Source organism: Scyliorhinus torazame, chromosome 6 (assembly GCF_047496885.1).
Source record: "Scyliorhinus torazame isolate Kashiwa2021f chromosome 6, sScyTor2.1, whole genome shotgun sequence".
Lineage (NCBI taxonomy): Eukaryota > Metazoa > Chordata > Chondrichthyes > Carcharhiniformes > Scyliorhinidae > Scyliorhinus > Scyliorhinus torazame.
In genome coordinates this window covers 45,689,485-46,266,200 of record NC_092712.1, presented here as the reverse complement: position 1 = coordinate 46,266,200, position 576,716 = coordinate 45,689,485, and the positions used below count along the sequence as shown (strand labels likewise).

The 576,716-nt window shown below is 48.6% G+C and overlaps 3 protein-coding genes across 15 annotated transcripts in view; 2 read left to right on the top strand and 1 right to left on the bottom strand.

The window, feature by feature from the left end:
• kmt2ca (lysine (K)-specific methyltransferase 2Ca) overlaps positions 1-121,415 on the top strand; it is a 684,766-nt gene extending 563,351 nt beyond the window's left edge. For 4 of the 7 annotated variants that reach the window (XM_072508182.1, XM_072508181.1, XM_072508179.1 and 1 more), the window contains 25 exons: positions 1-207; positions 4,071-4,405; positions 5,875-7,742; positions 14,017-14,128; positions 16,786-16,867; positions 21,316-21,379; positions 40,377-40,609; positions 41,611-43,308; positions 68,338-68,544; positions 71,973-72,137; positions 75,753-75,894; positions 77,012-77,159; positions 77,423-77,607; positions 83,426-83,580; positions 83,895-84,138; positions 85,115-85,257; positions 87,054-87,161; positions 88,607-89,735; positions 90,743-90,879; positions 93,189-93,331; positions 94,346-94,514; positions 95,292-95,408; positions 108,370-108,443; positions 113,270-113,378; positions 119,755-121,415. The exon at positions 1-207 is cut by the window's left edge and continues 2,658 nt beyond it. In XM_072508182.1, the coding sequence (XP_072364283.1) occupies positions 1-207; positions 4,071-4,405; positions 5,875-7,742; positions 14,017-14,128; positions 16,786-16,867; positions 21,316-21,379; positions 40,377-40,609; positions 41,611-43,308; positions 68,338-68,544; positions 71,973-72,137; positions 75,753-75,894; positions 77,012-77,159; positions 77,423-77,607; positions 83,426-83,580; positions 83,895-84,138; positions 85,115-85,257; positions 87,054-87,161; positions 88,607-89,735; positions 90,743-90,879; positions 93,189-93,331; positions 94,346-94,514; positions 95,292-95,408; positions 108,370-108,443; positions 113,270-113,378; positions 119,755-119,847 (8,067 nt within the window). In that variant the 3' untranslated portion in view covers positions 119,848-121,415. Of the gene's footprint in view, positions 208-4,070; positions 4,406-5,874; positions 7,743-14,016; positions 14,129-16,785; positions 16,868-21,315; positions 21,380-40,376; positions 40,610-41,610; positions 43,309-68,337; positions 68,545-71,972; positions 72,138-75,752; positions 75,895-77,011; positions 77,160-77,422; positions 77,608-83,425; positions 83,581-83,894; positions 84,139-85,088; positions 85,258-87,053; positions 87,162-88,606; positions 89,736-90,742; positions 90,880-93,188; positions 93,332-94,345; positions 94,515-95,291; positions 95,409-108,369; positions 108,444-113,269; positions 113,379-119,754 lie in introns of those variants that run through there. The other 3 variants (XM_072508178.1, XM_072508180.1, XM_072508183.1) reach the window with 3 other exon arrangements.
• A 41,665-nt stretch (positions 121,416-163,080) lies between these two features.
• galnt11 (UDP-N-acetyl-alpha-D-galactosamine:polypeptide N-acetylgalactosaminyltransferase 11 (GalNAc-T11)) lies at positions 163,081-538,914 on the bottom strand. Of its 5 annotated transcripts, none has more exons than XM_072508170.1 (13): positions 538,843-538,914; positions 472,215-472,280; positions 303,520-303,872; positions 287,658-287,781; positions 280,601-280,767; positions 272,360-272,485; positions 245,191-245,440; positions 241,073-241,190; positions 213,694-213,846; positions 212,235-212,474; positions 181,262-181,366; positions 176,568-176,705; positions 163,081-163,685 (listed from the first exon to the last, which is right to left on the bottom strand). In XM_072508170.1, the coding sequence occupies exons 3-13, from the start codon at positions 303,800-303,802 to the stop codon at positions 163,554-163,556; spliced, it is 1,836 nt and encodes a 611-aa protein (XP_072364271.1). In that variant the 5' UTR covers positions 303,803-303,872; positions 472,215-472,280; positions 538,843-538,914; the 3' UTR covers positions 163,081-163,553. The 5 variants fall into 5 exon arrangements, with proteins under 5 accessions (XP_072364271.1, XP_072364275.1, XP_072364272.1 ...); XM_072508174.1 differs by having other exon boundaries at positions 212,235-212,459; positions 538,843-538,910; XM_072508171.1 differs by lacking the exon at positions 538,843-538,914 and having other exon boundaries at positions 472,215-472,345.
• LOC140424776 (THAP domain-containing protein 2-like) lies at positions 538,393-564,186 on the top strand. Of its 3 annotated transcripts, none has more exons than XR_011947686.1 (4): positions 538,393-538,534; positions 544,322-544,514; positions 546,138-547,465; positions 559,188-564,186. XR_011947686.1 is itself a non-coding variant. In XM_072508176.1 (3 exons), the coding sequence occupies exons 1-3, from the start codon at positions 538,464-538,466 to the stop codon at positions 546,540-546,542; spliced, it is 669 nt and encodes a 222-aa protein (XP_072364277.1). In that variant the 5' UTR covers positions 538,393-538,463; the 3' UTR covers positions 546,543-548,209. The 3 variants fall into 3 exon arrangements, 1 of the variants encoding a protein (XP_072364277.1); XR_011947687.1 differs by lacking the exon at positions 559,188-564,186 and adding an exon at positions 547,572-548,208; XM_072508176.1 differs by lacking the exon at positions 559,188-564,186 and having other exon boundaries at positions 546,138-548,209.
• The last annotated feature ends 12,530 nt before the right edge of the window (positions 564,187-576,716 follow it).

Sequence of the window (576,716 nt, the reverse complement as noted above, 5' to 3'; positions counted from 1 at the left end):
AGACTTAATCATGTTGTTACTGACCAACAAGGACCTGCATCAGAATCCACGAATTTCAGCACTTCCATAGGATCACCCATGAATTCACATGTGCAACAGTTTCATACCGTACCTCCAACACTAGACCAAGGCCAATCTGTGTTGACATCTGAAGCACAGAATAACATAAGCACAGGTCATATGGATGCGGAAGAAAAGCAAAGACAGGTAAATCTAATTGCCTACTTTGAACTAGTTTTAATAATTTTGTGGTAAATTGGTAGAGATTATATATTAGTCAAAGTGCAGCTGTAAATAACTGCTTCAGTTGGAATGCAGACTGTAAATTGAAATGGAAGAAAATCAGAGTAAAGATTATTTTGCATCTAATTACACTGAAGGGTTCGATTTTTGAAGCCGCCCTAAATTATCGTGGCGAATACAATTGCGCAGACGTGGAAAGGCAATTGTAATGAACTGGCTGGTCCCAAAATGTGCACCACTTTTCACCTCATGGCATGCTCATCATACCTCTCAAAATGTTGCCACATAATTTTTCATTCAAAAGGAAAATAAATATATATTTTATATTCATGCTTGTGCAAAGCCGAGCCATTTCGCAGAAAGCTTTACTCGAAAGTTAGGAGTCCTTGATTCTAGAAATCTGTTTAATTCATAGCAGGAGACTTGCTGCCAAAGCAATTCAGATCAGCACCTTCTACAAGAACCAGCTGAGGAAAATGCCATTAAACAATGAGATTAATAATTAGGCAGAAGAATAAAAGAATCAGAACAAATGTCCGAGAACTACTGGAGTTCGGCCATCCGTTTTCCTTGATTCAGCATAATACCAAGTATTTAGATCAGTAGAGTTGATCAGGATACCAACGTTTTAGATTGATGACCTGTGAGAAAAGTTATTTTAGGTCATCAAACTGAAATATTAACTCTGTTTCTCCCTCAATAGGTGCAGCCAGACCTGCTGAATATTTCCAGCATTTCTTTTGTTTCTATTTCATTTTTTCAACTTGTAGTATTTTAATTTTGGATTAGAAAAATGTGACTTGACTCAATCTCAAGCAAAGCCAGAATTGATGATATGTTGGTCAGTGACAGACCAGCTGCTGCGCCTGTATTTAGCATTCTGTTTAAACCTGAAAAGGTCTTCATAACACCAGTAATAAAAGTGCAGAAGAACCATTTCTCTGGATGAATAATTGGAATGTTGTACTCTGGCCAGGAAGTTGAGAGCAAAGTTAACCGGCACTTGGTAAACCAAGATTATTGGAAGATGCTTTAGAAATTGGGAATTTCTCACATGCCTTAATATTGCAGTATGATTTCCCATTGACTTCCTGTGCTCGCAGAAACCACCAGGATCATATTTCTTAAATAAATGTCCTTGACTTTGGTTATGCTGCTTTGATACTCTCTAATAAAACAAAATTGAACACCAATTTAATATTTGGGAAATGATTCGATACATCATTCGAATCTGTTTTAGGAAATAGGCTTACCTATTTGATTTTGGGCATGATGGTAGATTGATTCATTTTCCATGAGCCATTTCTGTATCATGTTACTTTTATACAGGTTTCTATAAACAGGTTTGTACTTTTAAATGTTCAGCAGTAGGAGAACAGTAAAACATGATCTTAATGCCTGAAATAAGATAAATTGGTAGAGATTATATATTAGTCAAAGTGTAATGAGGCAGGATTGATTAATGATCTCATAGTTCGGGATCCTCTTGGAAGGAGCGACCACAATATGGTGGAATTTAAAATACAGTTGGAGGATGACAAGGTAAAATTGCACTTAAACAAAAGCGATTACAATGGGATGAGAGAAGAACTAGTTAAGGTAGACTGGGAGCAAAGACTTCATGGTGAAGCAGTTGAGGAACAGTGGAGAACCTTCCGAGCGATCTTTCACAGTGTTCAGAAAAGGTTCATACCGACAAAAATGAAAGACGGTAGAAAGGGGAAAAATCGACCGTGGATATCTAAGGAGGTGAGGGAGAGTATCAAATTGAAGGAAAAAACATACAAAGTGGCAAAAATTAGTGGGACACTAGAGGACTGGGAAGTCTTTCGGGGACAACAGAAAGTTACTAAAAAAGCCATAAAGAAGAGTAAGGTAGACTATGAAAGTAAACTGGCTCAGAACATAAAAGCAGATAGTAAAAGCTTCTACAAATATATAAGACAAAAAAGAGTGGCTAAGGTAAATATTGGTCCTTTGGAAGATGAGAAGGGAGATTTAATAATAGGAGACGGGGAAATGGCTGAGGAGCTGAACAGGTTTTTTGGGTCAATCTTCACAGTGGAGGACACAAATAACATGCCAGTGACTGATGGAAATAAGGATATGATAGGTGAGGACCTTGAGATGATTGTAATCACTAAGGAGGCAGTATTGGGCAAGCTAATGGGGCTAAAGGTAGACAAGTCTCCTGGCCCTGATGGGATGCATCCCAGAGTGTTAAGAGAGATGGCTATGGAAATTGTAAACGCACTAGTGATAATTTATCAAAATTCACTAGACTCTGGGGTGGTCCCAGAGGATTGGAAAGTAGCAAACGTGACACCACTGTTTAAAAAAGGAGGTCGGCAGAAAGCGGGTACTTATAGGCCGGTAAGCTTAACTTCGGTGGTAGGGAAAATGCTGGAATCTATCATTAAGGAGGAAATAGCGGGGCACCTGGAGGGAAATTGTCCCATTGGGCAGACGCAGCATGGGTTCACAAAGGGTAGGTCGTGTCTGACTAATTTGGTAGAATTTTATGAGGACGTTACCAGTGCAGTAGATAACGGGGAGCCAATGGATGTGGTATATCTGGATTTCCAGAAAGCTTTTGACAAGGTGCCACACAAAAGATTGCTGCATAAACTAAAGATGCATGGCATTGAGGGTAAAGTGGTAGCATGGGTAGAGGATTGGTTAACTAACAGAAAGCAGAGAGTGGGGATAAATGGGTATTTCTCTGATTGGCAACCTGTAACTAGTGGGGTCCCTCAAGGATCAGTGTTGGGCCCGCAGTTGTTCACAATTTACATAGATGATTTGGAGTTGGGGACCAAGTGCAATGTGTCATAGTTTGCAGACGACACTAAGATGAGTGGTAAAACAAAAAGGGCAGAGGATACCGGAAGTCTGCAGAAGGATTTGGATAGGTTAGGTGAATGGGCTAGGGTCTGGCAGATGGAATTCAATGTTGCCAAGTGTGAGGCTATCCATTTTGGGAGGAATAACAGCAGAATGGATTATTATTTAAACGGTAAGATGTTAAAACATGCTGCTGTGCAGAGGGACCTGGGTGTGCTGGTGCACGAGTCGCAAAATGTTGGTGTGCAGGTGCAACAGGTGATTAAGAAGGCTAATCGTGTTTTGTCTTTCATTGCTAGAGGGATGGAGTTCAAGACTAGTGAGGTTATGCTGCAATTGTATAGGGTGTTGGTGAGGCCGCATCTGGAGTATTGTGTTCAGTTTTGGTCTCCTTACCTGAGAAAGGACATATTGGCACTGGAGGGAGTGCAGAGGAGATTCACTAGGTTGATCCCAGAGTTGAGGGGATTAGATTATGACGAGAGGTTGAGTAGACTGGGACTGTATTCATTGGAGTTTAGAAGGATGCGGGGGGAACTTATTGAGACATATAAAATCATGAAGGGAATAGATAGGATAGATGCGGGCAGGTTGTTTCCACTGGTCGGGGAAAGCAGAACTAGGGGGCATAGCCTCAAAATAAGGAGAGGTAGATTTAGGACGGAGTGTAGGAGGAACTTCTTCACCCAAAGGGTTGTGAATCTCTGGAATTCCTTGCCCAGTGAAGTAGTTGAGGCTCCTTCCTTAAACGTTTTTAAGAAAAAGATAGATGCCTTTCTAAAGAATAAAGGGATTCGGAGATATGGTGTATGGGCCGGAGAGTGGAGCTGAGTCCACAAAGATCAGCCATGATCTCATTAAATGGCGGAGCAGGCACGAGGGGCCAGATGGCCTACTCCTGTTCCTAGTTCTTATGTTCTTAAATTAATTGTTTGTATCCATAGTAAAACTGTATGTAAATGTGAATTCTTTCAATTTTTTAGAGGCTCCGATTACGTGAACTGATTCTTCGTCAGCAGCAGCAGAAGATTGCAGTCCGTCAGGAAAAAGGCCTGCAAGAGCAAGCAATGGCATCTGCAGCAACACCACTTAGGCACTGGCCACAGGAGGATTTAAAACGTCAAAATGAACTGTTTGGCAGACCACCTCCCCCTTACCCTGGTATCGTGAGACTCCCTCGTGTTTCTCAAGCTGGCCAAAGATTTTCAGGCCTTTTCGTAAATGAACCGCGTGGTCGTTTTATAACTGACGGTCAATTTAACAGACCACAATTTTCTGGCGATGTTCCAAGGATGGTTATGAGACCCCAAGGTCCAAGGTAAATATTATAACAAAAACGTGAAACTTTGCAGATTTCAGTCAGATTATCTTTATCTTTTTTTGACATGTTAAATTGATTTAAAAAACTTGGATTTTAAGCTGGCAGCTATGAGACAAACTTTAAAAAGTGTTGGAGTAAATGTGGAGCTTTGAAAATGCCTCAATGTAGCAGCAGGAGTAGACCATTATGATGACGGCTGATCATCAACTCAGTAACCTGTTCCCGCTTTCCTCCCATATCCTTTGATCCCTTTAGCCGCAAAAGCTAGTCTAACTCCTTCTTGAAAACGTACAATGTTTTGACTTAAATGCTTTTTGTGGCAGTGAATTCCACAGGCTCACCACTCTCTGGGTGACAAAATTTCTCCTCATCTCAGTCCTAAATGTTTTACCCCATATCCTTCGACTGTGACCTCTGGTTCTGGATTGCTCACCATCAGAAACTTCCTTCTTGCATCAACCCTGTCTAGTTCGGTTAGAATTTTAGATGTTTCTATTCTATACTCAAGCAATTATAATCCCAACCGACTCAATCTCTCGTTATACGTCAGTCCTGTCATCAGTCTTGTAAATCCTTACTGAACTCCCTCTATAGCAAGAACATCCTTCCTCAGATAAGGTGACCAAAATTGCACACAATATTCCAGGTGTGGTTTCACTAAGGCGTGCAGACTCCCCACAGCCAGTGACCCAAGCGGGAATCGAACCTGGCACTGTGAAGCCATAGTGCTAACCATATGCTACCATGCTGCCCACATATAATCTACCTTCCTGTTTTTGCTACCAAAGTGGATAACCTCTCATTTATCCACAAAATACTGCATCTACCATGCATTTGCCCACTCACTTGTCCAAATAATACTGAAACATCTCTGCATCCTCCTCACAGCTCATCCCCTCCCCATCCAGCTTTGTAATTTGTAAATTTGTAGGTATTACATTTAGTTCCCTCATCTAAATCATTAATATATATTGTGAATAGCTGGGGTCCTAGCAATAATCCCTGCAGTACTGCACTAGTCATTGTCTGCCATTCAGAAAACGACCCGCTGTTGCTACTCTTTGTTTCCTGTCTGGCAACCGATTTTCTGTTCATCTCAATACACTTACCCTCAATCCCACGCGCTTTAATTTTACACGCTAATCTCTTATGTGGGACTTTGTCAAAAGCCTTCTGAAAGTCCAAATAAACTGGCTCCCTCTCGTCAACTCTACTAGTTATATCCTCGAAAAATTCCAGTAGATTTGTCGAGCATGATTTCCCCTTCATAAATCCATGCTAAATCGTCCGATCTTGCCAAGGACTTTCCAAATGCTCTACTATTAAATCTTCTATAATGGATTCTTTTCCCACTGCCAACATCAGGCTGACTGGTCTATAATTACCTGTTTTCTCTCACCTTTTGAAATAGTGGGGTTACATTAGCTACCCTCTAAATTTGCATACTATATCCTTCTTTCTTCTAGGAACACTTTTGCAGGAAATGGGCCGAGACCGTTTGCAAATCAGGAACACTTCCTTGGACAACATCAGATGCAGGCGCATGTTCCCAGCCTTCCACAGCAGCTAAGGAGATCGCTATCCGTGGACTTTACCCGATCTTTAAATATCCCACAGGTGAACAATGGAGTAATTATCCCTCAACATTTTCCTCCTCGAGGTATGCAAATGCAACAGCACAATATTTTGGGTCAACCATTCATAGAACTACGGCATAGGATACCAGAAAATAGGCCACGGCTTCCTTTTGCATCATTGGTGCCTTCTACAAGTGGTTTAGATCCAGGTAGCCAGCAACAAAGACCTGGGGGGATTACTATACCAGGGCAGGGTACTTTCTCTCTAAGTCAAGGACCAAAGCCATTGGATTCTATGTCAAATCAACAGCAAGGCATCCATAACCAAATGGAAAATTGTAATAATTTAGATCATGTTAATCAGCACCACCAGCAGCAGATGCATATAAATCATCCAGCCATGCCCCTTTCACGTTCTTTGAGCAATCCACCTGCCAGTGAGGCTTTTTCATCAACGATATCCTTGTCTACACGTGCATCCATTCAAGGAGACAGTATGGTAGAAAAACTTGATTCTGATGAGCCATCAGTGAAAGATATTGATGTTAAAGACCTTGATGGAGTGAGAGACCTAGAAGTTAAAGACTTGGATGATGAAGATTTGGAAAACTTAAATTTGGATCCAGTAGATGGAAAAGGTGATCCTGATTTAGATAATTTAGACAATATAGAAACAAATGACCCACATTTGGATGATCTCTTAAAATCAGGGGAGTTTGACCTTATTGCTTATACCGACCCTGAACTTGATCTGGCTGACAAAAAGGACATGTTTAATGAAGAATTGGAGCTTAATGATCCGATCGATGATGAATTGGATGAACAGAGCAAAACTGAAGAAGAAACAAAATGTGGCCAGGTAGGCAAAGCAGGAGAACCATCTGATCTCTGCCCTGAGAAAGAAAAAACTACAAAACCAAGCGAAGGAACATTTGAAAGTGGTCCTAAAGATACAATGGATTCTGTAAAATCTGAAACTGGTACCAACAACTGTAATCACAATGCTCCTTACGGTGTGGGTACAGCGGACACTGAGACAGAAGATACGATAACAGATCGTACACCCGCTTGTAACTCTTGCATTGGTGGAGAACTGGAGATGGCAAAGAAAGAGGAAAGAGTTGACTGTAACCAAGAAACTAACGGGGCTAGCCCAGGTTTCAGTGAGTCTCAATCCTCTACCCACACATCTGTTTCTATAGGAAGTAATTCATGTAGTCTAACTAGTTCTACTCCAGTCCTTTCAAGTTTGTTAACTGAGAAGCCAACCAGTTCTGGACTTTCATCGTTGGGTTCACCAACCCAGATTGTGCCATCACCTCAATCACATCCGAATATAGGTATCCCCCAATCTCCTAACATGGCCATCTCCCCAGGGCAAATGTCTGAGAACGCAATAAATCAAAATTTGCAGATAGGGCAACGGTTAAACCGTAGCTTCACACAAGGCCCTTCAGCAAGCCAGACCTTTTTCCAAGTGCAACCACCTAGCCAGAATTACGCAGCAGGCCAACAACCAAATCAAAATGTGGTTATCACAAATCAACCAGGTCCCAGTAATCTATCCAACACACAACAAATCGTACTTCCTCAGACAATGGGTCTTCAGGCTCAGCGGGAGAGACCCCTCCTTTTGGAAGAGCAACCCCTCCTTTTACAGGACCTTTTGGAACAGGAAAGGCAGGAGCAGCAACAACAGCGACAAATGCAGGCTATGATACGTCATCGCTCCACTGATTCCTTCTTCCCTAACATTGGTGAGTTTATCTTGACTATCTTTTGTTGTGATCAAAACCAGAAATTAATGCCATGAATGAAGGATTTAATAATACATTAATGCTTTGAAACATTTAAATATAAACAGTGATCTGATATTTATTTTGCTGCTTTGAGTCAGTGTGAGAAAGAAAATCTTTGTCAAATTATCGGATATTTGTTGGATGAATACCTGTTGCCGACTGGTTTTCTTTTTTTAAATTCATTTACTGGATGTGGGCATCTCTGGTTAGGCCAGCATTTATTGCCCAACCCTAGTTGCCCTTCAGAAGGTGGTGGCGCGTTGCTTTCTGGAACTGCTGCAGTCCCTGAGGTGCAGGTACACGCATAGTGCTGTTAGGAAGACAGTTCCAGGATTTTGTCCCAACAACAGTGAAGGAACGGCGATATATTTCCAAGTCGGGGTGGTGAATGACTTGGAGGGGTGGTGGGGTTCCCAGGTATCTGCTGCTCTTGTCTTTCCAGATGTTAGTGGTCGTGAATTTGGAAGGTGCTGCCTAAAGAACCTTGGCGAGTTACTGTAGTTCATCTTGTAGATGGTACACATGGCTGCCACTGTTCGTTGGTGGTGGAGGGATTGAATGTTTGTGGAAGGGGTAGGAATCAAGGAGGCTGCTTTGTCCTGGATAGTATTGAGCTTCTTGAGAGTTGTTGGAGCTGCACTGATCCAGGCAAGCAGAAAGTATTCCATTACACTCCTGACCTGTGCCTTGTAGATGGTGGATAGGCTTTGAGGGGTCAGGAGGTGAGTTCCTTACGTAGGAATCCTAGCCTTTTGACCTGCTCTGGTAGCTACTGTATTTATAAGGCTAGTTCAGTTTCTGATCAGTGGTACCCCCCCCCCCCCCCCCCAAAGGATATTGATTGTGGGGGGATTCAGCGATGGTAATGCCATTGAATGTCATGGGGCAATGGTTAGATCCTCTCTTGTAGGAAATAGTCATTGCTTGACAGTTGTGTGTCACGAAGGTAACTGCCCAAGCCTGGATATTGTCTAGGTCTTGCTGCATTTGGACATGGACTGCTTCATTATCTGAGGAGTCGCGAACGGTGCTGATCATTGTGCAATTATCTGCGAACATCCCCACTTCTGACCTTATGATGGAAGGAAGGTCATTGATGAAGCAGCTGAAGATGGTTGGGCCTACGACACTACCCTGAGGAACTCTTGCAGTGATGCTCTGGAGCTGAGGCGATTGACCTCAACCACCACGACCATCTTCCTTTGTGCCAGGTATGACTCCAACCAGCGGAGAGTTTTCCCCTGATGCCCATTGACTCCAGTTTTGTTAGGTCTCCTTGATGCCATACTCGGTCAAATGCTGCTTTGATTGGTAAGATTTTAACGTCTGTTATTAAAGATGAGATCGCGAAGCACTTGGAAGTGCATGGTAAAGTAGTACTGAGTCAGCACGGCTTTGTCAAAGTGAGGTCGTGTTTGACAAATTTGTTAGAGTTCTTTGAGGAGGTAACAAGGAAGTTAAGACAAAGGAGAACCAGTGGACGTGATTTATTAAGATTTTCAGAAGGCCTTTGACAAGGTGCCGCATAGGAAACTGTTAAAAAAGTTAAGAGTTCATGGTGTTCAGGGTAAGACCCTGGCATGGATAGAGGATTGGCTGACTGGCAGAAGGCAGAGAGTGGGGATAAAGGCGTCTTTTTCAGGATGGCAGCCTGTGACTAGTGGTGTGCCTCAGTGGTCTGTGTTGGGACCACAACTTTTTACAATATACATTAATGATCTGGAAGAAGGTACTGAAGGCACTGTTGCTAAGTTTGCAGGTGATATAAAGATCTGTAGAGGGACAGGTAGTATTGAGGATGCAAGGGGTCTGCAGAAGGACTTGGACAAGCTAGGAGATTGGGTAAAGAAGTGGAAAATGAAATGCAATGTGGAAAAGTGTGAGGTTATGCACTTTGGAAGGAGGAATTTAGGCATAGACTATTTTCTAAATGGAGAAATGCTTCGGAAAGCAGAAGCACAGAGGGTCTTGGGAGTCCTTGTTCACAATTCTTTTAAGATTAATGTGCAGGTTCAGTCGGCAGTTAAGAAGGCAATGAAATGTTAGCATTCATGTCAAGAGGGCTAGAATACAAGACCAGGGATGTACTTCTGAGGCTGTATAAGGCTCTGGTCAGACCCCATTTGGAGTATTGTGAGTAGTTTTGGGCCCTGTATCTCAGGAAGGATGTGCTGGCCTTGGAGACGGTTCAGAGGAGGTTCACAAGAATGATCCCTAAAATGAAGAACTTGTCGTATGAGGAACGGTTGAGGACTCTGGGTCTGTACTCGTTGGAGTTTAGAAGGATGAGAAGGGACCTTATTGAAACTTACAAGATACTGTGAGGCCTGGATAGAGTGGATGTGGAGAGGATGTTTCCACTTGTAGGAAAAATTAGAACCAGAGGACCCCATCTCAGACTAAAGGGACGATCCTTTAGAACAGAGATGAGGAGGAATTTCGTCAGCCAGAGGGTGGTGAATCTGTGGAACTCTTTGCCGCAGAGGGCTGTGGAGGCCAATTCACTGAGTGTCTTTAAGACAGAGATAGATAGGTTCTTGATTAATAAGGGGATCAAGGGTTATGGGTAGAAGGCAGGAGAATGGGGATGAGAAAATATCAGCCATGATTGAATGGCAGAGCAGACTCGATGGGCCAAGTGGCCTAATTCTGCTCCTATGTCTTATAGTCTTATGTCAAAGGCAGCATTTGTGCATGCAATGAAGTTACTTTCATGTTTTCTTGTTATATTAGTGTTTGGTGGTGTTACTGGGTTATGGTGATTAGGTGGGGTTACTGGGTTGTGGAGATAGGGTGGAGGTGTGGACCTTGGGTAGGATGCTCTTGCCAAGTGCCGGTGCAGACTTGATGGGCCGAATGGCCTCCTTCTGCACTGTAAATTCTATGTAATGTGTAATGTCCCTTGTGAATCTAGCAGTGTTTTTTTAATCAAAGTTGTTGTGAAAATGCAAAGTGATTTAACGTCATGAACCGTACGGAAAATAATCAGAAGGGCCAATTGAATCCTGGCCTTTATACCAAGAGGGTAGAAGTCATACTTCAGTTGTACAGTTTTGGTTAGACCACACCTGGAGTACTATGAGTAGTTCTGTGCCCCACACCTCAGGATAGATCTATTGGCTTTAAAGTTTAAAACTTTAGGGTTTTATTTAATATCCTTAATACTGTGTGGCATTACCTTATGTGATATGTGCATCTGTACCCCCAGTCCCTGCTGTTGCTCTACCTATTTTGTTTTCCAATATTTTTGAGTTTCATTTTCAGTAGTTGGTTTAACATTTTGATGTCCTGAATCAGATCCAACGATGCTACAAGATGGGGAGGCAGTTAATATGGTAGCAAAGTGCAAAACCCATGGAAGCTTTAGATCTGCAATGCCATTAGATCAATGCAGGTTTTCACTTTGAACAATGGCTTTGTATTGTGAAATCTGCCTTCCAGTATTTGGTGCTCATTTGAGGTAAATGTGCCTTAACGCTGCATATACTGGAACTGAAGACCAGCTTTGCTGTGTGCAGCTGAATGCTGACTATGTAGCACATTTACTCACTGAGCAATCAAAAATCATTTGCACGGTCAGCATTGAAGTGTATCGCTACCATGCATGCCATGCTGGGAGAACATTCCATTTTGGAAGTGGAGGGAATTTATGATGCATCAGATACAAATGCTGCTTCTGGCCCCTAAGTCGGGGTGGCATTTACTTTTGATGTTAACACCTAATTATTCTTTTTGGATCCAGTAGACAAGAGCCCTTTGAGATAAAATGAGACTTGTTACTGTATATTGGATTGGATTTGTTTATTGTCACGTGTACCAAGGTACAGTGAAAAGTATTTTTCTGTGAGCAGCTCAACAGATCATTAAATACATGAAAAGAAAAGGAAATAAAAGAAAATACATAATAGGGCAACACAGGTACACAATGTAACTAGATAACACCAGCATCGGATGAAGCATACAGGGGTGTAGTGTTAATCAGGTCAGTCCATAAGAGGGTTGTTTAGGAGTCTGGTAACAGCGGGGAAGTAGCTGTTTTTGAGTCTGTTCGTGCGTGTTCTAAGACTTCTGTATCTCCTGCCCGATGGAAGAAGTTGGAAGAGTGAGTAAGCCAGGTGGGAAGGGTCTTTGATTATGCTGCCCGCTTTCCCCAGGCAGCGTGAGGTGTAGATGGAGTCAATGGATGGAGTCAAGGGACTGGGCTGTGTTCACGACTCTCTGAAGTTTCTTGTGGTCTTGGGCCGAGCTGTTGCCATACCAGGCTGTGATGCAGCCAGGTAGGATGCTTTCTATAGTGCATCTGTAAAAGTTGGTAAGAGTTAATGTGGACATGCCGAATTTCCTTAGTTTCCCGAGGAAGTATAGGCGCTGTTGTGCGTTCTTGGTGGTAGCATCGAAGTGGATGGACCAGGACAGATTTTTGGAGAATTTGAAACTACTAACCATCTCCACCTCAGCCCCGTTGATGCTGACAGGGGTATGTGCAGTACTTTTCTTTCGGAAGTCATTGACCAGCTCTTTAGTTTTGCTAGCATTGAGGATAGATTGTTGTCGCTGCACCACTCCACTAGGTTCTCTATCTCCCTCCTGTATTCTGACTCGTCGTTATTTGAGATCCGGCCCACTATGGTTGTATCGTCAGCAAACTTGTAGATGGAGTTGGAACCACATTTTGCCACGCGGTTGTGTATGTACAGGGAGTATAGTAGGGGGCTAAGTATGCAGCCTTGCGGGGCCCCGGTATTGAGTACCATTGTGGAGGAGGTGTTGTTTATTCATACTGATTGTGGTCTGTGGGTCAGAAAGTCGAGGATCCAGTTGCAGTGAGGAGCCAAGTCCTAGATTTTGGAGCATTGATATGAGCTTGGCTGGGATTATGGTGTTGAAGACGGAGCTGTAGTCAATAAATAGGAGTCTGATGTCGGAGTCCTTCTTGTCGAGATGCTCTAGGTATGAGTGTAGGGCCAGGGAGATGGCATCTGCTGTGGACTGGTTGTGGCAGTATGCAAATTGCAGTGGATCAAGGCGTTCTGGGACTATGAAGGTGATACGCTTCGTGATCAACCTCTCGAAGCACTTCATTGCGACTGAAGTCAGGGTCACCGGATGGTAGTCATTGAGGCACGTTGCCTGGTTTTTCTTTGGCACCAGTACGATGGTGATCTTCTTGAAGCAGGTGGGGACCTCGGAGCGGAGTAGGGACAGATTAAAGATATCCACGAACACATCTGCCAGCTGGTCCGTGCAGGCTCTTCGTGCACGACCAGAGATCCCATCCGGACTGTCGCCTTCTGAGGGTTCACTTTCAGGATAGCCGATCTGACTTCGGAAGCTGTGATGGTGGGTATGGGTGTGTAATGGGCTGCTGGAGCACTCGATAGTGGATCGTTGATTTCCTGCTCGAACTGAGCATAGAATGCATTGAATTCATCGGGGAGGGGTGCGCTGCTGCCAGAGATACTGCTCGGCTTCGCTTTGTAGCCCGTTATGTTGTTCAGGCCTTGCCACAACCACCGAGAGTCTGTAACGCTAGTCTGTGACTCTAGCTTGGTCTGATATTCTCTCTTGGCATCTCGGATAGCATTGCGAAAGTCGTACCTGGGTTTCTTGTATAGGTCAGGGTCGCCTGACTTGAACGCCTCAGACCTGTCCTTCAGTAGGGAGTCAATCGCGCGATTGAGCCATGGTTTCCAGTTGGGGAATGTACGTACTGCTTTCTTTGGCACGCAGGCGTCCACACATTTGCTGATGAAGTCTATGACGGTGGTGTCATACTCATTTAAGTTGGTCGCTGAGTTCTTAATTATGGACTAGTCCACTGTCTCCAAGCAGTCACGTAGGAGCTCTTCTGTTTCCTCGGACCAGCACTGCACGACCTTAGCTGGAATCTCCCGCTTGAGTTTCTGCTTGTATGCCGGGAGAAGGAGCACCGTCTTATGGTCTGATTCCCCAAAGTGCAGTCGGGGGAAGGAACGGTAGGCGCCCTTGATTTTTGAGTAGCAGTGGTCAAGGGTGTTGTCACCCCTGGTGGGACAGGAGATGTGCTGGTGGAATTTTGGCAGTACACTCTTGAGGTTGGCCTTGTTGAAGTCCCCGACCACGATGAACAAGGCCTCTGGGTGTTCTGTTTCGTAGTTGTTTATAACTGTACTTGTACTAATGAACCATAATTGTACTAATGAAAAAATATTTTGGTTGAATTATAACTGAATTCTCTTGCATTCTTTTACAGATTTTGATGCCATTACTGATCCAATAATGAAAGCAAAAATGGTGGCATTGAAGGGAATCAATAGAGTTATGGCCCAAAGTAATTTAGGTATCCCACCGATAGTGATGAACAGGTATAGATTTTGTGTTTTGGAAAATATTTATTTTTATAAGAGTTCTTGGTTCAGCCATTTTACCATCAGCAAGAAAATGTGATGAATTCAGAGAAAATAATTTGAAATTATACACAACAATGAGGGAAAGCAAGTGGAATTTCCCCCTTCCCCAGCATCACTAACTCCTATTTTGTCAAATATTCTGTAACTCTCCTGCCCATTTCTTTTTGGAAAAATGATGCCATTGGCTGTTCTTACATTTGATTCCCCATACATACAATTACTACTTTTTATATTGGTATAAAATAAACCATATTACACTTGAACCCTCTTCATCCTGAATATAACCCTCTTCCCCCAGCACCTTCTGGTCAGCTGCAGTTGTGCATTCACTAAAGTATTCCTTCCTTCCCCCAAAGCTAATGTAATGAAATCCCCAGTTAGTGCTAGCTTTGTTGTATGGCAATTGCCAAGTTCTCCATCTAATTACGTGCATGCCATCCTTCCTGTGACTATTTTCCATCCGCTAACTGCTATCCACCAGTAAGATTCGCACTCCACAAGTTTACAATAGTTAATTTTCCCTGTAAAAAGTTTCCCAAATATCCTCAAAGTTAATTCCATTCTACATACCCCATTTAACTAACCAATCATTTTTTTTTTCTTTCCCACTTGATAATGAAAGAAATCCAGGTACCAGTAATAACATTGTATCATGTACCTTAAACCTCCCATCATATTTATATATTCTGCAGGAAGAGTGCAAGTGATCTAATTGCACACCTCTATCAATGTGAAGTGTGCAAGAATAGTCCATTAACTTTGTATCCCCTCTTCCAAAATCCTCACCGTGCAATGCATGAAAAGTTGAGCAAAGATCCGTCTTCCAAGCTTTGATGGATATAATTATGTTATCAAATCCTACTGAAAATGACCTAAGCCACAACTTCAATCCAAGGTCATTGATATTGCTCTGTGCTTGCTCTCTAAGTGTTGCTGTGTATACAGTGGGATTTTGCAACCCCGCCAGTCGCATATTTTGGGGAGGTGACCTGCCATTGGCTGTCAACGGGTTTTCCGTTGTTCGCACCCTCTGGCACTGCGGTGGGGAGTCACCGTCGGCGGAATCGTAAGATCCAGCTGGCAGGGATGGCTGGAAAATTTCGGCCAATGACTTGTCATTGCCATCCTTTAGCTATGCAAATTGGTGCAGAGTATAACTTTTTGACTGTGGTCCTTCTATTTTCTTTCTCTGCTGTCAAGGGTGATTGTCGTACAGCTTCTATATTATGATTTCTCATAGTGTTATTATTAGAACATGGAAAATTTAACGTATATATAAATTTTCCATAGTATGTCTTGAGTAGGACCCCAAATATTCCAACAAAGAGAGGGATTGGACATTTGAAGGAGAAATTGCCCCAGGGCAGTTCATGTACACCTCCTTATAAGATACGATAACTACAGACCTGGGAGTAGGCCCTCCTTTTCTGGATGCAAACACAAGGCAACATAGTTTAAAGTTACAGATAGTTCAAGCTTTTTCAAGCACACTTGATGATTGGAACCATAATTTGAGGTTCGATCCCGGCCCAGGGTCACTGTCCATGTGGAGTTTGCACATGCTCCCCGTGTCTTTGTGGGTCTCACCCGCACAACCCAAAAAGATGTGCAGGGTAGGATATTGGGGATGGGCATGTTGATATGTGGAATTGTTGGGGTTCGTAAGGAGCGAGGCCCTTCAAAGAGTCAACTCCACTCGTACTCAGCTTGGTCTGATCTAATTCAAGGTGGTGCACAGGGCTCATCTGAACAAGGCAAGGATGAGCGAATTCTTCTCTGGGGCAGAGGACAGGTGGTGGGATGGCTAACCCCATATGTTCTGGTCTCGTCCCAAGTTAGTAAGCTTTTGGGTCTCTTTCTTCAACAGCATATTACTCTCAATGTCGATTTGGAGCCATGTCCACCGGTGGTCATTTTCGGGGTGTCAGACTCGCTGGTGCTCCAGAGGTCTTTGCCCAGTTAATAGCCCGGAGGCGAGTTCTGCTTGGGTGGAGGAATACTACTCCGGGTGCCTCAGCGTGGCTGGGTAATCTCATGTCGTTCTGGAGAAGGTCACGTGCACCATCGGTGGTCGGTAGAAGGGTTCTACCTAAGATGGCAGCCATTCATTTCCTTTTCAAAGAGCTAGTCACCATCATAAGGGTTTAGTTTGGGGTGATTAAATTATTTTGTGCTTTTGCTTGTCTGTCTCATTCTTTGAGATTGTAACTTAGGTTAATTGTTTTATATTACTTTGTTTATAATGAAAAAATTTCAATAAACGTATTTTTTTAAAAATCTGTAGTTATTTAGCTATTTGGTTACAGCAAGGGATCTTTAATTCTCTCCAGCACTTGGTGAAAATTGAGATCCAAGCAGAAAATATACAATTTGGCTATGATTGATTTCTTAAAATCCCTATACTGTCATGATGCAATGCGGGAGTTTCTGTTTTGATGCATCCATGTTTCCACCACGTACTGCAAAATGTTTTCGAGAGTGGATTTTCTTTTATATATGGTGAAACCAGGAAAATTGATTGTATAAGAGGTAAAATGGTAGCAGTTACCTTCCAGTTTCAAGATAAAGTTTCTTGGATTTCAAACTGTAGTCACTCTTTTTGTTTCTTACAGATTTCCATTTGTGGGTCAACCAATGTCTAGTACACCAAGTGGTGACAGTGGACAGAATCCCATTCATCAAGGAGTTAGTCCGGTAATTATCTAATTAAGCAAACTCTGATATCTTTTGGAATTTATGAAGTATATTGTAAATAATGCCAGAGTACCGATTCTCGTCCTTTTTTACCCACTGGAATCGCAGTTAATCACAATATTTGTTCCCTCTAATACCGTCCTCTTAAAGTAACTTTTTCAAACTTAACGACCGTTGCTTTTGTGATTGTCTTAAACTTGCCTTTTTGCTCAAACTTGCCCTTTTTAAGCAGTAGAATTAGTCTTCGTAGCTTATCATAATGTACTGCGGCCTTTAAGACCTCAATCAGTAAATCTCTTGTCCGTCTCAGCTCAGCTGGGGGGAAAAAACTAATTTTCAAGGCTAAACAAAAAGAAAAATATTGCAAATGCTAGAAATCCGAAATAAAACAAAGTGATGGAAATAGTTAACAGGTTTGGTAGCATTTGTGGAGCGAGAAACAGAGTTAACGTTCCAGAACTGTTCAGAAGAAGAGGCGTATTCTGCTCAAAACGTTTTTTTCTGCAATTTCTGTCAGACCTGCTGAGTATATGGAGTACTTTTTAAAAAAAAAATTTTTTTTTAATTTTTTAAAAATTCATTGAAGGGATGTGGGCTTCGCTGGCTAGGCCAACATTCATTGCCCATCCCTAATTGTCCTAATTGCCCATACTTAATTGTCCAGTGGTGACGGGTTGCCTTCTTGAACCGTTGCAGTCTGCATGGTGTAGGTACACCCCAGTGCTGTTAGAAAGTTCCAGGATTTTGACCCAGCAACTGTGAAGGAACTGCAGTAGAGTTCCAAATCAGGATGGTGAGTAGCTTGGAGGGGACTTGCAAGTTGTGGTGTTCCCAGGTATCTGCTACTCTTGTCCTTCTAGATCAGTGTTCTTCAAACTTTTTTTCCGGGGACCCATTTTTACCAACCGGCCGACCTTCGCGACCCACGCTGGCCGACCTTCGCGACCCACGCTGGCCGACCTTCGCGACCCACGCTGGCCGACCTTCGCGACCCACGCTGGCCGACCTTCGCGACCCACGCTGGCCGACCTTCGCGACCCACGCTGGCCGACCTTCGCGACCCACGCTGGCCGACCTCCGCGACCCACGCTGGCCGACCTTCGCGACCCACGCTGGCCGACCTTCGCGACCCACGCTGGCCGACCTTCGCGAAACCACGCTGGCCGACCTTCGCGAAACCACGCTGGCCGACCTTCGCGAACCACGCTGGCCGACCTTCGCGAACCACGCTGGCCGACCTTCGCGAACCACGCTGGCCGACCTTCGCGAACCACGCTGGCCGACCTTCGCGAACCACGCTGGCCGACCTTCGCGAACCACGCTGGCCGACCTTCGCGAACCACGCTGGCCGACCTTCGCGAACCACGCTGGCCGACCTTCGCGAACCACGCTGGCCGACCTTCGCGAACCACGCTGGCCGACCTTCGCGAACCACGCTGGCCGACCTTCGCGAACCACGCTGGCCGACCTTCGCGAACCACGCTGGCCGACCTTCGCGAACCACGCTGGCCGACCTTCGCGAACCACGCTGGCCGACCTTCGCGAACCACGCTGGCCGACCTTCGCGAACCACGCCGGCCGACCTGCGCGACCCAGCGTTTTCTCTTACCCTGTTTGCTGCTGACAAAAATGGAGGAAATGGTTTTGGGTCCCTTTGGCCCTCGTACACGCTCCTCCAATGGAACCTGTTAGATGAAGGTGGAACCTGTTAGATGAAGGTGCAACCTTCCGGTGTCGGGAAGTATGGAGTCTCCATCTGTCCAAAGTTCTGCATTTTTTTTCCTGTAAGATTTTATCAAATAAACCCTCCCAAACTTGATTTAAAAAAAATTAAAAGTAAAATGAATAAAATAAATGAACCAAATAAAAATTAAATGAATAAAATAAATGAATAAAACCCCTCCAATCTTGTAAAACATAAAGCTGCGACCGTTTTTAAAAAAAAAAAGCGGCCGCACTGCGCATGCGTGCCCAATCATCGACACGCATGCGCATCGTTTTGTGCATGCGCGGCGACGATCTGGCACACATGCGCAGGGCGGCCGCATTTTGTTTACATGTTCGCGGTCATTTTGAAGGCCACTTGCAGCCGGCGTTATTAACAGCCGGCTGCTGCGGCTGTCGCGCGCAGGTTTGCGTGATCGGGAGCGCCGCGACGGACGGCTCCGCGACCCTCCCGATACCTGCCCCCGACCCACCCGCGGGTCGTGCCCCCGAGTTTGACTATGCCTGTTTTAAATGGTAGAGGTTAGAACAATGCTGTCTAAGGAGCTATAGTGAATTCCTGCAGTGCACCTTGTGGATGGTACACACCGCTGCAACTGTGCATCAGTGGTGATGGGAATAAATGTTTGTGAAAGGGTTGCTAATCAAGCGGGCTGCTCTGACCTGGATGGTATCAAAACTTCTTGGGTGTTGGAGCTGCACTCATTGAGGTATTCTGTCACACTCCTGAATTATGCTTTGTAGATTGTGAACAGGCTTTGGGAGTCGGGAGGTGGTTTACCCGCCGCAAGATTTCTCATGTCTGACCTGTTTTTGTAGCCACAGTATCTAATCATCAAGTGTGCTCCACTTCAACCTCCACATCAACCTCCACCCACCCTCCCAAAGGAGGTAGATAGTGGGAGATTCAGCAATGGTAATGCCACTGACTGGTTAGATTCTCTCTTGTTAGTGGTGATCATTGCGTGGCATTTGTGTGACATGAATGTTACTTGCCACCTGTCAGCCCAAGCCTGGATATTCTCCAAGTCTTACTGCAGTTGGACATGGACTGCTTCTGCACCGGAGGAGTCGTGAATGGTGCTGAACATTGTGCAGGCATCTTCAAAGATCCCCACTTCTGGCCTTGTGATGGAGGAAGGTCATTAATGAAGCAGCTGAAGATGGTTTGTCCCAGGATACTGCTCTAAGGAACTCCTGCTGTTATGTCCTGGAGCTGTGATGATTGACCTCCAGTGGCAGCATGGTAGCACAGTGGTTAGCACAGCTGCTTCAGAGTTCCAGGTTCGATTCCTGGCTTGGGTCACTGTCTGTGTGGAGTCTACGCATTCTCCTCGTGTCTGCGTGGGTTTCCTCCGGGTGCTCCGGTTTCCTCCCACAGTCCAAAGATGTGCAGGGTTGGTGGATTGGTCTTGCTAAATTGTCCTTAGTGTCCAAAAGATTTGGGTGGGTAAACTGGGTTATGGGGATAGGGCCGATGCAGACTCGACGGGCTGAATGGCCTCCTTCTGCACTGTAACGTCTATGATTCTACGAACCACAACCATTTTCCTTTGTGCTAGGTATTACTCCAACCAGAGGAGGGTTTTCCCGTGGTTCCCATTGACTCTAGTTTTGCTAGGGCTTCTTGATGCCACACTCTGTCAAATGCGGTCTTGATATCAAGGGCAGTCACTCTCACCTCATTCTGGAGTTCAGCTCTTTTGTCCATGTTTGAACCTAGGCTGTGACTAGGTTAGGAGCTGTGTGGCCCTGGCGGAACCCAAACGGAGTATCAGTGAGCAGGTTATTGCTAAGCAAATGTCGCTTGATAGCACTGCTGAAGACCCCTTCGACCACTTTACTGATGATCGAGAACAGACTGATGGGCAGTATTTGGCTTGATTGGATTTTTCCTCTTTCTTGTATACGGGACATACCTGGACAGTTTTCGCCATTGCTGGGTAAATGCCAGAGTTGTAGCTGTACTGGAACAGCTTAGCTAGAAAGAACACGGAAAGTTCCAAAGCTCGCGTCTTCAATACAGTTGCTGGAATATTGCCAGGTCCAATAGCCTTTTCAATGTCCTCTGCCTTCAGCTGTTTCTTGATATCATGTGGAGTGAATCGAATTGGCTGAAAATCCGCATACGTGATGCTGGAGAACGCCGGAGGAATCCGGGATAGATCCACCACTTGGCACTTCTGCCTGAGGATAGTAGAAAATGCTTCAGCATTATCATTTATTCCAACTTTTCAGTCCCTGTTGCATGCCCTTGTGGCCTTGCCATTCTTGCTATCACCTGAGTGAATGTATATTGTTTCCTTTTCATTACTTTTGTACTCTGCCTTTACAAGATTCTAGATATTTTCAGGTACCTGTTAAACTGTGTTCTCACAAGAGGGATGAATGAGGGAGAAGGGAGAGATCCATTTTACAATTGCATTGTGAAATGCTTAAGTTTCTGTTGCAGTGACCTGTTGGATTCATATTGCAGAAACTAGCAACAGAACATTATTGGAAGAGGAACTTGAGCTGGTTTCCAGACTGCCTTTATCTCTGGGGAAAGATATGGTTTCATATCCTGGGAGGAGAATAAAGGCAGAATAATAATTTATATTCCATAAATAAAAATCACTTTGCTATTGTGGGTCAGCAATTATTTGTAAGTGATTTGATTGTTTCATACTGAATGAGAATTCAACAGTTGCTGAAATATTGCTTTCGATTGGATTTATTTTCAGGATGGGAATTTGCCACCTCAAATGTCGCGACCAAATCCTCCATCATTTGGCCCAGATTTCATGAGTAAGTAACAGTAGTTTATTTTCAATTGCATTTGTTTCTCTCCTTATTCAATTATTTTGTCTGCTTAATGGAATACCTCTGTTTCGCTCTTACGAAGCTTACTCGATGGGCCGAAGGCCTAATTCTTACGTCAAAGTGTTTTCCCTGGCAAAATGAAAATTGTTTGAAGGGGATAAGTCAAGAAGAGCTAAATTTTAGCAGAAATCTGCTGTAAACCTAGTTCCTTGCGGTGCTTTATTTCATATTTAGACATTACTGCAAGTGTGACTTGGTGATAACACCGAGTTCAAATCCTCAAGTGCACAGTGCAGATAGAAATGGTGTTTGAGGAAATGTTAAACCAAACCCCGCACTAATCTCCCTGCTCAGATGATGTAAGCGGTCCTTTCGGCGAAGAAAAGAGGACGTTCTCTCTGTTAGTCAACATTCACCCAACACCAAAATCTCCGCAACAGGTGAATGGGTCATTTGGCATATTGCTGTTTGTGAGACTTTGCTGTACTGAAATGGTTACAGTTGCCTACATAACAATGACTTCATAAAATAATAACTTGAAATCACTTCAGAATGTCTTTAGGTTGTGAAAAGTGCTACAACTCCTGCTTTTTAAAACAATTGAAATAATGTTATGGGTTGCAGTATGTAAAATATTAAACCTCTGAAGGACGCATACCTCTTTAACCTATGAATTTATTATTGAGTGCAATTGCTTCTGATTTTGGCATTTGTCTGCTGAGATCAGGCTTGTATTGAGGCGGGGGGGGTGGGGGGGGCACATTTCTGTTTTTTGTGCCACTCAAATGACCAGTGAGCAAATTTGAAAAAGGTGACATTTGGCACAACATTACACATGATTTTCCCCCCAAAATGGAGGCAAGGGAAGAACTTGCTGTGGAATGTCAAAGCAAATAATAATTTAAAGCGTAATTAATAAAAATGACCATTAGAGTGAGAAAGTGTGTGTGTGTGTGAGAGCTCAACTCACTCCCAGTCTCAGGGTGCTCATGTATTACCCTCTTCTGTGAGAGTGGGTGAGAGTTTAAATTGTTGAGGGTGAATGAGAATCCGGAGACTAGGCATGAACCACACACACACACACACTCTCTCTCTTGCTCTCTCTCACACACACTCAACCACACTCTCAAACTACACTCTCTCTCTCACGTGCATGCGCTCTCACATGCGTGCTCTCTCACACATGCACTGTCTCTCTTGCGCACACTCTGTCTCTCCCATGTGCACTCTGTCTCTCGCACGCGCAATCTGCCTCTCTCACGCGCACTCCGCCTCTCCCATGCGCACTCCAACCTCTCCCATGCGCACTCCAACCTCTCCCATGCACGCTCCGCCTCTCCCTCGCGCGCTCCGCCTCTCCCTCGCACGCTCCGCCTCTCCCTCGCGCGCTCCGCCTCTCCCTCGCGCGCTCCGCCTCTCCCACACGCAATCCGCCACTCCCACGCGCAATCCGCCTCTCCCACGCGCACTCCGCCTCTCCCACGCGCACTCCGCCTCTCCCACGCGCACGCCGCCTCTCCCACGTGCACTCCGCCTCTCCCCCCTGCACTTCGCCTCTCCCGCCTGCACTCCGCCTCTCACGCGCGCACTCCGCCTCTCACGCGTGCACTCCGCCTCTCACGCGTGCACTCCGCCTCTCACGTGTGCACTCCGCCTCTCACGCGTGCACTCCGCCTCTCACGCGCGCACTCCGCCTCTCACGCGCGCACTCCGCCTCTCACGCGCGCACTCCCCCTCTCACGCGCACTCCATCTCTCCCACCCGCACTCACTCGTGCGCGCTCTCTACCACGTGCACTTTCCCACGGGCGATTTCTACCACGTGCACTCCCCCGCGCGCGCGCTCTGTCACATGTGGGTTCTCTCGCGCTTGCTCTCATGCGCTCATTATCACATGCGTGCTCTCTCGTGCCACTCTCTCACGCGCGCGCTCTCTCACAAGCACTCAGATGCATTTTCTCACACGCGCTCTTGTCTCACGCGCTCACTCACACGTGCATGCTTTCACACAGGCGTGCATGCTCTCACTCACGCGCACGCTCTCACTATCGTGCGCACGCTCTATTGCGCGCACCCTCTCACTCGCGTGCACGCTCTCACTCTCGCGTGCATGCTCTCACTCGTGTGCACGATCACTCGCACGCACGCTCACTCTCGCGCGCATGCTCTCACTCGCGCAAGCACTCACGCTTGCGCGCATGCTCTCTCTCTCGCGTGCATGTTCTCGTGCACGCTCTCACTCTGTCTCTCCCGCACCTGTTCTCTGCCTCTCTCTCGTATGCTCTGTCTTCCTCGCGCGCGCTGTCTGTCTCTCTCGCACTTGCTCTCTGTCTCTCTCGCACTTGCTCTCTGTCTCTCTCGCACGCGCTCTCTGTCTCGCACGCGCTCTCTGTCTCGCACGCGCTCTCTGTCTCTCGCACGCGCTCTCTGTTTCTCGCGCGCGCTCTCTGTCTCTAGCACACGCTGTCTGTCTCTCTCGCACGCGCTCTCTGTCTCTCGCGCGCGCTCTCTGTCTCTACCACGCGCACTCCGCACTCCGTCTCTCCCACCCGCGTCTGCCTCTCCCACCCGCACTCAATCGTGCATGCTCTCTCTCGTGCGCTCTACCACATGCGCACTTTCACACAGGCGACCTCTATCACATGCGCACTCCCGCACGTGCTCTCTCTCTCATGCGCGTTGTCTCGCGCTTGCTCTCTCTCGCACGCTCATTACTTGCGTGCTCTCTCGCGCCACTCACTATCACGCGCGCACGCTCTCTCAAGCACTGATGCATTTTCTCTCACGCTCTCTGTCTCACGCGCTCTCGTCTTCCACGCTCTCGTCTTCCACGCTTATTCACGTGTGCATGCTCTCACTCAGGCGTGCATGCTCTCACTCGTGCGCACGATCTCACTCTCGAGCGCACGCTCTCACTCTCGAGCGCACGCTCTCATTCTCGAATGCACGCTCTCACCCGCGCGCACGCTGTCACTCATGCACATGCTCACTCGCACGCATGCTCTCACTCTCGCATGCATCCTCTCACTCGCACGCACGCTCTCTAACTCGGCGCACCCTCTCTCTCTCGCGCGCACGCTCCCTCACTCGCACGCACAGTCTCTCACTTCCGCGCACGCTCTATCACTCGCACGCACACTCTCATGCGCGCGCATGCTCGCTCACTAGCACGCACTCACTCGCACGCACGCTCTCACTAGCGCACACACATGTGCATGTTCTCACTCACGTGCATGCTTTCACTCGGGCGCACTCGTGTATGTTCTCGTGCACGCTCTCTCACAGACACTCTCACACATGTACTCTGTCTCTCCCGCACGCGTTCTCTGTCTCGCACGCGCGCTCTGTGTTTCTCGCACGCGCTCTCTGTCTTTCTCGCACGTGCTCTCTGTCTCTCTCGCACTCGCTCTGTCTCTCACGCGCTCTCTCTCTCGCGCTCGCTCTCTCTCTCACTTGCGCGCTCTCTGTCTCTCCCGCGCTCTCTGTCTCTCCCGCGCTCTCTGTCTCTCCCGCGCTCTCTGTCTCTCCCGCGCTCTCTGTCTCTCCCGCGCTCTCTGTCTCTCCCGCGCTCTCTGTCTCTCCCGCGCTCTCTGTCTCTCCCGCGCTCTCTGTCTCTCCCGCGCTCTCTGTCTCTCCCGCGCTCTCTGTCTCTCCCGCGCTCTCTGTCTCTCCCGCGCTCTCTGTCTCTCCCGCGCTCTCTGTCTCTCCCGCGCTCTCTGTCTCTCCCGCGCTCTCTGTCTCTCCCGCGCTCTCTGTCTCTCCCGCGCTCTCTGTCTCTCCCGCGCTCTCTGTCTCTCCCGCGCTCTCTGTCTCTCCCGCGCTCTCTGTCTCTCCCGCGCTCTCTGTCTCTCCCGCGCTCTCTGTCTCTCCCGCGCTCTCTGTCTCTCCCGCGCTCTCTGTCTCTCCCGCGCTCTCTGTCTCTCCCGCGCTCTCTGTCTCTCCCGCGCTCTCTGTCTCTCCCGCGCTCTCTGTCTCTCCCGCGCTCTCTGTCTCTCCCGCGCTCTCTGTCTCTCCCGCGCTCTCTGTCTCTCCCGCGCTCTCTGTCTCTCCCGCGCTCTCTGTCTCTCCCGCGCTCTCTGTCTCTCCCGCGCTCTCTGTCTCTCCCGCGCTCTCTGTCTCTCCCGCGCTCTCTGTCTCTCCCGCGCTCTCTGTCTCTCCCGCGCTCTCTGTCTCTCCCGCGCTCTCTGTCTCTCCCGCGCTCTCTGTCTCTCCCGCGCTCTCTGTCTCTCCCGCGCTCTCTGTCTCTCCCGCGCTCTCTGTCTCTCCCGCGCTCTCTGTCTCTCCCGCGCTCTCTGTCTCTCCCGCGCTCTCTGTCTCTCCCGCGCTCTCTGTCTCTCCCGCGCTCTCTGTCTCTCCCGCGCTCTCTGTCTCTCCCGCGCTCTCTGTCTCTCCCGCGCTCTCTGTCTCTCCCGCGCTCTCCGTCTCTCCCGCGCTCTCCGTCTCGCGCGCGCGCTCTCCGTCTCGCGCACGCGCGCTCTGTCGCGCACGCATGCTCTCTGCCTCTACCGCGCGCGCTCCATCTCTACCACGCGTTCTGTCTCGCACGCGCGCTCTCTGTCTCGCACGCGCGTGTTCTGTCTCTCTCTCACGCGCTCTCGGTCTCTCTCTCACGCGCTCTCTGTCTCTCTCGCACGCGCTCTCTGACTCTCTGTCGCATGCGCACGCTCACGTGCATGCTCTGTCACGCACACGTGCTCTCTGCCTCTACCGCGCGCTCTCTGCCTCTACCGCGCGCTCTCTGCCTCTACCGCGCGCTCTCTGCCTCTACCGCGCGCTCTCTGCCTCTACCGCGCGCTCTCTGCCTCTACCGCGCGCTCTCTGCCTCTACCGCGCGCTCTCTGCCTCTACCGCGCGCTCTCTGCCTCTACCGCGCGCTCTCTGCCTCTACCGCGCGCTCTCTGCCTCTACCGCGCGCTCGCCGCCTCTACCGCGCGCTCGCCGCCTCTACCGCGCGCTCGCCGCCTCTACCGCGCGCTCTCCGCCTCTACCGCGCGCTCTCCGCCTCTACCGCGCGCTCTCCGCCTCTACCGCGCGCTCTCTGCCTCTACCGCACGCTCTCTGCCTCTACCGCCCGCTCGCTGCCTCTACCGCGCGCTCGCCGCCTCTACAACGCCCTCTCCGCCTCTACCGCGCGCTCTCCGCCTCTACCGCGCGCTCTCCGCCTCTACCGCGCGCTCTCCGCCTCTACCGCGCGCTCTCCGCCTCTACCGCGCGCTCTCCGCCTCTACCGCGCGCTCTCCGCCTCTACCGCGCGCTCTCCGCCTCCACCGCGCGCTCTCCGCCTCCACCGCGCGCTCTCCGCCTCCACCGCGCCATCTCCGCCTCCACCGCGCGCTCTCCGCCTCCACCGCGCGCTCTCCGCCTCCACCGCGCGCTCTCCGCCTCCACCGCGCGCTCTCCGCCTCCACCGCGCGCTCTCCGCCTCCACCGCGCGCTCTCCGCCTCCACCGCGCGCTCTCCACCTCGCGCGCGGGCGCTCTCCGTCTCTATCGCGCGCTCTCCGTCTCTACCGCACGCTCTCCGTCTCGCACGCGCGTTCTCTGTCTCGCACGCGCGTTCTCTGTCTCGCACGCGCGTTCTCTGTCTCGCACGCGCGCTCTCTGTCTCGCACGCGCGCTCTCTGTCTCGCACGCGCGCTCTCTGTCTCGCACGCGCGCTCTCTGTCTCGCACGCGGGCTCTCTGTCTCGCACGCGCGCTTTCTGTCTGGCACGCGCGCCCTCTGTCTGGCACGCGCGCCCTCTGTCTGGCACGCGCGCCCTCTGTCTGGCACGCGCGCTCTCTGTCTCGCACGCGCGCTCTCTGTCTCGCACGCGCGCTCACTGTCTCACACGGGCTCTCTCTCTCACACGCGCTCTCTGTCTCTCTCGCACGCGCTCTCTGTCTCTCTCGCACGCGCTCTCTGTCTCTCTCGCACGCGCTCTCTGTCTCTCTCGCACGCGCTCTCTGTCTCTCTCGCACGTGCTCTCTGTCTCTCTGTCGCATGCGCACGCTCACTCACATGCATGCTGTCACTCACGCATGCATGATCTCCCGCGCTCTCTGTCTCTCCCGCGCTCTCTGTCTCTCCCGCGCTCTCTGTCTCTCCCGCGCTCTCTGTCTCTCCCGCGCTCTCTGTCTCTCCCGCGCTCTCTGTCTCTCCCGCGCTCTCTGTCTCTCCCGCGCTCTCTGTCTCGCGCGCGCGCTCTCCGTCTCGCGCACGCGCGCTCTGTCGCGCACGCATGCTCTCTGCCTCTACCGCGCGCGCTCCATCTCTACCACGCGTTCTGTCTCGCACGCGCGTGTTCTGTCTCGCACGCGCGTGTTCTGTCTCGCACGCGCGTGTTCTGTCTCGCACGCGCGTGTTCTGTCTCGCACGCGCGTGTTCTGTCTCGCACGCGCGTGTTCTGTCTCGCACGCGCGTGTTCTGTCTCGCACGCGCGTGTTCTGTCTCGCACGCGCGTGTTCTGTCTCGCACGCGCGTGTTCTGTCTCGCACGCGCTCTCTGTCTCTCCCGCGCTCTCTGTCTCTCCCGCGCTCTCTGTCTCGCGCGCGTGCTCTCCATCTCGCGCGCGCGCTCTCCGTCTCGCGCACGCGCGCTCTGTCGCGCACGCATGCTCTCTGCCTCTACCGCGCGCGCTCCATCTCTACCACGCGTTCTGTCTCGCACGCGCGTGTTCTGTCTCGCACGCGCGTGTTCTGTCTCGCACGCGCGCGTTCTGTCTCGCACGCGCGCGTTCTGTCTCGCACGCGCGCGTTCTGTCTCGCACGCGCGCGTTCTGTCTCGCACGCGCGCTCTCTGTCTCGCACGCGCGCTCTCTGTCTCGCAGACGCGCTCTCGGTCTCTCTCGCACGCGCTCTCTGTCTCTCTCGCACGCGCTCCCTGTCTCTCGCACGCGCTCTCTGACTCTCTGTCGCATGCGCACGCTCACTCACGTGCATGCTCTGTCACGCACACGTGCTCTCTGCCTCTACCGCGTGCTCTCTGCCTCTACCGCGCGTTCTCTGCCTCTACCACGCGCTGTCTGCCTCTACCGCGCGCTCTCTGCCTCTACCGCGCGCTCTCTGCCTCTACCGCGCGCTCTCTGCCTCTACCGCGCGCTCTCTGCCTCTACCGCGCGCTCTCTGCCTCTACCGCGCGCTCTCTGCCTCTACCGCGCGCTCTCTGACTCTACCGCGCGCTCGCCGCCTCTACAACGCCCTCTCCGCCTCTACCGCGCGCTCTCCGCCTCTACCGCGCGCTTTCCGCCTCTACCGCGCGCTCTCCGCCTCTACCGCGCGCTCTCCGCCTCTACCGCGCGCTCTCCGCCTCCACCGCGCGCTCTCCGCCTCCACCGCGCGCTCTGTCTCGCACGCGCGCTCTGTCTCGCACGCGCGCTCTGTCTCGCACGCGCGCTCTGTCTCGCACGCGCGCTCTCTGTCTCTCCCGCGCTCTCTGTCTCTCCCGCGCTCTCTGTCTCTCCCGCGCTCTCTGTCTCTCCCGCGCTCTCTGTCTCTCCCGCGCTCTCTGTCTCTCCCGCGCTCTCTGTCTCTCCCGCGCTCTCTGTCTCTCCCGCGCTCTCTGTCTCTCCCGCGCTCTCTGTCTCTCCCGCGCTCTGTCTCTCCCGCGCTCTCTGTCTCTCCCGCGCTCTCTGTCTCTCCCGCGCTCTCTGTCTCTCCCGCGCTCTCTGTCTCTCCCGCGCTCTCTGTCTCTCCCGCGCTCTCTGTCTCTCCCGCGCTCTCCGTCTCGCGCGCGCGCTCTCCGTCTCGCGCACGCGCGCTCTGTCGCGCACGCATGCTCTCTGCCTCTACCGCGCGCGCTCCATCTCTACCACGCGTTCTGTCTCGCACGCGCGTGTTCTGTCTCGCACGCGCGTGTTCTGTCTCGCACGCGCGTGTTCTGTCTCGCACGCGCGTGTTCTGTCTCGCACGCGCGCTCTCTGTCTCGCAGGCGCGCTCTCGGTCTCTCTCTCACGCGCTCTCGGTCTCTCTCTCACGCGCTCTCTGTCTCTCTCGCACGCGCTCTCTGACTCTCTGTCGCATGCGCACGCTCACGTGCATGCTCTGTCACGCACACGTGCTCTCTGCCTCTACCGCGCGCTCTCTGCCTCTACCGCGCGCTCTCTGCCTCTACCGCGCGCTCTCTGCCTCTACCGCGCGCTCTCTGCCTCTACCGCGCGCTCTCTGCCTCTACCGCGCGCTCTCTGCCTCTACCGCGCGCTCTCTGCCTCTACCGCGCGCTCTCTGCCTCTACCGCGCGCTCTCTGCCTCTACCGCGCGCTCTCTGCCTCTACCGCGCGCTCTCTGTCTCTCCCGCGCTCTCTCTCTCTCCCGCGCTCTCTGTCTCGCGCGCGCGCTCTCCGTCTCGCGCACGCGCGCTCTGTCGCGCACGCATGCTCTCTGCCTCTACCGCGCGCGCTCCATCTCTACCACGCGTTCTGTCTCGCACGCGCGTGTTCTGTCTCGCACGCGCGTGTTCTGTCTCGCACGCGCGCTCTCTGTCTCGCAGACGCACTCTCGGTCTCTCTCGCACGCGCTCTCTGTCTCTCTCGCACGCGCTCCCTGTCTCTCGCACGCACTCTCTGACTCTCTGTCGCATGCGCACGCTCACTCACGTGCATGCTCTGTCACGCACACGTGCTCTCTGCCTCTACCGCGTGCTCTCTGCCTCTACCGCGCGTTCTCTGCCTCTACCACGCGCTGTCTGCCTCTACCGCGCGCTCTCTGCCTCTACCGCGCGCTCTCTGCCTCTACCGCGCGCTCTCTGCCTCTACCGCGCGCTCTCTGACTCTACCGCGCGCTCGCCGCCTCTACAACGCCCTCTCCGCCTCTACCGCGCGCTCTCCGCCTCTACCGCGCGCTTTCCGCCTCTACCGCGCGCTCTCCGCCTCTACCGCGCGCTCTCCGCCTCTACCGCGCGCTCTCCGCCTCCACCGCGCGCTCTCCGCCTCCACCGCGCGCTCTCCGTCTCTACCGCGCGCTCTGTCTCGCACGCGCGCTCTGTCTCGCACGCGCGCTCTGTCTCGCACGCGCGTTCTCTGTCTCGCACGCGCGCTCTCTGTCTCGCACGCGCGCTCTCTGTCTCGCACGCGCGCTCTCTGTCTCGCACGCGCGCTCTCTGTCTCGCACGCGCACTTTCTGTCTCGCACGCGCGCTCTCTGTCTCGCACGCGCGCTCTCTGTCTCGCACTCGCTCTCTGTCTCTCTCGCACGCCCTCTCTGTCTTTCTCGCACGTGCTCTCCGTCTTTCTCGCACGTGCTCTCTGTCTCTCTCGCACTCGCTCTCTCGCGCTCGCTCTCTCTCCCGCGCTCTCTGTCTCTCCCGCGCTCTCTGTCTCTCCCGCGCTCTCTGTCTCTCCCGCGCTCTCCGTCTCGCGCGCGCGCTCTCCGTCTCGCGCACGCGCGCTCTGTCGCGCACGCATGCTCTCTGCCTCTACCGCGCGCGCTCCATCTCTACCACGCGTTCTGTCTCGCACGCGCGTGTTCTGTCTCGCACGCGCGTGTTCTGTCTCGCACGTGCGTGTTCTGTCTCGCACGCGCGTGTTCTGTCTCGCACGCGCGCTCTCTGTCTCGCAGGCGCGCTCTCGGTCTCTCTCTCACGCGCTCTCGGTCTCTCTCTCACGCGCTCTCTGTCTCTCTCGCACGCGCTCTCTGACTCTCTGTCGCATGCGCACGCTCACGTGCATGCTCTGTCACGCACACGTGCTCTCTGCCTCTACCGCGCGCTCTCTGCCTCTACCGCGCGCTCTCTGCCTCTACCGCGCGCTCTCTGCCTCTACCGCGCGCTCTCTGCCTCTACCGCGCGCTCTCTGCCTCTACCGCGCGCTCTCTGCCTCTACCGCGCGCTCTCTGCCTCTACCGCGCGCTCTCTGCCTCTACCGCGCGCTCTCTGTCTCTCCCGCGCTCTCTGTCTCTCCCGCGCTCTCTGTCTCTCCCGCGCTCTCTGTCTCGCGCGCGCGCTCTCCGTCTCGCGCACGCATGCTCTCTGCCTCTACCGCGCGCGCTCCATCTCTACCACGCGTTCTGTCTCGCACGCGCGTGTTCTGTCTCGCACGCGCGTGTTCTGTCTCGCACGCGCGCGTTCTGTCTCGCACGCGCGCTCTCTGTCTCGCAGACGCACTCTCGGTCTCTCTCGCACGCGCTCTCTGTCTCTCTCGCACGCGCTCCCTGTCTCTCGCACGCGCTCTCTGACTCTCTGTCGCATGCGCACGCTCACTCACGTGCATGCTCTGTCACGCACACGTGCTCTCTGCCTCTACCGCGTGCTCTCTGCCTCTACCGCGCGTTCTCTGCCTCTACCACGCGCTGTCTGCCTCTACCGCGCGCTCTCTGCCTCTACCGCGCGCTCTCTGCCTCTACCGCGCGCTCTCTGCCTCTACCGCGCGCTCTCTGACTCTACCGCGCGCTCGCCGCCTCTACAACGCCCTCTCCGCCTCTACCGCGCGCTCTCCGCCTCTACCGCGCGCTTTCCGCCTCTACCGCGCGCTTTCCGCCTCTACCGCGCGCTCTCCGCCTCTACCGCGCGCTCTCCGCCTCTACCGCGCGCTCTCCGCCTCTACCGCGCGCTCTCCGCCTCTACCGCGCGCTCTCCGCCTCCACCGCGCGCTCTCCGCCTCCACCGCGCGCTCTCCGTCTCTACCGCGCGCTCTCCGTCTCTACCGCGCGCTCTGTCTCGCACGCTCGCTCTGTCTCGCACGCGCGCTCTGTCTCGCACGCGCGTTCTCTGTCTCGCACGCGCGCTCTCTGTCTCGCACGCGCGCTCTCTGTCTCGCACGCGCGCTCTCTGTCTCGCACGCGCGCTCTCTGTCTCGCACGCGCACTTTCTGTCTCGCACGCGCGCTCTCTGTCTCGCACGCGCGCTCTCTGTCTCGCACTCGCTCTCTGTCTCTCTCGCACGCCCTCTCTGTCTTTCTCGCACGTGCTCTCCGTCTTTCTCGCACGTGCTCTCTGTCTCTCTCGCACTCGCTCTCTCGCGCTCGCTCTCTCTCCCGCGCTCTCTGTCTCTCCCGCGCTCTCTGTCTCTCCCGCGCTCTCTGTCTCTCCCGCGCTCTCTGTCTCTCCCGCGCTCTCTGTCTCTCCCGCGCTCTCTCTCTCTCCCGCGCTCTCTCTCTCTCCCGCGCTCTCTGTCTCTCCCGCGCTCTCTGTCTCTCCCGCGCTCTCTGTCTCTCCCGCGCTCTCTGTCTCTCCCGCGCTCTCTGTCTCTCCCGCGCTCTCTGTCTCTCCCGCGCTCTCTGTCTCTCCCGCGCTCTCTGTCTCTCCCGCGCTCTCTGCCTCTACCGCGCTCTCTGCCTCTACCGCGCGCTCTCCATCTCTACCGCGCGTTCTGTCTCGCACGCGCGCTCTCTGTCTCTCTCGCACGCGCGCTCTCTGTCTCTCTCGCACGCGCGCTCTCTGTCTCTCTCGCACGCGCGCTCTCTGTCTCTCGCACGCGCGCTCTCTGTCTCTCGCACGCGCTCTCTGACTCTCTGTCGCATGCGCAAGCTCACTCACGTGCATGCTCTGTCTCGCACGCGTGCTCTCTGCCTCTACCGCGTGCTCTCTGCCTCTACCGCGTGCTCTCCGCCTCTACCGCGCGCTCTCCGCCTCCACCGCGCGCTCTCCGTCTCTATCGCGCGCTCTCCGTCTCTACCGCACGCTCTCCGTCTCGCACGCGCGTTCTCTGTCTCGCACGCGCGTTCTCTGTCTCGCACGCGCGTTCTCTGTCTCGCACGCGCGCTCTCTGTCTCGCACGCGCGCTCTCTGTCTCGCACGCGCGCTCTCTGTCTCGCACGCGCGCTCTCTGTCTCGCACGCGGGCTCTCTGTCTCGCACGCGCGCTTTCTGTCTGGCACGCGCGCCCTCTGTCTGGCACGCGCGCCCTCTGTCTGGCACGCGCGCCCTCTGTCTGGCACGCGCGCTCTCTGTCTCGCACGCGCGCTCTCTGTCTCGCACGCGCGCTCACTGTCTCACACGGGCTCTCTCTCTCACACGCGCTCTCTGTCTCTCTCGCACGCGCTCTCTGTCTCTCTCGCACGCGCTCTCTGTCTCTCTCGCACGCGCTCTCTGTCTCTCTCGCACGCGCTCTCTGTCTCTCTCGCACGTGCTCTCTGTCTCTCTGTCGCATGCGCACGCTCACTCACATGCATGCTGTCACTCACGCATGCATGATCTCCCGCGCTCTCTGTCTCTCCCGCGCTCTCTGTCTCTCCCGCGCTCTCTGTCTCTCCCGCGCTCTCTGTCTCTCCCGCGCTCTCTGTCTCTCCCGCGCTCTCTGTCTCTCCCGCGCTCTCTGTCTCTCCCGCGCTCTCTGTCTCGCGCGCGCGCTCTCCGTCTCGCGCACGCGCGCTCTGTCGCGCACGCATGCTCTCTGCCTCTACCGCGCGCGCTCCATCTCTACCACGCGTTCTGTCTCGCACGCGCGTGTTCTGTCTCGCACGCGCGTGTTCTGTCTCGCACGCGCGTGTTCTGTCTCGCACGCGCGTGTTCTGTCTCGCACGCGCGTGTTCTGTCTCGCACGCGCGTGTTCTGTCTCGCACGCGCGTGTTCTGTCTCGCACGCGCGTGTTCTGTCTCGCACGCGCGTGTTCTGTCTCGCACGCGCGTGTTCTGTCTCGCACGCGCTCTCTGTCTCTCCCGCGCTCTCTGTCTCTCCCGCGCTCTCTGTCTCGCGCGCGTGCTCTCCATCTCGCGCGCGCGCTCTCCGTCTCGCGCACGCGCGCTCTGTCGCGCACGCATGCTCTCTGCCTCTACCGCGCGCGCTCCATCTCTACCACGCGTTCTGTCTCGCACGCGCGTGTTCTGTCTCGCACGCGCGTGTTCTGTCTCGCACGCGCGCGTTCTGTCTCGCACGCGCGCGTTCTGTCTCGCACGCGCGCGTTCTGTCTCGCACGCGCGCGTTCTGTCTCGCACGCGCGCTCTCTGTCTCGCACGCGCGCTCTCTGTCTCGCAGACGCGCTCTCGGTCTCTCTCGCACGCGCTCTCTGTCTCTCTCGCACGCGCTCCCTGTCTCTCGCACGCGCTCTCTGACTCTCTGTCGCATGCGCACGCTCACTCACGTGCATGCTCTGTCACGCACACGTGCTCTCTGCCTCTACCGCGTGCTCTCTGCCTCTACCGCGCGTTCTCTGCCTCTACCACGCGCTGTCTGCCTCTACCGCGCGCTCTCTGCCTCTACCGCGCGCTCTCTGCCTCTACCGCGCGCTCTCTGCCTCTACCGCGCGCTCTCTGCCTCTACCGCGCGCTCTCTGCCTCTACCGCGCGCTCTCTGCCTCTACCGCGCGCTCTCTGCCTCTACCGCGCGCTCTCTGACTCTACCGCGCGCTCGCCGCCTCTACAACGCCCTCTCCGCCTCTACCGCGCGCTCTCCGCCTCTACCGCGCGCTTTCCGCCTCTACCGCGCGCTCTCCGCCTCTACCGCGCGCTCTCCGCCTCTACCGCGCGCTCTCCGCCTCCACCGCGCGCTCTCCGCCTCCACCGCGCGCTCTGTCTCGCACGCGCGCTCTGTCTCGCACGCGCGCTCTGTCTCGCACGCGCGCTCTGTCTCGCACGCGCGCTCTCTGTCTCTCCCGCGCTCTCTGTCTCTCCCGCGCTCTCTGTCTCTCCCGCGCTCTCTGTCTCTCCCGCGCTCTCTGTCTCTCCCGCGCTCTCTGTCTCTCCCGCGCTCTCTGTCTCTCCCGCGCTCTCTGTCTCTCCCGCGCTCTGTCTCTCCCGCGCTCTCTGTCTCTCCCGCGCTCTCTGTCTCTCCCGCGCTCTCTGTCTCTCCCGCGCTCTCTGTCTCTCCCGCGCTCTCTGTCTCTCCCGCGCTCTCCGTCTCGCGCGCGCGCTCTCCGTCTCGCGCACGCGCGCTCTGTCGCGCACGCATGCTCTCTGCCTCTACCGCGCGCGCTCCATCTCTACCACGCGTTCTGTCTCGCACGCGCGTGTTCTGTCTCGCACGCGCGTGTTCTGTCTCGCACGCGCGTGTTCTGTCTCGCACGCGCGTGTTCTGTCTCGCACGCGCGCTCTCTGTCTCGCAGGCGCGCTCTCGGTCTCTCTCTCACGCGCTCTCGGTCTCTCTCTCACGCGCTCTCTGTCTCTCTCGCACGCGCTCTCTGACTCTCTGTCGCATGCGCACGCTCACGTGCATGCTCTGTCACGCACACGTGCTCTCTGCCTCTACCGCGCGCTCTCTGCCTCTACCGCGCGCTCTCTGCCTCTACCGCGCGCTCTCTGCCTCTACCGCGCGCTCTCTGCCTCTACCGCGCGCTCTCTGCCTCTACCGCGCGCTCTCTGCCTCTACCGCGCGCTCTCTGCCTCTACCGCGCGCTCTCTGCCTCTACCGCGCGCTCTCTGCCTCTACCGCGCGCTCTCTGTCTCTCCCGCGCTCTCTGTCTCTCCCGCGCTCTCTGTCTCGCGCGCGCGCTCTCCGTCTCGCGCACGCGCGCTCTGTCGCGCACGCATGCTCTCTGCCTCTACCGCGCGCGCTCCATCTCTACCACGCGTTCTGTCTCGCACGCGCGTGTTCTGTCTCGCACGCGCGTGTTCTGTCTCGCACGCGCGCTCTCTGTCTCGCAGACGCACTCTCGGTCTCTCTCGCACGCGCTCTCTGTCTCTCTCGCACGCGCTCCCTGTCTCTCGCACGCGCTCTCTGACTCTCTGTCGCATGCGCACGCTCACTCACGTGCATGCTCTGTCACGCACACGTGCTCTCTGCCTCTACCGCGTGCTCTCTGCCTCTACCGCGCGTTCTCTGCCTCTACCACGCGCTGTCTGCCTCTACCGCGCGCTCTCTGCCTCTACCGCGCGCTCTCTGCCTCTACCGCGCGCTCTCTGCCTCTACCGCGCGCTCTCTGCCTCTACCGCGCGCTCTCTGCCTCTACCGCGCGCTCTCTGACTCTACCGCGCGCTCGCCGCCTCTACAACGCCCTCTCCGCCTCTACCGCGCGCTCTCCGCCTCTACCGCGCGCTTTCCGCCTCTACCGCGCGCTTTCCGCCTCTACCGCGCGCTCTCCGCCTCTACCGCGCGCTCTCCGCCTCTACCGCGCGCTCTCCGCCTCCACCGCGCGCTCTCCGCCTCCACCGCGCGCTCTCCGTCTCTACCGCGCGCTCTGTCTCGCACGCGCGCTCTGTCTCGCACGCGCGCTCTGTCTCGCACGCGCGTTCTCTGTCTCGCACGCGCGCTCTCTGTCTCGCACGCGCGCTCTCTGTCTCGCACGCGCGCTCTCTGTCTCGCACGCGCGCTCTCTGTCTCGCACGCGCACTTTCTGTCTCGCACGCGCGCTCTCTGTCTCGCACGCGCGCTCTCTGTCTCGCACTCGCTCTCTGTCTCTCTCGCACGCCCTCTCTGTCTTTCTCGCACGTGCTCTCCGTCTTTCTCGCACGTGCTCTCTGTCTCTCTCGCACTCGCTCTCTCGCGCTCGCTCTCTCTCCCGCGCTCTCTGTCTCTCCCGCGCTCTCTGTCTCTCCCGCGCTCTCCGTCTCGCGCGCGCGCTCTCCGTCTCGCGCACGCGCGCTCTGTCGCGCACGCATGCTCTCTGCCTCTACCGCGCGCGCTCCATCTCTACCACGCGTTCTGTCTCGCACGCGCGTGTTCTGTCTCGCACGCGCGTGTTCTGTCTCGCACGCGCGTGTTCTGTCTCGCACGCGCGTGTTCTGTCTCGCACGCGCGCTCTCTGTCTCGCAGGCGCGCTCTCGGTCTCTCTCTCACGCGCTCTCGGTCTCTCTCTCACGCGCTCTCTGTCTCTCTCGCACGCGCTCTCTGACTCTCTGTCGCATGCGCACGCTCACGTGCATGCTCTGTCACGCACACGTGCTCTCTGCCTCTACCGCGCGCTCTCTGCCTCTACCGCGCGCTCTCTGCCTCTACCGCGCGCTCTCTGCCTCTACCGCGCGCTCTCTGCCTCTACCGCGCGCTCTCTGCCTCTACCGCGCGCTCTCTGCCTCTACCGCGCGCTCTCTGCCTCTACCGCGCGCTCTCTGCCTCTACCGCGCGCTCTCTGTCTCTCCCGCGCTCTCTGTCTCTCCCGCGCTCTCTGTCTCTCCCGCGCTCTCTGTCTCGCGCGCGCGCTCTCCGTCTCGCGCACGCATGCTCTCTGCCTCTACCGCGCGCGCTCCATCTCTACCACGCGTTCTGTCTCGCACGCGCGTGTTCTGTCTCGCACGCGCGTGTTCTGTCTCGCACGCGCGCGTTCTGTCTCGCACGCGCGCTCTCTGTCTCGCAGACGCACTCTCGGTCTCTCTCGCACGCGCTCTCTGTCTCTCTCGCACGCGCTCCCTGTCTCTCGCACGCGCTCTCTGACTCTCTGTCGCATGCGCACGCTCACTCACGTGCATGCTCTGTCACGCACACGTGCTCTCTGCCTCTACCGCGTGCTCTCTGCCTCTACCGCGCGTTCTCTGCCTCTACCACGCGCTGTCTGCCTCTACCGCGCGCTCTCTGCCTCTACCGCGCGCTCTCTGCCTCTACCGCGTGCTCTCTGCCTCTACCGCGCGTTCTCTGCCTCTACCACGCCCTCTCCGCCTCTACCGCGCGCTCTCCGCCTCTACCGCGCGCTTTCCGCCTCTACCGCGCGCTTTCCGCCTCTACCGCGCGCTCTCCGCCTCTACCGCGCGCTCTCCGCCTCTACCGCGCGCTCTCCGCCTCTACCGCGCGCTCTCCGCCTCCACCGCGCGCTCTCCGCCTCCACCGCGCGCTCTCCGTCTCTACCGCGCGCTCTCCGTCTCTACCGCGCGCTCTGTCTCGCACGCTCGCTCTGTCTCGCACGCGCGCTCTGTCTCGCACGCGCGTTCTCTGTCTCGCACGCGCGCTCTCTGTCTCGCACGCGCGCTCTCTGTCTCGCACGCGCGCTCTCTGTCTCGCACGCGCGCTCTCTGTCTCGCACGCGCACTTTCTGTCTCGCACGCGCGCTCTCTGTCTCGCACGCGCGCTCTCTGTCTCGCACTCGCTCTCTGTCTCTCTCGCACGCCCTCTCTGTCTTTCTCGCACGTGCTCTCCGTCTTTCTCGCACGTGCTCTCTGTCTCTCTCGCACTCGCTCTCTCGCGCTCGCTCTCTCTCCCGCGCTCTCTGTCTCTCCCGCGCTCTCTGTCTCTCCCGCGCTCTCTGTCTCTCCCGCGCTCTCTGTCTCTCCCGCGCTCTCTGTCTCTCCCGCGCTCTCTCTCTCTCCCGCGCTCTCTCTCTCTCCCGCGCTCTCTGTCTCTCCCGCGCTCTCTGTCTCTCCCGCGCTCTCTGTCTCTCCCGCGCTCTCTGTCTCTCCCGCGCTCTCTGTCTCTCCCGCGCTCTCTGTCTCTCCCGCGCTCTCTGTCTCTCCCGCGCTCTCTGTCTCTCCCGCGCTCTCTGCCTCTACCGCGCTCTCTGCCTCTACCGCGCGCTCTCCATCTCTACCGCGCGTTCTGTCTCGCACGCGCGCTCTCTGTCTCTCTCGCACGCGCGCTCTCTGTCTCTCTCGCACGCGCGCTCTCTGTCTCTCTCGCACGCGCGCTCTCTGTCTCTCGCACGCGCGCTCTCTGTCTCTCGCACGCGCTCTCTGACTCTCTGTCGCATGCGCAAGCTCACTCACGTGCATGCTCTGTCTCGCACGCGTGCTCTCTGCCTCTACCGCGTGCTCTCTGCCTCTACCGCGTGCTCTCCGCCTCTACCGCGCGCTCTCCGCCTCCACCGCGCGCTCTCCGTCTCTACCGCGCACTCTCCGTCTCTCCCGCGCGCTCTCCGTCTCTACCACGCGCGCTCTGTCTCGCACGCGCGCGCTCTGTCTCACACGCACGCTCTCTGTCTCGCAAGCCGCTCTCTGTCTCGCACGCGCGCTCTCTGTCTCACACGCGCGCTCTCTGTCTCACACGCGCGCTCTCTGTCTCACACGCGTGCTCTCTGTCTCGTACGCGCGCTCTCTGTCTCGCACGCGCTCTCTCTGTCTCGCACGCGCTCTCTGTCTCTCTCGCACGCGCTCTCTGTCTCTCTCGCACGCGCTCTCTGTCTCTCTCGCACGCGCTCTCTCTCTCGCACGCGCTCTCTGTCTCTCTCGCACGCGCTCTCTGTCTCTCTCGCACGCGCTCTCTGTCTCTCTCGCACGCGCTCTCTGTCTCTCTCGCACGCGCTCTCTGTCTCTCTCGCACGCGCTCTCTGTCTCTCTCGCACGCGCTCTCTGTCTCTCGCATGCGCACGCTCACTCACATGCATGCTGTCACTCACGCATGCATGATCTCTCGCCCACACCCACTCACACATCTGGTCCATGGGCTGTGGGTTGGTCAAACTTGGCCTAGATCACCTTGGTACTCATCACAAGGACAGAGGTTTTGTGTCTTTGCACCTCATTAGACAGGTTATGATTCTATTTGGGCTGATTCTGCAGCAGTTCATCCCAGATGCATTTGGATTGTTAGGAAATCAGCATGTCCAGTTTCATGCAAGCTGTTAAAATTTTGTAACTGACTAGTTCTCAACTTCAATATTGCAGCACAGAGCTGAGAGAAAGCTGCATTGTGGGAGGTGGCATCTTTCAGGTGGAAGTAAAAGATCCCTTGGCACCATTTCACAAAGACGCAGAGGATCTACCGACTTTGCCTTGGCTACTGTTTGCCCCTCAACCAACACCAATATTTATGATCTGACCATAACCACATTGCTGTTTGTATGAGTTTGCTGTGCGCAAATTGGCTGTTGTTTCCTACCTTATAACAGTGACGATACTTCAGAAGTACCTCATTAGGGCAGCACAGTTGCGCAGTGGTTAGCACAGCTGTATGACGGCGCCGAAGTGCCAGGTTCGATCCCGGCTCTGGTTCACTATCCGTGTAGAGTTTGCATATTCTCCCCGTGTTTGCGTGGGTTTCGCCCCCACAACCCAAAGATGTGCAAGGTCGGTGGATTGAACACGCTAAATTGCCCCTTATTTGGATAAAATGAATTGGGTACTCTAAATTTTTTTTAAGTACCTCATTGACTGTAGAGCCCTTTTGAGATTGTGCATGGCATTGTAATATATGCAAGTTTATTTCTTCCCACTAACTAAAATGTCATAAATTAGCATAGAATGGGAAATAAAAATGATTTTTTTAAATATTGTTCATCTCCAGATGATGCACAAAATAAACAGTATGAAGAATGGCTCCAGGAAACACAGCAGCTCCTCCAAATGCAGCAGAAATACCTTGAGGAACAGATTGGGGCTCATCGAAAATCTAAGAAGGCACTCTCCGCTAAACAGCGGACTGCTAAAAAGGCTGGACGAGAGTTTCCAGAGGAAGATGCAGAGCAGCTTAAGCATGTAACTGAGCAACAAAGTATGGTGCAGAAACAATTGGAGCAGGTAATTTCCCATTTCCAGCCCATTATTATATTTGGGGGAGATTTTGAAAGGCCATCAGGCACAGCAAGTGTCAGCAGGTTGTCCCAAGGGGGCAGGCATTGCAGCTCGTCTTGATCCTGTGCTCAGCTTAATGCCCCTTCACACGCAGATCCACCCCTCACCGAGACACTGGACGGAATCAGATTCCTGGCCAACCTTCTCTTCCTTGACTTTTTTCTGAGATGATTGACAGCTCCCACACCATTAGCTCAGCTGAGGTCAACTAAAATAGTCCAGGCCACAACATTCCTGATCAGTAGGATTCAACTAGGATTGGGCAGCATGGTAGCATTGTGGATAGCACAATTGCTTTGCAGCTCCAGGGTCCAAGGTTCGATTCCGGCTTGGGTCACTGTCTGTGCGGAATCTGCACATCCTCCCCGTGTCTGCGTGGGTTTCCTCCGGGTGCTCCGGTTTCCTCCCACAGTCCAAAGATGTGCAGGTTAGGTGGATTGGCCATGATAAATTGCCCTTAGTATCCAAAATTGCCCTTAGTGTTGGTTGGGGTTACTGGGTTATGGGGATAGGGTGGAGGTGTGGGCATGGGTAGGGTGCTCTTTCTAAGAGCCGGTGCAGACCCGATGGGCCGAATGGCCTCCTTCTGCACTGTAAATTCTATGATAATCTATGATGAACTACTCACTGCTTTAACCAGCTGAGCTGTTGGAAGCTCAGACTAGGATTGTGCATGGATAATTTCCAGGCGTTTACCTTCATTTCTCATTTTGTTTTTTTCATCCTTGATATTTCTCAGTCATTTGTCTCATGATATCATTATGATTCAAAAGTTTTTCCTGATATTTCTGATCCTGCTTGTGATATTTTACATTTTCTGCTATCTGTTTATTTAGTCTCTGTGTTATCCATTAAAATTTCTGCTGAATTGTTTCCGAGTAGATAACTAGATTCAAATTTCTACAAGTTTGATCTCAATTTTGATATATAAACTTGTAACTTTTCAGATTCGAAAACAGCAAAAAGAACATTCCGAGCTTATGGAGGAATATCGTATCAAACAGCAGCAACAATGCTCAGTGCCATCACCCACCATGATGCCTACTGGATCAGCCCAGCCTGCCTCAGTCCAAGGCGGGACACCATCCTCAGTAACTCAACAGAGTTTCTCAATAATGCCAAAGCCACAGCCCCAACAACAAATTCAGATGCCTGTTCCGGCCCAGCCAAATGCTACCAGAATGGCAAATACTCCCCAGTGGCAACCTTGCAATCCCAATGCAACTGCGCCTACCCACGTTCCCATGGGTAGTCCAAGGATGCAACATCCGGCACCATCTCAGTTGCCAACGACGAGCACTCCATCTACTCAAGCGGCTACAGTCACAACAAATCAACAGTCCAATGTACCACCGCGAGTTGAATTTGATGACAACAACCCATTCAGTGAGTGTTTTCAGGAGAGGGAACGGAGAGACCGTTTACGGGAACAACAGGAAAGACAAAGAATCCAGCTCATGAAGGAAGTGGAGCGCCACCGGGCCATGCAGAAGCGAATGGAAATGGAGCAGCAGCAAGGCATGGCAGATTTAAACTCACCCACCCTGTCACAAATGCCATATTTTAATTCTGACTTACCATGTGATTTCATGCAGCCTCAAAGGCCTCAGCAGCAGGTGCAGCAGATGGGACTTGTTCCTCCCCAGCAACAGAATCTACTTCCACAATTCATGAACTCGTCACCCCAGACATCTTTCATGAAGTGCAATGACTGTCGACCAGTGGGAGCGCCAGGATGTGGGCCTGAGGGCCATGCTCTCCCAGGTGGATGTCCACCTATCCATCCTATAAATCAGGTACCAACTGGACTTGCCTATCCACAGAATCAGCCAAGGCCTCCCTTTGGACCATGCATGCCGACCGGACCTCGAGCGAATAGTGATGGAGCTCAGTTTGGCCCAGATAGTGGAATGCAACTACCAGGCAATTATCCAGGTCCAGGTCAGTCACTCATTCAACTTTATTCCAATATTATACCAGAGGAAAAGGGGAAGAAGAGGAGAAATAGAAAGAAGAAGAAAGATGATGACAGTGACTCTGTCAAGACGCCATCTACCCCTCATTCTGATATCACTGCACCAACTACACCCTGCAATTCTGACTCTGCTGCCAATCCACCAATGAATCTACCTGGAGACTTTGTGTTTAATCAAGGTGAACATGAGAATGAAGAGCTAAATCAATTGGTTAATAATTCAAATCAGCAGCAACCTCCATCTGAACTTGAACGGCAACTTTCATCCAGTGCCAGTGCATCGCACAGGCTTATGGTACAACAGGCTAGTGTGTCCTCTGAAGCAGATCACAGTCTGTTAAATGAAGGCGCTAGAACTAACACAGTGAAAGTGGAACGGACAGAAACCACACACTGCCATGATATTTCTCAGCCCAAGATGGAAACTCAGAATTCAGTAAAAGTAGAAGGAAAGGTCAGTCTACAACAGCCTGCTGCTTTAACACCGGGTTCAGCTGCAGGAGCAAATGTGTCAGGATCAAAGCAAGAATCAGGGAATGAACTGCTGAAACACCTACTGAAGAATAAAAACCCTCCATTGCCTCCACACCAAAGAGCTGAAGAAAAATCTGAGGATGAATCCTGTATGGAAAGCAAATTAGTAAAGAAACAGAGTCCATTTGAGGGGCAGGTATGGCTGACCATGTATTATTTTATTCTACACAGACAATTCAGTTACACGGCTAGTTCTTTTACACAATGTGGAGAGTTCTCGCTAAGTCTACATTTCAGAAATTCAACTCAATCCAAATTTTTTAAAAATTAGTAGAAAGTATTCTGTAAACAACGCAACAGCACACAGGTAACACTCAGAAATTGTCATTAAACTAAAACATGTTTTTTGTTTGAGGACTTCACTTCCCTCAAAAACGTCACACATTGGTAAATCTGTACATAAACCAAATATCTGCCTTGGAAAAGCAGTGGACTATCTTAGTTACCCAAGATGATAATGAAGATGTGCCTTGCGTAGTATTGAAGCTGTCTTGAAACATTACCACGGATAATTGATGATACTCGCATAGGCTTACCTTAGGCTCACATATTCTGATTTTAACACGATTAAGTTTTCAAATTAACATAGAATCAGGAATCGGTCAGTCGGTCCCTGAAATCTATTCTGCTATTCAGTTAGATAGTGGCTGATATCTATCTCTAACCCCATCTGCTGCAATTAGATCTTTTACATTTTGTTTATACCTGTCAGCTGGCTTTTGTGTTAGAGATGTGAAAAATATCCAAACAGCTCCGAAATCATGCTGTCAACTAATTCGGCCATTTATTGTGGAACTGGATAACTTGTGATATTAAACTTCAAGTAGTACGTCAGCGTGAGGTGCCAAAAGAAATGACAGAATTTAAAAAATAAAAATAAAAGGCAATTAAGGTGAAACAACTTTAGATGAAGGGAGTGTTGAATGTGGAGTTTTTCCAGAACAGCCGGATTGACTGTGGAGAGTTTTGTGCTGCTATGCTTTTCTGTATCAGACAGATGACACAAAGATTGACCGGGTGGTTGACAGTGAAGAAGGTCATGGGTTACAGGAGGGTATAGACGGATTGGTCAGATGGGCAGATCAGTGGCGCAGATGGAATTTAACCATGGCCAATCCACCTAACACGCACATCTCTGGACTGTGGGAGGAAACCGGAGCACCCAGAGAAAACCCACGCAGACACGGGGAGGACATGCAGACTCCACACAGACAATGACGCAAGACCAGAATTGAACCCGGGTATGATCAAGATGTTTACAGGTGACATGCAAATTGGTAGAGTGGTGAATAGTGAGGACGGTACCTGTAGACTGCAGGAGGATATCCAAGGACTGGTCTGGTGGGCAGTGCAGTGGCAAATGGAATTCAACCCAGAAATGTTAAGAGGTAATATACTTGGGGAGGGGTAGCAAGGTACAGGATTACACTATGAATGGGAGGACCCTGGAAAGTACTGAAGATTAGAGGGACCTTGAAGTGCATATCCACAGATCCCTGAAGGTGGCAGGGCAGGTAGATAAGGTGATTAAGAAGGCATATGGGATACTTGTCTTTATTAGTTAAAGCAGAGTACAAGAGCAGGGAGGTTATGCTGGAACTGTAAAGAATGCTGGTTAGGTCACAACTGGATTTCTGCGTGCCGTTCTATAAATCTATTCAATGAATGGTCGAGCAGGCTCAAAGGGCCAAATGACCAAATCCTGCTCTTATTTTCTATATTACAGGGGAAATGGATTAGTAAATATTCCATAGAGATTCCTTTAAGTTGTAATTTACTGCTCATATACACTTAATGGGAACCAGGAGGGTAGGGAGTTGAGGAGGTTCAGAGAGCGCATGGGGGAGCGGGCGGACTGGTGGAGGTTTGGAAGGCTGAGGGCGAAGGAGTTTTTATACTTCTCCCAGATTGATTTTTTTTGAGATGGACTAAGGTACCGCTGGCAGGGGTGGCCGACTCGAGTATTCGGCAATTGTGATTTCAGACCACGCGCCGCATTGGATGGATTTATAGGTGGTTCGGGGAGGCCCAATGGCCGCAGTGGAGGTTAGATGTCTGACTGTTGGCAGATGAGGGAGTGTGCGAGCAAGTGAGGGCTGCCATCCAGGGCTACGTGGAGTTGAATGACACTGAGAGTTCACAGCCACCACGCTGCGGGAGGCACTCAAGGCGGTGGTCAGGGGGGAATTTATTTTAATTTGGGAGCACAGGGAGAGGGTGGAGGGCAAGGCTGGTAGATGAGATTCTGAGGGTGGATCGGAGGTATTGGTGGCTCCAGAGGAGGGGTTGTTAGGGGAGAGACGAGCTCCAGGTGGAGTTTGGATTAGTGTCCATGGGGAAGGCGGTGGGCAGTTGCGGAGAGCCAGAGGGGTAGTGTATGAGTACGGGGAGAAGGCGAGTAGGATGTGTTTGGGTTTGGGCAGACGTTTGTGGATTGGGTCTGGCTGTTTTACAGGGCGCCGGTGGCGAGTGTTTGGGCGAACCAAATGAGTTTGGGGTACATTGGGCTACATCGTGGGACAAGACAGGTGTGCCCACACTCCTCGTTGCTTTTTGCCTTGGCGATTAGAGCCGTTGGCAATGGCGCGTAGGGAGTCGAGGGACTGGAGAGGGATTGAGAGGGGGATGCCGAGCCTAGGGTCTCGCTTTATGCAGCTGATTCGTTATTATATATGTCGGACTCGATGGGCAGCATTGGAGGGATTATGGAGATTTTAGGGGAGCTTGGCCGGTTTTCAGGGTATAAATTGAAAATAGGAAGGAATGAGATGTTCCCGATCAATTTGAGAGGGCAAGAAATTGAAGGTTGGTCTTTGATGGTGGATGGAGGTGGCGTTGTGTCGGTGAACAAGTTTGAGGGCTCTGTTTTTGGCACCTCCGCCATTCTCACCGGCCAGGTACTCGGTGAGCCCAGTGATGGTCACCCTCTAAAGGTTTGGAGGCAGCACAGGCAACATTTAGGGTTGGAGGGCATGTCGCTGTGGGCACCGATATGCAACAACCATAGGTTTGTGCCAGTGGGGCTGGACGTGAGGTTTCGGAGGTGGCAGCAGGTGAGGATTGAGTATTGTAGGAACCTGTTTATAGGGGCAAATTTGTTGGTCTGGAGGTGTTGGAGGAATTGTATGAGTTGTCCAAGGGGAATGGCTTTAGGTACATGCAGGTACCGGATTTTGTGAGGGGAGAGGTGCCGTCCTTCCCGGTGTTGCAGGATAAGCTGGTTTCGGAGGAGTAAATAGGGGAGGGGAAGGTGTCGGATATTTATAAGGAATTGATGGAGAGGGAGGGTGCTCCGGTGGAGCAGTTGTCGGCCGGGACTTGGGCAGAGGCCTTGTGGAGGGTGAACACATCCTCGTCGGGTGCGAAGTTCAGCCTCACTCATTTTAAATGGTGCATAGGACCCACATGATGGTGGCGATGATGAGCAGGTTCTTTGAGGAGTTGGAAGCCAGGTGCAGATGGTATGTGTGGAGGGGGGGCTGCAATTCACGTCCACATATTCTGGCGTGTCCAAGACTGAGGGGGTTCTGGCAGGGGTCCTTGACGTTCTGTCTGAGGGCATGGCTGTGGGGGTAGTGCCGAGTCCGGAGGTGGCGATATTATTTGGTGTGTCGGGAGACCCAGGAGTCCGGGGCGAGTTGGAGATCTGTTGTTTAGTTGGGTTGATGTGTTGTTCTTCTAATATTTTGTGTATATATGTAAAAAAATCTTGAATAAAATATTTTCAAAATAATAATGGGGACAGGGTGGGGGGAATTTTTTGCAAGTAAGGCTAAAGTAGGGATTGCTAAGAGACTGTACATTTAGAGAGCCTCCTATTGGATGTAGGCTATCTCAACCCAGTTTCTCTTGGATGTGGATTGAACATCCCTTTCAAAGAGCTGGCCTTTTAAAAAAAATTTTTTTAATATGTTTATTAAGAGTTTTTTAACAAAATTTTCAACCATACAAACAAACCGCCCCCCGCCCCGTAACAACAAAGAAAGAATGCTCGCATAGCAAGACCTGAACATGGCATGTCAATATGATACAGAACTTTGTACATTGGATTCCTCCCGTACATGTCAGTTTTCTGGATCGTTCATGTGTTTTCTTGCTCAAATGCCCCCCAGAAAAACCGCGCTTAAGGAACTCCTGCTGGTCCGGCCCCCATGCTGCTCGATCTCCGCCCTCCGCCATCTTGTTTTTTCCCCCTCATTTTTGCCGCTGCTCCAGAGCCTCTTTCTCCGACGCTCCACCGCTAGTTTCCGCCAGGAAGGGGGAACCTTACTTCACCTTCCCACACGGGATTAAATCAAAACATTTCCGTTGGGGCTCCTCTGGAGAGCCCAAAAGTCCATTATAGCGGGAGCTGCCAAAATGTGCAGCTTAGCTCCGCTTCACCGCAACCAGAAGTCCAAACAGCTGGCCTTGATATGACAATCATAAGAACATAAGAACTAGGAACAGGAGGAGGCCATCTGGTCCCTTGAGCCTGCTCCACCATTCAATAAGATCATGGCTGATCTTTTTGTGGACTCAGCTCCACTAACCTGCCCGCTCACTGTAATCCTTTATTCCTTTACTGTTCAAAAATCTATCTACCTTTGTCTTAAAAAGAGGTGGCAGTTGTTTTTGAGATTCACGACCTTTTGGGTGAAAAAGTTCCTCCTCAACTCAGTCCTAAATCTGCTCCCCCTTATTTTGAGGCTATGTCCACTAGTTCTAGTTTCACCTGCCAATGGAAACAATCTCCTGCTTCAATACTATCTATTCCCTTCATAATTTTATATATTTCTATAAGATTCCCCCTCATTCTTCTAAATTCCAATATGTATAGTCCCAGTTTACACTCTCCTCACAAGCCAATTCCCTCAACTCTGGAATCAACCAAGTGAATCTCCTCTGCACACCCTCCAGAGTCAGTTCATCCTTTCTCAAGTAAGGAGACCAAAACTGTACACAGTGCTCCAGGTGTGGGCTCACCACCACCCTATACAGCTGCAACATAACCTCCCTGTTTTTAGACTCCATCCCTCTAGCAATGAAGGACAAAATTCCATTTGCCTTCTTAATTACTTGCTGAACCTGCAAACCAACCTTTTGCGATTCATGCGCAAGGACACCCAGGTCCCTCGACACAGCAGGGTGCTGCAATTTTTTACCATTTAAATAATAGTCCATTTTGCTGTTATTCCTACCAAAATGGATGACCTCACATTTATCAACATTGAACTCATCTACCAGACCCTTGCCTGATGTGTTGGGTGCTCTGGATCCGTGGAACACATACAGGCCACCCACACTTAAAATAGTGCAACACTATTTTATTTAGTCAGAAACTGTTGAACATACTTTCACTGTCGGTTAACACGATATTAGATTGAACTAAAGACCTATGCCTTGTCCTAACCAGTCTATGCACTCAGCACATGGTGAAGATCTGTGCTGTAAGCTCTGCCCTACTAGGAGGCTGCAGCTCGAATGAGCGGGAACTCTGATGCCCCGTCTTTATAATGCGTGTGCTCTAACTGGTGATTGGCTGTGGTGTTGTGTGTGTTGATTGGTCCCGATGTCTGTCCATCAGTGTGTGTGTAGCTGCACCATGATATATTGGTGTATATTATGATATTCCCCCTTTTATAAAAGAATGTATATGTGTGGCAATAAATAATGTATGGTGAGAATGTGCCTAACTACGTGTGGGGTGCGAAGACATATTTACAGGACTATGTACATGAGAACTAAGCTATTTACATGGGAAGGTGCCTGGTGCAGAGAAGCAGTATGCAACAAGAATAACGAGATGAATATACAAACCAGGGAAACGATCAAACAAAGCAACAAAACAATTCAGAAAGTCTATAAGTCCACAAAGTTCATAAATCTAGTCTCTGAGGTGGGCGACGGATTCTGGTTGACCGCCTCAAGGGTGGGTCGAGAGCTGCCAGTTCAGGAGCGGGCTGGACTGCGTCAGAGTCAGGGGGGTGCAGAGTGACAGGGATTTCTGCATAGTCCGTGGCACGGTCAGCAGTAGGGCGAGGCGACAGTGGAGGATCACGTAGCGAGCGTGGAACGAGGTGAAGGGCGCGTCGATTGCGGCGCAGAATGGAGCCATCCGGCAGACGAACCAGGAACGAGCGGGGGGCCACCTGTCAAAGGACAACAGCGGTTGCAGACAGCCACCATCCGGAAGATGGATGCGGACGTTGTCATCTGGAGCCAGAGCAGGGAGATCAGCTGCACGGGAGTCATGAGACGCCTTGTGCTGTGCACGAGACAGCTGCATCTGTCAAAGGACCGGAACGTGGTCGAGGTCTCGGACATGAATGGACGGCACTGTCGTCCCCCGGATAAGACCTATGAGCAACTGGGGCTGGCGACAGGCCAGTGGACAGTGGGGCGGAATGATAGGCCAGCAAGGCGAGGTAGAAATCAGACCCAGCATCGGCAGCCTTGCAGAGGAGCCGTTTGACGATATGTACTCCCTTCTCTGCTTTGCCATTGGATTGGGGGTACAAGGGACTGGATGTCACATGGGCAACATTGTACCGCCTGGCAAAGTTGGACCATTCCTGGCTGGTGAAGCAGGGGCCATTGTCCGACATAACCGCGAGCGGGATGCCATGTCGAGCAAAGATTTCTTTACAGGCACGAATGACTGCAGACGAGGTGAGGTCGTGCAACCGTATCACCTCCGGGTAATTCGAAAAGTAGTCCACGATCAGGACATAGTCTGTACCCAGCGTGTGGAACAGGTCGCCGCCCACCTTGGTCCATGGTGACGTGACCAACTCATGGGGCTGCAGGGTCTCACATGGTTGGGCCGGCTGGAAACGCTGACAAGTGGGGCAGTTGAGACTGTGTTGGCTATGTCCTCATTAATGCCGGGCCAGTACACTGCCTCTCGGGCCCGTCGGCGGCACTTTTCTACGCCAAGGTGGCCCTCGTGTAGTTGTTCCAGGACAAGCTGGCGCCTGCTATGCGGGATGACAATGTGGTCCAGCTTTAGAAGAACCCCGTCTACTACCGCCAGATCATCTCTGACATTATAGAACTGAGGGCATTGGCCCTTGAGCCACCCGTCTGTTAGGTGGTGCATGACACGCTGTAGCAAAGGGTCAGTCGTCGTCTCGCGGCGAATTTGGACGAGACGTTCATCCGTGGCAGGTAGATTGGAGGCCGCGAATGCCACATGGGCGTCAACCTGGCAGACAAATCCCGCTGGGTCACATGGAGTGTCGACTGCTCTGGAGAGAGCATCAGCAATGATGAGGTCTTTGCCATGGGTATATACCAACTGGAAGTCATATCGCCGGAGCTTGAGAAGAATACGCTGGAGGCTAGGCGTCGTGTCGTTCAAGTCTTTCTGTATTATATTGACTAGCGGGCGATGGTTGGTCTCGATGGTTAATTGAGGAAGTCCGTAGACATAATCGTGAAACTTAACCACAGCGGTCAGAAGGCCCAAGCACTCCTTTTCTATCTGCGCGTAGCGCTGTTCCGTGGGGGGTCATGGCACGTTGAGGCCTCATCACATTGAAGGAGCACTGCCCCAATGCCGGATTGGCTGGCATCGGTCGAAATTTTGGTCTCCTTTGCTGGATCGGGGCCGTGGTCAGTTTTGTTTTGAGTTCTCTCCATTCGCGCTCGTGGGCAGGTAGCCATTGGAAGTCTGTCGTCTTCCTGACCAGGTACCTGAGAGCCGTGGTATGAGAGGCGAGGTTAGGGATAAATTTCCCTAATAAACTGACCATGCCCAGAAATCGGAGGACCGCCTTCTTGTCCTCTGGTGTTTTCATAGCTGTGATGGCAGCTACCTTGTCCACATCCGGCTGCACACCCAATTGGGAGATGTGGTCCCCGAGGATCTTAAGTTCTGTCTGACCAAAAGATCATTTGGCCCTGTTGAGGCAGAGGCCATGCTCATGTATACGTTTGAATACGCGCAGGAGGCGACTAACATGCTCTTGCGGGGTGGTGGACCAAATGATTATGTCGTCAACATAGACGCGAACACCTTCAATGCCTCCCATCATTTGTTCCACAATCTGAAGCAGATATGATCCCGAACGGCATCCTGTTGTAACAATATCTGCCAAAGGGGGTATTAAATGTGCAAAGTTTCCTGCTGGATTTGTCAAGCTGGATTTGCCAGAATCCTTTTGAGGCGTCGAGTTTGGTGAAGAGCTTGGCGCGAGCCATCTCACATGTGAGCTCTTCGCGCTTGGGAATTGGATAATGCTCCCTCATGATATTGCGATTTAGATCCTTGGGATCAATGCAAATTCTCAATTCGCCGGAAGGCTTTTTTACACATACCATGGAACTGACCCAGTCGGTTGGTTCCGTCACTTTGGCAATCACTCCTTGGTTCTGGAGGTCCTGCAGCTGCTGCTTGAGGCGGTCCTTTTGGGGTGCTGGGACCCTGCGAGGTGCGTGCACCACAGGCGTGGCATTCTGTTTTAATAAGATCTTGTAGGTCTATGGGAGCGTGCCCGCTCGAAGACGTCGTGGTGCTGGTTGATAATGGCGTTGAGTTGCCCCCCGAAGTCAATGTCCTAAAAGGCAGACGTGTCAGCAGGAGAGAGAGAGTGAACTCTCTGAACTAGGTTCAACAGCTTGCATGCCTACGCGCCAAGCAGGGAGGCTTTCGAGGAGCCCACAATTTCAAAGGGAAGGATGGCTTTGCGTGACCTGTGCGTCACTTCAAGTTGGCACGAGCCGCTGGCAGCAATGGCATTGCCATTGTAATCTAATAGCTGGCAAGCTGATGGAAGGATGGCTGGTTTGACACGAAGGCTTTGGAGGTCAGACCGTGCAATGAGATTGGCGGAGGCACCAGTGTCCAGGCTGAATCGTATTTGGGACCGGTTGACCGTCAGGGTGGCACACCACTCATCGTCTGGATCGATACTGTATACCGATAGAGGCTGGATTCTTTGCTTCGGGGACATCCTGTTTTTTGTAATGATACCGACTCAGAAAGGCGCCTTCGGGTCCTCGGTGTCAATGTTGCGTAGTAGATCCGCATCGGACTCTGTGACCGTGGATTGAATGGCCCGGACATTCCTGCGAGGCTGGCTGAAGCGATATGAGTTGGCAGGCTGAGCTGCTCTGCATAAAGCTGCATAGTGGCCAAGTTTGCCACATCTCCGGCATTGTCGGGATTTGGCAGGACTTTGCCGCTTTAAATGGGCGGAGCCACAGTTGCCGCACGTCGTAGCGTCAGTATGTTCGCTGCGCCACCGCGCATGCGCATTACGTACGTAGTGCGCGCCTGCGCATTACGTTCATCGACGTCGCCATCCCCTCGTTTGGTGCGCACAAGCGCGGGAGTCCGCGAAAAGTGCACAAAATGGCCGCCGTCATGCAGACTGAGGCCCTGGAGTTGCTCGATTGCTCGGACCAGTTCCGCCTCGTGGGGACCTGGCTGCGCCGTTTCAGCCGCTTGGATGTGGGAATACCGACTAGTGGCGTTTTCGTGTAGCACGCAGGTCTCGATGGCGGTCGCTAGGGTGAGCTGCTTTACCTTGAGGAGCTGCTGGCGTAGGGGGTCTGACTGAACACCGAAAACGATCTGGTCGCGTATCATGGAGTCGGAGGTGGGCCCGTAGCTACAGGACTGCGCAAGGATGCGGAGGTGGATGAGAAAGGACTGGAAAGGTTCGTCCTTACCCTGCAAATGCTGTTGGAATACATAGCGCTCGAAACTTTCATTCACCTCTATGCTGCAGTGAATGTCAAACTTGAGGAGGACTGTCTTGAACTTTGTTTTATCTTCATCATCCGCAAAGGTGAGAGAATTGAAAATGTGGATGGCATGGTCCCCGGCCGTGGATAGGAAGAGAGCGATCTTCCTGGTGTCCGAGGCATCCTCCCGGTCTGTGGCTTCAAGGTAGAGCTGGAAGCGTTGTTTGAATATCTTCCAGTTGGCCCCTAGGTTACCGGTGATGCGGAGCGGCGGCGGTGGGCTTACGCTGTCCATTCAGGATGACGGTATGCTGGTGGACGGCAGATCACTTGCAGGTAGGTCTAAGAAGTTCTAATATCCCTCAACTCCTGGTATCATGATGTGTTGGGTGCTCTGGATCCGTGGAACACATATAGGCCACCAACACTTAAAATAGTGCAACACTATTTTATTAAGTCAGAAACTGTTGAACATACTTTCACTGTGGGTTAACACGATATTAGATTGAACTAAAGACCTGTGCCTTGTCCTAACCAGTCTATGCACTCAGCACATGGTGAAGATCTGTGCTGCAAGCTGTAAGCTCTGTCCTACTAGGAGGCTGCAGCTCGATTGAGCGGGAACTCTGATGCCCCCTGTCTTTATAGTGCGTGTGCTCTAACTGGTGATTGGCTGCGGTGTTGTGTGTGTTGATTGGTCCCGATGTCTGTCCATCAGTGTGTGTGTGTGTGTATCTGCGCCATGATATACTGGCGTATATTATGACATTGCCCACTCACATAAACTATATGTATCCCTCTATAGTCTTTCAGTGTCCTCTGCACACTTGACTCTCCCACTCATCTTAGTGTCATCTGCAAACTTTGACACATTACACTTGGTCCCCAACTCCAGATCATCTATGTAAATTGTCAACAATTGCGGAAACAACTGCCACCTCTTTTAGTACCCTGGGATGCATTCCATCAGGACAAGGTGACTTGTCCACCATTGGCCCCATTAGCTTGCCCAACACTACGTCCTTAGTGATAATGATTGTTTCTAGGTCCTCACCGCCTCCTTGCCAACAATTATTGAAATGTTATTTGTGTCTTCCACTGTGAAGACCGACACAAAATACCTGGTCAATGCCGCAGATGTTTCCTCATTTCCCATTGTTCAATCCCCCTTCTCATCCTCTAAAGGACGATTGTTTACCTTAGCTACATTTTTTTGTTTTATGTATTTATAGAAACTTTCTATCAGTTTTTATATTCTGAGCTAGTTTACTCTCATAATCTATCTTAATTTTCTTTATAGCTTTTATCGTGGCTTTCTGTTGACCTTTAAAGATTTCCCAATTCTCTAGCTTCCCACTAATTTTTTGCCACTTTGTGTGCCTTTTCTTTCAATTTGATACCCTCCTTTATTTCCTTAGATATCCATGGTTGATTATCCTCTTTTCCTATCGTCCTTCCTTTTCATTGGTATATACTTTTTTGAGCTCTGTGAAAAATCTCTTTGAAAGTCCTCCACTGTTCCTCAATTGTCCCACCACAAAGTCTCCTTTGTTTAAGCACAAGACACTAGTAGTGGAGTTTACCTTCTCACACTTCATCTGTATTTAAAATTCAACCATACTATTAATGCTCCTTCCGAGAAGATCCCTACCTATGAGATCATTAATTATTCCTGTCTCATTGCACAGGACGGATCTAGGATAGCTTGCTCCCTCATAAGTTCCATTACATACTGTTCGAGAAAATTATCTATGAAGCCCTACTCGTGGCTGCCCTGACCAACCTGGTTTGACCAATCGACATGTAGATTAAAATCCCCCATGATAATTGCCGTACCATTTTCACATGCATCAGTTACTTCTTTGTTTATTGCCCGTTATTATTTGGTGGCCTATAGACTATGCCTATCAGTAACCTTTTCTCCTTACTATTTCTAATTTCCATCCAAATGGATTCAACCTTTTTCTCCATAGAACCTATATCATCTCTCACTACCGCCCTGATGTCATCCTTAAATATCAGTTCTACACCATCTCCCTTACCTTCTTGTTCGTCCTTCCAAATAACCTGATACCCCTGGATATTTAACTCGTGACCATCCTGCAACCATGTCTCTGTAATAGCCACTAAATCATACTCATTTGCAATGATTTATGCCGTCAACTCATTTATCTTGTTTTGAATGCTACGAGCATTCAGGTAGAGTGCCCTTCTGCTAGTTTTAATACCTTTTTGAATCCTAACACCTCCATTAATAACATCTCCTGAGTTCTCTTTATCTTTTTTCATAACCTTCGATGTAGTTGAACCCACCTTCCCATGTGCTAACCTGCTGCTTTGCCTCCCATTAACCATTTTACTTCCCATAATGTTACCCTTTCCTTCCCCCCACTTGCTAGTTTAAAGTCCTTGAGACCACCCTATTTATCCTTTTAGCTAGAATACTGGTCCCAGATGGGTTCCAATGGGGACCGCCCCAACTGTACAGACTGATGCCAATGCCCCATGAAATTAAACCCCTCCTTCCTGCACTCCTTTAGCCATATGGTTACTTCCCTAATTTTGTCATCCCGATGCCAATCCCCACCCGCTCCAATATCCTTTCAAGCCGGTCAGATGCCCCTCACCTTGGCACCGAGCAGGCAACACACCATGCGGACTCTCGATCCTGCTTACAAAGCATGCTATCTTTCTCCCAATTATATAATGCCCTGCAACTACAAATTGTCTTTTCGCTCCCCCCGCTTGAATGACCTCCATATGGCCACCTATGATTTTATGGACTCAGAGCAAAAAAGAAACTCCGAATTAGTACCAGATTGGCAGGCTCATTGAGAGAGGTCAGGAAGGTGAAGAAAGCGGAAAATTTAACTGTGGTACGTTGGATAATGGTGTTCTAAGAAATTAGCAGAGCAGCAAAGAACGACCTGGACATGCTACACCCCATCTGATAGTGCTTGTACTTGCACTGATGAGCACAGAATGACCTGCCTGAACAACAGAAGTTAAATATGCAGCCAAATGATGCAGGTTGTTCTTTAAATGTGGCTTAATGCTCCAGTCTCTCTCAGGCAGTCCCTCAGAGTTGGTGATGACCTGCTTAAAAATGAGTTCTCGGGTGACTTGAGGATTCCAATGCATGCAGTCTCTGCCACAGGTGGAGCAGAACGTGATTAGAGGAGCAGGTGGGTGGGTTGCAACATGCATCTTTCTCAGTTGATGATTGGCTTTAGCTTGCTCTTAGCAATGAAACCGGAGGTTTTCAGTTCCTCCTTTTTACAAAGAGGATTTGAGGAGGGTGTCCTTTCAGCATTTCCCCTGTCCTCCCAGGGCTCTCTTGCCATGTTGAAGCTCAGAGTGTAGTGCTTGTTTTGAGAGTCTCGTGTCGGGCGGACGATGTGGCCTACCCAACAGAGCTGATGGAGCGTGGTCAATGCTTCGATGGTGAGGGAGTTGGCCTGAGCGAGAACACTGACAGTGATGCGCCTATCCTGCAAATGGGGGCAGCGCTGGTGGTACATCTCCAGGGTTTTGAGATGCCTGTTGTACACCATCCACGCCTCTGAGCCATATAGGAGGACAGGTATCACTACTGCTCTGATCAAGGACTAATCCCCGCAGGACCCCACAAGCCGTGCCACCTCAAAAAACCTATTTACTGTCAGCTCACCAATTCTCAAGCCATGCAAGTGTCACAAAGTGCATTCATACAGATTGTCCTTTTGGAAAAAGTTGCAGTGTTCCTGCTTTCACAGTCAAGTGGTGGAACTATCCTCGAGTCAATAAATTTCTCCTCATGTCAGTCCTAAATGGCCTACCCCCCTATCCTGAGACCACTTGTTCTAGACTCTTCAACCAGAGGAAACAACATCCCTGCATCCAGTCTGTCCGACCCTGTCAGAATTTTACATGTTTCAATTAGATCCCCTCTCATTCTTCCAAATTCCAGTGAATATAGGCCCAGTTGACCCAATCTCTCTTCATACAATCCTGCATTCCCAGGAATTAGTCCAATGAACCTTTACAGTAATCTATAAGAAAGTACATACTTTCTTAGGTAAGGAAACCAAAACTGCATATGATATTCTTGTGTAGTCTCACCAAGGACCTGTACAGCTGCAGTAAGACCTGTACAGCTGCAGTAAGACATCCTTGCTCCTCATCCTCTTGCAATGAAAGCCAACATACCATTTGCCTTCCTAACACTGCATATTGCTTTCAGCGACTGGTGTACTAGGGTACCCATATCAACATTTCCCAATCTATCACCCTTTAAATAACTCTGCCATTCTGTTTTTGTATCCAAAGTGGATAACTTCATATTCATCCGCGTTATACTGCAACTACCATGCATATGCCCACTCACGCAACTTGTCTACATCACCTTGAAGCCTCACCACTCACATTCCCACCAAGTTTTGTGTTGTCAACAAACTTGGGAATATTACATTTGGTTCCCTGGACAAAATCATTGATGTAAATAGCTGGGGCCCAAGCACTAATCCCTGCAGGACCCCACAGGTCCCCGCCTGCCACTTCAAAAAGCCCATTTATTCCTACTCTGTCTCCTGTCAGCTGTCAAATTCTCAATCCATGCAAGTGCCACAAAGTGCATTCACACAAATTGTACTTTTGAGGAAAGTTGTAGTGTTTCTGCTTTCACAGTCAACTGGTGAAAGAGAGCATAAAATAAATGTTTTCTGTCATTGGAATAATTGTTTGGCAAACATGGGAAAAAATGATTAAAAGTTTTTTATAAACCTTAAAACTGTAATTTTGATCTAATCAGAAGACTAATTAATGACTCAATAAAACCAAATTCCTATTATCTCAGTAATGTGGAATATAATACTACAAAGCATTTACAGCACAGAAATAGTGACACTAATAAAGATTATTATTATCATTAGTCCAACAGATCAATGCCAGAGTTTAAGCCACACACCAGCTGAGTTCAGCTTCAAACATCATTAGGCTTATTCTTAAATGTGAGAGAATTATATTTGAAACTCAATAGCAAAGTTTCAAAATAAAGGGTTTGAATAAGGACACAAACAGCTTCTGTATTATATTTGTTGTCTGTGGTGAAGTCTCCAAATATCAAAGTTGATATTATTTACAGTTTTAAAAAATGTATTTGTGAGAAAGAGAAGCAGTGGTGTGAAGAGAATTAGAAGATAGTTTGCGTCGGTTTTGGGCTCAGGTTCAAATCGATTAACTTTATAGTTCTTTGACTTTCTTTTTTTAAATTAAATATTTTATTGAAAATTTTTGGTCAACCAACACAGTACATTGTGCATCCTTTACACAATATTATAACAACACAAATAACAATGACCTATTTTATAAACAAAAAATGAATAAATAATAAATAACAAAAATGAAAACTAGCCCTAATTGGCAACTGCCTTGTCACAAGTAACACTCCAAAAATATAATTTAACAGTCCAATATATAGTTATCTGTAGCAACGACCTATACATACTATACAGTATATATTAACAACCCAGAGAGTCCTTCTGGTTCCTCCTCTCTCCCCCCCCCCCCCCCCCCGATCCTGGGCTGCTGCTGCTGCCTTCTTTTTTCCATTCCGTCTATCTTTCTGCGAGGTATTCGACGAACGGTTGCCACCGCCTGGTGAACCCTTGAGCCGACCCCCTTAGGACGAACTTAATCCGCTCTAGCTTTATAAACCCCGCCATGTCATTTATCCAGGTCTCCACCCCCGGGGGCTTGGCTTCTTTCCACATTAGCAATATCCTGCGCCGGGCTACTAGGGACGCAAAGGCCAAAACATCGGCCTCTCTCGCCTCCTGCACTCCCGGCTCTTGTGCAACCCCAAATATAGCCAACCCCCAGCTTGGTTCGACCCGGACTCCTACTACTTTTGAAAGCACCTTTGTCACCCCCATCCAAAACCCCTGTAGTGCCGGGCATGACCAAAACATATGGGTATGATTCGCTGGGCTTCTCGAGCACCTCGCACACCTATCCTCCACCCCAAAAAATTTACTGAGCCGTGCTCCAGTCATCTGTGGCCTGTGTAATACCTTAAACTGAATCAGGCTTAGCCTGGCACACGAGGACGACGAGTTTACCCTGCTTAGGGCATCTGCCCACAGCCCCTCCTCGATCTCCTCCCCCAGCTCTTCTTCCCATTTCCCTTTTAGTTCATCTACCATAGTCTCCCCTTCGTCCCTCATTTCCCTATATATATCTGACACCTTACCATCCCCCACCCATGTCTTTGAGATCACTCTGTCCTGCACCTCTTGTGTCGGGAGCTGCGGGAATTCCCTCACCTGTTGCCTCGCAAAAGCCCTCAGTTGCATATACCTGAATGCATTCCCTTGGGGCAACCCATATTTCTCGGTCAGCGCTCCCAGACTCGCGAACTTCCCATCCACAAATCGATCTTTCTGTTGCGTTATTCCTGCTCTTTGCCACATTCCATATCACCCATTCATTCCCCCCGGGGCAAACCTATGATTGTTTCTTATCGGGGACCCCCCCCCCCCCCAAGGCTCGAGTCTTTCCCCTATGCCGTCTCCACTGTCCCCAAATCTTCAGTGTAGCCACCACCACCGGGCTTGTGGTGTAGTTCCTCGGTGAGAACGGCAATGGGGCTGTCACTATAGCCTGTAGGCTAGTCCCCCTACAGGACGCCCTCTCTAATCTCTTCCACGCCGCTCCCTCCTCCTCTCCCATCCACTTACTCACCATTGAAATATTAGCGGCCCAATAATACTCACTTAGGCTCGGTAGTGCCAGCCCCCCCCTATCCCTGCTACGCTGTAAGAATCCCTTCCTCACTCTCGGGGTCTTCCCGGCCCACACAAAACCCATGATGCTCTTTTCAATCCTTTTTAAAAAAAGCCTTCGTGATCACCACCGGGAGGCACTGAAACACAAAGAGGAATCTCGGGAGGACCACCATCTTAACCGCCTGCACCCTCCCTGCCAGTGACAGGGATACCATATCCCATCTCTTGAAATCCTCCTCCATCTGTTCCACCAACCGCGTTAAATTTAACCTATGCAATGTGCCCCAATTCTTAGCTATCTGGATCCCCAGGTAACGAAAGTCCCTTGTTACCTTCCTCAACGGTAGGTCCTCTATTTCTCTACTCTGCTCCCCTGGATGCACCACAAACAACTCACTTTTCCCCATGTTCAATTTATACCCTGAAAAATCCCCAAACTCCCCAAGTATCCGCATTATTTCTGGCATCCCCTCCGCCGGGTCCGCCACGTATAGTAGCAAATCGTCCGCATACAAAGATACCCGGTGTTCTTCTCCTCCCCTAAATACTCCCCTCCACTTCTTGGACCCCTCAACGCTATCGCCAGGGGCTCAATTGCCAGTGCAAACAATAATGGGGACAGAGGGCATCCCTGCCTTGTCCCTCTATGGAGCCGAAAATATGCAGATCCCCGTCCATTCGTGACCACGCTCGCCACTGGGGCCCTATACAACAGCTGCACCCATCTAACATACCCCTCTCCAAAACCAAATCTCCTCAACACCTCCCACAAATAATCCCACTCCACTCTATCAAATGCTTTCTCGGCATCCATCGCCACTACTATCTCCGTTTCTCCCTCTGGTGGGGCCATCATCATTACCCCTAACAACCTCCGTATATTCGTGTTCAGCTGTCTCCCCTTCACAAACCCAGTTTGGTCCTCGTGGACCACCCCCGGGACACATTCCTCTATTCTCATTGCCATTACCTTGGCTAGGATCTTGGCATCTACATTTAGGAGGGAAATAGGTCTATAGGACCCGCATTGTAGCGGGTCCTTTTCCTTCTTTAAGAGAAGCGATATCGTTGCTTCAGACATAGTCGGGGGCAGTTGTCCCCTTTCCTTTGCCGCATTAAAGGTCCTCGTCAGTACCGGGGCGAGCAAGTCCACATATTTTCTATAGAATTCGACTGGGAATCCATCCGGTCCTGGGGCCTTTCCCGCCTGCATGCTCCTAATTCCTTTCACCACTTCTTCTACCTCGATCTGTGCTCCCAGTCCCACCCTTTCCTGCTCTTCCACCTTGGGAAATTCCAGCCGATCCAAGAAGCCCATCATTCTCTCCCTCCCATCCGGGGGTTGAGCTTCATATAATTTTTTATAAAATGTCTTGAACACTCCATTCACTCTCTCCGCTCCCCGCTCCATCTCTCCTTCCTCATCCCTCACTCCCCCTATTTCCCTCGCTGCTCTCCTTTTCCTCAATTGGTGTGCCAGCAACCTGCTCGCCTTCTCCCCATATTCGTACTGTCCACCCTGTGTCTTCCTCCATTGTGCCTCTGCAGTGCCCGTAGTCAGCAAGTCAAATTCTACATGTAGCCTTTGCCTTTCCCTGTACAGTCCCTCCTCCGGTGCTTCCGCATATTGTCTGTCCACCCTCAAAAGTTCTTGCAGCAACCGCTCCCGTTCCTTACTCTCCTGCTTCCCTTTATGTGCCCTTATTGATATCAGCTCCCCTCTAACCACCGCCTTCAACGCCTCCCAGACCCCTCCCACCTGGACCTCCCCATTATCATTGAGTTCCAAGTACTTTTCAATGCACCCCCTCACCCTTAGACACACCCCCTCATCTGCCATTAGTCCCATGTCCATTCTCCAGGGTGGGCGCCCTCCTGTTTCCTCCCCTATCTCCAAGTCCACCCAGTGTGGAGCGTGATCCGAAATGGCTATAGCCGTATACTCCGTTCCCCTCACCTAAGGGATCAATGCCCTACCCAGCACAAAAAAGTCTATTCGCGAGTAGACTTTATGGACATAGGAGAAAAACGAGAACTCCTTACTCCTAGGTCTGCTAAATCTCCACGGGTCTACACCTCCCATCTGCTCCATAAAATCTTTAAGTACCTTGGCTGCTGCCGGCCTCCTTCCAGTCCTGGACTTCGACCTATCCAGCCCTGGTTCCAACACCGTATTAAAATCTCCCCCCATTATTAGCTTTCCCATCTCTAGGTCCGGAATGCGTCCTAGCATCCGCCTCATAAAATTGGCATCATCCCAGTTCGGGGCATATACGTTTACCAAAACCACCGTCTCCCCCTGTAGTTTGCCACTCACCATCACGTATCTGCCCCCGTTATCCGCCACTATAGTCTTTGCCTCGAACATTACCCGCTTCCCCACTAATATAGCCACCCCCCTGTTTTTCGCATCTAGCCCCGAATGGAACACCTGCCCCACCCATCCTTTGCGTAGCCTAACCTGGTCTATCAGTTTCAGGTGCGTTTCCTGTAACATAACCACATCTGCCTTAAGTTTCTTAAGGTGTGCGAGTACCCGTGCCCTCTTTATCGGCCCGTTCAGCCCTCTCACGTTCCACGTGATCAGCCGAGTTGGGGGGCTTCCTACCCCCCCCCCCTTGTCGATTAGCCATCACCTTTTTCCAGCTCCTCACCCGGTTCCCACGCAGCTGTATCTCCCCCAGGCGGTGCCCCCCCGCCCATCCTCTCCCATACCAGCTCTCCCCTCTCCCCAGCAGCAGCAACCCAGTAATTCCCCCTCCCACCCCCCCCCCGTTAGATCCCCCGCTAGCGTAATTACTCCCCCCATGTTGCTCCCAGAAGTCAGCAAACTCTGGCCGACCTCGGCTTCCCCCCGTGACCTCGGCTCGCACCGTGCGACGCCCCCTCCTTCCTGCTTCTCTATTCCCGCCATGATTATCATAGCGCGGGAACCAAGCCCGCGCTTCTCCCTTGGCCCCGCCCCCAATGGCCAACGCCCCATCTCCTCCACCTCCCCCCATCACCACCTGTGGGAGAGAGAAAAGTTACCACATCGCAGGATTAGTACATAAAACTCCTCTTTCCCCCCTTTTTAACCCCCCTCTTTGCCCCCCACATTCGCCCCACCACTTTGTTCAAACGTTCTTTTTAATAACCCGCTCATTCCAGTTTTTCTTCCACAATAAAAGTCCACGCTTCATCCGCCGTCTCAAAGTAGTGGTGCCTCCCTCGATATGTGACCCACAGACTTGCCGGTTGCAGCATTCCAAATTTTATCTTCTTTTTATGAAGCACCGCCTTGGCCCGATTAAAGCTCTCCAGTCTTGATAAACGCGGATCACCGCGTTCTCCCATTTACTGCTCCGAGTTTTCTTCGCCCATCTAAGGACCATTTCTCTATCCTTAAAACGGAGGAATCTCACCACTATGGCTCTGGGAATTTCTCCTGCTCTCGGTCCTCGCGCCATCACTCGGTATGCTCCCTCGACCTCCAACGGACCCGCCGGGGCCTCCGCTCCCATTAACGAGTGCAGCATCGTGCTCACATATGCCCCGACGTCCGCTCCCTCCACACCTTCAGGAAGACCAAGAATCCTCAGGTTGTTCCTCCTAGCGTTGTTTTCCAGTGCCTCCAACCTTTCCACACATCGTTTCTGATGTGCCTCATGCGTCTCCGTCTTCATCACCAGGCCCTGTATGTCGTCCTCATTCTCGGCTGCCTTTGCCTTCACGACCCGAAGCTCCCGCTCCTGGGTCTTTTGTTCCTCCTTTAGCCCTTCGATCGCCTCTAGTATCGGGGCCAACAGCTCTTTCTTCATTTCCTTTTTGATCTCTTCCACACAGCATTTCAAGAACTCTTGTTGTTCAGGGCCCCATGTTAAACTGCCACCTTCCGACGCCATCTTGGTTTTTGCTTGCCTTCCTTGTCGCTGTTCTAAAGGATCCACTGCAATCCGGCCACTTTCTCCTCCTTTTTCCATCCGTATCCAGGGGGGATTCCCTTCTGGTTTACCGCACAGTGTTTTTAGCCGTCAAAATTGCCGTTGGGCCTCCTATAAAGAGCCCAAAAGTCCGTTTCACCGGGAGCTGCCGAAACGTGCGACTCAGCTGGTCATCGCCGCACCCGGAAGTCAGTTTTTTGACTTTCTGGGTGGCTGGAGGTCAAAGAAGATACAAATGATAGTATTCCTCCAGGTATAACAAACAGTAGGCTCAGCTGCACCTTTTAAAGGTTGTTCTGTGTAAAACTTTGTAATATAGTGTGTTATGGGCGAGGCGTTTTCAGAACCCCAAAATGTATCATAGAGTTCAACCAACCTCCCCCTTTAATGTATTTGTTGCTTTTCCTAGCACACGGCTTGTTCCCTAGGTGTGGGATTACAATTATGGACACTTGGGTTTTTAAACACAAAACAATGTTTATTCCATGAACTTAACGTAACATCTTAAATAAACATTGGATCTCTTAACACTCCTTACTTCAAAGATAACTCTGAAAATATTGCAACAATAAATAATTCCTCAAAATGTTCCTTCAAACTTCCAAGAGACTTAACACCTTTAAACAGAATCACATCAGGTTAAAGGCTTTACTATTATGAGTTTAAATCACCCAAATGATCCAGAGATAGTCTTTCATGTCAGAGATCCAGCTCACTGCAAACACAGACACTCCCAAGCTCTTTTCAAACTGCAGCTCTCTGGAAACACACAGACACACACGAGCTGCTTTTCCAAACTGAAACTTCCAAAATGGCTGACCTGACCTCAGCTCCACCCACTCTCTGACATCACTGTTTTCTTAAAGGTACATTGCTTAAACATCCATGTCTTAAAAGGTACTCTCACATGACAATTGTATTTCATTTAGTCTATCATCGCAAAGTAAAATTTATTGAAGTACAGATCTTTTGGTTTGATTTGATTTATTATTGTCACATATATTAGTATACAGTGAAAAGTATTGTTTCTTGCATGCTGTACAAACAATGCATACCGTACATAGGGAAGGAAGGAGAGACTGCAGAATGTAATGTTACAGTTGTAGCAAGGTGTAGAGAAAAGATCAACTTAATACAAGGTAGGTCCATTCAAAAGTCTGATGGCAGCAGGGAAGAAGCTGTTCTTGAGTCGGTTGGTACGTGACCTCAAACTTTGGTATCTTTTTCCTGACGGAAGAAGATGGAAGAGAGTGTGGGGTCCTTAATTATGCTGGCTGCCTTTCTGAGGCAGCGGGAATTATAGATAGAGTCAATGGATGGGAGGCTGGTTTGCGTGATGGACTGGGCTACATTCACGACCTTTTGTAGTTTCCTGCGGTCTTGGGCAGAGCAGGCTCCATACCAAGCTGTGATACAACCAGAAAGAATGCTTTCTATGGTGCATCTGTAGAAGTTGGTGAGGGTCGTAGCTGACATGCCAAATTTCCTCAGTCTTCTGAGAAAGTAGAGTCGTTGGTGGGCTTTCTTAACTATAGTGTCGGCATGGGGGTCCAGGACAGGCTGTTGTGATCTGTACACCTAAAAACTTGACGCTTTCGACCCTTTCTACTTCGTTCCCATTGATGTAGACAGGGGCATGTTCTCCACTACACTTCCTGACAATCTCCTTTTTGTTGACATTGAGGGAGAGATTATTATCGTGGCACCAGTTCACCAGATTCTCGATCTCATTCCTGTACTCTGTCTCGTCATTGTTTGAAATCCCACCCACTACGGTGGTGTCATCAGCAAATTTGAAAATCGAGTTGATGGGGAATTTAGCCACACAGTCAGAGGTGTACAAGGAGTATAGTAGGGGGCTGAGGACACAGCCTTGTGGGGCACCGGTGTTGAGGATAATCGTGGAGGTGTTGTTGCCTATCTTTACTGATTGTGGCCTGTGGGTTAGAAAGTTCAGGATCCAGTCGCAGAGGGAGGAGCCAAGGCCACGGAGTTTGGAGATGAGTTTCGTAGGAATGATGGTGTTGAAGGCTGAGCTGTTTTCGATAAATAGGAGTCTGACATCGGTGTCTTTGTTATCTAGGTGTTCCAGGGTAGAGTGCAGGGCCATGGAGATGGCGTCTGCTGTGGACCTGTTGCAACGGTAGGCAAACTGTAGTGGATCAAGGCAATCCGGGAGGCTGGAGTTGATTCGTGCCATGACTAACCTTTCGAAGCACTTCATGATGATGGATGTCAGAGCCACTGAACGATAGTCATTAAGGCACGCTGCTTGACCTTTTTTTGGTACAGGGATGATGGTCGTCTACTTGAAGCAGATATGGACCTCAGATTGTTGTGAAGAGAGGTTGAAGATGTCTGCAAATACCCCCGCCAGCTGATCCGCACAAGACCCGAGTGCCCGTCCGGGTACTGCATCCGGGCCAGTGGCTTTCCGTGGGTTGACCATTGAGAAGGCTGCTCTGACGTCTGCAGTTGTGATCTCAGATACAAGTTCATCTGCGGCTTCTGGGGTGGAGGGCTCGCTCTCGCTGACCTCTTGCTCAAAGTGGGCATAGAATGCGTTGAGCTCATCAGGAAGGGGTGCGTTGGAGCCGACGATTTTACATGCCTTCACCTTGTAACCCGTTATGCCTTGCAGACCTTGCCATAGACTAGCCTGGGACTCAAGCTTGGCCCAGTACTGTCTTTTGGCATCTTTGACGGGTTTCTTTAGATCATATCTGGCTTTCTTGTAGAGGTCAGGGTCACCTGACTTGAACGCCTCAGACCTAGACTTCAGCAAGCAGTGGATATCCCTGTTCATCCAGGGTTTCCGGTTGGGAAACACGTGGATTTGCTTCTTTGGTACACAGTCTTCTACACACTTACCAATGAAGTCCGTTACTGTAGTGGCCTACTCATTCAGGCTAATCGCAGAGTTCTTAAATACTGACCAGTCAACTGACTCTAAGCAGTCCAGTAGGAGATCATCTGATTCCTCCGACCAACAATGCATGACTTTCTTTGACGGATTCTCCCGCTTCAGTTTTTGCTTATAAGCCGGGAGCAGGAGCACAGCCTTGTGGTCAGATTTGCCAAAGTGTGGGCGGGCGATTGAGAGGTAGGCATGTTTGATTTTGTATAGCAGTGGTCCAGGATGTTTGGGCCTCTGGTGGAACAGGTGGCATGTTGGTGGTAACTTGGTAGTACAATCTTGCGCTTGGTCTGATTGAAGTCCCCAGCTACAATGAACAAGGCCTCGGGATGTTTTGTTTCAAGGCTGTTTGTGGTGGTGAATATTTCGTCCAGTGCGATTTTCACGTTCGCATGGGGTGGGATGTAAACCGCCGTCAGGATAACGGAGCTGAACTCCCGCGGAAGGTAGAAGGGGCAGCATTTCAGCGTCAGGTATTCTAGTTCCGGGGAGCAGAAACACGCCAGTGTTGCTGCATCTAGGCACCAGAAGGCGTTGATTAGGAAGCAGATCCCACCTTGCCTTGCCTGAGGCCACCGTACGGTCCATTCGGTGGATTGAGAAGCCCTCTAATTGTAGGGCACAGTCCGGTGAAGCAGGAGTGAGCCATGGCTCCATGAAACAGAGCACACAGCAGTCCCTTAGTTCATTTTGAAAAGTGAGTCTGGCTTTAAGTTCGTGTAGCTTGTTTTCTAGAAATTGGACATTAGCTAGGGGTAAGCTAGGCAGAGGGGTTTTGGGGCTCTCACTCTCACCTGCAGGCGTGCACGTTTTCCACACTTCCTGGAGTGACTGCTCCTCTTCGAGCCTGGGAGATGGTGAGAGTATGCAGTGTTACAGGAATAGTTGTGTCCAATGAGGCTATTCACTCTGGTCGGCGTGTGGATGGAGGATTTGTTGCCTTGCTTGCGGTTCCTGCGTCGGTAGGTGGGTCTGCGTGGTCGTGCGTTCCGGGTCGTTGTCGGGCTGGGGTTTGTCTTCACAGGTCGGTGGATGTCCAGACCATGCTCCGGCGTGGATGGGGTGAAGGCCGGTAAGTGGATGGCGTCTCTGGGATCGTGGATGAGGCGTTGGTCGGGTCCGTGTGTTGGGGTCTGCAGGGTCCTTTCCAGATCGCGGTCTTCCTTCAGAGGACGGAGGATCTCTAGACCTGCAAGTAAATTTGAAAGAGCAGTATTAGCGATTGTTGGGCTGTCAGAGTTGATTTTTAAGAGTGTGGGGGGAGAGGAAGGAGTGCTTGGGGCCTGCAGGGGGTCGCAGCTCTCCGGGTCAGAGGGGTTGGGAGCTAGTGGGGGGGGGGGAGGGCTGCAGCTGCTGCGATGCTGGTCTGGCCGTTGGAGAGCAGCAGACTAGAGGTCCCAGCTTCTGTGGTGTTTTCCAGGTCTCTGGGAGATTGTAGAGTGAAGGCCCTGGCTTCTAGGGTGTTTTCCTGGTCTCTGGCAGCCGCTGTAGGGAAATTCCCAGGCCTGGGACTGCAGCTCCGGCAGCTGCTCACACGTGGTCGGCTGGTCTGGTCGATTTTAGGTCGTCAATTTCAGGTGTCGCCAGGGTCCTAAAGACCGCTAAATCTGTAAGTAATTGAATTAGAACATTGTTAGAGAGTTTAAAAGAGTTGGAATGAAGTTTTAGAAGCATAGAATGAGAGTAAAAGATAGAATTAGAGGGTATGCTGGGCACAGCTTGCAAGAAGTCGCCTCGCTCCGACGTCATCTAAATGATGAAGATCTTTGCTGAAGGCCTGCGGTAAACACTGCTTGTGATCGAACCTCAGTGCATTTGACATGATAGATTCTTTCATGCTGTAAAACAAAGCAATAAGATAAATTTATGATGTGTGTTTTGGAACGCAGAGTCCGCCAAGTGGATTGAACTTTGATGCAAAGGTCCATCAGCTGCAGAAAAAGGATTCAGAGGAAGAAAAGAAACGGCCAAAAAACAAAAGATCACAGAAAACGGCTGAGAAGACGGTGTCACGCTATAAGAAACGAAAAAAAGATGAGGAGGACAGGCAAGCGATTTACCCCAACACCGACATGCTAATGAACCAGCTGAAGCAGGTGAGCAGTTCTTTGTGACCAATCGTCCAAGTCTTTCCAGATAAAAGATCTTGTGTTGAGAAAGAAACAAAGCACTGACAAATCGATTTATCAATATGTAAAATGGCATTACAGATGGTAAATTAGCCTATTCTCTTTCCCCCTCACCCCCACAGCATGGATGTAAATTTGTTAAGTGAGTGAACAATAACTTGCTTTTATTGTAGCACCTTTTAATGTAATGAAATAACCCAGGGTGCTTCACAGGAGTGTTATCGAACAAAACTTGACACTGAGCCAAAGGAGATAGAGGGACAGATGACCATAAGCTTGGCCAAAGAGATCTATTTAGAAAGCATGAACGTGCATTAAGAGCTGGAGAAATACTTTGGTGACTGAGCTCCTGAAATAACCTTGTGCCATCGTGATTTACTGGCTATTTACTTTTCAATATATTTTCTGTCAGCTATTTTTCATCATGAATATCTGTGCTCGCATACAACTAAAACTGCTTATGTAAACTTACCGGACTGTAATTACATTTCCCTGCCAAAGTAGGTGTCCTAGCATCACCAGAGGCAGGAGAATGTAATTATAGCAAAACAAATTTACTGAGGCAGTTCCATTCCAAGTATGGGCAGAGAAATTCAGAATGGAAAATGTTCATAGGAAATGGCAAGACGGTTTAAATATAATTGTATATAATATCAAATACTGCATAGGATAAGACAAGAATGTTTGGTTTTAAAAAAGAGTCTATAAGTTAATTGTGTACACCAGCCCAATTAACCCCTGCCCTTTTATCCTTGCTTCAGCTAAAAACTGCACTTTCTCATGTCTATGCAGATACAATAAAATGGATCATCAGGCTGTAAATTTAAAAAATCCTATGTTTGTGTGTACTACTTGCCAACTTCCTGGTTGTCAATTAATTTGGGTCCAGCTTCTGTGTTAACATTTAATTTAAACATTTGGGAATTACTAGACAAAAGAAAAATCAACGTCAATCCAAATTGCCTTCTACCATTCTGGTCTTGTGTGATACAAAATAATGGAACTATTGAATAATCGTGGCAATCAATCTTTATCAATTATAGACCCGGATATGAAACAATTTATTGAACCATAGTTAGAAAGGCACTTGTCCCCCTTAATCCATGCTTTACTTGCCACATATGCCTCAAAATACTCATACTGTACCCCCAAAATATTACTAATATTGATACTGTTATGACACCCTGGGTAAGTGCGCAGTCAATTCCAGCCCCACTCGACCCGGAGTCACAACATAAGTGAATTAACCAATAATTCTTAGAAAAATTCCTGAAATCTTTTGCCCTTGGCTGCCCAATAATTACAGTCACCAGGTTTGTACGTTGAAACACAATTACTGTTTATTTATAACAAGGATAATGATGGAATGTGCAGTAAATGCAACTGAATACCAAGCTAACCTACTACCCCCTTTAACTGCCCCACCCTCCACCCACACACATAAGACAGACAACACAAGAAGGGGGGGAAAAGAGGTGAAACTAATAAGGACAAAGATTTAAGAATCCTTGCTACAAATGGTGGTTCGCAGCATGCTTTCTCCACAGTATGCTTGTGGATTAAAGTTTCTGCAATGGTCTTCCTTGCAGTTTAGCAATATTACTCACAACTTCTCTTGGCGAGGCTTCTTGCTTCACATCAAGCTTTGCTTCCAGGCCTCTGCCTTTTCTGGAGAAAAAATTGGTTGGTTCACACCAGCGTTTTATGCAGAGAGTTGGTTCTCACGCTGGCCTTTTGGTGAGAATTAGCTGGATATTTCTGGAGCGAGCTATCAAATTCTGAACCTTTTCTGCACAACCTGTAATGCTTCTGCTGTAAACCGCTTCATCAAGGCTTTTAGCACAAGGGGCTGGTTTAGCACACTGGGCTAAATCACTGGCTTTTAAAGCAGACCAAGGCAGGCCAGCAGCACGGTTCAATTCCCGTACCAGCCTCCAGAAGGCGCTGGAATATGGCAACTAGGGGCTTTCCACAGTAACTTCATTTGAAGCCTACTTGTGACAATAAGCGATTTTCATTTCATTTTCATTTCATTTCATTTCTGCCAGATCAGAGAAACAGTCTTTCTGTAGATAAATGGAGTAGAAAGAGAGTGCGCCTTCCCCCCTAAGCTGCCAAAAGAAAGCTGAAAGCATCTTAGGTCTCTGAACCATTTCAGTGGGATCAGATTCAATCACCGCCTGTTATCAGGCAGAGCACTGCTTTTTGGGCCAATTCATTGGCCACCAGCCACATCAATCAAACTGAGTCATCACTGAGGTCAGCCAATTTCCAATCACCAGTCTAAAGCAGCACAGCCTTCTGGATCCTGCTGTTTGAATTAAAGATATAGGCCATGGCTTCCTTCTGCTTGACTTAAAATGGCAGGCCACCTTAAAGATACATGCTCCTAAATCATCCATGGATCAAAAATAAAACTGGAAAGCAAGTGAATAGGCAGTGAATAAACAAGAACAAGCAGGAAGGACTCTTACAATACTATTTGTGTAATTCCAATCTTGCATTTTGCAATAACAGCGTAGTTGGGGACGCTGGCCATTTGTTGATTTAATGGAGCAAGTTTCTCAAGTGTTTCTCCCAAAACCATTTTGTATCCAGAAAAAACTTTTATTCATTAACTAAGCATGGGCAGTGTCATGGGCATTTTGTCAATATTATCTTGAATTGCTCACAGTTCTTTGTGTGTACAATCATTTGATACCATTGTTGCAATATGAACATACAAATTACTAGCAGGGGTAGGCCATTTGGTGCCTTGAGCCTGCTCTGCCATTCGATAGGATCAAGATCATAGCTGATCTGATTGTGGACCCTACGCTACTTTCCTGCCTACTTCCTATCTGGAAAAATTGAAGTAAATTAATGCAAAGGCTAATGCAACCAACAGAAAAATGTGTGTCCACGCTCAGAAGGGGATAGTCCTAACCTTTACAAAAAATTACAGGTAGCCAAAGTTTAAATTTGATCTGTATGTAGACATACAGATTGTTTCAACAATAGCGCAATGCTTTCATTCAGGGAAACTAGTAAATAATTTGTGATTTATTATTAATAACACAACGAGGGCAGCACGGTGGTGCAGTGGTTAGCACTGTTGTCTCACAGCGCTGAGGTCCCAGGTTCGATCCTGGCTCTGGGTCACTGTTGTGTGGAGTTTGCACATTCTCCCCGTGTTTGCGTGGGTTTCACCCCCACAACCCAAAGATGTGCAGGTTAGGCGGATTGAATACGCTAAATTGCCCCTTAATTGGAAAAAATGAATTTAAATAACACAACAAGGTAATGCACTTATTTTCAGCAAAACCAGTGCAGTAAAAATTACATTGCATAATAGTTGTGTTGTGAAGACATGTCTGGAATATCTTTGTTTGACAATTCAATTTATTTTTCACTAGCAACTGACTCTTCTACCACTGCTGGAACCAACAATCAGTGTGAATTTTGCATACTTCCCTCCCTACGGCAGTGGACAGCTGAATGGTGATAATCTACTAACAGGATCTTTTGGCAGTGCTGTCCTTGACAGTGTTCCAGATTACTACTCTCAGTTGATTTACAAGGTATGTTCTGTAATAGTGAAAAATAAATGATGCCATGTGTTGTCATTATGTCAGGTAGCACCTTTAAGCGCTAAAATCAGCTTAAACACAAGTCTGTTCATTGGCGACAATGGAGCTGGCTGTGTGTAAGAATTCCTGTAATCCCCACTGACTCGCAAATGGATTTGAAATTAACCCTCTTTTTTTGTAGTACGCACGTTTAAAGTTTTCAGTTATACACAATTTATATTTGTAATTGTCATGAACATGCTGATGTTATTTGCGACGGTATGCCATTGTGGAGCATAGGTTCGTGTGTGTGTACAGCTTTGCTTTGGTGTGAGGAGACAAGTGAAACCCCAGTGAGAATAAATAACCTGCTGTCAGATAACAATTATTAAAGACCATTTGTTAAAGTAAAGAAAAGCGACGCTATTCTAACACAATTAAGATAACACAATTAAGATACCTGAATTATTAAACACAATTTCTATAGAACCTACCTCTCGTTGCAAACTATATCTACGATAGCTGAACACTAAGAACACCCCAGTTAGCCAAACAACATCCAAATTGAATAACCAGCTATAGTTACTCCACAGTACAGGGGAGATATATCTGGGAACCGTCTTTTTCCCGGTCCAGCAAAGATATTTTAAAACTGCTGTTACGAATGTTTTCTGTGCTGCCTTAGCTCCAAGACTTAGAAAATTGTTTGCTGTAAGCTTTCAGTGGGATGGCCCCGGGGGGGGGGGGGGGGGGGGGCAGTGGTCAGGGTAACAACAGAACAACAGTATGGGGAATATATGGCCCCGGAGGGAGTTTAAGTATTGTAAGGGTGTTGGGTTTTGGGTACTCTTCTCTGGCTGGAATGGGCTGTGGAGTGTTGTTTATTTCTTCATTCTTTGAATATACACCCTGGGTTGGGTGGGGTGGGTTACCTTTGCTACCGTTAGTGGGGGGGGGGGGGGGGGGGCGGTTGTGGAGAGAGGGGCTGCAGCTTGTTGGATGTGCTTGGACAAGGTTCAGTGAGTCTAGCTTATTTGTTTGGTGGGGAGAGAGGAGGGAGCCGTGTCTCTGAAAAGCTTTTTTGAGGGGTGGGGGGTAATTGGAACTGCGGGGTTATGCTGCATGTACATGACCCTGGTGAGACCACATTTGGAGTATTGTGTTCAGTTCTGATCACCTCACTATAGGAAGGATGTGGAAGCATTGGAAAGGGTGCAAAGGAGATTTACCAGGTTGCTGCCTGGTTTGCAGGATAGGTCTTATGAGGAAAGGTTGAGGGAGATGGGGCTTTTCTCTTTGGAGCAGAGGAGGATGAGAGGCAACTTAATAGAGGTTTATAAGATGATGAGGGAGATAGATAGAGTGGACGTTCAGAGACTATTTCCTCGGGTGGATGTAGCTGTTACAAGGGGGCATAACTATAAAGTTCAGGGTGGGAGATAAAGGAGGGATGTCCGAGGTAGGTTCTTTACTCAGAGAGTGGTTAGGGTGTGGAATGGACTGCCTGCTGTGATAGTGGAGTCAGACACTTTAGGAACTTTCAAGCGGTTATTGGATAGGAACATGGTGCACACCAGAATGACAGGGAGTGGGATAGCTTGATCTTGGTTTCGGACAATGCTCGGCACAACTTCGAGGGCCGAAAGGCCTGTTCTGTGCTGTACTGTCTATGTTCTGTGTCTTACCTTAGGAGCAGGGTTGGTGGCTGTCTAGGGTGGGTCCTGGGCCAGGGCCTTTAGGAATTGGTCACAGTCAGTGTGCTGATGGGGGCCGGGGGTTTTTATGGTTTTGAGGGACTTTTTCAAGGGTGGCGGTTTGTAAACGGTATTTCTTTTGTATGGATTTGTTTATTTTGTCTTGTATAAATTAAAAGCTTTAATAAAAATATATTTTTAAAAAAGAGAGTGAACAGCATGATTCCAAACTAATGAGGACTTAAAATTGTATCCAAGGAAATGATGAAGCATATATTTATTTTCTTTGGGGGGAGGGGGGGGGTGGGGTGGGGGGAGAGACTTGGAGGGTAAGTCTTTAATTGAAGGTTAAATTAAATAAGTCATTTCAAAAAAGTTCAAAGGACTAGAGGATAGAGGTATGCTCGATTTTTTTTTTTTTTTTTTCGCTGTAGCTGTAAAGAATATCAATTAATTGTTTCTTTCAGGACTTAACAGATGGTAGGGAGGAGCTGTGGCTGATGTTGGCTTGTTTGACCAATTAGTCGTTTTAAACTCCAGACTTTGTTCCTAAGCACTAACTACTCGCGTTCATGTAGAATGTAGAAAAATATCACAAGTTACTTCATGGGGAAAACCGGAGCAGGTGCCGCACGGAGTTGAGGAGAAACTACTTCTCCCAAAGGGTTGTGAATCTGTGGAATTTGCTAACCCAGAGTGCAGTGGATGAAGGGACAGTGAGTATGTTTAAGGAGGAGTTAGACAGATTTTAAATTGGTAATGTTTTGAAGGGTAATGGAGAACGAGCAGGATGGTGGCGTTAAGGCCACGAAAAGATCAGCCATGATCGAATGGTGGAGCAGACTCGATGGGCCATATGGCCTAATTCTGCTCCTGTATCTTATGTTGAGAGCTGACTGAAGGTTTGATTTAACAAAATTGTTGTGAAGGTCCTTTTTAAAGACAGGCAGGAAAATTGAGAGGACAGGACCTAAACGGTCAAATATTGAAGACTTTACATTGATACATTTCCTTGTGTGACTTATACATCAATAAATATTCCCTACCGTCATTGATGTTTTCATTATTGTGGCTCCTGACCGTATTTGTTTCCGTACACCTCAGTATTTTCTCTCCGCTTTGCGGTGCATAACCAGAAATAATCAGATACATGCATCCGTAAACTATGAATTGCATTCCCTTCGGAAATAATGCTACAAATACTTTGTGTACAACTGATTTTTAATATCTGTTTTTGCACTGCTTCAAATTTACTTTTCCACCGAATTATTAATTCTGCAACATTGTTCCGGTTTGTGATGTCTGTCTGGTTGTGAAGAGTGAGTTTACTTCTTAGCCCTGAATCTGGAGAGCAGGCTGCAGTTGACCTCCCAGGAATGTTTTCCCTCCATTTCTGTTCTCAATATCGGACAGTAGCAGAGCAGCAATTCACGAAATTGAGGGTAGCTGCTGCCAGATGAAGAATAGTTGGTGCTCTTTGCAAATGTAGGAAAACTGGTGTGACATTGATTTTACTCTTCTACATCACTGACCAAATTAATACAAAGAAAATGGAGGTAAAGGTAGCGCCTTCGCTGCAGCTGTGGTGCCTGTAGTCGAGGTGAATAAACTACAGGTGTCCAACTGCACTGGGGTGCAGTGTTTATTGGTTTGTGTTCATCTGAGGCAAACATTTGTCTAGTGAGCTTATTTGAAAGTAGTTGCTGAGCTTTGAACATTTGAAAGAGATCTGCGTTTATCTGAGGATTCACCTCCGGGTTTCGAATCAAACCTGTTGGACTTTAACCTGGTTTGTAAGACTTCTTACTGTGCTCACCCCAGTCCAACACAGGCATCATGCGTTTATCTAGGCACAAATGGAGGATTGTATAAAGCAGCTTTGTCGTATAAAACAAAACGGCATCAGGTTAATTCACTTTTCTGTTTGGCACAGCAGAGCAATCTTAGCAATCCTCCCACCCCGCCGGCATCCTTGCCTCCTACACCACCGCCTGTGGCTCGCCAGAAGCTGGTGAATGGTTTTGCTACTACTGAGGAGATCTCTGGAAAACCAGGAGTAATTGGACATCACGATGGTAGGACATGTTATTTGCTTCCAAATGTATTCAGCTTGGATATCAGAGTTGTTATGGTGTGCGCATCACATTTGAATTGAAAATCTCATCCACCCATTCCACTAACCTGTCTACGTCCTTTTGAAGATCCTGAGGGGACTTGACAGGGTGGCTGCTCAAAGGATGTTTCCCCTTGTGGGAGAGACCAGAACTAGGGGACACAGTTTAAGGATAAGGGGTCTCCCATTTAAAACAGATGAGAATTTCTTTCTCTGAGTGTCGTGAATCTTTGGAACTCTCCATCCCAGAAAGTGGTGGAGGCAGGGTCATTTAACATGTTCGAGGCAGAGGTAGAAACATCCTTGACTAACAAGGGGGTGAAAGGTTATTGGGGGAGTAGGCAGGAATGTGGAGTTGAGGTTACAATCAGATCAGTCATGAACTTATTAAATGGCAGAGCAGGCTCGAAGGGCCAAATGGCCTACTTCTCTTAATTAGTTTGTTCTACAATATCCTCCTCTCAGTTCACAATAACGTAGTTCCAAGATTTGTGTAATTTGCGAATTTTGAAATTGTGCCCTGTACACCAAGGTCTTGATCATTTAAATAGATGAAAAATAGCAGGTGTCTTAACATTGACCCCTGGAGAACTGCACTATAAACCTTTCTCCATTGCAAGCCATGTTGAAACCAAAGCATTGGCATTTGTTTGGGGATTCAGATAATGGTGAATTGAGTTGTTAATGCAGAACGTCCTAACTTGAGAGACTAAAAAGTGAAAAAAAATGCATTTGCCCAGCTGAAATTTGAAAATTCTGATTTGGAATGTCATTAGTTGACACACAACCCTGCTCCAGATACTGTATCTGAAAACCTGGTAAAATAAGAATATTAACAACTTGCGTTATGAATCCTGAGTTTCCTAAATCTGCATCGTCCAAATTATTTTTTTCAATTAGCATGAACCATTGTATTGGAGAGGGAAATTGAAATGATTCTGCAGTTTCTTTGCATATTGTCTCTTTGAAAATGATGCAGTTCTCTAATCTTTTCCTGCAGCAATCTTATCTGTTAGACACAGTTCTTGAGACCCTACGATTAAGTTCATAGTTACTCAACAAATAATTACTGTTTTCAGTCAACAAGGGTCTTGGACCAAAACAGTACCAGCTGCCTTTTAGGCCTGAAGATGATCTGTTGGCAAGAGCTTTGGCGCATGGACCAAAAACGGTGGATGTTCCTGCTTCCCTTCCAACTCCACCCCACAACAACCATGAGGAGTTGAGGTCTGGCATCGTGTTTCTAAAAATTGATTCTAGTGCAAGCAAAAATTAATAATTTTTTAGTCTGTAATGTAATAGTTAGACCACAATTTGTTCTCCCTGTTTCTGACCCAGCACGGTTAAATTACCTTCTGGATAATGTAGTGTTTGGCATTTGGAGATGAGTTTGGAAAGTCAAAGTTTTGCTGTGCTTTGAAAATTCTGCAGATGCAGCTGTTTGAACTGCCTAGTTCTGTTTCTAATATCTAAATATCTTCTCCTTACAGAGGCCAGGAGCATTGTGGTGATGACGACCGGGACTCCCCAGACAGCTTTGTGGCATCATCATCTCCTGAAAGTGTAGTAGGCATGGAGGTCAGCAGATACCCTGATCTCTCTCTGGTGAAAGAAGAGCCACCAGATCCAGCTCCATCACCAGTCATCCCCATGCTTCCAAGTTCCACTGGCAAAGGTATGGGAAGTAACACTCGTTACAAACATTGATGTATAAAGCTCTTTGGTGATGCTTCAAGACTATTCTATTTCTTGCCCCAACTCCTTCCTTTTATCCCTTCCCCAAACAGTAAAATGCTGATAATCAGTTGGATTAAGTCCCAATTACTATTAAAATTATTTTTTAAATTATTAAAACAATAAAACAGCACCTCAGAAAATTAATTGGATGTTATGTAACCTTGCATGTCATATGTATCTGTTGACCATGTATATCATAGAATGGTTACTGCACTGAAGCAGGCCTTCATGTTCATCCAACACTCTGGAAGAACAACTCGGCTAATCCCATTTCCCGACCTTTACCCTGTAGACCTTCAGTTATTTACTCTAATCCCCTTCTAAAAGACACAATCAAATCTGCCTCTACCACATTCTCGGCTGTGCATTCCAGATTCTAACCATTATTGCATTGGTTCTTCTGCCATTCATATTCGATCGGTGGTGTCCTCTGGTTCTCGACCCTTTTGCCAATGGGGACAGTTCCTCCGACCTACTCTGACCAGACTCCTTATAATTTTGAACAACTCTTATCAAATCCCCTCTCAAGGAGAACAGCCCAGCTATTCCAATCTGTCTTCATAACTGAAGTCTCTCATTCCCGGAATCATTATCGTGAATCTCTACTGCAACCTCTCTAATACCTTTACATCCTTCCTAAAATGTGGTTCCCAGAATTCAGCATAATACTCCAATTAAAACTAAACCAGTGATGTAAGGTTCATCATAACCTCCTTGTTTTTGTACTCTATGGCTCATAAAGCCCACAACCCCATAGTAACAGCTTTCTAAATCTGCCACTCAATAATTTTATACACATGTATCAACTACACTGGTCCCTCTGCTCCTGAACCCTCTTTTGCATTGTATCCTTTATTTATATTGCCTCTCTTCATTCTTCCTACCAGTTCACACTTCTTTGCATTAAGTTCAAACTGCCATTAGTCCACCCATTCCTCCAGCCTGTCTACCTCTTTTTGAAGTCTATTGCTGTCCTCATCAACAGTTTGCAATGCTTCCAAGTTTTGTGCCATCTGTAAATTTTGAAATTATGCCCTGCACACCCAGTCTAGGTCATTAATATAGTTCAAGAGAAGCAAGGGTCCGAGTACCAAACCCAGGGGAACCCCAATGAATACCTTTCTTCAGTGAGAAAAACAACCGTTCACCACTACTCTGTTTCCTGTCACTCAACCAGCTTTGTATCCATGCTGCAATTGTCTCTTATTCTGCGGGCTTTAGCTTTTCTGAAAAACGTGATTATATAACACTTGATCAGATGTTTTCTGGAACTCCACCACGACAGCACAAGTGCCTAGCACTGTGGCTTCACAGCGCCAGGGTCCCAGGTTCGATTCCCTGCTGAGTCACTGTGAGGACTCTGCATGTTCTCCCCGTGTCTGCGTGGGTTTCCTCCCGGTGCTCCAGTTTCCTCCCACAGTCCAAAGACGTGTAGGTTAGATGGATTGGCCATGCTAAATTGCCCTTAGTGTCCAAAAAGGTTAGGTGGGGTTATTGGGTTATGGGGATAGGGTGGAAATGAGGGTTTAAGTGGGCCGATGCAGACTCGATGGGCCGAATGGCCTCCTTCTGCACTCTATGTTCTATGTCAATGTACGCTACATCAACCGTATTACATTCATCGACCATCTCTGTTACCTCATCAAAATAGTCAAGCAAGTTAGTGTCTCAATACAGTTTCAATACTAATAGTCGCCTGATAGTACAGAACTTGAGTATTGCTGAAAAGACACATGCTGTTAAAGCTTTTTGTCTTGCACTCATTAGAACAGTTCACAAGAATGCTCATAGTAAAATGAACAGCAATTTATAGTGCATCAGAAGAAAATGCTGATTTGATGGCAAGCGGACACTGATTGTTACAGACATTGCATGAAGTGTGCACCAGGGAACAGTTAACTGTCAAGTTTTTGGCCAAGTTGAAAATGGGGCGGTCAACTCTGGCCACGGTATTGCCATGGACAATGATGCAGGGAATGACTGTACCCCAAGCTTTTGTTAAGTTGTAAAAGACAATGTGTGGGCATGCCCCTTCTGTCTGCAAAGGACAGAGCCCTGTGTGTGAATAATATGTAGCTTCTACCGAGTCACGCTGCAAGTGTTATAGCTAGAAGCTACATATATTCACACACATGGCGCTGTCCTTTGCAGGAAGAAGGAGCATTGTGCCTTTTCAACTTAACCAAAAGCTTGGGGACACCATTTTCTGGTTCATTCGCTATGGCAATGCTTTGATCCTGGTTTGCATTTGATCAAAAACTTGGCAGTTAACTGTCCCCTGATGCATATTCCATGGCAATGCCTCTACCAATCAGGGTCCACTTGTCAACCAAGAAGCAATGTTGTCTCATGCAGGATAAACTATTGTTCCCTTTATAATTTGTATTCTTACAAAGTGTTCTTAAGTGAAAGAGGAGTTGCTTTGACAGCACGTCTTTTGTCAGCAATATTCAATTTCAATACTCTTGATATTCACAATGTATATTCCTTGTCAGGCATACAGCCCAATGATTTCTACAAATTTTCCAGCCCCTCGTTAGTTGTAGCTGAAAGGATTGGAAAATATGGCCAGTGCTTCTGCAATGTCCACCCTTCCCTCAGTATCCCTGGATGTACCTGAACTGCCCTTGGTAACTTATAAACTTTCAAATACTGCCAGCCTTTCTAATAATTCCTCTTTACTTAATTTTTAGCCCATCCAATGTCTTAACTACCTCTTTCACTATGACCTTAGCAACATCCTCTTCCATGGTAAGACAGATGCAAAGTCAGCATTTAGAATCTCAGCCATGCCCACTTCCTCCATGCATGAATCCTTTTTTTTGGTTCCTAATCGGCCCCACGTCCTCCAGCACCTCCTCCAGCTCCTCCCTGGGCTCGTCCTCCAGCCCCACCTGGTCCGGCTACTGCCTCCACACTGGCATCATCAGCCAGGACCTCAGTGCGTACCCCTTATCCACATCGTCACTCTTGGGTGATCCTCAAAGAAATGGTGATCTCAGAATGTCCCAGGATGTAGCTGTTGTGCATGCTCCCTCGGTAGTTGGCACACACTTGTATGATTCGGAGGCGGTGGCCGCACATGTTGAACATTCAGGGAGTGAAACCCCTTCCTGTTAATAAAGCACTCCCTGATGCCCTGCTGCTCGCAAGGCGACATGCCATCAATTACCCCCTGGACCTGGGCCATCCTGACGATGGCAGAGAATCCTGCAGCCTGGGCATCTTGGTGCACCTGGTCCAGCTCAAAGTTGATCTAGACTGATGCCCGGGCATACAGAGCATCTGTTACCTCACAGATGCACTTGTGGGCTGTAGCTTGGGAAATGCCACACAAGTCTCTGCTGAACCCTGGAATTAACCGGTTACATAGAGGTTCGGGGCTGTAGTGACCTTCACGGCCATGGGTGGGTGTCCTCCTTCTCCACAGGGTGCTAAGTCCGTGCGGGCATGGCACAGGTGCAGTCTTCTCCGGCACATGCTTTACATCATCTCCTCGAAAGAACAATGGAGTCTGGCCGCCTGGGCAGCATGAGCACCATGAGGGCAGCCTCTGCAGGACCGACATAACCATGTGTACATCTGTAAGGAATTGGAGAAGTCACTTGGGGCTAAAGGAGTCGAGGGATATGGGGGGAAGACGAGATCAGGTAACTTGATGATCATCCATGATCATAATGAATGGCGGACCAGGCCCAATGGCCTCCTCCTACTTCTATTTTCTATGTATGTTTCTATGAGAGAGACCGACAATCAGTTAGGGCTTCTACCCCAAGACCCTCAAATCCCCAAAGCCTCCCCCACCCTTATGTGTTCCGCCTTCTTTCAGAGTGCCATCCACTGGGCCAGTTGTGCTGGAAAACCTCGCTCTGCTCATCGCAGCCACAGCAGGAGCCCTTAGACCCCACATCCCTGCTGAGAACATTAGAGAGACCGTGCTCAGGTGCCTTCCCCTGATCCTCACACTTACCCTATGTGGATATCCCCAGTGCTGAAGCCCAACTCTTTGAGTGTTCAATTGCTGGCTGCTGCCTCAGTGGTGCTGACGCTTCTAGAGTTCAAGCACACTGTTCAGGCTTCAAAGTGTGATTGAAATGCAATGCAATAATCATAGGCTGAGACATGGCATGTGTACTTGAGAATATTTTGTTTATTAAACGGTCAACAATACCTTTATATAAAGAGACAACCACCTCCATAACAATCCATAAATCACACTAACCATTAATCAACAAGGAAAAGGCACAACATCAAAAGACACAACATCAAGTGAAGAATTATAATTTCTCCAGACTTGAGTAACTACGCATTGTTACAAAAACAGAAAATGCTGGACAATCTCAGGAGGCCTGATAGCATCTGTGAAGAGAAAAGGGAGCTAACGTTTCGAGTCTGGATGACTCTTTGCAAGGGTGTGGGAATTGTTATATTTGGTTGGCCTTGTAATAAATTTGGCCTTTCAATAAACAAGAAATGCTTCCTGTAGCGTGTCTTTCTATGTTTATCTATCTCTATCCCTTATTTTCTCATGTGTATATACACACAGATGAAATTTTCCTTCCAAATAACAAAATAAAGATTTGTTTTCACTAAATGTGAGCCAACCTTCTCAAAAATCAAGCAGCCTTTGGCAGTGAGAATTTTCACACTTGAAGTTCTGCAGATCACAGAAAGAGGCCATTTGGCCCATTGAGTCTGCACTGGCTCTCTGAAAGAGCATTCTGTTCTAACCCCACACCCCTGCCTTATTCCCATACTCGTGCATATTCTTCCTTTTCAGAGAGCAATCCAATTCCCTTTTGAATACCTCAATCAATCCTGCCTCCATCACCCTCAGGAGGTTCCAGATTCCAACCACCCTCTGCGTGAAAAATATTTCTTCACATCACTTTTACTCCTTTAACCAATTATTTTGAATCTGCTTGCTCAGTTCTTGAATGGGATCAGTTTCTCACTATATGCCCTGTCCATACCCCTCAGGATTTTGAATACCTCATCAAACCTTCTTTTCTCCGAGGAAATCCAATCTATCCTCAAAGCTACAGTTGTTTATCTCTGGAATAATTCTTGTGAATCTCCTCTGTGCTCTCTCCAATGTCTTCACATCCACATCCTTCATCAGGCATGGCACCGGGAACTGGATGCAGTACCCCAGAAGAGGCCCAACTAGTATCTTGTTCAACATGACCTCCTTATTCTTATACTCAATGCCCCTATTAATAAAACCTAAGATATACACTTTGTTAACTGCTGTGTCAACATGCTCTTCAATCTTCAATGACTTGTGTACATATTCACCGAGGTCCCTCTGTTCTTGGATCTGCTAAAGAGTTTCTCCCTTTATTTTATACTGTTTCTCCATACTTCTCCTGCCAATGAATTACCTCATTCCTCTCTGCGTTGAATGTCATCTGCCACTTGTCTGCCCAATCCACCAACATGTCTGTGTCCATTAGAAGCTCAAGAACACCCTTATCACAGTTGACAATGTTTCCAATCTTTATATTATCTTAACATTTTGAAATCATGCCCTGAGCACCACAGTCTAGATCATTAATCTATATCGGGAAGAGCAAGGCTCCCAACACTGACCCATGGGAAACTCCACTATAAACCTTCCTCCAATCTGAGAAACAACCATTTCTCTCTGATTCCTGTCACTCAGCCAATTTCTCCTCCAAATTCCTACTTTCCCACTTATTCCATGAGCTAGAATTTTGCTGACAAAGTAATGTGCATTTCTTTTCTGGCTTCAGGTACAGAAGCTCGACGGAGTGAGGTTAAGATGGAGCCAAACTTTGGAAATATGGGTTCAACTATGTTTTTTGGAAATCAGTTCACGCAGTCCCAAAATGGGCCTAAAATTGGCTTTGTGTCTGTAGCACTTACTCTGTCTCCGACAGCCGCTGAGGTGAGACCTGCCATTTTAATATAACATTTGGTGAACTGTCTTGTGAGAATATTTGTTATTTTTTTTGCACCACTGGTGCACCTCATATGACCCCCAACCTCCCCCAAAATAATTTTCCCTTCTTAACATTAAGCACTAATTATGTTTGTCCATTTATAATACTGAAGCAAAGAGCACATATCCCAATCTCTACCCATGTTGTACCTGATCTTCAGTGACTTTGGAAAGATATCCATTACCAAATATAGGTAAAGACACAGGCTAGTGAACCTATGTGTAATATATGTATGTATATATCATTTTTTTAACTTTAGGATATTAATGGTGTTGTAGCAAGAGTGGCTGACCTCCTGCGCATTAAAGTTCCTAACAGTTACGAGGTCAGCAGTGCACCTGAACCACCTTCAATGCCTTTGATTAATGCTTACAAATTCAACCAAGCCTTGGAAAGCAGGCCCTCATTCATGGCTCAAGGCTTCCATCCTGGTTACACTGGTTCCGTCAAGATAATGAGACCTGTTGGGGCTACAAACTTACCGTACATGATTCCTACCAATGGTAAGTTTGTTTATTTCAATCTATGTCACTCGCACTGTTGGCAACATGTCTGCCATCTGAAAATGTTTTGCCTCTTGTTTTGCTCTGATGTTGGGGGGACCAGTTCATAGAATTGCTGAAATATTGACATCCATACTATGCATTGCCTTTTAAAATAGCGACCAACATTCAGACTTGCAATGGCTGGACCTTATCTTAACAGAAAAGATATACACCGAGGAAGATAGGAAGACAGTTTAAGAGTGTCTGTAACATTGATAGTATCCAGATTAGATAGCATGTACCTTCAAATTCAAATCCATTTGGTAATAAAACTTTCAGCAATAGATTAAAAATTAGTGAGATTTGACAATTGTACAAAGCAGGAATAGTGTATAGCTTCCAAGAATCTTAAATAATCTGGTGACAAAAACATAAAAGTTGTACTTGCAATATTCTGCAATCTGATTTGTCCAGAATTAGTTGTTTCATGTTCTGTTAATTACACGTGGTTTGTCTGAGTTCTGAGACTTGTTCATGAATTGTACAAGACTGCACACCAATGCATCTTAGTCGAAGGGTACTCAAGTGACATGTTAGCAACCCTGTTCTGATTTGGAGAGTGGTGCATTCTAGACCAGGAAGGCTCCTCCTTTAGCTTTCCACAGAATAAGTGATGTTAAACAACTGATTCAAGTCAGTATATCCAGCTGTCTATGTGTGCCTGTCTCTCTGTGCGCCCTCCTCTCTTGTCTGTGTCTGTGTGTGGGTATGCGTGGTGTTGGTCTGCCTGATAAAATGAAGTACACAAGTACCCAATATATCAGTTTTACAATAATCTAATAAACTGATGTTTCTGAAAGGACTGAATACTTATGAACATGACAAGTTGAGAATGTGATTATTAATGCAAGGGAGATGGCTTTTAATTCCGTAGCCTGGCATGTGCTATTTTCTTTTTATCCAATTAGCATTGATCTATCCCCCCCTGTAACAGGCACAGTGGCACTCAAAGCAGATAATCGAGCGGTCATGAACAGCTCTACCAGCTCTAAACCTCAGTGGTGCCGTCATTGTGATGTTGTGGTGCTTGGTAATGGTGTACGAAAGACGGTCACTGATCTTCCATATAACAAGCAGGTATGTTTCTCTGTGGCCAATAATATTCACTGCAAAATTAGCTACACAAATTTCAAATCAGAAAAAATACAGAATTTGAGACACTGATGAGAGTTACTTTATTGATGGTTAAATTTGCTTTTGGGGTGACCCCTTCAAAGGAAATGTACATTAAGTTTATTTTTTTTTTAAATCTGTAGTAATGAGCCAATATATTATCAATGCAGAAGCACAATTTACAGTAATACAATTTTAAAAGTGATTCAATGTTATCTGACCAACATCTAAAAAGAATAATGAAGCACAGGTATTGATATATCAAAGTCTTTTCCTCCCACACTACAAAGTGCAGGATGGGGGAGGTACTGCACATTGCCAGTATTCTAATCCTGTGAATTTTTTTAATACTTCTTCCTTGTTGCTCCCGTTTTAAACTATGTGATTTGTGTTTGATGTAATGCTCCCTTTTAGTGAACGTTGACATCAGAAGATTACTTGTTTTCATGTTTGTCTGCCTCTTGATGTAGATCCGACCAGTTTTGAAAGAAATACCTATCTCCAGTTTGAGTTGTACGATCAACCCAGTTGAAAATTTCCAGTAGGGAATTAGTTAATTTGAAAATCATAGAATTTACAGTGCCGAAAGAGACCATTCGGTCCATCGAGTCTGCACCGGCTCTTGGAAAGAGCACCCTACTTAAGGTCCTACCTCCACCCGATACCCACACTTCCACCCTATCCCCGTCACCCCACCTTGGACATTTGTTTGGAGACTAAAGGCAATTTAGCATGGCCAATCCACCTAACCTGCACATCTTTGGACTGTAGGAGGAAACCGGAGCACCCGGAGGAAACCCACGCAGGCAAGGGGAGAACGTGCAGACTCCACACAGACAGTGACCCAAGCCGGGAATCGATGTAGTCCATCTTACCGTATATTTACCAGACAAAAGCCTGGGATCTGATTGATTAAAGCTAACTTTCAGGCTTCAAGGAATAGTAGAAGCAGCTGCTAACTACACGTAAAACACTAATGACACCCCTTCTAGTGAGAACAGTACTTTGTGTATTAGGCAGAGCTCAAAAAAATTTTAATCCAAAATCAGGTAACATAGGTTCTACTAAATATATCTATTAACCTAGCTCCTGCGAGTTAATTAATTTCCTCTACTTCATTCTGATCTTGTTGTTGAACTGTGGCGCAGTTCTTGAACATTCACACAGATTTTCAGTACTTAAAACAAATTGAGATGTGCAACGTGAATCTTCACTGCCTTTAAAGGCTTGATCCCAGAGAAGTTACTGGTCCCAGTAACGTTAGTTCTAACCTCTAAAGTGTTAGTCTGAGCGTCTTGCTGCTGGCCATAATTAAACAAAAAAAATCCCACAAAAGTTGATGCATTTGAATAAAAAATGTTAATCCTAAATTTGTTTGAACTATTTTCTTTCCCCTAAAAAAAAGTGTCTGTGACATTACTCAAGTGGAGCAAAACGATTCTCTTCCCAGTGAAACACGGGAGCACGGCAAACATTAGCTTTCATAAATGGTGTGATGCTGTCACACGTTTTCTTTCCTGAAAGTCAATTTGTATAGCATACAACAATGTTATAGCTGCAGAGTACTTTATCTCACTTGGAGCATATAAATGTAATAATTCTGCACATCATCAAAGCTGCTTGCTATTTGTGTGCTGATTACTGTTTTGATCGTTTGCTTCAGTTTTGACAGCGAGTCTTCACTCATCTGGTAATTCATAGTCACTTGGGGGTACATTTGTGTCAGAGCACCATCTTAAATCTTTCATTTCCTCCCTTAGGATTCAAGAGACGGAACAAGCAAAACAGAGGCTGATATTGTCTTCTGTAGCAATAATTGCTTTGTGCAATATGCAATGGCCACACAAGCAAAAGCTCCAGAGTCAAAGGTAAATAATCAATGTGGAGTGTTTTTATAATGACGGCAATTTTAAAATTAAACATGCATAAGTGAACACGAGCAGTCAGCAACTTTTGAGTTTTCTCCCTGAATCTCAAATCGGCAATGTGCCTGAAAAATAATTGATTCTGGAAACTAAATGGTTTAAGGTGAATAAATCGTTGGGCTCTGCTGTCATGTGCATCTTGCTATTGAAGAAATCCAGAGAGGAAGAGGCGATGATCAAAATTATTCCACATTGTTCAAATTGCAACAGGGCATTGGACGTTGCTGTTAAACTATAACACCTCTGATCAAGAAAGAGAAACTAGGGAAATTAGTCTAATGCCAGTTGTGAGCAAGTTCTTCAAATCTATAATTTGAGGTTTTTTTGGAGAAGGCTGTGGAGAGGCAGGTTTTGGGGGAAGCTGTGGAGAGAGGGAATTTTTGGAAAGAAGTTCTGGAGAGGAGTTAAATTCTGATCTGCCTGATGCTGAGTCCACAATTCTTCCACAGTAAAATAGATTGAGATCTGTACGTTCCTTTTCTCGTTGTTTAATGGGAAATTGAGTAGTAAGGTGTAAATTGTTAGCTGTTCTTTTCGGGTGTAAAGTTAAAAAGTTTAATATTGTATTCATAAAGTTTTGTTTTAAAAAATACCAAAGCCCTGTTACTTCATAAAATCACTACTGCAGCAAATCATTCTTTCCGCACAGTCTTATAAATAAACTAAAACAGTCCAGTATCCTAGCCACTGTTGGGGCCCGGTCTGGGATCTTAGTAATTGGCATTGGGTGAAGAATGAACTTCCAAAGATGCTTTTAATTCATGCACACTTATTTCTTAAGGAATTCATGTCAAGCAGGACTCAATTTCTTAGTGGGTGAGGAAGCCTTCCAGCACTATACACCGTAAAAGGATTCATGTCAGTTTCATACTTTCTGTTCACAGCCGCTTTGCTTGAAATGATTCATGTGGAGTTTTTAAATACATAACATAATGTGCACGCATGTTAACAGGGAGGGGTACAAATGCACAAAAGCTGGAGGTGGAGGAATGGAACATTTTGGGGGTGGGGGAAGAGTGCTGGGTTGTGTGAGTAGGATCAAGATAATGCCCACTTTTAAATTTGTCACAGTTCTTTTCACTTGATAAGAATTTTAGATTTTATTTTATGAAATGAATTGCACATACCCTATTGTAGATATGTACAACTTAAATATGTAAAATATTGAGGGAGGAAAAGATGTCAAACATTTGACCTAACTCTTTGGTCGCATTCAGAATGCTTAGTCATAAATCTTTACAGGGCAGTGTTAAATGATAATTGGTTTTAAATCTGATATTAAACTCAGTAGTTTGCACCTGCCTTATGGAAAATTAATCGTCGTTCTTTCTAAATCCAGGATGGAATAAAATCTTTAAAATTCACCCTTCTGTTTTTTTGTTTTAAAGCAACAGGAAGCTGCATCTGTCATGGTAGAGCAGCCAGCCAAAGAGGTGACGAGAAACACATTCCATCACTACAACAACAACACCTCCTCCTTAGACGTGCATCGCCTTCCACGGATTCCGGAGAATGCGGTGTCTCCATCTACTCCAACTGTTTATTTCCCTCCGGCCAACCTGCAGGTTCTCAAACATGAGTCCAAGCCAGAAGATCTCAAGGTGACAGTGAAGCTGAAACCTAGGCCAAGGTCTCTGCAAGCGGACTTTGATGGTAATCGTCCAGCAATTAAAAGGTGGAAAGGGATGAAGTGGAAAAAGTGGAGAGTTCAAATAGTCATTCCTAAAGCACATTTGAAGTTAGCATCTGAAGAGGAGATAGATGAACTTCTGAAGAAACTTGGGACATCGCTGAAGCCAGAACCCATGCCTCAAGACTATAGAAGATGTTGTTTATGTCACGAAGAAGGGGATGGAACAACCAACGGAGCAGCAAGGCTCCTGAACCTTGATCTCGATCTCTGGGTCCACTTGAACTGTGCCCTCTGGTCTACAGAGGTTTATGAGACACAAGCTGGCGCCTTGATTAATGTGGAGATGGCTTTACGACGCGGTCTTTCTATGAAATGTGTTTTTTGTCATAAAATGGGCGCTACTGGTACATGTCACCGGATAAGATGCACCAATATTTATCACTTTACCTGTGCCAGTAAAGCCCAGTGTATGTTTTTTAAGGACAAGACCATGCTCTGCTCAATACATAAACCAAAGGGACCCCATGAGCAAGAGTTGACATATTTTGCTGTCTTTAGGAGGGTTTACGTACAACGGGACGAGGTAAAACAAGTTGCCAGCATTGTTCAGCGAGGAGAACGCAACCACACATTTCGTGTTGGGGGGCTGATTTTCCATGCCATCGGACAGCTTCTCCCACAGCAAATGCAATCTTTCCACAGCTCTATAGCACTCTACCCGGTTGGTTATGAAGCAAGCCGCTTTTACTGGAGCACACGCTACTCCAACAAGCGCAGTCGATACCTCTGCTCCATTGAAGAGAAGGATAATGTTCCAGAGTTCGTGGTCCGAGTTATTGAGCAAGGTCACGAAGATCTGGTCTTAACAGGAAGTTCTCCGAAAGGTAAGGGGAAGTATTTTTTACCCCCCTCCTCCTCCTCCTCTCTCTCTCTCTCTCTCTCTCTCTCTTTCCCCCCCCCCCCCCCCAAGTACAGTTTAGCTGTTTTGTACCAGATTCTACTTTAACTATTCAAACTCTTGCAAACTTACCGACAAATTTATAAATTTCTGGATTTCAATATGAAGCAAAATAAGTCTGACCTCACTGAAGTGCATTTGAACTCCTCACAAAATGAATCCACAGTTTGTGAATTTTTGACATTTCACCATTTTCCAACATATAAATTAATTATTTTAATTGCATATCTATCTTTTGTGGCCTGTGACAATGTGAACAGTTTGCTTCAATTATCTGCATTAGTCTTGAGATTACTTCATTTAAGAAAGACTCCATCCTAAGTAGCTTCAGACTGACAGGTGCTTTGACTTAAGCATGGTCATTAAAGACCACTAAGTTCTGGAGGTCTTTGTGGTGTAGCTTCTGATTAAGGGATGCCTTATTTTGTGGAAGACGGACTTCCAACAAGCTACAGATGCCAGTTCTTGAATTAGTTAAGCTACTGACAGGACTGGGGTTTTTTTGACTAAAGAATTGCAGTAAGGTTGAGTCGAATTTGTGCAGTGAATGCAGTCTAAATCATTTGAAAAATAAGTTCATTACTTAAAGGTTGTAAAAACAGATATGAATCTGTTGCCTCAGATGTAACTTCTAAGTATGAATCTAAATGATAAGAGAAGCTTGTTTTAGAGCTACATAATATTCAAGGTTATGGGCCAAATGTTGGCAAATGGGATTAGGTAGGCAGGTCAGGTGTCTTTCATGCATTGGTGCAGACTCGATGGGCCGAAGGGCATGTTATGCACTGTATTTTCTGCGATGGGATTTTGTGATACAAAGCATATTAGTAGGAATAAATGAAGATACTAGGAAGTATATAATTAAATGATAAAATTAAAGAACAATACTGTTTTTGTTTTACACTATGAAAAGCTCAATGTTTTCTCTTTCAGGAGTGTGGCAAAAGCTTCTGGAACCAGTAGCCCGCCTCCGAAGAGAGGCTGACATGCTGAAACTCTTCCCAGACTACCTTAAGGGAGATGACCTCTTTGGCTTGACCGTTTCTGCAGTCACGAGGATAGCGGAATCGGTTTGTGATTTTTACAATGCACTACACATGTTAAAGAGAATCAAAAGCTTTGGGGTGTGCCTCTGCTTCTATAGTAGTAGATTAGACCTCTACTTCAAACATAGGATTTCTTTCCTATAAGAACACTTGCATCGTAAAAAAATCAGTGTTTTGTGGCAGAATGTTAGTTTTTTTCTGGCACTTTAAAGATCTTGAGGACATAATGCGACTGGCATTGTGTATACTACTGAGGGAGTACTGTACTCTCAGATGTGACATTCTTTGAGCAATAATGCAAGGTCCTTTCTTGTCCTTATGGAGTTGTTTGAAGAGGAACTTGAAGTTTCCTAGTGTTCTAGCCAACTTTGTCAGCTACTATCACGAAAAAAAAGAAGCCCTCCATCTCGTTACTGTTCATTGGAATCTTACTGAGTGAAAAGCTGCCAGACATTCCGACATAACACTCACTCCAAAGTAATTCATTGTCCAAGAAGGTCTTTAAAAATGTTCTTATTGATGTAATAAAGAGCTTCAAATGCAAATCTTTACTTATAATTGGGGTCAAGATGACAAAAATAAGTTTGGATGAAGAAAGACCCTTCAGCCATTTTATTCCCATCATTCCAGGATGTAAAATGCTGTCACAGTCTCAGAGAGCCAAGGCTGCATTCACCTTTGAGAGCTGACTGGTGGTGATTTAACCTGAGGGGCACCACACCTCAGGCAAGGGGCAAGGTTGAGAAGGCTGGGCCTTCATGAATAACCTTAGCCAGTACGAGAATTGAACCCACGCTGTTGGTGTCGCTTAGCATCACGAACCAGCCATCCAGCCAACTGGATTATTCCAGGATAATATACCCACAGCATCAGGGGCTGGATTCTCTATTGGCGGGATTCTCTGCTGCGCCAGCAGCGCACCCACGTCCAGGGATTTCCTGACAGCGTGGGACTGCCCACAATGGGAAACCATTGGTCGGCTGGCAGGACAGAGAGTCCCGCTGCCGGTTGGGGGGGTCCAGAAAACTGGCGAGGCAGAGAATCCTACCCCAGATTTAAGTTTTTTAAATCCTTTTGGTTTGATTGATCACCCAATATTTTCAAAAAAATGAAAGCCCAAGAAAGTTACAACAGCATGGCTCCCAGCTAGGAGACAAAGCTTTAAATTTCTTACTCAAAAGATCTCGCTACGGTATACACTACAAATCCTGCTGAATGGTTGAAAATCTCACCCTAGATGTTCTGACCAAACTGTAATTATATAATAAGATGGATGTACTTCCATTATTTTGCACTTTTAAGAATGCCCAATTTAATTGTAGGCTGAGATTACAGATTTACAGACAACCCAAGAGTTGCTTTTGTTCACTATTTGCATTAGAGAGAGATTTGAAGTTGAAGTTGTGAACTACGAAATTTGTATTTGATTAGATTTTGTCAGTTAAGGTAAAGCTTTAATTAAGGGGCATTTTCTTTAGGCCGTGTGTGAACCCAGCGCCCATCCCACCAAATAACTCGATGTGTACATGAACCCCAGGGCCATTCTGACCAAGCAGGCCGAGGTTCAATTCCTGGTTTATATTGAACATGTTTGTTTTTTTGAGGGGTTTTTATATTAGATAACTAAAGTCTTCCACCCTAAAAGAACAAGTCGTCTGAAATGAACAGTTGGGAAGAAACCTCCCATTGTTGGAAGGGTCAAGGATCAGAGGGCACCAATTTCAAGTGATTGGCCAAAAGAAAGAGAGTTGACAAAGAGGTGGCACAATGGTTAGCACTGCTGCCTCACGGCGCCAGGGACCCATGTCAGGGTGACTGCCTTGGGTGACTGTCGATGTGGAGTTTGCACATCCTTCCAGTGTCTGCATGGGTTTTCTCTGGGTTCTCTGGTTTCTCCCGCAGTCCAAAGATGTGCAGGTTAGGTGGGGTTACAGGGTTATGGGGATAGGATACAGGTGTGGGCCTGGATGGGGTGCTCTTTCAGAGGGTCGGTGCAGACTCGATGGGCGAATGGCCTCCTTCTGCGCTGCGGGCATTCTATGGATATGGAAATACATTTCTATGCTATGAGTGGGTCGGACCAACAATGCTCTGCCTGAATGTGGTGGGGTCAGATAGCTTTCAAAATGGAATTGGATAAATATCTAAACACAGAACATTGTCAGGGCTACAGGGAAATGTGGGACTAGCTGAATTGCACTCACAAAGAGCACGCACTGACATAATGAACTGAAAGGCCTCCTGTGTTGTCATCATTCTTTGCTTCTCTGCTGCTTGGGTGGAAATTGGTTGATTTTGTGCAACCTGGTTTTAATTTTATTTTTTTATTGTAGCTACCTGGAGTAGAGAACTGTGAAAACTACACTTTTCGATATGGTCGCAATCCATTGATGGAACTTCCACTTGCAATAAATCCTTCAGGCAGCGCCCGTTCCGAACCCAAGATGAGTACCCATGTCAAGAGGTTTGTGTTAAGGTATTTTTGTTTTCAACTTCACATAGCTGTAGGGTTGCAGGTTGCATTGCTTGCTCCGCTTTCCAATGGCATCCTACTGTTTACTAAGTGGTGCAGCAGTAAAGTGCAGATTATTAATCCATCACTTTTGGGAAATCATCATTTTCAAATATTTACCATCATGGATTATCCAGGTTTCCTGTTCCCTATCGATATGTTACTTAGCCATAAATAGTGCTTTTCCTTTTTTTTTTAGTAAATTTAGAGTACCCGATTCTTTTTTCCCCAATTAAGGGGCAGTTTAGTGTGGACAATTCCCCTCAACCTGCACATCTTTGGGCTATGGGGTCAGACCCACGCAGACACTAGGAGAATGTGAAAACTCCACATGGATAGTGGCCCCGGGGCGGGATCGAACCCGGATCCTCGGCACAGTGAGGCAGCAGAGCTAACCACTGCCACCATGCTGCCCCAATAGTGCCTTCCCAATGTAGAATTGTATAAAGCAGAGAATTAGCTTTTTTTTTGGCTCACTGTGCCTGTGTAACTGCAAGTTCCACACTAAGAGTATAATTCTTGTCCCATTTCCTCTGTAATTTGCTGCTTGTGTTTATCTAAATTCTGCTTTAAGTGTTGTGAATCGGTTTTGAAGAGGGAGGGAAAAGAATTAGGGCTTAAAACGAAAAGTCATGTAATTGAAATGGCTGAAAATATTGGTTATTGTAAACAACCCCTTCTTTCCCTCAACAAATGTCAAACTAACCTCTTTAACTCATTCTTACTGAACTATTGGTTCCTACTGGATTATTGCACCCTTACTGCTTACCATGGTTGCGTGTATGTGTCCTTGCTGGTTGAGTTGCTCAGCTTTGCCCATTGCATGTGCTATATTTCCCTTCACATCTGCTTCCCAAGAAATAAAAATATTTCTGGCTGTTTGCTTTTATTATTCTATTGACCAAAAGGAACTTCAGAATTTTTTTCCCTTCCCTCTGTTTTTTCTCTATCTCTCTGTATCGTGCCAATTCCTGCTAGGCCGCACACACTGAACAGTACCAGTACGTCCAAGTCATTTCAGAGCACAGTTACGGGAGAACTGAATGCACCTTATAGCAAGCAATTCGTCCATTCCAAATCATCTCAGTATCGCAAAATGAAGACCGAATGGAAGATTAACGTGTACCTGGCCCGTTCTCGGATTCAGGTCAGTGTTCTGTTAATGAAAAGTGAAGAGCATTTTATTCCCACGTGTAGAATAGAACAGCTAAGAATGTGTTTTGATTATTGTGCTCCCAATGGTATGGTGCATTGGAATGACAGTGCCTAGAGCCAAAAAAAATGATCAGACAAGGTTTCTGTCATCCTTATCCTGATTGGGAGAAATATCTGTAGGAATTTATCTTGAAGATCTAGTTCAATTTAAATAAAAGCCTTCCCATTATCTGTTGGTAGTTACCAGTGTGACATTAATCATGAATTATTTGTTGGTGTCTTTTTTTAAATGCTTCCAGGTTCTACGCAAGTAATAATTGATAATATCTGGAAAGACCATGGGGTTAAATTAATCTACATTGTACAATGCACTCATACTGAATTGGCTAATTTCTCCCATTTTTTTCTTTTTTGGGAATTCAGTGGATTGTGTTCAATGTAACTCTTCAAAGCCAAGTTTCAAAAATACTGTGGTGTCTTGGTGTACCTTTTTTCTTTCAAGCGGACATTATAGGCAGGATTCTGGGGCCCCACCCGCCCGCGCTGGAGAATCCTGCCCGAGGTCAATGGGCTTTTCCATTGTGCGCGTCTCGCCCGTGGCAATCAGCGGCCGGTGGGACAGATTAATCCAGCCCTATGTGTAGTTTACTCCGTATTACTGTTGTATATTATTGCTGGACCCTGTGACCAAAAATTGTGCTTTCTTATTCTTAGAAATGTGAATTAGATGAGCTGCAAGCATGTTTAACTGCAGTGATCTTTATTTTAGGGCCTTGGTTTGTATGCTGCCCGAGACATTGAGAAACATACCATGGTCATTGAGTACATTGGAACAATCATTCGTAATGAAGTGGCTAACAGACGGGAGAAACTTTATGAATCACAGGTGATCTATGCATTTGCTGTTTGTTAGTTTGGATGTTGTTGCACAGCTCACTTCTCAAGGGGTGAACATGGAATAGAAAACAGCCATATAAATATGTAGTCAGTGTTAGATTTTAACAGGGGATCGCATTTTCTGTTTCCACTGGGTTATTCATGCTTGTTCCTCTATCATAGCAAGATTCTGTTCCAACCCTGCATGTTTTTCACTTCTATACCCCGATCTGAAACTAATTTTAATTGCTTATGTTTCTACAACCTGCAAAGGACTTTATCCTATCCGGATTTGAATTTCCCCCACCATCACCCCCACTCCTCCCACCTCCCCCACCTCAAGTTACAGCTCACACTGGGTTAGAGGTGTCCAAAGCATTATGCTGTAAAAGGTTAAACAACTTCACAATTTTACACTTTGTGGAAGTTTAACTTTTCCAGTAGGACACTCAAGAAAGAAAGACTTAGATTTATATTGCAACTTTTGTGACCTCGGGATACCCCAAAGCATACTTTACAGTTGACGAAGTACTTGTCTTTTTTAAGTGTGGTCACTATTGTAGTGTAGCAAATGGGAGAGAAGCTCTTTTTAAAAAATAAATTTAGAGTACCCAATTCATTTTTCCAATTAAGGGGCAATTTAGCATGGCCAATCCACTTACCCGACACATCTTTGGGTTGTGGGGGCGAAACCCATGCAAACACGGAGAGAAGCTCTTGAGGTATAATTATGAATGGGTAGCATTGACAATAGTGAGCAGAACCAACAGAATTTCCTTCACTCAAAGGCCAAGAACCTTTGGAATTCTCTACCACAAGGTACTTTGGACACTGGCATTGAGTATATTCGAGTCAAAGATCAAGAGATTTTGGGATGCTGGGGAGTCAAGGGATGTGAAAATAGTGTGGGAAGGTATAGCTGAGACAAAGGAGAGGAGCAGAGCATTAGTAATTGGGGACTCGATAGTCAGGGGCACAGATAGGAGATTTTGTGGGAGCGAGAGAGACTCACGTTTGGTATGTTGCCTCCCAGGTGCAAGGGTACGTGATGTCTCGGATCGTGTTTTCCGGGTCCTTAAGGGGGAGGGGGAGCAGCCCCAAGTCGTGGTCCACATTGGCACTAACGACATAGGTAGGAAAGGGGACAAGGATGTCAGGCACGCTTTCAGGGAGCTAGGATGGAAGCTCAGAACTAGAACAAACAGAGTTGTTATCTCTGGATTGTTGCCCGTGCCACGTGAAAATGAGATGAGGAATAGGGAGAGAGAGCAATTAAACACGTGGGTACAGGGATGGTGCAGGCGGGAGGGATTCAGATTTCTGGATAATTGGGGCTCTTTCTGGGGAAGGTGGGACCTCTACAGACAGGATGGTCTACATCTGAACCAGAGGGGCACAAATATCCTGGGGGGGAGATTTGCTAGTGCTCTTTGGGGGGTTTAAACTAATGCAGCAGGGGCATGGGAACCTGGATTGTAGTTTTAGGGTACGAGAGATTGAGAGTATAGAGGTCAGGAGCACAGATTTGACTTCGCAGGAGGGGGCCAGGGTTCAGGTAGGTGGTTTGAAGTGTGCCTACTTCAATGCCAGCAGTATACGAAATAAGGTAGGGGAACTGGCAGCATGGGTTGGTACCTGGGACTTCGATGTTGTGGCCATTTTGGAGACATGGATAGAGCAGGGACAGGAATGGTTGTTGCAGGTTCTGGGGTTTATGTGTTTTAGTAAGCTCAGAGAAGGAGGCAAAAGAGGGGGAGGTGTGGCGCTGCTCGTCAAAAACAGTATTACGGTGGCGTAGATGGGGACTCTTCTTCCGAGGTAGTATGGGCTGAGGTTAGAAACAGGAAAGGAGAGGTCACCCTGTTGGGAGTTTTCTATAGGCCTCCAAATAGTTCGAGGGATGTAGAGGAAAGGATGGCGAAGATGATTCTGGATAAGAGCGAAAGTAACAGGGTAGTTATTATGGGAGACTTTAACTTTCCAAATATTGACTGGAAAAGATAGAGTTCGAGTACATTAGATGGGTCGATTTTTGTACAATGTGTGCAGGAGGGTTTCCTGACATAATATGTTGACAGGCCAACAAGAGGAGAGGCCACATTGGATTTGGTTTTGGGAAATGAACCAGGTCAGGTGTTAGATTTGGAGGTAGGTGAGCACTTTGGGGGACAGTGACCACAATTCGGTGACATAGAACATAGAAAATACAGCACAGAACAGGTCCTTCGGCCCACGATGTTGTGCCGAACCTTTGTCCTAGATTAATCATAGATTATCATTGAATTTACAGTGCAGAAGGAGGCCATTCGGCCCTTTGAGTCTGCACCGGCTCTTGGAAAGAGCACCCTACCCAAACTCAACACCGCCACCCAACACCAAGGGCAATTTAGACATTAAGGGCAATTTATCATTGGCCAATTCACCTAACCCGCACATCTTTGGATTGTGGGAGGAAACCGGAGCACCCGGAGGAAACCCACGCAGACACGGGGAGGACGTGCAGACTCCACACAGACAGTGACCCAAGCCGGAATCAAACCTGGGACCCTGGAGCTGTGAAGCAATTGTGCTATCCACAATGCTACCGTGCTGCCCTTGAGAACAAATAAATCTACACTATATCATTTAACCGTAATCCATGTACCTATCCAATAGCTGCTTGAAGGTCCCTAATGTTTCCGACTCAACTACTTCCACAGTCAGTGCATTCCATGCCCCCACTACTCTCTGGGTAAAGAACCTACCTCTGATATCCCTCCTATATCTTCCACCTTTCACCTTAAATTTATGTCCCCTTGTAATGGTTTGTTCCACCCAGGGAAAAGGTCTCTGACTGTCTACTCTATCTATTCCCCTGATCATCTTATAAACCTCTATCAAGTCGCCCCTCATCCTTCTCCGTTCTAATGAGAAAAGGCCTCGCACCCTCAACCTTTCCTCGTAAGACCTACTCTCCATTCCAGGCAACATCCTGGTAAATCTTCTTTGCACCTTTTCCAAAGCTTCCACATCCTTCCTAAAATGAGGCGACCAGAACTGTACACAGTACTCCAAATGTGGCCTTACCAAAGTTTTGTACAGCTGCATCATCAACTCACGGCTCTTAAATTCAATCCCTCTGTTAATGAACGCGAGCACACCATAGGCCTTCTTCACAGCTCTATCCACTTGAGTGGCAACTTTCAAAGATGTATGAACATAGACCCCAAGATCTCTCTGCTCCTCCACATTGCCAAGAACTCTACCGTTAACCCTGTATTCCGCATTCATATTTGTCCTTCCAAAATGGACAACCTCACACTTTTCAGGGTTAAACTCCACCTGCCACTTCTCAGCCCAGCTCTGCATCCTATCTATGTCTCTTTGCAGCCGACAACAGCCCTCCTTACTATCCACAACTCCACCAATCTTCGTATCGTCTGCAAATTTACTGACCCACCCTTCAATTCCCTCGTCCAAGTCATTAATGAAAACCACAAACAGCAGAGGACCCAGAACTGATCCCTGCGGTACGCCACTGGTAACTGGGATCCAGGCTGAATATTTGCCATCCACCACCACTCTCTGACTTCTATCGGTTAGCCAGTTCATTATCCAACTGGCCAAATTTCCCACTATCCCATGCCTCCTTACTTTCTGCATAAGCCTACCATGGGGAACTTTATCAAATGCCTTACTAAAATCCATGTACACTACATCCACTGCTTTACCTTCATCCACATGCTTGGTCACCTCCTCAAAGAATTCAATAAGATTTGTAAGGCAAGACCTACCCCTCACAAATCCGTGCTGACTATCCCTAATCAAGCAGTGTCTTTCCAGATGCTCAGAAATCCTATCCTTCAGTACCCTTTCCATTACTTTGCCTACCACCGAAGTAAGACTAACTGGCCTGTAATTCCCAGGGTTATCCCTAGTCCCTTTTTTGAACAGGGGCACGACATTCGCCACTCTCCAATCCCCTGGTACCACCCCTGTTGACAGTGAGGACGAAAAGATCATTGCCAACGGCTCTGCAATTTCATCTCTTGCTTCCCATAGAATCCTTGGATATATCCCGTCAGGCCCGGGGGACTTGTCTATCCTCAAGTTTTTCAAAATGCCCAAGACATCTTCCTTCCTAACAAGTATTTCCTCGAGCTTACCAATCTGTTTCACACTGTCCTCTCCAACAATATCGCCCCTCTCATTTGTAAATACAGAAGAAAAGTACTCGTTCAAGACCTCTCCTATCTCTTCAGACTCAATACACAATCTCCCGCTACTGTCCTTGATCGGACCTACCCTCGCTCTAGTCATTCTCATATTTCTCACATATGTGTAAAAGGCCTTGGGATTTTCCTTGATCCTACCCGCCAAAGATTGTTCATGCCCTCTCTTAGCTCTCCTAATCCCTTTCTTCAGTTCCCTCCTGGCTATCTTGTATCCCTCCAATGCCCTGTCTGAACCTTGTTTCCTCAGCCTTACATAAGTCACCTTTTTCCTCTTAACAAGACATTCAACCTCTCTTGTCAACCATGGTTCCCTCACTTGACCATCTCTTCCCTGCCTGACAGGGACATACATATCAAGGACACGTAGCACCTGTTCCTTGAACAAGTTCCACATTTCACTTGTGTCCTTCCTGCCAGCCTATGTTCCCAACTTATGCACTTCAATTCTTGTCTGACAACATCGTATTTACCCTTCCCCGAATTGTAAACCTTGCCCTGTTGCACGTACCTATCCCTCTCCATTACTAAAGTGAAAGTCACAGAATTGTGGTCTCTATCTCCAAAATGCTCCCCCACTAACAAATCTATCACTTGCCCTGGCTCATTACCCAGTACTAAATCCAATATTGCCCCTCCTCTGGTCGGACAATCTACATACTGCGTTAGAAAAGCTTCTTGGACACACTGCACAAACACCACCCCATCCAAACTATTTGATCGAAAGAGTTTCCACTCAATATTTGGGAAGTTAAAGTCGCCCATGACTACTACCCTATGACTTCCGCACCTTTCCAAAATCTGTTTCCCAATCTGTTCCTCCACATCTCTGCTACTATTGGGGGGCCTATAGAAAACTCCTAACAAGGTGACTGCTCCTTTCCTATTTCTGACTTCAACCCATACTACCTCAGTAGGCTGATACTCCTCGAACTGCCTTTCTGCAGCTGTTATACTATCTCTAATTAATAATGCCACCCCCCCAACTCTTTTACCACCCTCCCTAATCTTATTGAAACATCTATAACCAGGGACCTCCAACAACCATTTCTGCCCCTCTTCTATCCAAGTTTCCGTGATAGCCACCACATCGTAGTCCCAAGTACCGATCCATGCCTTAAGTTCACCCACCTTATTCCTGATGCTTCTTGCGTTGAAGTATACACACTTCAACCCCTCTCCGTGCCTGCAAGTACTCTCCTTTGTCAGTGTTCCCTTCCCCACTGCCTCATTACATGCTTTGGCGTCCTGAATATCGGCTACCTTAGTTGCTGGACTACAAATCCAGTTCCCATTCCCCTGCCAAATTAGTTTAAACCCTCCCGAAGAGTACTAGCAAACCTCCCTCCCAGGATATTGGTGCCCCTCTGGTTCAGATGCAACCCGTCCTGCTTGTACAGGTCCCACCTTCCCCAGAATGCGCTCCAATTATCCAAATACCTGAAGCCCTCCCTCCTACACCATTCCTGCAGCCACGTATTCAACTGCACTCTCTCCCTATTCCTAGCCTCGCTATCACGTGGCACAGGCAACAAACCAGAGATGACAACTCTGTCTGTCCTGGCTTTTAACTTCCAGCCTAACTCCCTAAACTTGTTTATTACCTCCACACCCCTTTTCCTACCTATGTCGTTGGTACCAATGTGCACCACGACTTCTGGCTGCTCACCCTCCCCCTTAAGGATCCTGAAGACACGATCCGAGACATCCCTGGCCCTGGCACCCGGGAGGCAACATACCTTCCGGGAGTCTCGCTCGCGACCACAGAATCTCCTATCTATTCCCCTAACCATTGAATCTCCTACAACTATTGCTTTTCTATTCTCCCCCCTTCCCTTCTGAGCCTCAGAGCCAGACTCCGTGCCAGAGACCTGGCCGCTAGGGCCTTCCCCCGGTAGGTCATCCTCCCCAACAGCATCCAAAACGGTATACTTGTTTTGAAGGGGAACGGCCACGAGGGATCCCTGCACTTTCTGCCTGTTTGTTTTTTTCCCCCTGACTGTAACCCAGCTATTCTTGACCTGTACCTTGGGTGTGGTTACCTCCTTGTAACTCTTCTCAATCACCCCCTCTGCCTCCCGGATGATCCGAAGTTCATCCAGCTTCAGCTCCAGTTCCCTAACACGGTCTTTGAGGAGCTGAAGTTGGGTGCACTTCCCGCAGGTATAGTCAGTGGGGACACCGGTGGTATCCCTCACCACCCACATCCTACAGGAGGAGCATGTAACTGGCCTAGCCTCCATCCCCTCTTACCTGACAGAATATAGCTGCCCTGTGGACTAACTAGATCTCCGCCCTCCGACCCTGCTCCCAGTCAGCTACACTTTCTGTAAACTCCTGGCTCTCTTCGCACTCTTTGCGGAAATGTCGGAAACAAAATGAAAGGAGCGCCTTACTCCCTCCTCACCTAACTCCCTCGGTCACCAAACTCTCACTATCGCACTCAAATGCACGTTTACGTTAGTGATGGAAAGGGATAAGTATACCCCGCAGGGCAAGAGTTATAGCTCGGGGAAGGGCAATTATGATGCCATTAGACATGACTTGGGGGGGATAGGTTGGAGAAGTAGGCTGCAAGTGTTGGGCACACTGGATATGTGGAGCTTGTTCAAGGAACTGCTACTGCGTGTTCTTGATAAGTACGTACCGGTCAGGCAGGGAGGAAGGCGTCGAGCGAGGGAACCGTGGTTTACCAAAGAAGTGAAATCTCTTGTTAAGAGGAAGAAGGAGGCCTATGTGAAGATGAGGAGTGAAGTTTCAGTTGGGGCGCTTGATAGTTACAAGGTAGCGAGGAAGGATCTAAAGAGAGAGCTAAGACGAGCAAGGAGGGGACATGAGAAATATTTGGCAGGTAGGATCAAGGAAAACCCAAAAGCTTTCTATAGGTATGTCAGGAATAAAAGAATGACTAGGGTAAGAGTAGGGCCAGTCAAGGACAGGGATGGGAAGTTGTGTGTGGAGTCTGAAGAGATAGGCGAGATACTAAATGAATATTTTTCGTCAGTATTCACTCAGGAAAAAGATAATGTTGTGGAGGAGAATGCTGAGACCCAGGCTATTAGAATAGATGGCATTGAGGTACGTAGGGAAGAGGTGTTGGCAATTCTGGACAGGCTGAAAATAGATAAGTCCCCAGGGCCTGATGGGATTTATCCTAGGATTCTCTGGGAAGCCAGGGAAGAGATTTCTGGGCCTTTGGCTTTGATTTTTATGTCATCATTGGCTACAGGAATAGTGCCAGAGGACTGGAGGATAGCAAATGTGGTCCCTTTGTTCAAGAAGGGGAGCAGAGACAACCCCGGCAACTATAGACGGGTGAGCCTCACGTCTGTTGTGGGTAAAGTCTTGGAGGGGATTATAAGAGACAAGATTTATAATCATCTAGATAGGAGTAATATGATTAGGGATAGTCAGCATGGCTTTGTGAAGGGTAGGTCAGGCCTCACAAACCTTTTCGAGTTCTTTGAGAAGGTGACTGAACAGGTAGACGAGGGTAGAGCAGTTGATGTGGTGTATATGGATTTCAGTAAAGCGTTTTATAAGGTTCCCCACGGTAGGCTATTGTAGAAAATACGGAGGCTGGGGATTGAGGGTGATTTAGAGATGTGGATCAGAAATTGGCTAGCTGAAAGAAGACAGAGGGTGGTGGTTGATGGGAAATGTTCAGAATGGAGTTCAGTTACAAGTGGCGTGCCACAAGGATCTGTTCTGGGGCAGTTGCTGTTTGTCATTTTTATCAATGACCTAGAGGAGGGCGCAGAAGGGTGGGTGAGTAAATTTGCAGACGACACTAAAGTCGGTGGTGTTGTCGACAGTGCGGAAGGATGTAGCAGGTTACAGAGGGACATAGATAAGCTGCAGAGCTGGGCTGAAAGGTGGCAAATGGAGTTTAATGTAGAGAAGTGTGAGGTGATTCACTTTGGAAGGAATAACAGGAATGTGGAATATTTGGCTAAAGTTCTTGGAAGTGTGGATGAGCAGAGGGATCTAGGTGTCCATGTACATAGATCCCTGAAAGTTGCCACCCAGGTTGATAGGGTTGTGAAGAAGGCCTATGGAGTGTTGGCCTTTATTGGTAGAGGGATTGAGTTCCGGAGTCATTTGGAGTATTGCGTACAGTTCTTGTCACCGCATTATAGGAAGGACGTGGAAGCTTTGGAGCGGGTGCAGAGGAGATTTACCAGGATGTTGCCTGGTATGGAGGGAAAATCTTATGAGGAAAGGCTGATGGACTTGAGGTTGTTTTCGTTACAGAGAAGAAGGTTAAGAGGAGACTTAATAGAGGCATACAAAATGATCAGGGGGTTGGATAGGGTGGACAGTGAGAGCCTTCTCCCGCGGATGGAAATGGCTGGCACGAGGGGACATAGCCTTAAACTGAGGGGTAATAGATATAGGACAGAGGTCAGAGGTAGGTTCTTTACGCAAAGAGTGGTGAGGCCGTGGAATGCCCTACCTGCAACAGTAGTGAACTCGCCAACATTGAGGGCATTTATAAGTTTATTGGATAAGCATATGGATGATAATGGCATAGTGTAAGTTAGATGGCTTTTGTTTTTTGACTTCCTATGTCGGTGCAACATCGTGGGCCGAAGGGCCTGTACTGCGCTGTATCGTTCTATGTTCTATGTTCTAAAGGATCTTACTGAATGGCAGAGCAGAATTAAAAGGCTAAATCATCTACTCCAGTTCCTATTTGTTATGTTGTTAAATGTTTTGGTGACACTCCTGCCCAGTTTTCTTATGTAAACAATATCCCAAAGAACAAATATCTCATGTTGGAAATCCCTAAGATAAAAGTGGGAAATGATGGAACAGTTATGATATGAGGAGTAGAATGGATGGGTTTTGCGAGTGACAAATTGTCCAGACCCACACACATTCTCGTCACAGACACTGACTGGGGGCAAATGTAAATTGCTGCCAAATACTGAGAGGTTGCAGTACAGGAATTATGTACATAGCCACCTCCCGCTTACACTGCATTGACAGAGAATTAGATAAGAATGGTCCTGCAGTAAAAATCCAAGCAGTGTAGGTTTACTTTAGCCTTGTTTAGGCTGTGATAATGGTGATTTAATTTTCACCTTTTTCCTGAGTTACGGTTAACAGTTCATTAGTTAGGTTTCAAATTGGGTGATGGTGGATTGTCTCCCAATTGTTTCTCGTATTCTGGAAATTTTGGAATAATTATGTAATTATTTGTTTTAATATTCCCATGAGGCTGCAGCACACAGTTGTGTGGAATATAAGAATTTCCCAGAATGAATTAGGTTATAATACAAGAAGAAAAATGGTTATAGTTGTTGGAAGCCAACCATCTCAACAAGAGAAACTGCAGAGTGTACCATCTACAAGATGCACTGCAGCAACTAGGGAAGCACGGTGGCACAGTGGTTAGCACTGCTGACTCACAGCACGAGGGACCAGGGTTCATTTTCAGCCACAGGCGACTGCCTGTGTGGAGTTTACACTTTCTCCCCGTGTCTGTGTAGGTTTCCTCCGGGTGCTTTGGTTTCCCCGTACAGTCCAAAGATGTGCAAGTTAGGTGGATTGGCCAAGCTAAATTGTTCCTTAGTGTCCAAAAGTATACACTTTAGGCAGGGGTGTGGGCCTAAGTAGCGTACTCTTTCAGAGGGTCGGTGCAAACACGATGAGCTTGAATAGTAGGCTTTTGACTGGTCTCCTGCACCATGGCAGTTCTATGGTTTTAACTCGTCAAACCCCATCTGACAACACCTTCCAAACCTATGATTTCTATCACCAAGAACAAGGGCAGCAGGTATATGGGAACGCCATCATCAATATCCTGGAACTTCCTAAATAACAATACTGTCAGTGTACCTGCCACCTCCTCAGAGCCAATTAGGGATGGGCAATAATGGCTGCCCTCACCAGCAATGCCCACATCCCATGAATGAATAGAAAAAAAGTAATTTTAATGATAGAAAACCTCTTGACGACCGCAAACCAACATGGGACATGTACTCTCCCAGTGCACAAACTTTCCCTTGTAAAGGTTATTAACAAATTAACCTTAGAACCCATTGAATCCCTACAGTGCAGAAGGAGACCATTCGGCCCATCGAATCTGCACCGACCCTCTGAAAGAGTACCCTACCCAGACCCAATCGCCAGTCCTATCCCCGTACCTCCACCTAGCCTGCACATCTTTGGATTGTGGGAGGAAACCGGAGCACCTGGGGGAAACCCACTCAGACATGGGGAGAACGTGCAAACTCCACACAGACAGTGACCCAAGGCCGGAATTGACCCCGGTGACTGGCGCTTTGAGGCAGCAGTGCTAACCACTGTGCTACCGTGTTACCTCGTATGACACAATTCTGTGTGTTCCCAGAAAAATCACAAACTGCATCAGTTGTATCGTAAATATAGTGCCTTATTACATTTTTCAGATATCTCAAAGTACAATGCATATACATCAGTCCATTTATTGCTATGTGATTTGGCCATTTGCCAATCTGTTTCTCATAATCTTAGGGGGGAGCCGGATTTCTATGTTCCTCTTGGAATACTGCACTGGGATATTTAACATCCATGTGAATCACAAGGACAAGCAGGTGACATGATGGCATCTGCACACACTCAGTATGATAATGCAGTGTCAACCTAGATTAAATGGTCATATCCTGTGTCTATGTTCTTAGAAATGAGAAGTGATGGGGAAGAAAGAAGGAAAAGTCAAAACTGAAAATGAGTGCTGTACTTTCACTATTATTGACATTGTCTGTCATCTCTCTCTACAGACAGATTTTAAGAAATCTAACTTCTAAAAACCTTGTATTCCCGACGGAATACTCCTCCAGTTGCCTGTGCTAATTTGATTATTAATTCATCTGTACCAGGCAAGCACATTAAAGTGATTTTTTTGACTTCAGAGAGAGCAGCCATTAGCTGCTTTGTGATTGTCACCAGCTTTATATCACACTGGTTTATACTCCAAGCTAAATACACTGTGGAAATTCTGGCCCCAGTGGGAAACACAGATGGACTCATCATAGTTAAGATGAGCAAATACATTTGCTCCAATTCTTCCAGAGAGCCAGACAGTTATTCCCCTCACAGCATCTGAGTGCCTTTTTCAAAGAGTCCAGTACATTACTGCAGCTGCCTTATCTAGAAGACATTTTGCTAATTTCAGGAGGGACGGCAGTGATACACTTTGTGCCAGCTTACACCAGTGCTCTCTGCCCTATACTGCTGTCTCACGGCACCGAAGACCCCGTGTTCGATCCTGGCCTCGGGTTAGTGTGTGTGGAGTTTGCACATTCTCCCCATGTCTGCGTGGGTCTCACCCCCAGAAACCAAAAGGTCCCCTAGTCGCCACACTCGGCTATTCGAGTACACTGACGGAGAATTCAGAATGTCCAATTCTTCTAACAAACAAGGAGAATGTGCAGACTCCGCACAGACAGTGACCCAAGCCAGGTAACTTCATTGCAGTGTTAACGTAAGCCTACTTGTGACGCTAATAAAGATTATTATTAAATGGAATATAATGTGCAAAAATGTGAAGTTATATATTTTGGTAGGGAAAACAGAAATGCAGACTATTTATTAAGTGATGAAAGATTGGGAAGTGTTGATATCCAGAGGGACCTGGGTGGCTTGGTCCATGAGTCATTGAAAGTTAACATGCAGGTGCAGCACACAATTGGCCTTTATTGTAAGAAGATGAGAGTACCAGAACTGGGGATCAGATTCTGAGGATACGGGGTAGACCATTTAGGACAGAGATGAGGAGAAATTTCTTCACCCAGAGAGTGGTGAGCCTGTGGAATTCGTTACCACAGGAAATAGTTGAGACCAAAACATTGTATGTTTTCAAGAAGCAGTTGGATATAGCACTTCGGGTGAAGGGGATCAAAGGATATGGGGGAAAAGCGGGATTAGGCTATTTAGTTGGATGATCAGCCATCACTTAATAAATAGTCTGCATTCATTATGAATGTCAGAGCGGGCTTGAAAAGCCAATAGCCTCCTCCTGCTCCTATTTTTTCTATGTTTCTAAGCATAGAAATAAAGAATGTTGCAATTGTATCAAACCTTGGTGAAACTGCATCCAGAGTATTGTGTGTAGTTTTAGTCTCTATCTAAGGAAGAATATGCTTGTCATAGAGGGAGTGCATTGAAGGTTCCCCAAACTGATCTTTGGCACAGCACGGTTGTCCTATAAGGAGAGATTAAGGAGACTGGGCTTGTATTCTCTGGAGTTTAGAAAAATGTGAGATGAATTCATTGAAACATAAAATTCTTACAGGGTTCAACAGGGTAGATGCAGGATGGATATTACCCCTGGATGGGATGGGGGTCAAGAGCCAGGGAACACAGTCTCGGAATAAGAGGGAGGCTGGGATGAGGAATTTCCCCACTCTGAAGGTTGGGAATATGTGGAATTCTCCACCCTGAAGGATTGTGGAGGCTCAATCATTGAGCATTTTCCAGACTCAGATTGATAGATCTCTAAATATTAAAAATATCAAATTGAATGGCTCGGGGTGGGGGGGGGGCGGGGGGGGAGCAAATGACCAAGTCCTCCTATTTTCTATGTTTCTGTGTCTTTGACCAAACTTCTGGTCATCTGTCCTAATCTCAGATGGATCAGTGTTAAATTTTGTTTGATAACACTTGTTACTTGTTATACACCTTGGGATTGCATATTGCATTCATTGCATTATGTTAATGCAAATTGTATACAAAACCTCAAGTAGCACATATTCTTTCTTGCCCTGTTCATAGAACCGTGGAGTGTACATGTTTCGCATTGACAGCGACCACGTTATTGATGCAACATTGACGGGAGGTCCTGCAAGGTAGGTGTTTGTGAAAATAAAATTGGAGTGAGTCACTGCCCCCTCCCCATAGGCCTGGCAATCTTGCTCCTGGAACAGGAAATTGCTAACTCCCTCTCACTCACTAATTGCTAACATTCTTCAGAGTATTCAGTGTGCAGTAGTAGTTTGTGAGTGCGCTGAATGCATTTGTGTGAGGTACACATTTTTATTGAAATATAAATGCTGCCCTTTCCTTCACTCCAGCCTTGTAAACATCATGCAGTATTTTACAATAGGCCCATTTATAAAGCAGTAAATCGTGCAACATTCTTGTACCTGCCATACTATAGCCTTGAAGTAAAATTACATGTTGTCTGTAACTGCCTCAAAACTGGAGACAGTACAATATTACTAATGAAAAAGAAATGGAACCTTTTTTGTTTTTAACCTGTTAGGTCAAGTATTATGTGACATTCAAGCATACGGGCAGCACGAAGATTGTAAAACAGGGTTCTTTTATTGCACTAACATCAAATCTTTACAAACATTAATGGAAACACTTAACCTAGAGGAACGGGCTGTGTTAGCAATAGTCCAGATCCTGCAGTTTACCATCGAGAGTTGACTTTAATCAGCTCGGTAGCAGAGTTTAGTTGGTGGAGCTAATGTTGCTAACTGTCTAGGACCATGCAACCTAGATTACCCTGTCTCCCAGATATGAAGTGCATCTTCATTCCTTGTGGCCTCTTGGACTTGGGGTTGCAGTCTAGGTCTTCCGTCTGGACCTTCCACAACGGTTCACCTGCTCCGCTGCCACTTTCCTGTTCTCCAGCTGCCGCCAGAGGCATGGGTCTGCATTCGCTGTGGCCTTGGTTCCTGAACGCTACCACTCGCCCACCAGCTCCTTGCTGCTGTCCTGTTCTCTCTATCTTATTTTCCCTCTCTCTCCCTCCTCGATGTCTCCCACCCCTCCTTCAGTCCTTGCAGGGGCTGAGGCTTTGCCACCTCCTCCAATCCTCTCTCTGGGATCCAGGCTTCAGCCCCGGGCTCTGGGATTCAGGCTTCAGCTCCGCACTCTGGGATTCAGGCTTCAGTCCCGCACTCTGGGATTCAGGCTTCAGTCCCGGGCTCTGGGATTCAGGCTTCAGCCCCGGGCTCTGGGATTCAGGCTTCAGCCCCGCGCTCTGGGATTCAGGCTTCAGCCCCGCGCTCTGGGATTCAGGCTTCAGCCCCGGGCTCTGGGATTCAGGCTTCAGCCCCATGCTCTGGGATTCAGGCTTCAGCCCCGCGCTCTGGGATTCAGGCTTCAGCCCCATGCACTGGGATTCAGGCATCAGCCCCAGGCTCTGGGATTCAGGCTTCAGCCCCGCACTCTGCGATCCAGGCTTCAGCCCCGCACTCTGCGATCCAGGCTTCAGCTCCGCACTCTGGGATCCAGGCATCAGCCCCGGCCTCTGGGATCCAGACTTCAGCCCCGCGCTCTGCGATCCAGGCTACAGCCCCACGCTCTGGGATCCAGACTTCAGCCCCACGCTCTGGGATCCAGGCTACAGCCCCGCACTCTGCCATCCAGGCTACAGCCCCGCGCTCTGCGATCCAGGCTACAGCCCCGCGCTCTGCGTTCCAGGCTACAGCCCCGCGCTCTGTGATCCAGGCTTCAGCCCCGCGCTCTGGGATCCGGGTTTCAGCTCCGCGCTCTGGGATCCAGGCTTCAGCCCCGGGCTCTGGGATCCGGGTTTCAGCTCCGCGCTCTGGGATCCAGGCTTCAGCCCCGGGCTCTGGGATCCGGGTTTCAGCTCCGCGCTCTGTGATCCAGGCTTCAGCCCCGCGCTCTGGGATCCGGGTTTCAGCTCCGCGCTCTGGGATCCAGGCTTCAGCCCTGGGCTCTGCGGTCCAGGCTACAGCCCCGCGCTCTGGGATCCAGGTTTCAGCCCCACGCTCTGGGATCCAGGCTACAGCCCCGCACTCTGCCATCCAGACTTCAGCCCCACGCTCTGGGATCCAGGCTTCAGCCCCGCGCCAGGTTTCAGCTCCGCGCTCTGGGATCCAGGCTTCAGCTCCGCACTCTGGGATCCAGGCTTCAGCTCCGCACTCTGGGATCCAGGCTTCAGCTCCGCACTCTGGGATCCAGGCTTCAGCCCCGCGCTCTGGGATCCAGGCTTCAGCTCCGCACTCTGGGATCCAGGCTTCAGCCCCGCACTCTGGGATCCGGGTTTCAGCTCCGCGCTCTGGGATTCAGGCTTCAGCCCCGTGCTCTGGGATTCAGGCTTCAGCCCCGCGCTCTGGGATCCAGGTTTCAGCTCCACGCTCTGCGATCCAGGCTTCAGCCCCGCGCTCTGGGATCCAGGTTTCAGCTCCGCGCTCTGGGATTCAGGCTTCAGCCCCACGCTCTGCGATCCAGGCTTCAGCCCCACGCTCTGGGTCCAGGCTTCAGCTCTGCGATCCAGACTTCAGCCCCGCACTCTGGAATCCAGACATCAACTCTGGGATCCAGACTTCACCCCCGCCCTCTGCGATCCAGGCTTCAGCCCCGCGCTCTGGGTTCCAGGCTTCAGCCCCGCGCTCTGCGATCCAGGATTCAGCCCCGCGTTCCAGGCTCATCCACCTCCTCTGGGCCGTGCCCCAGGCTGAGCACCGTCCTTCAAGCCGCACCTAAAGCTCATGCCCCAAGGAGGGCCCACAAGGTTGAGGTCCCTGCCTGGCGTCCTCAAGGCCGACAAATTCTTTCTACCAGGGACCTATGGCCTTGCAGGGAATGCCCAACAATGGGTGCGGCTCCAGGATCCAGGCCCATGCTCACATGGGAAGTCAGGAGGTAGAGTTACTGCTCCCCACCTCTTACAAAATACACGGTCATTTCGCCCATCAAAAGTCATCTCAACGTGGAATGTAAAACTACACACTACTCCAGATGAGGTCTCACCAAGATCCTGTAACCTCCAATGCTAATAGCATCCATCTGCATTTTAAAAACCTCCAAATGCTGGAAAATGACCCCAAATGTTTGCTACTCCTTCAGGATTGCAAAGGCATAACCATATTTTGGAAATTCTTTTCACTGTGAATTAAAATGTGTAAATAAGGTAATTTGTAGACTTGACATAATAAACGACCATGAAAGATGGTGATACAACCCACCTGCACTACAGGCCTGCTCTGGAGGTCAGTTTCTCTTTCCTCCTCCAGTTAGAGAGCTGCAGTGTAAAAAATACATTCCCTCAACAGACAGGGTGGCATCAAGCCCGCCGCTCTTAACACTGCCTGGTTCCACTGAAGTATTAGAGAGAATTATGACTACGCTTTGCAAAGGGATCACCTTTCTCCTGTGATTTGTCAGCAATGCGGGCGGGGAAGCTCACAGCCATGATTGAATGGCAGAGCAGACTTGATGGGCCGAATGGCCTAATTCTGCTCCTATATCTTATGGTCTTATGGAAGGGTGGTGTGTGTCTGTTGGTGACTGTGTATGTATGGGGTTTGTGTCTGATTAGATATCCTTCAGGCCAGTTCACTGTCCTCAAATTTAAGCTAATCCTGGTTTAAAGGCAATGAGTGTAATGGCAATTTGCTGCATTGTAGGTGGAAATTTGATTAATACTTAGAACAAGGTCTTGAACTTTACCTTGGAAATCACTTAACATAGATCTCACAATAACTCCTACGGTTGTGCAGTACCCCAGCAGTTAGTGCAGCACTGCTCAGTCTCTGTTGCTAGTTGTTCCTGGATCAATGGGAGTTTGTTTTGTCCGTTTTCCCTATTTCTTCTGCAAAGACTCCAATGAACCTGTCAATGCCTTCCAGCATGTATCCATCTTGTAAGCTGCAGTGACATTATGTCGGAAGGTGTGGCTTGTTGAGCTGCATTGACTAGCCATGGGCATGCAGGACCTTGACTTGCACAGAGCAGATCTGATCTTCAGCTTCTGCAGTGGATAACTCCATCCCAGTGACATTGACAAGTGCCTATCAAAAATCCCCCTAGTGCAAGAATACAAGGTTCTGGTCTGATTGTCACCTCCTTCAGATTTTCCAAAAAAATGAGTTGAAGAAAGAAGCAATGTTCCCTACGTAGCAACACTAAATGGTTAACACCGATTTGGCTTCAAGTCTATTTAGGGATTTGGCTTCCTAATAATCTTTATTGTCACAAGACTTACATTAACACTGCAATGTGAAAAGCCTCTAGTCGCCACACTCCGGCGCCTGTTCGGGTACACTGAGGGAGAATTCAGAATGTCCAATTCACCTAACAAGCACATCTTTCGTGACTTGTGGGAGGAAACCGGAGCACCCGGAGGAAACCCACGCAGAGACGGGGAGAACGTGCAGACTCCACACAGACAGTGATCCAGCCGGGAATCGAACTTGGGACCCTGGCGCTGTGAAGCAATGTTGCTTACCACTGTGCTACCCTGAGATAACTAGCAGAGAATGGTTTTGATCCATCGACCTCTGGGTTATAGGGCACAGCACGTTTCCGCTGCGCCTCTCTGCCAGCGTAGGCATTTGCTAAGCTCCTCCTTCCTGGCTTTGTTCTCCCAACATAAATGTGGACACTGCTTCAGTAAAAGAGCAGTGCTCCAATGGCTTGTCCCAAATTTGGATCGGCCTATTCAGTTGTATAAATCTCCTAGTATGCGGAGAACTGGGTTTCCTTAATTAATCCCATGATTCTATTTAGATTCTACTTAAATTTAGCAAAGATGTCTGGTCCACAGAGCCAGCCAGCTTGAAGCTCCTGCCACAAAATTGTGATAACCTGATTAATATTTTTGTAAGCTGTTATTACTGAGGCAGTTTGCATTTTTCTTTTATATTCATGCAATAGTTTCCAGTAAACTGACGTGCATTGTAATCTCTCTTAGATATATTAATCATTCCTGTGCCCCAAATTGTGTGGCTGAGGTGGTGACGTTTGAGAAAGGACACAAAATAATCATCAGTTCCAACCGAAGGATCCAAAAAGGAGAGGAGGTAGGTCAGATCTTGTAAGCAACATGTGACATTAGGTCTGCTTTACATCCCCCACTGTGCCTAACACTGACTGATGCTTATCTGAAATAAAGTTACAATCAACCAATGCTGCATTTACATTAGCTTCTACAGGTAACTAACATGAAGTTAAACATCATAATTTCCCTTTCACCCTTCCTGACAGCACTGTGGGTGTACCTACACCAAATGGACTTTAGAAGTCGGCTCAGCACCACCTTCTCCAGGGCAATTAGGGTTGGGCAATAAATGCTGGCCCAGCCAGCGATGTCCACCTTCCAAGAAAAAATGTTTAAAATCATTTCAGTTGATTTTGGGGAAGGACCCAGAGAAATAAAAAATAAAAAGGACCGAGTTCTGGGTTACATTGGTATTTGTTCAGCTGTGAGTTGAAACCTCTATTTGGTAAGAGCACAGTAAGACCAGGGTGGGGACTGGTCTTTAGTCCTTTAACCACACCCCATCCAGAGTCCATTCTATCAAGCTGACCCCTAATTTAAACATTAAACTCTAGCTTCGCCTCTTAACCTTTACTCTTACTGGGCATTATCTTGTATTCAAAATATATATGTTCTCTCTGCATCTAAATGAAGCTAACTGAAAAATATTGCTTAGGTGAGAGTGGAGAATAGTTCCTGAAGTGCTTACTTACCATGCCTGACACTCTTTTGTTTCACCTGTTCTATCTTTACTGATGAACAAAATGTTAGTCTCAATATGTATAATCTTGGATTTCACCAGATTAAAAGCGGTCCGTCATTCCTATCCATCACCCTTTGAATGGGCTATGAGCTAGTCTTTTTTAATTCTTTCATGGGCCAGCACTTTTTGACCAACCTTAATTGCCCTTGAGCATTTAAGAGTCAACCACATTGCTGTGGATCTGGAGTTACATGTCCAGACCAGGTGAGGATGGCAGATTTCCTTCAAAGACATTAGTGAACCAGATGGGTCATCATTCAACTTTTAATTACAGATTTTAATACGATTCAAATTTCACCATCTTCCGCGGTGGGATTTGAACCCAGGGGTCCCCAGCGATTTCTGGATTGACAGTCCAGTGACAATACCACTGCGCCACCAGGCTGGGGAATTTAACTTCAGTTCATTAACATCTGGAATAAAATGCTAGAATCAGTAACTGTGACTATGAAACTATTGGATTGTTGTAAAAGTCGATCTGGTTGCTTTAGGGAAGAAAATCTCTCGTCCTTACCCGAATTGCAGATCCACAGCAAAGTGGTTGACTCTTAACAACCTTCTGAAATGGCAGAGAAAGTCACTCCGTTGTATTTGTCACCACCTTCCCAAGGACACTTAGAGATGGATACAACTGAGTGATAAATGTTGTTACTAGCCTTGCCAGTAACACCCCGCGTTATGTGTATTAATAAAATATTCTCTTAATGCTTGTCACATGGCCCTAAACCTGTTGGCTCAAAAATGTTTATCATATTATAAATATTAATTCATGAACAGTGTGAACTACAGGAAACTCCACTTGTTCCTGTCTCTCCAAACATCTTCCATTTATAACCACATTTACTCGCTATTGCTGAGGCAGTTTTCAGTCTGTCCTACTTCCTCCTCCTTAATTTCTTTCTGTATGGAACATTGTCAAATGCCTTTTTGAATTGCAGTAGATTATACTGATGCTGTTACCTTCATCAAAGCAATTCCTGCATTCTTAAAATGCAAAATTAACCAGTCATATTTACAAACTCAGTATTCATGCCATCTAGTTCATTTACTCCTGGCACGTTTTACTCCTTGAAGTACTGGGAATAAAAACAGAAAAATAAAAATGTGAGAATTATTTGAGGTTATTTCCCTTGTTCTTGACTGATGTGTTTTAATGGTTGAAGCATAGGTTCCACAGTACAGAAGAGACACCCGGCATATTCAGTCTCCAGCCTGATGTTGCCAACTTTGTAACATGGGTCACTAGGGTGCTAGGAAACAGAGTAGGGGGTATAAAGACTGGTTTCTGATTGAGATGTAATGAGTTATCTTCCCAAAGGATCTGTACTGGGGCCTTAAGTTTTCACCACATACATTCAGAATGAGGGAATGAACAGTTCCATATCCAAGTTTGCTGATAGCATTAAAGTAGGTGGCACAGTAAGTTGTGTGAATTATGTTATAATTCAGACAGTCAGGCCAGGAGGGGAGAACTGGAGCCTGCCCGTCAACATTTTTATTTATCAATCATATATTACATATCATAATCCAACAATCCGTTTTCAGCTTGGTCCTGTATACACGTGTGCTGCATAGGTGAATTTCCCATCAGTGACCAGCACCTGCCATGGGCACAGTGTAGACAAATCCTCACAAAGTAAAATGGTGTTACTGGTAAATCTAGAGCCCCCGGTTACCCAGAAGCATACAGGCCAAGATAAAGCAGAAAAATAAACATGACAGTCACAAAAGCCTAATGCTGGAGAAAGGCTAGAGGAATATAGAAAGTACAGGGGTGAAATGGAAAGCAAAGAGAATTTATGAAAACATATTGGCAGGTAAAATCAAAGAAAAGTCAAAGATATTTTATTAGTACATCAAGAGCAAGAGAATAACTAAGAAATGGGCAGGGTCTCTTAGAGATGAATTTGGTAACTTGTTCGTTGATACTGAAAATATGGGCAGGGTTCTTTCACTCTGTCTTCACTCAGGAGAGGGATGGTGTCGGCATTCTCATTAAAGAGGAGGCCCTGTTGGCTCAAAAATGTTTATCATATTATAAATATTAATTCATGAACAGTGTGAACTACAGGAAACACGACAGATCAATGTGGAATCCACTTCTTCCTGTCTCTTCAAACATCTTCCATTCATAACCACATTTACTCACCATTGCTAAGGAAGTTTTCAGTCTGTCTTACTTCCTCCTCAGAGCATCAAGGTAGCACAGTGATTAGCACAGTTGCTTCACAACTCCAGGGTCCCAGGTTTGATTCCTGGCTTGGTCATTGTCTGTGCAGAGTCTGCATGTTCTCCCTGTGTCTGCGTGGGTTTGCACCGGGTGCTCCGGTTTCCTCCCACCGTCCAAAGATGTGGGGGTTAGGTGGATTGGCCATGCTAAATTGCCCTTCATGTCCAAAAAGGTTAATTGGGGTTACTGGGTTAAGAGGATAGGGTGGCGGAGACATGGGCTTGAGTGGGGTGCTCTTTCCAAGGGCAGAATGGCCTCCTTCCGCACTGTAAATTCTATGATCTAGGAGTGTGAAATACTAGATACAATAAGCATAGTGGGAGAGGAAGTACTAGAGAGACTGACATCCTTGAAGGCGGATAAATCGCCAGGACTGGATGGATTGTATCATAGGCTGTTAAAGGAAGCCAGAGAGGAAATATGGTATTTCAATCCTCACTAGATACAGGTGAGGTACCAGAAGATTGGAGACCTGTGAACATTGTACCATTGTTTAAAAAAGATGCTAGGGATAGGCCGGTCAGTCTGACTTTGGTGTTGGGTAATTTATCAGAATCAATTCTGAGACACAGGATAAATTGTCACTTAGAAAGGGATGGATTGATCGGGGATAGTCAGCCTATTTTTGTTAGGGGAAGATCATGTTTTATTAACTTAATACAATTTTTTGAGGAAGCAACAAGGAGGAGGGAGTGCACAGGATGTTGTCCAAGTGGATTTTAGTAAGGCATATGACAAGGTCCACATGGCAGGCTGGTCAGCAAATGAGATCCCATGGGATTCAAGGAAATGTGGTGAATTGGCTCAGTGACGAGAAACAAATGGTCAATGGATGTCTTTGCAAATGGAAGGTGGCTTCTAGTGGTGTTCTACAGAGCTCTGATTTGGGGCCCTTGCTGTCTGTTGCATATATTGATAATTGGACTCAAATGTGGGAGGCATTATTGGGAAATTTTCAGATGACGACAAAAATTGACCATGCAGTTGATCGTGAAGAGGATAGCTGTCAACCTCATGATGATATCAATGGATTGGTTGAGGGGTGATCCTAGTGAGGTGTACAAAATTATGAGGGGCCTAGACAGGGCAGGAAAGATTTGTTTCCCCTAGCTGAGGGGTCAGTTACCAGGGGATATAGATTCACGGTAATTGTTAGAATGATTAGTGTGTGTCTGGAATTCACTGCCTAAGTTCGTGGTTGAGCCTGAAATACAGATCTCATTTAAAAGGTACCTGGACCTGCATCTGAAGCACTGGAACCTGCAAGGCCATGGATCAGGTGCTGGAAAATGGGATTAAAAATGATCGGCTAGTTTTTTTTTTTCCCCTCTAGCCGGAGCAGACACGATGGGTTGAATGGCCATTTTCCGTACCATCCCTTTTGTGTGGAATACAACTAAGCAGTTATATAATTAACAAACGGGAGCAGCAAATTGAAAGTTGGCAGACTAAACGAGTAGAAGCAAAACTGAGGTAGCTGGAGTTCAATGTTGGGAAATGTGAGTCATCTGCTTTGGATCTGAGGAAGAAAAATGTGAACATGTTCTGAATATCGACAGGGCAGGAACTTTGGGGGAGTAAAGGAATTTCAGTATTCAAATACAGAAATCACTAAAAGCGAATGTACAGGTGCAACAAGTGATCAAAAAGGGTAACAGTGGCATGTTTTCCATTTATTTCAAGTCCGTTGGAATACAAAAATGGGGATAATAATGCTTTAGTTGTGCAGAGCCTTGGTCAGACCCTGTCTGGAATTCTGTGATGAGCTTTGGGTACTGGCCCTCGGGAACAACATTAACCCTTGAAGGGATACATTGCAAATTCATCAGAATATAGGGTTAAATATGGAGGGCAAGTTTTGAAGCTGGACTTGTGTTCGCTTAAATTTAGATATTTAAGTGGTGATTTAATTGTGTTTTTTAAGATAATAAAGGGAGTGATAGGTTAGATACACACGGATTATTAAAATAATAAAGGGACTTGATATTTGACAATTAAGTCCTCTACAGGGAGAAAGCAGAACAAGAGTGCATAATCTTGAAATTGGAGCTAGGACATTAAAGGGATGAAATCAGGAAGCAGTTTTTCCCACACCTAGAAGCGAATATCCAAAGGGGTGAATGCACTCGGTCTTTTTCCCATGGTTGGGATATCGAGAACTAGAGGGCATCGGTTTAAGTTCAGAGAGGAAAGAATTAATGGGAAGCTGAGCAGCAACTTTTTTTTACACAGAGGGTGGTAGGTATGTGGAATGAGCTGCCGGAGGAAGTAGTTGAGGCAGGAACATTGACAACATTTAAAAAGCATTTGGACAGACACACGGACAGGAAAGGTTTAGAGGGATATGGGGTTAGCAGGCAAATGGGGTTAGCTTAGATGGGCTTTTTGGTTGGCATGAACCAGTTTGGGCTGAAGGGCCTGTCTCCATGTCGTGGATTCTATGAATCTATGACTTTGGATGCTGGCCAGCTGAAATTTTGAAGAGTGAGATGGACAGATATTTACTGGGTAAGGTTATCGGGGAATGTGAATCAAAGCTAGGTGAATGGAGTTACGGTGCAAATCAGCCATTATCTAATCAGCTGGTTGGTTTATTTGTAAGGAACTCCTCTTGATTTCATCCCTTAATGGCCTAGCTCCAATTTCAAGATTATGTCCCCCTGTTCTGCTTTCTCTTTATTAGGCGTTCTCAATTTGAAAGAATTCTGTTAATGTATACGCACTACAGACTTCCTAAAACAAATGGGTTAAGACCAAAAACTACATTTTTCCACCCTAAGTTTATTTAGCTTAATTAATATTTTAAACTTAGGTGTAAAAGTGAACCATTGCCCTAAAGTAATGATAATGACCACAGCAGGTAGTTTTATGCTGACCTGCTTAAAGTACTCTGCATCACCTTGCCATAAGAACTGCAGTTAAAGAAGAAAGCTCACCACCACCTCAAGGTAACTAGAGTCGAGCAATAAATTTGTTCATACCATTGTAACCAATATCTCACAACAAATGGAGAAATTGAGCTGTTCTTCAATCCTGTTAAATGCAGAAAATACTCAGCCATTTCACGGCTGCATTGCTGGTTTTCAAGTAAATAACTAATGTGTGTTTGGTCCTGCTTCTCTTATTACTGATAAAACCATTAACTGTACTGTTAGTTATTATCTGAGGCTTTCAAACTCCCTTTCATTTTATTTCAAACTCCCTGGCTTGAGAAATCTGATGAAGTAAGAGATTTTTTCCTTCTAATTGTAAGCATTATAATGGAATTTGTTGCCAAAGTAAACTTTAGACTCCTTACTTTTCAATTCTAGGTCTGTACTGTGGTCTGGTTCGTAATTGAGGTGGAATGTGTTTTTAAGCCTTTTTTAAGTGTTTGGTAACTGTTTTTTCAATGCAGTCACTGACGAGAAACATTTTCTATTGCAGCTGTCCTATGACTACAAGTTTGATTTTGAAGATGACCAGCACAAGATCCCATGTCACTGTGGAGCTGTAAACTGCCGCAAATGGATGAACTAAGCCCATTCCTTGCAATATTTCTGGGGTTGCTTGTCCCTGGGAAGAGATGCTTAATAGATTTTTTTTTTTTAAATAAGCCTGGAGCTCTCAAATGATTTTCCTCACCTCCAGCAGCAGCACAGAGTTCTGTTAACAAGCATAAACTAAAGACTTGGCGGAGTCGCCAGTCACCCCATCTGTTTGTTTATAATGCAGGTGGAAGCAGATTATTAAATGGTCTAGCACTGGAGTCACTGTCCTGAATCGACTATGAGAAATGATTTTACTAGGAAAAGAACCAACGGCTGACCTGCTTTCAAGTAGGGATAGGCACTTATGAATGTAGGACTGAATTCACCAGCTAGGGGAAGGATCAACAGTGCTGGCCACAGCCTTATTTGTAAGGGGCAGGCCCTCTAGTTTAAAAAAATAAAATAAATAATTAAAAGTAGACACCACTGAACAAGGAATGTACTGAGATGACTTCCTTAGGGATACAGCTAAGGGAAATAACTTGCACTAAAAAAACATTTAAAATACTTGATTCCATGAGTCAGTTTATTGTAGTTTTTTGATTTCTGTATGATAAAAGAGAAACATTTTTGTATTTATTGGATAAGTGAATGAAGCTATTTTTAAAAATAAAAGTAGAGGAAAGCCAAGCTGCTGCTGTTACCTGCAGATTATTAAAAAAACCCTGTTACTTTGTACAAAGTGTAAATAGAGCGAGGAATAAACAGTATAAAAACAAATGACCAAATGCTACCTGACACTGCAGCCGTTTGCTTTTAGTGGAGTCCTCTGAGTCAGGTTACATGGGCATATCCAATTTTAACCAACTGTGAATTAGGTTCCAAACCACATCCAGGTAGTGGCAAAGAGCCCCTTTAGCAAACTTAGATGTAAAGGTAGAGGATTGCTGACGCAATACATTCAGCAAAAATCATGTAAGGGTTGTAGCCTCAAAGATAGTTTTTATTTTTAAGCAAAATTATGAAATGTAATTATGCTAACACTGCAGGATTTTTGACAATAGGGTTTTGGAATAAATGAGAAAATAGGCACAAAAATAATATTTGTATGGATTGTTTTTGTTTACATTTCTTTAAACAAACACTGTTTTGTGTTGGCTTGTAGAGGTTTAAAATACGCATTTTGAACCGGGTTAGCTTTATTTTGTATTTACAGAAAAGAAATAACTGGTACTGACACTTCACAACTATTAAGTTCAAAATGAAGTTTGTGTGCACATTATCAGTAAACTGTTATATTCAATGAAACGGTCATAAAATTGTAATGTATATGGCATGTTGTATTTTTTACCTTGCAGAAGAAATCAAATGTACATAGTTCTTGATAAATAGTTGTATGAATTTGTTTCTTGGATTTTTTTTCTCTTGTACAATAATATTCCAACATCCTACCAGTATTTGTCCTACAGTTTTTTTTCTGTCCTGTACAATAGTATCTAATGTTGGGAAAAAAGAAGCTTTTTTTTGAAGTATAAAGAGTGTTATTGGGTTTTGGAGTTTGTGCAACCAGATTAGATCAGCATTTACAAATAAAATATTTTACATCTATGAATAGAATGGTTTTGTCGTTATGCATAAAACCTGCCTTCTCAAGCTGCCGCTGCAAGTGGAGGGTATTGCTCCTGTTCAATTTGGAATGATTGACTATCTCAAAAACCTGCATAGTTGCCACAAGATTGGTCTGTAAGATGTTATGTTCATTAAGACTGCAATCCGGCGGGTACAATGCAACCCGATTCAGGATGTTGGGAATCTGTTGGGTCGCTGGGTAAAAGGTAAGTGCAGTTTCATGTGGATTAGCATAAAGTAATTCAGTACGGGACCAGGAAAACCACAGAAAGGAAGCATTTATTGAGTGTAATCAGGAAATGGGTTTAAGTGGCGCGTGCTAAACGTGGAAGAGGATATTATGAATAAATTGCAAATTTTGTATGTTCATTTACGGAATGTGGCCAGCATTTGTTGCCCATTCCTAATTAGGAACATCGGAGCAGGAATAGACCATTCAGCCCCTCGGATACAAGATTTCTGAAGGAACTGGGAATCCGTCTGGACCCGGTGCCTTCCCCGACTGCATGGAGTTGATGCTCTCCATGATTTTGTTCTTGTGATGCTCCCAGTCCCTGCCTCTTATCCTCCCCCACAGCTGCTATGTCCAGCCAGTCGAGAAACCGTTTAATCTTCGAGTTCTACTCCGGGGTCCAGGGGTGTACAACTCCCGGTAGAAAGTCGCAAAGGCTTCATTGATCTCGTCTGGCACTGTGACTAGCTTACCGCTCCTGTCCTTCACCTGCGCTATCTCCCTCGCGACTGCCTGCTGTAGCGCAACAATTACTAACTCAAGTCGAGAAGAGATTAAATCAATCGAGGCTTTATTAAGCAAGACTTGTTCCCCAGCAGCTCAGTTACAGAATGCGGCTGTGGGAGAACTCGAGCTCTTATACTCTGCCTTCAGGGCGGAGCCAGCAGGCGGCAGATCCAACCAGGACCCGGGACCTGTCAGCCAATAGCCTCTCGGCTTCACAGGTACTATACTACCCCTAATACATACCACCACGTTCACCCCTTGTTGAAAAAGACCCCGGCGGGGTGGTGGTTCGCATGGTGGTAGGGGTTTACAAGGCTGGTCCCGGAACTGATTTCACACAGTGGCTATACATTTAGCCCAACAGTTAACTATGTACAGGTTGTCAGAATTATTTACAAGTTCGTTTTCATTTTCTTGTTGTGTCATGCGGATTCCACGAGTCGAGCAGGTGCCCTGGTCGTTCTTGTCGATCGCCTCAGCCCCGGTGGTGGTGCAGGTGCGGGCTCGGGCACTGTCGTCTCCGGGAGCGGTGCACTGTTCGTCCCTGTTTCTTTACTCCTGGGCGGGCACGGGAGGAGGACCGATCCACCCGGGAAGGGAGCGGTCGTGGGGTGCGCTGGTGGCAGGGAGGGGGTGCTCAGTATTGGGGGGGGGGGGTGTTTCCGGCGGGCGCCAGGTCCCGCAGGGAGACCGTGTCCTGTCGGCCGTCGGGGTACGCCACGTAGGCGTACTGCGGGTTTGCGTGGAGAAGGTGAACCCTCTCGACCAACGGGTCCGACTTGTGCGCCCGCACATGTTTTTGGAGCAAGCTGGGTCCTGGGGCTGCCAGCCAGGTCGGCAGCGACGTTCCGGAGGAGGACTTCCTAGGGAAGACAAGGAGGCGCTCGTGAGGTGTTTGGTTAGTGGTGGTACACAGCAGCGACCGGATGGAGTGGAAGGCATCCGGGAGGACTTCCTGCCACCGGGAAACTGGGAGATTTCTGGACCGTAGGGCCAGTAGGACAGTCTTCCAGACCGTACCGTTCTCCCTCTCTACCTGACCGTTCCCCCGGGGGTTTCAGCTGGTCGTCCTGCTCGAGGCAATGCCCTTGCTGAGCAGGAACTGACGCAGCTCGTCACTCATGACGGAGGACCCCCCATCGCTATGGATGTACGTGGGGAAACCGAACAGTGTAAAGATGGTGCTGAGGGCTTTAATGACTGGCCGCTGTCATGTCGGGGCAGGGGATGGCGAAGGGGAAACGGGAGTACTCGTCCACCACGTTCAGGAAGTATACGTTGCAGTCAGTGGAAGGGAGGGGGCCTTTGAAATCCAAACTGAGGCGTTCAAAGGGACGGGAAGCCTTTATCAGGTGCGCTCTATCTGGCCTGAAAAAGTGCGGTTTGCACTCTGCGCAGATTTGGCAGTTCCTGGTGGCTGTACGGACCTCCTCAACCGAGTAGGGGAGGTTACAGGACTTCAAGAAATGGTAGATTCGAGTGACCCCCGGGTGGCAGAGGTCCTCGTGGAGGGCTTGGAGATGGTCTACTTGTGCGTTGGCACATGTGCCGCGGTATAGGGCATCGGACGGCTCGTTCAGCTTTCCGGGACGGTACAAGATCTCATAGTTATAGGTGGAGAGCTCAATCCTCCACCTCAAGATCTTGTCATTCGGGATTTTGCCCCGCTGTGCAGTATCGAACATAAAGGCTACCGACCGTTGGTCAGTGAGGAGAGTGAATCTCCTGCCGGCCAGGTAATGCCTCCAATGTCGCACAGCTTCCACTATGGCTTGGGCTTCCTATTCCACTGAGGAGTGGCGGTTTTCTGAGGCGTGGAGGGTCCGGGAGAAAAAGGCCACGGGTCTGCCCGCTTGGTTGAGAGTGGCCGCCAGAGCTACATCGGATGCGTCGCTCTCGACCTGGAAGGGGAGGGACTCGTCGATGGCGCGCATTGTGGCCTTTGCGATATCCGCTTTGATGCGGCTGAAGGCCTGGCGGGCCTCTGTCGACAGCGGGAAGGTAGTGGACTGGATTAACGGGCGGGCCTTGTCTGCGTACTGGGGAACCCACTGGGTGTAATACGAAAAGAAGCCCAGGCAGCGTTTCAGGGCTTTGGAGCAGTGGGGGAGGGAAAATTCCATGAGGGGGCGCATGCGTTCGGGGTCGGAGCCTATCACTCCATTGCGCACTACGTATCCCAGGATGGCCAGACGGTTGGTGATAAAAACGCATTTTCCCTCATTATAGGTGAGGTTCAGGGCGTTAGCGGTCTGGAGGAATTTGCAGTGGGTTGACGTTGTGGTCCTGCTGGTCATGGCCGCAGATGGTTACATTGTCGAGGTATGGGAACGTGGCCCGCAACCCGTGCTGATCAACCATTCGGTCCATCTCCCGTTGGAAGACCGAGACCCCGTTCGTGACGCCGAATGGGACCCTTAAGAAGTGGTAGAGCCGCCCATCTGCCTCGAAGGCCGTGTACTTGCGGTCACTCGGGCGGATGGGGAGCTGGTGGTATGCGGACTTGAGGTCCACGGAGGAAAAGACCTTGTACTGTGCAATCCGATTGACCGTGTCGGATATGTGGGGGAGAGGGTATGCATCGAGCTGCGTGTACCTATTGATGGTCTGACTATAGCCTACGACCATCCTCTGCTTCTCCCCGATCTTCACAACTACCACCTGGGCTCTCCAGGGACTATTGCTGGCCTGGATAATGCCTTCCTTCAGCAGCCGCTGGACTTCAGACCGGATAAATGTTCGGTCCTGGGCGCTGTACCGTCTGCTCCTAGTGGCGACGGGTTTGCAATCCGGGGTGAGGTTCGCAAACGAAGGTGGTTCAACCTTGAGGGTCGCGAGGCTGCAGATAGTGAGTGGAGATATTGGGCCGCCGAATTGGAACATAAGGCTCTGGAGGTTAAACTGGAAATCTAACGCCAAGAGAGTGGGAGCGCAGAGTTGGGGAAGGACATAAAGCCTATAATTCTTAAACTCCCTCCCTTGCACCGTTAGGTTCGCGATGCAGAACCCTTTGATCTCTACTGAATGGGACCCCGCAGCCAGGAAAATCTTTTGGGTACTCGGACGAATAGAGAGAAAACAGTGTCTTACCGTGTCCAGGTGGATAAAACCTTCCGTGCTCCCAGAGTCGATTAGGCGTGGCATCTCGTACCCGTTGACCAGCACCGTTGTCGTTGCCGTTTGGAGCATCCGGGGCCGCGATTGGTCCAGGGTCACCGAAGCCAGTCTAGGTTGCTGTACCGTGGCATTTTCTTCCGACCCCATGGAGCCGTCTATGCTGGGGTCCTTGGCTATCAGCCAAGATGGCGGCGTCCAGGGATCACACGTGGTCGGGAGTGGACAAAATGGCCACCCCCATGGATCGCACGTGGCCGGGGGGGTCACAAGATGGCGGCGCCCATCCTTCCCTCGTGGTGTCGGGGCCCAAAATGGCGGCGCCCGCGGGCAGCACATGGAGCGCTGGGGGGATTGAGTCTGCTGTCCCCGTTCTCCCCCGGAGATTGCGGCGACCTCCTGGGACTGGCACACCGCTGCGTAATGCCCCTTTTTGCTGCAGCTTTTACAATTAGCTGCGCAGGCCGGGCAGCGCTGCCGGGGGTGTTTCGCCTGCCCGCAAAAATAGCAGCGGGGCCCACCGGGATGGTCTGGTGCTCTAGCCGCGCAGGCTTGCGGAGGGGTGGGGGGTGCCGGGGAGTTGGTCGCAATGGGGGTCCACGGAGCCCAAGGGGTTGCCGTGCGGTCGGGGCCGTAGGCGCGGGCATTTTGGGAGGCCACGTCGAGGGAGGCCGCAAGGGCCCGTGCCTCTGTGAGTCCTAATGAGTCTCTTTCTACCAGTCTTTGGCGAATTTGAGAAGAAGTCATACCTGCCACAAAAGCATCCCTGATTAGGAGCTCCGTGTGCTCGTTTGCGCTCACCGACGGGCAGTTGCAGTTCCTTCCCAGAATCCAGAGCGCGCTGTAGAACTCGTCGAGCGATTCTCCGGGGATTTGCCGTCTCGTCGCGAGTTGGTGGCGTGCGTAGACCTGGTTTATGGGCCGAATATAGACAGCTTTCAGCATTGCGAGCGCCGTCGGGAAATCCTCCGCGTCTACGATGAGCGTGTAGATCTCCGGGCTCACCCTGGAATGCAGGACCTGCATTTTCTGATCTTCCGGGAGACGTTCGAAGGTACCCTTCGAAGCATGCTAGCCAGTGTTTAAACACGGCTGCCGAGTTTGCGGCATGGGGGCTGATTCGCAGACACTCCGGGGCGATCCGGAGCTCCATAGTCTTTTAAGCTTGCTTAATAAATTGTAGCGCAACAATTACTCACTCAAGTCGAGGAGAGATGAAATCAATCGAGGCTTTATTAAGCAAGACTTGTTCCCCAGCAGCTCAGTTACAGAATGCGACTGCTGGGAGAACTCGAGCTCTTGTACTCCGCCTTCAGGGCGGAGATCCAACCAGGACCCGGGACCTGTCAGCCAATAGCCTCTCGGCTTCACAGGTACCATACTACCCCTAATACATACCACCACACCTGCTTTATCAGTTGCTGAGTCGGTAGAGGGCTGGCCATGTCTCCACTGTTCATACGAGGTTCCTCCGTGTCTGGCGGAGTTGGTTCACTGCTTTCCCGGTGGAGAGCGGTTCTAATTCTATTTTTAGCTTTTTCCTCACTGCCGGTAGTTCCGCGGTCGGGGCCGTGGAGAGTCACCGATCCACATCCAATATGGAGTCGATTAGCCGTTGGCTAGCCGCCCTCCTTCCTGGTCCGAGTGCCCTGTATACTGTTATTTCCTTCCCCCACCCTCCGCCGATCAGTGCCCCCCAGAACATGGAGGGTGAAAGCTCCCCATTTTGTTTGCAGGTTTCATAATTGTCGATGGCTTGTGACATTGTTTCACAAACCACCTTGTCGGCGAGGAGGGCTGTGTCCAGCTTCCATGGAGGGGCGCTGGGCCCGGCCCGTCTCCAACCTCACATCCACATAGTGTGGTGTATGGTCGGAGATTACTATTGCGGAATATTCTGCTCCGACCACCTTTGAAGCACCATTTTATCCATTACAAAGAAGTTGATTTGGGAATGTACTGTGTGAACTTGGGAGAAGAAGAACAACTCCTCCCTCAGATGGTTGAACCTGCGTGGGGGTCACGTTCTCTCTTTCCCCCCCAATCCCCACCCCCACCCCCCAGATCGTGTAGGTATTCAGAACTGAAATAAAGTCTCATTTAGAAGAGTTCTTGATTGTCCATTACTGCTGTCTTCGCAGCCTGTTTTCTGGATAAACACACACTTCAATAAAGCGTGTTAAAATAATGCTCTTTTTAAATATAAATTTAGAGTACCCAATTCATTTTTTTACAGTGAAGGGACAGTTTAGCACGGCCAATCCACCTAGCTTGCACATTTGTGGGTTGTGGGGGCGAAACCCACGCAAACAAGGGGAGAATGTGCAAACTCCACAGGGACAGTGACCCAGTGCCAGGATCGCACCTTGGCCCTGTGAGGCAGCAGTGCTAGCCACTGCGCCACCGTGCTGCCTACTAAAATCAGGCTTTGTTGCCGTAGGTTACCCAGAGTCTCGTCGGCTACAACATGCCAAACCCCACATTGTTTTTAAATAAAGCCCCTTTGGCCTCATTAAACTCCGCCCGGCACTTGGCCAGGTCAGCTCCAATGGCCTGGTAGACGCAGACTGTATGTCCCTCCCATCTACACGATCAGGTGCTCCTAGCCCAGTTTCGCACCGCTCTTTGTCCTGAAACATATGTAGTTTCACTATTATTGCCTGCAATGGTTCTCCTGATTTGGGCCTTTGCCGGAGCAACCTTTGGACCCGGTCCACCTCTAGAGGTTTGGCGAACCCTTCCCTTCCAACCAGCTACCTGCGCATCATTGTGACCTACTCTGTCAGTTTTCCGCCCTCTGTGCCCTCCGGTATCCCACCAATCCTTATGTTCTGACAGCGGAACATGTTCTCCTGATCATCAACCTTCTCTTTGAGCGATCTCTGGTTGCGACCACCCTTGCCACCTCAGTCTCAAGCGAGACGATACGATTGCTCTGGTCGGTGGCCGCTTTCTCCAGGTCCCGCATTGTTCTTCTTGGGTCTCCAGCCTCTCCGTTCCATCCAACGCCTCTTTAATGGGGACCGGAGCGGTTTCTTGGCTGGTATCATGGCCGACATGAGGTCCTCCTTTATAGAGTCCTCGTGTTTCTGGAGCTCTATTGAAAGGAATTCCGTCAACTGCTCCATTGATGGGTGAGCTGGCGTTGGCAACCCTGCTCGGTCCACCAAGCTCCGCTCCGCGTGTCCCTTCGTTCTGAGGTTGGTGTCTTCCTCTCCCAACTTTTATTATTTTTTCTTCTCTGGCTGGTTCAACGGCATTTCTTGGGGCCACCTTCGCGTGACCACTCAGCTCATGGCCGCCACCAGATGTCGGAAGAAACATTTTTTTTACCCAGAGGGTGGTGACGATTTGGAATGCGCTGCCTGGGAGGGTGGAAGAGGCAGGTTGCCTCACATCCTTTAAAAAGTACCTGGATGAGCACTTGGCACTTCATAACATTCAAGGCTATGGGCCAAGTGCTGGCAAATGGGATTAGGTGGGCAAGTCAGGTGTTTTTCATGTGTTGGTGCAGACTCGATGGGCCAAAGGGCTTCTTCTGCACTATTCTGTGATTCTCTGAAAATCGAGTCGATTGTCTTTTTCTGTTTTAATCCCCAGAGTTGCTGCAGTGTCTGGAAATCTAGGCTCCTTCAGACAGAGGTCTGGTTTCCTCATGAACTTCAAAATCTTGGTTGGTTTGGTAATTTTCATTCCTGTCTGAGATATCAACGACAGGAGTGGAAATACAGTCTCATCACCACACCCAACATTTGAATCCTCGTTCTTTCATATCTTTGCTTTTTACTCTTTCATGGGGTGTGGGTGATGCTGACATAGCCAGAGTTAACCACAAGAGTTAAGAGTTAACCACACTTATGGGTCTGGAGTCGCTTGTAGACTGGACCCGGCAAGGATATTAGTGAACCCGATAGGGTTTTTTTCGCGGTCACCATTACTAAGACCATCTTTTTCAAAGCCAGGTGCTTAATTGAATTTAACACCAGCTGCCGTGTTGGGATTTGAATCTTTGATGCCAGAGCATCAGCCTGGTTCTCTTGATTACTTAGTGACATGGCCACAATCTTCCCCTATACACATACTACTGAATCTCCTGAGTCGATGTTTCATGATTAGTAAGCAAGGTTTACAAGCTGGTCATCGTAAAAACACTAATTCACGTGAAATATCAAAGAGGTGAAATGTTAACCGTTTCTCTCACCACAGACTCCGCCAGACCTGCTGGGTATTTCCAGCACTTTCTGCTTTTGTTTTACAATTAACCTCCATTGTTCCAACTTGTGAAGATAAATTGGACTTTCTTTGTTAAGGGGTTGTACCTGATGGAGTTAGAAACACCATTACTAATGAGTCCTATTTCAACTACAGTCACCGTTAATGAGGCTGATGATGATGCTTCTCTCGTTATAAATAACCTCCTGCAATGTTGAATTTCAATGCTAACTTTGAATCCTACTGGTGCATAAACAGGTGCAAGGCTTTGATGTTTAACTGAGAGGCACAGTGGTTAGCACTGCTGCTTCACAGCTCCAGGTTCCCGGGTTCAATTCCAGCCTCGGGTGACTGTCTGTGTGGAGTTTGCACTTTCTCCCCGTGTCTGCGTGGGTTTCCTCCTGGTGTCCAAAAGGTTAATAATAACTTATTGTCACAAGTAGGCTTCAAATGAGGTGGCTGAAAAGCCCCGAGTCGCCACATTCCGGCGCGCTGTTCGGGAAGGCCGGTACGGGAATTGAACCCGCACTGCCGGCCTTGTTCTGCATTACAAGCCAGCCATTTAGCCCACTGTGCTAAACCAGCCCCAGGTTAGGTGGGGTTACGGGGTAGGGGAGAGGTGTGGGCTTAAGTAGGGTGCTCTTTCCAAGGGCCGATGCAGACTAGATGGGCCGAATGGCCTGCACTGTAAATTCTACGACAGTCCTAACTTCAAACTGGTTCAGAATCGGTAAGTATGTAGTACGTTAAATCAACAAGCAGTGTGGGCCATTCAAATATGTGTAAACCTTGATTCGGGGAATCTTCAGTCAGCACAACATCTGCATCAGAAGCTAGCTTCCTATCTGATTCCTGGGCTGGTTTAGCACAGGGCTAAATAGCTGGCTTTTAAAACAGACCAAGGCAGGCCAGGCAGCATGGTTCAATTCCCGTAACAGCCTCCCCCAACAGGCGCCGGAATGTGGCGACTAGGGGCTTTTCACAGTAACTTTATTTGAAGCCTACTTGTGACAAGCGATTTTCATTTCATTTTTAATTTTCATATGATGCAGCCTCACAAATGGAAAATCAAGCTGGAAGTAAATCAAGATACCTTCCATTGATGTGTTTATTCACCTCAGTGCCCAATAATTAGCTTCTATATCTTCAATAAAAATCAATGGCTTTGGGAGTTGGACAACCTGTTCTCTTACTTTAACTGAAGTGACAGTTTACATTTAATCAATTCCCAATGATGTTCGTGGAGCGAACAATCAACATATTGATAATCCTGTGGAAGCTCCACATGTGGTGATTTTAAAACCACCTGACATTGAGCAATGGCTGTTAATTTCACTTGCAGCTCGGGCTATTCTTCGTTCCCAAGTAAAGTGTCCATTCTTCTGTTCACACTCAGAATGCCTTCAATCGATGGCCTAGTTAATGGGACAGCAGTGGATTCCGAGTCCAAAATCCAGCCTTAACTAAGATTGCATGAGTGCAGGACACTTTTGTGACGATATTTAAACAAGCTCATGACCAATTGATATGTCCAGTGTCTTGCCGTCAGCATGTTGGAATGTCCCTCCTCATTCCAAAGTTCCTGTTTCATTTTACTACCCAGTTTCAACTGCAGTGGGAGTTAGTTGTTCCTTCATTTTAATCACTTCACCCTTTTGAGGTTAAATGTCATTCTCGTTTTCATAGATGCTCATGTTTGCAAATCCTCTATTCTGGACCCTAGGATACTCTCAGAGCAGAGTGACGGTAGTGTTGCCCTGGCTCAGTGGTAACCCCCTTGAGTCAGAGGATTTTTCGGTTCAACCCACATTCTAGAGATTAGAGAGTTGCCTGCAAATGTGGCAAGATTGCTGTGCTGTTGGAGCTCCTGGGCGGGATTCTCCATTGCCCAATGCCGATATTGTAATCAGCGATCGGGCGGAGAATTTGTTTACGCCCGAATAGGGGCAGCAGCTGTTTTAGGATGCTCCGCCCCCACCAAAACGGCACACACCATTGGGACGGCCTCAGGATGTTACCTGAAGGCTATCCCCCAATGTTCCGCCCCCAATGGGCCCGGGTTCCCGACAGCACGAGGAATGTGTGCTCTGTTTTCGGGAACCCGGCGTGGCGACTGGACTGTGCCAACGGCGCCACAGGTGGGTGGGGGGACACTGGCAGGCCGGATCCACGCACAGCCGAAGCCATGTTGTACGGCGTGACCGCTGCAGGTCATTGGTGTATGCATGCGCAGCCATGGACCCAGCAATTTTCCGGCCGTTTATTTTGTGGAGGCCAGGAGTTTTACTCGGCGCGGTTGCTAGCCCCTCACCGGTCGGAACATCGGTGCGGGGGCGGCACCAACTTTATTGTAAAATCAGATACATCCTCCGGACTGTGCCTTAAAATCGGAGACACCCACTCTGTCTTTTGAATTCAGATGTTAAACCAATGCACTGTTCAGATGGACAGAAAGAGATGCACTGGTGCTTTTTGAGGAAGAAAAAGGTCATTCTCTTTGCACCCTTATTGAGATGTCTCCATCAAATAACAGTAGTCAAAGAATCATATATAATGGTTACTCTTCCTGCTCCAGCCCTCTTCAGTCCGGTGTCCTCCAAGGAGCTATCCTTGGCTCCCTCATATTTTCCGTTAACTGAGTGCCATGATCAAAAAAGCAGCATCGGTTTCACGTGGATATTGATTACACTCAGCACAACCTCAACCACTACCTCCAGACCCCATATTGAAATCATCAAACTACTTGTCCGACATAAATATTGAGATGGCCATTGACGTTGGTGCCATTGACAACATGCATTCCCTTCGCCACCAATTCCATCCTTTTCCCTGGCAAGTGTCTGAGGTTGAACGAGACTGTCACAATCTTCATGTCACATTTGAACCTCAGGTGAGCTTCCGATCACACATACACGCCACCACTAAGATCACCTGTTTCCACTTCTGGAATATTGACCAACTTAGCCCCTCCTTCAGCTCATCTGCTGCTGAAACTCGTCGTCATGTTTTTTGTTATCTCTACACTTGACTATTCCAATGCAGTCCTGGCTGACCTCCCACATTGTGTCCTCCAGAAATCTGAGGTCATCCAAAATGTTTCAGCAAACGATGTTCCTCCATCACCCCTGTGCTCACTGACTTACATCGGCTCCCGGTTTAGGGATACCTTGGTGTTAAAATTCTTATCCTTCTGTCTGCCCTCCCCAGTCTCCTCCATCCTCCAAATCCTCTGAGATATCCTGTCTTATCTAAGTCTGGCCCCACAGCCATCCGCAATTTAAACTGTGCTGCATCGGTGGCTATGCTTCAGCGGTTAAGTTGCTAAGCTCTGAAATTCCCCCAAACATTCCTGCCTCTCTCTCCTTTAAGATGACACAGTGGTCAGCCTCACAGCGCCAGGGACCCGGGTTCAAATCTGCCTTGGGTGACTGTGTGGAATTTGCACGTTCTCCCCATGTCTGCGTGGGTTTCCTCCGGGTGCTCCGGTTTCCTCCCACAGTCCAAAGATGTGCAGGTTAGGTGGATTGGCCGTGCTAAATTGCCCCTTAGTGTCTAGGGATTGCGGGGAGAGTGAGCAAGGGTAGACTGCTTATTCGCAGGGTTGGTGCAGACTTGATGGGCCGAATGGCCTCCTGCACTGTAGGGATTCTCTGATTCTATGAAAAGCCCGTCTCTTAGTTTTATTATGTGGTTTAGCGTCAAGTATTTCTTTATAAGACCCCTGTTAAAAGCCTTGGGACACTTTATGATGTTTGAGGTGCTGTAAACAGGTTGGTGTTGAAAGAAGATTGCCTGGTCATTTATCTTGATATCTGTACATGTGTGTAAGTCAGTTGCTCTGTCTATATCTACATTACTACAGTAACAAAATTTAGAATGTACTTTTAGATGTCTGTTCTTTGGGTGACCCTGAGCAAGCTAAAGGTGGCGAATAGATTAAAGTCTGCCTTTCTTTAAAGGGATCATTTAAACGGCGAGGCATCAAGTCTGATATTTGCCCACAGGAAAGGAAGCCCAACAAGATCAGCAAAGCAAGTCACATTGACACGTACTGTACTCTGCACTTGTTAAGAGCGAGGGTTTAACAAAGACCTGGTAATATCTTACCTCTCAGCAGGAGAACGAGGGGTTAAAGCTGTATTTGTGAATGATGGTGCTACTGAATTGCCGTTATGTTAGATTGTTAAAAAAGGACAGATCAGTAATTTCTGTAAATTTGTATGTTATTTTATCAAAGTAATCTGGAATTTCTTTTAAAACATGAACACAATTATGACCACATGTCCATTCTCCCGCAGGTCCTCCAGCCAACAGAGCCGGCTCCCTCTCCTGACTCCGAGGAGAACACCTCGGAGGAGAGCTCCGAGGATAAAATTGTTGTAGTCACAGCACAGCTACCATCCTAACCCTCCACCAGAACAGATACATGCACCTCGGTGGGACATGTTAGTGGACAGGCGTCGGGGGCACGATTTGGTGAGCACCACACTGCTAATGATGCACAGCAGGTGGAGGCAGGAATTTATGATCTGTAAAAACCATGAATGGTTCTTCATGTTCGATCGATCACTGAAATATAATTTGAGTCCTTGGAGGATTTTGGGTGGGAGAGGGGGCAGTGAGAATTTTCATTCACAGCTTCCATTGGGCTTTTGATGCGCCCTTTGAGCCTGCTCCTCCATTCAGTATAAGTCAGTAAGATAATGGCTGATCTGATAGTAATCTCAAATCCATATTCCTGCCTACCCCCGATAATATTCGAAGGGCACCATTCTCTGGCCTCACTGCGCTCTCGCTCAAGCGAAACGAGGCTGGTGAAAAGCAGGAGAGGCCGAAAATGAGAACCATGCCAGGCGGCAAACAGTTTGCGATGCAGCCAGCCCGCTCCCGTAGGCGAATTCGGAATGTTGCTGTAGCGTGCCGAGAAACCAGTTATCACCATTTAAGCCCAATTTCCAGGCGCCATCCCTTATCCAACAGCCGCCTGACATTCAGCAGATCCCCAGCAAGTGCTCACGCTGCGTCGATTATTAATCCCTTTGTAAGACGTGAACCTGGTGGAAGGGCTTCTGTGGGGGGCCAAGGAGGTGAGTAACCATCTTTGCTCAGAGGCAAAAAGCCCGGGGGCGCAGGGCTTGCCACCCCAGTGCTCGGTGGGGGACCCTCACAGGAGTGGCCTGCCATGGGAGGGGGGGGGGGGGGGGGGGAGACAATCGCTCATGGCACCACCATACCAACCCCTGGATCGTGTTTACCCATTCCTGGAGCCACTTGACCCTGCCCGTCTGCCCCAACAACCCATAACCCCCACCGACTGCTGAGGCCTCTGGCTCCAGGGCTGAAGGCTATTGCTGATAGGGAATTGGCAGTCGTGGTTAAGTGAGCACTTCACAGGTGCCAAGTGGATTCCTGTGGGTGGGCGGGTCATGTAGCATGTGGGAGTCAAGGTCTGGCATCCCAATCGCACCTTGATGCCTGGACTTGATCACTGCGGGAGGCAACACCACACACGCAATATCCAAACACTCAGAGAATGGGACACAGCTCCGGGGATATGTCCACGGCCAGAGGGTGGATGAGCGCCATGGGGAGGGGGGATGGGATGCCTGGAGAGATGGGCAAAGGGGCCGGAGGTCAGCCTGCATTGCAGAAGGAAGTATTCAAGGCATCATAATGGTTATGCAAAAAGGTGTTTAATGTGTTGTACAAACCCCACTCCCAATGAGCCCCCCCCCACCCGCACCGGCGATCGTCCTCAGTGAGTGGGACAAGCTCTGCAGTGTCTTGGCCATGCCCAACTGAGAGCAGGACATGTCCCGCAGAACCTCATCAAGGTTGACCTGGTCCTGGGTGACATCCCCCAGCATGTCAGACATTCTGCCGAGACCCACAGCCAAGATCGTCATCAACTGCGCAATGCCTTGGACACCTTCACCGATGTTGTGCACCAGGCTCTCCACTGGGGTCCCCACCCTAGCAGTGTTGGCCTCGGTGCCACACATTGCTGGCGTTATCTCCTGCGCCAGTAGCCTCTGGACTCCTCCAAACAGCTATGGATCTGCTGGAGTGACACTGACATCTCCCCCGAATGTCCCGGCTACACCCCATCATCTCGATCAGCTCCGAGTACCTCTGTACCACAGGCTCAGGGCTAGGGTCCAGCTGGGTCCTGGGATCCAGCAGCCCTCCGACTGCTTTCTCGTCTGGGGTTTCCTGCCTCCACCTGATGTGCATCATCAGCAGTGTGGTGCTCACCAAATTATGCCCCAGAAGCCTGACCACTAACATGTCCCACCGAGGTGCATGTATCTGTTCTGGTGGAGGGTTAGGATGGTAGCTGTGCTGTGACTATAACAATTGCATCCTCGGAGCTCTCCTCCGAGGTGTTCTCCTCGGAGTCAGGAGAGGGAGCCACCCAGGATGGGCCGGCTCTGTTGGCTAGAGGTCCTGTGGGAGAATTGACATGTGGTCAGTGGGAGGGATGGGTCAGTCAGTAAGGCAATAACAACTCACGTTTGACAGGTCCTCCGGGTGGAGCCCGGTGGTTCCTCACCTCTGTGGCGTCGCCAGCCTCCGCGTGGGTGACCAATCTGTCATCGGTCACCCCCCAGGGCCCGCTCCTCAAAGGAGGTCAGGATTCTTAAGTCCGGCACCCCTCCGACAGTCTGGGCATTATTTGCATATATTGTGTTCTACTTTTCAATGTGCTATATTTCACTTCTATACAAGCTGCTTTTGGAGATTGAATAACATTTCGCAATAATTTTTGTCATACATAAAGAATGCAGCCAATGCTAATGTTCAAAAGAACAAAGAAAAGTACAGCACAGGAACAGGCCCTTCAGCCCTCCAAGCCCGTGCCGACCATGCTGCCCGACTAAACTACAATCTTCTACACTTCCTGGGTCCGTATCCGTCTATTCCCATCCTATTCATGTATTTGTCAAGATGCCCCTTAAATGTCACTATCGTCCCTGCTTCCACCACCTCCTCCGGCAGCGAGTTCCAGGCACCCACTACCCTCTGCGTAAAAAACTTGCCTCGTACATCTACTCTAAACCTTGCCCCTCTCACCTTAAACCTATGCCCCCTAGTAATTGACCCCTCTACCCTGGGGAAAAGCCTCTGACATCCACTCTGTCTATGCCCCTCATAATTACACATCAGAAATATGGCAGCCCCTGGGAAATCTAGGAAGGAGACAGCGGCAACATATACAATTCCAATTTGGAAGCAGCCAGTTACATACTTTGAAATTTATCTCAGTGGAGAGTGAAGACCCAAAGTATCTGTAAATGATGTAAAAATTGAATAAGTGCAAAAAACCTGAGTGTTCACAAACATTGAAATTAGGGAGGTGGGTGGTTTAGTGGTAATGTCACTGGAAAATAGCCCAGGCTAGAGCACAGGGGGACTGGTTCAAATCCCACCATGGCAGCGTTAAATTCAGAGTGGCTGTAATAATATTAATAATCACTTATTGTCACAAGTACGCTTCAATGAAGTTACTGTGAAAAGCCCCGAGTCGCCACATTCCAGTGCCTGTTCGGGGGAGGCTGGTACAGAAATTGAATCCACGCTGCTGGCCGCCTTCTGCATTACAAGCCAGCTGTTTAGCCCACTGTGCTAAACCAGCCCCTGGTGAGAGAGTGTGAGGCAAACAGTTTGCCCATTAACTACAATAGATGCACCATTTACAGCGAGAGGTTCAGAGGGGATATCTACATACATAGGAGCAGGAGGAGACCTTGTGGCCCTTCGAGCCTGCTCCGCCATTTATCATGATCATGGCTGATCATCCAACTCAATAGCCCAATCCTGCTTTCTGCCCATAGCCTTTGACCCCAAGTGCTACATCTAGCCACCTCTTGAATATATTCAATGTTTTAGCATCAACTACGTCCTGTGATAATGAATTCCACAGGCTCACCACTCTTTGGTGAAGAAATGTCTCCTCAACTCTCTCCGAAATAGTTTACCCTGGATCCTCAGATTGTGCCCCTGGATCTGGACAGTTCAGAGGGGGTATCTGTCACCACTAACAGTGAGAGATTCAGAGGGGTATCTGTCACCATTAACGACGAGAGGTTCAGAGGGGGTATTTGTCAATATTAACAGTGAGAGGTTCAGAGGGGGTACTGTCACCATTAACAGCAAAACGTTCAGAGGGGTATCTGTCACCATTAACAGTGAGGTTCAGAGGTATTTGTCATCATTAACAGTGAAGAGGTTCAGAGGGGGTATCTGCCATCATTAACAGTGAGAGGTTCAGAGGGGTATCTGCCACCATTAACAGTGAGGGGTTCAGAGGGGGTATCTGCCATCATTAACAGTGAGAGGTTCAGAGGGGTATCTGCCACCATTAACAGTGAGAGGTTCAGAGGGGGTATCTGCCATCATTAACAGTGAGAGGTTCAGAGGGGTATCTGCCACCATTAACAGTGAGAGATTCAGAGGGGTATCTGTCACCATTAACGACGAGAGGTTCAGAGGGGGTATTTGTCAATATTAACAGTGAGAGGTTCAGAGGGGGTACTGTCACCATTAACAGCAAAACGTTCAGAGGGGTATCTGTCACCATTAACAGTGAGGTTCAGAGGTATTTGTCATCGTTAACAGTGAGAGGTTCAGAGGGGTAATCTGCCATCATTAACAGTGAGAGGTTCAGAGGGGTATCTGCCACCATTAACAGTGAGAGGTTCAGAGGGGTATCTGCCATCATTAACAGTGAGAGGTTCAGAGGGGTATCTGCCACCATTAACAGTGAGAGGTTCAGAGGGGGTATCTGCCATCATTAACAGTGAGAGGTTCAGAGGGGTATCTGCCACCATTAACAGTGAGAGGTTCAGAGGGGTATCTGCCACCATTAACAGTGAGGGGTTCAGAGGGGGTATCTGCCATCATTAACAGTGAGAGGTTCAGAGGGGGTATCTGCCATCATTAACAGTGAGAGTTCAGTGAGAGGTTCAGATGCGGTATTTGTCACCATTAACAGTGAGAGGTTCAGATGCGGTATTTGTCACCATTAACAGTGAGAGGTTCAGAGGGGGTATCTGCCACCATTAACAGAGAGAGGTTCAGGGGGGTATCTGTCACCATTAACAGTGAGAGTTCAGTGAGAGGTTCAGGGGGGTTTCTGTCACCATTAACAGTAAGAGTTCAGTGAGAGGTTCAGAGGGGGTATTTGTCACCATTAACAGTGGGAGGTTCAGAGGGGTATCTGCCATCATTAACAGTGAGAGGTTCAGAGGGGGTATCTGCCATCATTAACAGTGGGAGGTTCAGAGGGGGTATCTGTCACTATTAACAGCGAGAGATTCAGAGGGGTATCTGCCATCATTAACAGTGGGAGGTTCAGAGGGGTTTCTGTCACCATTAACAGTGAGAGGTTCAGAGGGGTTTCTGTCACCATTAACAGTGAGAGGTTCAGAGGGGTATCTGCCATCATTAACAGTGGGAGGTTCAGAGGGGTTTCTGTCACCATTAACAGTGAGAGGTTCAGAGGGGTTTCTGTCACCATTAACAGTGAGAGGTTCAGAGGGGGTATCTGCCATCATTAACAGTGGGAGGTTCAGAGGGGTTTCTGTCACCATTAACAGTGAGAGGTTCAGAGGGGTTTCTGTCCCCATTAACAGTGAGAGGTTCAGAGGGGGTATCTGCCATCATTAACAGTGGGAGGTTCAGAGGGGGTATCTGTCACCATTAACAGCGAGAAGTTCAGAGGGGTATCTGTCACCATTAACAGCGAGAGGTTCAGAGGGGGTATCTGTCACCATTAACAGCAAGAGGTTCAGAGGGGTATCTGCCATCATTAACAGTGAGAGGTTCAGAGGGGTATCTGCCACCATTAACAGTGAGAGGTTCAGAGGGGTATCTGCCATCATTAACAGTGAGAGGTTCAGAGGGGTATCTGCCACCATTAACAGTGAGAGGTTCAGAGGGGGTATCTGTCACCATTAACAGCGAGAGGTTCAGAGGGGTACCTGTCACCATTAACAGCGAGAGGTTCAGAGGGGTACCTGTCACCATTAACAGCGAGAGGTTCAGAGGGGTACCTGTCACCATTAACAGTGAGAGGTTCAGAGGGGTATCTGCCATCATTAACAGTAGGAGGTTCAGAGGGGGTATCTGTCACCATTAACAGTGAGAGGTTCAGAGGGGTATCTGCCACCATTAACAGTGAGAGGTTCAGGGGGGTATCTGCCACCATTAACAGTGAGAGGTTCAGATGCGGCATTTGTCACTATTAACAGTGAGAGGTTCAGAGGGGTATCTGCCACCATTAACAGTGAGAGTTCAGTGAGAGGTTCAGGGGGGTATCTGCCATCATTAACAGTGAGAGGTTCAGAGGGGTATCTGTCACCATTAGCAGTGAGAGGTTCAGAGGGGTATCTGTCACTATTAACAGCGAGAGGTTCAGAGGGGGTATCTGCCATCATTAACAGCGAGAGGTTCAGAGGGGTATCTGTCATCATTAACAGTGAGAGGTTCAGAGGGGTATCTGTCATCATTAACAGTGAGGTTCAGAGGGGTATCTGTCACCATTAACAGCGAGAGGTTCAGAGGGGTATCTCCCACCATTAACAGTGAGGTTCAGAGGGGGTATTTGTCATCATTAACAGCAAGAGGTTCAGAGGGGTTTTGTCACCATTAACAGCAAGGGGTTCAGAGGGGGTATCTGCCATCATTAACAGTGAGAGGTTCAGAGGGGTATCTGTCACCATTAACAGTGAGAGGTTCAGAGGGGTATCTGCCATCATTAACAGTGAGAGGTTCAGAGGGGTATCTGCCACCATTAACAGTGAGAGGTTCAGAGGGGTATCTGTCATCATTAACAGTGAGAGGTTCAGAGGGGTATCTGCCACCATTAACAGTGAGAGGTTCAGAGGGGTATCTGCCATCATTAACAGTGAGAGGTTCAGAGGGGTATCTGCCACCATTAACAGTGAGAGGTTCAGAGGGGTATCTGCCATCATTAACAGTGAGAGGTTCAGAGGGGTATCTGTCATCATTAACAGTGAGAGGTTCAGAGGGGTATCTGCCACCATTAACAGTGAGAGGTTCAGAGGGGTATCTGTCACCATTAACAGCGAGAGGTTCAGAGGGGTACCTGTCATCATTAACAGTGAGAGGTTCAGAGGGGTATCTGCCACCATTAACAGTGAGAGGTTCAGAGGGGTATCTGCCATCATTAACAGTGAGAGGTTCAGAGGGGTATCTGCCACCATTAACAGTGAGAGGTTCAGAGGGGGTATCTGTCATCATTAACAGTGAGAGGTTCAGAGGGGTATCTGCCACCATTAACAGTGAGAGGTTCAGAGGGGTATCTGCCATCATTAACAGTGAGAGGTTCAGAGGGGTATCTGCCACCATTAACAGTGAGAGGTTCAGAGGGGTATCTGCCACCATTAACAGTGAAGAGGTTCAGAGGGGGTATCTGTCACCATTAACAGCGAGAGGTTCAGAGGGGTACCTGTCACCATTAACAGCGAGAGGTTCAGAGGGGTATCTGCCACCATTAACAGTGAGAGGTTCAGATGCGGCATTTGTCACCATTAACAGTGAGAGTTCAGTGAGAGGTTCAGGGGGGTATCTGCCATCATTAACAGTGAGAGGTTCAGAGGGGTATCTGTCACCATTATCAGTGAGAGGTTCAGAGGGGTATCTGTCACTATTAACAGCGAGAGGTTCAGAGGGGTATCTGTCATCATTAACAGTGAGGTTCAGAGGGGTATCTGTCACCATTAACAGTGAGAGGTTCAGAGGGGGTATCTGTCATCATTAACAGTGGGAGGTTCAGAGGGGTATCTGTCACCATTAACAGCGAGAGGTTCAGTTGAGGTATTTGTCACCATTAACAGTGAGGTTCAGAGGGGTATCTGTCACTATTAACAGCGAGAGGTTCAGAGAGGTATCTGTCACTATTAACAGCGAGAGGTTCAGAGGGGTATCTGTCATCATTAACAGTGAGAGGTTCAGAGGGGTTTTGTCACCATTAACAGCGAGAGGTTCAGAGGGGGTATCTGCCATCATTAACAGTGAGGTTCAGAGGGGATATCTGTCATCATTAACAGCGAGAGGTTCAGAGGGGTATCTGTCACCATTAACAGCGAGAGGTTCAGAGGGGTATCTGCCACCATTAACAGTGAGGTTCAGAGGGGTATCTTTCACCATTAACAGCGAGAGGTTCAGATGAGGTATTTGTCACCATTAACACTGAGGTTCAGAGGGGTATCTGTCACCATTAACAGCGAGAGGTTCAGAGGGGTATCTGCCACCATTAACAGTGAGAGGTTCAGGGGGTATCTGCCACCATTAACAGTGAGAGGTTCAGATGAGGTATTTGTCACCATTAACAGTGAGAGGTTCAGAGGGGTATCTGCCACCATTAACAGCAAGTGGTTCAGAGGGCTATCTGCCACCATTAACAGTGAGAGTTCAGTGAGAGGTTCAGATGAGGTATTTGTCACCATTAACAGTGAGAGGTTCAGAGGAGTATCTGCCACCATTAACAGTGAGAGGTTCAGGGGGGTATCTGCCATCATTAACAGTAAGAGTTCAGTGAGAGGTTCAGATGAGGTATTTGTCACCATTAACAGTGAGGTTCAGAGGGGGTATTTGTCACCATTAATAGTGAGGTTCAGAGGGGGTATCTGTCACCATTAACAGTGAGAGGTTCAGAGGGGGTATCTGCCATCATTAACAGCGAGAGGTTCAGAGGAGGTATCTGTCACCATTAACAGTGAGAGGTTCAGAGGGGGTATCTGTCATCATTAACAGTGAGGGGTTCAGAGGGGGTATCTGCCATCATTAACAGTGAGAGGTTCAGAGGGGGTATCTGCCATCATTAACAGTGAGAGGTTCAGGGGGGTATCTGTCACCATTAACAGTGAGAGTTCAGTGAGAGGTTCAGATGAGGTATTTGTCACCATTAACAGTGAGAGGTTCAGAGGGGTATCTGCCACCATTAACAGTGAGAGGTTCAGGGGGGTATCTGCCATCATTAACAGTAAGAGTTCAGTGAGAGGTTCAGATGAGGTATTTGTCACCATTAACAGTGAGGTTCAGAGGGGGTATTTGTCACCATTAATAGTGAGGTTCAGAGGGGGTATCTGTCACCATTAACAGTGAGAGGTTCAGAGGGGGTATCTGCCATCATTAACAGCGAGAGGTTCAGAGGAGGTATCTGTCACCATTAACAGTGAGAGGTTCAGAGGGGGTATCTGTCATCATTAACAGTGAGGGGTTCAGAGGGGGTATCTGCCATCATTAACAGCGAGAGGTTCAGAGGGGGTATCTGTCACCATTAACAGTGAGAGGTTCAGAGGGGTATCTGTCACCATTAACAGCGAGAGGTTCAGAGGGGTATCTGTCATCATTAACAGCGAGAGGTTCAGAGGGGTATCTGTCACCATTAACAGTTAGGCGTTCAGAGGGGGTATCTGTCACCATTAACAGTGAGAGGTTCAGAGGGGGTATCTGTCACCATTAACAGCGAGAGCTTCAGATGGAGTATTTGTCAACATTAACAGTGAGAGGTTCAGAGGGGGTATTTGTCATCATTAACAGCAAGAGGTTCAGAGGAGTTTCTGTCACCATTAACAGTGAGAGGTTCAGAGGGGTTTCTGGCACCATTAACAGTGAGAGGTTCAGAGGGGTTTCTGTCACCATTAACAGTGAGAGGTTCAGAGGGCTATCTGTCACCATTAACAGTGAGAGGTTCAGAGGGGTTTTGTCACCATTAACAGTGAGAGGTTCAGAGGGGGTATCTGCCATCATTAACAGTGAGAGGTTCAGAGGGGTTTCTGGCACCATTAACAGTGAGAGGTTCAGAGGGGTTTCTGTCACCATTAACAGTGAGAGGTTCAGAGGGGTTTCTGGCACCATTAACAGTGAGAGGTTCAGATGGGTTTCTGGCGCCATTAACAGTGAGAGGTTCAGAGGGGTTTCTGTCACCATTAACAGTGAGAGGTTGGGACTTCCGGGTGCGGCGATGACCAGCTGAGTCGCACGTTTCGGCACCTCCCGGTGAAACGGACTTTTGGGCTCTTGATAGGAGCCCCAACGGCAATTTTGACGGCTAAAAACACTGTGCGGTAAACCAGAAGGGAATCCCCCCTGGATACGGATGAAAAAAGGAGGAGAAAGTGGCCGGATTGCAGTGGATCCTTTAGAACAGCGGCAAGGAAGGCAAGCAAAAACCAAGATGGCGTCGGAAGGTGGCAGTTTAACATGGGGCCCTGAACAACAAGAGTTCTTGAAATGCTGTGTGGAAGAGCTCCAAAAGGAAATTAAGAAAGAGCTGTTGGCCCCGATACTACAGGCGATCGAAGGGCTAAAGGAGGAACAAAAGACCCAGGAGCGGGAGCTTCGGGTCGTGAAGGCAAAGGCAGCCGAGAATGAGGACGACATACAGGGCCTGGTGGTGAAGACGGAGATGCATGAGGCACATCAGAAACGATGTGTGGAAAGGTTGGAGGCACTGGAGAACAACGCAAGGAGGAACAACTTGAGGATTCTTGGTCTTCCTAAAGGTGAGGAGGGAGCGGACGTCGGGGCATATGTGAGCACGATGCTGCACTCGTTAATGGGAGCGGAGGCCCCGGTGGGTCCGTTGGAGGTGGAGGGAGCATACCGAGTGATGGCGTGAGGACCGAGAGCAGGAGAAATTCCCAGAGCCATAGTGGTGAGATTCCTCCGTTTTAAGGATAGAGAAATGGTCCTTAGATGGGCAAAGAAAACTCGGAGCAGTAAATGGGAGAACGCGGTGATCCGCGTTTATCAAGACTGGAGTGCGGAGGTGGCGAGAAGGAGGATGAGCTTTAATCGGGCCAAGGCGGTGCTTCATAAAAAGAAGATAAAATTTGGAATGCTGCAACCGGCAAGACTGTGGGTCACATATCGAGGGAGACACCACTACTTTGAGACAGCAGATGAAGCGTGGACTTTTATTGTGGAAGAAAAACTGGAATGAGCGGGTTATTAAAAAGAACGTTTGAACAAACTTGTGGGGCGAATGTGGGGGGCGAAGAGGGGGGAAAGAGGAGTTTTATGTACTAATCCTGCGATGTGGTAACTTTTCTCTCTTCCACAGGTGGTGATGGGGGGAGGAGGGGAGGTGGAGGAGATGGGGCGGTGGCCATTGGGGGCGGGGCCAAGGGAGAAGCGCGGGCTTGGTTCCCGCGCTATGATAATCATGGCGGGAATAGAGAAGCAGGAAGGAGGGGGCGTCGCACGGTGCGAGCCGAGGTCACGGGGGGAAGCCGAGGTCGGCCAGAGTTTGCTGACTTCTGGGAGCAACATGGGGGGAGTAATTACGCTAGCGTGGGGGGGGGGAATTACTGTGTTGCTGCTGCTGGGGAGAGGGGAGGAGCTGGTATGGGAGGGGATGGGTGGGGGGGCACCGCCTGGGGGAGATACAGCTGCGTGGGAACCGGGTGAGGAGCTGGAAAAAGGGGATGGCTAATCGACAAGGGGGGGGGGGGTAGGAAGCCCCCAACCCGGCTTATCACGTGGAACGTGAGAGGGCTGAACGGGCCGATAAAGAGGGCACGGGTACTCGCACACCTTAAGAAACTTAAGGCAGATGTGGTTATGTTACAGGAAACGCACCTGAAACTGATAGACCAGGTTAGGCTACGCAAAGGATGGGTGGGGCAGGTGTTCCATTCGGGGCTAGATGCGAAAAACAGAGGGGTGGCTATATTAGTGGGGAAGCGGGTAATGTTCGAGGCAAAGACTATAGTGGCGGATAACGGGGGTAGATACGTGATGGTGAGTGGCAAACTACAGGGGGAGACGGTGGTTTTGGTAAACGTATATGCCCCGAACTGGGATGATGCCAATTTTATGAGGCGGATGCTAGGACGCATTCCGGACCTAGAGATGGGAAAGCTGATATTGGGGGGAGATTTTAATACGGTGTTGGAACCAGGGCTGGATAGGTCGAAGTCCAGGACTGGAAGGAGGCCGGCAGCAGCCAAGCTACTTAAAGATTTTATGGAGCAGATGGGAGGTGTAGACCCGTGGAGATTTAGCAGACCTAGGAGTAAGGAGTTCTCGTTTCTCTCCTATGTCCATAAAGTCTACTCGCGAATAGACTTTTTTGTGCTGGGAAGGGCGTTGATCCCGAAGGTGAGGGGAACGGAGTATACGGCCATAGCCATTTCGGATCACACTCCACACTGGGTAGACTTGGAGATAGGGGAGGAAACAGGAGGGCGCCCACCCTGGAGAATGGACATGGGACTAATGGCAGATGAGGGGGTGTGTCTAAGGGTGAGGGGGTGCATTGAAAAGTACTTGGAACTCAATGATAATGGGGAGGTCCAGGTGGGAGTGGTCTGGGAGGCGCTGAAGGCGGTGGTTAGAGGGGAGCTGATATCAATAAGGGCACATAAAGGGAAGCAGGAGAGTAAGGAACGGGAGCGGTTGCTGCAAGAACTTTTGAGGGTGGACAGACAATATGCGGAAGCACCGGAGGAGGGACTGTACAGGGAAAGGCAAAGGCTACATGTAGAATTTGACTTGCTGACTACGGGCACTGCAGAGGCACAATGGAGGAAGGCACAGGGTGGACAGTACGAATATGGGGAGAAGGCGAGCAGGTTGCTGGCACACCAATTGAGGAAAAGGGGAGCAGCGAGGGAAATAGGGGGAGTGAGGGATGAGGAAGGAGAGATGGAGCGGGGAGCGGAGAGAGTGAATGGAGTGTTCAAGACATTTTATAAAAAATTATATGAAGCTCAACCCCCGGATGGGAGGGAGAGAATGATGGGCTTTTTGGATCGGCTGGAATTTCCCAAGGTGGAAGAGCAGGAAAGGGTGGGACTGGGAGCACAGATCGAGGTAGAAGAAGTGGTGAAAGGAATTAGGAGCGTGCAGGCGGGAAAGGCCCCGGGACCGGATGGATTCCCAGTCGAATTCTATAGAAAATATGTGGACTTGCTCGCCCTGGTATTGACGAGGACCTTTAATGAGGCAAAGGAAAGGGGACAACTGCCCCCGACTATGTCTGAAGCAACGATATCGCTTCTCTTAAAGAAGGAAAAGGACCCGCTACAATGCGGGTCCTATAGACCTATTTCCCTCCTAAATGTAGATGCCAAGATCCTGGCCAAGGTAATGGCAATGAGAATAGAGGAATGTGTCCCGGGGGTGGTCCACGAGGACCAAACTGGGTTTGTGAAGGGGAGACAGCTGAACACTAATATACGGAGGCTGTTAGGGGTAATGATGATGCCCCCACCAGAGGGGGAAACGGAGATAGTAGTGGCGATGGATGCCGAGAAAGCATTTGATAAGAGTGGAGTGGGATTGTTTGTGGGAGGTGTTGAGGAGATTTGGTTTTGGAGAGGGGTATGTTAGATGGGTGCAGCTGTTGCATAGGGCCCCGATGGCGAGCGTGGTCACGAATGGACGGGGATCTGCATATTTTCGGCTCCATAGAGGGACAAGGCAGGGATGCCCTCTGTCCCCATTATTGTTTGCACTGGCGATTGAGCCCCTGGCGATAGCGTTGAGGGGTTCCAAGAAGTGGAGGGGAGTACTTAGAGGAGAAGAACACCGGGTATCTTTGTATGCGGACGATTTGTTACTATATGTGGCAGACCTGGAGGAGGGGATGCCAGAAATAATGCGGATACTTGGGGAGTTTGGGGATTTTTCAGGGTATAAATTGAACATGGGGAAAAGTGAGTTGTTTGTGGTGCATCCAGGGGAGCAGAGTAGAGAAATAGAGGACCTACCGTTGAGGAAGGTAACAAGGGACTTTCGTTACCTGGGGATCCAGATAGCCAAGAATTGGGGCACATTGCATAGGTTAAATTTAACGCGGTTGGTGGAACAAATGGAGGAGGATTTCAAGAGATGGGATATGGTATCCCTGTCACTGGCAGGGAGGGTGCAGGCGGTTAAGATGGTGGTCCTCCCGAGATTCCTCTTTGTGTTTCAGTGCCTCCCGGTGGTGATCACGAAGGCTTTTTTTTAAAGGATTGAAAAGAGCATCATGGGTTTTGTGTGGGCTGGGAAGACCCCAAGAGTGAGGAAGGGATTCTTACAGCGTAGCAGGGATAGGGGGGGAGCTGGCACTACCGAGCCTAAATGAGTATTATTGGGCCGCTAATATTTCAATGGTGAGTAAGTGGATGGGAGAGGAGGAGGGAGCGGCGTGGAAGAGATTAGAGAGGGCGTCCTGTAGGGGGACTAGCCTACACGCTATGGTGACAGCCCCATTGCCGTTCTCACCGAGGAACTACACCACAAGCCCGGTGGTGGTGGCTATACTGAAGATTTGGGGACAGTGGAGACGGCATAGGGGAAAGACTGGAGCCTTGGGGGGGGGGGGTCCCCGATAAGAAACAACCATAGGTTTGCCCCGGGGGGAATGGATGGGGGATATGGAATGTGGCAAAGAGCAGGAATAACGCAACTGAAAGATCTGTTTGTGGATGGGAAGTTCGCGAGTCTGGGAGCGCTGACCGAGAAATATGGGTTGCCCCAAGGGAATGCATTCAGGTATATGCAACTGAGGGCTTTTGCGAGGCAACAGGTGAGGGAATTCCCGCAGCTCCCGACACAAGAGGTGCAGGACAGAGTGATCTCAAAGACATGGGTGGGGGATGGTAAGGTGTCAGATATATATAGGGAAATGAGGGACGAAGGGGAGACTATGGTAGATGAACTAAAAGGGAAATGGGAAGAAGAGCTGGGGGAGGAAATCGAGGAGGGGCTGTGGGCAGATGCCCTAAGCAGGGTAAACTCGTCGTCCTCGTGTGCCAGGCTAAGCCTGATTCAGTTTAAGGTATTACACAGGGCGCATATGACTGGAGCACGGCTCAGTAAATTTTTTGGGGTGGCAGATAGGTGTGCGAGGTGCTCGAGAAGCCCAGCGAATCATACCCATATGTTTTGGTCATGCCCGGCACTACAGGGGTTTTGGATGGGGGTGACAAAGGTGCTTTCAAAAGTAGTGGGGGTCCGGGTCGAACCAAGCCGGGGGTTGGCTATATTTGGGGTTGCACAAGAGCCGGGAGTGCAGGAGGCGAGAGAGGCCGATGTTTTGGCCTTTGCGTCCCTAGTAGCCCGGCGCAGGATATTGCTAATGTGGAAAGAAGCCAAGCCCCCGGGGGTGGAGACCTAGATAAATGACATGGCAGGGTTTATAAAGCTAGAGCGGATTAAGTTCGTTCTAAGGGGCTCGGCTCAAGGGTTCACCAGGCGGTGGCAACCGTTCGTCGAATACCTCGCAGAAAGATAGATGGAATGGAAAAAAGAAGGCAGCAGCAGCCCAGGATTGGGGGGGGGGGGGGGGGGGGTGGAGGCGGAACCAGAAGGACTCTCAGGGTTGTTAATATATACTGTATAATATGTATAGGTTGTTGCTACAGATAATTATATATTGGACTGTTAAATTATATTTTTGGAGAGTGTTGCTTGTAATAAGGCAGTTGCCAATTCGGGTTAGTTTTCATTTTTGTTATTTATTATTTATTCATTTTCTGTTCATAAAATAGGTCATTGTTATTTGTGTTGTTATAATATTGTGTAAAGGATGCACAATGTACTGTGTTGGTTGACCAAAAATTTTCAATAAAATATTTTATTAAAAAAAACAGTGAGAGGTTCAGAGGGGTTTCTGTCACCATTAACAGTGAGAGGTTCAGGGGGGTTTCTGTCACCATTAACAGTGAGAGGTTCAGAGGGGGTGTCTGTCACCATTAACAGTGAGAGGTTCAAAGGGGGTATCTGTCATTAACAGTGAGAGGTTCAGAGGAGGTACCACAAGGAAGGAAGAACAATGATGATAGGCGATCTGATCATTCGTAAAATGGACAGGAAATAATGTTGCCTCACCAGTATCAGGGGCAAAGATGTCACTAAGCGGCTGCAGAGAATCTTGTGGGTAGAGGGTGAGGAGCCAGCAGTCATGGTCCACATTTGTACCAATGGCATAATTAAAAGGAATGTGGTCTTACAGTCAGATTGAGGGATCTAAGTAGGAAATAAGCAAGCCAGACCTCAAAACTGGTCATTTCCGTATTACTCCCAGTAGCACACGCACGTGAGACAGATGAATGTGTGGCTGGAAAGATGGTGCAGGAGTGTGGGTTTTAAATTCTTGGGGCATTGGGACTGGCTCTGGGAGATGAGGACCAGTACAGGCTGGATGGGTTGCACCTGAATAGAGCCAGGATTGTGATGTCTCTGGCAATTTGCTAATGGGGAGGGTTCAAACCATCTTGGCAGGGGTATAGGAATTAGGAGATAATATGAGAGATGAATATCAAGTGCACAAAATACTGGGGGTGATAGATTGAACTAAAATAAAGAATAATGAGTTAATAGATGGAGTCAGAGTAAAGGAGCAAATAATAAAGTCTAAATTGGAATGGATTTGTTTATTATCACCGAGGTACAGTGAAAAGTATTTTTCTGCGAGCAACTCAACAGATCATTAAGTACATGAGAAGAAAAGGGAATAAAAGAAAATACATAATAGGGCAACACAACATATACAATGTAACTACATAAGCACTGGCATTGGATGAAGCATACAGGGTGTAGTGTTAATAAAATCAGTCCATAAGAGGGTCATTTAGGAGTCTGGTGACAGTGGGGAAGAAGCTGTTTTTGAGTCTGTTCGTGCGTGTTCTCAGACTTCTGTATCTCCTGCCCGATGGAAGAAGTTGGAAGAGTGAGTAAGCCGGGTGGGAGGGATCTTTGATTATACTGCCCGCTTTCCCCAGGCAGCGGGAGGTGTAGATGGAGTCAATGGATGGGAGGCAGGTTTGTGTGATGGACAGGGCGGTGTTCACGACTCTCTGAAGTTTCTTGCGGTCCTGGGCCGAGCAGTTGCCATACCAGGCTGTGATGCAGCCCGATAGGATGCTTTCTATGGTGCATCTGTAAAAGTTGGTAAGAGTCAACGTGGACATGCCGAATTTCCTTAATCAAGGTTACTGTCCATGTATGCGAATGCACGAAAATAAAAAAAATAAGATAGTGGCGATAACCGAGACCTGGCTCAAAGAAGGGCAGAACTGGGTGTTAAACAGCCCTGGAAAGAAGGTGTTCAGGGAACATGGGAAAGGAAGGTAAGGGGGAGAGGCAGCGGCATCGATTAAAGAGAATATTGCAGTGCTTGAGAAAGAGTTAAAGGACAGAATCTATTTGGCTGGAGCCAAGGAAGAATAAAGGTGCAATTAAATTTCTTGGTGTAGTCTATAGACCGTCAACAACTGAGAAGGATGTAGAGGAACAAATCTGCATTACAGATGAGCAAAAATAATATTCTAGTTATAATACAGGACTTTGATTACCTTAATTTGTCATAATATCCACATCAGCATATCATGGTGCAATCACACACACACTGATGAACCCAGTTAGTTGTAACCGTTGTTTAGACAATGAAACAGAGTTTTACCGTGTTGGATCATTTGTGCATCAGAACACCCAACACGACATGATACCAGTAGTGGAAGCTAACCAGCGACTGTGAGACCTACCTGCACCCTTTGAGAAATCCGCCATCCTGCTCCATGGAAAACATCAGCCCGCCGCAGCCGCTCCGAATCGCTGGAAATCCTGGCGTAAACTGGAAGCTGTATAAACAGCGCTTCCAGCTCTTCCCAGAAGCCACAGACAGGGAGAATGCATCGGACACCAGGAAGATCGCCGCCCTCCTCTCCACGGCGGGGCAACACACCATCCACATCTATAACTCCCTGGCATTCGCGGAAGGCGAGGACAAAACAAAATATAAGACGGTGCTTCTCAAGTTCGACGAACACTTCAGCGTGGAAGTCAATGAGAGCTTCGAGAGGTACCTCTCCAGCAGCGCCTGCAGGGTAAGGATGAGCCTTTCCAATCTTACTTGATACACCTCCGGATCCTCGCACAGTCCTGCGGCTGTGAGGCCACCTCCGACTTCATGATACGGGATCAGATAGTTTTTGGGGTCAACTCGGACAGCCTACGCCAGCAGCTCCTTAAAATAAAGCGCCTCACCCTAGCGACTGCCATCGAGACCTGCGTCTTCCATGAGAACGCGACCAGCCGGTACTCCCAAATCCAGGCGGCTGAAACGGCACGGCACGGGTCCTACGAGGCGGAGCGGGTCCAGTCGATCGAGTTCCTCCCGGCCCGCAGCCCGGACGAGGGCGGCCATTTTGTGCGCTTTCCAAGGCCTCCCGCGCTTGTACGCGCCAAAAGAGGGGACGTTGATGCAGAGGGACGTGATGCGCAGGCACGCTCTATGCAGGACCGTACCGCGCATGCGCGGTGGCGCAACGAATGCCATGACGTCACGACGTGCGGCAACTGTGGCTCCGCCCACTTAAAGCGGCAATGTCCGGCCAAAGCGCGACAATGCCTCCGCTGTGGCAGGATGGGCCACTACGCTGCCTACTGTCGAGCGGCTCAACCTGCCAACTCCCAACAATTCCGCCAGCCTCGCAGGGACGTGCGGGCAATTCAGCCCCCCTACACTGAGTCATATCCAGACAGTATGCAGACCAGCGATACCGAAGACAGGGAGCCCTTCCGCGTTGCGATAATCCACAAGAACCGGATGTCCCCAAGTCGGAACCACCAGCTGCTGCCAGTGCACAGCATTGATCTGGGCGATGAGTGGTGTGCCACCCTAACTGTCAACCGATCACAGATCACATTTCGCCTGGACACTGGTGCCTCCGCCAATCTCCTTGCATGGTCAGCCTTCCAGACCTTGAAGGTTAAACCACCGATTCTGCCATCCCACTGTCAGCTGGTTGACTACAATGGAAACGTGATGTCGGCCACGGGGTCCTGCCAGCTCGAGGTTACACACAACTCACACAAAGCCACATTATCATTTGAAATCGTTGGATCCTCGAAGGACGCTCTGTTAGGCGCACAGGCGTGCAAGATCCTCCACCTCGTTCAGCGGGTACACACTCTTGTCTCCAGAAGGCACATCCGATTTCCCAGATGCAGACTTTAGGGCGCAGCTCCACTCACTCCTCGCGCACAACCAGGAGATTTTCGAGGGCATGGGCACACTGCCCGACACGTACAAAATACGGCTCAAACCGGACGCCACCCCGGTCATTCACGCACCTCGTAGGGTCCCAGCACCACTCAAGGACCGCCTCAAGCAGCAGCTGCAGGACCTGCAGGACCAAGGAGTGCTTTCCCGGGTCACGGAGCTAGCGCCATGGGTCAGCTCCATGGTGTGCGTCAAGAAGACCTCCGGCGAGCTCCGGATCTGTATCGACCCGAAAGATTTGAATCACAACATTATGAGGGAACACTACCCCATACCCAAACGAGAAGAAATCACGAGCGAAATGGCTCGGGCAAAAATATTTACCAAGCTTGATGCCTCAAAGGGCTTTTGGCAGATACAATTGGATCAGTCCAGCAGGAAGCTGTGCACTTTCAACACTCCATTTTTCAGATACTGCTACAATAGGATGCCATTCGGCATCATCTCGGCCTCCCAGGTGTTCCATTGCATCATGGAACAGATGATGGAGGGCATCGAAGGGGTACGCGTCTATGTAGACGACGTTATCATCTGGTCCACCACAGGAGCACATCAGTCGTCTCCAGCGTGTCTTTGCACGGATACGAGATCAGGGTCTGCGCCTCAACCGAGCCAAGTGCTCTTTTGGCCAGACTGAGCTCAAGTTTTTGGGGGACCACATCTCCCGGTCGGGTGTGCGGCCGGATGCCGACAAAGTGGCAGCCATCGCAGCCATGCAGCAGCCGTCAGACAAGAAGGTAGTGCTGCGCTTTCTCGGGATGGTCAACTTCCTGGGGAAGTTCATTCCTAACCTTGCTTCGCACATGACTGCTCTTCGCCACCTGGTCAAAAAGACAACGGAATTCCAGTGGCTGTCCGCACACCAGAGTGAATGGGAGGAGCTCAAGGTCAAGCTCACCACCGCCCCGGTACTGGTGTTTTTCGATACCACACGGGAAACAAAGATCTCAACTGACGCCAGCCAGTCCGGCATTGGGGCGGTACTCCTGCAACGGGACGACACCGCATATTGGGCCCCGGTCGCCTATGCGTTGCGGGCCATGACCCCCACAGAACAGCGCTATGCGCAGATTGAGAAGGAGTGCCCAGGCCTGTTGACTGGCATCGACAAGTTTCACGATTATGTATATGGTCTTCCGCAGTTCACTGTGGAGACCGACCATCGCCCCCTGGTCGGCATCATTCAGAAGGACCTCAACAATATGACCCCTCGCCTCCAGCCATTCTGCTCAAGCTCCGGAGGTACGACTTCCAACTTGTCTACACCCCGGGGAAGGTTCTCATCATCGCAGATGCTCTGTCCAGGGCGGTCAACACACCGCCCGACTTGGAGGGGTTCGTTTGTCAGGTCGACGCACAAGTAGCCTTCACATCGACCAATCTGCTGGCCACTGATGCCCGTCTGGCCCACATTCGCCGTGAGACTGCGGCTGACCCCTTCTACAGCGTGTGATGCGCCACATGACGGAAGGGTGGCTCAAGGGGCAGTGCCCACAATTTTACAATGTCCGGGACAACTTGGCAGTCATTGATGGTGTCCTCTTGAAGTTGGACCGGATCGTGATCCCACACAGCATGTCCTCGAACAACTGCACAAAGGCCATCTCGGAGTTGAAAAGTGCAGGCGGAGGGTCCGAGAGGCTGTGTACTGGCCGGGCATCAGCGACGACATCGCCAACATGGTGCTCAACTGCCCCACCTGCCAAAGGTTTCAGCCGGCGCATCCCCCTGAGACCCTTCAGCCCCATGAGTTGGTCACGTCCCCCTGGGCGAAGGTGGGCGTGGACCTCTTTCATGCGCTTGGCATGGACTACATTATTCGGATTGACTACTTCTTAAATTATCCGGAGGTCATCCGCCTGCACAACATGACGTCATCAGCTGTCATCCGGGCATGTAAAGAAACCTTTGCTCGCCATGGAATTCCGCTCATCGTTATGTCTGACAACGGGCCTTGCTTTGTGAGCCAAGAATGGTCTTCCTTTGCCACTTCATACAACTTCACACACGTGACGTCCAGTCCCTTGCATCCTCAGTCGAATGGGAAGGCGGAAAAGGGCGAGCACATTGTGAAGCGCTCCTCTGCAAGACTGCTGATGCCGGATATGACTCTATTTAGCCCTGCTGGCCTATCGCTCGGCCCCACTGTCCACGGGCCTCTCGCCAGCCCAGCTGTTGATGGGTCGCACCCTCAGGACCACTGTGCCGTCCATTCATGTTCTTGACCTCGACCATGCTCCAGTATTGCGAAGGATGCAACAACAGCGTGCTCAGCAGGTGGCACATGACGCTCGGGCGACTGTTCTTCCTGCCCTGGCGCCTAGAGACAACGTCCGCATACACCTACCGGAGGGTGGCTGGTCGGCAACCGCCGAGGTTCTCCGCCACGTGGCTCCCCGCTCATTCCTGGTTCGCATGCCTGATGGCTCCATTCGCCGCCGTAATCGGCGGGCCCTTCGTCTGGTTCCACGCTCGCTACGAGATCATGCACCGGTGCCACGCCCTCCTGTTGTCCCTGATGTCGACTTTGTTGAGCTTCCTGCCACTCTGCCTCTTCCTCTCTCGCCCGTGGCCAGGCCCATTCTTCAGCCGGTGACCCACCCTTGAGACGGTCAACCCAAATTCGTCGCCCACCTGAGAGACTTGACTTATGAGCCTGTTAGCACATTGGACTCACTGAATTGTTTTACAGTACTGTTAACGAGTTCCTTTTCTTGTCGTTCATTGTTCCATACGTTTTCTCTCGTCGTTTGCTGATTGCATTTGTTCTGTTATTGGTACAATCTCGTTGTTCTGTTGTACCTGACACCTTCCTCTGTATATAGTTCAGCTTCATGTACATGTTGTAAATATTGCACACACATACTCAGATGCACTCAGTACACATTTCTATTTATTAGCATGTAGGCACATATCGTTGTGAAAAGGGGGGATGTCATGATATCCACATCAGCATATCATGGTGCAATCACACACACACTGATGGACAGGCAGTTGGACCAACCAGCGCACACATAACATCGCAGCCAATCACCAGTGAGAGCACATGCACTATAAAACAGGGAACACCACAGTTCCCGCTCATTCTACCAGGAGATAGCTCAGAGCACAGAGCTCACAGCGTGCCACTCAGACATAGACCATGTGCTGAGTGCCTCACTATGATAGTGATAGGGCTGGGTCCACAGGTTAGCTGGTGAAGCACGTACCCAAGCCAACAGTTAGTTGTAACCGTTGTTTAGACAATAAAACAGAGTTGTACCATCTACAGCCGTGTTGGATCATTTGTGCATCAGAACACCCAACACGACATAATTGAGACTGGGCTAGGAGTAGTGTAAAGAGCAGAGAGGGATAGGAGTTTCTCGAGTGTGCTCAGGAGAACTTTCATCAGCAATATTCTTCCAGTTCAATGAGAAAGAAGGCACTGGTTCTTGGGAATGAGATGAGCCAAGTCAATTAAGTGTCAACAGGAGAACATTTAGGGGGCCCGTGATCATTGCATGATAAGGTTTCGGTCGATAAGGAAAATGGCAAAGAACAAACCAGAGTAAGAATAATTAACTGGGGGAATGCAACTAATGGAGTAAGGATGGACCTCAGCCAAAAATGTTAGAGTCAAAGATTGGCAGAAACACTGGTAATTGAACACTGTGTTACCTTCAAAGAAGAGCTGACTCAAGCACAGTCAAGGTAAATTTATTTCCTTAAAGGGAAAAGGTTGGGCAATCAAAGTCAGAGCCTATGTATAACACAGGAACTAGAAAGTAAAGTAAAGAAAAAGTGCGCTTAAGGGGGATGCCAAGTAGAAATTACAATTGAGAACAATGCTGAATGTAGAAGGTTCAGAGGGGAGGTGAAAAAGCAAATAAGAGACGGAAAGAGTGGGTATAAGATGAGACTGGCAGCTAACATAAAAGGGAATCCCAAAGTCTTCCATATGCACTTAAACAGTAAACGGGTGGTAAAAGGAGTGGGGTTTATTAAGGACCAAAAATATATTGACTCATGGAGGCAGAGTGACATATTAAATGAATACTTTGCATCTGTCTTTACCAAGGCCATGCTGAAAGAGGAGACACTAAAAGGGTTAAAAATTGACCTGGAGGAGGAAATCGGATAGGATGTTTGTACTTAAAATGGATAAGGCACCACGGTCAGGTGCACACACGACTGTGTGGCATACGTTTGCTCCAACTCCAACTACAAGTTTGCTGTCGACATGACTGTGGGTCGGATCTCGAACAATGAAGAGTCAGAATACAGGAGGGAGATAGAGAATCTAGTGGAGTGGTGTAACAACAAGTCTTTCCCTCAACGTCAGCAAAACTACGGAGCTGGTCACTGACTTCAAGAAGTGAAGTATCATACACACCCCTGTCTGCTTTAGTGGTGCCGAGGAGGGAGATGGGTTGAAAGCTTCAAATTCCTAGGTGTGCACATCACCAAAAATCTGTCCTGGTCCACCCACGTCGACGTACCACCAAGAAAACACAACAGCGCCTCTACTTCCTCAGGAAACTAAGGAAATTTGGCATGTCCAGATTGACTCTTACCACAGAAAGCTCCTTTTGAAGGCTGAGCTGTAGTTGATAAATAGGAGTCTGACATAGGTGTCTTTGTTATCTAGGTGTTCCAGTGTTGAGTGCAGGGCCATGTCCGAGGTATGTCCGAGCGGGGGGAGGGGGAGGGAACAATAGGAGGTAAGATGTCTGGCGCCGGGGGGGGGAAGTCACCAAGCCAGCTGGGCGGGCGGGCTCACGGAAGCGCAGTGGGGAGTGAGCAGGTGTTTTGTTTGTTGAACGGGGTTGCATTTATTGTGCTGTTAACCTGGGGGGGGGGGGGTTGCTCTGCTGACAGGGGAGGGTCTGTTGCTTAGAGACAAATGGGAGGTCGGGGACAGAGGCTACCTGCGGGCGGGCAGGAGGGAGCGCGGGGCGCGAGCTGGAGGCTGGCCTAAGAAGGGGAATGGTTGATCGGCGGGGGTGAAGGGAGGAGGGGGGGGGGAGAAGGAGCCTCCCAACCAGGCACCCTTGAGGAGATTGTAGGCGCACGTGGTAATGCTATAGGAAACATACCTGAGGGTAACTGATCAGACCAGACTGTGGAAGGGATGGGCCGGGCAGGTATTTCACTCGGGGCGGGACGCTAAGACTAGAGGGGTCACGATCCTGATTAATGAGCGAGTGGTAGTTGAGGCGGAGAGAATAGTTGCGGATGTGGGGGGTAGATATATCATGGTTTGCAGTAAGTTGCCAGGGTTGCCGGTGGTGCTTGTGAATGTCTACTCACCAAACTGGGAATGATGTGGAGTTTGTAAGGCGGATGTTAGGGAAGATCCCGGATCTGGATTCACACAAGCTGATCATGGGGGAGGGACTTTAATACGGTCATTGACCCAAGGCTGGACCGGTCGAATTCAAGGACAGGCAGGGTGCCGGCCATGGCGAATGAACTAAAGGGGTTCATAGAGCAGATGGGTGGGGCAGAGCCATGGAGATTTGGACGGCCAAGAGCGAAGGAGTTCTCCTTCTCACATGTACATAAAGTATACTCCCGGATCGACTTTTTTATTTTGAACAGGGCCTTACTGGCGGGGGTGGTTGACACCAAGTATTCGACGGTTGCTGTCTCGGACCATGCCCCTCATTGGATGGACCTACAGGTGAGCAAGGAGGGTGGTCAACGCCCGCAATGGAGATTAGATGTAGGACTGTTAGCGGACGAGGGGATGCGTGGGCGGGTGAGGAAATCCATCCAGAGCTACCTGGAGATTAACAATACGGGAGAGGTTTCAGCAGCAATGGTGTGGGACGCACTGAAGGCAGTGGTCAGAAGGGAGCTGATCTTGATTCAGGCCCATAGGGAGAAGGAAGAGAGGGCAGAGACGGATAGGTTGGTCGGGGAAATACTTCAGGTAGACAAGAAGGTATGCGGAGGCGCCGGAGGTAGGATTACTGAAGGAACGACGGAGGCTACAGCTGGAATTTGGCTTGTTATCTACGGGGAAGGCGGTGGAGCAGTTGAGGAAGGCGATATATGAGCATGGAGAGAAGGCCAGTAGAATGCTTGCGCACCAGCTCAGGAAAAGGGAGGCAGCTAGGGAGAGTGAAGGACAGAGGAGGGAACACAATCTTGGACCCAGCAGGGAGTTTAAGGAGTTTTACAGCATGCTATATGAGTCGGAACCCCCAGCTGGAGTGGGAGGAATGAGGCAATTTCTGGGAGGGCAGGAGTTCCCGAAGGTGAACGATCGGTTGGTAGAAGGGCCGGGAGCCCCGATCGGCATTGATGAAATAGCAGAGGGGCTGGAGGCCATTCAGTCGGGCAAGGCCCCGGGATCAGATGGTTATCCAGTGGAATTTTATAAAAAGTTCTCTGAGATGCTTGGCCCATAGTTAGTGAGGACGTTTAACGAGGCAAGGGAGCGTGGTGTTCTTCCCCCGACAATGTCACAGGCCTCGATCTCACTGATCCTGAAGCGGGAGAAGGATCCTGAGCTATGCTGGTCTTACAGGCCGATCTCCCTGTTGAATGTTGATGCCAAACTGTTAGCTAACATCTTGTCCTCAAGGATAGAAGACTATATCCCGGAGGTGAGAGGGGAAGACCACACAGGGTTCGTTAAGGGTAGGCAGCTAACGGCCAACGTTAGAAGGTTCTTGAATGTAATCATGATGCCCCCGGAGGGTAAGGAGGTGGAGGTAGTTTTCGCAACGGACGCAGAGAAGGCCTTTGACCGGGTGGAATGGAACTATCGGTGGGAGGTGTTGAGGCGGTTCGGGTTTGGTCGGGGTTTCATCGACTGGGTCAGGCTGCTGTACCTGACACCAGAGGCGAATGTTCGAACGAACCGTCTGACATCGGGCTATTTTAGATTGCACCGGGGGACTAGGCAGGGTTGTCCCCTCCATGGCTGTTCACTCTGGCCATTGAGCCACTGGTTATGGCGTTAAGAGCTTCCAGGGGCTGGTCCGGGGTGGGGTGGAACACAGGGTATCGTTAAACGCCGATGGCCTGTTCCTGTATATTTCCGACCCGTTAGAGGGGATGGGAGAGAGCATGAGGATTTTAGGGGAATTTGGCCATTTTCAGGATACAAATTGAACATGGGTAAAAGCGAGATCTTTGCGATCCAGGCAAGGGGGCAGGAGAAGAGACTGGGAGAGCTGCCGTTCAGAGTGGTGGGAGGTAGCTTCCGTTATTTAGGGATCCAGGTGGTGCGAGACTGGGGGCTGTTACATAAACTAAACTTGACCCGGTTAGTGGAACAAATGAAAGAGGACTTCCAAAGGTGGGATATGCTCCCGTTATCACTAGCGGGGAGGGTACAGACAGTGAAAATGTCGGTCCTCCCGAAATTCCTGTTCATTTTTCAGTGCCTCCTCACCTTTATCCCAAAGGCCTTTTTCAAGCGGGTAAATAAGGTGATCTCCGGTTTTGTTTGGACGGGTAAAACCCCACCAGTGAAGGTGATGCTGGAGCATGGCCGGAGGGAGGGTGGGCTGGCGCTGCCGAACTTTAGCAACTATTACTGGGTGGCAAATATAGCCATGTTTCTGAAGTGGGTAGTAGTGGGGGAAGGGTCGGTGTGGGAGCGAGTAGAGGCAGCATCTTCTAAGGACACAGGTTTAGGGGCGTTGATCATGGCACCTCTGCCGTTCTCACCGGCCCGGTACCTCACAAGCCCGGTGGTAGTGGCGACCCTGAGAGTCTGGGGGCAGTGGAGGAAACATGTGAGAGCGGAGGCAGCACCAGTTTGGGCTCCAATCTGTAGCAATCATCGGTTTGCCCCAGGGAGACTAGATGGAGGGTTTCGGGGATGGCAGAGAGCAGGGATCAGGAGGAGGGGAAATTTGTTTATAGATGGGAGCTTTCCCGGTTTGAGGGAGTTAGAGGAGAAGTTTGAGTTGATGGGAGGGAATGGTTTTAGATATCTGCAGATTCGGGACTTCTTGCAAAGGCAGGTTCCAACATTCCCGCGGGGGATACAAGATAGGGTAATTTCTAGAATATGGGTGGGAGAGGGGAAGGTCTCAGATATCTATAAAGAAATCATGGAGTCAGAAGAAACGCAGACAGAGGAGCTAAAGCACAAATGGGAGAATGCATTAGGGGGAATGATAGAGGCTGGTCTCTGAGCGGATGCACTAAGCAATGTCAACACGTCCACATCATGCGCTCAGCCTGATACAATTTAAGGTCGTTCACCGGGCACACATGATGGTGGCCCGGATGAGCAAGTTTTTGGGGATAGAAGACAGGTGTGCGGGAGGGCCAGCGAACCATGTCCACATGTTTTGGGCTTGTTCAAAGCTTAGGGAATTCTGGCAGGGGTTTGCAGATGTCTTGTCCACAGTGTTAAAAACAAGGGTGGCACCGAGTCCAGAGGTGGCAATTTTCGGAGTCCCGGAGGACCCGGGAGTCCCGGCGAGAGAGGCCGACGTCTTGGCCTAGATTACTGTTCAAGAAAGGTGGGACCTGTGAGGGAGGTACAGGGTCTTTGCACTATGTTTATAATTGTTTGTATATGGTTTACTGTTACTGTTATAAAATCACAAATGCCTTAATAAAATATTTTACAAAAAAAAGCCTAGACCTTGGTGTACAGGGCATAATTTTAAAGTTTGCAGATGATACAAAACTTTGAAGCATATGAACTGTGAGGATAGTGTATAACTTCAAAAGGAAATAGACAAGTTGTTGGGAGTGGGCAGACAGGTGGCAGATGAAGTTCAATGCGGAGAAATGTGAAGTGATTCAGTGTGGTTCTAGAAACATGGCAAAACATTTCGGCCTCAGCTTGAGGATTGCTTCAGTTCTGGATGCCACTCTTTAAGAACGATATGACAGCACTGGAGATAGTGCAGAAATGGTTCATGAGAATGGTTCCAGAGATGGGGAACTTCAGTTTTGAAGATAGACTGGAGAGTTGGACTGTTTCCTTGGAGAACTGGAGATTTGATAGAGGGATTGAAAATGATGAGGGGGTTGGACAGAGTGGATAAGGCGGAACTGTTTCCACTCGTGAAAACATCGAGAACGAGAGGGCACAAATTATAAGTAATTGGCGAAAGAAGCAAAAGAAATAAAGAAAAAAACATTTCAAGCAGTGAGTGGTTAAGTTCTGGAATGCTCTGCCTGAGAGTGTTGTGGAGGCAGGTTCAAATGAAGCATTCAGAAGGGAAATGACCATTAACTGAACGGAAGGAAGAATGTGCAGAGTTATGGGGAGAAGGTGGGAGTGGGAAAATGGCGCAAGTGAACTTTCATTCAGAGCGCCAGTACAGACACAATGGACCAAATGCACTGTAACAATTCTGTGATCTAGATGGCTCATCATCTTTCCAATGAATGTTTGTGCAAGTACATTATTGGAATAAGAATAGGTTATTTTGATGAGAATCTATCAAGAGACATGCTCACTGATGACGGTAGCCATGGGAGTAAGTGATTTACTGAAGTCAAAGCCATCAAAAGCAGAGGAGAGGGTGCAATTGGGCAGATTGATCATTGTCAAATTATTGTGGAAAATGGACTTAGGGACGCTTCAAAGTTTTGTTGTAAGTGGCTTTAGGTTGAGCTGATTCTGCTGCTCAATACAGAGGACTGGAGTTTAGAACAGGGATACGTGACAGAGATAGCCCTGTCTCAATTGAGACAACGGGGTGAAGTGATATGCAGTGGCATGAATATGTTTGGGACAGTTTGTTTGAGAGAGTGGTTAAGGGAGAAGAGGTGGACAGTGAAATCATAGAAAGAGGTCAAGAAAGGGTGAAATGGAGACTGAAATCATTGAGGATGCAGAGGCTGGGAGGAAAGCAGTGACGAGCTTGGCATGTGGCTTGAATCGGTAGTAGAGTGCAATGGTTTTTAAGGAGAGGTGGGATGGGTAGAATAGGGCACATTGCTGACATAAGGCAAAGGTAACCAGAAGTGTAGGGGAGCAGACTACGGTAAGGACCATGCCACGGCAGCAAGGGAGGCTTTGATAAGGTTCTCAGAGTCATCACCTGCGAGTCAAGCTACCATCAAAGGGCATGATATCAATGCAATAATTTCCACCACGATCATGGATGACAAGGGTCTTGTTCGCAAGCGAACAGACATTCTGAAGGGAAATACGTGGCGGTACAGTGATTGTTGATCTGCAGGAGAATCCAATGTGCTAGCAGTGGGACCAGTGAGTGGGACAAAATAATTTTCTGATTCAAAAGAAACCGATTAAGCAGTTATTAAAAAACAGCTCTAGCTGCCTTTTGTTAAAATAATTCATCATGTTGTACACGTGTATCAGCATGTTCAATAACAATGAAATGAATAAGATCTCACCATCAGTTTCAAGTACAACAAGGCTCTTCCTTTCTCTTTTAAGAATTACCATTTTAAATAGATCTGAAGAACTTAAATAACTACCTTAGAAATTGAGACAATAATTGCTTATGATAACTTAATGATTTTAACTTAGATATATGTTATCAGAGTATACACACAAATAGTTTAAACTTTTCATTGGTACCAGCCTAGAAAGCTTCCAACAAGCATCTGTAGATGAACAATTTCATATAATTTTTTTTTTAATGTATTGCGTAATAGATAGCATCAACAATGTAACAGTACATAATAAAACCTTCAACATTAAGTGGCTCTACTCAAACATGATTCACATAATCTACTGTAAAATCCTTCATGATTATTTTAAAAACTAGCAATGCTTGACATGCACAGAAACTAATGCAAATTTGCCAAGTGTCGAAAAACAATCATTGGATGGATCAAGACAAATCATAAATAATAATTAAAATACTTTTGTTTTTACAATTTCAAACCGCTGGAATAAAATCTGAGGCTAAAATAGAAAAATATTTTGTGGTAAAATTACTATTTTAAATCATTATTAGGATTGAGGTAAGGACCCTGATACCAGATTCCTGTTTTTTTTAATTTAAAAGTGTAATTGTCAGTTTTCCTGCTCCTGAGAAAAGGAAGATTTGAATCTTCATAAAACCCTTTTGAAGGCTCCCTCCTAGGATCAGCTCTCTATTTGCCACTGCTGTGCCGCAGAGCCATCACAAATTGCTATGGCAATATATCCTTTGATGTCAGCAGGATCTACCACTTGAAGGCACTGCCCAGCTGACACTTGATAGATGCGGTTATTTTTCTGTGGAAATAAAAAACAATTAACAATTAAAAGTCATTTTCTCAAATGCATTTCAATACCAAACTGTGTCAGATAACCAAGAAAATAATAGGGCTGTTTTGTTACCGCATTACATAGAAATACAGTCCTTTCTGCATTGTGGGTAGAATCTTTAGTAACCGGGTAACATCAGGGAACCATCTAAAGATCTAATGGAAGTCACAAAATTCTTAGACAGCTTGACAAGGTCGATGCTGAGAGGATGTTCCCCCTGGCTTGGGTCATAGTCTGAACTAGGGGTCACAGTCTCAGGTTAAGAGGTTGGCCATTTCACACCAAGTTGAAAATAAATTTTATTTGCTCAGAGGTGAACAATTGGAACCTATATATGGAACCAGAGGAAATGGGTGAGATACTAAATGAATAGTTTGCCTCAGGATTCACCAAACAGAAGGACTCGGTTGATGAGGAGTATAGGGTAGAGTGTGTAAATATTCTGAGTCACGTTGATATAAATAAATAGGCGGTGTTGGGCATTGAGGAGGTAACAAGGAAGTTAGACAAAGGAGAACCAGTGGATGTATTTATTTAGATTTCCAGAAGGCCTTTGACAAGGTGCCGCATAGGAGACTGTTAAATAAGTTAAGCGCCCATGGTGTTAAGGGTACGATCCAGGCATGGATAGAGGATTGGCTGACTGGCAGAAAGCAGAGAGTGGGTATAAAGGGGTCTATTCAGGATGGCAGCCGGTGACTAGTGGTGTGCCTCAGGCGTCTGTGCTGGGACCACAACTTTTCACAATATACATTAATGATCTGGAAGAAGGAACTGAAGGCACTGTTGCTCAGTTTGCAGATGATCAGTCCGGTGGAATTTGCATATTCTCCCCGTGTTTGCGTGGGTTTTACCCCCACAACCCAAAAGATGTGCAGGTTAGGTGAATTGGCTACGCTAAATTGCCCCTTAATTGGAAAATATGAATTGGATTTGGACAAGCTAGGAGAGTGGGCAATGAAGTGGCAAATGAAATACAATGTGGAAAAGTGTGAGGTTATGCACTTTGGAAGGAGGAATTTAGGCATAGGCTGTTTTCGAAATGGGGAAATGTTTAGGAAATCAGAAGCACAAAGGGACTTGGGAGTCCTTGTTCACGATTCTCTTACGGTTAACATGCAGGTTCAGTCGGCAGTTAAGAAGGCAAGTTCAATGTTAGCATTCATGTCAAGAGGGCTAGAAGACAAGACCAGGGATGTACTTCTGAGGCTGTATAAGGCTCTGGTCAGGCCCCATTTGGAGGATTGCGAGCAGTTTTGGGCCCCATATCTAAGGAAGGATGTGCTGGCCTTGGAACGGGTCCAGAGGAGGTTCACAAGAATGAGGGTCCAGAGGAGGTTCACAAGAATGACCCCTGGAATGAAGAACCTGTTGTATGAGGAATGGTTGAAGACTGTGGGCCTGTACTCGTTAAAGTTTAGAAGGATGAGGGGGGATCTTATTGAAACTTACAGAATACTGCGAGGCTTAGATAGAGTGGACTTGGAGAGGATGTTTCCACTTGTAGGAAAAACTAGAACCAAAGGACACCATCTCAGACTAAAAGGACGATCCTTTAAAACAGAGATGAGGAGGAATGTCTTCAGCCAGAGGCTGGTGAATCTGTGGAACTCTTTGCCGCAGAAGGCTGCGGAGGCCAAATCACTGAGTGTCTTTAATACAGAGATAGATAGGTTCTTGATTAATAAGGGGAATCAGGGGTTTTGGGGAGAAGGCAGGAGAATGCGGATGAGAAAATATCAGCCATGATTGAATGGCGGAGCAGACTTGATGGGCCGAGTGGCCTAATTCTGCTCCTATGTCTTATGAACATAGAACATACAGCACAGAACAGGCCCTTCGGCCCACGATGTTGTGCCAAACCTTTGTCCTAGATTAATCATAGATTATCATTGAATTTACAGTGCAGAAGGAGGCCACCCGGCCCCCGAGTCCGCACCGGCTCCTGGAAAGAGCACCCTACCCAAACCCAACACCTCCACCCAACACCAAGGGCAATTTGGACATTAAGGGCAATTTATCATTGGCCAATTCACCTAACCCGTACATCTTTGGACTGTGGGAGGAAACCGGAGCACCCGGAGGAAACCCACGCAGACACGGGGAGGACGTGCAGACTCCGCACAGATAGTGACCCAAGCCGGAATCGAACCTGGGACCCTGGAGCTGTGAAGCAATTGTGCTATCCACAATGCTACCGTGCTGCCCTTGAGAACAAATAAATCTACACTATATCATTTTACCTTAATCCATGTACCTATCCAATAGCTGCTTGAAGGTCCCTAATGTTTCCGACTCAACTACTTCCACAGGCAGTGCATTCCATGCCCCCACTACTCTCTGGGTAAAGAACCTACCTCTGATATCCCTCCTATATCTTCCACCTTTCACCTTAAATTTATGTCCCCTTGTAATGGTTTGTTCCACCCGGGGAAAAAGTCTCTGACTGTCTACTCTATCTGTTCCCCTGATCATCTTATAAACCTCTATCAAGTCGCCCCTCATCCTTCTCCGTTCTAATGAGAAAAGGCCTAGCACCCTCAACCTTTCCTCGTAAGACCTACTCTCCATTCCAGGCAACATCCCGGTAAATCTTCTTTGCACCTTTTCCAAAGCTTCCACATCCTTCCTAAAATGAGGCGACCAGAACTGTACACAGTACTCCAAATGTGGCCTTACCAAAGTTTTGTACAGCTGCATCATCACCTCACGGCTCTTAAATTCAATCCCTCTGTTAATGAACGCGAGCACACCATAGGCCTTCTTCACAGCTCTATCCACTTGAGTGGCAACTTTCAAAGATGTATGAACATAGACCCCAAGGTCTCTCTGCTCCTCCACAATGCCAAGAACTCTACCGTTAACCCTGTATTCCACATTCATATTTGTCCTTCCAAAATGGACAACCTCACACTTTTCAGGGTTAAACTCCATCTGCCACTTCTCAGCCCAGCTCTGCATCCTATCTATGTCTCTTTGCAGCCGACAACAGCCCTCCTTACTATCCACAACTCCACCAATCTTCGTATCGTCTGCAAATTTACTGACCCACCCTTCAACTCCCTCATCCAAGTCATTAATGAAAATCACAAACAGCAGAGGACCCAGAACTGATCCCTGCGGTACGCCACTGGTAACTGGGATCCAGGCTGAATATTTGCCATCCACCACCACTCTCTGACTTCTATCGGTTAGCCAGTTCGTTATCCAACTGGCCAAATTTCCCACTATCCCATGCCTCCTTACTTTCTGCATAAGCCTACCATGGGGAACTTTATCAAATGCCTTACTAAAATCCATGTACACTACATCCACTGCTTTACCTTCATCCACATGCTTGGTCACCTCCTCAAAGAATTCAATAAGATTTGTAAGGCAAGACCTACCCCTCACAAATCTGTGCTGACTATCCCTAATCAAGCAGTGTCTTTCCAGATGCTCAGAAATCCTATCCTTCAGTACCCTTTCCATGACTTTGCCTACCACCGAAGTAAGACTAACTGGCCTGTAATTCCCAGGGTTATCCCTAGTCCCTTTTTTGAACAGGGGCACGACATTCGCCACTCTCCAATCCCCTGGTACCACCCCTGTTGACAGTGAGGACGAAAAGATCATTGCCAACGGCTCTGCAATTTCATCTCTTGCTTCCCATAGAATCCTTGGATATATCCCGTCAGGCCCGGGGGACTTGTCTATCCTCAAGTTTTTCAAAATGCCCAACACATCTTCCTTCCTAACAAGTATTTCCTCGAGCTTACCAATCTGTTTCACGCTGTCCTCTCCAACAATATCGCCCCTCTCATTTGTAAATACAGAAGAAAAATACTCGTTCAAGACCTCTCCTATCTCTTCATACTCAGTACACAATCTCCCGCTACTGTCCTTGATCGGACCTACCCTCGCTCTAGTCATTCTCATATTTCTCACATATGTGTAAAAGGCCTTGGGGTTTTCCTTGATCCTACCCGCCAAAGATTATTCATGCCCTCTCTTAGCTCTCCTAATCCCTTTCTTCAGTTCCCTCCTGGCTATCTTGTATCCCTCCAATGCCCTGTTTGAACCTTGTTTCCTCAGCCTTACATTAGTCACCTTTTTCCTCTTAACAAGACATTCAACCTCTCTTGTCAACCATGGTTCCCTCACTCGGCCATCTCTTCCCTGCCTGACAGGGACATACATATCAAGGACACGTAGCACCTGTTCCTTGAACAAGTTCCACATTTCACTTGTGTCCTTCCCTGCCAGCCTATGTTCCCAACTTATGCACTTCAATTCTTGTCTGACAACATCGTATTTACCCTTCCCCCAATTGTAAACCTTGCCCTGTTGCACGTACCTATCCCTCTCCATTACTAAAGTGAAAGTCACAGAATTGTGGTCACTATCTCCAAAATGCTCACCCACTAACAAATCTATCACTTGCCCTGGCTCATTACCCAGTACTAAATCCAATATTGCCCCTCCTCTGGTCGGACAATCTACATACTGCGTTAGAAAAGCTTCCTGGACACACTGCACAAACACCACCCCATCCAAACTATTTGATCTAAAGAGTTTCCACTCAATATTTGGGAAGTTAAAGTCGCCCATGACTACTACCCTATGACTTCTGCACCTTTCCAAAATCTGTTTCCCAATCTGTTCCTCCACATCTCTGCTACTATTGGGGGGCCTATAGAAAACTCCTAACAAGGTGACTGCTCCTTTCCTATTTCTGACTTCAACCCATACTACCTCAGTCAGCTGATACTCCTCGAACTGCCTTTCTGCAGCTGTTATACTATCTCTAATTAATAATGCCACACCCCCACCTCTTTTACCACCCTCCCTAATCTTATTGAAACATCTATAACCAGGGACCTCCAACAACCATTTCTGCCCCTCTTCTATCCAAGTTTCCGTGATGGCCACCACATCGTAGTCCCAAGTACCGATCCATGCCTTAAGTTCACCCACCTTATTCCTGCTGCTTCTTGCGTTGAGGTATACACACTTCAACCCATCTCCGTGCCTGCAAGTACTCTCCTTTGTCAGTGTTCCCTTCCCCACTGCCTCATTACACGCTTTGGCGTCCTGAATATCGGCTACCATAGTTGCTGGACTACAAATCCGGTTCCCATTCCCCTGCCAAATTAGTTTAAACCCCCCCGAAGAGTACTTGAAAACCTCCCTCCCAAGATATTGGTGCCCCTCTGGTTCAGATGCAACCCGTCCTGCTTGTACAGGTCCCACCTTCCCCAGAATGCGTTCCAATTATCCAAATACCTGAAGCCCTCCCTCCTACACCATTCCTGCAGCCACGTGTTCAACTGCACTCTCTCCCTATTCCTAGCCTCGCTATCACGTGGCACTGGCAACAAACCAGAGACGACAACTCTGTCTGTCCTGGCTTTCAACTTCCAGCCTAACTCCCTAAACTTGTTTATTACCTCCACACCCCTTTTCCTACCTATGTCGTTGGTACCAATGTGCACCACGACTTCTGGCTGCTCACCCTCCCCCTTAAGGATCCTGAAGACACAATCCGAGACATCCCTGGCCCTGGCACCCGGGAGGCAACATACCTTCCGGGAGTCTCGCTCGCGACCACAGAATCTCCTATCTATTCCCCTAACCATTGAATCTCCTACAACTATTGCTTTTCTATTCTCCCCCCTTCCCTTCTGAGCCCCAGAGCCAGACTCAGTGCCAGAGACCTGGCCGCTAGGGCCTTCCCCCGGTAGGTCATCCCCCCCAACAGCATCCAAAACGGTATACTTGTTTTGAAGGGGAATGGCCACGAGGGATCCCTGCACTTTCTGCCTGTTTGTTTTTTTCCCCCTGACTGTAACCCAGCTATTCTTGTCCTGTACCTTGGGTGTGGTTACCTCCTTGTAACTCTTCTCAATCACCCCTCTGCCTCCCGGATGATCCGAAGTTCATCCAGCTTCAGCTCCAGTTCCCTAACACGGTCTTTGAGGAGCTGAAGTTGGGTGCACTTCCCGCAGGTATAGTCAGTGGGGACACCGGTGGTATCCCTCACCGCCCACATCCTACAGGAGGAGCATGTAACTGGCCTAGCCTCCATCCCCTCTTACCTGACAGAATATAGCTACCCTGTGGACATAACTAGATCTCCGCCCTCCGACCCTGCTCCCAGTCAGCTACACTTTCTGTAAACTCCTGGCTCTCTTCGCACTCTTTGCGGAAATGTCGGAAACAAAATGAAAGGAGCGCCTTACTCCCTCCTCACCTAACTCCCTCGGTCACCAAACTCTCACTATCGCACTCAAATGCACCAAATTCAGCACTCCCTCGGTCACCAAACTCTCACTATAGCACTCAAATGCACCAAATTCAGCACTCAGTGCAAACAAAGTCTGCACTGTAGGGGATCACTTTTATACTGTGAATCTTATTAAATGGTCTTATTAAAATAGATAAGTACCCAGGGCCTGATAGGATCTAACGCAGAATAATGAGGGAGGCAAGGGAGGAAATTGCTGGGGCCTTGACAGTAATCTTTGTATCCTCTTTGGCTACAGGTGAAGTTCCAGAGTACTGGAGAGTAGCCAACGTTGTTCCATTGTTTAAGAAGGGCAGCAGGGATAATCCAGGAAATTATAAGCCAGTGAGCCTTACGTCAGTGGTAGGGAAATTATTGGAAAAGATTCTTAGAGATAGGAGAGACTCACATTTGGAAACAAATGGATTTATTAGTGATGGACAGTATGATTTTGTGAAGGGGAGGTCGTGCCTCACTTTTGAATCGAGTTTTTCGAGGAAGTGACAAGATGATAGATGAGGGAAAGGCTGTAGATGTTGTATACATGGACTTCAGTAAAGCTTTGACAAGGTACCTCATGGTAGACTGGTACAAAAGGTGAAGTCACATGGGATCAGAGGAGAGCTGGCAAGTTGGATACAGAACTGGCTTGAGCACAGAAGACAGAGGGTAGCAGTGGAAAGGTGCTTTTCTAAATGGAAGGCTGTGACTAGCGGCATTCCACAGGGATCAGTTCTGGGGCCTTTGTTGTTCGTGGTGTATATAAATGATTTGGAAGAAAATGTAGCTGGTCTAATTAGTAAATTAGCAGACGACACAAAAATTGATGGAGTTGCGGATAGTGAAGAGGATTGTCAGAGGATACAGCTGGATATAAACTGATTGGAGTCTTGGGCAGAGAAATGGCAGATGGAGTTTAATCTGGAAAAGTGTGAGGTAATGCACTTTGGAAGGTCCAATGCATGTAGGAATTACACAATAAATGGTAGATTTTGTGTGAGTACTGACAGGCAGAGAGATCTGGGCGTGCATGTCCACAATCACTGAAAGTGGCAACGCATGTGGATATGGTTGTCAAGAAGGCATATGGCATTATGGCCTTCATCGGTCGGGTCACTGAATATAAAAATTGGCAAGTCATGTTACAGTTGTACAGGACCTTAGTTAGGCCTCATTTGGAATATTGTGTACAATTCTGGTCGCCACACTACCAGAAGGATGTAGATGCTTTGGAGAAGGTACAGAAGCGGGTTAGTAGAATGTCGCCTGGTACGGAGGGGATTAGCTATGAGAAAAGGTTAGATAAACTTGGTCTATTCTCACTGGAACGACGGAGGTTGAGAGGTGACCTGATAGAGGTCTACAAGATTATGAGTGGCATGGACAGAGTGGATAGTCAGATGCTATTTCCTAGGGTTGGAGAGTCAAGTCCTAGGAGACAGAGGTTTTTGCACTGAGTGCTGAATTTGGTGCATTTGAGTGCTATAGTGAGAGTTTGGTGACTGAGGGAGTATAAGGCTTCATTTTTATCTAAAGTCTAGTCTTTCTTTTATTTAGTTAATTAACTTAAAAGTTGCTGTTTGGTTTAGAAGAAGGTGAATTTTCAATCAGCTTTAAACAAAGCTTCTACTTGTAGGCACTTGCAGCTGGAGCTTGTTAATTAGTTAATTGGATTAGGGCAGTTTTCAGAGGCTAGATTCACAGTATAAAAGTGATCCCCGACAGTGCAGACTTTGTTTGCATTGAGTGCTGAATTTGGTGCATCTGAGTGCTATAGTGAGAGTTTAGTGACTGAGGGAGTGCTGATTTTGGTGCATTTGAGTGCTATAGTGAAAATTTGGTGACTGAGGGAGTGCTGAATTTGGTGCATTTGAGTGCTATAGTGAGAGTTTGGTGACTGAGGGAGTTAGGTGAGGAGGGAGTAAGGTGCTCCTTTCATTTTGTTTCCTACATTTCAGCAAAGACTGAGAAGAGAGCCAGGAGTTTACAGAGAGTGCAGCTGACTGGGAGCAGAGTCGGAGGGCGGAGATCCAGTTGGTGCACAGGGCAGCTATATTCTGTAAGGTAAGAGGGGATGGAGGCTAGGCCAGTTGCATGCTCCTCCTGTAGGATGTGAGTGGTGAGGGATACCACCGGTGTCCCCGCTGACTATACCTGCGGGAAGTGCACCCAACTCCAGCTCCTCAAAGACCGTGTTAGGGAACTGGAGCTGAAGATGGATGAACTTCGGATCATCCGGGAGGCAGAGGGGGTGATAGAAAAGAGTTACAGGGAGGTAACCACACCCAAGGTACAGGACAAAAATAGCTGGGTTACAGTCAGGGGAAAAAAAACAGGCAGACAGTGCAGGGATCTCTCGTGGCCGTTCCCCTTCAAAACAAGTATACCGTTTTGGATGCTGTTGGGGGGGATGACCTACCAGGGCAAGGCCCTAGCGGCCAGGTCTCTGGCACTGAGTCTGGCTCTGGGGCTCAGAAGGGAAGGGGGGAGAGTAGAAAAGCAATAGTTGTAGGAGATTCAATGGTTAGGGGAATAGATAGGAGATTCTGTGGTCGCGAGCGAGACTCCCGGAAGTTACGTTGCCTCCCGGGTGCCAGGGCCAGGGATGTCTCGGATCGTGTCTTCAGGATCCTTAAGGGGGAGGGGGAGCAGCCAGAAGTCGTGGTGCACATTGGTACCAACAACGTAGGTAGGAAAAGGGGTGTGGAGGTAATAAATGAGTTTAGGGAGTTAGGCTGCAAGTTAAAAGCCAGGACAGACAGAGTTGTCATCTCTGGTTTGTTGCCGGTGCCACGTGATAGCGAGGCTAGGAATAGGGAGAGAGTGCAGCTGAACACGTGGCTGCAGGAATGGTGTAGGAGGGAGGGCTTCAGGTATTTGGATAATTGGAGCGCATTCTGGGGAAGGTGGGACCTGTACAAGCAGGACGGGTTGCATCTGAACCAGAGGGGCACCAATATCTTGGGAGGGAGGTTTTCAAGTACTCTTCGGGAGGGTTTAAACTAATTTGGCAGGGGAGTGGGAACCGGATTTGTAGTCCAGCAACTATGGTAGCCGATATTCAGGACGCCAAAGCGTGTAATGAGGCAGTGGGGAAGGGAACACTGACAAAGGAGAGTACTTGCAGGCACGGAGATGGATTGAAGTGTGTATACCTCAACGCAAGAAGCAGCAGGAATAAGGTGGGTGAACTTAAGGCATGGATCGGTACTTGGGACTACGATGTGGTGGCCATCACGGAAACTTGGATAGAAGAGGGGCAGGAATGGTTGTTGGAGGTCCCTGGTTATAGATGTTTCAATAAGATTAGGGAGGGTGGTAAAAGAGGTGGGGGGGGGGGGGGTGGCATTGTTAATTAGAGATAGTATAACAGCTGCAGAAAGGCAGTTCGAGGAGTATCACCCTATTGAGGTAGTATGGGTTGAAGTCAGAAATAGGAAAGCAGCAGTCACCTTGTTAGGAGTTTTCTATAGGCCCCCCAATAGTAGCAGAGATGTGGAGGACCAGATTGGGAAACAGATTTTGGAAAGGTGCAGAAGTCACAGGGTAGTAGTCATGGGTGAATTTAACTTCCCAAACATTGAGTGGAAACTCTTTAGATCAAATAGTTTGGATGGGGTGGTGTTTGTGCAGTGTGTCCAGGAAGCTTTTCTAACACAGTATGTAGATTGTCCGACCAGAGGAGGGGCAATATTGGATTTAGTACTTGGTAATGAACCAGGGCAAGTGAAAGATTTGTTAGTGGGTGAGCATTTTGGAGATAGTGACCACAATTCTGTGACTTTCACTTTAGTAATGGAGAGAGATAGGTGCGTGCAACAGGGCAAGGTTTACAATTGGGGGGAGGGGAAATACTATGTTGTCAGACAAGAATTGAAGTGCATAGGTTGGGAACATAGGCTGTCAGGGAGGGATACAAGTGAAATGTGGAACTTGTTCAAGGAACAGGTACTACGTGTCCTTGATACGTATGTCCCTGTCAGGCAGGGAAGTGATGATCGAGTGAGGGAACCATGGTTGACAAGAGAGGTTGAATGTCTTGTTACGAGGAAAAAGGAGACTTATGTAAGGCTGAGGAAACAAGGTTCAGAAAGAGCGTTGGAGGGATACAAGATAGCCAGGAGGGAACTGAAGAAAGGGATTAGGAGAGCTAAGAGAGGGCATGAACAATCTTTGGCGGGTAAGATCAAGGAAAACCCCAAGGCCTTTTACACATGTGAGAAATATGAGAATGACTAGAGCGAGGGTAGGTCCGATCAAGGACAGTAGCGGGAGATTGTGTATGGAGTCTGAAGAGATAGGAGAAGTCTTGAACGAGTACTTTTCTTCTGTATTTACAAATGAGAGGGGCCATATTGTTGGAGAGGACAGTGTGAAACAGACTGGTAAGCTCGAGGAAATACTTGTTAGGAAGGAAGATGTGTTGGGCATTTTGAAAAACTTGAGGATAGACAAGTCCCCCGGGCCTGACGGGATATATCCAAGGATTCTATGGGAAGCAAGAGAGGAAATTGTAGAGCCGTTGGCAATGATCTTTTCGTCCTCACTGTCAACAGGGGTGGTACCAGGGGATTGGAGAGTGGCGAATGACTGTTCAAAAAAGGGAATAGGGATAACCCTGGGAATTACAGGCCAGTTAGTCTTACTTCGGTGGTAGGCAAAGTCATGGAAAGGGTACTGAAGGATAGGATTTCTGAGCATCTGGAAAGACACTGCTTGATTAGGGATAGTCAGCACGGATTTGTGAGGGGTAGGTCTTGCCTTACAAGTCTTATTGAATTCTTTGAGGAGGTGACCAAGTATGTGGATGAAGGTAAAGCAGTGGATGTAGTGTACATGGATTTTAGTAAGGCATTTGATAAGGTTCCCCATGGTAGACTTCTGCAGAAAGTAAGGAGGCATGGGATAGTGGGACATTTGGCTAGTTGGGTAACGAACTGGCTAACCGATAGAAGTCAGAGAGTGGTGGTAGAGGGCAGATATTCAGCCTGGATCCCAGTTACCAGTGGCGTACCGCAGGGATCAGTTCTGGGTCCTCTGCTGTTTGTGATTTTCATCAATGACTTGGATGAGGGAGTTGAAGGGTGGGTCAGTAAATTTACAGACGATACGAAGATTGGTGGAGTTGTGGATAGTGAGGAGGGCTGTTGTCGGATGCAAAGAGACATAGATAGGATGCAGAGCTGGGCTGAGAAGTGGCAGATGGAGTTTAACCCTGAAAAGTGTGAGGTTGTCCATTTTGGAAGGACAAATAGGAATGCGGAATACAGGGTTAACGGTAGAGTTCTTGGCAATGTGGAGGAGCAGACAGATCTTAGGGTCTATGTTCATACATCTTTGAAAGTTGCCACTCAAGTGGATAGAGCTGTAAAGAAGGCCTATGGTGTGCTCGCGTTCATTAACAGAGGGATTGAATTTAAGAGCCATGAGGTGATGATGCAGCTGTACAAAACTTTGGTAAGGCCACATTTGGAGTACTGTGTACAGTTCTGGTCGCCTCATTTTAGGAAGGATGTGGAAGCTTTGGAAAAGGTGCAAAGGAGATTTACCAAGATGTTGCCTGGAATGGAGAGCAGGTCTTACGAGGAAAGGTTGAGGGTGCTAGGCCTTTTCTCATTAGAACGGAGAAGGATGAGGGGCGACTTGATAGAGGTTTATAAGATGATCAGGGGAATAGATAGAGTAGACAGTCAGAGACTTTTTCCCCAGGTGGAACAAACCATTACAAGGGGACATAAATTTAAGGTGAATGGTGGAAGATATAGGGGGGATGTCAGAGGTAGGTTCTTTACCCAGAGAGTAGTGGGGGCATGGAATGCACTGCCTGTGGAAGTAGTTGAGTCGGAAACATTAGGGACCTTCAAGCAGCTATTGGATAGGTACATGGATTACGGTAAAATGATATAGTGTAGATTTATTTGTTCTTAAGGGCAGCATGGTAGCATTGTGGATAGCACAATTGCTTCACAGCTCCAGGGTCCCAGGTTCGATTCCGGCTTGGGTCGCTGTCTGTGTGGAGTGTGCACATCCTCCCCGTGTCTGCGTGGGTTTCCTCCGGGTGCTCCGGTTTCCTCACACAGTCCAAAGATGTGCAGGTTGGGTGGATTGGCCATGATAAACTGCCCTTAGTGTCCAAATTTACCCTTAGTGTTGGGTGGAGGTGTTGACTACGGGTAGGGTGCTCTTTCCAAGAGCCGGTGCAGACTCAATGGGCCGAATGGCCTTCTTCTGCACTGTAAATTCAATGATAATCTATGATTAATCTAGGACAAAGGTTCGGCACAACAGCGTGGGCCGAAGGGCCTATTCTGTGCTGTATTTTTCTATGTTCTATATGTTTAAAGTGCGTGGGGGAAAGTTTAGAACTGATGTGCGAGACACGTTTTTTACACATAGGGTGGTAAGTACATGGAACGCGCTGCGTGGAGATGGTGGGAGTAGGTACAATGGTGGCATTTAAGGGACATCTAGATGGTCAGTCGGATGGCCAGTTTGTTAATGCATTCAGCTTTTCTCTGGAATGGTATTCTAGCAGGCGTCATAATTGGCATACTGTGGACAACTTCAAAGCAACATAATCTTACCCCCAAAGTCCACTGTTGCGATCCCCCTGACCCGTGGCATTTCATGAGACGTGGAGAATCTGACAAGCGAGTCTCTGCCATGTCCAAGCAGAGCAGGTTGGCCAGAACCAGTTCATGTTCTTCATCATAAACCCAAATCTGGAAATATCACCCAAAGTGACAGCAGAAAATGCAAAGTGAACACACAGTATCTCCTTGTCAAGAGGAAACTAAATGAAATGTCTGACTTGTAACTAAAATCTTTAAAAGTACTTCTGCATTAGAACACATTATATATACACAAATTTACATTATGCTGGAGAATAGCACCAAATTTAGCACCGGGGGTTTGTTCTTTAGAATTATTTTTTCTCATTTTGTTCCCACTAAATCAGTTGTTTCCTCGTATAGTCTCTCACCTGGGAGGGCAGACAGGGTGGGACAGTAACCTATTACCTGGTTACCATTTGGGCAGCATGGTCGCACAAGTGGATAGCACTGTGGCTTCACAGCGCCGGGGTCCCAGGTTTGATTCAGTGACCGCTGGTCAGGTTAGGAGGGGTTTGGGTTATGGGTTAAGGTAGAAGTGAGGGCTTAAGTGGATCGGTGCAGACTTGATGGGCCAAATGGCCTCCTTCTGTACTGTGCGTTCTACGTTCTATGTTTTAACACTCATATTAATGCACACAGGGGATCTTCTTGCTCAAGGTGAGCAGGTTCAACCGCAATGCTCACTTTATCTCCAGCAACGTCAGTCGTTTAGCTCCAGCACTGGGAAACTGACCTCGGTACATCCCTTAAGAACATGAGGAATGTGAGCAGGAGCAGACCATACGGCCCCTGGTGACTGCTTGGTCAATCAATACAATATTGGTTGATCTCATACCTCAACTCCACTCTCCCTGCATACTTCCCATATCCCTCGATTCCCTGAGAGGCCAAATATTTGTCGATGTCAACCTTAAACAGATTAAACATTGGAGGATCCACAACCTTCTGGAGGTGGAAAATCCCCAAAATTCACAACCTTTTGATTGATGGAATTTCTCCCCATCTCAATCCTCAATGACTGTCCGCTTATTTTGAGATTGTGCTCCCCATGTTCTAGATTCCCCAGTTAGGGAAACAACCTCTCAGTCAAGCCCCTTCAGAACTGGAGCCGCATTTCTGCCCAATCCAAAGCTGAAGACATTCAAGCAGAGTTATTATAACTTCTCCTTATACAAGCAGGAACATTATTTATTTATCATTTTGATGGCAGTTGTGGCTCAGTTGGTCGCACTCTCGCCTGAGTCACGATGTTTTGGGCTCAAGTACCACTCCAGGGCTTGAGCTCAAAAATCAAGACTGACACTCCAGTGCAGTACTGAGGGAGTGCTGCACCGTCGCAGGTGCTGTCTTTTAGGTCATCCGTTAAACCAAGGCCTCACCTGCCTGATTTAAAAGATCCCATTCTACTGTGAAGAAGAGCAGAGGAGTTCTTCCTGGTGTCCTGTCCGATATTCATCCCTCCATCAACATGACAAAAATCAGATTATCTGGGCCAGAGCGGGTAAATGGAGTTGAAATCAGCCATGATTGAATGGTGGAGTAGACTCGATGGGCCGAATGGCCTTACTTCCGCTCCTATGTCTTATGGTCTTATTATCGCACTGCTGTTTGGAAGAGTTTGTCAAGACCTGATTAGCTGACCTGTTTCGGAAATGACCATGCTTGTCGAGGAGAGAAGAAAATCTGTATTTCCGATCAATAAATAATTAATCAGGCTTGATTTCAGCAACGGAGGCAGACTCCAGAACTTCCTAAACGTTCAGTCCCTTAATTATGGATAACTGACAGGAGCAGAGATGGAAACCATTGTCAGTAGCTAATGTGTGAGTGAATGAGCGCAGAGGCACTGCTGCAATCAGTTAAACCTACCTTCTTACCTGAACATCAAAAGGAAATAATAGAAGCTGCACACTCAGATTGACATACCCTGCCCTTGAAGTGAAATGGAAGATGTAAAAGGGATGGGGGAGTAACATTGCTGGTTAAGGAGAATATTACAGCTGTACTGTGGGAGGACATCTCGGAGGGCTCATAAAATGACGCAATCTGGGCAGAGAGGTCAGGAACAGGAAGGGAGCAATCACAATGTTGGGTTTATTAAAGACCCCCCAACTGCCAGCGAGAGATAGAGGAGCAGATAGGCAGAGAGATTTTGAATTAGATGCAAAAGTACCAGGGTTGTTGTGGGAGGGGAATTTAAGTTCCCCTATATTGACTGGGACTCACTTACTGCTAGGGGCTTGGATGGGGCAGAGTTTGTAAGCTGTATCCAGGAAGGCTTCTTGATGCAATATGTAGATAGTCCAACTCGGGAAGGGGCAGTACTGGATCTGGTATTGGGGAATGAGCCTGGACAGGTGGTTTGAGGTTCCAGTATGGGGAACATTGTGGGAGTAGTGACCCCAATTTCGTACATTTTAGGGTACTTTTGGCTAGGAATGAGGGAAGGTGCGAAACTGGGGAAAGGCAAATTGCAATAACATTCGACAGGAATTGAAGAATTTAGATTGGGCGCGGCTGTTGAAGGTAAATCAACATCGGACATGTGGGAGTCTTTCAAGTGACAGTTGATTAGGTTTCAGGAAAGGCACATTCCTGAGAGAACGAAGGATAAGTATGGGAAGTTTCGAGAGTTTTGGATAACAGGGATATTGTGAACTTCGTCAAAACGAAAAAGGAGGCTTTTGTATGGTCCAGAAGGGTGTGGCAGTCAAAACCCTTGAGGAGTATAAAGAAAGTAGGAAGGTACTTAAGCGAGAAATTAAGAGCACTAGGAGGGGTCATGAAAAGTCCTTGGCAAGTAAGATTAAGGTGAATCCCAAAGCATTTTATTCATATGTAAAACGCACGAGGGTGGCCAGGGAAAGGATTGGACCACTGAGGGACAATGGGAGGAATCTATGTGTTGAGCCAGAAGAAATGGGTGAGGTATGAAATGAGTACTTTGCATCAGTGTTCACCAAAGAAAAGGACTTTGTGGAAGATGATTCTTGGGTAGGGTGTGTGGATAGTCTGGTCATGTTGGCATCAAAAAGGAGGTGGTATTGGGTGTTTTAAAAGACATTAAGGTACATAGGTCTCCTGGGCCGGTTGGGATTTACCCCAGAATACTGAGGGAAGCAAGGGAGGAAATTGCTGGGGCCTTGACTGACATCTTTGTATTCCTCATTGGCTACAGGTGAGGTACTAGAGGACTGGAGAATCGCTAATGTGGTATCGCTGTTTAAGAAAGGTAGCAGGGATAATCCAGGAATCTATAGGCCGGTGAGCCTCACGTCGTTGGTAGGTAAATTATTGGAGAGAATTCTCAGGGATAGGAGTTATACCCATTTGGAGAGGCTGAATAGACTCGGACTGTTTTCATTCGAACGAAGGAGGTTGAGGGGCGACCTTATAGAGGTCTACAAGATTATGAGAGGCATGGATAGAGTGGATGGGCAGGCACTCTTTCCCAGGGTGGAGGGGTCAGTCACTAGGGGGCATAGGTTTAAGGTCCGTGGCGCAAAACCTAGAGGAGATGTGCAAGGCAGGTTTTTTGCGCACAGGGTGGTGAGTGCCTGGAACGCGCTGCCAGGGGAGGTTGTGGAAGCAGATATATTAACTTCATTCAAAAAGCATCTCAACAAATACATGGAAAGGATGGGTATAGAGGGATATGGCACAATGAAGTGCTGAGGGATTTGTCCAAGGGTGATATCATGACCAGTACAGGCTTGGAGGGCCGAAGGGCCTGCACCTGTGTTGTTTGGTTCTTTGTAAGTGAGACAAAGGAGCGATGTCCTCTGAAGAAAGCTCACCAGCACAGGTTCGACTGAACTGAAAGTCGGCATAAGCTGCTCTCCCCTTTGCGGGGGGAGAGCTGACTGGTGGTGATTTAGCCCTGAGGGTCACCACACCTCAGGTGAGGGACAAGGTTGAGGTGACCTTCATTGTAACCTCAGCCGGTCCGGGAATTGAACCCGTGCTGTTGGTGTTCATCTGCATCACAAACCAGCCGCCCAGCCAATTGAGCTAACCAAATTTCCCTCCCTGCATTACAATAGTGACTTTGCTTCAAAAATTATTTAATTGGCTGTTCTTATGGAATCATAGAATGATACAGCACACAAGGAGGCCAATCAGCCCATTGAACCTGCGTTGGAGGGTTTACTTCAGAGGACATCTCTCCTTTGTCTCACTTCTTCCATTTCACTTCAAGGGCCGGGCATGTAAATCCGAGTGTGCAGCTTCTATTATTTCCTTTTGGTGTTCCGGTAAGATAGGCCTTTAACTGGTTGCAGCAGTGCTTCTGCGCTCATTCACTCACACATTAGCTACTGGCAATGGTTTCCATCCCTGCTCCTGCTCCTGTTTCCATCCCTGCTCCTGTTTCCATCCCTGCACATGCTCCTGTCAATTATCCATAGTTAAGGGACTGAACTTTTTGGAGGCTCCAGAGCCTGCCTCAGTTGCTCAGCCTGTTGAATTATTTGTGAATCGGAAAAACAGATTTTCTTCTCATCCCGACAAGCATGGTCATTTCCGATATTCCCCAAATGAAGGTTTCATTTGCTGAAAAAAAAGTCGTAAATTAAGTTGATCCACGGAGGATTTCAATGGAGGGAATTTACCCCGACTCAGGAAAGGAAAATCAGGAATTTGGGTGGAATTCAAAAGCTGCTCACCTGATCTGGATCTGATAAGTCACATTCTTTGACCACTACTATTCCTGCTTTCTGGCTGGGATGGTTCTGGGCACTGATGCATTTGGCTGTCTGTAAATGCCGTATCTGCAGAGAAATAGAATCAGGTTGGTTAAATCATAAAGTGATTTTTCAATATGACTGTTTTATTACTCAGATTCTATTCAATGCTTCTCTTAGTCATAGAATTATGCAGAACTTCCAAGGTCCTGAATAATCTAGCAACGTAGGAATCACTGCTGCTCAGTAAACCGTGACCTTTAGTCTCAGCTTTGAGATCCTGATCCTCAAATACTCTTTTCCTTGGTCACTTGAAGGCGGAGTTGGCACATTGGAGGCAATGATGGATTTCATCGCCAATGTTTGCCTCACTTGAGAGTGCCACAGGGGCCTCCTCCTGTCTTACGGCAATATAACCGTATCAGTATATCCTTCTGTTCCCCTCCCTCTCGTGTAGTTATTTAGATGCCTCTTAAATGCATTTATGATCTTCTTCGGCAGTCCCACAGGATCGAGGATGAGTTGCTTCCATTCCTGTTTGATGGGTTCTGAAATTTCTGGTAGGTCCATTGCGTGATGCACAGACTCTGCCACATGCAGGATAGGTGGTGCTTGAGAGGTTGGGTAGATGGGTGTGTGAAGGCTTGCACACTTCGACTCAGAACGTTCTTAATGAAGTTCCGACCCGAATGTGTCTTCTCCATTTTAGTTGGCCACAAACCAGGGTCTCCCATGAGTCATAGAGAATGTTTGACCTCTTCAGGGATGCTTTGAGGACATCCGTCATGCATTTCCACTGTCCTCCTACGACTCTCCAGCTGTGACTGAGTTCCAAGCAGAGCAGTTGTTTACGGAGTCTTGTGCCAGCCATACAAACTTTATGTCCTGCCAGCAGAGCTGGTTTTGTGCCTTGCTGCTGGACAAGTTATACTGAGAGAGGATGCTGCTGTTGGAGCTCCTCTCTTGCGACCGGATTTGGAGGTATTTGTCCCATGAGTTCAGGTGCCTGCTGCAGGTCAGCCAAGTCCCCGAAGCATAAAAGAGCACCGGATCACTGCTGCTTGATAAACCATGATCTTAGTCCTAGGTTTGAGATCCTGGTCCTTTGATACACTTTTCCTCAGTTTAACAAAGGCTTGGTTGGTACATCGGAGGTGGAAATGAGTTCCATTGCCAACGTCTGCCTTCCTGGGGCTACGTGAAATGCTGAGTTGAGGCTACAATTTGATGAGCCATGATCTTATTGAATGGCAGAGCATGCTCAAGGTCCCATATGGCCCACTCTTCCTGTGTATGTTCATAGGCTTCCAAAATGCGGAAAATGGTCCACGTTTTCCGGGATCCTGCCAATGAACTTAATTGACAGGGAAAGACATTTTGCTGTGGGAGCTGGTTGAAAGAGGACATTAGTTTTCCAGGTCTTTAGTGATAGGTCCATTTTGTCATAAGCTTCAGAGAAAGAGTCAACAATGACCTGGAGCTCTTTATTTTTGATTCATTTACAGGATGTGGGCACCGCTGGTTAGGCCAGCAATTATTGCCCATCCCTAGTTGCCCTTCAGAAGGTGGTGGTGAGTTGCCTTCTTGAACTGCTGCAATCCTTGAGGTGTAGGTATACCCACTATGCTGTTAGGGAGAGAGTTCAAGGATGTTGCCCCAGTGACAGGGAAGGAGCGGCAATATATTTCCAAGTCAGGATGGTGAGTGACTTGGAGGGGAACTTGGACTTGGAACTTGTGACCTGAAGAGTTTCCAAGTGATCAAACAGAGCGTTGATGTGATGAGACAGCCTTGCTTGACCCCAGTCTGAACTTGAATTGGGTCCGTGGTGGATCCGTTGGTCAGAATCACGGCTTGCAAGTCACGGTGGAGCAGGCCAAGGATGGTGAAAACTTTTTGGAGTGGTTGAAAAGAGGTGGATGCTCCATAATCCGTCACGGTTGACATTGTCAAAAGCCTTTGTGTGGCCAAAGAAGGCCTCACGAGTTGGTACTGTTCCCAGCATTTCTCTTGTAGTTGCTGTGCAGTGAAGATCATGTCCATTGTGCCCCTTGTGGGTGGAATCCACATGGGACTCTGGGAGGAGCTCTTCAGCCACAGGGAAAAAGTGATTCAGGAGGACATTTGTAATGGCCTTTCCTATGACTGACCGACAACAGGGAACTTCCTCTGTATACTGCAGTTAGACTTGTCACCATTCTTGAAGATGGTCCCGATTATGCCATCTCTGAGATCTTCAGTTGTACATCTGAAGATGTGAGACACACATCTGGAGTACTATGTACAGTATTGGTCTCCTTATTCAAAGAAAGATGCAAATGCATTGGATGCTGTTCAAAGAAGATGTACCAGACTAATATTTTGAATGGGCAGTTTGTCTTCTGAGTAAAGTTTGGACAGGTTAGACTAGATTGGAGTTTAGAAGAGTAAGAGATGACCAGATTGAAACATATAATCTCCTGAGGGGACTTGACAGAGTGGATGTGGAGAGGATGTTTCCTCTTGTGGGAGGAAACTGTTTAAAAATAAGGGTCGCCCACTGAAGACAGAGATGAGGAAGAGGTTTTTCTCTCAGAGGGCCATGAGTTTTTGGAATTCTCTTCCGTAAAAGGCAGTGGAAGCAAAGTCTTTGAATAATTTTTAAGGCAGAGGTAGATAGATTCTTGGTAAGAAAGGGGGTGAAAGATTATCAGATTAGGCAAGAATCTAGAGTTGAGGTCACAATCAGATTTGCCATGACCTTATTGACCGGCGGAACAGGCTCCAGTGGCCAAGTGATCTACTCTTGCGCCTGGTTCATATGTTCTCACCGTGATAGTGCTGATTTCAGTTAGTGAGGATCACGGCTGTATGTTATCGAGGAATAGGCAGAGGATGGCAAAAAATTTCTGAGCGCAGCCAAATTTGAGGAGAATATTATTTATCACAACTTCTACATATGGTGGCAAATTCCACATGCTAACTTTTGGATTCCGCATTAATCACTATCTTATAATTGTGTTCACTACTTTTGGACTCCTCTGCAAGTGGAAACATCTCCCTGTTTACCCTATCAAAACCTTTCAGCTTATTAAAAAAATATATTAAATCACTGATGAATGAACAGAAGCAGTCCCTGAGCAAAATCTGGAGGACATCATTACTCACATCCAGCATAAGAAATTGCCTTTATCGCCTACTTTTCCTTTGTTCTAGTCAGTTTTAAATTCAATTTATCATCCTCCCTCTAATTTCATACGTTTTAAGTTTCTGCAATAGTCTCCTGTGCGGTACCTTGTCAAAGGCTTTTGAATAGTCTACTTACATCACATCCACTCCACCCACCATATCTAGCACCATGGAACTCTTAGGAGCTGTACAAATTAGTATGTATTGCCTCTCCTTATCCCTCCTTCCTAAATGTATCACCTCACCCTCCTCTGTACTAAATTCCATCTGCTGTTCTGTTTATCCTGCTAGTTTATCTATGCCCTATTGCAGTCAATTAGTATCATCCTCACTGTTTGCCACTCCTTCAAGTTTGATATCATTGGCAAAGTTTGAACACTTTTCAATCTTCCAACACATACCCACTCTCAGTATAACTCAGAAATTATTTGCTATTTCTCCCTTGATTCCTCCAAATGTGTTCCAAGACTTTTCCTCCTTCAATTCAAACAACTTCTTATACTTTTACTTTTATTTATCATATCTCTCATCTTACCTTTAACTAATTCAGGATTTATGTCCTTCTCATTTGTAAGGTATATGCCAATTCCGATAAAGCACATTGATTTAAAGCACACGGTAGCAGAGTGGTTAGCACTGTTGCTTCACAACGCCAGGTTTGATTCCCAGCTTGGGTCACCATATATGCGGAGTCTACATGATCGCCCCAGGTCTGCGTGGGTTTCCTCTGGATGCTCCGGTTTCCTCCCACAAGTTCCAAAAGACGTTAGGTGAATTGGACATTCTGAATTCTCCCTCAGTGTACCCGAACAGGCGCCGGAGTGTGGCGACTAGGGAATTTTCACAGTAACTTCATTGCAGTCTTTATTAATGTAAGCCTACTTGTGACACTAATAAAGATTATTATTATTTTGAAACCTCACAGAGGTCATATTATGCGTCTCATCTTCCCGTCTGGTGACGCACGAAACAGGAATTGACCCAGGACATGCTGGCACAGATATGCTATCACTTTCATGAGATGTTGGTTCAGACTGTCCTGGGAGCTCATCCAGAATAACCTGACCTCAGAAAGTTCATTGTACACCATTAGCCACCAGCTGAGTTGGTTTTCAGATATGCTGATCGTTTTAAACTAGAGTTGAGCATCTCAACTTTCTCTCCAAGTCTAAGGTGAAATTCAGAACTTGTCAGAAACCACACTTTAAGGAAACGTTTACACTTTTGAATGCCCAAGGTGCTTTTCCTCAACAACCACTATTGTTTTACACTACAGCTTATTGTGGCGAAAAATAGTGACACCGCCAGTCCCAGGCAGAATGAAGATAATTGTGTGTTCCCCTGTCGATCATGACTGCATTTCTCTGAGTGGCAAGGATTGATTTTAACCATTTAATTTGTATTACCCAAAGCTCTTTCAATAACAGCACATTTGGCTGGAGAAATAATTAATGTGTTCTCAGACTATCCTCCACTCACTGCATTTGGTAGGAGAAATAATCAATCTGCGTAACTATCCTCCACTCACAGTATATTTTGGAGAAATGGTCCATTTGTATTTTGCAACTATCTTCCACTTGAAGGAATCACTTCTTATTCGGAGAAGTTGCTGTTGTTTCAATCGCGAGTTCCTGACTTTAAAGTTGTTTCCTGTCATGTGATGGTTAAATAGGCTCTGTTATCTGAGTAAATAGACTTTGCGGTGACGTAAACTGGACTCTTTTCTGTGAGTGTTGCCAAAGTCCCGTCCCACCTCCATAACTATGGTCAACATAGTGCAACTCATTGGCTGACAAGATGGTGTCAAACAACAGTCTGTATCATTTCCAAACAAGGTTGGCCGTTACGAGTTTTGGTTAGATTCCAGGACACCCAAAGACAACTGTAGATATTAATTTTCTTGATGCATCTCACATTTAATTAAAAAATGTCACAAATTGTTGCCAATGAAATAATAATCTTAATAAAGACAGAATAAAAGTTATTTTTCTGACCCGCAGCCAGAAATTGACAAGCATCTGATTGACCCCTGGAGTTTTAAGCAGCTATAATTAATTGGGCTGGAGGATTTAAATTACTTTACCAGAGAGAGCAATCAGCCTCAAACGTTCTTGGTTAGCAGGTAAGCATCATAACAACAACTTGGATTTGTGAGCATTGCCACGGGAGATCTGGAAGTTCATTTAAAATGTGTCAGATTTTTACAGTCTTCTTCCCACACCGTGAAATGTCAAACAAATGCCGTGGGGGCCCTGTAAAAGAGCCCAAAAGTCCATTCCAAGTGGGAGCTACCGGATATGCGACCTAGCTCTGCATAGCCGCACCCGGAGGTCTAAAATGTGTCAGATTTTTAAACAACGGGCAGGATTTTCCGAGCCTCCCTGCCGAAATCGCACTTGTCGCGGGGGTGGATAATGAGGCGTCAGACCCGCAATCGGGTCAGACACCTTCCCGCGATTCTCCGTGGACGGGTGAATCGCCGCCAGTCGCGCACCCGCACCAGGCGCCGGTCGGGGGCCATTGAAAGACGCCCCTGTGGCGATTCTCCACCGACAACTGGCCGAGTACCCGCCAGCGTGGTTCACTCATAGTTCCACCCGGTGGGAGTTCGGACCCAGTCCGCGGCCACCCTAATGGGGGACGGGGGGATCCGTCATGGGGGGGGCTCCAGGACGGCCAGGCTCGCGATCGGGGTCCACCGATCGGCGGGCGCGCATAATCTGGGGGGGGGCCTATATTTACCGGGCCGGCCCGCTGTGTGGGTCTGTCATGTTGCGCGGGGCCGCCGCATACATGCGCGGACCCGCGACCGGACGTGCAGGGCCCCGTTTCGGCAGCCGGAGCTGTGAGGACTACTCCGGGGCCCTGCTAGAACCCTTCAAAACGGAGAATCACTCTGGACTTTTTCCAAGAAAGTCCTGAGTGATTTGCGCCCGTTTTCTCGTGGGCGTGGAAACATAGCCCCATTATCAGAGAATTCCAAAGATTTTAATCCAAATGATATCAACGCCTTTATTCAAATATCAAACAAATCAATTTCATACGGATGCTTAATAGTAATATGGAAACATAACGTTGGCAGGGAGGGACCAAGTGGTGAAAATTAATATTCTGCCGAGGTTCTTGTTTATCTTTCAGGCTCTCCCGATCTTTATACCAAAGGCCTTTTTTCAATCATCTCGGACTTTGTATGGGCGGAGAAGGTGGGGAGGGTGGGGAGGACCCTGCTACAGAGGCAGCAAGGGTGGCTGGCGTTGCCGAACTTGCTTCATTATTATTGGGTGGCGAATGTGGACACGATGCAGCGGTTGTGGGAAGGAGAAGGGGTAGAGTGGGTTAGGATGGAGGAGGAATCTTGTAAGGGGTCTAGTTTGAGGGCCTTGGTGACGGCAGCATTGCCAATGGCTCCGAGTAGGTATTCATGGAGCCCAGTAGTGCAGTCCACGGTGAAGATATGGAATCAGCTGAGGAGGCATTTTAGGGTGGAAGGGATGTCGGTGCTACTGCCGCTGTGCGAGAATCATGGGTTTGAGCTGGGGGAGATGGATAGTGTATATAGGAGGTGGAGGGAAGTGGGGCTGGCCAAGGTGAGGGATTTGTATTTGGAGTAAAGGTTCACCAGTCTGGAGGAGCTAAGGAAGAGGGTAGAGCTGCCGAGGGGTAGTGAGTTCAGGTGTCTGCAGGTTAGGGACTTTGCACAAAAGGTCTGGAGGGGGTTCCTTTGGTTGCCGGGATACACCCTGCTGGAGCGATTGCTGCTTCCGGAAGTGAAAGGGGAGGGAAGAATTGGGGGTATATACAAGTAGCTGGGGGAGTAGGGAGGTGAGCGGGTGGTGAAAATCAAGGAGAAATGGGAAGCGGAGTTGGGAATGGAGATCAATTGGGGAGTATGGAGTGAGGCACTGTGAAGGGTAAACGGGACATCCTCTTGTGCAAGGATGAGCCTGATAGAGTTTAAGGTGGTGCACAGGGTGCATATGACTCAGGCAAGAATGAGTGAGTTCTTTCAGGGGGTAGCAGATGAGTGTGAGAGGAGTGGGTGGGGGCCAGCGAATCACGCGCACATGTTTTGGGGTTGCGAAAAATTGGGAAGTTTCTGGGCAGGAGGTGGACCCGGACCCTTTGGTGGTGATATTTGGGGTTTCAGAGAAGCCGGAGCTCATGGAGAGGTGGAAGGCCGATGTCGTGGCCTTCACCTCTCTGATTGCATGGCGATGAATTTTGCTGGCGTGGCGGTCGGCATCGCAGCCAGGCATAGCAGCATGGTTGGGTGACCTGTACGACTTCCTGAGGTTAGAGAAGATAAAGTATGAGTTAAGGGGCACAGCAGGGGAGTTTGAGAAAAGGTGGGGGTTGTTTGTGTGCGTGTTTGAGGAGCTATTCATTGCAGGGGGGGTGGGTGATGGGGTGAAAAAGGAGGAAAATCTGTATAGACTGTATATTTAATTGTTGGGAAGTATGTTTCCCAGGCTGTTTGCTTGCTGTAACCTGCTTTGATGCAAGTTTGTGATAAAATACGTTTCAAGAAAAATAATAATATGGAAAGTGCAAAATCTATTTGAGTGCAAAATATGCAAATTTAAGAAAAATCTTTCTCTCCATTTTGTCAACCCTTCTCTTCACTTTTCACAACAGACAATTTTTGATACAGATGTTTGGTCCTAAACATGGGGTTGGCATTAACCGAACAGCTGTCTTACACACGGGAACCAGAATACACCGACAGAATGATGCAGCCATAACGCGAAACGATTTACATACATTTGAGTGCTGGATAAGACGTCAGAGCAGAAGTAGGTCACTCGGCCCATCAAGTCTGCTCCGCCATTCAATGAGATCATGACTGATCTGATGTGATAATCCTCAACTCCACTTTCCCGCCTTATCCCCATAATCTTGGATTCCTTTACTGATTAAAAATGTCCATCTCAGCCTTGAACATACTTAATGACGCAGTCTCTACAGCTCACAAGGAAAGAATTCCACAGATTCACTACCCTGAGTGAAGAAATTCCTCCTCATCTCTTGTCTTAAATTGGCAATCCCTTACTCTGCGATTATGCCGCATGGTCGTATAGTCTTCCACAAGGGGAAACAACCTCTCAGCATCTACCCTGTCAAGCCCCCTGAGAATCCTACATGTCTCAATAAGGTTGTTTCTCATTCGTCTAAACTCCAATGAATGCAGGCCCAACCTACTCAACCTTTCCTCTTAAGAAAATCCCTCCCTACCCAAGATCAATCTAGTGAACCTTCTCTGGACTACCTCCAATGCCAGTATATATTTTCTTAGATAAGGGGACCAAAACTGATTAAGGAGAAGCGAATGATTACTCAGGGGGTAGAGGAGCAAATATTTCAATTGAGCTAAAAGTTCCTTACTTTTCTGCACAACAGTGTCGCAATTTCATCTCTCAAGGGCTCTAAATTAATTGGAATCACGATGCAGCAAATTAACCATTTTTCAGTTATATTAATTCATGGAAAGCACATGTCCATAAGGCTTATTCTCGAATCGACTTTTTCATTTTGAGTAGGGCGCTGATAGCGAGAGTAGAGGATACCGAGTATTCGGCAATACCCATTTCAGACCACGCTCCGCATTGGGTGGACTTGGAGATGGGGAGGAGAGGGACCAGCGCCCGCAGTGGCGCTTGGAGGTGGGGCTGTTGGCGGACGAGGTGGTGAGCGAGCGGGTCCGAGGAAGTATAGATAGGTACTTGGAGACCAACGACAACGGGGAGGTCCCAGTGGGGATGGTATGGGAGGCACTGAAGGCAGTGGTGAGTGGAGAGCTGATCTCCATCAGGGCCCACAAGGAGCGGAGGGAGCAGGGGGAGAGAGAGAGGCTGGTGGGGGAGATGGTGAGGGTAGACAGGAGGTATGCGGAAGAACCTGAGGAAGGATTGTTGAGGAAGAGGCGCAGCCTCCAGGCCGAATTCGACCTGGTGACCACCAAGAAGGCGGAGGTGCAGTGGAGGAAGGCCCAGGGGGCGGTCTACGAGTATGGGGAAAAGGCAAGCCGGATGCTGGCGCATCAGCTTCGGAAGCGGGACGCAGCTAGGGAGATCGGGGGAGTTAAGGACAGATGAGGGAGCGTGGTGCGGAGTGGGGTTGGCATCAATGGGGTCTTCAGGGACTTCTACGAGGAATTGTACCGATCCGAGCCCCCACGGGAGGAGGGAGGGATGAGCCGTTTCCTGGACCAATTGAGGTTTCCAAAGGTGGAAGAGGGACTGGTGGCGGGACTGAGGGCCCCGATTGGGCTGGAGGAGCTGATCAAAGGGATAGGAAGCATGCAGGCGGGGAAGGCACTGGGGCCGGACGGTTTCCCGGTCGAGTTCTATAAAAAATATATGGACCTGTTGGGCCCGTTGTTAGTTAGGACCTTCAATGAGGCAAGGGAGGGGGGGGGGGGGGGGCTTTACCCCCGACGATGTCCCGGGCACTGATCTCCTTGATCCTGAAGCGGGACAAGGATCTCCTGCAATGTGGGTCTTACAGACCGATTTCCTTGCTAAATGTAGATGCCAAGGTGCTGGCGAAGGTCTTAGCCACGAGGATTGAGGATTGTGTGCCGCAGACCATCCATGAAGACCAGACGGGGTTTGTGAAGGGGAGACAGTTGAACGCGAATGTGCGGAGGCTTTTGAACGTTATCATGATGCCGGCGAGGGAGGGGGAGGCGGAGATAATGGTGGCGATGGACGCTGAGAAAGCCTTTGATAGGGTAGAGTGGGGGTACCTGTGGGAGGTGCTGAAGAGGTTTGGGTTTGGGGAGGGGTTTGTCAGGTGGGTTAGGCTGTTGTATGAGGTCCCGATGGCGAGTGTGGCCACAAATAGGAGGAGGTCCGAGTACATTCGGTTGCACCGAGGGACGAGACAGGGGTGTCCCCTGTCCCCCCTGCTCTTCGCACTGGCGATTGAACCCCTGGCTATGGCACTGAGAGTCGAGGAACTGGAGGGGGTTGGTGCGGGGTGGGGAGGAGCATAGGGTGTCGCTTTATGCGGACGACCTGCTGCTGTATGTGGCGGACCCGGTGGGAGGAATGCCAGAGGTAATGAGGATCCTTAGGGAATTCGGGGACTTTTCGGGGTACAAGCTCAATATGGGGAAGTGCGAGCTGTTTGTAGTTCAGCTAGGGGACCAGGAGAGGGGGATTGGCGAGCTCCCACTAAAAAGGGCGGAGAGGAGTTTCAGATATTTGGGGGTCCAGGTGGCCAGGAGCTGGGGGGCCCTGCATAGGCTTAACTTTACAAGGCTGGTGGAGCAAATGGAGGAGGAGTTCAAGAGGTGGGACGTGTTGCCGCTGTCCCTGGCGTGTAGGGTGCAGTCAGTCAAAATGACGGTGCTCCCAAGGTTTATGTTCCTGTTCCAGTGCCTCCCCGTGTTTATCCCAAAGGCTTTTTTCAGGCGGGTTAACAGGAGTATAATGGGGTTTGTGTGGGCGCGAGGGACTCCGAGGGTGAGAAGGGTGTTCCTGGAGCAGAGTAGAGATAGGGGGGGGCTGGCGCTGCCCAACCTCTGTGGGTACTACTGGGCCGCCAATGCAACAATGGTGCGCAAGTGGGTGATGGAGGGGGAGGGGGCTGCATGGAAGAGGCTGGAGACGGCGTCCTGTGTGGGTACGAGTCTGGGGGCGCTGGCAACGGCACCGCTGCTGCTCCCTCCAAGGAGGTATACCACGAGCCCAGTGGTGGTGGCGGCCCTCAAAATATGGGGGCAGTGGAGGCGGCATACGGGGGAAGTTAGGGCCTCGGCGTGGACCCCATTTCGGGGGAACCACCGGTTCGCTCCAGGAAGAACAGGTGGAGGGCTTTCGGGGTGGCACAGGGCAGGCATATGAAGGTTGGGGGACCTGTTTGTGGACGGGAGGTTCGCGAGCTTGGGTGAGCTGGAGGAGTAGTACGGGCTCCCCCCAGGGAACACCTTCAGGTACTTACAGGTAAGGGCGTTTGCCAGACGGCAGGTGGTGGAATTCCCACGGCTACTGCCACACACAGTACAGGACAGGGTGCTCTTGGGGGGGGGTGGGTGGGAGTGGGGAAGATCTCGGAAACTTACCAGGTGATGCAGGAGGAGGAGGAGGCCTCAGTGGTGGAGTTGAAAGTTAAGTGGGAGGAGGAGTTGGGAGAGGAGATTGAAGAGGGGACATGGGCAGATGCCCTAGGAAGGGTGAACTCTTCCTCTTCATGCGCGAGGCTCAGCCTCATACAGTTTAAGGTGCAGCACAGGGCACACATGACCGGGACAAGGATGAGCAGGTTCTTTGGGGGTGAGGACAGGTGTGTTAGGTGCTCAGGGAGCCCAGCAAATCACACCCATATGTTCTGGGCATGCCCAGCGCTGGAGGAATTTTGGAAGGGCGTAGCGAGGACGGTGTCGAGGGTGGTAGGATCCAGGGTCAAACCGGGCTGGGGGCTCGCAATATTTGGGGTGGCAGAGGAGCCGGGAGTGCAGGAGGCGAAAGAGGCCGGAATTCTGGCCTTTGCGTCCCTGGTAGCCCGGCGAAGGATTCTCCTTCAGTGGAAAGATACGAGGCCCCCAAGCGTGGAATCCTGGATCAGCAATATGGCAGGGTTCATTAAATTGGAGAGGGTGAAATTCGCCTTGAGAGGGTCGGTACAAGGGTTCTTTAGGCGGTGGCAACCGTTCTTAGACTTTCTGGCAGAACGATAGACATTGGTCAATGGCAGCAGCAGCTCGGGGGGTGGGGGGGGTTTACTTTATTTTTGTTTATGTTATTTACACTGGAAGGGTCTGAGGGGGTGTATACACCTGTTGTGTTAAGTCGGGGTGTTAATGTTAATTTATTATTTAGGTACAGGGGGGGGGGAGGGGTTTGGGGGGTTGTTTTTTTGAGATTGTGTTTTGTACTTAACCCTGTTGTGTTCTTTTTTCTTTCTCATTTTGTTATTGATATTTTATGAAAACCTTTAATAAAAATTATTTTTTTTAAAAAAAATTAATTCATGGAAAGGAAAGTTGGTGGGGGAAAACATGATTGCCACGGAATAGTGGACGTTAAAGAAATAATTTTCATAGCTTTTCACTTGTCACAGAGGGAACTGCAACCTCTTATACAATGCACAGCACCTTTATCTCTACGAAATTGCTGGCTGTGATTTTGAATACTTCTCCCAGTTTAAACCCATTTACGCAGTGCACTGACACAACACACTGCAGAGTGGTAAGATATAGGCCTTGTGCTTGTCCAGGAGTTTTGGACATCAGGGTAACTGACCAGTAGTGTTACTCCTCAAGAATATGACAGGAGATTGAATAAACCAGGGCTGTACAGCTAGAGAGGGTGGGAAATTGAGCCGGTGCGTAGCCCAGGATTGCACAGCTCCCAACGCTATCCAGGCCTCTCACCAGGTCGCTTTGGCTCTGCACTCTGGGCAGCTTTGGGAGGCATTCTTGCTTTTCTGTGGGTGTCTTTTGCCCTTTAGACAATGCCTAAGTGCGTGTACTGGCTGAATGATGTAGAGGTTTCTGGCAATGCAATGTTTCCATCTTCATGCAGTCCCTCTGGCAGGAGAGGGAGGGGCAAGCAGGAGGAGGAAGGATGAAACACAGCTACTGAAGAAAAATAGGACATGTGTTTGTTAGAATCCTTAGCCTCCAAACAACAATTATTATTTATGCTTTTAATGTTGTAAAGTGTGCCAAGGTCCTTCATAAGATGTTATCAGACACAATTGAACACCGAACTATATAAAACCATTGAATGCCGATAAATCCCTAGGGCCTGATAATCTACATCCCAGGGTTGTAAAGGAGGTGGCTGTGGAAATAGTGGATTCAGTGGTTGCCATCCTTCAAAATTCTGTAGATCCGGAACAGTCCTGGCAGTTTGGCGGGTGGCAAATGTAACCCGGCTATTTAAAAGAGAGTGGGGAGAAATCAGAGAATTACGGACCAATTAGTCTAACATCAGTAGTAGGGAAAATGCTAGAGTCTATCCTCTTAGTTGAAGGGTCAGTCACGAGAGGACACAAGTTTAAGGTAAGGGGCAGGAAGTTTAGGTAGAATTTGAGGAAAAACATTTTTACCCAGAGGGTGGTGACAGTCTGGAATGCACTGCCTGGGATGGTGGTTCAGGCAAGTTGCCTCGTATCCTTTAAAAAGTACCCGAATGAGTACTTGGCACGTCACAACATATGGGCCAAGGGCTGGCAAATGGGATTAGGTGGGCAGGTCAGGTGTTTTTCATGCGTCGGTGCAGACTCGATGGGCCGAAGGTCCTCTTCTGTGCTGTATTATTCTGTGATTCTGTAATCAAGTGGGTAGCTTTATTGTGGATGGTGTTGAGCTTCTCCAGCGCTGTTGGAGCTGCACTTATCCTGGCAAGTTGAGTGTATTCCATCACACTACTGCAACAAGACATACAACTAACTGCCAAGGCTAGCACAGAATTGGTTGTTTCAGTCAATGCTACTGTAGTCTTGTGCTTTATACTTTGGTTCCTTCCAGACTGCTACAGGTGATGCAACAAATTTTATTTATACATAGTGCAACATTCTATGATGCTTTACAGCTTTATAACAAGAAATTTGACACTGAGCCTCATGAGGAAACATTAGGGCAGACAACCAGGGAGCATAATATTCTTTATTATTGTCACAAGTAGGTTTACATTAACACTGCAATGAAGTTATTGTGAAAAGCCTCTAGTCGCCACACTCCGGCGCCTGTTCAGGTACACCAACGGAGAATTCAGAATGTTCAAATTACCTAACAGCACATCTTTCGGAACTTGTGAGAGGACACCGGAGCACCCGAAGGAAACCCACGCAGACACAGGGAGAATGTGCAGACTCCGCACAGACAGTGACCCAAGCCTGGAATCAAACCCGGGTCCCTGGCGCTGTGAAGCAACCGTGCTAACCACTGAGCTACCGTGCCGCCATTACCACACAGAAGGATGCTGATGTCCATCGAGGCTCAAAGGGGTCAGTTTTAGAAGAGTGCCTTAAAGGAGAAAAGAGCAGTAAGGAATGGAGATGTTGGAGGGAATTCAAAAACTTAGGGCCTCGGAGGCTGATGGCAAGGCTACCAATGGCGAGGAACCAAAGTCCAGAATTCTGAGGAGGCCAGAATTAGAGGATATCTTGGAGGGTTGGGGGTCTGGAATAGATTACAGAAAATGGGAGAGGCAAGACCATGGAGGGATTTAAAAGGAGGATGGAGATTTGAAAACATAGATGAGAATTTTAAAATAAAGGCACTGCTTAATCAGGAGCCAGTGCATATCTGCAAGGCCAAGGACGATGGATGAAAGGAATATTAATAATTATGTCAGCGTGGAGTTCAATCTTATATTAGTGGGTGACTGATACCATGTTTGCCAAAGTAAGCGCTTTTATATTTTCCAGCAGGTTAGGACTTTGGAAGATTACATGCCTCCTCGCCATGAGTCCAGGGTGGTATTGACTGCACCCCATTGGCCACTTCAAATGAGCTGCTCTTTTCATTAGTCACAAGGTCTTCTTCCATCCCATTAACATGCAAGTAGTATATGATTTATCAGCCAGTGAATCAGGTAGGTCTATGCTTACCTTCCTGGTAGCTATAGGAATCCTTCACTTGGTTTGTTCCACTCAGCTCCTAATCTCATTACAGCCGTGGTCCAAACATGGAAATAACAGCTGAGTTCCAAAGGTGAGGTGACTGCATTTGACCAAGTGCGGCATCAAGGGGCTCGAGCAAAACTGAAGTGAATGGGAATCAGGGAATACTCCCCACTCCCAGAGAGTCGTATCTGACACAAAGGAAGATGATTGTAGTTTTTGGAGGTCAATCATCTCAGCCCTGGGACTGCAGGATTCCTCAGGTCAGGCCATCTTCACTGCTTCTAATCTTCCCTCCATCATAAGGCAGAAGTGGGGATGTTCGCTGATGATTGTACAATGATCAGGACCATTCGTGACTCATCAGATACTGAAGCAGTCCATGTCCAAATTTTACAAGACCTGGGCAACATTCAGGTTTGGTCTGATAAGTAGCAAATAACATTTACACCACACAATTGCCAGGCACCGACAATATTTAACGAGACTCTAACCATCTCCCCAAGACATTCAATGGCATTACCACCATTGAAACCCTCACTATCAATATCCTGGGGATTAACGTTGACCAGAACGTGAACTGCATCGGCCAAATAAATACTGTGGCTGTAAGGATAGGTCAGAGGTTCAGAATACTGCAGTGAATAACTCACCTCCTGACTCCCCAAAATCTGTCCACAAGTCAGGATTGTGATGGAATACTCTCCACTTGCCTTGATAAATACAGCTCCAAAAGTACTCGAGGACAAAGCAGCCCCACTTGATTGGCACCACATCCACCACTTTAGACATTCACTCCCTCCACCACTGAGGCACAGTTGCAGCAGTGTGTACCATCTGCAAGATGCTATATAGCAACTCACCAAGGTTACTTCAACAACACCTTACAAACCCACGACTTCTACCAGTTAGGAAAACAAGGGCAGCAGATGCATGCGATTAGCACCACCTGCAAGTTCCACATCAAGCCAAACACGATCCTGATTTAGAGCTATATTGTCGTCCGTTCCGTGTTGCTGGGTCAAAATCCTGGAACAGCATTGTGGATGTAACTACACCACATGGAATGCAACGGTTCAAGAAGACGGCTCAATACCACCTTATCACGGCCAATTAGAGATGGGCAATAAAGGCTGACCTAGTCAGCCACATCCTGTGAAAGAACTAAAAAAATATACAGCAATCTGAAACCCTGGTAGCTAGGGGACAATTCGGTCATGACTCCTCCCAGGAACCTATGCTCAGTGGCTGAATTGAGCATCATTCAAGTCCATCTGAGCCTTTATGGAGCTGACTGTCGGGATTCCTCAAAGAATGAAACTGCTGTCTGGAAAGTTTGGTTTCCTCCTCCAATACAGCCCAAACTGCGTGTCACCATATTGTAATGATTTGCTGTATTCTGCACAAATTTGCTTTGCAACGGAGACCATACATGGACGAGAGGAAGGACACTGATAACTTAGACAATGATGAGGAAGCAACAAGAGCATAAGAACGTAAGAAACAGGAGGAACAGGAATAACCCGACAATCCTTCGAACCCATTCCATTCAAGATCGTGGCTGATCACCTACCTCAACTCTACTTTCTCGCCTGAACCGAACATTTGCCTGCAGCCAGAGCATTTCGGCCACAGTTCACTGAAGAGTTCATCACCGTAACAATCCGTACACTGCTAAATTAACAGTCATGTCCAATACCTCTCCCAGTCCATTCGCCCTCAAATAAATAACATCCAGCCCAAGACCAATATTGATATTCACGTCACCTAACTTTGCAGGGTCACCAGCTGCTGCTGGGATGCTTTCTGCGCACATTTCAGAATAGTTCATCGTTTTACTGCTAAATACAAATGCCTAACATTAATTACCACCTTGGTGAGAGCCCCTAATGTTTTCTTATCCCACCCCCCAATTACTGTGTGCAATTCTGGCCGCCACCTTATAGAACATAGAACATAGAAAATACAGCACAGAACAGGCCCTTCGGCCCACGATGTTGTGCCGAACCTTTGTCCTAGATTAATCATAGATTATCATTGAATTTACAGTGCAGAAGGAGGCCATTCGGCCCTTTGAGTCTGCACCAGCTCTTGGAAAGAGCACCCTACCCAAACTCAACACCTCCACCCAACACCAAGGGCAATTTGGACATTAAGGGCAATTTATCATTGGCCAATTCACCTAACCCGCACATCTTTGGACTGTGGGAGGAAACCGGAGCACCCGGAGGAAACCCACGCAGACACGGGGAGGATGTGCAGACTCCGCACAGACAATGACCCAAGCCGGAATCGAACCTGGGACCATGGATCTGTGAAGCAATTGTGCTATCCACAATGTTACCGTGCTGCCCTTAAGAACAAATAAATCTACACTATATCATTTTCCCGTAATCCATGTACCTATCCAACAGCTGCTTGAAGGTCCCTAATGTTTCCGACTCAACTACTTCCACAGGCAGTGCATTCCATGCCCCCACTACTCTCTGGGTAAAGAACCTACCTCTGATATCCCTCCTATATCTTCCACCTTTCACCTTAAATTTATGTCCCCTTGTAATGGTGTGTTCCACCTGGGGAAAAAGTCTCTGACTGTCTACTCTATCTATTCCCCTGATCATCTTATAAACCTCTATCAAGTCGCCCCTCATCCTTCTCCGCTCTAATGAGAAAAGCCCTAGCACCCTCAACCTTTCCTCGTAAGACCTACTCTCCATTCCAGGCAACATCCTGGTAAATCTTCTTTGCACCTTTTCCAGAGCTTCCACATCCTTCCTAAAATGAGGCGACCAGAACTGTACACAGTACTCCAAATGTGGCCTTACCAAAGTTTTGTACAGCTGCATCATTACCTCATGGCTCTTAAATTCAATCCCTCTGTTAATGAACGCGAGCACACCATAGGCCTTCACAGCTCTATCCACTTGAGTGGCAACTTTCAAAGATGTATGAACATAGACCCCAAGGTCTCTCTGCTCCTCCACAATGCCAAGAACTCTACCGTTAACCCTGTATTCCGCATTCATATTTGTCCTTCCAAAATGGACAACCTCACACTTTTCAGGGTTAAACTCCATCTGCCACTTCTCAGCCCAGCTCTGCATCCTATCTATGTCTCTTTGCAGCCGACAACAGCCCTCCTTACTATCCACAACTCCACCAATCTTCGTATCGTCTGCAAATTTACTGACCCACCCTTCAACTCCCTCATCCAAGTCATGAATGAAAATCACAAACAGCAGAGGACCCAGAACTGATCCCTGTGGTACACCACTGGTAACTGGGATCCAGGCTGAATATCACCACCACTCTCTGACTTCTATCGGTTAGCCAGTTCGTTATCCAACTGGCCAAATTTCCCACTATCCCATGCCTCCTTACTTTGTGCAGAAGCCTACCATGGGGAACTTTATCAAATGCCTTACTAAAATCCATGTACACTACATCCACTGCTTTACCTTCATCCACATGCTTGGTCACCTCCTCAAAGAATTCAATAAGATTTGTAAGGCAAGACCTACCCCTCACAAATCCGTGCTGACTATCCCTAATCAAGCAGTGTCTTTCCAGATGCTCAGAAATCCTATCCTTCAGTACCCTTTCCATTACTTTGCCTACCACCGAAGTAAGACTAACTGGCCTGTAATTCCCAGGGTTACCCCTAGTTCCTTTTTTGAACAGGGGCACGACATTCGCCACTCTCCAATCCCCTGGTACCACCCCTGTTGACAGTGAGGACGAAAAGATAATTGCCAACGGCTCTGCAATTTCATCTCTTGCTTCCCATAGAATCCTTGGATATATCCCGTCAGGCCCGGGGGACTTGTCTATCCTCAAGTTTTTCAAAATGCCCAACACATCTTCCTTCCTAACAAGTATTTCCTCGAGCTTACCAATCTGTTTCACACTGTCCTCTCCAACAATATCGCCCCTCTCATTTGTAAATACAGAAGAAAAGTACTCATTCAAGACCTCTCCTATCTCTTCAGACTCAATACACAATCTCCCGCTACTGTCCTTGATCGGACCTACCCTCGCTCTAGTCATTCTCATATTTCTCACATATGTGTAAAAGGCCTTGGGGTTTTCCTTGATCCTACCCGCCAAAGATTGTTCATGCCCTCTCTTAGCTCTCCTAATCCCTTTCTTCAGTTCCCTCCTGGCTATCTTGTATCCCTCCAATGCCCTGTCTGAACCTTGTTTCCTCAGCCTTACATAAGTCACCTTTTTCCTCTTAACAAGACATTCAACCTCTCTTGTCAACCATGGTTCCCTCACTCGACCATCTCTTCCCTGCCTGACAGGGACATACATATCAAGGACACGTAGCACCTGTTCCTTGAACAAGTTCCACATTTCACTTGTGTCCTTCCCTGCCAGCCTATGTTCCCAACTTATGCACTTCAATTCTTGTCTGACAACATCGTATTTACCCTTCCCCCAATTGTAAACCTTGCCCTGTTGCACGTACCTATCCCTCTCCATTACTAAAGTGAAAGTCACAGAATTGTGGTCACTATCTCCAAAATGCTCCCTCACTAACAAATCTATCATTTGCCCTGGTTCATTACCCAGTACTAAATCCAATATTGCCCCTCCTCTGGTTGGACAATCTACATACTGTGTTAGAAAAGCTTCCTGGACACACTGCACAAACACCACCCCATCCAAACTATTTGATCTAAAGAGTTTCCACTCAATATTTGGGAAGTTAAAGTCGCCCATGACTACTACCCTATGACTTCTGCACCTTTCCAAAATCTGTTTCCCAATCTGTTCCTCCACATCTCTGCTACTATTGGGGGGCCTATAGAAAACTCCTAACAAGGTGACTGCTCCTTTCCTATTTCTGACTTCAACCCATACTACCTCAATAGGGTGATACTCCTCAAAATGCCTTTCTGCAGCTGTTATACTATCTCTAATTAATAATGCCACCCCCCCCCCCCCCACCCCTTTTACCACCCTCCCTAATCTTATTGAAACATCTATAACCAGGGACCTCCAACAACCATTTCTGCCCCTCTTCTATCCAAGTTTCCGTGATGGCCACCACATCGTAGTCCCAAGTACCGATCCATGCCTTAAGTTCACCCACCTTATTCCTGATGCTTCTTGCGTTGAAGTATACACACTTCAACCTATCTCCGTGCCTGCAAATACTCTCCTTTGCCAGTGTTCCCTTCCCCACTGCCTCATTACAAGCTTTGGCGTCCTGAATATCGGCTACCTTAGTTGCTGGACTACAAATCCGGTTCCCATTCCCCTGCCAAATTAGTTTAAACCCTCCCGAAGAGTACTAGCAAACCTCCCTCCCAGGATATTGGTGCCCCTCTGGTTCAGATGCAATCCGTCCTGCTTGTACAGGTCCCACCTTCCCCAGAATGCGCTCCAATTATCCAAATACCTGAAGCCCTCCCTCCTACACCATTCCTGCAGCCACGTGTTCAACTGCACTCTCTCCCTATTCCTAGCCTCGCTATCACGTGGCACCGGCAACAAACCAGAGATGACAACTCTGTCTGTCCTGGCTTTCAACTTCCAGCCTAACTCCCTAAACTTGTTTATTACCTCCACACCCCTTTTCCTACCTATGTCGTTGGTACCAATGTGCACCACGACTTCTGGCTGCTCCCCCTCCCCCTTAAGGATCCTGAAGACACGATCCGAGACATCCCTGGCCCTGGCACCCGGGAGGCAACATACCTTCCGGGAGTCTCGCTCGCGACCACAGAATCTCCTATCTATTCCCCTAACCATTGAATCTCCTACAACTATTGCTTTTCTATTCTCCCCCCTTCCCTTCTGAGCCCCAGAGCCAGACTCCGTGCCAGAGACCTGGCCGCTAGGGCCTTCCCCCGGTAGGTCATCCCCCCAAACAGCATCCAAAACGGTATACTTGTTTTGAAGGGGAACGGCCACGAGGGATCCCTGCACTGTCTGCCTGTTTGTTTTTTTCCCCCTGACTGTAACCCAGCTATTCTTGTCCTGTACCTTGGGTGTGGTTACCTCCCTGTAACTCTGCTCAATCACCCCCTCTGCCTCCCGGATGATCCGAAGTTCATCCAGCTTCAGCTCCAGTTCCCTAACACGGTCTTTGAGGAGCTGAAGTTGGGTGCACTTCCCGCAGGTATAGTCAGTGGGGACACCGGTGGTATCCCTCACCACCCACATCCTACAGGAGGAGCATGTAACTGGCCTAGCCTCCATCCCCTCTTACCTTACAGAATATAGCTGCTGTGTGGACTAACTAGATCTCCGCCCTCCGACTCTGCTCCCAGTCAGCTACACTTATAGAACATAGAACATAGAACAATACAGCGCAGTACAGGCCCTTCGGCCCACGATGTTGCACCGAAACAAAAGCCATCTAACCTACACTATGCCATTATCATCCATATGTTTATCCAATAAACTTTTAAATGCCCTCAATGTTGGCGAGTTCACTACTGTAGCAGGTAGGGCATTCCACGGCCTCACTACTCTTTGCGTAAAGAATCTACCTCTGACCTCTGTCCTATATCTATTACCCCTCAGTTTAAAGTTATGTCCCCTCGTGCCAGCCATATCCATCCGCGGGAGAAGGCTCTCACTGTCCACCCTATCCAACCCCCTGATCATTTTGTATGCCTCTATTAAGTCTCCTCTTAGCCTTCTTCTCTCCAACGAAAACAACCTCAAGTCCGTCAGCCTTTCCTCATAAGATTTTCCCTCCATACCAGGCAACATCCTGGTAAATCTCCTCTGCACCCGCTCCAAAGCCTCCACGTCCTTCCTATAATGCGGTGACCAGAACTGTACGCAATACTCCAAATGCGGCCGGACCAGAGTTCTGTACAGCTGCAACATGACCTCTCGACTCCGGAACTCAATCCCTCTACCAATAAAGGCCAACACTCCATAGGCCTTCTTCACAACCCTATCAACCTGGGTGGCAACTTTCAGGGATCTATGTACATGGACACCTAGATCCCTCTGCTCAGCCACACTTTCAAGAACTTTACCATTAGCCAAATATTCCGCATTCCTGTTATTCCTTCCAAAGTGAATCACCTCACACTTCTCTACATTAAACTCCATTTGCCACCTCTCAGCCCAGCTCTGCAGCTTATCTATATCCCTCTGTAACCTGCTACATCCTTCCACACTATCGACAACACCACCGACTTTAGTATCATCTGCAAATTTACTCACCCACCCTTCTGTGCCTTCCTCTAGGTCATTGATAAAAATGACAAACAGCAACGGCCCCAGAACAGATCCTTGTGGTACTCCACTTGTGACTGTACTCCATTCTGAACATTTCCCATCAACCACCACCCTCTGTCTTCTTTCAGCTAGCCAATTTCTGATCCACATCTCTAAATCACCCTCAATCCCCAGCCTCCGTATTTTTTGCAATAGCCTACCGTGGGGAACCTTATCAAACGCTTTGCTGAAATCCATATACACCACATCAACTGCTCTACCCTCGTCTACCTGTTCAGTCACCTTCTCAAAGAACTCAATAAGGTTTGTGAGGCATGACCTACCCTTCACAAAGCCATGCTGACTATCCCTGATCATATCATTCCTATCTAGATGATTATAAATCTTGTCCCTTATAATCCCCTCCAAGACTTTACCCACTACAGACGTGAGGCTCACCGGTCTATAGTTGCCGGGGTTGTCTCTGCTCCCCTTTTTGAACAAAGGGACCACATTTGCTGTCCTCCAGTCCTCTGGCACTATTCCTGTAGCCAATGATGACATAAAAATCAAAGCCAAAGGTCCAGCAATCTCTTCCCTGGCCTCCCATAGAATCCTAGGATAAATCCCATCAGGTCCCGGGGACTTATCTATTTTCAGCCTGTCCAGAATTGCCAACACCTCTTCCCTACGTACCTCAATGCCATCTATTCTATTAGCCTGGGACTCAGCATTCTCCTCCACAACATTATCTTTTTCCTGAGTGAATACTGACGAAAAATATTCATTTAGTATCTCGCCTATCTCTTCAGACTCCACACACAATTTCCCATCCCTGTCCTTGACTGGTCCTACTCTTTCCCTAGTCATTCGCTTATTCCTGACATACCTATAGAAAGCTTTTGGGTTTTCCTTGATCCTTCCTGCCAAATACTTCTCATGTCCCCTCCTTGCTCGTCTTAGCTCTCTCTTTAGATCCTTCCTCGCTACCTTGTGACTATCCATCGCCCCAACCGAAACTTCACACTTCATCTTCACATAGGCCTCCTTCTTCCTCTTAACAAGAGATTCCACTTCCCTGGTAAACCACGGTTCCCTCGCTCGACGCCTTCCTCCCTGTCTGACCGGTACATACTTATCAAGAACACGCAGTAGCTGATCCTTGAACAAGCCCCACTTATCCAGTGTGCCCAACACTTGCAGCCTACTTCTCCACCTTATCCCCCCCAAGTCACGTCTAATGGCATCATAATTGCCCTTCCCCCAGCTATAACTCTTGCCCTGCGGTGTATACTTATCCCTTTCCATCATTAACGTAAACGTCACCGAATTGTGGTCACTGTCCCCAAAGTGCTCTCCTACCTCCAAATCCAACACCTGGCCTGGTTCATTACCCAAAACCAAATCCAACGTAGCCTCGCCTCTTGTTGGCCTGTCAACATATTGTTTCAGGAAACCCTCCTGCACACACTGTACAAAAAACGACCCATCTATTGTACTCGAACTATATCTTTTCCAGTCAATATTTGGAAAGTTAAAGTCTCCCATAATAACTACCCTGTTACTTTCGCTCATATCCAGAATCATCTTCGCCATCCTTTCCTCTACATCCCTAGAACTATTAGGAGGCCTATAAAAAACTCCCAACAGGGTGACCTCTCCTTTCCTGTTTCTAACTTCAGCCAATACTACCTCGGAAGAAGAGTCCCCATCTAGCATCCTCTCCGCCACCGTAATACTGCTCTTGACTAGCAGCGCCACACCTCCCCCTCTTTTGCCTCCTTCTCTGAGCTTACTAAAACACCTAAACCCCGGAACCTGCAACATCCATTCCTGTCCCTGCTCTATCCATGTCTCCGAAATGGCCACAACATCGAAGTCCCAGGTACCAACCCACGCTGCCAGTTCCCCTACCTTGTTTCGTATACTCCTGGCATTGAAGTAGACACACTTCAAACCACCTACCTGAACGCTGGCCCCCTCCTGCGACGTCAAATCTGTGCTCCTGACCTCTATACTCTCATTCTCCCTTACCCTAAAACTACAATCCAGGTTCCCATGCCCCTGCTGCATTAGTTTAAACCCCCCCAAAGAGCACTAACAAATCTCCCCCCCAGGATATTTGTGCCCCTCAGGTTCAGATGTAGACCATCCTGTCTGTAGAGGTCCCACCTTCCCCAGAAAGAGCCCCAGTTATCCAAAAATCTGAAACCCTCCCGCCTGCACCATCCCTGTAGCCACGTGTTTAAATGCTCTCTCTCCCTATTCCTCATCTCACTATCACGTGGCACGGGCAACAACCCAGAGATAACAACTCTGTTTGTTCTAGTTCTGAGCTTCCATCCTAGCTCCCTGAAAGCCTGCCTGACATCCTTGTCCCCTTTCCTACCTATGTCGTTGGTGCCAATGTGGACCACGACTTGGGGCTGCTCCCCCTCCCCCCTAAGGACCCGGAAAACACGATCCGAGACATCACGTACCCTTGCACCTGGGAGGCAACATACCAAACGTGAGTCTCTCACGCTCCCACAAAATCTCCTATCTGTGCCCCTGACTATAGAGTCCCCAATTACTAATGCTCTGCTCCTCTCCCCCCTTCCCTTCTGAGCAACAGGGACAGACTCCGTGCCAGAGGCCCGTACCCCATGGCTTACCCCTGGTAAGTCGTCCCCCCCACAAGTATCCAAAGCGGTATACTTGTTTCTCAGGGGAACGACCGCAGGGGATCCCTGCACTGACTGTTTTTTCCCAGTCCCTCTTACAGTTACCCACCTATCTCCAATCTTTGGTGTAACTAATTCCCTGAAGCTGCTATCTATGACCCCTTCTGCCTCCCGAATGATCCGAAGTTCTTCCAACTCCAGCTCCAGTTCCCTAACTCGGTCTTGGAGGAGCTGGAGATGGCAGCACTTCCTGCAGGTAAAATCAGCAGGGACACTAACTGCATCCCGCACCTCAAACATCCTGCAGGAGGAACATTGTACTCCCTTCCCTGCCATTCCTCCAACTTTCTACCAAGATCTAGCTAACAACTAAATTAAATTTTTATAAAAAATAATAATAATATAATAAAAATATGGTACTTACCTCAGACCAATGGGTTTTATTATTAGGTTAGAGGAGGAGGGCGGGTGGGAGACACTACACGTGTAGTGTCTCGGGTTTCCTCTCCACCAGAATTTATTGGTGAGGGTCTTCCCAGACGTCCGCGGGTCGACTTCCTGATCCCGCCTAAAAAACTAATTTAAAGAAAAGAGAAAAAGTCTCAGCTCCTGCTGAAACTGACTCACCATTCACCAGCTGCTCTCACGCCGCCGAAATCGACTGGCCTGCCCCTGCAAAGAGAAGTGCTTTTAAAGGTTGACTTACCTCCCAGCACCCTCCTTCCGCAATGCTCCCGCTGAAACTGACTAACCAGCTGCTCTCACGCCACCGAAATCGACTGGCCTGCCCCTGCAAAGAGAAGTGCTTTTAAAGGTTGACTTACCTCCCAGCACCCTCCTTCCGCAATGCTCCCGCTGAAACTGACTAACCAGCTGCTCTCACGCCGCCGAAATCGACTGGCCTGCCCCTGCAAAGAGAAGTGCTTTTAAAGGTTGACTTACCTCCCAGCACCCTCCTTCCGCAATGCTCCCGCTGAAACTGACTAACCAGCTGCTCTCACGCCGCCGAAATCGACTGGCCTGCCCCTGCAAAGAGAAGTGCTTTTAAAGGTTGACTTACCTCCCAGCACCCTCCTTCCGCAATGCTCCCGCTGAAACTGACTAACCAGCTGCTCTCACGCCACCGAAATCGACTGGCCTGCCCCTGCAAAGAGAAGTGCTTTTAAAGGTTGACTTACCTCCCAGCACCCTCCTTCCGCAATGCTCCCGCTGAAACTGACTAACCAGCTGCTCTCACGCCGCCGAAATCGACTGGCCTGCCCCTGCAAAGAGAAGTGCTTTTAAAGGTTGACTTACCTCCCAGCACCCTCCTTCCGCAATGCTCCCGCTGAAACTGACTAACCAGCTGCTCTCACGCCACCGAAATCGACTGGCCTGCCCCTGCAAAGAGAAGTGCTTTTAAAGGTTGACTTACCTCCCAGCACCCTCCTTCCGCAATGCTCCCGCTGAAACTGACTAACCAGCTGCTCTCACGCCGCCGAAATCGACTGGCCTGCCCCTGCAAAGAGAAGTGCTTTTAAAGGTTGACTTACCTCCCAGCACCCTCCTTCCGCAATGCTCCCGCTGAAACTGACTAACCAGCTGCTCTCACGCCACCGAAATCGACTGGCCTGCCCCTGCAAAGAGAAGTGCTTTTAAAGGTTGACTTACCTCCCAGCACCCTCCTTCCGCAATGCTCCCGCTGAAACTGACTAACCAGCTGCTCTCACGCCACCGAAATCGACTGGCCTGCCCCTGCAAAGAGAAGTGCTTTTAAAGGTTGACTTACCTCCCAGCACCCTCCTTCCGCAATGCTCCCGCTGAAACTGACTAACCAGCTGCTCTCACGCCGCCGAAATCGACTGGCCTGCCCCTGCAAAGAGAAGTGCTTTTAAAGGTTGACTTACCTCCCAGCACCCTCCTTCCGCAATGCTCCCGCTGAAACTGACTAACCAGCTGCTCTCACGCCACCGAAATCGACTGGCCTGCCCCTGCAAAGAGAAGTGCTTTTAAAGGTTGACTTACCTCCCAGCACCCTCCTTCCGCAATGCTCCCGCTGAAACTGACTAACCAGCTGCTCTCACGCCACCGAAATCGACTGGCCTGCCCCTGCAAAGAGAAGTGCTTTTAAAGGTTGACTTACCTCCCAGCACCCTCCTTCCGCAATGCTCCCGCTGAAACTGACTAACCAGCTGCTCTCACGCCGCCGAAATCGACTGGCCTGCCCCTGCAAAGAGAAGTGCTTTTAAAGGTTGACTTACCTCCCAGCACCCTCCTTCCGCAATGCTCCCGCTGAAACTGACTAACCAGCTGCTCTCACGCCGCCGAAATCGACTTCCTGTAAACCCCTGGCTCTCTTCGCACTCTTCGCGGAAATGTCGGAAACAAATGAAAGGAGCACCTTACTCCCTCCTCACCTAACTCCCTCGGTCACCAAACTCTCACTATCGCACTCAAAAAGCACCAAATTCAGCACTCCCTCGGTCACCAAACTCTCACTATCGCACTCAAAAAGCACCAAATTCAGCACTCCCTCAGTCACCAAACTCTCACTATCGCACTCAAAGAGCACCAAATTCAGCACTCAGTGCAAACAAAGTCTGCACTGTAGGGGATCACTTTTATACTGTGAATCTAGCCTCTGAAAAACTGGCCTAATCCAATTAACTAATTAACAAGCTCCAGCTGCAAGTGCCTCGAAGTAGAAGCCTGTTTAAAGCTGATTGAAAATTCACCTTCTTCTAAACCAAACAGCAACTTTTAAGTTAATTAACTAAATAAAAGAAAGACTAAACTTGAGATAAAAATGAAGCCTTATACTCCCTCGGTCACCAAACTCTCACTATCGCACTCAAAAAGCACCAAATTCAGCACTCAGTGCAAACAAAGGATAGAATTGCATTAGAGGGGGTGCAGAGCAGATGCAATAGAATTTTGCCTGGGATGGAACATTTTAAGTTATAAACAGCGGTTGGATGGGCTTGGGTTGTTTTCTCTGGAGCAGGGGGGACCGAGGGGTGACCTGATTGAGGTGTACTGGGTTGAGGGGCATGGACAAGGTGGATGGGGAGCGGCTTGTCCTGTTGGTTGAAGGGTCAGTTACAAGGGGATACAAGTTCAAAGTGAGGGTTAGGAGGTTTAGGGGGGATTTGAGGAAAATCTTTTTTACCCAGAGAGTGGTGACGTCTGGAATGCACTGCCTGGGAGGGTGGTAGAGGCGGGTTGCCTCGCATCCTTTAAAAATTACCTGGATGAGTACTTGGCACACCATAACACTCAAGGCTATGGGCCAAGTGCTGGCAAGTGGGATTAGGTGGACAGGTCAAGGCCTTTCATGCGTCAGCTTAGACTCGATGGGTCGAAGTGCCTCTTCTGCACTGCAGTATACTGTGATTCTGCTCCGATGAGGTCCTTGTCCAGTGCCTGTAGCATAAATGGGTGGAAGGCTCATTTGGCCTTGTCAAATCTTGAGACATGATGGTTGATATAGCTCGGAGCCTGATTCGAAGAGGTCCCATCTTCATATTGCATCAACCCAGTATTTGGGAGTGCAATCTGGCATATCTGCCTTTCTAGCATCAGGTGGACAATGATTGAGGAGGTCACAGGTATCCTTACGTACTGTTGTCCAGAGAGATGGCAGCATACCTATTGCTTTATGTCCTGAAAAGCAGCATTCTCACCAATCTGCAGGATAACAGACTGTAGAAAATATTGATTCAGGATTCTTTGTCAGGGCGGTACGGTGGCGTGGTGGTTAGCACTGCTGCCTCACGGCAGCAAGGAACTGGTTCAAGTTGGGAATGGAGATCAATTGGGGAGTATGGAGTGAGGCACTGCGAAGGGTAAACGGGACCTCCTCTTGTGCAAGGATGTGCCTGATACAGTTTAAGGTGGTGCACAGGGTGCATATGACTCGGGCGAGAATGAGTGGGTTCTTTCAGGGGTTAGCAGATGAGTGTGAGAGATGTGGGCGGGGGCCAGCGAATCATGCGCACATGTTTTGGGGTTATGAAAAATGGGAAGAGTGTTCGCGGTCTTAGCCAGGATAGTGGAGGAGGGAGTGGACCCAGACCCTTTGGTGGCGATATTTGGGGTTTCAGAGAAGCCGGAGCACATGGAGAGGAGGAAGGCTGATGTCATGGCCTTCACCTCTCTGATTGCACGGCGATGAATTTTGCTGGAGTGGTGGTCGGCATTGCCACCGGGGGTAGCAGCATGGTTGGATGACCTGTATGACTTCCTGAGGTTAGAGAAGATAAAGTATGAGTTAAGGAGCTCAGCAGGGGAGTTTGAGAAAAGGTGGGGGATGTTTGTGACCGTGTTTGAGGAGCTGTTCGTCGCGGGGGGGGTGAAAAAGGAGAAAAATCTGTACAAACTGTATAGTTGATTGTTGGGACGAATGTTTCCCGGAGTGTTTAAATGCTGTAACCGACTTTGATACAAGTTTGAATAAAATGCGTATTAAAAAGAAAAAGCACTGCTGCCTCACGGCAACGAGGACCTGGTTCGACCTCGGCCCCGGGTCACTGTCCTTGTGGAGTTTTCACATTACCCCGTGTCTGCTAGGGTCTCATCCCCACAACACAAAGATGTGCAGAGTAGGTGAATTGGCCACGCAAATCGCCCCTTAACTGGGAAATAAAGAATTGGGTACTCTAAATTTATTTTTAAAATTCAAAAAATATAAAAAAGGATTGTTTGTTGGCCTGAAATCTGCATTTCCAGGTTTCCAAAAGGAAAGTGGCCTACTACTTATCACTTTCCTCGGGTATATGCATTGTTTCATTTTGCATTGTTTTTTACATTCACAGGAAAGTTGCGAATGGCGAGATTGGCTGAAATTTTGGTGCAAGTATCAGGTTGCACAGTTTGAGGAAATTTCAGATCAAGAATTGAAAATCCAATCATTTACAGGTTAATATACGGCATATTATTGCACTGCAAAAACGGCAAGAAATGACTGAGATTTCTGACTTCATCTGGGCGGGGAAGGTGCCGAGGGTGGGGAGGACCCTGCTACAGAGGCAGAGTCAGCAGGGGGGAGTTGGCGTTGCCGAACTTGTTTCTTTATTATTGGACGGCAAATGTGGACAAGGTGTGGCGGTAGTGGGAAGGAGAAGGGGTAGAGTGGGTTAGGATGGAGGAGGAATCTTGCAGTGTTGCCAATGGCTCAAATAGGTATTCAGGGTGCCCAGTGGTGCAGTCCACAGTGAAGATATGGAATCAGTTGAGGAGGCATTTTAGGGTGGAAGAGATGTCGGTGCTAACGCCGCTGTGCGAGATTCATGGGTTTGAGCCGGGGGGGGATGGATAGTGTATACAGGAGGTGGAGGGAAGTGGGGCTGTTCAAGATGAGGGATCTGTATTTGGAGGAAGGGTTCGCCAAACTGGAGGAGCTAAGGGAGAGGGTAGAGCTCCCGAGGGGTAGTGAGTTTAGGTATCTGCAGGTTAGGGACTTTGTGCGAAAGGTCTGGAAGGGTTTCCCTAGGTTGCAGGGATAAATCCTGCTGGAGGCTCAGCTGCTTCCGGATGTGGAAGGGGAGGGAAGAATTGGGGATATATACAAGTGGCTGGGGGAGCAGGGAGGCAAGCAGGTGGTGAAGATCAAGGAGAAATGGGAAATGGAGTTGGGAGGGGAGATCAATTGGGGAGTATGGAGTGAGGCACTGTGCACAGGGTGCACATGATTCGGGCGAGAATGTGTGGGTTCTTTCAGAGGGAGCAGATGAGCGTGAGAGGTGTGGGCGGGGGCCAGCGAATCATGCGCACATGGTTTGGGGTTGCGAAAAATTGGGAAGATTCTGGGTGGGAGTGTTCGCGGTCCTAGCCAGGATAGTGGAGGAGGAGGTTGGCCCGGACCCGTTGGTGGCGATATTTGGGGTTTCAGAGAAGCCGGAGCACAGGGAGAGGAGGAAGGCCGATGTCTTGGCCTTCGCCTCTCTGATTGGACGGCGGCAAATTTTGCTGGAGTGGCGGTCAGCATCGCCACCAGGGGTAGCAGCATGGTTGGGTGAGCCTGTACGACTTCCTGCGATTAGAGAAGATAAAGTATGAGTTAATGGGCTCTTCAGGGGGGTTTGAGGAAAGGTGGGGGGATGTTTGTGACCGTGTTTGAGGGGCTATTCGTCCGGGGGGGGGGGGGGGGGGGGTGGCAAAGGGGAAAAATCTGTACAGGCTATATAGTTGATTATTGGGAATGTTTCCCGGGGTGTTTATTTGCTGTAACCTGTTTTGATACATGTTTGTAATAAAATGCATTAAAAAAAAAGAAATTGACTGAGATATACATTACAAACATTTACAAGAATTACTTTGTAAAACTGTAACTACAGATTCCTAGAAAATCTCAGGTAGTTTGGCACCTCGTCACTGAAGCTTACCCGTCCACGTTCGAGAACCTTTGGTCGTTTCACAGCTTTGTTAACCAACAACGGCTGTTGCACTCTGGCTCTTTCATTTGGTCCAATAATCTGCATCTCTGGGTACACATTGTCCAGATACCATTTGAATGATTTACAATTGAGTCTTTTTCGCAACTGAACTCGTTCGCTGATATCACCATAACTCTGGACTCTGAGCTCAGGCCTCAGGGCAAAGTATTGTTCCTGGAATTTAAAAAGCTTCCCACAGTTAACATTGGAGATAATGAGATTTTGTTTTAAGCCTCAGAAATTGAAAAACCCTGGCATTGATGGATGAGAAGTACTAAACATTTCCGGAGAAAGTAATAACAATTTTTTATGGGACTGACTTTAAATAGTAACCGTTCTGTGAGAAAAAGACGTAAACTTTAGATCGCAGGATAGCAATTAAGGCTGTAATGATTGTTTACAATGAAAGCATGGATATACAACATTCTTCCTGTTCTATCCAGGTTTTGTCTTGCTTACAACAATAATGTAAAACTCACCAAACAATCAAACAATGCTATTTGGTGCCAATTTAAGAGATTTTGGTTAAAGGAAAACCCCTTTTTCACTCATATATTGTGCCCATTCGCAACCATCAATGAAGTTGGTAGTGGAATTGATGGCAAACTGTGGTTTTGCATCTCTAAGATTTGGCATCAAACCTAGTCCAAAGGGCAGCACGGTGGCGCAGTGGGTTAGCCCTGCAGCCTCACGGCGCTGAGGGCCCAGGTTCGATTCCGGCTCTGGGTCACTGTCCGTGTGGAGTTTGCACATTCTCCCCGTGTTTGCGTGGGTTTCGCCCCCACAACCCAAAGATGTGCAGGCTAGGTGGATTGGCCACGCTAAAAAATTAATTGGGTACTCTAAATTTTTTTTTTTAAACCTAGTCCAGAACATACCGTAATAAATCAGGTTTGCAGCTTTAGCCTGAGCTATATTGTCCATTGAGGTGGTGTTTTTTACATAATTGAAGCTATAAGAAACAAATGGTGAGAATCCCATAAATGTTTCCGTCGTGCAACTTGCCAAAAAAGCTAATTATCGGTATAGTGGACAACCAACACATTCACTTAGCATACAAGCTTCACAAGTTTCAGTCACAGGAGATATGAACTGGCTCATGCCTCAATGCTTTGAATGCATATAATGAGAGGTGGGAGACTAACCAAATTTAGGATTGACCTAGGAGGACATGGCCAGGTGGAGGGAGAAGTCAAAGGAACAAAACAAAATCTAATTTTAAGCTCCCTTGAATACAAAACGACAACACAGCCAGCTAACTTTTCGGCAATTGTAATTGTATTGCAAACTCCTTTGCTACTTCCAGATAAACCAAAGCATGATATCTTGTCAGTTAAAAATATATCCCAATGAATGAATTATTTTCAGTTGTTGGATGGGCTGTAATTTGAGTAAGTGACAAATATACTTTATACTCATCCATCCAGACGTGTGTCAGGCGAAGGGAATTGTGCGCCATAGTATCCTGTCCTCCGGGAGAGCCATACGGTCGGCGTTTACGAAAAATATGCCCAACCCGGGAACATGGAATTATTTGCAGCCGGCCACCGCACATCCAAATCTGAATCAAAAATGCACAAAAGCAGAACGTTACCTGAACTGTACTCACAGCAACAAAAAAAAAAGGTAACTTTCAAAATCAAAATTCCAGAACCTAGAAATATTTTAAAAATGTTATCAAAGATAAAATAATCTTTTAAAACCGTCCCTGGACTCCAGAGGAGCTTGAAGTGGCACTGCCTAAATGTATATAATTCAGTTCTCCAAGTGACTAAGTGACAAGCTGCAGTGGCCCAATTCTGGCCAATAATGAATTGCAATTTCTCACATTGAGAGTTCCTGATCTCAGGAAATCCATCGAGAGCAGCTGCAAGGTGGAGGTCAAGTGCTTCCTTACAGAGACGGTGTTGCTAACTTTTGGTTGGTTCAATTGGCTCTATTTTATAACCTTTGCTCTAGAGTCGCCAGGTATCTTTATGATACCGCCACGAGGTTCAAGTTCAAGTAATGATCAACTCAACACACCAATTAGTAAGATTCAAATCAAAACACATTTATTATACACAGTAAATCGCTACTCATGCATAAACTCTAATATCTAGGCTATTTCTATCACTAACAGGCCAAACTTAGCTTCGGACTGGCCCACCAGGTCAGGGGAACAAATGGCCTTTCGTTCGGGTTCTGAGTCTGCAGGATTCAAAGGCTGGTATGGACTGGTAGCTAGGAACGCCTGTCTCGTAGCGAGCGTTGACTTGAGACTTACTTGCTTGGAGGCCGCTGGACAGTTCACTCTCAGGGGTTGCGTCACGTTGCTGAGTGACCCTGTCAAGAAGGACGATTTGAACTTGGGGGCTTTACTTTATAGTCCCCAGGGGCTTCCCACCCTTCGGGGCGGACTCCGTACCTGGTTTCAAGTGATTGGACTTCGTTCCAATCGCTTGGTTCGATTTCTCCAATACTGGAGCTGTTCCCTGATCATTGGGCGGTCTTTAAGTGTCCATTAACCTTTTGTGTTGGCTCCTGCTGGCGCCGAGGAGTCTGGCTTGGCCTTGTTTACCTCAAAATGTTTTGATTGTTCCCCGGGATCGCTAATTACTATGTAGATGGCTCCTACATTACTATGCAGATGGCTGCTTGTATCGATGCTGTCTGGGTTTCTGCAGAGTCTAATACACAGTAAACTTGCACCTGCTAGTTTTTGCCTGTGATGGCTGAATTTCCCTTCAGCCTTTGCGGTTTTCCATTTTAAGTCAGGAAGTGGCCAACTCAGGTGGCTACACACCCGCCTTGTGATCCTAACGCGAAGCGTGAAGAATCACATTACTGCGTTGTCTTCATTCCCTGACCCGGCGAGCACTCTTCTATGGCCTCTACACTGACCATAACTATGCAAGAAAAATTTTAACTAACATTCTAAGTGGCGCTATGTCAAACCAGGGACATGCATTACAAAATAAGAAAAACGGTACCTCTAACTGTCCTTAATAAACTACACTCACTCAAACATTCAATCATACTAACTTCCTTAATGATACAAACAAAATCATAGCAGCATTATTCACATTTGTCCTGGCTTGGCAGTCAAGCTCAGGATTGTACAATCGCTCATGAAACACATTTCTTTATTCACAAAAAATGAACGCAAATGAATGTTCTTTATTATAGATCGCGGGGGTCAGGGGTCTGGTCATAACCGAAAATAGGGGATCTTATCCTATATACCGGGGTGCGAGCGCGGTCGGCTCTCCTTCGCCATTTCCTCAGACGAATAGTCTGCACGATGCAGCAGAGTATCGCCAATACTAGTAGGGATTCTATTAAGTAGGACAGGGAGTACCAGGTTATAAACCTGTCACACCAAGATGGTGTGGTGTCGCTTGTGACTGGGCTCTGGGTGCTATGGGGAAGTGAATCATTAACGGCTGGGAGGTTGGGGTCAGGGGGTTCGCATTCGCGCGCAACCAAATGTCATTAGGGTGATGAGCAACACGGAGGATGTTCTCATGGTTCTTTTTCTTTCTCTTCTCTTCGTTTCGTCTCTTTTCCTGGAGCGTCTGGAGTTCTGTGGGATCAAGCATAGTGTCTGTTACTATCTTGGTTTAATATCTCTGTTAGTATGTAAGTCCTTCAGTGCCAATTCTCCCTTTACAATTTATCACCATGTGTGACTCTCATTTTTTTTTTAAACCGAATATTCCGGACAAGACACACTTAAGAATACTGAAACAGTGCGAGCCGCCTCGCAGGCTGTGCGATTTACCATCCAAATGTTTGAGGATGTAAATAGCATAGGGATGGCAACCTAAGGGTCGCCTGAAACAAAACAAAACTTTTTGAACAAAAATTGCCGAAATGAGGTGCCGATGGGCCGCGACGGGTAAGATTTGGATGGAATCCCCGGGTAGGACGACGACCAATGCCGCGTGTGCTCTACCCAATCGAAGCTGACCAGAGGGGGGGGTTCCCAGGCAGGGCGGGACCCAATGCCGTTTCTCCACTGCCTGAGCAACCGATAAGAACGGGCAAAAATGTAGTCATCGTGGGGGGTTGCCGTATTGGTTCTACCTTCAAACCAGAAGGGCAGTTATGAACAGGGGTTTGGCAAGCTCTCAGAGGTTTCTGATGAGCGTGCTGACAAGTTCTCAGGGGTTTCGGCCGAAAAATAAGGTGTGGGGCCGTGGAAAAAATTTCCGATCTTACAAACAACACTGAACAATACCACTACAAACAACATTAAACATGCTGTAGGTTCCATCAGAAAGGACATCGTTTTCTCCCAAGCGGTTCTTTTTAAAACATCATCTGGACACCTCAGTTATCGGTTGCGAACAGGGTCGCAAAGGGGTTCTCGTTTTGGGAGTCAGACTCAAAGTCGTCAGCTTCTCCCGGATGCCAAACTCTCGAATGTATAAGGGCGGATAGGGCTGCATGGTGCGATTTGGGATCTATCTCGTCATTCCGGACGAGTCTGAATGAATTATCTCAGTGCCAAAAGGGTGTGTCCAATTCTGTTGGAATGGAGTCGGGGTCGTCATTGTAGGTCGGTGTTGGGGTTTGTTTAGGAAAGTGAGCATGAAGGGATCACTCGAATCGTGGTCAGATTCGCTGGGTGTGGGGCCTGATGTATGGGGATAGTAGGGTGGCGTGCTGTGGCTATTGTCTGTGTCGCTGCTGCTGCAGTCTGTGGGCGGTCCAGGCGGAGTGTATAGTTCGGGGGTGGAGTCGGGGCTGAGCTGGACGTGTTGGGGTAGGGGAGGGATACGTTGGCTGTGGGCGGGGCGTTGTCTGCTGCGTCGAGCATGACATGGTGTGTGTGGTTCGACTGTGGTCCATGTGCCTTAAGCTGGTTAATATGGAACCACGCAGTCTTTAGAACATAGAACGATACAGCGCCGTACAGGCCCTTCGGCCCACGATGTTGCACCGAAACAAAAGCCATCTAACCTACACTATGCCATTATCATCCATATGTTTATCCAATAAACTTTTAAATGCCCTCAATGTTGGCGAGTTCACTACTGTAGCAGGTAGGGCATTCCACGGCCTCACTACTCTTTGCGTAAAGAACCTACCTCTGACCTCTGTCCTATATCTATTACCCCAAGACACACTCTCGAATGTATAAGGGCGGATTGATTGGGGAACATTATTTTGTACACGGAGGGGCTTACTTTGTCCGCAATGGAGTACGGACCCGAATATTTAGGTGACAGGAATGTGCTGGGGTTGTATATGGAGAGCATGACTTGATGTCCAACACTGAACTCAGTCGCATGTACTGTCTTATCGAAACAGGCCTTGCGCTGTTTCTTTCGTGTGCCTAATGATACCGCGGCTGCTAGCTGAGCCGTTTTAACATTCTCTACCAGTTGTTCTACTGATTTCTCGTGTGTGAGGGCCGTCACTTCGGGGCTGGTCAAATCTAATCCCAATAAAAATTCTGTGTCTTTCATGGAGCGTCCGGTCATGAGGGTGTGTGGGGTGTAACCTGTAGATGTTGAAACCGTATTTCGCAAAAATATCAGCGCAAAAGGGAGAGCTGAATCCCAAGTGGTGTTATTTTGCTGGACCATTTTTCGGAGGGTTAATTTTAGGGTCCGATTCATGCACTCCATGATAACACTTGACTGGGGGTGGTATGCAATGTGGAATTTTTGGGTAATGCCAAATATCGTGAGGACGTTCTTCATGACACGTCCCGTAAAATGGGAACCTTGGTCGGATTCAATGCTGCGGGGGGAGTCCCCATCTCGTAAAGATGTGGTGGGTTAAGATCTTGGCTGTGGTCTTTGCCGTGTTCGTTCTGGATGGGAATGCCTCTACCCATTTTGTAAACGTGTCCATCACAATGAGTACATACTTATAACCATTTCTGCAAGGGGGCAATGATCCTATAAAATCAATCTGGAGGTTAGTCCAGGGATCGTTAACGGGGCAGGTGTGACTAAGTTGAGCTTTCTTGACGTATCTGTCTGGATTGTTCTGGGCACAGATAAGGCAATTCTCAACGTAGTGCGTTACGTCTTCTTTTAAACTTGGCCACCAACAGAGCTGCCTGAGGTGGGCTGTAGTGGGATCAATTCCCTGATGTCCATGACTGTCATGGAACAAACAAATGAGCTGATTCCTGTCTTGTTCAGGAACCACATAAAGGGAGTCTTTTAACACCACACCGTCATGTGTGCTCAGAGCATTTTTAAGTCTATCGTAGGGTGCTGGGAATCTTCCTTTTAAAATCTCCCTGAGATTGCTGTCCTGCTTCTGGGCCTGCACTAAATCCTCGATGTTAGTCTGCGAGACCTGAACTGCATTCACTGGTGCGCTCTCGGGGGGTGTCCAAAAATATCGTGCCTGGAACCTGAAGCCAGTGAGTCGGCTTTTGCATTTCCAGGGGGGGAGGAACGATGGTGACTACGAACTTTAACTATTCCAAAAGTCCTGCCCTGTGCTTTTTCTAAAATGTGACGGAGCAATGGGGCTGAGGGGAGGGGTTTTCCGTCTGCGGAAACAAAACCTTTTGCTTTCCCCAGGGGTAGGAATTCTGTACGGCTGTTGCAGACATAGAGACTGTCCGAGTATATGTCTGCTGGGCTGGGGAAGGAATCTGGGTGTTCTACAATGTACGCCACGGCTGCTAGTTCTGCTGCCTGCGCACCTAAGTGTCCTGGAAGTTTTATTGCAATTTCTTCTAGGGCGGTCCTCGACATAAATGCCGCAACCTGTTATGCGCTTCCCTTCTAATATTGTGGAAGATCCATCCACATATATTCTTATGGGTTCACACGTGTCTGTGTGCTGGGGGCTCTGGGGTGAACTACCTATCTTTCTGGGGGGTGTTTTCGCAATAAAGGGGCATGTGTTGTGGTGCGGTGAGATGATTTCATATTCATGGGGGGTGCCTGGGTACTGTAGGTTATCTGCTAAGAAAGTGTGGGTCTTGGTCCTTTTAACAGTGGTGTCCCATCCCTGCAAAAGAAGGGTCCATCTGGCTGCTCTTATTTGACTGACTGTCAAATAAGTCGTCCGTCCAGTAAACATTGGGTGGGGGTGTGTTCCGTCAGGATTGTGATGGGGTTCAGTCCGGTTATGTATGAAAAATATTGTACTGCCCAAAAAACTGCAAGCAGGTGCCTTTCACAGGCCGAAAATCCCTGCTCCACAGCATCTAATACTCTGGAGGCATAAGCCACGGGCCTTAACTGTTCATGCCGTTCCTGGAGGAGCACAGCCGAAAGGGTGCGGTCTGTGCTTGCTATCTCTATCGTATAGGGGGAAAGCGGGTCTGGAACTTGTAGTGCCGGGGCTGCTATGAGGGCTCTTTTCAACGCATCCACAGCATCCGTATGTTGCGGAAGCCATTCCCAGGGGGCTCCTTTCTTTAGGAGGTCTGAGAGGGGTGCTGCCTTGCTGGTGAAACCATCAATGTGGTTTCGGCAGTAGCCAACCAGTCCTAAAAACAACCGGAGAGCTGAAACATTCTGGGGAAGGGGCCATTTGGCAATCGAGTCAATCCTTTTATGCTCGATCTCGCGTTTACCATGTGTGATAATTGTACCCAAATATATCACCTTGTTTTCCAAAATCTGGGCCTTTTTGGGGTCTACTTTACAACCAATTTCTTCTAGGAGTTCCAGGAGTTCGGCCAGAAGCTCGATGTGCTCTGCCTTGGTGTCTGTCTGCAGTAATAGGTCGTCCACATACTGGACCAGACATTCGGGGCGAGAAAATTTTGACAGACCATTTGCCAACTGTCGGTGGAAAATGGAGGGAGAGTTGTGGAATCCTTGTGGAAGGCATGTCCACGTGTACTGCTGATTTTTAAAAGTGACGGCAAATTTGTATTGGCACGCTTTTGCCAATGGAATGGACCAGAATCCATTACTGACGTCCAAAACCGTAAAGTGTCGTGAGTTGAGTCCCTGTTTGAGCATGGTCTCGGGACTTGTGGCTTCCGTGGGGGCTGCTGCGGGGGTGATTTTGTTGAGTTCCCGGTAATCGATGATCAGTCGCCATGATCCATCGGGCTTTCTCACTGGCCAAATCAGGGCATTATTAGTGGAGGCTACTGATCTGAGTATGCCCTGCTCTAATAAGCTGTCGATAATTTTTGCGATTTCTCCCTCTGCCTCTTTGGGAAATCCGTATTGCTTTTGGGGTCTAGGGTCAGGTCCTATGGTTTGAACAGAACCAGTCATCCGGCCACAGTCGTGTTTGTGGGTCGCGAATGCTCTCCTGTTCTTTTGTAAAACTGCCCTAACCTGCTTGTCTGTGCTAATTGTGGTCGTCAAACCAAAATTTGCCTACTGCACTAATCTTGTTGGCGTATTCTCCTACTGTGAGCGTTGCGGGGGCTCTTGCAGATTTTGCCATTCTCCAGACACATTGATTGACTGGATCAAAGGATAGGTTGTGGGAATTCATAAAATCTATGCCTAAAATGTGTTCTGCTGTGTGGGGTAGATCGACTAAAACTATGGGGTGCTTGGTGGTGATGTTGCCGATTTGAATGGGTACAGGGGCTGCGATGTGTCCCTGCTGTGAGTGGCCTGTAAAGCCGCTGAGGGTGATGGTGGCTGTAGTGGGCCACGTGTGTTTCTCGAATATGGTGGAGGAATTTATTGTGGTGCGGGACCCTCCTGTGTCCCAGAGAAACTCGATGGGTTGTCCCCGTATCTTTGCTGCAACTACTGGTCGGCCGGACCTATCCCAAAGGGTGTCGCAGACCCAACTGGGGGAGCCCGAACACCGTCAGTCCATTCCGTTCAGGTCCGTCTGATCTGAACGGGTGCTGACGCTATGTATTGGCTCTGTCCTAGTCTTATTCAGAGTGCCTGCCTGCTGGGCTCTCTGTGGCTTTCGTGGGGCATTGCATTCTCGTGTCCTAACTGTCCACAGTTGTAACACTCCTGTGGCTTTTGTGGGGGGCTGTTCCTGCCTTCATTTACCCATGCGGGGTTCTGGTGTGCCTTAACTGTGTGTATGTCTGTTCCGCCTGCTGTTCTTCGGGATTTTTGTTCGTGGGTTTGTTTTCAACAGATTGCTCCCAGGTGCGGGACAATCTTTTTACAACCTATTTCTCATTGTGAGCCTCCTCTGAGGGATCATAAGTGGCACAAGCTTTTTGTCCTGTTTCTGTGGCATGGGAGATAAGGGTGCGGGTCCATTTGGCCATGTTGTCTGGGGACAAATGGGCGCGGTCTAAGTCTCCGAAAACTGCTGCGAAATGGATCCACAAGCGTCCAGCAAACGCTGTGGGGTGCTCGGTTTTCTTTTGCCTGCACTTATTGAGGCCATCTACGGGGTTACCCCTGTTATACCCGATCGCGTCTAGGATCGTGGTATGCATTTCTGCAAGGGTGCCTCCTCCTACATTCTGTGGGTCGGGAAGGGCTGCTACGACCGAAGGGTCTAAACTCAAAACTGTGAGCTTTACTTGCTCTCACTCATTCAGGCCGTACATGGTAGCCTGCTGCTTTGCTCTGGCAAAGAAGTAGTGGAGGTCTGAGGTGGGGAGGAACGGTTGATTTTATCGTACGCGTCCCGTAATTGGGTCACTGTTAAGGGGGTGGTGTACAGAAATTCCGTGTCGTCCGATGTGGCTGTGCGGTGGGTGGTGACTGGGTTCATTAGAGCCTGAACTATCTGCTCTGTGGGGGGTTGGGGCGCTTTTCTCTTCTGGGGCTTTCCCTGCGCACATGTTCCCTGAACATATCTCTGCGCTGTCTCACTCAATTCTTCCCAATCAGGGCCGTCTTCCTCATTTAACTGTGATCCAAAGGTTTCCTGGAATCCTTTTTGAACTGAAAGCAGAGTTTGCAGTTCTGCAATCTGCTTCCGGCACTTTACGTGGTCTAATGAGCTTTGTCTTTGCTCCGTGGTGGCAGCATGGAGTGCTCTTAACGCTGCCTTCAGGTCACTATACTGCCTCTGCAATGCCTCTACCTGCTTCTCTGTTTCCTCTCGTACCAGGACTGCACGTTGCGTGTCCTGATAGGCCTTTTCGTTCTGGGATTGGAAGCTGCTTAGGTGCGCCAGACAAGACTGGTGTGCCCACTTGGCATCATCCACCTCTTCATCCTTTGCTAACTTCCTCCTTAACTCTACATTCTCTTTCTCTTCCTCACTGACATCGACCTTGCTCATTCGATGTATGCCTTCTATCTCTTTCCGGAGCATCCTAACGACCTCCTCTGTGCCTCGCAATTGTGCCAAACAGGACATGATTGCCATCGGCTTGCGAGCTTTTCCCAAGCTTTTCTTATGGATTTCGCTCAGGTTCTCCCACCAAGTATGTCCTATACTCCCGGGTCCTGTTTCCTCATTGTTACAGAATTCGCTCCAAAGGGGCCATCCTTTCCCTTTGAGGTACTTTCTGATTTCCTCTTCCCAAACGGGACACTGTCCTCCTCTGCTGCTGGTCGCTGCGACCACAAATTCCTCAGGGTTCATGAGGCGTTGCATTGCCTGCATTGCCATCTTTCCTCTCTAAATACTTCTCTTAAAATTTGGAACAAGGGGTATTAAGGCGGTGCTGTAATTACGGGTACGGCTTTCGCTATTTTCCGAAATACAAACTCCCGACAGTTTTGTCGCAACAAAAAATCTATCAGTTTACCTTATAGCCCTGTTAGTTACGCATGCATTAACACACTTCCGAATTATGAGGATTGATCAGAACTGCTTGAACACTTGTGGTTTTTCTGTTCCCAATTGGATTTCTAATTCAAATTTTGGGTTATCCCGGAGTGGTTAAGCCACTTCTAGATCGGGTCCCGTCAGGATGTCGCCAGTAATATGTTGCTAACTTTTGGTTGGTTCAATTGGCTCTGTTTTATAACCTTTGCTCTAGAGTCGCCAGGTATCTTTCTGATACCGCCACGAGGTTCAAGTTCAAGTAATGATCAATAACTCAACACACCAATTAGTAAGATTCAAATCAAAACACATTTATTATACACAGTAAATCGCTACTCATGCATAAACTCTACTTTCTAGGCTATTTCTATCACTAACATGCCTATACTTAGCTTCGGACTGGCCCACCAGGTCAGGGGAACAAATGGCCTTTCGTTCGGGTTCTGAGTCTGCAGGATTCAAAGGCTGGTATGGACTGGTAGCTAGGAACGCCTGTCTCGTAGCGAGCGTTGACTTGAGACTGACTTGCTTGGAGGCCGCTGGACAGTTCACTCTCAGGGGTTGCGTCACGTTGCTGAGTGACCCTGTCAAGAAGGACGATTTGAACTTGGGGGCTTTACTTTATAGTCCCCAGGGGCTTCCCGCCCTTCGGGGCGGACCCCGTACCTGGTTTCAAGTGATTGGACTTTGTTCCAATCGCTTGGTTCGATTTCTCCAATACTGGAGCTGTTCCCTGATCGTTGGGCAGTCTTTAAGTGTCCGTTAACCTCTTTTGTGTTGGCTTCTGCTGGCGCCGAGGAGTCTGGCTTGGCCTTGTTTACCTCAAAATGTTTCGATTGCTCCCGGGGATCGCTCATTACTATGTAGATGGCTCCTACATTACTATGCAGATGGCTGCTTGTATCGATGCTGTCTGGGTTTCTGCAGAGTCTAATACACAGTAAACTTGCACCTGCTAGTTTTTGCCTGTGTTGGCTGAATTTCCCTTCAGCCCTTGCGGTTCTCCATTTTAAGTCGGGAAGTGGCCAACTCAGGTGGCAACAACGGATAGGAAACTCTGACTGCAGCAGTGTCAGGCAATCTTAAAAGCATCTCGGACAACCCAGTTAAGGCGTGACACTGAGAGAAACCTGGATGTTTTTATTCAAGTTGTCTCACATGGATTCCACACCATGGCAGTCTGTCCTTGAGTGTATCCTGCTACCCCTACCTCATTAAGTCCTCCATTAAACTGAACATGAATATGTCCTTCCAGATAGGAGACCTGACATCTCTTATGATTCAGTTCATTCCACAATATAGCCACACAATTCAAGATAGAAACGGCAGTCTTTTACGAAAGAAAAAGACTTGCATTTCTATAGCGCTCTTCATGACCTCATGACATTCCAAAGTTTTTTATACCCAATGAAATACTTTTGAAATGTAGTCACTGTTATAAAAACAGGAAACACGGCAGTCAATATGCACACAGCAAGCTCCCACTATCAGCAAAGCCATAAATAGCCAGATAATCTTGTCTTATTGTTGTTGATTGAGGGGCATATTTTGGTCAGGTACGGGGAGGATTCATCTGCTCTTTTTCGAAACAGTGCCATGGGATCATTTGAGTCCAACTGAGGAGGCAGGCAGGGCCTCGGTTTAAAGTCTGAATACATCAAGGGGGCTGCCAGCACCCAATGAGGAAAGCAGCAAGAATGGGGAGGAAGTCAGCAAAGAATAAAAATAACTGAGGCAACTTACGTTGACTTGATGTCATTTTAAACTGTTCTGACTGGCTACAGCAAACAGGCCGCACTTAATTAAAATTTCACATAGACTGTTCCAAAATAATTAGTTACCCTTAAAAATGTGACTTTGTAAAAATGGTGCTCTAATATATTTTAACATACAATTACTGTTGTTTTAATGATGCAACTATGCTCTTGAAAATCTTTCATGAGTAAAAATATAGACCTAGTTTATCTTACTGTCAGCTGAGTAATAAAATGAGAGTGAAGTGCAATCTGAGCAGCACTTATGAATCCAGCAATGAGACACATAATATAATCAAAAACAGTGCAAAGAACTGGGTATTACATAATGCAACTCACACTTGACATTTTTAGTACCTCAATTACTTTGGTACTACAATTTTTAATTAAAAAGAGAAATGAAATGTTTGCCCATATTATTGCAGATTTTATATATACAACTGTTTATTGCTAGTTACTTTGGTACACAGAGTAACAGTCATCTTATCAAGCTATATACATCTTAGTCCTTCCATCAAATTCCCTGTTGTTGTACTTTACCTTGACTATGTTGCAAATATGTGAATTGTTCCACATTCAATTTAAAAGTTCCGATGAGATGGCCCAACTGAGAGATTAAAGTCAGGCGACACGGTGACACAGTGGTGAGCACTGCTGCCTCACAGCGCCAGAGACCTGGGTTTGATTCTGACCTCAGGTAACTGTCCGTGTGGCTTTGCACACTCTCCCCGTGTCTGCGTGGGTTTCCTCCAGGTGCTCCAGTTTCCTCACAAAGTCCAAAGAGGTGCAGATTTGGTGGATTGGCCGTGATAAATTGCCCTTAGGTGGAGGTAGGGGGATAGGGTGGAGGTTTGGGGCCAGGTAGGGAGCTCTTTCAGAGGGTCGGTACAAACTCAAAGGGCCAAATGGCCTCCACCTGCACTGATCCAAAATGATTGTTTGTCACAGTTGATTGAATAATTGATTGGAAATTGTTTTGCACTTGCAGTTCGGTTTATACAATTCTGTTGAGCTGCAAATCTAGTGTTCTCTTTATTTTTGCGCAGCCTGCTTATCGCATTGCGCCGTCTCTTTAAGGTTGCTGTGCAGCTGCGCACATCCATGTCTTAGTGGAAACAGTGGTTATGGGCGGCCTGTTTGTTGCACTGTACGGTATATTCTGGACTGCAGTTCAGGCATGCAACCACGCAGCTAAGAGGGAACACTACCAATTATACATTTACGTTCTGGACTTAAATCTTCTCTTTGTTTTATTGAATTGAAACTAATTGCATAACAATAACTGAGTTCAATTTTGTAGCACCTTTAACATAGTAAAATGTCCCAAGCACTTCACAGAAACATTTCAGACAGAATCTAACACCGAGCCATAGAAAGAGCTATCAGGACAAGTGGCCGAAAGCTTAGTTAAAAAGGTAGATTTTAAGGAGCGCTTTAAAGGAGGAGGGAGATGTAGAGAGCTCAGGAGGATTAGAAAGGGATTAACAGTCTCTAAATTCAGGAAACCCATCTACTGGCATATCTGACCACTTCCTAGGCAATTTGGATAATGTATAGAAACCTTAGAGGGCTTGATAGGGTAGATGCTGAGAGTCTGCTTCTCCTGGATGGAGAGCTTAGAATTAGGGATCATAGTCTCAGGATAAGGGGTCGGCCATCTGCTGATTTTTTTCACTGGTTGTGTTGGACATTGGCAGGCATCTTAATGTTTTCAGGTGCAACTTCAAACTGAGATTAGGATCAAGATAAGCAGAGATTTATTCACTCAGCGGGTTCTGTACCTTTGGAAATCTCTGCCCGAGAAAGTGGTGAATGCTTAGTCCTTGAATACTTTCACGATTGAGATTGTTAAGCTTTTGGATACTAAGAAAACCCAGGGATTTGGGAATAGGGCGGGAATGTGGAGTTGATGTAGAAGATCAATTATCTTATGCAATTGTGGCGCAGGCTCGAGGGGCCACATGGCCTACTTGTGTTCCCATTTCACATGTTCTTTATTAATAATGATCTTTATTGTCACAAATAGGCTTACATTAACACTGCAATGAAGTTACTGTGAAATGCCCCAAGTCACCACATTCCAACGCCTGTTCGGGTACACTGAAGGAGAATTCAGAATGTCCAAATTACCTAACAGCATAAAAGCAAAGTACTGCGGATGCTGGAATCTGAGCATCTGAAAGCTTTGACAAAGAGTCATCGGACTTGAAACGTTAGCTCTTTTCTCTCCCTACAGATGCTGTCAGACCTGCTGAGATTTTCCAGCATTTTCTCTTTCGTTATCTAACAGCACGTCTTTCGGGACTTGTGGGAGGAAACCGGAGCACCCAGAGGAAACCCAGGCAGACACAGGAGAATGTGCAGACTCCACACAGACAGTGAACCAAGCCAGAATCGAACCTGGGACCCTGAAGCTGTGAAGCAACAGTGCTAATCACTGTGCTACCGTGCCGCCCACGGTAAGAAGCGTATTCTTAAAAATTAACTCATTGTTTACTGCTGTCTGGGAAAGGAACAAATTACTGTTTCTGAATGGGTTAAAAGTAGAATGCTAAAAAATAGATATGGGTGTTTGAAAGTTTATGTCCGGCTTGTAAAGTTCCCAATGAAGGGATCTATTTTGGAATACAGGAAAGCATCCCAAGAATAGTAGAAAATCAAGAGAGGAACATCATAAAGTAATCTCATTCGCTGGAGAAAAAGTACTGGGAAAACTAATGGAGCTAAAGACTGACACGTCCCCTGGACCTGATGGGTTTTAAAGGTAAAATCTGCACAGATAGTTGATGCCTTGGTCGTGATCTTCCAAAATTCCCTAGATTCTTGAAAGATCCAAACAGATTGAAAAACTGCAAATGTAATAGCTCTGTTCAAGGCCAGTTAGTCTGTCATTAGGAAAATGCTAGAGTCCATTATTAAGGAGGTAGCCGCAGGATATTTAGAAAATCATAATACAATCAGGAAGTGTCAGCTTGGCTTTGTGAAGGGGAAGTCGCGTTTGAAACATTTATTAGAGTTATTTGAGGATGTAGTAAGCAGGATGGCTAAAGGAGAACCATTAGATGTAGTAGTGTATTTGGATTTACAAAAGGTATTTGAGAAGATGCCATGTAAAAGGTTATTGCACAATGTAAGAGCGTTGGAAGTGATAAATGAGATAGGAGGTTGACTAATTTACAGGAAATAAAGAGTTGGGATTAATGAGTCATCTTCATCTTGGCAAGCTGCAACAAGTGGAGTGCTGCGTGGATACAAAGGAACATAGGAATTAAGAGCAGAAGTAGGCAATTCAGCCCTTCGAGCCTGCTCCGCCATTCAATCAGATCATGGCTGGACTTCCGGTGGCGACTATGAGGGAGTAAGTCGCACATTTGGTGGCTCTCGATCCGGTCGGACCTTTGGACTTTTTTCCCTGACTTTTTTGTACTTTTGAGCGCTGGATCGGAAGGCATAGGCACTCAGGCACTGACTCCAGATATAGGTGTATGGAATTAAGAAGCAGAAAGAATCGCAAACAGTTGAAGAAGAGGGCAAACAAGGGCAGTGTAGAAGCTGCTGCTGAGGACAATATGGCCGATGTCCGGACCCCGCTGCAGACAGCCCACCCAACAACGGAGCATCTGCTGAAGGTCATCCAAGAGGGCTTCACCATGCTGAAACGGGACAGTTTAGACCCGATCCAGAAATCAATCGAGCGCCTGGAGCTCAGGCTGGATGTCCAGGATCGGATGATCCAGAAGCTGGAGAAAGTGCTGGAGGAGCACCAAATGGTGGTGGAGATGGGGAGGCTGAAAGACCAACAAAAAAGGCTTTTGGAAAAGGTGGAGGATCTGGAAAATAGGTCCCGTCGGCAGAATTTGAGAATCGTTGGTCTCCCGGAGGGGGCTGAGGGAGAGGTTGCCGCCGTGTCTGTGGCAGATATGTTCCAGAAGCAGTTGGGGAATGATGTCGTCCCTCGCCCATTGGAGGTGGATAGGGCGCACAGAGTGCTGGCGAGGCAGCCGCGAGCGGAGGCCCCCCCCGAGCGATGGTGGTCAGGTTCCACAGGTTCCTGGACAAGGAGCGGGTGCTACAGTGGGCCAAGCGCACGCGGAGCTGCAATTGGAACAATAGTGTCTTGCGCATCTACCAGGACCAGAGCGTGGAGGTGGCCAGAAGGAGGGCAGGCTACAGGCAAGTCAAAGAGATACTATTTAAGAAGCAGGTGAAGTTTGGGCTGCAATACCCGGCGTGCCTTTGGGTCACGCACGAGGGACGGCACCATTACTTTGAGGAGCCCGAGGACGCGATGGACTTCGCCAAGAGAGAAGGGCTGGTGCTGAACTGAGGACTTTTTGGACTTATGTTAAAAAGTTACTAAGCAATGTTAAAACATTTTTCTTGTTTCGTGTTCTTTTTTCTTCTGTATTCGAGTTTTTGTTGGAAAAGCTGGGGGCTTTTTGTATCCTGATTGGGGTGGTTGGAAGTGCCTATTACTTATTTTGTATTATTTGATTTGCACTAGCGTTGGGGTTTTCTTTGTTTCTTGTTTTTTTTTTCAGAGCAATTGCTCGAGGATGGCTGGTTTGGGGAAGTGGTTTTGATGGGCGGGGGGATGGGTCAGAGGGAACAATAGGTGGGTGACTTGTTGGCGCCGGAGTCGAGAGTTACCAGGCTAGCCGGGTGAGCTGGTCTACGGAAGCCAGGCGGGGGTATATAGCTAGTTTAAGGCAGGAGTTAGGTTACAGGGCGCTGTTGCCAGGGTGGGGAAGGGGGGTAGTTGATCTGCTGACGAGGGAGGGACTTGGGTTTGGTAACATGGAGGCGGTCGGAGGTGGGGGCTGCCAGGAGGCGGGCCAGGGGAAGCGCGACACAGGGCCTAGGGGCGGCCCCAAGAAAGGAGATGGCTGATCGGCGAGGGGGGCACGGTGCTCCTCAACCAGGCTGATCACCTTGAACGTTAGAGGATTAAACGGGCCGGTAAAGAGGACATGTGTGTTCGCGCATCTGAGGGCGCTGAAGGCGGACGTAATAATGCTTCAGGAGACTCATCTGAAAGTAGCTGACCAGGTCAGATTAAGGGAGGGCTGGATTAGCCAGGTCTTCCACTTGGGGCTGGACACAAAAACCAGGGAGGTCGCGATTTTGGTTAACAAACGGGTGCAATTTGAGGTGGGTAGCACAATCTCAGATGAGGGAGGCAGATTTGCTTTGGTGAGTGGCAAGTTCGAGGTGATGAGGGTAGTTTTGGTCAATGTATAGGCTCCAAATTGGGATGATGTGGATTTTATTACGAGACTGCTTGTGAAGATACCTGACCTGGACTCGCACAGGCTTATTATGGGAGGTGATTTTAACACAGTCCTTGAACCCGGCCTACACCGGTCGTGTTCAAAAACGGGTAAGATGCAGGCAATGGCAAAAGAACTGAGGGGGTTCATGGAGCAAATGGGGGGGCCAGATCCATGGAGGGCTAGTCGGCCGACGGGGAAGGAGTTTTCGTTCTATTCACATGTTCATAATGTATATTCCCGAATTGATTTTTTCATCATGAGCAGGGATTTGCTGGCGGGGCTGACAGACATAGAATATTCGGCGATCGCTATTTTGGACCATGCTCCACACTGGGTTGATCTGCAGGTCTGCAAGGAAAGTTTTCAGCGCCTTCAATGGAGGCTAGAGGTCGGTTTGTTGGCGGACGAGGCGGCGTGTGAGAGGGTGAGGAAATGTAGGCAAAACTACCTGCAGGTCAATGATACAGGGGAAGTCTCAGCTGCGGTGCTCTGGGAGGCGCTGTAGGCAGTGGTGAGAGGGGAGCTGATCTCGATTCGAGCACATAGGGACAGGATGGACAGGGCAGAAACGGACCGACTGGTGAAGGAGATTTTACAGATAGACAGAGAAATGCGGAGACCCCGAGGGTAGAGCTTTTAAGGGAACGACGAAGGCTACAGACTGAGTTTGGGGTGTTGTCCACAGGTATGGCTGGCACAGCAACTGAGGAAGAGGGAGGCGGCTAGGGAAATAGGGAAGGTAGTCGACAGGGGGGGGGGAAACTTGGTAGGAGATCCGGCAGGGCTGAACAAGGTGTTCAGGGAATTCTATAGTCAGCTTTACACCTCGGAACCCCCTGCGGGGCCGGAGGGGATGAGGCGCTTTCTGGATGGACTGACCGTCCCAAAAGTGGGTAGGGGGTTGGTAGACAGGCTGGGGGCCCCGATTAGGACCGAAGAAATATTGGGGGGCTTGAGGGCCATGCAATCGGGGCCCTCAAGCCCCAGGGCCGGATGGGTATCCGGTGGAGCTTTATAAAAGGTTCTCTGAGATAGTGGGGCCGATGCTAGTTAGGGTTTATAATGAGGCAAGAGACAGAGGGGTTTTACCCCCGACGATGTCACAGGCCACCATCTCCCTGATATTGAAACGGGACAAAGACCCGGAGGCATGTGGGTCCTATAGGCCGATCTCTCTGCTCAATGTAGATGCAAAAATACTAGCCAAGCTCTTGGCTGCTAGGATTGAGGACTGTGGGCAGGACGTTATTATGGAAGATCAAACCAGGTTCGTCAAGGGCAGGCAATTGGTGGCCAACCTAAGGAGGCTGCTGAATGTGATCAGGATGCCCCCGGAGAGTAGGGAGGTAGAGGTAGTTGTGGCAATGGATGCCGAGAAGGCTTTCGACCGGGTTGAGTGGGACTATTTATGGGAGGTGCTGGGACGATTTGGGTTCGGGGAGGGCTTTATCAACTGGGTCAGGCTGTTGTACCAGGCTCCGGAGGCTAGTGTAAGGACGAATAAGACGATGTCTGACTATTTTAGACTGTACCGAGGGACAAGGCAGGGGTGCGCCCTCTCCCCACTGCTGTTTGCGCTAGCAATAGAGCCGCTGGCAATTGCCCTGAGAGCTTCTAGGGGTTGGAAGGGGCTGGTAGGGGGGGGTTGAACACAGAGTTTCATTGTACGCCAACGACCTGCTCTTGTACATCACGGATCCAGTGGCTGGGATGGATGAAATCATGGGAATCCTGAGGGAATTCGGCCGGTTCTCGGGGTATAAACTGATCATGGCAAAAAGTAGTTGTTTGTAGTCCAGGCGAGGGACCAGGAGGGACGGCTTCGGGGGCTGCCGTTTAGGTTAGTAGGGGACAGTTTTAGATACTTAGGGATACAGGTGGCGCAGGACTGGGGCCGGTTGCACAAGTTGAACTTATCTCGGTTGGTGGAACAAATGAGGGTCGAGTTCCGGAGGTGGGATGCGCTGCCACTGACGCGAGCGGTGAGAGTGCAGACGGTTAAAATGACGATCCTCCCGAGATTCCTGTTCGTATTCCAATGTCTCCCCATTTTCATTCCGCAGTCCTTTTTTAAGAAGGTCAATAAAATGATTATGGGATTTGTGTGGGCGGGAAAGTCCCCGCGGGTGAGAAGATTGATGCTCGAGAGGAACCGAGGGGAAGGGGGGCTGGCCAATTACTACTGGGCGGCCAACATAGCTATGATAAGGGAGTGGATGGTGGGTGCAGGGTCGGTTTGGGGGCGGGTGGAGGCCGCTTTGTGCAGGGGCACCAGTCTGGCAGCCCTGGTTACGGCACCCCTGCCGCTCCCGCCGGCACGGTACTCCACCAGCCCTATAGTGGTGGCGACTTTGCGGATCTGGGGCCAATGAAGAAGGCATGTGGGGGAAGTGAGGGCATCAGTTTGGCCCCCAATTTGCGTCAATCACCGGTTTGTCCCGAGGAATATGGACGGTAGGTTCCGAACATGGCGGAGGGCTGGGATTGAAAGGAAGGAGGATCTGTTCTTGGAAGGGAGCTTCCCGAGCATGAGGGCGCTAGAGGAGAAATTTGGGCTGACGAGAGAGAATGATTTTAGGTACTTGCAAGTGCAGACTTCCTACGCAGACAGATTCCACCCTTCCCACGCCTGCCACTTAGGGGGATCCAGGACAGGGTAGTGTCCAGTGGATGGGTGCGGGGGGGGGGGGGGGGGGGGGGAGGGGAGGGTCTCAGATATATACAAAGAACTTATGGGGGCAGAGGAGACGCAGACCAAGGAGCTGCAGACCGAGGAGCTGAAGCTTAAGTGGGAAGAGGAGCTCGGAGGTGAGATAGAAGAGGGCTTATGGGCGGAGGTGTTGAGTAGGGTAAACGCGACCGCAACATGCGCTAGGCTCAGTCTGATTCAATTCAAGGTTGTCCACCGGGCCCACATGACAGTGGCCCGGATGAGTAAATTCTTTGGACTGGAGGACAGGTGCGCCAGATGTGCGGGAGGATCAGCGAACCATGTCCACATGTTCTGGGCATGTTCGAAACTCAGAGGGTACTGGCAGGGATTCGTGGACGTTATGTCCCGTGTACTGAAAACAAGGGTGGTGATGAGTCCAGAGGTGGCAATTTTGGGGGTTTCGGAGGACCCGGGAGTCCAGGAGGAGAGAGAGGCTGACGTTTTGGCCTTTGCTTCCCTGGTAGCACGGTGACATAATCTGCTGGCAAGGAGGGACTCAAAGGCCCCGAAGTCGGAGGCCTGGCTATCGGATATGGTGAGCTTTCTCGGTCTGGAGAAAATTAAGTTCGCTCTGAGAGGGTCACTGTCTGGGTTCGTCTGGAGGTGGCAACCATTTATCGACTTCTTCGCGGAAAATTAATCGTCAGTAGCGGGGGGGGCTAGGGCAACGTAGATTAGGGGGGCAGTTAGGCGGGTCCTTGTAGGTGGGGAGCTGGTTTTTGCACTATGTTGATTGTTCTTTGCACACTGTTTTGTATTGTTGTTGTTTACTAGACCAAAATACTTCAATAAAATTGTTTATCAAAAAACAAAATCAGATCATGGCTGATCACTTTCTGGTCTCAAGTCCACCTCGCTGCCTGTTCCCCATCCATTTTTTTCTTTTTAAAATCAGAAATATATCTTTCTCCCTCTTGAAATCATTTCATGATTCAGATTCCACTGCAGTATGGGGCAGCGAGTTCCACAAATTCACCACCCTCGAGAAATAGTTCCTCCTCATCTCAGTTTTAAATTTACCACCTCTCAACCTATATTCTGTGACCTTTTGTTCTAGATTGCTCCACAAGGACGAACATTTGGTCTACGTTTACTTTATCGATCCCTCTTAGTATTCTATATACCTCGATCAGATCCCCTCTCATTCTTCTAAACTCCAGTGAGTATAAACTCCAGCGAGTATAAGCCCAAACTCCTCATACGTTAACCCTTTCACCCCCGGAATCAATCTGGTGAACCTCATCTGAACTGGCTCAAATGCCTCCACATCCTTCCTCAAATAAGGAGACCAAAACTGGACACAATAGACCAAATGTGGTCTCATCAACAATACATTTGCAACAACACCTCTCTACTTGTTTAATCCAGTCCTTTTGCAGTAAACACTATCAATAGTAATGACCTGGACAAAGAGACAGACTGTATTACAGCTATATTTGCTGGTGATGCAATGATAGGTAGGAAAACAAGTTGTGAGGAGGTTACAAAGAGTCTGCAAAGGGATATAGATAGTTTCAGTGGTTGAACTAAAAATTGGCAGATGAGTATAATGTGAGAAAATTAGAGGTAATTTACTTTAGTAGGAGGAATAGAAAAGCATTAAATTACTTAAATAGAGAGAGATGCAGAATGCTGGGGTGGGATTTGGGTCTCAAGAGGTTAGCATGCAGGTACAGCAAGTAATTAAGAAGACAAACGAATGTTGGCTTTTATTGCAAGGGGGATGGAGCATAAAAGTAGGAAAGTCTTGCTACAACTATACACGTGAGACTGACCAGGCGCACTGTGTACAATTTTGGTCTCCTTACCTGGAAGCAATTCAGAGAAAGTTCACTCGGCTTATTCCTGGGATGAAGGAGTTGACTTACAAGGAAAGATAGAACAGATCTTGAAACAATATGTTAAGTAGTCCAACGAGGGAAGAGGCCTTACTGGACCTGGAGACAGAGAGTTGGGGGAAATGGGTCTTTTTCGGAATGGCAAGATGCAACTAGTGGGGTGTCACAGGATTCGGTCCTTGGGCCTCAGCTATTTACAATCTATATTAACGACTTGGATACAGGGATAGAAGGTTCTATAGCCAAATTTGCAGATGACACAAAAATAAGTCAGCAAGTTGCAATGAGGAAATAAGAACCTTACAAATGGTTATAGAGAGGTTAGGAGAGTGGGCCAAAATGTGGCAAATGGAGTTGAAGTGTGAGATCATGCACTTTGTTCGATAAAATGGAAGGCAACTTATTATCTAAATGGAGAAAAACTTCAGGGTGTTCCGATGGAGAGGGATCTGGATGTCCTCGTGTATGAGCCACAGAAAACTAGCAGCATGGTGCAGCATGTAATAAGGAAAGCAAATGGAATATTGGTGTTTATAGCAAAAGGATTGAGTATAAAGGTAAGGAAGTGTTGTTGCAACTGTACAAGGCATTGGTGAGACCGCACCTGGAGTATTGGTCCCCTTATTTGAAAAAGATGTAGTGGCATTGCAGACAGTTCAGAGGAGGTTCACTAGATTGATTCCAGAGATGAGGAGAGATTGAACAGTTTAGGCTTGTACTCTCTCGGGTTTAGAAGAATGAGAGGAGATCAACTGAGGTATACAAGATGCTAAAAGGTATGGATAAAGTAGACATGGAGCACTTGCTTCCTCTTATGGGGCATTCTAAAATGAGAGGTCATAATCTTAGAATAAGAGGCAGCAAATATAAAACAAATTTGAGGAGAAACTACTTCTCCCAAAGGGTTGTGAATCTGTGGAATTCTCTACCTCAGAGTGCGATGGATGCTGGGATAGTGAGTACATTTAAGGGAGGAGTTAGACAGATTTTTAATTGCTAATGGGTTGAAGGGTTATGGAGAATGGGCAGACAGGGAGTTAAGGCCGTGATGGTATCAGCTACGATCACATTGAGGGTGTTGGGCTCGGGAGGCTAAATTGCCTACTCCCGCTCCTAGTTCATGTGTTCTAGGGAGGAGATGCTCTGGCTGATTTTGCAATCCAGCTCTTGGTCTGGAACACAGTAGGTAACAGACGAGGAACATATCAGCCATGATCGAATGGTGGAGCAGACTCGGTGGCCCGAATGGCCTAATTCTGCTTATATCTGGTATTTGGGAATGAGCCCGGCCAGGTGGTCGAAATTTCAGTAATGGAGCATTTCAGGAATAGTGACCATAATTCCTGAAGTTTTACGGTACTTGTGGATAAGTAGTCCTCGGGTGAAGGTGCCAAATTAGGGGAAGACTAATTCCAACAATATTAGGCAGGAACTGAAGAATTTAGAGTGCGGGTGGCTGTTTGAGGGCAAGTCAACATCTGACATGTGGGAGTCTCTCAAATGTCAGTTGATTAGATTTCAGGACCAGCATGTTCCTGTGAGAATGAAGGATAAGTATGGCAAGTTTTGGGAACCTTGAATGACGAGGGATATTGTGAGCCTAGTCAAAAAAAAAAGGAAGCATTTGTAAGTTCTAGAAGGCTGAGAATAGACAAAGCCCTTGAAGAATATAAATAAAGTAGGAAGGAACTTAAGCAAGGAGTCAGGAGGCTAAAAGGGGTCATGAAAAGTCCTTGGCAAACAGGATTAAGGAGAATCCCAAGGCATTTTGTACGTACATAAAGAGAAAGAGGGTAGCCAGAGAAAGGGCTGGCCCACTCAAGTACAGAGGAGGGAATCTATTCGTGGAGCCAGAGGAAATGGGCGAGGTACTTTGCATCAGAATTCACCAAAGAGAAGGACTTGGTGGATGCTGAATCTAGGGATGTCTCCTTCATTTACCGTGCTCTACCGCTACATCTAGTTGTATCCCCAGGAGGCACATCAGAGGTGGAGGCAACCTGCTGCTTCTCAGTCCTGTGGTCTTTGATGCCCTTGGCAGGTGTCCTCTGGGGGGCCTGGAGCCAACGTGTCCCAGCCAACTTACTGGCATCGCTGTGCCACCCTGCTCTACCTGTTGACGTTGAGATGTGCTGGTGCCAGGAGAGGAGGGGATTTGGGTGAGTTGGAAACTGTCGCCGTCTCCCTGGTGGCGGGCACTGGGTTGGCCTCCAGTACTTCCTCCTCCCGCATGGTGCCCGGAGGTCCTTGGGAGTCTCCATGGGATGGAGGGGCAGCTGAGTGAGCTCCAGAGCCTCTGCGTCATCTGGCTCTGCTGGTCCTGGCGCCTCCCCATTGTCTGCACCATGGTATTGAAGCCCTCGGCGATACTCCTCTGTGACTGGGGCATGCTCTGAAGATCCTCGGCGATGTCCACCTGTCTCTGGGAGACATCCCTTAGCGACTGGGATATGATCTTGAGACCCGCAGCATTGTCAACTCTGACTGAACCACACCTTGACCACCACCACTCATGACACTGACCTCGTGCTGCAGGTTTTCCACTGTGGTCGCCACCCTAGCAGTGTTGACCTCGGTGCCAAGCATTGCTGGCGCTTTCTCCTGCGCCCGTAGCCTTTGGGACTCCTCTAAACGGTTATGCACTTGCCGGAGTGTCGCTGACATCCCCCCCCCTGAATCTCATGGCTATGCCCTAGAGTCTGCATCAGCTCCGGGATAACCTTGCTCAGAGGCTCAGCATCTGACTGGGACTCAGGTCTCCGACTGCTGACTCCCTTGGATGCATCAACAACTAGGTGGTGCTCGCAGATTGTGCCCCAGAAGCCTGTCCACTAATGTCACCATTGAGGTGTGTGTCTCTGCACTGGTGAAGGGTGGGGATGACAGCTGTGAGGGCTCGATGGTGATCTCCTTGGTGCTCCCATCCAAGATGTTCTCTTAGGTGACAGGGGCAGGGCGACCCTTGATAGCCCAGCCCCATCAGGCAGAAATCCTGCGAGAGAATTGTTATGGGCCAGGCTTTAGAAAACACCAAAGTATATCATGGAGTTCACCTGACCTATAACTGTTTCTTGATTTTGGTTACGATGAGCACAAGACCTGCCTTTCAGGTGTTATTCAACAGAGTTCTTAGGCACTTTTAATCAAAAAAACTGGCTTTATTCTAAGAAATTAGTTAATATTTGTATAAACAGACACAGCAAGAACTTTTAGCAATTACAAACATACAGAACCCACACAGCTACAGTAATCTATGTATAACCCTTAATGAATTCCCCCTTAACTGTTCCGATTCAATAACAAAATCCAAGTAATATCATAAACCCCTTTTCAAAGGTGTGGCCCAGCACACGGCATTCTTACTGGTATAAGGCGTGTTATTGATACTCTGTTCCCCTTTTCAAACAGCAGATTTGAATTACTTCCGGAAAGCAGTTATCTCTTTTAAGTTGTCAAGCAGTCTGGAAACAGCTTTTAAAATGAAGATAGAGAAACCCTTCTTTCAACCTGTGCAGTTCAAACCAGTCCAAACGCAAAGCGAAAGTAAAAACTCACAGAGCCACAACCCAGCTCCACCCACACAATGACATCACTGAAGCCATGTGGTAAGACAAAAACATTTCTTAAAGGGACATTCCCATGACAGAATGGACATGTGATCAGTGAGAGGGAAGAATAATTCTGCCTGTCACAAACAAATCAGTTGAGGGGTTGTGCTGGTGAGTGCCAGGGTGTGCTGGGGCACAAGTGCGCTGATGTGTGGGAAGGAAGGGGGGGTATGTTGGTGCCAGTTGCCAACTTGTGAGGGGAGTGGTTGAAGTAAGGGGCTGGCAGGTGGGTCTGATGCCACGGGATCGGTGTTAACTTGCCCTTAGGGCCCCGTGGAGGTCATTGGTCTTCTTCCGACATTGTACAGCGGTCCCCGGTCCTGCTGCCCGAACTGACAGCCGCTGCCACTACTGCCCAGGTGACATTGACGGCCCTACAACTGGTCTTCCAGCCCCACTTGGGGAACAGGGTATCCCGTTTCCACGGTGTCCAGCATGCATGGCCAGGTCGGCATCCCTGAAGTGTGGAGCAGGTCTACGTGGTGTCTGGGAGTTAGTTTGGAGGGCGCATTAATGAGCAGCTCGCCTTTGTTAGCGGGGAGATGCCGGGTGTGTTTCCAACGAGTCAATTGGAGGGATAGCCAATTCTGCCATAAAGCACGTGGGGTACCATTTCCAGCATTAAGTGCCATTAAATAGGGGCCGCGGTCTCACCAGCACTGCTGTCAGGAAGCACCCAAGGAGTCGCGCCTGCGTGACACTTCGAACCTTTCGCGTTAAATCGCGCCCGAGCTGTCTAGAACTTTGACCCTTTGGGTTTCAATTCCTCCACATTTCCACCTCATTATTACTTTTAAAAGTTCCCCCCCCAAAGTCCTGATATTGATCCTTTTTTTGGCCCCACATGTAAATCTCTATTTTCCTCTTCCACTGGTCATTTTTTCCCCTTATTTCTGCCCTTTAAATGATTATAGAATAGAATCAGAGAATCAAATTTCTACAATACTGTACAGAAGGAGACCATTCGGCTCATCGGCCCTTGGAAAGAGTACCCTGCCGAGGTCCACGCCCCAACCCTACCCCGTAACCCCACCTAACATTTTGGACACTAAGGGGTCATTTAACATAGCTAATCCACCTAACCTGCATATCTTTGGACTGTGGGAGGAAACTGGAGCACCCGGAGGAAACACATGTTGCAGATGTTTTGAAGTTGAAGTTTTTCCCCAGGGGATCAGGAGATACTTATTACATGGACCAAATTGACTATTTCTGTGCTATATATCCTAAACAGTGCATTTAGGTGTTTATGCTCCACTCGTGTCTCCTCCCAACTTTCCTTGTCTAAATCTATGATCGTAACACTCTCTTCCTTTCTCCCTCATATGATTGGCTAGTTTCCCCTTCAATGCATCTATCTATACAATTCACTTCAACCACTCTGTGTGCTAGAAAGTTACACATCCACAACCATAAACTGTTTGAAACTTGCAGTGAGTTCCTGAACAATCATTTTAAACATCTACTAGCTACAAGGGAAAAATTGTGGCTATTTTCATCAGAACAGAGAGGATTGCCGGGTGATTCGATAGAAGTGTTTAAAATCATAAAACGTAGGGAGGAATAGATAGAAGCAAACTGCTCCCAGTGATTGAGGACTCTCGGGTGTGAGGACAGGTATATAAAATGACATTTAAGAGGTTTAGGATAGAGAACAGGAGAAATCTTTCTTACACTATGGAACGCACTCTCAGAGTTAATGACTGATACTATGGAACGCACTCTCAGAATTAATGACTGAAGCAGAGACCATGGGTGGAATTTAGTACCCTCCTCTGTGGTGCGTTGGCGGGGGGCGCTGGAGGATGGCAAATGGGGACCCCGTGGCTTTCCTGCCTCCACTCTGGTTAAGTCCGGGGATGGACAGCTCGTGGATGCCTTTCTGCCCCGCCACTAATTGGGGCCCTTATGTGGGCAATTGATGCCCACTTAAGGGCTGCATCATGCCACCACTGGTATTAACCCAGCAGTCACAAGAAACAACCCTGTGTGAGTTTGCCTGCTGGCTCCCGGGAGGAGCAGGCATCCCTCATTCAAAGGCACTTAATGCCTGATCAAGGGGCCCAGCATGGAGAAGGGTAGGTTTCACTGAAATCCACCTCCAGCCCTTTCTTTCCTCCCATGTGACAATAACCGTGACTTCCCTCCAAGTCAACTGTGGCCTGGGATCCAACAACAATGCTAGGCCTTAGGTTTTTGTACTGGCAGCAGCTAGAGACTTTGCCATACAACAGAGATGCCAGCTTCTGATTGGTCAGCAGCTCTCAGTGGGTGGGTCCTCCACACCCTGGGGTCTTGATCCAGGTAGGCATGCCACTGTCCAGTAAATAGCCTGAGGATGTGGAGTTCTTGTGGGTCAGTAGCGGTGTCCCTACCTCTGAGCTAGAAGTTCTGGGATTGGGTACCACTCTGGCACCTGATGGCCACGTAAGTGCATTCATAACATGGCCAACCAGGGTGATTATCAGGTGGTAGGAGCGGGCGGGTTGCCTGGTCAGCCAGAACTCAGTGGTAGCTGCAGCGTAATAGTCTCTCCATGTTAAAATACTCCACATTCAGGTTCCTGCACTCCATGGCAAGTGTTCTCCTCACTTCAAAGGACTACCAATCATCAAACAAGTGTCTGAGTGGCACTTAATTCAGCAGGCCTACACTAAAACACTAAAAGAGGCAATGTGGGTCTCTTACCACTTTCCAGTTGTTGGAGGGAGGAGGTTGCAGGATTGGGGGGGGGGGGGGGGTTGTCCAGTCACCCCCATTAAATACCGCACCAGGTTAACTAGGTAGCTGAATGAAAGATGAATCAGAAGACGATAAATGGAAACGTTTCACATCTGTGACTCATTCCCTGTATCCTGTGAACATGGACTGACAGCCTGTTTCCATATTGTAATTTCTATTTAATTCTGTGTCGGTTCGTTTCTAATTGAAAGGGGTAATTCATACAACTCAAACAACATTACCCTAAACGAAAGTTCCAGATTTTCTCCTCCCCAAACATCCATACCACTGTCGTACTGCCCAAGATCGTTAAAGTAATTTCTGTTCATTGCAAATAGTCCCCCTGCCATTGTAGGTGACCTGATGAGAGGACAGAAGAATAAAAGAAGAAACACTTGTTAGTGCAACAATAAACCACTGCTGCAGATCTGAGCAAAATCATTTAGGTGTTTCATACATTGCGTCTCCTCATAAGGCAAAATTAATGATATGATTTGAAACATGATTCCCTCCCATTCTCAAGGTTATGAGGAGTTATGGAATTCACAATTTTAAAATAAAGAGAACCAAAACCATAAATTTGACAAAACATGAGGTGTTTTTACTTTGTGTTAACCTACGGCTGTTAAATCCAGTTGCGTTGTGTTATCAATCAAGGACCTGCCTTCTCAATGCCGGGCCCCTTTGATCAGGCATCGAGTGTCTTTGAATGAGGGATGCTTGCCCCTCACTGGAGCCCGCAGGCAACCCTGCGCGGGGTTGTTTTTGTGACTGCTGGGTTAATAAAACTATTTTGGTCCAATGTATTTTCAGTTATATTCTGGGGAGAGAAAACGTGCGCCTTGACAGGGATGGAGAACTGCAGCAGGATAAACTGATGGGAAAGAAGAAGGAGGAGAGGACCAACATATTCCAGGGAGTAGGAAAAAAGAGAGTACTAGGCATTTAATCATACAATTGTAGCATATGCATAAGAGGAATTATATCAATGGTTTACAGGTGAAAACAAATTATGGGGCATGGTGGACTGAGGCAAAGAATTGTAAGACTTTACAAGTGGACAGAGTGACAGAGAAGTAGGAGTTGCAGTTCAACAATTTAGTAAACCATGAAGAGCGTCCATACCGAGTTCTAGAAAGAAATAAAGTTTTATTACAATAACTATAATTGACACGGCACAAAAGATCCCAGTCAGGTCTCTCCTCTGTACCCAAATTGGCTGCCGTTATACAAAAGTTTAGCTATATACGGCTTAGGGTTCCCTACCCCGTTTAACGGGGGAGCTTGTATTCAGCGAGATTCACGGGGAGTTTAATCATTTACACTTCGGAAGTCCCGTGCAGGTTATGACAAGGAAGAAATTAAAGTGGTACAATTTGAGAACAAAACTGTAGAAACTCTAGTCTAAATTGTAAATCTTTTTAACATAGTAAAGGAACACGTAAATTCAGGGGTATGAGTGCATAGACTTTGGGGATGAGAGGAGCAATATCTTAAGATAGCTGGAAAAAGACCCGGGGTTGTACGAGAAATATTTTTACACAGTGTGTTACTATGACCTGGAATGTATTTCCTTACAGAACGGGAGAAGCAGAATCAATATTAATTTTCAAAATGGAATTGGATATACTTAAAAAAGAAAGCTTTGTAGGCCTTTGGGGGGAAAAGAGCAGGAACGAGTGGGACTAATTGGACAACTCTTTCAAAGAGCTGGCACAGGCATGATTGGCCAACTGTCCTTATGTGGTGTAAGACTCGACAGGGAACTCAAAGAATGCTATCAGAATTCTTGGTTTTACGCTTAAAGACACTGAATATAAAGGCCTGGAAATGATGTTGAATTTGACAAAGACTTTTGGAAGTACAGTTGAATGTTGTCTGGGTACCTATTATAGTTAAATTTATTAAAGTAACAATTATTTTTCCAATTAAGGGGCAATTTAGCATGGCCAATCCACCTATCCTGCATGTCTTTGGGTTGTGCGGGTGAAACCTACGCAGACACGGGGAGAACATGCAAACTCCACAAGGCCAGTGACCCAGGGCTGGGATTCAAACCCGGATCCTCAGCGCCATAGGCAGCAGTGCTAACCACTGTGCCACCATGCTGCCCACTATTATAGTAATTTAGCTCAGCTGCCCGGACAGTTGGCTCATGATGCAGAATGAAGCCAGCAACGCGGGTTCAATCCCCGTACTGGATGTGGTTATTCTCAACCTTGCCCCTCGCCTGGGATGTGGTGATCCTCAGATTAAATTACCACCAGTCAGCTCTCCGCACTCAAAAGGGGAAAGCAGCCTATGGTCATCTGGGACCACGGCGACTTTATGTTACTTTCATAGGAAGAATAAAACGATGCAGAAAAGTTCAATGTAACAATATTAAGAAGAAATGACGATAGTAATAAAGAAAGGCCTGAGAGAATAGATATGTTTAACTGGAACAGAGAGCATAAAGGAGGACTGAACTGGAAAATTGAAATTTCTGAGATTTTAAGTAGTGAAAGATTACTTAAACTGGCCCGTGAATTGTTAACAAGAACTTATTTGCTGAAGTTTATCACTGAAAGAATGAATGGCATCTTAAAAGTAGTGAGTAGATTATCAAATGCTTTATCATAAGTGGTGTTGGACCAGATGTACAAAGATCAAAAGAGAACAGGGGGAAATATTTGACCTGGAAGAGCAGGATCTTAAAATCACATTGTCATAGACCTCAAATGATGAGGACAAAGAAAGGTACAGCGCAGGAACAGGCCCTTCAGCTCTCCAAGCCTACACCGACCATGCTGCTCGTCTAACCTAAAACCTTCTACACTTCCAGGTCCATATCCTTCTTCCCATCCTATTAATGTATTTGTCAAGATGCCCCTTAAACATCACTATCGCCCCTGCTTCCACTGCCTCCCCCGGCAGCGAGTTCCAGGCACCCACTACCCTCTGTGTAAAAAAACTTCCCTCACACATCTCCTCTAAACTTTGCTCCTCGCACCTTAAACCTATGCCCCCTAGTAATTACCTCTTCTACCCTGGGAAAAAGCTTCTGACTATCCACTCTGTCCATTCTAACAGGTTGCCCTCAACCTCTGGTCGTTCCAGGGAGAACAAACCAAGTTTATCCAACCTCTCCTCATAGCTAATGCCCTCCATAATCAGGCAACATCCTGGTAAACCTCTGCGTACCCTCTCCAAAGCCTCCACATCATCCTGGTAGTGTGGCGACCAGAATTGAACACATTGCAAGTGTGGCCTAACTAAGTTTCTATACAGCTGCAGCATGACTTGTCAATTTTTAAACTCAATGCTCCTGCCGATGAAGGCAAGCATGCCGTCTGCCTTCTTGACTTCCTTCTCCACCTGCGTTGCCACTTTCAGTGACCTGTGGACATGTACACCCAGATCCCTCTGCCTGCCAATACACTTAAGGGTTCTGCCATTTACTGTATATTTCCCACCTGTATTAGACCTTCCAAAATGCATTACCTCACATTTGTCGATATTAATCTCCATCTGCCGTCTCTCCGCCCAAGTCTTCAACTGATCTATATCCTGCTGTATCCTCTGACAGTCATCACTATCCGCAATTTGACCAATCTTTGTGTAGTCTGCAAACTTACCAACCAGACCAGTTACATTTTCCTTCAAATCATTTATATATACTACAAACAGCAAAGGTCCCAGCACTGATCCCTGCGGAACGCCACTAGTCACAGTCCTCCATTCAGAAAAGCACCCTTCCATTGCTGCTCTCTGCTTTCTATGACTGAGCCAGTTCTGTATCCATCTTTCCCGCTCACCCCTGATCCCGTGTGACTTCACCTTCTCTACCAGTCTGCCATGAGGGTCCTTGTCAAAGGCCTTATTGAAGTCCATATAGACAACATCCACTGCCCTACCTTCATCAATCATCTTCGTCATTCCTCGAAAAATTCTATATTGTTAGTGAGACATGACCTCCCCTTCACAAAACCATGCTGCCTATCGCTATTACGTCCACTTACTTCCAAATGGGAGTAAATCCTGTCTCGAAGAATCCTTTCCAATAATTTCCCTACCACTGACATAAAGCTCACTCACCGGCCTGTAATTTCCAGGATTATCCTTGCTACCAGTCTTGAACAAAGGAATAACATTAGCTATTTTCCAGTTCTCTGGGACCTCCCCTGTAGCCAGTGAGGATACATAGATTCCTGTCAAGGCCCCATGCAATTTCCCCCCCTTGCCTCCCTCAGTATTGTGGGGTAGATCCCATCAGGCCGTGGGGACGTATCTACCTTAGCAGGTCAGCTAATTGCTGCTTGAGCGAAGCAAAATTATATCTCTTGCATATTGAAGTTTTAAGAAAATATTGGGTTACTACTTGATTGCTGCAGTCGGTCCTTCTGGTCCATTCAGCATTGAGGCAGGCACTGGATCCCACTTGAAATGCAGACCCCAGTTAAATCCACCCCTCACAATTGGGGAAGAACTGTAGATTAGTGTGTCAGCATTGATGATGTCAATCACTGGGCACACCACTGTCTTGCGATCCTGCTTAATTGGAGCCAAAAGCGGTTGAAGCCACATCTCATTCACCTCACAGTGACTGTCAAGAAACACCAGTACATCTCCTGTGGAAGAGAAATGATAAAAATTAGGTTAGAGAACTGATCTCTCCTATTAAGATACTCTGGTTTTAACACCAAAGGTATGCCTCACTTGCTAATTTAGTAACCAAAACGTTTTAAGTTATTGGAACTTCATTAAAAAGACACCAGTTCGGTCACAAATTAATCTTTGGAAGAGTAGATGGAGTTAGTTTACAGAGATAAATGTGGGTCATGCAGATTCCTGTGGCACCGTAGGCTGGCAGGACATAAAAAGAGAACATTGAGGGTAATTTTCAACTTTGCTGCCTGGGCAATAATCTGTAGGAGAGGGTAGTCGAACTCAGTTAACATTCTTCACAATAATGGGAAGCAAACCGGGTGGGTTATGCAACAGGGTGATTCCCATTTGCCCAGTTACCACTGAGGCACCAAAGTTGGAAAGGACCCTAGTATCCTAGTTACATATACAATTGTGAAGCTGAGGTTTGCACAGATACAAGGAATGAAGAGTGAGTCTGTAACATCTTCATACATTTGCATACCAGGAAACTGTTTCATCAGATATCTGCTGGAGGATCTCCCAATATGATCACTGTTGAAATAAACAGTTTCTCACCTGACCGCTACCTTTATGTTGTTTCTGACTGCATTATTTCTCTACTTCCTTTTACATTGCTCAGAACGTTTCTTTTTTGTGCATCTCTCGGTCTCTTGATCTTCCCCACTCATAGTAGGGCTCACAAGACCATCTCTACCTGTCATCCCACGTTACATCACTCCTGCATCTCTAACCCCTTTGGTTCATCACTTCCTCCTACTCCCCACCCCACCCCACCATTTCTCTAACTGTCACACTATCCCATCTCTCAAATTGACAATCTTCTTTCCTCCCTCTGTGACTGATCTCCTTGGTCCGTTTGACACACCAGTGCTTCACTGTGACTAACCCAATGTATAACTCTTCTTGGATGAGCGCAGGATCACCATGCCCCCAAACATTTCCAGCCTGGTATGTTAAGATTATCTAGTCATTATTAGCCTGTTGCTTTTGTGACCTTACTATGCACAAATTGGCTGCTAACCTGCTCAACCTTTCTTAGATTACAACAGTAGGTCCACTTCAAAAAGACTTAATTGGTTGTAAGCACTCTGGCATATCCCGAGGTCTTGAAAGATGAATTATTTCTTAAGGATCTTGCTTTAAAATGCTTAGAGTACTAAATCATTTAGAGAATTCTAAGGGCTTTAAGGAATGGTGAATGAGAGTTAGCAGGCAAATTAAAGCAAGGCCAACCCACTGAAAGCAGGATAGTAGAGTCTGAACACAAAGGCACAGTTGGCCATTGGACATTGTCCATGAGTAGAAATGGCGAGGGTAGTAGGTTGTGCGTCTTAAGAGCAATATCCAAGATCTGCCAAACCCAGAACAGCAGGATGTGCAACTGATGGCTGTGGCCTCCAATGCCAGCAGAGCAAACAAAAATGTAATTCTAGCTTAAAATATGAAAAGCGCCACGCAAGAACTTGCACAGACATTCCGAAGAAGAGATGGGAGATAGAACACCAAGGGGCAGCTTCACTGCCTAGTATTGAGAGGACTGAAAAGATAGCGTACATACCCCAATGTCGCCTGCAAAACTTAATACCCAGGCCTCCATCTACAGCTAACGGGGCGTGATCTAAAATTGGGATTCAGATAATATGAAGCAACAAATGTATTTTATGTGCAAGAATTTTAATGCATTGTAATTATATGGATGTGATATACAATGTAAATGGTGCTCCATATTCTACAATAGTCTGAATAAACTAAAAGCATGAGGAATGTGTCTAAGATTCCAGTGCAGCAAAAAAAAACAATAAAGTTGTATATTTATCCATGCTCCAAATCTTCTCACCAAGAAACTTTAACTCACAATTTAATATAAGGAACAAACAAAAGAAAGAATGTGCATTTGTCCAGCATTAGTAACCACATAACGGTGCCCCAAAATGCTTCTTAACCAATGATAAACTATAGTCAATGTTTTAATATGGGGGAAACACAACAGCCAACGTGCACACATCAAACTCCCACAAATAATAATGATAAATGACAAGATAATATGTTTTTTCAGCTCCTCTTCAAATAGTTTCACTCTACCCTAGAGGACAGTTTACATGCTTCTTCTGAAAGGCGGGAGTAGAATACTCCCTCAATACTACACTGAAGTGCAGCCTGGATTGAATGTGCAAGTCTCGGTAATGGCCTTTTGACTCCAAGGTGAGTATGCCACTACTGAGCCAAGTCTGACCGGTACCGATGACACCCTAAAATAGATAATTTTGTAGGATCATAAGAAACAGGAGCATGGGGTAGGCCATTCAGCCCATCGATTCTGCTCCATCATTCGATAAGATCCTGGCTGATCTGATTGTGGTCGTAACTCCACTTTCCTGCCAGTTTCCAATAACCCTTGATTCCCTTGTCAAACAAAAATCCCATGTCAATCAAAAATCTGTCCAACTCAGTCCAATCGCCCACCCTCCACTGCTCTCTGTGGACAATAAGTCCAAGGACTCCCAACCTGAGGGTCTCATCTCCATCTTAAATGGGATATCTCTTATTTTTGAACTATGCCCCGTAATTCAAGATTCCCCCATAAGAGGAATCCATCTTATCAGCATCTACCCTGTCAAGCCCCCTCAGAATTGTATATGTTTCAAAAAGATCATCTTTCATTCTTCCAAACTCTAATGATTTTGATTTGATTTGATTTATTGTCACATGTACTGAAGTACAGTGAAAAGTATTTTTCTGCGGCCGAGGGAATGTACACAGTGCTTACATAGGAAACTAAAAGAATGGGGAAGAAGCTGTTCCTATGTCTGGATGTGCGGGTCTTCAGACTTCTGAACCTCCTGCCTGATGGAAGAGTCTGGAGGAAGGCAATGCCTGGGTGGGAGGGGTCTCTGCTGTCTGCCTTCCTGAGGCAGCGGGAGGTGTACACACAATGAGTATAATGTCAATCTGCCCAACCTTTTTTCAAAAGACACACCCTTCTTGCTAGAAATCAAACTAGTGAACCTGCTCTGAAAATTCCAAAGCAAGTATATTCCTCCTTCAGGAAGGAGATCAAGGCAGTGCACTAAAATAAAGATTATTATAAAAGGTGTGGTCTTACCAATGGGCTGTACAGCTGCTGGAAGACTTCCCCACTTCTATACTCTATCCTCCTTGCAATAAAGGCCAACATTGCATTTGTTTTCCTAATTACTTGCTGTATCTACATGCTAACTTTCTGTGATTCATGTACAAGAACACCAAGATCCCTCTAAACTGCAACATTCTGTTTTTGATTTTTTATTAAGGAGCAATTTAGCATGGCCCATCCACCTACCCTGAACACCTTTGGGTTGTGGGGGCGAGACCCACGCAGACACGGGGCGAATGTCTCTCTCTATTTAAATAATATTATGCTGTTCTATTTTTAGTGACCAACCTCACATTTTCCAATTATACTTATCTGCAATTGTTTGCCCACTCACTCAATTTATCAATGGTCCGTTGCAGACTCCTTATATTCTCCTCGTAACTTGCTTTCCTACTTCTCTGTACAGAAAATTTGGCTCCAATATGTTTTGCCCCTTCATCCAGGTCATTAATATGGATTGTAAAAGAGGCCCAAGCACTAATCCCTGTGGCACTCCACCAGTTACAGTTTGCCAAATTGAACATGACCCATTTAACGCAACTTTTGGTTTCTTGTTCATTAGCCAATCCTCTTTCCATGCTAATACATCACACCAAAACAATTAGTTCTTAACTTGTACAGCACCTTTTATGTCGCATCTAATCAAATGCTTTTGGAAAATCCAAATACATCTACAGGTGTATCTACTGGTTCCCCTCAACCACCCTGCTGGTTATATCCTCAAATCCTTAAAGAACTCAGATAAATTTGTTAAACACTATTTTCCTTTCACAAAACTACGTTAACTCTACCTGATTGTACTATGATTTTCTAAATGTCCTGGTACAACCTCCTTAATAATTTATATGGCTACAATATATTTCGACGTCCACAACAAATGTGCTACGAAGAAATTGTGGGGCATAAAATCCAAGGATAACTATTTTTTACAATAGTCACTGTCTTGGGAAAAACAGATGTTAAGATTGAATTAGCTGGTATCGATACGATGAAGCTTTCACATCGTGCTCCCACATTCTTTTTTCTTTGATTTTCAATTAAGGGGCAATTTTGCATGGCACATACCCTACACATCTTTGGGTTGTGGGGGACACGGGGAGAATATGCAAACTCCACACGGACCCTGACCTGGGGCCGCAATCAAACCTGGGTCCTTGGTGCCGTTTGGCAGCAGTGCCAACCACTGTGCTACCCTGCCACCCTGTCCTCACACATTACTGATGGCAAATTAAAAAACAGATTCATTAGAGTCAGAACTAAATCACCTGTGCTCTCTTTGCTTTAGTCCCACTAAACTGCTGACCACCCGACTTCCCTTCCTAATCCCCATGCTAGCTGATTGAGAATTTTGTCAAAAAGAAAAAAGATGCATACGTGAGGTACAGACAACCAAAAACAGATCAAGCACTTGAGGAATACAAAGGAAGTAGAAAAGAGCTCAAGCAGGAGGGCAAAAAGAGGTCACAAAATATCCTTGGCAGATAGGATTAAGGAGAATTCCTGGGGCGGCACGGTGGCACAGTGGATAGCACTGCTGCCTCACGGAGCCAAGGTCCCAGGTTCGATCCCGGCTCTGGGTCACTGTCCGTGTGAAGTTTGCACATTCTTCCCCGTGTTTGCGTGGGTTTCGCCCCTACAATCCAAAGATGTGCAGGCTAGGTGGATTGGCCATGCTAAATTACCCCTTAATTGGAAAAAATGAATTGGGTACTCTAAATTTATAAACATAACATAAGAACATAAGAACTAGGAGCAGGAGTAGGACATCTGGCCCCTCGAGCCTGCTCCACCATTCAATGAGATCATGGCTGATCTTTTGTGGACTCAGCTCCACTTTCCGGCCCGAACACCATAACCCTTAATCCTTTTATTCTTCAAAAAACTATCTATCTTTATCTTAAAAACATTTAATGAAGGAGCCTCTACTGCTTCACTGGGCAAGGAATTCCATAGATTCACAACCCTTTGAGTGAAGAAGTTCCTCCTAAACTCAGTCCTAAATCTACTTCCCCTTATTTTGAGGCTATGCCCCCTAGTTCTGCTTTCACCCGCCAGTAGAAACAACCTGCCCGCATCTATCCTATCTATTCCCTTCATCATTTTATATGTTTCTATAAGATCCCCCCTCATCCTTCTAAATTCCAACGAGTACAGTCCCAGTCTACTCAACCTCTCCTCATAATCCAACCCCTACAGCTCTGGGATTAACCTAGTGAATCTCCTCTGCACACCCTCCAGTGATTCCCAAGGCATAAAGGAGATTCCCAAGGCATTTTATACATATATTAGGAACAAGAGGGTTGCTAGAGAAAGAGTTGGCCCACTCAAGGACAAAGGAAGGAAATTATGTATAGAACCAGAGGAAGTAGGTGAGGTCCTTAATGAGTAATTTGCATTGGTATTCACAAAGGAGACGGGCACGTTGATTGGTGGTGTCTCAGAGGGGTGTGTAAACACTTTAGAACAGGTCGTTATTATGAGGGAGGAAGTGTTAGGTGTGTTAAAAAGCATTAAGGTAGACAAATGCCCAGGGCCAGATGGCATCTATCCCAAATTACTGAGGGAGACAAGAGATTAAATCACTGGGCCTCTAATAGAAATCCTTGTGTCCTCGTTGGCCACAGGTGAGATCCCAGAGGGTTGGAGGACAGCCAATGTTGTACCGTTATTTAAGAAGGGCTGCAAGGACAATCCAGGTAATTATAGGCCAGTGAGCTTCACGTCAGTGATCGTGAGATTGTTGGAAAAGATTCTCAGAGATAGGATCTATGCACATTTGGAAGTGAATGGTCTTATTAGTGACAAACAGTAGGGTTTTGTATGAGGGAGGTCAAGTCTCACAAATTTAATTGAATTTTTTGAGGAGGTGACAAAAATAATTGACGAGGGAAGGGCTGTGGATGTTGTCTGCATGGACTTTAGTAAAGCATTTGATAAGGTCCCTCATGGCAGGCTGGTGCAAAAGATTAAATCACATGGCGTCAGGGGTGAACTAACTGGATGGATTCAGAACTGGCTTGGCCATAGAAGACAGAGGGTAGCAGTGGAAGGGTGTTTTTCCCGAATGGAGATCTCTAACTAGTGGTGTTACGCAGGGATCAGTACTGGGACCTCTGCTCTTTGCAATATATATATATAAATGACTTGGAAGAAAACGTAGCGGGTCTAATTAGCAAGTTTGGGGATGGTACTAAGATTGCAGGAGTTGCAGATAGTGATGAAGATTGTCAGAGAATACAACAGGATATAGATAGGCTGCAAAATTGGGCAGAGAAATGGCAGATGGAATTTAACGCGGACAAATGCGAGGTGATGCATTTTGGTAGATCCAATTCAGGTGGGAGCTATAAAATAAATGACAGAACCATCAGGAGCATAGAGACACAGAGAGATCTGGGCATGCAGGTTCACACATCCTTAAAAGTGGCAGCACAGGTGGAAATTGTGGTAAAGAAAGCATAGGGTATTAGCTATGAGGAGAGATTGAATAAACTGGGATTGTTCTCCCTAGAGAGACGGAGACTGAGCGGCGACCTGATAGAAGTTTATAAAATTATTAGGGGTATAGAACATAGAACATTACAGCACAGAACAGGCCCTTCGGCCCTCGATGTTGTGCCGAGCATTATCCAAACCAAAGATCATGCTATCCCACTCCCTGTCATTCTGGTGTGCTCCATGTGCCTATCCAATAACCGCTTGAAAGTTCCTAAAGTGTCCGACTCCACTATCACAGCAGGCAATCCATTCCACACCCTAACCACTCTCTGAGTAAAGAACCTACCTCGGACATCCCTCCTATATCTCCCACCCTGAACCTTATAGTTATGCCTCCTTGTAACAGCTACATCCACCCGAGGAAATAGTCTCTGAACGTCCACTCTATCTTTCCCACTCATCATCTTATAAACCTCTATTAAGTCGCCTCTCATCCTCCTCCGCTCCAAAGAGAAAAGCCCTCGCTCCCTCAACCTTTCGTCATGAGACCTATCCTGCAAACCAGGCAGCATCCAGGTAAATCTCCTTTGCACCCTTTCCAGTGCTTTCACATCCTTCCTATAGTGAGGTGACCAGAACTGCACACAATACTCCAAATGTGGTCTCACCAGGGTCATGTACAGTTGCAGCATAACCCCGCTGCTCTTAAACTCAAGCCCCCTGTTAATAAACGCTAACACACTATAGGCCTTCTTCACAGCTCTATCCACTTGAGTGGCAACCTTCAGAGATCTGTGGACATGAACCCCAAGATCTCTCTGTTCCTCCACATTCCTCAGAACCCTGCCGTTGACCCTGTAATCTGCATCCTATCAATGTCTATTTGCAGCCTACAACAGCCCTCCACCTCATCCACTACTCCACCAATCTTGGTGTCATCAGCAAATTTACTGACCAACTCTTCAGCCCCCTCCTCCAAGTCATTGATAAAAATCACAAATAGCAGAGGACCCAGCACTGATCCCTGTGGTACACTGCTGGTAACTGGTCTCCAGTCTGAAAATGTTCCATCCACCACCACCCTCTGTCTTCTATGTGATAGCCAGTTACTTATTCAATTGGCCAAATTTCCCTCTATCCCACACCTCCTTACTTTCTTCATAATCTGACCATGGGGAACCTTATCAAACGCCTTACTAAAATCCATGTATACGACATCAACTGCTCTACCTTCATCTACACACTTAGTTACCTCCTCAAAGAATTCAATCAAATTTGTGAGGCAAGACTTACCCTTCACGAATCCGTGTTGACTATCCCGGATTAAGCTGCATCTTTCCAAATGGTCATAAATCCTATCCTTCAGGACCTTTTCCATTAACTTACCGACCACCGGCCTCTAATTACCAGGGTCATTCCTATTCCCTTTCTTGAACAGAGGAACAACATTCACCACTCTCCAGTCCTCTGGCACTATCCCCGTGGACAGTGAGGACCCAAAGATCAAAGACAAAGGCTCTGCAATCTCATCCCTTGCCTCCCAAAGAATCCTTGGATATATCCCATCTGGCCCAGGGGACCTGTCGACCATAAGGTTTTTCAAAATTGCGAATACATCCTTCCTCAGAACATCTACCTCCTCCAGCCTACCCGCCTGAATCACACTCTCATCCTCTAAAACATGGCCCCTCTCCTTGGTGAACACTGAAGAAAAGTATTCATTCAACGCCTCTCCTATTTCTTCTGACTCCATGCACAAGTTCCCACTACTGTTCTTGACCGGCCCTAACCTCACCCTGGTCATTCTTTTATTTCATACATAAGAGTAAAAAGCCTTGGGGTTTTCCTTGATCCGACCCACCAAGGACTTCTCATGCCCCCTCCCAGCTCTCCTAAGCCCTTTTTTTTAGCTCATTCCTTGCTAACTTGTAACCCTCAAGCAACCCAACTGAACCTTGTTTTCTCATCCTTACAAACGCTTCCTTTTTCCTCTTGACATGACATTCAACCTCTTTTCTGAACCATGGTTCCCTCACACGGCCATTTCCTCCCTGCCTGACAGAGACATACCTATCAAGGACACGCAGTATTTGTTCCTTGAACAAGCTCCACGTTTCATTTGTGCCTTTCCCTGACAGTTTCTATTCCCATCTTATGCTCCCTAATTCTTGCCTAATCGCATCATAATTACCCCTCTCCCAATTATAAACCTTGCCCTGCCGTATGGCCCTCTCCCTCTCCATTGCAATAGTGAAAGACACCGAATTGTGGTCACTATCTCCAAAGTGCTCTTGGTTAGGGTTATAGTTAGGGTGAACAGTTGGAGGCTTTTTCCCAGGGCGGAAATGACAATTGCAAGGGGACACAAGTTCAAGCTGAGTGGAAAGATTCAGTGGAGATGTGCGGGTGAAGTTTATTTACACAGAGGGTGGCGGTGGCCTGGAATGCACTGCCAAGTGAAGTGGTTGAGGCAGGTACATTAGCGACCTTTAAGACTTATCTGTCCCAGGGGTGATGGGGAGGATCAGACAGGCTTCGTTAAGGGCAGACAACTGAACACCAATGTACGGAGGCTCCTAAACATTATTATGATGCCCTCAGAAGGAGGAGAGGCAGAAGTAGTGGCTGCGATGGATGCAGGGAAAGTCTTTGACCGGGTGGAATGGGAGTACCTGTGGGAAACGTTAAGAAGGTTTGGATTCGGTGAAGGATTCATGGGGTGGGTCAAACTACTTTATCAGGCCCCCGTAGCAAGTGTATGCACGAACCGGGTGAGGTCGGAGTACTTTAGGCTTCGCCGAGGGACGAGGCAGGGGTGCCCCCTCTCCCCGTTACTATTTGCCCTTGCAATAGGGCCGTTGGCCATAGCGCTGAGGGCTTCAAAGAACTGGCAGGGGTTGGTTCGGGGGGGAGGAGCATCGGGTCTCGCTCTACGCGGATGATCTGCTCTTGTATATTTTGGACCCACGAGAGGGGATGGGGGAGGTCATGCAGATTCTGAGGGACTTCGATAACTTTTCGGGGTACAAACCAAACGAGGGGAAAAGCGAGATGTTCGTGATCCAAACTAAAGGGCAGGAGAAGAGACTGGGAGAGTGTGGTAGTATGTATTGGGGGTCATGTGGGACTGGAAGCCCTAATGTCATTGGCTGACAGATCCCGGGTCCTGGTTGGCCGTTGACCTCAAGCTCCGCCCTGAAGGCGAAGTAGAAGAAGCCGGTGTCTTCCCCCGCAGGCCAGTTTACTATCGAGCTGCTGGGGAACAGACACGCTTAATAAAGCCTCAGCGACTTCACTATATTCGTCTCATGGAGTCTTTGTGCGCTACAATTTATTAAGCGTGTCTAAAAAGGACTATGGAGCTCAGGATCATTCCAGAATGCCTGAATATCAGCCCCCACGCAGTGAATGCGGCAGCAGCCTTCAAACACTGGCAGACTTGCTTTGAGGCCTACATCAGGACGACCACCGGCCGAGTCTCAGACGAACAAAAACTGCAGGTCCTGCACTCGAGGGTGAGCACGGAGATTTTCACCCTCATTGAAGACACCGACGATTTCCAGACGGCGTTCACAGCACTGAGAAGTCTCTACATTCGCCCAGTTAACCAAATCTATGCTCGCTACCAGCTCGCGACAAGACGGCAAGCTCCCGGAGAATCGATGGACGAGTTCTACGCCGCGCTGCTGATTTTGGGACGAGCCTGCAGCTGCCCGTCGGTGAATGCAAACGAACACACGGACATGTTAATGCGCGACGCTTTTGTGGCAGGTATGCAATCCTCCCAAATCCGCCAAAGACTTCTAGAAAAAGAGTCGCTAGGACTCTGAGGCACGGGCCCTAGCAGCCTCCCTAGACGTGGCCGCGCGTAATACCCGCACCTACGGCCCCGACCGCGCGGCAGGCCATTGGGCCCCGTACGTACCCGTCGCAGCAAACCCCCTACCCCCCCCCGGACACCCCACAGGCTTGCGCAGTCCAAACGGCGAGTCGCACCGGGGGCGCCCAGTTATTTCTGCGGCCAGGCGAAACACCACCGACAGCGCTGTCCGGCCGGCGCAGCCATCTGCAAAAGCTGCGGGAAAAAGGGCCATTATGCGGTGGTGTGCCGATCCCGCGAGGTCGCCGCCGTCCCGGGGCCACAGGGAGCCCTACAAGCAGTCTATGCGTCCCAACCCCCCCAGCACGCCATGTGCGACCCGCAGGCGCAGCCGCTCTGGGTCCCGACCACCACGGTCCCGGGAGAACTGGGAGCCCTGCACGCCGCCTACGCTCCCCAACCCCCCTCCCCGCAGCCCATGTACGACCCGCCGCCGGTGCTACCGCTTTGGGTCCCGGCCAACACTCTCCACGGAGAGGAGGGGGTTTTTCGCGTCCCTAACGCCACCCTCATCCCCGTCCCGCGCCCCACGCCTGACCCGCCGGCGCCACCTACTTGGACCCCGACCACCGCTGCCCCCGGTGAGGGAGCTCCTCGCGCTCGCGGCCCCACGCCTGACCCGCCGGCGCCACCGACTTGGGCCCCGACCACCGCTGTCCCCAGGGAGGGAGCTCCGCGCGGTCCTAGCGCTCGCGGTCCTAGCGCTCGCGGTGAGGGAGCTCCGCGCGGTCCTAGCGCTCGCGGTCCTAGCGCTCACCAGACCCCCCAGCACACCATGTGCGACCCGCAGACGCCGCCATTTTGGGTCCCGACCACCACGAGGGGAGGAGGGGCGCCGCCATCTTGGACCGCCCCTGGCCTGTACGACGCATGGGGGCGGCCATTTTGTCCACCCCCGCCGCCATCTTGTGACCCCCCAGCCACGTGCGATGTATGGGGGCGGCCATTTTGTCCATCCCCGACGCCATCTTGGAGGGCAACAACGGACCCCACCCCACTACTACAACCACGGCTCGCTTCGGTTACGCTCGATCAGGCTCGGCCCCGGACACTCCAGACGACGACGACAACGGTCCTAATTAACGGCCACGAGACGCCATGCCTAGTCGACTCCGGGAGCACGGAAAGCTTTATACACCCCGACACGGTAAGACGCTGTTCCTTGACCACCTATCCCAGCGCACAAAAGATTTGCCTAGCTGCAGGATCCCACTCCGTACAGATCCAGGGATTCTGCATAGTTACCCTAACGGTGCAGGGGAGGGAGTTCAAAAACTACAAACTTAACGTCCTTCCCCAACTCTGTGCCCCCACCTTGCTGGGATTAGATTTCCAATGTAATCTACAGAGCCTTACGTTTAAATTCGGCAGCCCCATACCCCCACTCACTATCTGCGGCCTCGCTACCCTCAAGGTGCAACCCCCGTCCTTGTTTGCGAACCTCACCCCGGATTGCAAACCCGTCGCCACTAGGAGCAGACGGTACAGCGCCCAGGACCGGACCTTCATTCGGTCCGAAGTCCAGCGGCTACTAAAGGAGGGCATAATCCAGGCCAGCAATAGTCCCTGGAGAGCGTAGGTGGTAGTAGTGAAGACAGAGGAGAAACAAAGGATGGTCATTGACTATAGCCAGACCATCAACAGGTACACACAACTAGACGCGTACCCTCTCCCCCGCATATCCGACATGGTCAATCGGATTGCCCAGTATAAAGTCTTCTCCACCGTGGACCTCAGGTCCGCCTACCATCAGCTCCCCATCCGCCCAAGTGACCGCAAGTACACAGCCTTCGAGGCAGACGGGCGATTATACCACTTCCTAAGGGTCCCTTTTGGCGTCACAAACGGGGTCTCGGTCTTCCAACGGGAGATGGACCGGATGGTTGATCAACATGGGTTACGGGCCACGTTCCCGTATCTCGACAATGTAACCATCTGCGGCCACGATCAGCAGGACCACGACGCCAACCTCCAAAAATTCCTCCAGACCGCCAAAGCCTTGAACCTCACGTACAACGAGGACAAGTGCGTTTTTAGCACTGACCGGCTAGCCATTCTGGGCTACATAGTACGCAATGGGATAATAGGCCCCGACCCCGAACGTATGCGCGCACTCATGGAATTTCCCCTCCCGCACTGCCCAAAAGTCCTGAAACGCTGCTTGGGGTTCTTTTCGTACTACGCCCAGTGGGTCCCCCAGTACGCAAACAAGGCCCGCCCCCTAATACAGACCACGACCTTCCCTCTGTCAACAGAGGCTTGCCAGGCCTTCAGCCGCATCAAAGCGGACATCGCAAAGGCCACGATGCGCGCCATCGACGAGTCCCTCCCCTTCCAGGTCGAGAGCGACGCCTCCGACGTAGCTCTAGCGGCCACCCTTAACCAAGCAGGCAGACCCGTGGCCTTTTTCTCCCGAACCCTCCACGCCTCAGAAATCCGCCACTCCTCAGTGGAAAAGGAAGCCCAAGCCATAGTGGAAGCTGTGCGACATTGGAGGCATTACCTGGCCGGCAGGAGATTCACTCTCCTCACTGACCAACGGTCAGTAGCTTTCATGTTCGATAATGCACAGCGGGGCAAAATTAAAAATGACAAGATCTTAAGGTGGAGGATCGAGCTCTCCACCTTCAACTATGAGATCTTGTACCGGCCCGGAAAGCTGAACGAGCCGTCCGATGCCCTATCCCGCGGCACATGTGCCAACGCACAAATTGACCGCCTCCAAACCCTCCACGAGGACCTTGGCCACCCGGGGGTCACTCGGTTTTACCACTTCATCAAGTCCCGCAATCTCCCATACTCTTTAGAAGAGGTCCGTACAGTCACAAGGGACTGCCACATCTGCGCGGAATGCAAGCCGCATTTTTTCAGGCCAGATGGAGCGCACCTGATTAAGGCTTCCCGCCCCTTTGAACGCCTCAGTCTCGATTTCAAAGGGCCCCTCCCCTCCACCAACCGCAACGCATATTTTCTTAATGTAGTGGACGAATACTCCCGCTTCCCTTTTGCCATTCCCTGCTCCGACATGACCGCGGCCACAGTCATTAAAGCCCTGAACAGCATCTTCACACTGTTCGGTTACCCCGCATACGTCCACAGCGACAGGGGGTCCTCTTTCATGAGTGACGAGCTGCGCCAGTTCCTGCTCAGCAAGGGCATAGCCTCAAGCAGGACGACCAGCTACAACCCCCGGGGGAACGGGCAAATAGAAAGGGAAAACGGCACGGTCTGGAAGGCCGTCCTACTGGCCCTACGGTCCAGGGATCTCCCAGTTTCACGGTGGCAGGAGGTCCTCCCGGATGCTCTCCATTCCATCCGGTCGTTATTATGTACAAGCACTAATCAAACGCCCCACGAGCGTCTCCTTGTCTTCCCTAGGAGGTCCTCCTCTGGAACGTTGCTGCCGACCTGGCTGGCGGCCCCAGGACCCATCCTGCTCCGAAAGCATGTGCGGGCACATAAGGCGGACCCGTTGGTTGAAAGGGTTCACCTCCTCCACGCAAACCCCCAGTGCGCCTACGTGGAGTACCCCGACGGCCGACAGGACACGGTCTCCCTGCGGGATCTGGCGCCCGCCGGCACCACGCACACCCCCCCGACACCATCAACCCAACCGCCCCCCTTCCTGCCACCGCCGCACCCCGCGACCGCCCCCTTCCCAGGAGGATCAGTCCCCCTCCCCATTGCACCGACAGCTGAAACCGTATGGCTCCTGGAGGCGACAACACTGGTACAAGCACCACCACCACCGTCGGGGCCGAGGCGATCGACACGGACGACCAGACCGCCCGACCGACTCGTGGCGTCGATGTAAAACAAAGATGGACTGTTCAAAGAACATTTTGGTTTTTTCCTATACCGTCTGTAAATAGTTGCAACAGGACGAAACTGTCCAATACTGTACTACCATGTGAATGTTCTATCCTCCCAGGACCAGCTCTGTAAACCCTTACCACCATACGAAGCATCACCCCGCCGGGTTCATTTTTGACAAGGGGTGAATGTGGTAGTATGTATTGGGGGTCATGTGGGACTGGAAGCCCTAATGTCATTGGCTGACAGATCCCGGGTCCTGGTTGGCCGTTGACCTCAAGCTCCGCCCTGAAGGCGAAGTATAAGAAGCCGGTGTCTTCCCCCGCAGGCCAGTTTACTATCGAGCTGCTGGGGAACAGACACGCTTAATAAAGCCTCATCGACTTCACTATATTCGTCTCATGGAGTCTTTGTGCGCTACAGAGAGCTTCCGCTTAAGATGGTAGAGAAGAGCTTCCGGTACCTAGGCATACAGGTGGATCGAAACTGGGATGCCCTGCATAAGCTTAACTTATCCCGGCTAGTAGAGCAGATGGAGAGGGACTTTAAAAAGGTGGGACATGCTCCCGCTTTCTCTAGCGGAGACGGTGCAGACCGTTAAGATGACGGTCCTCCCCAGATTTTTGTTTGTCTTCCAGTGCCTTCCCATCTTCATCCCGAAGACCATTTTTAAGGGGGTGAACAAGATCATTTCGGGATTTGTATGGGCATATAAGACCCTGCGAGTAAAGAGACTGTTTCTAGAGCGCAGTCGGGGGGGGGGGGGGCACCTTTGCCGTTCTCGCCGGTGCGCTACTCCTCAAGACCGGTGGTGGCGGCGGCACTAAGGATCTGGGGTCAGTGGAGAAGGCACAGGAAGGTGGAAGGAGCCTCAGTGTGGACCCCGATACGCAACAATCACAGATTTGTTCCAGGCAAGATAGATGGAGTGTTTCAAAGCTGGCATAGGGCAGGTATTAAAAGGATGGGGGACATGTTCATAGACGGGACTTTTCCCAGCTTGAAGGCGCTGGAGGAGAAATTTAATCTGCCATCTGGAAATGCCGTCAGATACCTTCAGGTACGCGCCTTTCTAAAAAAACAGGTGGTGGCATTTCCATTGCTACCCCCACGTAGGATACAGGATAGGGTGGTCTCTGGCACCTGGGTAGGGGAGGGGAAGGTGTTGGACATCTACCAAGAACTACAGGAGGCGGAGGAAGCCCCAGTGGTGGAACTTAAGGGCAAGTGGGAGGAGGAGCTAGGCGGGGAGCGGGGATGCGGGACTGTGGGCTGATGCCCTAAGCAGGGTTAATTCCTCCTCATCATGTGCCAGGCTTAGATTAATTCCGTTTAAGGTGGTCCATTGGGCACACATGACGGTAACGAGAATGAGAAAGTTTTTTGGGGTTGAGGATAGATGTGCGAGATGTGCGGGAAGCCCAGCGAATCATGTCCGTATGTTCTGGGCATGTCCGGCTCTCAAAGGATTCTGGCAGGGATTCGCTAAGGCAATGTCCAAGATCCAAAAGCTGAGTCCAGAGATAGCGATCTTTGGTGTGTCAGACGATCCGGGAGTTCAGGAAGCGAAAGAGGCTGAAGGTTTGGATTTTGCCTCCCTGGTAGTCCGGAGCCGGATCCTTTTAATGTGGAGAGACCCGAAACTCCCGAGTGTGGAGACCCGGGTTGATGGCATGGCTGGGTTTCTCAGTCTTGAGAAGGTCCATGATGGGGTTCTCTCGGAGGTTGCAGTCGTTCCTCGACTTTCTAGGAGAGCATTAAAATGTCAGCAGCAGCAATCCGGGGGGGGGGGGGGGGGGGGGGGATGTTTACATGTTTACCTACTGCATATTCTTTTTTTAAAATATAATGTTAACGTTCACCTTGTTTTGTTAAATGTTGTTAACGGTTATGTAAAAATTTTGTTTCGATAAAACCCTGAATAAAAATAATTTTTAAAAAAAGACTTATCTGGATAGGCACATGAAGAGACGGGGTATACAAGGATACAGGCAGTTGGTCTAGATAGGACATGTGATCAGCGCAGGCTTGGAGGGCCGAAGGACCTGTTCCAATGCTGTATTGTTCTTTGATATTAACAGTTCATTCTTTGCTTATTTTTCCACCTCACTTTTGTGGTAGTATGCATTAGGGGTCATGTGGGACTGTGAAGCCGTGATGTCATTGGCTGACAGATCCCGGGTCCTGGTTGGCTGTTGATCTCTAGCTCCGCCCTAGAAGGCGGAGTATAAGAACCAGGAGTTCTCCCCCGCAGGCCAGTCTGTTGCTGAACTGCGGGGAACAAGTCACGCTTAATAAAGCCTCATCGACTTCATCTCTATTCGTCTCTCGTGAGTCTTTGTGCGCTACAATTTATTAAGCGTGACTTGTTCCCCGCAGTTCAGCAACAGTTTTTAAACACTGGCAGACTTGTTTCGAAGCCTACCTCAGAACGGCCCCCGGCCGGGTCACAGAAGACCAGAAACTACAGGTCCTGCACTCGAGGGTAAGCCCGGAAATTTACCCTCTCATAGAAGACGCAGAGGATTTCCAGACGGCGTTCGCAGCACTAAAAAGCATCTATGTTCGCCCAGTGAACCAGATCTACGCACGCTACCAACTCGCAATGAGACGGCAAAGTCCCGGAGAATCGCTAGACGAATTCTACGCCGCGCTGCTAATTTTGGGACGGGCCTGCAGCTGCCCGCCGGTAAACGCGATTGAACACACGGACATGTTAATTCGCGATGCTTTTGTGGCAGGTATGAACTCTCCCCAAATCCGCCAAAGACTTTTAGAAAAAGAGTCGCTAGGACTCTCAGAGGCACGGGCCCTTGCAGCCTCCCTAGATGTGGCCGCGCGAAACGCCCGCGCCTACGGCCCCGACCGCGCGGCAGCCCCTTGGGCTCCGTGGACTCCCGTCGCGACAAACCCCCCCCCCCCACAGGCTTGCGCGGTTCAGACGCCAAGTCGCCCCGGGGGGGCCCGCTGCTATTTCTGCAGCCAGGCGAAACACCCCCGGCAGCGCTGCCGGGCCCGCGCAGCAATTTGCAAGAGCTGCGGGAAAAAGGGCCATTTCGCGGCTGTGTGCCGGTCCCGGGGGGTCGCCGCTGTCCCCGGAGAAGAAGGAGTCCTGCGCGTTTCAAACGCTCCCCAACTCCCCCAGCGCCCCATGTGCGACCCGCAGGCACAGCCATTTTGGGTCCCGGCCACCACGAGGGGAGGGGCGCCGCCATCTTGGGACCCCCCAGCCATGTGCGATGCATGGGGGTGGTCATTTTGTTCACCCCCGCCGCCATCTTGGACGGCAACAATGGACCCCAGCATCGACGGCTCCACGGGGTTCGAGGAAGACGCTGAAGCACTACGACCACGTCTGGCCTCAATGACGCTGGACCAAGCACGGCCCCGGACGCTCCAGACGACGACAACAATGGTGCTGATCAACGGGCACGAGACACCATGCCTGGTCGACTCCGGGAGCACAGAAAGCTTCATCCACCCCGACACGGTAAGACGCTGTTTTTTGACCATCCGTCCCAGTGCGCAAAAGATTTCCCTAGCTGCAGGATCCCACTCCGTACAGATCAAAGGCTTCTGCATAGTGACCCTAACGACGCAAGGGAGGGAGTTTAAAAACTACAGGCTCTACGTCCTTCCCCAACTCTGCGCGCCCACATTACTGGGATTAGACTTCCAGTGCAATCTGCAGAGCCTAACTTTCCAATTCGGCGGCCCAATACCCCCACTCACTATCTGCGGCCGCGCAACCCTCAAGGTTGAGCCCACATCCTTGTTTGCAAACCTCACCCCGGATTGCAAACCCGTCGCCACTAGGAGCAGACGGTACAGCGCCCAGGACCGGACCTTCATTCGGTCCGAAGTCCAGCGGCTACTGAAGGAAGGCATAATCCAGGCCAGCAATAGTCCCTGGAGAGCACAGGTGGTAGTAGTAAAGACAGGGGAGAAGCAAAGGATGGTCATAGACTATAGCCAGACCATCAACAGGTACACACAGCTAGATGCGTACCCTCTCCCCCGCATATCCGACATGGTCAATCGGATTGCCCAATATAAGGTCTTCTCCACCGTGGACCTCAAGTCCGCCTACCATCAGCTCCCCATCCGCCCAAGTGACCGCACGTACACAGCCTTCGAGGCAGACGGGCGATTATACCACTTCCTAAGGGTCCCATTTGGCGTCACAAACGGGGTCTCGGTCTTCCAACGAGAGATGGACCGAATGGTTGATCAACACGGGTTGCAGGCCACGTTCCCGTATCTCGACAACGTAACCATCTGCGGCCACGATCAGCAGGACCACGACGCCAACCTCCAAAAATTGCTCCAGACCGCTAAAGCCTTGAACCTCACATACAACGAGGACAAGTGCGTTTTTAGCACAAACCGGCTAGCCATCTTGGGATATGTAGTGCGCAATGGGATAATAGGCCTCGACCCCGAACGTACGCGCCCCCTCGTGGAATTTCCCCTCCCTCACTGCTCCAAAGCCCTAAAACGCTGCCTGGGGTTCTTTTCATATTACGCCCAGTGGGTCCCCCAGTACGCAGACAAGGCCCGCCCCCTAATACAGACCACGGCCTTCCCCCTGTCGACAGAGGCTTGCCAGGCCTTCAGCCGCGTCAAAGCGGATATCGCAAAGGCCACGATGCGCGCCATCGACGAGTCCCTCCCCTTCCAGGTCGAGAGCGACACCTCCGATGTAGCTCTAGCGGCCACCCTTAACCAAGCGGGCAGACCCGTGGCCTTTTTCTCCCGAACCCTCCACGCCTCAGAAATCCGCCACTCCTCAGTGGAAAAGGAAGCCCAAGCCATAGTGGAAGCTGTGCGACATTGGAGGCATTACCTGGCCGGCAGGAGATTCACTCTCCTCACTGACCAGCGGTCAGTAGCCTTCATGTTCGATAATGCACAGCGGGGCAAAATTAAAAATGACAAGATCTTAAGGTGGAGGATCGAGCTCTCCACCTTCAACTATGAGATCTTGTACCGTCCCGGAAAGCTGAACGAGCCGTCCGATGCCCTATCCCGCGGCACATGTGCCAACACACAAAATTAACCGTCTCCAAACCCTCCACGAGGACCTCTGCCACCCGGGGGTCACTCGGTTCTACCATTTTATAAAGTCCCGCAACCTCCCCTACTTCGTGGAGGAGGTCCATACAGTCACAAGGAACTGCCACATCTGCGCAGAGTGCAAACCGCATTTTTTCAGGCCGGATAGTGCGCACCTGATCAAGGCCTCCCGTCCCTTTGAACGCCTCAGTCTGGATTTCAAAGGGCCCCTCCCCTCCACCGACTGCAACACATACTTCCTGAACGTGGTGGACGAGTACTCCAGTTTCCCCTTCGCCATCCCCTGCCCTGACATGACAGCAGCCACAGTCATTAAAGCCCTTAACACCATATTCACAATGTTCGGTTGCCCCGCATACGTCCATAGCGACAGGGGGTCCTCCGTCATGAGTGACGAGCTGCGCCAGTTCCTGCTCAGCAAGGGTATAGCCTCGAGCAGGATGACCAGCTACAACCCCCGGGGGAACGGGCAAGTAGAGAGGGAGAACGGCACGGTCTGGAAGACCGTCCTACTGGCTCTACGGTCCAGGGATCTCCCAGTTTCACGGTGGCAGGAGGTCCTCCCGGACGCTCTCCACTCCATCCGGTCGCTGCTGTGTACCACCACTAACCAAACGCCTCATGAGCGCCTCCTTGTCTTCCCCAGGAAGTCCTCCTTTAGAACGTCACTGCCGACCTGGCTGGCGGCCCCAGGACCTATCTTGCTCCGGAAACATGTGTGGGCGCACAAGTCGGACCCGTTGGTCGAGAGGGTTCACCTCCTCCACGCGAACCCACAGTACGCCTACGTGGAGTACCCCGACAGCCGACAGGACACGGTCTCCCTGACTGTGGTAAACCGCTCATCCTTCTCAAGCTATTTGCAGTATTTGGCATGGGTTACCACGCTATCCCTCTCCATTTTCAGCTGACTAAAACTGCCCTAATTTGGTACCATTCTTATTTATCCAGTGGTAAATAAAGAATCTCCTTCTACTACTGCTCCTACATAGATACACAGAAGATAGGAGCAGGAGGAGGCCATTCGGCCCTTCGAGCCTGCTCCGCCATTCATCACGATCATGGCTGATCTTTCAACTCAATAGCCTAATCCTGCTTTCTTCCCATTGCCTTTGATCCCATTCTCCCCAAGTGCTATATGCAGCCGACTCTTGAATATCTTCAAAGTTTTAGCATCAACTACATAGGACATAGAACATTACAGCGCAGTACAGGCCCTTCGGCCCTCGATGTTGCGCCGACCTGTAAAACCACTCTAAAGCCCATCTACACTATTCCCTTATCGTCCAAAGTCTATCCAATGACCATTTGAATGCCCTTAGTGTTGGCGAGTCCACTACTGTTGCAGGCAGGGCATTCAACGCCCTTACTACTCTCTGAGTAAAGAACCTACCTCTGACATCTGTCTTATATCTATCTCCCCTCAATTTAAAGCTATGTCCCCTCGTGCTAGACATCACCATCCGAGGAAAAAGGCTCTCACTGTCCACCCTATCCAATCCTCTGATCATCTTGTATGCCTCAATTAAGTCACCTCTTAACCTTCTTCTCTCTCACGAAAACAGCCTCAAGTCCCTCAGCCTTTCCTCATAAGATCGTCCCTCCATACCATGCAACATTCTGGTAAATCTCCTCTGCACCCTTTCCAATGCTTCCACATCCTTCCTATAATGCGGCGACCAGAATTGCACGCAATACTCCAAATGCGGCCGCACCAGAGTTTTGTACAGCTGCAACATGACCTCATGGCTCCGAAACTCAATCCCTCTACCAATAAAAGCTAACACACCGTACGCCTTCTTAACAACTCTCTCAACCTGGGTGGCAACTTTCAGGGATCTATGTACATGGACACCGAGATCTCTGCTTATCCACACTGCCAAGAATCTCACCATTTGCCCAGTATTCTGTCTTCCTGTTATTCCTTCCAAAATGAATCACCTCACACTTTTCTGCATTAAACTCCATTTGCCACCTCTCAGCCCAGCGCTGCAGCTTATCTATGTCCCTCTGTAACTTCTAACATCCTTCCGCACTGTCCATAACTCCACCGACTTTAGTATCATCTGCAAATTTACTCAGCCATCCTTCTACGCCCTCCTCCAGGTCATTTATAAAAATGACAAACAGCAGTGGCCCCAAAACAGATCCTTGTGGTACACCACTAGTAACTGGACTCCAGTCTGAACACTTCCCATCAACCACCACCCATTGTCTTCTTCCAGCTCGTCAATTTCTGATCCAAACTGCTTCCTGTGGTAACGAATTCCACAGGCTCACCACTTTTTGTGTGAAGATGTGTCTCCTTATTTCTGTCCGAAATGGTTTACCCTGAATCCTCAGGCTGTGACCTCTGGTTCTGGACACACCCATCACTGGTAACATCTTCCCTGCATCTACCCTTCTAGTCCTGTTAGAATTTTATAAGTCTCTATGAGATCCCCCCTCATTCTTCTGAACTCCAGCGAGAACAATCCCAACCTAGTTAATCTCTCCTCATATGACAGTCCCGCCAAACCTGGAATCAGTCTGGTAAACCTTCGCTGCACTCCCTCGAGAGCAAGGACATCCTTCCTCAGAGAAGGAGACCAAAACTGCACACAATACTCCAAGTGTGGCCTCACCAAGGCACTGTACAATTGCAGCAACACGTCCCTGCTTCTGTACTCAAATCCTCTTGCAATGAAGGCCAACATACCATTAGCCTTCTTTACCGCCTGCTGCACCTGCATGCTTACCTTCAGCGAATGGTGCACAAGGACACCCAGGTCCCGCTGCATACTCCTCTCTCCCAATTTACAACCATTCAGGTAGTAATCTGCCTTCCTGTTTTTGCTTCCAAAATGAATAACCTCACACTTATCCAAATTATACTGCATCTGCCATTAGTTTGCCCACTCGCCCAACCTGTCCAGATATTGCTGTAGGAGCCCTGCATCCTCGTAACAATTCACCCTCCCACCCAATTTGGTATCATCTGCAAACTTTGAGATGTTACATTTTGTTCCCTCATCCAAATCATTAATATATATTGTGAATAGCTGGGGTCCCAGCACCGATCCCTGTGGTACCCCACTGGTTACTGCCTGCCAATTTGTAAAGGACCCATTAATCCCTACTCTTTGTTTCCTCTCTGCCAACCAGTTTTCTATCCACCTCAATACATTTCCCCCAATCCCATGCGCTTTACTTTTGCACAATAATCTCTTATGCGGGACTTTGTCAAACGCCTTCTGAAAGTCCAAATATACCACATCGACTGGCTCCCCTTTGTCGACAGTACTGGTTACCTCTTCAAAGAATTCCAATAGATTTGTCAAGCATGACTTTCCCTTTATAAATCCATGCTGACTCTGACTGATCCTGCCACTGCTATCTAAATGTACCGCTATAGAGTCCTTGACAATGGATTCAAGCATTTTCCCCACGACCGATGTTCGGCTTACTGGTCTATAATTCCCTGCTTTCTCTCTACCTCCCTTTTTGAATATCGGAGTGATGTGAGCACTGTCCCTCCAATCTGCAGGGACAGTTCCAGAGTCTATAGAATCCCGGAAGGTGACCACCAATGCATCCACTATTTCCAGAGCCACCTCCTTAAGCACTCTGGGATGCAGATTCTCAGGCCCTGGGGATTTATCCACCTTCAATCCCATCAGTTTTCCCAGCACCATTTCTCTACTAATGTTCATCTCCCTCAGTTCTTCCCACTCACTAAACCTTTCATTCTCCAACATTTCTGGGATCTGATTTGCGTCCTCATTTGTGAAGACAGAACCAATGTATGTATTTAATTGCTCAGCCATTTCTTCGTCCCTTATTATGCATTCCCCTGTTTCTGTCTGCAGTGGGCCTACATTTCTATTTACCAATCTCTTTCTCTTCACATATCTGTAGAAACTCTTAGCGCCAGTCTTTATGTTCCCTGCAAGCTTCCTTTTGTACTGTACTTTCCCCTTCTTAATCAATCCCTTCGTCCTCCTTTGCTGAATTCTAAACTGTCCCCAATCCTCAGACCTATTATTTTTCTTGGCCAATCTGTATGCTTCTTCCTTGGAAAGCCATGGATTGATCCTCTTACTTACCCACTTTGCTTTTGTGCCAGACAGGAATGAACAGTTGCTGTAGTTCCTCCATGCGTTCCTTGAATGTTTGCCATTGCCTATCCACTGTCATCCCTTTAAATAACTCTCCCCAATCTATCAAGGGCCAACTTACGCCTCATATCCTCATAATTCCCTTTATTAAGATTCAGCACCCTAGTCTCCGAATCAACTACTTCACTCTCCATCTTGATTAAAAATTCTATCATGTTATGGTCGCTCATCCCCAGGGGGTCTTGTACAGCCAGATTGGCAATAATTCCCTTCTCATTACACAGTACCCAGTCTAAGATGGCCTGCTCTCTAGTTGTTTCCTCCACATATTGGTCAAGAAAACCATCCAGTATACATTCCAGGAATTCCTCCTCTACAGCATTGTGGCTAATTTGATTTGCCCAATCAATGTAAAGATTAAAATCATCCATGATCACCGATATTCCCTGGTTACATGCATCACTAATTTCTTGTTTAATGCCATTCCCAACCTCACCACTGCAGCTTGGGGATCTATATATGACACCCACTAATGTTTTTTGTCCCTTCGTATTTCTCAACACTACCCATACAGATTCCACATTGTCAGAGCTAATATCCTTTCTCACTATTGTGTTAATTTCCTCTTAAACCAGCAGTGCCACGCCACCACCTTTTCTTTTATGCCTGTCCTTCCTAAATACTGAGAACCCTGGGACATTCAGTTCCCATCCCTGGTCACCCTGCAGCCATGTCTCCATAATCCCAATTATATCATACCTATTTATATCTATCTGCGCGATTAGTTCATCCACTTTATTACAAATGCTCCATGCATTAAGGCACAGAGCCTTTAAGTTTGTCTTTTTCACAATGCTTGTCTTGCTCCCAATATTTTTCTCTACTGCCCTGTTTGAATTTTGTCCTTGGTTTCTCCACCTATCATTTTCTTATTCACTTTTCTACCTTTTGCTTTTGTCCTTGCTCCCTCTTTCTCTGACTCCTTGCGTAGGTTCCCATCCCCCTGGCATTTTAGTTTAAACCCTCCCCAACCACTCTAGCAAATAGCCCCCCTAAGACATCAGTTCCAGTCCTGCCCAGGTGTAACCCGTCCAGTTTGTACAGGCCCCACCTCCCCCAGAACCGGTCTCAATGAACCAGGAATCTGAAACCCTCCCCCTGATACCATCTCTTCAGCCATATATTCATCCTATATATCCTGTCATTTCTACTCTGACCAGCACGTGGCACCGATAGTAATCCTGAGATTTGAGGTCCGATTTCTTAACTTCCTTCCTAGCTCCCTGTATTCTGCCTTTAGGACCTCATCCCTTTTTTTACCTATGTCGTTTGTACCGATGTGTACCACGACCACTGGCTGTTCACCAGAAGGCACCTGCATTGTTTACTCTGGCGTTTCCCAAGCAATTATTCTTGGATTCCTCCTATTACCCATCCGCTTGTGTCACTCAGCAGCATCGCCTGAAAACACATCAGGTTTCACATATACACTTATGACACCCAGTTCTACCTCACTGCCACCTCTTTCGAGCCATCCAGTAACTCTGATTTGTCACACAGCATGTCTGACAACCAGTTTTGGTGGAGAAGAAATTTCCTCCAATTGCCTACCAGGAAGACGGAAGCCAATTGGCTTCAGTCTTCGCCAAAGTCTCTGTTCCATAACTCCACCTGACAACTGTCTGATGCTAAATCAGAATTCTCGCAACTCTGCTATGCTATTTGAAGCTAAGCTTCTGACTCTAAACCTTCTTCGTCACTAAGGCCCTATACACAGGATTACCCCGTTTTGTTTTTATTAAAGTCAATTTGACATTCGTGTCATGCTAAACAGAAGATCAACTATAAAAGACATGGAATACAAGACCAGGGATGTACTTCTGAGGCTGTATAAGGCTCTGGTCAGACCCCATTTGGAGTACTGTGAGCAGTTTTGGACCCCGTATCTAATGAAGAATGTGCTGCCTTGGAAAGGGTCCAGAGGACATTCAGAAGAATGATCCCTGGATTGAAGAACTTGTCGTACGAGGAACGGTTACAAAGATAATTGATGCAGGTAGGGCAGTGGATGTTGTCTATATGGATTTCAGTAAGGCCTTTGACAAGGTCCCTCATGGCAGACTGGTACAAAAGGTGAAGTCACACGGGATCAGGGGTGAGCTGGCAAGATGGATACAGAACTGGCTAGGTCATAGAAGGCAGAGAGCAGCAATGGAAGGGTGCTTTTCTGATTGGAGTGCTGTGACTAGTGGTGTTCTGCAGGGATCATTGCTGGGATCTTTGCTGTTCATAGTATATATAAATGATTTGGAGGAAAATGTAACTGGTCTGACTTGGAGTACAGTGTTCAATTCTGGTCGCCACACTACCAGAAGGATGTGGAGGCTTTAGAGAGGGGGGACAAGAGATTTACCAGGATGTTGCCTGGTATGGAGGGCATTAGCTATTAGGAGAGATTGAATACACTCGGTTTGTTCTCACTGGAACGACGGAGGTTGAAGGGCGACCTGATAGAGGTTTACAAAATTATGAGGGGCATAGACAGAGTGGATAGTCAGAGGCTTTTTCCCATGGTAGAGGGGTCAATTACTAGGGGGCATAGGTTTAAGGTGCGAGGTTTAGAGGAGATGTATGAGGAAAGTTTTTTTACACAGAGGGTAGTGGGTGCCTGGAACTCGCTGCCGGAGGAGGTGGTGGAAGTAGGGACGATAGTGACGTTTAAGGGGCATCTTGACAAGTACATGAATAGGATGGAAATAGAGGGATACAGACCACGGAAGTGGAGAAGATTTTAGTTTAGACGGGCAGCATGGTCGGCACAGGCTTGGAGGGCCGAAGGGCCTGTTCCTGTGCTGTACTTTTCTTTGTTCTTTGTTCTTTGGCTGAGGAATCTGGGTCTGTACTCGTTGGAGTTTAGAAGGATGAGGGGGGATCTTATTGAAAATACAGGATACTGCGAGGTCTGGAAAGAGTGGACGTGGAGAGGATGTTTTCACTTGTAGGAAAAACTAGAACCAGAGGACACCATCTCAGACTGAAGGGACAATCCTTTAAAACAGAGATGAGGAGGAATTTTTTCAACCAGAGGGTGGTGAATCTGTGGAACTCTTTGCCGCAGAAGTCTGTGGAGACCAAAACACTGAGTGTCTTTAAGTCAGAGATAGATAGGAGATCAGGGGTATGGGGAAAAGGCAGGAGAATGGCGATGAGAAAGTATCAACCTTGATTGAATGGCAGAGCAGACTCGATGGGCCGAGTGGCCTAGTTCTGCTCCTATGTCTTATGGAAGAATTTGAGTGATTATAAGACACAATGGATTTGATTCTCAAGTCAAATCTTCTCTTACACCTTGGTGAGACCTTAATATTTCGAATAACAAATGTGATAAATTAATGAAACTTTACAATTACGTTTTTAACATTTAAGAAGTTAAATTTGTTACCTGTTGCATGGGACGCTCCAATCATCCTACCTCGTATCAATCCCTCCCGCACAGAGTTTCTAACAAGTCTCACTTTTCGAGGGAGGCTTTTCTGAATATAGTCCTCCAGCTCACCTTTTAGATTAGCTGACAAAACAAATGAGAAAGCAGAGGCCATTTGCAAAGAAACATGATGAAGGAACAGTGCTGAAATGATAGATGCTGATCAATATGCTAATCAAGCCCTGCATTTTGCCCCATTGGCGTAGATGTTAACCATCAGGCAACAGGCCACTCAACCATTCAGGCTAGGTGGCCCACTCCATTTTGAGGGCTGGATTGGGTTTGTGGTACCCGATTATAATCTTAAAATGACAATTTTCGAAGAGTGAGAGGGGAACTCCTAGAAACGTACAAAATTCTAACAGTATTAGACAGGGTAGAATCAGAAAGAATGTTCCCGATGGTGGGGGTGGCCAGAACTAGGGGTCATAGTTTGAGGATAAGGGATAAAACTTTTAGGGCTGAGGTGAGGAAAAATGTCTTCACCCAGAGAGTGATGAATCCGTGGAATTCACTACCACAGAAAGTAGTTGAGGCCAAAATATTGTGTAATTTCAATAAGGAATTACACATAGAATTTACAGTGCAGAAGGAGGCCATTTGGCCCATCGAGTCTGCACCGGCCCTTGGCAAGGGCACCCTACCCAAGCCCACACATCCACCCTATCCCCATAACCCAATAACCCACCCAACTTTTTTTGGACACTAAGGGTAATTTAGCAAGCCCAATCCACCTAATCTGCACATCTTTGGACTGCGGGAGGAAACCGGAGCACCCGGAGGAAACCCTCGCACACACGGAGAGAACGTGCAAACTCCGCACAGACAGTGACCCAAGCTGGGAATCGAACCTAGGACCCTAGAGTTGTGAAGCAACTGTGCTAACCACTATGCTATCGTGCTGCCCAAATAGCTCTTGGGGCTAAAGGGGTCAATGGATATGAGGGGAAGACGGGATCAGAGTATTGAACTTGGTAATCAGTCAATGTTCCCTTTAGCCCTGATTACTTGGTAATCAGCCATGATCATAATGAATGGCGGAGCAGAACGACCCTCCGGGCCCTGGACACGGCAGTACTCCCATCCTCCTTGGCGAAATACGCATCGAGCCCAGTGGTAAGGGCCACACTGAAAACGTGGGGCCAGCTTAGACAACATTTCAGGCTAACCGGAATGTCCCCATGACCCCCATCTGTGGCAACCACAGATTTCCACCAGCAATGCTATACGCAACATTTTAAAAATAGAGCCACGACAGGGGAATATTGACAGTTAGGGACTTCTACGTAGGGCACAGACTAGCGACGCTGAACGAACTATAATAATAATTGTTTATTGTTACAAGTAGGCTTCAATGAAGTTACTGTGAGATGGCCCCAGTCGCCACATTCCGGCGCCTGTTCTGGGAGGCTGGTACGGGAATTCAACCCGCGCTGGTGGCCTTGTTCTGCATTACAAGCCAGCTGTTTAGCCCACTGTGCAAAACTAGCCCCTAACTGACGGAGGAATGGGAATTGCCAACAGGACAGGAAATGAGACACTTACAAATAAAATATTTCCTCCGCAAAGAGACAATAGGATACCCCAGGGCCCCGGAGATTACACGAGTAGAGGACCTGATGACCACGGACAGTAAGGAGGGGGGACTCGGTGGGAAAATATACGGACAGCTACTGGACAGAGTCCCAACACCACTGGATGAGAGCAGACAGAAATGGGAGGACGGAAGGAGCGGCCGCAGCAAAGACGCTCCCGCACATCCACAAAATTGCAGCTCTTTTCAGGTGAGTTTAAATTAAAGAAACTCACCGGGAAAACCCCTGAAAGGAGCCGCAATTTTGTGGATGTGCGGGAGCGTCTTTGCTGCGGCCGCTCCTTCCGTCCTCCCATTTCTGTCTGCTCTCGTCCAGTGGTGTTGGGACTCTGTCGGACAGCTGTCCGTATATTTTCCCACCGAGTCCCCCCTCCTTACTGTCTGTGGTCATCAGGTCCTCTACTAGTGTAACTGTAATCAGTTACGCCTCGGACCAGAGCGACAGGATGGTAACTCAGGAAACCGAGGTGAAAAGGCTGGTAACGACCCAGGGGAGCCTAAGAGGGAAAGTGGAGGATCAGGAAAATAGGTCCAGGTGGCAGAATGTTAAAATAGTGGGTCTGCCAGAGGGGATGGAGGGCAGAGACCCAACAGGCTATGTCACCCAAATGCTGGGCAAACTAGTGGGAAGAGAGAAATTTCCAAATCCCCCAGAAATCGACAGGGCGCACAGGTCGCTCCGACCCAGGCCCAAAGCCGGGGAGCAGCCCATAGCGATTATCGTGAAGCTGCACAGGTTCAAAGACAGCGAAAAAAATCCTGAACTGGGCCCGGCAGATGAAATCGAGCACGTGGGAAGGGAAGACCATAGGGGTGTACCAGGACATTGGGGCGGACCTGGCCAAAAGAAGGGCTGAATTCAACAGGGCCAAATCAGCACTCCACAAAAGTAATGTGAAATTTGGGATGCTATTCCCGGCCAAACTCTGGGTAACATTTTAGGGGAAGGAGCTGTTTTTTAACACCCAAGCGGCAGCGGAGGAGTTCGTTAAAGCGAACAAACTGGGGGAGGGACAGCCGCAATGGCCATCATGAAAGCGACGGGGATGGAAAAGAAAGGAAGAGCAGAGAGCAAACCGCAAACAGAGACAATACGATCACGAACTGTATACACGTGTTTGGTGCACTGTGCGGGACTATGCTAACTCGTTCCCGGGCTCGTTTCATCTCTCAATGCAATGGGTGGGAGCGAAGCAAGGTGAATGAGGGTGAAAAAGACGGACAGGAGGGCGAGACAAGGGCTAGCAAAAGGAAGGTAAAACAGATCCACAGCAGGGCAAGTACTGGGATGGGGGCCACCGTGCTAGCGAGGAGGGCTAACACGGGAGGCCAGGAAGAAAGGGTCGCGGCGTGTTTCTCAGGGGATAGGGAACGACTGGCACAAAGAGAAGGGGGGGGGACAGGGCAGAGGGGGGGGGGAAGAACACAGGGGGTGGACAGAGGAACGGGGACTAAGGGGGGGGGGGGGAGAGGAGTCGGAGGGAGAGTGCAGAACAAAAGAGAAGCAAAGAGAAGGGTGAAGTAGATAAGCAGCACGAACACAGGCCTCGGCGGGCATGGAGCAGGGCGCGGAACCAAGATGGCACCACAAACAGCCACTCGGGAGGGCTGCAGGGCGGAGGGAGATCCTGGAGTGCAGGGGCGCAGCCACATGGCGTACACACAGCTGGCGGCCATGTTGGGTGCCCCCTGGACAAAAGGAAACCCCGGAGTCCTGGGGTACGACCTCATGGCGAGAGGGGCGACCGTGGCCATTTTAGACTGCCCCCTAACGAAGGGAAACCCCGGAGTGCAGGGGTGCGTCCACCAGGTAGGTTTGGGTGATCCCGCAGGACCGGGGGGGCAGAAACCCCCCACCAGGATTGTTACCTGGAACATAAGGGGACTCAACGGCCCGGTGAAAAGATCCAGAGTCTTTACCCACCTAAGGTGCCTAAAAGCAGACATAATCTACCTGAGGGAGTAGGACCGACTGCTGGTAAGAAAGGGCTGGGTGGGACAGACATACTACTCATGCTACGTGATGAGGGCTAGGGGGGTAGCAATATTAATTAGCAAGAGGACGAGGTTTACGGAAACCAAGACAGTTACGGACCCAGGGGGACGGTACGTCATGGTCAGCGGTGTCCTGGAAGGGGCACCGGTCGTACTGGTGAATGTGTAAGCTCCCAACTGGGACGACACAGAATTCATAAAGAAGACCATGGCAGAAATCCCCGACCTTGACACACACCGACTGATCATGGGGGCGACTTTAACTGCGTGCTGGACCAACTGACCGACCGATCAAACCCCAGAGCAGGAAAAAAGACTGGCATGGCCAAGGAACCAGGAGCATTTATGGAGCAGAAGGGGGCGGTGGACCCATGGAGGTTCCTGCACCCAGGAGAGAAGGAATTTTCATACTTCTCACAAGTACACAAGGTATGCACCCATATCGACTTCTTTGCAGTGGGGAAATCGGTGCTGCCAGGGATCACGCGAACGGAGTACTCTGCGATCGTTATCTCCGACCACGCTCCACACTATATGGATGTGAGGTTGGAGGCAGGCTGGTACCAGCGCTCCATATGGAGGCTGGACACGGATCTCCTGGCCGACAAGGCCTCCTGTCAGAGAACATCGCGGGCCATAGGAGGCTACGTTAGTAACAACCAAAACGTGGACTCTCACCCTCCACGTTCTGGGAGGCACTGAAGGCCGTGATTAGAGGAGAGATCATAGCCTACAAGGCAAGCTGAGATAGGGAAGATAGGGTGCCAGGCAACAACTGATGGACTCCATCCTGGAAGTCGACAGAAAATACTCCGAGGCCCCGACCGTAGAGCTGCTGGCTGAGAGAAAAAAGCTGCAAATGGACTTTAACCTGCTATCCACTAGGAAAGCAGTATACCAACTCCGCCAGACACGGGGGACCTTCTACGAACACGGAGACAAGGCTGACCGCCTATTGGCTCACCAGCTGAGAAACCAGGCAGCCACAAGGGAAATAGCGCAGGTAAAGGATAGCAGAAGCAGACTGGTAACAGAGCCAAAGGAGGCTAATCGGGCATTTGAGACCTTCTACCGGGGACTGTACACCTCCGAGCCCCCCAACGGGGGCGCGGGGATGAAACAGTTCCTAGACGGACTGGAACTGCCAGTTGTGGGATAAGACAGACGAAGGAAGCTGGAAGTACCAATAGACTTGGGAGAAATCATGGAGAGCATCAGCTCCATGCAGGCGGGGAAGGAACCGTGACCCGACGGGTTTCCGGCGGACTTCTACAAAACATTTGCACCCATACTTAAGGGACATGTTCGCGGACTCACTGGCAAGGGGCACCCTGCCCCCCACGCTAGCGCAGGCCATAATTTCACTGATACCCAAAAAAGATGAAGACCTGACGGAATGTGGATCATACAGACCCATTTCACTGCTGAACGTGGATGCGAAAATACTCGCAAAAGTCCTGGCCAAAAGGCTGGAGGGCTGTGTACCAGAGGTGGTCGCAGAGGACCAAACGGGCTTTGTCAAGGGTAGGCAGCTCACAGCAAACATCAGGCGGCTGCTGAACGTAATAATGACCCCCTCTGGGGAGAGAACACCAGAGGTGATCGTCTCCCTGGACGCAGACAAGGCCTTCGACAGAGTCGAATGGAAATACCTCCTCAAGGTACTGAAACGGTTTGGGCTAGGAGCGGGGTTCACCGCCTGGGTGAGGCTCCTGTACAACGCTCCCAAAGCGAGCGTCCAAACTAACACCACCAGCTCTAAATACTTCCAGCTGCAGAGAGGAACAAGACAGGGCTGCCCCCTGTCCTCACTCTTGCTCGTGCTAACGATTGAACCCCTGGCGATTGAACCCCGGGCGATAGCCCTGCGGGATGCGAAAAGCAAAAAGCTGGAAGGGAATCCGGAGAGGAGCCAGAGAGCACAGAGTCTCACTCTATGCAGATGACCTGCTCCTCTATGTCTCAAAGCCACAGGAGGGACTGAAGGCAATACTGCAAATACTGAAAGAGTTTGGAACCTTCTCGGGCTACAAACGTAACCTGGACGAAAGCGAGGCATTCCCAGTGAACCCAAATGGGGGAGCGCGAGAGCTGGAGGGGCTCCCGTTCAAAACAGCCCAGAACAGATTCCACTACCTGGGGATCCAGATAGCCAGAGACTGGACACAGATCCACAGGTGGAACCTGACCAGCCTGGTGGAGGAAGTAAGAAGAGACCTTCGAGGTGGGGCTCACTCCCACTCTCTCTGGCAGGAAGAGTGCAGACGATCAAGATGAACGTACTGCCAAGGTTCCTCTTCCTGTTTAGATCCATCCCGATCTTCATCCCCAAAGCCTTTTTCCAAAACGTAGACAGTCTAATCATGGCGTTTGTGTGGGGGGGGTAAGAACCCGAGAATTCCCAAACAGACACTGCAAAGAAGGAAAACCAAAGGGGGCTTGGCCTTACCAAGCTTACAATACTACCACTGGGCAGCAACGGCAGAAAGAGTGAGGGGATGGGTACAAGAACCTGACACAGATTGGGTACAAGTAGATGAGGCATCCTGTAAAGGAACGACCCTCCGGGCCCTGGCTACAGCAGCACTCCCATCCTCCTCAACAAGGTACACGAGCCCAGTGGTAGCGGCCACGCTATGTGGGAAAATAAACGGACAGCTACTGGACAGAGCCCGGACTCCACTGAACGAGACCAGACAAAAATGGGAGGACAAACTGGGGACAGAGGTAGGATGGGGACTCTGGAGCAAAGAATCACACACCGGAGAATCCTGCTCGGCTGGCACCAACCCCAGATGCAGACTGGCTCGCTGACCACTTGGAATTTCTCCACCTGGAGAAGATTAAGTACGCCACCCGAGGGTCAGAGGAAGGCTTCCTGGATACTTGGGGGCAGTTTGTCGGTCTGTTCCAAAACCTGTTCGAGGCCAGCAACAAGGAGTAACCTAATAAGATTTTTTTTTTTTAAAACACCAAGATAGATGAGGTACCAAAAGACTGCACAACCCGGCGGGAGGGGGGCACAAAGGGGAAGGGGGAGGAACCATAGACCGATCCAGAGGGCAATGAAATGCACGTAGGGTCAGTTAAATGAAGGCCAAACTAAACCTCTCTGTATAATAAAGGAAATTAGCACGGGTGAGAAAAATGTGTTGTGTATATGTACACAACTGGTTATAAATATGGGAAATGCCAATATAAAGATTTTTTTTTAAAAAGAAAGAAACGTGAGGACGAACTGGGGACAGAAGTGGGGTGGGGACTCTGGAACGAAGCACTGAGCAGGGCCAACTCCACCTCCTCCTGCGCAAGGCTCAGCCTAGTGCAGCTCAAAGTGGTGCACAGAGCGCACCTGACCAGGACCCGAATGAGCAGGTTCTTCCCGGAGGTGGAGGACAAATGTGAACGGTGCCAGAGGGGCCCGGCCAACCACACCTACGTGTTCTGGGCATGTCCCAAACCTGCTGGGTTCCGGACAGCCTTCTCCGAGGCAATGTCCAAGGTTGTGGGGGTGAGGGTGAAGCCATGCCCAAATGTGGCAATCTCTGGAGTATCAGAGCAGTCAGAGTTATACATGGGGAAGGGGGCTGATGCCCTAGTTTTCGCTTCCCTAACCGCACGCCGGAGAGTCCTGCTCGGCTGGCGATCGGCAGCACAACCCACTGCTGCAGACGGGCTCGCTGACCTTTTGGAATTTCTCCAACTGGGAAAGATAAAATACACCGTCCGAGGGTCAGAGGAAGGCTTCCTTACTGCATGGGGGCAATTTGTCGGTCTGCTCCAAAACCTGTTTGAGGCCAGCAACAACCAATAGAGGGAGAACTGGAAGGAGCAGAGAGGGGAAGAAAAAAGACAAGGAGCAACGCCAGGGACGCACAACCCAGGGGGGAGGGGAGGGAGCAGAGAATCGGAGACGGGCAAAGAGGGACAACACGGGGGGAGGAGGGGATGACAAATCACCCCCCCCCCATTCATCCACCAAAAAAAGGGGGAAACCCCCCCCCCATATCGACCAGGGAGGATAACAAGGGGGGGTGGGAGGGGGAAGACGGGGCGGAGTTAGGGAAAGCAGGGGTTTGGGGTGCAGGGGGGGGAGGGGGGAGAGGACACGCCGAACTAGACGGCAGCAATCTATAAATAAAGTAAAGTAAAATAAAAGCCTTTTTGCGTTACGCTGTACAATAAATAAACACTAACGTCAACGTACATGATATTGAAAATGCCAATAAAAATATTTTTTTTTTTTAAATGAATGCCGGAGCATGCTAAAGGGCTGAATGGCCTCCTCGTGCATCATTTTTCTATGATTCTATATAATCAGAGATCCATGTGCATTATATGACTGTGATTTGCATTTTAAGGGAGACCGAACATCAGACTCCAGGTGTTTGAAGCGGGGGTGGTGGAATGATTGCACAGGCGTTAGGACTTGGAAATGGATCACTTTTGAGTTGCTGGGCCCATCTTTGTCAGCCAGAAGGTCTGAAAACCTAGCCAACTATATTTGTTCACTTACGCCCTGATTTAAGAAGGATTGTACGGAATTAAACAGCCACCAACATGCAGGAAAGGATGAAAAGAGGTGAAAAGTTTCAGGAAGGTTGACTCACTGAAATCACTATTGTCATCCACAAGGATAATTTCATGCAGCACGTCTACTGGTGAACGACTTAGCACACTCTGTACTGTCCGCAGCAGGGCCGATAAAGCTTCATTATAAAAACAGATAATAATGCTGGCAGAGGGTAAATTGATTGGGTAGCTCTTTTCTTTGCACCTGACATCAAAAAAGAGTCAATTAGGATTGAACACAAAAGAAAGAATGCAGGAACTTTGGAAGCAAAATCGTCTTTGATGAATAATATTTTGCAATTATTTTTTGTTTCGTTTGACAAATGCTGCATTAGGAGGCTGTAATTTGCATCAAATAAGTTATTGTGTTGTAGTACTATCCTTTTCCATGTGACATTTAAAGTAATATGCAGTTGTTGTTCCTCTTAGTGACAGGGACAATGCTCGCTTTATAAAATTTAATTAGATTAGTAGATCTCTTGTGGTGCTCCTCATGGTAAATTAATGGTCTCTCTCTTGCTTCTGTCATTTCCATGTTTTATCCGTCTGTCTTCTTTCCTTTCATCTTTCTTTTCTTTATATTGTTTCTTTCGAGTGTCTAGTGTCAAGTGGCATCATAGGGATGGACATTGTGAAGACTGTATTTCCCATGTTTTCTTGGATCATTCACTTCCCCTTTCTCATCCACCGCCCATTACCACACATCCCCACCCCAGTTTCACTCAGTTCCAAAGGTTCCACTTTCCCAATGCGTTTCCCACCATTCTGATCAACCTTCGTGAAGCCATTCTTCTGGTTTCACGGACTGTGTCTCCTTCCCATTCTGTCTTCCACAGTCCTTCTTGTTTTTCCTTACTACCCTTTCCTTTTTTCTCTTTCACTTGAGTCTTAAAATTCATGACCCCTGCCTCATGTGATGCTTAGTTTTGTCCAAAGTTATCATATTGACTTGTCCCAGCTAAATATGTCACCTTCCTTCAACTTCTTCTCTCACTGACCCTACAGCCTCAACTCCATTCTTACTCCTCCCCATTCCCTTTAAAATCACACCCCTTTCCTATCTCTTTCTCGGATAGATAATCTCCCACATTCACTCTGATGACTAATCTTTACGGGTTTACAAAATCAGTCTGGACCACTCCCTTCTGCTACTATGACAACTAAGCAATCAGTTTTGGAAACCCACGCTGTGCTTTCAAAGTGCTATGAACGTTGGAATAAGCAATTACAGTGCTTTAGAAACCAGTGTGTGGTGGGACACCATGGAGAATGGGGAAGTCGACAGAGAGTGACAGTGGCCTGGATTACTTCCCAAATCAGTGAAGGGGGAAAATGAGTGCAAGGTGACAGCATAGGAAAGGGATGAACTCAGTATGCTGGCGGGAAATGGACTAGAAAGCGGATGAAGTGGGCAGGGAAGGCCATGGCCTCGGAGAGCAGGAAGCAGAACATTGGAGAAAGGGAAAGATACAATCAACAAGTGCTTATATTTACATAGCACTTTGAACATCACAAAACATCCCAAGGCAATTCACATTATAAAGCAATGCATGACACCGAATCACACACTAATAATAATAATCATTATTATTATCACAAGTAGGCTTACATTAACGCTGCAATGAGGTTACTGTGAAAATCCCCTAGTCGCCATACTCCGGCGCCTGTTCAGGTACACTGAGGGAGAATAACAAGTAATTACATAAGGTAATTGCAAAAGGTAATATAAGGTAAGATATTACATAAGGTAATATCAGGAGAGATGACCAGATGTTTTGTCAAAGAGGCAGGTTTTAAAGGAGGACAGTGAGATAGCGAGGCAGAGGAAAGGTGCAGGGTGGGGTTCCAGAGCTTGGAGCCCAGTGTTATGATCCCAGCTGATGTTATAACTGAGCAGGAAAATCCCAGTACGGAGCCGTGGTACACAGGACTAACTTTTAAAAAAAAATAAAACATGGAGGAACAGAGTCACAGGACCACAAATTAGTTTTAACAACAAGATAAACAACAGGGATAATCTACCTGAAAAGGAACGGAGACCCTTAGTGCATGCAATTAACCGGGTGTTTCCCAGCACTTGGAGCGCCGAGAAACACCAGGCCAATGAGCAGCCATTAGGGTAGATCAGGGGCATCAGCGGGGAACAGGCGGCCGAGGTCACACTTAGTCCTGTTTTCTGCACTAAGGAGTTGCGCTCGCCGGGACTCCTCAATGCAGGGAGAGATCCCTGAGGCTCCCGCGCCACCTGCCGCTGCTAGTCCGGGGGGCCTGCTCTGGTCTCGACCAGGGTCTGCATGCTCGCAGCCATGGAGCACAGGGAGTGGACCACCTCCGTATGCGCCTGCGCTACATCACCCACTGACTGTGCCAGCAGCTTCTGGGTTTGCGTCATATCAGCCAGTGACTGCGCCATCTCCCTCTGGAACTGGGCCACCTCCCTCTGCATCTGTGCCACGGCAGCCAGCGCCTGGATAATGCCACCAACGTTTCCAGTCATGGTCTGCTGTGACTGGGCCATGCTCAGGAGCGCCGCTGCAATTTTCAGGTGCCTCTGGCACATGGTCGACAACCCTGTAATGGCCATGGCCGCCGCCTGCACAGAATGCCCCGGGCCTTGGACATGCTGATCCATAGACAAAACCATCGTCCCAAATGCCTCCACCGCGGACGCCACCCGTGCAGTGTTGGCCTGGGTTCCAGCATGGTCAGCACCACCTCCTGCTAGTGCACATGGTTGGACTCCTCCATCAGCACCTGCAGGTACTGGATGCTCGCTGCAACCCCTCATGCAGTCCCTAGTGTCCGAGCTTCCCTCGTCATTGCTCGGCTCACGGGGGGACTCCGGCTGTGGCACAGGCTCGGGGCAGGGGACACCCTCACGGGGGGGCTCCAACTTTGGCACAGGCTCGGGGCAGGGGGCGTCGGATGGACCTGCCCCATCTCCAGCAGCTCCTGCAAAACACAAGACAAGACGCATGCGGGCCGGGGGGTGGCAGGGGTGAGCCTTTGGGTGGGCGGTGATGAGGGTGGGGTGGTGTGGGGGTGGTGGGGGGTGAGGCTGGTGCAGGAGTGGTGTTGGGGGGGGGTTGACACATGTGTCATGGGGAAATGCAACTAGGCCAAACCCCACCCTGGCGACCTCCCATTCCCCCTGGCCGACAATCACATCCATAGCCCTCTGCTCTGCCATGTTTAGGGGCCGCAGGTCTGGCGGTCCGCCTCCTGGCTTCTCCCGCTCCTGGCGGTTGTGGGTGGCCTTCTCTTTGGAGGGATGGGTTGGTTTAAATAGAAAATGACAGTTAGACAGTCCGATGCCTACAGCCCTGGGAATGAGTAGCTGGTGGCTTCAGTGGCCAGGGCACCCAGCAATGCCAGCCGGTATAGGTGCCGGCATTTGGGCGTTCGGACGCCCTCCAGGTGGGGGATGGTGGCTGGTAAGGTTACGAGTGTGTGGGACTGGGGTTGGTGCCAGGAGCGCAGTGATGCCTACTCACTCTGGCTACCCTGGGGAGGTGGTGCAGTTTTGTTTGGCACTACTGGCCGTTCCGGACACTGTTGCCCACAGCGCTGACCGCCTCTGCCACCTGCGCCCAGGCATGGCGAACGGTGATGGTTGGCAGCCTCCTTCCAGGGCCGGGGTACAGGGTCATCGCCTTTCCTCCATGGTGTTCAGAAGGGTTTCGAGTTCTGCGTCTGCGAAATGTGGGGCTGCACGTCTTGCTGCCACTTGTTGGCTGGGGTGGTGTGTGTGGGGAGTGAGTGTGTATCTGCGAATGCAGCTTGTCAGCCTCCTGAGTGTCAATCACGAAACTGGCGAATCCGGCACCGTTTTCACATTGGAATTGATTGTGGTCCACGTGGTGCACCCGGTGCTAGCTCCTCAACAGTATGAGCCATCCTTGAACTGAGCGAGAAGGTTTGCTTCAGCAGTCGGGTTTCTGACATTCTAAGCACATGGCCGGCCCAGCGGAGTTGTTTTCAGGTGATCATGGCCTTGATACTGGTGCTCTTGGCTCCTTCAAGGATATTGGTGTTATTATACCTGTCCTCCAGCTGATGTGGAGACTCCCTCTCCGATAGTGTTGATGGTACCTCTCCAGGACTTGGAGATGGTGTCTGTACATAAATGCCACAACCGTCAAAGGCTCTCGATTCACACACCCAAAGGAGGCACCTGGAGAATGTTTGCAATGCTGGATTGGATCTCCACATCAGTGTAAACCTTAATGCGAGGTGGCTCCCCGTGATGGGGGAAAGATCCACTTATGGTGGGGTTTCTCCGTTGATCTTGATGGGAGGGAGACGAGATCTTGCCCTGGGAGGTATAAAAGACTTGAGTTTTCTTGAGGTTGAGGTTGAGGCTGAGACCAATTATTTGATGACGGTTGAAAGGCCAGTTTCCCAGCCAGGTTGCAGATAGAAAAGGCTATTTTTAAGGCACCTTTTCTAGTCCTTTCTCCATCCGGGGTAAGCAGAGGGGATCCTGAAGAGGGTTGCTTAGTCGTGAAGAAAGCTGCCGAAATGTTCTCCTGTTCCTATTCCAAGAGCGAGACATCTGAATCAAACTCCATCACCTAAGTGCTAGTATGGGTAACCATTCCAGGAATTTAAGACTCAGGGCAGCATTGGTCTTGGGATCAATGGAGTGTTCAAGCCTCTCCACGATGGCAAAGTGGCAATCCAAGGAAAGGTTGTGTTATATACAGTAAGGTGTATCTCACATTGTGTGGTATCAATCCTAGAAATAGCAGCCCTGGAATCTTTTTCAATTCCTATAACTGTGAACAAAGACCAAGCTAATGTAAAATAAAAGCATAAAAGCAAAAAGTTAGGGGAAAACTCAGCATGTCTGTGGAGAGAGAGATAATTCATTATGAATTTTTTTTTACAGATTTTAAATACCTGTTTCTGCACAATGTCATTTGTATCTATATTGCACCAAGCCAAATGCTCCAATGGGCATTCACAGTTGGGGGTCAGACTTGAGCAAAAGGTCTACAGAAGGTGGCTGAAGGTACTGTCATTTAAGGAGGATTTTGAAGATGAGGGAGTGAGAATTAATAATAATAATCGCTTATTGTCACAAGTAGGCTTCAATGAAGTTACTGTGAAAAGCCCCTAGTCACCACATTCCGGCACCTGTTCAGAGAGGCCGGTACGGGAATTGAACCCGCGGTGCTGGCCTTGTTCTGCATTACAAGCCAGCTGTTTAGTCCACTGTGCTAAACCAGCCCCTACAAAGAACAAAGAATACAGCATAGGAACAGGGCCGTCGGCCCTCCAAGCCTGCGCCGATCACATGTCCTATCTAGACTAACCGCCTGTATCCTTCTATACCCAATCTGTTCATGTGCCTATCCAGATAAGTCTTAAAGATCGCTAACGTATCTGCCTCAACTACCTCACTTGGCAGTGCATTCCAGGCCACCACCACCCTCTGTGTAAAAAACTTCCCCCACACATCTCCTCTGAACCTATGCCCCCTCACCTTGAACCTGCGCCCCCTAGTAATTGTCATTTGCACCCTGGGAAAAAACCTCCAACAGTTCACCCTATCTATACCCCTAATAATTTTAGAAACTTCTATCAGGTCACCCCTCAGCCTCCGTCTCTCTAGGGAGAACAATCCCAGTTTATTCAATCTCTCCTCATAGCTAATACCCTTCATACCAGGCAACATCCTGGTAAACATTTTCTGTACTCTCTCCAAAGCCTCCATGGCCTTTTGGTAGTGCGGTGACCAGAAATGGACACAGTATTTCAAATGTGGCCTAACCAATGTTCTATATAACTGTAACATAATTTGCGAGCTTTTATACTCGACACCCCATCCTATGAAGGCAAGCATACCATATGCTTTCTTTACCACCATTTCCACCTGTGCTGCCACTTTTTAAGGATCTGTGGACCTGCACACCCAGATCTCTGTGTCTATGCTCCTGATGGTTCTGCCAGATCTCAGTGTCCATGCTCCTGATGGTTCTGCCATTTATCTTATAGCTCCCACCTGAATTGGATCTACCAAAATGCATCACCTCGCATTTGTCCGCGTTAAATTCCATCTGCCATTTCTCTGCCCAATTTTACAGCCTAACTATACCCTGCTGCATTCTCTGACAATCGTCATCACTATCCTCAACTCCTGTAACCTTAGTATCATCCCCAAACTTGCTCAGACCCACTACGTTTCTTCCAAGTCAGTTATAAAAATTACAAACAGCAGAGGTCCCAGTACTGATACCTGCAGAACACCACTAGTTACAGACCTCCATTCGGAAAAACACCCTTCCACTTCTACCCCGTCTTCTATGGCCAAGCCATTTCTGAATCCATCCAGCTAGTTCACCCCTGATCCCATGTGATTTAATCTTTTTGCACCAACTTGCCATGGGGGATCATATCAAATGTTTTGCTAAAGTCCATGTAGACAACATTCACAGCCCTTCCCTCATCAATTATTTTTGTCACCTCCTCAAAAAATTCAAATAAATTAGTGAGGCATGACCTCCCTCGTAGAAAACCATGCTGTCTGTTGCTAATAAGACCTTTCAATTCCAAATGTGCACAGATCCTATCTCTGAGAATCTTTTCCAACAGTTTCACTATCACTGACGTCAAGCTCGCTGGCCTATAATTAATTACTCGGATTATCCTTGCTACACTTCTTAAATAACGGTACAACATTGGCTATCTTCCAAGGGAAGGGATGGCTGAAAACCCTAGCAGAGGGAAAAGAGATGTTTAATAAACAGCAGGAAGAGTTTGAGATGCAGGCTTGCAACCTCAAGGAAGTTATAAAGATGGAAAACTCTGATGAGGGGTTTGAAGTTGATGCCAGCGCAGGTCAACAAAGATTAGAGTGGTAAAGCGAGGAGGAATGTGTATGGTATACCATGCGAGCGCAAGGCTTAGATATGTATTAATGCAGGATGGAGATCAAGAGGCCTGCAAGGAGCACTTTATTAAAATCAAATCTGACAACAATGAAGATGTGGTAACATCTTTGGAATGCAGTCCTAATACACACTGATCGGTGCAAGTGGAAATGTGCAGTGCATCTTTAAATCAGATGATAAATGAAATTTAGGAACTTGCTTTGGATCCCTGGTATCAGGAACATCTCTGCTGGAGCCCAAACGGTTACTGATAAGCACATTGAAAGCGTGTTTCTGGTATCCGGCATTCCGAATTTGTTGATCTACTTCATTGAAAATCATACCTGAAAGAAAAATACTTTCACTGAGATAAGTATATTAGGACATTTACATTAACACATTAGCATGTTTTTACAGGAAACAAATTTCAAAGTCAGAAGATCTACTAAACAGTGCATTTATTTTTGATCAGGTGCCTTTATTAAAATTTCTCTTCATTTTTCTCTCCCAAGATGAGCATTTCTACTGACCAGCTCCTGAGTCTTCAGTGTGGCTTCTCTCTTCCAACTGCTGCTTTGATAATTGATTTCAGAAGTAGAAGACATTGGCTGAAACTGAGAGTTACTCACAATTCCAGGGATTATTTTATTTCTAGACAGCGGAGGAGGCAGAGTCATTTGTGAAGGCTGAAGGACTGAACTGATTTTTGGACTTTGTTTTTCTTCATGGCGTGATTGGGAGGGGAGGGTTTTGGAATATGGTGATTAAATGTTGGGATTTGTTTCCCTTTGTTTAGGGGTCTGTTTTGCTGGGATGTTTGGAGGGACTGAGTGTGGGGGGGTCTTCACATTGATGTTTTTTGGTATTGGACCTGTGGGGGGAGGGGGGGTCTGGCAGGTGCCACCTCGCAAGCTAATGCAGGTTGGCTAGTGAATGGGAGCAAGTGGGGGAGGGGCCATGGGAACCTGTGTGGACAGGTTTTAATGGGCTTGGGAGGTGTGAATGGTGGGGGGATGCAGGGTGAAGTGGTTTTCAGAGGAAGGGTGCTTCTGGGAAGGGGTGGAGGGGTGAGCGGTAGTTGGCTGACAGCGATCAGGGGTAGGATTGGGTCCGCTCGCTGGTCAGGGCCAGTGATCATGACTGACACCATGCCGGGTGCGGGGGGGGGACACGACTCCCAGTCTGTCTAGTAACGTGGTGTGTGCGTGGGTTGGACAGGCCAGTGAAGCGAGCGAGAGTCTTGCATTCGAAGAGCTTGAGAGCTGACGTGGTGCTGCTGCAGGAGACCCATCCTTCACCCTCAGATGGGTCTCCTGCAGCAGCACCACGTTACGGTTAAGGTTGCGTGGGTGTGGTAGTCACCACTAACTGTATATTAGGTGTAGTATGGTAAGGCTCCTGTGCTAGAGGTACAGGGGTAAATCCCTGCCTGCTGGCTCCGCCCAGTAGGGGGCGTACAAATGTGTGTGCTCACCAGAGCTGCTCCCAGAATGAGGCCACACATCTTTGCTCAATAAAGCCTTGATTATTCACTATTCTCGTCTTTGTAGTAATTAATAGTGCATCAATTTATTGAGCGCCAGCGGATTGCAATCCGACGGGCGCCAGCGGATTGCAAACCCGTCGCCACCAGGAGTAGACGGTACAGTGCCCAGGACAGGACCTTCATCAGGTCGGAGGTCCAGCGGCCTCTGAGGGAAGGCATCATTGTGGCTAGAAACTGCCCCTGGAAAGCCCAAGTGGTAGTAGTAAAGACTGGGGAGAAACACAGGATGGTCATTGACTACAGTCAGACCATCAATCGGTACACGCAGCTCGACGCGTACCCCTTCCCACGCATATCTGATATGGTTGCACAGTACCGGGTCTTTTCCACAGTGGACCTGAAATCTGCCTACCACCAGCTCCCCAACCGCAAGGAGGACCGCCAATACACTGCGTTCGAAGAAGATGGCCGCCTCTATCATTTCCTTAGGGTTCCCTTCGGCGTCACTCACGGGGTCTCAGTCTTCCAACGTAAGATGGACCGCATGGTTGACCTGTACGGACTGCGAGCCACCTTCCCGTACCTAGACAACGTCACCATCTGCGGCCACGATCAGCAGGGCCACGGCGCTAACCTTCGCAAATTTCTCCACATTGCCAAACTCCTTAATCTCACGTACAATAAGAAGTGCGTGTTCCGCATCAACCGCTTGGCCATCCTTGGCTATGTTGTGGAAAATGAAGTTCTAGGGCCCGACCCGACCGCATGCGCCCCCTCATGGAACTCCCCCTCCGACACTACCCCAAGGCCCTGAAACGATGCCTGGGGTTTTTCCCCTATTATGACCAGGGGGTCCCTAACTATGCGGACAAGGCCCGCCCACTCATTCACTCCACAGTTTTTCCCGACGGCTGAGGCCCGCCAGGCCTTTAACCGCATCAAGGCGGACATCGCCAAGGCCACGATGCACGCGGTCGACGAGTCCCTCCCCTTCCAGGTCGAGAGCGATGCATCGGACGTAGCTCTGGCCGCCACCCTCAACCAGGCGGGCAGGCCCATGGCCTTCTTCTCCCGCACCCTCCATGCCTCCGAAATTCGGCACTCCTCTATCGAAAAGGAGGCCCAAGCCATTGTGGAAGCTGTGCGGCATTGGAGGCATTACCTGGCCGGCAGGAGATTCACTCTCCTCACTGACCAACGGCCAGTTGCCTTCATATTCAATAATACACAGCGGGGCAAGATCAAAAACGATAAGATTTTGAGGTGGAGGATTGAGCTCTCCACCTGTAATTACGAGATTTTGTATCGCCCCAGGAAGCTCAACGAGCCCCCTGATGCCCTATCCCGAGGTACATGTGCCAGCGCACAAGTGGACCGATTCCGGGCCCTACACGCTGGTCTCTGTCACCCGGGGGTCACCCGGTTCTTCCACTTCATAAAGGCCCGCAACCTGCCCTACTCCATTGCGGAGGCCAGGGCTGTCACCAGAAACTGCCAGGTCTGCGCAGAGTGCAAACCGCACTTCTACCGGCCAGACCGCGCGCACATGGTGAAGGCCTCCCGTCCCTTTGAGCGCTTCATCATGGACTTCAAAGGGCCCCTTCCCTCCACCAACCGAAACACGTACTTCCTGAACGTGGTCGATGAGTACACCCGATTTCCATTCGCCATCCCATGCCCCGATATGACTTCTGCCATGGTCATTAAAGCACGCAACAGCACCTTCGCCCTGTTTGGTTTCCCCGCTTACGTCCACAGCGACCGGGGATACTCCTTTATGAGTGATGAGCTGCGTCAGTTCCTGCTCAGCGAAGGCATTGCCTCGAGCAGGACGACCAGCTACAACCCCCGGGGAAACGGGCAGGTGGAGAGGGAGAATGGGGCAGTCTGGAAGGCCGTCCTGCTGGCCCTACGGTCTAAACATCTCCCGGTCTCCCGCTGGCAGGATGTCCTCCCCCACGTGCTCCAGTCCATCCGATCACTCCTCTGCACTGCAACTAACGAAACCCTTCATGAACGTCTCCTTGTTTTCCCCAGGAGGTCCACCTCCGGGGTTTCGCTCCCAACATGGCAGGCAGCTCCTGGACCCGTCCTCCTTCGCAAACACGTGCGGACCCATACGGCAGACCCGTTGGTCGAAAGAGTACAACTACTGCACGCGAACCCGCAGTACGCCTACGTGGCGCACCATGATAGGCGCCAGGACACAGTCTCCCTCCGGGACCTGTCACCCGCTGGATCCCCACCCACGTCCCACCACCCGACATACACACCCTCCGGTTGCCCCGGTGGCACTCCCCCTCCCCCCAGCGCACCTCACCACAGCCCCCGCCCCAGGAGGATCCGTCCTCCCACTGGTTCCACTCGGGGGCGATGAAGACGAGGACAACACGCTCCCGGAGTCACAGGTGACCAAGGCGGCGCCCGCATCACCACTGGGACCGAGGCGATCACAGCGGAGGATCAAGGCACCCAACCGACTGAACTTGTAAATTTGGCCTGAACTTCTAAATTTTGCCTGACCTTGTTAATTTTCCACCACCCCCGCCGGACTCTTTTTTTAACAGGGGGTGAATGTGGTAGTCATCACTAACTGTATATTAGATGTAGTACGGTAAGGCTACTGTACTAGAGGTACATGGGTAAATCCCTGCCTGCTGGCTCCGCCCAGTAGGCTACCATTCTGGTAGCAGCTACAGAAGGCCACACATCTTTGCTCAATAAACTTTCGATTATTCACTACTCGTTTTTGTAGTAATTGATAGTGCATCAGTGAGTCAGGTGTTTCACTCGGGCTTTGATAGCAGGGCCCAGGGGGCAGCGAAACTGGTGAGTAAGAGAGTGAGGTTTCAGGTGGAGATGCTGGTGGCTGACCAAGGGGGAATGCACGTTGTGTTGACGGATGCTTTGGAGGGAAGGATGGTGGTGTTGGTTGGCGTGTATGCCCTGAATTGGGACGATGTGGGTTTATGAAGAGGATACCATACCGAATTTGTATATTTTCACCGGTGTATTAGGTGTATTCAAGGATCGACTTCCTCATTATGGTGAAGTCTGGGATGAGGGAAGCGGATTACTCAGCGATTTTTATCTTGGACCATGCTCCACATTTGGTGGATGTGGTCATGGAGAAGGGGCTGGCACAGAGGCCAGCGTGGAGGTTGGATGTGGGGCTACTGGCGGATCCATATTTTTGTGTAAAGATTGGAAAGGTGATTGATGACTACATGGGGTTTAACAGGGACGGGGTGGTCTCGCTGTCAGCGGTGTGGGAGGCACTGAAGGCGGTAGCAAAGGGCAAGATCATCTCATTTAAGGCTCAATTTCTCAGGGAGGCAAGAGAGGAGCAGCCGCGGTTGGTGGAGGAATTCTGGAGGTTGATGGGAAGTATGCAGAGGATCCCACTCCAGAAGTCCTGGTGAGGAGGAAGGAATTGCAGGCACGGTTTGACCTTCTGTCCACAGGGAAGGCGGTTCAGCAGTTCAGGAGGGCGAAGGGGGTAGTGTATGAATATGGGAGAAGGCCAGTCATTTGCTGGTGGGCCAATTCCACCGGCGGGCTGCTGCACAAGAGATTGTTCGGGCCCGGAATGGGGCAGGGGAGTTGATGGTGGCAGGTGAACAAGGCATTTAAGGAGCTTTATAAAAAGTTGTATAGGTTGGAGCCCCCAGGGGACGAGTCGGATATGAATTTTTTTTTGGGGGGGGGGAGGTTTGGAGTAACCGAGGGTAGGAGAGCAAGAGAGGGCAGGGCTGGAAGAGCCAGTGGGGATGGAGGAGGTTCAGGCAGCGATACGGAATATGCAAACGGGCACAGCACGTTGGTTTCACAGTAGAGTTTTATAAAAGGTTTCTGGATAGACTGGCGCTGCTGTTGGTGGGAACGTTGAAAGGTGCTGTGGCTAAGGGGGGTACCCCCAGGTACGATGGGACAGGCATCCATCTCGTTGTTGTTAAAAAAGGATAAGGACCGGCAGAGTGTGGGTCGTAATAATAATAATAATCTTCATTAGTCTACACGTAGGTTTACATTAACACTGCAATAAAGTTACTGTGAAAATCCCCCAGTCACCACACTCCGGTGCCTTTCGGGTACACTGAGGGAAAATTCAGAATGTCCAATCCCACTGAGCTACTGTGGCGTCCACTGATCTACCGTGCAGTCCACTGAGCTACCGTGCTGCCCACTGAGCTACCGTGCCGCCCACTGAGCTACCGTGCCGCCCACTGAGCTACCGTGCCGCCCACTGAGCTACCGTGATGTCCACTGAGCTACCGTGATGTCCACTGAGCTACCGTGCGGCCCACTGAGCTTCCGTGCCGTCCACTGAGCTTCCGTGCCGTCCACTGAGCTTCCGTGCCGCCCACTGAGCTACCGTGCTGCCCACTGAGCTACCCTGCTGCCCACTGAGCTACCGTGCTGCCCACTGAGCTACCGTGCAGCCCACTGAGCTACCGTGCCGCCCACTGAGCTACCGTGCCGCCCACTGAGCTACCGTGCCGCCCACTGAACTACCGTGCTGTCCACTGAGCTACCGTGCGGCCCACTGTGCTACCGTGCTGTCCACTGAGCTACCCTGCTGTCCACTGAGCTACCGTGCTGCCCACTGAGCTACCGTGCGGTCCACTAAGCTACCGTGCCGTCCACTGAGCTACCGTGCCGCCCACTGAGCTACCGTGCTGTCCACTGAGCTACCGTGCTGCCCACTGAGCTACCCTGCTGCCCACTGAGCTACCGTGCTGCCCACTGAGCGACCGTGCTGCCCACTGAGCTACCGTGCTGCCCACTGAGCTACCGTGCTGCCTACTGAGCTACCGTGCCGCCCACTGAGCTACCGTGCCGCCCACTGAGCTACCGTGCCGCCCACTGAGCTACCGTGCCGCCCACTGAGCTACCACGCCGTCCACTGAGCTACCGTGCTGTCCACTGAGCTACCCTGCTGTCCACTGAGCTACCGTGCTGCCCACTGAGCTACCGTGCCGCCCATTGAGCTACCGTGCTGCCCATTGAGCTACTGTGCCGCCCACTGAGCTACCGTGCCACCCACTGAGCTACCGTGCCGCCCACTGAGCTACCGTGCTGCCCACTGAGCTACCGTGCTGCCCACTGAGCTACCGTGCTGTCCACTGAGCTACCGTGCTGTCCACTGAGCTACCGTGCTGCCCATTGAGCTACAGTGTGCTGCCCACTGAGCTACCGTGCTGCCCACTGAGCTACCGTGCTGCCCACTGAGCTACCGTGCTGCCCACTGAGCTACCGTGCTGTCCACTGAGCTACCGTTCCGCCCACTGAGCTACCGTGCTGCCCACTGAGTTACTGTGCCATCCACTGAGCTACCGTGCAGCCCACTGAGCTACCGTGCCGTCCACTGAGCTAACGTGCTGCCCACTGAGCTACCGTGCTGCCCACTGAGCTACCGTGCTGCCCATTGAACTACCGTGACGCCCACTGAGCTACCGTGCCGCCCATTGAGCTACCGTGCCGCCCACTGAGCTACCGTGCCGCCCACTGAGCTACCGTGCTGCCCACTGAGCTACCGTGCTGCCCACTGAGCTACCGTGCTGCCCACTGAGCTACCGTGCTGCCCACTGAGCTACCGTGCTGCCCACTGAGCTACCGTTCCGCCCACTGAGCTACAGTGCTGCCCACTGAGCTACCGTGCTGCCCACTGAGTTACCGTGCCATCCACTGAGCTACCGTGCAGCCCACTGAGCTACCGTGCCGTCCACTGAGCTACCGTGCCGTCCAATGCGCTACCGTGCCGTCCAATGCGCTACCGTGCTTTCCACTGAGCTACCGTGCTGCCCATTGAACTACCGTGCTGCCCACTGAGCTACCGTGCTGCCCATTGAACTACCATGCCGCCCACTGAGCTACCGTGCTGCCCATTGAACTACCGTGCTGTCCACTGAGCTACCGTGCTGTCCACTGAGCTACCGTGCTGCCCATTGAACTACCGTGCTGCCCACTGAGCTTCCGTGCCGCCCACTGAGCTACCGTGCTGCCCATTGAACTACCATGCCGCCCACTGAGCTACTGTGCTGCCCATTGAACTACCGTGCTGTCCACTGAGCTACCGTGCTGCCCACTGAGCTACCGTGCTGTCCACTGAGCTACCGTGCTGCCCACTGAACTACAGTGTGCTGCCCACTGAGCTACCGTGCTGCCCACTGAGCTACCGTGCTGCCCACTGAGCTACCGTGCTGTCCACTGAGCTACCGTGCTGCCCATTGAACTACAGTGTGCTGCCCACTGAGCTACCGTGCTGCCCACTGAGCTACCGTGCTGCCCACTGAGCTACCGTGCTGCCCATTGAGCTACCGTGCAGCCCACTGAGCTACCGTGCCGCCCACTGAGCAATCGCGCCGCCCACTGAGCTACCGTGCTGTCCACTGAGCTACCGTGCCGCCCACTGAGCTACCGTGCTTTCCATTGAACTACCGTGCCGTCCACTGAGCAATCGCGCCGTCCACTGAGCTACCGTGCCGTCCACTGAGCTACCGTGCTGCCCACTGAGCTACCGTGCTGCCCATTGAGCTTCCGTGCCGCCCACTGAGCTACCATGCTGCCCATTGAACTACCGTGCCGCCCACTGAGCTACCGTACCGCCCATTGAGCTACCGTGCCGCCCACTGAGCTACCGTGCCGCCCACTGAGCTACCGTGCTGCCCACTGAGCTACCGTGCTGATCACTGAGCTACCGTGCTGCCTACTGAGCTACCGTGCTGTCCACTGAGCTACCGTTCCGCCCACTGAGCTACAGTGCTGCCCGCTGAGTTACCGTGCAGCCCACTGAGCTACCGTGCCGTCCACTGAGCTACCGTGCCGTCCACTGAGCTACCGTGCCGTCCAATGCGCTACCGTGCCGTCCAATGCGCTACCGTGCTTTCCACTGAGCTACCGTGCTGCCCATTGAACTACCGTGCTGCCCACTGAGCTTCCGTGCCGCCCACTGAGCTACCGTGCTGCCCATTGAACTACCGTTCTGTCCACTGAGCTACCGTGCTGCCCACTGAGCTGCCGTGCTGTCCACTGAGCTACCGTGCTGTCCACTGAGCTACCGTGCTGCCCATTGAACTATCATGCCGCCCACTGAGCTACCGTGCTGCCCATTGAACTACCGTGCTGGCCACTGAGCTACCGTGCTGCCCACTGAGCTACCGTGCTGTCCACTGAGCTACCGTGCTGCCCATTGAACTACAGTGTGCTGCCCACTCAGCTACCGTGCTGCCCACTGAGCTACCGTGCTGCCCACTGAGCTACCGTGCTGCCCATTGAGCTACCGTGCAGCCCACTGAGCTACCGTGCCGCCCACTGAGCTACCGTGCTGTCCACTGAGCTACCGTGTTGCCCATTGAACTACCGTGCCGCCCACTGAGCTACCGTGCTTTCCATTGAACTACCGTGCCGTCCACTGAGCTACCGTGCTGCCCACTGAGCTACCGTGCTGCCCACTGAGCTTCCGTGCCGCCCACTGAGCTACCGTGCTGCCCATTGAACTACCATGCCACCCACTGAGCTACCGTGCTGCCCATTGAACTACCGTGCTGTCCACGGAACTACCGTGCCGTCCACTGAGCTACCGTGTTGCCCACTGAGCAATCGCGCCGCCCACTGAGCTACCGTGCCATCCACTGAGCTACCGTGCTGCCCACTGAGCAATCGCGCCACCCACTGAGCTACCGTGCTGCCCATTGAACAACCGTGCTGTCCACTGAGCTACCATGGTGCCCACTGAGCTACCGTGCTGCCCATTGAACTACCGTGCTGTCCACGGAACTACCGTGCCGTCCACTGAGCTACCGTGTTGCCCACTGAGCAATCGCGCCGCCCACTGAGCTACCGTGCTGTCCACTGAGCTACCGTGCCGTCCACTGAGCTACCGTGCTGCCCATTGAACAACCGTGCTGTCCACTGAGCTACCATGGTGCCCACTGAGCTACCGTGCTGCCCACTGAGCTACCGTGCTGTCCACTGAGCTACCGTGCCGCCCACTGAGCTACCGTGCTGCCCACTGAGCTACCGTGCTGCCCACTGAGCGTCCGTGCCGCCCACTGAGCTTCCGTGCTGCCCATTGAACTACCATACCGCCCACTGAGCTACCGTGCTGCCCATTGAACTACCGTGCTGTCCACTGAGCTACCGTGCTGCCCACTGAGTTACCGTGCTGCCCACTGAGCTTCCGTGCCGCCCACTGAGCTTCCGTGCCGCCCATTGAACTACCGTGCCGCCCACTGAGCTACCGTGCTGTCCACTGAGCTACCATGGTGCCCACTGAGCTACCGTGCTGCCCACTGAGCTACCGTGCTGCCCACTGAGCTACCGTGCTGCCCACTGAGCTACCGTGCCACCCACTGAGCTACCGTGCTGCCCACTGAGCTACCGTGCGGCCCATTGAACTACCGTGCCGTCCAATGAGCAATCGCGCCGCCCACTGAGCTACCGTGCCGCCCACTGAGCTACCGTGCCATCCACTGAGCTACCGTGCTGCCCACTGAGCAATCGCGCCACCCACTGAGCTACCGTGCTGCCCATTGAACAACCGTGCTGTCCACTGAGCTACCATGGTGCCCACTGAGCTACCGTGCTGCCCATTGAACTACCGTGCTGTCCACGGAACTACCGTGCCGTCCACTGAGCTACCGTGTTGCCCACTGAGCAATCGCGCCGCCCACTGAGCTACCGTGCTGTCCACTGAGCTACCGTGCCGTCCACTGAGCTACCGTGCTGCCCATTGAACAACCGTGCTGTCCACTGAGCTACCATGGTGCCCACTGAGCTACCGTGCTGCCCACTGAGCTACCGTGCTGTCCACTGAGCTACCGTGCCGCCCACTGAGCTACCGTGCTGCCCACTGAGCTACCGTGCTGCCCACTGAGCGTCCGTGCCGCCCACTGAGCTTCCGTGCTGCCCATTGAACTACCATACCGCCCACTGAGCTACCGTGCTGCCCATTGAACTACCGTGCTGTCCACTGAGCTACCGTGCTGCCCACTGAGTTACCGTGCTGCCCACTGAGCTTCCGTGCCGCCCACTGAGCTTCCGTGCCGCCCATTGAACTACCGTGCCGCCCACTGAGCTACCGTGCTGTCCACTGAGCTACCATGGTGCCCACTGAGCTACCGTGCTGCCCACTGAGCTACCGTGCTGCCCACTGAGCTACCGTGCTGCCCACTGAGCTACCGTGCCACCCACTGAGCTACCGTGCTGCCCACTGAGCTACCGTGCGGCCCATTGAACTACCGTGCCGTCCAATGAGCAATCGCGCCGCCCACTGAGCTACCGTGCCGCCCACTGAGCTACCGTGCCGTCCACTGAGCTACCCTGTTGCCCACTGAGCTACCGTGCCGTCCACTGAGCTACCGTGCTGTCCACTGAGCTACCGTGCTGCCCACTGAGCTACCGTGCTGCCCACTGAGCTACCGTGCTGCCCACTGAGCTACCGTGCCGTCCACTGAGCTACCGTGTTGCCCACTGAGCAATCGCGCCACCCACTGAGCTACCGTGCTGCCCACTGAGCTACCGTGCCGCCCACTGAGCTACCGTGCCGCCCACTGAGCTACCGTGCTGCCCACTGAGCTACCGTGCCGCCCACTGAGCTACCGTGCCGCCCACTGAGCTACCGTGCTGCCCACTGAGCTACCGTGCCGTCCACTGAGCTACCGTGCCGTCCACTGAGCTACCGTGCTGCCCACTGAGCTACCGTGCTGCCACTGAGCTACCGTGCTGCCACTGAGCTACCGTGCTGCCCACTGAGCTACCGTGCTGCCCACTGAGCTACCGTGCTGCCACTGAGCTACCGTGCTGCCCACTGAGTTACCGTGCTGTCCACTGAGCTACCGTGCTGCCCACTGAGCTACCGTGCTGTCCACTGAGCTACCATGGTGCCCACTGAGCTACCGTGCTGCCCACTGAGCTACTGTGCCGTCCACTGAGCTACCGTGCCGCCCACTGAGCTACCGTGCTGCCCACTGAGCTACCGTGCTGCCCACTGAGCGTCCGTGCCGCCCACTGAGCTTCCGTGCTGCCCATTGAACTACCATACCGCCCACTGAGCTACCGTGCTGCCCATTGAACTACCGTGCTGTCCACTGAGCTACCGTGCTGCCCACTGAGCTACCATGCTGCCCACTAAGCTTCCGTGCCGCCCACTGAGCTACCGTGCCGCCCATTGAACTACCGTGCCGCCCACTGAGCTACCGTGCTGTCCACTGAGCTACCATGGTGCCCACTGAGCTACCGTGCTGCCCACTGAGCTACCGTGCTGCCCACTGAGCTACCGTGCCGCCCACTGAGCTACCGTGCTGCCCACTGAGCTACCGTGCGGCCCATTGAGCTACCGTGCCGTCCAATGAGCAATCGCGCCGCCCACTGAGCTACCGTGCCGCCCACTGAGCTACCGTGCTGCACATTGAACTACCGTGCCGTCCACTGAGCTACCCTGTTGCCCACTGAGCTACCGTGCCGTCCACTGAGCTACCATGCTGTCCACTGAGCTACCGTGCTGCCCACTGAACTACCGTGCTGCCCACTGAGCTACCGTGCTGCCCACTGAGCTACCGTGCCGTCCACTGAGCTACCGTGTTGCCCACTGAGCAATCGCGCCACCCACTGAGCTACCGTGCTGCCCACTGAGCTACCGTGCCGCCCACTGAGCTACCGTGCCGCCCACTGCGCTACCGTGCTGCCCACTGAGCTACCGTGCCGCCCACTGAGCTACCGTGCCGCCCACTGAGCTACCGTGCCGCCCACTGAGCTACCGTGCTGCCCACTGAGCTACCGTGCTGCCCACTGAGCTACCGTGCCGTCCACTGAGCTACCGTGCTGCCACTGAGCTACCGTGCTGCCCACTGAGCTACCGTGCTGTCCACTGAGCTACCGTGCTGCCCACTGAGCTACCGTGCCGCCCACAGAGCTACCGTGCTGCCCACTGAGCTACCGTGCCGTCCACTGAGCTACCGTGCCGTCCCCTGAGCTACCGTGCTGCCCCCTGAGCTACCGTGCTGCCCCCTGAGCTACTGTGCTGCCCACTGTGCTACCGGGCTGCCACTGAGCTACCGTGCCGCCCACTGAGCTACCGTGCCGCCCACTGAGCTACCGGGCTGCCCACTGAGCTACTGTGCTGCCCACTGAGCTACCGTGCTGCCCACTGAGCTACTGTGCTGCCCACTGAGCTAACGTGCCGCCCACTGAGCTACCGTGCCGCCCATTGAGCTACCGTGCCGCCCTTGTTTCTTATTTCTGGAAGGCCAGTTCGCGGCATGGGAGGAGTTGATGGGAGAAGTTTGGGATTCCGCAGGGGGGGATGGGGGGGGCATCTCGGCGGTTTATGGGAAGATGGTCGATGAGGATAGGGTGTCGGAGGGGATCAAGGCAGAGTGGGAGGAGGAGCTGGGCATAGTGCTGGAGGAAGGGTTGTGGCAGGAGGTGAACACCTCAACCTCGTGCGCCCCTCCCCACCATTTTTGTGAACAGTGTGGGAGGGGTCCGGCCAATCATGTACATATCTTCTGGTCCTGCCCAAAGTTGGAGAAATTTTGGGGGTCTATTTTCAGCACCATGTCGCTGATCTTGCACTTGGATTTGGAGCCCTGTCCCGAGAGGGGCATCTTTGGGGTGTTGGAATGCCGGAGCTGCAGGCAGGAGCGGAGGCAGATGCTTAGCCTTTGCCTTGCCGATTGCTCGCAGGCGGGTCCAGTTGGGGTTTTTTTTTTGTTGTTTTGCTTTGTTGGGTTGTATGTTTAACATGTTCAAAAAAATCAAATAAAAATATATTTTTTGAAAACTATGAGAGTCTGGGTTCTCCGCACCCCGACATCGAAATCGCGGCCGGCAACGGGGCGGACAATCCAGTTTGACGCTGAAATCGGTCCGGCGCCGGTTCACCGATTCTCCAGGCACCGAAACGCAGCGTCACCGGGGAGTACAACGCGCCGCATGGGGCCATTGCCAGAGGCCCGCTCCGACATCCTCCGCCCCTGACCGGCCGAAGTCCAACAGCGTAGAACTAACCTGATCCAGCCGGGTTAGTCGCGTGGCGGCTGCGGACCAGTCTGCGGCCGCCCTGGTCAGGCGGATCGGAGGTCGGGGGGGGCCTTATATGCGGCCGGGGAATTATTGTGCGTTTTTGAGGGTCGGGCGCGCAGCCGATCGGGGGTGGGGCTCCTTTGTGAGTCTACCTCCACGGTCCAGGTCCGCCATGGAGCACGGCGCGGCCGCAGGAGTAGCCATGTGCATTTGCGATCTCTGACCCGGAAGTGCGGGGGCCCATATCTGCAACAAAAGCTGTGAGATTTACTCCGGGTCCCTGCTAGCCCCCTGCAGGGTTGGGAATTTGTGTCCCTTTAATGCAGGATATTTAGGAGTAAAACTCCACCGTTTTGACGCCAGCGCGGGGACATGGTCCTAAAAACGGAGAATCCAGCCCATGGGTTTTCAAAGTAAATACCCCCTGATATTGAGAAAAGGGCAAAACGTGCAGAACTCTAGTGGGAGCCAACTCATGCATGTCTTCCCCCTATACAACGTCACCAGAAGTCCATTTATTATCTCTAATTATGATACACAGAATATGACAGATGTAATGCAGAGCTGGACTTCGTGTCTATTCAATCAATAAGAAAGACTCACGTTTATGAAGCACTTTTCATGACCACCTGACATCTCAAAGCACTTTACAACTAATTAAGTACTTTTTGTAGTGCAGTCACTGTTATACTGTAGGGAACGCGACTGGCAATTTGCACACAGCTGGCTGCACAAACAGCAATGTGATAATGACCAGTTAACGTTTTTGAGATATTAACTGAGGCAGGACTCTGGAGATAATGCTCCCGTTCTTCTACAAATAGTGCCCTGGGATCTTATGTCCACTTGAGAGTGCAAACAGGGCTTTGGATTAACTTCTCATTTTAAAGACGCCACTTCCAACAGTGCAGCACTCCCTCTGAACTGTACTGCAGTGTCAGCCTTGATTTCTGTGTTCAGGCCCTGGGATGGGACTTGAATCTTGTGACTCAGAGGCGAGAATGCTACCAAAAGAGCCGCAGCGGTCATGGAATTAGCAGAAAATCTATTGCAGATTAAATAGCATAAGGCTCTTTATAGAAAAGTAAGCTCTCTACCATATCAAAATATTATTTTATCAACATTTTTTATCTAGTACATGTTTTCCCTATAATCTGTAGATCTTACTGTTGTAATTACAAACCTGCCTAACTAATCTTGACAGAAAGCAGTTTTTGAAAGTACATTTGCGGATGAATGAATATACCATTTTAAAAGGATTACTTATTATAACACAGCTGAAAACCTTAAAATAAGTCATCCCTGGAAAACTACAAAATTTTAACCCTGCAACAACTGGACTGTTCAAATGTTTACAGTAATATCAACAAGCTTCATCTTCCTCAGCAATTCGCCAAAAACAAAATGTCATCTCAAACTTTAGTTTCCAGAGGAGGAACTTTATTTTCCCTCAGCCTCGTGACTCTTAGTCGTTCAAAGTTGTCTAAGAACTGTATTTCACATAACGTGACTTGCACCATGACATTTTATTTCAAGGTGGGAAATCAGGATCTTTGAATGTTACTGAGTGTGTATGAAATTCGGTGTTTCTGGGAGTTAACAAATTTATTTGAACCTTTCCATTAAATACATCCATAAAGGGCTGCAAAGGCGTCACATTATTTCTGTTAAGTTTGCAGGGCTATCATTTTAGGTGGAATGTTTGCTAATCATTCGAAATGTGATCTTCAAAGGCAAAAGACAATGGGATAAGAATGAATCAAAGCCCGTCGCGGGGTCCATCTCCTTGCCCGCCAGAAGTAGTGTGCGGCCGAATTGGAAGCACAAGGCCATCGGGCATTTAGTCCCCAACTGCACTGTCAGGTGAGTTGGAGGTGGACAGGGCAGCTCGACACATGAGAAAAATCACTTTCGGGATGCTAACAACTACCCTCAAGTCTCAGGATGGGGTTGGGAGGTGGATCAGACATGGGGGGAGGGGGAAACCACCAAGATTGTGAAGTCAAGAGGATTGGGGAAGCAGTCCTGATCCTCCTGGCTCCACAGAGAGGCTTTCCCTGAAAAACGTACTCCTTGTTGATTTGTACTTGGAAGCACTTTATAAATACTTTAATTTAGAAAGTTGACGGTAAAGTCGCCATGGTCCTAGCTACTGACAGAGAGGCTGAAGCTACTTTCCCCTTTGAGGGGGAAAGCTGACTGGTGGTGATTTAACCTGAGGATCACCATACCTCAGGCGAGGGGCAAGGTTGAGAAGGCGGGCTTTCATGAATAACCTCACGGGTACGGGCTTTGAATCCGCGTTGCTAGTCTTGCTTTGAATCACGAACCAGCTGTCTAGCCGAGTGAGTTAAACCATATCGGGTGAGGTTATTCATGAAGGCCCCGCATTCTCAACCTTGGCCCTTGCCTGAGGTGTGGTGATCCTCAGGTTAAATTACCACCAGTCAGCTCTCCCCCTCACAGGGGAAAGCAGCCTATGGTTATCTGGGACTACGGTGACTTTACCCTTCAGAAAAGTAACAAACCAAATACTACAATTCCAACCAAGTGGTAACAGGCAACTCACCTAGTTCTGAAGACAGTGCCAATTTGTTCTCAGACATTTTAGGCATGTGTTTCATAAACTGGTCGCTTGCGCTGCCAAGGTGCTGGGATTCAAGCAGTCGTTTGGGGTCTTTAGTAAGTCGGGGTTGGAATCTCCACTGTACCCGCTGGCTCCCCGGGTAGGGTGCATTGCTGAAAGTGTAGCCTTCGTTGTTCAAGTTGAAATAGATGAACAGGAGTAGTGACCAGGTCGCGGATGTGAAGAGGCACCCATAGCAGAAGTAGCGTAGCGTGACACTGCCCATGGTATCCCTAGCATTGTTAGAGGCCCATTTTCATTCCTCTGAACCAACACACAAAGCCAAGCCGATTCGCCTGATGGAGAAGAGAACAGTTAGTAGCTCCCCATACATCAACCACTGCAGGAAAATTATTTTGGGACTAATCATCTGACATTACAAAAACAATAAATTCCAATACAAAAGATGAAGCACCGTCAATATGAAAATAAGGATAGTACCTGCTTAAAATAGGAAGTAAAAGTAAAGTTGCCATAGTCCCAGATGCTTTCCCCTTTGAGGGGGAGAGCTGACTGGCGGTGGTTTAACCTGAGGGTCACCACACCTCAGGCGAGGGGCAAGGTTGAGAAGGCGGGCCTTCGTGAATAACCACAGCCAGCACGGGAATTGAACCCACGCTGTTGGCCTCACTCTGCACCATGAACCATCTGTCCAGCCAACTGAACTAAACCGGCCCCCTGACAATACATTATTGTAAATAATGTAAAATACATTATCAATAACAACTTGGATTTATACAGCATCATTAACAGAGTGAAGTTCTTAAATTAACACTGTAGAATGATATGTGGGTGTGGCAAAAGCAATTTGAATACATTTATACTGAGAACAAAATTGTGAATATCAAAAGCCTTGTTAATGATCCTATCTTGCCGCAACAATCTAACCTTTATGTCTGAGTGTGGAGAGCTCAATCCACGCAGAACACCCCATTCGAGTACCGAGATGGTTACTGAACAAAGTTCATTGGAAAGAGGATTAGCGTAGAAAGGATCAATTATTAACAGCATTTTCTGATGAAAATGGCAATTATTCAACTTCAGGCATCTATAACACATGGACTCAGATATAGCACAGGTTTTTCTCCACTCACCACCTCCAAGCTCGGTGGAAACAATGGGAAAATCAGGCAGTGAAACTCACCATCCCCATTTAGCACTGGTTTAGCACGTGGGCTAAATAGCTGGCTTGTTAAGCAGGCCAAGGCCAGCAGCGCAGATTCAATTCCCGTACCATCCTCCCCGAACAGGCGCCAGAATTCGGCGACTAGGGCTTTTCACAGTAACTTCATTTGAAGCCTACTTGTGACAATAAGCGATTTTCATTCCTGCTGCAAGCTCCATTTTTAACCCATTTCCCCTGAGACAAAGGTTACCAGCTAGCACCCTTGCCCCATAATCCCACAGCCTCACTACCCCAGTCCCCCAGCCTGTGCAAATGATGCCAGGGGAGGCAGGGTTTGGTAACCTGTCCACCATTGATTACACTGACTTTGGGGTAACTTCCAGGACAGGAGTGCTGCATTGCTTTGTCTCTTGTGCCAGGTCCTGCATTGGTAAGGAGCCCAAGAAATTGCACCAAGTCACAGTGAGCAGACGTTACACCCTAATCCTAGCCTATTCATTGATCTGTTCACTAGTTCAAAGAGGCAAGTCATAGCACACCTTTAGTATTGAAATGAGGCATACTGTTTTACACAATCCTGTTGCTATATTATGCAAGATAGAACTGAAAGCAAGCAAACAGAGGAAATTGCATTCTATATTTGTAACCCTACATATCTCTGGTTTTGACTCCATCAGCCTCAGGAAGATGTGCAGCTTGACTGAACTCCGTAATCTTCCTCCACCTGCTCTTACCAAACTCACATTCTTTTATTTATATGTTGCATGTGAAACAGTGAAAGCAGCATGCAACAGGGCTAAGTGATTTAGGAGACCGGGTTTGTAGTCCCTAAAATTTCCAAGAATGAGAGGTGACTTTATTGAAACTTAAGTTTTTACTGAGCATGACCATATAGGTGCAGATGTTTCCCCTGGTTGGTGAGCCTAAAACCAGGGGACACAATCTCAGGATAATGAATAGGCCATTTAAGGCAGAGACTAGGAGGAATGTCTTCACTCAGAGGGTGGAGAATCTTTGGAATTCTCTACCCCAGTCTTCCAAACTTTTTTCCCCAGGACCCACTTTTACCAATCGGCGGACCTTCGGGACCCACGCTGGCCGACATATGTGATCCATGCCACCCGACCTTAGTGACCCATGCCGGCCGATCTTCACGACACATTATTATTGCTTACCATTAATGCCGCAGTTGAGCCTGCTTGGTCTTCACGATCTCACTTGCTTTGTCATTCAATGTTACATATATGCTAAGAACTTCAGATGACAATTTAAGTTCTTGCTGAATCCCTTGACATAAATCAAGAGGTTTGTCCTCGAACTTGCCATGCTTAGTCCTCAAATGCCTTTGAAGATTTGAAGGTTTTAAACTTTAATTTACCAGTACTTCCTTGCATACTGCATACATGGACTTTGCATCCTGATTTGCATTGGCACAATTAAAGCCATACCTCAAGAAATTATCTTTCTATTGCTTTGTTCCTGATTTCAATTTCATTTTCTTTTTAAAATATGTTTTATTGAAATTTTTTCGATCAAAATTTTTTCCCCTTACAGAACAAACATAACAGAAAAGAAAGTTTAACAATAAACAAATGGCTAATCAACATGGTAATCTAATCATTTAACATAAACTAAAACTTCCACCCCCCCCCCCACCCTCCCCCCTGGGTTGCTGCTGCTGGTCATCTATCTTCCCTCTAACGTTCCTCTAGGTAGTCGAGGAATGGCTGCCACCGCCTGGTGAACCCTTGAGCCGATCCTCTCAGGGCAAACTTTATCCGCTCCAGTTTTATGAACCCCGCCATATCGTTTACCCAGGCCTCCAGTCCGGGGGGTTTCGCCTCCTTCCACAGGAGTAGAATCCTACGCCGGGCTACTAGGGACGCAAAGGCCACAACGTCGGCCTCTCTCGCCTCCTGCACTCCTGGCTCATCCGCAACTCCAAATAGAGCTAGCCCCCAGCCTGGTTTGACCTGGGCCTTCACCACCTTCGAAATCACTCCCGAGACTCCCTTCCAATACCCCTCCAGTGCCGGACATGACCAAAACATATGTGCGTGGTTTGCCGGGCTTCCGCCGCACTTCCCACACTTGTCCTCCACTCCAAAGAACCTGCTCAGTCTTGCTCCCGTTATGTGTGCTCTATGTAGCACCTTGAATTGAATCAGGCTAAGCCTGGCGCATGAGGAAGAGGAATTTACCCTGCTTAGGGCATCAGCCCACATACTCTCCTCTATCTCCTCCCCTAGCTCTTCTTCCCACTTTCCTTTTAGTTTGCCCATCAACTCCTCCCCCTCTTCCCTCATCTCTCGGTATATCTCTGACACCTTGCCCTCTCCGACCCACACCCCCGAAAGCACTCTGTCCTGAATCCCCTGTACCGGGAGCAGCGGAAATTCCCTCACCTGTTGTCTAGTGAACGCACTCACCTGCATATATTTAAGGAAGTTTCCCCGGGGCAACTTATACTTTTCCTCCAATGCTCCCAAGCTCGCAAACGTCCCATCTATAAATAAATCTCCCACCCTCCTAATTCCCAACTGGTGCCAGCTCTGAAATCCTCCATCCATTCTTCCTGGGGCAAACCTATGGTTGTTCCATTGTCCCCAGATATTCAATGTTGCCGCCACCACCGGTTTCGTGGTAAACCTTTTTGGTGAGAACGGTAGCCGCGCCGTCACCAGCGCCTCTCAGCTCGTCCCTTGACAGGACTTTCTCTCCAGTCTTTTCCACGCCGCTCCCTCTCCCTCCATCATCCATTTACGAATCATCGCCACATTGGCGGCCCAATAGTAGTCACCCAAATTCGGTAGCGCCAATCCTCCTCTGTCCCTGCTACGTTGTAGGAACCCCCTCCTTACCCTCGGGACTTTCCCTGCCCACACGAAGCTCGTGATGCTCCTGTTTATTTTTTTGAAAAAGGTCTTAGTGATTAGTATAGGGAGACATTGAAATACAAATAAGAACCTCGGGAGGACCATCATCTTAATTGCCTGCACTCTGCCCGCCAACGACAGAGGCTGCATGTCCCACCTCTTGAAGTCCTCCTCCATTTGTTCTACCAATCGTGTCAGATTAAGTCTGTGCAAGGTTCCCCAGCTCCTAGCGATCTGAATCCCCAGGTATCGGAAGTTTCTTTCCACTTTCCTTAGAGGCAGGCCTTCTATCTCTCTACTCTGGTCCCCTGGGTGTATCACAAATAGTTCACTCTTCCCCATGTTAAGCCTATATCCCGAGAAATCTCCGAACTCCCTCAACATCCGCATAACCTCTATCACCCCCCCGCTGGGTCCGACACATACAACAGTAGGTCATCCGCGTATAGCGAGACTCGGTGTTCTTCTCCCCCTCTAATCACCCCTCTCCATTTCCTGGAGTCTCTCAACGCCATGGCCAGAGGTTCAATTGCCAACGCGAACAACAGTGGAGACAGCGGGCATCCCGGTCTTGTTCCCCTATATAATCGGAAACACTCCGATCTTTGCCGACCCGTGACTACACTTGCCGTTGGGGCCCCATAAAGAAGTTTGACCCAGCTAATAAACCCGTTCCCGAACCCAAACCTCCTTAACACCTCCCATAAATACTCCCACTCCACCCTATCAAATGCCTTCTCTGCATCCATTGCCGCCACTATCTCTGCCTCCCCCTCCACTGGGGGCATCATTATCACCCCTAATAGTCGTCGCACGTTAACATTCAGTTGTCTCCCTTTTACGAACCCTGTCTGGTCTTCGTGCACCACCCCCGGGACACAGTCCTCTATCCTCGATGCCAGTAGCTTTGCCAGCAATTTGGCGTCCACATTCAATAATGAAATAGGTCTATAGGACCCGCACTGCAACGGATCTTTATCCCTCTTCAAAATTAGCGATATCGTCGCCTCCGACATTGTCGGGGGTAAAGTCCCTCCTTCCCTGGCCTCATTGAACGTCCTCACCAACAACGGGGCCAACAAGTCCACATATTTTCTATAAAATTCCACCGGGAACCCGTCTGGTCCCGGAGCCTTCCCTGCTTGCATGTTCCCCAGCCCCTTAATAACCTCGTCCACCCCAATCAGTGCCCCCAGGCCTTCCACCTCCTGCTCCTCCACCCTCGGGAACCTCAATTGATCCAGGAACTGCCGCATCCCCTCCTCTCCCTCTGGGGGTTGGGACCTATACAGTCCCTCATAAAAGGTCTTGAACACCTCATTTATCTTCCCTGCTCTTCGCACCGTGGCTCCCTTTTCGTCTCTAATTCCCCCTATCTCCCTCGCCGCTGTCCTCTTTCGCAACTGATGAGCCAGCAGGCGACTAGCCTTTTCCCCATATTCATACCTCCTCCCCGGTGCCTTCCTCCACAGCACCTCCGCCTTTCTGGTGGTCAGGAGGTCAAACTCCGTCTGGAGTCGTCTCCTCTCCCTGTACAGTCCCTCCTCCGGGGTCTCCTCAAATTCCCTATCCACCCTTAAAATCTCCCCCAGTAATCTTTCCCTTTCCTTGGCCTCTGTTTTCCCTTTGTGGGCCCCGCTGGAGATCAGCTCTCCTCTGACCACCGCTTTTAGTGCTTCCCATACCACTCCCACACGGACCTCCCCGTCGTCATTGACCTCCAGGTATCTCTCAATACACCCCCGCACTCTTCCACACACTCCCTCGTCCGCCATCAATCCCACATCTAATCGCCAGAGTGCTCTCTGCTCCCTTTCCTCTCCTAGTTCCAGGTCCACCCAGTGTGGGGCATGGTCCGAAACCGCTATGGCTGAATACTCAGCTTCTTCCACCCTTGAGATCAACGACCTTCCCAAAACAATAAAATCTATCCGGGAGTACACTTTATGGACATGGGAGAAGAAGGAGAACTCCCTGGTCCTCGGTCTTAGAAATCGCCATGGATCCACTCCCCCCATTTGGTCCATAAACCCCTTGAGCACCTTGGCCGCTGCCGGCCTTCTTCCGGTCCTTGAGCTGGATCTATCTAGCCCCGGGTCCAGCACCGTATTAAAGTCCCCTCCTAAAATCAAGTTTCCTACCTCCAGGTCCGGTATACGACCCAGCATCCGTCTCATAAATCCCGCATCGTCCCAATTCGGGGCATATACATTAACCAACACGACCTCCATTCCCTCCAGCCTGCCACTCACCATTACATATCTACCTCCGCTATCTGCTACGATGTTCTTTGCTTCAAATGCTACCCGTTTCCCCACCAATATGGCCACCCCTCTATTCTTTGCATCTAGTCCTGAGTGGAACACCTGTCCCACCCATCCTTTCCTTAACCTAACTTGGTCCGCCACCTTCAGGTGCGTCTCTTGGAGCATAGCCACGTCTGCCCTTAGTCCTTTCAAATGTGCGAGCACTCGGGCCCTTTTAATCGGTCCGTTCAGGCCTCTCACCTTCCACGTGATCAGCCTCACTAGGGGGCTACCTGCCCCCCTCCAGTGTCGACTAGCCATCATCTTCTCTAGGCCAGTCCCATATCCCGCCTCCGCGCTCCCACTCGCTCCCCAGGCGTCGCATTCCATCCCCGTCCACCCACTCTTTAGCCATTTCCTTTTTGATTTCCGCAGCAGCAACCCAGTTGTCCCCCCCCCCCCCCCCGCTAGATCCCTTTCTAGCGTGATTTCTCCCCCCATATTACTTCCGCAAGTCAGCTGACTTCAACTGACCCCGGCTACTCCTGCTCACTCCTTGACCCCCCCCCCCCCCCGTGTGGGGAACTCCCATCCACCTTGCGCCTGTCTTCCCGCCATAATCTTTCTGGCGCGGGAACATCCCTTTATCTGACCCGCCTCTTGTGGCGCAGCTCCCTTTCCTCTCCCCCTCCCATTCCTCATTCTCCGCCTATATCCCTTCTTTCCCCCCTCACCGGCGCCCACATTTCCTAGTGTCTCCCTCCATCCCAATTTACTTCTCTATTTACATCAACCATAACAATAACATTCCCTACAGTATCAATCCCTCAGTTCCGATCCAAATTTCTCCTCTTTAATAAAGATCCATGCTTCTTCCGCCGTATCGAAATAATGGTGTCTCTCCTGGTACGTGACCCATAGTCGTGCCGGCTGCAGCATCCCGAACTTCACCCTCTTTTTGTGTAACACCTCCTTGGCTCGGTTAAAACTCGCCCTCCTTCTCGCCACCTCCGCACTCCAATCCTGGTACACTCGTACCACTGCATTCTCCCATCTGCTACTCCGCACCTTTTTAGCCCATCTCAGGACCTCTTCTCTATCTTTAAAGCGGTGAAATCGCACGATTGTCGCCCTGGGTGGTTCTCCCGCTTTTGGTCTTCTCGCCGGGATCCGATGTGCCCACTCCACCTCCAAGGGGCCCGCTGGGGCCTCAGCATCCATCAATGAGCTTAGCATCGTACTTACATAAGCTCCACAGTCCGCTCCTTCCACTCCCTCAGGGAGACCCAGTATCCAAAGGTTCTTCCTTCGCGCTCTGTTTTCTAGGGCCTCGATCCTTTCAATACACTTTTTATGGAGTGCCTCGTGCGTCTGTGTTTTGACCGCCAGGCCCAGGATCTCGTCCTCATTATCCGTCACCTTCTGCTCCACCACGTGGAGCTCTGTCTCCTGGGTCCTTTGTGCCTCCTGGAGCCCCTCAATTGCCTGTAGCATCGGGGTCAGCACCTCCCTCTTTAGTAGCTCCACACACCGTCTCAAAAATTCATCTTGCTCGGGCCCCCATGTCGGCTGAGCTTTCTCCGCCGCCATCTTGTGTCTTCTCCCTTTCTGTCCCTTTCGTCGACGATTCCTCGCACTGCAGCCGCCACCGCCGATATTTTCCTCCTTCGTTGGGGCGGGGGGGGACGACTCTCTACTCACTCACCCCACACCGGGTTGCGTCGCCCAAAAATTTCCCGTTGGGGCTCTTAAAAGAGCCCGAAGGTCCGTCGGAGCTGGAGCCGCCGAAACGTGCGGCTAGCAAGGCATCGCCGCAACCGGAAGTTCTGATTTCAATTTCTTCTTAATTGTTTGTTCACCAGAGGCCCTGGAGCTCACACCAGCACTGCTTTATCCTGTCATGGACTCTCCTGCAAAGCTCTCTCCAGCATATTCAATTGTGAGATCCTGGTCTGTTTGTGTCTCTGGCGCTCTCTTCTTTATTACAAAATAATCAATCTTCAGTTCTTCGCACAGTCCTGTTGCTTGCTTGCTGGCAGCTACAAAATGGAGGAATCTCTCCTCCATGATTTTGCGCCCGAAGAACAGACGTCAGAGCACTTGGCATCAGTGGTCTTCTCTATGCCACTGCCTCTGGCAGAAAGACCCATCGTTCATATTTAAAGACCGGTCATGGCTGGCATTCTTTTTTTAAATTTGAAACTTTATTTCCAATACCCGATTTTTCCAAGTTTATGACTTTTTAACTACTGAAAATTAAAACAATTTCAATTGAACATTGTACTCTTACATTTAGACACATACTTTGTTTCAAATGTAGTCCCATTTCATTAGAAATTTAAACAAGTATAGAAAAAAGTACAATCTTGTTTTTACTTTACAAACTATGACTTTAGACGAGATGAAGTAACTTGTCAAACACATACAATGTCAAATATTTCTTCCTGGTTCCACTGCATTGCACCATCCAAACATCCAAGTCATCGCCTTCTCCATTCTCACCAAAAGCACTTTCCAGAGATTGGCAACATAAAGTAGGTTTCTTGCAGTGTTCACATGTGTTAGCCATATTGACTGGCCTCATTTGCTCGGTATTCCTCGCCAACAAACCTGGCCTGGCTTCCCTCTCAGTGTCCAGTATTCGCATCCACCCTAGTCACAGACAGCTTGATCACGGAGTCGCAGGTCGCATAGTGACAATCGATGGTGGGGCACGAGCCAATCAGCACACAAAGCACGAGCACCAGAGCTGAGCTCCAAGCTGACGCCACCACTGATAGCGTCGCACACCCATGTGGACGCCCGACAACCCCTGTCCCCAACGCCGCCAGTGGCCAGCACACAGCCCCCTCAAACGGCGCAACCAATCGCGCCTGCCCACGGCCATTGGGGACTTCTTCCCGCAATCGGGAACGATGTACCCAATCACACCGCGACTCTCCTGACACCAGCCTACGGGTCGCAAACCCTGAGTCTGAAAAACACTGCTTCTCTTCCAAGGGACTTTAGAAGCTCAGTCATTGAAAATGTTCAAGACAGAAATCGATGGATTTCTGGAGACCAATGACATCAAGAGATATGGAGATAGTGCAGGATAAGTGGCACTGCGGTACATGATCAACCATGATCAAATTGAATGGTGGCACAGGTTTGATGGGCTGAATGGCCTACTCCTGGTCCTTCCATAAAATGAATGGATTAAATCAAAGCACAGCAGTAGTGCCACATCCAATCGTGAATGGTGTTGGCAATTAAACAACTAACTGCAGAGGGAGACTCCACAAATATCCCCATCCAGGTACAACCTCCGTAAAGCAAACCGAGATGCCAAGAGTGAATATCAGACCAAGCTTGCGCCACAGACCAGCGTTACAGACTCTCGGCGGTTGTGGCAAGGCCTAAACAACATAACGGGCTACAAACTGAAGCTGAGCAGTATCTCCGGCAGCAGCGCACCCCTCCTCGATGAACTCAATGCATTCTATGCTCGGTTCGAGCAGGAAACCAACATTCTGCTGTCGGGTGCCCCAGCAGCCCATAACACACCCATACCCACCATCACAGCTTCCGAAGTCAGATCGGCCTCCCTGAAAGTGAACCCTCGGAAGGAGACGTGTCCAGACGGGATCCCTAGTCGTGCACTCAGAACCTGCGCGGACCAGCTGGCAGATGTGTTCGCGGACATCTTTAACCTGTCCCTACTCCACTCCGAGGTCTCCACCTACTTCAAGAAGACCACCATCATACCGGTGCCAAAGAAAAACCAGGCAACGTGCCTCAATGACTACCGTCCGGTGGCCCTGGCTTCAGTTGCAACGAAGTGCTTTGAGAAGTTGGTAAGGAAGTGCTTTGAGAAGTTGGTCATGAAGCGCATCACCTCCATACTCCCAGCACGCCTTGACCCACTGCAATTCGCATACGCCGCAACCGGTCCACAGCAGACGCAATCTCCCTGGCCCTACACTCATCCCTAGAGCATCTCGACAACAAGGACTCCTACATCAGACTCCTATTTATTGACTACAACTCCGCCTTCAACACCATAATCCCAGCCAAGCTCATATCAAAGCTCCAGAACCTAGGACTTGGCTCCTCACTCTGCAACTGGATCCTCGACTTTCTGACCCACAGACCACAATCAGTAAGAATAAACCACAACACGGCCTCCATAATAGTCCTCAATACCGGGGCCCCGCAACGCTGCATACTTAGCCCCCTACTATACTCCCTGTACACACACGACTGCGTGGCAAAATTTGGTTCCAACTCCATCTACAAGTTTGCTGACGATACGCCCATAGTAGGCCGGATCTCGAATAACGACGAATCAGAATACAGGAGGGAGATAGAGAACCTAGTGGAGTGGTGCAGCGATAACAATCTATCCCTCAATACCAGCAAAACTAAAGAGCTGGTCATTGACTTCAGGAAGCAAAGTATTGTACACACCCTTGTCAGCATCAGCGGGGCCGAGGTGGAGATGGTTAGCAGCTTCAAATTCCTTGGGGTATACATCTCCAAAAATCTGTCCTGGTTCACCCACGTTAACGCTACCACCAAGAAGCGCAACAGCGCCTATACTTCCTCAGGAAACTAAGGAAATTCGGCATGTCCACAGTAACTCTTACCAATGTTTACAGATGCACCATAGAAAGGAACAGGAAAGAGTAGGGAACAGGGAGTTCTTTGCAATTGATACATTTAGTATTCAGAGTGCTGTGAGCCAGGAAGCAGGCTAGACACAGATAAGATGTTGAAGAAACAACAGTGAGAGACAGAGGCAGCCAACCTCAGGAAACAGCTCAGGTAGAGATGAAGTGCTGAAGGCAAAAGCCAGTTTGTGCAAAAGATATTTTTCTTCACTGAACTGAAGACCATTCCCAAGTCCTGGTCACGTGGTAGTCACTGGCTAGGCTTAAGCTATTGATTAATGGTTGTTGTTTGAGAAACAGAAGGGTCTCAGTAGAGTTTAGGTTTACGGGGGAAATAGATGCTTTTGGGTTTCCAGTCTTTGACGGACTAAGTGCTCACTGTTAATGTGCCGAAGTATAGGATTGTTGTTTGTAGTATTTCATTACCTTTCTTTGACTTTAAAAAATACCTTTATTGTTGTTTAATGAAAGAGAGGTTTGAGTTTTCACTGTTCCAGCAGACGTTTCTCACCAATATCCAAAAGTAAATACACCACACGAAACCAGTGTTTCAGGTTGGAGCGCTCTCACACATAATTTCAGCGGGGTTTCTTAACAAATATCGGGCCTGCACTTGTTCCTACTCTCTATGTTCTCACAATGCACAGACTGCAGCAGTTTAAGAATGCACCTCAGCACCACCTTCTCAAGGGCAATTAGGGATGGGCAATAAATCTGACCTAGCCATCAATGCCCACATCCCATGAACTTCTACTAAAAAATGTTTCTGCCTGTAAGAAGCACAAAGGGAAGTCAATTTTGCTGTTGATCCTCTCATCAACTGATGAATCCATGTTTGGAAATCCTGCAGCAGGATTTGTGCAGAGTATTTGTTAAATATCGTAAATAATAAAAACACCCAAGTAAATTGACAGAGCAAAATCCTCCCGAGGTATTCACAGCTCCCTTCATGAGGACGACAACCACAAAGGGTAAAGTTAGTCCATAGTTTACTAGCACTGCCCTTGGTCACTGTGGCCAATGCAAAGCTAACCAGAATCACACGATACCGATAAGATTGGCCATTGGGTAATCTTGGGCCCTCCAGTTCCCCCTGTGGTAGCATCCAATGTCTCTTAAATTATTTCAGGTTTTTTACTACTCAAGTCACGGAGTCAAGACCATGTGTTCATCATTTCCTGAGTGAAGAACACCATGCTATCAGTCTTAAATGCGCCTTTTATTATTTTAAATCTGTACCATCTGGTCTTCTTATTATTTGTGATTTGCCAGATTTTAATCCTGATCACACTTTTATACACCTCTTTAAGATGACCTCTTAAATGGTTTTATCTCTGACTACCCAAGAAGTGGCAATAAAACTTTAAATATATACATCTGAGCTTTAGACACATTGGATTAAAAGCTAATCAGTTAATACACTCACAATATCAACTCACAAGAATGCACCTCAGCATATGGGTTTTGCACTGAGTGCTGAATTTGGTGCTTTTTGAGTGCGATAGTGAGAGTTTGGTGACCGAGGGAGTATAAGGCTTCATTTTTATCTAAAGTTTAGTCTTTCTTTTATTTAGTTAATTAATTTAAAAGTTGCTGTTTGGTTTAGAAGAAGGTGAATTTTCAATCAGCTTTAAACAGACTTCTACTTGTAGGCACTTGCAGCTGGAGCTTGTTAATTAGTTAATTGGATTAGGCCAGTTTTTCAGAGGCTAGATTCACAGTATAAAAGTGATCCCCTACAGTGCAGACTTTGTTTGCACTGAGTGCTGAATTTGGTGCTTTTTGAGTGCGACAGTGAGAGTTTGGTGACCGAGGGAGTGCTGAATTTGGTGCTTTTTGAGAGCGATAGTGAGAGTTTGGTGACCGAGGGAGTGCTGAATTTGGTGCTTTTTGAGAGCGATAGTGAGAGTTTGGTGACCGAGGGAGTGCTGAATTTGGTGCTTTTTGAGTGCGATAGTGAGAGTTTGGTGACCGAGGGAGTTAGGTGAGGAGGGAGTAAGGTGCTCCTTTCATTTTGTTTCCGACATTTCCGCAAAGAGTGCGAAGAGAGCCAGGAGTTTACAGGAAGTGTAGCTGACTGGGAGCAGAGTCGGAGGGCAGAGATCTAGTTAGTCCACACGGCAGCTATATTCTGTAAGGTAAGAGGGGATGGAAGCTAGGCCAGTTACATGCTCCTCCTGTAGGATGTGGGTGGTGAGGGATACCACCGGTGTCCCCACTGACTATACCTGCGGGAAGTGCACCCAACTTCAGCTCCTCAAAGACCGTGTTAGGGAACTGGAGATGAAGCTGGATGAACTTCGGATCATCCGGGATGCAGAGGGGGTGATTGAGAAGAGTTACAGGGAGGTAACCACACCCAAGGTACAGGACAAGAATAGCTGGGTTACAGTCAGGGGGGAAAAAACAAACAGGCAGACAGTGCAGGGATCCCTCGTGGCCGTTCCCCTTCAAATCAAGTATACCGTTTTGGATGCTGTTGGGGGGGATGACCTACCGGGGGAAGGCCCTAGCGGCCAGGTCTCTGGCACTGAGTCTGGCTCTGGGGCTCAGAAGGGAAGGGGGGAGAATAGAAAAGCAATAGTTGTAGGAGATTCAATGGTTAGGGGAATAGATAGGAGATTCTGTGGTCGCGAGCGAGACTCCGGAAGGTATGTTGCCTCCCGGGTGCCAGGGCCAGGGATGTCTCGGATCGTGTCTTCAGGATCCTTAAGGGGGAGGGGGAGCAGCCAGAAGTCGTGGTGCACATTGGTACCAACGACATAGGTAGGAAAAGGGGTGTGGAGGTAATAAACAAGTTTAGGGAGTTAGGCTGGAAGTTGAAAGCCAGGACAGACAGAGTTGTCATCTCTGGTTTGTTGCCGGTGCCACGTGATAGCGAGGCTAGGAATAGGGAGAGAGTGCAGTTGAACACGTGGCTGCAGGAATGGTGTAGGAGGGAGAGCTTCAGGTATTTGGATAATTGGAGCACATTCTGGGGAAGGTGGGACCTGTACAAGCAGGACGGGTTGCATCTGAACCAGAGGGGCACCAATATCCTGGGAGGGAGGTTTTCTAGTACTCTTCGGGAGGGTTTAAACTAATTTGGCAGGGGAATGGGAACCGGATTTGTAGTCCAGCAACTAAGGTAGCCGATATTCAGGACGCCAAAGCGTGTAATGAGGCAGTGGGGAAGGGAACACTGACAAAGGAGAGTACTTGCAGGCACGGAGATGGGTTGAAGTGTGTATACTTCAACGCTAGAAGCATCAGGAATAAGGTGGGTGAACTTAAGGCATGGATCGGTACTTTGGACTACGATGTGGTGGCCATCACAGAAACTTGGATAGAAGATGGGCAGAAATGGTTGTTGGAGGTCCCTGGTTATAGATGTTTCAATAAGATTAGGGAGGGTGGTAAAAGAGGTGGGGGGGTGGCATTATTAATTAGAGATAGTATAACAGCTGCAGAAAGGCAGTTCGAGGAGTATCACCCTATTGAGGTAGTATGGGTTGAAGTCAGAAATAGGAAAGGAGCAGTCACCTTGTTAGGAGTTTTCTATAGGCCCCCCAATAGTAACAGATGTGGAGGAACAGATTGGGAAACAGATTTTGGAAAGGTGCAGAAGTCATAGGGTAGTAGTCATGGGCGACTTTAACTTCCCAAATATTGAGTGGAAACTCTTTAGATCAAATAGTTTGGATGGGGTGGTGTTTGTGCAGTGTGTCCAGGAAGCTTTTCTAACACCGTATGTAGATTGTCCGACCAGAGGAGGGGCAATATTGGATTTAGTACTGGGTAATGAACCAGGGCAAGTGATAGATTTGTTAGTGGGGGAGCATTTTGGAGATAGTGACCACAATTCTGTGACTTTCACTTTAGTAATGGAGAGGGATAGGTACGTGCAACAGGGCAAGGTTTACAATTGGGGGAAGGGTAAATACGATGTTGTCAGACAAGAATTGAAGTGCATAAGTTGGGAACATAGGCTGGCAGGGAAGGACACAAGTGAAATGTGGAACTTGTTCAAGGAACAGGTGCTACATGTCCTTGATATGTATGTCCCTGTCAGGCAGGGAAAAGATGGTCGAGTGAGGGAACCATGGTTGACAAGAGAGGTTGAATGTCTTGTTAAGAGGAAAAAGGTGACTTAGGTAAGGCTGAGGAAACAAGGTTCAGACAGGGCATTGGAGGGATACAAGATAGCCAGGAGGGAACTGAAGAAAGGGATTAGGAGAGCTAAGAGAGAGCATGAACAATCTTTGGCGGGTAGGAAATACTTGTTAGGAAGGAAGATGTGTTGGGCATTTTGAAAAACTTGAGGATAGACAAGTCCCCCGGGCCTGACGGGATATATCCAAGGATTCTATGGGAAGCAAGAGATGAAATTGCAGAGCCGTTGGCAATGATCTTTTCGTCCTCACTGTCAACAGGGGTGGTACCAGGGGATTGGAGAGTGGCGAATGTCGTGCCCCTGTTCAAAAAAGGGACTAGGGATAACCCTGGGAATTACAGGCCGTTAGTCTTACTTCGGTGGTAGGCAAAGTAATGGAAAGGGTACTGAAGGATAGGATTTCTGAGCATCTGGAAAGACACTGCTTGATTAGGGATAGTCAGCACGGATTTGTGAGGGGTAGGTCTTACCTTACAAATCTTATTGAATTCTTTGAGGAGGTGACCAAGCATGTGGATGAAGGTAAAGCAGTGGATGTAGTGTACATGGATTTTAGTAAGGCATTTGATAAAGTTCCCCATGGTAGGCTTATGCAGAAAGTAAGGAGACATGGGAAATATGGCCAGTTGGATAACGAACTGGCTAACCGATAGAAGTCAGAGAGTGGTGGTGGATGGCAAATATTCAGCCTGAATCCCAGTTACCAGTGGCGTACCGCAGGGATCAGTTCTGGGTCCTCTGCTGTTTGTGATTTTCATTAATGACTTGGATGAGGGAGTTGAAGGGTGGGTCAGTAAATTTGCAGACGATACGAAGATTGGTGGAGTTGTGGATAGTAAGGAGGGCTGTTGTCGGCTGCAAAGAGACATAGATAGGATGCAGAGCTGGGCTGAGAAGTGGCAGATGGAGTTTAACCCTGAAAAGTGTGAGGTTGTCCATTTTGGAAGGACAAATATGAATGCGGAATACAGGGTTAACGGTAGAGTTCTTGGCAATGTGGAGGAGCAGAGAGATCTTGGGGTCTATGTTCATACATCTTTGAAAGTTGCCACTCAAGTGGATAGAGCTGTGAAGAAGGCCTATGGTGTGCTCGCGTTCATTAACAGAGGGATTGAATTTAAGAGCCGTGAGGTGATGATGCAGCTGTACAAAACTTTGGTAAGGCCACATTTGGAGTACTGTGTACAGTTCTGGTCGCCTCATTTTAGGAAGGATGTGGAAGCTCTGGAAAAGGTGCAAAGAAGATTTACCAGGATGTTGCCTGGAATGGAGAGTAAGTCTTACGAGGAAAGGTTGAGGGTGCTAGGCCTTTTCTCATTAGAACGGAGAAGGATGAGGGGCGACTTGATAGAGGTTTATAAGATGATCAGGGGAATAGATAGAGTAGACAGTCAGAGACTTTTTCCCCGGGTGGAACAAACCATTACAAGGGGACATAAATTTAAGGTGAAAGGTGGAAGATATAGGAGGGATATCAGAGGTAGGTTCTTTACCCAGAGAGTAGTGGGGGCATGGAATGCACTGCCTGTGGAAGTAGTTGAGTCGGAAACATTAGGGACCTTCAAGCAGCTATTGGACAGGTACATGGATTACGGTAAAATGATATAGTGTAGATTTATTTGTTCTTAAGGGCAGCACGGTAGCATTGTGGATAGCACAACGCTTCACAGCTCCATGGTCCCAGGTTCGATTCCGGCTTGGTCATTGTCTGTGCGGAGTCTGCACGTCCTCCCCGTGTCTGCGTGGGTTTCCTCCGGGTGCTCCGGTTTCCTCCCACAGTCCAAAGATGTGCGGGTTAGGTGAATTGGCCAATGATAAATTGCCCTTAATGTCCAAATTGCCCTTGGTGTTGGGTGGAGGTGTTGAGTTTGGGTAGGGTGCTCTTTCCAAGAGCCGGTGCAGACTCAAAGGGCCGAATGGCCTCCTTCTGCACTGTAAATTCAATGATAATCTATGATTAATCTAGGACAAAGGTTCGGCACAACATCGTGGGCCGAAGGGCCTGTTCTGTGCTGTATTTTCTATGTTCTAACAGTTTTTTATTCTGAATATTAAATAAATGTTATGCTGTCAATTGCAGCTTAATGCTGATGTTGAGTTTCTAGGTCTAGATGACAGTCTTATTGTGCAGTGGTAGCACCCCTGCTACTGAGCCGGAAACTCTGGGTTCAAGTCCCACTTCAGGACATGGGGCGAAATTCTCCGGTATCGGCGCGATGTCCGCCGACTGGCGCCCAAAACGGTGCAAATCAATCGGGCATCGCACCGACCCACATCTTTGGGGGCCGAGCCCCAACCTTAAGGGGCTAGGCCGGCGCCGGACGAATTTCCGCCCCGCCAACTGGCGGAAAAGGCCTTTGGTGCCCCACCAGCTGGCGCGGAAATGACATCTCCGGGCGGCGCATGCGTGGGAGCGTTAGCGGCCGCTGACTGCATTCCCGCGCATGCGCAGTGGTGGGAGTCTCTTCCGCCTCCGCCATGGTGGAGGCCGTGGAGAAGGCAGAAGGGAAAGAGTGTCCCCACGGCACAGGCCCGCCCGCGGATCGGTGAGCCCCGATCGCGGGCCAGGCCACCGTGGGGGCACCCCCCGGGGCCAGATCGCCCCGCGCCGCCCCCAGGACCCCGGAGCCCGCCTGCGCCGCCATATCCCGCCGGTAAGATAGGTGGTTTAATCTACGCCGGCGGGACAGGCATTTTAGCAGCGGGGGGTGGGGGGGGGTGCGCGAACCGGCGGGGCGCGATTCCCGCCCCCGCCGAATATCCGGTGCCGGAGAATTCGGCAACTGGCGGGGGCGGGATTCACGCCAGCCCCCGCCGATTCTCCGACCCGGCGGGGGGTCGGAGAATCTCGCTCATGAAGGCCAAGGAACGGACAAACATTTTGAGTATCCACATGTAAATCCTTCGTAACGCCAATGGCAGGCTGGAAGAGCAGGAGGGATTCCTTGGCAACCACGTGATGGAAAGAAATTGGAGTCTCTCCCATCACTATCCAAAGCACCATGCCTACAACACGCATGTGAAACTGCATGTGGCCACAACTCGGACACATTGGGGGCAGGGAACCAGTTTGCTGGATAGCCTGTGTGGATCAGGTGGTGCCATCAGCATGAGGCTTGAGCCGGCTGGAGTGGATTCGGGGCCTACCTCCTTGCCTTACCCATGGTCAGAGAACTGAAGAAGTTGCTTCAGGTCCACAGTTGCTGGTTATTCAAGACCTCTGGGGTAAAAGGTGGAGAGTAGAGAATTTCAGATTACAAACAAAAGATTTCAACCCTAACCTTTTCAATGATTAAGGAATGCTTTGAGAAATTCCATCAAAAGGTTTATCATAGCCGGCAGTCAAAGAAAACCGCAGGCATTTTCTAGAGTTTTCAAATGCCGGGGGGGACTTCACAGGGGTGAATTTCATTGAAGCTTTTCCCATTCTGATGCAGAAACTTTGGGAGACCCAGTTATCTGTGCAACCAATATTCCTGCTAACTATACAGCAGCACAGTGGGTAAAGCCATGAGGAAATTCATCCATGATTCTCAGTAGAACCAAACAAAATACTCGGAAATACTTATAATCATACAGCTGGAAGGAGGTCATGCTGTCTACTGTGCCTGTGGCAACTCTTTTAAAGAGCTCAGAGATTGGTCCCAATCCTCACCCGCCCTTTCCCCATTGCCTTCCAAATTCTTTGTTTGACAGCGAACTGTCCAATTCCATTACTACTGAATCTCCTTCCATCACCCACCAGACAATGCATTCCTGATCTTGCTGCATTAAAGAAATTCTCTTCAACTCGCCTCAGGTTACTTTGCCAACTACCTTAAACCTGTGACATGTGGTTCATGACCCTCCTTCCAGGGGGAAAAGTTCCTCCTTATTCATTAAACCAAAACTCTTCATAATTCTGAACATTAAATCTCCCCTTGAACTCCTCTGTTCTTAAGGAGAACAATCTTTCCTCTCACTTAAGTCCCTCATGTACTATTCTTCTCAGTCCAGCTGCCCAAAGATCCTGCAAGCCAAAGATAAATGCAAATTCTTGTTAACATTTAATTTCATATTTATTACACTGACGGTTCCTGTTTCTCATCATTACCAGTTAAATGTGGAGTAATTAAAAATAATGCATGATGATTGAGGCTAATTTAGGTAATATGGATGCCAACTGTGCTCTGCCTGGAAACAAATTGCCTGACAACTGTTTGGGATTAGTGATGGTTACTTTAATCAAATTTCTGCTTATTCAGGTTAATGCCACGTGAAAGACATCGGAGGCCAAATTTACATCTGGGCGCTGTAGCCACCTAAAATGGCTGATTCCCTATTAATTTGGCCAAAACCCGATATAAAATGGCTAACCGAAAAGGCTGATGGGAAAAGCAGCCAACAGGACACAAACGGACAGCTGCAGACAGAATACGTATTCGACTCTGGGGAAGTCGGCCCAGATCGATACCTATGACCATTAGCAGCACATCAACACACACATCTGCAGTTTAATCGGCTATCCCCGGGAACAACTGCAACGTATTAGCAATTGAATGCCGGGCCAGACCTCTCGGCGCCTGCAGTGGCCGAAACAAAGACAGGTGAATGACCACCCCCCGATCGAGGAATCGCCCCATTATTGGAGCATATCGAACCCAGTGATTGGGAACAAGTCCAATCACTTGGAACTCAGGGTCAAGGGCCGCCCCGAGAGGCGGGAAGCCCCTGGGCCCTATAAAGTGAGGGGCCAAGTTCAGATCGCTCTCTCTCCCTTCTTCTCCTGCTCGCAACCTTCGCAAGAACATCGACCAGAAACTGTAAGTTTGACTCCAGCGATCGCTACCCGATAGAGACTCCTAGCCATCGACCCGTATCAGCCTTTTGAATCCCGCAGGCCAGATCCAATTCGATAAACCATTAGTTTCCCTGACCTGATGGGCCATCCCCAAAAGTTAAGTATTGGCCAGTAGTGGTAGGTTTTGATATAGATAGTAGGATTATTGTGTAAGTATCTATTGCTGTACATAATAAATGACTGTTGATTTCAATCTTACTAAGCGGTGTGCTGACTTATTAATCATAACTCAAGCTTGAACCACGTGGCGGTATCAGAAAGATACCTGGCGACTCGTGAGCAAAGGTGACATAATCAGAGCTAATAAAACTAAGGCTAATAAGAGCAACATAATTGGCGGCTCTGGTGGGACCCGACATAGAAGTGGAAAACCACTCCCGGCGAACCCCAGAAATTTGAATAGAATCCAATTGGAAACAAAAACAAAAAAACCACAAGTGTTCAAGCGGTTCTGGTTAATAATTCACAATCCGGAAGTGTGTGTATGCATGCGTAACTAACAGGGTTATAAGGTAAAACTGATAGATTTTGTTGCGTCAAAACTGTCGGAAGTCGGTATTTTCGGAAATTAACGCAAGCCGTACCTGCATCTACGACACCACCTTAGCCCCCTGTTCCAAATTTGAACGTAGCAAGCAGATAAGAGAGATGGCCATGCAGGCAATGCAACGCCTCATGAACCCCGAAGAATTTGCACCGATCAGCAGCATTAAAGTGGGACAGTGTGCCATTTGGGAAGTGGAAATTTCTACAGGGCAAAGGATGGCCCGTGTGGAGCGGTTTCTGTAATAATGACGACTCAGGTCCCGGGAGTATAGGGCATACTTGGTGGGAGAACATGAGTGAAATTCATAAGAAAAGCTTAGCAAAAGCGCACAAGCCGATGGCAATCGTGTCCTGTATGGCACAATTGCGAGGCACAGAGGAGGTCGTCAGGACGCTCCGAAAAGAAATAGAAGGCATACATCGAATGAGTAAAATCGATGTATGCGAGATGGAAAAAGAGAACCTGGAATTGAAAAGGCAGTTAGAAGCCAAGGACGAAGAGGTGGCTGACGCCAAACGGGGTCACCAGTCTTGTCTGGCGCATTTAAGCAGTTTTCAATCCCAGTATGAGAAGGCTTATCAGGACACGCAGCGTGCAGTCCTGGTTAAGAAAGAGACAGAGAAGCAGGTGGAGACGCTACAGAAGCAATGTAATGATCTCAAGGCAGCTTTGAGAGCGCTCCACGCTGCAACCACGGAACAAAGGCAGAGTACCTTAGACCACGCGAAGTGCCAAAAGCAAATTGCAGACCTGCAATCAATGCTTTCTGTCCAAAAGGGATTCCAAGACACCTTTGGGAAAGTTTAGAACAGGAAGACGGCCCTGATTGGGAAGAACTGCAGGAGACAGCGCAGAGATATGTTCAGGGAACATGTGCGCAGGGAAAGCCCCAAAGGAGGAAAGCAAACCCACCCCCCACACAGCAGGTAATACAGGCTCCCATGAACCCTGTAACAACCCACCGCACAGCCACAGCAGACGAAGCGGAAGTCTTATATTCCACACGTCTTACAGTGACCCAAGGACTCGTGTGCTAAAATCACATCGTTCCTCCCCGCTTCAGACCCACACCATTTCTTTGCCACCGTCAAACACCAGGCGACCTTGTACGGCCTGGATGAGAAAGAGCAGGTGAAGCTCACGGTCCTCAGCTTAGACCCATCGGTCGCAGCAGCCCTTCCCAACCCACAGAATGTAGGAGGAGGCACCCTTGCAGAAATGCATACCGCGATCCTGGATGCGATCGGGTATAACCGGGGCAACCCCGTAGATGGCCTAAATAAGTGCAGACAGAAAAAGTCTGAACACCCCACAGCGTTCGCAGGACGCTTGTGGGTTCACTTTGAAGCCGTTTTCGGAAACGTGGACCGTACCCATTTGACCGCAGACAATATGGCCAAATGGACCCGCACCCTTATCTCCCATGCCACGGAAGCAGGACAGAATGCCTGTAGTAATTATGACCCCCTCGGAGGAGGCTCATAATGAGAAGTGGGTGGTCAAAAGATTGTCCCGCGTTTGGGAACAGTTGCCTCACAGTAAACCCGCAGCTAGAACTCACGAGGAAAAACAAGCCGCCGCAGACGTGCAGGCAGTAAGAACCACTCTTCACAACCCCGCCTGGGTAAACGAGGAAAAGAGCAGCCCCCCAGCAAAACTGCAAGAATGCTACAATTGCAGACAATTGGGACATTTTGCCAAAGAATGCAAGGCCCCTAAAAAGCCACAGAGAGCCCAACAGACAGGCACACTCAATAAGAAAAAGGCAGAGCCCATACATAGCGTTAGCGCCCAGTCCGATCAGACAGACTTGACCGGAACGGACTGATGGTGTACAGGCTCCCCCAGTTGGGTCTGCGATACCCTTTGGGATAGGTCAGGACGACCCGTAGTCACAGCAAAGGTTAGGGGACAGCCAATCGAGCTTCTGTGGGACACAGGAGGGTCCCGCACCACCTTAAATTCCTCCACCCTTGGTAAGGACACGTGGCCCACCACAGCCACTATCACCCTCAGCGACTTCACAGGCCACTCACAGCAGGGACACATCACAACCCCTGTACCCATCCAAATCAGAACCATTAACACAAAACACCCCGTAGTTTTAGTCGACCTGCCCCCAACAGCAGAGCACATTTTGGGGATCGACTTCATGAATTCTCACCACCTCTCTTTCGATCCAGTCAATCAGTGTGTCTGGAAGATGGCGAAATCCGCTAGAGGCCCCGCAATGCTCAATATAGGGGATTATATGAACTAAATTAGCGCAGTAGGCGAGTTTTGGTTCAACCCCACCACACTCAGCACGGACCGACAGGTTAGGGCAGTCCTGCAAAAAACAGGGCAGCATTCGCAACCCACAAACACGACTGTGGACGGATGACTGGTTCCGGACAAATAACAGGACCGGACATGCCCCTGCCTGACATAGCGCCCTCAAGAATTGTTTAGGTAAATTTTGTGCATAGCTAGGGTCAGAGTAGTGGCCATGTAGGAGGTATCCCCCCCCCCGGTCAGGGAACGGAAAGGACAAACTTTATGTGATCCTTCACGCTTCGCGTTAGGATCACAAGGAGGGTTTGCAGCCACCTAAAATGGCTGATTCCCGATTTATTTGGCCAAAACCCGATATAAAATGGCTAACCGAAAAGGCTGATGGGAAAAGCAGCCAACAGGACACAAACGGACAGCTGCAGACAGAATACGTATTCGACTCTGGGGCAGTCGGCCCAGATCGATACCTATGACCATTAGCAGCACATCAACACACACATCTGCAGTTTAATCGGCTATCCCCGGGAACAATTGCAACATATTAGCAATTGAATGCCCGGGCCAGACCTCTCGGCGCCTGCAGTGGCCGAAACAAAGACAGGTGAACGACCACCCCCCGATCGAGGAATCGCCCCATTATTGGAGCATATCGAACCCAGTGATTAGGAACAAGTCCAATCACTTGGGACTCAGGGTCAAGGGCCGCCCCGAGAGGCGGGAAGCCCCTGGGCCCTATAAATTGAGGGGCCAAGTTCAGATCTCTCTCTCTCGCTCCCTTCTTCTCCTGCTCGCAACCTTCGCAAGAACATCGACCAGAAACTGTAAGTTTGACTCCAGCGATCGCTGCCCGATAGAGACTCCTAGCCATCGACCCGTATCAGCCTTTTGAATCCCACAGGCCAGATCCAATTCGATAAACCATTCGTTTCCCTGACCTGGTGGGCCATCCCCAAAAGTTAAGTATTGGCCAGTAGTGGTAGGTTTTGATATCGATAGTAGGATTATTGTGTAAGTATCTATTGCTGTACATAATAAATGACCGTTGATTTCAATCTTACTAAGCGGTGTGCTGACTTATTAAACATAACTCGAGCTTGAACCACGTGGCGGTATCAGAAAGATACCTGGCGACTCGTGAGCAAAGGTGACATAATCAGAGCTAATAAAACTAAGGCTAATAAGAGCAACATAATTGGCGACTCTGGTGGGACCCGACATAGAAGTGGAAAACCACTCCAGGCGAACCCCAGAAATTTGAATAGAATCCAATTGGAAACAAAAACAAAAAAACCACAAGTGTTCAAGCGGTTCTGGGTAATAATTCACAATCCGGAAGTGTGTGTATGCATGCGTAACTAACAGGGTTATAAGGTAAAACTGATAGATTTTGTTGCGTCAAAACTGTCGGAAGTCGGTATTTTCGGAAATTAACGCAAGCCGTACCTGCATCTACGACACCACCTTAGCCCCCTGTTCCAAATTTGAACGTAGCAAGCAGATAAGAGAGATGGCCATGCAGGCAATGCAACGCCTCATGAACCCCGAAGAATTTGCACCGATCAGCAGCATTAAAGTGGGACAGTGTCCCATTTGGGAAGTGGAAATTTCTACAGGGCAAAGGATGGCCCGTGTGGAGCGGTTTCTGTAATAATGACGACTCAGGTCCCGGGAGTATAGGGCATACTTGGTGGGAGAATCTCAGCGCAGAGGCATATTTCCGTGTACGAATGTCCGCACTTTGATTTTTTTGGGGGGGAAGAAATCCAATTTTCCTCCACAGTGCTGATCCTGTGGCATTTTCCTGTTTTTTCCTGCGGGTCAGGAATGCCTAGAGTCCAGAATCTGCCCATGTTGAGGACCTGTTCCCCATTTTAAATGGGAGACACAAATCTGATTTCTTCCCACGCATCGTCTGTTGGTATGGGATTGTGGAAATCCACTAAAAGTGCACCAGGCTGGAGAGTTTGTGATGAAAATGGAAAGTCAGCTAAGGAGTCGGGCACATTCTGAAAGGTAAGCGTAAAGTGTTTAAATGTCACGATTAACTATTGGATTGCAATGTAGATTGTAACTGCATTTTATTGTAATGGGGAGTTAGATGGCGGCACAATGCTAATGTCTAGCAATCCAAATGTCCTCCAGATTCAACTGCCCTCAGGAATGTTCAAGGTCAATTAGGGATGGTCAACAAGTGCTGGCCCTTGCCAATGACCCCCACATCCCATGAAAGAATTAGAAAAAAAATGTTTATGCAGTGATCCATCATAAGGATCTATCTCCAGACCCTGTGAAGGTGCCAATATGGATGCCTCAGTTCCCCTTTCTTCAAGATCAGCACATTACTGACTGACTCTCCCTTCAAGGTGGCCAGCATTTGCATGATGACCAGAAGAGGCTCAGCGGTCTTGGTTGCACTTGGCAGAGGAGAGTGCATCGAATGCTTGCACACAGTGGGATTGCCTCCCCTGCTGCAGGATAAAGGGAAAGACGCAATGTTAAATAATAATTGACTAACTCAAGGGTATGAGCAGCATTACAAGCACTAGTGGTACAGAGAACCGCCAACATAGAACATTACAGTGCAGTACAGGCCCTTCGGCCCTCGATGTTGCACCGACCTGTGAAACCACTCTAAAGCCCATCTACACTATTCCCTTATCATCCATATGTCTATCCAATGACCATTTGAATGCCCTTAGTGTTGGCGAGCTCCACCACTGTTGCAGGCAGGGCATTCCACGACCTTACAACTCTCTGAGTAAAGAACCTACCTCTGGCATCTGTCTTATATCTATCTCCCCTCAATTTAAAGCTATGTCCCCTCGTGCTAGACATCACCACCGAGGAAGAAGGCTCTCACTGTCCACCCTATCCAATCCTCTGATCATCTTGTATGCCTCAATTAAGTCACCTCTTAACCTTCTTCTCTCTAACAAAAACAGCCTCAGCATTTCCTCATAAGATCTTCCCTCCATACCAGGCAACATTCTGGTGAATCTCCTCTGCAACCTTTCCAATGCTTCCACATCCTTCCTATAATGCGGCGACCAGAATTGCACGCAATACTCCAAATGCGGCCGCACCAGAGTTTTGTACAGCTGCAACATGGCCTCATGGCTCCGAAACTCAATCCATCTACCAATAAAAGCTAACACAGCGTACGCCTTCTTAACAACCCTCTCAACCTGGGTGGCAACTTTCAGGGATCTATGTACATGGACACCGAGATCTCTCTGCTCATCCACACTGCCAAGAATCCTACCATTAGCTCAGTACTCTGTCTTCCTGTTATTCCTTCCAAAATGAATCACCTCACACTTTTCTGCATTAAACTCCATTTGCCACCTCTCATCCCAGCGCTGCAGCTTATCTATGTCCCTCTGTAACTTGTAACATCCTTCCGCACTGACCACAACTCCGACTTTAGTGTCATCTGCAAATTTACTCACCCTCCTTCTACGCCCTCCTCCAGGTCATTTATAAAAATGACAAACAGCAGTGGCCCCAAAACAGATCCTTGTGGTACACTACTAGTAACTGGACTCCAGTCTGAACATTTCCCATTAACCACCACCCTTTGTCTTCTTCCAGCTAGCCAATGTCTGATCCAAACTGCTAAATCACCCTGAATCACATGCCTCCGTATTTTCTGCAGTAGCCTACCGTGGTGAACCTTATCAAACGCTTTACTGAAATCCATATACACCACATCAACTGCTTTACCCTCATCCACCTGTTTGGTCACCTTCTCAAAGAACTCAATAAGGTTTGTGAGGCACGACCTACCCTTCACAAAACCGTGTTGACTATGTACTGCATGTTCTATGTTCTATGTTCTAATCAAATTATTCCTTTCCAGGTGATTATACATCCTATCTCTTATAAACCTTTCCAAGATTTTGCCCACAACAGAAGTAAGGCTCACTGGTCTATAGTTACCGGGGTTGTCTCTACTCCCTTTCTTGAACAAGGGGACAACATTTGCTATTCTCCAGTCTTCTGGCACTATTCCTGTAGACAAAGATGACTTAAAGATCAAAGCCAAAGGCTCAGCAATCTCCTCCCTAGATTCCCAGAGAATCCTAGGATAAATCCCATCCGGCCCAGGGGACTTATCTATTTTCACACTTTCCAGAATTGCTAACACCTCCTCCTTATGAACCTCAAGCCCGTCTAGTCTAGTAGCCTGAATCTCAGTATTCTCCTCGACAACATCTTCTTTTTCCTGTGTGAATACTGAAGAAAAATATTCATTTCACACCTCTCCTATCTCCTCGGACTCCAAGCACAACTTCCCACCACCAAGGACTATTGGAAGCAATGTCTCCTCTTTCAGGCAGTGGAATCTCTATTGGAGTAAACAAGAAAGGTAACACTATTACTAATCATATACTGATTGCACCCAATCAATGCAAAGATGCAGTGAACAGAGCTGATCAAGTGCAGTTATGCATTTGTAGAGCAGTTAACTACAAGTTCCAATAGGTTATTACAATCCTGTGTAACAATTTACAGTATAATAATGATGGACAGTCTGTCTGGACTGTTGAGATTGGTCAGTTTGTTGCTGGATTTACCGGATGGTGGGGTGGGGATGGCTGGATACACTCAGTACCCAAATGTCACAATTAAGATTTAAAATATCTCATGATCAAACTGTCATCCCACAAGGGCAGAAGAAGAGTTTTGCAGAACAACTTCACCAAATATAAAGCACCCATACTCAATGACCGAGTCTCCAAAGCCTTCTGGGTAGAGAATTCCAAAGATTCGCTACCCTCTGAATGATGAAATTCCTCCTCATATCAGTGCTAAATGGCCTAGCCCTTATTCTGAGACTGTGTCGCCTGGTTTTAGACCCACCCCTGCCATGCAACCAAGAGAAATCTGCTTCCTGCATCTACCCTGCTGAGCCATGAAATAATTTATATGTTTCAATGAGATCACCTCTCATTCTTCTAAATTCTAAAAAATACAGGGGTCTCTACAATCTCTCCTCTCAGGATAATTCCCCCATCCCAGGGATCAGTCTGGTGAACCTTGGTTGCACTCCCTCCATGGTCACTCTATCCTCCTTTTGGTAAGAATACCAAATCTGAACACAATACACCAAGGTTCTCTATAATTGCAGCAAGACCTTTTACTCCTGCACTCACATCCTCTTGCAATAAAGGTCAACATGGCATTTATCTTCCTAATTGCTTGTAGCATCTGCATGTTAGCTTTCAGTGACTTGTGAACAAGGACATCTGGGTCCATTTGGGCATCAAAACTTGCCAATCTCTCACAATTTAAGAAATACTCTGCATTTATAATTAACCTTTTGCCACATTATATTCCATCTTCTCTGTTCTTGCCCACTCACTTTTCTTATCTAAATCTCCAGGAAGCCTCTTTGCATCCTCCTCACAGCTCACATTCTCACCTAGTTCTGTGTCATCAGCAAACTTGGAAATATTATATTTGGTCCCCAAATCTTAATCATTTAGATAGATTATGAACAATTGTAGCTCAAGCACTGATACTCGTGACATCCACTAGTCGCAGCCAGCCTCATTTATTCCTACTCTCTGATTTCTGTCCGCTCACCAATTCTCAAACCATGCCAGTATGTTACTCACAATCCCATGTGTTTTAATTTTGCTCTTGTGTGAGACCTTATCAAAAACCTTGTGAAAATTCAAATACACCACATCCACTGGTTCCCCTATATCTATGCTACAAGTAACATCCTCAAAAAACAGGTTTATCAAACATGATTTCCCTTTCATATGTTGAATCGGCCCAATCATATCATTATTTTCTAAGTGTCAAGTTGTCAGATCCTTCAGAATAGATTCCAGCACTTTCCCTACTATCAACGTCAGGCTAATAGGTCTGCAGTTCCCAGTTTTCTCTCTCCCTCCTTTCTTAAATAGTAAGACGGCTTACAACACCAGGTTAAAGTCCAACAGGTTTGTTTCGATGTCACTAGCTTTCAGAGCGCTGCTCCTTCCTCAGGTGAATGAAGAGGTATGTTCCAGAAACATATATATAGACAGATTCAAAGATGCCAGACAATGCTTGGAATGTGAGCATTAGCAGGTGATTAAGTCTTCTTAAATAGTGGGGTTACATTGCTGCCTTCCAATCTGCAGGGACTGTTCCAGAATTTCTGCAATTTTAGAAGATGATCACCAATGCATCCACTATCTCCACAGCCACCTCTTTCAACACTGGGATATAAATCATGCGAAGACAGACACAGAGTACTTGTTTCGTTTCTTTGCCATTTCCTTACTCCCCATGATAAATTCTCCTTGCTTGTAATGGACCCATATTTGTATTTGCTAATCTTTTCATGTTTACATACCTATCGAAGCATTTACAGTCTGTTTTCATGTTTCTTACTAGTTCACTTACATATTCTATTTTCTCTTTCTTATCAGTTTCATGGTGTTCCTTTGCTAAATTCTAAAATGCTTCCAATCCTCAGGCTTACTAAAATAAATAAATCTAAAAATGCTGGAAACACTCAACAGGTCTGACAGCATCTGTGGAGAGAGAAACAGAGTTAACGTATCGCGTCCATATGGTTCTTCTTCAGGGCTGAAGAGAGTAGAAATGCAATGGATTTTACCATGTTGAAGAAGGGATGGAACAGATGGAGCAAAATAGAAGGTCAGGGACAGCTGGGAGCTCAGGAGAGATTTGATAAATATACGATGGACAGTGTTAAAGACTAAAGGAGGTGCTGATAATGATATAAAGATTATGGAATTTGTTAATAGCAGAACTAGGGTCAAAAATCTGCTTTGTAACTTTTTAAATCTTCAGAGAGGGGTCTTGCCCTGTTGCAGCAGCAGAGGCTACAAGGGAGAGAGCTGATTGGTATGTAGTGAGCAAGGTATTTACTACTTTTATCACGTATAGTTTGAACGTTTTTTTTGTGGTTCACAGTTTGTACGGGCTATATTCGATAGTAACGAGGATCAGGACAGAAGGGTCCTGGAGAATTGGATAGAATCTGATCTCATGCATCTTCCAAAGGTTTAATTTAAAGGGTTAAATCATGGCAGGAGAGCTGAAAGCCGTGATTTGCTCCTCATGCTCCATGTGGGGAGCCGGGAACATTTCCAGTGCCCGGGGCACATGTGTGCAGGAAGTGTTTCCAGCTGCAGCTCCTGGAAGCCTGGGTTTCAGAGGTGAAGCGGCGGCTGTGGACACTGTAGAGCATCCGTGTGGCGGAAAGTATCGTGGAATAGCACATATAGACAAGTGGTCACACCACAGGCTCAGATTCCATAGGAGGAAGGGAATGGATGACTTCCAGGCAAAGCAAGAGGGTGAAGCAGATAGTGCAGGATTCCCCTTTGGACATTCCCCTGCAAAACAGATATCTTGCTTTGGATACAGTTGAGGGGAATGACCTCGCAGAGGAAAGCAGCAACAGCCAAATTTGTTGTACCACAGTTGGTTCTGCTGCAGAGGGTTGGAGTTAGAAAGTGTGGGAATGCAATAGTTAGATGGGATTCAATTGTAAGGGGAATAGATAAGCATTTCTGTGGCCAGAAACGAGACTCCAGGATGCTTTTGTTGCTTCCCTGGTGCAGAGTCAAGGATGTCTCAGAGTGGTTACAGGACGTTCTGGAGGGGGCGGGTCAACAGCCAGTGGTCGTGATATACATTGGTACAAATGACATAGGTATAAAAGGGATTAGGTCCTAAAAGCAGAATATAGGGAGTTATGAACAAAGTAGAGAAGGAGGACCTCAAAGGCTGTGATCTCAGGATTCTTACGGAAACATGGCTGCAGGCTGACCAGGGATGGGAACTGAAGATTATGGGGTATTCAGTATTTAGGAAGGGCAGACAAAAAAGGAAAAGACAGTGGCTTTGCCTGGCTGGTTAAAGTGGAAATTAACCCAAGAGGGAGGAAAGGTCTGACAATGTTGGATCTGTATGGGTAGAGCTGAGAAACAGCAAGGAGCAAAAAACGTTAGTGGGGGCTTTTCATCTAGATGGAGAGTGATGTAGTTGCTTCTGAGACTAAGGTCCTGAATCTAAATAAAGGAAAGTGGAATGATATGATGTGCGAGTTGGCCATGACGGATTGGGAAACATTACTTAAAGGGATGATGGTGGATAGGCAATAGCAAACATTCTAGGAGGGCATAGGCGAACTGCAACCATTGTTCATTCCTGTCTGGCGCAAAAGTAAAACAAGAAACGTGGTCAATCCATGGCTTACAAGGTGAATTAGAAATAGCATTAGATCCAAAGAAGAAGCATACAGTTGACCAAGATAAACAGACCTGAGGATTGTGAGCAGTTTAAAATTAAGCAACGGAGGACCAAGGAATTGATTCAGAAGGGGTAAGCTTGCAGGGAACATCAAAACTGACTGTAAAAGTTTTTATCGGTATGTGAAGAGAATTGGTGAAGACAAACGTCTTACAGTCAGAAACAGGGGAATTAATAATGGGAAACAAAGAAGGGGCTGACCAACTAAATATATACTTTGGTTCTGTCTTCACAAATGAGGACACAAATAACACACCAGAAATGTTGGAGAATACAAGGTTTAGTGAGAGGGAGTAACTAAAGGAGATTAATATTAGTAGAGAAATTGTATTGGGGAAATTGATGGGTTTGAACCCCGATAAATCCCCAAGGACTGATAATCTACATCCCAGAGTACTTAAGGAAGTGGCCCTAGAAATAGTGGCTGCATTGGTGGTCATCTTCCAAGAATTTATAGACTCTGGAACAGTTCGTGCAGATTGTAGGATAGCTATTGTAGCCCCACTATTTAAAAAGGGAGGTAGAGAGAAAACGGAAATATAGGCCAGTCAGCCTGACGTCAGTAGTGGGGAAAATTCTAGAATCCATGATCAAAGATTTTATAGCAGAGCACTTGGAAAACAGTGGCAGGACCGGTCAGAGTCAGCATGGATTTGTGAAGGGGAAATCATGCTTGACAAATCTACTGGAATTCTTTGAGAAGTAGAGTTGATGAAGGGGAGCCAGTGGATCTGGTTTATTTGGACTTCCAGAAGGCTTTCGACAAAGTCCCCACATAAAAGATTAATGTGTAAAGTAAAAGCCAATGAGATGAGGGATAGTGTATTGAAATTACAATTTATTGCAGTGTTAATGTAAGCCTACTTTGACACTAATAAAGATTATTAGATGGATAGAAAACTGGTTGGCAGACAGGAAACAAAAAGAGGAGGAATAAATTGATCTTTTCCAAAATGGCAGGCAGTGACTAGTGGAGTACCGCAGGGATCGGTGTTGGGACTCCAGTTATTCACAATATATATTAATGATTTAGATGAGGGAACAAAATGCAATACCTCCAGATTTGCAGATAACACAAAGCTGGGTGGGAGGCTGAACTGTGAGTAGCATGCAGAGATGCTTCAGTGTGATTTCACAGCATAACAGAAAAATACAGTGCAGAAAAGGCCCTTTGGCCCACTGAGTCTGCACCACCGCATGAAAGGCACCTGATCTGCCTCGCCTAATCCCATTTGCCAGCACGTGGCTATGCCAGCACTTGGCCCATGGCCTTGAATATTAAGAAGTACCAAGTGCTCATCCAGGTACTTTTTAAAGGATGTGAGCCAACCCGCCTCTACTACCCTCCCAGGCAGTGCATTGAAGGCCGTCACCACCCTCTGGGTAAATACACTTTTTCCTCAATCCCCCCGAACCTCCCGTGCCTCACTTTGAACTCATGTCCCCTCGTAACCGACCCTTCAACCAAGGGGGACAGCTGATCCATATCCACCCTGTCCATATCCCTCATAATCATGTACACCCCGGTCAGGCCGTCCCTCAGACTTCTCTGCTCCAGTGAAAACAACCAAAACCTATCCAACCTCAGCACGGTAGCACAGTGGATAGCACTGTTGCTTCACAGCTCCAGGGTCCCAGGTTCAATTCCCGGCTTGGGTCACTGTCTGTGTGGAGTCTGTACATTCTCCCCGTGTGTGCGTGGGTTTCCTCCGTGTGCTCCGATTTCCTACCACAGTCCAAAGATGTGCAGGTTAGGTGGATTGACTATTCTAAATTGCCCTTAGTGTCCAAAAAGGTTAGGTGGAGTGTTATGGGCCAGGGTTTAGAGAACCCCAAAGTGTATCATGGAGTTCACCTGACCCACAACTTTTAATAGATTGTGGTATGGGGAGCACACGGCCCACTCAGCAGAAATGGAAAAGTATTTTTTAAAGCAAAACAATGTTTATTCTATGAACTCATGTTAACCTTTTTAAAACATACAGTGAACATCTTAGCAACCATTAATTCAAATACAACCCCCAAAGAATGCAACACTAAGTAATTGTTAAGCTGTCCTTTCAACATGCAGAAGACATTAAAAAAAAACTTTCAGCAGAAGCACATCAGGTTAAAGTCACTACTAAGAGCAGTTATTAGTTTTAAATCACCAAAGGATCGATTTACATTCTTTAGAATGCAGAGACTCTAATACACCTTCTGGCTGTGACTGCAGTTATCCAGCTCTGAAAACGAAACTAAAACACACCCTGCAGCAAACAGCCTAAAACGAAACTAAAAAGCTGACTGACAGCACAGCTGCACCCACTCTCTGACAGCACTGCAGTAATAAACACCCATTTCTTAAAGGTACTCTCACATGACAGCTCCCCCCAAGAAAAAAAAAATAAACACCCATTTCTTAAAGGTACTCTCATTACAGATACTTATAGACACACCCATTTATAAACACCCACTTCTTAAAGGTACTCTCACATGACACCTCCCCCCAAGAATAAAAAACAATCAACTTTGAGATGGTTTCATTTTTCACCTTTTCACCATCCTTTAAGAAATGCACACAGTAAATATACTTTATTGTTTAAAATAAACAACACACAGGTATAATAATATAGTCCATTTTTTGTTGTTCTTCTTCCTCCAACTGAAATTGCTTCCGTTCATCACATTCGTGAGAAAGCATCGGCTATCACGTTTTCTCGTCCTGCCACATGTACTATTTTTAAATGAAATGGCTGTAACAATAAACTCCAGCGAAACAGCCTTGCACTGTTATTCCGAAATCGCTCCAAAAACGTCAACGGATTATGATCAGTATATATATAACTGTGTCAGACGGATTGCTGGTCACATAAATGTGAAAATGTTGCAAAGCCAGCACCAAACTAAAAGTCTCCTTCTCAATCGTGGAATACATTTTTTGGTAAGAATTCAATTTCTTTGAAAAATAACCAATAGGCCGCTCTAGCCCTTCGTCATCATCTTGTAGAAGTACCGCATCTACACCCACATCACTCGTATCAACCGCCACTTTGAATGGTTTCGTATAATTTGGGATGGCTAACACAGGAGCCGTGGTTAACACAGCCTTCAGGCCATCAAATGCCTGTTGACACTCCGCTGTCCACTGGAATTTGTTACGCTTCTTGAGCAAGTCTGTCAGCGGAACGAACGCACTGCTAAAATTCGGTACAAATTTCCGGTAAAATCCACCCATACCAAGAAATCACATTATTTCCCGTTGTGTCGAGGGTATCGAAAACTCTCCCATAACTTTTGTTTTTACATCCCGTGGGACCATTCGACCCTGTCCGATTGTATGGCCAAGGAAAGTGACTTGGGCCTTTCCAAATATCACCAAACCCGCCTCCTGAAGTCGATCGAATAACTCCATCAGATGTTTCAAATGTTCTGTCCATGTCTGGCTGAAAATTACCAGATCGTCGATGTATACTGCACAATTGAGCAATGCTGAAACAACTTTGTTAGTTAACGGTTGAAATGTGGCTGGTGCGTTTTTCATGCCAAATGGCATAACTTTGAATTGATATATACCATCTGGAGTCACGAAAGTTAAAATCTCCTTCATCCTTCCGGATAAAGGTATCTGCCAGTAACCTTTAAGTAAATCCAGTTTGGAAATAAAAGCTGATTGTCCCACTTTCTCAATGCAATCCTCTAAACGTGGGATAGGATAAGAGTCCGTTCTTGTAACTGCATTAACCTTTCTATAGTCCACACACAACCGTTGGGTACCGTCTGGTTTTGGTACCATCACTATGGATGAGCTCCATTGGCTGCAACCCACTTCAATTGTGCCATTTTTAAGCATACTCTCAAACCCTTTGTTGACCTGTGCCAATTTTAAAGGGTTAAATCGATACGGATGTTTGATCGGAACAGCCTTTCCCACATCTACATCATGTGGAGCCATTTTAGTACTTCCCAATTTATCTCTACAAACTATGTGATATCAATAACTCTTTCAGGTCAGTCCGTTTTTCCTCTGGAAGGTAACTCAACAATTTATCCCAATTTTTAAGAACATCCTCGTTTACCAATTTAATTTGAGGTATGTGAAATTCACAGTCATCTGGATTTGGTTCATCACTTTGAATTAGAATCATTAAAACCTCCTCCTTTTTCTCTCCTTCCCTTTCAAAGTACCTTTTAAGCATATTCACATGACACACTCAGTGAGTCTTCCTTCTATCTGGTGTTTTTATCACATAATTCACCTCACTTAATTTCCTGTCAATCTGATACGGTCCACAAAACCTAGCTTTTAAAGGTTCCCCTACCACTGGTAACAATACTGAAACTTTATCTCCACAAGCAAAACTATGAACTTTGGATTTCTTGTCCGCTACCCGTTTCATCACATTTTGTGCTACTTTCAAATGTTGTCTAGCCAATTCACCTGCTCTATTTAATCGTTCCCTAAAATTTGACACGTAATCCAATAATGCAATTTCCGATTTCGCACTCACCAATTTTTTCTTAATCAATTTAAGTGGTCCTCTTACCTCATGACCAAAAATTAGCTCAATAGGACTGAATTTGGTTGACTCATTAGATGCATCCCTAATTGCAAACAGTACGAATGGAATTCCTTTATCCCAATCCTCTGGATAATCTTGACAATAAGCCCCCAACGTTGTCTTTAATGTCTGATGCCACCTTTCCAACACTCCCTGCAATTCTGGATGGTACGCAGTTGATTTAAATTGTTTTATTCCTAAGCTATCCATAAATTCTTTGAATAACCTTTAGGTAAAATTTGATCCTTGATCCGATTATTTTTCTGTGGGTAGTCCATATCTAGTAAAGAATTTAAGTAACTCCTCCATATCTTTTTAGCTGTAATATTACGTACTGGAATGGCTTCTGGAAACCTAGTTGACACATCCATTATAGTCAAAAGATATTGATTCGCACTTTTTGTTTTAGGAAGCGGTCCTACGCAATCAATTAGGACCCTTGTAAAAGGCTCCTCAAATGCTGGAATGGGTATTAAGGGCGTTGGTTTTAACACTGCTTGGGGTTTCCCTATCACTTGACATGTGTGACATGATTGACAAAATTTAACTACATCTTTATGTAGTCCAGGCCAATAAAAAAAATTTGGATTTTAGCTTGAGTTTTCCTTATTCCCAAATGACCTCCCACTGGTACCTCATGTGCAACTTGCAACATCTCCTCTCTATACCCTACCGGCAATACTACTTGATGAACTGCTGCCCACTTTTTATCCGCCTGCATATGTAAAGGTCTCCATTTTCTCATCAAGACATCACTTTTACGGTAATAACATTCTGATATACACTCAAATTCCTCTTCTGTGTATGCTTTCTGATGCATCTGGTTTATTTCTACATCTTTCTGTTGTAACTCCGCCAATTTTTCTGAACTAAAAATATCCGCCTCATCCTCCACCTGTTCTTGTTCTTTTTCAACCATCTGATCAAAAATCATTTCTGATAATTGCACTTCATCTTCACTGTTTGATTTCTCCTCTTGTCTTAACCTGTGACTTTGCGACCTTGTTACCACACAATCCGGAAAAATCCCAGGTTATTTGTCCTTCAACACTTCAGTTGTCTGATTTTCCACTGGCTTATCAACCACAGTAGGCATCACTCCCACCTGCGATCCAGCTCTATCATTACCCAAGATAAACTGTATTCCTTGACAAGATACTTTCTCTATTACTCCTACTACCATTTCACCACTCTTCACTGGACTTTCCAACCTTACCTTATATAATGGAACACTACTCCTTTCACCCTGAATTCCACATATTACCACCTTTTCTGGCAACATTCTTCCCAGACTACATAATTCCTCATCTCTTACCATTAAAGATTGACTAGCTCCCGTATCTCTTAAAATTGTGACTTCTTTACCTGCTCCTCCTGATACACATGAGTAAACTTTATCCACACAAGTAAATTCTTTAAAGAGATCTGGCACCTTCTTATCAATCATCTCTTGATCAGGCTGTACAATCTTTTGCACCTCCTTCGCTTCACTTGGGCTTTCCTTTACCACTTTAACAAACCCCCACACATCAGTGCTTTTCTTCAACCACCAACACTGTGACTTTACATGGCCTAGTTTATTACAGTGAAAACATTTGAAATTTGTAATTTATTTTCCACCCTCCTGGATTTCTGTTTTAATCTGAGGTACACTCTCCTTATTATCTCCCATCAGATCACCTTTACCTTTACCACTTGAGTATTTCAATTCTATCCCTCACAGCCTGAAACTGATGTCGGAAACCAAGCTTTGATTTATGAACTAATTCATAATCATCTGCCATTTCTGCTGCTAATCTCACAGTTTTAACCCTCTGCTCTTCCACATGAATTCTCACTACATCAGGAATTGAATTTTTAAACTCCTCCAAAAGCATAATTTCTCTGAGAGCTTCATACGTTTGGTCTATTTTCAAAGCCCTTATCCACCTATCAAAAGTACTCTGTTTCAGCCTTTCAAACACCATGTATGTTTGACCAAATTTTTTCCTTAAATTTCTAACCCTTTGTCTGTAGGCTTCAGGCACTAGTTCATATGCACCTAAGATGGATTTTTTCACCTCCACCTACGTCCCAGATACCTCCTCCGGTAGTGATGCAAACACTTCACTAACCCTACCTACCAGCTTTGTTTGAATCAGTAATACCCACATGTCCTGTGGCAATTTCATTTGTTTAGCCATCTTCTCAAATGAAATGAAAAAGGCTTCTACCTCCTTCTCGTCAAACCTAGGCAATGCATGGACATATTTAAATAGAGCCCCACCAATCCTTCGACTATGACGCCCTTTCTCACTATCCTCCAACTGTACGTTTCCCTTTACGTCTGCCAATTTTAACTGACTGTCATGTTTCATGGCCATTTTCTGAAGTTCAAACTCTCTCTCTTTATCTTTTTCCATGATCTGTATCTCCCTTTCTCTTTCTTTTTGTTCTGCTGGGGCTATTCTTTCTGTTTTCCTTTCTTCTCTCTCTTTTTCCTCTCTCTCTCTTTCTCTTTCTTTTTCCTTTCTCTCTCTTTCATATTCAAGCTGCTTTAATTCTTTCTCATGTTCCATTTGTTTAATTTTGAACCGAATTTTTACCATTTCCAATGAGTCAAACTGTATCTCAGGCAACTTTAAATGCTTAGCCACCGCCATAATTGCCTCATCTTTTTGCAGTTTGTCAGGTAATGTTAACTGCAATGTTTTTGTGAAATCTAACAGTCTGCTTTTATCTCTGTCCGTAAGGTACTGCGTGTGACCGTCTCCACCCCCAAAAACTTCAGAGCCTCTGAAAGAGCCATTGTCCACAACACACTCCCCACTCAAACTAAAATACCACACCTGAAAAGCAACCACAATATGCTCACCCATCATTGTCTTTAACTTCACTAAGCCAATCCAATAGATAGACTTTTATCCCAGACGAGCCCCCAATTTGTTATGGGGCAGGGTTTAGAGAACCCCAAAGTGTATCATGGAGTTCACCTGACCCACAACTTTTAATAGATTGTGGTATGGGGAGCACACGGCCCACTCTGCAGGTGTGGTACAGCAGAAATGGAAAAGTATTTTTTAAAGCAAAACAATGTTTACTCTATGAACTTAAGTTAACCTTTTTAAAACACACAGTGAACATCTTAGCAATCATTCATTCAAATACAACCCCCAAAGAATACAACACTAAGTAATTGTTAAGCTGTCCTTTCAACATCCAGAAGACAAAGAACAAAGAAAAGTACAGCACAGGAACAGGCCCCTCGGCCCTCCAAGCCTGTGCAGTCCATGCTGCCCGTCTAAACTAAAGTCTTCTACACTTCCTGGGTCCGTATTCCTCTATTCCCATCCTATTCATGTATTTGTCAAGATGCCCCTTAAATGTCACTATCGGCCCTGCTTCCACCACCTCTTCCGGCTGCGAGTTCCAGGCACCCACTACCCTCTGTGTAAAAAAACTTGCCTCGTACATCTCCTCTAAACCTTGCCCCTCACACCTTAAACCTATGCCCCCTAATAATTGACCCCTCTACCCTGGGAAAAAGCCTCTGACTATCTACTCTGTCTATGACTGTGACTGTGTGGAGTTTGCACATTCTCCCGGTGTCTGCGTGAACACTATACTCCAAGTGTGGCCTAACTAAGGTTCTATACAGCTGCAACATGACCTGCCAATTCTTAAACTCAATGCCCCGGCCAATGAAGGCAAGCATGCCGTATGCCTTCTTGACTACCTTCTCCACCTGTGTTGCCCCTTTCAGTGACCTGTGGACCTGTACACCTAGAGCTCTCTGACTGTCAATACTCTTGAGGGTTCTACCATCCACTGTATATTCCCTACCTGCATTAGACCTTCCAAAATGCATTACCTCACATTCATCCGGATTAAACTCCATCTGCCATCTCTCCACCCAAGTCTCCAAACGATCTAAATCCTGCTGTATCCTCTGACGGTCCTCATCGCTATCCGCAATTCCACCAACCTTTGTGTTATATGCAAACTTACTGATCAGACCAGTTACATTTTCCTCCAAATCATTTATATATACTACGAACAGCAAAAGTACCAGCACTGATCTCTGCGGAACACCACTAGTCACAGCACTCCAATCAGAAAAGCACCCTTCCATTGCTGCTCTCTGCCTTCTATGACCTAGCCAGTTCTGTATCCATCTTGCAAGCTCACTCCTGATCCCATGTGACTTCACCTTTTGTGCCAGTCTGCCATGAGTGACCTTGTCAAAGGCCTTACTGAAGTCCATACAGACAACATCCACTGCCCTACCTGCATCAATCATCTTTGTGACCTCTTCGAAAAACTCTATCAAGTTCTAATGTAGTTTCCCAATCTACCACAGGCAATTTTACCCTCATATCTTCATAGTTTCCTTAGTTTATGTTTAAAAATCTTGAACAACTCACTTTCAAACTTATGCTGTTCTAGAAAGCCACCTTGTATAGATTCCAGGAATTCACCCTCCACATCACACAGATGGAAGCCCCCCCCCCCCTCAACCCCCGATTACTGTATTACCCTTCTTACAAGCACTTCTAATTAGAACAAAGAGTAAAGCAAAATACAGCACAGGAACAGGTCCTTCAGCCCTCCAAGCCTCTGCCGATCACAATGCCCTAACTAAAGAACACATGCCCTAACTTGGTCCCTTTCCCTCTATTTCCTCGCTATTCATGTATCCATCCAGAAGCCTCTTAAATGTTGCTAATTGCCTGCTTCCACCACATCCAGCAGCACAGTGGTTAGCACTGTTGCTTCACAGATCCAGGGTCCCAGGTTCCCGGCTTGGGTCACTGTCTGTGTGGAGTCTGCACGTCGTCCATGTGTCTGCGTGGGTTTCCTCCGGGTGCTCCGGTTTCCTCCCACAAATCCGAAAGAAGTGCTGTTAGGTAATTTGGACATTCTGAATTCTCCCTCTGTGTACCCGAACAGGTGCCGGAATGTGGTGACTCGGGGCTTTTCATAGTAACTTGTGTTAATGTAAGACTACTTGTGACAATAAAGATTATTATAATATTATTATTAACATCTGGTAACGTGTTTCAGGCACCCATCACTCTCTGTGTGAAAAACATACCTCGCACATCTCCCTTAAACTTTTCCCCTCTCACCTTGAACCTGTGCCCCCTTGTAATTGACACTTCCACCCTGTCTCAGCCTCTCATAATTTTGTGACCTCTATCAGATCCCCATCAGCCTCCATCGTTCTAGTGAAAACAATTCTAGTTTATTCAACCTCTCCTCATAGCCAACACCCTCGAGACCAGGCAACATGCTGGTGAATCTTCTTTGCACTCTCTCCGAAGCTTTCAAGTCCTTCTGATAATGTGGTGACCAGAACTGCATGCAATACTCCAAATGTGGCCTAACCAAGGTTTTATATAGCTGCAACATGACTTTCCAAGCCCTGTACTCAATGGCCCGGCTGATGAAGGCAAGCAAGCCATATGCCTTCTCAATCACCTTGGCCACCTGTGTTGCCACATTTAGGGCACTGTGGACCTGCACGCCCAGATCCCTCTGTATGTTATTGTTCCGAAAGGTTCTGCCATTTACAGTATAATTCATGCCTAAATTTCATCCTCCAAAATGCATGACCTCGCATTTGTCCGGATTAAACTCCATCTGCCATTTCTGTGCTCGTCTCCAATCTATCTATATCCTGTTGCATCCTCTGACAATCCTCAGTACTATCACCAACTCCGCCAATCTTCGTGTCATCCGCACACTTACTAATCAGACCCCACCCACATTTTCATCCAGATCATTTATATATACTACAAACAGAGGTCTAAGTACTGATCCCTACGGAACACCACTAGCTACAGATCTCCATTCTGAAAAACACCCTTCCACCGCCACTCTCTGTCTTCTATAACCAAGCCAGTTTTGTATCCATCTAGCCAGCCCACCCCGAATTATAATAAATAATAATAATAATAATCACTTATTGGCACAAGTAGGCTTCGATGAAGTTACTGTGAAAAGCCCCTCGCCGCCACATTCTGCACCTGTTCGGGGAGGCTGGTACGGGAATTGAATCCGCGCTGCTGGCATTGTTCTGCATTACAAGCCAGCTGGTTAGCCCACTGTGCTGAACAATTCCATGTGATTTTAGTTTTTGTACCAGCCTGCCATGTGGGACCTTCTCAATCGCCTTACCAAAGTCCAAAACTACATCCACAACCCTTCCCTCATCAATTTCCTTTGTCACCTCTTCAAAAAACTCGATCAAGTTGGTGAGACATGACATTCCCCGTACAAAACCATGCTGCCTGTCACTAACGAGTCAATTTTCCTCCAAATGTGCATATATTGTGTCCCTCAGTATCTTTTCCAAAAGATTCCCCACCACTGATGTCAGGCTCACCGGTCTATAATTTGCTGGATTGTCCCTGCTTCCTTTCTTAAATAAGGTAATAACATTGGCTTCTCCAGTCCTCTGGAACCTTGCCTGTGGTCAAAGAGGATGTGAAGATATCTGTTAAGTCCCCAGCTATTTCTCCCCTTACCTCCCGCAGTAACCTGGGGTAGATCCCGCCCGGCCCCGGGGACTTGTCTACCTTAGTGCAACACTCAACATTTCCTCCTTTGATATATTGACTTTCTCAAGAGAGTTCACACACCTATCCCTGACCTCAACATCCATCATGTCCTTCTCCCTGGTGAATGCCTTTAGAAAGTACTCATTAAAGATTTCACCCTCTTCCTGTATAATTTCCTAATTTATATTATGACCTATAGGCTGTTTGGTGGCCTATAAACAACTCCCACCAATGTTTGCTGCCTCTTGCTGTTAATTAGCTCCACCCAAACATATTCTACATCTTGATCTTCCAATCTACAATCCTCGCTCGCTGATGTCCTGATCTCATCCTTTATCAACAGCATTACTCCACCTCCTATTCACCTCGCTTTTCGAACTGATGAATACTCTTGAATGTTCAGCTCCCTACCTTGGTCACCATGCAGCCCATCGAGTCTGCACTGGCCATTAGAAAGAGCACCCTGACTTCCGGGTGCGGCGATGACCAGCTAAGTCGCACGTTTCGGCAGCTCCCGGTGGAACGGACTTTTTGGCTCTTAATAAGAGCCCCAACGGCAATTTTAACGGCTAAAAGCACTGTGCGGTAAACCAGAAGGGAATCCCCCCTGGATACGGATGGAAAAAGGAGAGGAAAGTGGCCGGATTGCGGTGGATCCTTTAGAGCAGCGGCAAGGAAGGCAAGCAAAAACCAAGATGGCGTCGGAAGGTGGCAGTTTAATATGGGGCCCTGAACAACACGAGTTTTTGAAACGCTGCGTGGAAGAGCTTAAAAAGGAGATGAAGAAGGAGCTGTTGGCCCCGATATTACAGGCGATTGAAGGGCTAAAAGATGGGCAAAAGACCCAGGAGCGGGAGCTTCGGGTCGTGAAGGCAAAGGCTGCCGAGAACGAGGACGATATACAGGGCCTGGTGGTGAAGACGGAGATGCACGAGGCACACCATAAACGATGTGTGGAAAGACTGGAGGTGCTGGAGAATAATGCGAGGAGGAAGAATTTAAGGATTCTCGGTCTTCCTGAAGGTGCAGAAGGGGCGGACGTCGGGGCATATGTGAGCACGATGCTGCACTCGTTAATGGGAGCGGAGGCCCCGACGGGTCCGTTGGAGGTGGAGAGAGCATACCGAGTGATGGCGCGAGGACCGAGAGCAGGAGAAATTCCCAGAGCCATAGTGGTGAGATTCCTCCGTTTTAAGGACAGAGAGATGGTCCTCAGATGGGCAAAGAAAACTCGGAGCAGTAGGTGGGAGAACGCGGTGATCCGCGTATATCAAGACTGGAGTGCGGAGGTGGCGAGAAGGAGGGCGAGCTTTAATCGGGCCAAGGCGGTGCTTCATAAAAAGAAGATTAAATTTGGAATGCTGCAGCCGGCAAGACTGTGGGTCACATATCAAGGGAAGCACCACTACTTTGAAACGGCGGATGAGGTGTGGACATTTATTGTTGAAGAGAAATTGGAATAAGCGGGTTATTAAAAAAGAATGTTTGAGACAAAGTGGTGGGGCAAATATGGGGGGCGAAGAGGGGGGAAAAAGGGGGGAGAGATGATTTTTATGTTGTTAATCCTGCGACCCGGTAACTTTTCTCTCTTCCACAGGTTGTGGGGGAGGGAGGAAGGGAGGTGGAGGAGCTGGGGGCGTTGGCCATTGGGGGCGGGGCCAAAAGGGAAGCGCGGGCTTTGTTCCCGCGCTATGATAATTATGGCGGGAATAGGGAAGCAGGAAGGAGGGGGCGTCGCACGGTGCGAGCCGAGGTCACGGGGGGAAGCCGAGGTCGGCCAGTGGTTGCTGACTTCTGGGAGCAACATGGGGGGTGTAACTACGCTAGTGGGGGATCTAGCGGGGGGGTGGGAGGGGGGATTTACTGGGTTGCTGCTGCTGGGGAGAAGGGGGAGCTGGTATGGGGTGGGGTGGGCGGGGCGGGAGGGCACCGCCTGGGGGGGACACAGCTGCGTGGGAACCGGGTGAGGAGCTGGATAAAAGGGGATGGCAAATCGACAAGGGGGGGGGGGTAAAGAGCCCCCCAACCCGGCTGATCACGTGGAATGTGAGAGGGCTGAACGTGCCGATAAAGAGGGCACGGGTACTCGCACACCTTAAGAAACTTAAGGCAGATGTGGTTATGTTACAGGAGACGCATCTGAAACTGATAGACCAGGTTAGACTACGCAAAGGATGGGTGGGGCAGGTGTTTCATTCGGGGCTAGATGCGAAAAACAGGGGGGTGGCTATACTAGTGGGGAAGCGGGTAATGTTTGAGGCAAAGACCATAGTGGCGGACAGTGGGGGCAGATACGTGATGGTGAGTGGCAAATTACAGGGGGAGGCGGTGGTCTTAGTGAACGTATATGCCCCGAACTGGGATGATGCCAACTTTATGAGGCGCATGTTAGGACGTATCCCGGACCTAGAGGTGGGGAAGTTGGTAATGGGTGGAGATTTTAACACGGTGCTGGAACCAGGGCTGGACAGATCGAGGTCGAGGACTGGAAGGAGGCCGGCAGCAGCCAAGGTGCTTAAAGACTTTATGGAGCAGATGGGAGGAGTAGACCCATGGAGATTTAGCAGACCTAGGAGTAAGGAGTTTTCGTTTTTCTCCTATGTCCACAAAGTTTATTCGCGAAGAGACTTTTTTGTTTTGGGAAGGGCGTTGATCCCGAAGGTGAGGGGGACGGAGTATACGGCTATAGCTATTTCGGATCACGCTCCACACTGGGTGGACTTGGAGATAGGGGAGGAAAAAGAACGGCGTCCACCCTGGAGAATGGACATGGGACGAATGGCGGATGAGGGGGTGTGTCTAAGGGTGAGGGGGTGTATTGAAAAGTACTTGGAACTCAATGATAATGGGGAGGTCCAGGTGGGAGTGGTCTGGGAGGCGCTGAAGGCAGTGGTTAGAGGGGAGCTGATATCAATCAGGGCACATAAAGGAAAGCAGGAGAGTAGGGAACGGGAGCGGTTGCTGCAAGAACTTCTGAGGGTGGACAGGCAATATGCGGAGGCACCGGAGGAGGGACTGTACAGGGAAAGGCAAAGGCTACACGTAGAATTTGATTTGCTGACAACGGGTACTGCAGAGGCACAGTGGAGGAAGGCACAGGGTGTACAGTACGAATATGGGGAGAAGGCGAGCAGGTTGCTGGCCCACCAATTGAGGAAAAGGGGAGCAGCGAGGGAAATAGGGGGAGTGAGGGATGAGGAGGGAGAGATGGAGCGGGGAACGGAGAGAGTGAATGGAGTGTTCAAGGCATTCTATGAAAGATTATATGAAGCTCAGCCCCCGGATGGGAAGGAGAGAATTATGTGTTTTCTGGACCAGCTGGAATTTCCTAAGGTGGAGGAGCAGGAGAGGGTGGGACTGGGAACACAGATCGAAATGGAGGAAGTAGTGAAAGGAATTAGGAGCATGCAGGCGGGGAAGGCCCCGGGACCGGATGGATTCCCAGTTGAATTTTACAGGAAATATGTGGACTTGCTCGCCCCGCTACTGATGAGAACCTTTAATGAGGCGAGGGAAAGGGGACAGCTGCCCCCGACTATGTCAGAGGCAACAATATCGCTTCTCCTAAAGAAGGAAAAAGACCCGCTGCAATGCGGGTCCTATAGGCCTATTTCCCTCCTGAACGTGGACGCTAAGATTCTGGCCAAGGTAATGGCAATGAGGATAGAGGATTGTGATCCGGGGGTGGTCCATGAGGACCAAACTGGGTTTGTGAAGGGGAGACAGCTGAATACGAATATACGGAGGCTGCTAGGGGTAATGATGATGCCCCCACCAGAGGGGGAAGCGGAGATAGTGGTGGCGATGGATGCCGAGAAAGCATTTGATAGAGTGGAGTGGGATTATTTGTGTGAGGTGTTGAGGAGATTTGGCTTTGGAGATGAGTATATTAGATGGGTACAGCTGCTGTATAGGGCCCCGATGGCGAGCGTGGTCACGAATGGACGGGGGTCTGCATATTTTCGGCTCCATAGAGGGACGAGGCAGGGATGTCCTCTGTCCCCATTATTGTTTGCACTGGCGATTGAGCCCCTGGCAATAGCATTGAGGGGTTCCAGGAAGTGGAGGGGAGTACTCAGGGGAGGAGAAGAACACCGGGTATCTCTGTATGCGGACGATTTGTTGTTGTATGTGGCGGACCCGGCGGAGGGGATGCCAGAGATAATGCGGATACTTGGGGAGTTTGGAGAATTTTCAGGATATAAACTGAACATGGGGAAAAGTGAGTTGTTTGTGGTGCATCCGGGGGAGCAGAGCAGAGAAATAGAGGACTTACCGCTGAGGAAGGTAACAAGGGACTTTCGCTACTTGGGGATCCAGATAGCCAAGAATTGGGGTGCATTGCATAGGTTAAATTTAACGCGGTTGGTGGAACAGATGGAGGAGGACTTCAAGAGATGGGACATGGTATCCCTGTCACTGGCAGGGAGGGTGCAGGCGGTTAAAATGGTGGTCCTCCCGAGATTCCTCTTTGTGTTTCAGTGCCTCCCGGTGGTGATCACGAAGGCTTTTTTCAAAAGGATTGAGAAGAGTATCATGAGTTTTGTGTGGGCCGGGAAGACCCCGAAAGTGAGGAAGGGATTTTTGCAGCGTAGTAGGGATAGGGGGGAGCTGGCACTACCGAGCCTAAGTGAGTACTACTGGGCCGCCAATATCTCAATGGTATGTAAGTGGATGGGAGAAGAGGAGGGAGCGGCGTGTGAGAGAGATTGGAGAGGGCGTCCTGCAGGGGGACTAGCCTACAAGCTATGGTGACGGCGCCGTTGCCGTTCTCACCGAAGAAATACACCACAAGCCCGGTGGTGGTGGCTACTCTGAAAATTTGGGGGCAGTGGAGACGGCATAGGGGAAAGACGGGAGCCTCGGTGTGGTCCCAGATAAGAAATAACCATAGGTTTGCTCCGGGGAGAATGGATGGGGGATTTGGAACATGGCAAAGAGCAGGAGTAACACAATTGAGAGATCTGTTTGTAGATGGGACTTTTGCAAGTCTGGGAGCGCTGACCGAAAAATAAGGGTTGCCCCAAGGGAATGCATTCCGGTATATGCAACTGAGGGCTTTTGCGAGGCAACAGGTGAGGGAATTCCCGCAGCTCCCGACGCAGGAGGTGCAGGACAGAGTGATCTCAAAGACATGGGTGGGGGACGGTAAGGTATCAGACATATATAGGGAAATGAGGGACGAGGGGGAGGTTATGGTAGATGAGCTGAAAGGGAAATGGGAAGAAGAGCTGGGGGAGGAGATTGAGGAGGGGCTGTAGGCTGATGCCCTAAGTAGGGTAAACTCATCGTCCTCGTGTGCCAGGCTAAGCCTGATACAATTTAAGGTGTTACACAGGGCGCATATGACTGGAGCACGGCTCAGTAAATTTTTTGGAGTAGAGGATAGGTGTGCGAGATGCTCGAGAAGCCCAGCGAATCACACCCACATGTTCTGGTCATGTCCGGCACTACAGGGGTTTTGGGTGGGGGTGACAAAGGTGCTTTCGAAGATGGTGGGGGTCCAGGTCGAACCAAGCTGGGGGTTGGCTATATTCGGGGTTGCAGAAGAGCCGGGAGTGCAGGAGGCGAAAGAGGCTGATGTTTTGGCCTTTGCGTCCCTAGTAGCCCGGCGCAGGATACTGTTGATGTGGAAGGAAGCCAAGCCTCCGGGTGTGGAGACCTGGATAAATGACATGGCAGGGTTTCTAAAGCTGGAACGGATTAAGTTCGTCCTAAGGGGATCGGCTCAAGGGTTCACCAGGCGGTGGCAACCGTTCGTCGAATACCTCACAGAAAGATAGAGGGAATGGAAAAGAAGAAGACAGCAGCAGCAACCCAGGGGGGACGGGGAGGGGGGGGGACGGGGACCAGAAGGACTCTCAGGGATGTTAGTGTATAAATATAATATGTATAGGTTGTTGTTATAGGTAATTGTATACTGGACTGCTGAATTGTATTTTTGGAGAGTATTTATTTGGGACAAGGCAGTTGCCATTTAGTTTTGTTTTTTAATTTTGATGTTGTTTATATATTATTTATTTCTTGTTTAAAAAACTGGCCATTGTTATTTATATTGTTATATTACTGTGTAAAAGATACACAATGTACTGTTATGGTTGGCCAAAAATTTTGAATAAAATATATATTTTTTAAAAAGAGCACCCTACCCAACCCCACACCTCCACCCTATCCCCGTAACCCAGTAACCTCACCCAACCTTTTTGAACAGTAAGGGCAATTTAGCATGGCAATCCACCTAACCTGCGCATCTTTGGACTGTGGGAGGAAACCGGAGCACCCGGAAGAAACCCACGCAGACACGGGGAGAACGTGCAGACTCCGCACAGACAGTGACCCAAGCGGATTTGATTTGATTTATTATTGTCACATGTATTAGTATACAGTGAAAAGTATTGTTTTTTGCATGCTGTACAAACAATGCATACTGTACTTAGGGAAAGAAGGAGGGACTGCAGAATATAATGTTATAATTATGGCAAGGTGTAGAGAAAAAAAACATAGAACATAGAAAATACAGCACAGAACAGGCCCTTCGGCCCACGATGTTGTGCCGAACCTTTGTCCTAGATTAATCATAGATTATCATTGAATTTACAGTGCAGAAGGAGGCCATTCGGCCCTTTGGGTCTGCACCAGCTCCTGGAAAGAGCACCCTACCCAAACTCAACACCTCCACCCAACACCAAGGGCAATTTTGGACATTAAGGGCAATTTATCATTGGCCAATTCACCTAACCTGCACATCTTTGGACCGTGGGAGGAAACCGGAGCACCCGGAGGAAACCCACGCAGACACTGGGAGGACGCGCAGACTCCGCACAGACAATGACCCAAGCCGGAATCGAACCTGGGACCATGGAGCTGTGAAGCGTTGTGCTATCCACAATGCTACCGTGCTGCCTTTAAGAACAAATAAATCTACACTATATCATTTTACCGTAATCCATGTACCTGTCCAATAGCTGCTTGAAGGTCCCTAATGTTTCCGACTCAACTACTTCCACAGGCAGTGCATTCCATGCCCCCACTACTCTCTGGGTAAAGAACCTACCTCTGATATCCCTCCTATATCTTCCACCTTTCACCTTAAATTTATGTCCCCTTGTAATGGTTTGTTCCACCCGGGGAAAAAGTCTCTGACTGTCTACTCTATCTATTCCCCTGATCATCTTATAAACCTCTATCAAGTCGCCCCTCATCCTTCTCCGTTCTAATGAGAAAAGGCCTAGCACCCTCAACCTTTCCTCGTAAGACCTACTCTCCATTCCAGGCAACATCCTGGTAAATCTTCTTTGCACCTTTTCCAAAGCTTCCACATCCTTCCTAAAATGAGGCGACCAGAACTGTACGCAGTACTCCAAATGTGGCCTTACCAAAGTTTTGTACAGCTGCGTCATCACCTCACGGCTCTTAAATTCAATCCCTCTGTTAATGAACGCGAGCACACCATAGGCCTTCTTCACAGCTCTATCCACTTGAGTGGCAACTTTCAAAGATGTATGAACATAGACCCCAAGATCTCTCTGCTCCTCCACATTGCCAAGAACTCTACCGTTAACCCTGTATTCCGCATTCATATTTGTCCTTCCAAAATGGACAACCTCACACTTTTCTGGATTAAACTCCATCTGCCACTTCTCAGCCCAGCTCTGCATCCTATCTATGTCTCTTTGCAGCCGACAACAGCCCTCCTCACTATCCACAACTCCACCAATCTTCGTATCGTCTGCAAATTTACTGACCCACCCTTCAACTCCCTCATCCAAGTCATTAATGAAAATCACGGTTTTCATTAATACCAACTTAAGATCAACTTAATACGAGGTAGGTCCGTTCAAAAGTCTGATAGCAGCAGGGAAGAAGCTTTCTTGAGTCGGTTGGTACGTGACCTCAAACTTTGGTATCTTTTTCCTGACGGAAGAAGGTGGAAGAGAGTATATCCGGGATGTGTGGGGGCCTTAATTATGCTGGCTGCCTTTCCAAGGCAGTGGGAATTATAGATAGAGTCAATGGATGGGAGGCTGGTTTGCGTGATGGACTGGGCTACATTCATGACCTTTTGTAGTTTCCTGAAGTCTTGGGCAGAGCAGGCTCCATACCAAGCTGTGATACAACCAGAAAGAATGCTTTCTATGGTGCATCTGTGGAAGTTGGTGAGAGTCGTAGCTGACATGCCAAATTTCCTTAGTCTTCTGAGAAGCTGGGAATCGAACCTGTGACCCTGGAGCTGTGAAGCAACTGTGCTAACCACTATGCTATTGTGCTGCCCCAGCCTTCTAGGTGAAAAAGATTTTACTCATCTCCCCTCTAATCTTTCTACCAATCACTTGAAATCTATGCCCCCTAGCCCCTGACATCTTTGCTAAAGTAAATAGGCCGTTCCCATCAGTCCTATCCAGGCCAGATGAGGGACCATTTTGTCTGTGGACTCCGGGATGTCGACACCCAGAGGAAACTCCTTTCAGTGGCCCACTTAACCCTCCAAAGGGTAGTAGACATCGCCATTTCCCAGGAGAGCATGGAGTGCAAGAGTTGGAGGACTAGGTGGTCCAGAACCTTGGTCGCCAAAGTGACCACCGACTGGCCACAGCAGGCTCAAAAGACAAGAGCTTCCGTGAAACGGGACCGACTGCTGGGCCCAAGGCCTTCGCTATGGTGCATCCGGGTGCAACAGGGATGCCTCACCTGAACCGGAGCACCAAGATGGCGGCCGCAGGCTGGGCACCGTGTCCAGGGCCGGGACACCAGGCAGGCCCGTGAAGACGCCGTTCCCTGCCAAACCCAGAGGGATTACTGACCTGAAACCCCCCCCCCGCAAGAGGCCAGGCATATTATGTCAAAGACCAGGAGGGCTCATACTAACGGTTACATTGCACTGCAGCCCTCAGGGTTGCACCCATCCAGATTGCATTGAAGGTGGACAGATGCCCCATTGACATGGATCTCGACACAGGTGGGGCAGTCTTGGTGATCAAGGGATTTCTTGACAAATACATTAATAGGATGGGAATAGAGGAATATGGTCCCCGGAAGGGTTGGGGTTTTTAGTTCAGACGGGCAGCATCGTCGGTGCAGGCTTGGAGGGCCGAAGGGCCTGTTCCTGTGCTGTCATTTTCTTTGTTCTGTGATCAGCTGCCGGACATTCGCCATGATCCGGACCAGTCTCCGGACCTTGGACCTTTGGGACATGGATGCCCGGTTGCCTATATACCTGCACATCTTGGCACCCGAAGGAAACCCACGCAAACACGGGGAGAACATGCAGACTCCGCACAGACAGTACCCAAACCAGGAATCGAACCTGGGACCCTGGAGCTGTGGAGCAACTGTGCTAACCACTGGGCTACTTCTACTTAAAAAAGCCAGAGAAGTCCAAAATGCTGCTCAATGTCCACCTTGCTAATGACACGAAGTACACTGCAGCTCCAGGAACCCAGGTCCTCAGCACTAGTGGCTATCACAGGAACTATTAGCATCAGCCAAGGTCAAAGAAGATAGGAATCATCCTTTAAGCTGCTACTTCTATGGAGCACACCCAAAATGTTAAAACACCACAGGATTTAACAGTAACAGGGCAGCACGGTAGCACAGTGATTAGCACCGCGTGAAGCGCTGCAGTGCCATGCTGGCCCCCTGTGCGGCGCAGGATCGCTGCTCCTAGGGGCCAGATGACGCCATTGTAAAACGCTCCAGCGTTTACGCCGGTGTCAACACTTCGCCCCATTATCGGAGAATCCCGTCCCCTATCTTCAAATAAGTAATGTTTCTATATCGCATTACTAAATAAGTGCTAACCACTGCGCCACCCAGAAAAATGCAGCGTAGTGGTCATTTTAAGAACAGTAGGCAGAGTTGTGCTTAGCATGTGGGGTTACCTCCTGGACAGCCATAGGAGTTGCATGCAGTACTATCAAGCAGCACTTACTCAGGAATAACCTTCTCATTAACGCTCAACTAAATTCTGCCAGGGACACACAACTCCTGAACTCATTTCTGCCTTGATCCAAACATGGACGAATGAACTGAATTCAAGAGGTGAGGTGACAGTGGCAGTCCCTGAAATGAAGGCAGCATCTGACTGCATGGCATCAAGGAGCCCTAGCAACTGGAGTCAATGGGAATCAGGTTGACTCCACTGACTGGAGTCAAACCTAGCGCAAAGGAAGATGTTGCAATGGCAATCTCCAACAAGAGAATCCACCCATCTCCCCATGACATTTAATTACATTAGCATTGCTGAATTCTCCACTATCAATAACCAGGGGTTAACATTGACCAGAAGCCGAACTGGACCTACCATATAAATACTGTGGCTACTAGAGCAGGTCAGAGGCTCAGGATTCTGCGGAGAAAAACTCACCTCCTGCCCACCAAAAGCCTGCCCACTATCTACATGGCGGAAGTCAGGAGTGTGATTAAAAAAAATGTCCACTTGCTTGGATGAGTCCATCTTCAACAGTACTCAAGAAGCTCAATACCATCCAGAACAAAGTAGTCTGCTTGATTGGCACCCCTTCCACAAACATTCAGGCCTTCCACCACTAAGCACAGTGGCAGCAGTGTGTACGATCAATAAGATGCACTGAAGCAACTACCAAGGTTCCTTTGACAGCACCTTCCACAGAAATGTTACAGTGCAGAAAGAGGCCATTCAGCACATCATGCCTTTGCCAGAACCCGTGGCCTCTACTACCTGGAACACTAGCAACTGCAAGTTTCCCCCAAAGCCACACACCATCCCAACTTGAAACTATATCATTGTTCCTGGAACTCCATTCCTAACAGCACTCTGGGTGTCCCTAGACCACATGGGCTGCACTGGTTTAAGAAGGTGGTTCATCACCATCATCTAAGAGTAATTAAGGGCAGGCAATAAATGTTGGGTTAACAAATGGCACCCACATTCTGCAAAAGAATTTTTAAAATACACTGCCCTGCATGTATTTGTCCTGAGACAGTGGATGCATTCTCTTAGGTGTCTAATATCACAGCCTGTGATAAATCTGAAGTGATAGTCTCAGAATTAGAGCCAGCCCTTTCAGGAGATAAATTAGGAAACACTTCCACATGCAAGGGTGGAAGAAGTTTGAAATACTCTTCTGCAAGTGCCAAATGATGCAAGATCAACTGTTAACATGAAATCTAAGATTGATAGAATTCAGTTATCCAAATGTATCATGCGACATGGGGAAAAAATGGGTATATGGAGTTGGATCGTGATCACCCATGATCTCGCTGAATGACTGAGCAAGCATGAAGGGATAATTGGCGCAATCCAGTTCCACGGTTTCAATTCCAGTGTAACAGATTTGGCAGATCAGGAAACAAGAGCTTAAACAATACAAAAGTAGGAACAGAACGAATATTAGGAGGTTCTTCCTTTTCCAGAGAACAGTGAGCCTCTGGAGTACGTTGCCAGTTGGTGTGATGGGTGCCAATTCCCTGCTCATCTTCAATGAGTTGAATCCATTTTGACCGCGCCAGAGGTCACAATATACAGATGACAAATATCTGCATAGATAATTCTCGATCCATTGTGGCTGGTTTAGCACAGGGCTAAATCGCTGGCTTTTAAAGCAGACCAAGGCAGGCCAGCAGCACGGTTCAATTCCTGTACCAGCCACCCCAGACAGGCGCCGGAGTGTGGCGACTAGGGTCTTTTCACTGTAACTTCATTTGAAGCCTACTTGTGACAATAAGCAATTTTCATTTTCATTTCATGTGATCTCCAGGACTAGTTTCAATTACCTGATAGAAATTTGCTGGGTTACTTATTCCATGGGTTTTTTCTATTGTTGCCTTGTTCAAGAGATTCCATGGGTATAGTGGGATGAGGGAAATAGGAATAATTGTTGCCAAGATGCATGAATAATCATGGTGTGGGACAAGCTTGATGGACTTCCTGTCAATTTTATATATTTCTTTAAAATGAAATGTGTAATTCTCCGTGTTGAAGCATGGAATGTTTTGCACTGGGAACAGTTGAGGCAGAGACCAGTGCTACATTGCAAAGAGAACTGAATACTTAAATCAGAGAAAAATTCAAGCATACAGAGAGATACCATAGTAGTACAATCAATTCTGGTGTTAGGAATGTTAACAAAAGTAACAGGAATTTAAGATGAAAATAAAATAACAGGCAAGTAACAAGACTAGTAGGCATCTAGAGGAATAATGAGATGCGATTTGCCCAATAACAAGATTAGCAGGAGTCTAGAGACATTGACATGTGAATGGCCATATCAGAAACATTATTTACCAGAGATCAGCAGGGCTATACAAATGCTAACTTCTAACGGCAAGGAATTTGAGAGAGGGGGACAGCAGAAGGTACATAGGGGAATATCGAAGAGACTAAATGGTATAACTGTGAGCACCCTCATTGTGGAGGAGGCTACTTCTCCATCCAACAGTCAGACAGGCTAGTTCCACCTACGATCCGAGACACGGAGGCCTGTTCCATCTAACATGGAACGGTATGTTAGCTTTTATTGGTAGAGGGATTGAGTTTCGGAGCCATGAGGTCATGTTGCAGCTGTACAAAACTCTGGTGCGGCCGCATTTGGAGTATTGCGTGCAATTCTGGTCGCTGCATTATAGGAAGAATGTGGAAGCATTGGAAAGGGTGCAAAGGAGATTTACCAGAATGTTGCCTGGTATGGAGGGAAGATCTTATGAGGGAAGGCTGAGGGACTTGAGGTTGTTTTCGTTAGAGAGGAGAAGGTTAAGAGGTGATTTAATTGAGACATACAAGATGATCAGAGGATTAGATAGGGTGGACAGTGAGAGCCTTTTTCCTCGGATGGTGATGTCTAGCACGAGGGGACATAGCTTTAAATTGGGGGGAGATAGATATAGGACAGAGGTCATAGGTAGGTTCTTTACTCAGAGAGTAGTACGGGCATGGAATGCCCTGCCTGCAACAGTAGTGGACTCGCCAACACTAAGGGCATTCAAATGGTCATTGGATAGACATATGGACGATAAGGGAATAGTGTAGCTGGGCTTTAGAGTGGTTTCACAGGTCGGCGCAACATCGAGGGCCGAAGGGCCTGTACTGCGCTGTAATGTTCTATGTTCTATGTTCTAACATTTAGAGCCACGGCATATTGTAGCCATTGACTTTAAAAGACGCAGATTTGAGCCTTTGCTGAATCATTAACACATGTGTTTTCAGACTTTGTCACCTAAATTGTATTATGTCATAACTATTAACTGGATTTGACCTATAGAGTTACTAACATTAGATGTTGCTTGGGGAAAGGGGCGTCTCAATGAGTATACATCACTACAAACCGGTGTTTCAGATTATCCTTTGGGGTTTGAGACACTCGCAGATAACATCAGCAGGGGTCTTAATATTGGACCGCTCTCTCAGTCCAGGTCGGGAAAGAGACCGGCAGTAGCCATGGCCCTGTGGGAGTTCATGGATCAGATGGGGGGCTTCGATCCGTGGAGATTCGCGCGGCCAAGGGCGAAGCAGTTCTCCTTTTTCTCCCGCGTCCACAAAGTCTACTCGCGGATTGACTTTTTTGTGTTGAGCAGGGCGTTAATCCCGTGGGTGGAGGGGGTCGAGTATTCGGCCATTGCGGTCTCGGACCATGACCCGCACTGGGAGGACTTGCAACTGGGAGCGGAGGGAGGGCAGCGCCCTCTCTGGAGACTGATGTGGGGCTGCTGGCGGATGAAGAGGTGTGGGGCGGATAAGGAGGGGCATTCAAAACTATGTGAAAACAAATGACACAGGGGAGGTTTGGGAGGCTATGAAGGCGGTTATTAAAGGGGAGTTAATTTCTATTAGGTCCCACAGAGAGAAGAGGGAGAGGGCAGAGAGGGAGAGGCTGGTGGGAGAGATACTTAGAGTAGACAGGAAGTACGCGGAGACTCCCGAGGGGGGGCTGCTAAAGGAGCGCCGGAGATTGCAGGCGGAGTTCGATTTGCTGACCACTGGGAAGGCGGAGGCACAGCTGAGGAAGGTGAAAGGGGCAGTCTACGAGTATGGGGAGAAAGCAAGTAGGATGCTGGCGCACCAACTTCGCAGGAGAGAGGCAGCCAGGTAGATCGGGGGAGTGAGGGATAAGGAAGGTAATACGGTGTTGGGCCCAGAGAAGATCAATGAAGTCTTCAAGGAGTGTTATTGTAAGCTGTACGAGTCAGAACCCCCGAGGGGAGGGGAAGGGATGAAGCAATTTATGGATCAATTGAGGTTCCCAAAGGTGGACGAAGATCTGGTGGAGGGACTGGGGACCCCCCATTGAGTTGGAGGAGATAGTTAAGGACCCAGAACGTATGCAGTCGGGCAAGGCCCTGGGTCCGGATGACTTCTCTGTAGAATTTTATAAGAAATTCTCGGAGCTAATGAGCCCACTCCTGCTAAGAACCTTTAACGAGGCAAAGGAGAGGAATCTTCCCCCCGACAATGTCGCAGGCATTGATCTCGCTCATTTTGAAGAGGGAGAAGGATCCGCCTCAATGTGGGTCCTACAGGCCGATATCGCTCCTGAATGTGGATGCTAAACTGCTGGCAAACATTTTGGCTACCAGAATAGAGTATTGCGTCCCGGGAGTGATTGAGGAGGACCAGACGGGTTTCGTCAAGGCAATTGAACACAAATGTGAGGAGGCTCCTGAATATTATTATGATGCACTCGGAAGGAGGGGACGCAGAAGTAGTGGCTGCAATGGATGCAGAGAAAGCCTTTGACAGGGTGGACTGGGAGTACCTTTGGGAAGTGTTAGGTAGGTTTGAATTCGGTGAGGGATTCATAGGGTGGGTCAACTGTATCAGGCCCCCGTAGCAAGTGTATCCACGAACCGGCTGAGGTCGGAGTATTCTGATTGCACCGAGGGACGAGGCATGGGCGCCCCCTATCCCCGCTACTATTTGCCCTGGCAATTGAGCCGCTGGCCATAGTGCTGAGGACTTCAAGGAACTGGAGGGGGCGGGTCCGGAGTGGGGAGGACGATCTACTATTGTATATTTCTGACCCGCTAGAGGGGATGGGGGAGATCAAGCGGATCCTAAGGGACTTTGGGAGCTTCTCGGGGTACAAGTTGAACGTGGGGAAAAGTGAACTGTTTGTAATCCATGCTAGGGGTCAGGAGGAGAGACTGGGAGAGCTTACGCTCAAGAGGGTGGAGAGGAGCTTTCGTTACCTGGGTATACAGGTGGCTAGGAACTGGGATGCCCTACACAGGCTCAATTTATCTTAGCTTGTAGAGCAGATGGAGGGAGAAAGGTGGGACATGCTCCCGCTTTCCCTGGCGGGAAGGGTGCAGACTGTGAAGATGACGGTTTTCCCCAGATTCCTGTTCGTTTTTCACTGCCTTCCCATCTTCATCCCCAAATCCTTCTTCAAGCGGGTGAACAGGATTATCACGGGATTTGTGTGGGCAAACAAGACCCTGCGAGTTAAAAGACTGTTTTTGGAGCGTAGCCGGGGCGAGGGGGTGGGGGGACTTCTGTAGCTACTATTGGGCGACTAATGTGGCTATGATTAGGAAGTGGGTAATGGAGGAGGGGTCGGCGTGGGGGCGGCTAGAGGCGGCGTCATGCAAAGGCACCAGCCTAGGGGCACTAGTAACGGCACCGCTGACGTTCTCGCCGGCACGATATACCACAAGCCCAGTGGTGACAGCGGCACTGAGGGTCTGGGGTCAGTGGAGAAGGCACAGGAAGGAGGAGGGGGCCTCAGTTTGGACCCCGATACGGAACAACCATAGATTTGCTACGGGCAAGATAGTCGGGGAGTTTCAAGGCTGGCATAGGGCAGGCATTAGAAGGATGGGAGACCTGTTTATAGATGGGACTTTCCCTAGCTTGAAGGCACTGGAGGAGAAGTTCAGTCATTCCCCGGGAAATGCCTTCAGATACGTCCAAGTCCGCGACTTTCTCAAAAAGCAGGTGGGGACATTTCCGTTGCTACCCCCTCGAAGGATACAGGACAGGGTGGTGTCTGGCACCTGGGTAGGAGAGGGGAAGGTGTTGGACATTTACCAAGAGCTGCAGGAGGCGGTGTAAGCCTCAGTGGAGGAACTGAAGGGCAAGTGGGAGGAGGAGCTAGGTGAGGAGCTAGATGAGGGCCTGTGGGCTGATGCCCTGGGCAGGGTGAATTCTTCCGCATCATGTGCCAGGCTCAGCTTAATTCAGTTTAAGGTGGTACACCAGGCTCACATGACGACGGCGAGAATGAGCAAGTTCTTTGGGATGGAGGACAGGTGCGCGAGGTGTTCAGGGAGTCCGACGAACCATGTCCATATGTTCTGGGCATGCCCAAGCTCAAAGAATTCTGGCAGGGCTTTGCGAGGGCTATGTCCAGGATTTTGGACACGCGGGTGAAGCCGAGTGCAACAACAGCTCAGGTGGGGGAACTGTCTATTTTTTTTTAATGTTTTTATTCTCCATTTTCACATTTTCCTTCAAAATTTGCACCCCACCCACAAACAGTAAACGGTAACAAATACAAAATCAATCCCCTTAACAATACCAACGATCCCATCCTCCCACCACCCCAAACAACGGCCCACCTGTCAATATATGCATCCAATAAAACAAACCGTCCCACGGTGGAAACAAAAAACAAAAGAGAAAAAGAAAAAGGAGTCCGGGACCGCCCATGGTCACCATTAACCTATTGAGTCCACTCCCCCCCCTACACTCAATGCCATCCAACCTCTGAAAGAGTACCGTACATGATACCCAAGAGTTGTACACACCGACCCCCCCCCCCCCCCTGCAGTCTCCAACTCCTCCCGTCCACTGCCTCTTGTAAAACTCCTCCCACCAACCTCGGTTCCTTCCCCCCCAACTTTCCACCCCGGCTAGACCACTCGGACCCTGTTCTGCCAGGCTCCGATGGCCGCAGCCCCTCCTCCCCCCCCCCACCTCACTCCTGTTCACTGGCCGGCTTAAACCGGCCAGCGTGGAGGCCCCCGCCCGGGTCCCTTTCCCCCTTGCCCGGCCTGAGGAAAGCCCAGAAATCCCCTTTTAGCACACAAGCCCCGCATATCCACCTACACCCCAAAGAGCCCTCATTTCGAGTGAAAGTCCCATCACTTCCCTTGTCCAAATATATACAACATTGGCTCCTTTAGCCCCTACTCCCGCACGCAGTGAAACAAAAGAAGAAAATACAGTCAGTCATGAGGTCACATCGGCACATGGCCATTTCTCAATTTCTCAGTTCTGCCACAGTCCTTCTGACTTCACAAACTCCTCCGCTGCTTCCGCCGTTCCAAAATAAAAGTCCCTGAGCTGGATATACAATGCCGCACTGCACCTTGCTAATGTACAGTGCCCTCTTCACCCGGTTGAAGGCAGCCCGCCTCCTCGCCAGCTCCACCGTAAAGTCCTGCTGTACAAGTATATCAGCCCCAGCCCACTGCACCACCCGCTTCTGCTTGGCCCAGCTCAGGACCTTCTTCTTCACACTGTACCTACGGAAGCACAGAGTCACTACCCTTGGCGGCTCACTCGCCATTGGTACAGGCCTCCACGACCGATTAACCCGATCCAGTTCATATCGGGAGGGATCCTCCCCCTCCCCCAATAGTTTCACCAGCATCGCTGGGGCAGCACGGTAGCACTGTGGATAGCACAATTGCTTCACAGCTCCAGAGTCCCAGGTTCGATTCCGGCTTGGGTCACTGTCTGTGCGGAGTCTGCACATCCTCCCCGTGTGTACGTGGGTTTCCTCCGGGTGCTCCGGTTTCCTCCCACAGTCCAAAGATGTGCAGGTTAGGTGGATTTGCCATGATAAATTGCCCTTAGTGTCCAAAATTGCCCTTAGTGTTGGGTGGGGTTGCTGGGTTCTGGGGATGGGGTGGAGGTGCTGACCTTGGGTAAGGTGCTCTTTCCAAGAGCCGGTGCAGACTCGATGGGCCGAATGGCCTCCTTCTGCACTGTAAATTCTATGATATGTATCGCGGCAAAATACTCAATCGGCGTCGGTCCTTCAACTCCTTCGGGCAGCCCCACAATCCTCAAATTCTGTCACCTGGATCTGTTTTCCAGGTCTTCCATTTTTCCTCGCAGATCCTTGTTAATTTCCATCACCGTCCGCATCTCCTTCCCCATCAAGGCAAGTTGATCACCGTGCTGCAATAACGTCTCCTCCACTTCCTTCAGCGCCTCCCCTTGCTCTCGCACCTCCGCCACTGCGCTCGCCATCGCTGTCATTACCGTGGAAATCGCCTCCTCCACCAGCGCACTCAAAACCTCTCTCATCTCCTTCCTCATTGTCTCCATGTATCTTGTAAACTGCCTTTCGAATTCTGCAGCCATCACCTTAGTTATTTCTTCGGCCGTAAGCAATGCGGCCTCCCCTGGTGCTCCAGCCTCCATTTTCCTTGTTGACCCCGCGGTGACCTTTCCACTTCAGCTGTTTTCTTTACGGACAATTTTTTGCTCACCCTTGACATTTTTCTTCACTGTGCCTTCATTGTTTCTTCCTGCTTTTGCTGCCTCCGTGGACCCTGGGACCGGGCTTAAAGCCCCGAAAATGCCGTTCCCGAACGGGAGCCCTCCATTGTGCGGCCGCCTCCCGCCCGCCGTCCCTGGAAATGGGAACTGTCTATTTAATGTAAATTTTCTTTTTATATAATGATAACACAGCCACCTAGTTTTGTTAAATATTTTTCGTTTATTTTTCTGTTATTAGTTTTGTAAAAATTCTGTTTGAAAAAAGCTTTAATAAAAACAATTTTATAATTTTGTTCCACTCTGCAGACAGATCCAATGAGTCAAATGCCTCATTTTGGGCTGTTAATACCTACAGTTCTAAAGATTTGTTAGTGTTGCAATTTTTGATTTGGTTTTAACAGTGTTTAACACATTTCTGGTGTGAAAATAACAATCAACCATTCTTTCTGGTTGGCAGGTATGAGTTTGCTACGTTTAGTTATTTTAACTCCTTATGCTGCAGGTCCCAATCCAATCCGGTTTTATTACCACTTGCAGGTTTCAAAGTAATACATGTAATCTTAAACATTGAGAGAATTTGTAAAATAAAATGGGTATTTAAACTTGAATGATATATTATAATTGCAAATATGCAGGTAATGTTTTCTGACATTGCTGCGTGGACCAGAATGTGCAATAATTGGACCAGTTTGCCTGCATAATAACATTCATCACGCTTCAAATGTAATTCATTAGGTAAAGCACTTTGAGATATTTCGATGTGAAAGGGGCTTATAACGTCCTTTCTAAATTAGAAGAAAGGATGAACGCCAAAGTCAATGCTGCAGCTCATCACCATAGCTGAAATTTGTACGGGAGAATATAACATAAATCAGGAAGTGATTAGGTGACACCAAACTTGATATGAAAAGCACGACATTGTAAGAGGAAGGTAAAATTGAGTGAAATAAGCTTGAAAGAGTTGCAGAATTAATTAGGAGGCTGAGCTGTAAGTCCTGACTTTAAAACTGTGATGAAGGAGGAAGAGAAATGAGGATGGTGCACTCGGAGCGCAGGAAGAACAAGAGAGAAATGCTCAGTGGGCCATAGATCATAGAAGTGTTAATTAAAAAATGTGACAAGGTTGGTATAGGGAAGCAGGGTTGAGAAAGAGCAAGAAATATTGCACCACGTTTCAAGAAAAGAGGGAGAGAGAAAACAGTGAACCACAGGCCAGTTCGCCTATCATCAGTGGTTGGTGAAATGCTGGCATCTATGGGCGGCATAGAAGCACAGTGGTTAGCACTATTGCTTTACAGCACCAGGGTCCCAGGTTTGATTCCCGGCGTGGGCCATTGTCTGTGTGGAAGCTGCACGTTCTCCCTGTGTCTGCGTGGGTTTCCTCCGGATCCTCCAGTTTCCTCCTGAAAGACGTGCTGTTAGGTGAATTGGACATTCTAAATTCGCCCTCAGCGAACCCGAACAGGCGCCGGATTGTGGCGACTAGGGGTTTTTCACAATAACTTCATTGCAGTGTTAATGTAAGCCTACTTGTGACAATAAAGATTATTATTATTTAAAAAGTCATAACAATGCATTTAGAAAAGCATGATATAATTAGAGCAAGCCAACATGGTTTAACGAAGGAGAAATCCTGTTTGCCAAATTTATTAGAGTTTTCTGAGGAGTTAACTAGTAGGGTAGATAAAGGGGAACCAGCAGATGTAGTACACCTGGATTTCCAAAAAGCATTTGATAGGCAAGATAAGGGCTCATGGAGTTGAGGGTAATGTTTTAGCATGAGTAGTGGACTGGTTAACGGATAGAAAGCAGAGAGTGGGCACAAACAGGGATTTCTCAAGTTGGCGGGCAGTGAATAGTGGAGTGCCACAGGAATCACTGCCGGGGCCTCAGCTATTTACAATCTATAGTAATGACTTAGGTGAAGAAACAGAGAGTAATGTATCAAAGTTAGTTGACGGGAAGGTAAGCTGTGGGGAGGTCACAGAGTGGCTGCAAAGAGATATAGGCATTTTAGTGAGTGGACAGCATGATGGCAGGTGCATTCTAATGTAAAATGGAATTATTAACTTTGGTGGTAAGAATAGAAAAGAACATTTTTTTAAAGGTGTGAAACTTGAGTGTTGATGTTCTAAAAAGATGTGGGTGTGCTTGTGCAAGGAACGCAAAAAGTTAGCATGCAAGTGTAGCAAGTAATTAGAAAGGCAAATGGAATATTGGCCTTTATTGCAAGGGGACTGGGGTACAAGAATAAAGAAGTCTTGCTACAATTGTACAGGGCTTTTGTGAGACCTGGGGCGAGATTCTCTGACCCCCCGCCGGGTCGGAGAATCGCCGGGGGCTGGCGTGAATCCCGCCCCCGCCGGTTGCCGAATTCTCCGGCACCGGAGATTCGGCGGGGGCGGGAATCGCGCTGCGCCGGTTGCCGGCCCCCCCCCCGCGATTCTCCGGCCCAGATGGGCCGAAGTCCCGCTGCTAGAATGCCTGTCCCGCCGGCGTGGATTAAACACCTCTCTTACCGGTGGGACAAGGCGGCGCGGGCGGGCTACGGGGTCCTGGGGGGGGGGGGCGCGGGGCGATCTGGCCCTGGGGGGTGCCCCCACGGTGGCCTGGCCCGCGATCGGGGCCCACCGATCCGCGGGCTGGCCTGTGCCGTGGGGGCACTCTTTTCCTTCCGCCTTCGTCACGGTCTCCACCATGGCGGAGGCGGAAGAGACTCCCTCCACAGCGCATGCGTGGGGATACCGTGAGTGGCCGCTAACGCTCCCGCGCATGTGCCACCTGGAGATGTCATTTCCGCGCCAGCTGGCGGGGCACCAAAGGCCTTTTCCGCCAGCTGGCGGGGCGGAAATCAGTCCGGCGCGGGCCTAGCCCCTCAAGGTTACGGCTCGGCCCCCCCAAGATGCGGAGGATTCCGCACCTTTGGGGCGGCGCGATGCCGGACTGATTAGCGCCGTTTTTGGCGCTGGTCGGCGGACATTGCGCCGATACTGGAGAATTTTGCCCCATATGTGGAATACCGTGCAGTAAGAAAGGATATACTTGCATTGGAGGTGGTACTGGAATGGTTTACTAGATTGTTTACTGAGATGAGAGGCTGAGCAATTTGGGCTTATATTCTACAGAGTTTAGAAGAATAAGAGGCAATCTCATTAAGATCACCAATGTTCTTGATTGGGTAGATACTGAGAGATTGTTTCCATTGGCTGGTGAGTTTAAAACAAGAGGGCACAGTGTCAGGATAATGGTTCAATTATTTAGGATTTGCACAAGGAGAAATTATTATTCTTTGGAATTCTCTACCCCAGAGGGCTGTGTATGCTCCATCGTTGAATATATTCGTGGCTCGGATAGACAGATTTTTGGGTGTCATAAGAAATTAAGGGATATTTAGGCTGTAAAATGGAGTTGAAACCCAAGATTAGCCATGATCATATTGAATGGCCAAGAAGGCTGAACGGGCTGTATGGTCAACTTCTTGCTCCTATTTCCTGTGATCTTGAAGAAAGAAGGAAAAAGGAGGTTATGTAAAAAAAAAGAAAGCACTCAAGAATAAAAAGACAGAAACGGTTCAACATAAAAGAGTGTGTTATCGACCAGATTTTTCCCTTGTATGCTGCCCAGAAATGTAACATGGGTTGTAAGACCTTTCATAGCAATGGAAGAAATAATGACATTTGAATGAAGTTGGGTCTTTTTGAGTTTTAATGAAGTGTTATTGAGAAAAGAAATTGTGATGGGGCACATGGGAAATGTTTGTGTTTGCAGCACCTTGGTGTAGAAGGTGATAGAAAGTATTGTTATGGGAGAGAATGATGGGCTTCTTGGATCGGCTGGAATTTCCCAAGGTGGAAGAGCAGGAAAGGGTGGGACTGGGAGCACAGATCGAGGTAGAAGAAGTGGTGAAAGGAATTAGGAGCATGCAGGCGGGAAAGGCCCCGGGACCGGATGGATTCCCAGTCGAATTCTATAGAAAATATGTGGACTTGCTCGCCCCGGTACTGACGAGGACCTTTAATGAGGCAAAGGAAAGGGGACAACTGCCCCCGACTATGTCTGAAGCAACGATATCGCTTCTCTTAAAGAAGGAAAAGGACCCGCTACAATGCGGGTCCTATAGACCTATTTCCCTCCTAAATGTAGATGCCAAGGTCCTGGCCAAGGCAATGGCAATGAGAATAGAGGAATGTGTCCCGGGGGTGGTCCACGAGGACCAAACTGGGTTTGTGAAGGGGAGACAGCTGAACACGAATATACGGAGGTTGTTAGGGGTAATGATGATGGCCCCACCAGAGGGAGAAACGGAGATAGTAGTGGCGATGGATGCCGAGAAAGCATTTGATAGAGTGGAGTGGGATTATTTGTGGGAGGTGTTGAGGAGATTTGGTTTTGGAGAGGGGTATGTTAGATGGGTACAGCTGTTGTATAGGGCCCCAGTGGCGAGCGTGGTCACGAATGGACGGGGATCTGCATATTTTCGGCTCCATAGAGGGACAAGGCAGGGATGCCCTCTGTCCCCATTATTGTTTGCACTGGCGATTGAGCCCCTGGCGATAGCGTTGAGGGGTTCCAAGAAGTGGAGGGGAGTACTTAGGGGAGGAGAAGAGCACCGGGTATCTTTGTATGCGGACGATTTGCTACTATACGTGGCGGACCCGGCGGAGGGGATGCCAGAAATAATGCGGATACTTGGGGAGTTTGGGGATTTTTCAGGGTATAAATTGAACATGGGGAAAAGTGAGTTGTTTGTGGTGCATCCAGGGGAGCAGAGTAGAGAAATAGAGGACCTACCGTTGAGGAAGGTAACAAGGGACTTTCGTTACCTGGGGATCCAGATAGCTGAGAATTGGGGCACATTGCATAGGTTAAATTTAACGCGGTTGGTGGAACAGATGGAGGAGGATTTCAAGAGATGGGATATGGTATCCCTGTCAATGGCAGGGAGGGTGCAGGCGGTTAAGATGGTGGTCCTCCCGAGATTCCTCTTTGTGTTTCAGTGCCTCCCGGTGGTGATCACGAAGGCTTTTTTTAAAAGGATTGAAAAGAGCATCATGGGTTTTGTGTGGGCCGGGAAGACCCCGAGAGTGAGGAAGGGATTCTTACAGCGTAGCAGGGATAGGGGGGGGCTGGCACTACCGAGCCTAAGTGAGTATTATTGGGCCGCTAATATTTCAATGGTGAGTAAGTGGATGGGAGAGGAGGAGGGAGCGGCGTGGAAGAGATTAGAGAGGGCGTCCTGTAGGGGGACTAGCCTACAGGCTATGGTGACAGCCCCATTGCCGTTCTCACCGAGGAACTACACCACAAGCCCGGTGGTGGTGGCTACACTGAGGATTTGGGGACAGTGGAGACGGCATAGGGGAAAGACTGGAGCCTTGGGGGGGTCCCCGATAAGAAACAACCATAGGTTTGCCCCGGGGGGAATGGATGGGGGATATGGAATGTGGCAAAGAGCAGGAATAACGCAACTGAAAGATCTGTTTGTGGATGGGAAGTTCGCGAGTCTGGGAGCGCTGACCGAGAAATATGGGTTGCCCCAAGGGAATGCATTCAGGTATATGCAACTGAGGGCTTTTGCGAGGCAACAGGTGAGGGAATTCCCGCAGCTCCCGACACAAGAGGTGCAGGACAGAGTGATCTCAAAGACATGGGTGGGGGATGGTAAGGTGTCAGATATATATAGGGAAATGAGGGACGAAGGGGAGACTATGGTAGATGAACTAAAAGGGAAATGGGAAGAAGAGCTGGGGGAGGAGATCGAGGAGGGGCTGTGGGCAGATGCCCTAAGCAGGGTAAACTCGTCGTCCTCGTGTGCCAGGCTAAGCCTGATTCAGTTTAAGGTATTACACAGGGGACATATGACTGGAGCACGGCTCAGTAAATTTTTTGGGGTGGAGGATAGGTGTGCGAGGTGCTCGAGAAGCCCAGCGAATCATACCCATTTGTTTTGGTCATGCCCGGCACTACAGAGGTTTTGGATGGGGGTGACAAAGGTGCTTTCAAAAGTAGTAGGAGTCCGGGTCGAACCAAGCTGGGGGTTGGCTATATTTGGGGTTGCACAAGAGCCGGGAGTGCAGGAGGCGAGAGAGGCCGATGTTTTGGCCTTTGCGTCCCTAGTAGCCCGGCGCAGGATATTGCTAATGTGGAAAGAAGCCAAGCCCCCGGGGGTGGAGACCTGGATAAATGACATGGCGGGGTTTATAAAGCTAGAGCGGATTAAGTTCGTCCTAAGGGGGTCGGCTCAAGGGTTCACCAGGCGGTGGCAACCGTTCGTCGAATACCTCGCAGAAAGATAGACGGAATGGGAAAAAGAAGGCAGGAGCAGCAGCCCAGGATCGGGGGGGGGGGGGGGGGGGGGGGAACCAGAAGGACTCTCAGGGTTGTTAATATATACTGTATAGTATGTATAGGTCGTTGCTACAGATAATTATATATTGGACTGTTAAATTATATTTTTGGAGAGTGTTACTTGTGACAAGGCAGTTGCCAATTAGGGCTAGTTTTCATTTTTGTTATTTATTATTTATTCATTTTTTTTTTGTTTATAAAATAGGTCATTGTTATTTGTGTTGTTATAATATTGTGTAAAGGATGCACAATGTACTGTGTTGGTTGACCAAAAATTTTCAATAAAATATTTAATTAAAAAAAAGAAAGTATTGTTATAAATACAACAAACCAAGCCACCCTCTCCAGAGGATTGGAGAGCATCACAAAGAACAAAGAACATTACAGCACTGGAACAGGCCCACCAAACCTGCACTTATCCAGATCCCTTATTTATACCTACTGCTCATTGCCCAAACGATCTGTATCCCTCCATTCTCCGCCTGTTCATATGTCTATCAAGACACATCTTAAATGAGACTGTCGTGCCTGCCATCTCCACCTACACTGGCAATGCGTTACAGGCACCCACCACCCTCTGCGTGAAAAACTTCCCCTGCACATCTCCCCAAAACTCTCACCTGTGCTCCATTGTAATTGAGTCTTCCACCCTCGGAAAAAGCTTCTGACTATTCACCCTGTCTATAACTCTCGTAATTTTTAGACCTTAATCAGGTCTTCCCTCAGCCTCCGTCTTTACAACGAAAACAATCAGAGCTTATTCAACCTCTCCTCATTGCTAAAACCCATCATACCCCCTCCAAACCAGGCAATATCCTGGTAAACCTTCTTTGCACTCTCTCCAAAGCACCCCATGTCCTTTTGGTAGTGTGGCGACTAGAACTACATGCAATATTCCAAATGTGGCCTAACTACGGTTTTATACAATTGTAACATAACCGGCCAACTCTTGTACTCAATGCCCCAGCCGATGATGGAAAGAATACCTTCTTGACCACCTTATCCACCTGAATTGCCACTTTCATGGATCTATGGATCTGAACGCCCAGATCCCTCTTTAGGTCAATGCTCCTGTGGGTTCTGCCATTTATTGTATAATTCACACCTGAATTTGATCTAACAAAATGCATCACCTCGCATGTCTGGATTGAACTCCATCTGCCATTTCTTCTCCAATCTATCTATAGTCTGCTGTATTCGTTGACATTCCCCTTCACGATCTGCAACACCACCTGTCTTAGTGACATCTGCAAACTTGCTAATCAGGCCATCTACATTTCCCTCCAGATCATTTATAAATATTACAAACAACAGTGGCCCCAGCACTGATCCCTGTGGAACACCACTAATTACAGGTCTCCCTTCTGAAAACCTCCCTTCCAAGTGACAGAATGTTTGGGAAAATGCTGAAAAGTGGTACACAGGAAGACAGAAACAGATTTATTTTAGATCCAAGCAGGAAATGGTAATCAACCACCGCGAAAAAGAAAACAAGGTAATGGACAAAGAAGACAATATTAAATCATTTTGTTAAATAACCGTGTAAAATTCATGGGGAAACAATTTTACCCTGTATGAAAGTGGATTATTATAATGACAATGTTTCATTAAGTTCTGCAAAAAGTAAATAAAATATTTTTAAAGCTAGTGAAATAAAGCAGTGGTTGTGCTCATTTCTATATACACAAAAATTAAACAAAAAAAACATTTTGCTTTGAAGAAGTGAGAAAAAAATTCTAAGACTATTTACGTAACTTACAAACAAATGCCCCTCAAAGGATTCTCCACTTGGGTCACACTCTAGATGCATTGGCATTTCAGCCACAATGGAACTGGATGTTGGCCCAGCAATCTTTTTAGACTTCCCTTCAGAGGTCTTGAAGCCACTCCAAAGAGCTGTGAGAAGAGCTTGGAGTTTTCTTTGCTAGTGTGGTGAATCTATTAACTGTGAGCCAACCTGCTCTACTAAATTGTACCCACCCAAACGGCATAACACAATACCATGTCATCAAATCACTGCACAAAGGGTGAAACCACATTATGGAATTTCAAAGGCATTTTTTAAACCAGCTTAAGTGTGGAGCTAGTTCCTTCTCCTATATCCACAATGGATGTTTAGTAGTGCCGATTAAGAGATTTGTGGCGTACTGTGGGTGGTGTCATTTACAGTCATTCTGAATGAACTTTACAGTCTGATTTGAGCAATAGGCATGTCAGATGAAGAAACCTACAACAGGTTCTTACAGTTTGTGGCACATCCAATGAATTGCATCAGAGAGAAGGAAAGAAGAAAGAACTTTCATTCAATAGTGGCTTTCACAACTTCAGGACAGGACAGAAAATAAAGTACTTTTGGTGTAATCAGTGCTCTAATGAGGGACATGGTAGCCAATTGGCCATAGTAAGGTTCCACAGACAGGAATGAAATAAATGACCAGATCAACTGTTTTAAGAGTGTAACGGAATATTGAGGGACAAATATTGGTCATTACAACTAGGGGAACTCCCCCTTTCATCTTCCAGTGGTTCCATGGGATCTTTCACATCCTTTTAAGGCAAGTGGCCTCATTTTAACTGAACGTCATGTCATGTGTGTCGTGCCCAAAGTCAGTTTCTTGGCTGGCTAAAGTAGCCAAGTTGGCTAGATGGCTGGCTTGTGGTTCAGAATAACTCCCACAGTGCAGGTTTGATTCTTGTTCTCGCTGAGGTGGCCTCGAGACCTGTCTCCTAGTCCTGCCCCTGAGAATGGGAGAGAATGACAACCACTGACAAATACTGCCAACGAAACAGCTCAAGATAAAGAATCAAACAGCCAAGGATCTGACTTCAGTTGAAAGATGGTGCCTTAACCAGTGCAGCATCAAAATATCAGCTTTGATGATGAGTTTAAGTCTCTGGAGTGGGACTGAAGGTGTCAACCTCTGACTCAGGTGAAAATGCTACCACTCATCGAGGATTGACTCATCTTCAGAGGTCTTAGCATGCTAACCAAGTATCTCATGATCATGGTCATTCTCCCATTCGTCCTCCTAAATGACAATGTCTTGCGATTAATGTCAAGAGGGTATGGATGTGGCAGAATTACCCATGGAATTGGAAAATACCACCATTCCTTCAATTCCAAATACACCATCATTCCTTCACTGTCTTTGGGTCAAAATCCTGGAACTCCCAACCTAACAACATTGAGGAAGTACATTCAACACAGATTATTTTGGTTCAAGAAGCCAGCTCAAAACCATATATTTAGGGGATGGGAAATAAATGCTGGTCTTGTCAGAAACACCCATAGCCTGTGAATTAATAAAAATAATCTTTTGCTTTGATTTCAATAGGCATAATCAGATCGAGCTTGCTTTCTATCTGAATGATATTGGAACCAGCATTACCGAGTCAAAAACCACACAGCATTGAAGTCCTCCTTAATTTGTACATAGAACATAGAATTTACAATGCAGAAGGAGGCCATTTGGCCCATCGAGTCTGCACCGATCCTTGGAAAGACCATCCCACTTAAGCCCACTCATCCACCCTATTCCCGGAACCTCTCCTAATTTTTTTGAAATGTTTGTAACCACAAACATTTACAACATTGAGTGAAAAGTTACATTTGCTTCAAAACATTTATTAAATACAGAGAAGCGAATACACAATTGCAACATAAACTATTTGGACAGAAAGGCTAAATTGTATGAAGCATTTTCTACCATGCCCACATAAATAGGAAGGCAGAAAATATTGAGGTAGAGATTCTTCCTGTTGCTACATTTCCTTTAATTTCTCTTGTAATAATGCTCTTTTTGTTAAGTGATGCAACTTTCAAAAATCTAAAATGGTGCAACATGATATTGGAACTGGATGGTGTTCGAGATTAACAGTTTAGAAGCAAGTGCTGAGCCTGGGAAAAGGGAGAAGGGTAGGCAATTGCAAGTCCAGCTACCAAAGTATGCACACAGCAAGGTCCCACAGATGGAAGTGAGATAAGCGAGCATTCAGTCTGATTTTGCTGATGTTGGCCGAGGGATAAATATCGACCAGGAGAACTTCAAAATGCAAATACATTAAAAGACACAGACCTCAAACAGTTAAAATTTTAGGGTTCACATAAAATGATGCAACTGTTGGCTCTAGCAAGTAGTCTGGAGGAATTTCTTTGTACAATGGGTTCAACAACAGCCAATGAAAACCCATCTCCTACAGTAGCACCCCCTGCTGAGAACAGTGAGACCTCATTCCACATGTAACTGGCACATTTGAGCACAAGCCACTGCAGGGACATTAACCTTGGCAACCCAGGTACAATGCTAATTGGATGGCTTACGTGAAAATAAATTTAAAGAAAAGCACAAATAAACTGAAAATGCTTGATATTCGAAGAGGTCACTCAACATGCTTTTTAAAAAAAAGATAATGACCTTCGATTTGCTTTCAGTATGTCCTGAATAGGTACAATGTTTGACACAACCTCCGCGTAGCAACTCAAGACTTTTCCGTTAACTAGTTCAAACATTTTCTGTTCAGCAATGCAAATGTGCAAATTAGAAATTAAATTGATATTCAAATTAGTCAATCACGCAGTGGATACAGTGTTTTGCAAGATGCGGATGATAAATGTAATGGCACAGTACGTTTAAAACCAGGGATTTTCTTAAAATAACTGATCTGTAGATTCCTGTTTGAAAACTTCCCTTTTACCTCTCCATGCAAGCTCGTATAGGGTCTATTGTTGGGGCTGCATTGGAACGATTGCTTCCAGATTTATTGTTTGCCTTCAACAGAGATTACATAGGGTTTTCCTCCTGAATATGTTCTGCTATTTCTACAATACGACACTGAGCAATTATGGAGTTACTGAATTAACTGCAACATCAAATTACTTTTCTTTACAATAATTACAGTAATAATCACGTCCTGACAATCACTTTTGCAAAACGTAATTTCAAAGGAATGACAGATATAGCAGTAGGATCTTCGTAAAATATTTCATGGCAAAATCTCTGCTATTCAAGAGATTTGTCCTTGGCTCTGAATTGAAACATGCAATACTGGTCCTCACTTAGGAGTGTTTTTAAAACAGATACTTTTTTCCCGACAGGCATAATAACTCATAGTGATTTTTTCAATGTTTGTAATTGGAGTCCGAAATTATTGGTCTACACATATAAATCTGGATGTAAAATCACCTTGCGATTTTCTCATTCAGAGGATGGGAATTTTTATCTAGCTATTACAAATGCTCTTGCATTTTTGTGCATCACTTTATAATGCGCAGGAGTGCACATTTAAACCCGGAACTGACTGCAATCTCAGGAAACCTCACATCTTTTGGATTGTGGTGATCCAATGGCACACGAGTAAAACCTGATATTTTAATCATAAAGCTATTCCAATACCAACAAGTATTACCTTGAACTACCGTTAAAAAAAAGGAAATTCTAGCTTTAAACAAAATAGGAACAAAACAAATAGACATTTTACTTATGTTCAGCCAGCTGCAACTTTGCTTCTCAATTGTTATTATCAGGCTCGTTTTTTTTCGAATTATTCTACACAGGATGTCAAGATCTACCAGGGAAGAGTGGAGGTTTCTGAATTGTACCTGGCATCAAAGACTTAAGTAAGTGGAGCCACTAGAGAGGCTATTGCTTTTCTCCATATGACAGAAAAGACTAAGGGGAACATTGGGTGTTCAAAATTATGAAGGGTTTTGATGGAGCAGATTGGGAGAAACTGTTTCCACTGGCAATAGGTTGTTCTGATCTGTGATGCTAGCCTTAAGTGTGGTGGAAGCAAATTTGATAATACCTTGGAAAAAGGAATTGGATAAAGACTTGAAAGTGAAAAATTTGCAGGACTAGAAGAAAATGCAGGCATGTGGGAGCAACTGGGCAACTTTTTCAAATAACAAGCACTGGAAACTCCTGGCTTCTTTCTGTGCTATAGCAGTGGGCAGAACTTAGATCCTGGTTTGGGAATCCCACCCACAGGTTGGAATCCTAATGTTGCTTCTCTGCAGGAGGCCCAAAGCTATTTAAGTACTATCAGGCACTTAACTGGCCAGAGTTGGTCTCCCATGCAATCAAGGCTTCAGTAGGATGGAAGTCTCACCTCAATAATTTTTGGTCAATCAGAGGCTGACAGCTCTCCATTGCCCGCAGCGCTACCAGGAGCAGTGGCTGCTACCAGTAATGCAATGCTCCGAGGACTTCACCAGGGATCATCACTCAGTCCCTGGAGACACACAAGTGGGGGAAAATGTAGTTCACCAGTGAGGTGTCCATTGGCGAAGGGAGGGGCAGGAGGTGGGGTACAATAGACTCAGACATTCAGTGCCTCCACCCCCATCCCGATGCCAGGTTCCTAACCTGGCACCGAATGTCTGCCAATGAGGGAAACCCCCACCCTCCTCATCCCAGAAGGCCGCTGGCCAAACCAGAAAAGAGCCACAGGGGACACATGCAAGTCCCATTAAATATTTGAGCCACCATTAAATCCTGGTGAACTCAGGGATAATTGGTTTTAAGTGGTTCAATCAGATGCTGGTAGCCGCCAGCAGGCTGGATTCCCATGTTAGGCCCTTGCCGTCCATTCTAAGTGAGGGACAGTTTTCCTGGTGCCGAGATTTGGACATGGGTACTCTCGCCAGATTCCCCCAGTCTGCCCTCCATGATAGGCGCTCTGGCTCGCATCATTAAATTCCAATCCAGTAGAGCTCTTCTCTGACCTAAAACATGAAATCTTTAATTTTCATTGTCTGCCTCCCCCCACTTACTAACTGTTTTGGAAATGTTCCTATTTGATTGGTCAGTGATAGGGCCATATCTAATGTTTGGCAATAGCTGGCATATTTGATTTGTTAGTGATGAGGCAATATCTAATGTTTGGCAATATTTGGCATAGACTAGAGGAAACAACTGCTGACTGACAAGTACAAGGAATTCAGGAAAAGATGGTTCGGATAAAAAACTGACCCACTGTTCACCAACTGGAAGATTTTGTCCAATTACTAAGAATTCTACGACAATAATTTGCCCTTGGTTTTGTTACAATGAGTTACCCTGTCCTTACTTTTGTAGTTTTGTTGGTTAGACAATGTACAGTATGTTCTTCTAATGTGATGTCTATGTTTTCTGAAGAATTGTTTACATGTCTGCATACTTCCAGCAGCACACCAGCAATGAGGACAAGAACTTAGTTTAGTCCTGTCACTAAATGCATAATTATGTATAGGCTGGTGGATATAAGTTGTGCCTTCTGTACCAGAACTGTTCCAGCACTCAACGAGCCACTTCAGGATCCCATGTGCACATGGAAACAGCCACGTGACATATGGTGCTTTATCATAATTAATACTTTTTACCGTATAAACATGCGTGATGTAGAGATGGATAGAGCTATATGTTTCATGTAATACGCTATAAAATTCCACAAAGAGGCATAGGATAAAGATGGAGTGAGAACTCTTGATGAATGAATAAGGCAAACTTGCATTTATAAAGCACCTTTGGATAAATTACTCTGCTACTACATATAACACCTGTCAGCATATCCTTCTCTTCCTGTCTCCCTCCCATCGTTTCCCCTTGAATACATCTATGTTGATCACCTCAATTACCCCTTGTGGTTGATGCACTATCAATTACCACAAAGACGAGAGTAGTGGAATAATCGAGGCTTTATTGAGCAAAGATGTTGTGCCTCCTGTAGCTGCCACCAGAATGGCTGCAGCACCGGCGAGCACACACATTTATACGCTGCCTACTGGGCGGAGCCAGCAGGCAGGGATTTACCCATGTACCTCTAGTATATGTGTCTTACCGTAATACATTTAATACAGCTAGTGGTGACTACCACATTCACCCCGTGTTAAAAAAAGAGTCCGGCGGGGGTTTTTACAAGTTCAGTCTGTCAGGGACCTTGATCCTCCTCTGTGATCGCCTCAGACCTGGTGGTGATGTGGGCGCCGACTTGGTCACCTGTGACTCAGGGAGCATGTTGTCCTCGTCTTCGTCACCCCTGAGTGGAACCAGTGGGAGGACGGTTCCTCCTGGGGCGGGGGCTGCGGTGAGGTTCGCTGGGGGGAGGGGGAGTGGCGCAGGGATGAATGAGGCAACCAGAGGGAGCAGTGGGGGGGGGGTGTCGTGTCGGGGGCCGTGGGTGGGGATCCAGCAGGTGCCAGGTCCCGGAGGGAGACTGTGTCCTGGCGCCCATCGGGGTGCGCCATGTACGCGTACTGCGGGTTCTCGTGTAGGAGGTGGACGCTTTCGACCAAAGGGTCCGACTTATGGGTCCGCACATGCTTCCGAAGGAGGACTGGTCCAGGAGCTGTCAGCCATGTTCGGAGCGAGACCCCGGAGGTGGACGTCCGGGGGAAGGCAAAGAGACGTTCATGGGGGGGTTTCATTAGTCGCGGTGCAGAGGAGCGATAAGATGGAGTGGAGCGCGCCGGGGAGGACCACCTGCCATCGGGACATTTTTAGACCGCAGGGCCAGCAGGACGGCCTTCCAGACCGTCCCGTTCTCCCTCTCCACCTGCCCGTTTCCCCGGGGGTTGTAACTGGTCGTCCTGCTCGAGACAATGCCCTTGCTGAGCAGGAACTGACGCAGCTCATCACTCATAAAGGAGGATTCCCGATCGTTGTGGACATAGGTGGCGAAACCGAACAGAGTGAAGATGCTGTGCAGGACTTTAATGACCGTGGCAGAAGTCATATCGGGGCATGGGATAGCGAAATGGAACCGTGAGTACTCATCGAAAGTACGTGTTGCGGTCGGTGGAGGGGAGGGGCCCTTTGTGAGTCCAGGCTGAGACACTCAAGGGGGCGGGAGGCCTTCATCAGGTGTGCTCGATCTGGCCGGTAGAAGTGCGGCTTGCACTCTGCACAGACCTGGCAGTCTCTGGTGACAGTCCTGACCTCCTCAATGGAGTAGGGCAGGTTGCGGGCCTTGATGAAATGGAAGAACAGGGTGACCCACGGGTGGCAGTGGCCATCGTGGAGAGCCCGGAGTCGGTCCACTTGTATGCTGGCACATGTACCGCGGGATAGGGCGTCATGGGGCTCATGAGTTTCCCGGGGCGATACAAAATCTCGTAATTATAGGTGGAGAGCTCGATCCTCCACCTCAAGATCTTATCGTTTTTGATCGTGCTCCGCTGTGTATTTTTGAACATGAAGGCAACCGACCGTTGGTCAGTGAGGAGAGTGAATCTCCTGCCAGCCAGGTAATGCCTCCAATGCCGCACAGCTTCCACAATGGTTTGGGCCTCCTTTTCGACAGAGGAGTGCCGAATTTCGGAGGCATGGAGGGTGCGGGAAAAGAAGGCCACGGGTCTGCCCGCCTGGTTGAGGGTGGCGGCCAGAGCTATGTCCGATGCATCGCTCTCAACCTGGAAGGGGAGGGACTCGTCGACTGCATGCATCGTGGCCTTGGCGATGTCTGCCTTGATGCGGTTGAAGGCCTGGCGGGCCTCAGCCGTCAGGAGAAAAACTGTGGACTGAATGAGTGGGCGAGTCTTGTCCGCATAGTTAAGGACCCACTGAGCAAAGTAGGAGAAAAACCCCAGGCATCGTTTCTGGGCGCTGGGGCAGTGGGGGAGGGGGAGTTCCATGAGGGGGCGCATGCGATCGGGGTCGGGCCCCAGAACTCCATTTTCCACGACATAGCCAAGGGTGGCTAAGCGGTTGGTGTGGAACACGCATTTCTCCTTATTGTATGTGAGATTAAGGAGCTTGGCGGTCTGGAGAAATTTTAGGAGGTTAGCAACGTAGTCCTGCTGATCGTGGCCGCAGATGGTGATGTTGTCTGGGTACGGAAAGGTGGCCCGCAGTCCGTACCGGTCAATCATTCGGTCCATCTCACATTGGAAGACCGAGACCCCATTAGTGACGCCGAAGGGAACCCTAAGGAAGTGATAGAAGCAGCCATCTGCTTCGAACGCAGTGTATTGACTTGTCCTCCGATCGGATGGGGAGCTGGTGGTAGGCGGACTTCAGGTCCACTGTGGAAAAGACCTGGGGCGTCATTCTCCGACCCCCCGCCGGGTCGGAGAATGGCCATTGGCCTCCGTGAATCCCGCCACCGCCGAAGTCTCCGGTACCAGAGATTGGGCGGGAGCGGGAATCGGGCCGCGCCGGTTGGCGGGACCCCACGCTGGATTCTCCGGCCCGGATGGGCCGAAGTCCCGCCCAGAAATTGCCTGTCCCGCCGGCGTAAATCAAACCTGGTATTTACCGGCGGGACCAGGCGGCATGGGCGCGCTCCGGGGTCCTGGGGGGTGCCCCCACGGTGGCCTGGCCCGCGATCGGGGCCCACCGATCCGCGGGCGGGCCTGTGCCGTGGGGGCACTCTTTCCCTTCCGCCTCTGCCACGGCCTCCACCATGGCGGAGGCGAAAGAGACTCTCCCCACTGCACATGCGCGGGAAACTGACAGCGGCCGCTGACGCTCCCGCGCATGCGCCGGGAAACTGACAGCGGCCGCTGACGCTCCTGCGCATGCGCCACATTTCCGCGCCAGCTGGCGGGGCAACAAACGCCATTTCCGCCAGCTGGCGGGGCGGAAATCCCTCCGGCGTCGGCCTAGCCCCTCAATGTTGGGGCTAGGCCGCCAAAGGTGCGGAGCATTCCGCACCTTTGGCCCGGCGCGATGCCCGTCTGATTGGCGCCGTTTTTGGCGCCAGTCAGCGGACATCGCGCCGTTGGGGGAGAATTTCGCCCCTCATACTGTGCAATCTGATTGACCATGTCAGATATGCGTGGAGGGGGGGTACGGGTCGAGCTGCGTGTACTGATTGATGGTCTGACTGTAGTCAATGACCATCCTGTGCTTCTCCCCAGTCTTTACTACTGCCACTTGGGCTCTCCAGGGGCTGTTGCTGGCCTCAATGATGCTTTCCCACAGGAGCCGTTGGACCTCCGACCTGATGAAGGTCCTGTCCTGGGCAATGTACCGTCTGCTCCTGGTGGCGACGGGTTTGCAATCCGGGGTGAGGTTCTCAAACAAGGAAGGTGGATCGACCTTAAGGGTCGTGAGGCCGCATACGGTGAGGGAGGGGTAGGGGTCTGCCGAATTTTAAGGATAAGCTTTGGAGGTGGCACTGGAAGTCCAGGCCAAGTAACAGGGCAGCGCAGAGGTGGGGAGGACGTAGTGCCGGAAGTTGCTAAACTCTACGCCTTGGACGGTGAGGATCGCGGTGCAGTACCCCCGGATTTCCACGGAATGGGATTCGGAGGCCAGGGAGATTTTCTGGGTAATGGGGTGTACCGCGAGGGAGCAGCGCCTTATCATCGTGGGGTGGATGAAGTTCTCTGTGCTCCCGAAGTCAAAAAGGCAGGACGTCTTGTGCCCATCGGTTTTCACCATTGTCGTTGCGGTCTCGAGGTTGCGGGGCCAGGACTGGTCCAGGGTGATCAAGGCGAGCTGCGGCAGATGCTGGGAGGCCCCGGGCTAGTCCGCAGTGGTGGAGGTAGCAGCAGACGATGAATGGCCAGACGAGCTTCCAGACGAGCAGGGGTCCTGATGCACCGTCCAAAATGGCGCCAAAGATGGTGGCGCCCACGGGGCGCACATGGCGGGGGCATTAAAGATGGTGGCGCCCACCGGCCACACGTGGCCTGTGGGGAAGAAGATGGCAGCGCCCACAGGCCGCATGTGGCTTGCGAGGAGGAAAATGGTGCCGCCCCTGGGTCGCATGTGGGGGGTGTAGGAACACTGGGCCAAGAAACAGCGGCAACCGACCAGGCCTGGCACACAGAAACAAAGTGTCCCTTGTTTCCGCATCCGTTGCAGGTTGCTCTCCGCGCCGGGCAGCGCTGCCGGTGGTGTTTGTTCTGCCCACAAAAATAGCATTTGGGCCCCCTGGGGTTGGCTGGCTGCCACACGGCGCAGGCTTGCGGTGAGCTGGAGTCGGTAGCTGGTGGGGCCCACGATGCCCATGAGGGTGCCGTGCGGTCAGGGACGTACGACTGGACGTTACGGGAGGCCACTGTTAACGAGTTCGCGAGCTGCCTGGTTCCCGCAAGATCAAGTGTACCCCCTTCCAATAGGCGTGGCGGACGAACGCAGACCTCATGCCCGTAACGAAGGCGTCTCGGATTAAAGTTCTGTGTGCTGGACTGCCAAAACTGCCTGGCAGTCACAGTTCCTCCCCAGGATGTGCAGGGCACACCAGAAATCATCTAGGGATTCACTGGGGAGTTGCTGTCTCCTGGATAGGAGGTGCCTGGCATATAGTTGATTGACTGGCCAAATGTAATGTCCCTTCAGGAGCTCCATTGCTTCGGAGTAAGTGGGCGCATCCCGGATGAGAGAAAAAATGTCAGGGCTCACCTGTGAATAAAGGATTTGGAGCTTCTGCGCATCCGAGGGTTCCTCAGTGGATGTTCGGAAGTAGGTTTCGAAGCAGGCTAGCCAGTGTTCAAAAGCGGACATAGCTTTGGCTGCTTGAGGGCTCAGCTGCAGGCGATCAGGCTTGATGTGAAGATCCATCGTTTTAAAAATCTTTGCTCAATAAATTGATGCAGTATCAATTACCACAAAGACGAGAGTACTGGAATAATCAAAGCTTTATAGAGCAAAGATGTTGTGCCTCCTGTAGCTGCTACCAGAATGGCTGCAGCACCGGCGAGCACACACATTTATATGCCGCCTACTGGGCGGAGCCAGCAGGCAGGGATTTACCCAGGTACCTCTAGTATATGTGTCTTACCGTAATACATATAATACAGCTAGTGGTGACTACCACAGTGGTAACACATTCTAATCATTCTCAGAATAAAGAAATGCTGTCCACATTTCTTATTGGATTTATTAGTGCCTATCATACATTCATGGCCCCTAATGTCATCTCCCAATTTACTGAGCAAATGGAAATAAAAATCATGTACTTATGAACCTAGTTCACTAGGTATTTTTAATGGGAAAGGAGAAATGTTTCCAGTGGTTTAAAAAAATGTTATTAGTATGTGGGTGACATTGGCAAGGATATATTTATTTCCTGCCTCCAGTTCAGCCAAGAGAATTAAAAGTAAATCACATAATGTGGTTGGAAACCATTGTAAGTCAGACCAAGGCCAGGCACATTTCCTTCCCCAAAGGCACATTAGTGAACCTGCTGGGTGGTTAGGAACATAGGACTTAGGAGCAGGAATGGCCCATCCAACCACCCGAGCCTGCTCCGCCATACAATAAAATCATGGCTGACCTGGTTGTGGTCTGCACGCACCCCCCACCTCGCCACTGCTCTCTGAGGTCACAACTCAGCAACTTTCACAATCATTTTCCGCACAGCTATAAAACATAAATTCTTTCATTTTCATTGTCTGCCTCCCTCCACTAACACTTTTGGAAATGTTCCTATTTGATTGGTCAATAACATGGCGCTATCTGATGTTTGGCAATCTTTAGTACATTTTCCTGGCCTAGAGAAAGTGCTGACTGACTAGTACAAGGAACTCAAGAAAAGATAGCTAGGTGAAAAAAAACTGTTCACGAACTAGGAGCTTATCCAATGACCAAGGATTGCAATCAATTCCATTTCAGAACTCACCATGGTATGTTTTTTTTAATTAATTTACGGGATTTGGGCATCACGGGCGAGGCCAGCATTTATTGTCCATCCTTAGTTGCCTTTGAGAACATAAAACATAGAATCCCCACAGTGCAGAACAAGGCCGTTTGGCCTAGTAGGTCTGTACCACCCCTCTAAAAGAGCATCCCACCTGGGTACACTCCCCCACCGTGTCCCCGTAACCCCATATAACCTGCAGAACTTTGGACAGTGGGAGGACACCGGAGCACCTGGAGGAGTCCCACCTAGACACAGGGCGAACATGCAAACTCCACACAGTCACTCAAGGCCAGAATCGAACCCGTGTCCCTGGCGCTGTGAGGCAGCAGTGCTAGTCACAGTGTCATCCTTTGATCTGCTTCTAATAGCCACAGTATTTATATAACACGTCCAGTTCAATTCCTGGTCAGTGGTAACCCCCAGGATGTTGTTGATAGTGGGGGATTCTGCGATAATGTCACTGAATGTTAAGGAGTAATTTTAGATCCTTTTTCATTGGAGATGGTAATTGTCTGGCATGAATGTTACTTTTCACTTGCAGCCCAAGCCTCAATATTGTTGAGGTCTTGCTGCCTTTAGACATGGCCTGCTTCACTATCTGAGGAGTAGCGGAATAGTGAATATTGTGCAATCACATCTCCACTTGGGTTGGATTGGATTAGATTTGTTTATTGTCACGTGTACTGAGGTACAGTGAAAAGTATTTTTCTGCGAGCAGCTGAACATATCATTAAGTACATGGGAAGAAAAGAGAAGAAAATACATAATAGGGCAACACAAGGTATACAATGTAACTACATAAGCACCGGCATCGGATGAAGCATATAGGATGTAGTGTTAATGAGGTCAGTCCATAAGAGGGTCATTTAGGAGTCTGGTAACAGCGGGGAAGAAGCTGTTTTTGCGTCTGTTCGTGCGTGTTCTCAAACTTCTGTATCTCCTGCCCGATGGAAGAAGTTGGAAGAGTGAGTAAGCCGGGTGGGAGGGGTCTTTGATTATGCTGTCCGCTTTCCCCAGGCAGAGGGAGGTGTAGATGGAGTCAATGGATGGGAGGCAGGTTTATGTGATGGACTGGGTGGTGTTCACGATTCTCTGAAGTTTCTTGCGGTCCTGGGCCGAGCAGTTGCCATACCAGGCTGTGATGCAGCCAGATAGGATGCTTCCTATGGTGCATCTGTAAAAATTGGTATGGGTTAATGTGGACATGCTGAATTTCCTTCGTTTCCTGAGGAAGTATAGGTGCTGTTGTGCTTTCTTGGTGGTAGCATTGACTGGGTGGACCAGGACAGATTTTTGGAGATGTGCACCCCTAGGAATTTGAAACTGCTAACCATCTCCACCTCTGACCCTATTATGGAAGGAAGGACAGTGATGAAGCAGCTGGGTGGAGGACACTACCCTGAGGAACACTGCAGTGATGTCCCAAGGCTGAGATGATTCACCTCCAACCACCTTAAACATGTTCTTTGTGTCAGGTTTGACTACAGCCAAAATAGAATCATAGAATCGTCACAGTGCAGAAGGAGGCCATTCGGCCCATCGGGTCTGCACCGACCCTCCGAAAGAGCACACTAACCCAGGCCCAATCCCCCATCCTATCCCCACACATACACCCCACACCTAGGGACAATTTAGCATATCCAATCCACCTAACCTGCACATCTTTGGACTGTGGAAGGAAATCAGAGCACCCGAAGGGATCCCACTCAAACACGGGAAGAATGTGTAAATTCCAAAAACTGTCGCCAGAGGTCGGAAACAAACCCGGGTCCCTGGTGCTGTGAGGCCACAGTGCTAACCACTGTGCCACCGTGCCACCGAATCAGTGGAGGGTTTTACCCAGGATTCTCACTGATTCCAGTTTTGCCAGGGCTCTTTGATGCCATACTCTGCTGCCTTGATGTCAATGGCAGTCACTTTCACCTCTGACATTCAGCTCTATTCATGTTTGAACCAAGGCTTTAATGAGGTCAGGAGCTGAGTGACCCTGGCAGAACCCAAACTGAGTGTCAGTGAGCAGGTCATTGCTGAATAAGTGCCGCTTGATTGCGCTGCTGATGACCTTTTCCATCACTTTACTGATGATCGCGAGCAGACCGATGGGGTGGTAATTGGCCAGGTTGGATATGTCCTGTTTCTTGTGTACAGGACAGAGATGGGCAATTTTCTACATTGCCGGGTAGATGTCAGTGTTATAGCCGTACTGGAACAGCTTGGCTGCGGAATTGCTCAGCTCTGTCTATTACTTGCTGCTTAGGCTGCTTAGCAAACAAATAGTCCTGTGCTGTAGCTTCAACAGGTTGACGCCTCATCTTTACGTTTGCCTGGTGTTGCTCCTGGGATGCCCTCCTACACTTCTCATTGAACAAGCGTTGATCCTCTGGCTTGTTACTAATGGAACGGTGGGGAATATGCCAGGCCATGAGGTTACAGATTGTGGTTGAGTACAATTCTGCTGCTCCTGATAGCTCACAACACCTAATGGATGCCCAGTCTTGAGCTGCAAGATCAGTTCGAAGTCTATCCCATTTAGGACAGTGGTGGTGCCACACAACACGATGGAGGGTATCCTCAATGTGGAGATGGGACTTTGTCTCCCTAAGGTCTGTGCAGTGGTCACACCTACAAATCCTGTTATGGACAAATGCATCTCCGGCAGGCTGGTTGGTGAGGATGAGGTCTAGTGTGTTTTCCCTTTTGTTCATTCCCTCACCACCTGATATGCAGTATCAGTCTAGCAGAAATGTCCTTTAGGACCTGGTCAGCTCAGTCTGCAGTGGTATTACCGAGCCACTCTTGGTAAGGAACATTGCAAACCCCCACCCAAACTACATTCTGCACCCTTGCCATCCTCAGTGCTTCCTTCAAGTATTGTTCAGCATGGAGGATTCATGATTCATCAGCTGAGGGGGTACGGTCCATGATAATCAGCAGGAGGATTCCTTGCCCATGTTTGGCCTGGTGCCATGCAACTTCATAGGGTCCAGAGTCAATGTTCAGGACTCCCAGGGTAACTGCGTTTCGACTGTATACCACTGTGCTGCTCACTCTGCTGGGTTCTGACCTGTCAGTTGGACAGGACATACCTAGGAATGGTGATAGTGATATCTGGGACTATAAGGTATTATTCCGAGAGTATGACTCTATTGGATTTGTTTATTGTCACGTGTACCGAAGTACAGTGAAAAGTATTGTTCTGCGTGCAGCTAAGACAGATCATTCCGTACATGAAAAGAAAGTACATAATAGGGCAAACATAAAATACACAATGTATGCGTCCCTAGTAGCCCGGCGCAGGATCCTACTCATGTGGAAGGAGGCGAAACCCCCCGGACTGGAGGCCTGGGTAAATGATATGGCGGGGTTCATTAAACTGGAGCAGATAAAGTTTGCCCTGAGAGGATCGGCTCAAGGGTTCACCAGGCAGTGGCAGCCATTTCTCGACTACCTAGGGGAACGTTAGAGGGAAGACAGATGACCAGCAGCAGCAACCCAGGGGGAGGGGGGGGGGGGAGGGGGGTTTTAGTTTAAGTTTAGGTCAAAGATAAAGGGGTTTTGTTACTTGTGTATTGTTTAAAATTTCTGTATTGTTATTGTTGCGTTTGCTTTGTAAGAGGGGAAAAATTGTTGTTTGGGAAAAAATTTTCAATAAAACATTTATAAAAAAAAAAAAATAAATAAAATACACAATGTAAATAGACACAGGCATCGAGTGAAGCATACAGTATTGTAGTACTACTCGGTAGAGAAGATGTGTGAAGAGATCAGATCAATCCAAAAGAGGTACATTTAGGAGGTGGTAACAGTGGGGAAGAAGCTGTTTTTGAGTCTGTTCCTGCGTGTTCTCAGGCTTTTGCATCTCCTGCCTGATGGAAGAAGTTGGGAGAGTGAATAAGCCGGGTGGGAGGGGTCTTTATTATGCTGCCTGCTTTCCCAAGCCAGCAGGAGGTGTAGACAGAGTCAATGGATGGGAGGCGGGTTGTGTGATGGACTGGGAATGTTCACGGCTTTCAGTAGTTTCTTACAATCTTGGGCCGAGTAGTTGCCATACCAGGCTGTGATGCAGCCAGATGGTATGCTTTCTATGGTGTACCTGTAAAAGTTGGTAAGAGTCAATGTGCACATGCCAAATTTCCTTAGTTTCCAGAGGAAGTATAGGCACTGTTGTGCTTTCTTGGTGGTAGCGTCAACATGGGTGAACCAGGTCAGATTGTTGGTGATGTGCATCCCTAGGGATTTGAAGCTGTCAACCTTCTCCATCTCGGCCCCGTTGACACTTCGCTTCCTGAGGTCGATGACCAGCTCTTTACTTTTGCTGACACTGAGCGAGAGATTGTTTGGCGTTACACCAATGCACTGGGTTCTTTATCTCCCTCCTGTATTCTGACTAAGTCAGGCTGTTGCTTGACGAGTCTGTGACACAGATCTCCTAATTCTGGCACAAGCCCCCAGATGTTAGTAAGGAGGACTCTGCAGGATCTGGGCGTGTCATTGCTGTTTCCGGTGCCTAGTACCAGGTAGTCTGTCAGCTTTCATTCCATTTTGTTTTCTTTGTAGTGGTTGAATACAACTGAATGGTTTGCTAGGCCATTTCAGAGGGCAGTTAAGAGCCAACCACATTGCTGTGGGTCTCGAGTCACGTGTAGGCAAGAGCAGGTAAGGACAGTAGATTTCCTACTGACAGTACATCAGTGAATCAGATGGGTTTTTACAATAATCAACAATGGACTTTGAATTCTAGATCTTTGTCATGGTGGGATTCGAACCCGGGCCCCCAGAGCATTACCCTGGTGTTGTAGACAGAGACTCCACGAGAGGCCAGGCGAACAGGGTACAATTCACTTTATTTCACACTAGTCAAAATAATCACTCCTCTCCACTCCACACTTCCCCGAACTGCTTCTAGGTCGGGGTTTATATCTTGTCGGGACCTCCTCCAATTGGGAGGAAGCTCTGACTCCTACTCACCTGAGTACTCATACTCTGAGGTGTAGATGGAGAACAGGATGCTATACAAGTTTTGTTCCAGAAAGGGGTCATAACACCTGGGTCTCTAGATTGTTAGACCAGCAACAATAACACTGCATCATCGCCTCCTCAGAGGGGAGGCAATGGCATTGTGATACTGTCACTAGGCTAGTAACCCAGAGACCCAGGATCATGCTCTGGGAACCTAGGTCCGAATTTCACCATAGCAGATGGTGAAATTTGAATTCAATGAAAAAAAATCTGGAATTAAAAGTGGAAAGATGACCATAAAACCAATGTCGATTGTCTTAAACATCCACCTTGTTCACTAACGTCCTTTAGGGAAGAAATCGGACGTCCTTGCCTGGTTTGGCCTACATGTGACTCTTAAATGCCCTCAGGGATGGGCAATAAATGCTGCCCAGCCAATGGGGCCCACGTCCCATGAACTAATAAAAAAAACCTTAGGTTGCTCGACCAGTACCATAACCACTAGGCAGATGACATTATTTTCCAGTCATTTCATTGAAAAAGTGTTGAATTCACAGAAGCAATGAAGTGTAAGGAACAAAAGAGTTATTTACAGGAAGGACGAGGACATTATATACACCGGTCTCAAAAGGGACTACCCATTTCCAGCCCACACTCGGGCCAGGTTATGTTCCAGTTTGCCCTCCCGCTGTTGAGGGAGTTCCATGAGACTGATGGGGAGCCTAATCAGTCTGGCCCCATGGGTCTCGTGTAGGTCACAACAAAAACAAACTTCCATTTATATTGTACATTGCACGTCCCGCAAGAGTTTTACTGCGAGGCCCAAATACAATTGCTGCTGAGGAGTTAATCTGCCTTCGTGGTGTTGTTTAAAGAATAAGTGTTGGCTAAGACATCGGGAAAACTCCCCTGCTCGTTTTCAAATATTGTGATGGGATCTTTTGTGACCATCTGATTCAGCACACAGGGTCTCGATTTAATGCTGTTTCGAGGCCAGTTCAGCAGCACTCCTTCAACACTGTACTTTGTTGTTAGTCTGTATTAGGTAAAGTCTGGTTTAAAACAAAATAATCTATTGTCTTCAAAGAATCATGTGAATCAATGTCAAGTGTGTTGTGATATTGTGAATTATTTTAAGCCATCCAGTCATCCATAGTGTTATATGTGATTTAAAAAAGGTTCTTTTCCAGCATAGGGGTAAATCAATTTGGGAAAGTTCTGCAGTATATAACAATTTAAAACAGTGAAACTTTTAAACTAATATAGCGCCTGTCCCTTCTTTGCTTATCTTTGTCATTAAACTGTCACATGAAAGTATTTCAATGGTTTCAAAAATGATTAAGCAAAAAAAAATGCAGTCATTAAGCTGAGTTATTATACTTTTTAATAAGCCAATGATCTGTGAAATTGAAATACAAAAGCAAAGAACAAGTCAAGATTATTAACACAGCGTGTAATTTAAAAATATATTACCAGCTGGAGCTCTCAACATTTCATTGCACTGCTAGTTCAATATACCTGAAAGTAGTTTTTGTTGCAGAAAGAGAAAAAACATAGTTACTAGCAAGACAGCAAAAATATTGCTAATGGATCATCTCAAAGTATACATTCTGCAGGATCCTTGAGGTTTTTAATGGTTTTCTGCAGTTTTAGCATTTAACGGAGACTGATCAAAAACTGATTTCACTTATGAGCTTGAGTGGCAACCATTTTGTCACTTTCTGGGCAACATTTGCAGAGATGATTAGGGCAGCACGGTAGCATTGTGGATAGCACAATTGCTTCACAGCTCCAAGGTCCCAGGTTCGATTCCGGCTTGGGTCACTCTCTGTGCGGAGTCTGCACATCCTCCCCGTGTGTGCGTGGGTTTCCTCTGGGTGCTCCGGTTTCCTCCCACAGTCCAAAGATGTGCAGGTTAGGTGGATTGGCCATTCTAAATTGCCCTTAGTGTCCAAAATTGCCCTTCATGTTGGGTGGGGTTACTGGGTTATGGGGATAGGGTGGAGGTATGGATCTTGGGTAGGGTGCTCTTTCCAAGAGCCGGTGCAGACTCGATGGGCCGAATGGCCTCCTTCTGCACTGTAAAATTCTATGAAACCAGTTAATGGGACATTATCTTACTTCAAATGATGGAAGTCAAATAGAAGTTGAGGGTTTTTGTTGTTTCTTTACAGAGATGCTGGAATTACAGCATTTTCTGTGTTTATTTTGTATGGGTTTCAATGCTACGTAAAAACTGTTTCCAGTGGTAGCAGAATCGGTAACCAAAAGACAGACTGAAGGAGAAACATACAAACAAGGAGCAGGAGAAAGCCATTCACCCCCTCGGGTCTGCTGTGCCAAGATCGTGGCTGAGCTGATAGTAAATTCAAATCAGCATCCCACCTACCTCCGACAACCTTTCGCCTTCTCGCTTACCAAGAATCTATCCACCTCTGCCTTAAAACATATTCAAAGAGGTGCTATGCGGAGCTAAGTCGCACATTCGGCGGCTCCCGCAAAAACGGACTTTTGGGCTCTTTTCAGCGCCCCCAACGGCATTTTTTCGACGTTTCCCGGTGTGGGAAGGAGATTACAACAATTCCCCGATAGTATATGGCTTTTAACAGGAGCGGGGCGACTAAAAAGGTGGTGGTGGACCCGAAGAAGGTGCGAGGGAAGAACAACAAAATGGCGGCGGGCGGAGACCAGGCAGCGTGGGTGGAGTGGGAGCCGGAGCAACAGTAAAGTGTCCAGCGTTGCTTCAGAGAGATTAAAGCGGACTTGCTTGAGCCGATGAAGGCTTCTATTGATAAGGGGCTGGAGACACAGACGGCCCAGGGGGTGGCGATCCGCGAGGCCCGACAAAAGATTTCCGACGAGGACGAGATCTTAGGCCTGGCGGTAAAGGTGGAGGCGCACGAGGCACTCCACAAGAAATGGCAGGAGCGGTTCGAGGAGATGGAGAATCGGTCGAGGCGGAAGAATCTGCGGATTCTAGGCCTCCCGGGGGGCTGGAGGGGCCGGACGTGGGGGCCTATGTGGTCAACATGTTGAACTCGCTGATGGGAGCGGGTTCCTTCCAGGGGCACCTGGAGCTGGAAGGGGCCCATAGAGTGCTGGCGAGGAGGCCGAAGGCTAACGAGCCTCAGTGGGCGGTGCTGGTGCGGTTTCATCGGTTCGCTGATCGGGAGTGTGTGCTCAGGTGGGCCAAGAAGGAGAGGAGCAGCAGGTGGGAGAACGCGGAGGTTCGGATATATCAGGACTGGAGTGCGGAGGTGGTGAAGAGGAGGGCCAGGTACAATCGAGCGAAGGCGGTGCTGCACAGGAAGGGGGTGAAGTTTGGCATGTTGCAGCCGGCGCGACTGTGGGTCGCCTACAAGGGCCAGCACCATTATTTTGAGTCTCCGGAGGAGGCATGGGCCTTTGTTCAGGCCGAGAGGTTGGACACAGATTGAGGGTCGGGATGGGTTTGGGGACTGTGGTTGATATGTTACTTTTTGAGGGGGGGTCCTTTGCTCTTGGTTTCTTTTTGTTTGTGTTTTTCTCTTTCTGGTCGGTGAGGGTGGTTAGGGCGGGTTGGGCACTGTTTTGGTTGGGTTGGTCAGGGGGGCTCTTGGAGGGGGGCAAGCAAATGGAACAGGTGTGGATGGCCGGCGGTGAGATGGGGCCCCACGGGGGGGTGGGGGGTGGGGGGGGGGGGGCGAGTCAGGGGTGAAGGGACTGGGCCTGTAAAAGGAGCTGCATCAAAGGTGGCGGGGCCGGGTAGGTGGAAAGCGTGGGCTTTTTCCCACGCTGAAGACTGGAGGGGGCGGGGGCGGGGAAGCAAGGGTTGTTACCCGCGCTTAGGATGGAAGGGGGGGCGGAGCCTGTGGATGGGGAATGGAAAAGGAGGGTGTGTCACACAATGCACAATGGGAGGGGTCGAAGGAGAGGCGGGAGTGGCCAGGGTCAGCAGGAGTCAGCTGACTTGCGAAAGTGCAATGGGGGGGGGGGAGAGGAATCGAGTTGCTGCTGCTATAGTCAAGGGGGAGCTGGAGCGAGTGAGGGGGGGTCGAGACGGGGGTCTGCCGCCGTGGGGAACGGGCCGGGCGTGGGGCGCGGGCGCGTGGCTGGCCGAGGAGGGGTTATGGCTAGTCGGCGGGGGAGGGGGGCGGGTAGCCCCCTGATCCAGCTGAGAACCTGGAATGCAAGGGGACTGAACGGGCCGGTCAAGCGGGCCCGCGTGTTCGCGCACTTGAAGGGGCTGAAGGCGGGTGTGGTTATGCTCCAGGAGACACACCTGAAGGTGGCAAGACCAGGTAAGATTGAGGAAAGGGTGGGTAGGTCAGGTGTTTCATTCGGGGCTGGATGCCAAAAACCGAGGGGTGGTGATCTTGGTGGGGAAGAAGGTGTCATTCGAGGCGTTGAGCACTGTGGCAGACACTGGCGGTAGGTACGTAATGGTAAGTGGTAAGCTGCAGGGAGAGAGGGTGGTACTGGTCAATGTGTATGCCCTGAACTGGGACGATGCGGGTTTTATGTGGCGCATGTTGGGTCGGATCCCAGACTTGGAAGTGGGGGGGCTTGATAATGGGGGGAGACTTTAACACGGTGCTGGATCTGGCACTGGATCGCTCCAGGTCTAGGACGGGTAGGAAGCCGGCGGCGGCTAGAGTGCTGAGGGGGTTTATGGACCAGATGGGAGGGGTGGACCCTTGGAGATTTGCAAGGCTAGGGAATTTTCATTCTTCTCACATGTCCATAAGGCTTATTCCCGAATCAACTTTTTTATTTTGAGCAGGGCGCTGATAGCGAGAGTAGAGGATGCCGAGTATTCGGCGATAGCCATTTCGGATTGGGTGGACTTAGAGTGGGGGAGGAGAGGGACCAGCGCCTGTTGTTGCGCTTGGAGGTGGGGCTGCTGGCGGACGAGGAGGTGAGCGAGCAGGTCCGAGGAAGTATGGAGAGGTACCTGGAGGCCAACGATAATGGGGAGGTCCGAGTGGGGATGGTATGGGAGTGGGGACCGCTGAAGGCGGTGGTTAGGGGAGAGCTGATCTCCATTAGGGCCCACAAGGAGAGGAGGGAGCGGGGGGAGAGGGAGAGGCTGGTGGGGGAGATGGTGAGGGTAGACAGGAGGTATGCGGAGGTGCCCGAGGAAGGATTGTTGAGGAAGAGGCGCAGCCTCCAGGCCGAATTCGACCTAGTGACCACCAAGAAGGCGGAGGTGCAGTGGAGGAAAGCCCAGGGGGCGAGTTACGAGTATGGGGAAAAGGCAAGCCGGATGCTGGCACATCAGCTTCGGAAGCAGGACGCAGCTAGGGAGATCGGGGGAGTTAAGGACAGGGGAGGGAGTGTGGTGCGGAGTGGTGTTGGCATCAATGGGGTCTTCAGGGACTTTTATGAGGAATTGTACCGGTCCGAACCCCCACAGGAAGAGGGAGGGATGGGCCGCTTCCTGGACCAATTGAGGTTTCCGAAGGTGGAGGAGGGACTGGTGGCGGGATTGGGGGCCCCGATTAGGCTGGAGAAGCTGACCAAAGGGATAGGGAGCATGCAGGCAGGGGAGGCACCGGGGCCGGACGGATTCTCGGTCGAATTCTATAACAAATATATGGACCTGTTGGGCCCGTTGCTAGTTAGGACCTTCAATGAGGCAAGGGAGGGGGGGCCTTGCCCCCGACGATGTCTCGGGCACTGATCTCCTTGAACGTGAAGCGGGACAAGGATTCCCTGCAGTGTGGGTCTTAAAGACCAATTTCATTGCTAAATGTAGATACCAAGGTGCTGGCGAAGGTCTTAGCCACGAGGATTGAGGATTGTGTGCCGCAGATCATCCACGAAGACCAGACGGGGTTCGTGAAGGGGACGCAGTTGAACGCGAATGTGCAGAGGCTTTTGAACGCTATCATGATGCCGGCGAGGGAGGGGGAGGCGGAGATAGTGGTGGCGATGGACGCTGAGAAAGCCTTCGATAGGGTAGAGTGGGGGTACCTGTGGGAGGTGCTGAAGAGGTTTGGGTTTGGGAGGGGTTTGTCAGGTGGGTTAGGCTGGTATTATGAGGTCCCGATGGCAAGTGTGGCCACAAACAGGAGAAGGTCCGAGTACGTTCAGTTGCACCGAGGGACGAGGCAGGGGTGTCCCCTGTCCCCCCTGCTCTTCCCACTGGCGATTGAACCCCTGGCTATGGCACTGAGGGAGTCAAGGAACTGGAGGGGGTTGGTGCGGGTTGGTGGGGAGGATAGGGTGTCGCTCTATGCGGACGACTTGCTGCTATATGTGGCAGATCCGGTGGGGGGAATGCCAGAGGTAATGAGGATCCTTAGGGAATTCGGGGATTTTTAGGGGTACAAGCTCAACATGGGGAAGAGCGAGCTGTTCGTGGTTCACCCAGGGGACGAGGAGAGGGGGATTGGCGAGCTCCCACTAAAAAGGGCGGAGAGGCGCTTCAGGTATTTGTGGGTCCATGTGGCCAGGAGCTGGGGGGCCCTGCATAGGCTTAATTTCACAAGGCTGGTGGAGCAAATGGAGGAGGAGTTCAAGAGGTGGGACGCGTTGCCGCTGTCCTTGGTGGGTAGGGTGCAGTCAGTCAAAATGACGATGCTCCCAAGGTTTTTGTTCCTGTTCCAGTGCCTCCCCGTGTTTATCCCGAAGGCCTTCTTTAGGCGGGTCAACAGGAGTATAATGGGGTTTGTGTGGGCGCGAGGGACTCCGAGGGTGAGAAGGGTGTTCCTGGAGCGGAGTAGAGATGGGGGGGGCGGGGGGGGGCCTGGCGCTGCCCAACCTCTGTGGGTACTACTGGGCCGCCAATGCGCCAATGGTGCGTAAGTGGGTGATGGAGGGGGAGGGGGCTGCATGGAAGAGGCTGGAGACGGCGTCTTGTGTGGGTATGAGTCTGGGGGTGCTGGCAACGGCGCCGCTGCTGCTCCCTCCAATGAGGTATACCACGAGCCCGGCAGTGGAGGCTACCCTCAAAATCTGGGGGCAGTGGAGGCGGCACAGGGGGTAAGTTGGGGCCTCGGTGTGGACCCCAATACGCGGGAACCACCTGTTCGTCCCGGGGGAACAGATGGAGGGTTTTCGGGATGTCACAGGGCAGGGATACGAACGTTGGGGGACCTGTTTGTTGACGGGAAGTTCGCGAGCTTGGGTGAGCTGGAGGAGAAGTACCTTCAGGTACTTACAGGTAAGGGCGTTTACCAGGCGGCAGGTGGTGGAATTCCCGCGGCTGCTGCCATACACAGTACAGGACAGGGTGCTCTCGGGGGGGGTGGGTGGGAGTTGGGAAGATCTCGGAAACTTACCAGGTGATGCAGGAGGAGGAGGAGGCCTCGGTGGTGGAGGTGAAAGATAAGTGGGAGGAGGAGTTGGGAGAGGAGATTGAGGAAGGGACGTGGGCAGATGTCCCAGGGAGGGTGAACTCTTCCTCATCGTGCGCGAGGCTCAGCCTCATACAGTTTAAGGTGCTGCACAGGGCACACATGACCGGGACAAGGATGAGCCGGTTTTTTGGGGGTGAGGACAGGTGTGTTAGGTGCTCAGGGAGCCCAGCAAATCACACCCATATGTTCTGGCCGTGCCCAGCGCAGGAGGAATTTTGGAAGGGCGTAGCGAGGACAGTGTCGAGGGCGGTAAGATCCAGGGTCAAACCGGGCTGGGGGCTCGCAATATTTGGGGTCGCAGAGGAGCCGGGAGTGCAGGAGGCGAAAGATGCCGGTATTCTGGCGTCCCTGGTAGCCCGGCGAAGGATTCTTCTTCAGTGGAAGGATGCGAGGCCCCCAAGCGTGGAATCCTGGATCAACGATATGGCGGGGTTTATTAAGTTGGAGTGGGTGAAATTCGCCTTGAGAGGGTCGGCACAAGGGTTCTTTAGGCGGTGGCAACCGTTCTTAGACTTCCTGTCAGAACGGTAGACATTGGTCAATGGCAGCAGCAACTCGGCGGGGGCGGGGGGGTTTACTCTGTTTTTGTTTTTGTTATTTACGCTGGAGGGTCTGAGGGGGTGTATATACCTGTTGTGTTAAGTCAGGGTGTTAATGTTAATTTAGTATTTATGTACAGGGGGGAGGGGGGTATGGAGGGTTGCTTTTCTAGACTGTGCTTTGTACATAATCCTGTTGGGTTCCTTTTTCATTTTGTTATTGATATTGTATGAAAACCTTAATAAAAATTTTTTTTTTTATAAACATATTCAAAGACTCTGCTTTCACCACCTTAAAAGAGTTCCAATGATTCACAGAAAAAAAAATTGCCTCATCTCCAATTTAAATGGGCGACCCGTATTTTGAAACAGAGACCCCAATTCTTGGTTATCCCACAGGAGGAAATAACCTCTCCACCTCCACCCTGTCAAGGCCTTCAGGATCTCATGGGCGCCATCTGACCAAAACAAAAGAGTCCATTCTGGGTGGGATTAGCTTGCAGCAGCAGGAACGATCCCGCTATCTAATGGCATTCTGTTTGTTTTTCAGGCCACAACAGGGACGCCCCGCCGAGGCTGCAATTAGCTGCATTTCCCACACTGAGAAGCTCCGCTTTCACCCCGATCTCGCAATTCCCTGACACGAACCCCAGACTCCCAACTCACCTGTGGGGTGGGGGGTCCTCGAGCCCCCGCACCCCACCTCCGCAGACAGGACACCCCTGGGCCCAATCTCCAGCATGGGTAAAATGCCATCCAGGCACCTTGGCACTGCTATCCTGGCACCCCTGTTGTGCCTGGCAGTGCTTCCTGGGCACCCTGGCAGTGCCAGGCTGACACTCAGGTGGCAGTGCCAGAGTGCCAGGCTGGCAGTGCCAAGGTGCCCAGGTGGCATCCGCAGTGCCAGGGCCCCATCCGACCCAGATACCAGGTACCCAGGGGCCCCCACCCCCACTGAAGTGCCGTTCCACCGGCCCCCGTTTGTGGGGACCAGTGCTGAACGGCACCTGGTTGAGGTTTCCTCGGCAAGGCCGGTAGATCCCTGGCGCTGTAAGCTCAAACTCTGCAAGTCTTAGCGGGATCCAGATCGCAATGTCTCGCGAGGCATAACAACTGTCAGGAATCCCGGGAGAGATCTACCAGTAATTCCAGCGGGATGCCGCCAGTAAATCATGCGCCATATGTTTCAATCAAGTAATCAATCAAGATCCACAGAAAGGGGGTGAAGTTCGGGCTGTTATAACCGGCGAGGCTGTGGGTTACATATCAGGACCGGCACCACTATTTTGACACACCGGACGAGGCGTGGACTTTCATCAAGAATGAGAAGCTGGACTCGAGTTAATGGACTGCAGTATGTTGTGAGGGTTGTTGGTGGGGGGAGGGTGTTATGTTGGGGTTTTCCCCGTGTTTTCTTATGTTTTTGGGGCCCCTTTGCCCTGGGCCCTCGAGGCTTTGGGCGAGGTCACAGTTGGGAAGTGCTGCGTCACAGGAGGTGGGGTTGGCCCAGACAGGGAGCACGGTTTACCCGCGAAATGGTGGGGGTGGCACCTGAAGCTGGGGGTTTGATGGCACAGTACTTTGTTTTGTTTTTCTTTCTCTGTTCACGCGGGGTGTAGGGGGGGGGGGGGACACTCTTCCTACCCCACTTAGGGGGGGGGGGGGGGGTTGGTTGGAGATTTGTAAGGGGAACCCACAGTGGGATTGGAGGTGGAGGCGGGAGCGGCCGAGGTCAGCATGAGTGCAATGGGGGGGGGGGTAGGGGGGTTAAGTGGATGCTTGACTGGGGGGAGGGGGGGGGTGCTGGGATGCTGCTGTGCTAACTGAGGGGGAATCGATGTTAAAGGGGAGAGTCGGGACGTGGAGCCTCTGCCTGGGGGGCTGGCGGGTGCGGGAGGCGCGGGCATGTGGCTGGCCTAAAAAAGATGGCTGATCACGTGGAACGTGAGAGGCCTGAATGGGCTGGTCAAGAAACATGGGGCTGTTTAGCACAGGGCTAAATCGCTGGCTTTGAAAGCAGACCAAGGCAGGCTAGCAGCACGGTTCAATTCCCGTAACAGCCTCCCCGAACAGGTGCCGGAATGTGGCGACTAGGTGCTTTTCACAGTAACTTCATTTGAAGCCTACTTGTGACAATAAGTGATTTTCATTTCATTTCATTTTCAAGAGGGCCAGTGTGTTTTCGCACTTAATAAGGGGCTAAAGGCAGATGTAGCCATGCTACAAGAAACGCACCTGAAGATCGCGGATCAAACCAGGCTGAGGCTGAGGAAAGGATGGGTGGGGCAGGTTTTCCACTCAATTTTGGTGAGCAAGCGGGTAGCATTTGAGGCGGCGGGTATCGTGGCGGATGAAGGGGGTCAATATGTAATGGTGAGTGGCAGGCTGCAGGGGGCCCGGGTGGTGCTAGTGAATGTGTATGCTCCGAACTGGGATGATGCAGGGTTGATGAAGCGGATGTTGAGTAGGAATCCGGATCTGGAGTCATGCAGTTTGGTAATGGGGGGAGAGGACTTTAACACGGTCCTGGACCCGGCACTGGATCGGTCTAGGTCGGGATCAGGTAAGAGGCCGGCAGCGGCCAAGGTCCTGAGGGGGTTCATGGACCAGATTTGGGGGGGGGGGAGTTGATCCGTGGAAATTTGCCAGGCCAAGGGCGAAGGAGTCTTTCTTCTTCTCCCATGTGCACAAGGCGTACTCGCGGATTGACTTTTTCGTGGTAAGTAGGGCGCTAATCCCGAGAGTGGAGGGGGTGGAGTATTCGGCCATTGCGATCTCGGACCATGCCCTTCACTGGGTGGAGTTGGGGCTGGGGGAGGAGAGAGGCCAACGCCCTCTGTGGAGAATGGATGTGGGACTACTGGCGGACGAGGAGGTCTGTGGGCGGGTTCGGAGGTGTATCCAAAGCTATGTGGAGACCAATGATAATGGGGAGGTTTCGGTGAGTGTGGGAGGCGCTGAAGGCAGTTGTCAGAGGGGAGCTAATTTCAGTCAGGGCCCACACAGAGAGGAGGGATAGGATGGCGAGGGAGAGATTGGTGGGGGAGATACTTAAGGTGGACAGGAGGTATGCGGAATCCCCCGAGGAGGGGTTGTTGAAGGAGCGCCGGAGCCTGCAGGCGGAGTCTGACTTGCTTACCATGGATAAGGCTGAGGCTCAGTTGAGGAAGGAACAGGGAGCAGTGTACGAGTATGGGGAGAAGGCAAGTAGGATGCTGGCGTATCAGCTGCGGAAGAGAGAGGCGGCCAGGGAGATTGGGGGAATTAGAGATGGGGGAGTAACACGGTGCTGAGCTCGTCAAGGATTAACGAGGTCTTCAAGGACATTTATGGCAAATTGTACGAGTCGGAACCCCCGGGGGATGGGAGGTGATGAAGCAGTTCCTGGACCAACTGAGGTTTCCACAGGTGGAGGAGGGGCGAGTAGAGAGATTGGGGGCCCCGATTGAGATGGAGGAACTGGTTAAGGGGTATGCAGGCGGGCAAGGCCCCGGGACCGGATGGGTATCCCGTAGAGTTTTATAGGAAATTCCCGGAGCTGCTGGGTCCGCTGTTTTTGAGGACTTTCAATGAGGCTGAGGAAAAGGGAACCCTTTCCCAGACGATGTCGCAGGCTCTGATCTCGCTTGCCCTCAAGCGAGATAAGGACCCGTTGCAATGTGACTCCTATAGGCCAATTTAGCTCCTTATTGTGGATACCAAGATTTTGGCCACTAGGATCGAAGACTGTTTCCCGGGAGTGATCAATGAGGATCAGACGGGGTTTGTGAAGGGCAGGCAGTTGAATACGAATGTGCGGAGGCTCCTGAATGTGATCATGATGCCCTCGGAAGGGGGGATGCAGAAATGGTAGCGGCAATGGACGCGGAGAAAGCCTTCGATCGGGTGGAGTGGGAGTACCTGTGGGAAGTGTTAGGCAGATTTGGGTTTGGAGAGGAATTTATAGGGTGGGTCAAATTGTTGTATCAGGCCCCGGTTGCGAGTGTGTCGACGACTGGCTGCGGTCGGGGTACTTTAGAGTACATCGAGGGACGAGGCAGGGGTGCCCCCTGTCCCCCCTGCTGTTTGCCCTGGCGATCGAGCCGCTGGCCATGGCGTTGAGGGAGTCCAGAAACTGGAGGGGGTTGGTTCGGGGGGGGGAGCATCGTGTTTAACTGTATGCGGATGACCTGCTCCTGTACATTGCGGATCCGGTGGAGGGGATGGGGGAGGTCATGCACATTCTTAGGGATTTTGGAGACTTTTCGGGGTATAAGTTGAATGTTGGAAAAAGCGAGCTTTTTGTGATACATGCGAGGGGCCAGGAAAAGAGACTGGGAGATCTACCGCTTAAGATGGTGGAGAGGAGCTTTCGCTACTTGGGCATTTAGGTGGCTAAGAGCTGGGGGGTCCTGCACAAACTCAATTTAGCACGGCTGGTGGATCAGATGGAGGAGGACTTTAAGAGGTGGGACATGTGGGCAAACAGGACCACGCGTGTTAAGAGACAGTTCTTGGCACGCAGTCGGGAGGAGGGGTGTTGGCACTGCCTGACTTTTTCAGCTATTACTGGGCAGCGAGTATATCCATGATTCAGAAATGGGTAATGGAGGGAGAGGGATGGCGTGGAAACGGTTGGAAGCGGCGTCTTGTAAAGATACTAGCTTGGGGGCACTGATAACGGCACCGTTGCCTCTTCCGCCGACGCAGTATACCACGAGCCCGGTCGTGGCGGCAACATTGAGGATCTGGGGGCAGTGGAGACGGCACAGGGGGAGGATCTGGGGGCAGTGGAGACGGCACAGGGGGTGGGGGAGGCAAGGGCTTCAGTCTGGGCCCCGATACGGAACAATAACAGGTTCGTTCCTAAGTTGGCACAGGGCGGGTATCAAAAGGATGGGGGACTTGTTCATTGATGGGACTTTTGCTAGAGAAATTTGGGCTACCCCCGGGGAATACCTTTAGGTACATGCAGGTTCGGGTGTTCGTGAAAAAGCAGGTGGGGGAATTCCCGCTGCAGCCTTCCCGGAGGATACAGGACAGGGTGGCCTCGGGCGTGTGGGTAGGGCGTGGCAAGATATCGGAAATATATCAGGAGCTGCAGGGGGCGGAGAAGGCCTTGGTGGAGGAGCTGAAGGGCAAGTGGGAGGAGGAGCAGGATGAGGGCCTGTGGGCTGACGCCCTGGGCATGGTCAATTCCTCCACATCTTGCGCCAGGCTTAGCCTGATTCAGTTTAAGATGGTGCACCGAGCGCATATGACAGTGGCGAGAATGAGTAAGTTCTTTGAGGTGGAGGACAGGTGTGTGAGGTGCTCAGGGAGCCCAGCAAATCATGTCCATATGTTCTGGGCATGCCTGGCACTTACTGGATTTTGGAAAGGCTTATCAAAGGCTATGTCCAAGGTCTTGGATACTCGGGTAAAGCCGAGCTGGGGGATAGCGATGTTTGGGGTATCAGACGATCCGGGAGTGCAGGAGTCGAAAGAGGCCGGAGTTCTAGCCTTTGCCTCCTTGGTAGCCCGGAGAAGGTTCTTGTTAATGTGGAGGGTCGCAAAACCCCCCAGCGTAGAGGCTTGGGTCAGTGACATGGCGGGATTTCTCAGGTTGGAGAGGATAAAGTTTGCCTTGCGAGGGTCCTTGCAGGGGTTCTGCAGGCGGTGGCAACCGTTCCTTGACTTTCTCGCGCAACGTTAGGTGGAGGTCAGCAGCAGCGGCAAACCAGGGGTTGGGGGGGGTGGTTTGGGCGGTGGATGGATTTTGTTTGTAAAGGGCAGATACCCCACCTTGATTTGTTAAATTGTTAAATGGCTAAGTTGTTTTCTGTTTTATTGCTATGTTTTCTTTTCGTTGTTTTTCTTTTTGTAGTGGTTTGTAAAAATTATTGAAAAGTTTTGAATAAAAAACAATTTTTAAAAAAGGTGTTAGGTCTCTTGGAAGTTTGAAGGAACATTTTAAGGAATTATTTACTGTTGCAATATTTTCTGAATTATTTTTGAAGTAAGGGGTGTTAAGAGATCCAATGTTTATTTAAGATGTTAAGCTGAGTTCATGGAATAAACAGTGTTTTGTGTTTAAAAACCCACGTGTCCATAATTGTAATCCCACACCTAGGGAAAAAGCCGTGTGAAAGGAAAAGCAACAAATCCATTAAAGGGAGAAGTTGTTGAACTCCATGATACGGTTCTGAAAACGCCTCACCCATAACAATTGGGGGCTCGAGGGGGATAAAAGTCTATCTATTGGATTGGCTTTTGTGAACTTAAAGACAGTGAAGGATTGTTGCTTTTCCGCTGTGGTATTTTAGTTTAAGTGGGGAGAGTGTTGTGAACAATGGCTCTTTCAGAGGCTCAGAAGTTCTTGGGGGTGGAGAATGTCACATGTAGTACTTTACGGGCAGAAACGAAACGCAGACTGTTAGATTTGGCAAAAACATTGCAGTTAACCTTACCTGATAAAATGCAAAAGAGGAGGCAATTATGGCGGTGGTTAAGCATTTAAAGTTGCCTGAGATGGAGTTTGACTCATTTGAAATGGCAAATATTCAGTTGCAAATTAAACAAATGGAACATGAGAAAGAATTAAAGCAGCTGGAATACAAGAGTGAGAGAGAGGAAAAAGAAAGAGAGAGAGAGGAAAAAGAAAGAGAGAGAGAGGAAAAAGAAAGAGAAAGAGAGAGAGAGGAAAGAGAAAAGGAGGGAGGAAAGGAGAAAAGAAAGAATAGCCCTAGCTGAACAAAAAGAAAAAGAAAGGGAGATACAGATCAGGGAAAAAAATAAAGAGAGGGAGTTTGAACTTCAGAAAATGGCCATGAAAAATGACAATCAGTTAAAATTGGCAGACGTAAATGGAAACGTACAGTTGGACGATAGTGATGAGGATAGTGAGAAAGAGCGTCATAGACGAAGGCTTGGTGGGCATCTATTTAAATATGTCCAAGCATTGCCAAGGTTTGACGAGAAGGAAGTGGAAGCCTTTTTCATTTCATTTGAGAAGGTAGCTATGGTAGCATTGTGGATAGCGCAATTGCTTCACAGCTCCAGGGTCCCAGGTTCGAATCCGGCTTGGGTCACTGTCTGTGCGGAGTCTGCACATTCTCCCAGTGTGTGCGTGGGTTTCCTCCGGGTGCTCCGGTTTCCTCCCACAGCCCAAAGATGTGCAGGTTAGGTGGATTGGCCATGATAAATTGCCCTTAGTGTCCAAAATTGCCCTTAGTGTTGAGTGGCGTTACTGGGTTATGGGGATAGAGTGGAGGTGTTGACCTTGGGTAGGGTGCTCTTTCCAAGAGCCGGTGCAGACTCGATGGGCCAAATGGCCTCCTTCTGCACTGTAAATTCTATGATAAATGAAATGGCCACAGGACGTGTGGGTGTTACTGATTCAAACAAAGCTGGTAGGTAGAGCTAGTGAAGTATTTGCATCACTACCGGAGGAGGTATCTGGAATGTATGAGGAGGTGAAGAAATCCATCTTAAGTGCATATGAACCAGTGCCTGAAGCTTACAGACAAAGGTTTAGAAATTTCAGGAAAGAATTTGGTCAAACATACATGGAGTTTGAAAGGCTCAAACAGAGTAATTTTGATAGGTGGATAAGGGCTTTGAAAATAGACCAAATGTATGAAGCTCTCAGAGAAATTATACTTTTGGAGGAGTTTAAAAATTCAATTCTGATGTAGTGAGAGTTAAAACTGCGAGATTAGCAGCGGAAATGGCAGATGATTATGAATTAGTTCATAAATCAAAAATTGGTTTCTGACATCAGCTTCAGCCGGTGAGGGATAGAAACTGGGGACATGAGAAATACTCAAGTGGTAAAGGTGATCTGATGGGGGACAATAAAGAGAGTGTACCTCAGATTAAAAAATAAATCCAGGAGGGTGGAAAAGAAATGAAAAGTTTCAAATGTTTTCACTGTAATAAACTAGGCCATGTAAAGTCAGTGTTGGTGGTTGAAGAAAAGCACTGGGAAGGCTGATGTGGCAAAACAGGATAAGACAGTGGGGTTTGTTAGAGTGGGAAAGGAAAGCCCAAGGGATGCGAAAGAGGTGCAAACGATTGTACAGCCTGTTCAAGAAGTAATTGTTAAGAAGGTGCCAGATGTCTTGAAAGAATTTACTTGTGGGGTAAGTCAAAGGTTAAGACAAGAGGAGAAATCAAAAAGTGAAGATGAAGTTGAAGTGCAATTATCAGAAACGATTTTTGATCAGATGGTTGAAAAAGAACAAAAACAGGCGGAGGATGAGGCGGATATTTTTAGTTCAGGAAAAGTGGCGGAGTTACAACAGAAAGATGTAGAAATAAAACGGATATATCAGAAAGCATATACGGAAGAGGAATCTGAGAGTATACCAGAGTGTTATTACCGAAAAAATGATGTCTTGATGAGAAAATGGAGACCTGTACACATGCAGGCGGATGAAAAGTGGGCAGAGGTTCATCAAGTAGTATTGCCGGTAGGGTATAGAAAGGAGGTGTTGCGAGTTGCACATGAGGTACCAGTGGGAGGTCATTTAGGAATAAGGAAAACTCAAGCTAAAATCCAGAAACATTTTTATTGGCCTGGACTACATAAAGATGTAGTTAAATTTTGTCAAACATGTCACACATGTCAAGTGATAGGGAAACCTCAAGCAGTTATAAAACCAGCACCCTTAATACCATTCCAGCATTTGAGGAACCTTTTACAAGGGTCCGAATCGATTTTGTAGGACCGCTTCCTAAAACAAAAAGTGGGAATCAATATCTTTTGACTGTAATGGATGTGTCTACTAGGTTTCCAGAGGCCATTCCAGTACATAATATTACAGCTAAAAGGATTGTGGAGGAGTTACTTAAATTCTTTACTAGATATGGACTACCCACAGAAATTCAATCAGCTCAAGGAACAAATTTTACTTCAAAGTTATTCAAAGAAGTTATGGATAGCTTAGGAATAAAACAATTTAAATCAACTGCGTACCATCCAGAATCGCAGGGAGCGTTAGAAAGGTGGCATCAGATATTAAAGACAATGTTGAGGGCATATTGTCAAGATTATCCAGAGGATTGGGATAAAGGAATTCCATTCGTATTGTTTGCAATTAGGGATGCACCTAATGAGTCTACCAAATTTAGTCCTTTTGAACTAATTTTTGGTCATGAGGTAAGAGGACCACTTAAATTGATTACGGAAAGTTTGATGGGTGAGAAATCGGATTACGTGTCAAATTTTAGGGAACGATTAAATAGAGCAGGTGAATTGGCTAGACAACATTTGAAAGTTGCACAAAATGTGATGAAACGGGTAGCGGACAAGAAATCCAAAGTTCGTAGTTTTGCCAGTGGGGATAAAGTTTTAGTGTTGTTACCAGTGGTAGGGGAGCCTTTAAAAGCTAGGTTTTGTGGACCGTATCAGATTGAAAGGAAACTAAGTGAGGTGAATAATGTGGTAAAAACACCAGATAGAAGGAAGACTCACCGAGTGTGTCATGTGAATATGCTTAAAAGGTACTTTGAAAGGAAAGGAGAGAAAAAGGAGGTTTTAATGATTCCAACTCAAAGTGACGAACCAAATCCAGATGACTGTGAATTTGACATACCTCAAATTAAATTGTAAAATGAGCATGTTCTTAAAAATTGGGATGAATTGTTAAGTTACCTTCCAGAGGAAAAACGAACTGACCTGAAAGAGTTATTGATATCACATGGGCAAGTTTGTAGAGATAAATTGGGAAGTACTAAAATGGCTATACATGATGTAGATGTGGGAAATGCTGTTCCTATCAAACAACATCCATATAGACTTAATCCTTTAAAATTGGCACAGGTTAACAGAGAGATTGAGAGTATGCTGAAGAATGGCATAATTGAAGTGGGTTGCAGCTAATGGAGTTCACCCATAGTGATGGTACCTAGACCAGACGGTACCCAATGGTTGTGTGTGGACTATAGAAAGGTGAATCCAGTTACAAGAACGGACTCTTATCCTGTCCCACCATTGAAGGATTGCATGGAGAAAGTGGGACAATCTGCTTTTATTTTCCACTTCCGGATATGGAAAGAACGTTTAAAACATCGTATGGAGTTCTTCGATCGACTTCAGGAGGCGGGTTTGGTGATGAATCTAGCTGAAAGTGAATTTGGAGAAGCCCAAATCACTTTCCTTGCGGAGTTTCCGATATCCTCAAGACAAAGGGAAATAATGCGATTTCTTAGCATGAATGAATTTGATCGAACCTTTGTGCAAAAGTTTTGTGGCATGATTACTCCACTGATGGACTTGCTAAAGAAACCTAAAAAATTTCAAGGGACAGCGGACTTTCAACAGGCATTTGACTGCCTGAAAGCTGTGATCACCAATGCTCCTGTATTGGAGAATTGCAAGGGACTCTGTGGTCAGATTGAACTAAAGTATCTGATTCTAAAGAGAAATGCTGAGGAGTAGATGAATGGATGGATCGTGCAGAGACTTTGTTCAAAGAGACTGGAAGAAGAAGAACAAAGAAAAATGGACTATATTATTATACCTGTTTGCGTGTGTTGTTTTCTTTAAATGAAGATGTATATTTACTGTGTGCATTTCTTAGTGGATGGTGCAAAAGTGAAAAATGAAACCATCTTGAAGTTAATGGGTTTTTTTTTCTTGGGGGGAGGTGTCATGCAAGAGTGCCTTTAAGAAATGAATGTGTAAGCCATGTACCTTTAAGAAAACAGTGATGTCAGAGAGTGGGTGGAGCTCAGCTCAGGTCAGCCATTTTGCAGGTTTTTAGTTTCAGTTTTAAAAGCAGTGCCTGTGTGTTTCCAGAGAGCTGCAAGTTTTGCAGTTTGGTCTTGCTGAGAGCAGCTAAAAAGTGCCTGGCTGGTTTTGCTGAGAGCAGTTTAAAAGTAGAAAGCCAGTTTGCGACAGTCTCTGCCATTCTACAGAAAATATATATATCCTTCAACCTGATGTGATACTGTTTAAAGGTGTTAAGGGGTGTTAAGAGATCCAATGTTTATTTAAGATGTTAAGTTGAGTTCATGGAATAAACAGTGTTTTGTGTTTAAAAACCCACGTGTCCATAATTGTAATCCCACACCTAGGGAAAAAGCCGTGTGAAAGGAAAAGCAACAAATCCATTAAAGGGAGAGGTTGTTGAACTCCATGATACATTTTGGGTTTCTGAAAACACCTCGTCCATAACAATAGATTGGAGAGTTAGGCAGAGAAATGGCAGATGGAGTTCAATCCAGGCAAATGCGAGGTGATGCATTTTGGAAGATCTAATTCAAGAGTGGACTATACGGTCAATGGAAGAGTCCTGGAGAAATTGATGTACAGAGATATCTGGGAGTTCACGTCCATTGGACCCTGAAGGTGGCAACGCAGGTCGATAAGAGTGGTCAAGAAGGCATACAGCATGCTTGCCTTCATTGGACGGGGTATTGAGTACAAGAGTCAGCAGGTCATGTTACAGTTGTATAGGACTTTGGTTAGGCCACATTTGGAATACGGCGTGCAGTTCTGGTCGCCACATTACCAGAAGGATGTGGATGCTTTAGAGAGGGTGCAGAGGAGGTTCACCAGGATGTTGCCTGGTATGGAGGGTGCTAGCTATGAAGAAAGGTTGAGTAGATTAGGATTGTTTTTGTTGGAAAGACGGAGGTTGAGGGGGGACCTGATTGAGGTCTACAAAATTATGAGAGGTATGGATAGGGTGGATAGCAACAAGCACTTTCCAAGAGTGGGGGTGTCAATTACAAGGGGTCACGATTTCAAGGTGAGAGGGGGAAAGTTTAAGGGAGATGTGCGTGGAAAGTTTTTTACGCAGAGGGTGGTGGGTGCCTGGAACGCTTTGCCAGCGGAGGTGGTAGAGGCAAGCGCGATAGCATCATTTAAGAAGCATCTAGACAGATATATGAACAGGCGGGGAACAGAGGGAAGTAGATCCTTGGAAAATAAAAGACAGGTTTAGATAAAGGATCTTGATCGGCGCAGGCTGGGAGGGCCAAAGGGCCTTTTCCTGTGCTGTAATTTTCTTTGTTCTTTGTTCTACTATAGGGCAATCTCCCAAGAGAATAGTGTGCTTGGCTATAGGTGGCCCCAGGGCTCAATGCTGCCTGTACTACCTCCAAGACTTGGGAGCAGATGTGGAAGGAAATGATACATTTCAAGGAAGCTGCCAAGACAGCACAATAGAATGACTTACCAGGCTCACCATCAAATGTCATATGCAATTCAGTATTGCTGAGTAAACTATTGCACATTTACTTTTGGGCCATGTCCAGCCTTCATAGGATTTACAACTCTTTCATTGCTAACATGTAGATGATACACATTACTGCTGCAAAGTTCAAAAGCTCTGATGAACTAATATCATCACAGGCATTCAAACACGAAAACACAATAATGTAACCCATCTACATTATGCCTCGTTGCAGTGTGAGCCTTTGGCTTTGTGAGAGCACTTCCATCTCTGCGTCAGACAGTGCCAGCAAGCAAGGCTGGAGTTCCAGTTCCAAGTTTGGTCTCATCATTCAGGGATAGTCATATTGGGGCAGAGATAGCACCTCCATTCTCTCTCTCATTGTACCAGTTGTGGGGGTCCGTGGAAAACCTATCTGCTGATATAAATGTTAGTTAGAGCTATTGAAGGAACATTTATGTTGCCCTGTCAGACTGTTGTCATGATACGCAAACATGCAGCTAATGAACACATAGAATAGGACATGACCAATGAGCAGTCAGGACACTCAGGGGTGGTGTCACACTATAAAAGGGATGAGGCACTCACACCCCGCCTCTTTCCACAGACCAACATCTACAGAGTGAGACCGGGTGCATCCTCAGCATCACGCCCCAGCACGTGACTGAGAGCAAGGCTGGTTCAGTTAAACTGAGTTACCACATTTAGATTAGCAGAGAGTCGAACTCATTGAGAACTGTGCTAATAAAACATATTGAACTCGACTTCCGGTTGCGGCGATGCACTGCTAAGCCGCACGTTTCGGCAGCTCTCGTTCTGATGGACTTTTGGGCTCTTTTCGGGAGCCCCAACGGAAATTTTTTCGGACCAAACCCAGTGTGGGTGACGAAGGAAGGAGTCCCCCCGGGTGTGTATGGAAAGGACCGGTGGTAGTGGCCAGATTGCAAAGGATCCTTTGGAGCAGCGGCAGAAAAGAGAAGGAAGAAGCAAGGTGGCAACAGATGGAGCCCAGACGACATGGGGCCCGGACCAGCAGGAATTCCTCCGATGGTGTGTGGAGGAATTAAAGAAGGAGGTGCTGGCGCCCATGTTATTGGCAATCGAAGGGCTAAAAGAAACACAAAAGGCCCAGGTGATAGAGCTCCGTGGGGTGAAGGCAAAGGCATCCGAAAATGAGGATGAGATTCTGGGCCTAGCGGTAAAAATGGAGACGCACGAGGCGCTACATAAGAGGTGTATAGAAAGGCTCGAAGTCCTGGAGAACAGCTCGAGGAGAAAGAACCTCCGGATTCTGGGTCTCCCCGAAGGAGTGGAGGGAGCTGACATTGGGGCTTATGTGAGCACGATGCTCCATTCGCTAATGGGAGCTGAGGCCCCCTCGGGCCCCCTGGAGGTGGAAGGGGCTCACCGGGTCCTTGTGAGGAGACCAAAGGCTGGAGAACCACCAAGGGCGATAGTGGTGAGATTTCACCGCTTCACCGACAGAGAGGCTGTTTTGAGCTGGGCCAAGAAGGTACAGAGTAGCAGGTGGGAGAATGCGGTGATACGAGTGTATCAGGACTGGAGCGCGGAGGTGGCGAGAAGGAGGGCGAGCTTTAATCGGGCCAAGGCGGTGCTTCACAAGAAGAAAATAAAGTTTGGGATGCTGCAGCCGGCGCGATTGTGCGTCACGCACCAAGGCAAACATTACTACTTTGAAACATCGGATGAGGCATGGACCTTCATCCAAGAAGAGAAACTGGACCAGAACTGAGGGACTGATGCTGCGGGGGAGACGACGATGTCGATGCATAGAAATGTAAATTGGGGAATGGGAGGTTCACAGTATCGAGACGATAGACGGGGTTTTTTCTTCTCTTGACGGGGGGACACTGAGAAATGTGGACGCTGGTGGAAAAAGGGACTGAGGGGGGGGATGGGGAATGGGGGAGCTGCGCCATAGGGGGCGGGGCCGATTCAGGAAAGCGCGGGTTTTTCCCGCGCTAGGGAGATGATGGCGGGAAGATAGGCGCAAGAAGGATGAGAGTTCCACACACGGGGGGGGGGTCAAGGAGAGAACGGGGGAAGCCGGGGTCAGTTGGAGTCAGCTGACTTTCGGAAGCATCATAGGGGGAGTAACCATGCTAGATGGGGATCTAGGGGGGGGCGGGGGGGGGGGGGGGATCAACTGGGTTGCTGCTGCTGGGAGCGAGAGGGAGCTGGCAAGGGAAGAGGTGGTCGGGACGGGAGGGCGCCGCCTGGGGGATGGGTGGGTGCGCGGGACCCGGACGGGGGACTGGCCTAGAATAGGGGATGGCTAATCGGCGGGGGAGGGCCCAATCCGGCTGATCACGGGGAATGTGAGAGGCCTAAATGGGCCGATTAAGAGGGCCCGAGTGTTCGCGCACTTAAAAGGACTGAAGGCAGATGTGGTCATGCTTCAGGAGACGCATCTGAAGGTAGCGGATCAGGTTAGGTTAAGGAAAGGATGGGTGGGACAGGTGTTCCACTCAGGGTTGGACGCGGAAAATAGAGGGGTGGCGATATTGGTGGGGAAACGGGTGTCGTTCGAGGCTAGGAATATAGTGGTGGACAACGGGGGTAGATATGTGATGGTGAGTGGTAGACTGCAGGGAAAGGAGGTCGTGCTGGTAAATGTATATGCCCCGAACTGGGATGACGCGGGATTTATGAAGCGGATGCTGGGACGTATCCCGGACCTGGAGGTGGGAAGCCTGGTAATGGGGGGGGATTTCAATACTGTGCTGGATCCAGGGTTAGATCGGTCTAGATCCAGGACCGGAAGAAGGCCGGCAGCGGCCAAGGTGCTTAGGGGGTTCATGGAGCAAATGGGGGGAGTGGATCCGTGAAGATTTGCTAGGCCGTTGGCCAAAGAGTTCTCCTTTTTCTCCCATGTTTATAAGGTATACTCCCAAATAGATTTAATTGTTTTGAGCAGGGCACTGTTTCGAAGGTGGCAGGAACGGAGTATTCGGCCATAGCAGTTTCAGACCATGCCCCGCACTGGGTGGATCTGGAACTAGGAGAGGAGAGGGAACAGCGCCCACTCTGGCGACTAGATGTGGGACTATTGGCGGATGAGGGGGTCTGTGGAAGGGTGTGGGGATGTATTGAGAGGTACCTGGAGGCCAATGATGATGGTGAGATCCAGGTGGGTGTAGTATGGGAAGCGCTGAAGGCGGTGGTTAGGGGAGAGTTGATCTCCATTAGGGCTTACAAGGAGAAAAAAGAGGGCAAAGAAAGGGAGAGATTAATGGGGGAGATTTTGAGGGTGGATAAAAGATATGCGGAGGCCCCAGACGAAGGACTATATAGAGAGAGGCGAAGACTTCAGACGGAGTTTGACCTGCTGACCACAGGGAAGGCAGAGGCACAGTGGAGGAAGGCACAGGGGATGTGATACGAATATGGGGAAAAGGCGAGCCGGCTGCTGACCCACCAGCTTCGCAAGAGGATAGCGGCGAGGGAAATTGGGGGAGTCAGGGATGAAACGGGAACTACGGAGCGGAGAGCAGGGAAGGTAAATGAGGTGTTTAAGACCTTTTATGAGAGGCTATATAGGTCCCAACCCCCGGGGGGAAAAGAGGGAATGCAACAGTTTCTGGACCAACTAAGGCTCCCGAGGGTGGAGGAGCAGGAGGTGGCAGGTCTGGGGGCGCCAATTGAGGTGGATGAGGTGACTAAAGGGCTGGGGAACATGCAGGCAGGGAAGGCCCCGGGACCAGACGGTGGAATTTTACAGGAAATATGTGGACTTGTTGGCCTCGCTGCTGGCGAGAACCTTTAACGAGGCCAGAGAAGGGGGGGACTCTATCCCCGACAATGTCGGAGGCGACGATATCACTAATCCTGAAGCGGGATAAAGATCCGCTGCAATGCAGGAATTAGGAGATTGAGAGACTTGTTTATTGACGGGGAGTTTGCGAGCCTGGGAGCGCTGGAAGAAAAGTATGCCCCCGGGGAATATCTTCAGATATATGCAAGTGAGGGCATTTACGAGGCAACAGGTGAGGGAATTTCCGCTGCTCCCGACACAGGGATCCAGGATAGAGTGATTTCGGGTGTATGGGTCGGGGAGGGCAAAGTGTCCGAAATATATCAGGAGATGAGAGACGAGAGAGAGGCGCTGGTAGAGGAGCTGAAAGGAAAATGGGAAGAAGAGCTGGGGGAGGAGGGGCTGTGGGCTGATGCCCTAAGTAGGGTAAATTCCTCTTCCTCGTGTGCCAGGCTTAGCCTGATACAATTCAAGGTTCTACACAGAGCACACATGACGGGAGCAAGACTGAGCAGGTTCTTCGGAGTGGAGGACAAGTGCGGGAGGTGCTTGGGAAGCCGGGCGAACCACACACATATGTTCTGGTCGTGTCCGGCACTGGATGAGTACTGGAGGGGAGTGGCAAAGATGGTGGTGAAGGTCCGGGTCAAGCCAGGCTGGGGGTTAGCTATATTTGGGGTAGCGGAAGAGCCGGGAGTGCAGGAGGCGAAAGAGGCCGATATTCTGGCCTTTGCGTCCCTGATAGCCCGGCGAAGGATCTTACTCATGTGGAAGGAAGCGAAACCCCCCGGCGTGGAGGCCTGGATAAACGATATGGCAGGGTTCATAAAACTGGAACGAATGAAGTTTGCGTTGAGAGGATCGGCTCAGGGGTTCTCCAGGCGGTGGCAACCGTTCCTTGACTATCTCGCGGAACGTTAAGGGAAAATAGATCGTCAGCAGCAGCCCAGCGGGGGGGGGGGGGGGGGGGGGGAGGGAAGGGAAGGGAGGGGGGGAGCACTATTTTTTGTTACTTTGTTAGTTCACTACTTTATTTAAATAATGTCATTTATTAGCTATTGTGTTATATTTTTATGTTGATTTGTAAAGTGGAAAAATTGTGTTTGAAAACTTTAATAAAATATATATATTTTTTAAAACATATTGAACTCACTTCAAAGTCTGGCGTATCTTTTACTCAAAACTGCATCAAGTGGCAGCTTGTGTTATTCCAAATTACATATCACAACATGATACCAGGAGTCTGTTCAATCTAGTTAGTTCAACTCAGCAAGATCTGTGACGACCAGCGAATCTATAGCGGCACAATGGAAAAGATTCCGACGCGTTCCCAGCTCAGGACCTCCGGCAAACTCAGTGCCAACTGGCTGACGTTCAAGCAGAAATTTCAGCTTTACGTCGAAGCATCAGACCTCAACGGTGCGTCTGATGCACGGAAGATAGCTCTTTTCCTCACCACAGCAGGTGATCATGCCTTGGAAATACTCAACTCCTTTCACTTCGCCGAAGACCAGGACAAGACAAAGTTTCAGACCATACTGGACAAGTTTGACAGCCATTGTGAGGCAGACACCAATGAAATCTTCGGGCGCTACATATTCAAGCAGCGATTGCAAGATGAAGACAAATCCTTCAACTCATATTTAACTAACCTTCGACTGCTAAGCGCAATCCTGCAACTTCGGTGATATCACTGACTCCATGATCAGAGACCAAATCGTTTTTGGAGTTCACTCTGATCCTCTGAGAGAGCAGTTACTGAAGCTCAAGCATATGACCCTGCCAGTCGCGATTGAACATGCACTGTGCATGAGCACGCTAAAAATCGCTATTCCCAGTACAAAACGGCAGAAAATGATAAATTAGCCTCCTTCGAGGTGGAGTGTGTGCAGGCCATCTCCCAGATGCAGCGCCTCAGCATTATCAAAAGCGGCCATTTTGAGCGCTCTTCCCGGGGCCCGACGCATGCACGATGCGAACGGGATAACGAAGCGGCCGAAACCCGCACTGCGCAGGTGCAGATGTCTGAGATCCGCACTACGCATGTGCAACGACGCACGGAGCATCAGGACGCCGATGTCATGACGTGTTCGAACTGTGGCACCGCCCATTTAAAGAAACACTGCCCTGCAAGAGGCAGACGCTGTTTAAACTACGGGAAGCCAGGCCACTGTGCAGCCCTGTGCAGATCTGCACCTCAGTCACGAGCCAGCGCTCCCAATTCCGACGACGACGCATCCGGAGTGTGCAACAACGCCTACAGGATTCTGATCCCGGCAGTGCAACGGATCCAGATGCTGAATGCCTGGACAACGCCTACCGTGTGGGCATTATTACAAAGTGTGAATATGCCACATCAGACACATCGCAAGTCCAATCGAATCTAGCTGTGGATTCCGAGGATGAATGGCGAGCAGTAATGAAGATCAACCACTGCCCCATCCAGTTCAAGCTGGACACAGGTGCCTCTGCCAACCTCCTCTCACAGGCAGACTTCAGACACATTAAGAAGCCCCCCACGGTCCTTCCAGCTGCCTGCAAGCTCCTGGATTACAACGGGAATGCCATCACGGCACTGGGATCCTGCCATCTGCACGTATCCAACCAACACACACAAGCACGGTTACGCTTTGAAATTGTTAAGCCGGACAGGGCATCCCTACTAGGTGTGCACGCCTGCAAGCAGCTGAAAGTCATTCAAAGGGTTTACACCATGACATCCTCCCATGTGGATCTTCAGGCCGGCGTCGACGGCATCCTCACCCAGTATCCAAATGTGTTCGACGGGATGAGCACGCTGCCGTATTGATACAAGATTCTGTTATGGCCTGATGCCAAGCCAGTGGTCCACGCACCATGACGAGGCCCTGCTCCACTGAGAGAGCGCCTGAAGGCACAGCTCAAGGATCTTGAGCAAAAAGGCATCATATCCAAGGTCACCGAACCGACTGACTGGGTCATCTCGATGGTGTGCGTAAAGAAGCCTTCGGGGGACCTGCGCATCTGCATTGATCCCAAGGATCTCAATAAGAATATCATGCGGGAACACTACCCCATCCCGAAGCAGGAGGAACTCATGAGTGAGATGGCACACGCGCGCTTATTCACCAAATTGGATGCATCACAGGGATTTCGGCAAATCCAGCTGGATGAGTCCAGCAGAAGGCTCTGCACCTTCAACACGCCTTTTGGCAGATACTGCTTCAATCGTATGCCATTTGGCACCATTTCGGCATCGGAGATATTCCATCGCATCATGGAGCAGATGATGGGAGGCATTGAAGGGGTTCGTGTGTACATGGACGACATCATCATATGGTCCATGACCCCTGAAGAACATGTGTCCCGTCTCCAGAAGGTATTCCGCCGTGTACTTGCCAATGGCCTAAAGTTAAACAGGTTCAAATGTTGTTTTGGCACATCGACGCTCAAGTTCCTAGGCGACCAGATCTCATAGCATGGTGTGCGCACGGACACAGACAAAATCAAGGCCATCGAGGCGATGAAGGTCCCCGAGGACAAAAAGGCGGTGCTGCGCTTCTTGGGTACGGTCAATTTTCAGGGCAAGTTCATTCCAAACATGGCCACTCACACCACGGCCCTACGCAACTTGGTGAAAAAGTCAACTGCCTTTGAGTGGAAGGCGGCACACCAGACAGAGTGGCTGGAGCTGAAAGCCAAGCTCACCACTGCACCAGTCCTGGCATTCTTCGACCTGGACTGGGAGACAAAGATATCCACACATCCAAAGATACGAGCCAGGATGGCATCGGTGCGGTGTTGCTTCAACGAGATGACACATCAGCCGGGGCACCAGTAGCCGACGCATCAAGCCCACTGAAACCAGATATGCACAGATTGAGAAGGAGTGCTTGGGTCTTCTCACCAGCATTCTCAAATGTCATGATTATGTCTGTGGCCTGCCGACATTCACTGTCGAGATGGCTCATAGGCTTCTGGTCCACATCATCCACAAGGACCTGAACGACATGACACCTCGGTTGCAGAGAATCCTGCTTAAACTTAGGAGGTATGACTTCAACTTGGTGTACACACCTGGCAAGGAGCTCATCATCGCAGATGCATTGTCCCGCTCCGTCACCTCGCCCAGTGAGCCGCTGGAGATCATCCAGCACATCGAAGCACAGCTGCAGCTGTCTGCTACCACTCTCCCAGCGACAGATGAGAAGGTAGTTCTCAGCCGTGATGAGACAGCCAAGGACCCCCTCTTGCAGCGCATCATCCACAACCTCACCAATGGCGGGCAGTGCCCACAATTTTACAATGTGAAGGACGACCTGACGGTGATTGATGTTATCCTCCTCAAGCTGGACAGGATTGTCATTCCGCTCAGTCTCCAGAGCTTGGTGCTGCGCCAGATTCATGAGGGACACCTGGGCGTCGAGAAGTGCAGATGCCAGGCCAGTAGACAGCTTGCCGGGCTCTGCATCAGCCAGGACATCACGAACATGGTCCTGAACTGTGCTACCTGTCAGTGGTTCCAGCCAGCGCAGAGCAAGGAGATGCTCCAACAGCATGACATAGTGACCTCTCCGTGGTCCAAGGTTGGCATCGACCTCTTTCATGCGAATGGTCGCATCTACGTATTGATCATCGACTATTTCTCGAATTACCCTGAGGTGCTGAAGCTCCCGGACCTCACCTCTCGGACCGCCATCAAAGCCTGTAAAGAGACGTTCTCAAGGCATGGCATCCCAATCACCGTCATGAGCGACAATGGCCCGTGCTTTAACAGTCGAGAATGGTCCACGTTTGCAAGGTCATACAATTTCCAGCATGTCACCTCCAGTCCGCACTATCCGCAGTCCAATGGAAAAGTCGAGAAAGGGGTGCACATTGTGAAACAGCTCATCTGCAAGGCTGCGGACTCTGTTTCCGACATACACCTTGCACGGCTTGCGTACAGGGCGACTCCATTGTCCACTGGCATGTCACCGGCTCAACTCCTGATGAACAGGGACTTGCGGACGACGCTTCCAGCCATACACCTGCCCAACCTGGATCACCTCCCGGTGCTGCAGAAGATGCAGCAGCTCAGAGACCATCCAAAGCAGGGCTATGATGCCCATGCCACCGATCTGGCCGTGCTATCCCCAGCAGACACTGTCAGGATCTAGATACCGGATGGTGGGTGGTCTGCCCCGGCTGTCGTTGTTCGACAGGCCGTGCCCCGCTCTTATGTTGTACGTATGGCTGATGGCTCCATTGTGCGAAGGAATCGACGGGCACTGCGCAAAGTTGCCTGCCCGCAACCACTTTCTCCTCCATTTCCATATGTTGAATTGCTACCTCCTGATACCTCGCACAACGAGGCCACCAGTCAGGCTTCCATCCCGCCTGTCAAGGCGCCGTTGTCCCCTCCGCCACATCTCCGGCGGTCGACCAGGATCAGACGCAAGCCTCAGAGACTGGACTTGTGAGCATTTGTTTTGTTTGCTCTGTTCTGTTGTCCTCCGTCAGTCACGTTAGACAGAGTCATTCACATGTAAATACATTCACATACACCAACAAAATATTTTAAAAAGGGGAGGTGACATGATATGCAAACATGCAGCTAATGAACACATAGAATAGGACACGACCAATGTGCAGTCACGACACTCAGGGATGGTGTCTCATTATAAAAGGGATGAGGCACTAACACTCCGCCTCTTTCCACAGACCAACAGCTACAGAGTGAGACCGGGTGTATCCTCAGCATCACACCCCAGCACGTGGCTTAGAGCAAGGCTGGTTCAGTTAAACTGAGTTACTACATTTAGATTAGCAGAGAGTCGAACTCATTGAGAACTGTGCTAATAGTTCAATAAAACACACTGAACTCATTTCAAAGTCTGGAGCATCTTTTACTCAAAACTGCATCAAGTGGCAGCTTGTGTTATTCCAAATTACATAACACAACAACTGTCAGGCCAGCAAATTCACAAATTGCTTCATCACCATTCTCCAAGAGACTTGCGTAAATATGAAACAATAATTAGGGGCTAAGCTTCAGCGCTCAGTGCTCCTTGTTTACTGAACAGTGTTCATTTAACTAAAATGTCAAAATAATACCTCTGCTTTCATGACAAGCCATCTAGAAGGAAGGAAAGCATGAAATCCGAAATCACAAACACATGACCTGGAAGAGGCCACCCTAGCCTATAAGAACTATATTCCAACATAAGATACTTGAAGAGCTGTGTTTTCCTGCCAGGAACTTTGCCTTCCTCCAATTCTGGCCTCTTCTACAAACCCCCAACTTTCTTGCCCACAACACTGACGTGGCTTCAGTTGTCCAAGTCCCAAGCTGTGAAGCATCTTTGGACGTTCTGCTGTGTTAACTGGACAATGTAAACATGTTGTTGTTCACCCTGGAGGTTAAATTTCAAACTGGCCCTTTTTGTGTTCAAGTAGATGCAGGAAATCTGAGTTCTCCTGACAAACATCTATCTCTCAACTAATACCACCACCAACAGATTAACTGGTCACATCTCATTGCTGGTTGTGGAACCATATTGTGCGCAAACTGGCTGCTAAGTCAGCCGACGTAACAACAGTGATTACAGTTCAAGAAAATACACTGGATGTGAAGCCCAGAGGACATGAAAGACACTGCACCATGACGATGATCGCTCTTGCATAGTGCATAAGTGCGTAACATGTTGGGAATCCTCAGGCAATACAGAAGAATTATTGATCAGCTCAAATGTAAGATTAAAAACAGCAAATTGCGATAAATAGCTATTTCTCAGACTGAAGAATGGTAGACAGTGTTCTTCCCCAAGGATCAGTTTTTAAAAAAATGTTTAAATAAATTTAGAGGACCCAATTATTATTTTTTCAATTAAGGGGCAATTTAGCACGACCAATCCACCTACCCTGCACATCTTTGCTTTGTGGGGGTGATACCTATGCAGATACGTGGAGAATGTGAAAATTCCACACAGACAGTGACCCGGGGCTGGGATAGAACCCGGGTCCTCAGCGCCGTAGACAGCAGTCCTAACCATTACGCCACCGTCCCTTTCCCCAAGGATCAGTGCCTTTTTTGATATTGAAATACAGAGTAAAATTTCAAAATTTGCCAATGATACCAAAAATGGAGGAATAGCCAACGATACATCAGAGGCAGCCACAGGGGCTGCTGAATGCTGAGGTGGGCTATTTAAAAGGACCACCTCAGTTCTATGAGACTTCGTCCAAGTTATTTCCTCAAACTTTAGGCTATCTAGCCCTCACCCCTTCACACCCCATCACTTTCCCACCCATTTAATCTCCATAACCCTCCAAGCCAACCTAATGCAAACTCATGCCCCCCACCTTTTGCCCTTACACAGTTCATGCCAACTTACTCAGTACCAAACATGGACAGACTTCGTGAGCTATGTTCAAATGAAATAAATGTTGAAATATCTATTGCAGCCTTCATTATATTAAAACACATTCCTAAGTCATGAAAACCCATTATAATGTTAAATCCACTCAAGTGTTTAAACCTCTTATAAAAGCAAACAGACTTGTATTCATAAATCCACATCAAAGACAGCTAATCCTTTAATAACGTATTTAAGCTGTCAATCAAACTATGAATTTAGGACCCTAACTGAGATAATTGTAGATTGCGGAAAGCAGCCAAGCATTTATAATGACATAAAGATGGGGCAGCACGGTAGCATAGTGGTTAACACAATTGCTTCACAGCTCCAGGGTCCCTGCATCGATTCCCGGCTTGGGTCACTGTCTGTGCGGAGTCTGCACGTTCTCCCCATGTGTGCATGGGTTTCCTGCGGGTGCTCCGGTTTCCTCCCACAGTCCAAAGATGTGCAGGTTAGGTGGATTGGCCATGCTAAATTGCCTTTAGTGTCCAAAATTGCCCTTTGTGTTAGGTGGGATTCCTGGGTTATGGGGATAGGGTGGAGGTGTGGGCTTGGGTAGGGTGCTCTTTCCAAGAGCTGGTGCAGACTCGATGGGCCGAATGGCCTCCTTGTGCACTGTAAATTCAATGATTCAATGATAACTCTTGGGAAAATGACAACAAACTATTCTAACTTCTAAAACATGTTTTTTTCAACACTGTGACACAAGCAGCCTTTTTATTTTTAAAGGGCTGGGTTTTTAATAACTTCATAGATTAATGGTTCAACAGATCGTATCCACCTTTCATAGATATTTATGTCAATCGTAAAAACTCATAACTCCAACACTGCAGGTTATAGCCTTTGCTTCAGTGAAAATGGGTGTTTGAACACAAGAGCAAGTTAAAATGGTCCTGCTAAGTTTGGATTTCTCTCATGTGTGATTCACGTCCCGCGCCCGCCCCCCCCCCTTTTCCGCTAACAGTGAAAATGGGGTGGGACTTCAGAACCTGGGGCGAAATTCTCTGTAATCGGCACGATGTCCGCCAACCGGCGCCAAAAACGGCGCAAATCAGTCCGGCATCGCACCGCCCCAAAGGTGCGGAATCCTCCGCATCTTGAGCGGCCGAGCCCTAACCTTGAGGGGCTAGGCCCGCGCCGGACTAATTTCCGCCCCGCCAGCTGGCGGGAAAGGCCTTTGGTGCCCCGCCAGCTGGCGCGGAAATGACATTGCCGGGCGGCGCATGCGCGGGAGCGTCGTCCCACCGGCGAGAATCAAACCACCTCTCTTACCGGCGGGACAAGGCGGTGCGGGCGGGCTCTGGGGTCCTGGGGGGGTCGCGGGGCGATCTGGCCCGCGATCGGGGTCCACCGATCTTTTCCTTCCGCCTTCACCATGGTCTCCACTATGGCGGAGGCGGAAAAGACCCCCTCCACTGCGCATGCGCGGGGATGCCGTGAGCGGCCGCTGACGCTCCCGCGCATGCGCCACAAGGCAAAGTCATTTCCGCGCCAGCTGGCGGGGCACCAAAGGCCTTTCCCGCCAGCTGGCGGGGCGGAAATCAGTCTGGCGCGGGCCTAGCCCCTCAAGGTGAGGGCTCGGCCCCTCAAGGTGCGGAGAATTCCGCACCTTTGGGGCGGCGTGATGCCGGACTGATTCACGCCGTTTTTGGCGCCTGTCGACGGACATCGCGCCGATTGCGGAGAATCCCGCCCCTGGTCCTGGGGGGATTTGATAGAGTGGCAACGCGGAGGATGTTTCATCTTGTGGGGGAGACTAAAACTAGAAGGCATAGCTTAAAAATAAGAGGTCAAAGACGGAATGCGGCGCGGTGGTTAGCACTGGGATTGCGGCGCTGAGGACCCGGGTTCGAATCCCAGCCCTGGGTCATTGTCCATGTGGAGTTTGCACATTCTCCCCATGTTTGCGTGGGCTTCACCCCCGCAACCCAAAGATGTGCTGGTTAGGTGGATTGGCCACGCTAAATTTCCCCTTAATTGGAATAGAAAAATAATTGGCTGCACTAAATTTATAAAAAAGAAATGAGGTCTCCCTTTTAATAATACATAATCTTTATTATTGTCACAAGTAGGCTTACATTAACACTGCAATGAAGTTACTGTGAAAATCCCCAAGTCACCACACTCCGGGGCTTGTTGGGGTACACTGAGGGAGAATTCAAAATGTCCAATTCACGTAACAAGCATGTCTTTCGGGACTTGCGGTAAGAAACCGGAGCACCCGGAGGAAACCCATGCAGTACCAGAGCAGCACAATAGCACAGTGGCAAGCAGTTGCTTCACAGCTCCAGGATCCCAGGTTCGATTCCCGGCTTGGGTCACTATCTGTGCGGAGTCTGCACGTTCTCCCCTGTCTGCGTGGGTTTCCTCCAGGTGCTCCGGTTTCCTCCCAGTCCAAAAATGTGCAGGTTAGGTGGATTGGCCATTCTAAATTGCCCTTAGTATCCAAAAAAGGTTAGGTGGGGTTACTGGGTTACAGAGATAGGTTGACAATGTGGGTTTAAATGGGGTGCTCTTGGCCAGTGCAGACTCAATGGGCTGAATGGCCTCCTTGTGCACTGTATATTCTATGATATGATTCTATATGCAAACTCAACACAGTCACCCAAGGCCTGTATTGAACCCGGTCCCTGGTGCTGTGAGGCAACAGTGCCAACCACTGTGTCACCATATCATCCCATCAAATGAGAGCAAATTACCCCTTTTTAGTTTTATATATTAAGTGAAGGGAAATATATAGATATATTATGACTTAAACAGTGTATTACCCATTCAGATAGTTTATGGAAAAGTAGCTTATTAGTTCAAAGCTTGCATCACAATTTAGTAAAAGTGTTTATCCAGTCCATCATTTGTACATAAAACATTTTAGCTGCTGGTGTGCAGAGCAATGATTTTCTGTTACAACCCTTGGGTCTCATTATCGTTACCCAAACATGGCTCACCCTGATTTGTAACAGGAAGGGCTGTCTACCCCAAGCTACTAAACAGTATAATAACGTAACATGCAAGGTGCTTTTTACATTGTACAAGGCTGCTATTACCAGGCACCAAAGCCGGAGTCATACTTAGCCAGCTACAAGTTAAATATAAAGTGACCAGGACTTACTATGACCAGTGGTCCAGAAGACCCACTAAACCAGTGTTTTTCAGACTTTTATTCCGGTGACCCATTTTTACAAAATAGCCACCTCTCGCGATCCACTATGGATTCTCCATAGTTACTTTTTAAAACATCACGTTCATTGTTGGCACTCCTGTATTATTAAACATTAAAAATTGTAAATGAAAATATATTTTCTATTTTTTGTTGCTATTTGGAGATCTAAATAACTTGTAATACGAATTTCTGCACAGATCAGTGTGCAAGACTTTTGATCGCAGACTCCTGAGGTGTTTAAAGGGGAATGAGGAAATTCTTGGAAACACGCCTGGATTTTGGGCTGATGGGGAAGGAAGGAGATGATGATTGCAAAGTCAGTCTCACTGAGAGAGCAACTGATCTCAGAAAGTGAGCAGAGAGTGGCTCCCCATTTTAAATGTGCATCAAATGTCTTATGCACACACAGCACAACTTTAAACATAGATCTGATTGACTAGGTTAAGAGTAACTGAAACTCAACAGACATCAACAAGATTGACTGTCGCAGAAATTGAACCAACACTGACGACGTTAATAGTAACAGAAGTTCAAGATTCATTGACAATGTTAACAGTGGCAGACATTAAACATGCTTCGGATTCAGAACGTTAACCCTGAAGTCGGTTTCATTATGTGATCATTGACTCTGTGCTTCCTATGAGCTGTACTTGAACGGATGCATTTCCCCCCTGACTGGGATGGATGGAGTTCCCAAACCCATGCCCATCACCCCAGAACTGAGGTCAGAATGGGGCAAACATAAATCAGCTTTGTGACAATGGACCAATTGAAAAGTGTATTCCTCAAATCTACATAAGAAAAAAAACCAAATTATTGATGCTTAATTGTAAAGGACTTTTAAGACATTCAGAAGTCTTCCATATAGCGGGCGGCACGGTGGCCGCAGTGGTTAGCATTGCTGCCTGCGGCGCTGAGGACCCAGGTTCGATCCCAGTCCCGGGTGGCTGTCTGTGCGGAGTTTGCACTTTCTCCCCGTGTTTCACCCCCACAACCCAAAGATGTGCAGGTTAGATGGATTAGCCACACTACATTGCCCCTTAATTGAAAAAAAATAATTTGGTACTCTTAAGTTATAATCAAAGAAATCTTCCATACAGAATCATAAAATAGTTACAGCACAGAAGAAGGCTATTCAGCCGTGTCTGTGCTGGTCCTCTGAAGGAGCAAATAAGCTTGTGGCTCTCCCTTTTTCCCGTGGCTCTGCAAATCATTCCTTATCGGATCCCATTCAATTTTGAAAGCTTCAATTGGCCCTGTCTCCACCACACTCTCAGGCAGTGCATTCCAGATCCTTTTTACACATTGTGTGAAAAAGATTTTCCTCATGTCACCACTGATTACCTTCAATCAGTGCCAGCTGTTTCTCGATCCTTCCACCAAAATTTCTCCCTATCTACTCTGTACAGACCCCTCATGATTTTGAATACGTCTATCAAATGTCCTCCAAAACCTCTCTTTTCCAAGGAGAGCAGTCCCAACATCTCCAGTCTTTCCACATAACTGAAGATCTTCATCTCTGGGGCCATTCTCGTGAACCTTTTGGGTATCCTCTCTAATGCCTTCACCTCCTTCCTAAAGAACTGGACACAATGGGTGAAATTGTCCAGTATCGGCGCAATGTCCGCCGACCGGCGCCAGAAACGGCGCTAATCAGTCCGGCATCGCGCCGCCCCAAAGGTGCGGAATCCTCCGCATCTTGGAGGGCAAAGCCATAACCTTGAGGGGCTAGGCCCGTGCCGGACTGATTTCCACCCCGCCAGCTGGCGGAAAAGGCCTTTGGTGCCCCGCCAGCTGGCGCGGAAATGACATTGCCGGGCGGCGCATGCGCGGGAGAGTTAGCGGCCACTCACGGCATCCCCACGCATGCGCTGTGGAGGGAGTCTCTTCTGCCTCCGCCATGGTGGAGACCGTGGCGAAGGCGGAAGGAAAAGAGTGCCCCCACGGCACAGGCCCGCCCGCGGATCGGTGGGCCCCGATCGCGGGCCAGGCCACTGTGGGGGCACCCCCTGGGGCCAGATCGCCCCGCGACCCCCCCCCCCCCCCAGGATCCCGGAGCCCACCCACGCCGCCTTGCCCCGCCGGTAAGAGAGGTGGTTTAATCCACGCCATCGGGACAGGCATTCTAGCAGAGGGACTTCGGCCCATTCGGGCCGGAGAATCGCGGGGGGGGGGGGGGGGCGCGCCAACCGGCGCGGCACAATTCCCGCCCCCGCCTAACCTCCGGTGCCGGAGAATTCAGCAACCGGCGGGAGCGGGATTCACGCCAGCCCCCGGCGATTCTCCGACCCGGCGGGGTGTCGGAGAATCTCGTCCAATATTCCAACTGCAGCAGAACCAGTATTTTTATACACCTCGATCCCATGCTTTTGTACGCTGTGCCCATATTGATAATACCTAGGATGCAGTATGCTTTATTAACCACTCTGCGCATGAATACCTAGGTCCTTCTGCTCCTCCTTTAGAATTGTACCATTTATTTTCTATTGTCTGTCTGCATTCTTCAGAACAAAATTAATCACCATTTGTCTCCTCCCCCACCAATTCCAACAACCTGTCATTCCCCTTCTGAAGTTCTTCACTTCCTTCTTCATGATTCACAATACTTTGTATCATCAACAAATTTTAAAATTGTGCCCGGCACACTAAGGCCTAGGTCAATAATATTTGTTAGGGACTGCAGGGGTGCCCAACATCAATCCTTGGGGAATTCCTCTATCCAAGAAAACTGTTTGCATGCCAATTTCATATCTATGTTGCTACTGTCCCTTTCATTCCATTAACTCTAACTTTGTTCACAAGTCTGTCGTGCGGCACTTTATTAAAAATCTTTTGGAAGTCCATGTAAACCATATCACTAGCATCACCCATATCAAGTCTTGTTTTCACATCAAAAACTCATGCAAGTTAGGGTAAAACATAATTTGTGCTTAACAAATCTGTGCTGATTTCCCTGAATTAGTTTCCCAAGTGACAATTCATTTCATCCCAAATTATCGTTTTTAAAATCTTTCCATCACTGAGGTGAAATGCAAGTCTTTTTTCAAACTGGGCTGTCAGCTTCCAGGCTCAAGCTTCAGAGGCAGACTTGGCTGAGAGAGTCTAACAATGGAGGAGAAGATGAATTCCTGAAAGCAGGCCGAGGTTTATTCAGAACGGAATTCAAAAACACAAGACCAAATTCATGCCCTGTACATTGCTGTTTCTATTTCCTTTCAGGATTCTCACCCAGATGCCCTGACTAGTTTCTATAAAGAAACCATTTCACTTACAGTCTGAAATCTGTCTCTTTCACTGTTTGTTCTTTTTAGAGAAAACACATTTCTGGTCAACATCAACTTATGAACAAAATTCCTGGCATTTAATTTGGTAGATATGAGATTTCAAAATGGTGAGATGAAAATGTTTGTTGCATAGGCTCAGCCTGCAATTTTGTAGTTGCCTTGTAAGGGGCAGAACTATCATGTACCTCCATACAAAGATAATATTGGTCAGACGACAAAGACCCTTCCACCCCATACTGTGAGTTCCCACTCCTCCTTCTCCAGTAGAAGCCAGCAGATGAGCGGAGCCAGTAAGCAAGGAAGTGGAGGCATTTAAAAATATTTTCAGATCTGCCTCCTTTCTCAGTACCCATGGTCACAGTTAAATGAGGGTCACATTTTGTCCCCCGCCCACCACCCCCACTATTAGGCACGTTTGTAAGAGGCGAGGGTGCAGGGTGGCAATCTGGCCACCCTACCACAGTCCTTCAATAAAGTCTGAAGTGCAAAGGTTTGCGGGCGGCCTTCTCATAATTGAGGCTAATTGAGGGCATCTTCCTGATATTGCTGGTGTTTGGGGAGGCAGTGGCATAGTGATATTATCATAGGATTAGTAATCCAGAGACCCAAAGCAATGCTCTGGGGTTCCAGGTTCAAATCCCACCACTGCAGATGGTGAAATTTGAATTCAATAAAACTCAGCAATAAAAAGCCCAAAGATGACCATGAAACCATTTTTGATTGTGGTAAAAACCCACCCAGTTCACTGATGTCCTTGTGGTACTAAAAACAGGCCGAGAAGATACACATCGGTCAGGAACGGAAACTGTCTCATGAGACCCTGCTGGAATCGATACGGCCATCTGCAAAAGCACCCAAGTCAAAGCATAAAGCTGTTATTGCGATATTGACTTTGTGATTACCCACTCAAAGACTATGGATATGTAACAAACGTCCAGGCACAGGTGATCAACTTTGCAGCAGGACGAAGAATAGACAAAAGAAGCCTTCAGACTCCATAATAAGCTGATGGCTGGTCAGACAAGGGGAGTTTCAGAGGACAATGGGTCTTGATTGAATCACCATGGATAAACAGGAGTATCTCGTCTTTCCCATTAATCAGTTGGGGTCTGGCTAGGACAATGGCCAGTGGTGGGCGTATACCTATAACACAACCCTAGCTTCCCAGTATAAAGAAAGGAACATCAAACAGATCTGGAGCGATAACCTGGGAGTTCCCCAGACACAACCATTGCAAGAATAAAGGACCCTGGGTTTCAAAGCCCAACGAAGACATCCACATCAATACGGGTAAAACCCAAAGCTCAGCTGTGACTCAGTCATATTTTCTTGAGTCATGGAATTGTGAATAAAATTGCATTAAACTGAGAACCTGTTTTGTCCTTTGTTCATCTCGTAAATAAAGACAACTGGGTAAGACTTTTGAGTAAGTAAATTGGTCGAAAGTATCAGAAGTTTTAAAGGTACAACATCCTTTAGGGAAGGAAACCTGCTATCCTTACCTGGGGCAGAATTCAATGGAAAATTTCTACGTTCATTTGTGGCGGTTTTTTCAGGGAGTTTCCCACTGGCTCTGCCAGCAAGTTCCCCACCGCTATTCAATGACACTTTGTCACTTTTGTGGGCCCTGGGGAGTTTCTCACCAGTTTAGCCCACACTTAGGGCAGGAATTTCTGGTTGCGCCAGCCCAGAAGGCCGGTAAATCCTGGGTAAATTCGCTAAAGCCGGTTTAAAAGACTTCGGCAGGCGCCGTTTGGCCACACCCCTTTTAAGCATGATTCTGACTTTGACACTCACAGGACTTGGGTAGATCCCACGAGGTGTGAAAGCTGCCGGGAAACCTGTGGGAGGCCTCTCCCGGGATCTACCGGCCGCACCGCGATCGAGCGAGAGTGCAATGCGGCCGGTGGATCGTGCCCCTGGTCTGGTCTGGTCTACATGATCCACAGCAATGTTACTGACTCTTAACAGTCCCCTCAACGACAATTAGGATGGCCAATAAATGCTGGCTCAGCCAATGATACCCACGTCCCATGAACAATTAAAACAAATTCAACGAATGGCAGTCACCACCCAGTAAGTCGACAATCAACGTATAGGCACTCTGTGTCCAATCCAGAGAATGATTGCCACCCCCCCCCGCCCCCCTCCATCCTCTTTGAAGCCCCTTACCCCCTCACTATCTTCCTGCGACACCCAACTCATCCATACTCACTTCTCAGTAGCACTACCAGTACAAGAGAGGTGTTGGCCTCTCCTGGGCCGCAAGCTCTCGAGGGAGGAATTTCTGTCTCAGGGTCCTAAATTCCATGCTGGTCAATTAACTGCCTGATTGGAATTCAATAGCAATAAGTAATAAGTTAGGTGACATTAAGTTGAGTCCACCAAGGTGAACCACTAGCGTGGGAAAGCAAAAGGTGTGTTCATTATTATGTGAAGACAAGTTTTGCCGACTGAATTCACTTGATTCAATCTTACCTCCGCAGCACCTACATTCTTTGAAAGGTTGCTATGAATATTAATTACGTTTCTCACAGGCAGGGCTCGCCATTTGAGAGGGTGGGAAACTGTGCAGGGTAGTTGATCAACATGGATCTGAGGCTGCACCCGAAAGGGGAGGGGCAGAGTGATTGGAAAATGAAATTAAGCTAGTTTTCTACAGCAGGCAAATTGCAGTAACACTCATAGCAGCAGGATGAGAAAACATTGGACGCCTTTTATATTTCAAAACACACAGGAGGCTGCAGAAAAAAAGGCAGCTGGAAATATCATCCTCTTAAACTATGCATCCTCAACCTGTGCACAAACAGGTGTAAAGTAGGCCAATTGTTGGCTAAGTTGACAACGGCACAGGGGATCCTGACAACATCATTTGACCTCTTTCCCTGCACATTAATGTGGCTTCTGTCTGATCTGGCAAGAAAGCCGGTGCCTAAATCAAGGACTATCCAAAATCAGTACAGGTTCAGGTCCAGCAGTTTGGTGGAATGTTTGCACTCTCCTCCCCACCTTGTTTTCATCCCATTAGCTAAAAACAGGGCAGGGATGAAATGAAAAGCAATCTCAATCACCGCTTGTAACTGAACCCACTGTTTTTCAGCAGAGGGAGCTTGAAATTTGAGTATTTCTCTACCCCATAGAGCTGTGGAGGATCAGTCACTGAATATATGCAAAACAGAGACTGATAGATTCCTAACTATTAAAGATATCAAGCGCAGGAAAATGGCATTGAGGTAGAAGATCAGCAGGAATCTAGTTGAATGGGGGAGCAGGCTCGAGGGGCCAAATGGCCTACTCCTGCTCCGACACTGTGTTCCTGTTCCTATTAAACAAGGAGCATCTTAAATGTACTTGTCCTTGGCTCAATTTAAAGACGTTGCCTTTTTAATACGCACAAAAAAAATTAAACAGCAACAGGACCACAAAGCAGCAGAAGTGCTCTGTTCCTGTGCAATTTAAATAATCTCATCTCTCAGCATGTATAATCAGTGCAGTTATCTGAAATACCAGTCAAAATTAGCTTTTGCCATCACTAAATCAACAGACAGCGACACCAGTGAAAATAACCCCTTTAAATCAAGAGGAAAGTGACAGTGGAGAAAATTACACAGCACACCAGCCATCACTGGATTAATTAAACTGACCAAAAACTTGTGCCGACAGCTTTCAAGCAAGGACTGTTAGGTAAATTATGTTTGTATTTTTTAAATTACACTTGTCACGCACTGTAAAACTCAAGATATAAAGAGACAGAATTCCATTTTCCTTGAAAACCTGGGTTATAACTCAAAAGAATGAAAAAGATCTTATTCAATCCATCTTTGTGAAAAGGGACCTATATAACCCTAATTATCATAAAATACAGCGTATAAGTCGCAGCACTTTTTAAATGTGCTTCAGGAAATTAAATTAATGCTGCAGATCCATTAGACAGTTGACAACTGAAAATGCACCACACTGCACTATCATGTGATCCATCAATTTTACAGAGTCGACAGATGGGCTTACACTTAATTTTATACTCATATGTAAATTGTGGATGAGTAACACTAGGACTAACTGATTGAACCTGACTGCCCGTTTCCATGCTGTGATTTCTATTGCTCAGATAAGCATAATGGCACATAAATGGTGCACATTGTTATTAATGCACAAATTGGGCAGCGTCTTGGATACCCCAAAGAATTGCGAATCACCACCGTTGCCGGCTGATTTGTGCCTCTCTGCCCTTAGCTTCACAAAAACAGTGTCTCAGTCTTAACCTTCTCATGACTTTTCCTGAAGTCACTGCATTACGGCTGGCACGGTAGCATAGTGGTTAGCACAGTTGCTTCACAGCTCCAGGGTCCCAGGTTCGATTCCGGCTTGGGTCACTGTCTGTGCGGAGTCTGCACTTTCTCCCTGTGTCTGCATTGGTTTCCTCCGGGTACTCAGGTTTCCTCCCACAAGTCCCGAAAGATGTGCTTGTTAGGTGAATTGGACATTCGGAATTCTCCCTCGGTGTACCCGAACAGGTGCCGGAATGTGGCGACTAGGGAATTTTCACAGTAACTTAATTGCAGTGTTAATGTAAGTCTACTTGTGACAATAAAGATTATTGTTATTTGCTCATTAATTACACATTAAACTCACAGAAATGTAAATCAGATAACTAATAGGACAAATACCCTTTCAACAAGATGATAATTATCAATGACTGCGAATCAAAAATTCCTGACCAGGCTGAACAATAAACAAGTAGAATCTGATTATTATAGTTTGCATTGAGAATTGGTTTGAGATTCTTAAATAAAGATATTAAATCTTTTCATTTTTTTCTTACAATTCTTTTCTCCTTTTTTCTTCTCTTCCTTCATCCAGTCTTTATTTCCCTTTCTGTGTCTGAGTTGACATCACATTTACCCTCTTTCTGAGACCTCGCTGTTCATTTCTCAATCCTGAAGTCTCACTGCAGGTATAAGGTTTGTTCCATGATACACCAAGATGCCAGATGTTCTATTGCAAATCATCATTATGAGGTTGTACCTCCAGCAACTTTTTTTTTTATCATAGAATTTACAGTGCAGAAGGAGGCCATTCGGCCCATCGGGTCTGCACCGGCTCTTGGAAAGAGCACCCTTGCCCAAGGTCAACATCTCCACCCTATCCCCATAACCCAGTAACCCCACCCAACACTACGGGCAATTTTGGACACTAAGGGCAATTTATCATGGCCAATCCACCTAACCTGCACATCTTTGGACTGTGGGAGGAAACCGGAGCACCCGGAGGAAACCCACGCACACACGGGGAGGATGTGCAGACTCCGCACAGACAGTGACCCAAGCCGGAATCGAACCTGGGACCCTGGAGCTGTGAAGCAATTGTGCTATCCACAATGCTACCGTGCTGCCCCAAAAACATGTGGGCAAAAAGCATTAAAATCTAATGTTGCACAAGTCCAGCTAAAAGAGCACATTGAGAGGTCTCTTCTCCAGCAAAACCTTCTAAAAAATCACTCAATGCTAATATCAGTCATCATTAATAATGTGCCAGCTGCCCAAAGTTAGTTTTAAACTATAACACGCACTGCTTCAAATGTAAGCTGGTATATAGATTATTTTCGGATATCTAGAATTTGATTCCTGACTGGAGCACAGTGAACTGTTCTTCAGCGCACAGTTACTGCGACAGAAGAAAACTTTTTCTAGTAAAGGGAAGTTTCCTGAATGAATGCCCTGGTCATTCTCATCGCCTGACTAAAGAGCAAAGCAGCAGGCAAAAATCCTTGCTGGATCTTGTTGCTGCCCCTCCTGCCAGTTTGACCAAACCGAAGTATTGATAGCATCTGTGTAAATGTTAGCTGACCAATAGCTGACATATAAACATGGCATTAAAGGTGCAAAAATAAAACAACATACCAGTTTTTAAATGGAAACACATTGGTCAGCAGAGATGCATCAGTGAAAAAGCAGTAGACAATTTCTCATTCCAATATGGTTACTTCCAAACCTTACTAGTTGATGGAAGGCCCCAGAGAGCTGAAGTTCCTACCTCAATGGAATCTGGAAATTGTGTGCAATCTTACATCTACAGAAAGCTATATGCCTTATCATTTTGACACAGAGCTGCATCGGCCTTGAAGGAAATTCAGAATTGTTTTACTCGCCTTTGCAGTCGAGAGTATTTGTGAAGCCCAACATCTAAGATCAGCAACAGAAAATATCCAAAAATATAACATTAAAAGTATGTTTAAGAAAATACTTAATGTTTTAATGCTTTTTGTCCAACGGTGCAATAATTCTGGGGGCCAGAAATCATCTAACTCAGCAAATGTATCTGTGCTGAAAGCCTACTCGAACATCTTTTACAAATCCACTAGGGCAGCTGAATAAAACCCGGCAGTTATTGCTAATCGTTTCCTGTGGATATAATTTGAGCACTGTAAACATATCCACCATTGTTGGCTGTCAGCAACATGCCCACAACTGCAATGAATACAGCCACCACCATGGACACCATTCATATTTACCTAGGGCTACCACCCATATCAGGGAAATGGCATTAACATGTGCCACTACTATAGATGTCAATTGCACATGGAGCCACTTATATTGTATTAAATGTGTTGATTATTGCGAGCAGTCAAATGAGTAACTAATTTAAAATGTTATGCTGATTTCAGGCAAAGTTATGTCTACAAGTAGTTTCAGTCGGTTAATGTTACAACAGTGTTAATTTTGTGATTATTTTGGATTTGGGTTTATTGTCACGTGTACCGAGGTGCAGTGAAAAGTATTGTTCTGCATACAGTCCAGACAGATCATTCCATACATGAAAAACATAGGACATACGATAGATATACAATACCACAGGGTGAGGCATACAGAGTGTAGTACTATTCAGTAGAAAAGATGCATGGAGAGATCAGTTCAGTCCATAAGAGGGTCATTCAAGAATCTGGCAACAGAGGGGAAGAAGCTGTTTTGAATCTGTTAGTGCGTGTTCTCAGACCTTTGTAGCTCCTGCTCGATGGAAGAGGTTGAAGGACAGAATAATCCAGGTGGGAGGGGTCTTTGATTATGCTGCCCGCTATCCCAAGGCAACGGGAGGTGTAGACAAAGTCAATGGATGGAAGGCGGGCTCACGTGATGGACTGGTTGTGTTCATGACTCTGTAGTTTCTTATGGTCTTGGGCCGAGCAGTTTCCATACGAAGCAGTGATGCAGCCAGATAGGATTCTTTCTATGGTACATCTATAGAAATTGGTAAGAGTCAATGTGGACATGCCAAATTTCCTTAGTTTCCTGAGGAAGTATGGGTACTGTTGTGCTTTCTTGGTCGTAGCGTTATGGGCTGGGCTGTGTTCATGACTCTCTGTAGTTTCTTACGGTCTTGGTCCGAGCAGTTGCCATACCAGGCTGTGATGCAGCCCGATAGGATGCTTTTATGGTGCATCTGTAAAAGTTGGTAAGGGTCAATGTGGAGCTTTAGTCTATTTGGTCTGTTTAGGTCACCTTTGCTCATGAGTCGCCAGGTATCTTTATGATACCGCCACGTGGTTCAAGTTCAGGTTATGATTAATAACACAGCACACCGCTTAGTAAGGATTAAAACAACGGTCATTTATTGTATACAACAAGCAATATTAATACCCTAATACTACTATTTATATAATAAACCTATCACTACTGGCCAATACTTAACTTAGGAAGAGCCCACCAGGTCAGGGAAACGAATGGCTTGTCCAATCAAATCTGGCCCGCAGGATTCAAAAGGCTGCTACAGGTTGGTCTCTACCGGATAGCGATCGTTGGATTCAAACTTACGATACACGGTGGCTGGTCTTGCGAAGGTCTCGAGCAGGCGAAGATGAGAGAGAGAGATCTGAACTTGGACCTTTACTTTTATAGGGCCCACGGGCTTCCCGCCTCCCGGGGCGGCCCTTGACCCTGAGTCCCAACTGATTGGATTCTGTCCCCAGTCTCTGGGGTCGATGTCTCCAATGGTGAGGCGATTCCTCGATCGGGGGGTGGTCGCTCACCTGTCTTTGTTTCGGCCACTGCAGGCGCCGACAGGTCTGGCCCGGTATTCAATTGCTAATATGTTGCAATTGTTCCCGGGGATAGCCGATTTAGCTGTGGATGTCTGAGTAGATTAGGTGTAAACAGTCCTGAATGAAACTGCGGATACCTGGGTTGATGGGCTGTTGATAGCCCTGAGTATCGATCTGGGCTACGTTCCCCGAGCTGAAGCTGCAAACCTGTCTGCAGCTGCCTGCTTGTGTCTTTTTGGCTGCTTTTCCCAGCAGTCTTTCGGGTTAGCCGTTTTAAACTGGGTTTTGGCCAGATTAATCGGAACGCAGCCATTTTACATGGCTACAACATGTCGAATTTCCTTAGTTTCCTGAGGAAGTATAGGCGCTGTTCTGCTTCTCACTTGAATGAGCCATTGGTAATGAGATTTTGTATTTCTTGAAATATGCAATTTACTTTGCTTTCTGTTCACATTAACACCAGCACTCCCATTCTTCACCATCGCCTCCCAAGCCTGCAACCTCTACCATCCAGAACAGGCTTGTCCAAGTGGTGCCCACGAGCCGGATTCTAGACTCAACCCTTCTGGACTCAGCACGCCAAACATTTTGGATGTACAACTGACTATTGACTTAAATTGAAAAATGCTGTAAAGTTTCTCATACAAGCACAGGCGGGTTCCTCTCTGCACTTGTTGCTGGTAGGCTCACAGGGTTGGTGGCCCAGAGCAAGTGTAGGGCCCACAGGAGTGTGTCTCTTTCTAGTCATGCCTCACAAGCCTCATTGAATTCTTTGAGGATGTGACAAGACACATTGATGAAGGTCGGGCAGTGGATGTGGTGTATATGGATTTCAGTAAGGCATTTGATAAGGTTCCCCATGGTAGGCTCATTCAGAAAGTTATGGGGCATGGGATACAGGGAAATCTGGCTGTCTGGATACAGAATTGGCTGGCCGAAAGAAGACCTCTGCTCTTTGTGGTTTTTATAAATGACTTGGATGAGGAAGTGTCAGGGTGGGATAGTAAGTTTGCCGATGACACGAAGGTTGGTGGAGCTGTAGATAGTGTCGAGGGCTGTTGCGGGTTATAACAAGACATTGACAGGATGCAGAGCTGGGCTGAGAAGTGGCAGATGGAGTTCAACCTAGATAAATGTGAAGCGATTAATTTTGGAAGGTCAAATTTGTTTGCTGAATACAGTGTTAAAGGCAGGATTCTTGGAAGTGTGGAGCAACAGAGGGATCTTGGGGTCCACGTACATAGATCCCTCAAAGTTGCCACCCAGATTGATGGGGTTGTTAAGAAGGAGTATGGTGTGAGGCTTTCATTAACAGGGGGATTGAGTTTAAGAGCCACGAGGTGTTGCTGCAGCTTCACAAAACCCTGGTTAGACCACACTTGGAATATTTGTCCAGTTCTGGTCGCCTCATTATAGGAAGGATGTGGATGCTTTGGAGAGGGTGCAGAGGAGATTTACCAGGATGCTGCCTGGACTGGAGGGCATGTCTTATAAAGAAAGGTTGAGGGAGCTAGGCCTTTTCTCACTGGAGCGAAGAAGGAAGAGAGTTAACTTGATAGAGGTGTTCAAGGTGATGAGAAGCATGGATAGAGTGGATAACCAGAGACTTTTCCCCAGGGCGGAAATGGCTGTCACAAGGAGACATAATTTTAAGGTGATTGGAAGAAGGTATAGGGGAGATGTCAGAGGTCGGTTCTTTACACAGAGAGTGGTGGATGTGTGGAATGCACTGCCAGCAGAGGTGGTGGAGTCAGTCATTAGGGACATTTAAGCCACTCTTGGACATGCACATGGACAGCAGTGGATTGTGTAGGTAAGGTTGATCTTAGATTAGGATAAATGGTCGGCACAACATCGTGGGCCGAAGGGCCTGTACTGTTCTATGTTCTATGTTTTTCTTACAGTGTCAACTCACAAAGTTCGGGAGATAATCCACACTGGTGGGGGAATATCATCCTTTCAAGTCAGCTCATCAGTAGAAAAGAAGCTCCTTATACACAGGATAGAGGGTTAGCCAGAGCAGTAATGGATAGCGAGGCAGGAAGAAATAGTTTTCTTAGTCATCTAGCTTTTCACTGAACTCCACCCTTCAATCAATCTGCATCATTAGCAGACACTCATTTGCAACAGCTTACCACTGCCTGCTACTAAGCACTTTCCTTGTCATCTTTTGACATCCTGTTCTTTTGTCAGTACAGGACAACACTCCAATTGTTGCTCACGCTCACTTTTGCAAGCACCAACTCCAAAACTGGCACCAAGTGGCATGTAGGTAGTGATTTAAAAGAGTCACTCCCCAGCTGTTCTTTGAGTATATTGTCATGGGATCTTTCACGTTCACCCATGACGACAGTAGGAATAATAAGTGGAATTTAAGAAAATATGATCATTTAATACCCAAAGTTATTTAAATACTGTATTTAAAATTCAAGGGGATAAGTTTCAGTTGCAATAGTGGTAGAAAACTGGTGTTTTTTGTGCTCACCCCAGCCCAATCCAACCAATGTTCTGGGAAGAGGAGTACATTCTGGGGGAATCTAAGGGATGTTCTGATTGTGACTATATTCAAGAGAGGAGACAAGTCCATCAATTGCTGTAACTGCAGAAGAGTCTCCCTGCTGTCATCCACAGAGATGATCATTGTAAGGATCCTGCTCAATTCCCAAAGATCAAAGAGCTCCTTTCAGTGTGTAGTTTTCACCCATCGAGAGGGACTACAGACATGGTCTTCACTGTGCTTCAAATCCAAGAAAAAGGCAAGGAACAGCGCCAACAGTTGCATGCTGCATATGGCTGTTTTCATGAAAGCCTTACCGTGTAGGTTTATGGGGCATCCTCCTCAAATATGTCACCATCCTCTGTCTGCTCCACAAGACATGCACGTTGTGGCTCTCACCAACAGAACCACCACTCACTGGGGTCAAACAAAGCTGTGTCATCGCACCAACCATCTTTTTCCATTTTCCTTGCTGAAATACGGCACCTCATCTCCAGCAGATTACCCACAGGCGTGGAGATAATCCATAGAACAGACGGGAAACTGTTTGCGGTCTCATTCAGAAAGGCACCGCACATATTGAGAGACATCATCAGGAATGCGCAGAACTGAAGTCGAAGTGTTGGAGAGAGTGCACTAACCTCCAAACACCTCAGCTACCCACCCTTCAAGTGCCACCTTTCCACAGATTTAATTGTCTCTTAAGAGTTTGAATTGGAGCTCTTCAGCACATTGGCCTGTTAGCCAAACACAGTTTTGTTCAATTCACCCCTTCAATCAGTCAGCTATTGTCCAGTACACCCTTTCAATCAGTCAGCCTCTCAACAGTCATGTAACCAGGCACCAATCGGTTACGAGAGCCACTTCTGCTGTATCATCTTTGATTGTTTCAGTCACAAAAATGGCCAGCCACATTCTACCAAACTCTCAACGGCATATAGCTGTCATCATTCCTCATACTCCATTAAGTACAGTGAGAAATAGGACTTATTTCATAATGTGAGGAATGCATAGTTCATAATTTACAAGTTTTAGAATATAACTTGTGGTTTAAGTTTAACTGCAGAGAACTAAGGGATAACCTAATTTAAAGCTGGCAAACATCTAATGTGAATGCAACTCAAACAAGCCTGAGTTAATCACAATTCAAAGAATGGGTCATGTTTATCGAAAGGCTGGGACATGTTGACTTAAAAGGTCAGAGTAGATGGGAAAGAGTCATAAAACAGCGGGTGGAGAAACTTGAGCCATGGATGATATATCTGTGCACCTTTTGGTGGAGACAGTGGGCGGGATTCTCTGACCCCCCGCTGGGTCGGAGAATCGCCGGGGGCTGGCGTGAATCCCGCCCCCGCCGGTTGCCGAATTCTCCGGCACCGGATATTCGGCGGGGGTGGGAATCGTGCCGCGCCGGTTGGCGGGCCCCAGCCGGCGATTCTCCGGCCCCCGATGGGCCGAAGTCCCGCTGCTGGAATGCCAGTCCCGCCGGCGAGAATCAAACCACCTCTCTTACCGGCGGGACAAGGCGGCGCGGGCGGGCTCCGGGGTCCTGGGGGGGGGGGGGGGGCGTGGGGCGATCTGGCCCCGGGGGGTGCCCCCACGGTGGCCTGGCCTGCAATCGGGGGCCCACCGATCCGCGGGTGGGCCTGTGCCGTGGGGGCACTCTTTTCCTTCCGCCTTCGCCATGGTCTCCACTATGGCGGAGGCGGAAGAGACCCCCTCCACTGCGCATGCGCGGGGATGCAGAGAGCGGCCGCTGACGCTCCTGCGCATGCGCCGCAAGGCAAAGTCAGTTTCGCGCCAGCTGGCGGGGCGGAAATCAGTCCGGCGCGGGCCTAGCCCCTCAAGGTGAGGGCTCGGCCCCTCAGGGTGCGGAGGATTCCGCACCTTTGGGGCGGCGCGATGCCAGACTGATTCACGCCGTTTTTGGCGCCGGTCGGCGGACATCGCGCCGATTGCAGAGAATCCCGCCCATGATGTCTCTCCTTGAGCTAAGTAAAGTCCAGAGAAATGTTTTTCTTTTAGGACAGTAAGAAGTCTTACAACACCACGTTAAAGTCCAACAGGTTTGTTTCGATATCACTAGCTTTCGGAGAGCTGCTCCTTCCTCAGGTGAATGAAGAGGTATGTTCCAGAAACACATATATAGACAAATTCTATATTGGCGAGACCATGCAGACGCTGCGACAACGAATGAACGGACATCGCGCGACAATCACCAGGCAGGAATGTTCCCTTCCAGTCGGGGAACACTTCAGCAGTCAAGGGCATTCAGCCTCTGATCTCCGGGTAAGCGTTCTCCAAGGCGTCCTTCAGGACGCGCGACAATGCAGAATCACCGAGCAGAAACTTATAGCCAAGTTCCGCACACATGAGTGCGGCCTCAACCTGGACCTGGGATTCATGTCGCATTACATTCATCCCCCACCATCTGGCCTGCGAAATCCTACCAACTGTCCTGGCTTGACACAATTCACACCTCTTTAACCTGGGGTTACCCCCATCTCTGGATCTGTAAAGATTTAATCACCTGCTAATGCTCGCATTCCAAGCATTGTCTGGCATCTTTGAATTTGTCTATATATATGTTTCTGGAACATACCTCTTCATTCACCTGAGGAAGGAGCAGCGCTCCGAAAGCTAGTGATATCGAAACAAACCTGTTGGACTTTAACCTGGTGTTGTAAGACTTCTTACTGTGCTCACCCCAATCCAACGATCTCCACATCATTTCTTTTAGGAGTTCAAGCTAAATTACTTTTAAAACATTCAATAAACCCCGAAGTGTTGTAGAATCAATTTCTTTCTTCAGATCTGTGGTAACTTAAGACCACAAAGGAGGTAGTCAAATGTGTTGTTTAAAAGGAGGGATTTCTTTATACAAGTAAATAACAAAGTTTAACAATAACAGTAACTCAGCGGAACAGTAGCAACAGTAATAATTATGAAAACAGGAGCACTTGCAAAACAGATCTTGCTTGCAGGTCACCCTCTTGCAGACTCATAAGCCCACACATGCTCAGAACCCTCAACAGATGCCAATGAAACAATTACATAGGAGAAGGGCTTATAAGAGCACTCCTCATAATTACACTCTGTAAAACTTCTCCCCCTTAAATTTCAATCTCCCATCAGGACAGAAATACAACAAAAGTCTGTCAAGACTTTGGCGATTGGGTTGCAACCTACACAATATCACCGGTGAAACGTGAAATGGTTGAACTGGAATCGTGGGTGAAGAAGTAGATTGAGAACTGAACATGAACATTCACCTTACCCTCCTCCATCAGAGCCATCCAGCAAACCTGGAAACACAGGAACCGCTTCCTGGTGAACGCCCACAGCAGCATTACCTTCTGTCAGGTTATCTGTAATGGCTGAAGACTCTGAAACCGTTCCGGACTCTGAGTTATAAAGCAAATTAATATGGTCTTGGTGTCTGTGAACAAACTTTCCGTGTTGCAGTCTCACTACCCAAGATACTGGACCATTTTGGTTTAAAATTATTCCCGGTTACCACCTCTGGTTACTACCAAAGTTCCTATTGTAAACCTGATCATCCAATTTGAACTGCCTCTTTTTGGCACGGTGGTGGTGTCCCTTCTTCTGCTTCTCGTCTCCTGCTCACTTTTGCGTTGAAATCTGGATGGGGTGGCACAGTGGTTAGCACTGATGCCTCACAGCGACAGGGACCAGGGTTCAAATCCAGCCTTGGTCACTGTCTGTGTGCAGTTTGTACGTTCTCCCCGTGTCTGCGTGGGTTTCTTCCGGGTGCTCCAGTTTCCTCCCACAGATGTACATGTTAGGTGGATTGGCCATGCTAAATTGCCCCTTAGGATGTGAAGGTTAGGTTATGGGTTTTCAGGAATAGGGTGGGACATGGATCGGTGCAGCCTCGATGGGCCGAATTGCCTCTTTCTGCACTGTAGGAATTCTAAGATGAGACTTCAGCCTTATAGCTAACAATAATTCCGCTGGAGAGAGCTCGATTGTGGATTGTGACATGATACGATACTGGAATAAAAATAAAACTCTTGAGAGCTTTGTACTCAAAATAATCACCTGACATACAATTCCTCCTTCGGAGTTTGAACAGCTCGCTCCGCCAAACCTTTAGAAGCCAGATGAAACGGAGTAGTATGCACATGGCATATACCATTCTTTTGCATGAATTTTTGAAACAGTTCACCTGTAAACATAGTAGCAATATCCAAAACAAGCCAATCTGGTAGACCATGAGTTGCAAGAAATTTGACGTAGCTTCTCAACTGTCACAGGAGTTATAACATTACTCAGGATATGCTTCCAACCATTTCAAGTGTGCATCTACGACCACCAAATAATAATAATAATCTATTATTATTGTCACAAGTAGGCTTACATTAACACGGCAATGAAATTACTGTGAAAAACCCCTGTGGTTCATGAAAGGTCCCGCAAAATCCACATGCAGTTTGGACCACGGCCTATCAGGCCACTCCTAAGGATGAAATGATGCTGGTGGCACTATCTTCTGATTCATCAGGATTTCACCTTGTTCTCCAAGTTCAGATTGATATTAGACCACCAAACATAAGGCCTGGCTAGACTTTTCATTCTAGTAGAACCTGGATGAGCCTCATGAATTTCATCCATGACTCGTGAACAACAAGGGGGCAAAACGATCACTCTTGACCCCCACAGTATGCATCCATCCTGCACACTTAGCTAATCTCTATATGTCACATATGGTTTCAACTCATCATTCTCTATGATAGTTGGCCACCCTTGCATCAGAAACCTTTTAACTTGCGACAGAATAGGATCTCTGTCTGTACATTGCTTAATCTGCTTTGCACTTAAGTTACTCGAGGGAGATATGAGGAAATTGAGTCCAGAAATGGGATTGAAGATTTAGCAGGCAACTTAGGGGTTAAGCAAACTGAAGAAAAAGCTGCTAACATGGAGTCAGAGGGATATGTCCACACCTGGCCTGAGTTACATTGTCTCATTCAGATTTAAACTCGTTAGTGGGAATACACTGGATGCTCCTGTTCAGCAAAGGTGATTCACTCAAAATCCGTTGTCTTTCGGGGCACTCCTGGTCAAGTCTGCACGCCCCAGGAGAGAACCTTTGATTGAGGGGCTGGGTGGAGATCAGTGAGAGAGAGAAAGAATCCTGTTTTGAACAGGTGGTGGCGAAGGATTTGAAAAGCCAACAAGAGAGATCATGAACAAAATAGGCTTTCAAAAAGGTTCTAAAGGAACTTGGCTGATAGCTTTAAAATATCGTTGTAAATACAAGTGACATCTTTGCCTGCCTCTGTAAGTGGAATGCGAGCTCTATGTTCATTTGAAGTGATGTTTAATGGGAACTGGGTGTTAAGGTGAAGAAACTACATGTAATCTTTTATTGTTAGGGTTGAAGTTTAAAAGTTTAAATATTGTTTTTCTTTTGTTTTAATAAAGTTTGTCTCTAAAATAACCAAGCCCTATTTCTTATGACATCACCATTTGAACGAATTGACCTTTCCGCACCGCATTAAAATTTTAAAATTATGGTTCTGGTCCAGTCTCTTAGCCATTGTTTAGAGCTGACCAGGCTTCTGAAACACTTACTGAAGAATGTGAAAGTCTCTCGAGTAAGAAAGTTGTGTCAGGTGAACACAATACCTTGGATGGCAAATCGGGTAGAAGGAGATGACTCAACGAGTCCGCATTTGCACTATCTTCCCCTGCTCAGTACACAATGTAAACGAGTAGTGCTGTATTCTTGCTGAGGAAGGAATACATTTTGACTCACTAAAAAAACTCATCAACAGCTTGTGGTCGGTGGTACATGTGGTGAACGAACAATCCAGGTACTGATGGAATATTTTCACTGCAAAAACGATAACCAGATCCTCTTTATCCACTGTGAAAGTCCCTTTTCAGCCTTTGTCAGCATGCTAGATTCAAATGGACCTGTCCTCCATTATATGAGAAAGTACCACCTCCACACTGTAACTGAGGTATCACACAACAGGATAAGTTCCCTGTCTGATTAAAATGGACCAGCAGATTAGCCAATTGCAGAAGAGCTTTCACATCCCTGAAAGTTTTCTTCTGTACAGACACCCACTTCCATTTGGTTTCTTTATGCAGAAGTAGATAGAGTGGAGCCAAAACTGTAGACAGGTCTGTCAAACTTTTTCTATGATATTTTACTGAGCCCAAAAATTACTTGAGCCCCGCAGCCAATTTAAGGCTCGAATTTTCCCCTCCACAGGAGATAACACTTGCGCAAAGATATTCTGTGGCCTAGACATTCTACACTTTGTGCCTGGAAAATGCACTTGCTCCTCTTCAGACATGGTCCCGCCTCTGAAAACCTCTTTAAAACATGATCCAAATTGCGGAGGTGCTCCTCTTCAGTCTTCCCGGTAATTAAGATGTCATCCAAGAAGATTGCAAACTCAGGAATGCCTTCTAACAGGTTGTCCATCGTCCTTCGAAAGATCTCCACACTGGAGGATATGCCAAAAAACAAACGATTGTACTTGAACAACCCTTTTCTTTTTAAAAAGTAATTTTATTCCAAATTTTGAACAATTTTACAATTTACAACAAACACAAAACCCCCCTAACACACTAGGCCCCCACCGACCCTACCCCCACCCCTCTCTCAGCAGTCAACAGTAATCAACTCTCCAAAATGCAAAATGAACAACCCCAACGATTGAACAACCCATCACTCGGCCGCCTTAAAGCAAACTTCACTTTCTCCAGGGACAAAAACACCTGCAGGTCCGCCCCACCACGCCGAGGCACAGGTTGGAGAGTCTGACCTCCACCCCAACAAGACCCACCGGCGAGCAATTAGCGATGCGAAGGCTAATATATCTGCCTGCCCCCACACGCGCCTGCAGCTCCGGCCGGTCCGACACTCCGAATATGGCTTCTAGGGGACCGGGCAACACATCCATATACAGAACCCCCGAAAATGTGCCGAAAACCATCTTCCAAAACCTTTCCATCTTCGGGCAGACCCAAAACATACGTAAATGGTTCGCAGGGACCCTGCCACATCGCTCACAGACATCCTCCACCCACTCGAACAGTCGGCTCATCCTAGATTTTGTAAGGTGCACCCTATACACTATATTCAGCTGTTTCAGCCCCAGCCTCAAACACAAAGTCGAGGGGTGGGATTCTCCAAGCCTCCGCGCTGAAATCGCGATTGGTGCGTGGACGGAGAATGGGCGTTGACGCCAAAATCCGGCGCGATGCCGCTCCCGCGATTCTCCAGCCACGAATCGCACATAGTCTACACGGCGCAGGTAGGTGGCTATTGACAGAGGCCCCCGCGGCAATTCTCCGAGGACAACTGGCCGAGTTCCTGATGGCGTGGTTCTAACCACGTCGTGCCTGTCGGGAACGGCCGGTGGCGGGTGCGGACGCCCTGATGGGAGGTCGGGGGGGGGGGGGGAAGTCTCACAGGTGGCCGGGCAAGCGATTGGGCGGCACCGATCCACAGACATGCGTGATCTCGGGGGGGGGGGGGATCTACATTCCTGGTGCCGGCATGTCACATGGGGCAGCCGCCACAGGTCGCGGCTGTGCGCATGCGTGGATTCCCAACCGGAAGTGCAGGGCCCCGTATCCGCAGCGAGAAGCACCCCCTGCAAATTGGAGAATCACTCTGGACTTTCTTAAGGAAAGTCCAGAGTGAAACGCCCGTGTTTTGACACTGACGTGGGGACATAGCCCCATTATTGTAAAATCCCGCCTGAGGCGTATACCCTCCGCAGCACCTCACAACACAATTCCTCCTCCAGCGCCGCCCCCAGCTCTTCCGCCCACTTCGTTTGAACCCTCTCCATGGATTGGATTGGATTTGTTTGTTTATTGTCACGTGTACGGAGGTACATTGAAAAGTATTTTTCTGCGAGCAGCTCAAACAGGTCATTTGGTACATGAAAAGAAAAGAAAAATAAAATACATAATAGGGCAACACAAGGTGCGCAATGTAAATACATAGACACCGGCATCATGTGAAGCATACAGGAGTGTAGTATTAATCAGGTCAGTCCATAAGAGGGTCATTTAGGAGTCTGGTCACAGCGGGGAGGAAGCTGTTTTTGAGTCTGTTTGTGCGTTTTCTCAGATTTTTGTATCTCCTGCCCGATGGAAGAAGTTGGAAGAGTGAGTAAGCCGGGTGGGAGGCGTCTTTGATTATGCTGCCCGCTTTCCCCAGTCAGCGGGAGGTCCCATCCTCCTCCAAAATACTCTCATAAATCGTCGACGTTGAATGCTGTCCTCATTAATGCCGCAGACCAGCCTATCTCAGAGCACATCTTCTGAAATCGTTCCAAACTCAGAGTGCTGAAAACTGCCACAAAGTTAGCAACCAACTGATCTGCTTTTCGAAAATGGCTATGAAATTTGAATCTTTGAACAATCAACGAGGGCTCCAGCTAATAGTGATTCTGGACCAGAGCAATTAAATCTGCAAATGGAATCTCCCATGGCTTCTGTGGCGTGGCCAGATTCCTCATCAACATACAAGTCTTACGCCACACAAACGGTAGGAGAATCAAGCTCATTTTTGCCTTATCTTCTATTCCATTTGGCTCCTCACTCTGCAACTGGATCCTCGACTTCCTGACCCATAGACCACAGTAAGTAAGGATAAACAACAACACCACCTCCACAATAGTCCTCAATGCCGGAGCCCCACAAGGCTGCGTACTTAGCCCCCTACTATACTCCCTATACACACACGACTACATGGCAAAACTTGGTTCCAACTCCATCTACACGTTTGCTGACAACACGACCGTAGTGGGCCGCATCTCGAACAACGAGGAGGCAGAATACAGGAGGGAGATAGAGAACTTAGTGGAGTGGTGTAACAACAATAATCTCTCCCTCAATGTCAGCAAAACTAAAGAGCTGGTCATTGACTTTGGGAAGCAAAATATCGTACACACTCCTGTCTGCATCAACGGGGCCGAGGTGGAGATGGTTGCCAGCTTCAAATTCCTAGGTGCGCACATCACCAAAAATCTGACCTGGTCCTCTCATGTCGACGTACCACCAAGAAAACACAACAGCGCCTACTTAGTAGTACTACACTCCTGTATGCTTTATCTGATGCCTGGTCTATGTATTTGCATTGTGTATTTTATGTTTGCCCTATGTATTTTTTTTTCATGTACGGGATGATCAGTTTTAGCTGCACGCAGAATAATACTTTTCACTGTACCTTGGAAATTGGCCGTTGGCCGCCGTGAATCCCGCCCCCGCCGGTTGCCGAAGTCTCCGAAGGGAGAAAAGTCGGCGGGGCGTTAATGTCGCCGCTGCCGCGGAGAATGTCACGGGTCTGCGCAAGGCAGCCGATTTTCGGCCTGCCGATATTCTCCCTTCCGGATGGGCCGAAGTCCCGTCGACATGATGACCGTTCACGTCGACGTGAATCAAACCTACTTTTCATCGGCGTGACCCTGTGCTCCAGGTTCATGCCGACCAGCGTGGAGGTGAGTGACGGCCTGGGGGGTTGGCTCTGGGCAGGCGATGGTGTGGCCGCAGTCTGAATGCCTGAGGAGAGGTGTGTCTCGGCTTGTGTGTGTGTGTGTGTGCGGCGGGGGGGGGGGGTGGTTAGAATAGGCTGGGCTCCGGGGGAGTGCCGGGAGGGGGCCCGTGCCGGGGTGGAGGTTGGGGGGGGTCCGTGCCGGGGAGGGGGATGAGGGGTCCGTTCCGGGGTGGAGGTTGGGGGGGGGGTCCGTGCCGGGGAGGGGGATTGGGGGGGTCCGTGCTGGGGAGGGGGATGGGGGGGTCCGTGCCGGGGTGGAGGTTGGGGGGGGGGGGTCCGTGCCGGGGTGGAGGTTGGGGGGGGGTCCCTGCTGGGGAGGGGGATGGGGGGGTCCGTGCAGGGGTGGAGGTTGGGGGGGGTCCGTGCCGGGGTGGAGGTTGGGGGGGGGGGGGGGGGTCCGTGCCGGGGAGGGGGATGGGGGGGTCCACGCCGGGGTGGAGGTTGGGGGGGGGTCCGTGCTGGGGAGGGGGATGGGGGGGTCCGTGCCGGGGTGGAGGTTGGGGGGGGGGTCCGTGCCGGGGTGGAAGTTGGGGGGGGGTCCCTGCTGGGGAGGGGGATGAGGGGGTCCGTGCCGAGGTGGAGGTTGGGGGGGGGTCCGTGCCGGGGTGGAGGTTGGGGGGGGTCCGTGTCGGGGAGGGGAATGGGGGGGGTCCGTGCCGGGGTGGAGGTTGGGGGGGGGGGTCCGTGCCGGGGGGGCGGGGGGTCCGTGCTGGGGAGGGGGATGGGGGGGTCCGTGCCGGGGTGGAGGTTGGGGGGGGTGTCCGTGCCGGGGTGGAGGTTGGGGGGGGGGGGGTCCCTGCTGGGGAGGGGGATGGGAGGGCAAGTGAGTTGGTCCACCTGGCCAGGTGCCAGCCTCCAACAGTTGGACCCATGCGGTCCATGCCACCTGGCTGGGGGGAGGAGGGGATACGGGCAATGATGACATGTCGTCGTTCCCCTCCCCCCACCCGGCCGTCATGTTTTCAGATCATCCAGCGATGTTGGCCGCCGTGGCGGCAGCCGCTCATGTCTATGTTGCCCTGGATGAGGAGGAGGAGGAGGAGGAGCGTGCCGGAGAGGCGGCGCAGGCTGCTGCAGAGGGGCAGGCGGCAGCCGCCCAGGCTGGAGGGACACCCGACCGACAGGACGAGGAGGGGGAGGAGGACGTTGCTGCCCCACGGCAACGGAGGCACCCGAGGGCGCCCCGTGTGTACCGGCCCAGGCAGTCATACCAGGACCTCACGGACCGGGAATGCAGGAGGAGACTCCGGATGGGCCGGGAAACCGTGGCACACATCTGCCACCTGCTGGCACACCTGTCACCCCGTGGCACTGGCGGGGGACAGCCTCTCCCCGTGTCCGTCAAGGTTACGGTGGCCCTGAACTTTTATGCAACGGGGTCATTCCAGGCACCGAGTGGGGACTTGTCCGGCATATCGCAGACATCGGTGCACCGGTGCATCCGGGCAGTGACAGATGCCCGATATGCCATGGCGCACCGCTACATCCGCTTCCCCGTGGACCGGGCCAGCCAAGATGCCCGGGCCGTCGGCTTTTCTGCCATGGCCGGGTTCCCCATGGTCCAGGGCGCGATCGATGGGATGCACGTCGCCGTGCGGCCACCTGCAGATAACAGGGCCGTGTTCACTAATAGGAAGGGGACCTATTCGATGAACGTACAGGTGGTCTGCGACCACCGCATGATGATCCTGCACGTCTGCGCCCGTCACCCAGGCAGTGTACACGACTCATTCGTGTTGTTGCGGTCATCCATCCCCGGCATGTACGAGGGACGCCATCCCCGGCTGAGGGGCTGGTTGCTGGGCGACAGGGGCTACCCATTGCGATCGTGGCTGGTGACGCCTATACGGAGGCCACGCAATGAGGCGGAGAACCGCTACAATGATGCCCATGTAGCGACAAGGGGAGTGATAGAGAGGTGCTTTGGCGTGCTAAAGATGCGTTTCAGGTGCCTGGACCTCTCTGGGGGCGCCCTCCAGTATCGGTCAGATAGGGTCGGCCGCATCATTGTGGTGTGCTGCGTCCTGCACAACATAGCCCAGCAGAGGGGCGATGTGCCGCAGGCAGAGGAGGGCGGAGTGGAGGAGCAGCAGGAAGAGGCGCAGTCCTCCCCAGATGAGGGGGATGGGGGTAATGGTCAGGGCAGACGGGGTAGACACAGGCGGGTGGCTGTCCACCGTTACCGGCTGGCCCAGCGGGCACGGGACAGACTGATAGACGCCCGCTTCACTGACTAGATGGGCGTGGGAATCGGGTAGTATGGCCACAGACCGCACACCATGGCAACAGCCGACCACCCACACCCCCCACCCATCCAGCACCCTCACCCCCCTCCCCAACCCCACCCACCCCACCCGCATGCACACCCCCCCCCCCCCCCCCATTGCCGATCCACCTGCGGCACAACGGGCCGGGCTCACACAGTTGCGGGTGGACGCGTGTCTAACGCAGGCCATGGAGGATGATGACAACCCTCCCTGCGGTGAGCTCCTGGCTCTACATCGTTGGACTATGTCTGACCCATGGCCACAGTACCACCATCCACCCGGACCATCCCTGCATGCGGCTGTGACACTGCAGCGCACGGTCCCGTCCTCTGCCCGGGGGATGTTGATGGCGGCCCAGGGGGTAGGGGGCAGACTCACCTGGGGCTGAGGTAAGACCACCCCTCACACACACACTTGCGCTCAACGTACATGATACCCCCGCACGCTTTGGACAGAGCACAAAGGCAGCTTCTGTAGGTGTAACATTGACTTTAATAACCAAAGGAGTTCATGCACGTGCCCTAGCCCCTAAAACTCATCTGTGCCCTGCAACCGTGCCAACTTACTCAGTGTCTAATTGTTTGGCCTTACGGGCCCTTTGACTATGTCTACGTGCTTCCCCAGACGGTACAGCAGAACTGGAGGTGGACTCCTGTGATTCCTGCCCTCTGACACTGGATCCCTTTGGCGGCCGTTTCCTGGGGCGTCCTGGCCTAGATGGGCCAGGCTGCGGCCCGGGCGACTGGGATGGCGAGCTGCCAGCCTGACCTGCCCGTTGCCCACCCGATGCACCTGGGACGGAAGGGGGGGAGTCCGAGGTGTCACGGTGTACCGGGACCTCCCCTACAGAGGGAGCCGGGACGGACCACACCACCTCCTCCTCCCTCGCGGTGCCCGATGGCCCCCAGGCCTCTACATGGGTGGGGGATGCGAACGGACTGGCCATCCGACGCCCCCCCGACATCTGGCGCTGCCAGTCCTGGATTCCCGTGCTGGTATCGACAGGGGTCTGCAGATTTGCAGCCATGGAGCCCAGGGGGTTGGCAAACCCTGTCTGTGACAGTGCGACGCCGGCTCGCACATGGCCACTGGCGCCGATGCCCTCAGCGATAGCCTGCAGAGACTGGGCCATGGCCTGCTGAGACTGGGCCATGGCCTGCAGAGACTGGGCCATGGCCTGCTGAGACTGGGCTATGGCGTTGAGCGCCTCTGCCATCTGGCGCTGGCACTGGCTCATGGCCTCCTGTGAGAGGGCAGCCATTTCCTGGGCCACAGACGCCGCCTGCACGGAAAGCCCCAGGCCTCGCAAACCGGTCCCCATGTCTGACACCGTCGCACCCATTGCCTCCACCGCGGACGCCACCCGTGCGGTGTCGGCCTGGGTGGCACGCATGACCGGCACCACTCCCAGCTCCTGGACGCGGGTGGACTCCTCCACCTGCGACCGCAGCCGCCGCAAGCCGCCCGTCACCCTCTTCGCTTGTCTCCGGGTCGGTGGTTGCATCGGATCTATGTGTGGGTGTGGTAACTCCAGGAACCCGGGATCCATCTGGGCGGCAGATGTTCGCTTGGGCTGGGCTGCCCTCCGACTGCCCGGCCCCTCTGCTGCTCCTACCTCCACCTGCTGTACCGGGACGGCTGTGTTGTGCGCACCAGTGAGTGTACCAGACGCCTCATCACTAAAGTGCCCAACCGAGGTGAGTGTTTCTGCGATGGTGGAGGGTGTTGGTGACAGCAGTGGCGTTGTGTCGTGCTCTTCGTCCCACTCTGAGTCCATGGCACTTTGGGGTGGGGGTTCGTCTCCACCCATCCACTCTGAGTCACTGTCCGGTATTTCGTCTTCCTGGGTAGTGCTGTCCCGGGTACTGCTGTCCCGGGTAGTGGTGTCCTGGGTAGTGGTGTCCTGGGTAGTGGTGTCCTGGGTAGTGGTGTCTTGGGTAGTGGTGTCCTGGCTCGGATGTGACGGGGGCCTGTGGCTGCCCCCCTCATCGCTGGGTGGTCGCTCCCGCACGTGACGGGGGTGTCGTCTCCCTGTTGCTCCAGGTCTCTCCGTCTCCCGTGGTGTGCGAGGGGCATCCTGCGGGCGTCGCATGCTGGAGGGTGCGGGTCTCTCCATCTCCCGTGGTCTCCGAGGGGCATCCTGCGGGCGTCGCATGCTGGAGGGTCCGGGTCTCTCCGTCTCCCGTGGCCTCCGAGGGGCATCCTGCGGGCGGTCTGCATCTGCGGGGATGGGTGCCTGGACGTTTGGTCCTGCGATACACAATGAAGCATGCATGGTTAGACATCAGGCAGTGATCAGGTGATACAGGGGAGGGGGATATAGGGGAGGGGGGATATGGGGACGGGCTGTCGGTGGCTCACTTGCTACTACGCCCCCGACATCTGCATCAGCAACCTCCCGGTCCTCAGGTCCGCCAGCCAGTTCCAGGGCCCTTTCCTCGTGTTCGGTCAGTGGCCTCTCATCAGCGGGGCCTCCTCCAGTCCTCACATGCTCCCTATTGTTGTGTGCGCGCTTCTCCTGTGGGGGGGGGGGGGGTGGCAGGGGTAAAAGGCAACACTGTTAGGCAGGTATATGAATGCACGCCATCGGTTGCGCGTGCATTGCAGAGGTTAAAGTTAGGGCTGGATTCACTTGGGGATATGGGGGAGGGGGGGATATGGGGGAGGTAGGATATGGGGAGGGGGATATGGGGGAGGGGGGATATGGGGGAGGGGGGATATGGGGAGGGGGGATATGGGGGAGGGGGGGATATGGGGAGGGGGGATATGGGGGAGGGGGGATATGGGGATGGGGGGATATGGGGGAGGGGGGATATGGGGAGGGGGGATATGGGGAGGGGGGATATGGGGGAGGGGGGATATGGGGGAGGGGGGATATGGGGGAGGGGGGATATGGGGGAGGGGGGATATGGGGGAGGGGGGGATATGGGGGAGGGGGATATGGGGGAGGGGGGATATGGGGGAGGGGGGATATGGGGGAGGGGGGATATGGGGGAGGCTCACCCTGCCTGCTCTGACGAGGTTGTTCACCTTCTTGTGGCACTGGGTGCCTGTCCGTGGTGTCAGGGCCACAGCGGTGACGGCCTCTGCCACTTCCCTCCACAGACGCCGGCTGTGGCGTGGGGCAACTCTGCGGCCGTGCCCGGGATACAGGGCGTCCCTCCTCTGCTCCACCGCGTCCAGGAGCGCCTCCACATCGCGCGACTCGAACCTCGGGGCTGAGCGGCGGCCAGCCATCCAGTCGGGTGTTGCGGTTGGGTGTTCCGGTCGGGTGGGGGGGAGCAGCGTAGCCTTATGAGCCGTCACGTCGTGCGGCGCGTATGATGCTGCACGGCGTGAACCACTGCGCAAGCACGGATCCCGTTACGTCGCTGCTAGCCCATTTCGGGCCGGAGACTATCGACCCATTTTTCCGACGTGACGCAAGTCGGATTTGCGCCGTTTTTTGCGCCGATCGGCGGACTTTCCGCCGATAACGGAGAATTTCGCCCCTTATCCCTGAACCCTTGCCTTTTCCAATGCATCCCCATTCACGTTTTCACGGTGGCACTGCTGCCTCACAACGGCAGGGACCTGGGTTCAATAATAATAATAATTAATAATCTTTATTGTCACAAGTAGGCTGACATCAACACTGCAAGAAGTTACTGTGAAAAGCTCCTAGTCGCCACATTCCGGCGCCTGTTCGGGTGCACAAAGGGAGAATTCAGATTGTCCAATTCACCTAACAAGCATGTCTTTTGGGACTTGTGAGAGGAGACTAAAACTAGGGGGCATAGCTCAAAAATAAGAGGTCTCCCTTTTAATAATATATAATCTTTATTATCACAAGTAGGCTTACATTAACACTGCAATGAAGTTACTGTGAAAAGCCCCTAGTCGCACCACTCCGGCGCCTGTTCGGGTACACAAAGGGAGAATTCAGATTGTCCAATTCACCTAACAAGCACGTCTTTCGGGACTTGTGGGAGGAAACCAGAGCACCCGGAGGAAACCCACGCACAGGGAGAACATGCAGATTCCGCACAGACAGTGACCCAAGCCAAGAATCGAACCTGGGACCATGGTGCTGTGAAGCAACAGTGCTACCACTGTGCTACCGTGCCGCCCACAATTCCGACCTTTGTGGAGTTTGCACGTTCTCTCCATGTCTGTGTGGGTTTCCTCCGTGTTCTCCAGTTTCCTCCCACAGTCCTAAGATGTACAGGTTAGGTAGAGTGCTCTTTCAGAGAGTCTGTGCAGACATGATCGGCCGAATGGTCTCCTTCTGCACTGCACGATTCTCTCTCTCTGAAATATTCCTAAAGGCCATCAATGCACATTGCTATGTCCATCTATCACATACTCACATAATAAGCGATTTTTATACTCTATTTAAATTCTTCCAGTTGTGATCTCCTGGGAACATTAAAATAGTGTCTGGGCCATTGGCCCAGAAGACGTATGTTTGAAAGAACAAAGAATAATACAGCAACATGAACATGCCCTTCGGCCCTCCAAGCCTGTACCGGTCATGATACCAATCTTTGCCAAAACCCTCAGCACTTCCTCTGTAAGGAAAATTTGTACTTACTTTAAAATGTTTGGGGCATCTGTCATTCATAGAAACATAGAATTGCTACACTGCAGAAGGAGACAATTCAGCCCATCAAGTCTGCACAGACCCTCTGAAAGATCACCCTATCTAGAGCCATTCCCTCACCCTAGCCCCGTAACCCCATCTAACGTGTACATCCCTGGACACGAAGGGACAAATTTTATCATAGCCAATCCACCTAGCCTGCACACCTTTGGACTGTGGGAGGAAATCAGAGCAGCCGGAGGAAACCCACGCAGACACAGGGAGAAAGTGCAAACTCCGCACAAACAGTGACCCAATGCTGGAATTGAACCTGGGTCCCTGGTGTTGTGAGGCAGCAGTGCGAACCACTGCCACCATGCCGTGAAATTTTTTTTTCAAAGGATTTTTAAGACGAAAGAGAGCTGGATTCCTGAACGATTAGAAAGACATTTAGGACTGCTGCTGCAGTTTCATTTCAAAGAGATCGAATGCCCAGAATCGGCCAAACTATGAGGCAGTAAAGGCGATCATAGTAGATTCATGTTACGATGACTGACTGAAGCTGAGAGTTGAGGCAGTTCTGGAATGAAGATTGTACAGATGGACCCTTGTTTATGTGGAAGCTGCTGCCTGCGGGGGAATGGGTAAGTCCTTGAAGGAACAGGGTGGGATTTCTGTTTGGGGAAGAGATTGGAAGAACTCGGTGTCTGAAATTGGTGACGTACATACAAAGTGGATTGCCTAGAAACTGTGAACGATCCTTGTTGTACCTGTTATTCCATGTGTAATTTATAGTTCATAACGATTATGAATTGCCTGTTAATTTGATTTACATTGATTCTGATTCGCATTAAAGTTACAAGAAGAGAAACTTGTCCTTCAATTTCTTCATTTGGTTCATGGATCCCCCCCCAGGGATTGTAGCAACAGTGCCAACCATGGTCACAACATCCTTTCTGCTTCGTGCACCTTCTCACATTGTTTGATATGGCTGACCATACTATGAGGAGAAATTTCTTCACTCAGGGTTGTGAAACCCTGAGGTTGATAGATAATCATTGTTTTTTTTTAAAACAAACATTTTATTAAGGCATTTATGGTTTTATAACAACAGAAGATAAAAATACAAATGTAAACATAATTCAGTGCGTTAACATCCCTCTCCATCTCTCACTGCTCCCGCCTAAGCTAAATCAAACTAACCTCACTCTGCCTACCCCCCTACTCTCTAACCCCGCCTCCTTATTGAATCTGTTAACAGTTTAGTTTCCCCCGAAGAAGTCGATAAACGGCTGCCACCTCCAAACGAACCCTAACATTGATCCTCTCAGGGCGAACTTAATTTTCTCAAGCCTGAGAAACCCAGCCATGCCGCTAACCCATACCCTTGATTTTGGGGGCTCCGAGTCCCTCCACGCAAATAAGATTCGTCTCCGGGCTACCAAGGAGGGAAAGGCCAAAACGTCGGCCTCTCTCACCCCCTGGACTCCCAGATCTTCCAACACTCCAAAAATCGCCACCACTGGACTCGGTGCCACCCTCATTTTTAGCACCGTGGGCATGACATCCGCAAATCCCTGCCAGAATCCCCTAAGCTTTGGACATGCCCAAAACATGTGGACATAAGAACATAAGAACTAGGAACAGGAGTAGGCCATCTGGCCCCTCGAGCCAGCTCCGCCATTTAATGAGATCATGGCTGATCTTTGTGGACTCAGCTCCACTCTCCGGCCCGTACACCATATCCCCGAATCCCTTTATTCTTTAGAAAGGCATCTATCTTTTTCTTAAAAACGCTTAAAGAAGGAGCCTCAACTGCTTCACTGGGCAAGGAATTCCAGAGATTCACAACTCTTTGGGTGAAGAAGTTCCTCCTACACTCCGTCCTAAATCTACCTACCCTTATTTTGAGGCTATGCCCCCTAGTTCTGCTTTCCCCGACCAATGGAAACAACCTGCCCGCATCTATCCTATCTATTCCCTTCATAATTTTATATGTCTCAATAAGATCCCCCCGCATCCTTCTAAACTCCAATGAGTACAGTCCCAGTCTACTCAACCTCTCGTCATAATCTAATCCCCTCAACTCTGGGATCAACCTAGTGAATCTCCTCTGCACTCCCTCCAGTGCCAATATGTGCTTTCTCAGGTAAGGAGACCAAAACTGAACACAATACTACAGATGTGGCCTCACCAACACCCTATACAATTGCAGCATAACCTCCCTAGTCTTGAACTCCATCCCTCTAGCAATGAAAGACAAAACTCGATTAGCCTTCTTAATCACCTGTTGCACCTGCACACCAACTTTTTGCGACTCGTGCACCAGTCCCAGGTTCCTCTGCACAGCAGCATGTTTTAACATCTTACCGTTTAAATAATAATCCATTCTGCTGTTATTCCTGATGATTTGCGGGCCCTCCTGCGCACCTCACACACCTGTCCTCCACCCCAAAAAATCTGCTCACCCGGGCCACTGTCATGTGTGCACGGTGAACCACCTTGAACTGTATCTGGCTGAGCCTGGCACATGATGAGGACGCGTTGACTCTGTTCAGAGCATCCTCCCACAGACCAGCCTCTAACTTCTTTCCCAACTCATCTCCCCATTTACCTTTATCTCACCTATCTGGGTTTCCTCCCACTCCATAAGTTCTTTATAGATTTCCGATACCGTCCTCTCCCCCACTCCCATTCTAGAGACGACGTTGTCCTGTGTCCCCTTTGGCGGTAGAAAGGTTGAAACCTGCCTTCGCACAAAATCCCTCACTTGCAGATAACAAAATCATTCCCTCCCGGCAATTCAAACTCCTCTTCCAGATCCTCCAAACAGGGAAATCGCCCTTCAATAAATAGATCTCCCAGCCTCTCAATCTCCGCTCTCTGCCACCTCCGAAACCCCACATCCAACCTCCCGGGGGCAAACCGGTGATTACCACAAATTGGCGCCCACACCAACGCTCCCTCCACTCCCATATGCTTCCGCCACTGTCCCCAAACTCTCAGGTCCGCCACTACCAGCAGGCTTGTGGAGTGTCAGACCAGCAAGAACGGCAGAGGAGCCGTTACCAATGCCCCCAAACGTGTGCTCTTACATGAGGCTGCCTCTACCCGCTGCAACACCGGCCCCTCCCCCACTACCCACTTCCTGATCATGACTATATTTGCCGCCCAGTAATAGTTCCTAAAGTTCGGCAGTGCCAACCCTCCCCACCACCCCCGTCGGCTCCACTCAACCCCCCCCCCCCCCCCCCGTCAGCTTCACTCCAGCAGCACTTTCCTTACTCGCGGGGTTTTACCCACCCACACAATCCCAGAGATCACCACATTCACCCGCTTAAAAAAGGCCTTTGGTATAAATATAGGGAGGCACTAGAAAACAAACAAAAATCTTGGGAGAACCATCATCTTTACAGTCTGTAACCTCCCCACCAGTGACAACGGGAGCATGTCCCACCTCCGAAAGTCCTCCATTTGCTCAACCAACCGGGCCAAATTTAATTTATGTAGCTGCTCCCATACCCGTGCCACCTGTATACTGAAGTAACAAAAACTCCCTCCCACCACTTTAAACGGCATCTCCTCCAGTCTCCTCTCCTGCCCCCTCGCCTGGGATCACAAAAAACCTCGCTCTTACCCATGTTTAATTTGTACCCCGAGAACCGGCCAAATTCCCCTAAGATCGGCATAGTCTCTCCCATCCCCCCTAACGGGTCAGAAGTATACAGGAGTAGGTTGTCTGCATATAGCGAGACCCTGTGTTCCACACCCCTCCCCCCCCGCCCACTCGGACTAGCCCATTTCAGTCCTTTGGTGCTCTCAGCGCCATCGCCAATGGCTCTATGGCCAAGGCAAACAACAGTGGGGAGAGGGGGCATCCCTGCCTTGTCCCCCCCGGTGCAGTCTAAAGTAGTCCGAACTGACCGGGATCATTCGCACATTCGCCACCAGTGCCTGGTACAGCAACCAAACCCAGTCAGCAAAGCGCTGCCCAAACCCAAACCATCCCAGGACCTCCCACAGATAATACCACTCCACCCGGTCAAAGGCCTTCTCCGCGTCCATAGCGACCACTACCTCCACCTCCCTCCCTTTGGAGGGCATCATGATTACATTCAAGAGCCTTCTAACGTTGGCCATTAACTGCCTCCCTTTGACAAATCCCGTCTGGTCTTCCCCTATCACAGTCCTCTATCCTTGAGGTCGGAATTTTGGCCAGCAATTTGACATCTACATTTAGTAGGGAGATTGGTCTGTATGATCCGTATTGTTCTGGGTCCTTCTCCCGCTTCAGGTTCAATGAGAACGAGGCCGGTGACATTGTTAGGGGAAGATCATCCCGCTCCCTAGCCTCATTAAATGCCCTCACCAGCAGCGGAACCAGCATTCCAAAAACCTTCTTGTAAAATTCCACTGGGTAGCCGTCCGATCCAGGGGCCTTACCCGACTGCATGGCCTCCAATCCCTGTATTACTTCTACAATCCCGATCGCGGCTCCCAACCCCTCCACCAACCCTTCCGCCACCTTCAGAAACTTCAAACCCTCCAAAAACTGCCTCATCCCCTCCACCGCAGCTGGGGCCTCCGACTCATACAGCCGACTGTAAAACTCCTTAAACACTCCGTTCACCCCCGCTGGGTCCAAGACCTTGTTCCCCCCCCCCCACTCTGTCCTTCACTCTTCCTATCTCCCTGGCCGCCTCCCTTTTCCTAAGCTGGTGTGCTGGCATCCTACTGGCCTTCTCACCATACTCATATATCGCCCTTCTCGCCTTCCTCAACTGCCCCACCGCCTTCCCTGTAGCTATCATCTGCAGCTTCTGCCGCTCCTTCAACAGCCTCGCCTCCGGGGCTTCCGAGTACCTTCTGTCCACCTGGAGTATCTCCCTAACCAGCCTATCCATCTCCACCCGCTCTACCTTCTCCCTATGAGCCCATATCAAAATCAGCTCCCCCCTAACTCCTGCCATCAGCATTGCCCATACCAAAACCTCCCTGTGTCATTTAGCTCCAAATAATTCTGGATGGCCTCCCTCACCTGCCTACACACTTCCTCATCCGCTAACAGTCCTACATCCAATCTCCATTGCAGGCGCTGACCCCCCCTTCCTTGCTCACCAGTAAATCCACCCAGTGTGGGGCACGGATTTGTGGACACAACGATCGCCAAGTACTCACCGTCTACCACGCCAGCCAGCAAAGCCCTGTTCAAAATGAAAAAATCAATCCGGGAGTACACTTTGTGGACATGAGAGAAAAACAAAAACTCCTTCGTTCTTGGCCGTCCGAACCTCCACGGATCTATCCCTTCTATCTGCTCCATAAACCCTTCTTATCAGCAGCTGGCACTCTCCCTGTCCTTCAACTCAACCGATCCAACCTCGGATCAACGACCGTATTAAAGACCCCCCCCCCCCCCCATGATCAACCTATGCGAGTCCGGGTCCGGAATCGTGCTGAACACCCGCCTCATAATCTCCAGGTACTCTGGTCTTTGCTTAGCAAAGCTCTCCTGGAGGAAGTTCACCAGCTGCTCCGTTGACCACTGGGCCGGCAATCCCAGTCCCTGAGCCTCCGCCATATTTTTCTGTGCTGCAGACTCCACTCCCTTCTTTGACCAACAATCTCTCCTTTTCAGACCACTTCTGGTCCACAAATCCATACACTGATGGAGAATTCTTCTCCTCTACCTCACCAATCTCCTATTTTGCCGATCAAATCCTCCATAAGTCGGGGGAAAAGGTCTCAAAGGTCCATCACGAGCGGCAGCTACCAAATAAGCGACCACTCACTCCATGGCCGCCATCAGAAGTCCCGATAGCTGCTCATTGTTAAGTATATTCAAAGCTGAGGCGGACATATTTTTTAAAATCTCCTCAGCAATTAAGGGATATGGGTATTGGGTGGGAAAGTGGAGATGAGTCAGAAGATCAGCAATAATTGTATTGAATGACAGAGAAGGCGCGGGGGCCACATAGTCTACTCATAGAACATAGAACATAGAAAATACAGCACAGAACAGGCCCTTCGGCCCACGATGTTGTGCCGAACCTTTGTCCTAGATTAATCATAGATTATCATTGAATCTACAGTGCAGAAGGAGGCCATTCGGCCCCCTGAGTCTGCACCAGCTCTTGGAAAGAGCACCCTACCCAAACTCAACACCTCCACCCAACACCAAGGGCAATTTGGACATTAAGGGCAATTTATCATTGGCCAATTCACCTAACCCGCACATCTTTGGACTGTGGGAGGAAACCGGAGCACCCGGAGGAAACCCACGCAGACACGGGGAGGACGTGCAGACTCCGCACAGACAATGACCCAAGCCGGAATCGAACCTGGGACCATGGATCTGTGAAGCAATTGTGCTATCCACAATGCTACCGTGCTGCCCTTAAGAACAAATAAATCTACACTATATCATTTTCCCGTAATCCATGTACCTATCCAACAGCTGCTTGAAGGTCACTAATGTTTCCGACTCAACTACTTCCACAGGCAGTGCATTCCATGCCCCCACTACTCTCTGGGTAAAGAACCTACCTCTGATATCCCTCCTATATCTTCCACCTTTCACCTTAAATTTATGTCCCCTTGTAATGGTGTGTTCCACCTGGGGAAAAAGTCTCTGACTGTCTACTCTATCTATTCCCCTGATCATCTTATAAACCTCTATCAAGTCGCCCCTCATCCTTCTCCGCTCTAATGAGAAAAGGCCTAGCACCCTCAACCTTTCCTCGTAAGACCTACTCTCCATTCCAGGCAACATCCTGGTAAATCTTCTTTGCACCTTTTCCAGAGCTTCCACATCCTTCCTAAAATGAGGCGACCAGAACTGTACACAGTACTCCAAATGTGGCCTTACCAAAGTTTTGTACAGCTGCATCATCACCTCACGGCTCTTAAATTCAATCCCTCTGTTAATGAACGCGAGCACACCATAGGCCTTCTTCACAGCTCTATCCACTTGAGTGGCAACTTTCAAAGATGTATGAACATAGACCCCAAGGTCTCTCTGCTCCTCCACAATGCCAAGAACTCTACCGTTAACCCTGTATTCCGCATTCATATTTGTCCTTCCAAAATGGACAACCTCACACTTTTCAGGGTTAAACTCCATCTGCCACTTCTCAGCCCAGCTCTGCATCCTATCTATGTCTCTTTGCAGCCGACAACAGCCCTCCTTACTATCCACAACTCCACCAATCTTCGTATCATCTGCAAATTTACTGACCCACCCTTCAACTCCCTCATCCAAGTCATTAATGAAAATCACAAACAGCAGAGGACCCAGAACTGATCCCTGCGGTACACCACTGGTAACTGGGATCCAGGCTGAATATTTGCCATCCACCACCACTCTCTGACTTCTATCGGTTAGCCAGTTCGTTATCCAACTGGCCAAATTTCCCACTATCCCATGCCTCCTTACTTTGTGCAGAAGCCTACCATGGGGAACTTTATCAAATGCCTTACTAAAATCCATGTGCACTACATCCACTGCTTTACCTTCATCCACATGCTTGGTCACCTCCTCAAAGAATTCAATAAGATTTGTAAGGCAAGACCTACCCCTCACAAATCCGTGCTGACTATCCCTAATCAAGCAGTGTCTTTCCAGATGCTCAGAAATCCTATCCTTCAGTACCCTTTCCATTACTTTGCCTACCACCGAAGTAAGACTAACTGGCCTGTAATTCCCAGGGTTATCCCTAGTTCCTTTTTTGAACAGGGGCACGACATTCGCCACTCTCCAATCCCCTGGTACCACCCCTGTTGACAGTGAGGACGAAAAGATAATTGCCAACGGCTCTGCAATTTCATCTCTTGCTTCCCATAGAATCCTTGGATATATCCCGTCAGGCCCGGGGGACTTGTCTATCCTCAAGTTTTTCAAAATGCCCAACACATCTTCCTTCCTAACAAGTATTTCCTCGAGCTTACCAATCTGTTTCACACTGTCCTCTCCAACAATATCGCCTCTCTCATTTGTAAATACAGAAGAAAAGTACTCATTCAAGACCTCGCCTATCTCTTCAGACTCAATGCACAATCTCCCGCTACTGTCCTTGATCGGACCTACCCTCGCTCTAGTCATTCTCATATTTCTCACATATGTGTAAAAGGCCTTGGGGTTTTCCTTGATCCTACCCGCCAAAGATTGTTCATGCCCTCTCTTAGCTCTCCTAATCCCTTTCTTCAGTTCCCTCCTGGCTATCTTGTATCCCTCCAATGCCCTGTCTGAACCTTGTTTCCTCAGCCTTACATAAGTCACCTTTTTCCTCTTAACAAGACATTCAACCTCTCTTGTCAACCATGGTTCCCTCACTCGACCATCTCTTCCCTGCCTGACAGGGACATACATATCAAGGACACGTAGCACCTGTTCCTTGAACAAGTTCCACATTTCACTTGTGTCCTTCCCTGCCAGCCTATGTTCCCAACTTATGCACTTCAATTCTTGTGTGACAACATCGTATTTACCCTTCCCCCAATTGTAAACCTTGCCCTGTTGCACGTACCTATCCCTCTCCATTACTAAAGTGAAAGTCACAGAATTGTGGTCACTATCTCCAAAATGCTCCCCCACTAACAAATCTATTACTTGCCCTGGTTTATTACCCAGTACTAAATCCAATATTGCCCCTCCTCTGGTTGGACAATCTACATACTGTGTTAGAAAAGCTTCCTGGACACACTGCACAAACACCACCCCATCCAAACTATTTGATCTAAAGAGTTTCCACTCAATATTTGGGAAGTTAAAGTCGCCCATGACTACTACCCTATGACTTCTGCACCTTTCCAAAATCTGTTTCCCAATCTGTTCCTCCACATCTCTGCTACTATTGGGGGGCCTATAGAAAACTCCTAACAAGGTGACTGCTCCTTTCCTATTTCTGACTTCAACCCATACTACCTCAATAGGGTGATACTCCTCGAACTGCCTTTCTGCAGCTGTTATACTATCTCTAATTAATAATGCCACCCCCCCACCTCTTTTACCACCCTCCCTAATCTTATTGAAACATCTATAACCAGGGACCTCCAACAACCATTTCTGCCCCTCTTCTATCCAAGTTTCCGTGATGGCCACCACATCGTAGTCCCAAGTACTGATCCATGCCTTAAGTTCACCCACCTTATTCCTGATGCTTCTTGCGTTGAAGTATACACACTTCAACCCATCTCCGTGCCTGCAAATACTCTCCTTTGTCAGTGTTCCCTTCCCCACTGCCTCATTACATGCTTTGGCGTCCTGAATATCGGCTACCTTAGTTGCTGGACTACAAATCCGGTTCCCATTCCCCTGCCAAATTAGTTTAAACCCTCCCGAAGAGTACTAGCAAACCTCCCTCCCAGGATATTGGTGGCCCTCTGGTTCAGATGCAACCCGTCCTGCTTGTACAGGTCCCACCTTCCCCAGAATGCGCTCCAATTATCCAAATACCTGAAGCCCTCCCTCCTACACCATTCCTGCAGCCACGTGTTCAACTGCACTCTCTCCCTATTCCTAGCCTCGCTATCACGTGGCACCGGCAACAAACCAGAGATGACAACTCTGTCTGTCCTGGCTTTCAACTTCCAGCCTAACTCCCTAAACTTGTTTATTACCTCCACACCCCTTTTCCTACCTATGTCGTTGGTACCAATGTGCACCACGACTTCTGGCTGCTCCCCCTCCCCCTTAAGGATCCTGAAGACACGATCCGAGACATCCCTGGCCCTGGCACCCGGGAGGCAACATACCTTCCGGGAGTCTCGCTCGCGACCACAGAATCTCCTATCTATTCCCCTAACCATTGAATCTCCTACAACTATTGCTTTTCTATTCTCCCCCCTTCCCTTCTGAGCCCCAGAGCCAGACTCAGTGCCAGAGACCTGGCCGCTAGGGCCTTCCCCCGGTAGGTCATCCCCCCCAACAGCATCCAAAACGGTATACTTGTTTTGAAGGGGAACGGCCACGAGGGATCCCTGCACTGTCTGCCTGTTTGTTTTTTTCCCTGCTCCTGTTTCTTATCTTTTTATGTCACCCCATCTAAAAGTTTCAAAATTTTGTGAGACAATTATCTTAATTTTACTATTTTCTTAATATAGTGAAAATTTTGAACCATTTCAATATAATATTTTAGAAGATTAATGAAAGCAGAGGCTTAATAGTATAAGACACAATAAAAACAGAGACCAAACAATAAGACACTGGACCCAAGGACACTATAAGTAAATGATTTGTAAGTATTGTGCAGCTTGATTCAAGTTCAAGGTCTACCATCAAATTAAATCAATAAAATTCTTCAACATTCTGAAATGAGACAAAGCAATGAAATAAAAAAAGATAACACTTATTGCACACAGATAACACAGAAAGCCTGATGGCCAGATCAACTATACCTGTACATAATCATTGTACATGGATGGTACACTAGTACATCATTTTTTCAAAGGCGTTATTCCCACTTTGTAACAATTTCTATTAATTGATAAAAGTTTAGAATAAAGTTGAGAGATATCTAGGGTGGGTGATGAAACCCAGTTTCTCACCCAGGGTCAGTATCCTTACTCCATTTGGTTCAAAGTGAAGCTCATCCTCATTGGCAACTATCACTGGAGCCTCAAATCCAATCTCACCAGGTTAACACATTATCGTATACCACCTCTGGCCTCTGTGTTCAGAAGCAACTTAAGAGGGATCAGATGAAAGGTTCCTTTCTCTTCTTCCCCAACTTTCCACCCCAGCTAGACTCATCGGAACCTGTTCTGCCAGGCTCCGATGGCCGCAGCCCCTCCCCCCACCTCACTCCCATTCACTGGCCGGCTTAAACCAGCCAGCGTGGAGGCCCCCGCCCGGGTCTCTTTCCCCCTTGCCCGGTCCCAGGAAAACCAAGAAATCCCCTTTAGCACACAAACCCCGCATACACCCAAGCCCCAAAGAACCATCATTGCAAGTGAAAGTCCCATCTCTTTCCTTGTCCAAATATATACAACGTTGGCTCATTTAGCACATACACCAATACGCAGTGAAAAAATACAGTTCCGTGAGGCTACATCGGTACATGACCATTTCTCAATTCAGCCACAGTCCTTCTGCCTTCGCAAACTCCTCCGCTGCTTCCGCCGTCCCAAAATAAAAGTCACCCTCAACTTCGCTGGGTATACTATGCCGCACTGCACCTTACTGACGTACAGTGCCTTCTTCACCCGGCTGAAGGCAGCCCGCCTCCTCGCCAGCTCCACCGTAAAGTCCTGATATATGCATATACCAGCTCCAGCCCACTGCACCACCCGCTTATGCTTTGCCCAGCACAGGACCTTCTCCTTCACACTGTACCTACGAAAACACAGTCACTGCTCTTGGCGGCTGTAGCCACCTGAGTTGGCCACTTACCGACTTAAAATTGAGAACTGCAAAGGCTGAAGGGAAATTCAGCCAACACAGGCAAAGACTAGCAAATACAGAAATCATGGGCGGGGTTCTCCACCCCCACGCCGAAGTGGCCGCGCCGTCGTGAACGCCGTCGAGGTTCACGACGGCGCGGAACGGCCCCGGTCCCGACCGATTCAGACCCTGACAATGGGCCAGTATCGGGGCCGCGTCATCTACCCGCGCCAGGCCTTGTCGCCCGCGTAAAAGCGGCGCCGCATAGATGATGCGGCCGGCGCCGCATAACGGACGTCATCCGTGCATGCGCGGGTTGGCCGGCGCCAACCCGTGCATGCGTGGTTGCCGTCCTGTCCAAATCCGCCCCGCAAAAAGAAGATGGGGGACGGATCTTGCGGGGCCGCGGAAGGAAGGAGGTCCTCCTTCAGAGAGGACGGCCCGACGATCGGTGGGCACCGATCGCGGGCCACCCCACATTGCAGGTGAAGCCCGGTGCAGGATCCCCCCTCGCCCCCCCACAGGCCGCCCCCCCAGCGTTCACACACAGCCCACGACTGCAGCGACCAGGTGTGGACGGCGCCGGGGGGAACCCGCCGTTTTGGCCTGGCCGCTCGGCCCACCCGGGCCTGAGAACAGCGGGGGTGCCGGAGAATCGCCATTTTGGGTGTCTCCGGCGATTCTCCGGCCTGCGGCCCGCGAAACTCGACCAAGCCGTTCCCGCCGCTTGGGAGAATCGCAGGAGGGCGTCGGACCGGCGTCCCCGGAAATTTTGGCGGCCCAGGCGATTCTCCCACCAGCGTGGGAGTGGAGAATCGCGCCCCATGTGTATTGAGACCTGTAAGGAACCAGACAGCGCTGAAACCAGCAGCCATCTGCATAGTAATACAGCAGCCATCTACATAGTAATGTGCGATTCCCAGGCACAATGGCAACAGTTAAGGTAAACAAAGCCAAGCCAGACTCCTCGGCGCCAGCAGGAGCCAAGACAAAGGAAGGCCAACGGACACTTAGGGACCGCCCAGCGATCAGAGAACTGCTCCAGCATTGGAGAAATCGATCCACGTGATCGGAAAGTAGTCCAATCACTTGGAACCAGGTACGGGGTCCGCCCCGAAGGGCGGGAAGCCCCTGGGGACTATAAAGTAAAGCCCCCAAGTTCAAATCGTCCTTCTTTGGCAGGGTCACTCAGCAACTTGAACCAACCCTTGACAGTGACCTGCCTCGTTGCCATCAACCAAGTAAGTCTCAAGTCAACGCTCGCTACGAGATAGGCACTCCTAGCTACCAGTCTATACCAGCTTTTGAATCCTGCAGACTCAGAGCCTGAATGAAAGGCCATTCGTTCCCCTGACCTGGTGGTCCAGTCCAAAGCTAAGTATATGCCTTTTAGTGATAGGAATAGCATAGAAAGTAGAGTTTATGCATGAGTAGTGATTTACTGTGTATAATAAATGTGTTTTGATTTGAATCTGACTAATTGGTGTGTTGAGTTATTGATCATTACTTGAACTTGAACCTCGTGGCGGTATCATAAAGATACCTGGCGACTCTAGAGCAAAGGTTAAACAAACAAAGCAAATTACGATTTAAGAGCCAACCAAAATTTAGCAACACGGCTCACTCTCCTTTGGTACAGGCCTCCACGGCCGATGAGCCAGATCCAGTTCATATCGGGAGGGATCATCCCCCTTCCCCAATAGCTTCGCCAACATCGTGGCAAAATACTCAGTCGGCCTCGGGCCTTCCACTCCTTCGGGCAGACCCACAATCCTCAGATTCTGTCGCCTGGATCTGTTTTCCAAGTCCTCCATTTTGACTCGCAGACCCCTGTTGATCTCTATCACCTTCTGCATCTCCTTCCCCATCGAGGTAAGTTGATCACTGTGCTGCAATAATGTCTCTTCCACTTCCTTCAGCGCCTCACCCTGCTCCCGCACCTCCGCCACTGCGCTCAATACCGCCGCCCTCACCGGGGCAATCGCCTCCTCCACCAGCACTTTCAATACCGCCCCCATCTCCTTCTTCATCGCCTCCGTGTGTTTTGTGAACTGCCTTTTGAGTTCCATGGCCATCACCTTAGTCATTTCTTCAGCAGGGGGCAATGCGGCCTCCCCTGGTGCCCCAGCCTCCATTTTTCTTGCCGTCCCCGCGGTGACCTTTCCACTCCAAGACGGACTTTCAGCCGCTTTTATCACGGCCGTTTTTTAACTTATTTTCGACATTTCCCTTCACTGTGCCTGCTCCCTGCTTTCGCCACCTCCATTGTCCTCCAATGTGCGGCTGCCTCCTGCCCGCCGTCACCAGAAGTCCCTCTCTTCAAATGTAAGCTAATAGGAATTCAGGACCGGCACGTTCCTGAAAGGATAAGTATGCCAAGTTTCGGGAACCTTGGATAACGACAGATATTGTGTCATCTTTCATTTCCTCACCCTACAGTATAAATATCTCCCACTTTCCTTTTAGCCTTGACAAAGGGTCATCTGGACTCTTTTCCCTTAGCTCTTTTCCCTTCTTACAGATGCTGCCAGACCTGTTGAGATTTTCCAGCATTTTCTCCTTTGGTGAGAGATATTGTGAGTCGAGTCAAAAAGATAAAAGGAAGCATTTGTCAAGGCTAGGAGGCTGGGAACACACAAAGCAAGTGTGGAATCCAAAGTAAGTAGAAAGAAACTTAAGCAAGGAGTCAGGAGGGCTAAAAGGGGTCACAAAAAGTCATTGGCCAGCAGGATTAAGGAAAATCACCAGGCTTTTTATACATATATAAAGAGCAAGAGGGCCACCAGGGAGAGGGTTGCCCACTCAAGGACAGGGGAGGGAATCTATGAGTGGAACCAGAAGAAATGGCGAGGAATTAAATGAATACTTTGCGTCAGTATTCACTAAAGAGAAGGACTTGGTGAATGATGAAAGGCAGAGGGGCAATTCATTTTTGGAGAAGCTTTGGGAGATCAGAATTCTGATCTGCCTGATCCTGAGTCCACAATTCTCTCACAGTAGGATAGTTATATAACAGTAATAATCTGTAAAGCAGAGCAGTCTTGTCTGGGGACCAGGAAGAAGCTAAAACATGTCACGTGAACCAACTTTTTGAAGACATTCAGCCAGAGTCCAAAAGGGTTCTAATCAGAGCCAAATCTGTTTTATAAAGCAAGCATTAATTTATGCCATGCTAATTTTGATAGATTGAGAGCTGTATGTTTATTTTCTGATTGTTTAATGGGAAATTGTGTAGTCGTGTTAAGGGGTCATTTTCTTTTCGGGTGTGAAGTTAAAAAGTTTAATATTGTATTCAGAATAAAGTTTTGTTTTAGAAATATCAAAACCCTATTTTTTCAAACGATCACTCCTGGAGAAAATCATTCTTTCCACACAGTCTTACAAATAATTTAATAAAAAATAGATTTAGGGTACCTAATTAATTTTTTCCAATTAAGGGCAATTGAGCGTGACCAATCCACCTACCCTGCACATCTTTGAGTTGTGGGGGCGAAACCCACGCAAACATGGGGAGAATGTGCAAACTCCACACGGACAGTGACCCAGGGCCGGGATCGAACCTGGGAACTCGGCGCCTTGAGGCAGCAGTGCTATCCACTGTGCCAACAGTCTTACAAATAAATTCAAATATTTGGGTTTCGGTGCAGTATCTACGCCACAGTTGGGGTCTGGTCTGAGATATTTTCCACGCTATTCTTTCTACAATCCTTTAGAAGCTCCTCTTCCGAGAATTGACCAACCATTTTTATTACTTTATGACCACTATATTTATATAAACTTACTATTTTGTCACTTACGATCTCCCAATTGTATATATTCCTTTTGAAATACAAGTTAGCTTCAAGTCACTTCCTTTATCTTCCGAATGCAAATTTCCATTCATGCTCCATCTTAGCTCTATTCATATCCACTTCATGCGACTTGCGTTCACATCTTCTTTATGGATATTTTACCCTTTGTAGGCTATTGTCTCCAATTCAATTAAACCAGTCACACCCATACAAGCTTGTTTCCTAGTATATGGCAATGTGACATTGCAAAAAATAAATAATAAGACTCTCATTTCCTTCACGAGACTTACTTCAAAGTATACAGATTATTTGATTTGAGTAAGACAGGCTGATCAATGCTTTTCCAAAATGACCAATTTAACGAAATGTCACCAAAAGACATTTGTGAACCAGATGGGTCTTTATGACAATCAACAGTCTTACAAATTTGGGCAGCACGGTAACACAAGTGGATAGCACTGTGGCTTCACAGCGCCGGGGTCCCAGGTTCGATTCCCTGCTGGGTCACTGTCTGTGCGGAGTCTGCACGTTCTCCCCATGTCTGCGTGGGTCCAAAGATGTGTAGGTTAGGTGGATTGGCCATGAAAAATTGCCCTTAGTAACTGGGATACGGGGATGGGGTGGAAGTGAGGGCTTAAGTGGGCCGGTGCAGACTCGATAAGCCGAATGGCCTCCTTCTGCACTGTATGTTCTATGTTCTAACAGTAGATCACCATTACAGAGAATAACTTCTGATTCCAGATTTATTAATTACATTTAAATTCCACAAGCTGTTGTGGGATTTGAACCACTGTCCCCAGTGCATTAACCCGAACCTCAGGATGATTAGTTCAGTGTCATTGCCGCTATGCCACCGCCTTCCTCTAATTTGTGGTTAAAACATTAGAAAATATATATATTTTTTTAATAAATGTTTTTTTATTGGGTTTTTGAACAAAATATATTTACCGTTATGTACACAGAATAAGATAGAAGAGAAGGGCACACACAAACATACCCAAAAAAAGTAATAATTAAAAAAAAAATAACTGGTAAGGTATTATGCACCAGCTCAACAGCAGCAACTCTGTACAATTGGCAATATTATTTACAATACATAAGTAGGCATCTGTTTGGGGGGGGGGGCTGGGGAGGTGCCAGAGAAACAATTACAGAGGGCAATACTCGAATGGGTCTGATGTTGGTGTTGTCACTTGCTTCTACGGTCGTATTTAGCTGCCATTGTCGTCTCGCGCTTCAGCCGTTCGTCCCGTCTTTTGCCTGGATTCTCCTTGCTCTCTGTTCCTGGAGATGCCAAGTTTGTTATCGTTTCCCGTGCCCTCCTTCTGGCTATCATTCCCCTGCCTCCCTCCCACTTCCCTGGTTCTCCTCTATTGTTCCCTGTCTCTTCACTCTTCTCCCCCCACCTCCCCCCCTTCTGCCCTCTCCCCTCCCTCCTGTGGTTCGCCTTTCTTTCCTCTTAGGTTTAGCTGTCGTCGTCCTCTCTCCCGGTCTTTCTCTCCCTCTTGTGCCTTGGCTACTCTCCCCTGTTTCTTGGCTACCTGGCTAATCTTCTGCTTGTTTGTTGGCCACAAACAGGTCCCGGAACAATTGGGTGAATGGCTCCCGCGTTCTGTGGAAGCCGTCGTCTGACCCTCGGATGGCGAATTTGATTTTCTCCATTTGGAGAGATTCTGAGAGGTCGGACAGCCAGTCTGCAGCTTTGGGTGTTGCTGCTGACCGCCAGCCGAACAGGATTCTATGGCGGGCGATCAGGGAGGCAAAGGCAAGGGCGTCCACCCTCCTCCCCAGGAATAGATCTGGCTGGTCTGATACCCCGAAGACCGCCGAAGTCCACCCTCATCCCCACCACTTTGGACATTGCCTCGAAGAAGGCTGTCCAGTACCCCGCAAGTCTGGGCAAGTCCAGAACATTTTGGGCGTGATTAGCCGGGCCTCCTTGGCACCGTTCACATCTATCCTCCACCTCTGGGAAGAACCTACTCATATGGGTTCTTGTTAAGTGGGCTCTATGTATCACTTTTAGTTGCTTCAGGCTAAGCCTTGCGCATGTGGAGGTGGAGTTGACCCTTTGCAGTGCTTCGCTCCAGAGTCCCGACCCTATATCAATCCCCAGGACCTCTTCCCATTTCTTTCTTGTTGCGTCCAGTACGGTGTCGGACCTTTCTACCAGTCGGTCATACATGTTGCTATAGTTCCCTTTATCTAGGATGCTTGCGTCCAGTAACTCTTCCAGTAATGTCTGTCGTGGCGGTTGTGGGTACGTCCTTGTCTCCTTTCGTAGGAAGTTTTTGAGTTGCAGGTACCTTAGCTCGTTCCCCCTGGCTAGGTGGAATTTCTCTGTCAGTTCATCCAGTGTTGCGATCCTGCCGTCCATGTACAGGTCCCTGACTGTCAGTGTCCCTCCGTCCTGTCCCCATTTTTTGAAGGTGGCATCAGTCAGCGCTGGTGTGAACCTAAGGTTGTTGCAGATGGGAGCTTTGTCTGACATTTTGGTCAGTCCAAATTGCTGCCGTAGTTGGTTCCAGGACTGGAGGGTGGCTATCACCACCAGGCTGCTGGAGTGTTTTTTGGGTGGGGATGGGAGTGCCGCCATGGCGAGGGCCCGGAGGGTGGACCCCATGCAGGAGGCCTCTTCCGCACGCACCCACTCGGCTTCTGGCTCCTTGATCCATCCCCTTATTCGCTCGGCCATCGCCAGCCATTGGTAGAATTGTAGGTTTGGGAGGGCTAGCCCCCCCTGGATTTTGTTTTTTGTAGGACCTTCTTTGGGATCCTAGCATTCTTCCCCCTATACGAATGCCATGATTAGTTTGTCTAAGAAAATATTTTCTTAAAGCATTTTGGCTTTTGTAACAGGACCAGGGTCAAATGAGTATACCATATTTGGGATTAGAATAGTTAGGTAGTTGTTTCTGACCGGCACAGACGCAATGAGCCTAAGGGCCTTTTCTTATGCTGTATACTTCTATGGGCTGGATTCTCCGGTCCCCCAGCCGGGTGTTTCCCAACAGTTCACTGTTTGCTGGCAGCAGGAATCTCTACTCCCGTCGCTTGTCAATGGAATTCCTCATTGAAGCCACCCCACGCCGCCGCAAAACCCACTGGCAAGTGCGCTTACAGCGGAAGAAGTGAATCCAGACGACCGGGGAATACCAGCCTATGACTCACTTCCAAGTGCTATGCACCCTTATGACTCACTTCCAAATGCTATTACATATAGGAAAATAAATAGCTACAATCCAAGTTATACTTGAACAAAAGTGCAATTTGTATACATCACACACGAAGGTATTTAGCATTTTTTTTTGCCTTTGCTGGAAGATGGAACAATATACCCGATAGTTATCACACTGCAATATCACACTGTCATAACTGACTTAGATCTTCCTGACAAGATTAACTAGCAGTAAATTTGTCTAGTACAATGAATAATCTTTAGAATAGCAAAAGTGGATGTATTTTAAGACAAAGAACAAAACGGAAAAAACTCTAATACATGTTATAGAAAATTATAAAAAATAGGAATCAATTCAGATCATCACATTTACCTCGGCTTCATATTGCATTGTTTCATTCTCTCAAAAAACACCAAGCAAACTGGCTGCTTTTTTCATCTGAAGAAAGAAACAAGTGATAATGAGATCATATGATCCAAGAATGGTCAGGAATCTTTCAAGGTGCGATGAGGAGCATACACCTGTTTGCTGCACAATTCAACATTTTGTGTTAATATATTTTGAGGAGGACAGCGTTTTAATGTGCTAAGCGCAATTAGTCTGTTAAAAGCAAACGAGTTAATTGTTTGGCATGGCACCTAAAGAATGCAAATTTCATCCTGCAAAATATCAACCAGGCACCTTTACCTGTTAAAACTTTACTCAATTTTTAAATGTTATTTTAATCATTAATATTCCAAGGAACATCACAGAGATGCAAGGGGAAAAAACGAATAACAAGTAAACTACAAAGAGGTATGACTAAAGCTTGATCAAGAAGGTGGATATTAAGGGGTCTTAAAGCAAGTGATTTTCCATAGATTCCACCTTGCAGTGGTGGAGAGGTTTTAGAATTCCATTGATCACGAAAGCGATGCCATCAGGAGGCTTAAACCCTTGGCAGGGTCACCCATGACAGTAAAGTTGGAGGGGAGGAACCAGACAAAGTGCAATCCAAAGCAAGTCCTCAACGGCGGATCAGGTGGAAAATACTCATATGATATGATATCTCGAACAACGATGAGTCAGGGTACAGGAGGGAGATAGAGAACCTAGCGGAGTGGTGTAACGACAACAATCTCTCCCTCAGTGCCAGCAAAACTAAAGAGCTGGTCATTGACTTCAAGAAGCAAAGTATCGTACATACCTGTCTGCATCAATGGTGCCGGTAGAGGTGGTTGACAGTTTCAAATTCCTAGGTGTACAAGTCACCAACAATCTGTCCTAGCCCACCCACGTCAACACTACAACAAAGAAAGCACAACAGCGTATATACTTTCTCAGGAAAGTAAGGAAATGGGCACCACGGTGGCGCAGTCGTTAGCATTGCTGCCTCACGGCGTTGAGGTCCCAGGTTTGATCCCAGCGCCGTGTTCCTGTCCATGTGGAGTTTGCACATTCTCCTGATGTTTGCGTGGGTTTCGCCCCCACAACCCAAAGATGTGTAGGGTAGGTGGATTAACCCTAACCCTAAATTGCCCCTTAATTGGAAAAAATGAATTGGATACACTAAATTTATTTTTTAAAAAGGAAAGTAAGGAAATTTGGCATGTCCACATTGACTCTAACCAACTTTTACAGATGCACAATAGAAAGCATCCTATCTGGCTGCATCACAATCAGCAACTGCTCCGCCCAAGACCGTAAGAAACTACAGAGAGTCGTGAACACAGCCTAGTCCATCACGCAAACCCGCCTCCCATCCATTGACTCTGTCTACACCTCCTGCTGCCTTGGGAAAGCGGGCAACATAATCAAAGACCCCTCCCACCCGGTTTACCCACTCTTCCAACTTCTTCCATCGGGCAGGAGATACAAAAGTCTGAGAACACGCACTAACAGATTCAAAAACAGCTTCTTCCATGCTGTTACCAGACCCCTAAATGATCCTCTTATGGACTGATCTGATCTCTTCACACATCTTCACAACTGTGTAGTACTGAACTTCTGTATGCTTCACCCGATGCCTGTGTCTATGTATTTACATTGTGTACTTATGTATGCCCTATGTTTTTTTTTCATGTATGGAATGATCTGTCTGGACTGTACACCGAACAATACTTTTAATTGTAACTCGGTACACATGACAATAAACAAATCCAATCCAATCAAAGGCTACGATAGCAGATGAAGGCCTCAGGGGAAGATCCCCAGTTGTCACGGTTCCCTCGTCACTGGAACTGGATCTGCCTTCTGTCAGAAGCAGGCAGTGGCGTAGTGGTATTGTCACTGGACTAGACACCCAAGGGCTCTGGCAGCCCGGGTTCGAATCCTGCCACAGCGGGAAAATGGAGAGTCCCGCCCAACATTATCATCCTCCCCGTGTGTGTGTGGGTTTCCTCCGGGTGCTCCGGTTTCCTCCCACAGTCCAAAGATGTGCAGGTTAGGTGGATTGGCCATGATAAATTGCCCTTAGTGTCCAAAAATTGCCCTTAGTGTTGGGTGGGTTGACTGGGTTATGGGGATAGGGTGGAGGTAGGGTAGGGTGCTCTTTCCAAAAAGCCGGTGCAGACTCGATGGGCCGAATGGCCTCCTTCTGCACTGTAAATTCTATGATAAGGGCATGCATCTGCTAATGTGCAATGGCATTCCCACGTGAAAAGCTGTCCCACACAAGGGGAAATCAGAGATAACCAGCACACACCCCACACAAACAAGCCCTGCAGCAATCAGCGAAAGGTGACAGTGACATGACCATGAGCTCCAGAAGTCCCTAGCTTCGGACCAGCATGTAGGCGGTGGAGTTTGATTCAGTCATTGAGCTCTTGGAATAACAACAGGAGAGATTTCTTCACAACTAACTGAGCAGCCCTCTTCAGGGTCTGCTCGACTCACCCCATGTGGAAAAAGAGCTAGAAAAGGTGACCTGAAAATAGCCTGTTCCATCTCCAACCTGGCTGGAAGACCACACCCAAGGACTCCCATACAAACCTTGGAACAACAGACATGATTTTCAATAGAGTCATAGAGTCACAGGTCTACAGCATGGAAACAGGCCCTTCAGCCCAACTTGCCCATGCCGCCCAGTTTTTACCACGAAGCTAGTCCCAATTGCCCGCATTGGCCCATATCCCTCTGTACCCATATAACTGTCTCAATGTTTTTTAAAAGACAAAATTGTACCCACCTCTACTACTGCCTCTGGCCGCTCGTCCCAGACACTCACCACCCTGAGTGCGAAAAAAGTGCTCCTCTGGACCCTTTTGTATTTCTCCCCTCTCACCTGAAACCTATGCCCTCTAGTTTTAGACTCCCCTACCTTTGGGAAAAGCACTTATCATTATTTCTTTGAGTGTGTACTGGCCACATGCAATACACATGTCTGGGTACATTATGCTCTCTACATATTCCACATAATAAATAGTTTGAATAGTTACTAAACTTGGGCGAGATTCTCCGACCCCCCGCCGGGTCGGAGAATCGCCGGGGGCTGGCGTGAATCCCGCCCCTGCCAGTTGCCGAAGTCTCCGGCACCGGATATTCGGCGGGGGCGGGAATCGCGCCGCGCCGGTTGGCGGGCCCCCCCGCTCGATTCTCCAGCCCGGATGGGCCGAAGTCCCGGCGCTAAAATGCCTGTCTCGCCGGCTTAAATTAAACCACCTACCTTACCGGCGGGACAAGGCGGCGCGGGCGGGCTCCGGGGTCCTGGGGGGGGGCGCGGGGCGATCTGGCCCCGGGGGGTGCCCCCACGGTGGCCTGGCCCACGATCGGGGCCCACCGATCCGCGGGCGGGCCTGTGCCGTGGGGGCACTCTTTCCCTTCCGCCTCCGCCACGGTCTCCACCATGGCGGAGGCAGAAGAGACTCCCTCCACTGCGTATGCGCGGGAATGCCATCAGCGGCCGCTGACGCTCCCGTGCATGCGCCGCCCGGAGATGTCATTTCCGCGCCAGCTGGCGGGGCACCAAAGGCCTTTTCCGCCAGCTGGCGGGGCGGAAATTCGTCCGGCACCGGCCTAGCCCCTCAAGGTTGGGGCTCAGCCCCCAAAGATGCGGAGCATTCCGCACCTTTGGGGCGGCGCGATGCCCGTCTGATTTGCGCCGTTTTGGGCGCCAGTCGGCGGACATCGCGCCGTTTCCGGAGAATTTCGCCCCTGGTTTGCCACCCATCCTTGAATTACTACAGTTTCCCACTTGTGGGGAAGAGCAAAACTGGCGACCTTAAATAGAAGATAGTTACCAAGAAATCCACTGAGGAATTCGAAAGAAATTTATTTACCCAATGAATGTTGGGAATGTGGATCACATTACCACAGGGAGAGGTTGAAGCAAATAATACAGATACATTTAAGGAGAGACCAGATAGGAGGGAAAAGGGAAGAGAGATGTATAGTGATAAGAGGGAGGATGGAAAGAGACTCAAGTGGAGTATTAATGCCAGCAAGATTGTCCCTGTTTCTTGGCAGTATATTCTGTGCAATTCGATGAAACAGTTACATTTATACTGCTAATGCCTGCTTGCCCTTCTTTCCCTCACCCTTTGGGGCAGGCTCTTCTTGCTCAGATTTTGATCGACAGGAAGGTGCTTTTGTTCTTGAGCATTGTTCCAAGGACAATGGGGCCATCAGACACCATACAAGCAGCTGGAAAAATATAATGATAATAATATTTTAAAAGACAAAATTGGGAACCGGATTTGTAGTCCAGCAACTAAGGTAGCCGATATTCAGGATGCCAAAGCGTGTAATGAGGCAGTGGGGCAGGGAACACTGACAAAGGAGAGTACTTGTAGGCACGGAGATGGGTTGAAGTGTGTAGACAGGAATAAGGTGGGTGAACTTAAGGCATGGATCGGTACTTGGGACTACGATGTGGTGGCCATCACGGAAACTTGGATAGAAGAGGGGCAGAAATGGTTGTTGGAGGTCCCTGGTTATAGATGTTTCAATAAGATTAGGGAGGGTGGTAAAAGAGGTGGGGGGGGGGGGGTGGCAGTTAATTAGAGATAGTATAACAGCTGCAGAAAGGCAGTTCGAGGAATATCACACTACTGAGGTTGTATGGATTGAAGTCAGAAATAGGAAAGGAGCAGTCACCTTGTTTGGAATTTTCTATAGGCCCTCCAATAGTAGCAGAGATGTGGAGGAACAGATTGGGAAACAGTTTTTGGAAAGGTGCAGAAGTCACAGGGTAGTAGTCATGGGTGACTTTAACTTCCCAAATGTTGAGTGGAAACTCTTTAGATCAAATAGCTTGGATGGGGTGGTGTTTGTGCAGTGTGTCCAGGAAGCTTTTCTAACACAGTATGTAGATTGTCCGACCAGAGGAGGGGCAATATTGGATTTAGTACTTGGTAATGAACCAGGGCAAGTGATAGATTTGTTAGTGGGGGAGCATTTTGGAGATAGTGACCACAATTCTGTGGCTTTTACTTTAGTAATGGAGAGGGATAGGTGTGTGCAACAGGGCAAGATTTACAATTGGGGGAAGGGAAAATACGATGTTGTCAGACAAGAATTGAAGTGCATAAGTTGGGAACATAGGCTGTCAGGGAAGGACACAAGTGAAATGTGGAACTTGTTCAAGGAACAGGTACTACGTGTCCTTGATATGTATGTCCCTGTCAGGCAGGGAAGAGATGGTCGAGTGAGGGAACCATGGTTGACAAGAGAGGTTTAATGTCTTGTTAAGAGGAAAAAGGAGACTTAGGTAAGGCTGAGGAAACAAGGTTCAGACAGGGCATTGGAGGGATACAAGATAGCCAGGAGGGAACTGAAGAAAGGGATTAGGAGAGCTAAGAGAGAGCATGAACAATCTTTGGCGGGTAGGATCAAGGAAAACCCCAAGGCCTTTTACACATATGTGAGAAATATGAGAATGACTAGAGCGAGGCTAGGTCCGATCAAGGACAGTAGCGGGAGATTGTGTATTGAGTCTGAAGAGATAGGAGAGGTCTTGAACGAGTACTTTTCTTCTGTATTTACAAATGAGAGGGTCGATATTGTTGGAGAGGACAGTGTGAAACAGATTGGTAAGCTCGAGGAAATACTTGTTAGGAAGGAAGATGTGTTGGGCATTTTGAAAAACTTGAGGATAGACAAGTCCCCCGGGCCTGACGGGATATCTCCAAGGATTCTATGGGAAGCAAGAGATGAAATTGCAGAGCCGTTGGCAATGATCTTTTCGTCCTCAATGTCAACAGGGGGGGTACCAGGGGATTGGAGAGTGGCGAATGTCGTGCCCCTATTCAAAAAAGGGACTAGGGATAACCCTGGGAATTACAGGCCAGTTAGTCTTACTTCGGTGGTAGGCAAAGTAATGGAAAGGGTACTGAAGGATAGGATTTCTGAGCATCTGGAATGACACTGCTTGATTAGGGATAGTCAGCACGGATTTGTGAGGGGTAGGTCTTGCCTTACAAGTCTTATTGAATTCTTTGAGGAGGTGACCAAGCATGTGGATGAAGGTAAAGCAGTGGATGTAGTGTACATGGAGTTTAGTAAGGCATTTGATAAGGTTCCCCATTATAGGCTTCTGCAGAAAGTAAGGAGGCATGGGATAGTGGGAAATTTGGCCAGTTGGATAACGAACTGGCTAACCAATAGAAGTCAGAGAGTGGTGGTGGATGGCAAATATTCAGCCTGGATCCCAGTTACCAGTGGGGTACCACAGGGATCAGTTCTGGGTCCTCTGCTGTTTGTGATTTTCAATAATGACTTGGATGAGGGAGTTGAAGGGTGGGTCAGTAAATTTGCAGACGATACGAAGATTGGTGGAATTGTGGATAGTAAGGAGGGCTGTTGTCGGCTGCAAAAAGACATAGATAGGATGCAGAGCTGGGCTGAGAAGTGGCAGATGGAGTTTAACCCTGAAAAGTGTGAGGTTGTCCATTTTGGAAGGACAAATATGAATGCGGAATACAGGGTTAACGGTAGAGTTCTTGGCAATGTGGAGGAGCAGAGAGATCTTAGGGTCTATGTTCATACATCTTTGAAAGTTGCCACTCAAGTGGATAGAGCTGTGAAGAAGACCTATGGTGTGCTCGCGTTCATCAACAGAGGGATTGAATTTAAGAGCCGTGAGGTGATGATGCAGCTGTACAAAACTTTGGTAAGGCCACATTTGGAGTACTGTGTACAGTTCTGGTCGCCTCATTTTAGGAAGGATGTGGAAGCTTTGGAAAAGGTGCAAAGGAGATTTACCAGGATGTTGCCTGGAATGGAGAGTAGGTCTTACGAGGAAAGGTTGAGGGTGCTCGGCCTTTTCTCATTAGAACGGAGAAGGATGATAGAGGTTTATAAGATGATCAGGGGAATAGATAGAGTAGACAGTCAGAGACTTTTTCCCCGGGTGGAACAAACCATTACAAGGGGACATAAATTTAAGGTGAAAGGTGGAAGATATAGGAGGGATATCAGAGGTAGGTTCTTTACCCAGAGAATAGTGGGGGCATGGAATGCACTGCCTGTGGAAGTAGTTGAGTCGGAAACATTAGGGACCTTCAAGCAGCTATTGGATAGGTGCATGGATTACGGTAAAATGATATAGTGTAGATTTATTTGTTCTTAAGGGCAGCACGGTAGCATTGTGGATAGCACAATTGCTTCACAGCTCCTGGGTCCCAGGTTTGATTCCGGCTTGGACCACTGTCTGTGCGGAGTCTGCACATCCTCCCCGTGTCTGCGTGGGTTTCCTCCGGGTGCTCCGGTTTCCTCCCACAGTCCAAAGATGTGCAGGTTAGGTGGATTGGCCATGATAAATTGCCCTTAGTGTCCAAAATTGCCCTTGGTGTTGGGTGGAGGTGTTGAGTTTGGGTAGGGTGCTCTTTCCAAGAGTCGGTGCAGATTCAAAGGGCTGAATGGCCTCCTTCTGCACTGTAAATTCAATGATAATCTATGATTAATCTAGGACAAAGGTTCGGCACAACATCGTGGGCCGAAGGGCTGTTCTGTGCTGTATTTTCTATGTTCTATGTCCTATAATAATCTTTTACTGTCACAAGTATGAAGTTACTGTGAAAAGCCCCTAGTCGCCACATTCCGGTGCCTGTTCAGGTAAGCTGGTACGGGAATTGAACCCGCGCTGCTGGCCTGGTTCTGCATAACAAACCAGCTGTCTAGCCCACTGAGCTAAACCAGCCCTACTCGACAACTTCAAGAGAAATGCCAGGAGCAACATCAACCACTCTACATTGCCTTCATCGATCTGACCACGACTTCTGACTCAAGTCAATCGGGAAGTGCTTTGGAAGATCTGTCAAAGGTCGGCTGTCCAGAAAGATTCATTAACAACATCCTACACGACAAGATGTCGGTGACAGCCCTCACCAGCGGACATAAAGCAGAAACTTTTGAGGTCAAGACTGGAGTCAAGCAGGAATGTGTCATCACCTTCACTCTTTTCTCTATCTTCATCGTCACCATCCTTCCACCTTGACAAGAACAAGATTCCCAGTGGAATGGACATTGTCCACAAGATGGATGGAAAATAGTTCAACCTCAACCAGCTGAAATCCAAGAGTAAAACAGCACGATCATCGCTCATGGACCTTCAGTATGCGGGTGACAACGCCATCTCCACTCTCTCAGAAGAGAATCTCCAAGCCATTCTTGAATCATTTGCAGAAGCACACCAAAGAATCAGTCTCAGCCTTCACCTCAAGTCCTTTACCAACCCGTCCCAGGGCAAAATCAGGTTTCTCCCTCCATCAAGATGAACAGTGAAACCCTCCCAAATGTGGAACATTGCCCTTATCTGGGAAGCCACCTCTCATCTAAAGCTGACATTGATGCGGAGATCCAACATCGCATATAATCCGTGAGCGCCACCTATAGACACATAAGGACGAGAATCTTCAATGACTGCGACATCCATGCTGGTATCAAGATCCAAGTGTACAAGGCAGTGGTCCTCCCAACTCTTCTGTACGGCCCAGAAACTTGGGACTACGTTCAGACGCCACCTCAAGGCCCTGGAGAGGTCCAATCAACCCTGTCTGAGATTCTCCACAACACATTGTATTCTCCACAACAGCTGGAAGGAAAGACATACCAACATCAGCATCCTTGAAGGAGCCAAGAGCACCAGCATCGAGGCCATGATCATCCGAAACCAACTACCCTGGGCCAGCCACCTGCTGAGGGTGCCAGAGTCCCTCCTGATTGCCAAAGCAAATTTTCTTCATCCAACTCAAGAAAGGATCCCGAACAAAACGAGGAAAAAAGCACTTCAAAGACAACCTGAAGGCTTACCTCAAAAAATACAACATAGATGTCAATCCCTGAGAGACCCTTGCTCAGAAGAGGAAGGAACCTCCTGATTAAAGGGACATAATTCTTGAAGAGCACCCAACAGGAGTACGTCCGGAAATGAAGCCTGACAAAGGAATACCAGTGATCTCAAGTCCGAGGACCTATCCCACCTCCCAGAAACACCTACCAAGTGTGCAGTCAGAGATGCAGCTCTAGGATCGGACTCATTAGCCACGCAAGGACCCACAGAACATCAGTTTAGTGACACAGAGTTTCTTAGGTGGACAATCATACCCGTTAGTGAGTGATCGTCGAAGAAGTAGAAGAAGAAAGCAAGAGAGGAAGATGAAGAGGTTGAGAGGTTTAAAAAGGAAATTTTAAGGCTAGGAGCTTAGATGGCTGCAGATATAATAATTAATAGTGGGGTGCACAAGATGCCAGAGTCAGAAGAACAGAAAATTCAGAAGGGCTGCTTGTAAGGCTGGAAGTGGACTCCATGGTCCCTCTGTACTTCCTAGCATCCTCCTGTCGATTGTGGGAGGTGGGATACAGAACTGGCTAGGTCATAGAAGGCAGAGAGTAGCAGTGGAAGGGTGCTTTTCTGATTGGAGGGCTGTGACTAGTAGTGTTAGTTAGTTAGAACATACAGTGCAGAAGGGTTCAGTGCTGGGACCTTGGCTGTTCGTAGTATATATAAATGATTTGGAGAAAAATGTAACTGGTCTGATTAGTAAGTTTGCGGAAGACACATAGGTTGGTGGAATTGCGGATAGCGATGAGGACTGTCAGAGGATACAGCTGGATTTAGATCGTCTGGAGACTTGGGCGGAGAGATGGCAGATGGAGTTTAATCCGGACAAATGTGAGGAAATGCATTTCGGAAGGTCTAATACAGGTAGGGAATATACAGTGAATGGTAAAACCCTCAAGAGTATTGACAGTCAGAGAGATCTAGGTGTACAGGTCCACAGGTCATTGAAAGGGGCAACACAGGTGGAGAAGGTAGTCAAGAAGGCATACGGCATGCTTGCCTTCATTGGCCGGGGCATTGAGTATAAAAATTGGCAAGTCATGTTGCAGCTGTACAGAACCTTAGTTATGCCACACTTGAAGTATAGTGTTCAATTCTGGTCGCCACACTACTAGAATGATGTGGAGGCTTTAGAGAGGGTGCAGAGAAGAGATTTACCAGCATGTTGCCTGATGTGGAGGGCATTAGCTATGAGGAGAGGTTGAATAAACTTGGTTTGTTCTCACTGGGACGACGGAGGTTGAGGGGCGACCTGAAAGAGTCAACAAAATTATGAGGGGCATAGAGTGGATAGTCAGAGACTTTTTCCCAGGGTAGAGGGGTCAATTACTAGGGGGCATAGGTTTAAGGTGCGAGGGGCAAGATTTAGAGGAGACGTACGAGGCAAGTCTTTTTACACAGAGGGTAGCAGGTGCCTGGAACTCGCTGCTGGAGGAGGTGGTGGAAGCAAGGACGATAGTGACATTTTCGGGGCATCTTGACAAATACATGAATAGGATGGGAATCGAGGGATACGGACGCCGGATGTGTGGAAGATTTTAGTTTAGATGAGCAGCATTGTCGGCACAGGCTTGGAGGGCCGAAGGGCCTCTTCCTGGGCTGTACTTTTCTTTGTTCTTGTCTGTACGCCCTCCCAAAATGATTCACCTCACAATTTCAAGTTAAATTCTATTTGCCACTATTCTGCCTATCTGCCAGCCTGTCTATACCATCCTGTAATCTACGGCTTTCCTCCTCACTATTTACCACGCCACTAATTATCATGTCATCTGCAAACTTACTGGCCATACCTCTGTAGCCACCTGAGTTGGCCAAGTCCCGATTTAAAATGGCGAACGGCAAAGGCTGAAGGTGCAAGTTTGCTGTGTATTTAATTCTGCAAAAACCCAGACAGCATCGATACTAGCAGTCATCTGCATAATAATGTAGCAACCATCTACATACTAATAAGCAACCACCGGGAACAATAGCAACATTTGGGACAAACAAAACTAAGCCAGACTCCCCGGCGCCAGCAGGAGCCAACACAAAAGAGGTTAACGGACACCTCAAGACCGCCCATCGATCAGGGCACCGCTCCAGTATTGGAGAAATTGAACCAAGCGATTGGAACAAAGTCCAATCACCTAGAACCAGGTACACGGTCCGCCCCGAAAGGCGGGAAGCCCCCAAGTTCAAATCGTTCTTCTTGACCGGGTCACCCAGCAACGCGAACCAACATCGACCGTGACCGGTTCAACTGCCGCCGAGAGATCGTAAGTCTTAAGTCAACGCTCGCTACAAGATAGGCGCTCCTAGCTATCAATCCGTACCAACTTCGAATCCCGCAGACTCAGAACCCGAGCGAAAGACCATTTGTTCCCCTGACCTGGTGGGCCAGTCCGAAGTTAAGTACAGGCCTGTTAGTTGTAGAAGTCTACAACCGAATGGCCTCCTTCTGCACTGTAAATTCTATGATTATTATCATAGGAGTGAAACAGAATAAGGGCAATGTTATGCTTCTTCTTCTTGGGCAGTCCCTCAGGGTCAAAGATGACTTGCTTACACCCTGGGGAGGTGGGTTCTGCAGTGGCTGAATAGTCCAATCCTGAATTCGCCATCTCTGCCACACGTTTGGCAGCTGGTGATTTCCGAGGTAAGTGGCTGGGCGCTCTGGATTCTGTCCTCTCTTTCTGCTGCTTACGCTTGGCCTCCGCGTGCTCTACGCTGTGACGCTCGAGATGATTGGCGCCTTCGCGGATACTTCTTCTCTAGTTTGTGCGTTCAAAGGCAGGCGATTCCCACGTGTCGATGGGGATGTTGTATTTATTTAGGGGTGCTTTCAGAGTGTCCTTGTAGCGTTTCCTCTGCCCTCCTAGTGATCGCTTGCCATTGCGGAGCTCAGAGAGAGTACTTGTCTAGGGAGTATTGTGTCAGGCATGTGGACAACGTGGCCGGCCCATCACAGCTGGTCGAGTGTGGCCAGTGCTTCGATACTGGGACAGCAGGAACAAAAAGTTGGTTGAGGGTGACAAGGTTGACTTTGTCAGTAACTGCAGACAGGATAAAAATAATCACCATAATCACAGTGGATTCAATTTGCTTCTTTGGTCAGGTCTAATCTATCTCTTGCACAGATAAATAGCGAGAAGGTCAATTGTGGAGCTCAGCTCATCCAAAGGAACCATTAATTCATTTCTTGATCATGAGGGACTTCTAAAAACAGATTTAAATCCTCAGTGGTTAATGGTAAAACAAATGTTCTGCCTAATATGAGGCAGAAAACAAATGTCACTTTTTTCTTACTGTAAAGTCAAGACTGTAAGGGCGGCACGGTAGCACAGTGGTTAGCACTGCTTCTACACAGCGCCAGGGACTCAGGTTCGATTCTCGGCTTAGGTCATTGTGCGGATTCTGCACGTTCTCTCCGGTTTCCTCCCACAAGTCCTGAAAGACGAGCTTGTTGGGTGAATTGAACATTCTGAATTCTCCTTCAGTGTACCTGAACAGGCGTCGGAGTGTGGCAACTAGGGACTTTTCATAATAACTTCATTGCAGTGTTAATGTAAGCCTACTTGTGATACTGATAAAGATTATTATAGATGTGACACACCGCATCCATAATGTCAAGTTGTGTGATGAACATGCATAAGACGATAATTTTGTAATCAACAATAATGGTACATTGCATACATTGATTCCAAAAGTTATTCGTATCATCTGCTGCAAATATATCAATATTAATAGTCAGTTGGTAGTACAGAACTCATTTCATTTGATGAAAAAGGCATCGTGTCCATGTTTTTCATCTTGCACGCATCAGGGATATCGCAAGAATACCAATGTCAGGGAAACAAATTTATACTGTATGAGAATGGGGAGCTGATTTGTTGGGAAGTGGGCTCTGATTGGTAGAGGTGTTACCATGGAAAATGTACCAGTTCATAACGACTAACAATTAATTGCCAAGACTGTTTGAAATTTAATCCAGGCAGCTTGACTCCAATTGGTCAAAGCATTGACCTGTGGCATGAACCAGGAAATCGCCATCAATTATTTTGTTTAGCTGAAACAGGCACAATGTGTGTACATGTTCTTTTTGTCCTCAAAGAACAGTGCCCTGTGTATCAATATATGTAGCTTTTAGTACACGGACATGTGTCACACTGCGAGCCCGACTGACAATCTTAAATTGGTCATCAGCATAACTTTAAGCACACTGAGGATTATTTAGCAAATGTTGTCCAATCGCGAATGTTGGACACTGTGTTTTGCAAGCACGGGCTGGTTGGTTACAGTTTGTACTTTGTCCAGTGCGAACAGCAGATGGGACATACTGTTTGATTTGATCCATCAGTCTTGGGACGTACAGCCTACATACCTAGCATCACACTGGCACTGAAATTCATATATCACATTATTCATTTGTGTGATAGGCAAAACATCTTTTTGGCTTGAGGGTAGAATGTTAGTGGTGAATACCACTCATGTTGCTACTGCATAGTACAGGTAAAGGCATAGCAGCAGTGTGAAACAGCTGGCTTCACCTATTGCTCAAATATTTGGAATACCTTGCCCTTCCAAGGTAATCTGAGATAGAATGGTCACTTTCCAGGAATGAAAGTGACAGCCTTAGGCCCACTTATAACTTTGCATGATATACAGCAGAAAATGATCTGATCAGGGTAGCCATTATCCCACAGGATGTCCTTGATGCACCCTATTTCAGCACATCATAATGGGCTCCATGCAGCACTCAAATTCACCATCAAAATGGGGCAGTCAAACAAACTCTTATTCCCAGAGAAATCTGCCAGGTTGCTCTACCACGATCTACCGCAAGCCTACCTTTACTGGTCAATACAGGTATTGGGATTCTGACAGTTCTGGACATCCGATGCGGCATAGAACAAAGTAGTCGCACATGTGGGGATCCCCGGAGATCGCAGTTTCAGCTCTTTTCGCCTAACCGGCGATGGAAAAAGGAGTCAAAACCTTTTAAAGTCGATGGATTGAGTGTCCCATAGTAAGGGGGCGCGCAATCTGTTCCGAATTTAACAACAGAAGAAGAACGAAACTGCTTCAAAAGTGGAACCTTCAAGTGTCTTGGTGGAGAAGAAATGGCGGAGATGATTGCAGTGCCAGGGGCCACCCCATTAACCGTTGAAATTTTAGCTGTGGAACTACAGAAACTGCATCAAGAAGTCTCGGGAGACCATGAGAAGGGGATCGAGGCGGCGATTTCCGATTCAAGGGGTCCTAGCTAAGGTGGACGAGGTGGTGAAGGAGCAGGGTGCGGAGCTGCAAGAGGTGGGGGTGCTCTGTCAAGGCAGAGCGACCAGATCGTGTCTCTGGAGATGGATGTGGCAATGAAGGTGGCCAACAACAAGCGTTTGAGGACTAAGATGGACCACCTGGAAAATCGGTCGAGAAGGCAGAATTTGAGAGTAGTTGGGTTGCCAGAGGAGCTGGAGGGCCTGAACCCGACAAAGTTTATGGTGCAGTTGTTCTGGAAGATGGTGGGGGAGGGAGAAGTGGCAGACACTCCCAAGCTGGATCGAGCCCACAGGTTGTTGAGGCAGAAGCCCCGTGCTGGAGAGCCACCTCATGCGATTATAGTGCACTTCCACAACTACCAGGATAAAGAAAGAGTTTTGCAGTGGGCGAAGGAGTACCCGAATAGCAGATGGGAAGGCCACGAGGTGAAAATCTGTCAGGATATTGGAGCGGAGCTAGCCAGGAGGCGTGCAGCTTTCAATATGGCCACGGCAGCACTGTATTGCAGCAAAGTTTGGTGTGACGTGGTTTACCCTGCATGCCTCCAGGTGACCTACGTAAACAAGGATCACCACTTTGAGACTCCAGGGGAAGCCAAGGCGTCATCCAAAGAAATGGACTTGGACTGGCATTGAAATGATTGTAGTGTATTTTGTACGGGTTGAGGGGTGTTTGCTCGAAGGTGGGTAGGGGTTGTTTGGGTTTTCTGTCTGTCGTTTTTTTATTATCAATGGTTGAAGGGGTGTTGATGAGGCTGTTTTGTAATTTTACATGTTAAAGTTATATTTTGGCGGTTGGTGGGATGGGTGTTGCTTATTGTTCATGTTACTTTCTTTTTGAATTAATAAAGTCGGATTGGGGGTTGGTTTGGTGTTTCGGAATTTTGGTTCTCTGCGCTAGCTTAATGTTAGTCAACGGAAGTGAAGGGATGTGGCGATCTGCATCTCGTAATGTGGGCACTTTGTTAGATATGAGCTTGGGGGTTGTGGTTATTGGGTGGTTGGGGTTTGGTGGGGGGGCAGTATACGGGGACTTGGTTGGGGTTTGCTTGGTTGTTTGGGTGTGGAGTTGGGGGGTGGTGGGAAGGGGGCGGGGTGTGTTAGTCTTCTGACGGTGGCTGGAGACTTTTCTTTGTCGTGTTGTGTTGGCGGATCTGGAGGCCATCTTAGGTGGGCTTAGTGTCGGCCCTACTTGAAGGGTTAATGGACGGCCTCACGAGATGGGAATGGCTGACTTTGGTAAGGGGGAGGGTAGACCACCCACCATCCGGCGGAATGTGAGGGGGGGTTGAGTGGCTTGGTAAAGATATCAAGGATGTTTGCGCACCTGAAGACTTTGAAAGCTGATATGGTCCTGTTGCAGGGGACCATTTGCAAGTTAGAGATAAGATAAGGTTGTGGAAGGATTGGGTGGGGCAAGTGTTTCACTCAGGGTTTGATAGTAGGGCTCAAGGGGCAGCGATCCTGATTAATTGGAAGGTAGCCGTTTCGGTGGTGAAGATTTTGATGGATCCTAATGGGAGGTACGTGGTGGTTAGTGAGTTGTTAGCAGGTGCACCGGTGGCGCTGGTCAATGTATGTGCCCCAAATTGGGATACATATCTTTTATTAATAAGTTGTTGTCTTGATCCTGGATTTGGACTAGTTAATCGTGAGAGGGGACTTTAACTGTGTATTGGATCCCCGTCTGGATAAGTCGAGGCTTCAGGCATTGAAGCCTTCTGGGAAAGAAAAGGCACCTTTGGCCTTTATGGAGCAGATGGAGGGAGCAGACCTTTGGCGATTTCTACTCCCAGGGAGACGGATTTTTCTTTTTTCCTCAGGTTCACTAGAATTGACTTATTTGTGGTAGGTAGGTCCCTGCTGCCGGGTGTTGTGGGGGTGGGGTACTCGGTGATAGTGATTTCTGATCACACTCCACATTACATGGATGTGGTTGTTGGGTCAGCCCCGCTCAGCGCCCCCCCCGTGGAGGCTTGATACTTCGTTGCTGGTGGATAAGGGCTTCTGCGAGAGTTTCCTCCCCTATTGAGGGGTATCTGAGGAGTGAGGAGATTTCACCCTCCACGTTGTGGGAGGGGTTGAAGGTGGTTGTCAGAGGGGAGATTAGAGGGGGCAGCACGGTAGCATTGTGGATAGCACAATTGCTTCACAGCTCCAGGGTCCCAGGTTCGATTCCGGCTTGGGTCACTGTCTGTGCGGAGTCTGCACATCCTCCCCGTGTGTGCGTGGGTTTCCTCCGGGTGCTCCGGTTTCCTCCCACAGTCCAAAGATGTGCAGGTTAGGTGGATTGGCCATGATAAATTGCACTTAGTGTCCAAAAACGCCCTTAGTGTTGGGTGGGGTTACTGGGTTATGGGGATAGGGTGGAGATGTTGCCCTTGGGAAGGGTGCTCTTTCCAAGAGCCGGTGCAGACTCGATGGGCCGAATGGCCTCCTTCTGCACTGTAAATTCTATGATCTCTTTTAAGACACACAAGGAGAAGAGCAAGAGGGTAGAGAGGCAGAGTTTGCCATCTTGGAGGTGGACCGTCAATATTAAGTCAATCAAACACCAGAGTTTCTGGCTGGTAAGAAGAAGCTGCAGTTGGAATTTGGGCTGCTGTCAACGGATAGGGCGGTGAGCCTGCTGCAATGTTCGAGTCGGCTTTTTATGATCATGGGGAAAAGGCTAGTCGTTTATTGGCACACTAGTTGAGGCAACATGCGGCATCTCGGTAAATTGTTCAGATGAGGGAAGCGAGGGGTAGAGTGGTTTCCACCAAGGCCAGAGGTAATGAGGCATTTGAGGCATTTTATCGGGACCTTTATGAGCTGGACCCCCGGGAGGATGGATTCTCAATGTTGGAGTTTTTGGATGGTTTGGCTATACCGGTGGTGGGACAGGAGAAAAGGGAGAGACTGGAGGCCCCTCTAACTTTGGAAGAGGTTCTGAGGGGATGGGTTTGATACAGTCGGGGAAGGCGCCAGACGGGTTCCCAGTTGAATTGTTTGCCAGGTTGCTGGCCCCAATGCTGCTTGAGATGTTTGAGGATTCTATGGCTCGGGGAACGTTACCGGCCACATTGGCGTAGACGTCGATCTCCTTGATCTTAAAGAAGGTTGAGGATCCGATGCAGTATGGGTCGTACCATCCTATTTTATTATTGAAAGCGGAAGCAAAGTTGTTGGTGAAGGTCTTGGCTAGGCGATGGAACCCTGCCTCCCAGGAATCATATTAATGGAGCAGATGGGGTTTGTTAAGGGAGGACAGTTGTCGGCCAATATTCTAAGGTCACTTAATACAGTTTTCTTACCCTCTCCAGCGCCTGAGTCAGAGGTACTTACCCTATTAGATGTGGGAAAGACATCTGAAAGGGTGGAATATTCAGTCAATCAGACACCGGAGTTTCTGGCTGTTTCAGATTTTGGGGAGGTTTGGCTTTGGGCCTAGATTTATATCGTGAATCTAGTCCCTATATAGGGCCCCCACGGCGAGCGACGGTTGGATGGACGAATAAATAAATAAATAGTTGAAATACTTCCAACTGAGGAGAGATTATCATAGATTATCATAGAATTTACAGTGCAGAAGGAGGCCATTCGGCCCATCGGGTCTGCACCGGCTCTTGGAAAGAGCACCCCACCCAAGGTCAACACCTCCACCCCATCCCCACAACCCAGCAACCCCACCCAACACTAAGGGCAATTTTGGACACTGAGGGCAATTTATCATAGCCAATCCACCAAACCTGCATATCTTTGGACTGTGGGAGGAAACCGGAGCACCCAGAGGAAACCCACGCACACACGGGGAGGATGTGCAGACTCCGCACAGACAGTGACCCAAGCCGGAATCGAACCTGGGACCTGGGAACCTGGGACCCTGGAGCTGTGAAGCAATTGTGCTATCCACAATGCTACCGTGCTGCCCCTATGATATGAGACAGGGGTGTCCACTCTCCCCGCTATTGTTTGCCTTGGCAATTGAGCCTCTGGCCATGGCATTCAGGTCATCCACAAAGTGGAGGGGGATAAAGAGAGGGGGAAAGGAGCATAGGGTGTCATTGTATGTGGACAATGTGTGCTGTTTGTGACAAATCCTCTCTCCAGTGCAGAGGAGATAATGAAGCTGCTTGAGAGGTTTCTTTTCAGGGTATAAATTGAACTTGGATAAAAAACATTGCTTTCTGGTGGATCTCCCAGGGAGGGGACTCAATCTGAGAAAATTGCCATTTCTTTGGCCAGGTCCAGCTTTCGTTATCTGGGAGTCCAGGTGGCCATTGATTGGGCCTCGCTACAGAAGTTAAATTTCGGGGACCTAGTTAAGGCAGTGAAGGCTGACCTAAAGAAGTGGGATAACGTCCCGCTGACTTTGGTGGGGAGGGTTCAGTTAGTCAAAATTAATATCCTTCTAAGATATCTATTTTTGTTTCAGTGCTTTCCAGTTTTTCTTGACATATTTTGTCTGCGAGTGTCAATAAGATGCTCTTCTCTTTTATTTGGATGGGCAGGACCCCTCTGGTCCTTAGAAGTTTTTTTCAAAAGAATAGGCTGTCAGGGGGCCTAGCGTTGCCCAACCTGTTGTACCACAATTGGGTGGCGAATAATGAAAACGTGCAGGGGTGGTGAAGAAGGACGGAGTCCATGTGGAGGCGGATGGAGAGAAATGACTGTAAGGGCACCAATTTCATAGAATTTACAGTGCAGAAGGAGGCCATTCGGCCCATCGAGTCTGCACCGGCTCTTGGAAAGAGCACCCTACCCAAGGTCAACACCTCCACCCTATCCCCACAACCCAGCAACCCCACCCAACACTAAGGGCAATTTTGGACACTAAGGGCAATTTATCACGGCCAATCCACCTAACTTGCACATCTTTGGACTGTGGGAGGAAACCGGAGCACCCGGAGGAAACCCACGCACACACGGGGAGGACATGCAGACTCCGCACAGACAGTGACCCAAGCCGGAATCGAACCTGGGACCCTGGAGCTGTGAAGCAATTGTGCTATCCACAATGCTACCGTGCTGCCCTATTTGATAGCATGTTCCCCTTCCATTTCCCTGCTAAAATGGACTGCCAATCCAATGGTGGTGGCTACCTTGAGAATATGGAGATGGTTTAGGCGGCATTTTAAACTGGATGTAATGTCGATGTTGGCCCGAATTTGTGAAAACTATCGTTTTGTGCCGGTGGTTTTGGGTTCGTCCTTTGGAGCTTGGAGGGTGAGGGGTGGGGTGAGGCACGATCAATTTGGGTGGAGACGAAGTTGAATTCAAACTGAGGCTTTATTAGTATCTGAAGTGTGGCCTCCTACAGCAGCTGACGAAATGGCTGTTAGCTGAAGGCCACGCACATTTATAACCCGGCTCCTGGGCGGAGCTAGCATGCAGGGGCCCAGGTGAACCTGTAGTGCAGGTTCTACCGTACAACCCTTAATATAGGATCACAGTGGTTTACCACATTCACCCCCTGTTAAAATTGAGTCCAGCGGGGGTGGTGGATAACTATATACAATTCGCAATCTTTAATATTTACAGAACAGTGAAAAAAAAATGTCTCTGGTCATCCGGCGGGCCGGTCAGAGGTTCAGCCGGTCCGGCGCCTTGATCATCCTCTGGGATCAACGAAGTGGAGCTGGCGATGTTGGTGCTGTCATGGTCGAAGTTGATTCCGGGAGCGTGCCAAAATCCTCTTCATCAACGGGGGTGGGCAGAGGGAGGACGGACGGTCCTGGGGGGGTGGCGGGGGAGGGGAGGGTGGCGCCGGGGGCGGTGTGGGGGCGGAACCTGCTGGTGCCAGGTCCCTGAGGGAGACGGTATCCTGGCAGCCGTCGGGGAACGCCACGTAGGCGTACTGTGGTTTTGCGTGGAGCAGGTGCACCCTTTCCACCAACGGGTCCGCCTTGTGGAGCCGCACATGTTTACGGAGAAGCACGGTTCCTGGAGCTGTGAGCCAAGTTGGGAGTGATACCCCGGATGTGGACTTCCTGGGGAAGGCAAAAAGGCGTTCATGCGGTGTACTGTTAGTAGCAGTGCAAAGTAATGAGCGAATGGAATGCAATGCAGCAGGGAGGACCTCTTGCCAGCAGGAGGCCGGGAGATGTCTGGACCGTAGGGCCAGCTGGACGGCCCTCCATACCGTCCCATTCTCCCTTTCTACCTGTCCGTTTCCCCGGGGGTTGTAGCTCGTCGTTCTGCTGGAGGCGATACCCCTGCTGAGCAGGAACTGGCGTAGCTCATCACACATGAATGAGGATCCCCTGTCACTGTGGATGTAGGCGGGGAAGCGGAACAGAGTGAAGATAGAATTAAAGGCTTTAATGACGGTGGCAGACGTCATGTCGGGGCATGGGATGGCAAAGGGAAAACGGGAGTATTCATCGATCACACTGAGGAAATACGTGTGTCGGTCGGAGGAGGGGAGAGGGCCTTTGAAATCCACGCTGAGGCGTTCAAAGAGGCGGGAGGCCTTCACCAGGTGCGCACGGTCCGGCCGGTAGAAGTGCGGTTTGCACTCTGCACAGACCTGGCAGTCCTTGGTGATCGTCCTTACTTCCTCGACGGAGTAGGGCAAATTTTGTGCCTTAATGAAGTGGTACAACCGAGTGACCCCTGGGTGACAAAGGCTGTCGTGCAGGTTCCGGAGTCGGTCTACCTGTGCACTGGCACATGTACCTCGGGATAGGGCGTCTGGGGGCTCGTTGAGTTTACCAGGGCGATACTTAATCTCGTAGTTATAGGTGGAGAGCTCGATTCTCCGCCGCAAGATTTTGTCATTTTTGATCTTGCCCCGCTGCGTGTTGTTGAACATGAAGGCTACCGACCATTGGTCAGAGTGAATCTCCTGTCGGCCAGGTAATGCCTCCAATGTCACACCACAGCCTCAACTATAGCCTGGGCCTCCTTTTCGACGGATGAGTGCCGAATTTCGGAGGCATGGAGAGTGTGGGAAAAGAATGCCACGGGCCTGCTTGCCTGGTTGAGGGTGGCGGCAAGGGCGACGTCCGATGCGTCGTTTTCTACTTGGAAAGGAAGTGTTTCGTCGACAGCGTGCATTGTGGCCTTGGCAATATCAGCTCTGATCCGGGCGAAGGCCTGTTGGGCCTCTGCCGTCACGGGGAAATGAGTGGACTGTATGAGTGGGCGGGCCTTGTCCGCATAGTTTGGGACCCACTGAGCGTAATACGAGAAGAACCCCAGGCAGCGTTTGAGGGCCTTGGGGCAGTGGAGGAGGGGAAGCTCCATGAGGGGGCGCATGCGGTCGGGATCGGGCCCCAGAACTCCGTTCTGGACCACGTAGCCGAGGATGGCTAAGCGGTTTGTACGGAACACACACTTCTCCTTGTTGAACGTGAGGTTGAGGAGAGTGGCGGTGCGGAGAAATTTAGCGAGGTTGGCGTCGTGGTCCTGCTGATCATGGCCGCAGATGGTCACATTGTCTAGGTACGGAAACGTGGCCCGCAAGCCGTACCGGTTGACCATTCGGTCCATATCCCTTTGGAAGACCGAAACCCCATTGGTGACGCCGAAGGGGACCCTAAGGAAGTGATGCCGCCGGCCATCTGCCTCGAAGGCGGTTTATGGCCGGTCCGATTTACGGATGGGGAGCTGGTGGTAAGCGGATTTCAGGTCCACCGTTGAGAAGACCCGGTACTGTGCAATCTGGATAACCATGTCAGATATGCTTGGGAGGGGGTACGCGTTGACTGCGTGTACCTGTTGATGGTCTGGCTGTAGTCCACGACCATTCGATTTTTCTCCCCAGACTTAACCACTACCACTTGAGCTCTCGAGGAGCTGTTGTTGGCCTCGATGACTCCCCTCTGAAGCAACCGCTGGACCTCGGACCTGATGAAGGCCTTATCCTGGGTGCTGTACCGTCTGCTCCTGGTGGCGACGGGTTTGCAATCTGGAGTTAGATTGGCAAAGAGGGAAGGAGGATCGACCTTTAGGGTGGCGAGGCCGCACACAGTGAGGGGTAGTATGGGTCCGCCGAATTTAAAGGTCAGGCTCTGGAGGTTGCACTGAAAATCCAGGCCAAGGATAATTGCAGCGCAGAGGTTAGGGAGGGCGTGGAGGCGAAAACCGTGGAACTCTACGCCTTGGACTGTGAGCGTGACCGTGCAGTACCCCCGGATCCGGAGGCCAGGGAGATACTTTAAATGGTAGGGTGTACCTTAAGGGAGCAGCGCCTTACCGTATTTGGATGTACAAAGCTCTCGGTGCTCCCGGAGTCCAGTAGGCAGGAGGTCCCGTGGCCATTGACTTTCACTCTAGTCGATACGTTGGTCAGAGTGTGTGGTCTGGACTGGTCGATTACCATGGATGCGAGTCGTGGTTGATTGTCGGGTAGTGAGGCGGCCGCTGCGTCGGGGTCCTGAAACGCCGTTGGTCTCCGTGTGCTGCGGGATGGACAAGATGGCGGCGCCTGGAGGACCTGGGGGTCACAAAATGGCGGCGCCCATAGAACGCACGTTGCGGGGGTGGAGCAAGATGGAGGCGCCCATGAACGCACGTGTGGTGAGGGGGATAAGATGCTCGCACATGGCCTGGGGAGGATAGCGCCACCCAGTGTCCGTGGGGGGGGGGGGGGGTGACCGCTGCCACTGAGCGGGCCTGGCACACCGCTGCGTAGTGGCCCTTCTTCCTGCAGGCCTTACAAAGGGCAGCGCGGGCCGGGCAGCGTTGGCGGGGGGTGTCTTTGTTGGCCGCAAAAATAGCATCAGGGCCCCCCGGAGATCACCGGCTGGCATGTAGCGCAGGCGTAGTGGGTGGGTAGCGCCCCCGCTGGGGCGGCTTCCTGTGGGTCCCATTAAGCGTAGGAGGAGTGGGCCGCGCGGTTGGGGTAGTAGGACTGTACATTTCGCAGGGCGACCGTCATGGAAAACGCTAGTGTTTTAGTCTCTGCGAGGTTGCGCGTGGCCCCTTCTAGGAGCCGCTGCCTGATAACATCGGACCCAATCCCAGTTACAAAAGCGTCCCTCATAAGGCGATCCGAGTGCTCCTTCGCTGTAACGTCCTGGCAGTCACAGTCCCGAACTAGTGGGATCAGGGCCGTCCAGAAGTCCTCGATTGACTCACCAGGTAGTTGAGTACGCGTTGCGAGTGCTTGTCTGGCGAAGAGCGTGTTCGTCTTCTGCTCATAACTCTCTGAGTCAAGTCATAGCGTCAGCGTAATTGGGCGCACCCTGGATCAGCCGGAAGATTTTAGAGTTGAGTCTGGAGTACAAGATTTGAATCTTCTGAGCCTCTGGAACAGGGGTCGGCGCCGTGTTGATATACGCTTCAAAACAAGCTAGCCAGTGCTGAAAGTCCTTTCTGGCGTCGCTTGCGTGTGGATCCAGCTGCAGTCGATCTGGTTTATTCCGGAGGTCCATCTTCTGAATCAGATACTAATAAATTGAGACACGATCAATTTGGCTGGAGACGATGTTGAATTCAAACTGAGGCTTTATTAGTATCTGAAGTGTGGCCTCAGCCTGGATCCCAGTTACCAGTGGCGTACGGCAGGGATCCTCTGCTGTTTGTGATTTTCATTAATCACTTGGATGAGGGAGTTAAAGGGTGGGTTAGTAAATTTGCAGACGATACGAAGATTGGTGGAGTTGTGGATAGTGAGGAGGGTTGTTGTCGGCTGCAAAGAGACATAGATAGGATGCAGAGCTGGACTGAGAAGTGGCAGATGGAGTTTAACCCTGAAAAGTGTGAGGTTGTCCATTTTGGAAGGACAAATATGAATGCGGAATACAGGGTTAACGGTAGAGTTCTTGGCAATGTGGAGAAGCAGAGAGATCTTGGGGTCTATCTTCATACATCTTAGAAAGTTGCCACTCAAGTGGATAGAGCTGTGAAGAAGGCCTATGGTGTGCTAGCGTTCATTAACAGAGGGATTGAATTTAAGAGCCATGAGGTGATGATGCAGCTGTACAAAACTTTGGTAAGGCCACATTTGGAGTACTGTGTACAGTTCTGGTCGCCTCGTTTTAGGAAGGATGTGGAAGCTTTGGAAAAGGTGCAAAGGAGATTTACCAGGATGTTGCCTGGAATGGAGAGTAGGTCTTATGAGGAAAGGTTGAGGGTGCTCGGCCTTTTCTCATTAGAACGGAGAAGGATGAGGGGCGACTTGATAGAGGTTTATAAGATGATCAGGGGAATAGATAGAGTAGACAGTCAGAGACTTTTCCCCAGGTGGAACAAACCATTACAAGGGGACATAAATTTAAGGTGAATGGTGGAAGATATAGGGGGGATGTCAGAGGTAGGTTCTTTACCCATAGAGTAGTGGGGGCATGGAATGCACTGCCTGTGGAAGTAGTTGAGTCGGAAACATTCGGGACCTTCAAGCAGCTATTGGATAGTGTTATAACCTGCCTGCTTACCATTGGCTGGGGACTAATGACAATCCCACAATCCTGTGGGAGTATGAGCTTCCCCAATGAGGGGGGGCGGAGAAATCATTAGTAAACTCCAAGTATAAATAAAGCGGGCCAATTTGGAACCAGCAGGAAGGAGTGTGCAGCAGGGGAAGTTGCTGCTGTACTATATATATATATATATATATATGTGTGTGTATGTATGTATGTATTGTAAATAAATGTTATTACTTTGTATCCTTAAAACACGTGCTGGATTCTTCGTGGCCCTCACAAAACTGGCGACGAGGGTTAAAGTGAATAGCTGTCTACACTGCTGAAGCCACCTCCCTGGATTTTTGTTGGATACAGGTTGGAAGTTGTTTTCTATTATACCATGCCTCTGTACGGACGTTTGGATGTTTTTGATGCTGCGCTGGAAAGCTGGAACCAGTACACACAACGGATGCGCTACTATTTCCGGGCAAACAATATCACCGAAAACGAGTGTCAGATGGTCATATTGCTCACCGCCTGCGGCCCGCATACGTTTGGGGTGATTAGGAGCCTTACGTACCCAGTTGCGCAGGACACCAAAACGTTTGATGAACTTGTGAATATAGTGGGGCAACATTTTAACCCAACACCGTCCACGATAGTCCAGCGTTACCGGTTTAATACCGCTGAGAGGACCCCTGGAGAATCCCTTGCCGATTTTCTATCCAGGCTACGCAGGATTGCGGAGTACTGTGACTATGGTGAGACCTTGTCAGAAATGTTACGCGACCGTTTGGTTTGCGGTATTAACAATGCGGCCACCCAGAGAAAGTTGTTAGCTGAGCCAACATTGACTTTTCAACAGGCCATTCAAATAGTATTGTCCCCAGATAGCGCAGAATGAGGAGTGCAGGAGCTACAGGGAATGGAAGTGCATGCCTTGGGGCGCAACCCCTTCCATCCGAAAACGTCCCCCCGCACTCCTGCGGTACCTTTGGCGAGGCAACGTCCGGACCGACGCCAGTGGCCGTCGGACATTCCTCCCCGAAGGGAGCCTTCTCCAGAACCAATGGATGAGGAGCCATGTCCGTGTCAGACTTGTAGGCGCCGACCCCGTCGCGGACGGTGGTCCAGGGGGCGGCAGAGGCGCCGTCGTTCCGACCGGATCTGGGACCAGCCCAGGGGCCATAACTGGGACCAGCCCAGGGGTCGTACCTTCCATGTGGATGAACCTGCGGCGACTACTCCTGAGGACGTGGAGACGGAGGACGACTGCCTGCAGCTGCATTGTGTGGCAGCTCCCCGTGTGGCCCCCATTAAGGTGACAGTACGGGTCAATGGCCACCCGCTTGAGATGGAGTTGGACACTGGCGCAGCGGTCTCCGTGATCGCCCAGAGGACATTCGACCGCATCAAGCAGGGTATACAGACCCTTACATTAACCGACTCACAGGCCAGGTTGGCCACCTACACGGGGGAACCACTGGACATTGCAGGAACTACAATGACCCCTGTTGTTTATGGACGCCAGGAGGAGCGTTTCCCACTTATCGTGGTGCACGGCCATGGGCCCAGCCTGTTGGGTCGGGACTGGTTGCGCCATTTGCGGTTGCAATGGCAGCACATCCTCCAAACAGTTTCTGAAGGGTTGACTGAGGTGCTAGGACGATACCCAGATTTAATCCAGCCTGGTTTGGGGAAAATAAAAGGGGCCGTACCCCGTATCCAAGTCGAACCAGGAGCCACGCCGCGCTATTTCCGGGCGTGCCCGGTGCCTTACGCCTTGCTCGAGTAGGTAGAAGGGGAGCTCACTCGTTTGGAGAGTTTGGGTATTATCAGGCCCGTCCGTTTTGTTGACTGGGCAGCGCCAATTGTACCTGTAATGAAGCCAGATGCCACAGTTCGCTTGTGTGGCGACTATAAACTTACAGTGAATACGGCTTCCCGACTCGATCGATATCCAATGCCTCGCACAGAGGATCTCTACGCGAAGCTTGCAGGTGGACTCTAGTTCACAAAATTAGATATGAGTCACGCCTACCTGCAGTTGGAGCTGGACCCTGCCTCCCGACCATATGTAACGATTAATACACACCGGGGCCTGTATGAATATACATGGTTGCCCTTTGGAGTATCCTCTGCCTGCGCAATTTTTCAACGTGTTATGGAGGGCATTTTGAGAGGTTTACTACGTGTTGCTGTCTACTTAGATGACGTTTTGATTACAGAGACGTCGGAGCAGGAACATGTGGAAAATCTGGAGGCTGTCCTTAGACGCTTTTCGGAGGCTGGAGTCCGTTTACGTCGCACAAAGTGCGTATTTCAGGCTCAGGAAGTAGTCTACCTAGGTTATCGGGTGGACCGCGAAGGTTTGCACCCCGACGCAGAGAAGGTGCATGCGATTCAACAGGCCCCCGCCCCGACTGACACTTCGCATCTTCGTTCTTTTCTCGGTCTCGTAAACTATTACGGGAAGTTCCTCCCCAATCTGGCAACTACGCTGGCCCCTTTGCACCTCCTGCTAAAGAAAGATCACACCTGGGTTTGGGGTCAGCCGCAAGAAACCGCTTTCCGGCGGGTAAAGCAACAATTGTCGTCGTCTGGGTTACTAACCCACTATGATCCTGGAAAGCCTTTGCTCGTCACATGTGATGCATCCCCGTATGGTATTGGGGCCGTCCTGTCCCACAAGATGGAGAACGGGCCGAGCGACCGATAGCTTTCGCCTCCCGCACATTGACTGCAGCGGAGAAAAAGTACGCGCAGATCGAGAAGGAGGGCCTGGCAGTGGTTTTTGCGGTGAAACGCTTCCACCAGTACGTGTATGGCCGCCATTTCACTATCGTGACTGACCATAAGCCTCTGCTGGGACTTTTCAGAGAGGATAAGCCAATACCGCCCACTGCTTCCGCACGGATCCAGCGCTGGGCTTTGTTGCTTGCTGCATACGAGTATTCTCTGGAGCACAAACCAGGAACGCAGATAGCAAATGCCGACGCACTGAGCCGATTGCCTTTATCGACCGGCCCCATATCGACCCCCACGACCGGTGAGGTGGTTGCAACCCTAAATTCTATGGACACCTTGCCTGTCATGGCATCACAGATCCGTAAGTGGACCCAGACAGAGCCAGTCCTGTCAAAGGTTCGGCACATAGTCCTGTATGGTGGGCAGCATAGACAGCTCCCAGGCGAGTTGCGGGCATTTTCCTCCAAGCTGTCAGAATTCAGCGTGGAAGACGGCATCCTCTTGTGGGGGACGCGTGTGATTGTCCCAGAAAAAGGCCAGGAGCTGATACTAACAAACTTGCACAATGGGCATCCAGGTGTGACCAAACTGAAAATGTTGGCCCGGAGTTATGTCTGGTGGCCAGGCCTCGACACCGACATTGAGAAGGTGGCCCAAAACTGCTCCATTTGCCAGGAGCATCAGAAGCTTCCGCCTGCCGTGCCCCTACATCACTGGGAATGGCCAGGGCGGCCTTGGGCACGCTTGCATGCAGATTTTGTAGGCCCTTTTCAAGGATCCATGTTCCTTCTATTAATTGACGCCCAGTCTAAATGGCTAGATGTGCATAAGATTCAGGGGACAACGTCCTGCGCAACAATTGAAAAGATGCGTTTGTCTTTTAGTACGCATGGCCTCCCCGAGGTGCTGGTCACGGTTAACGGCACTTCATTCACGAGTGAGGAGTTTGCGAGGTGCACAAAGGTGAACGGCATACGCCATATCCGCACTGTCCCTTACCACCCGGCTTCAAATGGGTTGGCAGAGCGTGCAGTGCAGACATTCAAAAGAGGCCTAAAGAAACAGTTTTCCGGATCAATGGACACGAGACTGGCTCGCTTTTTGTTTACGTATTGGACCACCCCCCATGCGGTGACTGGGGTAGCTCCCGCAGAACTCCTAATGGGCCGGAGACTTCGCACCCGCCTTAGTATGGTTTTCCCGGACATTGCCGCAAAAGTACGCCGCACACAAGAGCGGCAGGGACAGGGATTTTCTCGGCATCGGCCGATTCGGCAGTTTGCGCCCGGTGGCCCAGTGTTCGTTCGGAATTTTGCTGGTGGTGCCCAGTGGGTTCCTGGCGTAATCTTTCGCCAAACGGGCCCTATATCTTACCAGGTGCAAGCCCAGGGTCGTCTCCAGCGCAAACATGTAGACCACGTTCGGTCCAGAAGACTATCCCCTCAAAAGATTCCCAGCCCCCGGAGCTCATTTCAACAGCCGCAGAGACCAGAGACAAGGGAAGGTAGTCCTCACAATCTTCCACTGGTGCCTCACTCGAAGCCTGCGCAGGTCGTTACAGAACCGAATGGAGATAGAGACGCTGACATGACAGAGGCAGCAGACTCTGACTCCGAGATGGAGACACAGGATGCATCAGAGGGGGAATCCTCGGGTCCACGGGCCGTGGATGTACAACCGTTGCGCCGTTCATCACGGAAGCCCCGGTCTCCGTCTCGTTACACGCCGCCTGATCCAGCGCCGGGTGCAAATGGTGTCCGGCCTGCGGCAAAACGAGTCCGACGCACTCCTTCGCCAGGGTCTTCGGTGGATTCCTTGGACTTTGGGGGGGGAGGGATGTTATAACCTGCCTGCTTACCATTGGCTGGGGACTAATGACAATCCCACAATCCTGTGGGAGTATGAGCTTCCCCAATGAGGGGGGCGGAGAAACCATTAGTAAACTCCAAGTATAAATAAAGCTGGCCAGTTTGGAACCAGCAGGAAGGAGTGTGCAGCAGGGGAAGTTGCTGCTGGTGTTATATATATATATGTTATTGTAAATAAATGTTATTACTTTGTATCCTTAAAACTCGTGCTGGATTCTTCGTGGCCCTCACAAAAGATAGGTACATGGATTACGGTAGAATGATATAGTGTAGATTAATTTGTTCTTAAGGGCAGCACGGTAGCATTGTGGATAGCACAATTGCTTCACAGCTCCAGGGTCCCAGGTTCGATTCCGGCTTGGGTCACTGTCTGTGCGGACCCTCCCCGTGTGTGTGTGTGGGTTTCCTCCGGGTGCTCCGGTTTCCTCCCACAGTCCAAAGATGTGCAGGTTCGGTGGATTGGCCATGATAAATTGCCCTCAGTGTCCAAAATTGCCCTTAGTGTTGGGTGGAGGTATTGACCTTGGGTAGGGTGCTCTTTCCAAGAGCCGGTGCAGACTCAATGGGCCGAATGGCCTCCTTCTGCACTGTAACTTCTATGATAATCTATGATTAATCTAGGACAAAGGTTCGGCACACATCGTGGGCCGAAGGGCCTGTTCTGTGCTGTATTTTTCTATGTTCTATGTTCTATGTACAGCAGCTGACGAAATGGCTGCTAGCTGAAGGCCGCGCATATTTATAACCCGGCTCCGGGCGGAGCTAGCATGCAGGGGCCCAGGTGAACCTGTAGTGCAGGTTCTACCGTACAACCCTTAATATAGGAACACAGTGGTTTACCACATGGGGTTAGAGCGATTTGGTGACTTGGTTGTTGATGGGAAGTTCGCTAGTTCTGAGGAGGGGCTGGAGAAGCACAAGCTTCTGAGAGTTAACCAGTTTTGGTATTACCAGGTGCAAAACGTCATATATGTCAATATTGCAATTTTGCGCCAACCATTTCATACGTCAGACTTTAAAAAAGATTTGTGCTTCACAATACTAAGACGGTGACGAGATACATTAACTGCTTTAGCAGATAGTATTTTGTATTGCATAGTCCATTTGTGAAAACTATAAATGTACCTTATTGTTAAAATAGCTTATCTGGTGATCATAAAAGTTTACATTTACAGTGGGTATTGCCGATGAACAGATAAAAATGTCTACAAAACATGTCAATACTTGTGGGCAGTCATTTAGCTGAATTCCATCTTATTAATTATTAGTACTGATGTTCAAAACAAAATCATATTCGTTTTCTGATTTTCTCTGAATTTGTCCTGGAATATTTGGGCTCCAATTTCCCCTCTCCCCTCAAGTTCCTCACAGTTTGTGATCCTAAGTATAATGACAAAAAAACCTGGATTTTTATTGACAGTAAAAACCAGCGTAAAGAAAATAGTTCTTGACTTCCGGTGGCGGCCATGCAAGACGAGGTCGCGAATACGGCAACTCCCCCCGCGAATGGACTTAGGGGCCCTTTTTAGGAGCTTTAGCGGCTCTCTCTCGGTGAAACTCGGCGGGGCAAGCAACGCTGGAAAGGTTCCCCGCTTCGGTGTATGGAGGGGACCAGAAGTAGGGCTGCAAAGCAAACGAGTGTGGAGAAGCGAGTGGAGCGGGCGCAGGAGCACGAAATGGCAGCCGGCTCGGATCAGGCAGCGTGGGCCCAGTGGTCGCGGGAACAGCAGGACTTCCTCAGAAGCTGCTTTGCAGAGTTAAAAACGGAGATGCTGGCCCCAGTGAAGGCCTCAATGGAGAAGATGGTTGTGAACCAAAAGATGCAGGAAAAGGAGATTAAGGAGATCGAGAAAAAGGTCTCTGATAACGAGGATGAGATACTTGGTCTGGCCGTCAGGGTGGAGGCGCATGATGCCTTGCATAAGAGATGGCAGGAGAGACTTCCGGGTGCGGCGATGACCAGCTAAGTCGCACGTTTCGGCAGCTCCCGGTGGAACGGACTTTTGGGCTCTTAATAAGAGCCCCAACGGCAATTTTAACGGCTAGAAGCACTGTGCGGTAAACCAGAAGGGAATCCCCCCTGGAAACGGATGGAAAAAGGAGAGGGAAGTGGCCAGATTGCAGTGGATCCTTTGGAGCAGCGGCAAGGAAGGCAAGCAAGAACCAAGATGGCGACGGAAGGTGGCAGTTTAACATGGGGTCCTGAACAACAAGAGTTTTTGAAATGTTGCGTGGAAGAACTTAAAAAGGAAATGAAGAACGAGCTGTTGGCCCCGATATTACAGGCGATCGAAGGGCTAAAGGATGAGCAAAAGACCCAGGAGCGGGAGCTTCGGGTCGTGGAGGCAAAGGCTGCCGAGAACGAGGACGATATACAGGGCCTGGTGGTGAAGACGGAAATGCATGAGGCACACCATAAACGATGTGTGGAAAGACTGGAGGTGCTGGAGAATAACGCGAGGAGGAATAATTTAAGGATTCTTGGTCTTCCTGAAGGTGCAGAAGGAGCAAACGTCGGGGCATATGTGAGCACGATGCTGCACTCGTTAATGGGAGCGGAGGCCCCGGCGGGTCCGCTGGAGGTGGAGGGAGCATACCGAGTGATGGCGCGAGGACCGAGAGCAGGAGAAATTCCTAGAGCCATAGTGGTGAGATGGTCCTTAGATGGGCAAAGAAAACTCGGAGCAGTAGGTGGGAGAACGCGGTGATCCGCGTATATCAAGACTGGAGTGCGGAGGTGGCGAGAAGGAGGGCGAGCTTTAATCGGGCCAAGGCGGTGCTTCACAAAAAGAAGATAAAATTTGGAATGCTGCAACCGGCAAGACTGTGGGTCACATATCAAGGGAGGCACCACTACTTTGAGACGGCGGATGAGGCGTGGACTTTTATTGTGGAAGAAAAACTGGAATAAGCGGGTTATTAAAAAAGAACGTTTGAAACAAAGTGGTGGGGCGAGTATGGGGGGCGAAGAGGGGGGAAAAAAGGGGGGGAAAGATGAGTTTTATGTTATTAATCCTGCGATGCGGTAACTTTTCTCTCTTCCACAGGTGGTGGTGGAGGGAGGAAGGGAGGTGGAGGAGATGGGGCGTTGGCCATGGGGGGCGGGGCCAAAAGGGAAGCGTGGGCTTTGTTCCCACGCTATGATAATCATGGCGGGAATAGGGAAGCAGGAAGGAGGGGGCGTCGCACGGTGCGAGCCGAGGTCACGGGGGGAAGCCGAGGTCGGCCAGAGTTTGCTGACTTCTGGGAGCAACATGGGGGGTGTAACTACGCTAGTGGGGGATCTAGCGGGGGGGGGGGGGTGGGAGGGGGGAGTTACTGGGTTGCGGCTGCTGGGGAGAGGATGGAGCCGGAATGGGGTGGGGTGGGCGGGGGGGGCACCGCCTGGGGGGGACACAGCTGCGTGGGAACCGGGTGAGGAGCTGGAAAAAGGGGATGGCTAATCGACAAGGGGGGGTAAAAAGCCCCCCAACCCGGTTGATCACGTGGAATGTGAGAGGGCTGAACGGGCCGATAAAGAGGGCACGAGTACTCGCACACCTGAAGAAACTTAAGGCAGACGTGTTTATGTTACAAGAGACGCACTTGAAACTTATAGACCAGGTTAGACTACGCAAAGGATGGGTGGGGCAGGTGTTTCATTCGGGGCTAGATGCGAAAAACAGGGGGGTGGCTATACTAGTGGGGAAGCGGGTTATGTTTGAGGCAAAGACCATGGTGGTGGATAGCGGGGGCAGATACGTGATGGTGAGTGGCAAATTACAGGGGGAGGCGGTGGTCTTGGTAAACGTATATGCCCCGAACTGGGATGATGCCAATTTTATGAGGCGCATGCTAGGACGCATCCCGTACCTAGAGGTGGGAAAGTTGGTAATGGGGGGAGATTTTAATACGGTGCTGGAGCCAGGGATGGACAGGTCGAGGTCCAGGACTAGAAGGAGGCCGGCTGCAGCCAAGGTGCTTAAAGATTTTATGGAGCAGATGGGAGGAGTAGACCCGTGGAGATTTAGTAGACCTAGGAGTAAGGAGTTTTCGTTTTTCTCCTATGTCCACAAAGTTTATTCGCGAATAGACTTTTTTGTTTTGGGAAGGGCGTTGATCCCGAAGGTGAGGGGGACGGAGTATACGGCTATAGCCATTTCGGATCACGCTCCACATTGGGTAGACTTGGAGATAGGTGAGGAAACAGAAGGGCGTCCACCCTGGAGAATGGACATGGGACTAATGACAGATGAAGGGGTGTGTCTAAGGGTGAGGGGGTGCATTGAAAAATACTTGGAACTCAATGATAACGGGGAGGTCCAGGTGGGAGTGGTCTGGGAGGCGCTGAAGGAGTCGATTTCGGCGGGAGAACAGCTGGTGAGTGGTGAGTCAGTTTCAGCGGGAGCATTGCGGAAGGAGGTTGCTGGGAGGTAAGTCAACCTTTAAAAGCACTTCTCTTTGCAGGGGCAGGCCAGTCGATTTCGGCGGCGTGAGAACAGCTGGTTAGTCAATTTCAGCGGGAGCATTGCGGAAGGAGGTTGCTGGGAGGTAAGTCAACCTTTAAAAGCACTTCTCTTTGCAGGTGCAGGCCAGTCGATTTCGGCGGGAGAACAGCTGGTGAGTGGTGAGTCAGTTTCAGCGGGAGCATTGCGGAAGGAGGTTGCTGGGAGGTAAGTCTACCTTTAAAAGCACTTCTCTTTGCAGGGGCAGGCCAGTCGATTTCGGCGGCGTGAGAACAGCTGGTTAGTCAATTTCAGCGGGAGCATTGCGGAAGGAGGTTGCTGGGAGGTAAGTCAACCTTTAAAAGCACTTCTCTTTGCAGGGGCAGGCCAGTCGATTTCGGCGGCGTGAGAACAGCTGGTTAGTCAATTTCAGCGGGAGCATTGCGGAAGGAGGTTGCTGGGAGGTAAGTCAACCTTTAAAAGCACTTCTCTTTGCAGGGGCAGGCCAGTCGATTTCGGCGGGAGAACAGCTGGTGAGTGGTGAGTCAGTTTCAGCGGGAGCATTGCGGAAGGAGGTTGCTGGGAGGTAAGTCAACCTTTAAAAGCACTTCTCTTTGCAGGGGCAGGCCAGTCGATTTCGGCGGCGTGAGAACAGCTGGTTAGTCAATTTCAGCGGGAGCATTGCGGAAGGAGGTTGCTGGGAGGTAAGTCAACCTTTAAAAGCACTTCTCTTTGCAGGGGCAGGCCAGTCGATTTCGGCGGGAGAACAGCTGGTGAGTGGTGAGTCAGTTTCAGCGGGAGCATTGCGGAAGGAGGTTGCTGGGAGATAAGTCAACCTTTAAAAGCACTTCTCTTTGCAGGGGCAGGCCAGTCGATTTCGGCGGCGTGAGAACAGCTGGTTAGTCAATTTCAGCGGGAGCATTGCGGAAGGAGGTTGCTGGGAGGTAAGTCAACCTTTAAAAGCACTTCTCTTTGCAGGGGCAGGCCAGTCGATTTCGGCGGGAGTGGAGCTGGCTGGTTAGTCAATTTCAGCAGGAGCTGAGAATTTTTCTTTTTTTTTTTTTTAAATTAGTTTTTTAGGCGGGATCAGGAAGTCGACCCGCGGACGTCTGGGAAGACCCTCACCAATAAATTCTGGTGGAGAGGAAACCCGAGACACTACACGTGTAGTGTCTCCCACCCGCCCTCCTCCTCTAACCTAATAATAAAACCCATTGGTCTGAGGTAAGTACCATATTTTTATTATATTATTATTATTTTTTATAAAAATTTAATTTAGTTGTTAGCCAGATCTTGGTAGAAGGTTAGAGGAATGGCAGGGAAGGGAGTGCAATGTTCCTCCTGCAGGATGTTTGAGGTGAGGGATGCAGTTAGTGTCCCTGCTGATTTTACCTGCAGGAAGTGCTGCCATCTCCAGCTCCTCCAAGACCGAGTTCGGGAACTGGAGCTGGAGTTGGAAGAACTTCGGATCATTCGGGAGGCAGAAGGGGTCATAGATAGCAGCTTCAGGGAATTAGTTACACCAAAGATTGGAGATAGGTGGGTAACTGTAAGAGGGACTGGGAAAAAGCAGTCAGTGCAGGGATCCCCTGCGGTCGTTCCCCTGAGAAACAAGTATACCGCTTTGGATACTTGTGGGGGGGGGGGACTTACCAGGGGAAAGCCATGGGGTACGGGCCTCTGGCACGGAGTCTGTCCCTGTTGCTCAGAAGGGAAGGGGGGAGAGGAGCAGAGCATTAGTAATTGGGGACTCTATAGTCAGGGGCACAGATAGGAGATTTTGTGGGAGCGTGAGAGACTCACGTTTGGTATGTTGCCTCCCAGGTGCAAGGGTACGTGATGTCTCGGATCGTGTTTTCCGGGTCCTTAGGGGGGAGGGGGAGCAGCCCCAAGTCGTGGTCCACATTGGCACCAACGACATAGGTAGGAAAGGGGACAAGGATGTCAGGCAGGCTTTCAGGGAGCTAGGATGGAAGCTCAGAACTAGAACAAACAGAGTTGTTATCTCTGGGTTGTTGCCCGTGCCACGTGATAGTGAGATGAGGAATAGGGAGAGAGCATTTAAACACGTGGCTACAGGGATGGTGCAGGCGGGAGGGTTTCAGATTTTTGGATAACTGGGGCTCTTTCTGGGGAAGGTGGGACCTCTACAGACAGGATGGTCTACATCTGAACCTGAGGGGCACAAATATCCTGGGGGGGAGATTGGTTAGTGCTCTTTGGGGGGGTTTAAACTAATGCAGCAGGGGCATGGGAACCTGGATTGTAGTTTTAGGGTAAGGGAGAATGAGAGTATAGAGGTCAGGAGCACAGATTTGACGTCGCAGGAGGGGGCCAGCGTTCAGGTAGGTGGTTTGAAGTGTGTCTACTTCAATGCCAGGAGTATACGAAACAAGGTAGGGGAACTGGCAGCGTGGGTTGGTACCTGGGACTTCGATGTTGTGGCCATTTCGGAGACATGGATAGAGCAGGGACAGGAATGGATGTTGCAGGTTCCGGGGTTTAGGTGTTTTAGTAAGCTCAGAGAAGGAGGCAAAAGAGGGGGAGGTGTGGCGCTGCTAGTCAAGAGCAGTATTACGGTGGCGGAGAGGATGCTAGATGGGGACTCTTCTTCCGAGGTAGTATTGGCTGAAGTTAGAAACAGGAAAGGAGAGGTCACCCTGTTGGGAGTTTTTTATAGGCCTCCTAATAGTTCTAGGGATGTAGAGGAAAGGATGGCGAAGATGATTCTGGATATGAGCGAAAGTAACAGGATAGTTATTATGGGAGACTTTAACTTTCCAAATATTGACTGGAAAATATATAGTTCGAGTACAATAGATGGGTCGTTTTTTGTACAGTGTGTGCAGGAGGGTTTCCTGAAACAATATGTTGACAGGCCAACAAGAGGCGAGGCCACGTTGGATTTGGTTTTGGGTAATGAACCAGGCCAGGTGTTGGATTTAGAGGTAGGAGAGCACTTTGGGGACAGTGACCACAATTCGGTGACGTTTACGTTAATGATGGAAAGGGATAAGTATACACCGCAGGGCAAGAGTTATAGCTGGGGGAAGGGCAATTATGATGCCATTAGACGTGACTTGGAGGGGATAAGGTGGAGAAGTAGGCTGCAAGTGTTGGGCACACTGGATAAGTGGGGCTTGTTCAAGGATCAGCTACTGCGTGTTCTTGATAAGTATGTACCGGTCAGACAGGGAGGAAGGCGTCGAGCGAGGGAACCGTGGTTTACCAAGGAAGTGGAATCTCTTGTTAAGAGGAAGAAGAAGGCCTATGTGAAGATGAAGTGTGAAGTTTCGGTTGGGGCGATGGATAGTTACAAGGTAGCGAGGAAGGATCTAAAGAGAGAGCTAAGACGAGCAAGGAGGGGACATGAGAAGTATTTGGCAGGAAGGATCAAGGAAAACCCAAAAGCTTTCTATAGGTATGTCAGGAATAAGCGAATGACTAGGGAAAGAGTAGGACCAGTCAAGGACAGGGATGGGAAATTGTGTGTGGAGTCTGAAGAGATAGGCGAGATACTAAATGAATATTTTTCGTCAGTATTCACTCAGGAAAAAGATAATGTTGTGGAGGAGAATGCTGAGCCCCAGGCTAATAGAATAGATGGCATTGAGGTACGTAGGGAAGAGGTGTTGGCAATTCTGGACAGGCTGAAAATAGATAAGTCCCCGGGACCTGATGGGATTTATCCTAGGATTCTCTGGGAGGCCAGGGAAGAGATTGCTGGACCTTTGGCTTTGATTTTTATGTCATCATTGGCTACAGGAATAGTGCCAGAGGACTGGAGGACAGCAAATGTGGTCCCTTTATTCAAAAAGGGGAGCAGAGACAACCCCGGCAACTATAGACCGGTGAGCCTCACGTCTGTAGTGGGTAAAGTCTTGGAGGGGATTATAAGGGACAAGATTTATAATCATCTAGATAGGAATAATATGATCAGGGATAGTCAGCATGGCTTTGTGAAGGGTAGGTCATGCCTCACAAACCTTATTGAGTTCTTTGAGAAGGTGACTGAACAGGTAGACGAGGGTAGAGCAGTTGATGTGGTGTATATGGATTTCAGCAAAGCGTTTGATAAGGTTCCCCACGGTAGGCTATTGCAAAAAATACGGAGGCTGGGGATTGAGGGTGATTTAGAGATGTGGATCAGAAATTGGCTAGCTGAAAGAAGACAGAGGGTGGTGGTTGATGGGAAATGTTCAGAATGGAGTACAGTCACAAGTGGAGTGCCACAAGGATCTGTTCTGGGGCCGTTGCTGTTTGTCATTTTTATCAATGACCTAGAGGAAGGCGCAGAAGGGTGGGTGAGTAAATTTGCAGACGATACTAAAGTCGGTGGTGTTGTCGATAGTGTGGAAGGATGTAGCAGGTTACAGAGGGATATAGATAAGCTGCAGAGCTGGGCTGAGAGGTGGCAAATGGAGTTTAATGTAGAGAAGTGTGAGGTGATTCACTTTGGAAGGAATAACAGGAATGCGGAATATTTGGCTAATGGTAAAGTTCTTGAAAGTGTGGCTGAGCAGAGGGATCTAGGTGTCCATGTACATAGATCCCTGAAAGTTGCCACCCAGGTTGATAGGGTTGTGAAGAAGGCCTATGGAGTGTTGGCCTTTATTGGTAGAGGGATTGAGTTCCGGAGTCGGGAGGTCATGTTGCAGCTGTACAGAACTCTGGTCCGGCCGCATTTGGAGTATTGCGTACAGTTCTGGTCACCGCATTATAGGAAGGACGTGGAGGCTTTGGAGCGGGTGCAGAGGAGATTTACCAGGATGTTGCCTGGTATGGAGGGAAAATCTTATGAGGAAAGGCTGACGGACTTGAGGTTGTTTTCGTTGGAGAGAAGAAGGTTAAGAGGAGACTTAATAGAGGCATACAAAATGATCAGGGGGTTGGATAGGGTGGACAGTGAGAGCCTTCTCCCGCGGATGGATATGGCTGGCACGAGGGGACATAACTTTAAACTGAGGGGTAATAGATATAGGACAGAGGTCAGAGGTAGGTTCTTTACGCAAAGAGTAGTGAGGCCGTGGAATGCCCTACCTGCTACAGTAGTGAACTCGCCAACATTGAGGGCATTTAAAAGTTTATTGGATAAACATATGGATGATAATAGCATAGTGTAGGTTAGATGGCTTTTGTTTCGGTGCAACATCGTGGGCCGAAGGGCCTGTACTGCGTTGTATTGTTCTATGTTCTATGGTTAGAGGGGAGCTGATATCAATAAGGGCACATAAAGGAAAGCAGGAGAGTAGGGAACGGGAGCGGTTGCTGCAAGAACTTCTGAGGGTGGACAGGCAATATGCGGAGGCACCGGAGGAGGGACTGTACAGGGAAAGGCAAAGGTTACACGTAGAATTTGACTTGCTGACAACGGGTACTGCAGAGGCGCAGTGGAGGAAGGCACAGGGTGTACAGTATGAGTATGGGGAGAAGGCGAGCAGGTTGCTGGCCCATCAATTGAGGAAAAGGGGAGCAGCGAGGGAAATAGGGGGAGTGAGGGATGAGGAAGGAGAGATAGAGCGGGGAGCGGAGAGAGTGAATGAAGTGTTCAAGGCATTCTATAAAAGATTATACGAAGCTCAGCCCCCGGATGGGAAGGACAGAATGATGTGCTTCCTGGACCGGCTGGAATTTCCTAAGGTGGAGGAGCAGGAGAGGGTGGGACTGGGAGCACAGATCGAGACAGAGGAAGTAGTGAAAGGAATTAGGAGTATGCAGGCGGGAAAGGCTCCGGGACCGGATGGATTTCCAGTCGAATTTTATAGGAAATATGTGGACTTGCTTGCCCCGCTACTGATGAGAACCTTTAATGAGGCGAAGGAAAGGGGACAGCTGCCCCCGACTATGTCAGAGGCAACGATATCGCTTCTCCTAAAGAAGGAAAAAGACCCGCTGCAATGCGGGTCCTATAGACCTATTTCCCTCCTAAATGTAGACGCTAAGATTCTGGTCAAGGTAATGGCAATGAGGATAGAGGAGTGTGTCCCGGGGGTAGTCCATGAGGACCAAACTGGGTTTGTGAAGGGGAGACAGCTGAATACGAATATACGGAGGCTGCTAGGGGTAATGATGATGCCCCCACCAGAGGGGGAAGCGGAGATAGTGGTGGCGATGGATGCCGAGAAAGCATTTGATAGAGTGGAGTGGGATTATTTGTGGGAGGTGTTGAGGAGATTTGGCTTTGGAGATGAGTATATTAGATGGGTACAGCTGCTGTATAGGGCCCCGATGGCGAGCGTGGTCACGAATGGACGGGGGTCTGCGTATTTTCGTCTCCATAGAGGGACGAGGCAGGGATGTCCTCTGTCCCCATTATTGTTTGCACTGGCGATTGAGCCCCTGGCAATAGCATTGAGGGGTTCCAGGAAGTGGAGGGGAGTACTCAGGGGAGGAGAGGAACACCGGGTATCTCTTTACGCGGACAATTTATTGGTGTAAGTGGCGGACCCGGCGGAGGGGATGCCAGAGATAATGCCGATACTTGGGGAGTTTGGAGAATTTTCAGGCTATAAGCTGAACATGGGGAAAAGTGAGCTGTTTGTGGTGCATCCAGGGGAGCAGAGCAGAGAAATAGAGGACTTACCGCTGAGGAAGGTAACAAGGGACTTTCGCTACTTGGGGATCCAGATAGCCAAGAATTGGGGTACATTGCATAGGTTAAACTTAACGCGGTTGGTGGAACAGATGGAGGAGGACTTCAAGAGATGGGACATGGTATCCCTGTCACTGGCAGGGAGGGTACAAGCGGTTAAAATGGTGGTCCTCCCGAGATTCCTCTTTGTGTTTCAGTGCCTCCCGGTGGTGATCACGAAGGCTTTTTTCAAAAGGATTGAGAAGAGTATCATGAGTTTTGTGTGGGCCGGGAAGACCCCGAGAGTGAGGAAGGGATTTTTGCAGCGTAGTAGGGATAGGGGGGGGCTGGCGCTACCGAGCCTGAGTGAGTACTACTGGGCCGCCAACATCTCAATGGTATGTAAGTGGATGGGAGAAGAGGAGGGAGCGGCGTGGAAGAGATTGGAGAAGGCGTCCTGTAGGGGGACTTGCCTACAAGCCATGGTGACGGCGCCGTTGCCGTTCTCACCGAAGAAATACACCACAAGCCCGGTGGTGGTGGCTACTCTGAACATTTGGGGGCAATGGAGACGGCATAGGGGAAAGACGGGAGCCTCGGTGTGGTCCCCGATAAGAAATAATCGTAGGTTTGCTCCGGGGAGAATGGATGGGGGATTTGGAACATGGCAAAGAGCAGGAGTAACACAATTGAGAGATCTGTTTGTAGATGGGACGTTTGCAAGTCTGGGAGCGCTGACCGAAAAATATGGGTTGCCCCAAGGGAATGCATTCCGGTATATGCAACTGAGGGCTTTTACGAGGCAACAGGTGAGGGAATTCCCGCAGCTCCCGATGCAGGAGGTGCAGGACAGAGTGATCTCAAAGACATGGGTGGGGGACGGTAAGGTGTCAGACATATATAGGGAGATGAGAGACGAGGGGGAGATTATGGTCGATGAGCTGAAAGGGAAATGGGAAGAAGAGCTGGGGGAGGAGATTGAGGAGGGGCTGTGGGCTGATGCCCTAAGTAGGGTAAACTCATCGTCCTCGTGTGCCAGGCTAAGCCTGATACAATTTAAGGTGTTACACAGGGCGCATATGACTGGAACACGGCTTAGCAAATTTTTTGGAGTAGAGGATAGGTGTGCGAGATGCTCGAAAAGCCCAGCGAATCACACCCACATGTTCTGGTCATGTCCGGCACTACAGGGGTTTTGGGTGGGCGTGACAAAGGTGCTTTCGAAGGTAGTGGGGGTCCAGGTCGAACCAAGCTGGGGGTTGGCTATATTTGGGGTTGCAGAAGAGCCGGGAGTGCAGGAGGCGAGAGAGGCTGATGTTTTGGCCTTTGCGTCCCTCGTAGCCCGGCGCAGGATACTGTTGATGTGGAAGGAAGCCAAGCCCCCGGGTGTGGAGACCTGGATAAATGACATGGCAGGGTTTATAAAGCTGGAACGGATTAAGTTCGTCCTAAGGGGATCGGCTCAAGGGTTCACCAGGCGGTGGCAACCGTTCGTCGAATAACTCACAGAAAGATAGAGGGAATAGAAAAGAAGAAGACAGCAGCAGCAGCCCAGGGGGGGGGGAGGAACCAGGGGGATTCTCAGGGATATTAATATATAAGTATAATATGTGTGGGTTGTTGTTGTGGATAATTGTATATTGGACTGTTAAAACATATTTTTGGAGAATATTTATCTGGGACAAGGCAGTTGCCATTTAGTTTTGTTTTTGTTTTTGTTTATATATTATTTATTTCTTGTTTATAAAACTGGCCATTGTTATTTATATTGTTATATTACTGTGTAAAGGATACACAATGTACTGTGATGGTTGGCCAAAAATTTTCAATAAAATATTTTTTTTAAAAAGAGATGGCAGGAGAGATTGAAAAATCTTGAAAACAGGTCCCGGAGACAAAACCTGCGAATTTTGGGCCTCCCTGAGGGGTCGGACGCGAGTGCATTTGTGACCACATTGCTGGGGACTCTGATGGGGACGGGGGCATTCCCTCGGCTTCTGGAACTGAACGGGGCGCACAGAGTCCTTGCAAAGAAGCCCAAGACTAACGAACCGCCGAGGGCTATGGTGGTAAGATTTCACCGCTTCTCAGACGAGGAACGTGTCTTGCGTTGGGCCAAAAAGGAGCGGAGCAGCAAGTGGAAGAACAGTGTAATTCACATATACCAGGACCTGGGAGCAGAACTGGCCAAGAGGCACGCTGGATTCAACCGTGCTAAGACGGCCCTCCACAACAAAGGGGTGAAGTTCGGCTGCTGCATCCGGCGAAGCTTTGGGTCACCTGTCATGACCGGCATTACTACTTCGATACACTGGACGAGGCGTGGACATTTATTAAACAGGAAAAGTTGGATCGAGCTAAAGGACAGCTACATTTAGATGAAACGCTCTGGTGGGGATGTGTAACATGATGTTGTCCTAACATAAGATTGTGAGTCATGTTAAATGCTTGAGGTGGCTGGAGGGAGCTATGTTTCCCTTTTTGTTCCCGGTTTCTCTGGCCATGCTCTCTGCTTTTACGGAGCTCAGCCACAGAGGGGGGAGAGTGGCCCTATACTTAGGGCTGCTCTTCAGTCATCTGGAGCCGTTTCTTCTATGGGGCCGGGTTCACACCCGGGGTTTGTTTCTTGTTTCACTGGGAGGGGGGGGGGGGGGGGGGGGGCTTCTTTGGGGGGGCTGTAAAGGCAGTTAAATTGGGCTTTCCATGGGAAGAGAGGAGCCCGAATAACGAGGCAACAGGATCATTGGAGACAGAGGTGGGAGCGTCCGGTGTCAGCATGGGTCAGCTGACTCACGGAAGTGTAATGGGGGAGAATTAGTGTTAAGCTGGTGCTTGACTTGGGGGATTGAGATCGTGGGGTTGCTGGGGGGGGATGGGGGGGTGGGGGAATGCTGTTTTGCTGACAGAAGAGGACACAACTTTGGGGAACAGATGGAGAGTCGGGGGGGCCTCCAGTGGGAGGGCTCGAGTAAGCGGGGGGCGCGGGCTCGTGGTTGGCTGAAAACGGGGGATGGCTAGTCGGTGGGGGTGGGGGGGGGGGGTTACCCCCCTCCAGGCTGATCACGTGGAATGTGAGGGGTCTGAATGGGACGCTCAAGAGGGCTCACATGTTCTCGCACCTAAAGGTGTTAAAGGCAGCCGTAGCCATGCTACAGGAGACTCATTTAAAACTCGCAGATCAAACAAGATTGAGAAAGGGGTGGGTGGGCCAGGTGTTCCATTCGGGGCTGGATTCAAGGAACAGAGGGGTAGCAATTCTGGTCAGTAAACAGGTGGCATTCAAGGCAGGGAATATTGTGGCTGACAAAGGGGGCAGATACATAATGGTGAGTGGAAAGCTGCAGGGGACGTGGGTGGTGTTAGTGAACGTCTACGCCCCGAACTGGGATGATGTGGAATTCATAAGTCGCAAACTGGGTAAAATCCCGGACTTAGACTCACATAATTTGATCATGGGGGGGTGACTTTAACATAGTCATTGACCCTGTATTGGACCAGTCAAAGTCCAGGTCAGGAAAGCGACCGGCAGCGGCTAAGGAACTGAGGGGTTTCATGGAACAGGTGGAGGGCGTAGACCCATGGAGATTCGCTCGGCCGAGAGCGAAGGAGTTTTCTTTTTTCTCCCATGTTCACAAAGTTTATTCTCATATAGATTTTTTTTTTGTGAGCAGGGCGTTAATCCCAAGGGTGGAGGGGACGGAGTACTCGGCCATTGCAGTCTCTGACCATGCTCCGCACTGGGTGGACTTGCGACTTGGTGAAGAGAGAGGGCAGCACCCATTCTGGAGGCTAGATGTGGGACTGCTAGCGGATGACGAGGTTTGTGGGTGGATAAATAGGAACATCCAAAACTACTTGGAAACAAATGATACGGGAGAGGTAACAGCGACCACGGTTTGGGAGGCTCTGAAAGCAATTATCAGAGGGGAGTTAATTTCTATCAGATCCCATAGGGAGAAGACAGAGCAGAGAGAGAGGCTAGTAGAGGAGATACTCAGAGTAGACAGGAGCTACGCGGAGATCCCCGAGACGGGGCTACTGAAGGAGCGCCGGAGACTGCAGGCGGAGTTTGATCTGCTGACCACAGGGAAAGTGGTAGCACAACTGAGGAAGGTAAAAGGGGCAGTCTAAGAGTATGGGGAGAAAGCGATTAGAATGCTGGCGCACCAACTTCGTAGGAGAGAGGTGGCCAGGGAAATTGGGGGAGTTAGGGATAAGGAAGGTAACACGGACTTGGACCCAGAGGAGGTGAACAAAGTCTTTAAGGAGTTTTATTGTAAGCTGTACGAGTCAACCCCCGGCGGGAGGGGAAGTGATGAAGTAATTCATGGACCAATTCAGGATTCCAAAGGTGGAAGAGGATCTGGTGGAAGGACTGGATGCCCCGATAGACTTGGAGGCGATTGTTAAGGGCCTAGAGAGTATGCAGTCGGGCAAGGCCCCGGGGGCCGGACGGCTATCCTGTAGAATTCTACAAGAAATTTTCGGAACTGTTGAGTCCACTCCTGCTAAGGACCTTTAACGAGGCTAAAGAGAGAGGAATCCTCCCCCCAACAATGTCACAGGCCTCGATCTCACTCATTCTCAAACGGGAGAAATATCCGCTACAATGTGGGTCCAACAGGCCAATATCACTTTTGAACATAGATGTCAAATTACTGGCCAAGGTTTTGGCCACTAGAATAAAGGACTGTGTCCCAGGGGTGATAGGGGAGGATCAGACAGGCTTTGTTAAGGGCAGGCAACTGAACACCAATGTACGGAGGCTCCTAAACTTTATTATGATGCCCTCAGAAGGAGGGGAGGCAGAAGTAGTGGCTGCGATGGATGCAGGGAAAGTCTTTGACCGGGTGGAATGGGATTACCTGTGGGAAACGTTAAGAAGGTTTGGAATCGGTGATGGATTCATAGGGTGGGTCAAACTACTTTATCAGGCCCCCGTAGCAAGTGTATGCACGAACCGGCTGAGGTCGCAGTATTGTGATTGCACCGAGGGACGAGGCAGGGGTGCCCCCTCTTCCCGTTACTATTTGCCCTTGCAATAGAGCCGTTGGCCATAGCGCTAAAGGCTTCAAAGAACTGGCAGGGGTGGGTTCGGGGGGGTGAGAGGGAAGAGCATGGGTCTCGCTCTACGCGGATAATCTGCTCTTGTATATTTCGGACCCACTAGAGGGGATGAGGGAGGTCATGCAGATTCTGAGGGACTTCGGTAACTTTTCGGGGTACAAACTAAACGAGGGGAAAAGCGAGATGTTCGTGATCCAAGCTAAAGGGCAGGAGAAGAGACTGGGAGAGCTTCCGGTACCTAGGCATACAGGTGGATCAAAACTGGGATGCCCTGCATAAGCTTAACTTATCCCGGCTGGTAGAGCAGATGGAGGGGGACTTTAAAAGGTGAGACATGCTCCCGCTTTCTCGAGCGGGGAGGGTGCAGGCCGTTAAGATGAAGGTCCTCCCCAGATTTTCGGTTGTCTTCCAGTGCCTTCCCATCTTCATCCTGAAGACCGTTTTTTAAGCGGGTGAACAAGATCATTTCGGGATTTGTATGGGCAAATAAGACCCCGCAAGTAAAGAGACTGTTTCTAGAGCGCAGTCGGGGGGGGTGGCTGGCGCAGTCGGATTTTTGCAGCTTCTACTGGACGGCTAATATAGCCATGATTAGGAAATGGGTATTGGGGTGGGATCGACGTGGGAGCGGTTTGAGGCAGCGTCGTGCAAAGGCATCAGCTTAGGAGCACTCGTAACAGCACCTCTGCCGTTCTCGCCGGCGCTCCTCCTCAAGTCCAGTGGTGGCGGCGGCACTAAAGATCTGGGGTCAGTGGAGACGGCACAGGAAGGTGGAAGGAGCCTCAGTGTAGACCCTGATACGCAACAATCACAGATTTGTTCCAGGCAAGATAGACGGAGGGTTTCAAAGCTGGCATAGGGCAGGTAGTAAAAGGATGGGGAACCTGTTCATAGACGGGACTTTTCCCAGCTGAAGGCGCTGGAGGAGACATTTAATCTGCCCCCTGGAAATGCCTTCAGATACCTTCAGGTACGCTCCTTTCTAAAAAAACAGGTGGTGGCATTTCCGTTGCTACCCCCACGTAGGATACAGGATAGGGTGGTCTCTGGCACCTGGGTAGGGGAGGGGAAGGTGTCGGACATCTCCCAAGAACTACAGGAGGTGGAGGAAGCCCCAGTGGTGGAACCTAAGGGTAAGTGGGAGGAGGAGCTAGGCAGGGAGCTGGATGCGGGACTGTGGGCTGATGCCCTAAGCAGGGTTTAATTCCTCATGTGCCAGGCTTAGCTTAATTCAGTTTAAGGTGGTCCATAGGGCACACATGACGGCAGCGAGAATGAGCAAGTTCTTTGGGGTTGAGGATAGATGTGCGAGATGTGCGGGAAGCCCAACGAACCATGTCCACATGTTCTGGGCATGTCCGGCTCTCAAAGGATTCTGGCAGGGATTCCGCTAAGGCAATGTCCAAGATCCTAAACACGCGGGTGGTGCCGGGTCCAGAGATAGGGATCTTTGGTGTGTCAGGCGATCCGGGGGTTCAGGAAGCGAAAGAGGCCGAGGTTTTGGCCTTTGCCTCCCTGGTAGCCCGGAGACGGATCCTTTTAATGTGGAGAGACTCGAAACTCCCGAGTGTGGAGACCTGGGTTGGTGACATGGCTGGGTTTCTCAGTCTTGAGAAAATAAAGTTTGCCTTGAGGGTCCATGATGGGGTTCTCTCGGGGGTGGCAGCCGTTCCTCGACTTTCTAGGAGAGCATTAAAATGTCAGCAGCAGCAATCCGGGGGAGGGGGGGAGTTCACTTACTGCATATTCTGTTTTTTTAATATAATGTTAACATTCACCTTGTTTTGTTAAATGTCGTTAATGGTTATGTAAAAAATTTATTTCGATTAAAAACCTGAATAAAAATAATTTAAAAAAAAAGAAAATAGTTCTTATGGATCGCATTGCTTGTTTCCAAGATAAATTGAAATGTGTGCTGCGCTGCCTGCTTGTTCAGCCTCACTGGATAGAGGAGGCGTGAACAGCAGGGGCTTCAATTGGTGTTTCTATCAGTGTAATTGTCAGTCACTACGACCACTTTGGAAACCTTTGCTGGATTTCAGCCAACCACAAGGAGATAAGTTGCAACAGTTCTACACATCTAACAAGTTCAATATTAGACGAGAACCAGCTAATCATGGTAACACTACATTTTGTATTTTAACATCAGCAGCATTACAATAAAAACGTGTCAGGAAGAATCAAGAACGCTCTGTGCAGCTAAGGCTTGTCATGTACAGCGACTGCTGCATTATGCCCACTATTGCTTTCACTGATAGCTGGCCCATGATGATCAGAGGACCAATGCTTTATAGTGCTATAAAAAAGTTACACATCTCCAGTTAACGAGTCTACAAACGAAATACTTGCATTTTCATGGCATCTTCTCCATCAGCAAAACTTTTCAAAATGCTTTGCAGGATGAATTGTACGACCTGCATTTAGAGCCCGAAGTTCTGTGCTATCTTGGCCACAATTACAAGGATGGCTCATTTTAAGAGCTGATGCACAATGTCTCCAACCTTGCTCCAAACTAAACCTGCTAACAGCAATACAACAGGCCAGTCAGGGAACTGCAGTACTAAAAAGTTAGAAATTTATCCAAGTTCCTCGAGTTTCCTAGCTGGCCACCCAGGTAACCAGGGCTAGATAGCTGACCATCGAGGTAACAATACCTAGATAGCTGGCATTCCCGGTAGCAATACCTAGATAGCTGACATTCCAGGTAACCATAGCTAGAGGGGCTGGTTTAGCACAGTGGGCTAAGCAGCTGGCTTGTAATGCAGAACAAGGCCAGCAGCGTGGGTTCAATTCCCATACCGGCCTCCCCGAACAGGCGCCAGAAAGTGGCGACTAGGGGCTTTTCACAGTAACTTCATTGAAGCCTACTTGTGACAATAAGCGATTATTAGATAGCTGACATTTCACGTGACCATAGCTGGATAGCTGACATTTCAGGTAGCCATAACCAGATAGCTGGCTATCTGGGTAACCATGGCCATAAAGCTGACCATCCAGCTAACCATGGCCAGACAGCTGACCATTCTGGCAACCATAGCCAGAAGGTTGACCATCTGGGCAAGAATGCCTAGACAGCTGACCACCTGGGTACCCACGGCCAGAAAGCTGACCATCTGGGTAACCATAGCCAGAAAGCTGACCTAACCATAGCCAGATAGCTGGCCATCTGGGTAAGCATAGCCTAATAGCTGACCATTCGTGTAACCATAGTCAGATAGCTGACCATCCAGGTAACCATAGCCAGACAGCTGACCATCTAGGTAATCATAGCCAGATAGCTGACCATCCAGGTAACCATGGCCAGATAGCTGGCCATCTGGCCAACTATAGCCAGAAAGCTGACCACCCAGGTAACCATAGCCATATAGTTGACCATCCAGGTAACCATGGCCAGATAGCTGACCATCTGGGTAACCTGGCCAGATAGCTGACCATCCATGTAACCATGGGCAGAGAGCTGACCATCCATCCGGGTGTCTATGGCCAGATTTAGCTCCCATGATAAACTTTCCCATGAAAACAGGAAGATTGTTGAACTTAGATATAACTCATTGAACAACCACAAAAAGCCTGCAACTATCAAACTGAGTTTGATTCGATACTCCCAAAGATGTCCATTTAGTTTTTACATACATTTCCTGTGAAAAACTTGGAAACCTTTTCTTTAAAGGAACCATTTTTCCCTCTTCATTCTTCCGTCTGATGGGAGCATCACTGGCAAGACCTGCATTTTTATCATCCCCAATTGTCCTTGAATTGAGTGGCTTACTGAGCCATTTCAGAGGGCAGTTAAAAGTCAACCACATTGCTGTGGGTCTGGAGTCACAAGCAGGCTAGACTGGATAAGTAGCATATTTCCTTCTCAGAAATGAATTTGATGGGTTTTTACAACTGTCAACAATAGTTGTCATGGTCACCATTACTGATATTAGCTTTATATTACAGATTTATTCATTGAATTTGAATTGCACAACCTGTCATGATGGGATTTAAACCTATGTCCCCAGAGCATTAGCCTGAGCCTCTGGATTACTAGTCAAGTGACAATACCACTATGAAGCCATCTCACTATCAAATCCAAGTTGTTATTGTCTCTCTTCCTACTCCTCTGGCATGTTCTCCTTTGATTTCTACCCATTTGTCTCATAGTCCACCCTTAAATGAGGAAACCGTTTAACTATTCTTCCTAACTAACTTAGGGAGGCAGAAAGCAGGAAAGTTCAGACCAGTTAGTCGAACATCTGTCATTGTGAAACTGCTAGAATCTATTTTTAAGGAGATTACAGCCAGGCACTTTGGTTTTCCAAAAGACATTTTAACAAGGGTCATATCAAAGGTTACTGCACAAAATAAGAGCCTGTGGTGTAGGATGCAACATATTAGCATGGATATAGGGTTGATTAGCTAACAGGAAGCAGAGAGTAGGTATAAATAGGTCATTTTCAAATTGGCAAGGTGTAACCAGTGGAATGTCACAGGGATTAGTGATGGGACCTCTACTATTTACAATTTATATCAATGACTTTGGTGAAGGGACAGAATGTAAGGGTGCTAAATTTGCTGATGACACAAAGGAAAGGAGAGTAAGTTGTGAAGAGGAGATATGCGGCGGGATTCTCCACTTCCGCGCCGAAGTGCCCACGCCGTCGAGGTTCACAACGGCGCGAAGTGGCCCCGATCCCGACCGATTCAGGCCCCGACAATGGGCTAGGAACGGGGCCGCGCCATCTACACGCGCCAGGCCTTGTCGCCGTGTAAAGGCGGCGTCGCATAGATGACGCGGCCGGCGCCGCATAACTGGCGTCACCCGCGCATGCGTGGTTGCCGTCCTCTCTGAGTCCGCCCCGCAAGAAGATGGCGGACGGATTTTGCGGGGCCGCGGAAGGAAGGAGGTCCTCCTTCAGAGATCGCGGGCCATGCCACATTTGAGGTACCCCCCCCCCCCCCCCAGCGTTCCCGCGCTGTTCCCGACGGCAGCGACCAGGTGTGGACGGCGTCGGGGGGAACCCGCCGTTTTGGCCTGGCCGCTCGGCCCATCCGGGCCTGAGAATAACGGGGGTACCGGAGAATCGCCATTTTGGGTGTCTCCGGCGATTCTCCAGCCTGCGGCCTGCGGAACTCGACGGGGCCGTTCCCGCCGCTTGGGAGAATCGCGTCGGACCGGCGTCCCGGGAAATTTTGGCAGCCCAGGCGATTCTCCCAACCGGCGCGGGAGTGGAGAATCTCGCCCAAGGAGTCTGCAAAGGATTATAGGTAGGTTAAGTGAGTTGGCAGGTGGAACATAACGTGAGAAAATGTGAGCTTGTCCACTTCAGCAGGAATAATAGAAAAGCAATATTATTTAAACTGAGAAAGATTTCAGAACTCTAAGATACAGAGGGATCAGGGTGTCCTGGTACAGGAATCATAAAACGTTAGTATGTAGGTATAGCAAGTGATTAAGAAGTCAAATGGAATCTTGTTGTTTATTTCAATGGGAACGGAATGTAAAAGTAGGGATGTTCAGCTATAGTTGTACAGGATTTTGGCGAGACCACAGCTGGAGTGCTGTGTACAGTTTTGGTCCTCTTGTTCAAAGATATAATTGCATTGGAAGCAGTACGAGAAAGTTCACTCGCCTGATTCCTGGGACGAAGGTTATTTTACGAGGAAAGGTTGGACCAATGTCCATAGGCGTTGAGGTGAATGAGAGGTTATCTTATTGAAACATACAAGATCCTGGGGACTTGATAGGGTGGAAACTGCCGTTGTGGGCGAGGCTAAAACCTGGGGTTACCGTTTAAAAATAAAGGGCTTCCATTTAAGGTGGAAACAAGAATTTATTTTCTCTCTGAGGGTCATCAGTCTGTGGAATTTTCTTCCACTATTGCTAACTTTTGGTTGGTTCAATTGGCTCTGTTTTATACCCTTTGCTCTAGAGTCGCCAGGTATCTTTATGATACCGCCACGAGGTTCAAGTTCAAGTAATGATCAATAACTCAACACACCAATTAGTAAGAGTCAAATCAAAGCACATTTATTATACACAGTAAATCGCTACTCATGCATAAAGTCTACTTTCTAGGCTATTTCTCTCACTAACAGGCCTATACTTAGCTTCGGACTGGCCCACCAGGTATGGGGAACAAATGGCCTTTCGTTCGGGTTCTGAAACTGCTGGATTCAAAAGCTGGTATAGACTGGTAGCTAGGAGCGCCTATCTCGTAGCGAGCGTTGACTTGAGACTTACTTCTTTGGAGGCCGCCGGACAGGTCACTGTCAAAGGTTGCTTCGCGTTGCTGAGTGACCCTGTCAAGAAGGACGATTTGAACTTGGGGGCTTTACTTTATAGTCCCCAGGGGCTTCTCGCCTTTCGGGGTGGACCCCGTACCTGGTTCCAAGTGACTTTGTTCCAATCGCTTGGTTTGATTTCTCCAATACTGGAGCTGTTCCCTGATCGTTGGGCGGTCTTTAAGTGTCCGTTAACCTCTTTTGTGTTGGCTCCTGCTGGCGCGAGGAGTCTGGCCTGGCTTTGTTTACCTTAAATGTTTCAATTGTTCCCGGGGATCGCTCATTACTATGTAGATGGCTGCTACATTACTATGCAGATGGCTGCTTGTATCGATGCTGTCTGGGTTTTTGCAGAGTCTAATACACAGTAACTTGCGCCTGCTAGTTTTTGCCTGTGTTGGCTGAATTGCCCTTCAGCCTTTGCGGTTCTCCATTTTAAGTCGGGAAGTGGCCAACTCAGGTGGCTACACACCCTCCTTATGATCCTAACGCGAAGCGTGAAGGATCACATAACTGCGTTGTCTTCATTCCCTGACCCGGCGAGTACTCTTCTATGGCCTCGACACTGACCATAACTATGCAAGAAAACGTTTAACTGACAATTCTAAGTGGCGCTCTGTCAAAACAGGGACCTGCATTACAAAATAAGAAAAACGGTACCTCTAACTGTCCTCACTAAACTACACTCACTCAAACATTCAATCATACTAACTTCCTTAATGATACAAACAAAATCATAGCAGCATTATTCACATTTTTCCTGGCTTGGCAGTCAAGCTCAGGATTGTACAATCGCTCATGAAACACATTTCTTTATTCACAAAAAAAACGCAAACGGATGTCCTTTATTATAGATCGTGGGGGTCGGGGGTCTGGTCATAACCAAAAATAGGGGATCTTATCCTATATACCTGGGTGCGAGCGTAGTAGGCTCTCCTACGCCATTTCCTCAGACAAATAGTCTGCACGATGCAGCAGAGTATCGCCAATACTAGTAGGGATTCTATTAAGTAGGACAGGGAGTACCAGGTTATAAACCTGTCACACCAAGATGGTGTGGTGTCGCTTGTGACTGGGCTCTGGGTACTATGGGGAAGTGAATCATTAACGGCTGGGGTTGGGTTGGGGTCAGGGGGTTCACATTCGTGCGCAACCAAATGTTCATTAGGGTGATGAGCAACACAGAGGATGTTCTCATGGTTCTTCTTTCTCTTCGCTTCGTTTTGTCTCTTTTCCTGGAGCTTCTGGGGTTCTGTGGGATAAAGCATAGTGTCTGTTACTATCTTGGTTTAATATCTCATCTGTTAGTGTGTTTGTCCTTCAGTGCCAATTCTCCCTTTACAATTTGTCACCATGTGTGACTCCCTCATTTTTTAATTTTGTTTTTAAAAAAATGAATATTCTGTACAAGACACATTTAAAAATACTGAAACAGTGCGAGCCGTCTCGCAGACTGTGCGATTTAACATCCAAATGTTTGAGGATGTAAATAGCGTAGGGTTGGCAACCTAAGGGTCACCTGAAAACAAAAACAAAACTTTTTGAACGAAAATTGCCGAAATGAGGTGCATATGGGCCGCGACGGGTAAGATTTGGATGGAATCCCGGGTAGGACGGCGACCAATGCCGTGTGCTCTCTACCCGAGCGTAGCTGACCAGAGGCGGGGTTCCCAGGCAGGGTGGGTCCCAATGCCGTTTCTCCACTGCCTGAGCAACCGACAAGAACGGGCAAGAAATGTAGTCATCGTGGGGGGTTGCCGTATTGGTTCTTCCTTCGAACCAGAAGGGCAGTTACGAACGGGGGTCTGTGTTTCTGTCGACAGCCGAGTTCCTCTGAACTGGCGTCTGGGACATTAACAAGTCTCTGTGGACAAACTAGTTCCTCTGAACTAGCGTCCGGGACTAACTAGTTTCTCTGACTGCCAGTGGAATGTCAGAAGGGTGGTGGTGTGGGGCCGTGAAATTTTTTTTCCAATCTGACGAACAACATTTAACAATACCACTACAAACAACATTAAACATGCTGCAGGTTCCATCAGAAAGGACACCGTTTTCTCCCAAGTGGTCCCTTTTTAAAACATCATCTGGACACCTCAGTTATCGGTTGCGAACAGGGTCGCAAAGGGGTTCTCATTTTGGGAGTCAGACTCAAAGTCGTCATCTTCTCCCGGATGCCAAACTCTCGAGTGTATAAGGGCGGATAGGGCTGCATGGTGCGATTTGGGATCCATCTCGTCATTCTGGACGAGTCTGAATGAATTGTCCCGGTGCCAAAAGGATGTGTCCAATTCTGTTGGAATGGAGTTGGGGTCGTCATTGTAGGTCGGTGTTGGGGTTTGTTTAGGAAAGTGATCATGAAGGGATCACTCGAATCGTGGTCAGATTCGCTGTGTATGGGGATAGTAGGGTGTATGGGGCCTGATGTATGGGGATAGTAGGGTGGCGTGCTGTGACTATTGTCTGTGTCACAGTCGCTACTGCTGCAATCTGTTGGCGTTCCGGGGCGGAGTGTATAGTTCAGGGGTGGAGTCAGGGTTGAGTCCGTGGTTGGGCTGGACGTGTTGGGGGAGGGTAGGGTTACGTTGGCTGTGGGCAGGGCGTGGTCTGCTGCGTTGAGCATGATGTGGTGTGCGTGGTTCGACTGTGGTCCATATGCCTTAAGTTGGTTAATATGGAACCACGCAGTCTTTCCGTTGGGGAACTTGATTTTGTACACGGAGGGGCTTACTTTGTCCGCGATGGAGTACGGACACAAATACTTCGGTGACAGGAATGTGCTGGGGTTGTATATGGAGAGCATGACTTGCTGTCCTACTCTGAACTCAGTCGCATGTACTGTCCTATCGAAACAGGCCTTGCTCTGTTTCTTCCGTGTGCCTAATCTTACTGCGGCTGCTAGCTGAGCCGTTTTAACATTCTCTACCAGTGGTTCTACTGCTTTCTCGTGTGTGAGGGCCGTCACTTCGGGGCTGGTCAAATCTAATCACAATAAAAATTCTGTGCCTTTCATGGGGCATCCGGTCATGAGGGTGTGTGGGGTGTAACCTGTAGATGTTGAAAATGTATTTCGCAAAAACATTTTTCTCAGGGTTGATTTTAGGGTCCGATTCATGCGCTCCACGATACCACTTGACTAGGGGTGGTATGCGATGTGGAATTTTTGGGTAATGCCAAATATCGTGAGGACGTTCTTCATGACACGTCCCATAAAATGTGAACCTTGGTCGGATTCAATGCTGCGGGGGAGTCCCCATCTCGTAAAGATGTGGTGGGTTAAGATCTAAGCTGTGGTCTTTGCCGTGTTCGTTCTGGATGGGAATGCCTCTACCCATTTTGTAAACATGTCTATCACAACGAGTACATACTTATAACCATTCCTGCAAGGGGGCAATGGTCCTATAAAATCAATCTGGAGGTTAGTCCAGGGGCCATTAACAGGGCGGGTGTGACTAAGTTGAGCTTTCTTGGCGTATCTGTCCGGATTGTTCTGGGCACAGATAAGGCAATTCTCAACGTAGTGCGTTACGTCTTCTTTTAAACTTGGCCACCAATAGAGCTGCCTGAGGTGGGCTGTAGTGGGATCAATTCCCTGATGTCCATGACCGTCATGGAACAAACAAATGAGCTGATTCCTGTCCTGTTCAGGAACCACATAAAGGGTGTCTTTTAACACCACACCGTCATGTGTGGTCAGAGCATTTTTAAACCTATCATAAGATGCCGTAAATTTTCCTTTCAAAATCTCCCTGAGATTGTTATCCTGCTTCTGGTCCTGCACTAAATCCTCGATATTAGTCTGCGAGACATGAACTGCATTCACTGGTGCACTTTCGGGGGGTGTCCAAAAATATCCATGCCTGATGAAATGAAATGAAAATTGCTTATTTTCACAAGTAGGCTTCAAAATAAAGTTACTGTGAAAAGCCCCGAGTCGCCACATTCCGGCGCCTGTTCGGGGTGGCTGTTACAGGAATTGAACCATGCTGCTGGCCTGTCTTGGTCTGCTTTCAAAGCCAGCGATTTAGCCCTGTGCTAAACAGCCTGGAACCTGCTTTTGCAGTGCGTTGGCTTTTACATTTCCAGGGAGGGGGAGGAACGGTGGTGACTACGAACTTTACTATTCCAAACATCCTGCCCTGGGCGTCTTCTAAAATGTGAAGGAGCAATGGGGCTGAAGGGAGGGGTTTTCCGTCTGCGGAAACAAATCCTCTTGCTTTCCACAGTGGTAGGAATTCTGTAAGGCTGTTGCAGACATAGAGACTGTCCGAGTATATGTCTGCTGGGCTGGGGAAGGAATCTGGGTGTTCTACAATGTACGCCACGGCTGCTAGTTCTGCCGCCTGCGCGTCTAAGTGTCCTGGAAGTTTTATTGCGATTTCTTCTAGGGCGCGTCCCTGCGCGTCCTCAACATAAATACCGCATCCTGTTATGCGCTTCCCTTCTAATATTGTGGAAGATCCATCCACATATATTCTTATGGGTTTGCACGTGTCTGTGTGCTGCGGGCTCTGGGGTGAACTGCCTATCTTTCTGGGGGGGGGTTTCGCAATAAAGGGGCCTGTGTTGTGGTGTGGTGAGATGATTTCACATTCGTGGGGGGTGCCTGGGTACTGACGGTTATCGGCTAAGAAAGTGTGGGTCTTGGTCCTTTTAACGGTGATGTCCCGTCCCTGCAAAAGAAGGGTCCATCTGGCTGCTCTTATTTGACTGACTGTACCATCCTTAAGTCGTCCGTCCAGTAAAAGTTGGGTGGGGGTGTGTTCCGTCAGGATTGTGATGGGGTTCAGTCCGGTTATGTATGAAAAATATTGTACTGCCCAAAAAACTGCGAGCAGGTGCCTTTCACAGGCTGAAAATCCCTGCTCCACAGCATCTAAGACTCTGGAGGCGTAAGCCACGGGCCTTAACTGTTCGTGCCGTTCCTGGAGGAGCACGGCCGAAAGGGTGCGGTCTGTGCTTGCTCCCTCTATAGCGTAGGGGGAAAGCGGGTCTGGAACTTGTAGTGCCAGGGCTGCTATGAGGGCTCTTTTCAAACAGTCCACAGTATCCGTATGCTGCGGAAGCCATTCCCAGGGGGCTCCTTTCTTTGGGAGGTCTGAGAGGGGTGCTGCCTTGCTGGCGAAACCGTCAATGTGGTTTCAGCAGTAGCCAACCAGTCCTAAAAACGACCGAGGGCTGAAACATTCTGGGGAAGGGGCAATTTGGCAATCGAGTCAATCCTTTTATGCTCGATCTCGCGATTACCATGTGTGATAATTGTACCCAAATATATCACCTTGTTTTCCAAAATCTGGGCCTTTTTGGGGTTTACCTTACAACCAATTGAATGAAGGAGTTCCAGGAGTTCGGCCAGAAGCTCGATGTGTTCTGCCTTGGTGTCTGTCTGCAGTAATAGGTCGTCCACATACTGGACCAGACATTCGGGGTGAGAAAATTTTGATAATCCATTTGCCAGCTGTCGGTGGAAAATGGAGGGGGAGTTGTGGAATCCTTGTGGAAGGCATGTCCACGTGTACTGCTGATTTTTAAAAGTGAAGGCAAATTTGTATTGGCATGCTTTTGCCAATGGAATGGACCAGAATCCATTACTGACGTTCAAAACCGTAAAGTAGCGTGAGTTGAGTCCCTGTTTGAGCATGGTCTCGGGACTTGTGGCTACCGTGGGGACTGCTGTGGGGGTGACTTTGTTGAGTTCCCGGTAATCGATGGTCAGTCGCCGTGATCCATCGGGCTTTCTCACTGGCCAAATCGGGGCATTATTAGTGGAGGCTACTGATCTGAGTACGCCCTGCTCTAATAAGCTGTCGATAACTTTTGTTATTTCTCCCTCTGCCTCTTGGGGAAATCCGTATTGCTTTTGGGGTCTAGGGTCAGGTCCTGTGATTTGAACGGAACCAGTCATCCGGCCACAGTCGTGTTTGTGGGTCACGAATGCTGTCCTGTTCTTTTGTAAAACTGCCCTAACCTGCTTGTCCGTGCTAATCGTAGTCGGGTCAAACCAAAGTTCGCCTGCTACGCTAATCTTGTTTGCATATTCTCCTATGGCGAGCGTTGCGGATTTTGCCATTTTCCAGACACATTGGTTGACTGGATCAAAGGACAGGTTGTGGGAATTCATAAAATCTATGCCTAAAATGTGTTGTTCTGTGGGGTAGATCGACTAAAACTATGGGGTGCCTGGTGGTGATGTTGCCGATTTGAATGGGTAAAGGGGCTGTGATGTGTCCCTGCTGTGAGTGGCCTGTAAAGCCGCTGAGGGTGATGGTGGCTGTAGTAGGCCACATGTCCTTTTGAAACATGGTGGAGGAATTGATTGTGGTGCGGGACTCTCCTGTGTCCCAGAGAAACTCGATGGGCTGTCCCTGTATTTTTGCTGCAACTACTGGTCGGCCGGACCTATCCCAAAGGGTGTCGCAGACCCAACTGGGGGAGCCCGAACACCGTCAGTCCGTTCCGTTCGTGTCCGTCTGCTCTGAAGTTACGGGTGCTAACGCTATGTATTGGCTTCGTCCTGGTTTTATTTAGAGTGCCTCTCTGCTGGGCTCTCTGTTGCTTTTGTGGGGCGTTGCATTCTCTTGCAAAGTGTCCCAACTGTCCACAGTTGTAACACTCCTGTGACTTTTGTGGGGGGCTGTTCTTGCCTTCATTTACCCATGCAGGGTTCTGGTGCGCCTTAACTGTGTGTATGTCTCCTTCTGCCTGCTGTTCGTCGGGATTTTTATTCGTGGGTTTGTTTTGAACAGACTGCTCCCAGGCGCGGGACAATCTTTTTACAATCCATTTCTCATTATGAGCCTCCTCTGAGGGGTCATAATTGGCACAAACTTTTTGTCCTGTTTCTGTGGCATGGGAGATAAGGGTGCGGGTCCATTTGGCCATGTTGTCTGGGGACAAATGGGCGCGGTCTAAGTCTCCGAAAACTGCTGCGAAATGGATCCACAAGCGTCCAGCAAACGCTGTGGGGTGCTTGGTTTTCTTTTGCCTGCATTTATTGAGACCATCTACGGGGTCACCCCGGTTATACCCGATCGCATCCAGGATCGCGGTATGCATTTCTGCAAGGGCGTCTCCTCCTACATTCTGTGGGTCGGGAAGGGCTGCTACGACCGAAGGGTCTAAACTCAAAACTGTGAGCTTTACTTGCTCTTGTTCATCCAGGCCGTACATGGTAGCCTGCTGTTTTACTCTGGGAAATAAGTGGTGGGGGTCTGAGGTGGGGAGGAACGGTTTGATTTTATCACACGCGTCCCGTAATTGGGTCACTGTTAAGGAGGTGGTGTACAGAAATTCTGTGTCATCCGATGTGGCTGTGCGGTGGGTGGTGACTGGGTTCTGCTCTGTGGGGGGTTGGGGCGCTTTTCTCTTCTGGGGCTTTCCCTGCGCACATGTTCCCTGAACATATCTCTGTGCTGTCTCACTCAATTCTTCCCAATCAGGGCTGTCTTCCTCATCTAGCTGTGATCCAAAGGTTTCCTGGAATCCTTTTTGAACTGAAAGCAGAGATTGCAGTTCTGCAATCTGCTTCCGGCACTTTGCGTGGTCTAATGAGCTTTGTCTTTGCTCCGTGGTGGTAGTATGGAGTGCTCTTAACGCTGCCTTCAGGTCACTACACTGCCTCTGCAATGCCTCTACCTACTTCTCGTTTTCCTCTCATACCAGGACTGCATGTTGCGCGTGTTGATAGGCCTTTTCGTCCTGGGATTGGAAGCTGCTTAAGTGCGCCGGACAAGACTGGTGTGCTCTCTTAGCATCATCCACCTCCCTGTCCTTTGCTGCTAACTTCCTCGTTAATTCTACATTCTCTTTCTCTACCTCACTGACATCGACCTTGCTCATTCGATGTATGCCTTCTATCTCTTTCCGGAGCATCCTAACGACCTCCTCTGTGCCTCGCAATTGTGCCAAACAGGACACGATTGCCATCAGCTTGCGAGCTTTTCCTAAGCTCTTCTTGTGAATCTCACTCAGGTTCTCCCACGAAGTATGTCCTATACTCCCAGGACCTGTTTCCTCATTGTTACATGAGGTACTTTCTGATTTCCTCTTCCCAAACGGGACGCTGTCCTACTCTACTGCTGGTCGCTGCGACCATGAATTCTTCGGGATTCATGAGGCGTTGCATTGCCTGCATCTTTCCTCTCTGAATACGTCTCTTAAAATTTTGAACAAGGGGTACTAAGGCGGTGCTGTAATTACGGCTACGGCTTTCGCTGTTTTCCTGAATACAAACTCTCGACAGTTTTGTCGCAACAAAAAATCTATCAGTTTACCTTATAGCCCTGTTAGTTACACATGCATTAACACACTTCCGAATTATGAGGATTGATCAGAACACTTGTGGTTTTTCCTGTTCCCAATTGGATTTCTAATTCAAATTTTGGGTTCTCCCGGAGTGGTTAAGCCACTTCTAGATCGGGTCACGTCAGATGTCGGCAGTAATATGTTGCTAACTTTTTGTTGGTTCAATTGGCTGTTTTATAACCTTTGCTCTAGAGTCGCCAGGTATCTTTATACCACCACGAGGTTCAAGTTCAAGTAATGATCAATAACTCAACACACCAATTAGTAAGATTCAAATCAAAGCACATTTATTATACACAGTAAATCGCTACTCATGCATAAAGTCTACTTTCTAGGCTATTTCTATAACTAACAGGCCTATACTTAGCTTCGGACTGGCCCACCAGGTCAGGGGAACAAATGGCCTTTCGTTTGGGTTCTGAAACTGCAGGATTCAAAAGCTGGTATAGACTGGTAGCTAGGAGCACCTATCTCGTAGCGAGCGTTGACTTGAGACTTACTTCTTTGGAGGCCGCCGGACAGGTCACTGTCAAGGGTTGCTTCGCGTTGCTGAGTGACCCTGTCAAGAAGGACGATTTGAACTTGGGGGCTTTACTTTATAGTCCCCAGGGGCTTCCCGCCTTTCGGGGCGGACCCCGTACCTAGTTCCAAGTGATTGGACTTCGTTCCAATCGCTTGGTTCGATTTCTCCAATACTGGAGCTGTTCCCTGATCGTTGGGCGGTCTTTAAGTGTCCGTTAACCTCTTTTGTGTTGTCTCCTGCTGGCGCCGAGGAGTCTGGCTTGGCTTTGTTTACCTTAAATGTTTCAATTGTTCCCGGGGATTGCTCATTACTATGTAGATAGCTGCTACATTACTATGCAGATGGCTGCTTGTATCGATGCTGTCTGGGTTTTTGCAGAGTCTAATACACAGTAACTTGCGCCTGCTAATTTTTGCCTGTGTTGGCTGAATTTCCCTTCAGCCTTTGCAGTTCTCCATTTTAAGTTGGGAAGTGGCCAAGTCAGGTGGCTACACCGCAGGACGTAATGCAGGCAGAATCAATGAATATTTTTTAATGCTGATTTAGATAGATTCTTGATTGACAAGGGAGTCAAAGGGTATGGGTGGTGGTGGTGGTGGGGGGGGGGGGGGGGGGGGGGGAAGAGAGAGAGAGAGCGAGAGAGGGGAGAGTAGAGTTGAGGTCACAATAAGATCAGCCATTATCTTATCAAATGGTGGTACATGCTCATGAGATCAAATGACCTACTCCTGCTCCTAATTTTTTCTTCCAATTTTGACTCCCTATGGGAAAATGCCTAAGCTCCAGTCAGTGCATCCTCCCTCGCTTTGTTTAGTTAAAATAATAACTGAGAATTTCCCCAAATAACAGGAAAAATATTGATCATGAAGCTGTAAGATTGCCTCAGCCAAAATCAGTCAAGACAGAGGCTGAGATGAGACAATCACCCTCAGTGTGACAAGGCTAGGTTTGGAGGAAGAAAAATCAACCTGGAAAGATGAACCACATCCCATCCTCTCACTACACTGGCCACCATCGTGACTGCTGGCTTGCCCTCTCACCGCTATCAGATACCCACACGCTGGCCCAAATACTCACATCCCTTCTCTGATCAGCTCAATCAGGCACTAAGCTGCCGGACTCCTCCTCCTCCTCCTTTCATCAGGTCACCAGCCACAGAGTTTTCCTCACAACATTTTAGGTCCTTGAAAGCGTCCCAAGTAAATTTCCAACTGTGCCCTCCTGCCACAGCACTGAACATTAACTATTGTGGTCCAGCTCCCAGACTCAGCAACTTTCCCAACTTCTAATTCGCAATTCAACCTCGGCTCTTAACTCAACGAACATTAACAATATCCACTCCCACTAAATAACATGCAGCAACAAAATTCAAGGCTTTCATAGCTCCCACCCTGTGAGTTTTACAGCACCAAAAGATCTTTAGCCAATCGTGCCTGTGCCGGCCATCAAAGACCTATCTAATCCCATTTTCCAGCACTTGTTCCTTGTGTGCTATGGCATTTCAAGTGCTCATCTAAATGCTTCTTAAATGTTGCGAGGGTTCCCACCTCTACCACCCTTTCAGGCAGTGAGTACCAGATTCCCACCACCCTCTGGGTGAAAACGTTTTTCCTCAAATCCCCTCTAAGTCTCCTGTCCCTTACCTTAATATCCCCTGGATATTTACCCCTTTACTAAGGGGTAAAGTTACTTCCTATCGATCTTATCTATGTCTCTCATAGTTTTGTACAATTCAATCAGCTTCCCTCTCAGCCTTCTCTGTTCTAAAGAAAACAACCCAGCCTAACCAGCCTCTCTTCATGGCTGAAATGCTCCTGCCCAGGCAACATCCTGGTGAATCTCCTCTGCACCCTCTAGTGCAATCGCATCCTTTCTATGGTGTGGCAACCAGACCTGCACACAGTACTCTAGCTGTGGCCTAACCAGTATTTTATACAGCTCCATCATAACCTCATAATATCATATTCATTGCCTTGATTAATAAAGGCAAGTATCCCATATGCCTTCTTAACTACCTTGTTTACCTCTCCTGCTGTATTCAAGAATCTATGGACATGCACCCCAAGGTCGCTTTATATTTCCTGGCATCCGACCGTTCGTTGTGCCTTTGCCTGATTAGTCCTTCCAAAATGCATCATCTCTCACTTTTCAAGGTTAAATTCCATTTTCCACTATTTTGCCCATCTATATCGTCCTGCAATCTAAGGTTTTCTACCTAGTTATTTACCACACCACTAATTTTTGTGACATCTGCAAACTTACTGATCATACCTCCTACTTTTGGGTCTAGATCATTAATCCAGATCAGTAACGGCCAGTTTAGCTCAGTTGGCTAGACAGCTGGATCATGATACAGAACGAGGCCAACAGCATGGGTTCAATTCCCGTACCCGCAGAGGTTATTCATGAAGACCGAGCCTTCTCAACCTTGCACTTCACCCGAGGTGTGGTGACCCTTCGGTAATCATCACCAGTCAGCTCTCCCCCTCAAAGGGGAAAGCAGCCTATGGTCATCTGGGCATATGCTGACTTTACACTTACTTACAGATGACCAGCACCTATCCCTGTGGTACAACACTGGACACAGGCTGGACACTGGTTTCCAGTCACAGAAACAACCTTCGACCATTACCTCTACCTCCTGCCACTAAGCCAATTTTGGGCCAAATTGCCCTGGATTCCATGGGCTCTTACCTTCTTGACCAATCTCCCATGCTGGATTTTGTCAAAAGCCTTACTGAAGTCTACGCATATTACATCAACTGCACTGCCCTCATCTACATCCCCAGTCACCTCCTCGAAAAATTTTATTAAATTTGTTAGCTACGATCTCCCCCTGACAAAGCCACCCTTGATTAATCCTTGCCTCTCCAAATGGAGATTAAGTCTGCCCCTCTTTTTTTTTCCCTGATAATCTCCCTACCACTAAGGTTAGACTCACTGGCCTGTAATTACCTGTGCACCCCTACCTCCCTTTTTGAATAATTTCTTGAACATTAGCTATTCTATAGTCCTCTGGCACCTCTCCTGTGGCCAGAGAGGATTTGAAAACTTTCATTAAAATTCCTGCAATCTCCTCCCACAGTAGCCTGGGATATATCTTATCTGGGCCTGGAGAGTTATCCACTTTTAAGCCTGCTTAGAAACTCCTCCCTCCCAATGCTAACTTGTTCAATTCTATCACAATGCCTCTCCCTGATTTTTATACCTACAACATCTTTCTCCATAGTGAACAGATGCTGAAAACCTCACTTGCACCTTCAAGCTCCACACACACATGCCATTTTAGGGTCTAATGGACCCTACTCTTTCCCTGATTACCCTCTTTCCCTTAACATACTTATAAAACACCTTGGGATTTCTGCATATTTTGCCCTCCAGTGTTCTTTCAAAATCCCTCATCATTTTCCGAATGTTTTTTTATTTACCCCCCTTCACTTTCTATACTCTAGCGTCCCACTGTTTTCAACCCTCTGTATAATTCCCTATTAATGGAATATTATGTTTAGACATAGGCACGCACACACACATCCACCCAGTCTTATGTGAAGACTGTCTCCTTGCATTAAAATCAATGCCATCCAGCCTTGGCATATTTCCTTGTGCCTTAATGTGTCTTATCTTCACTCTGCCTTTCAGACTAACTTGGTTTTCTTCTGTATTTGGCTGTTCATCACCTCCTACTCTACCTCCACTCCATATTGCATCCTCCTGTCAAATTAGTTTAAACATTTAGGATTCTGTATTGGACCTCAGCTTTGCACTATGCTTATAAATGACTTGAATGAAGGGGCACAATTTTCTGACAGCGCTCAAGTTTGGTGCTATAGTACAAAGCTGCATCGTGACACTGATAGGTGGAAGTTACATTATAGATGTGCAATGTCCTGTTAGCCTCCATCTGGGGTACCACATTATGATTTAGGCAATACATCTCAGGAAGGATATCTTGGCCTTGAAAGATGCAGCGCAGATTCATCATGGTGATAATGGGAGTTGAACATTTTAAATCATGAAGACAGGCTCCATAGACTAGGCTTGTACTCCTTTGGATGTCAAGGATAAAAGGGCGATCAGATTGTGGTGTTAAACCTTTATCAGAGGAGCTGATAGAAATAATTTCCAGTGGTGAGGTGGAGTCCAGAATAAGGAGGCATCATCTTAAAATTAGCATGTGGTGATTCAGGGATGACATCAGAAAGCTGTACCACAAATAGTGGAAACCTGGAACTATGCCCCCAAAAAACAATTGAGGCTGGGCTAAGTGAAAATTTCAAGACTGAGATTGATCAACGTAATGAGCAATAGCATTCAGTGGAACCAAAGCATGGTAGTTAGGGAACAGGATACGCAGAAGGAAAGGAAGAAAAATAAATAATGAAGAGAAAATAGAGAATTTGTACTAGCTTGGAGAGAATGATCCAAAAGTAAAATTTGCTGTTACCATTTGTTGATGAATTAATAGATTTGCTGAAAATATCTTTTGAAATAAATTTTCAACCTGCAGTTTGTTCCTTGATAAATCAAACTTTGATTGACCAAAGGTGAAGTTTTAAACAAACAGTCACAATAATGGAATTACATATTGCTTTTTTGTTGGTTTTAATATCGTTATCTAAATAGCATCAACCTCTCCCAAAAACACAAACTTACTTGAACTGTCATGTTATCAGAGTGGTGACTCAGGTAGGTCCTACAGTCTCAACACAATTTTGCAGCAGTATCACTTAGTCAAATCATAGAAGATTTTGCTCAGTGTCTATACAATTGGTATGGTTGTTTTACAAAATTATTTAAGAGATAAAAATCCTATGCTGAAGGGTCTGGATGATCAGAGGTTTCTAGGGTGGTAAACGTATCACTCCCTCATCATCTTTTGGGTAATGAATGGGGCCAAAGGGCACAGTATTTCAGAGATGATCAACTTGGACAGAGAAATGAGTAGGCCAATTAGAAAATATGATGCAATCTTTGGGTACATTGGGCAGGGAGAGTACAGCATAGGTTCACCACAATGATAACAGGACGATAAACTCAAGATACTAGAACTATTTCTACAGGAACAAGACCAAGTGCAGAGTTTTTTTTTTAAAGTATGGTAGGGCCCTAATAAAATATGGAAAGACTATTTTGTCTGGTTGAGAAGTAAGTAAATTGAAGTCACTACGGGAATTTAATGAGTGAGATTGTAGGAAATTATTTTCCGCTTTTAACAACAAAGTAGCAAGCTTCTGAAGCACAAAGCGTTGGGTTTAAATTCAGGATTGGTCCAACGTAGCCAGCAGACAGGAAGCTGAATGGCTTCCTCTCATGTTGCAAAGGCTGATACCGATCTTCTGCAAGTTTCTAACATCACATTGCTTGGATTCGTTTCACAAGGACAGAAGTGGCCATGCTAGATCACGGGAGATTTTTTAAAATTAGGTTGTTTTTTTGAAAGCAAGGAGCTGGCTTGCTGACATCAACATCTCGCCTGGATTCCGAAGACACGTCGGCAGGGATGCAAGTGACGAGTTGCATAGTGAACATCGGGCGGACTATTTATCTCCACATCAGGGCTATTTATGCTCCACAAACTTAACTCCGGGAGCGGTTTTAAATTTAGCGCTGCCTGCAATTCTCTTCCCTCTCCCCCCCCCCCCATCCATCCCATTTATTCGCAGTGGAGATGGAGATAAAATTGATATTACAATAAATGAATATTTAAAGTTCCTCCCACTCGAGGGGCGGGACAGGAGACGTCTCTTTCGACGCCGAGCCCTGATACGCTAATACCTTCCCCTCTCTCCCCCCCCTTTGCCTGCCCTGCCCCTCAGGAGCAAACTACTCACCACATCTGCCATCTTAGTAAAGGAGGAGGGGGCAGGTTTTTTTTTTTTGGGGGGGGGGAAGGGAAAATAGCTCAAGGAATTGTTCATAGTTTACCATTATTTTTTTTAAGGGGGGGGGGTGAGGAAGGAGGAGAGACAGCGGATGGTGCCGGAAAGCAAATATCAATAAAATGCCAACCAGCTGCGCGGCCTTCGGATGCACGGCGGTGTACAGGAAAAACACCAACACCAGCTTCCACAGGTAGGTGAAGGGCGAGTGACCAAGAAACGTGGAGTCTCGGTTTAATCAGCCTGCGTTAGTGAGGAGATGGGCCAGTCCTCCCCACCCCACCCCTCCTCCTGAAGGTTAAGCCAGGCCTGCGGCCTGTTTCAGCCGAGCAGCGGCGGCTGTTCCCATGGCACCCGCCGCGGCCTAACGGCTCCCGGGGGGGCGTCGTGGAGGGGGTTTATTTTTCTTTCCACCCTCCTCCCCTTCTTTTTATTCGTAACGAGTTTTAATATCGTGCGAGCTGCCGCCCGATCTCCTTTGCCCTGTCGTGCGGCGCCTACCTGCGGTCAGGGGGATTGAAGTCTGCCGCTGGCCTGCCGAATGCGGCATATTAATTTTTTTTTTGTCGCTTCCCAATATGGGGGAGGGGAGTGGGGGAGGGCAGCAGCCGGAAGTGCGGACCTCGGCACGCGCGAGCCCGCCCGCTCACTCCACAGTGGGATCACTTCCGGTAGGCCGAGGCGCGCCTCTGGCTCTGGCCCCGCCCCCTGTGCTCTTCCCCCGCCCCCTGTACTCTTCCCCCTATCCCACTTCCGGCCCCGCACCCCGTACTCTTTCCCCCTCCACCTCACTTCCGATCCCGCCCCGTGCTCTTCCCCCTCTACCCAACATCCGGCCCCGCCCCCTGTACTCAAGCCCTCAGGCCCCTCCCCCTTTCTTCCCCGCCCCCCCAGCTCCAGGCCCCGGTCTCGCCATTCTCCTTGTCCCAGTTGCTGAGGGCTGTCACACTGGTGCTGCTGGGTGCTTGGCTTCTCATCAGTTCCGAGAAAACGCTGCAGGAACGACATTCACTTCGATGGCAACGAAGTGGTATAGCTACAGCAGCATCTTGTGTACATGTAGCTATAGCAACGACATTCACCTATTGCAAACCCAGAGCAAAGACTCGCAATTATAGAGCATTGTATCGCGATAGCAATCATTTTCACTTCCATAGGAACTCACCAAGGCTCTTTGGGCAGCGCCGCTGATACCATCCAGAAAGACCGCATCAGATACCTGAGCACCCCACCACCTGGAGGTTCACCTCCAAGTCACTCACCACCCTGACTTGGAAATATAGCGCTGTTCCTTCACTGTTGCTGGGGTGGCATCCTGGAACTCCTTCCCTAACAGCACAGTGGATGGACCTACACCCCTGGGACTGCAGCGGTTCAAGAAGGCAACTCACCAACACCGGCTCAAGGGCTGGGCAATAAACACTTGTCTAGGTTAGGTGGGGTTATGGGGATAGGGTGGAGGTGTGGTATTAAGTAGGGTGCTCTTTCCAAGGGCTGGTGCAGAATTGATGGGCTGAATGGCCTCCTGCACTGTAAATTCTATGAGGTAGCAAAGCCCAAATCCAGCAAATGAATAAATTAATATAATAATCATATGCATTTATATAGCTATAGCAGAGACTTGCATTTATTTATCAACAGCAAAGATTTGCAATTATGGAGCATGGACTTGCATTTCTACAACTTGTTTTTATATGGACACGGCTAAAACTTGCATTTCAATCTCGCAGCCCAAAAAAAAGAACATTAATAGCAGGGGTGACTAAAAGCTTGGTCAAAGAGAGAGGTCGTAAAGAGGAGGGAGATAGAGGCTAAGCGTGGCCACACAACAGCCTGAAAGATATTACGCAGGCCTTGTTCTGTTAGAAATAACTGGGGAAAAACAGGTGCTCAAAACAACTAAATTTTCAAGTCAACACTGGTGATGGGTCAGCAAAACTGAGTGCAGGATAGCACTCGTAAAGCAAAGTACCAGAAGTGCTGAAGTCTATGGGGGATGGAATGGTGACCAGGAGGGCCTTGGAATATGTGAGCCTGGAGGTGACAAAAGAATGGGTTAGGGTTGCAGCAGGAGATAGTTTGAAGCACAGTACAACAGAAATGGGCGACACGAGGTTAAACTTTTAAACTGAAGTGGATAAACAAGGTTAAACTTTTATAATGTAGTGGATAATGTATCAGAAACTCAGTTTACAGTTAAATGAGATTAATATTTTACAGTTCTATCAAATTCCACCACGCACCTTTTTGAATGAGAAAATTTCCACTATTTTGAAGGCAACAAATTTATTGCTGCCAGCTAGGACGTAATGGGGTGAATGGGTGCGGTTGTATTTGCTAAGCAATATTGCCAAATTAATTCTGGAAGTTACGACTCAAACCTAGAATCAGAAAGGTTGCACATAAGTTGTGTCTGTGAAGGAGCATCCAGTACTATTCCCCTCCCTTTTCCCCATAGTCCTCTAAATGTGTCTTTTTCAGATAATCATCCTTTGAAAGCCTCTGTTAATTCTGCTTCCTTCACATTCTCGGGCAGCATATTCCAGATCCTAACCACTCGCCACATGAAAGTTTTCCTTCATGTTGCCATTGCTTCTTTTGCCAATGACCTTAAAATTGTGCCTCTGATTCTCGATTCTTCCAACAATGGGTACAATTTCTCCCTATCTGCTCTGTCCATTTCATTCATGATTTTGAACATATCGATCAAATCTCCCCACAACCTTTATCTCCAAGGATAAAATAACTTTCTCCAATTTTTCCAAGTAATTAAAGCTCCCTATCCCTGGAGCCATTCTCCAGAATCTTATCTGCACCCTCTCTAATGCCTTCGTAAGCTTCCTAAATTGTGGTACCCAGAATTGTGGACACAATATTCCGATTGCCACTAAACCCTTGTTTTGTACAGGTTGCACCTAACTGCCTTGCTTTTGTTAGCCACGCCTGTTGATAAAACCCTGGGTGCAGTATGCTTTATTAACCGTGTTCTCAACCTTCAAGGACCTATGCACATATAAACCAGGTCCCTCTGCTCCTGCACCAGCTATAGAATTGTAGCCTTTATTTTCTGTGGTTTCTCTGCATTCTTCCAACCAAAATGAATCACTTCTCTGCACTAAATATGATCTGCCTCTTGTAGCTCCGTTCCAACAAACCAACTATGTCTTTTTGAGGTTTTACAATGTCGGCCTCCTGTCGTAATACTTCCAATTTTCATGTCATCTGCAAATTTTGAAATTGTGCCCTGTACACCAAAGATCTAATATATTATTAATACATATTTGAAATAGGAATATGAAATATGTGAAATAGAATATATGAAATAGAAATATGGGCGGCACAGTGTTGCTTCACGGCGCCAGGGACCCGGGTTTGATTCCCGGCTTGGGTCAATGTCTGTGTGAAGTCTGCACATTCTATCCGTGTCAATGTGGATTTCCTCCGGGAGCTCCGGTTTTCTCCCACAAGTCCCGAAAGACGTGCTTGTTAGGTGAATTGGACATTCTGAATTCTCCTTCAGTGTACCTGAACAGGCGCCTTATTGTGAAAACTAAGGGATTTCACAGTAATTTCATTGCAGTATTAATGTAAGCCTACTTGTGACACTAATAAAGATTACAATTAGAATGGGTCCAAACACTGACCCCGGGGAACTATAAATCTTCCTCCAGTCTCAAAAACAACTATTCGCCAATATTCTCTGTTTCCTGTCGCTCAACCAATTTGATATCAATGTTGCTCCTGTCCCTTTTATTCCATGAGCTCTACCTTTGCTCACAAGTCTGTTGTGTGGCACCTTATCAAATATCTTTTGGAAGCCGATGTGCACCACATCAACAGCATTACCCTCACCAACCCTCCATGTCACCTCATCAATTAAAAACTCAAGCAAGTTAGTTAAACACAAATTGCCACTAAAACCCATGCTGGTTTTCCTTAATTAACTTGCGTTTGCCCAATTAACTATTCATTTTGTCCCTGATTATAATTCCTAAAAGCTTTCTCGCCACCAAGATTAACCTGGCAGGCCTGTAGTTTCTGGGCTTATTGTTACGTTGGCTGTGAACAGGTTTGTGACATTTGCAATTCACCAGTCCTCTGGCACCGCCCTGAGTATGAGGAAAATTGGAAAATAATGGTCAGTGCCTCTGCAACTTCCACTGTCACTTTCCACATTAACATTCGATGCATCTCATCGCATCAGCTTTAAGTGCAGACAGCTATCCAATACTTCCTCCTTATCATTTTAAACCCTTCTGAGTGTTTGGATTATCTCATCTTTCACTGTGACGAGGGCAGCATCTTCTTCCTTGGTAAAGACAAATCACAATATTATTTAGTACCTGAGTCAGACCTCCGACTCCATGCGTAAATACCCCTTTTGGTCGCTCGTTGCCCCCACTACTCCTCTTACCACCCTTCCACTATGTTAACAACCAGTCTCTTCTCATACTATCTCTTTGCTTCTCTTATTAGCTTTTTCAATTCTCCTATGAACCTTCTACATTCAGTCTGGTTCTCAATTGTATTAGTCACCCAAGTCTGTTATAAGCACATAATTTCAGCCTCACCTTCACCTCTATCTCTTAAGTTAACCCGGGGACTCTGATCTGTTTGCCCCAGCTTTCCCCTTCGTAGGAATATACGTTGACTGTACTGGGACTCTGTCTTCCCGAACGGCAGCCCTTTGTTGAGTTACAGGTTTGCCTACCAACCTTTGATTCCAAATTTTCTGGGCCAGATCCATTGGCTTTCCCCCAGTTAATTATTTATATTCTGGATTGCTCCTTGTCCTTTTCCATAACCAACCTAAACTTTATCATAAAATGATCGTGATAAAGTCTCGCATGTCTGCCTGTGACAGTGTAAAGGACATCACGGAGAGGGTGCAGAATATTCCGCAGAAGGGGCGGGAGTGAGTCAGAAGTTGTCACACACATTGGCGCCAATGACATGGAAAGGACAGGCATCGTCGAGGTCAGAATTTCAGGATCGAAGGTGGAGGTTAATAAGTAGCACTTCAACGCTAGTGATCTTTGCAGCCAGAGTAGAAATAGGAAGACAACGTGGCTGAAGTGTGGTGATGGAGGGAGAGCCTCTTGGGGCATTGGCACCAGTTCTGGGGCAGAAAGCAGCTAACGAAAATAAATGGTTTTGCACCTCAACAGGATTGGGGCCAAATCCCTTGCAGAAAGGTTCACTAGTGTGGTTGGGCAGGGTTTAAACTAATTTTCAGGGGGAGGTGGGCATATAGAAGTAGAAAAGAGGAATAAGATACAAAAAGTTAGGATACTAGGCAGTGCTAGAGAAGGCATCAATTCCATATTAGATGAATGAAAGACTAAAGGTTTTGGCAGCAGGTCTCTTCGGCAATGTTCAAGTCCTGTACTACCAAGCGTTTTTTTTTTAAAGAGCTATCCAATTAATTCCACTCCTAGTTCTTTCGCCCCAAAACCCTGAAAGCATTTCCTCTTCAATTCACCTGTTGAAAGCTACTACTGAACCTGTGTCTACAAAAGTGCATTCCAGGCAGCAATTTGCTGGGTTTCTCAAAAATAAATGGATCTGCTCATTTCCACTCCTTTTTCTTTGATAATTACTTTAAACCTGTGCTCTCTGTGTACCGAGCGTCCCACCAGCAGAAACAGTGGGTGGGATTCTTTGGTCCCCCAGCCGTGTGTGTCTCACCAACGTGCCATTCGCTGGCGGCGGGATTCCATTTTCCCGCCGCTTGTCAATGGGATTTCCCATCGTAGCCGCCCCACGTCGCCAGGAAACGCGGGGGGGGGGGGGGCACTGCCAGTGGGAACAGTGAATTGCAACGGCCGGAGGATTCCGGTCACTTTCTCCATCTTTACTCTTCTCCAAATCCTTCATAATTTGGAAGGAATCATACTTTTAGAATGTTTACAAGTTTACAGATCTGCAGATCAGAGAAAGATCACCTGTTTTCCATTCGTCTTTTCTTCTGATTTTTAAGGTTTCCCTCTAACCCTCGGAGACGGACGGAGTGGATACGGCTTGTGCGACGTGAAAACTTCAAGCCGAGCAAACACACCTTCCTTTGTTCAAAACATTTTGAGCAAACGTGCTTTGACCGGACAGGACAAACCAGGCGCCTGAGAGAAGACGCTGTGCCTACAATATTCGACTTTCCACAACAGATGCAGAACGTAAGACCAAGGATCTTGCTAACATTAAGCTGTAAAGATCACGTGGCGGTCGTTAACATAACCTAAGAAATAGGAGCAGGAGATGACCGTGCGGCCTGCCGCGCCTGCTCCACCATTCAGTATGACCTTCAACTTCAATTCCATTTTCCTGCCTGCTCCCCATATCCCATTTATTCCCTGGGGAATACCTCAGCCTTCAATATATTCAATGAAGAAGCATCCACAACCCTTCGGGGTATACAATTCCAACCATTCACACTCCTTTGGGTGAAGAATCTTCTCCTTGTGTCAGTCCCAAAATTACCATCCTGAGACTGTCCTGTGTTCTAGATTCCCCAACCAGGAGAAATAGCCTCTCAGTTTCGACCATTTCAAGTCTTTTCACAGTCTTGTATGTTACAGTGAGCTCGCCTCTCATTCTTCTGAACCCTAGAAAATATATAGACCCAGTTTACTCACCCTCTGAGGTATATGGGGCTGGATTTCCATCAGGTCGGCACCCCGCCCCCCCCCCCAATTTTCGTTAGTGTGGGAGAAGGGTGCAGGCAGTGAGGCTGCACTCCTGGCCTAGCCAGCCCCTCACACCCTCCATGCTAACTCATAGCACTTCTATGTCTATTCACTGAGAGCCAATGTAACCTATAGCAACAATGGCATCTGTGGAAAAGCTTTAAAAAAACAGCATTCATAATTTCCTTAAAACGTATCATCATTATAAACCTATAACCTATAAAAGTGTCAATCGACCATACTTTTAAAGTATCAATAGAAGAAACTACAAGCAGATGATGCTTCTCTATCTTGTGTATAATGCTTAATGAGGCTTTGCTGAGAGACCAGACACCGATTAGTCTGTTGAAACAGGTGCACAGAAGGGAAAACATAGCTTGATTGACGGCTTTTTCTCTTAGATCCATTCTGTCAATTGCACAATGTTTAGTTACGCCCTCACCTCCTTGTTGCCCGCCCCATCTTCCTTGCTGCTTCCTTTTGTGCCCCTATCCCTGTGGCTCCCTGCCACTCCCCTTTCTCTCGGCCTCCTTGTTGCTCCTCTCTCTTTTTCAGTGTATCTCTCCTTGTCTCCACCTTCCCATCCCACCTTCCCTCTGCCTGCATCAACTCGGTGGCTCTCAGCTTCCCTGTTGCACACCCTTCTGCCTCACTATGGCCTCTGACCCCCCCCCCACCCCGGTCTCTCCGTCTCCCGGTCACCCCTACCATGACTAAATAGCACATTCTTCTCATAAGCCAGTAACTGGATATGATTGGGGTAAGAAAGAGGAAAAAGATAATGTCTATGGGGAATTCATCTCAAACACTCTTCAAAATTCAAAATTGGAGGTACCCTTCAATGGGCATTTGTGTTTAATTGCCAAGATCTGAGCCATGGCCTAGGGTTGCCAGTCAGGGGACGGGAATTGTCCTCAGTACACCTTGGTAGAGAAAGGAAAATCAGCTGGGGTTCCTGCTCCCTATACACTGTCCATATAAAGTGCCTATAAGTGCATGTAGAATAAGCATGGGATTGGACTTGACTGCAGCTAATCTCACACCATAAATAGCCTTTCAACACTGCCTAACATAACACTAAATTTGTGCGTATGTGTGTGCTTGTATTTACAGAAATTAGTATCCCGGAAAACCCCCCTGACCTCGGCGGGTATCAGCAGTAACCAGCAGGCCCCGTCCAAGTCTAGCACTAGCACTAGTACTACCACGAGCACGACTAGCACTAGCACCAGTACTCGCACTTGTGCCACCAGCAGCACGGAGGTTTTCCAAGAACATAGCTACTGTTTGGCTAATCCTGTCGTGGCCAAGAGGAAGGTATTCCAGCTGCAAGATGAAGTGGACTACCTCAGGCAACAAATAAGGATCAGCAGGCAGAGGGAACGTCGAGTGGTGAAGAAATGGAGGGGGATCAGCAACCTGCTCGAAGAGCTGAAAGAGAAAAACCTTTTGCCTCGTGGCAAAGGAGCGGAGCTTGTTCAGTCCATCTTGACTGATGAATCATTTAAAGGCAGATGAGCTCACCAGACTTTCACTAGTGCGAGGGGGCAGTGACCAGACAAGGCAGTTTGGCTTCGCTTCACTGTCCACTTATTTTGACCCGAAGGCACAGGAGCGAAGATTTTTGAACAGCCCTTTTTATTTTACCAAACTCTGGATACTATTGGTTTATTGGTTGTTGTTTGCTTCAGCAGTCAATATAAAAACATTCATGAGTGATGCACGTTGCATTTGTAGCCTTGAACTGTAACCAGGTGGTGCAGCTGTTGTTGTACGGGACACCGATGTATGATTTAGTGACAATAGACGATCTGCTTGCGAAACATGGCCAGGTTAGGTACTTTCTCTATCATGGCTTGATAGAAAATGACGGCCAATTCACTTGAGCAGTGCCATGACTATGTGTTATTCAGTGGCTCCTGACAAATTGCGAGCCAACTATGTGCCTTGACTCCAGATTCAGAAAGACAGCTCCTCTGAAACACGGGAAGGGTTTTTAGAATTTGAATTTAACCAACCATCCACCATGGTGAGATTCAAACCTGGAACCCCGGAGCCTTGCTCGAGGTTTGTGGTTTATCAATTCGGTGACCGATGCCACTAAGCCACAGGAGGAAGCCACCATAACATTTTTGCTTCCCCTACCCATTGCCCTCTCTGCGATTTCTAATTAGTGCTCAAGATTGGACAGTTTTATACTATGTACTTGCACACACCACAAGCTGGATTGAGACTGCACCTGATCCATTTGATACAGGCTTTTTACAGCCAGCAGTAAGTGATAGGAGGAGAAACGTTTATCCGACTAATTGAATAGAATATCATCACTAATAGGTGCTGACCAGAAAATCAGACTCCTGTGTCTTTGCAGATGTCGCAAGCATCTACACCTGCAACATGAGGAACCCAAACAGATGCAGTCTTCAGAACCGACTGTGGTGGTAGGTCATTATCAACTGATAAATGATTTTTTTTTTTTAAGTGACAAAGTATTTTGAATTTCAGGAAATCTATTCAGAATACATTAAGTGCTTGTGCAACCAACAGGGCCAGCCAACCAGGCGATGTGCAATCAGCAGACTAGAAAAACAGCTCCTGCCAGCACAAGATAAATGCACAGACCTCAACTTCATTTTTGTTAGCCCTCCTGTGGGACTGGAGGAGCTCCCGCCCAGATGATGTATTGCCTTTCATTGAGCAATAGGGGTTATTGGCAAGTCGAATGTCTTCTAATATCTATTGATACTTTATGTATTTGATTAAGAACTCTTCAGTTGTAAGTCAGACCAGTTCTTGTAATTGCCCAGCTGCCAAAGCAAATGACTAGCAGCAACCACCTCACCCCCACCCCAAACACTATTTCCAGGTCAGATGTGGGGAATCCGACCAAGGTGCCAATCTCTATCCAGGTACCAGCTCTGAAAGTGCAGGGTGCGGAATGCTGACCAATTTATGGTTTCCGAGCGATGCAATTCAATTGCCTGCTAACAATTACAGCCTATGGTCAATTCTGCAGAATGCCCACTTGAATGAAACCTGAAGGAGGAAATTGCATTCCATGGACTTGTACCCCAGCAATGATTCAAGAAAATATAGTTGGCAGAGAAAAGAAAGGGAAATAAAAATATATATAAAAACCTTGAGTGGCCAAGGGGATTTTTTTTTTTTTTTAGATTAAGTTAAAACGAACCATGTATTAAAGTAAGATATTGTGTCACCCTTTCTTTACAAACCAACTCCTCTCATTTTTCTTTCCCACCTGCTAAACTAGCTTTCAGCTAAATTCTTACATATGTATGTATCCAAACCATCTTGAATTATACATTTTCAAATGTAAGCATTCGGGGAAGAATGAACTAAGCAATTCTTGCACCTTGGCAGCATGGGGTTGGGGGGTAGGGTGGAGGTGGTTTCAGCTAAACTAAGATGCCTGGGGATGGGAATCTATGCAAGGAGTCAGAAAAAGAGGGAGCAAGGACATAAACAAAAGGTAGAAAAGGGAATAAGAAAAGTGATAGGTGGAGAAACCAACGTCAAAATTCAAACAGGGCAAAAGAGAAAAATATTGGGAGCAAGGCAAACTTAAAGGCTCTGCCTTAATGCACGCAGAATTTGCAATAAAGTGGATGAACTAATCGTGCAGATAGATATAAATAGGTATGATATGGGGTAGCACGGTGGCGTAGTGGGTTAGCGCTGCTGCCTCACGGCGCCAAGGTCCCAGGTTCAATCCTGGCTCTGGGTCACTGTCAGTGTGAAGTTTGCACATTCTCCCCGTGTTTGTGTGGGTTTCACCCCACAACCCAAAGATGTGCAGGCTAAGTGGATTAGTCACGCCAAATTGCCATTTAATTAGAAAAAATGAATTGGGTACTCTTTTAAAAAAAAAAAAAAAAAAAATTTTAATTGGGTTACGGAGACATGGCTGCAGGATGACCAGGGATGCAAACTGAATGTCCCAGGGTTTTCAGTACTTAGGAAGGACAGACATAAGACCATAAGACATGGGAGCAGAAGTAAGGCCCATCAGGTCCACTCCACCATTCAATCATGGCTGATTTCAACTCCATTTACCCGCTCTCTCTCCATAGCCCTTAATTCCTCGAGAAATCAAGAATTTATCAACTTCTGTCTTAAAGACACTCAACGTCCCGGATTCCACCGCCCTCTGTGGCAATGAATTCCACAGATCCACCACTCTCTGGCTGAAGAAATTTCTCCTCATCTCTGTTCTAAAATGACTCCCTTTTATTCTAAGGCTGTGCCCCCGGGTCCTAGTCTCCCCTGCTAATGGAAACAACTTCCCTACGTCCACCCTATCTAAGCCATTCATTATCTTGTAAGTTTCTATTAGATCTCCCCTCAACCTCCTAAACTCCAATGAATATAATCCCAGGATCCTCAGACGTTCATCGTATGTTAGGCCTACCATTCCTGGGATCATCCGTGTGAATCTCCGCTGGACCCGCTCCAGTGCCAGTATGTCCTTCCTGAGATGTGGGGCCCAAAATTTCTCACAGTATTCTAAATGGGGCCTAACTCGTGCTTTATAAAGCTTCAGAAGTACATCCCTGCTTTTATATTCCAAGCCTCTTGAGATAAATGACAACATTGCATTTGCTTTCTTAATTACGGACTCAACCTGCAAGTTTACCTTTGGAGAATCCTGGACTAGAACTCCCAAGTCCCTTTGCACTTCAGCATTATGAATTTTGTCACCGTTTAGAAAATAGTCCATGCCTCTATTCTTTTTTCCAAAGTGCAAGACCTCGCACTTTCCCACGTTGAATTTCATCAGCCATTTCTTGGACCACTCTCCTAAACTGTCTTAATCTTTCTGCAGCCTCCCCACCTCCTCAATACTACCTGCCCCTCCACCTATCTTTGTATCATCGGGAAACCTAGCCAGAATGCCCCCAGTCCCGTCATCTAGATCATTAATATATAAAGAGAACAGCTGTGGCCCCAACACTGAACCCTGCGGGACACCACTCGTCACCGGTTGCCATTCCGAAAAAGAACCTTTTATCCCAACTCTCTGCCTTCTGCCTGACAGCCAATCGTCAATCCATGTTAGTACCTTGCCTCGAATACCATGGGCCCTTATTTTACTCAGCAGTCTCCCGTGAGGCACCTTATCAAAGGCCTTTTGGAAGTCAAGATAGATAACATCCATTGGCTCTCCTTGGTCTAACCTATTTGTTATCTCTTCAAAGAACACTAACAGGTTTGTCAGGCAAGACCTCCCCTTACTAAATCCATGCTGACTTGTTCTAATCCGACCTGCACTTCCAAGAATTTAGAAATCTCATCCTTAACGATGGATTTTAGAATCTTGCCAACAACCAAGGTTAGGCTAATGGCCTATAATTTTCTATCTTTTTTCTTGTTCCCTTCTTGAACAGGGGGGTTACAACAGCGATTTTCCAATCCTCTGGGACTTTCCCTGACTCCAGTGACTTTTGAAAGATCATAACTAACGCCTCCACTATTTCTTCAGCTATCTCCTTTAGAACTCTAGGATGTAGCCCATCTGGGCCCAGAGATTTATCAATTTTTAGATCTCTTAGTTTCTCTAGCACTTTCTCCTTTGTGATGGCTACCATATTCAACTCTGCCCCCTGACTCTCCTAAATTGTTGGGATATTACTCATGTCTTCTACTGTGAAGACTGACGCAAAGTACTTATTTAGTTCCTCAGCAATTTCCTTGTCTCCCATCACTAGATTACCAGCGTCATTTTGGAGCGGCCCAATGTCTACTTTTGCCTCCCGTTTGTTTTTATTGTATTTAAAGAAACTTTTACTATTATTCCTAATGTTACTGGCTAGCCTACCTTCGTATTTGATCCTCTCTTTCGTTATTTCTCTCTTTGTTATCTCTTTTGCTTTGATGCATTCCCTGCCTTCCTTTGTCAGCCATGGCTGCCTAATCCCCCCTCTGATAACCTTTCTTTTCTTTGGGATGAACCTCTGTACTGTGTCCTCAATTACTCCTAGAAACTCCTGCCATTGCTGTTCTACTATCTTTCCCACTAGGCTCTGCTCCCAGTCGATTTTCATCAGTTCCTCCCTCATGCCCCTGTAGTTACCTTTATTTAACTGTAACACCTTTACATCTCTGATTCTACCTTCTTTCTTTCACATTGCAGACTGAATTCTACCATATTATGATCACTGCCTCCTAAGTGTTCCCTTACTTTAAGATCTTTTATCAAGTCTGGCTCATTACATAACACTTAGTCCAGAATGGCCTGTTCCCTCGTGGGCTCCATCACAAGCTGTTCCAAAAAGCCCTCCTGTAAACATTCAATGAATTCCCTTTCTTTGGGTCCACTGACAACATTATTTACCCAGTCCACCTGCATATTTAAGTCCCCCAGGATCACTGTGACCTTGCCTTTCAGACATGCCCTTTCTATTTTGTGGTGCATTTTGTGCCCCTGGTCCTGACCACTGTTAGGAGGCCTGTACATAACTCCCATTATGGTTTTTTTGCCTTTGTGGTTCCTCAACTCTACCCACACAGACTCCACATCATCTGACCCTATGTCGTTTAGTGCTATTGATTTAATTTCATTCCTAATTAACAAGGCATCCCCGCCCCCTCTGCCCACCTCTCTCTTTTCGATAGGTTGTGAATTCCTGGATGTTTAAATGCCAGTCCTGAACCCCCTGCAACCACGATTCTGTGATGCCTACCACATCATACCTGCCAGTCACAATCTGGGCCACAAGCTCATCTACCTTGTTCCGTACACTGCGCGCAATTAAAGATAGCACCTTTAATTCTCTATTGACCGTCCCTTTTTGTTTTCTTAGTGTGGTGGACCTTGGTTTACTGAGCCTTTCCATACACTGTGTCATATTTTGTGAGATGGGGACTATCGTAACCTCTCCTGAGTTCTGTCTTTTCGTGCTTTTTTGTATTCTTAAGCAGCTACGCTTCCCACTGATTACTTCCCTCTTGGTTCCCTGACTTTCTCTTCCACCCCCCAATCTCTCATTTAAAGTCATATTGACCATCCTATTTACTCTTTTCGCCAGTACACTGGTCCCAGCTCGGTTCAGGTGGAGACCATCCCAACGGTATAGGTCCCCCCTGTCCCAAAATTGATGCCAGTGTCCCATGAAAAGGAACCCCTCTTTCCCACACCACTCTTTCAGCCACGTGTTAACTACCCTTATTCTTGCCTCCCTATGCAAATTTGCACGTGGCTCGGGCAGTAATCCGGAGATTATGACCCTTGAATCCTAGCTCTTTATAATCTCTCAACAGGTCCTCTTTCCTAGACTTGCCTATGTTGTTGGTACCGACATGGACCACAACAACTGGATCCTCCCCCTCCCTCTCCAGTATTCTTTCAAGCCGGTCAGAGATGTCCCGCACCCTAGCACCGGGCAGGCCACATACCATGCGGGACTCTTTATCCTGCTCACAAAGGATACTATCTATCCCCCTGATAATAGAATCCCCTACAACTACAACTTGCCTATTTACTCCCTCCCCTTGAATGGCCTGCTGAACCATGGTGCCTTGGTCAGCTGACTCATCCTTTCTGCAGCCCTGTTCGCCATCCACACAGGGAGCAAGTGCCTTGTACCTGTTGGACAGGGTCAAGGGCTGAGGCTCCTGTGTTCCTGACTGCTGGTTCCCTTTACCTGCCTGACTTGCAGTCACACCTTGCAGTCCCTGGCCACTGGCAGGATTTAAACTACTTACTCTGACAGGTGTGACTGCCTCCTGAAACACAGTGTCCAGGTAAGTCTCCCCCTCCCTTATGTGCCTCAGTGTTTGAAGCTCAGACTCCAGCTCATCATCTCTGAGCCGGAGCTGTTCGAGCAGCCAACACTTACTGCAGATGTGGTCGCTGCAGCTCGCAATGGGATCTGCCAGCTCCCACATCAAGCAGCTCAAGCACATCACCTGACCAGCCAGCTCTAATTAATTAATTAGTTTAATTTAAGTTTACGAGTTTAGCTGTGTTTTTTTAAAATTTGGGGCAGATTTGCTATCAACCAATCAGATCACAGCTTCCCTCTGACGTCACTTTTGGTTAAAAAAAAGTGGGAAACAGGAAGTTACCGTTAGGTTTTTATACTCACACAGAGACTGCTCCTCCTCCGAACGGCTCCCGAAACTAGACCTGAAGAAAGAGAGAGAAAAAAACAGTAGGGAAAAAGCACCTTCTCCCACTCTGCACCGAATTACCAAGTTTCAAATTCCCCACTCTGGATGTGTCTCACTCACTCGGGCTGTGTCTCTTTGACCTGCGCAACGCTTACTGAGTGCGCTTTCTGTCTGTCTTCTATACAGACTTCAGGATGACATGAAAGAAAAGGTGGTGGCGTGGCACTGCTGGTTAAAGAGGAAAGTGATGAGAAAGGATATTAGCTCTGACAATGTGGAGTCTGTGTGGGTAGAGTTGAGAAATACTAAGGGGCACAAAACATTAGCGGGTGTCATATAAACCCCCAAACTGCAGTGGTGATGTAGGGAATTGTAGTAAGAAGCCTTACAACACCAGGTTAAAGTCCAACAGGTTTGTTTCGAACACTAGCTTTCGGAGCACTGCTCCTTCCTCGGGTGAATGAACAGGTATGTTCCAGAAACATATATACAGACAAATTCAAAGATGCAAGAAAATGCAGAGAATACGATGTAGGGAAGATCTCTACTGCCTCCCGAAAATATACAAGGCCAACACACCAGGCCAATTATCTCATGTAGGGAATGGCATTAAACACAAAATTAGAGTTGCATGTAATAAGGTGACCATGGGTGATTTTAATCTTCACATAGAATGGGCAAATCAAATTAGCCACAATGCCATAGAGGAGGAATTTCTGGAATGTATATGAGATAGTTTTCATGACCAATATGCGGAGGAACCAACTAGAGAGCAGGCCATCTTAGACTGGGTACTGTGTAATAAGAAGGGAATCATTGCCAATCTGGCTGTCTGAGACCCCTTGGGGATGAGCGACCATAACATGATAGAATGTTTTATCAAGATGGTGAGTGAAATAGTTGATTCGGAGACTAGGGTGCTGAATCATAGTAAAGGAAACTATGGGCAGCATGGTGGCGCAGTGGGCTAGCCCTGCTGCCTCACGATGCCGTGGTCCCAGGTTCGATCCCGGCTCTTGGTCACTGTCCGTGTGGAGTTTGCAAATTCTCCCCGTGTTTGCATGGGTTTGCCCCCACGACCCAAAGATGTGCAGGCTAGGTGGATTGACCACGCTAAATTGCCCCTTAATTGGAAAAATGAATTGTGTACTCTAAAAACATTTTAAAAGGAAAGGAAACTATGAAGATATGAGGCGTGAGTTGGCCTTGATAGATTGGGGAAAGTTACTGAAAGGGATGACAATGGAAAATGGCAAACATTCAAGGAATGCATGGGGGAACTGCAGCAACTGTTCATTCCTGTCTGGCACAAAAGCAAAATGGGTAAGAGGGCCAATCCATGGCTCACAAAGGAAATTAGAAATTGTATCCGATCCAAGGAAGAAGCATACAGATTGGCCAAGAAAAATAATAGGCCTGAGGTTTGGGAGCAGTTTAGAATTCAGCAAAGAAGGTCCAAGGGATTGATTAAGAAGGGGAAAATACAGTACAAAAGTAAGCTTGCAGGAAACATTAAGACTAACACTAAGAATTTCTATAGATATGTGAAGAGAAAGAGATTGGTAAAGACAAATGTATGCCCCCTACAGACAGAAACAGGGGAATGCATAATAAAGGACAAAGAAAAGGCTGAGCAATTGAACACATACTTTGGTTCTGTCTTCACAAAAGAGGACACAAATCAGGGGTACCACAGGGATCGGTGCTGGGACCCCATCTATTCACAATATATATAAATGATTTGGGTGAGGGAATAAAATGTAACATCTCAAAGTTTGCAGATGATACCAAATTGGGTGGGAGGGTGAACTGTGAAGAGGATGCAGAGATCCCACAGCCTGATCAGGGCGAGTGGGCAAATCAATGCAGATGCAGTATAATTTGGATACGTGTCAGGTTATTCACTTTGGAAGCAAAAACAGGAAGGCAGATTACTACCTGAATGGTTGTAAATTGGGAGAGGGGAGTGTGCAGCGGGACCCGGGCATCCTTGTGCACCAGTCACTGAAGATAAGCATGCAGGTGCAGCAGGCAGTAAAGAAGGCTAATGGTATGTTGGCCTTCATTGCGAGAGGTTTCGAGTACAGAAGCAGGGATGTGTTCCTGCAGTTATACAGGGCCTTGGTGAGGCCACATCTAGAATCTTATGTGCAGTTTTGGTCTCCTTTTCTGAGGAAGGGTGTTCTTGCTCTTGAGGGAGTGCAGCAAAGGTTTATCAGACTGATTCCAGGAATGACGGGACTGTCATATGAGGAGAGATTGACTCGGTTGGGATTGTTCTCGCTGGAGTTCAGAAGAATAAGGGGGGATCTCATAGAGACTTATAAAATTCTAACAGGACTAGACAGGGTAGATGCAGGGAGGATGTTCCCGATGGTGGGTGTGTCCAGAACCAGGGGTCACAGTCTGAGGATTGAGAGTAAACCATTTCGGACAGAGATGAGGAGACATTTCTTCACACAAAGAGTGGTGAGCCCGTGGAATTCATTACCACAGAAAGTAGTTGATGCTAAATCATTTAATATATTCAAGAGTCAGCTAGATATAGCACTTGGGGAGAATGGGATCAAAGGCTATGGGAGAAAGCAGGATTAGGCTATTGAGTTGGATGGTCAGCCAAATCGTGATGAATGGTGGAGCAGGCTCGAAGGGTCAAGGGGCTTATCATCTATGTGTCTGTTTCTGATGGCGACAGCTCCAGTTGCCACTCCTATTGCTTGGGAGTCAGCAGGACTCCATTAGTCACACACAGAGTTATTAATCATCCGGATGTGGGCCACGCTGTCCTAAGCTTCCATCATTGCTCCCCCCACAGCCCCTGCCCTGTCATCCTTAATTGAACAGCGAGCATGGAGGTGGCCCATTAATTGGCCTTATCCAGCAAAATACAGCTGGCAGGAATGCTAGAACGTCAAGCAGGACAGGACCAGAAATTGGTCCCAATGTCAGCTTCCCAACACTCACGGGTGCGATTTACCGGCCGTGTTTCATCAGAAGCAGGAGGGGACCCGGCCGGTAGATCCAATGTGAGGCCTCTTTCAGGCCTTGCGAGATCTCACAAAACGTCGCAAACTGGATCCCGACCACAATGTTAAACCTTTCTTTTCCCCCTTCCCACACCCTCCTTTTACAACAAATGTCTTCAACATCTTTAATGAAGCAATATTATTATTGTTGATCTCACTTTCCCTGTCTTGCTGCTGACATCAATTACGAGGCATATTCTGAAGTGACTGTGCCTTGAACAGTAGAAACCATGGGCGAAATTCTCCGGAAACGGCGCGATGTCCGCCGACTGGCGCCCAAAACGGCGCAAATCAGACGGGCATCGCGCCGCCCCAAAGGTGCGGAATGCTCCGCATCTTTGGGGGCCGAGCCCCAACATTGAGGGGCTAGGTCGGCGGCGGATGAATTTCCGCCCCGCCAGCTGATTGAAAAGGCCTTTGGTGCCCCGCCAGCTGGCGCGGAAATGACATATCCGGGCGGCGCATGCGCGGGAGCATCAGCGGCCGCTGACAGCTTCCCGCGCATGCGCTGTGGAGAGAGTCTCTTCTGCCTCCGCCATGGTGGACCCTGCGGGGGACGGAGAATCTCGCCCCATAACTTATTACACCCGGCCAATCCTGGCAAGCCACATTTCGGCAGATTTCTGTTTGTACCACTTCCTGTGGGCTTCAGAGCAACTCTTAGGCCAAGGAAAACGGTGGAGTGGTGGTAATGCCTCGTATCCAGAGGCCCAGGCTAATGCTCTGGGGACACGGGTTAAAATCCCATCACAGCAGCTGATGGAATTTAAACTCAATTAAAACTTGTCTCTGTATGGGCAACCATGGAACAATCGATGTCAAAACCCATCTGGTTCACTAATGTCCTTTAGGGAGGGAAATCTGCTGCTCATTCTGGCCAGGCCTGCACCTGACTCCAGACACACAGCAATGTGGTTGACTTTTAAGCATTCCCAGAAATGTTGTAGCAATTAGGAACGGGCAACCTCGCCACATTCCATGAAATAATGTTTTTTTAGAGTTTTCAGTCACATTGCAGTTGTGTGCAGTTGAGCAGCCTGTCTTTCCCCACCACTTCTCTGAGGTGCACTTAAATGACTGCCCTCTAGCATATTTCAGCATAGTACCAGCCACTCTGCTTACACCGTCACCTCTACCATTGGTCCAGCCCTGTTCATCAACGCCTTGGTGATGTTTTGGAGTCACATTCTATTTACACGCTGACTACGCCCAGTTTTCACTCCAAAACTATCCCTGTTCATTTCTCATCTAAAACAAAACTCTGCATCCCAGCTACTATATCCCTTTCTCGAGCTGCTTGCTGAGGTTAAACCGGGGCCATTGTCCTCCCTGAGCTGAAGTTCAAACCCCATTTCCTAGCCTTCACCAAACCCCCACCACCCAAACTGTTGCCATTTCCACCTCTCTAATTAATGTTCCCTGTCTCTATCTCTCCTTCAACCAGCCAAAACTCTCACCCCCCCCCCCAACCTGATGCCGAACATTCCCAACAAAAGGCCTGAGTTCCACGCTGCACAAACTCCCAAATCATCCTAAACTTCACCAACCACAACCTGTAAGACCTGTTCGTCGACTACCTGTTTTTACCAGTTTTCAGTGATTTGTCCTCTCCTAAAGTATTGATTTTCAAAGTCACCCTGATATCTCTTCTCGCAACATCAGAAGGCAGCTCAAATAATTCCCTTCACCCATATCTTCCCCCACATTTTCTCTTACTTGGTATCGCTTCACCTCACCCTGCCCTTCCCAACCACTCAGCCCACTCTATTTTGTGAAATACCCTTTGGTCATCTTTAAATGTGAAATTTGCTAAAATACAATAATCCTTGACCAAGTCCTCCTTAGTAAAATCATTTATAACTGCACCACCTTTCCCCCCCTCCTCCCCTTGCCAACAAGGGGGAAAAAACACACGGAAACAGGGGTGTCAGTGCATGAATTAAGGAGTGAGAATTCCCCTTAAAATTTGGAAGGGATAAGTGAAATAGTGGTCCCAAGATTAGGCCCCCTCTTCCTCACTCCCCCACCACACCACTACCACAACAGGCAAGAGAAGCTTGGCAACTGGTATCAAAAATTTTAAATCCTGAAATGCCTTCCCAACACACCACATATGTGCATATTTTCTTTTTAGGTCGTAGCTTTTGAGCTATGCATGTTCCATCTTGCCATTAGCATGTTTGGTTCAGGCTCCCCACACATGGGATCCTAAGTTTAAACTTAATTAATCAAAATTTAAGAACTAATTGACATGTTTCCCAGGGCACGGGGAACCTGAACAAAAGAGAGGCAAAAGAAGCTGCCAGCTCCCTCAGCTCAGTGCTTTTTAGAGCACTCCTTGTGGGCCGAGAGGAACAGAGGGTCCTCATTCTTCCAAGACCACTCCAGGAAGCTCTCCTTAATTGCTAGCCCACCCCAACCTAGCTCTGATGGCAAGCCCCAATCTCTTCATTCTGATATTGCCAAGCTCTGTGCGCCCATCCCACCATGACCACCGTCATAATTCAGTGTCTGCTGTCCTCAGCTCCCGGTTCCGCTGGCTGGCTTTTCTGCCCGGCAACCAATCAATTTGGCCAGCTGCAGAGCTGGAAACACAAGAAGGAAATCTTAAATGAGATCCTGCCATTTTAGACACATTACTGCCCTCCCCTGTTCTCTCCCCTTAAATATCGGAGCTATTATTTATTTGATCGGGCACTTAACAAGGGGGTATAAACTTTATATCAGTACCAGGAGCACAACAGAGATCAGAAGGGTCTTTCACACGCCTGGTTATTCGAATCTGGAATTCATTACCACAGTGGCTGTTGAAATCAGATCCCTTGTGACATTTAAGAAGGAATTAGATAAACATTTGGAGAGAAGGAGCTTGAAAATGGGATTAGAACAAAGGATTCCCATATAGATCGGCTGTGTGACCATTATTCTTTTTGCAAGGACATGAAGTTTATTGATGCATTTAGATTGAAAAATTGTATTTGATTTTCACTTATGCTACCAATTTCAGGGTGTTGCTCAGAAATCCATAAAGCTCCCCAGACCTACAAGAGAGCCTGGCAAACGGAAGGGTTGTGACTACTACAGCTTATCACCATTTCCAGAAACGCAGTGGCGTCTTCCTCTTACGTCTAACCTGCAGTTTATTGTACCTGCTGTAAATACGAGGTGTGTTGCAGAAGAAAAAGAAGGAAATATGTTTGGTACAGGCCATGCATAACATCCTACGAATTCTAAACAGTGAGGAGAGCCGATGCAGACTCGATTGGCCGAATGGCCTACTTCTGCACTGTAACGTCTATGATTCTATGTGTCAGCAAAACCACAAGTGCGCATAGGTGTGGGCGGGTGGAGGGAAGGGAGGGATGAAGGTATTGTCTATGAACAATTTTAAAGCCTATTCCTGTTTTGTTGTTCGCCTGCTATGTATATTGCAGCATCATTGGATCATTGGTTGTACAAACTATTTTTAAGTTGTCCGGATGGCTGAATAAACAAACTAGTAAGTAGAGGAGCTATTCAGACCACAGAAGTCCTGGGTTCAATCGCCTGTCAGTGCTGAGTTATCTAAGTCTCAAAGGAGACAGGAACAATTAAAGTTGCCCTCGATACCCTTGAGTTAGAGGCAAATCGACCAGGGTTGCTGCTTTTGCTCCAGCCACCACCACAGGCAGAGCACATGAGCGAACATTGGGCGAGGGCGGCGTTCACCTTTGATACCCTCTCACCTGTTGCAAATTCAGTTGAATAACAGTCGCCACCAGGCGGTTTTCCTACATTTAGAACCATAGGATTCCCACAGTGTAGAAGGAGGCCATTCGGCCCATTGTGTCTTACCGACCCTCTGACAAAGCACCCTACCTAGGCCCGCTCCCCCGCCCTATCCCCGTAACCCCACCTAACCTGTATGTCCCTGAACACTAAGCAGCAATTTAGCGTGGCTAATCCACCTGACCTGCACATCTTTGGACTGTGGGAGGAAACCGGAGCACCCGGAGGAAACCCACGCACACACGGGGAGAACGTGCAAACTCCACACAGACAGTCACCCGAGGCTGGATTCGAACTCGGGTCCCTGGCGCTGTGAGGCAGCAGTGCTAACCACTCTGCCAAGAGGGTAGAATCCTTCCAGTTCATCCTGTAGGTAGTTTTAAGAGAAGCCTGGGAACAGGTGAACTGCCTTGTAAATCAAATGGAAGACTGTACAGAAAGCTCTGGGAATCTAGCAAAAGGGGAGATAGAAAGAGGATAACGTTTATTCAATGCCATGGCAACCCTGGAGATTAATGGGTCCAGGAACAAAGAACCAGGAGTAGCCCCTCGAGCTTGTTCTGACGTTATCTTATCTCCATCTATCTGCCTTAATTCCATACCTAACAAAGTACTATCATTCTCAGGTTTTAAATTTTAATTTGACCACACCCACCCACCTCAACAGTTTTTTAGGGGAGAGAATTTCCAATTTCTACTATTGTTTGTGCAGAGATAATACAGGCTCATCACGAGCCAGTTTGATGCACTTAATCCAATTTCAGCACCTATTCCAAATGAAATGAAAAAATTGAAAATGAAATGAAAATCACTTATTGTCACAAGTAGGCTTCAAATTAAGTTACTGTGAAAAGCCCCTAGTCGCCACATTCCGGCGCTTGTACGGGAATTGAACCGTGCTGCGGGCCTGCCTTGGTCTGCTTTAAAAAGCCAGCTCTTTAGCCCTGTGCTAAACCAGCCCCTTCACTGTGAAGTAAAAGAAAATGACCATTTAACTCAGTTTCGATCATGCCCAGAGTCATCTTTGATCTGTCTGGCTCAGTTGCTTACCAGGAACAGAAAGAATCCTAAAGCAGAAGAAGATAGCAGAAATGGAAGATAATGAAAAAAATAGGGGCTGGTTTAGCACACTGCGCTAAATCACTGGCTTTTAAAGCAGACATGTGGCGACCAGGGGCTTTTTACAGTAATTTCATTTGAAGCCTACTTGTGATAATAAGCAATTTTCATTTCATTTTCAAAAAAAAGAAAGTTGACGTTGAAATGTAAATAAGAATAATGTAAGACAATACTAATTGAAACCTTTTTAAATGAAGTTGGTAGAATCAGGCTTATACTGCAGAACATGTGACATAAAAAACTCCTTTTGTACTGGAAAAATCAGGAGAAAAGTGACAAATATGGAGTAATAATGACCACTAATTCAGTTGGAGGTTTCACATGATGTTAAAAAACTTCAACAAATGTCAACTAATTATCAAAATGTCATGATGTTTTCAGTTTAGGGGATCATTTGCTACCTTGTACATTATAAGAACATAAAAATTAGGAGCAGTAGTCGGCCATCTGACCCTCGAGCCTGCTCCGCCATTCAATGAGATCATGGCTGATCTTTTTTGGACTCAGCTCCATTTCCGGCCCGAACACCATAACCTGTAATCCCTTTATCCTTCAAATAACGATCTATCTTTATCTTAAAAACATTTAATGAAGGAGCCTCAACTGCTTCATTGGGCAAGGAATTCCATAGATTCACAACCATTTAGGTCAAGAAGTTCCTCCTAAACTCAGTCCTAAATCTACTTCCCCTTATTTTGAGGCTATGCCCCGTAGTTCTGCTTTCACCCGATAGTGGAAACAACCTGCCCGCATCTATCCTATCTATTCCCTTCATAATTTGATATGTTTCTATAAGATCCCCCCTCATCCTTCTAAATTCCAACGAGTACAGTCCCAGTCTACTCAACCTCTCCTCGTAATTCAACCCCTTCAGCTCTGGGATTAACCTAGTGAATCTCCACTGCACACCCTCCAGCGCCAGTATGTCCTTTCTCAGGTAAGGAGACCAAAACTGAACACAATACTCCAGGTGTGGCCTCACTAACACCTTATACAATTGCAGCATAACCTCCCTAGTCTTAAACTCCATCCCTCTAGCAATGAAGGACAAAATTCCATTTGCCTTCTTAATCACCTGTTGCACCTGTAAACCAACATTTTGCAACTCATGCACTAGCACACCCAGGTCTCTCTGCACAACGGCATGTTTAATATTTTATCATTTAAATAATAATCTCTTTTGCTATTATTCCTACCAAAATGGATAACCTCACATTTGTCAACATTGTATTCCATCTGCCAGACCCTAGCCCATTCACTTAGCCTATCCAAATCCCTCTGCAGACTTCCGGTATCCTCTGCACTTTTTGCTTTACCACTCATCTAAGTGTCGTCTGCAAACTTGGACACATTGTACTTGGTCCCCAACTCCAAATCATCAATGTAAATTGTGAACAATTGTGGGCCAACACTGAACCCTGAGGGACACCACTAGCTACTAATTGCCAACCAGAGAAACACCCATTAATCCCCACTCTTTGCTTTCTATTAATTAACAAATCCTCTGTCCATGCTACTACTTTACACTTAATGCCATGCATCTTTATCTTATGCAGCAATCTTTTGTGTGGCACCTTGTCAAAAGCTTTCTGGAAATCCAGATATCCCACATCCATTGGCTCCCCGTTATCTACCGCACTGGTAATGCCCTCAAAAAATTCCACTAAATTAGTTAGGCACGACCTGCCCTTTATGAACCCCTGCTGCATCTACCCAATGGGACAATTTCCATCCAGATGCCTCGCTATTTCTTCCTTGATGATAGATTCCAGCACCTTCCCTACTGCCGAAGTTAAGCTAACTGGCCTATAATTACCCGCTTTCTGCCTACCTCCTTTTTTAAACAGTGGTGTCACGTTTGCTAATTTCCAATCCGCCGGGACCACCCCAGAGTCCAGTGAATTTTGGTAAATTATCACTAGTGCATTTGCAATTTCCCTAGCCATCTCTTTTAGAACTCTGGGATGCATTCCATCAGGGCCAGGAGACTTGTCTACCTTTAGCCCCATTAGCTTGCCCATCACTACCTCCTTAGTGATAACAATCATCTCAAGGTCCTCAGCTGTCATAGCCTCATTTCCATCAGTCACTGGCATGTTGCCTATTTTACGATTTTCCTTTATATTGATACACTGAGACTATAGTTGAGACTTCATTGCTACCTGCAACTATATTCCTTTAGATTATGTGAAGCTCACGCCAGTCAACCTGTCCAACACAACTTATTCTATATGACCTATGAAATGATGGTGTATGCGTACATAACAAAATCATTGCATTTAATGTGTATCAATTTAAATTTTGACTGCCTTTCGCACAGACTGTACAAATGCATAGATATATTTTCAAATCAGCTCTGCCAAAATCTGTATTTTGCTGTTCTCAATCCTACTTATTCTGCATTACCCCTTCTGCTTCACAACAACCCCCCCCCCCCACCCCCCACTTCACTATTGGTAGACAGGCGTCAGCCACTCTGGAAAACCCTCCCTAACCTCACGTTCCCCATCCCAATCGCCTTAAGAAAGAAATGTTTTCAGAATCCATCCTTTGCCAAGCTTTTGGTCACCCCTTTCAAAGCTCTGGCTCACTGTCTGATCTCCCAAAGCTGAGGGGAGTGTGGGTTGGTGGTGGGGGTGGGGCCGCGGAAGGTGGTTAGATGGTATTGACACCACTCTGTGACAGAGTGTTATCCTCCCATGTGCTGCTGCGCTGCACATCGAAAGAAAATGCTTTAGTAGAGAGAAATAAAAGTCTCTAATAAATCGAACACTACACTTAATAGGTGTAAACGCTTCAATAGGGCAGCCCTCAGTTTGACAGATATGGTTACCTGTGCCACAAGCCTGTGAACTGCTATCGACTGTGATGATTGTGAGGGCCCTATTACTTTATGCAAGCAGCTAACTGTTCAAGGAAACCGCGTGAACTTAAAATGGAGAACAAAGGTGGGCGACAAATAGTATGTGTGTTCCTTTGGGTATGACGATTGGCAACTATACATGCTTTGTAGATTCTGGCATTGGATTTAATATAAATTATATTTTGTTTCTTCATCATTGATGTTCAGAGCACTGTGTACCATTGTGACAAATTCAATAAAAAAAGTACTTTTTTCAACAACAAAAAAGATAGAATATGTTCCTTTAGATTGTTAGGTCTGTGTGCCAGGACTTGTGTATATACTTTGGCTTATTTTGTGGTTGCTGTCACTCCTGAGCCAAGAAAGTTAATTGTTTGTGTCCCAAACACAACAACTGCATGAGTACGATGAAAAGGCACAGAGTAATCCAGCCAAAAATCTCTTCCCACGCCTGGTCCAGCCCAATCTAAAAGTATTTGTTATTTTTACCAAGGGCAATGTTGCAAGTAAATTCAGTTTTGACTTGGCGCAGTATTAATAGCACACGCCCAACTGACATCCATCCAGCCTGCAGATGAAGTGATGTGTTTGATGAGGATCTAGCAGAAACTACAATCCATGGAGCTCTCCTGCTGGCTGCCAGTTGTTCTGGCTCACACAGGAGGGGATCGCTCTTCAACAAACAAAGTGACATTTGTGCTGTTTTATTGGGATAGATTTCAGGCACCTTACTTCCTGAAATAATCTCTGTCCTGGCACTGTGAAGACTGAAAATCACAACCGCGATGACCTCCCCCCGACCTCACAGTGGGACCTCCCAGTGAATTAAAGATTCTGTTTCAGATTCCTTACTGGCACAGTTCTCAAGTCTCAACCCAGGAATGACTCAGCATATTCCATTTGGCCCATCATTACTGTACTGTCTGGTAGAGCTTCCCACCTCATATTCTAGTAACTCAAGCAATGCAATACCTAGACTAGGATGCTTCAACCCCCAGTCTGTGCTGTTAGATGATCTCAGTGAGGTGAAATCAGATGTGCTATGATTCCTGTCTACGTCCTTCAGCACTGCATGGGAGAGTGGTGGGGTGGTGTGGGGAGATTATTCTGCTGTCCTTTTGCTGATTGCTTCTGATGACCTTTGATGCAAAAATATCCACACTGGCTACAACACGGTCAGGCTTGGCTAACATGCAATACAGGCAAGTGGTGCAGTGGTAATGTCATTGTATTAGTAATGCAGAAGCCCAGATTCTGGGGACATGGGTTCAAATCTCACCATGGCAACTGGACCATGAAATTATCATTGTAAAAACCCTTCTGGTTTACTAATACCATGAAGGGAATGAAACCTGCCCCCCCGCCCCCCTTACCTGGTCTGGCCTCCAGATCCACATTGGTTGCCCAGCAAGCCACTTAGTTCATAGAACCCCTACAGTGCAGAAGGAGGCCATTCGGCCCATCGAGTCTGCACTGACCCTCCGAAAGAGCACCCTATCTAGGCCCTCCCTCTCCCTGTAATCCCGTAACCCCACCTAACCTTTGGACACTAAGTGACAATTTAGCATGGCCAATCCACCTAACCCGCACATGTTTGGACTGTGGGAGGAAACCGGAACACCTGGAGGAAACTCAACGCAGACACGAGGAGAAAATGCAAACTCCCCACAGATAGTCACCCAAGGCTGGACTCAAACCTGGCTCCTGGCGGTATGAGGCAGCAGTGATAACCACTGTGCCACCAAGCCGCATTAGTTTATTCTGGCACTTGTTGGTTTCCGGGGAAATGGGCTCCTAGGAAATGGGTTCAAACTGCAGTTCCTTCAGCAAGTGCAGAGACTAGGAAAAGAGCTTGAAACTAAGACAAATATTGATAGGAGTGAGTGCAGGTAGGGGGAGATCGCTGAACTCAACCGGTCTGGAGTGCGTTTGCTTCAACACAAGAAGTATAACAAGTAAGAACATAAGAACTAGGAGCAGGAGTAGGCCATCTGGCCCCTCGAGCCTGCTCCGCCATTCAATGAGATCATGGCTGATCTTTTGTTGACTCAGCTTCACTTTCCGGCCCGAACACCATAACCCTTAATCCCTTTATTCTTCAAAAAACTATCTATCTTTATCTTAAAAACATTTAATGAAGGAGCCTCTACTGCTTCACTGGGCAAGGAATTCCATAGATTCACAACCCTTTGGGTGAAGAAGTTCCTCCTAAGCTCAGTCCTAAATCTACTTCCCCTTATTTTGAGGCTATGCCCCCTAGTTCTGCTTTCACCCGCCAGTGGAGACAACCTGCCCGCATCTATCCTATCCCCTTCATAATCTTGTATGTTTCTATAAGATCATTGGAACTGTTTAGCACAGGGCTAAATCGCTGGCTTTGAAAGCAGACCAAGGCAGGCCAACAGCACAGTTCAATTCCCGTAACAGGCGCCGGAATGTGGTGACTAGGGGCTTTTCACAGTAACTTCATTGAAGCCTACTTGTGACAATAAGCGATTTTCATTTCAAGATCCCCCCTCATCCTTCTAAATTCCAACGAGTACAGTCCCAGTCTACTCAACCTCTCGTCGTAATCCAACCCCTTCAGCTCTGGGATTAACCTAGTGAATCTCCTCTGCACACCCTCCAGTGCCAGTACGTCCTTTCTCAAGTAAGGAGACCAAAACTGTATTCCTGCTCCTATTCACTGAGCTCCCCTCAGCACTGTACCTTGTACTGTCACCCTTTTTGATTTTTGACTATGGCTTCTCTGCCTTACACTTTCCCCCTTACTGCCTTTTGTTTCTGTCCTGTTTTACTACCTTCCAACTTCCTGCATCGGTTCCCATACCCCTGCCACATTAGTTTAAACTCTCCCCAACAGCTCTAGCAAACACCCCCCCAGGACATCGGTTCCAGTCCTGCCCAGGTCAGACCGTCCAGTTTGTACTGGTCCCACCTCCCCCAGAACCAGTTCCAATGCCCCAGGAATTTGAATCCCACCCTCTTGCACCATCTCTCGAGCGAATCTCCTCTGCACACCCTCCAGTGCCAGTACGTCCTTTCTCAAGTAAGGAGACAAAAACTGAACACAATACTCCAGGTGTGGCCTCACTAACATCTTATACAATTGCAGCATAACCTCCCTAGTCTTAAACTCCATCCCTCTAGCAATGAAGGACAAAATTCCATTTGCCTTCTTAATTACCTGTTGCACCTGTAAACCAACTTTTTGCGACTCATGCACTAGCACATCCAGGTCTCTCTGCACAGCAGCATGTTTTAATATTTTATCATTTAAATAATAATCCCTTTTGCTGTTATTCCTACCAAAATGGATAACCTCACATTTGTCAACATTGTATTCCATCTGCCAGACCCTAGCCCATTCACTTAGCCTATCCAAATCCCTCTGCAGACTTCCAGTATCCTCTGCACTTTTTGCTTTACCACTCATCTTAGTGTCGTGTGCAAACTTGGACACACTGCCCTTGGTCCCCAACTCCAAATCATCTATGTAAATTGTGAACAATTGTGGGCCCAACATTGATCCCTGAGGAACACCACTAGCTACTGATTGCCAACCAGAGAAACACCCATTAATCCCCACTCTTTGCTTTCTATTAATTAACCAATCCTCTATCCGTGCTACTATTTCCCCTGAATGCCATGCATCTTTATCTTATGCAGCAACCTTTGTGCGACACCTTGTCAAAGGCTTTCTGGAAATCCAGGTATACCACATCCATTGGCTCCCCGTTATCTACCGCACTGGTAATGTCCTCAAAAAATTCCACTAAATTAGTTAGGCACGACCTGCCCTTTATGAACCCATGCTGCATCTGTCCAATGGGACAATTTCCATCCAGATTCCTCACTATTTCTTCCTTGATGATAGATTTCAGCATCTTCCCTACTACCGAAGTTAAGCTCACTGGCCTATATTTACCCGCTTTCTGCCTACCTCCCTTTTTAAACAGTGGTGTCATGTTTGCTAATTTCCAATCCGCCGGGACCACCCCAGAGTCTGGTGAATTTTGGTAAATTATCACTAGTGCATTTGCAATTTCCCTAGCCATCTCTTTTAGAACTCTGGGATGCATTCCATCAGGGCCAGGAGACTTGTCTACCTTTAGCCCCATTAGCTTGCCCATCACTACCTCCTTAGTGATAACAATCCTCTTAAGGTCCTCAGTTGTCATAGCCTCATTTCCATCAGTCATTGGCATGTTATCTGTGTCTTCCACCCAAAAAACCTGTTCCTCAGCCATTTCCTCATCTCTCATTATTAAATCTCCCTCTCATCCTCTAAAGGACCAATATTTACCTTAGCCACTCTTTTTTGTTTTATATATTTGTAGAAACATTTACTATCTGTTTTTGTATTCTGAGCAAGTTTACTCTCATAATCTATCTTATTCTTCTTTATAGCTTTTTTTAGTAGCTTTCTGTTGCCCCCTAAAGATTTCCCAGTCCTCTAGTCTCCCACTAATCTTTGCTACTTTGTACGCTTTTTCCTTCAATTTGATACTCTCCCTTATTTCCTTAGATATCCCCGATCGTTTTTCCCTCTTTCTACCGTCCTTCCTTTTTGTTGGTATAAACCTTTGCTGAGCACTGTGAAACATTGCTTGGAAGGTTCTCCACTGTTCCTCAACTGTTTCACCATAAAGTCTTTGCTCCCAGTCTACCTTAGCTAGTTCTTCTCTCATCCCATTGTAATCTCCTTTGTTTAAGCACAAAACACTAGTGCTTGATTTTACCTTCTCACCCTCCATCTGTATTTTAAATTCCACCATATTGTGATCGCTCCTTCTGAGAGGATCCCTAACTGTGAGATCATGAATCAATCCTGTCTCATTACACAGGACCAGATCTAGGACCACTTGTTCCCTCGTAGGTTCCATTACATACTGTTCTAGGAAACTATCGCGGATACATTCTATAAACTCCTCCTCAAGGCTGCCTTGACCGACCTGGTTAAACCAATCGACATGTAGATTAAAATCCCCCATGATAACTGCTGTACCATTTCTACATGCATCCGTTATTTCTTTGTTTATTGCCTGCCCCACCATAATGTTACTATTTGGTGGCCTATAGTCTACTCCTATCAGTGACTTTTTCGCCTTACTATTCCTGATTTCCACCCAAATGGATTCAACCTTATCCTCCATAGCACCAATGTCATCCCTTACTATTGCCCAGATGTCATCCTTAAATAACAGAGCTACACTACCTCCCTTACCATCCACTCTGTCCTTCCGAATAGTTTGATACCCTTGGATATTTAACTCCCAGGCGTGACCATCCTTTCACCATGTTTCAGTAATGGCCACTAAATCATCGCCATTCATGATAATTTGCGCCATCAACTCATTTACCTTATTCTGAATACTACGAGCATTCAGGTAAAGTACACTTATGTTGGCTTTTTTCTACCTCTGTTCTGAATCTTAGCACCTCAATCAGTAACCTCTCCTAAGTTATATTTCCTCTTAACTTTTCTCCTAAATTTCCTTGTCGTTGAACCCATATCTTCATGTAACAACCTGCCACGTCGCTTACCATTAATGTTTTTACTTCCCGTTTTATTCCTTTTAGTATTACTGGTCCTATTCACTGAGCTCCCCTCAGTCACTGTCGCATTTTTTGATTTTTGACTATGACTTCTCTGCCTTACACTTTCCCCCTGACTGCCTTTTGTTTCTGTCCCTGTTTTACTACCTTCCAACTTCCTGCATTGGTTCCTATCCCCCTGCCACCTTAGTTTAAACACTCCCCAACAGCTCTAGCAACCCCCCCCCCTAGGACATTGGTCCCAGTCCTGCCCAGGTGCAGACCATCCGATTTGTACTGGTCCCACCTCCCCCAGAACCGGTTCCAATGCCCCAGGAATTTGAATCCCTCCCTCTTGCACCATCTCTCGAGCCATGCATCAATCCTATCTATCCTGACATGCCTACTCTGACTAGCTCATGGCACTGGTAACAATCCTGAGATTACTACCTTTGAGGTCCTACTTTTTAGTTTAACTCCTAACTCCCTGAATTTAGCTTGTGGGACCTCGGCCCATTTTTTACCTATATTGTTGATGCCTATTTGCACCACGACAACTGGCTGTTCACCCTCCCCCCCAGAATATCCTGCAGCCGCTCCAAGACATCCTTGACCCTTGCACCAGGGAGGCAACATACCACCCTGGAGTTTCGATTGCGTCCGCAGAACCGCCTGTCTATTCCCCTTACGATTGAGTCCCCTATCACTATATCCCTGCCATTCTTCTTCCTGCCCAGCTGCGCAGCAGAGCCAGCCTCGGTGCCATGAACCTGACTGCTGCTGCTTTCCGCTGGTGAGCCATCTCCCTTAACAGTATCCAAAGCGGTATATCTGTTTTGCAGGGAGATGACCGCAGGGGACACCTGCACTGCCTTCCTACTCTTGCTCTGTCTTTTGGTCACCCATTTACTATCTCCCTCAGTACCTTTCACCTGCGGTATGACCAACCCACTAAACGTGCTATCCACGACGTCCTCAGCATCGCGGACTCTCCAAAGTGAGTCCATTCGCAGCTCCAGAGCCGTCAAGCGGTCTAACAGGAGCTCCTGTGGACACACGTCTTGCACATGAAGGAGCCAGGGACAGTGGACGTGTCCCTGAGCTCCCACATCGAACACAAGGAGCATGACACGGGTCTGAGATCTCCTGCCATGTCTTAAACCTTCGGTTAACTTCAACAACTACAATTTCAAAAAACAAAAAACAACAAAGAAAAAATAAATCAATCTACCAATGAAAAGAAAAAGAAAACAGAAAAACTACTTACCAGTCACTACCAGGTTTAAAAAGCACCTCCTCCCCCTCAAGCTTTGAATTCCCACCTAGATTCAAATTCCCAAACTCATTCTTTGCTGTCTCACTCTGGCTGCGTCTTCTCTGGCTCGCTGGGAGAACTCACTGGGAGTGAGTTACAAGTTGCTCTTTTTAAATTGGCCTGAGTTGACTCCCCTCCCCCACCTGCTTTGAGATCAAATAGATTAAAGTGAATGACACTTAACTGCCAACCAGTTATGTGAGTAGGTGGGGCAGCCTTGTTAACCTACATTGCACAATTCTAGATTAATTTAAATTAATTTAAACTCCTGAAATTTAAAAGGAGCAGCCTTACCGATTTGATTGGATTCAATTCACACCTCGATTCAAATTCCCAAACTCACTCTTAGACGGATGAACTTAAAGCCTGGATTCATGTGAGGAAATTATGATATTGTTGCTGTTACAGAGACCTGGTTAAAAGAGGGACAGGATTGGCAGCTGAACTTTCCAGGATATCAATATTTTAGACGAGACAGAGGGGGTAGCAGAAAAGGTGGAATGTTGCTTTACCAGTTAGGGAACATATCACAGCTGTGATGAGGGATGATGTCTTGGAGGGATCATGCAGGGAGAACAAAGAGCAATACAGCACAGGAACAGGCCCTTTGGCCCCCCAATCCTACGCCGATCACGTGTCCGATCTAGACCCACCACCTGCATCCTTCTATACTCCATCTGTTCACGTGCCTATCCAGATAAGGCTTAAAGGTTGCTTATGTATCTGCCTCAACCACCTCATTTGACAGTGCATTCCAGGCCACCACCACCCTCTGTGTAAAAAGACTTCCCCACCCCACATCTCCTCTGAACCTATCCCCCCTTACCTTGAACTTGTGCCCCCTTGTAATTTTCAATTCCGCCCTGGGAAAGAGCCTCCAACTGTTCACCTTATCTATACCCCTAATCATTTTATAAACTTCTATCAGGTGCCCCTCAGCCTCCGTCTCTCTAGGGAGAACAATCCCAGTTTATTTAATCTCTCCTCATAGCTAATACCCTCCATATCAGGCAACATCCTGATAAACCTTTTCTGTACTCTCTCCAAAGCCTTCTGGTTGTGTGGTGACCAGAATTGGACACAGTATTCCAAATGTAGCCTAACCAGGATGAGGGAATCATGGATGATGAGAAATTGTGAGACTAGTCAAAAGAAAAAGGAAGCATACATAAGGTCTAGGCAACTAAAAAAAGACAAAGCTTTTGAAGAATATAGGGAAAGTAGGAACAAATGGGGAGTTGGGAGGACTAAAAGGGACCATTAAATGTTATTGGCAAGCAGGGTCAAGGAAAATTCCCCAGGGCTTTTATACATAAATAAGGAGCAAGAGGGTAGCGGGGGATAGAATATGAGAGTAGGCCCACTCAAGGGAAAGGAGGGAAGTTATACGTGGAGTCAGAGGAAGTAGGTGAGATACTTAATGAGTACTTTGCATCGGTATTCACCAAGGGGAGGGACATGACGGATGTTGAAGTTAGGGATGGGTGTGTGAATACTCTGGGACATGTGTGAGGAAGTGTTGGATATCTTAAAATGCCTTAAAGTATACAAGTCCCCTGGACCGGATGGGGCTTATCCCAGGTTACTGTGGGAGTCAAGAGAGGAAATTGTTGGAGCCTTAACAGATGTCTTTGCATCATCTTTGACCACAGGTGAGGCTCCAGAGGACTGGAGAATAGCCAATGTTGTCCCTTTGTTTAAGAAGGGAAGCGGAGATAATCCGGGTAATTATAGGCCGGTGAGCCTGACATCAGTGGTGGGGGAGCTGTTTGAGAAGATACTGAGAGACAGGATTTATTCACATTTGGAAGTGAATGGACTTGTTAGTGATAGGCAACATGGTTTTGTATGGGAAAGGTCACGTCTTACCAACTTGATAAGAGTTTTTTGAGAAGGTGACAAAATTAATTGATGAGGGAAAGGCTGTGAATGGTGCCTCCATGGGTTTTAGTAAGGCATTTGACAAGGACATTCATGGCAGAGTGGTACAAAAAGTAAAGTCGCATGGGATTCGGGGTGTGCTAGCTAGATGGATAAAGAACTGGCTTGGCAACAGGAGACAGAGAGTAGCAGTGGAAGGGAGCTTTTCAGAATGGAGATCTAGTTGAGGCTACCTCATTGAATGTTTTTAAGGCATAGATAGATAGATTTTTGTAAAGTAAAGGAATTAAGGGTTACGGTGAGTGGGCAGGTAAGTGGAGCTGGATACACAAAAGGATTAGCCATGATCTTATTGAATGGCAGAGCAGGCTCCTGGGGCCAGATAGCCAACTCCTGCTCCTCCTTCTTATACAATGAAGGAAAGCATTCCATATTCTTTATTTACAATCTTGTCTACTTGAACTGCTGCCTTTAGGGACCTGGGTACTTGTACGCCACGATCTCTCACTTCATCTACCCCTCTGTCATGTGAGAGTACCTTTAAGAAATGGGTGTTTATAAATGGGTGTGTATATAAGTATCTGTAGTGAGTACCTTTAAGAAATGGGTGTTTATAAATGGGTGTGTATATAAGTATCTGTAGTGAGAGTACGTTTAAGAAATGAGTGTTTATTACTGCAGTGATGTCAGAGAGTGGGTGGAGCTGGGCTGTCTGTCAGCTTTTTTACTTTTGTTTTAGGCTGTTTTGCTGCAGGGTGTATTTTAGTTTCGTTTTCGGAGCTGGATAACTGCAGTCACAGCCAGAAGGTGTATGAATCTCTCTCTGTAATCTAAAGACTTAAATCGATCCTGGTGATTTAAAACTAGTAACAGTAGTGACTTTAACCTGATGTGCTTCTGGTAAAAGGTGTTTTAAGTCTTATGGATGTTAAAAGGAAAGCTTAAAGGATTACTTAGTGTTGTATTCTTTAGGGTTTGTATTTGAATTAATGGTTGCTAAGATGTTCACTATGTTTTAAAAAGGTTAACTTGAGTTCATAGAATAAACATTTTTTGCTTTAAAAAAATACTTTTCCATTTCTACTCTACAACACCTGTAGAGTGGACCGTGTGCTCCCCATACCACAATCTAGTAAAAGTTGTGGGTCAGGTGAACTCCATGATACACTTTGGGGTTCTCCAAATCCTGGCCCATAACAAATTGGGGCTCGAGGGGGATCTATTGGATTGGCTTTGTGAACTTAAAGACAGTGTGGGCTGAGCATATTGTGGGTGCTTTTCAGGTGTGGTATTTTAGTTTAAGTAGGGAGTGTGTTGTGGACAGTGGCTCTTTCAGAGGCTCAGAGGTTTTTGGGGACGGTCACACGCAATACCTTACAGACAGAGATTAAAAGCAGACTGTTAGATTTGGCAAAAACATTGTGTGGTAGGCTATATTAGGGGTATTGCGGTACCTAGGTGGGATGTACCTTATACTGTAGTATGATTGGTAGAACCTGCCTGCTGGTTCCACCCAGCAGGCGGAGCATAAGAGCCTGTGTTTCACCTACAGCAGTCATTCTGTACCGGAGCTGCTGGGGTAACTACTTGTTCATTAAAGCCTTCAATTGGACTACAATCTCGCTTCAGTAGTGATTGATCGTACATCAATTTAATGAACAAGAAATGAAGAATGGCTGCTCTCTGCAACAAGCCAGAGTGTCGACAAATCAACCCCCACGTGGCAAATGCAGCAGCAAGTTTTAAACATTGGCTGGCATGTTTCAACTGGTACATCAGGACGGCCCCGACTACCCCCACGGAGGAACAGAAACTGCAAGTCCTCCACTCAAGGGTGAGCCCAGAAATCTACATGCTTATCGAAGACGCGGACGGTTTCGAGGGCGCAATGACCTACGTCCACACTGTGAATCTTTTAGCTACCAGACGGCAGATCCCAGGGGAATCACTGGACGATTTTTACTGCGCATTGTTAGTGTTAGGTAGAAACTGTAACTGTCCACAAGTCTCAGCCAATGACCACACCGAACTCTTAATACGGGATGCTTTTGCTGCGGGCATGCTGTCCTCTAAAATCCGCCAGTGACTGCTGCAAAACGACACGCTAGGGCTTAAAGAGGCACGGAAACTTGCGCACTTCCTAGATGTAGCCTCCCGCGACGCCCAGGCCTACGTTCCCGGTTGCGCGGTACCCGCATGGACAGGGTGGACACCACCCGCGGCCATTTCCGAAGCACCCCTAAATTCCCCACAAGCTTGTGCAGTGCGGCAGCCAGGAAACCCCGGGGGTGTGGGGGGGGGGGGGGGCGATGCTATTTTTGCGGGCAAAACAAACACCCCCGGCAACGCTGCCCGGCCCGATCCGCAATCTGCAAGGGCTGCGGGAAGAAAGGGCACCTCGTGGCAGTATGCCAGGCCCGGTCGGTCGCCGCTGTCTCCACAGGTGAACCGGGCCCACTGCATTCCTCTCTTCACAGGCCATGTGCGATTCATGGGGGCAGCCATCTTGGATGACGTCTCAGGACCCCGACTCGGCTGGCCGTGTATCGCCTGATGAGATCTTCCAGCCGGCCATGTGCGATTCATTGGAGCAGCCATCTTGGATGGCGTCTCAGGACCCCGACTCAGGTGGCTGTGTATCGCCCGACGAGATCTCTCAGCTTCTGCCGCAACTTGCCTCAGTGACACTGGACCAGTCTCGGCCCCGAACGATTTCAACCGCTACGACGTCGGTACTCATCAACGAGCACAAGACATCCTGCTTGATCAACTCCGGGAGCACGGAGAGCTTCATCCATCCCAATACGGTAAGACGCTGCTCCCTCGCTTTACACCCGATTAAACAAAAGATCTCCCTGGCCTCTGGGTCCCACTCGGTGGAGATCCGGGGGTACTGCATAGGCAACCTCATGGTCCAGGGCGTGGAGTTCAATAACTTCCGACTCAAAGGTCCTCCCCCATCTCTGCGCTGCCACACTCCTGGGATTGGACTTCCAGTGTAACCTGCAAAGTTTAACTTTCAAATTCGGCGGCCCCATACCCCCCTCACTGTCTGCGGCCTCGCGACCCTCAAGGTCGACCCGCCTTCCCTGTTTGCAAACCTTACCCCCGATTGCAAACCCGTCGCCACCAGGAGCAGACGGTACAGTGCCCAGGACCGGACGGACCTTCATTAGGTCGGAAGACCAACGGTTACTAAAGGAAGGCATTATCGAGGCCAGCAACAGCCCCTGGAGAGCTCCTGGTTTAAAAGACCGGGGAGAAACATAGGATGGTCATAGACTACAGTCAGACCATCAACAGGTATACGCAGCTCGACGCATACCCTCTCCCCCGCATATCTGAAATGGTCAACCAGATTGCGCAATACAAGGTTTTCTCCAAAGTAGACCCGTGGTCTTCTTTTCACGCACCCTCCACGCCTCAGAAATCCGCCATTCCTCCGTCGAGAAGGAGGCCCAAGCCATCGTCGAAGCTGTACGGCATTGGAGGCATTACCTGGCCGGCAGTAGATTCACTCTCCTCACTGACCAACGGTCGGTCGCCTTCATGTTTTACAATGTACAGCGGGGCAAAATTAAGAATGATATGATCTTACGGCGGAGGATCAAGCTCTACACCTATAATTACGAGATCTTGTATCGTCCCGGAAGCTCAACAAGCCTCCTGATGCCCTGTCCCATGGCACTTGTGCCAGTGTACAAGTAGACCGACTCTGAGCCCTCCACGACAACCTCTGCCACCCGGGGGTCACCCTGTTCTTCCACTTTGTTAAAACCCACAATCTGCCCTACTCCATCGAGGAGGTCAGGGCCGTAACCAGAAACTGCCAAATCTGCGCGGAGTGCAAGCCGCACTTCTACAGGCCAGAGAAAGTGCACCTGGTGAAGACTTCCCGCCCCTTTGAACGCCTCAGCGTGAATTTCAATGGGCCCCTTCCCTCCACCGACCGCAACACGTATTTCTTAAACGTGATTGATGAGTACTCCCGGTTCCCTTTCACCATCCCCTGTCCTGACATGACCCTGTTCGGTTTCCCCACCTACATCCAT

Coding starts and splice junctions, on each gene's coding strand:
- LOC140424776 (XM_072508176.1), top strand. CDS start 538,464: ATGCCAACCAGCTGCGCGGCCTTCGGATGCACGGCGGTGTACAGGAAA. Junction 538,535..544,321: donor ACCAACACCAGCTTCCACAG/GTAGGTGAAGGG, acceptor CTGATTTTTAAG/GTTTCCCTCTAACCCTCGGA. Junction 544,515..546,137: donor TTCCACAACAGATGCAGAAC/GTAAGACCAAGG, acceptor TTGTATTTACAG/AAATTAGTATCCCGGAAAAC.
- galnt11 (XM_072508170.1), bottom strand. CDS start 303,802: ATGGGCAGTGTCACGCTACGCTACTTCTGCTATGGGTGCCTCTTCACA. Junction 212,475..213,693: donor TCTGGATGGATGAGTATAAA/GTATATTTGTCA, acceptor AACTGTGGGAAG/CTTTTTAAATTCCAGGAACA. Junction 176,706..181,261: donor ACTTATCAGATCCAGATCAG/GTGAGCAGCTTT, acceptor TGATATTTCCAG/ATTTGGGTTTATGATGAAGA.